The following is a 576,716-nucleotide window of genomic DNA, read 5'->3' as shown; positions in this document are numbered from 1 at the left end:
TTCTGCGGCCGGTTAAGCAGTGAGCGAATGAACACGGCGTATCAACTGGCACTGATGAAAATGTTACACGAGTTGTCGCTTCAAACATCCGTCTCCACTGCTTTGAGACTTACGGAATTAAGTTTGACAGTCTCTGTGCCGTTGCCTTTAGACTTCTGCTTCAAGCACAGAGATTCTTTCAAGCCCTCCTCCATCTCCAAATATTCAGATTTGTTGCCCAAAGAGGAAGAGCTGCGGAACTTTTTCAAGAAAGTGGAAGGGAGGTAAGGGAGAGCGCTAGCCTGGGCCACCTGAGACTGGTCCTCGTTCTCCGTCTCCCGGTGGTAGAAGTAGTTGAAGTTGGAAACGATGACAGGCACGGGCAATGCGATGGTCAATACCCCAGCGATGGCGCAAAGGGAGCCCACGATCTTGCCGCCCACCGTGATGGGCTTCATGTCCCCGTAACCCACCGTAGTCATGGTGACCACAGCCCACCAGAAAGCGTCGGGGATGCTGGTGAACTGAGACTTGGGGTCGTCGGCTTCGGCGAAGTACACGGCGCTTGAGAACAAGATGACGCCAATGAACAGGAAGAAGATGAGCAGGCCCAGCTCCCTCATGCTGGCCCGCAGCGTGTGGCCGAGGATCTGCAGACCCTTCGAGTGGCGGGACAGCTTGAAGATGCGGAACACCCGAACCAAGCGGATGGTCCTGAGGATGGCGAAGGACATGGCCTGTTGCCCGTTGCCCTGCACCTGTGCCAGCTCGGTGCCCAAGGTGATGAAGTAGGGCAGGATGGAGACGATGTCGATCATGTTCATGATGTTCTTGAAGAAGCCCGGCTTGCTGGGGCAGGCGAAGAAGCGCACCAGCAGCTCGAAGGAGAACCACACGATGCACACCGTCTCCACGATGAAGAAAGGGTCGCTGAAGGTGGCGGCGGCTGCCGCCGCCGAGGCCCGGACGGTGCCATTAGCCGCCCTGGAGCCCGAGGGGAAGTCGCGCTCGTCGCGGAATTCGGGCAGTGTCTCCAGGCAGAAGATGACGATGGAGATGAGGATGACCAGCACCGAGACGATGGCGATGCCCCTCGCCGGGCTGGAGCTCTCGGGATACTCGAAGAGCAGCCAGACTTGGCGCCTGAACTCGTCTTCGGGCAGCGGCTTGTCCTCCTCCTTGACGAAGCCCTCCTCCTCGCGGAACTTGAGCATGGCCTCGTCGCCCAGCTCGTAGAACTTGATCTCCTCGGCGAAGATGTCGAAGGGCACGTTGACCGGCCGCTTTAGGCGGCCCCCCGACTGGTAGTAGTAGAGGATGGCGTCGAAGCTCGGGCGGTTCCTGTCGAAGAAGTACTCGTTCCTCAACGGGTCGAAGTAGCACATCCTCCTGTCGGGGTCGCCCAGCAGCGTGTCGGGGAACTGCTCCAGGGTCTTGGTCTGGGTCTCGAAGCGCAGGCCCGACACGTTGATGACCACCCTCTCGCAGCACTCGTACTCGCTGTACACCGAGCCGTAACCGTGGCGGGACGGCGGCGGAGGAGGCGGCGGCTCGACGGGACACGACGTCTCGTCGCCGTCCATGTTGAGGTGCAGGCGGCGGGAGCGGCGCGCCCGCTGCCGATGGCGATCCACCCCCCCTTCCTCCTCCTCCTCCTCTCCTCCTCCTCCTCCTCCTCCCGCCTCCTCCTCTTCCTCCTCCTCCTCCTCCTCCTCCTCCCCCCCGGGAGCGCGCGAGCCACCGTTGCCCTGGCGACCCCCCGGCGCGTGCCGGCTCCGGCCGTCCTGCTGCTGCTGCTGCTGCTGCCGCCGCCGCGCGCTGCGACTGGCATCGGCGCGCGAGGAGCTCCCACCACCAAGCCCTGCTGCTCCGGACGAACCAGCGGCGGCGTTGCCATGACGATCGGCGCTCCTCCTCCCCTCCCCGGCGCGCGCCTGCTGCTGCTGCTGCTGCTGACAGCCGCCCGCCGCGTGCTGGTTGCTGTTGGCAACGGCGGCGGCGGCGGCGGCAGCAGCGCGCGAGTTGGCCAGACGCTCCCTCCGCTGGGCGTAGCCGTAAGGCGGGTGGCTGTTGCACCCACCGCCTTCCACGCTCACCATTGCTGCCTCCATCTTCCTTTTCCAATGGATCCAGCCTCACACTATTGGAGAGGTCCAGGGATTCACAGACTTTTTAAAAAAAATCTTGGTGAAGGATTGAAGCACCCCAGCAATTTCAAGAGCGCCCGATGCACAGGCTCTGCAAAACATAAAGTTGCCACTAAATATTAAATTTTGACATATCCAGTTTTGTTAGCACAGATTAAAATATGCACGATAATAAGCACATAGCAACCTCGCCAACTACAAATCAATATTGCAATGTAAATGTATGTATATCATCACTATATATGCAGAAACATATAGATGAAGAATATCAACACATTTATGCAATGGAAACAGACATCTCTGAATTGATTACAGCCTCGAAAATAACGCCTATCAGTTTTTTTTTAATCTCTGATGCTGCCACTTCATTCTCAACAGGGCTATTAAGAGGATTTTAAAAAAATGTAGATCAAACTGTCCAGGGCTCTTGTCAAGAAGTAGATTTCTGCAGGGTGTTGGTGCAAAGAAATTTCGTATTCCCCCACACAACCCACCCCCGCCAACAACCCCCACAAGTGCAATGTTGCTCGCGCAGAACCCCACCTAGCGTTTTGGCCAAAGCAGACACAACACTATAGCATCGAAGCAATAGACAATGTTAGAGACTTATCCGCTGAAAAAAGAGGGGGCTCCATTGTTTACGCCACTAGGGCGCTGCCAATAAAGATACAATAAACTTAACCCGACTACCATAGCAGGCGGGCAACACGATACCAAACAAATCGTTATTGTCAATAGAAATATTTTAAGTGCTTATTGCAAACAGACCAAGGGTGTGCATGTGAAATTGAGGACACGAACGAGATTGATTTGTCTGTGTTTTGAACGTCAAAAAACTGTCAATTAGAGACTGTCTCATAACCTCAATTATATTTCTGCTGCAGATGTCTTAAAACCGAGTTATTCTATTGCAGACGTTTTCTAATCCAAAATAACACCTTTATGAAGGTAGATTAGAATATATATTGAATCACAAAGGCCAGCAGAATAATACTTACGATTTATCCTTGATAAATAGAATCAAGATTCAAGCTGTGTCTGAAACCCATGGCGTTTATAGATTCTGTTAGTCACTCTCCAGTCTGCTTTGTTTGTGACAAGATTACTGTACCACCGTTAATAGGAACAGAACTAGCCGGTACAGATATTCCACTATGATTACTTGATCAAGTGCTTCCCAACCGATTTTACTCTGGCCCGAGTAAAATATCAAAAGATAAGAATTTTGTAAAGAGGAACGAGGACTTGTATTTCTGTGCACACAATCTTGGAAAACAAATGGAAGAACATAATCCCTGCGTCCTTAGCCTAACATGTTATTAAAACGATGACAGTTTTTGATCATTTCCCTCAAATCGCGGTAAAACTGCAGTTGCGGATATTATCATTCAGATGAAGCTTTCCGAAACCAATTTCAGGTTGACTTTTTCCATAACATTGTGTTTTCTATTCAGATATATCCGCTCTAAGCCGAATTACCTCTGCATTTAATAATACACAGCATTAGACATTAGTTATTACTACATATCTATACGTCTTACTGTTGCTGCTTTCAACTCCAATTGTGCTGTGTATTGTGAAGGGCAAAACGAAGTGTTTTCTAAGTGAGTCACCTCGTACAGAACAGCCTTATATCCTCCCTTAGTGGTTGGAATAGAAATTGCAGGTTTATTTAAAATCTTGATGGTATGATTTAAAATTAGCTACAGCAGTTACATAACGTACTGTTCTAGGAATATGTATATAATTATATAAAGGTATCTGTCTGTTTGTAATTTCAGCTATAAAACCAAACAATAGTAATTTGGTTCCTCACTAACAAAATCAGTCGATGCTTTTGCAACAGTGGAGAAAACTTTGTCTGAACCATACCTGATAGTTGCATCCTAAAATATTTGATTTTAAGAACTGTTGCAACCAATTTATACAATAAAATAATTAACTGAAGTAACAAGAAAATTGTGTTTTTCATTTACAAAACAAAAATCTGTACTGCATTAGGACTGCAAAGCAGTATTAGAAAGAACAACACAAAAAGACACTGGAGGAACTCAGAGTCAGGCAGCATCTATGGAGGGAAATGGACAGTCGATGGTTTGGGTTGAGACCCTTCACCTGGACTGGAAAGAAAGAGAGGAGGTAGCTGGTATAAAAAGGTGGGGGGGAGGGGTGGACTAAGAGCTGGCAGGTACAAGACCCCTTGCTCCACCCCTTCCCTCCACCTCTTTATGGCTATCTCCCCTCTTTCTTTTCAGTCCAGATGAAGGGTCTTGACCTGAAATGTTGACTGTCCATTTCCCTCCATAGATGCTGCCTGACTCTCTGAGTTCCTCCAGTACCTTTGCGTGTTGCTCCAGATTTCCAGCATCTGGAGTCTCTTGTGTCTTAGTATTAAAAGGAACTTCAGTTCTAATGCATGGGGAGCAACTTTTTTTAAGCAAAAAAGTTGTTTTTACATAAGAAAGACCACTCGAGAAACCTATTTGGTTGAAATAAGTACCTTTACAGTGGTTGATAAGATACTAAGGCACACCATGATTTAAACATTCAGAAAAGAAAATAATTGTTTTAGACTAATATAAGTTTAAAAATTGTAATCATGGTTTCCTATCAAGTTGATGTAATAGGGAAAGCTATGTTTAACTGTATTCCCCTCACGGATGCCGAAGGCTTGCCAGATTTAGTTTTTACATGTTGAATAATATTTCATTAATCAATGCACAGTGGCTGAACTACTATAGTGCAGTGGTTCAACATTCTTTGTATTGAAGTTACAACAACATGCAGGACAAAGGAAGAAATTATTTGAATATCTTGAGAAGTTCCATCTTATTTGGGCCAAGTCATATGTGCTTATAGCTTGTCAAGTAGGATATTTCAAGGCACATACTTTAATTAATTAACTTTTCTCCTGCAACATTGAACTAAAAACAAGTGCCACACTTTGTTAGGAGTGCAAGAGTGCATCTGGGAATGTAGTGAACAATGAGACCAACAGTGTATCTCCTTAACCTATGGAATTTAAAATTAAGAAACAGAGCAATGACAGAGAAAAAAAAGTGAACTAGAACAGGTGAATTAGAGTCAACTCAGGGAAAGAGGGGAATGAAGAATTGGATGAACACTGAGCAAAAGAAAAGACAGGACGGGTAAGAAAACCTAATAACACACCTGACATTTTAAATATTTTGACATGCAGAGATAATATCCAGTTTAATTTATTCATTATTTTGCTGGAGAAGTCAATTGACATTATACTAAAAGTTATCAAGTGATTAAAAGGGACCTAAGTATCAGTTACATTTTTATGTGTATTTAACATGCAAATGGATTTCAGCAAGACGTTTGATAAGGTACCCCGTGCGAGGCTTATGGAGAAGATGAGGAGACATGGGATCCAAGGGGACTTTGCAGTGTGGATCCAGAACTGGCTGGACCACAGAAGGCAAAGGGTGGTTGTTGAAGGGTCGTATTCTGAGTGGAGGTCAGTGACCAGTGGTGTACCTCAGGGATCTGTACTGGGACCCCTACTATTTGTGATTTTTATAAATGACCTGGATGAGGAAGTGGAGGGGTGGATTAGTAAGTTTGCAGATGACACGAAGGTTGGGGGTGTTGTGGATAGTTTGGAGGGCTGTCAGAGGTTACAAAGGGATATAGATAGGATGCAGAGTTGGGCTGAGAAGTGGCAGATGCAGTTCAACCCAGATAAGTGTGAATTGGTTCATTTTGGTAGGTCAAATATGATGGCAGAATATAGTCTTAATGGTAGGACTCTTGGCAGTGTGGAGGATCAGAGGGATCTTGGGGTCTGAGTCCATAGGATGCTCAAAGTGGCGGTGCAGGTTGACTCTGTGGTTAAGAAGGCATATGATGTATTGTCCTTCATCAATCGGGGAATTGAATTTAGGAGCCGCGAGGTATTGTTGCAGCTATATAGGTCCCTGGTCAGACCCCACTTGGAGTATTGTGCTCAGTTCTGGTCGCCTCACTACAGGAAAGATGTGGAAGCCATAGAGAGGGTGCAGAGGAGAGTTACAACGATGCTGCCTGGAATGCGGAGCATGCCTTATGAAAGCAGGTTGAGGGAACTCGGCCTTTTCTCCTTGGAGAGACGGAGGATGAGGGGGACCTGATTGAGGTGTATAAGATGATGAGAGGTATTGATAGGGTAGATAGTCAGAGGCTTTTCCCCAGGGCTGAATTGGTGGCCACAAGAGGACATAGGTTTAAGGTGCTGGGGAGTAGATATAGAGGAGATGTCAGGGGTAAGTTTTTTACTCAGAGAGGGTGAGTGCGTGGAATGGGCTGCCGGAAACGGTGGTGGAGGCTGATACGATAGGGTCTTTCAAGAGACTGTTAGATAGGTACATGGAGCCGAGTAAAAATGAGGGCTATGGGTAAGCCTAGTAATTTCTAGGGTAGGGACATGTTCGGCACAGTTTTGTGGGCTGAAGGGCCTGAATTGTGCTCTAATTGTTCTATGTTCTATGTTCTATACACCGAGTTCTTAAAAATAATGGGGAGGCTGAGGGCAAGATGCTGTTTTCACACTGAAAATGGTGAAGTGATCTGAATTAAAAAGAAGATTGCAAATATTCACAACACATGGTACACCAATACGTTTCCTAAACTTACTATCTGATATGCTCATTAAATATGCCATTTATCATTACATTATATTTCTGGGAAGAATTGGATCATAACTACCAGAATCTAAATTTCATTTTTTATGTAAGATTATTATCTCAAGGATTTTCATTTATAATTTAAAAAATCAAATTTCAAAGGGAAAGTGGTAGATGGTTGAGTTCCTTTCTTGTAGTGTTACATCTTCATAACCCAGTCATGCAGTCTTATTTCCACATTCCAACAATTCTTACCTTGTCTTACATCAATTAATTCAACCTGAGGTTATGAATTTAATGTGGAACCTTCTATATTATATTGTGCCCCTTAAAGTCCTAGAAGGAAAAATGGTGTGTCTCAGCAACTATATCTGGTCACTTTACTCTGTATTCTGTTATTGTTTTTACCTTGTACTACCTCAATGCACTGTGTAATGAATTGATCTGTACAAACGGTATGCAAGACTGTAGCTGGGTGAAAGTGACAATAGTAAACCAATACAATACCAATCTTTTCAAGATGAGGAATTTCTGATAGGATCACTGTAGGCTGAATTTCTACTGTATAAATATCCCAGAATAAATTTTCCTTAGTTACAGACATACTGAAGAATTACCCACCCTCAGTGATAACCAGATGCAAATAATGAAAATGGGATGATAAAATGAGACCAATCCCAAATGCCATTACTTTCTGTTTCCTTTCTGCCTTTGAGAAGGCTAACCATTATTTCACAGATATAATTTTCCAAAATATATTCATCAAGTTAGATGATACTGGCTTTAGCAGTACACTGGTTAACTGAGATTTTTTTGGTGGAGATTTTTGGAAACACTTAGGACTTACCCCAAGTAATGACAATCTTTTGTACCATTGTGTCTTCCAGTATATTATGCATTATCCTTTAAAAATATTATACATCAAGAGCTTTAAAGAACTACTACCCATTTACTGCACAATGGGCTTTGAAAAGCTTTCCCATTTTCTATGATTTTCTTCACTAGCAGCAGGAAACCATTAAAACAATCGCTGACTTGGAAGGCTGTGTTTCATTCATAAATCTTTGGAGGAGGGCATTGATCCACAGCAGTGCCAGACTCTCAATATTTTAGAGAAAATTACTACATTCAGTTCAAGGAGCCAAGGGGAAATTTATCCTATTAGCCAATTTCCTGTGCATTACTCTAAAAGGCAAGTGATCAATGAGTTCGGCTCATTGAGTGGAGCTCAGTTTGTGATACTGAGCAATGTTTACACAAGCAGATTATTGGGAGAGCCAGAACATTTTTCAGTAGTGCAAGACCATTGATCACACACATGGAGCTTTGCATGCTAAATGTAAGGTCCTATATATGGACTGGAAAGGTTTCCGTTCCACAAATGTGCTGTTAATTTGAAACGAGAGCCACTGCTTCCTGTATATAAATTCATAACATGTTGGAAGCTGTCATGATGCCTTCATACTTTGTCAGTCCAGTGACTCAGTTCTATTTCAAAAAGTGGAACAGGAGGCTGGCTGGCTGCTGGGTGTAAAGGGATATCTTCCATTCCATGGCTCAGGTTGCTTATTTGAAGTCTTGACAACTTGATAGACAGATAGATGAAGAGTGTGTTTTTCTCCCAACTCTGCTGAACAGAACAAAGGTGTGAACTTCAGGGGCCCAGCAATGAAAATAAAACTGATTGCATTGTATATATGGTTGCTTTCAGCTCACCAAGGAATTTTACCACAATGGCCCAAGTTTGGATGAATTTGCTTCCATGGAAGTCCTCTGCAGTCTAGCATTGGGAATCCAGCCAACTCCAGGGATGTTGCAGTTAAACCTTCATATCCGGAATCAGAATGCACAGCATACAGCATTTACACCGATGCAGACCGAAGGTTCAAATCTGGTCTCAACTTTGAATAAAAGTGATCATCCTTCTTAGACAGTCAAGAGTCTGCTTCAAGACCTTTGGAAAGATTGATGAAGTAAATGGATCGGGACTTTCAGGGCACAACACATACTCTTCAATCTGCTTTCCGGCAGATAGATAGAATTGTTGATCCCCAGCTCCGTGAAATTAGAAGTGAGGCAATGTGTACAGCATATGTTGCCCTCTGTCAGGTTGTCAGCACATCTGCTGACCTGCCATTCCCTTATCCAGTACTAAGTATGGTGCCAGACTGCTAACCATAGCAGAGAGCCCCAGCAGAAGCTAATGTAGTAGAGATAGCAAAGTGGCCAACTACAATCATATCAAGCATTTCCATGAGAGTGGAGATTTAATGAAGGTATTTCAACAGAACAAATAAAGTAAAACAAAATGTTTCCAATGGTTGAATGGTCAATAACTAAAAATGGCAGGTTTAGGATAAATGAGAAAAATGAGTGGTTAGTATTTGGAACATATGTTATGGAAGGCTGATAGAAACAAATTCAATTGCAGCCTTCATAGGGTATTGGAAAATACTTAAAGGAGAAAAAAATATTGCTGAGATGTGTGGAAAGCACAAGGAGAAGACTAACTGCGTGAACTCTGAAAGAGTTGTGGCAGACCAAATGGATCACATGGCTGCCTCCTGTCCTGCAATATAACAGGATTCTATGATTTAATATAGGAATAGGACCAAGTTCCAGCTGTCCAATTATGATCGTTGCCTAAAATTTGGAGTCAAATGAAATCAAGACATAACTTCACAAAGTTTAAGAAAAACAAATAATCTTTCTACCAGTTATGTAGGTTTCAATATTATTAAGGCAACGATAATAATACTATCGTTATGATTATAGTAGTTGGGATTGGGGGATAAAATTGTGCAGGTAAAAATCAGAAGTCAACCGAGTCTTCCTCAGCTGATACTCCTCCTGTCACAAAATGTATGGGATGTAGCACATCACTAACATTTTGAAGACTCTTGCTGGTAAGTACTGAAAGCATCCTGAACTCTACACAGGCACTTGAAGTGAATCTTTCACATTAAAGTGGCTTGCACAATGATGTACCTGGTTGTCATGTGGCTCTCGCTGTGGTGCTCCTGTGATTTTTTGGTTGTTCTTTGGTGAAGTTTGAAGGTAGTATCCCTGGTCTTTTATGCATACCTAGTTTTAAAGGCTTAAGTCAGCCCTAAGTCTGCATAGAAGAAAACAGTTTGGAGAATTAGTCTACCACAGATGAGATGCTGTGATAGCTCCAAGTGATTTCGCCACATACCTGCATAAATTTCACTCTGTAATTGCACAGTATCGTCTTAATCAGGATTTCCTTTGTTAATTTCTCAAAGCCTAGAACATGTTAAATTTGAAGTCAAATTAAATTTGTAAAAATATCTTCCTGTAACATTAATTGTGCTAACAGCTATCTGCCCAATTGAAGAATTACTTCCTTGCATCCCATTCTAATATCTAAAAATAATCCTCCAGCTTCTTCCAACTCACCCAGTCCTGGGGTTGATATTTATTCCCTAATTTCTTATAGTTCTGTTTGTCTTTTCCAGTTACATCATCTCAAGGTAAAACAGCACAAATCGTTGCCCACAATGAATCAGTACTATCGAAAGGAAAGAGAAGAGAACTGAATTACCTTAGGGGGTGCCACTGTGGATCAAGTCAGAAGATAGCAGACCTCATGTGTACCATTTGTGGTTGGAAGAGGGTGGGGAAATGAGGATGTTTAGCAGTGAGTGGTAAAAATACAGCTGAGATCTTGGGATCAAGGTTAATGGCAGGACTCTTAGCAGTGTGGAGGAACAGAGGGATCTTGGGGTCCATGTCCATAGATCCATCAAGGTTGCCACATAGGTAGATAGGGTTGTTAAGAAGGCGTTTGGTGTGTTGGCCATCATTAGTAAAGGTATTGAGTTCAAGAGCCGCAAGGTGATGTTGCAGCTCTATAGAACTCTGATCAGACCACACTTGGAGTATTGTGTTCCGTTCTGGTCACCTCATTATAGAAAGGATGTGGAAGCTTTAGAGAGGGCACAGAGGAGATTTACCAGGATGTTGCCTGGATTGCAGAGCATGTCTTATGAGGATAGGTTGAGCGAGCTAGGGCGTTTCTCTTTGGAGAGGAAGAGGATGACAGGTGACTTGACCGAGGTGTACAAGATGATAAAGGCATAGATCGAGTGGACAGTCAGAGACTTTTTCCCAGTGCGACAATGGCTAACACAAGGGGACATCATTTTAAGGTGATTGGAGGAAGGTATAAGGGGGATGTCAGGGGTAAGTTTTTTACACAGAGAGTGGTGGGTGTGTGGAACGCACTGCCAGCAGAGGTTGTGGGGGCAGATACATTAGGAACATTTAAGAGACTCTTAGATAGACACATGAATGATAGAAAAATAGGGGGCTATGTGGGAGGGAAGGGTTAGATAGATCCTAGAGCAGGACAAAATGTCGGCACAACATTGTGGGCCAAAGGGCCTGTACAGTTCTCTAGTGTTCTATGTTCTATATTAAAATAAATGAAAATAAAAAGCCTTGTTTATGGTAGTTCTCTCACGTGATATTCAGTGCTGAACCTTCCTGAAAAAATCAGCCAACAGAGGCAGGTATGTCAAAGTTATACCAAGGAAGCAGAAGCAGATGTTATGATCCTCATTTTCATGTGCAAATGAACTTCACCTCACTTCAGATGAAAGGCATGTGGGGCGTTTCACAGCAGAAGTTTGAGGGCAAGCACCAAATGCTTTTTGGTTCACAAATGGTATCCACATAAACCAAAGAATTAGTGCTACATGTCTTAATTTTGCACCCAAGGTTTGGAAATATGTGTGCATATCACATATTTGCTGCAAATATGCAGAAAAAGAATGTGCATAAAAGACAAAATCCTTAATGCATGAACTCTGGTGTTTGCTGAAGTTAGTGTCTTGCATGTTTACATTAAAGCTGTTAAAAAGCAATTTAGTGCCTAAGTCCCTTACATTGGAAATATTAAACAATAGGAACCATCCTGAATAATTCTGATTCAGTTTCTGAACTGATAACAGAACAAGATATAGCCTAAAATATAGAAATTTAGAAGGCAAACAATGATCTAGTCATACCTTTTTAAAATTTAAACAAAACTTTCACAGATTTATAATCTGAAAGCCACAAAGCCTAATTTCTCATTGTTTATTAACAAAGAAGTGTATTCACTTAAATCAAATCTGTTTAGATCCTTCACCATCTGTTGTGTGGTTTCATTTCAATTTATTAGGATTTTGTAATGATTGCTACAGAGGTAAATATATAAGCTTTCTGGGGACAACTAAATAGAATCAACTATTATAACTTTTCAAATTTCCCTTATATTTAAAAGGAAATTAAACTAATTAAAATACATTAAGATCTTACATGTTTTAACGGGAGTAATTTGTTAACAATTTGTAGTAGATTAGGTCCCTTAATCTAGTGAAACATATTGAGGAGCAAAATGGGACAATTGGCAGACATTGGGGTAGATGATCGTTATAGAGGAAGGCTTCAATGTTCATCTGAAGAAAGAAGTTGGGAGATAGAAAGGATAAGTAGAAGTATTCAAGATCTTAGGACTTAAATAGTTGAAGGCACAAGTGGCTATAAAATCATAAACCCATTGAGTCATGCAGCATGGAAACAGGCCTTTTGGTCCACCAAGTCCACACCAACTATCAAGCACCCGTTAAGACTAATACTACACCAACTCAATTTATTCTCCCAACTTTCCAATCTACTCCCCTAAGTTCTACCACTCACCTACACACTGGGATTAGTTTACTGTGGCAATTAACCTACCGATCCACACATCTTTGGGATGTGGCATGAAGCTGGAGCACTCAGAGGAAACCCATTCAGTCACAGTGAAAATGATTGTGCAAATCCACATTGACAGCACCAGAGATCAGGACTGAGCCTATTTCATTGCATCAGTGTGTGCATATAAAGTGGTGTAAAAATCCAAAGTTTTCTTTCTTCTTTTCCTTTGTTTTATAGCTTTAAAGCTACTGGTCAATAATAGATTGGGAACAGAAATTGTTAATGCAATTGTTTCAGTGCCATCATAAAAGGGTTTAGAGAGCTTTGGGCAATCCTCCTAGATCACAGTGTTCTGTTCAGGACTTCTAAATTTCTAACTATGTATTTTTACATACCATAAAAACATTGTAAATTATCCACAACATGAAGTAATTATTGGCTGATAGTTTAAAATCTCATTCGACATACTAAACTGTATTGCAAATATATTAGCTTTGTATTCAATTTTCCATGTACTGGAAGTCTTTTGTACTACTGACAGAATGCTGTCTGGTCCTAAAGCTTTCGTTGAATCTGCTGTTTCTTGATATCTTGCTGTGTGAATCAAGTTGGCTGAAGACTGGCTTCTGTGATGGTGGGAGTCTCGGAAGGAAGCTGAGATGAATTGTCCACAGCATTTATGGAGGAACATGGTTGTTATTTCCTTGGCCTTGCTTTTGGTATTCATGTCCTGGGCCGATAGTGAAAACTGGGCAGTTTACAGGTCCACTATTCATGACTGAATGTGGCAGAGTTTTGTCCGATCTGTTGGTTGCGGCATCATTTAACCATCTATTGCATGCTGTTTTTGCTGCTTCTTGAATACATTGCAACTTTGTCATGTTGGCACCTCGCTTTTAGAAACAGTTGGAGCCACTCCTAGCATGCCCTTCTGTACTCCTCATTGAACCAAGATGACTCTCTGACTTGACTGTTTGTGTAAGATGAAGGAAATATGGGCCATGAGGTTACAGGCTGTAGCAGTACAAAATTCTGCTGGTGTCTCACACATGTCCAGTTTTGATCTGTCAGATTTAGACTGAGTTTATCCCATTAAACATGGTTGTAATGCAACATAACATGATGGAGGGTGTCCTCAGTGGAAACATAGGATCTTGCCTCCACATGGATCTTACAATGGAAACTCCTGTCATGGGCACTTGCACCTGCACAGGTGGTATGGTGAGATAAAGTAGGTTATCCTTCTTGTCAGCTCGCTCACCTTCCATCATATCCTTGCATCCATGCCCTTCAGAAGTCAGCAAACTAACTCAGTGATAGTGTTCCCACTCTGAAATTAGTGCTTCAGTGGGCAGTTATGAATCAACAGGTGGGTTTGGAGTCGCATAAGAAGCAGACTGGATAAGGACAGCAGATTTCCTTTCTTGGAGAACATTAGTTTAAGACAATCCTGAGATTTCATGGTTACTATTATTAATACCAGTTTTACCAAAAATTCAACTAAATTGAAATAGATCGCATGTCTCTTGATGAGTAGAGCTAGCCTCTGGGTTACTAACACATAAGCTTAAACATTATATCAATATTGCTTTTGCTGGAGTAATAATTAGAAAACATAGCTTATCATTACAAATGAAGTAATAGCTTGAAATTCCCTTGGAACTGCTGTCCTCGATGATATTTACCAAGTTTTACAGATGCACCATAGAAAAGCATCCTGGCCAGATGCATCACAGCTTGGTATGACCACAAGAAATTTCAGAGAGTTGTGAATACAGCCCAGTCCATCATGCAAACTAGTCTCCCCTCCACTAACTTTGCCTACATTTCCCCCTGCCTCAGGAAAGCAGCCAACATAATCAAGGACCCCTCCCACCCCAGTCATTCTCTCTTCTCCCGTCAGGCAGAAGATACAAAGGCTTGTGAGTACATTACCACCATGCTCAAAGTCAACTTCTATCCCACTGTTATCAGACTCTTGAACAGACCTCTAAAAGATGAAGTCTTGATCTCCCAATCTACCTTGTCGTGGCCCTTCCACTTTATTCGTCCACCTGCACTGCACTTTCTCTGTAACTGTAACACTATGTTCTGCATTCTGTTTTCCTTTTCACTACCTTGTTGTACTTGTGTATGGAATGATCTGTCTGGATGGCATGCAAACAAAAGCTTTTCTCTGAATCTTGGTACATGTGACAATAATAAACCAGTACCAATACCATCTGTGCTCATTAAATGACTACTAAATAAGTCTGCTCTTACCTTGAGCTGGTCCATTGGTAAGAATCTCCTCATGAAAGCCAGGTCTGACTGAAGCACAAGATTTTCCAATTATAAATCCAAGAGAAATGCTTTAATAGCCAATGAAGCCACAATACAAGGTTGAACAGAATACCACGGCTGTCAAACAAATTGAATGTTGAAACTTCAAGTTCCTGGGCATCAACATCTCAGAGGATCTATCTTGGGCCCAACTCATTGATGCAATCATGAAGAAGGCATGCCAGTGGCTCTACTTCATTAGGAGTTTGAGGAGATTTGGTATGTCACCAAAGACTCTTGCAAATTTCTACAGATGTACAGTGGAGAGCATTCTGACTGGTTGCATCACCGCCTGGTATGGAGGCACCAATGCACAGGATTGAAAGAAGCTGCAGGGGGGTTGTAGACTCAGCCAGCTCCATCACAGGCACAAACCTCCCCGCCATCGAGGACATCTTCAAGAGGCGGTGCCTTAAGAAGGTGGCATCCATCATTAAGGACCCTCACCACCCAGGACATGCCCTCTTCACGTTACTACCATTGGGGAGGAGGTACAGGAGCCTGAAGACCCACACTCAATGTTTCAGGAACAGTTTCTTCCCCTCCGCCATCAGATTTCAGAATGGTGCATGAATCCATGAACACTACCTCGTTATTCCTCTTTTACACTATTTGTTTATTATTGTAACTTATAGTAAATTTTATGTCTTTATGTCTTGCACTGTACTGCTGCCACAAAACAACAAATTTCACGACATATGTCAGTGATAATAAACCTGATTCTAATTATTTAATACATTGAAACACTTAAAACACTAAAGAACAGTCAAATATATTTAACAGTAATCAATTTAACAATATACTGTAAATTATTTGAAACTTATCTCTTTTCTCTCCATTGAAGTGAAGAGAGTCTCAGAACCTGGGCCAAGACTAACCTGGTAAAGGTTACCAAATTTCACAGCATTATAAATGGGAAACTGCCAGAGATTTGTACTCTACTGCTGGATTCCATCAGAATGCAATGGACTTGACAGCAATAACCAACTGTGAAGAATTTTTAGATTACTGCAAATGTGCAATGCTCGTACAGGAGTCCCAAACTTCCTCACAGTTGTAAAGGTAAATGTTGTCAGCTTCATAAAAATTTACTGGTTATCTTGCAGAAATCCCAGTCAATGTATATTGAGGGTTTTTTGTGTTGACAGGAAGTCAAATGATATTTTTTTAAATCAGATCTTGAAACGCCAATTCACAAAAAATAACTTCCAATTGTTATGTAATTTGATATTATAACACTTATAAGTTCTGTTTCGTACAATATTTTATTCATGAGTAGGGCTATCAATTGAGATCTCATGACAGTTGCACTTGCCAAATTCCTGCTGTTCCTTCTGTGAACCTGACTCAGCAGTAGCTGCTTGAAGTGTCAACACTTTAATGGGAACTACAGTTTAGTCCTGACGGTTTCTTTTCAAAGCTCTGTTTAAAATTGAAAGAAAATATTGGTTATGCTAGAACACTCAGGTTCAGGAGCATAAATAAATTAGGAGATCTACTTTATCCATGGGATATAAACACATCTTTCTTGCACATCAGAGAGAGAGAAAGAGAGTATCTGCTATTTCTAATTTTCTGAGAAAATATTTTTAAACATTTTACTGAGTAATGTACCCAGCTATGTCTGAAATAACCCAAAACAGTCTGAATAAAAGCAATTGCTTTAAAGTCCTCTAATTTGCCTCAATAATTTGTCTGCAGATTTCATCTCCACCATTTGATTTATGATTCACTTTCTGTAATAAGATCCATCCTTTGTTATTCCTTAGGTCAATCCAAATAACTTCTATTTCCACCAATCCTCTACTTAAATCTTCACAATCTAATGTAATTGCCTTTCATTAATATTGCTGTCACATTTTATTTTTCTTCTTTGTCCTTCCTGAATGTTTTATACCCAAGTGTAGGTAACTGTCAATTCTAAAACACATAGCTAAATTTTAGTTGCTACTAGTACATTATGGTATTTTATCTTAATTCATGTGTATTCCCAATTATTGCCCAGAAATCCTTGTAGTGTGCTCAACATCTTCTTCTTCTTAGTGTGTTCCTTGGGATCTAGGAGGATTTGCTTCTATTCAAGTTCTGTGGTTGCTCAGATATCCCATGGGATCAATGTGGAACATGTAGACTCCGCCACAGGTGGGGTAGGAAGTGTTGAATAAGACAGGCTGGTATGTAGTTTGGGAAATGGTGCATTGTTTCCCCCATTTATGCTGGGCTTCTATGCTTTCCTGATGACTGGACTTGAAGAGCTCAGTGCCACTTGGAATACCTCTTCTCCACTTTAAGAATTCACGAACCTGGAATTTTCACCAGTCATTGGGAATTTATAGTTTACAAAGAGGTAATCTCTTGCATTGAAGGAGTTCAGACTAGAGTGTTTGTTTTGGGACTCTCTGTTGGATATGTGAGGTAATAGCCTGCCCCTCAGAGCTGACTGAGTGTAATTAGGACATCAGTCATGGGTGTGTCATTCTGGGAGAGGTTGCTGATGTTTGTTTTACTTTTCTGGCCAGAGAATCAGAATCAGATTTATTATCACTGACTTACATGACACAAAATTTGCAGTTTTGCAGCAGCAGTACAGTGCAAAGATATAAAAGTACTATAAATTACAAAAATAAATAAATAGTCCGAATAAAAAGGAATAAGAAGGTAATGCTCATGGTATGTTCAGTCATCTGATGGCAGAGGGGAAGAAGCTGTTTCTGAATTCAGAGGATTTTGTGTTGGCATTTCTCCAGTATTTTCTGCCAGGCTTGAGGCCTTGATTTTCAAACACACCTTTCCTCAAGTGGTTTAAGGCTATTTTGATGCATTGAGCAGTGGCTCCTGAGATAATGGTAAGCAGTCCATGTTTTCTATGGTCTCTTTGTGCATCTTTATTATCAGAAGGTGATGTTGCACAGCAGTGGCAGATCAGTAGAGGAGCTTTGCTTTACGGTTGTTAAGTGTACAGTTCATTTTCTCATGTTCTTCAGTAAATAAACTAATGATGACCTTCAGCTGATCTTCTAAACATGAGCTTACACAAGCACTGTCTGCGTATTGTCACTTGATGACTGATGTTGACATGGCCATAAATCATAGTGGTGGAAACGTCAGTTGAACAGATTCCCATTTGTCGCATAGATTAGCTCCATTCCAGCAGGAAGCTTGTTGGAGTTGATGTGCATGATTGCAGTGAGATAGCTTCAGCAAAGTATTAGTGATGAAATAACCTTGCTTGATGTCCAGTCTGTGCTGAGATTGAATCCGTTGTGGATCCATTGTTTAAGATCATAGCATGTATGCCATCATGAAGCAGTTTTAAGATGGAGGCAAATTTCTGCTGGCAGCCAAATTTGTTCTATAGTTTGTCTTGATTGACAGAAGTCAAAAGCGGCCATTTATAGAGACTGATAATAGTCCCTGCATTTCTTTTGGAATTGATGCATGGTGAAGTATATCCATTGTGCCTTTAATTAGATGGAATCCATGTTTGTGATTCCGAGCATAAGTATTCAACCGCTAGGAGGAGGCAATTGAGGAGAAACCTAGAGCTGTGGGAGACAGCAGCTAAACATATGCTGTGTATAGCACTTACACCCACTTCAATCTCCTGAAAAACTTCACAAAATGGTTAAACATATGTGTAAGCTAGTCCTATAGCAATTAGCACCCAAATTCAAGCTTTAAAGCAGGGCTACATTTCCATTTGGACCTCAGTGCAGAGCATAGAGTAACTACATTGTTGTCCTACTGTCTGCTGGGGAGATGGTCAGTGCTTAAGATAGGATATCCTTATTAGTCACATGTACATTGAAATGCACAGTGAAATGTATCTTTTGCATAGAGTGTTCTGGGGGCAGCCCGCAAGTGTCACCACGCTTCCGGCGCCAACATAGCATGCCCACAACTTCCTAACCCATACACCTTTGGAATGTGGGAGGAAACCAGAGCACCCAGAGGAAATCCACACAGACAGGGGGAGAATGTACAAACTCCTTATAGACAGCAGCCAAAATTGAACCCAGGTTGCTGGCGCTGTAATAGCATTACGCTAACCGCTACACTACCGTGCCTGCAAAAAGAACTCTCCCTGTAGCAAACACTTACAATGACAGAGAGGGGGGGTGACTACAACCCTGTCCTCATCAATAGAGCTGCTGTAGAGACAGCTTCAAGTTAGCATTCACATTACCAGCAACCTCACCTGGTCCACTCACATCGATACAGGATCAAGAAAGCCCATCAGTGTATTTACTTTCTGATATGTCTGAGAAGATTCAGCATGTCCCCGAGGATTCACCCAAACTTCTACAGATGTGCTATGGAAAGTATCCTGATGGGTTACTGTTCTACGTTCTATCCTGATATAACAACTGCTCTGCTGTGACTGTCAGAACCTGCAGAGAGTGGTAAAACACAGTCCATTCCATCACAGGCTCGTCACTTCCTTCTTTCTAGTCCACCTTCATGGTGTGTTGCTTCAGGAAGGCTGGAAGTATCGTCAAGGATACCTGCTACCCTGGCCATTTGCCACACCCTCATCTTGATGTCAGAGTCCACCGGGATCCAAATTTGACCTTTCCCTTCCTGATTGATGTGCCGTCCCTTTCCATCATCATCTACAGGCAGAGATCAGATCGCACTTACATCACCTCGTCCAACCTCCACATCGTCAGACTCCTTGTCACACATCCAGTTTCAATTGTGCTGTTACTTCCTCAAGTTAAACCCCTGAATGACTGAAACCATTGTCTTTGGCCCCACCACAAGCTCAGTGTGTTTTCCAGCAAATAGATTTTCCTCTCTGGTTACAAAACAGGCTGAACCAAATTGTTCATCACCTCATTACTCTTTCATATCCAAGATGCATGTCTGTTGGCAAGAGGTTATAGACAAATAAAGAGAGCAGGCAAGAACATGGTAAATGGAATGCAATGTGGAAAAATATGAGATTATTCACTTTAGTAGAAAATTTAGGCAGAATATTTTTTGGACAGTAACAGATTGGGAAATGATGATGTTCATAGGGTGTGGTTTTACATAAGTCACTGAAAACCAAAATGCAGATGCAATAAGTGATTAGGAAATGAAATGCAAATGGCCTTTATACGAGATAATCTGAATACAGGAATAACATTGTCTTACACATGAGGGTCTTGCTAGGATTGCATTTGGAGTACTATGTACAGTTTTGGTTTCTTTGCCATTTTAACACTTTAACCATGTCATCTCTAGATAAGAATTTTACTAAAGTATGTTTTGGTAATTCCATCCTTTCCTCATAGCTCAAAGTTTTAGATGTGATTTTTTTTCAGGTCTGCACTCTCCAGAGCCAAGATAACCCTGATCAGGGAGAAATTGTGCACAATACCACAATTTCATTAATAACTATCATCTATATGGATTCAATTGAAATTATATGATGCTTTTATCAAGGTAAACTAAAACAGTAGGTCGATATCTTAATTTCTTTCCCATTTTAATCATGATTTATTATCCTGATTGGTTTACTATAGATATGTCGTGCTCTTTTGTATACCTTTTAAGAAATGTTCATTTACTATTCCAAAAGTCATTCCTGATTTGTTGCCTTATAGGGTTTCCACAATCTGATAAACAATTGCCTGGAATTTCCTAACAATTGTTCACATCTGCTGCACACACATTCACATAATTTTTCTAAATCAGCCTGTACCTCATTGATTTTGTGTAGATTGCTAATTCAAAGATAACATTCTCGTATTTAAGAACAGCCCTTTATAACTAATAATAATGTTACGCACATATCAAACAAATACAGCAGACTGTATAAATCACCCTTCTTCTAGCGATAAAGTACACCTAGCTTGTATACAATAAGATATTCGAATTAAAATGTCCCCTGCTGCCATCCAATGTGTTCTCACCCCAAATTAGAGCACATCCAAGCCCCCTTTGATATTTATATTTCCCATAGCAAATGACCCTGTAATCTGCCTGAGTGGAGTTGCCAATTGTTGTTGAAATAATGGCTTAAACAAAAAGTAAAGTGAAAAGACAAGAACGTTTCAAAATATGTGGCCATTATATGCAATGGGATTTTTAGCAACATTTTGAAGACAGTTAATTAGTCTTAACTCTATTGATGGAATGCCACTCACTTTGGTTGCTGGAGTAGATCTATGATAACTTTTACATCCAAACTTTGGTCTAAATTGAAAAAGACGTTCCTGGGGAGGAGTACATGACGACATCATTGTCATGTGCGAGGACCAGGTACACAACCTCCCCCAGGCATTGATAGGGCCTGCAAGGTGAGTGATCATGGGTTGGGGGGGGGGGGGGGGGCGGTTTGCTGAGCTCCATTGGGAGTTTGGCAGGGTTGTTGAGGGTTTGTTGAGCATTATGACTGTAACTAAAAGGTAAGTGGCAGATGCATGTCAAGTCAGGCAATCCAGCCCAATCTTTATTAGTATGGTGTGGGAGGAATGTTGGCCAAGACACTGGACATCTTTTCTTCAAATAACGTCTTGGGATCTTTTACATTCACTTGAATGGAAAACTGCCAAACAGGGCCCCAATTTGTTTCATCCAAATGACAGCACCTCACTCACAAATGCAATTAAAGGTCAGCAAAAGTGTTTATGTTGGTGAAATGGGTCTTGAAGCCAAGTGCCAAAGTAGATAAAATTATGGTCGTCATCTCACAAAAGAAGTTCTTAATGAATGAAAGATTCTTGCGAGATCCATTGAGCTTCAGCACAGGGAAACCACTGGTGTCTCAGTCAGAGCCTGAACCAGACTGCTGGGATACATTTGCAAGCACAAACAACCTGTCGTGCACTAGGTAAAGGACATCTTTCGTACATTTTGGAACACGACCTGTGCCTTTAGGCAAAGTTAGCCACATGTTTTATTCTGGCAGGATACTGTTGATAAAAGGAGATTTTTAGATACTTATGGAATTAAATGATACAACCCCTGAAAAGGAATGTGGTATGCGATTAACCTGCAACAAAGGCAGTGTCTCAAACTCATTGTTTGTGCAGTCAGCACTATTGGAGCTGTTCAAAATCTGAACAGGGCCAGCATTGAAAGTCAAAGAGCTTCTTAAAGGCAGTCTGCTCCTCTTAAAAGAAGGAGTGAATTGGGGCTGCAATACTTGGTGGGAATCTTTTGAAACACAAATCTGTGTTACAGTAAAAAAAACAATTCCATCAATTCCAATCTTTGTACTGATTAATTGCCTAGTTCAGTATACTTGGTCAGAACAAGTCAACATACTTGCAATACTTTATGAATATGTGTTTAATTACTTTGGGTAAAGAAAAGGTTGTTATTAATTTATGCAAGGCTCGGCTAAAACTACTGAACTACAAATGGGAGATGTAGTTAATCTTATGAGATGTGTAACCTCACACTCTTCTGTTGTGACACGGTATTCTTTAGTGCTTGTGAATGCTGAGCTAAATTTGTCTTGTCACAAACAAACAGCTAAACCACAGTACAACAATTAAACAGCAGAAAGAGTGGGAAACACAAAGACTCAGACAATAAAATAAGCAATAAAATAAAGAATATCAAAGAAAGTGTGAAAAGGCATCTAAGCATAATTAATATGGCAGACATGGCAAGGTGGGTACTGTTTTGTGATGATATCAAGTGGAAACTACCAGTGACCAATGTGAAGCCAGATCTGCAGTGTCTGCAGCATGGGGAACTTTGACTCACATTTAATGAATTGATATCTGAGATTCAGACAATATGATGCATTAGAGAGGAAGAAGTTGCTCTGACACTTGATTCAAAAAGCCAGCCACATCACTGAGATTGGTGAGGCAGTTATGAGGCTCCAGAAGCAGAAAATCAGGGGGTAAAAGAATGGGATTGCTCTGGAGAGGATGCAGAGGATATTCCCTGTGATGGACCTTTTCAGTTATGAGAATAGACTGGATAACCTAGGTTTAATTTACTTGGAGTGAAGAAAGCTGAAAGGGGAACTGATAGAGATGTACAAATTTACAAGGGCCATTGACAGGGTAGATAGTGGTAAACTTTTCACCATAACAGAGTTGTCTCTAACCAGAGGGCATAGGTTAAGGCAAGGAGTAAGAGGTTTACAAAGGATTTTTTCACCCAGAGGGCAGTTGGAGTTTGGAATGCACTGCCTAAGAGAGTGCTGGAGACAGAGACTCTCACAACATTTTGGCGTCAGTCTCAGGGTTTGCTGAATCTTGGTGGCCAGTGGAGATATTCACTTCTTTAATAGTTTATTGGCAGCCTTTGGTGGCTTTGATAGAAACTGACTTCTTTGTAACTGACTTGATCACACCAACAGCCACCTTCTGTCTCATATCACAGACAGAAAAGCGACCAAGAGGTGGATATTTAGAAAAGCCCTTGACACACATGGGCTTAGTTGGAATCATGTCAACAATGGCTGCATCTTTTGTCTTCACAAATTTGGGGCTATCTTCCAACTTCTTGCCGGATTGACGATCAATCTTCTCCTTCAGCTCTATCTGCACAAGCACTTGAACCAAAAGGCATAGGTGGCTACGGAACAAACGCTATTAAATAGGATTAGTATAGATGGCCACTTGATGGTCAGCATGGAAAGGGTGGGCTGAATGCTCCATTTGGCTATGACTTTATTATCCTATAACTGTAAAAGAGAGAGAGGAGCTGAAAGCAACCATTATCATGAGAGAAAATGTACCAGGCAAATTAATGGGACTAAACCCTGACAGACCCTAGACCTGTTGGCCTGCATCCTAGGGTATAAAAAGAAATAGCTCCAGTGCGCATCAGTTGTGATCATTCAAAGTTCATTAGATTCTGAGAGGTTCAATGCAATCAAGCAGACTCAACCTGGTTCTATGACAGCAAAATAATATTGAAGAAAATTATTACAATTCTTTGTGAATATAATATAATAGAAAACAGAGAGTCGGGTTTTCAGCTCATTTTCAGGTCAGCAAGCTGTAAATAGTGCAATGCCACAAGGATTAATCCTGGGCCTTTAGCTAATTACAATCTATGTTATAAAAGGAGATGAAAGGACTTAAGGTACTATATCACTTTTCTGCCCATTCCCCCAAACCCATAGCTCCTCTATAGTCCAAAAACCTCTCTGTCTACATTTGAGCATAGAACATTACAGCACAGTACATTTCGTAGATTGAACATAAAAAATGGAGTCTACAAGATTCTGTGATACTGAGGGTTCTGAGTAAGAACCCTTTCATACATTTTCATACAAGAACCCCTTCATATCTTTCATACATGAAACACATAAAGGTAGAATTACAGAGTACAAATTATTAATTAATAGGGCAAAATTTTAAGGTGATTGGAGTAAGGTATAAGGGGGATGTCAGAGGTAAGTTTTTTTACACAGGGAGTGGTGGGTGCATGGAATGCTTTGCTGGCAGAGGTTATGGGAGCAGATACATTAGGGACATTTAAGAGACTCTTAAATAGCCACATGAATGATAGAGCAATGGAAGGCTATGTGGGAGGGAAGGGTTCGATAGATATTAGAGCAGGATAAAATGTCGGCACAACATTATGGGCCAAAGGGCCTGTACTGTGCTGTAATGTTCTATGTTCAAATGTAGACAGAGAGATTTTTGGACCATAGAAGAGCTATGGGTTTGGGGGAATGGGCAGAAAAGTGATATTGAGACCAAGATCCTATCACCCTTTCTCTTATTGAATGGTAGAGCAGACATAGTAAGGCTTACTTCTGCTCCTATTTTGAAGGTACTTATATTCTTATGATTCCACAACAAGGGTATAAAGTGTCTGGGTTTTAATTTATGAGTACTGAAAGAAGAGATTAGTTTGGAATGGATAAGATGCATCAGGTGAAGAGGTCCACAAGTCCACCAAGCCTTACTGGCCAACATTGAGATGATTACAGTATATGTGTGTAACCTTTGGTGTTGTTAAGTGCTGCCTGAACAGTTCCAAGGGAATGATGATCTCAGGTTTAACACAAGACGTTTCCACAATTGGCTCGGCATTTATGTTTTGCTCAGCAACATCATGTATATCTATGATACTGCATCAAGTTTTTTTTAAATATATATATAATGCAAGATGTGGAGAGAAATGCAGCAAGTTGTCATGGATGAGCTGCTTAATTCAACTTCTGACCAAGATTTTATAATATGCACTATCTAAATAAGGTTTAGCTTTCCATTCATGGCTATTGGGTGATGCTTCTGGCCTGGAATACACAGGTTGCAGTCCCAGTTGGCACGATGCCCTGCATTTAGATTTAATTTAAGATCAGCCATGGAGATGTGAATTCCAATTCAACAGTAAAATTATTTGACATAAGCTGTTCCACAAGACGGAGGGAGTGAGTGTTCCAAATGGGTGTGAAAATACTGAGAGACTCCAGCAGAGGGAGGAAGTGTGCAGCTGGAACTTGGGAAATGAAACAGAAGCACAGGAATTCACACCAGAGAAGAATGTCATTCGATCCACCATGTCTGTGCTTCCACAGCTCTGTAGTTACAGCACTTTAAGTGTGCATCCAGGTATTTTTCTGAGAAGCATTGAGGATTTCTGCCTGCAGCAAGCTCTCAAGAAGTTAGTTACAGAGCCATACCACACTTTGAGAGAATTGTTTTCTCTCAATTCCCCTGTAATCTTTCCACTTTGAATCTCAGTCATGTATTCCTTCACTAAGAGAATATGTCCCTTTATAGGCTCCTTATAATTTTACATTCCTTCATTCAAACTCCCTTCATTCAAAAGCCTATCTTATAACTAAAAAAATGGAACATGATGAGGAAACACAAGGAGGAAGCTGCAGTGAAACAGAATAGTTGGGAAATTGTTCAGACTTGCTGGTGAAAACACCCATCCCGCTACTCCAGGAGCTGAGCAATTCAGATAATAAGCAAATTGCAAGTAAAAATGAATATGCAAAATTGGCTTTGCAGACAACATAAGACATACTCTGAAACATAGTTGCACAGAATAGATACTTAGTACAAACATAGGAATGCGCCTCGCCTCCAAATTCAACTGCAGTCGAGCCCTTGACCCAGCTTCTGGAGCTTCCCAGCTCCATAATTCATACTTTGAAGCGAGTGTAAGCTTTGATCTACTGCATCCATCTGTCTTTTGTGATATCTTTAACAGGGCAGCAACCAGGGTAGCAGTAAAGCAAAACTGGAGGCAGAGGGAGGGGATCGTGTGGAGGGAGGGAGTAACTGAGGAGTATATAGTGATAACTTAAGGAAATTAGGAGAGTCATGGAAAGGAGAGGAGGGGTTTGTGTGGAAAGGTGGGTTGGTGGGCACATTGGCTGGTATCTTCCCAAGTAGTTGGCCACTTCTATGATCTGGCTGGAGCATTATTTAATATTCTTGACTTCCTGGTTTCTTTCCCTTATAGCAGAGGCTGCTGAATACCTCACAGATTGGAGCTTGCAGCATTCACTGAGTTGAATAGGCAGCCAAGTGGGTAACACATTGGCACTGTGGTAATCATGGATCTGAGTAGATTGCTCAGGTGGGAGGATATAATTACAGAGATACAATAGTGCACGAGCAATTTGTGTAATAAAAATGGATATCGAAATTTATAATGACAGAAAGTGTGACAAAGACAATGATTTTTTTTCTCAATTCCCCTGTAATCCTGTCATCGATACAAGCTGTCCTCGGATTAACAAACAGGTTTTGTTTTTACAGACATCCATAAGTCGTTTTTGTCCATAAGTTGGAAAATACACAAAAATCATTTGATATGGTAACCATACCTCCACAGTATTATAATGAAAGGCATCAAAAACACATGACTGAAAAGAACAATTAATAAAAGTGGATAGAGAGAGGAAACTAGATCTGCTATTTGTAGGAACGAACATATGTATGTAAGTTGGACTTTCGAATTTAATAACATTAAAGGAGCTCGTTCTTATATAGGTGGTGTCCATGGACCAAGCATTGTTAACCCGGAGACAGCCTGTAACCTTTAACCCATCATACTAGGTTATGGATTCCTTTACTGAGGGGAATATATCTCTTCATAAGTTTCTTACTATTTTACATAGCTTGATTAAATCTCTGCTTATTCAAAAGAAAACAACTCCAGTCTAGCTCACAAGTTAAAAATGGAACATAATGATTACAAAGCATGCAGATGTAAAATCTCAAATTGATTTTTAGTTGTTATTACCAAAATCAGACCACTTGTCTTCAGAAAGGTTGGAACAAAAACACAGGGTCACATGATTTTACAACAGCCTTTTAAAACACGGTGCTAAACACAGGTATGTAGCAGTTAGTGTAACGCTATTACAGCGCCAGCGACCCGGGTTTAATTCCCACCACGGTCTGTAAGGTGTTTGTTCGCTCTCCCCCGTGTCTGCATGGGTTTCCTCCAGGTGCTCCGGTTTCCTCCCACATTCCAAAGATGTACGGGTTAAGAAGTTGTGGGCATGCTATGTTGGCGAAGGAAGCATGGCAACACTTGTGGGCTGCCCCCAGAACACTCTACGCAAAAGATGCATTTCATTGTGTATTTCGATGTACATGTGACTAATAAGGATATCTTATAGGTAACACAGGGAAAAACGCCCAAATGGTCTTTGGTCTAGACTGGTAGTGAGACAAACCAGATATAAAAACAAATTATTGCAAACTTTACTCATGCAATTGTTAATTGGTCAGATGCCCCATGTGACTGAATCATTGGAATGGGAATCTTGTGCATATTAAGGTCTACTTAGTTTATTTTCATCTTATATTTACTGTACCTTTGGGTGTGTGTACATGATAGGACAGTCTGAAGAAGCAAATCTGTTGCATGAAACTTTTCAATTTCACAATCGCAAATGCCGTGTCCTTTCCCTCACCCTGTTCCATGTACTTATCTGGTCTCAGTAACTTCATTTGCATTCCACTCACCAAGCTCTGACCCTATGGACTATCAGTGGATGCAATATCACCTGTAAACAAGACCATTTCCATCCATGAGCATTGGATGATCACTTTAACATCCTGGACCTGCCAAAGACATGATTGAGGGTTGTTAATGCCTTTCCCCTCAATGAAGTTTCCCTGACCTGCTAAACTTTCCACGTCCTGCCTTTTTCAAACCACTATGAAGTGATTTACTCGTAATTTCTAAATTACTATTTGAGTCCTTCTTCCTAATCCCCTGGCAGCTTCTCCTCCTTTGTCGATCTCACCTTGTTCTGCTCACTATGGCTCTTATTTACAATCCTTTGTCTAGAAATTAGATTTTACCTTTATTTGGTCTGCTGAAAGGGTGTTGTGTATGTGTTAATATCCAGTCAAGGGACCCCATCCAAAAATGTGATATTGGTGATATTTACCTTTAAAAAATGATTAGAGTGTTTTTAAAATGAGACTTGCTTGATACCCAATAGCAGCTATTTGCAGACATTGCAGCTATTGCATTGTTATGGCTGAGATCCGTGGGAAGTAGGTCAGAGTCTTAAAGAAGCCTCCTAAAGGCAGCTGTCGATACACTACAGTACCTGTAGAAAAGGCTGCCATGGAACTGAGAGAAAAAGCAGGGGAAACATGTGTATTCAGAAATGCAGATGTACATGACTCCCACTCCACCCACCATGATCATTGTCATAAATCCTCCTGTGTTGTAATGTGCTCCATGCCACTGCAAGAGAAGGAATCAGCAGCCTGCAGAGGTCACAGCGTGCATTCACACTAGGATTATTAGCATTCACCACAATGAGACTCAGCAATGATTTTTTTCCAGTGTAAAGGGAATGTTCACTCTGACTCATGCCAAGAACAAAACAATAGTTTCTCATGAACAATGCTTGTTGACTACTGCATGGTTTGCTGCACGTTTTAGTGGGAGCTAAAAACCCAAGTCATTGTTGTTCAATCTTTCTCCAACTTCTCTCAGAAGGGTAGAAAGAAACATCACATACTGTACATTGATGATTTCAACATGTTCACAAATAATGCCAAGGAAATGGCACTCTTGTTTAGGTAAACTGAGAATGGAAATGCTGACCCCATTCCCCGGATAGGTGGGACTTCAATTGGAAATGGTCACAGTCAACTTAAAACATGCACAAAATGATGCTTATGCACATTTTATGATTAAAAAATGGCTACAAATGCATCCAATTTCTAGGCACTTCTTTAAAACAAATTTCTCCATGATTTTCTGCCTTCATAGAGGCAGGCAAAAGACTTTTAATTTGCCAGCTTTGGAGGGCTGCATGCATGCATCATTTTTGCTATCGAGTAAAAATGTGCTCACTCCATAACCTTATCAGATCTTGCTCCTGCATCAATAGCTTGTCCTGGTCTAACCACGTGGATGCAATGGCCAAGAAAGTACACCAGTGCCTCTACTTCTTCAGGAGGCTAAAGAAATTCAGCATGTCCCTGTTGAACCTCACCAATTTTTATAGATGCACCATAGATAGCATCCTATCTGGATGCATCATGGCTTGGTGTGGCAATTGCTCTACCCAAAACTGCAAGGAACTGCAAAGAGTTGTGGATGCAGCTCAGCATATCACAGAAACCAACCTCCCCTCCATGGCCGCTGTCTATACTTCTCGCTGCCTTAGAAAAGCAGCCAACATAATCAAAGACCCCACCCGTCCCAGACATTCTCTCTTCTCTCCGTCCCATCATGCAGAAGATACAAAAGCCTGAAAGCACGTACCACCAGGCTGAAAGACAGCTTCTGTCCCGCTGTTATAAGACTATTCAATGGACCTCTTGTCCAATAAGATGGACTCTTGACCCCAAAATCTACTTTGTCATGACCTCGCACTTTATTGTCTGCCTGCACTGCACTTTCTCTGTAACTGTAACACTATATTCTGCATTCTGTTGCCGCTTTCCCCTTGTACTACCTCAATGTACTGAGGGGATGAAATGATCTCTATGGATTGCATGCAAAACAAAGTTTTTCACTGTACCCCAGTACATGTGACAATAATAAACCGATTACCAATTATTATTCTCTGCTTTCCTCCCTCAGCCTCAACACTCAGCAACTTCACATCTCTCAGTGATTTCTATCTCAACTCATGCTCCTCTCTCTCTCCTCTGAGTTCACAGCACTCCTTTCCTGAGTGAATCCACAAAACCCCATTGTTCATATTCAGGAGCATCCCCATTGCCAGATTTGTGAACCAAAGTAAAAGCAGCATCTGGTATTGCAGTAAGTGATAACATTGTACAGTGCTTCAGTAAAATGAAAGTTTGCAAGGCATGCTGCACTGAGGAGATGAAGAGAAGGAAGAAGTGTGTCTTTCCATCACTAAAGATGATGAATATTCAAAGATTATCCAAGAATGCACAAATAGCCCTGGCATCTCTTCACCATCACAAACATTTACATTTAACTCTGTTGCCCTGCTTCTTATACTTGCACCACGGACCACAAGAGCAGAGGGTTTACAAACATTTTTGCCCCAGTGATTGAGACTATTTGTTCAGCTCCCTCTGCCACTTTCAATAGCACACTGGGAATATCCCCTAATATTCCTTGCTGCCCAAGTCCTGAAATCACGTCTTTAGATTCTGTGTCACCTTTTTGTTTCTTTCTTCAAGTTTGTTTTGTCCATATAATCTACTTCTTGTTCACTTGATATTATTCCATCCAAACCGTTGACAGCCACTTTCCCCTCACATGCACCCCCCCCCCACCCCCCCACAACCCCGGAGGCCAAGGTTAGTTAATATCAAGACACAGGAGACTGCAGATGCTGGAAACTGGAGCACCAAACAATCTGCTGGAGGAACTCAGCGGGTTGAGCAGCATCTGTGGAGGGGGGGGGGGGGGGGGGGGGGGCAGATGGGGGAAGGGTTTCAGGTTGAAACTGTGCATCAGTCCTGCTGAGTTTCTCCAGCAGATTGTTTGTTAGTTGATTTTGTTAGTGATTTCCTCCATGAAATGTTCTTTGACGTCTAGCTTTCAAATTTGGTGCTATCATCTCTTCAAAATATAATCCTTGCCATTCTATCCTTGAAAATTACTGCCCTACCTCATACATTCTTTTCCCTTGCAATGCCTTTGATTGTACTGATCTTTCTCAATATTCATCCAGTTCTAAGTTTGAAATCCTTCAGACTGGTCTCCAGTTCAACAGAGATCATTCCTTGTGATGGAATGATGTAATTCCATCATATAAGATAAGATAAGATAAGATAAGATCTTTATTAGTCACATGTACATCGAAACACACAGTGAAATACATCTTTTATGTAGTGATTTTGGGGGGCAGCATGCAAGTGTTGCCACGCTTCCGGCGCCAACATAGCATGCCCATAACTTCCTAACCTGTACATCTTTGGAACGTGGGAGGAAACCGGAGCACCCGGAGGAAACCCACACAGACACGGGGAAAACATACAAACTCCTTACAGACAGTGGCAGGATTTGAACCCGGGTCACTGGCGCCGTAAAGCATTGTGCTAACCACTATGCTACCATGCTGTCCGTTGACTGCAAATTATTCCTTGACTGCAAATTATTGCTGGCATCTGATATTTGATAAATAGAAAATTCCTTTTAAATAATATTGCAAATACCAAAAATCAAATCAAAATGCAGATGCTGGAAATGTGAAATAAAAGCAGAAAGTGCTGAAAAAACTGAGCATATTTTAGTTTCAGGCAGTATCTATGGAAGGAGAAACAGTCAACATTTTGAGTTTGCAACCCTTCATCAGTTATGGATAATCTTTGAAATTGATTAGTTTTAGCCATCCTTCCTCGTCTTTATCTCCTCAATGTTACAATCCTTACAAACCTTAATTTTGTTGAAGCATTCAACAATAGTATGGCTGACTACAATACCAGATGCCAGTTTTCATTCTGATGAAGAGTCGCAGACCTGAAATGTTGACTGTTTCTCTTTCTGCAGATGCTGACTGACCTGCTGAGTTTTTCCAGCACTCCCTGTTTTTGACTGAACCCATTGATTTTGGTTCCCACCACAAACATAGCTCTCTGGCATTCATTTCATCTTGTGGAAAGTGTCTGGAGTTTGTGACACAACATTTGCAACCTTGGTGCTATGTCTCAGCAAGAGCTGGGTTTTCAAACCCATCATTCAGGCCAAACTTACCTATAGAATTGATTACTCCAAAGTTTTTCCTGTTGAGACTCCCATCCTGCAACCTACATAAACATATGCTCTGAATCTCTTGCTGCCCATATATTTCACTCCAAGTCTCATTCACATGCATTTGTTATCTGATATGAGTAAGCCCATTTTCAAGATACCCAAGATGGACACAGTATACACTCACCCCAATACTCCTCACTTCATCTCTGCATAACCTACAGTCTCTCTAGATCCAAGTCTGGCCTCTTGCATACATTAATCACTTTGCCCGTGGCCATTATTTCAGCTCCTTGACCCTAAACTCAGTATTTTGCTCCCTAAACCTTGCTGCCTCTTCACCTTTTTCTCCTGTATCCAAGTCTTTTGTCATCTGTCCTGATATTTCTTTCTGCACCTTGGTTTCAAATGTTGATATTCTCTCCCTTGAACACAAGAAACTGAATCTTGTGTTAAAGATCACTTTCTTATCTTGTGAATGTGGAATATATACAATGTACAAAGCGCACATGACAAATCAAGGTGATGGAGTAATGCATGTTATTGCTGTGCAGGAAATTTATGACGCACTCAAAGGCTTAACTATAAGTAGGTATGCAGCTCTAATTATACAAGCATGCAGATATTCCTCTTCTCCAACTTCCTCTTTAGTCACGTTCAAGACTGCTTACCAGGTGAACAGCTCCACGTTTACGACTTCACAAGGAGTAAAGCTACCTCATATCCCTGCATTCTGTGATTTCTCCTGAAGGTAAATTTTTTCTGTAGAAAGATAAGTATTCATTGAATGAGCAGAAGTTTTGAACTATCTTTTTTTTAAGCTGCAACACAGTTTCATGATGCTCCTGATAAAGTCTTTGTAGAAGTACTTACGGGAAGTTTGGAAGAAACTTGAAAGCTGATCAAGTGCGTGTGAGGAAGAGTTGTCAGTCCAGTTTCTCCTATTTTGATCCTGCTGTGCAAGTTCTCAACAATATTCATTATTCACTTCTGTGCTGAAGTAAAAGCAGCAGGTTACTGGATCAACTGAGATTATCCATATTATGACATTCAAAGAAGTTGATTTGTAACCTTTAATTTATTTTAATTGGCATCTGTGACTGCTTATAGGGCATCCATAGAGTCAGTTTTTTTTTTTGCATTCAACCTTAATCCCAGTCCTCTATGAGCCTTTTCATCTTCTTTTAATAATCTTCTAATCTGTCCTAGTAAGTGATGCCGTGTTGGTCTCCTATGAAGTAACTGCCTCCACCTACCTCACCCTCTGGGCATTGGTGACTTGCTGTCTCTTCTGGATCGAGCGCGTGGGTGGAGGATAGAGGCAAAATAATCAAAAAGATAAAATGAACTTTTTTAAACTCTTTGTGTGGCTTTAACGTTTGTATGGAATTGGAAGTACACTGATTTCAGTGCAAGCTCTTCCTTTGTATTAGCAGTTTACAGCTTTTGCTTGTTCACCAGATCTTTGTTCAGCCTTACCACACTTCTTATGCTTCTGGCTCCCTATCCTCGTTTAAAACTTGTGTTAAATTTCATATTACCATTTTAAGTCAGTTTATGATCTAATCAATTTTCTTTGTGCTTTTGATTTTGTTAAATATAGATGTGGAGCATTCCTGGTTGCAGTGTATTGACTTTCTCTTTGCATCTTTGTATTTAGCTATATTGGTATTTTTTACAGTTAGCTTTAACATCTGAGCTATATTTGGTGTTGATTGTTACTTAATGTCCTAGTTCTTATCTTTAAAGTCAATTACTGTTGTGTTTTACATAAAGCCTGTCTAGGTCATGGCTTGATGCTAACTGATTGGGTCATCGATAAATTCACTGGGTGGAACTTAAGCTCATGACACTAGTTTGTTTGGTGCTATGAGTAGCAAAATGAATCCAGACTACAGTGCAAATCATGGCTGCCTATTTTTCATTTGACTCACAGCATGCAAATTGAATATTACGTAACTGTATGTCGCATGTTAGATGTGCAATAATAAAAGGTCCATGATTAAATCCCCATGCAGTGCTGAACTAATGCCAAATTAGGTCCTCCCCATTCTGCCGACACAGCCTTAATCATGCACAGGAAACAGAGTCTCCAGCATCCCAAACACCCAGCCACTACCCCCTCTGTTACACCCCTGGAAGGGACAGTCCATTAAAAAATGAACACGTTTATGAAGCTTGGACATGGAGAACCACTGTTCAGCTCCACGCACAAATCAAGGAAGGCCACAAACACACAAGAACAAACATAAGAACATATGGAAAAAAGGAGCAGGAGCAGGTCACATGGCCCTTCAAACTTGGTTCACCATTCAATATGATCATGAGCGATCTGATCCTGGTTTCAGTTCCACTTTCCTGCTTGTTCCCCATCACCTTTATTCTGATATGAACCAAAAAGCTGACTATCTAGGCCTTGAATATTTTCAATGATTCAGCCTTCACTGGTCTTAGAATAGATAATCCCAAATATTCCTGGCCCTTTGAGAGAAGAAATTCCTCATCTCCTTCTTAGATAACTTATTCTGAAACTATATCTCCAGTGCTACATTGCACTAGGTGATGATATATCCTCTCAGCATCTACTCTCAAGTTGTCTCAAAATCTTTTTGAGATGTAAGCAATATTCCAGACATGGTCTCACTAAGGTCTTATTGAATTTTGTCCAAGTAAGGGATCACAAAGATATCCACATAAAACATACCATAATATGTTCTGTTGGACTGACCACTGCCGAGTCCACTCAGCTACCTCCATCAATTTGGCTCCAAAGCATCAGCATCAACAAAGATGTTGCCACCAGAAGATCAATGATGAAGTTCTCAAAAACTCCTCAATGTTAGCTCTTCTCAGACAACGCTTACTGACAACATATTGATTCCCAGACAACTGGAGCAATAGAATGCCTATAGCTTATGGAATGTCTTAATGTCCATGTCACGAACCAGCAACAAAAGAAACACACTGAGCATGATTCAGTGTTAAAAACTATTTCATTAATCACTACTTATGATAATATGTAAAATAAAAGTAAAAATGTTAGTATGTTAGAATTCAAAAAAAATGTTAAACCTTGAACGTTAACCCCAAAACTAAACTCTTCGTGTGTGTGTGGCAAAGTCCCAAACTCCAACTTCAGGAATGGTTCTTAAAGTTCAGTTCCGCAAGCCATAAGGTGAAACATGAGCAAGGGCTTCTTCAACAACCACCGTTGTCTGAAGATAAGACGTAGACGTAGAGAAACATAGAGAGAGTAAATACGAAATCCAAATGTTCCACGATGGAACCCAAACGACACTTCAGTGTTTACTCGGTAGTGACTTCCTCACCCCGAAAAGCATCCGAATCGTGGTCGTCCACACACAAATACCTGTTTCCTTCTACAGGTCAGCAACAAAGTGAACTCCACTGGATTACTTCCAACTTCCATACATGGATTTCAGTGGCAGACACAGTTATTGTTTCTCATCCATTGATAGAGAACACTAGCAGGCTGGTGTCTCTCTCCCTTCTCTCTCTCTTCTTCTGACTTCTTCAACAACGTCATTACGTCCTTTATCTTCTATTGACGTAAGCACACCACACACACACACACACACACACACACACACACACACACACACACACACACACACACACACACACACACACACACACACACACACACACACTCTCTATCTTAAAGAGACATTCACTGAGTCCGTAACAGTCCACTACTATAGACACCTATGAAGAGACTCTTGGCTTCTCTACCAAAGAATCTGGTTTGATGAGAATGACCAGGTGATTGACACCATCTACTTCAGATGTAAGGGGTTTACCTTCCTGGTCCAAAATATGCTGGAGTCCAGCAGTGAGGCCCTGAGCAATGGCAGTGCCATGAGCTGACAGTGAAACTCCTTGTGGAGGAGTCTTCCCCTGACTACCGATATTTATAGTAGACCAATAATTGAATTAATGCCAACTGTGCAGAAGTCCTGACTGGGAATTTAGTGAAGGATAACAGATGACAATATATTTACTTGAGACTGAGAGATCACAATAACCTTAACATAGCAACTGACACCATGATGCCTTTCCCTTTCTCCCCATGCCACGTATGCCTCCAGCTGAGCTCCACGTAAACTCACAACTTCATGGGATATGACTAATGGTGACTGACCAGGTCCTTGACTGCAGTACACTTATGTCTGAGAGGACTTTTAAGTAAAACCAATGAAACCAAAATTGCAAATACCCCTTTGATTTAACATTAATTTTCATACTCCAAACCCTTCCTGGCTTGATCAAACATAACTTCAGCTTTCTCCCCTTTTTCAGTGCGGTATCTGTGTTGGGTGTTACACCAATACCGTCACAGTCTTGAATTATATTCCTGGTAGTTAAACACAATTTCAATAGTTACAGTGGGGTTACACCTATAATGAGGTTTCACTTCAGTCGAGTTTCACGTGGGAAGGTAGTTTCAATGGAATTACATATTCACAATTGGGTTACTGGTGTCTCTGTTGTTAAAACAAGTTAGCAGCATGTTGACATGAGATGCCAATTGTAGACAAGTAAATTCTTCAGACACACAGTTTCCAGCTGCAGTCATTTTTGCTTGCTTACTTAGCTGAAGCACTCTATCTGACAGTTTTTCCAACTCAGTAGTTCTGATGATAGACCCTGTATTTATGATTGTATTCTGAACATTATAACTCTGTGGAGGTTAGAAAAAAAAGACGTGGTTAAACTACATGCTAGAGCCAGCCACTCTTCCTGCAGGTATGGTTGTACCTGACAGCTTTGGCAGCTAGCAAAGCCTTGCCTCACCTTTGCTGGCTGTCATAGTTGGCAGCAGTTTCTGACTTTCAGAAACACTTCAAAGTTTCACAAATAGAAGAATTAAATATTTTTTAAAGAGTTGAAAGGACATACAAACACCTTTAATTAATTAAAAATAATTAAACAAAATGCAAGTAATTGAAAAATTTATGTTCGCCTTATCTTTCTTCTCCACAGCCCAGCAATCCTCATTGAAATCAAAGGAGTTACAGATTCTGCACCAAGTTTCTAACCTGGTACAAGATCCACGGGTCCATTTCCCAGCATTTGCCTCTAATGGCATTTTCAGAAAAAACTGGCTGGGAAGCCAATCACATTGGGCCAAAATGTACAGATCTCTGGGCACCAATTACATTGAGAACAGCTGGTGATGTTCATCTCGTGGGTCAGCTGGTCACTGACTTCCAAATTTGCAATTTAGAGATGAGCTGGTGTCACCATGAAATCTCGTAGTGAAACACAACCGTAGTGAGCTGAGGAAATAAGTGGCTAATGCATTCTTTTGAATGGGTTCACTAACTTTCACTGGAAATGTAAATGTGGTTTGTGTGTTTTACCTGATTTAATTTTATGTCATGTTTCTTAGAAATCTTAGTAGATTCATCTATTCTAAAGGTAACTTCTACTTTTTAAATACTTTTTTGATTATTTATGATTGTTATTATTTGTGTTTGAAATATTTTTAAATGATTGTCAAAGACATTTAAAAAGAGCTAAGTAGTCTGTTGACTGTAGTGAGCTGTTAAAAGCTAGTAAAATGGCCCCATTATCTGCCCCCTGAGGTATAGTTGTCTGTCACAAACTGTTGCTTGAGATGGAAACAGGCCTCAGGCTCAGCTAGACCCTCAATGGTGCAAATGGTAAGTGAAGTGTGAAAAAATCATGAAGGCTAAATGGACCTGGGCTTCATTCAATACTTCATTAAGGACACACAAAGGTACAGTACGTACTCTCCACAAGAAAGAGTCAAAAAAGAATTATGCTGCTCTGAGTCATGGTCATTTCAGTCACAGCTGCCACAGAGGAAGAAAATCTCTGAAGCATAACAATATGCTCAAAAGGCCTCCTAAATACCCCTGAGGTAGGGTATTTATGAGGCCTTATGAGCATATTGTTAAGCTTCAGAAAAGAAGAAGAAGAATTCTCTATTTGTCATTGTACTGTTGCAACAACAACACAATGAGATTACGATGGCACTCCCTTGCCTAATAAAAACCAAAACAGTAAATTGATAAGAGCAATTATAACTATAAAATAAAACAAACATACTAACACAAATATAAAGTATAAAAAATATAAAAAGGCAGTGTGCAAATGAACCATGATAATAATAATAATGATAATCAGCAGCATATCAATATCAATATATTAAGCTTTGTGTAGTAGAAATGGCTTATCTGGGCTTGAAGTGGAAGCAAATGATCAGCAATAGGTCAGTGAAGAGTTAAGGCCATTGTTATGCATGGAAAACTTGAGCATGTTGCTGAATATTAATCTTTCCTAAGTATGGGCTTATACCATGCCAGGTTTCAGCCTTCCAACAATGGTGGTATTGCTATGTCAACTACAGAAGATGGACAAACCTCGGAAGTGGGGAAAGGACCAAGGGAAATCCGACAACTTGGTTAAACCTCTCTTAACACACTATATTATCATTTGATGCTAAAGCTTAAGTGGCGCCTCCAGTAAAAGGACAGATACAATTATAAGCAGCATTATGGATAGCCTGCAGGAAAGACCCATTGTCTGCACACTAACAACAGGTGAGATGAACTCTGCTCGGATAGAGGAGGCAGTGGCAGCTGTTTTTGGGTTCAAAAGGTTCCAGTAGTACTTGTTAGGTAGACTGATCACATTGGAAACCAACTACTTCTTTTGTAGGCCATTCTTGTACCTGGGTCTGCAACTTACACAGTGGTCCCCTCAAGAACAATATGGTGGGCTGTCCTCCTTTCCCAATATGACCATAATGTAGAATTACTGTAAATGGGTGGTCGAGAGTCAGCATGGGTTCGGTGGGCAGAAGGGTCTGCTTTCGTGCTGTACTGTATGTCTTCATGACTCTATGAGTCTCTATGATGTTGAATATTGAACTTCCAACAGAATACTAGCAGATGAATTATCAAGATTGATTACCAATACTCTGATGCAGAAGCAGAAAGTGCAATGTTCACCTTACAGGCAATAGAGATGGATTTCCTTGCAATTACAGTGAAGATTGCAATCCTTATGCAGAAGGACCTCTATTTTGAAGTAAATATGTGGGTATCTTTTGGACTGATTCAGCCTTTGAGAGTATTTGGAATCACACACCACTGCTGAAGGCAGCATCGAAGAACTAAGATCTATTTTGGCAATATATGGTTATTCTGAGAAGATTGTATTGGATGATTGTCCACTATTTTGGTCATTTCAATTTGATTAGTTTGTAAAACAAAATGGGATCAAATATTACTTTGTTTCTCATTTCAATCCAGCCTCAAGTAGAGAAGTAGCATGTCCAGTGAAGGAGGCATTATAGAAATGGCAGATTAAATATTACCCTGAACATAGACTCACAGACTTTTGTCTGAGCTGTGGATTGATATCTCACTTCACTGCAGGATGCAGTCCTGCAGAAGCCATGAGGCCGAGTCTGGATTTGCTTCAGGTGAATCCGGAAAGATGTCAGCAGAAAGGCAATTGAATCAAAAATTACTCCACATGTTATAAATGAAAGAGGTTCAGATTACACTGTGAGGTATGTGTACCGAGAACTCCATGCAGATTGGGAATGAGAAAATGGAATATTGGTGAGAATGTGGAGATCTACAGTTCCAAAAATTATCTTGCAAGAGTAATGAGAAATTCAGAAAGATTCTTGTAGCCTACTTAATTTCAGTGCAAGATATCCAACAGTAAGGAAAATTGTGAATTTGAATATATTCGAAGTGAGCTCTACAGTGGTTGATTGAGAGAGTCAAGAAGTGAGACCTTCAGTGAGTCCAAAATTAGATGCTATATTAACACCATCTGTTGAGTCTTCAGACCAGCAAAACAACATTGATGCTGTTATGGAGATTGAAGAAATATTGAAACCATAAATATCCATATATATCCATATGTCCATAAATATCATTGAACTACTTCCATTCTTTACTTCTAAAGGGGGAAGTGGTGCATTCTGTGTAAATCAATGTGATATCACTTGTGACATATTTGATCATGTACTGTTATATGCAGTTGAAGAAGAAACTTGAATAAATTGATACACATTTACAAGCTTTCCATGTTTTTTGTTCATTGCTCTGCATACTGTGCACATCACTGCATTAGGAAATCACAAAGGCACAGGCACTATAAAATGCATCTTAAAGAATCTGAAGATCAGAGGGCTAGCTTTCTTGAGATAGAGCTAAAATAAGACATACATTCTGGCAGTCATGTCACCACCTCAAGATATGGTTTACAGCTAATGAGCCACTTTCTCTGAGGTGTAGTTATTGTTCTAATGTAGGAAATGAAGCAGGAATCTGAACAAACATAATCACTAGATAGTCAGTCTTAATAATGTTGATCAGGGGATACATATTGGCTCAGAGGCTAATTCTCCTTCTCTCTTTGACAAGTGCCAGAGGAACTTTTATGCCCTTGTCAGAGAGCAGAAAGGGGCTCGGCTTCATGGCTCACCTGAAAAATATTAACTCTGTTGAATTCTATTTAAAATTGTGTCATTAGGACTTGCTAACAATCATAAATTATGAATTTGAATATTGGCACAAACATCATTCTGAAGGAAGTCATTAACCTGAAATGTTAACTATTTCTCTCGACACGCATGCTGCCTAACCTGCTGATTATATCCAGCAATTCTGTTTGTATTTCTTTCTGGTGCTGTTGATGGGTGATCATTATATTACTGCAATACTTAATCTGAACTTTTGCTGAAGTTTGACTTTGTTTTAAACTTCAACTTTGTCCTGTTTATTTCCACTATTTTATAAAATCTGCAATAGGTGATTCACTTTCAAAGTAAACTGGTTTCACTATTTGACCTACAGCCATATACAACAAATAGTCACTTTGTTAATTCAAGTAAATTATAATTTTATCATTTCTCAGTGCCTTGAAGTGGTCAGGAAATATTTAATTGAGGGAAGCAATGAATAAACATGATTACTTTTATGGTTACATGCTGCTTCAGCATTACTGCTTGGTATGCCAGCTGCACTAGGAAGGAGCAGAAGGCTCTGCAGAGGGTCATCAAGATGGCCCAAAACATCATTGGGACTCAATTACCAGCGATGGAGGACATCTATCAGGCTCGATGTCGGAGCAGGGCTTTAAACATCATTCAAGAACCAGCTCACCCTGCTCACTACCTTTTTAAACTAGTCCCCTCTGGTAGGTGATACAGGACCATACATGCACACGCTACAAGACTGAGACACAGCTTTTTTCCCAAAGCTGTTAAATTGTTGAACATAGACTGACACCTCCTATACATACATACATACACATACTATGTTTTCCCCCCTTTTACCGGCTGGACTCATCATGGCATTATTTAATATATTGATATTGATATGCTGCTGATTATCATTATTATTATTATTATCATCATGGTTCATTTGCACACTGCCTTTTTATATTTTTTTATACTTTATATTTGTGTTAGTATGTTTGTTTTATTTTATAGTTATAATTGCTCTTATCAATTTACTGTTTTGGTTTTTATTAGGCAAGGGAGTGCCATCGTAATCTCGTTGTGTTGTTGTTGCAACAGTACGATGACAAATAAAGAAATAAAGATAAAGATAAAGATGCTGTACGGAACCAATACCATAGCAGTTATGTTACCAGATGAAATAAAAGCAGAAAGCCCTGGAAACACTCAGAAGATCAGGCAGCTCCTGTGGAAAGGGAATCCGAGTTAAAGCTTCAGATTGAAGATACTTCATCAGAATTGGGAAAGAGAGACAATAAATGCATTTGAAGCGTCTTGAATATTTTTTTTCCCTGATGCAGTTTCTGTTATTGCCACCAGATGGAGATGATACACTTGAAACAAGTATGTTTCCCCCTTCAAGGATAGCATGGCTCTGTTTACTGTTTACTGTATTTCTTTTACATATGTGCTTCTACTGCGAGGAATCTTTCAATTATTGAGTACTGATACTGTTGGAAATATCCCATTTGGCTCTGACAATGCTTCGGCAGAACATTTTTCAGGGGGATGGTGAAGAAATAAAGGTTGTAACAAACAATCTGCTGGAGGAACTCAGCGGGTTGAGCAGCATCTGTGGAAGGAAAGAAATTGCCAGCGTTTCGGGTCAAGACCCTGCACCAGAAATAGAGGTTGTGGTCTACCAACCCAATGACATATATAGAAAACTGAATGGGCAGGATAGCAGGAATGTTAAGGAAAAGTTGTGTCTGATTGAATATGTTGAGGAGGTGACGAGGAGGGTCTACGTGGATTTTAGCAAGAATCTTGACAAGGCTCATATGGCAGGCTGGTCAAAAAAGTGAAAATTCATTGAATCAAATAGAGAGGGGCAAATTGAATCCAAAACTGACTAACTGCAGAAAACAAGGGGTAATGGTTGCCTGCTGTTTTATGGCTGGAAGGCAATTACCAACAGAGTTCCTCAAGGTTCAGTATTGAGCTCTTCCCTTTGCATAACATGTATGGATGACTTCAACTTTACTGGAAGAAGCATGACAAAGAAGTTTGCAGATGTTGAGAAAAGGCTGCATGGTTAACAGTGATGAGTAAAGATCTGAACTGCAGGAGGATACAGAAGGTCTGGTCATTTGTGCAGAAGAGTGGCAAATTTAATTCAGGGAAGTGTAAGGTAATGCATTTGGTGAGGTGCAATCTGGCAAGGGGATATGCAGTGAAAGGGAGCATATTGAGCAGAGTGGAAGACTTCAGGGGCCTCGGGGTATATGCCATAGAGTCACAGAGCTATTCAGCTTGGAAAACAGGCCCTTCAGCCCAACTCATCCATGTAGACCAAGTTGCCTAACTGAGCTAGTCCCATATCCCTCTAAGACTTTCTTATCCATGCACTTGTCCAAATATCTTTTAAATATTGTAACTATACTTGCCTCTACCGCTTCCCCTGGCAACTTGTTCCCTAAGTGCACCAACCTCTGTGTGAAAAAGTTGCCCCTCAGGTCCCTTTTAAATCTTTCCCCTCTGATTTTAAAGCTATGCCCTTTGGTTTTGGACTCCCCTACCCTGGGAAAAAGACTGTGGCTATTCAACTTATCTATATCCCTCAAGATTTTAGAGGTTACCCCTCAGCCTTCTACACTCCAAGGAACAAAGTCCTAACTTATCCATCCTCTCCTTATAACTCAAACCTCCAGGCCCAGTAAGATCATGGTAAAACATTTTTGCAGCCTTTTCAGTTTAATGACATGGCAACCAGAACTGTACTCAGTACTCCAAATGTGGCCTTACCAATGTCTTGTACAGCTGTAACATGAGGTCCCAGTTCCTGTGCTCAATATTCTGACCAATGAAGATAAGCATGCCAAAAGCCTTCTTCACTGCCTGTTCTATCTGTGATGCTGCTTTCACTAAAGCTCCTGTCTATCATGCTCTCAGCATCACGGATGCCCCTGATGGAATCCAACGGCAGCTCTAGCCGCTGGATGTGGTCAGATAGTCCATAGATCCCGAGAGGTAAAAGGTCAATAAGCTGGTCTAAAAAAGCATAAGAAATGCTTTCCTTTATTAACCAAGGTATAGAATGCAACAGCAGACTTAATTTAGAAATATAGACGTAACTTGTTGGACCATAGCTGAGCATGTGTACAGTTCTGGTTATCACATTACAGGAAAGATATCGTGGCCCTAGAGGGGTTGCAGAGAAGATTTACAAGGAACGTGCCAGGATTGGAAAATTACAGATTGGAAAAGAGTTAAAGTCCCCAATAATTACTGTATTACCCAAAATAATTTCCTGATCTATGCCACATCCAATATTACAACCATTATTTGATGGTTTATAAATAACTCCAACCAATATTTTCTGCCTTTGCTATTTCTTAGCTCAGTCCACGTTGATTATAATTCTGCTTCTTGATCTGTAAAGCCAAGATAACTTCTCACTATTGCTCTAGCCTCCTCCTTTATTAGTAATGCTACACAACTCCGTTTTCCTTTATGCCTGTTCTTTGTAAATGCCAAATGCCCTAGAAAATTTAACTCCTCGCTTTGGTCAACCTGCAGCCATGTATCAATTGGATTATACCTGTTCACTTCTTTTTGTGTCACTTTTTGTGAATGCTCCAATTCAGCCCCTTTAACTTTGTCACTTTAACAATTTTCTATAACCTTTGACCCTTGGCTTCGTTTTTGCCATTGTTAATATTTTGCAGCTATCTTCATGAAAGAAGGGAGGCAAGACTGATACTGTAGCTAAGGCAGACAAGTATGAAACCTCTGCAGTGCTCCAAGAGGAGCGGTGAATGGGGATGGCCATTGCCCAGTGTATGGCTGTCACACAAACCACACCTGGTTTGCTCAGGTGCCTCATACCAGGAAGCGACTGGTCAATCTTTCTAATTGGCACGTTGAAACCAATAAATCAGAGCAAACACAATCTCCTCTGTGTAAAATCAATTAACTGGAAAAAAGCAATGTTTTGCGATCTAATTCCTAGCACTCATTTTAACACCAATTCCATTGCCTTCCCGGCCATTGAAGCAAGCTAGAGCAGACTGTCCACATCCTCAGCATCTTCCTTGGCCCTCAGCCAAACTTCTGAACTTCTTTCCTCTCCACTACAAAGGCCACCTATCTCCATTTCAGCATCCATCTTGGACCATCTGTTGCAGAAATTCATGCTCTGCTTGCCTTCAGACTTGACTTTTACAGTGTTCTTCCAGCTCTGCTCCCACCTCACACCCAGTAGCTTAGCCAAGATTCAATTGACTGTACCTTACAGCACTCCATGTTCTTTTCACTCATTATCTCTATACTTCCCAATTTAAATTAATTTTAAATTTCAATTTATAAATGTATTTAAATTCTTCAGTTTTCCACTGCTCCCTTCCTTAGGCATCTTCCTCAATCCCACAACCTCTATATCCTGCCTCTTATGCATCGTCCATCTACCATTGGCCACCAGTGATTTGCTTTCAACGGTCCAGGTCTAAAGCTTTGGAATTCTACCTCCACCCCACTAGAACTCTCTTCCTCTGCCTCACTCTTGTGAGATACTCCTTTACACCTACCTTTTTAATGAGCCTTGTCCTGTCTTAGAGTCACAGAGTCATACAGAAGGCCCTTGGACCCACCACGTCCATGGTGACTATCAAGTAACTATCTATACTAATCCATTTATTATCACTTGGTCCCTGGCCTTCTGCATCTTGATGATTCATCTGAATACATCTTAAATGCTGTGAAAGTCTCTGCCTCTAGCACCCACTCAGGCAGTGTGTTTCATATTCCAACCAGCCTCTGACTGAGAAAGTTCTTCCCTACTTTTCTGTCTCAATTTGTTTGGTTGAGCTCCTACAATTCACTGGGATTTCTTTTAAATAAATGAATTTAACACAAGCAGTTGATGCACTGATTACCACTTCTGTTCTTTGGACAGAATAACCTCATTTGTACTTTACTTTTGCCTTGAAACGGGCACCTGAGACCGATTCACAGACCATTATACATCAGAGGCACCACTGGCTAAGGAAATCCAGATCCAGATTGCACCAGCGCTGTTTAGTCAAGAACTGTTTATGTAAATGGTCTTAAATTTCATATTTAGCTTTTATTTTCTAAGTGCTACAGTGGATCTTCGCCAAATACGTCTTGTGAGAACTTTGGAAATCCTTCATTCAAGGGCAATTGATAACAAAGCTATTTAATGGATTGAACTAACATATTCCAGTGGTTAATACAGATCCTGGCAGGAAGTATCTTATTTTCCAAGCAACTAAAAAATTAAATGAAATTCATGTTGATCCATAGTGTGTTACTTCAGTCATTCTGTTCTGCAGCCATCTGCGTGAAGTGTTTATAGTTCAAGGCTGTTTCATTCTCTTAATTTAAGGGGATATAAGTCTTTATCTGTGTTCTCCTCCCAGCCACTCCAATTTTACCTTTTTTGATTTACTTCTCACTTGCTGCCACAGGCTTCACTTCCAAAACATTGATTTAAAAGCATTTTGGGTTTCAAAATGGAAGATAGAAGTTTAAGTGGTTGTATCATAGTGCTAACCACATATCATTTGAGATATTGATTAGGAAAACATTCGAGACTTATGCAGTTGGATAAATTAAGGTGATATTTCTTAAAGGTTTATCTGTACCCATCCCCTGCCCGCTTACTCCTGAAGGTGATGAAGCTGTGAGGGGCGAAGTTGGCTTTACTGTTGTGACTTAATGTGTGATATCTTTTAATAGCAAATGTGGAGATTTAACATCCATCTCAATTTAAATGTGAAATATCACTTAATTTTTCTCAGAAACAACTTGGAGGTTCCTTGGTAAAAGAGGATATGTAAATCTCTGAAAAGATTCCTGGATCATTAACTTCCTTGATGATACTGGAAGAATTTATAAACCCATAAATAGCACAAACTCCATGAAAGCAGTACCGAAAATCACAATTCAATATTTCTCTGCATAATAATCAGCTTCATAGCCTGATCTCAACCCCTTACTTCCTTGAGCTTAAGCTAAACTGGTTACTTGGAATAAATTGGTTTGCATCTGTTTTTACCTACAGACCGGTGTTGCATATAACATCAGAGGATGGCCTGGAAAAAATGTAAAGCTGCTCCTGGAATTGGAAATTTAGAATGGCTGTGGCATGTCAATTTGCCAGAGGCAGCTTGTTAAGGGGTCCAGTATCAAATTCCTGCCTCACTGGCAATGGGCTTTGGTACTAAGAATGGGTGAAAGGAGGAGGGGTGTCAGGGTGCATTAGAAGAAAAAAATAGTGGGGTGGGGGGAATCAGGCACCTGCACTAAGGAGTGCTGTGGATATGGAAAGAGCGTGTAAAACTTAAAACAGCGCACTTACTTTTTTTTAGAGGTGGCTACATTCTTAGCAGGACAGGGTAATTTCCAGAGGTCCCAGTAAAGTGTTCCACCTCCTCTTGCTACTGTGCCTGGTCAGGTTGATCTTCTGAAAGGAGAGAGGCAAAAGGTTGGATTGTGTTGGGAAAGGTAAAGGTGCACATTTATCCAATCTGACCTTTTAAATCAGAAAATGTGCTGGGATAAACGGTCAAGAAAATGTGAAAAGGAGGATTTGGGGTGAGCAAAATGTGAGCATCAGTGGTCTCCACACTGCTGCTGGCAACATACACTTCACTGGCCACTCTAATAATGGTTCTCACAAAGTCATAGAGTAGTACACTACAGAAACAGACCCTTCGCCAACCATCAAGCACCTTTCTATACTGATCCCACTTACCAGCACTTGGTCCATAGTCTATAATGCCTTGGCAATTCGAATGCTTGTCCTGATGCTTAAATGTTGTGAGAGTACCTGCTTCTACTACCTTCTTACGCAATGCATTCCAGCCTTCAAACACCATCTGGGTGAAAAAATTCTTCTTCCGATCCCCTTTTAGCCTCTTACTCTTCACTTTAAACCTAATCCTTCTAATCTTAGACACTACCATGGGGAATAGTTTCTTACTATCTACCCAGTCTATGCCTCTTATAATGTTGTACACATCTTTCAGGTCCTTCCTCAGCTCCCTCAGCTCCGTCAGCTCCAGGGAAAGCTCAGCCTCTCCACTCTCTCCTATAATTGAATCCCAGGCAACACCCTGGTAAATCTCCTCTGTACCATCTCCAATGCAATCACAACCTTCCTATGGTGTGATAACCAGAGCTGTTCATAATACTCCAGCTGTGGCATAACCAATATTTTATTAAATGGTACTGAGGCAGGAGAGTGGGAGAGGCTACAGCCATATAAGTCCATAGCCTGTCTGCTTCTGCTACCATATGTTACATGGAGGAAGGTGTGTTAGTGAGAGTAGTGCAATGTACTTGGTTAATGTGCCTAATCTAGCAGTGTGTAAAAGCTGTAAGTTGTGGGTGCAAAGCTTGGAGTATGTGAGGTGCAGTGAGCCACATGAATGCTTGATCCAAATCTTAAGTGATAGTAATTGTTGGTAGGAAGTGATGGGGATGTGGTACATTGAGCAGTGTGTGAGGATAGTCACAGTGGAGCAAGGCATTTGAAGACTTTGTGCGAGGTCACTGAACTTCTCCCACAATGCATTCAAGTCCTCAGGGCCATGCTGCCAGTATTGACCTTGACAGGTGGCTTTTCCCAGTGCTGCTGCGGTGAATGTATGGAATGCTTGCCATGCCCCTGCATGTTGAGAACCTCCCTCTTTCTCATCCACCAGGACAGAATCAGAATCATGGGCTTTTTGCTTATGTTTTGTCTTGGTTTCCAACAAGCTGGTTAGACATCTAGAGCGACTTCACTTTTCAATTGGACAGGTTGCTTCTCTTTAACCAGATTTAGCTACTTTGGACTGGTATTAACCACTCATGAAATCAGACCAGGTCACAATGCAATAAGACAATAAACTTCAGTTAGTACTGTCTGGTCACTGAAATCATGATAATCAGCACCCAGCACAATTCTTGTTTGTGGTTTGCACTGGTTTGGTTGGCAGTGGGTTATTTGTAAGTATTTATTTGGCTGAGAAAGTAGTCATCGAGTCTTACAGCAGGGAAACAGGCCCTTTGGCCCAACTCGTCCATGCCGACTATGTTGCCCAGTGAGCGGGTCCCATCTGCCCACATTTGACCTATAGCCCTCTAAACCTCTCCTATCCATGTACTTAACTAGATGGCTTTTAAACATTGCTAATGTGCCTGCCTCAACCACTGTTTCTAACAGCTAATTCCAAATACACACTGCCCTTTGCATGAAGAAGCTGCCCCTGATGTCCCTTTTAAATCTTTCGCCCCGATCTTAAACCTATGCCCTCTTGTTTTTAGCACTTCCTCCCTAGGAAAAAAGGCTATGTGCTTTCACCCTGTCTACGCCCCTCATGATTTGATATATTTCTATCAGGTCACCCCTTAATCTCCTATATTCCAGGGAATAAAGTCCTAGTCTAAGCATTTCTCCCTGTACCTCAGGCCCTCAAATCCAGGTAACATCCTGGTAAATCTTTTCTACACTCTTTCTAGTTTAATAACATCTTTCCTACAATAGGGTGACCAAAACTGTACGCAATACTCCAAGTGAGGCCTCACCAATGTCTTATATAACTGCAACATAACTTCTCATCTCCAATACTCAATGCCCTGACCGATGACGGCCAGCATGCCAAACATCTTCTTTACCATCCTATCTACCTGAGACATTGCTTTCAGCGAACTATGCACTTGCACTCCTAGGTCCCTCTGTTCCAGGGCCCTACCATTCACTATACAAGTGCTACCCTGGTTTGATTTCCCAAAGTGCAATACCTCACATTTATCTGGATTGAAAGCCATTTGCCAATCCTTAGCCCACACATTAGCTGATCAAATCCTGTAATTTTTCATAACCTTCTACACTATCTACAATACCACCTATTTTAGCATCATCTGCAAACACAATAACCATGCCTTGTACATTTACATCCAAACTGTTTTTGTAAATTACAAACAAAGGCTCCCAGCACCAACCCTTGTAGCACATCAGTGGACACAGGCCTCCAGTCTGAGAAACAATCCTCGACCATCATCCTCTGCTTCCTACCACTGACCCAATTATGAATCCAATGAGCTATCTCCCCCTGGACCCCTTGTGAACTAACCTTCTAGACCAGCCTGCTGTGAGAGACCTTGTGAAAGGCCTTGATAAAGTCCATATAGACAACATCCACTGCCCTACCCTCATCTACCCTCTTGGTTACCTCCTCGAAGAACTCCAAGTCATATCTCAAAGAGTTAGCAATTTACTCAAAGGCCTCAGATGAGGCAGTGTGAATGGTTGTGATGCCACTGGAAATGGATTATTTCAGGGCAGAGTTCACAATGTAAGTGATAATCTGACTTGGTCGGCCAGACTCACAATTTAGGCTCCTCCTTATGTTCCACTTTCAAAGCAGTTGGCCACATCTTCCTTGACCTGATCTCAAGTACTTGAGGATTGTCCAGATTTTCCTTGGAAGGTGATTTTCTGGGAGTTCATCATTTGGATCACCTATCAGGTCACAGTCAGTGATGTTTGTGGTCATCCAAGAGATGCACCATCTAGAGCTGGAGTTAACCTTGGTTTGTAGGTTTTGGAACATGTTTCACCAGAAGCTGTGGAACTTCAGACACATGCCTAGCAACAGGTGTAGTGGGTAAGGTCCTTTTCCAGTGGAAGTGCTTCATCGGCTGTCAGCGGGTGATGTTCTTTAGGAAAGTCATTTTGTCTATGGACATCAGGAAGTTCAAACCAGGAGAACACAAGGATCCAGTCGAGCTGACAGCCTCAATGTTCCGGAGGTGTTCCCCAAACCGTCCCAGAGATAGACATCTGCCATGTTTGTATGGTGGCTCCTGATGCAGATGGAGCAGCAGAGCTCCAGTGCTCTGTCAACAAGTGAAGTGATGTGTAAGGTGTTAGGTCTACAGCCCCAGGAGGTTCACACCAGTTTTGCATGAGATTCATCCATCACAATCTCACATAGTGTTCTGTGCTTTCCAATTTATTTGCCCTTTGTGACAAAGTTTGATGAGTTCCAAAGTAGCTGTACCCTCCTTTTAAGTCTTGGCCTGAAACATCAAATGTCCACTTCCCTCCATAGGTGCTGCCTGACCCGCTGAGTTCCTTCAGCACTTTGTGCTTTGCTCCAGATTCCAACAACTGCAGTCTCTTGTGTCTCCTTGTTGCATTTTTGACTCAACTTGAACGAGCATTGTATCTTTTAAATTAATATTCATCAGATCAGATTTAAATTAGTTGAGAAGAGGATTAATATTCAACAGCCAGAACTCATCCGCTACTGACTGCTGGAGGATGCCACAGCACATTTTTGAGATTTTCTATATTGTATGTAACTGAGAATGCAGTTTGTTCTTTTGTGTGAGATTCAACTCTTTTAGGATGACAACTTGGCTTCTGGAACAATATAAACAAAAACTTTTTTTTCTTTTTTTGACCTGAAAACATTTGGTAATTTTGGTTTCAGGTGAGAGTGTAAAACAATATGGAATCAATGACTCTTGTACTCACTGTCCAAATTTGCTTTTTAGTCAGTCAGCAGCCACCACCTATTTTGAAGCGATGTGGAAATTGAATAACACCACCCCCCCCCCCCTATTGTATTATCTGTCTTCGTCAGTAAAAGCCAATTTGTTCCCAAGTATTAGCCATCCCAACCAAATACAAGTTAAAAGTGTGATTTATTCCAATTGCAAAACTGAATTTACCTTAAGGGACCTTGTAGTGAAAATATCCTACACTTGCAGCATAAGCTGTAAACACTTATTGATATATTTAACAGTTGTCACACTACAGATGACAGATGTATTTGTTTAATCTTCAGAAAAATATCTTTTTTCCTTCCTCCCTTCATCTTAATAGCTCATTATCACCAGCTTTTCAAAAATAAATCTTTTATGTTTTGACTGAAATGAATCATTGCTGAAATCTTAGAGATCCAATTACCTCAGGTGAGGAAATGGAGGAGCCAAATAGTTGGAATGATTGGCTGAAATAAAACCCTAAATCCTTTGATTTGGAGGTGATAGCACTGATGCAGTATAAAAGGAAACACAGTCTGCACTTGCCTGTAGCGTTGCTGATGAACTGTAGCTCAGAGAAAACTTCTGCTTTGTGTGCACATACAAAGGTTACCTCATTTTCTTTTTCAGCAGCAATTTTGATGATTCTTTAAAATATAGCTCTGTGTTTCAGGCATGGAACAATGACTATCTGTATATAAATTTTTGTATTTTTTATATTGAAGAAATAGCAGAATATGAATGAAGAATGAATGTTTAGTATAATTTTGAATTTACATACAGTCTTGAGAGAATAGTATAATGATTGCAATTCCAGCTACATTGATACAGCATCACAATGTATGTGAAATTTAAGTGTTCTATTAACGATTTAAATGTTATATAAATTGTTTTCATGTTAATCTTGTATGAAGTATCTTATCTAATATTCACTTTTAATCAGATCGGCAAAATATGATTTATCTTGCTCTATCCAACCTAAAGCTGTTCAGTTTAAGTATGTAAAGGTGGCTGATTGGTGTGTACATTTTATATCATATGAGTTAATTAAATTTTTTTTTTCAGATTAGTTTCATGCTCCAAATTATGGTGACCAAGAATGTTGCAATTCATGTATTTCTCTTGTTACTGTGCTGGATGTCTGTAGAGTCTCTGCACAGATGCCAGTTGACTAATGTTACGATAGCAGTGGAAAAGGAGGAGTGTGGATACTGCGGCACAATTAACGTAACTTGGTGCTCTGGATACTGTTTTACTAAGGTGAGGAAATCCACATCACTAGTCACAGGCTTTCAGTAACGTGTGTTTAATATGCAATATTCTGTGATATGATAGAAGCAATCTCAAGTTCTTTTACAAGTGTAAGGGAAAGATTTAAACTTAATTAAAAAGAAAAAGAAAATAGAGATTGTAAATAATGATACATGAAAAAAACATAAAAATCCTTTAAATGAAACTCAGCAGGCTTGTCACGATTTGAAAAAAAATGAAGGATTTTCCAATGTTATTTGTTGTTTTGCTTTTTAAATTCATGTTGATTGACCACCCAGTAGATTCTAACATTTTATGACTTTTATTTATACATTCATAATAATGTTATGTTTGTCATGGGGACATATTTTAAAAACTGCAATGTATAGAAATTTACCCTGGTTGGTAGTGTTAAAAATGTTTATGTAATGCAAACTTTAAGTAATGTAAAAATGTTTATTTCAGATACAGAGTACAATACACTGACACTGAGATATTGTATATTTATCATTTTAAGCATACACAAAGTTACTTGATAGAGTGGCTGAAATATTTACTGAATAATATGGCGGTCTGGCATATAAAGTGCTGTAGATGTGGATAATGCAATTAATCATGATCAAATTGTGCAGTGTGTTGGTGCTTAAATGGGGCTTAATTAATAAACATGCTTATTTCCTTTCTTCCCCCAAATTTTATTTTTTTAGGATCCAGTCTGCAAGCACTCTTTGGTTTTTGTCTATCAAGAAGTTTGCAGTTATAAGGAAATCGTCTATGAAACCATGACCATTCCAAACTGTCCTGCCAATGTCGACCCTTATTTTACTTATCCAGTTGCAATCAGCTGCCAATGTGGTATGTGCAACACTGAAACCACTGACTGTACAGTTTCAGCAATGGAACCAGCACATTGTTCCTTAACACAGCAAAGGAGAAAGGACATTAATGATGCACAGATCACTTCCAACCCATCCAGTGGGCCCAATGAAAAGGACATCTGATACACCCATCTGACATTGAAACTTGACTTTGGAAAATTGATTTGGAAAAATCAATGTGACCTAGGTGAATGTTACTAGTTCAAAATATACGTAACTTATAAATTATATAGCAGCTAATTTTTTGGACCATATGATGTGTTTTCATGTTTTAGTTATTTTTTTGATATTTTACTTTAAGGAATATATAAAAGATGACTCTCTTAAAGCAACATGTTTAAGGGTCAACAACATCTTGTTAATCTGTAAGGACTTCTGTTGTGCATGTTGGTTTTCTACAGACCGCACAATAAACTACAATGCAATTTATGTACACTCTCAAATAAAGTCACTATTTAGACAACTAAACTCCAACTGCTTTATTTTACTTCTATTTAGTAGATGTCAGTTATAAGTGTATGAAGCTGCTAATGTATTTTAACATAAAAATAGAAGGCACTAAGCTTTAAATCAAATAAAAATCTGCCTTTTGTCACTAGCTGAAAATAGCTGGTAATGTATCAGCCATTGAATGGAATCCAGCTCTGACTGTGGTTTCATTGACTTCAATGGGGAATAGGCGAGAGGGGTGAGTGGGGAGAGGATGGCAGGAAGAGGACTACAATTAACTGATACTCTGCATCCATTTGGTATCTGTGAGCAGGAACAAATTTCTACTTTGGCGATAATGAATTGCACAAGGAATTTCATTTAAAACCGGAGTGAATGGATGAGATGTTGTTCAAAATTGAGTTGGGAGAAAAATAAAATGTAAGCTCACAAAGGAAAACCTAATAAGAAAAGTCATCATCTAGCCCCCTTGGCTCAAATAAAACTTATTACCCAGCTCCTCCCAGCTCAAACTTTCATAATGCTCGATTTCCCCCACCCTGCATTTTTCTTGCAGCCATTCTTATGTCATGTGGCACCATCTGTCTAATTATTCCAGAGGACTGTCTGTTGTGACCATTGTACAAGGTCGAGCAGACCATAAATGGTGACCTGGCATTAGCTAGCGGGTCCTAAGTTCTCTGCTCCTGGCTCACCTTGAGGCCCTATTGATAATTGACTGCTGACAAGGATCCTTGCTCTGCTTTTAAATATCTTTGATGATCAGAGACGTCTAAAAACTATTTAGTTAGAAAATAAAAATTATAAAACCTTAAAAAATTAAATGCTAAAAATTAAAAAATACTAAGTTTAAATGAAGTTTAAAATAACTTACCTGCACTTACCTTTCCAAACAAGATTGGCAGTTCTATCCAAACACAAGAGGTTAGTCACAGCTTGAAAACAGGCCTTTCAGCCCAACTTGTCCATGACAACCAAGATGTCTTTCTGAGCTCGTCCAATTTGCCTGCCTTTCCTCCCTCCCTTCATTTCATACTCTACCTTCCTCTCCTATCAGATTCCATCATCTTCAGCCCTTTATTACTTCCACCTATCACCTCCCAGCTTCTGACCAAATTCCCACTCTCCCCCTTCCCTCATCTGCCTATCACCCCACTCACCTGGCTCCACCTATTACCTGCCAGCTCTTGTTCCATCCCTTCCCTCCATCTTTTTAAACTGGCTATTTCAACTTTTACTGATGCACCATAGAAAGCATCCTATCTGGATGTATCACGGCTTGGTACGGCAACTGCTCTGCCCATGACCGCAAGAAACTGCAGAGAGTTTCCCTGAGGGAAATCTATTTCATAGGCCTTCTGATTCACACCATCAAAGTAAGGTTGATTTTCCTCTTTACTTTGTCCACCTCAGTAGAAATTGTCCTAATATCTCAGATTGGATCACAATCCAAGATAGAAATAATGCAGACATAAGAGACTGCAGAAGCCGGAAATCTGGAGCAACACACAAAAAGATGGAGGAACTCAGTGGGTCAGGCAGCATCTATGGAGGGAAATGGACTGTGGACATTTCGGATCATGACTTTTCATCAGGAACAATGAAGGGTCTCGACTCAAAACGTCGACTGTCCATGTCTCTCCATGGTGCCTGACCTGCTTAGTTCCTCCAGCTTTTTGTGTGTTGCTCTAGAAATATTGCAAATGCTGGAAATCTGAAATAAAAAAACTAAAAAACAATGCAAGAAATACTCAGCAGGTCAGGCGGCACCTATGGAGTGAGGAACAAAGTTAATGTTACAGATTCAGGCCTTTTCATCAGAACTGGGAAAAGATAGAAGTTAAATCAATTTAAAGGTGCAGAGGAAGGGGGAAGGGGCAAACTTAAAAAAAGGGAAAGTCTGTGATAAGGTGCAGATCAGGAGTGATTGAGTGCCTCAGTTAGTGGTGGTGTTGGCTGGAAGGAGGTGATAATGGTATATCTGGAAGTTTATTGAATAGGAGGAAATGAACAGCGCACAGTGGCACAGCAAGTAGAGCTGCTGCCTCACTGCTCCAGTGACCTGGGACTGTCAGTGTGGGGTTTGCCTGTTGTCCTTTTGAGCATGTGAGTTTCCTCTCACATCACAAAAGACATGCAGATTGATAGGTTAATTGGCCACTATATATCGTCTCTAGTGTAAAGGTAGAATCTGGGGGGAGTTGATGGGAATGTGGGAAGAATAAAATGGGATTGCTGTAGGATTTGTGTAAATGGGTGTTTAAAATTGAAGTATATTGAAATTTCTTTTTGCAGAGGGTGGTGAATCTCTGAAATTCTCTACCTCTTAGGGTTGTGGAGGTTAGATCATAATAAGTATTTAAACTAGTGCCGGATACATTTTTGAAAGATTGGGAGTTGAGGGTGACAGGGAACGGGCACAGAAGTGGAGCTGAGGGCTGGGGTAGGTCAGCCACGATCATATTGAAGTGCGAGGCAGGCTTGAGGGGCCAGCTGGCCTGCTCCTGCTCCTACTTTCATGCGTTCTTGTGTGAGAGTCAGCACCAGTGGACTGAAGAATCTGTTTCCATACTGAATAACTCTACAAAATCTGAAGTATGAGTAAAGGAGAGAGATAAAAAATGAAATAGCAAAAAATGTCAAAGTTCTATAACTTTCATACATTTCTTGGTTGTGTCCTCTCTCTAATTAAAAAAATCTATCCTATCTTGTTTTATTTATCCATCCCTGAGATCTTTATTCATTAATCTCTGTCCAAGCTCTCACAGTGAAGACACATGCTCCTCCATATTTAGAACTGTATTGTTTGTGGTTTCTTTCTTTGATCTTTTTTCTATATTCCTCTCAGCCTTTGTGGTGTGCTTCTCATTCTCCCTTCCAGTCTCTGGGCTCAACCATCCACCAAGAACCGCCAGCGGGTAAACCTTTCATTGAGCACAGAGTGTAGTTCTCTACAGTGTGTTGGCCATGGGACACCTGCAGCATGTCATGGAACTCTTCAAGTAGCAGCCTGAACTTCTATGGATTTCCCAGCTCTCAACCTTTGCCAGTTAAACCTGACACAAGTACAATAGTCCCATTGAAAGGAACTTGCCAGGAAAAATATAGAGACTTTTATTTGATTTAATTAAGTTTGCTTAAATGTTTTTAATGTTTAGTTAAAGACCTTGCACCTTATTGCACTGCACTTTCTCTGTAGCTGTGACACTTTACTCTGTACTATACTGTTATTGTTTTTACCTGTACTACATCAATAGACTCTGTACTAACTCAATGTAACTGCACTGTGTAATGAATTAACCTGTACGATCGGTACGCAAGACAAGTTTTTCACTGTACCTCGGTACAAGTGACAATAGTAAACCAATACCAATACCAAATAATTGTTTCTGCATGTCACACATCATTTAAACATGGAGTAACACACAAAGGAACTGGAGGAACTCAGCAGGTCAGGCAACATCTGTGGAGCATCTTTGTATGTTGCTCCAGATTTCCAGATCTGCAGTCTCATGTCTCCATTTAAACATGGAGATAAATCCCCATTCATTTATCACCACTGAGTCAAAATCATGGCACATCCAATCCAACAGCGCTGTGGGAGTACCTTCACCACATAGACTGTAGCTCACCAGCATCACCTTCTCAAGGGCAATTGATCATAGAGTCATAATTGTGCAGAAGAAAGCCATTCAGCCCATCGATTTCTTGCTGCTCTCTGCAGAACAACCCAGTCAGTTGCATTCCCCTGCGCTAGCTCAGAAACTATTTATCTTGTGTGGTTATTTAATTTCCTTTTGAAATTATTAATCACCTCCACTGCCACCATTTGTGGGCAGTGGCTTCTAGGTCATTACCTATTATTACACTAAATATCTTTCTTCAAATTCCCCCTAATACCCATAGCCCTAAATCTTAAATCAATGTTAACTAGTCCTTCTACTATTAGCTAATAGGAACAGATTTTCTTTGATTATCTAAAATCATTGTAGTCTTGTACACCTCCGTTAAAATCCTGCCCTGTATCTCATTTTGAGGTTGGAGAAGTCATGTCATTAAATATCTCCACTATAGTTTTAGATTGACATTATGATTGTGGAACTAAATACTTGTACTCAGTAAGTGAAAAACAAAAGTGGAGATGCTAGAAATCTGAAAACAGAACATTTTGGAAAAATGGAAAAAGTCAGACAGCAACTGTGGAAAGAGAAACTGAGTTTTGGACTGAGTTTTAAAAAAATGATTTTTGGACAAAGTATATTTCCAATATTTTATGCTTTTAATAACATACTCAATACTTAATAATATTAATGATCCATATTTGGAATGATCAAAAATGAAAAACCAATTATTACTGCAAATGATGTCACAAAATATTCATTCTCCAGTGATAAAAAGATACAAACTCATTCTGTCCAACATTTATTCATAATAATGTCAGCCATCTTGATGGACAATTTGATCATGAGAATTATAATTCCATTCCGACTCCAGCTCCACTAATCTCAATGTTAGTGGTTGCGGATGAGGGACATGAGGAGTCTGGCAGAAGTCTCATTACACTCACGCAATCGGATACACTTTTGCATGTTTCCCAAACCATTCACAAAAGCAGCTTTATCCTTCCAAATCTTTTTGACTTGATAAACATGAAGTGAAATACCATGATAAAAATTCCTTGACCTGAAACATCGAATCTGTTTCTCGCTTTACAGATGCTGCCTGACCCACTGAGTTGTTCCAGCATTCTCTGTTTTTTATTTATGGGATCCTGATGATTTATTAACCTACTTCTGGCTGCTTGTTGTCCTTTAATTCACTTAAAAGCCAGTGAATCAACTAAAGATATTGGAAATATATTACTCACTGAACCCAAGAGGAATCTGAAATCCACATGCAAGCTCCAGGGCTTTAGGGATTGGGGTCCTCTGTAGGTCCCACTCAATGAAAGCCTTGCAATAACCCCAGCCCAGATTTACTGCACTGCCAGCAACCTTCTCCTGGTGTAAACAGAAAATGCTGGACACATATAGCAAGTCAGGCAGCATTTGTGGAAAGAGAAAGAGTTAATATTGTTCATGTTAATTATGTTTCTCTTTCTACAGATACTGCCTGAACTACTGAATGTTTCCAGCATTGTTTTATTTCCGATTTCCTACATGCATATTTTTATATACATATTCCCTCCTGATGTCAGAGAGGTGACCACCCAATGGCCATTCTCCATCCTCCCCTGATAATAGGGCCAATAAGCAGAGAGCTAACGGACTGGCATATTTTGGCTGAGGCTCAGGATATAAATCCTCCCAGATATCCTATGGTTGTGTGTGGTTGAGGTACTGAACTAATAGTACAGAGACCTAGAGTGATGATGCATAGATACTTCAGATCCCACCATGGCAGCTGGTTATTTTACATTACTTAATCAAATAAATAAGTTATGGAATAAAATTACCATCAGTAATAGTGACCATGAGACTTTGTTATTAAAAAAACTCCAACAGGCTCATTAATACTTTTACTAATGTTCTTTAGAGAGAAAAAAAACTTAATTGCCCAATGATCTATCGAGCTGCTCAATTTATAGGCAATTAGATGGTCATTAAGTCATTATGTTCTGATCTCAGCAGCAACATCCTCATCCTTTTAAAATAACTCAATATCTCCCAGTCAATTAGTTAAACTCAGCTATGATAAGTTGATCTGAGACATTTCTTACCAGGTGAAAATTTTTAATGTGGAAAATATTTAATGTGGAAAAGGTTGAAATTATATTCAGTGCAAATTAAAGCAGATGAATGCATTCTAAATAGAGTGCAGGGCTGTGTGAACAAAATTCTTTATCAGTCCTCTGGTTTGCAGTCACTCATTGAATTACCGTCCATGCAACACCTTCCTAGGTGGCGATAGTGAGTGCATCACAAATTGCAGCCTACAGCACCTGTTGTTGATTAACATCACTGTGAAGAAACCTTGATATCAAGTTTCAGACAGGAGACATTTGGTCTCCATAATAAAACATAAACAGACATAATACTTGGTTAATCTGTAGAGACACCAGACCAAAAGTGTTTATATATTATGATAAAACCACAGCATCTTTACAAAATGGAAGGAGGGCATTCAACCAAACTTTTGATAAATGTAATCTAGCTTAACACAATATACGTTTTGTAAATAAGCAAAAATAGATTGAGAGTGTAATAAAAATACAGTCTATTCAGCTATTCCACTTTTTTTTGTCTTTTTGATGTTTCATTGCACCAAGGCATTTTTCTCAGTAAATAGAAATAGATTAAAAAAAAACTGCAGCAGTTGGAAATCTGAAATAAAGACAGAAAATGCTGGGAGCACTCAGCCGGTTAGGCAGCATCTGTGGAGAGAGAAGCAGAGTTGGTTTCAGGTCGAAAAGCCTTTGTTGGAACACTTCTTTCTCTCTGTTCTGCTGCATGTGCAAGGCTTCATGTCATTATTCAAAGAAAAGCAAAGGGGTTCACCCAGAGTAGGAGTCAATGTACATCCTCAACCAACATCTCTGAATCAGACTGTCATGTGTACAAATTGGTGAGCAATAAATAGTTCAGGCTTGCTGCTGGGGCAAAGCTGGGTGGCAGCATGGACTGAAAAGAGGATATAAAATGGCTTCAGGGGGATACAGACAGGTTAAGTGAATAGGTGAAGATATGGCCGATGGAATAAAGCATGGAAAAACGTAAGATCATTCACTTTGGTAAAAAAACAGAAAAGTGGAGTAATGTGAGAGATTGAATGTTGTTGGTGTTCAGAGGGATCTGGGTGTACTTCTGCACCAGTCACTAAAAATTATCCTGCAGGACAGCAGGCAATTACAAAGGAAAATGGTATATTGACATTTATTGCAAGAGGACTTGCATCGAAGAGTAAGGGCACCTTACTGCAATTATGTAAGTCTCTAGTGTGACTCCGCCTGGAATATTGTGTATGGGCTTGGTCTCTTTACCTTCACTGCACTCCTTCTCTTGTAGTATGTGTGACAAAGGGAGTGAAATAAAGTTTCAGCATATTCCTGTGGTGGATTGGAAGGTTAGAACACCTGGGATCCAGGGAGAGCTAGCCAATTGGATACAAATTTGGCTCAATGGAAGGAGTCAGAGAGTGGTAGTGAAGGGTTGTTATTCAGATTGGAGGCTTGTGACCAGTGGTGTGCCGCAGGGATCAGTGCTGGGTCCACTGTTGTTTGACTACTGAACGGCTCCCTGGTACAATAAGTTGGACTCTTGACCTCACAACCTACGTCGTTATGACCTTACATCTTGTTGTCTGCCTACACTGCACTTTATCTGTAACTGTAACACTTTATTCTGCATTCTGTTATTGTTTTCCCTTGTACTACCTCAATGCACTGTTGTAATATAAGATATCTTTATTAGTTACATGTACATCGAAACACACTTTGAAATGCATCTTTTGAGTAGAGTATTCTGGGGGGCAGCCCACAAGTGTTGCCAAGCTTCCGGCGCCAACATAGCGTACCCACAACTCTCTAACCCATATGTCTTTGGAACATGGGAGGAAACCGGAACACCTGGAGGAAACCCACGCAGAACGGGGAAGAACGTACAAACTCCTTACAGACATTGGCCGGAATTGAACCCAGGTTGCTAGCGCTGTAAAGCATTACACTAACTGCTACACTACTGTGCCTTGAACGGTAAGCAAGACAAGTTTTTCACTGTACCTCAGTACATGTGACAATAATAAACCAATAAACCAATCTGACCAAACAAGATGGGCTGCAAGGAACAATACAAAGATTGGTGTCTTCTGCAAAAATTGATTATGGGGGTGAAATTTTTAGAGACCTTAATCTGATCTCATCTTGAATGGGAAAGGTGTGTAACACTGTCATATGTGCCTGGAAGTTAGGACCACGCCTTGGGGAAGAGGTTGCCCTGATGCACTTCCCATACCTACATTCACAGTATGAGTTAGAAGGTAAATCCTAAAAAATCCTTAAAAAGAAAATCACCTGTTATGAGCCACGTCTGCACCCCACCCCCCTCCCCCTCCTCCCCCAATCCCCGACAATATTGAAATAAATGAGCCTCATCAGCTTTGGAAAAACCTTCAGACCTTGATTTTTCCATCTGTCTTTTCTTACCATGCTCTCTGGAGATCTATTGAACAGCCCCATCCCATACAACAGACAGTGAACTTCTGTTAATAAATGAATACTGTGGATCACTTGCCAGACTGGACATTTAACCATCCTGCAAAACAACCACACTTTTGAATTTCCAAGTCAGCATGCTTTCTGCTCCACAGGCCTGTTGTTGGAAAACAAAAAGCAATTCAGCACATTTTCAGCAACACAGTTAATTAGCAATTTATTAATGGGGATGCTTGTTCAAAGAGTGCATAGTTTGGCACTGATCCAATCTCAAAAATCTCTTAGAAAGTCTTTTATGGAGCTGTAATAGTTCATGCTTTATGGAGATCTTGAGTTTGCATGGTGGAGGTGCAGACAAAAATACAAAGTTTGACTCAACCATGTTTAGGACCAAGGCAGTCCGGGGCAGAGTATATTGTGCATAACCTATAGATAGAGCATGACACACTTAATATTAAATACTGTTAATATTCTATTAATTGTTGCCCTTCAGATCTGACAGTCAAATTTCAAGAGATTTATTCTTCCAGGACCACTTGGCTCCAGACCTAATTATATCCATAACCCAAGTAGATTCATTGCCACAGTGGAGGCCAAGTCATTGGGTGTATTTAAGGCAGAGATTGATGGGTTCTTGATTGGTAAAAGGGTTAAGGGTTACGGGGAGAAGGCGGGAGAATGGGGTTGAGAAAAAAAAATCAACTATGATTAAATGGTGGATTAGAATCGATGGGCTGAAAGTCCTGATTCTGCTCCTATATCTTACGGTCTTACCGACTTTCCCCAAAAGTCTTTAATTCTTTCTTTTTCTCATATATTGTTCTTTAAAAAAAAACTAGCTCCTTCAGCCATTCTGTATAGAAATGACTAATTAACTTAAATTGTCTTCCTATCCTGTCAATAATTATTTTGTTGAGAAAGGGACCGTCTAAATTGTAAATTAGGTGACCATGCTAATACTGGATGCAAATTATCCAAGGGTGCATGTTCCGGTCAATTTGAACATAAACATGTTATCCTTGACCAAATGTGAACAGCACAATCTTGCTAAGTGACACAGTAAAGAGTTTAAAATACCAGTTATAATCATTAGAAACTGCTGACCTTGGTTTAATCCTTAGCAGGTTAATGCAGGTTGAACAGTAACTTGGTAAATCTTACAGTGTCTTTGTAACTGCATTATCTGTTGTCATGATCCTATGTATATCTATTAATATGTTAGCAAACCCTTTCTGGTCCTTTGGATCATACCTTTGGAAAGGCACCTTCTGAAAGGGAACTGGTGTCAGTTTTAGAGAGGACACTGGGCGAGGAGGAAACACCCAAGAATGAATCCGGTTGATTGTTGCTCCGTGGAGGCTCATCTCTGAAGAAACAAATACAATTTATCTGATTTATCTTTAAAAGAAGAAGCACACATGCCTCAGTTTGCAAATCCAGGTGTAGGAACCTTTACAGCCTGGGATTATGTCATTTTTGCATTGCTCTTTGTCATTTCTTCAGGGATCGGGGTCTTTTTTGCAATCAAGGAACGAAAGAATGCAACCTCACGAGCTTTTTTGGTGGGTGGGAGGCAAATGATTTGTGGTCCAGTGGCTCTCTCACTCACTGCCAGTTTCATGTCAGCGGTGACTGTGTTGGGAGCTCCCTCGGAGGTTTATCGCTATGGTGCTTCTTTCATCCTCTTCTGCCTCGCCTTCAGTTTTGTGATCATCCTCACAGCTGAACTCTTCCTTCCAGTCTTTTATAGATCTGGAATCACAAGCACATATGAGGTGAGGTTATAAGATAGATTTATTAAGCATTCTGCTATCTCAGATACAATGAAATATTTGCCTCAGAATGTCAGATATGGCTAAATAGCCTCAATACTTGCACTATGGATTCAAAATATCTTACTGTAGTCTACCATCATATAGAAATCTTAAACAAGTTCAGCATTTAAAAACAATGGATGGTTGGACTTCTCAATACCTGCTGCAATTGCATGAAATGTGTTTAGTCTGTGTGCAATTGAATGTATAAATTGGTACGGCTGCAACTTTTGGATATTTCAAAACCTCACTAATTGGTTATTTAACCTGGATACCGTGGTGCACCTTGTCAATGGGCATTTTAGAGGCATTTTTCAGACTCCAGAGAAGCAGCCAGGAGTTAAGTTTCTGCCTAGTTATTTACAATGCTGACAAATTTAGGACATTAAGGTTAATGCTGAACCCTTCTGATTGCACCATTTGGAAAAGTGCAAGTGAGCAAGTGTGCTTCTGCTGTTTACACTGTGTTAGAAAATAGTAGTTACATCATTTGGTTGTGCTTATTGGTTTCCTGAAATGTTATGGAAGTTACTTTAGTAAAAATGGCCAATGGGTTTCAGCCTAGTTAGAAATAAAACATTTTCACAGTCTTTTTTCATTCACATTACAGATTCTGCAACCTGAAGTGAAAATTAAAAGTTAATTTTATTAAATGAAATTCAAATAATTTTTTTTATTACTCGCAAATTACTTTGGGAATTAGACCTTTCACACCTCAGCAATCTACGTTACTTAAAGCAGGGCTTCTGACCAACTTTCCTCACTGTTACAATGATTATTCAAAACAGAAATTGAGTTGCTGAACATTAAGGGAAATAGGGGATACATTGATATTGCTGAGGTTGATGAATGGCAGAGCAGGCTCAAAGGGCTGGATGACCTTTTCTTACTTCTTATGTTCTTATTGCCTGCTCGCATCCCGATAACTTCACACACTCTCTTTCTGTCAACCTCCTTCACACCACTGGCTGCTATATGTGTAATTATTCCAATGGTCTCCTGGCTCAGCTCCTGTACTCTGTAGTCTTCAGCTCTTCCAAATCTCTGCTACTTCTCTCTCATCTCTCACTATTCTATTCATCCAACATCCATGTCCTTATTGAACTGCAATGGCATTCTATGTTGATACTAGTTAAAATTTAGACTTTCATCCTCCTGTTCAAATGCCTTCACATCCCTCTCAGACTCCATCTAACTCCACGTTTTGATTGCCCTCACCCTATCATTGACTAAAGTGCCTCCAACTTTCTCTTGTTTGGCTGGTTCAGTCAAATTTCTTGTCACCTTTCAAAGGACACAGGTGAAGTGATGGTACTTTTTGCTGACCTGGTTATAAATTCTTTACAAAGATCTATGATTTATATGATGAGAACTTCCTTTCTCAGATTTTTGTTGGTGCTGTGCATCAATTCAATTCTCCCTCATATCTCACAGCTCTGATGCCATTATAGAGAGTCATCGAGAGATATAGTGATACAGCATGGAAACATGCTCTTTAGCAAGCAAGATCATGTTGACCATCAAACCTTTGTTTACAGTAATCCAACACTAATCCCAATTTATTCTCCCTGCATTCTCATCAACCTCTCTAGATTCTACCACTGACCTACACACCAGGGACAATTTACAGTGGTCAACTAACCTACCAACCCATATATCCTTGGGTTCAGAGAGGAAACTGGAGGGCCCAGAGGAAACCCGCACGGTCACGGGGAAAACATGCAAACTCCACACAGGCAGAACTGGAGACCAGGATCAAATCATAGTTACTGGAGCTGTGAGGTAGTGGCTCTACTAGCTGTGTGAGCCAATCACATTACGGAATTCTTGCAGGCAGAAAACACTAAAGTGATTTTAATTAACTTTTTTGACATTATGCAGTCTAAATAAAGATTTGAAATAATAACATGAATTTGGATCTGAAACATCACAAATGAACTTTAATTCTATGTATTTTTTCTGAACTTTCAAATTACTTATATTTTGAAATATTCATAATCTAAAGAAATTAATAATACATGCAAGTACAATGCATTTTTTGGGGGGGTTCAGATAGTTTGCTAAGCAAAAATTATAACAGTATGTCATTAAAACTTCTTAGATCTCAGGTAATTGAGCAGAAGATTTTAAGGGTACTTTACAATGGGATGAGTTCAATACAACTTTCAATGTACACTGGTGTTATAATGTTATCCATATAAATCCTGGACTTCTGTCAATTTCATAAAGTAATGATTAGTTTCACTGCCATTACTACCACTAACAATCTATTCTGAGCTCTGTTGTGGAAGGAGATCACTAGACAGACAGGAACAAAGATTCAAGGACAGGCTCAAAGCTTTCTTGAAGAAGTGCAAGATCCCTACTGACTTCTGACAATCTGTGACTCATGACCACTCAAAGTCAAGAAAACGCATTCAGGGTGATACTGAGAACCTCGAGCTGGGAGCACACAGAAACCCTGCATGAGCAGCAGGAGGAGTAAACCAGCTAATAAACCACTCACCCACTGACCCATTCAGTCACCTTCTGTCCAATCTGTGAAAGATTCTGCAGTTCTTACATTGGCCTCTTAGCCACCTCAGAACCAAGAAGACCTAAGTGGAAGCAGGTCAACCTCAGTCCCAAGGAACAGCCTAAGAAGGGGATTATGGCTAAATCCATGCCAAATATTTTGCATGTCATATTTAATTGATCTGTACAGAATATTGCATTGAAAATTCCCAGAAAATAATGCAGCAATATGCACAATATATAAACTGCCTACTTTTGAAAACTGGATAAATTAAAATAGACCTCTTCAAATCATGTTTCATCTCAACTACTTCCCTTCAACCATTCAGTTCTTGAACCAGCCGGCACAACCCTAATCACTGCAGTTTAGCAAAACTATGACCACTTTGATCACTTTGCACTAAAATGGACTTTTTTTCACCTAATTGTGTTCTTTCTTGTAAAAATTGTGTATAATTTATGTTTAATTTACATTTTTCTTGTGAATGCTGCTAATATAATGCTAGGTGCCTGCAAGTAAGTTTTTCATTGCACCTATGCATAGATATACTTGTGCATATGACAATAAACTTGACTTTGACTTTGGCAAATTGAAGAACAAATTGCATAAAGATAACAGACCAATGACTCAGTGTGCAGTCAACCAAACGATCACGGTTATTACTGTTAATACCATTACTTCTAAATCAGATAATCCCAGATATTTAATCCCCACTCAACGATAGATAATGTAATTTTGCCCAATACTTCAGTCCTATGAAACAGTGATTGTTTCAGGGTGACTAAATCCATTTAGCTGCCACCTAAGGAGGTAAAAGATCTCAAACAACCATAAAAAAAACCACCGGGACTTCTTCCAGCATACTGGTTAAAATTGATCCTGTAACACAGAGGTTCCAAGCTCCCTTGCCTGCACCCATTTCAAAGGGACTTGTTTTTTCTGAAAAAACCCTTCTTCATTCAAACTATAAGCATAGAATAAAAATTGACTGTTCAGGTAGTTTTGCCCGCTTTTCTGACTTTATCATACATATCATTCCCAGTTTGAAAACTTCAACCTCAGCAAGTAACACCTAAGCAGGTAATCCAAACATTTCTCACAGTTTTGTGAGAATTTCTCACACTACCCTTCACATGTGCAAATTGATTACCATGTCACCCAGAAAAGAACAGTGACTCCATCTTAAAAGTAATTAATTAGCAGTAAAGAACTCTAGGACATCTGAAAATGCATAAAGTGCTTCATGTCTACAAAGTCTCTACTTCATAAATAATGAATTGACTTACCTTTCTTTCTTTTCTCTCTTAGTACTTGGAGCTGAGATTTAATAGAGTGGTTCGTGTTGCTGCTACAATGATATACATTCTGCAAACTGTAAGAAGGCACAATTATTGAAGTTTAATTTTTCGATATATGTCCATACTTTGTATTAAAAATAATTTATATTTTTAAAATAATTTTCAGATTCTCTATACAGGCGTTGTGGTTTATGCACCAGCTCTGGCACTGAATCAAGGTAAGCACCACAACATGATAATTATTGAACATTACAAGTTGTCTATTCACCGTGAAGCTCTTACCAATATGAAGTTGTTCACCTGCACACCAAATAGTAATAGAAATATTAATGATATTCATTTGCATTTGACAGTTTATAGTTTTACAGTTTAAATCTTCTGAATTTGAACATTATTTATATAAATGATTTCTTAATTCAGTTTTATCTATTATTCTATTAGTCTAATTTTTGTTCCATATTTAGAAGAAGAAATTCAAAAACCAAATGCAAATGAATGAAAGGTTTTTGCAAAGATGAAACTGAAGATATTAAGTTAATAAAGTTATTTGATATGGAAAGATGTTCCTAATACTATCGCCCCTTTTAATCCGTTTTGTTATTCTGTTCAAGAACAATGTTCTTTACAGCTTGCTTTCCCACCATCAGCAAATTTGGCAACTACACCCTAGGTGACTTCATCCAAGTTATTTAGATAAGATAAGGTATCTTTATTAGTCACATGTACATCGAAACACACAGTGAAATGCATCTTTTACATAGAATGTTCTGGGGGGTAGCCCACAAGTGTCACCACGCTTCCGGCACCAACATAGCATGCCCACAACTTCCTAACCTGTATGTCTTTTTTTTGGAATGTGGGAGGAAATCGGAGCACCTGGAGGAAACCTACACAGACACAGGGAGAACGTACAAACTCCTTATAGACAGTGGCCAGAATTGAACCCGGGTCGCTGGTGATGTAATAGCATTATGCTAACCGCTACATTACCATGTCTGCCCATTTATATAAGTTGTAAAAGATTGAGGCCCTAGCAGAAGTTCCAGTGGTACAATACTCATTAAATTTTGCCAGTAAGAAAAAAATGCTCATTTACGCCTAACCTCTGTTTCCTGTTAGCCAGCCAAGCTTTCATCCATGCCAATGTTACCTTCTATACCATGAGCTTTTATGTTGTGCAGACATCCAGAACAGTAGTGTAAATACTTACAAAGGGCTCTGTGCTTTTGCTTGCTTCCCACCTGCTATCTTTATGTGTGCTCCTTTTTTACAGTTTAAATACTCTGAATTTGAACATTATTTATATAAATTATTTCTTAATTCAGTTTCATTTATTATTCTATTCGTCTAATTTTTGTTCCATATTTAGAAGAAGACATTCAAAAACCAAATGTAAAATTCAGTGTTAAATACTTTCTATATTAGTTTCTTTATACTCCTTAATTACTTCCCTATATTTGCATTTTAAATATATGTGTTTTCCTTTGATAGTGACTGGTTTTAATCTGTGGGGATCAGTATTTGCAACAGGAATTGTTTGCACCTTCTATTGCACCCTGGTATGTATGAGTGTTTAAAGTCAAAAATCATTCATATGAAATATATTATGGTCAAGAAGCTTTTGCAACAGTTTCTCAGATATCTTGTAGAACCTTGTAGAGTTTTTCGAGGAGGTTACCAAGAAAGTTGATGAAGGAAAGGCTGTGGATGTTGTCTACATAGACTTTAGTAAGGTCTTTGACAAGGTCCCACATGGCAGGTTAATTCAGAAGGTTCAGACACTAGGTATCCATGGAAAGGTTGTAAACTGGATTCGAAATTGGCTGTGTGGGAGAAGGCAGAGAGTGGTAGTGGATGATTGTTTCTCAGACTGGAGGCCTGTGACTAGTGGTGTGCCTCAGGGATCTGTGCTGGGGCCATTGTTTGTTGTCTATATCAATGATCTAGATGATAATGTGGTAAATTGGATCAGCAAGTTTGTTGATGATACTAAGATTGGAGGCGTAGTGGACAGTGAGGAAGGCTTTCACAGCTTGCAGAGGGATCTGAACCAACTGGAAGAATGGGCCAGAAAATGGCAGATAGAATTTAATGCAGACAAGTGTGAGGTGTAGCATTTTGGAAGGACCACTCAAGGTAGGACATACACAGTAAATGGTAGGGCACTGAGGAGTGCAGAGGGACAAAGGGATCTGGGAGTTCAGATACATAATTCCCTGAAAGTGGCATCGCACGCAGACAGGGTTGTAAAGAAGGCTTTTGGCATCCTGGCATTCTTAAATCAAAGTATTGAGTACAGGAGTTGGGATGTTATGGTGTGGTTGTATGAGACATTGGTGAGGCCAAATTTGGAGTATTGTGGTCACCTAACTATAGGAATGATATTTGTAAGATTGAAAGAGTGCAGAGATTTACTAGAATGTTGCCGGGTCTTCAGGAGTTGAGTTACAGGGAAAGATTGACCAGGTTAGGACTTTATTCCTTGGAGCGCAGAAGAATGAGGGGAGATTTGATAGAGGTTTACAAAATTATTAGGGGTATAGACAAAGTTAATGCAAGTAGGCTCTTTCCACCTAGATTAGGAGAGATAAGTACAAGAGGACATGGCTTTTGGGTGAAAGGGGAATAGTTTAGGGTGAACATTAGGGGGATCTTCTTCACTCAAAGAGTGGTGGGAGTATGGATTGGGCTGCCATCTGATGTAGCAAATGTGGGCTCACTCCTGAGTTTTAAGAATAAATTGGATAGATACATGGACGGGAAAGGTCTGGAGGGTTATGGATTGGGTGCAGGTAAATGGGACTAGCGGAATACCGTTTCGGCACAGAAGGGCCGAATGGCCTGTTTTCTGTGCTGTAGTGTTCTGTGGTTCTATATCCTGTTGAACTTGAATTTAAAATAAAAATTCTCCTGTTGCTTGTTTGATCTTATGGAGATAAATGCTCACAATTTTTGGTCATTCATTAAAAAACTATAAACTGCTACTTTGTGCTTAACCTGTCAGCTCTGAATGGTAATAATCCTAAATAGGGGACAACTTCAATTAGTCGGACAGGGAATTAAGAACACATTACCATAGCCAGAAGTAACCACTGGGGCTCTCTCAATGGATGATATATCTACCCAAGCAGGTAGGAGCTTTGTGAGGATTGGAGTTACATTACATCAACAGCCAGTGGGAAACACAAAGAGACCCTCTACTTGGTCAAAACATTTCCTTCATGGGTTCAGGAAGAACAGGAACAACTCTACAGTCTCCACAAGAAAGTTGTGATCTGTATCATCCGTTGTCTCCCACTCTCCATCCCCGCCCCCACTCTGCTTTCCTGCAGCCCCCTCCCGCCCCACTTTCCTGAAAGACTGCAGATGGCCAGCACCTGATTGACCCTCTCCTGCCAGCAACAGTCTCCATCCTCTTGCCACCCATTCCAGGTCCAAAGTGGGTTAGTAGCATTTCAACGGTATAGTCCTTGTGGCATCCTGCTGTTTCTGATGGATAGGAACTTAACCCTATGGAGTGGTTTCCCAAACCTCCTTGGACATTATAACGTATCATGTCAGCATGTAAAATAGGGAGCTACTGTAATCTTGTCAGTTTGCTACTGTAAGATTGGATTAAAATTAACTCCAAAAACCAGAAGGAAGTTTAAAATGCTAAAAATCTAAACCTCACCTGCATTAGAGTCCACCTCATCCCATTACCATGCTCTCCAGTTTTTATGAAGATGAGACAAAGATGAGTGACCAATCTCTTCATGGGAGATGCGATGAACTTTGAATTATTATAAATGAATCTGTCTGACTTAATTGATTCTATCTTGAATCACTGTCGGTTTCGGGAATCAGGACGAGTGAAAGGTTGAAGTGATGAGCATAAGTGACTTGACATTATTGCTTAAGGGCTGGAGTAGCAGGAATGTTTCCTCTGGGTGCTGCAACTTTATCAATGAACGTTCCTGCATCATGATCCACAACCCTGCTGATCACCATCTTCTCTCTCTCTGCAACCTGACCTCCCCCTCCCCCCCGCACTATCCCACCCGCCCCACCATGCCTCCCAACCTGTTCAGGTTTGCTTGGCAGTGTTTTCCTAAATACAGGATTTCTCACTCAACAAGGAAACCCCACCTCACCCCCATTCAAACAGGCTAGGTACGGATAGGAAACTTGAAGCAAGTAGTTAATATGTTACTGCAGATAAAATCGACAGAACATCCCTAGAAATATAAGCACTTTAAAGAAGTGACCAGTGAAATAGCTGATTGTGATATAATTTCCAAAATTCTCAAGATGTGGGGAAAATTCTATTTGATAACAATAACAAAATAACATTTGTAACTCTTTATTCAAAAATAGAAGACAGAAAGTGAAAAAAAAACTATAGGTGGTTACCTTAAAGTCATCACAAAAATGTTAGAAGCTACTTTCAAAGATTATATCGTTGATAAAATTCAAGGTAATCAGGCAAAGTCAACCATGAAGAGGGCTCAGGGAGATTCACCTGGATGTTGCCTGGGATCGAATGTCTCAGTTCTAAGGAAAATCTGGATGGGCTGGTTTTGTTTCCCTTGGAGCGGAAGACACCGAGAGGCGACCTTATAGAGGTGTACAACATAATGAGGGGCATAAAAAGGGAAGGCAGTAGTAACACTTTCCCCCATTGCAGACATGTCTGTAACCATGGGGTGTGGGTTTAAGGTAAGGAGGAGGAGGTTTAGAGGGAAAACAAGGAAGAACTTTTTCACCCAGAGGGTGGTTGGAGTTTGGAAGGCACTGCGTGAGAGGATGGTGGAGGCTGAGACTCTCACAACATTCAGTAAGTATCAAGACGAGCATTTGAATGGGCAAGGCAGAGAAGGCTACAGACTAAGTGCTGGTAAATGGGAATAGTGTAGGTGTGTAGCTGATGGTCAGTTTATACAAGATGGGCTGTGCTATATTACTCTATGGCTCTCTGGTGTTGTGAAGGGAAATCATATTTGACAAATAAGTTACTTTGTAGAAATAACTTCTGTGCTGTGGATAAAAGGAAACTGGTGGATGTACTATACTTGGATATCCAAAAAGTATTTGATAATGTGATGCATTGTTGATTATTGTGGAAAATTAAAGCTCATGGCACAGGAGGTAAGATACTGCTATTGGCTGGCTAACAGAGCGTGCATAAATTAGTCTTTTTCTCTGGTTGGCAAGATGTATTGAGTGATGTACCACAGGGATCATTTTGGGGCTTCAGCTTTTCACAATCTATATAAATAGCTTGGATCAAGGCACCTTGGTTTAGTTGTTACATTTGTTGTTGGCACAAAAATAGGTAGGAAAGTAAGTTGTGAGCTGAACATAAGGAGGATAGGCAAGGATATAGATAGATTAAGTGAGTGAGCAAAGATCTGGTAAATGGAATACAATGCAGGAAAATGTGAATATGTCCTCTTTGGCAGAAAAAATAAAAAGAAGCATATTTTCTAAATGGAGACTGCAGAGCTCTGAGATGCAGAGAGATTTGGATGTTTGAGTGAAAACAGCTAGTGTTTTTGTTCAATAAATAATTAGGAAAGCTAACAGAACATTGTTCTTTACTGGTAGTGGAATAGAATACAAATGTAGCACAGTTTTGCTTCTGTTACAGAGTGCATTGGTGAGACTACATCAGGGGTACTGTGTTCAGAATTGATCTCCTCAGGGTTAGAAGCAGTTCAGTGGTGTATTCAATTAGTACCTAGAACAAATGGATAGTCCTTTGAGAAAAGGTTGGACAGACTAGGCTTGTATCCACTGGAGATTAAAGGAGTGAGGGGAATGATTGACATACATAAGATTCTGAGACGAGGTGGAATATCTTTTTCTCTCTCAGAGGATTGAGAGTCCTTGGAACTCAGTTCCTCAAAGGGCAGTAGCAAATGAGTCTTTGAATATTTTTAAGGCATTGGTAGATACATACTTGATAATCATGGGGATGGAAGGTCATTCCAGGTAGACAGGATTGTTGCGTTGAGGATACAATGGAATTGGCCATGATCTTATTAAATGGTAAGGCAGGGTTGAGGGGTAGAAATGTCTCGTCCTGCTCCTGTCAGATTACAGAATTAGTATCCAGAGGCCTGGGCTCCTGATGCAAAGACACAAGTTTGAATATCACCTTGGCTCATGGGGAATTTAAATTCAAGTAATTAAGTAAATCTGAAATAAGCAGCTAGTCTCAGTAAAGATGACCATAAAACTTCTATTTTGTTTTAAAACTTATGTGGTTCACTAATGTCTTCCTCACTTTTTCATCTTCATCTCTCTGGCATGTATGTGACTCCAGACTTACCAATGTGACTTACCGCCCTCTGAAATGACCGAACAATTCACTCAGTGGGGCCATTAGGGATGAATAATAAATGAATCCAGACCCAGTCAGTGATGTCCACATTCCACAAACAATTTGAGAAAAGAACAACAATGGCACAGACTGGCAAAGCTGCTGGCTCACAGCTTCAGCGATTTGGGTTCAGTCCTGACCTCCAGCCCTGTAGGGTTTGCACCTTCTCCCTGTGCCCGCATGTGTTTCCTCTACATCCCAAAAACGTGTCAGTTGGTAGGTCAATTGGCCACTGTAAATTGCCACTAGTGTGTAGGTGAGTGGTAAAATCTGGGAGGTTTTGCTGGGAATGTGAGGAGAATAAAATGGGTTTAAAGTAGGATTCATGTAAGTAGGTGCTTGATGGTCAATTCGTACTCAAACTATTTCTCCTTGAGGATTAAATCTCACATCTGGTGTTAATGCTTTGTTCCTTTATCAGGGAGGTTTGAAGGCAGTGGTGTGGACAGATGCTTTCCAGATGGTCGTGATGGTATTGGGGTTTTTAACAGTTCTCATCCAAGGAACTATCAAACTAGGAGGGAGTAGCAACACGTGGAAGATTGCAAAGAATGGCCAAAGACTCAATATATTTGAGTAAGTAGCCTCACGCAAGCAGCACTGTCAGACATCATTGAAAAAGAGATTATAACTTCATCAGAGGACAGTTTGCTGGAGTATGGGGTTCCCCTTGATATTGAGAAGCAAGCCTAGAATCTCCTAGTTTGTCAAGAATTTACCAACCACAGGTGATGAATGTCACTCGAAGGAGCCTCATTCATGGAGCTGAAAGCATTTTCTTAACTCATACCTGGCATGGATGTTAAAGAAACTGAGCTTAGAAATGTCTGGGCCATGAATCCAGCAGGTAGATCTTGAAAGTACCCGCTGCTGCTTGTACTATCCGCAGAAAAACACACCTCAGCTACTACAGACACATTTCCAGCACCTGCTATTCCATCTTGTAATGGAAAAACCTTGAAGTGGGGTTGTAATTCCAAACAGGTGGAAAGTTAAGTTCAATTCAACTTCATTATTAGCAAAAATGTTCATAGCTAAGGACTAAACTGAACCTGGAGCCTGGATAACAATTAATTGTTTCTTGAAATAAATTTAATTAATAATAATCTGCTTGACTTTGAATTAGTTTTTCAGTAGATCCTCTGAGGCGCCACACCTTTTGGACACTGACAGTAGGAGGCACATTCACTTGGCTGGGAATCTATGGAGTGAATCAGTCCATTATCCAAAGATGCATTTCATGCAAATCAGAAAGACATGCTAAAATGTAGGTGCAAAGTGTTTCACTTCCATATCACATTCATAATTCCAAAAGTCCTTTTTGGGTTTTTTTTGTGCTCAGTTTTGAGAGAGATGTTAGTGCTTTAGACTGAAAGTTCTTTGATTAGGTTCCACTGACAAGGCTCAAGTATGTCATCCTGTCAAGCCTTCTGAGGCATGCCTTTGGGGTCCAATTGCTGGGGTACTGAGGTGGCTGATGAAGCCAATGAGTGACCTGCAGATTCTACCACTGGTAGAGCAGGAGGCAATTGGTTTGGTGAATGGTATGTTCCATTCACCATTTATGCTAGGCTTCTATGTGCTTCTGACAAATGACTATAATGAATATGATAGGCTGCATGATGGCTCTGTGGGTAGCACAACTGTCTCACAGCTCCAATGATCCGAGTTTGACCCTGACCCACTGTCAACGTGGAGCCTGCACATTCTCCCTGTGACTGCATTGGTTTCCCCCAGGTGCTTTGGTTTCTTCTCACATCCAAAGGACGTGTTGGTTGTTAGGTTAAGTGACCACTGTAAATTACCCCTTGTGTGGGTGGATGGTGAGAGAATCAGGATGGGTGGGAGTTGATGGGCATGTGAGTGAGAATAGATTTCAGGGAAATGTGGGGGAACGGGATTGATCTGAGAATACTCAAAGGGCTGATAAACAATTTCAATAAATATTCTTGCAGTGCCAGACTTTCTGCCCATTTCCCCAATATCTCCAGCTCACCACCAGGCTATTTACCATTGCTAAATTACTGAGTACATTTTGAAAACATGTGAGATGCTTTCAATCAAAACTCAATGCTACAAATTTTAGAAAAACGGATCTGTTTTGCTGTACTATTTCAAAGAAGCTGGAATTGCTTGTAATGGTGATTCCAATGAAGACCTTAATTTCTGCCCTAGGGCACTGTATCTGAATTTGCTTGGACTCTGGGTGATCCTTGTCTGCGCGGTGTTCTCAGGGCTGGTTATGTACGCCTTCTACGTAAATTGTGATCCGTGGACTGCAGGATTCATTTCAGCATCAGATCAAGTGAGTATTGATGTTCTGCTAACACAACAAAATGCACTAAATTGGTGGAGTATAATATAAACAATATGAGATACCAATTATCATGTGACATGAATCTTCTACAAATTCATTGGTGCAATCACAAAGGTTAGTAGAAACTATCAGGGTAGACAAGACAACTCAATGGGCATGGTGTGCTTCCTGCCTTCCATTACATGAGGGCAACTTATTTTAATACTTGTCCTCAAATCCTGCAGGTTGTTTGTATCATACGGAAAGGAAATGATTACCTCCTGCATTTATTTATTTCAGATGCATATTATTGAAGCATATTTAATTTAATTTTAATCTTAATTAACATCAAAATTATTGATACCCGTGAAGAACATGACTAATTCTCCATTTACACTGGTGTTTTTATAAGTGTAATCTAACTTCAAAGCTGCTGGCTACACTGGCAGTGGAGTATTAACGTAATATGGGTTGGACAAATAACAGTGTAGTGACTCCTGATCTGGGCTAATTTTGAAGCAGAATCCAGCTCCTTGCTTCAATAAGTGACATTATGTTTTGAGTACTTTAACCACTTAAACTGATCTGTGGTTGGAATACACAAATAGTGCAGCATTTCCTGCACATGGGTACACAAATCAAGATGCTACTTAACACACGTTTAACCTGCAAAGTTTAGGTGGAGTGAATATGCAGTGGCCAGTGCATTGGTGATGACATTGCCCTGTGGGGAAAGAATTTCAATTGGCAATAATATTGAATGAACAGTGTTCCTGTGATGTTTCATTTGTTCATATAACATAAATTCCAGATTGATGTTGACTTTGGAATCTTCAAAATAAAGGAAATGGCAAATTGACCAAACCTTCCTGATGCCCCTCTCTCAACATAGTTTACCACATGCAACACCGACTGCATAATGATTGCCATTCCTTATGTCACATTGATGGACAGTATTGTAGTCAAGAAGCAAGTTCATTAATAGCTGGAAATGGGAGAACAAAGGGACTTGTAGAGGCTGTGATATAAAGGTCAAAATGCCCAGCAGATCAGGCAGTCAGTGATGAGAGAAAAACTGAGTTAATATCACATATGGATTTGGGGTTTTGAGTTAATATTATGTGTAGATAACTTCACCACAGAAATCACCACTTTTGATAGAAACAGAAGAGACAAGTTACCTAACATCATTACATTCAGTAATGAGTCCTGAAGGCTGCCACATGCCCAGGCAGAAGATGAGGTGTTCAGAGATGGAGTGGAATGAAGAATTAAATTGACATTTCCAACATTTTCTGCTTTTAATTTCAGACTTCCAGCATCTGCAGTTCTTTTTTTTTAAATTTTCAACCAATGTTTAAAAGAAATGTTTTTTTTTCACACTTTTAATGTTTCTTTTCTTTTTTGAAGTTAATGCCATATTTTGTTATGGAAATACTGGGGCACCTTCCAGGACTCCCTGGACTCTTTGTGGCCTGTGCATTTAGTGGCACACTTAGGTACGTACACAGGAATTTTTGTGGGAAAATCTCTCACTGAAATAGTAACATCAAAGCTCAATGATGGGTTGTGAGCACTTTGTAATGATCTTGGTTTCCTTCTTGGTCCCCAGCACTGTTGCTGCCAGTATTAATGCCCTTGCAACTGTAACATATGAAGACTTTGTTAAACAATGTTTCCCCAATGTGTCAGACAAGAGGAGCACTTGGATCAGCAAAGGCTTGTGTAAGTACTTTCAGAAATTATAAATTCGTTCTTAAAGTGGATCTCAACCTGACATAACCTCATCCAGACATTCTGAATTATGTGCCTCTGTGCTGTGAGTTGATTGAACTTGTTCAGCACAGTTTGTCTAATGAGAAATTCTTACCGACTTTGCTCACTAATTTCTGATTAATACAACATTACTGACCATGACAACATTACTGACTTAACATTACTGAGCTTTGCCCTGTTGATTAATACATAGTTATTTTACATTTATGTGGCATAGTAACAGAGCACAAGCTGAAAATGTATCTTTGCAGGACCACTTTCCAGGATCAAAAAGATGATCTCCTGGCTTTGTCTGTCTGGCTATATTCTGGGATTTTCTAAAAGGGTAGCAGGGATTGAAAGGGGAAGCACATCAAAGAAAAGTGAAATCTTAATATTTCCCACCTTACTTTCCTAGTTCATTCACCTGACAAAAATTTGAGTCCAGCTAAACTCTATCGCCCATATCAGAACTCACATGAAGACTCATTCACCCCTTATTCCTGTGTTTACTAATCATCGCTGACTCCCAAGTCAACACTGGCTCAATTTCCAAATTTTTATCCTTATTTCTAAAACTCAACCCTGAATATCTCTACAATCTCAAATTATACAGTGCTCTGAGATATCCATGTTCCTTCAGTAGTAGCCTCTTCAGAATCCCCAATTTCAAATCCATCACCACTGATGGCTGAGCCTTCTGCTGCCTTGGACCTAATCTTGGAATCCCTGCCCCAGACATCCCTACCTCTCTACTCGCACCCCCTCCCCCAACCCATCCTTCTTCAACCTACCTCTTTGCCCAAGCATTTGCTCACCTGTCCTAATATCCCACATACCTTAATGTCAATTTTTATCTGGCAATTATCCTTGTGAAGAGCCTTGTATTTTCAGCAGCATGTCAACGGGAGCTGATGCAATTATGATTACCACTTGTCAGAATTGGAGAGGGTATTGCATCCAATCTTAGTCTGACACCTTTGTCCAGCTCTCCCAGATCACTGGGCCATAAAAATGGCAAGAAACAAGGCCGTGGAAGTCATTCATAAAGGTGTAGTGCAGGAACTTTGAAAGTTTGAAATCTTCCTCTTAGTGTTTTGGGGTATTGCACAGCTGGCTTTGAAACCAGTAGCCTATTCATTTTCTGCTTCAGTGGTCAACTTTCTTTCCCTTCCTCTATGGTTCAAGACACAAACAAGGAATTGATTTGTGTCAGATTAATACTGGAACTGCAGAAAGTGCCAGAAACATCTAGAACATGCCAGCATCTATGAAGAAAAAGAAAAACAACAGAGTTAACATTTCATAGCAAAGACTCATCATCAGTTCTGAGAAGGACAGCAAATAAATTTTCTCTTTCCTAGTTCTGATGAATGGTCATCTATCTGAAGTGCTAGCTCTGTTTCTCCATCCACAGATGCTGCCTGACCTGCTGAGTGTTTCCAATATTTTTATTTGGGTTTATTTTAGCTATTTCTGATAGCTGGCACAGATACAATAGTCTGAACAATCTCCTGTAAATGTCAATGGAGGTGTGTGAAATGGTTGCTATTAGACTGGCTGTGTATTAAACACCTGGCTTGACTTTTTTCATTTCAGTCAGGCAAGGTGTGGAGCATGGAACTGATCCAATCACACCAATTTCACACACCAACTGACACTGGAAGTTGTCCTCCAGGACTCTTCCAATCGGTGAAGGACTAGGCAGTTCTTGGGAGTTTCCCACTGATGCAAAAGATGAAAAACTAAAGTTCAATTTTCATAACACAACATGATATTCAGGATGTGGGCCAACATTTTGCTCAATGGTAAAGTACTAACATTCATAATTTTCAAACGGGTGTTATTTCCCCGATGAATAGATTCTAATCTCCATTACTAACACTGTTTTACAGGCATAGTATTTGGTGTTGCCTGTACTTCAATGGCAGTTGCAGCATCTTCGATGGGAGGGATTATTCAGGTAAGTGAAGTGCAATAAAAGGCAATGGACTAAGAATTGGTATGTGGATTAAGGCAGACAGCCTATTATTGGCAGACAAGAACACAATGCACCAAGTGACATCCTTCTGTGCTATGAATTTCTGCAATTCTGAAGCCTCTTCATTGTTCTGAAAAAAAAACTAATTTCTGCATTCCTGGTCTGTTTTAGATTGTGCTCTAACTCAATGTGTTTCTTCTCCAATACAACCCCATCACTTTTATTGGGTGTCTTGAAGGTTTTGTGCTTCATTTGCTACACACAGGGGGATGGTAAGGTCAATCGTATGGTGGAGGCACAGCAGTTAAATTACTGGTTTAATACAGGCCTTCCCCAGATTATGGCGGGGTTCTGTTCCTGTGAACTGTTCATAACCCAAGCAGTTCGCAGGTTGGAAATACGGCCGCAAACTGAGTTCCTACAGAGCAGAAGGTGCCTGCAGCCCCACAGCAGCCGGCATATACATCCTGCCAATTGCTCGTTCATATGTACGGGTTGTACATAAATCAGGTATTGGTAAGCAAGGAAGGAACAGTATACAGAGGTCTGAATTAACAATCCAGAGAATGGAGTTCAAATCTCAGCATGGCAGCTATTGAAATTTAACTTAATAATCCGGAAGTTGGAAAAACAACAGTGAATTTTAATAATTATGACCACAAAACTACCAGATTGTTGTTAAAAGATCCCATTCCGTTCATTAATGTCCTTCTAGGGAAGAAATTTGCCATTTTCACTTGGTCTGGCCATCAAAAATGCTCCATGTTACCATTAAACCCTCATTTGCATGGGTTCTCATTAATTAAGCCACTGTTCTTAACCTACCGTTCTGTCAGCGGAGAGGACTCTTCCTGACATTTTGTCTGGTGCTGAATGTCAACGCAGAGATAGCAGCTTTTACCAGTTCAGCTGGCAAACCATTGACTCTCTAGAAATGTAAGGCTGTTCACTGACAGAACATCATTGGGTTCTACAGATGATCAGCTTTTTACAAAGAGAAAGCTTACACTGGGGTGCAGTCGATTCCATGTTTGAGATTTGAGAGGACTTTGGCACTGAAAATGTACCATAACACTTCTGCAGAGAGCCATATCATCATAACTAAACATGTTCTCTGACCCAGGTCCTTTGAGCAATGCATCTTCCAGATGCTGCACCTGAGTAATCGGGGAGAACCCAGTTTCATGGTGGGACATTAAATTTGAACTATCATTCCCCACCCCATTCCCTCCCTTTAATGCATTCAAATCAGGCCTGTCAAGTGCTTCAGCAACTTGAGCAACGAACAATGTGCTGGAGGAACTCAGCGGGTCGAGGAAAGGAATTGTCAACATTTCAGGTCAAAACTCTGCATCAGGACTAAGAGTGGGGAGAGGAGATGGCCAGTATACAGACTCCAGCAGCAGCAGTCTCTTGTGGCTTCAGCAAGATGTTTGGACAATAGAGATAACTGACAAAGAAAGGCAAAAAAACAAATAAAATCTGAAATTAAAAGCAGAAAACACTGGAAGAGAATAACAGAGTCAACAGTTCAGGTCGATGACCTTTCATTAGAACAAATTAAAACCTGCTTTAATTTGTAGAGGAAATGGATGGGTGAAGAGAACAGAGGGAATTTCTGTGATAGAATGTAGAGTGAGTGGTACAGATGTTCCTTCTGAGAGAAGGTGGTGAAATCTCGCAGCTTATCAGCCCAGAGGAGAGATAGAAAGCAGTGTGGTTAATGGGAATCTGAAATAAAAGAGGATGTTGGGAATACCCTGCAGGTCAGGCAGCATTTGTGGAGAGTGAATAAGTGAATTAATGTGTCAGATTGCTGACTCATCAGAAATGGCCAGTTCTGATACAGATGGGAAAAGCTGGCTATCTGAAATTGTTGACTTCAATGTTGAATCCTGGGAGCTCTAATTTGTCTGGTTGGAAAATGAGCTACTGTTCCTTGAACTTATATTGGGATTCACTGAAGCACAAGAAGAGGTCAGTGGAAGATAGTGAGTGAACAGAAGGGAAATGCCACTAGATCTTGCTTTCATTTATATATTGTCCTTCACCTATGAAGTAGGCACACTTCCTTAGGCACTACCATTAACTGTGTATGTCTTACCTTTGTTTTCCTTCCCAAAATGCATTCATTGATTTAAATTAATTAAATGAAATCAATTTACTCCTGACTTAATTGTCAGGATTAAATTCCATTTGTCATTGCCTCGCCCAATTTTCCAGCTGTAGCCTTAGACAATCTTCCCCACTATCTACACCACCACATTTCACATCATCTGCAAGCTTACTAATCATCCCTCTTACATTCACATCTGGGTCAATGAGGACAGTCCCGTTTGTGGACCTTGGGGAGGTGGTAGAAAGAGGCTGTACATTGTTGGGAGGCTATGAGGCTATTGAAGGGAGATAGAACATAGAACATTATAGCATCAGACAAGGCCCTTCAGTCCACAGTCTGCGCTAAACATGATACTGAATTTAACTAAATCTCTTCTGTCTGTACGTGATCCATACTACTCCATTCCCTGCATATTCATGTGTCTAACAGCCTCTTAAACACCACTATTGTATCTACTTCCAAGATCTCCAGAGGAAATGAGGTTGGTGGCTCTCTGGGAGGTATTGGCCTGATGTTCAGTGTTGGCGTTACAGTCCATGAGGAGGTATCAGAGAGTCGGCACTCGTATTTCCACACAACATTGGCAGGAGCCTATTTCACCCCATCAAGTCTACGCAACTCACACAGAAATCCCTTTCTTCATTAATGTTCCCTGTAACCGAATCTCACCATATTCCCATCAACTCCTCCCAGATTTTACCATTCACTTGCACACTATGTTAGGAGAAACTGAAACACGCGGGGAAAATGTGGAAGCTCCACACAGTCAGCACCAAAGGTCAGGGATGAACCCAGGTCTCTGGAGCTACCAAGTAGGAGCTCTGCCAGCTGTGCCACTGTGCCGCCCTTCAACAATTCTTCCAGGTGAAGCAGATTGCACATGTTCCAATTTACTGCATTTGGTGTCCACGCTGTGGTTTCCTTTAATTGGACAAATCTAACATGGATTGTACAACTGCATTCAATCCACATGGGTGACCTGATCTTCCAATCATGTGTTAATTTATTTCCCACCTCACTCCAGCCTCACCGTCTTTAGCCTCTTACGCTGTTCCAACCAAGAAAAAGTACTTGATCATCTGACTTGGCATGTTACAGCTCTTGACACTTAATATGGAATTTTAAAATTGCAGATATCAAGCCTTTTCTATTTCATCAACCAGTTTTTCTCTCTCCACAGATGCTGCCCAATCCGCTGAGTACTTCTAACATTTCCTTATTTCAGATTTCCAAAAAGTGCATTGTTCTGTATCTCAAGGTTTCAACATTATTTTCTTTTCTCCAGCTACTCTGTTTTCATTCATCTCCTTCTATTTACATCTCTTCCAGCGAGATCAGGGGCGATCAATAAGCCTCAGCACCCTTCCTCAGCTGGCACCACTTATGTCATTCTGTCTCTCCTCGTCTCCCAAACACCTCCACCCCTTCCCCTTTGCCGCAACTTAATACTTACCTGATTTCTAACTTAGGCTAGTTCTTATGGAAGTACATCAACCAGAAATGTTAACTCCGTTTTCCCCTTTCTAAAGATGCTGCTTGACCAGCTGAGTATTTCCAGCATTTCTTATTTTTGTACCACTGCTAAGGATGTCCATTCCATCCATATTTCTTCCCTAACTTTTTCACTGGCCCTTCCTCTTCTGCCAAGGTTGAAACTAGAATACCATTGAATAAATAATGTGCACACTGACACCCCAAGGACCGCAGTCTTGTGGCACACTCAGGTGCCTCCTTAGGGCACACTGGCTCATTTGTACCAGCACATCCACCTTGATTTCATTTCAAACCAATATTCACTGACTTCTTTTTTCCCCAATCATTTGCTGCTGCAGTCTGAGCTGTTTGTTCCAGCTCTAAACCAACACTGAGTACAATGGGTAAAGGAGCCAAAGTAATAACATTTGAGTGAAATGCAAACTGATATGTAATGCTAAGTCCACCTGATATAACTCGAGTGTTTATACATTTGTAATGGACAGTTATAGGAATGGCATATGGCTAATGTTAATTACTCTGGTATACATAGCTGCCTGTTGTAATTACACATATTGAAAGTGGTTGAGCACTGGGTATCATTTTAAAATTCAAGATCCTAGCTCTCTTCTGGGTGGCACAGCAGCACAGTTAGTAAAACTGCTGCCTCACTACTTCACTGACTTGGATTCAATCCTGACCTTGGATGCTGTCTGTATGGAATTTGCACGTTCTCCCTATGAACCTGTAAATTTCATCCAGATACTCCAGTTTCCCCTTCAACCCAAGATGTGTGAGTTGGTAGGTTAACTGGCCACTGCAAATTGCCCCAGGTGTGTAGGTGAGTGGTAGAATCTGGGGGGAGTTGATGGGGATGTGGGAAGAATAACGTGGGGCATAATTTTAAGGTGATTGGAGGAGGATATAAAGGGGATGTCAGAGGTAAGTTTTTTTACACAGAGAGTGGTAGGTGCATGGAGTGCACTGTTGGCAGAGGTTGTGGGGGCAGGTATATTAGGGACATTTAAGAGACTTTTAGGTAGCCATATGAATGATAGAGAAATGGAGGGCTATGTGGGAGGGAAGGATAAAATGTCAGCACAACATCGTGGGCTGAAGGGCCTGTACTGTGCTGTAATGTTCTATGTAATAAAATCAGAGTAATGTGAGATTATTGTAAATAGGTGGTCGATGGTCAGTGTGGACTTGGTAGCCAAAGGGCCTGTTTCCATGTTGTATGACACTATGGATCTAACAGTAGATGCTAACCAGCCAAGCCCATGGGATTTAAGTTCTTATCCTGCATCATCTTCAGTGGCTATGACTAAAATCATGAAAAGAAGGCAAATGAGCTCATCAAATCTGTAGTGGCTCTCACTCTTCAAATAGAGTTATGTAATAGGTAATCTGCCCCTCCACTCTATTTGTTAACAATTTACCTTGCAGGTACCCAAACTACACTTAACATTAAGGATCGTCTTTCAATCTTCTTAATTCCTTTCATCTGGACAAGTTGAGAAGAAGGGTCTCGACCTGAAACATCAACTGGTCCATTTCTCTCCACAGATGCTGCCTGCCCGCTGAGTTCCTAGAGCTTTTAGTGTGTTGCTCCAGATTCCATTATTTGCAGTCTTGGGTGCCTCCTTAATTTCTTTAATGCTTTCTATTACTTAATTGAGATGAACTCTTATATCAATCGACAATCTCCTGTTGTGCATGAGCAACTTACTGAGAAGTCTCCTTTCTGTGCTTGGATAGCTGAGCAATTCTTCCCTTACTGCACTTCTGGCCCTAATAAAATCAGTGATCATTTGCACAAAGAGTACAGGCTGCAGCAGCAAACAGAGGGAAGTGAGCGAATCTTTCAACTTCCAGTTCTGAATGGCTTTTGAGAGCATTGTCCAGTCTATTCATTCTCTCTACAGACTTTAACTGACTCATTATGTCGACATTTTGTTTTTTCTTTTAGACTTTCAGCAGCTGTTAATATTTTGTTTTTGATAAGTATGAAGGAAAACTGAGTGAGGAGGGATGGTTGACAAGATCAGATCAGAGGTGAGGTGACTCACTTTCTACCACTGCAAAGCTTTTCCATCATCTATTAGGCATAAATCAGGAGGTTGATGGAATACTGTCCACTTGCCTGGAAGAATACAGATCTGGCAACACTCAAGGTCTACACCATCCAGAATAAAGCAGCCCTCTTGAGTGGTATTCCATCTATCACCAGGGTATAGTGACAGCAATGTGTGCCATTTACAAAATACAATACAGTTACTCACCTAGGCTATGCCAATGCATTTCCCAAACTCCCAGTCTCAAGGGTACAAGGGCAGCAGGTGTCTGGGAACAATACTGCTTTCAGTCATCCCTCCCAATTGACAAAATGGTTCAACACAAGAACAAAACGTATTGATATAGTCTCCATGGATTTTAGTAAGGCCTTTGGATTAGTCTAGATTGGGTTTTCATGGTTCAATTGATGATGGGTCAAAGAGCTTGTTTCTGTGTTGTATGACACTATGACTAATGCAACCACGACAATTTAGTAAGAACCTGAGAGGCAACTTTTTCCACCCGGAGAGTGGTCTGTATATGGAAATGAGCTGCCAGAGGAAGTGGTTGAGGCAGGTACATCAACAACATTTAGAAGGTACTTGGATGGGTACCTGGATAGGAAAGGTTTAGAGGGATACGGGCCAAACGCGGGCAAATGGGACTGGCTTAGATTGGAATCTTGGTCGGCCTGGACTGGTTGGGCTGAAGGACCCATTTCCGAGCTGTATTAATCTGTGACTCTATGTCTCATATCATCCCGACTTAGAAATAGATTATTGTTCCTTCAGCATTGCTAATTCTAAATCCCGGAACCTCCCTCTCCCTCCCACCACCCTCTAACAATGCAGAGGGAGTGGCTTCTCCAGAAGGACTCCAGCAATTCAAGAAGCTACCCCATCACCTTCTCAAGAGAAACGAAAGGTTAGCAAGGAATGCTGACTTTTCTGGCCATGCCCACATCACATAAAAAGGATAATTATTTGAAAAAAAAGGACTTTCTGTGTTAACTTATGTAACTGTCTTCCTTTGGGTTGCAGGCAGCACTCAGTATTCATGGCATGTGTGGTGGGCCCATGCTTGGATTATTTTCACTGGGGATTTTGTTTCCTTGTGCCAACTGGATTGTAAGTATATAGCTTGTTCCCACACGAAGTTCAACACCTCCATTCTCCACAACATCAACCATGTGGCTCATGCTTACAGGGTGCTATCGGAGGGCTAGCAGTCGGTGTAACTTTATCCTTCTGGCCTGCAATCGGTGGATTTATTTATCCTGCATCAGTGTCAAAAACACTGCCACTACATTTAAGTACTAACAGCTGCTTGCCACTGAACATCTCAGATTTGTTATCCACACAGTCGCCAACCTTAACTCCTCAATGGAGAGACAGGTATGATTTTTGGTAAAATTAACATTTACTGTAATTATGTAAATATTAAATTATTAATTATTAAATAATGATACTGCACTTTTACATTGGCAGACCCATTCTGGCAGACAGCTTGTATTCACTATCGTATCTCTACTACAGTGCTTTAGGATGCTTGGGCTCATTGATAGCTGGGCTTCTCATAAGCTTCATATCAGGTTTGCTCCAAACTTTTTCAAGATCAATTAGTCTCTTGAGTATCTCACTTTTTCAGTTTTTCATTGATTGATTTACTTTTTAAATAGTTGCTGTGAATTTTTGTGTGAAGATTTTCAGTGGGTATGAATCAATCATTCAGATCCCAGGCTTGCAAGTGCACTGTTGATAGTTTGTAAGGAAAATGTTAATGCTTGACTTGTACTGCAAACTAATATCCCCAAAGTGAACTAATTGTATTGCCTTTTGGCAGATTTGTATTAATATTATATAAGGGAAACCAAATCCTGAACCAGTTCCATTAATCATACATATACATTTTTGGAGGTACGGGACACGTGCCATTACACAGAGCTGTAAGTGGTACAAATTTGATGGGGAATCTTTTCTCCATCTGCTGGAATAATACAAGAGAGGGCTGGCCATTGCCCTTAGTGTGTCCCAGGGCAGGTGAAAGGAAAGCACATTTGGAAGGCTGAGGTGGCCCTCAGATTTGGAACAGATAGGAGCATTACTGTGACTTCTTCAAAATTATTTTAAAAATTTACTGTTCTTTGGACATGAAAGCTGCTGAAGAATCTACAGGAGGAGAAAGGGGGATGTGGAGCTCCAACAGACCATGAGGTAAGCTCCTCGTTTGCATTGGTTTTATAGTTAGTAGCTATGAGGGAAACCCCTCTCACATGTGATCAAAACACGGGACATTAGCCTTTGAAAAAGATGGTTCTGTGCTTGCAATGTGGTAGCATTTCTACATCTATATCCAGCACTGATGACATTTGCAGTGCTTGGTGGAGCATCCACCTGATCACGTTACCCAATCATGGGCATCAATTTTAACAGTCTGAGCGAGCATAAAACATAGTGGCAAAGATAATGGCCGGGGGAGGTAAATGAGACCCAGCTCTAGTCTGGTTCCTGCATGGGAGTTTAAATTTGACCTCGCAGAAGCAAGTGTGAACCACACACAAATTAGACACATACATGAACAGATCTGCGTCTTTAATGAGGATCATAAACACTTGGGGGTATGAACTCTTAGTTGCCCCTCCTCCAATCTCACAGAACACAAAGATATAGTAATTGGACAGGCAGCCAAATAACAACCTAATCTCTCGCCAACCTGCCCAGTAGTGAAAATCACCCTTTAGTTTTTTTAATTGTGTAGGCAGAAATGGCATTAGTTTTCCAATAAATAAACAAGCATTATACTGTTTAGGTTGTAAAGAGATCGTGCATGATTGAATCTGGTCCAAAAGTTGCACTGATATTGCAGCCAATAGAAATCCAATGCAGATCCATTCTAACACACTGCCACTCAGAATAATGTGGCATCAAACAATTGAATAGAGGTAGAAATGGTACCACACTGGATGTAGAACAATTTTTTTCAAAGCATAATGTTCCATGTTTTGATCATATCTGAAAGGAGGTTCTCTTGTGACTACTGAAAAAGCTGTAAAACCATTGCAAAAAAAGAGCCCACCGCATGTTTAGATGCCCTCTATTGAAGCCCCACAACCCCATTCCCTTGCTTTAGATTTTTCAGCAGCTGCCATGTCCAAAGAACAATAAATTTATAAAATAACTTTGAAAAGTTACAGAAATGCTCTGTCCGGCTCCAAAGTTGGGGCCCACCTCAGCCTTCCAACTGCATTCTCCTCCCACCTGCCCTGGGACATCCCGCAGACCACTGCCAACCTTTCAGTGCACCCCTCAAGCACATCTCCCACTGGACTCTGGAATTAATAAACAGTTCAAAACTTCTCTAGTTGGATGTGCCAGCTGGGAAACCTGACAGATCTGCCTGCACAGCTCAATTATTCAGATGAGACTGCAGATTAACTTCCAGCAAACTTTGTTAATGCACAGATAATTCCCTGCTCTGATTTGATGTCTAAAACCTGGACCAGAAATATTTCTTTGCTAAAGGTCAATAAATGAAATGTCCAATAAATGTTCAAGGATATACCTTTGAAGTTTAGTTAGTCCCTACTCTAGATCAGATGAGATCAGATCTTTATTAGTCACATGTATATCAAAACACACAGCATCTTTTGCATAGATTGTTCAGGGGGCAGCCCGCAAGTGTCACCACGCTGCCGGCGTCAGCATAGCATACCCACAACTTCCTAACCCGTATGTCTTTGGAATGTGGGAGGAAATTGGAGCACCCAGAGGAAATCCACGCAGACATGGGGAGAACGTACAAACTCCTTACAGACAGTGGTCGGAATTGAACCTGAGTCGCTGGCACTGTAAAGCGTTACACTAACCGCTACACTACCGTGCCTGCCAGATTTGCAATACCATAGGATAATAATAATAGCAAGTTGTTGATAATGTTGATGATATCTGACCTTGTAGCAGATTGAAGTGGGGCCTCAAGATTCCCCTCTAAGCTAATACCATTTGCCTGCATTTGGCTCATATCCCTCTAAACCTTTCCTCTCCATGTGCCTGTCCAAGTGGCTTCTAAATGCAAATGGATTCTCCTTTTCTCTGGAGTGGTGGAGACTGAGGGGAGATTTGATAGAAGTTTATAACATTATGCGAGGCATAGATAGTGGAGACAGCCAGTACCTTGTTCCCAGGATTGAAATGTCTGGTACCAGAGGGCGTGTATTTAAGATGAGAGGGGGAAAGTACAAAGTAGATGTGTGAGAAAGTGGTGAGTGCCTGGATTGCACAGCCAGGGGTGGTAGTGAAAGCAGACAGCATAGGAGCATTTAATACACTCTTGGATAGGCACACGAATATGCAGAGAAGGGTCAATATGTGGAGAAGAGGGATCAGATTAATTAGGAGTCATTGGTTTAAGTAGTTCAACCCAACATGGCGGGCTGAAGGGCCTGTCCCATCGCTGTACTGTTCTATGTCCAATGTGCAGCTTCAAATTAGTTCCATGAAAAGGAAGATCAGGCAGGAGTGCAATAGAGTCAGCCACTACCACCAGCATGAAAATGGAATGTTAATACCCACCTCACTACAGGCTTGGCTTCAACTTTTGCACTGTTACAGGATCCAGAATTTCAGTCAAAGCTTCAATGATTATAAGAACTCATGAACCTCTTTTGAAGCAGAGTTATTGTCTTTTCAATTTAGCACTACTCTCAGGATTAAGCGCAACATTTGTTTCTGTCAGAAATGTCCTAGATACAAGGCTACAAATCTTGGTCTCATACCAAGTGCCAGAACTCCTGTGCCACTTTAATGAATTACACTGTTTTTTTTTGTATGATGGTGTAAAATAAAATATTCTCAACAGATACTAACATTTCTTGTGCTTAGCTGGGAGGTGATTTTATAATCTGCCAATCCTTAATCAGGTTTATAAACCACTAGTGAACAATAAAATTAAGAAGAATAAAGAAAAGAAAATGGAAACACCAAAAACTTGTGTAGGCTAGATATGAATCTTTTAACGACTGAAATGTTGCATCAATATTGGCATCTCATTTTCTAGAATAAAAATTAGCTCATAAATAAGAATCAAGTACATATGAAAAATGATCCTTGCGAAATCAAGTCTCTTCCAGACTATAAGTGATAACAGTCCACAACATGGATACCCAGGAGCAGATCACTCAGGATGAATAGTAAATTGCATTTGAAACGGGTGTAAAATAATCCTGAGATAATCTATTGAATTGCTGTGTTCCTTTCCAGGATCCAAAGACACTGCTATTGTGAGGCCAACACTCATCAGACCAGTCTCCAATCTGTTTTGCTTTTGGTCAGATAAATTCAGGAAGATGTGTGGGTCTGGAATACAGCATGGACAGAAAAACAGTGCAGAGGTTGGAATTTTACTAAGCATCCTTTATGCCATACATTTGACAAGAACCGCATATGATATTGCACAAAAAAGCATTATTTTGAATTCATCTTTTATCTACAGAAAGTTAAAATAAACCCCAGCTTCCTGTTCTGAAAGTATAGGGTCTTGCACTTCTAATGCAGTTTAGACACATACACTCAATTAGAAATGTGTGGATGGCATTGGATGAGCTGGTAAGAAAACAACATTGTTCAGAGAATGGGCTTTGTTTTGATATTTTATGAGTTCATCTTTTCACAAGTTATTTTAAAAGGGCTGATAAAATACAAAGGTGTAAAAATTCCTTCCCCAATGTTAGTGCTAAACTTACCACCAAGTAATGTTAGCTCCTTCTACTCTGTCTCTGAAATTCTTTTCATTTCATTGCTAACAATGAAGATGATTTTCTAGGCAAAGGGCTTTATCACAATTAACTTGTCTGAACTGGAATGATTTAATTAAGCACATGATAAAATCAGGTTTCTTTGACTGCCTAGTTTTGGTTTGGTGACTAAATGTGTAAACACCAATAATATAGCAGTATTAGATTGTGGGGGGAATTCCCTACGGAAACAATGTTGGATTACATGCATTCACATAATACTCAAAATTTGAAAGCCTGATGTACTGCTGCTCCATATAACTGGAATGACATACTCCAGTCATGTAAAGTCCAGTAACTTCAAACTAATTACTAGCAGAGTTTGCTACTCATTATCTTAGATATATTACTGAGAGCTTACTTCAGTCTCAAGTCTAAATCAAAGATCTTTAAGGCATGATTTAACTATGACCATAACCTAGGATTTCACAGCCAAAAGATCTAGTATGCAATACAGTTCTTAAAAAAGTAATTTGTTTATCTAATAAACTCCTGAATCAGTCCTTAATTAGACAATGGTGTATCTGCATGTCTTCACACACTAATATATTAATAAGTAATTTTTGCACCTAATGAACAATAGTGTTTCTTCAAGGATGAGAAATACTATCTCTGATAACTTTTCAAATTTGTTTGCAGGCCAACAAAGAAAATACAGTATCAGATAATGACCTGATAATGAAAATATCAACAAGAAAAGAGCTCAACGATGTGTACAATCAGGACTCAAGGAAAATTCCATCTATTTATATCCCTGAACAATGTACTCATATCAATTTTGGACTTGTGAAAGAAACATATTTTTAGTTCCACACTAAGGTTATAATGGAGGTCAAGAACTGTGAACAGAAAATCATTCAATTATTAGTGTAAAATGTGAAAATATCATATGGTTCAGATATCATTTAAAATTGGTAATTTCACCATGGTTAATAAGCCAAGTGCAAAAGCTACTATACAGTCATATACCTTGTGAGGTCCATCAGTTCAAACCTGACCATGATAGGGATGGAATAGGGTGCCATTAGCTTCAACCATTGTGCCTTTGGAATGAGGACGTAAGATCAGTCTTCCGGAGAGTGAACACGAGGAAAGCACCTGGCCTAGATGGCAGAAGTATTTGCGGACATATTTAACCTCTCCCTGCTTCAAGCTCAGGTTCCCACCTGTTTGAAGACCACTATCATCCCGGTACCGAAGAAAAGCAAGGTAACATGACTCAATGACTACCGACCAGTGGCTCTGACATCCACCACCATGAAGTGCTTTGAGAGTTTGGTCATGGCACGCATCAACTCCAGCCTACCAGACAACCTGGACCCATTGCAATTCGCCTATCACTGAAACAGGTCTACAGCGGATGCCATTTCCCCGGCCCTACACTCAGCTCTGGAGCATCTGGACAGAAAAGACACCTACGTTAGACTATTGTTTATTGACTACAGCTCTGCATTCAATACAATAATCCCAAGCAAGCTTGTCACCAAACTCTGAGACCTAGGACTCAACACTTCCCTCTGTAACTGGATCCTTGACTTTCTAACAAACAGACCACAATCAGTGAGGATAGGCAGCAATATCTCCGGCATGATTATTCTCGACACTGGTGCCCCACAAGGCTGCGTCTTCAGCCCTCTAGTCTACTCCTTATACACTCATGACTGTGTGGCCAGATTCTGCTCTAACTCCATCTACAAGTTTGCAGATGATACCACCGTTGTATCTCAAACAGCGATGAGTCGGAGTACAGGAAGGAGATAGAGAGCTTAGTGGAATGGTGTCATGACAACAACCTTGCCCTCAATGTCAACAAAACAAAAGAGCTGGTCATTGACTTCAGGAAAGGGGGCAGTGTACATGCACCTGTCTACATCAACGGTGCTGAAGTCGAGAGGGTTGAGAGCTTCAAGTTCCTGGGAGTGAACATCACCAACAGCCTGTCCTGCTCAAATCACATAGATGTCACAGCCAAGAAAACTCAGCAGTGCCTCTACTTCCTCAGGAGGCTAAAGTAATTTGGTTTGTCCCCTTTGACTCTCACCAATTTTTACTGATGCACCATAGAAAGCATCCTATCTGGATGAAGCACGGCTTGGTACGGCAACTGCTCTGCCCAGGACCGCAAGAAACTGCAGAGAGTTGTAGACACAGCCCAGCGCATTACGGACACCAGCCTCCCCTCCTTGGACTCTGTCTTTACTTCTCGTTGTCTTAGTGAAGCAGCCAGCATAATCAAAGACCCCACCCACCCTGGACATTCTCTCTTCTCTCCTCTTCCATCGGGTAGGAGATACAGGAGCCTGAAGGCACATACCACCAGACTTAAGGACAGCTTCTACCCCACTGTGATAAGACTATTGAACGGTTCCCTTATACAATGAGATGGACTATGACCTCACGATCTACCTTGTTGTGACCTCGCACCTTATTGCACTGCACTTTCTCCGTAGCAGTGACACTTTACTCTTTTTTGTTATTGTTTTTACCTGTACTACATCAATGGACTCTATACTGACTCAATGTAACTGCACTGTGTAATGAATTGACCTGTATGATCGGTTTGTAAGACAAGCTTTTCACTGTACCTCGGTACAAGTGACAATAATAAACCAATACCAATACCAATACCGAACCCTTTAAAAAGAGCATTTTCAGAGTAACAAGAATATTGAAATTTACTTTTTTTCTTCTTTTCATAACAAATCAACAAGCCTTTACTCTATAGACTTTAACAGCCAAAGCCAGTTGGCTGATGTATGACAACTTATGTTCCTGAAATTCTGGTTACCATGCTGAACACTCAATTTTTGTCTCCAGCTCATCTCTGCTGAGAGAGTTTCCCTTCTGATTTTGGCTGAGCTTTCTCACCAATGCATACCTTTCTACTTTTCCATTAACATACAAGAGGGAAACATCCATTTTTTTCCATTTGAAATAACAATATAAGAAACAGGAGAACAGAAGAATAAAAGAGCCAGGAGTTGGTCACTATGCTCCTCAAACCTGCCCTGCCATCAAATGTGATAGTTGCTGATCTGCCCCAGGAGGAAATTTGGCCCAGAGAGTCTATGCCAGATTACACCACAATCAAATATCCCCTTTAATATTCCCTATAGCCTATTCTTTGCATATTCCCATCGATTCTACCACTGACCTACAGAAGGGGTAATTTACAGACGCCAATTAATCTACCCAATCAGTACGTCTTTGGGATGTGGGAGGACCACCTGGAGGAAACCCACGCATAAACTCCACACAGACAGCACTGGAGGTCATGAGTGAACCCGGGTCACTGGAGCTGTGAGGCAACATCTTTACTGGATGTCCCACTGTGCCACCCATGGTGCCTCAACATTTCAAAATACTCAAGCAGATTCTGCTCAATACCTAAACACAGGAAAAACAACTTGAGGTGTTGACAAAGGTACTGCGGTTAGAAAGATTCAGAGGTCAGGACTGAACCCGGGTCACAGAACTATGCTATCCAAACTAATTCAAACCATGGAGCAATGTTATAAGCATATTATTAACAGTATAATATTAGTAATGTCAGTGTAAAGTCATGTTCACATTATGTTAGTGGAGATAATGGTAATATAAACATCTGACATTATTATATTAGGATTGCATATTTGGTGTTGAGGCAGAATAGGGAGGTGGGGGGAGAGGGTGTTTCATTCAGCATTTAACCATTTTGTTCCAGATCTAGCAACATTGAAGGTCTAGAAAGAAAATATTAATATGTGCAATACTTGTCTCCTCACTACAATGAAAAATATTGACTGGATATGTTATTGATTTCAACTCCCCAGCTCAGATGCTAGCCACAGAATCATATTACCAGCTCACTTGCAGATTCTATTTACAAACATCTGGATAGAACAGGCAACTTGACATTATAGGAAACAGTTAGACAATAATATTAAATTACTATAAGAGAAAAAAAGTAGAATAATACTTACACAACTGACAATAATATTACATAAATTGTGGTAAGATGATTTTTGCATCGCCTTCTTTGAGTTGACAATGTTACTTCTCCTGTGGTACTGTGGGTTCCAATCTATTTGCATTAACGCCAAATCATTGTGTTCCTTGCAAGATGACATGAGCTTTCAGTTTGCCAGTGTGCAGAACTAATCACTGAACAGTAACAAGTGCTCAACTTTGAATCATATGCTTTTCCATTCAAGCCAACTCCATGGACTTGAGCACTAAATCCCGGCAGTACTAAGGGAGAGCCGCACTGCTTCCTGGATTCTCATTCTCCAGGATAAGGTTTTGTTGACTGCCCTCTCAGTAGGATGTAACATTTCTCATTGTACTATGTAGGAAAGGGTCAATGTGTTGGCCAACATTTATTCCTCAGACAACATCACCAAAATTAGACCAAGTCATCATCATTGACCAGAATCTCAACTGGACCATCCAGTCTCATAGTGTGGCTACAAGAGCATATCAGAGTTTGGTACTCTGCATTGAATGCCTCACTTTATGAAACTCCAAAGCTTTTCCACCCTACAAGATGAAGCTATGGATTGCAATGGAATACTCTACAGCTGTTAGGAAGAGTATTACTCCAACAACACGTAACCAATTCAACACCATCCAAAAACAAAATCCAATTGATTGGCACTTTATTCCTCAACTGAAGCATTCACTCCCTCCATTGCTGTGGTACGGTGGTTTGAGTTTGCACCATCTGCAAAATGGATTACAGCAATTCACCAAGGGTCTTGAAAACCATGACCCAAAAATGTGATCTCTACCGCTGAGAAGACAATTTAGTTTGCAAAGTGTCAACGCTCCTTTCAAGTCATATACAATCCTGGCATGGAAATCTATCACCAAACCATCATCACTATTTGGTCAAGACCCTCCAATATTCTCAGCCAATAGCTCACTACCACCTTCCCATGGACATACAGTAATGAGCCATACATATCAACAATACCCTCATGGACAAATAAATAAATTCTTCCCATCATTGATGCATTTATATGCCATTGATCTCTTTAGTTGTTGCGGTCCTGGGATGTCACTTAGTGCAATGTGCTTGGGTTCTCTCTTTATGAATGCAACATATTGTATAGATCAACCTTACATCGAGTAACCTGACCTTACATCAAGTATGCAACTGTTTTCAGATCTTTGATTACTGATAAACTAACACATTCGTTGTTTTAGCCAAGAAAAAATTTATCTGTTGGAAATTATTTTTAATTTTGAAATATCCACCAACAGCCAAAAGGAGGAAAAAAGGTGAAATTAAATACCTTAACATTTATTTTTGAACTGGATTAAAAGTCTAAAGAGTATAGGGAATGGGAAAGGAATGTGTGACAAAATGGACAGAGGATTTTAAAATGCTTTCATTTTGCAGAACATTGGCCTTGGATTTCTTGACCAGTCATAAAAGAATAGAACCCAGTCAGAATGCTTATAGATCCCACACACTTGTAGAGTTTTGAGCAGCAACATACAGCTCCAAGAGATCCTGTCCATGCAGTTTGTGCTAAGGGGAATCTATAGAGCGAGGGAGAAGAGCATGAAACAGTTCCCACTAACCAGACTGAAGAATCATCATTTTGTCATGCAGAGAGTGCTTTCAATCCCCAAAACTCACAAGGCTGATTTCAGATGGGACATCAAGGTTTTACAGATCTCAAAGTTGACCTAACCTGCCTCTAAGGCCCTAACATCTGGTTGTAACATGAAACCCTGTTGCCCATGTGACAAGGGAATAACTTTAAGTACTTTCACAGCACTGCTCGTGAGGTAGTAGGAGCACAGTGTTTGCATACACCACCTATGTTTATCTTCTTCCCTATATCATTAGATTCCATTCCCCTCCATCCCCATCTCCTCCAAAGGCACTCTCTGTCACTCTCTTGATGACCTAACAATCCAGGATCAAAATCCTATAAGGTTGCAACAACCCTCCACCTAGAATTTTCAGTAACAGTGTGTTCCCTACCTGCTCTGGTCTTGTGACCTTCTCCGAATCCCTTACCCAATGGGAATACGAGCCTGTCAATCGAGGTGAATCCTGGTTGGACAACCTGTTTAAAAGAAAGCAGTACCAAAACATGTGTAACATATCTGTAAGTAGCTGATTTATTTGGGAACGTCGGGAGAGGGGGTGAATTGCAGGATAGACAGAAAAAAAGAGGAACAGAGTTGGGCCCTCTCAATTCACATTCTAATTAACTACTATGTTTTAGTAATATTTTTATTATACTTGTATAGAATTATCACCACACAAACTTCAGAAGGCAGCCCAGGATAGAAGTCTAAAACCCTTTTCATTTCAACCACATACTCCCGTCAAATCCTCTGGAAATGGACTGCTGTTGTTGGAGGTAGTACTGACACTAATGGGCAGTTCCCTCACCCCTGTGGAGCAGTGCCACAGAAACGTTCAATGACTTTATTAGGTTTGGCAATATTACACATTGCGATCCTTTGTTTTTCTTCCTTGCGCATTATGGATACTGCCATAATTAAAGGTTCATTCCACCCTCAGGATTTAATGTGTCTTGCATTGAGACTATCTTTGAGCAGTTGCATTTTAGCACAACCCTTTAACTCCACCCTCCCTGTTAATTGCAGCATTCTCCAATATCTCTTGTTATATATGTTTTCATATCAGGTTCATTCTGGAGGCTGATGGCATCGTGTTCATTTGTGAGTTCTAACAGAATAAATCAACACACACACAATACTTACCAAAAGCCAGCCACCATCCCCTACAAGACCAAGGCCAATGCAGATCTTGCTCACTCAACTGAGTGGCAACACTGGGTTAGCAACTGAGTATCAAAACTATCACCTTGGCCTCCCTCTGAAGAACTATGCAAGTCAGGTCCTATTCCAACTCTTTAAACTTATGGGTACTTCTCACCCTCCCTTAGCTTCCATCATGCTGTCAAGTAGATGCTCTACAGCAACTGGGGTAAGAGGAGGAGAATGGGGACAGTGATGATCATAATGAGTAGAAGCAGCTGGCGAGTTTTGCTGCAATAGTGCTGAGGCAGAGGATGAAGATTATCCAACAGTCAGTTGCAGTTGCCTAGTCTTCATCCTCACAACCTAACCAATTACAAGTTAGTCCTCCCTGAAAGTCATGAACAAGCTTCAAGGTCCAGATCCGAGGCTTTGAGACAACTGTCTGGTGTGACTTTTGAGTCCACAGTTGCCATTCCTTTCCTTTCCTTACAGGCATCAATGAAGAGAATACTTTAAGAAGATCTAAGTGATTGTTACACTGAATTTCCCAGAATGAGGTTTCTCACTGCGTGCCCATAACTTAGATTCTTCACTCTTCTGTGCAAGAACTGTTTGCAGTGCTACATTGCTGGAAATGTGAACTGATAACATCCTATGGTCAATAGGTTGGGTGAAGGACTGAACTCACAATCTATCTCTGAACCAATAAGGAAAGGACTGAGAATGAAACAGGTATTGAAGTGAAGGAAAGAGGGTGAAGCAAGAGTCAAATCAGGCAGAGAAAGTAAAAGAGAGGGAAAGAAAGATTAGATCGAGAGAAATAAAGAGAAAAAGGATAGGAAAATAAGAGTAAACAAACACATTTAATATATTGAAAATTGTTAAATGCCTGAATGAAACACCACAGATGAAATTATTACCTTTCTGACTGAGTGACATTACTGCAATGCAAATCTTATCATTAAGAGGGACCTTAAGCTCTTCAGCACCAACACAAACTTCCTGCTGTGAGTTTAACTGGTAATTGATGAGCAAGTGCACCTATTCATGAAAGGCACAAGAAGGTTGAAGCTGAACTTTTGAATTCTCAGGCCTAACTGTAGAGCAGTGCAAATGGTCATGCCTCACCGAAGACTTACCTCACTACTATTTTGACAGCTTATTCTAATGACACATCGACAGCAGCAATGTAGATATATGGCATGGCTACTGTTTAGTTCTGCAGACAACGTTCTTCGCTGGCATAGTGCAATCATTTCCACTGTACAAATTACTTTGCACTTCTTCATTAATTCAAACAACAACGTGCATACAGTTATTTATTAATGAAAATCCTGATATCCAAATTTGTATAGTATAGCCATTACAATTTTTTACATGTAAATCTTATAAAATTAAACACAGCATTTTTTAAATATTACATTTCAGGCTCAAGCAAGTATCAATGATTAATTTGTGTCTTTTTTATGGTTCAGGTTTGACAACATACATGCACGTGCAGACACACACGCACGCACACACACACGCAGGGACACGCACGCACACACGCAAAAGCACTGTATGCTTTGCTTCGGGTGAGACACTGTAAACCTGATGACTGAAACATTAAATATAACTGGTCAAAAAGCCTCACAAAATAGTGATCTCACATTTCCTGGAACAAAAGTTGCCACAACAGAATAAGACTGTATATTGCTTCTTGGACTCATGTTTCATCAAGACACAAATTTGCAAACATCATAAACAATCAGTTGTGGAAAACTGGTTTGAAATATACTGGAAGGGTGTGGTAAATTAGCAACGACATTATATCTGACAGTGGTGCAAAAATCACAGCGACTACTTGAGCACCAGTTTTGGTATTGTTCTCAAAAATGTTTCAACACTGCCACATTATAATTGATGCATGAAATAAATACACACTTAATTAAACCATGCTGCAACTTCTGAGACTGATATATAAAAAAATGGTTTCTGAACCAGATCAACAACCCATTTTTGCAAGCTTTATTTCAAAATGAACTGGTTATCAATCATTCCTTGCAAAATGTGTAAATATAAGTTGCATGCAGCATTGTCTTATTCAGTAATACAAAATACAGAGCAATTTAGCTATCAAAATATATCTGTGCATTCACTAGAATAATACTTCACAATAATTCAGCAAGGGTTCCTGAGAACTGAGTGCATTTCTTAATTTGTAAACTGCATTCTGAACTTGTTCATTTAGATGATCTCCAATCAAGGACAGTGTGAAGTTCTAGTGGAAAATTAAACTACTTTAAACTGGATCTGTTCAAAAGAGGAATAGATTTTGAACTGTCTGTTAATTTGCCTTGCACTTCCCCTATTAGAACATTTCCTGACCATGACGCTTTCCAAATGACGCTCAGATTTTCTGACCACACAAATTTCTTAGCACACCAGTACTCTTAAAAGAAAGAGAGCTTAATAGCAACATGTTTTCTGTTTGTCCAGCAGAATGTGTTATGCAATACAGCATTATGATCTTTTTTATTTGTATATGTACCTTGGTGGATTTGTACAAAGACAGTGTTTCCAAATGCAAGGCATATATGGCACACTTCCTATTCAGATTTTCTCCACACAGCCAAAACACTCCTCAGGACATATTTAGGGCATTGCAAGCCTTCAGATTTAAAATTAAATTTAAATTTAAATTTTATTTACAGCGTGGTAACAGGCCCTTCCGGCCCAACGAGTCCGCGCTGCCCATTTTTGTATTATGCCATTCCAAAAACCCTAAAACTCACACAAGAGGGTACAATTAATGAAAGAAAAGGCAGTTAAGAAGGCATTTGGATAATTTGCATTAATGGCTGAGGAACAGAATGCAAGAGCAGACAGGCTGTGCTTGAATTATATAAAGTATAGCATGCTATGTACTGAGGGATTGTGAATAGCAATAGAGAAGGCAAGGATGTTGTCAGGACTGGAAAGTTCAGCTATGAGGACAAATTTGCATAAATGACCTGGTTTCTGAAATTCAATGAAAAGTGCAAATTTACAGATAACTCTAAATAAGGAAGGGCAATGGAGTCAAAAGAGCTAGATAAGAAATTACACACTAAATTGGATTAAATACATATGCGCAAGAGACTGCAGATGCTGAAATCTGGAGCAAAAGATAAACTGCTGGAAGAAATCAGTGGGTCAAGCAGCATTTGTTGGGGGGGGGGGAGGGGTGAAGGGATGGTCAATGGTGGAAACCCCACATTGGGATGGATAAAATACATCACTCGTCAATAAAATGCAAGTAGGAATAAAAAAAATCAATGCATATAATCCATAAATAGTGTTGAAATAGCCAAGAGCAAGGGGGGAGGGATTTGGAGCCTCAGAAAACTTGATGATCAACATGTAGTACCAAAGCAGAGCAACAATCAATAAAGTCAAGAGAAGAAAAGGCTTATCTGCAATATGGAAAGCTCCAGTGGAATAATTTATTTTTTCTTGGGAAGAGATAAGGTATTCCCCAGCTTTATTTCTGTACTGATATAAAGACCTAACTAGTGATAGTTTTCACTATCTAAACCATTAAAACTTATCTCCAAAATGTCTGTGTTTACACTTCCTCTCAACCAATCATCTGTTTATATTATTGCCCATTAACAGTCCTTTTGATTTTGCACTATCAATTCTTTTGTCATTTAATCTCTTATGACAGTTCTTTTCTCTCTCCACTCACCCCCCTTTCTTGGCCTCTGCACTTGTTCAAAGCTAATTAAATCTCAACGCTCTCTATTTTCTGATGAAAGGCCATTGACTAGTTTTGACTCAGCAGGACACGCAGCACTTTTGGAGGGAAATGAACAGTCGACATCCTGAAGGGTCTCAACCTGAAATGTCGACTGTTTATTTCCCTCCATAGCTGCTGCCTGGCCTGCTGAGTTCCTCCAGCACTTTGTGTGTGTTGCTTCAGATTCCAGCATCTGCAAAATCTCTTATGACTAGTTTTGAGTCTTGCCTTTCTCTCCATCTTGCCTGCTGAACATTTCCAATAGTTCAGTTTTTATTTCTACAGAATAGTACAGACTTTTAACAAAAAGTGCCTTTCTGGTAAGAGACTAGAATGACAAGTTAATCTGTTACCTCTTAGAGACTGTGTGAGACTTAACTACTGAGTTTATTTATGTGTTACATTGTGAAGAAGGTCCAGAGTGGCTGCCAGATGGGAAGGTGGCTTTTGACCAGCTACCATTTATATCTTAGTGTGGGCTCAGAGCTTAGGAGGTGTCTCATAAAGGCACCACAGATATGAAGGGAGCAGAGTCTTTAACTTGGAATGTCACAATATGTTTTTTTAATTTGTTTTTTGGGATATGACCATACAGCACAGCACAAAACAGGCCCTTCGGCCCACCAGCAAGGCCAACATTTATTGCTCAACTCTAAATGCCTTGAGAAGGAGCTGGTGTGCTACTGCAGTGCTTCTGGTGAAAGTACACCCACACTGCTGTTAGGTAGGGAATTGCAGGATTCAGACCCAATGGCAAGTCAGGATAGGTGTCCAAGTTGGAAGGGAATGTGCAGGTTACAAAGTTCCAATGTGCCTGCTGCCCTTGGATTTTTTTTTATATATAGAGTTAAAAGCCAAGGTTCGGGAGGTGCCTATCAGAATAGACTGCAGAATTATTTTTGTAGATAGTACAATCTGCAGTCACCATGCACTGGTAGAGGGAATGAATGTTTAGGATAGATGGGATGCCAATCAAAAAGACTGCTTTGTCAATGATGATGACAAAGCCTTTTGAATGCTGTTGGAATTGCACTCTGAACTTCCCCTCAGTGACCCACATCGACAGTTTTGTGGCCTCAGAAGGGACAGTTTTTTAAAAATTTTCTGATGGTTTTCTCATCCTGCTCCCCAACTCTTGACCTAATTTTGACTTAACTAATGGAATCTGCTGCACTGGACAAGTGGAAGGTCGCCACCCAGAACTTGTTATGGGGAGCCCCTTAGCTGTGAACACTTGAGCTTTAGATTAGACATCATGTGTCTAAGCTTTCCTAATACAGGCTGGTTAGATATGAACCAAAGGAAGCTTACTTTTTGTGCATCATAGCAGACAAGCAGGGATTAATAACGTGCAAATTTCTCAGTGGACTTTTTTAGGAAACCTTTGAAAAAGGCGACAGCTACCTGTGTATGTTGGATATTTGCTGACAAGTAAATAAAAATTGGCCTGGTTTGTAACTCCAATACAATGTGATTAGCTAGATAGACAATATTGTCTGTTACAGATTCAAATATTATTTTATAGCTCACACATGATACATAAAATGCATCACTCTATACTGGAGAAGTATATAACATACCCTGTCCTAAAGAGCCACAAGAGGAAATCGTCAGCTTTAGGAAAACATCCCCTGCAAGATGTGACAAGCTTTGAAAGTAAACAAAGTTAGTGCTTGAATTTTTTTTTGTTATGTAATGTTTAGAATATTTAAATAGAAAATTGATCTGTAATAAATAATCTTAAATATTTAAAAGTTTCTTCTTTTAAACACAGTGTTTTTACATGATGGTACTTAAATTGAGAATAACATGTTGTTCAAGTTGGCATGATAATGTTCAGGGCATGAAATCTCAACTTAACCAAAAAGGCTTATGTCAGAAAGGGAAAAACAGACCCATTGGCATAAAGAAAAAATTAAGGAAGAGTCAAATCTTCTACTTTCAGTCTTGGTGACTGCTATTCTTTAAGAACCTTAGCATTAATGAACTCATCATTGTGGGCGGTATTACCAACTGAAAATCATAAATGCAATATTCAGTAAAAGGTCGATATAATAAGCAAGATTCATGCTAAATGTGTCAATAGTTTCATCACTTGCTATGCGATTTCAGATCTTGGTTCACAATGAATGTTATCTCAAAAGGCACAGAAATTGTCATCAAATTGTTCTGCTGGTGAAAATGGCAAACTAAAGAAAACAATAAAAAGTCCTCTTTGAAGTGCCCTGGGCGTGCAGGACCTGCATCTGAAAGGCAGCTGGGTATCCGGTTACTTCTTGAAGTGTTTATTTTGCACTGCTGAAGATACTGCTAGTTATGCCTCTTCAAGACAAGATATCTAAGGAGCACACTGGAATCTGGAGTGACTACATGTGCTGAAGTCTAGTATTAGCCTTTTTATCAAAGCAGGCTTCCAGTTCCAAACAAAGACTAACGTGGCACTTGTGGACTGTTTAATGGTACAAAACATAGCATGTATTCACGAACAGCTTCAAAAGCTCTGTTATTTTACCCTGCAGAGTGGTGAACCACTTTCTCGACAATGCTTAGCAACTATTGCTTCTGTGTCTATATTTTCACTTACAAGATAAGGTTGACCAATGGACTTTCTTGGGGTTCTATCTGGTTACCCTTGTAACTTAACACTTACATGAGTATTTCTCATAAATAGAGCCTCAAAAATTTGCACTTAATATTGACACTAGCTTGCTTCCAATGAAACAGGAACCTGTCAAGGTGGTTAACCAGTGATTTCTCAGACACCCATATCTGTTGATGATAACTTCTGCTAAAACCACACACAAATTGTTGGTATTCTATCTCAACATTTGGCAAGAAAATCTGTGTTTGTGGCATAGCGATGCACCCCTAAAACCCATCTTATCTTGAAGTCCCACTCGATTGCACCCTGCTGTGTAGCCAGCATCTTCAGAAGTTCTGAAAGAGGGTGAGGACAACACTGATCCAGCATCCTGCCAAATCTACATGGGGAGTAGGTGCTCAAACATTCCAAACAGCCACAGTCATGTTAGTACAGTCTACAACAGTGTACTCCTCCTCAGGACAGCCATTGAGTTTGCATATCAATCACGTCAGGGCTTGCTAAATTCTAGTCTATTATCACTGATATGCTTTATTTGACCCTTACTACTTGTACTTGAAAACACTGCCACTTTGCACGTTTGCCATGATTATGCAATATCCACAGAATACAACCAGTACAATAGCAGAGAGATGACAAACCAGGCTGATTTGCCTATCCCAAAGCCTCTCAAATCCAGAGGGCCATCTGGATCATCACCTTGACAACAAATAGCACCATGCTTGGGAGAACTGCTCCGGAGAGCCTGACAATACAACCAGAAGAATCAAAATTCTCCTTGCTAACAGTGGATACTCATCAAGCACTACTGAACTTGTAATGTAGCTGCTGCCATTTTCTCTACAGATGAAAGGTCAAACCATTTTGCATGTAACCACAGAGATCTTAATCAATACACTGACCCCCGAGTAGCCTTCAAGACACCCATACTGTTTGATTAGAAGCTCTGGCTATGTATCTGACTCAAACATTAATACTTGCTTTGCTATTATATAAAGGGAGAGGCTTGCTAAATAGCAGGACACTTCTGAAGAGGTCACAAAAATGATTACAAAAATTTTAAATGGACATCAAGATACGGGCAGAACTCCAGGCCTTGATAATGTAAACACTGAGAGGTGGTTTATTAATGATGGAATCTCAAATCCCAATAATGCAGAGATGCTCTGTGGTGATGCAACAGGATAATGGGTAAAAAATTATTAAGCTCTAGGAATGGGAGAAATTCTTGGCTACACTTTACTTGCAGTGAATTCCTAGGAATTATTGAATTGCCTGAAATATGTACACACTATTTTATTTGCAACAATGCAATGAGAACTCTCTCCAAGTGCACCAGGGTAACACAAATGAAAAATGTGTGAGAAGCCAAGCTTGTAACAGATGGAAATTGCCCAATCAATCATTAAAGCCATGCTTTCATAAACATGCTATTACAGAAACAATAGAGAAGCACTATTAACATATACAGTGTAACAAACACAGTATTGGTTTCCAAAAGCTCAAAATCTTCCAGTTTTTAAAATTTCACTGGTTTCCTTGTGTACTCAAGAATGAACAGGTAAATGGAGTGGATTATTTCTGGTCAAGGATCTTAAGTTTTTCTTTCCAAATTGTACTTATTAATCACTTTGTTGTGGTCCAACTTTTTGAAAGGTATATGGCGTTGCAAGCTTGGTTTGTAAGTTAATAATCAGTTGAGGAAATGCACAATAACAATAAGGGCCCTTCTAATTGTCACCCATTGCTTACATGGATGTAAAGCACTAATGAATGGGAGAGAACATCGTACATGCAAAGTTAGATCCTGTATCCACTCCATAAACCAGTTCCATTAGCTTTTTGGTGACAAATAATGTAATTAAAAACACAAACTGTTCACAGAAATCTATGGTATATATCACAAATCTGATAAAGTTACAAATTTAGTTTTAAACATATGGTGCATGAAATCTATTGTGATAATAATGCATAATAAATTAAAACATCATATCAGTTCTGATAACAATGCATAGCTCATGATTACATCATGACATTTGTTTGCATTGTCTTTATTTTGCAGAATCATTTACATAAAAGGCATTTGTTTGAAGACATTTCTTGCAATTATATATTCAAGCAATATGTATTTTTTGGGGGATGAAGGTACTGATTAAGGTGTTCAGAATCCTATATTACATAAGGCTCGACAGTGTTGTACAACCCTTTGAAATGCATAGTAAACAACTTAATTGCCCTGATCACCCACTTAATCAGGAACAAACCTGCCAATGGACAAATCAAAGCTTTTAAAGGACATGCTTATCAAGAATCCACCCAAATGGATTGTATTATATAGCCTCACTGTGTTACTTTTACTCTGTACTGATTTTGGAGTTAATATAAAGTTCTAGACATGGTTAGTAGATAGATTCTTTCTTGAAATTTGATCTGGTAGTCTTACAACAGACCTTTTTAAACCATGACCCCTGCATCACTGGAATCACTATCTGTACCTTCAATGGTTATAACCTATCTTCTACTCTGTAGATCACAGGCCCTTTATAGCTGAGATATAATCAAACTGGGAAACATGCTGTGGTGTGAATATTCATATATGTATATCTGCACATCACAATTTACATTGGTCGAGAAAAGGCTGTTGGTGTAACATGCAAAAACCGTCCGTCTTAACACCGCTCTTAAAGCAGGAAATGGAGGTAAGATATTTAACCAAAGCAGGAATAAAAAGATAATATAAAGAGAGCGCAACTTTTAAATGTAAACTTTCCTGCACTCAATATTAGGTATGAATCATATCTGGGCAAAACGTCAGATCTAGTAATATCTACCTATTCTGACGAGCTCAAGGAAAAATACTGACGCAAGGCAAGGTCACTTGAAACGAACATTTCACTGCTGTTTGTTGCATCATGGCAAGTTATGCTATGAACAAACTATAGATTTTTGAGGCACTCTATGCATTAATTCTGCATTTTTTTATCCTGTTTGGTTATGTTTCTGGACTTCAGGCAGTAAACACCTACTTTATTTCTCATACATTGTGCATTGCTTACAGTTATGTAAAGAGCTGCCTGAATTTAATGCTTCATACTCTGGTATGTAGAAAATAGCTAGAATATGAATAAATGAAAGCACATTTATAGTGCTCAGTAGAAATCATGATCTGTCTGCTGCACAGTTGGAAGAACTGTGAAGCAGGATATCAAAGCTCCTGTTTAATTCAATGTAGCCTTCAACTTCCCCCAAAAGCTTGCTTAACTGACAGGTAACTACAGTTACATGTAACAAACTTCATAGGAAGCAGAAGATATCATAACAAGAATGTGTAGTGATTTAGTAATTTTCATAACACTATTTAGAAATTTTGCAGATCATTGAACAATTTTATCACTATTACACATTTTCCCACTAAAAACAAAGGCACAATGGAAACAGGAAACAAGAATGAAATGCATCTAATTAATAACTTCAAAAATTAGAGGGGAAAAAGTCTTGTGAGCTTCTTTTCATAACCAATGTGCCACTTTACCAATTGCCATCCTAGCTTTTAGCAAAAGAATACATTGCTAAAATTCTGGTCAAGGTTAAGGAATTTTGATCAGCTGTATGTCAAACACATCTCAAGAATGAGCACAATTTGTTAATAGTCGACAGCAGTGATCCAGTACAAGCCCTGCAAACGAGTCTGTGGTTCTGCTCACTATCACTCTTTTTGAAAGCAGGCTTCTCACGGCATGCTGAGAAAGTAACGTAAATGGTCGAAAGTAGGGACATTTTGGAGAAGCCTAAACAAACAGGGAACTGGCTTGCAAATAAATTTCTCATTCTTTGGTTAACATGGATCATCCAATTCCAACACTAATGTGTGTAGCATTATTTAAATAAAATGAAACACCAAATCATCACATGATTAACACAGGGCTTCCTCAACAACCCGCCTTCCGGACTTAAAATCCACATATAGACCGAACACCCAACTCTTTTTTTTCTTTTGAAAACATGCATTTGAGGTCTTTATAATTATAAAAGTTTATATATATATATAATATATATGTTAAAAAAACTTGCAAGAACTTGTGCAGCATAGCTGGCATCTCCATCTCCTGTAGCAGTGCAGTCCATCATAAGTATCTGTTCAGTGGTTGCATTGGTCATGCTAAGGCCATTCATGGTATCGTTTGCCACTCTTTTTCCGTTCCTTTTGCAGGTGTTCCAACTCTGCCTCGTACATCATTTCCTGTACCAAGTACTTCTCTCGACGCATCCTGTCACACAAGTCTTTGGGCATATCAGGGATTAAGTAAGCTATGAAGGTCTTGAAGCCAAACACAAAATGCTGAAATAAAACAGAAATCAAAAGATTGATACCTGCTTTATTACATGTTCCTTTACATCATTTTAACACCTTGTTCCTATCTCAATGTTGTTTTGCCTTTCCGGCTTTCTTTTACCCTCAGACCCACCACAAGGCACTTATTCAGTTTCTAACCTATCGGTGCTCTTGCCCATGGATTACACGATTTGAATGCTTTAGTTCTTTGATCCAAAAATATGTTTGAGTGGATCAGGGAATATCCCTTTACTTGCTGGACTGCCCTCCTTGCCAAAAAGGATCTCAGCCAGTCATAAACAAACTTCCTTTTGGAGAAACTCCAGCACACATTTCTGCTGCGCATGGCTTTCAAACTTGATCCCCTAGCACTGGTGAAGGGCCATTATTTATATTATTAATTTGAACATAATTCTGTGCCTTACACATAATATATAGTTATAGTAATCATTAATCCACTCTTATGAATCAAAGTCTTGAACTTGCAATACTAGTTCTAAATAGATAGATTATAAAGAATGACATGTTATGACTTTCTTAATATACATTGCTAATGTTGCTTGTGGTAGTATCCACTTAAAGAATGTGCATTTTCCTTTTAGGAACACTGTGTATAGGTTAGAATATGTGCAGAAGCTAGTGCGATGTCTCCATTTTGTGGAGCAGAAATGTGTGTGTGTAATGAATAATACTGGAGTTAAATTTCTGGAATTTAAAACATTGGGACCCCATCTTTGGATAATGTGCTGTCTTCAATGTACACTCATGTGCTTTCAGTCCCATTTCCACATTCCTACCATCTTCAAACTTGAACTAAATCTTACAGTACTATCAATTCCGGTGGTTAGTTAAAACTTACTGAGCATCCTGGTGACTTCATTAGTACATTTTAGGTTTAGTCACATTCAGTCTAAGGGTTTTTGATACTTATTGGGAATGCTAATAAGGACATAATTGGTAATCACATTCCCAGCATTGATGATGGAGGAAATCAGTAAAGGACTCCAGTATTATTCATCACACAGGCACATTTCTGCTCCACAAAATGGAGACCTCTCCAAGCGTTGTCTCACTAACAACTTGTACAGTTGTAACCTGATGTCCCAACTCCTGTACTCAGTGCCCTGACTGATGAAGGCAAGTATGCCAAATGCCTTCTTCACCACTCTGTTTACCTGTGTCACCACATTCAGGGAAATATGTGCCTGTATCCCGACATTTGTCTTTTCTACAACACTCTCCAATGCCCTACCATTTACTGTGCAAGTCCTGCCGTGGTTTAATTGACCAAAATACAACGCTGCACACTTATCCAAGTTAAGTTCCATCTGCCATTCCTTGGCCCGCTTCCCCAGTTCATCTGATCCTGTTGAAATCTTAGAAAATTTTCTTCACTATCCACTACACCACCAATTTTGGTGTCATCCTAACTACTACTAACCACATTTACCACATTGTCATCCAAATTGTTAATATAGATGACAAACAACAATGGAACCAGCACTGATCCTTGTGGCAATCCACTGGTCTCAGGCCTCCAATCTGAATAACAACTTTTCACTCCCACTCTCTGACTCCTTCCACTGAGCCAATTTTGTATCCAATGTGAGAAAGATTTGTTTATTCCTATTCTTTGTTTTCTGTCTGTTAACTGATTCTCAATCCATGCCAATGTTCTACCCTGATTCTATACCTTCCCATCTTGTTGACGAACATCTTGTATAGGATGCTAGGGAAAGTCTTCTCAAAAATCTGACTGCAGAAAATGAGTATCTCCAAAAATGATCATCATTGCTTTCCGTTTATTCTCTGAATAATTTCTTTTGCATGTTGTTAGTGTATTAGAAACATTTGCTATTGGCCTCTTGTGACCTGTGTTTGCATTAGATATGTTAAATAATGCTTCAAGTGGAACAGTGTAGTGTATTTGGTTGTAAAAGGGTGTCTGTGGCTTCAAGGATTGTTTAAACAGTCCTGTGATCGACTGTTCTCTGGGTTGAAAAATCGTCGATAGAGCCAGTCTGTAGAAGCCCTTGGAATAAATTAAATCCTGTTGTGCTGTGAGGAGCTCTAGTGTTTCTGTTCAATTCTTTACTTGCAAGATCTCACAAAAATCCCAGATACTTCACTGGCAAACAAACACAAAAATAAACAAAAAAACCCCTGAAAAGTCAGGGCCATGATCATTTCACACAGTTAATGTTACCACTAAAGCATTAACTAAAATATATTTAATGAATTAAAATGTTACATTAACACTGAACCATCAAGTCAATGTGAAACTACACACCATTGGTACAGTGAAAAAGATGATTAAACTGTGTTAAATGAAGCTTCCTTTGACATTTCAAAAACAACAGCTACAATGCAGCAGGCTACTGAGTGAAAGAAATACAGGGGGAGCAAATTGCAGGCCCTCTATTCTTTATTTTGTTTTGGTTCTCCATCACTTTCCCAGTACACTTAATCATTCTTAATGTAAATACTTGCACCAGAAGGATTTGAGTTAAATCCTCAGCTTTACCATCAATCCATTTGGAAGCATTAGCAAAGCACCTGTTATTTCACCATTCCCTGGTTTGTGAGCTGCTCTTTAAAAAAAAACTGCCAGCAAGTGACAATCAAACTAAAAACCCAAACTTTAAGTTTTCCTCCAGATGGTGCCTGATTTAATGAGGTATCCCAACATATTTTATCTTTAAGTGGGAAAGTAAAATGTGGGAAAAAGTTTAATGCCTTGTACAATTAGAATTGCATCAAGACTCACTGAGAGCCAGGACCAGTGTCACAGATGTGAAGCGTATTCAAATTAAAAGGGTAAAACCTTACTTCTCAATCAGCCTCCAGAGTGTGAGGCGTTGGTTAATTTTTTCCAGGCACTGATCGAATTACATGCCAATAATATCTGATTATTATTTTATAAGCTGCTATGTCATTGATGTTATATTGATTGTGATAAAATTTCAACAGGATGCCATGTTGCAATACATATTGTCATCAATCACTTTGAAACGTGATTATTCCATGTTCCTAAACAAATATTGAATTAACTGCACTTTTGGACAAAACTCCTTCACAAGAGGGTACTGCCAATGAAGCAGTAGTAAAACAAAATAATAATATTGGATAGAATGAGAACAGAAAGTAAGTTGGAGTACTTGAAGTTGAAAAGTTAACGAATTCAAATGAGTTGCAGATTTGCACCCTGAGGGAATTAAGGGTGGAAATTGCAAAGGCTCTGGGAAGAATGTTTTAATGATCCTGAGACAAATGTGTAGTGCAAGGGGTTTGGAAGATTGGAAATGATGCCACGGTTAGCGCTACGCTATTACAGCGCCAGCGATCGGGGTTCGATTCCCGTCGCTGTCTGTAAGGAGTTTGTACGTTCTCCCGTGTCTGCATGGGTTTCCTCTGGGTGCTCCGGTTTCCTCCCACATTGCAAAGACGTACGGGTAGGTTAATTTGGGTTTAAAATGGGCGGCGCGGACTCGTTGGGCCAGAAGGGCCTGTTACCGCGCTGTAAATAAAATTTAATAAAAATTTAATTTAAAAAAATTTAATATTCTAAAAGGGAGAGGAAGATAAATTAATACAGATCCAGTGGTAGACATTAGAATCAATAATTTGCGAGAATATGATCCACCATCTGGAAAAGTAAGGACTAATAAAAAATCAGTATTGATTTGTTAAGGGAAAATTTAATAACATCAAATTTGTCATTTTGTTTACCTCTACCCAATTCTTTCTTCTGTTGACCTCAACAGAATGGAAAGTTAGCAAAAACATCCAAAAGAATGGATGAAATAGTGGAAGGAGTAGCCTTGAACCAGTAAGATCATGGCAATATAACAACTTCAACCATGTACCTGCCAGAATGAAAGCTAGTGGACCCTGCTGTGGTGCACAGTGATCACATCCGCAGTAAGTGCATGAGGCTGGAGGAACTTCGGCTCAGAATTGATGAACTGGAGTTGCAGCTTCAAACGCTGCGAAGTATCAGGGAGGGAGAGAGTTATGTAGATGCTGTGCATCGGTAGACAGTCACCCCCCTTAGAGCAGGTGCTTCTAGGGTCCAGGAGGCAGATAGAAGGGTGACTGTCAGGGGAGAGAAAAAGAAAGGGAACAGGCAGACAGTGCAGAGGACCTCGGAGGCTGTTCCCCTCAGTAACAGGTTTTCCGCTTTGGATGCTGTTGAGGAGGGATGTCCTACAGGGATCAAGCGGCTGTAGCCAGGTCTCTGGCACTGGGACTGGTCCTGCTGCTCAGAAGGGAAGGGAGGAGAAGAGGAGGGCAATAGTGATAGAGGACTCGATAGTCAGGGAAACAGACAGGAGGTTCTGTGGAAGTGAGCATGAATCCCGGATAGTATGTTGCCTCCCAGGTGCCAGGGTCTGGGATGTCTCTGATCGGGTCCACAGGATTCTTGAGCGGAAGGAAAAACAGCCAGAAGTCATGGTACATGTTGCTACCAACGACGTAGGTAGGAAGAGGGATGAGGTCCTGAAAAGTGAGTTTAGAGAGCTAGGCAGAAGGCTGAAGAACAGGACCTCAAGGGTAGCAATCTCAGGATTGCTGCCAGTGCCACGTGATAGTGAATATAAGAATAGGAGGAGATGGCAGATGAATGCGTGGCTGAGGAGTTGGTGCAGGGGGCAAGGTTTTAGATTTTTGGATCATTGGGATCTCTTCTGGGGAAGGTGGGATCTGTACAGAGTGGACGGGTTACACCTGAACCCGAGGGGAACCAATATCCTTGCAGGCAGGTTTGCTAGTGTGGTTCTGGAGGGTTTTAACTAGTTTGCGAGGGGGATGGGAACCAGAGGGCTGGGTCAGAGGAAGAAGTGCATGGGGAAAAGTCAGATCTAACGTGTAGAGATGCTTTGAGGAAGGAGAAGCAGAGTATAGGGTATAAAAGTAGAAAGCTGGATAGGCTAAAGTGCATTTACTTAAATGCAAGAAGTATCAGGAATAAGGGTGATGATCTGAGAGCTTGAATAATTACATGGGACTATGATATAGTGGCTCTTGCAGAGACTTGGCTGTCACCAGGGCAGGAAAGGTTATTGAATATTCCTGGATTTCAGTGTTTTAAAAGGGATGGGGGGGGAGAAGAGGAGGAGGGGTGGCATTACTGGTCAGGGATACTATTACAGCTGCAGAAAGGGTGGATAATGTAGAAGGATCCTCTCTAGAGTCAGTATGGGTGGAAGTTAGGAACAAGAAAGGAGCAGTATTCGATAGGCCCCCAGGTAGCAGCAGGGATACTAAGGAGCAGATTGGGAGGCAGATTTTGGAAAGGTGCAAGAATAACAGGGTTGTTATTATGGGAGACTTCACTTCCCAAATATTGATTGGCACCTGCTTAGTACCAAAGGTTTAGATGGGGCAGAGTTTGTTAAGTGTGTCCAGGATGGATTCCTGTCACAGTATGTTGAGAGGCGGACTAGAGGAAATGCCATATTAGATCTAGTATTAGGTAATGAACTGGGTCAGGTGACAGATCTCTCAGTGGGTGAGCATTTGGGGGACAGTGACCACCACTCCCTAACCTTTAGCATTGTCATGGACAAGGATAGGAGCAAAGAGGACAGGAAGATATTTAATTGGGGAAGGGCAAATTATGAGGCTATAAGGCTAGAACTTGTGAGAGTAAATTGGGATGACATTTTTGAAGGGAAATGTACTATGGGGATGTGGTAGTTGTTCAGGGATCTCTTGCAAGATGTTAGGGATATATTTGTCCTGGTGAGGCAGAGAAAGAATGGCAGGGTGAAGGAACCATTGGTGACAAGAGAAGTAGAACAACTAGTTAGGAGGAAGAAGGCAGCATACATAAGGTGTAGGCAGCAAGGATCAGACAGGGCTCATGAGGAATATAGGGTAGCAAGGAAGAAACTTAAGAAGGGGCTGAGGAGAACAAGAAGGGGACATGAAAAGGCCTTGGCGAGTAGGGTTAAGGAAAATCCCAAGGCTTTTTTCACTTATGTGAAGAGCAGAAGGATGATGAGAGTAAAGGTAGGACCGATTAGAGACAAAGGTGGGAAGATGTGCCTGGAAGCTGTGGAAGTGGGTGAGGTTCTCAATGAATACTTTTCTTCAGTATTCACCAAAGAGAGGGGCCTTGATGACGCCGAGGACAATGTTGGTAAGATTAATGTTCTAGAGCATGTAGATATCAAGAGAGAGGATGTATTGGAGCTGTTAGAAAATATTAGGACAGATAAGTCCCCGGGGTCTGACGGAATATTCCCCAGGCTGCTCCACAAGGCGAGGGAGGAGATTGCTGAACCATTGGCTAGGTTCTTTGAGTCCTCGTTGTCCACGGGAATGGTGTCGGAGGATTAGAGGGTGGCAAATGTTGTCCCCTTATTCAAAAAAGGTAGTAGGCATAGTCCAGGGAATTACAGACCAGTGAGCCTTACATCTGTGGTGGGCAAGCTGTTGGAAAGAATTCTTAGAGATAGGATCTATGAGCAGTTAGAGAATCATGGACTGATTAGGGACAGCCAACATGGCTTTGTGAAGGGAAGATCATGTCTCACAAGCCTGATAGGATTCTTTGAGGAGGTGACCAGGCAGATTCATGAGGGTAGTGCAGTAGATGTGGTCTACATGGATTTTAGTAAGGCATTTGACAAGGTTCCATATGGTAGGCTTCTTCAGAAGGTCAGAGGGCATGGGATCCAGGGAGGCTTGGCCGTGTGGATTCAAAATTGGCTTGCCTGTAGAAAGCAGAGGGTTGTGGTGGGGGGAGTGTATTCAGATTGAAGGGCTGTGACTAGCGGTGTCCCACAAGAATTGGTTCTGGGACCTCTACTTTTTGTGATATTTATTAATGACTTGGGTGAGGGGATAGAAGGGTTGGTTGGTAAGTTTGCAGACGACACAAAGGTCGGTGGTGTTGTGGATCATGTGGAGGACTGTCGAAGATTGCATTGGGATATTGATAGGATCCAAAGCTGGGCTGACAAGTGGCAGATGGAGTTCAATCCGGAGAAGTGTGAGATGGTACACTGTGGAAGGACAAACTCCAAGGCAGAGTACAAGGTTAATGGCAGGATTCTGGGTAGTGTGGAGGAGCAGAAGGATCTGGGGGTTCATATCTACAGATCACTGAAAGTTGCCTCACAGGTGGATAGGGTAGTTAAGAAAGCTTATGGGATGTTAGCTTTCATAAATCACGGGATCGAGTTTAAGAGCCGTGAGGTAATGATGCAGCTCTACAAAACTCTGGTTAGACCACACTTGGAGGACTGTGTCCAGTTCTGGTCACCTCATTATAGGAAGGATGTGGAAGCATTGGAAAGGGTGCAGAGGAGATTTACAAGGATGCTGCCTGGTTTGGAGAGTATGGATTATGAGGATAGACTAAGGGATCTAGGGCTTTAGTCTTTGGAGAGACGGAGGATGGGGGAGACATAACAGAGGTGTACAAAATATTAAGAGGAATAGATAGAGTAGGCAGCCAGCGCTTCTTTTCCAGGGCACCAATGATCAATACAAGAGGGCATGGATTTAAAGTAATGGGTGGGAAGTTCAAGGGAGATATCAGAGGGAGGTTTTTTACCCAGAGAGTGGTTGGGGCATGGAATGCGCTGCCTGGGGTGGTGGTGGAGGCAGGTATGTTTGTTACATTCAACAGATTGTTAGATAAGCATATGGAGGAATTTAAAATAGGGGGATATGTGGGAGGAAGGGGTTAGATAGTCTTAGGCGTGGTTGAAAGGTTGGCACAACACGGTGGGCCGAATGGCCTGTATTGTGCTGTACTGTTCTATGCCTTGTCTCTTGATTTCCACAGTGTTCAAAAATCCATTGATCTCAATTTAGAATTCCATCAAAACTGAGTTGTTACCTTCTCTGAGGAAAGAAAATTTTAAAGTTTTACAACCCTCCGGATGTAGAACATTCTCCTTGTCTGATTGCTCCAGGGCAGGTACCTTTACACAATCTACAAGGAAAGCAAATCTGAAATATAAATTGGTCAAAATTTCTGGGGATGTGGCTGAGGAAAGTAGGCCCCAAAGTCTTTGAAGTTGATGAAATTTGACACCAATTCTGCACAAGAGCTCTCAAGAGTATCAGTTCTGTGAAAATATAGAGCTTAGAATAAAGCTGTTGACAAAAGTATAAGCTTATTTGTACATAAGGACTGCTAGAAAGAAAAATCATGGTTCCATTTAGATTTCCTGCTACCACCCCAGCAATTAATATAATAATAATAACCAGCCAAAGCAATCAAACCCCAGCAATTCCTCAGGGCATTATCCATCTTCAGCTGCTTCAGCAATGACCTTCCTTCCATCATTAGCTTAGGAGGTGGGGATCTTTGCCAACTGGACAATGTTCAATTTCATTTGTAGTTCCTCAGAAAATGAAGCAACCTATGCCTGCATGCAGCGAGACCTTGAAATATCCAGGTCTGAACTGATAAATGGCCAAGAATTATCATACTAAAAGTGCCAGGCAATAACCATTTCCAGCTCGAGAGAATCCATGCGTGTACCATTGACATTTATGAGTCTTCCACTATCAACATTTTGGGGTCATCATTGACTAGAAACTCAGCTGAGTTAGCAACATCAACACTGTGGTTGTAAGGGCAGATAAGAGGCTGAACTCTCAACGCCCTTCCACCATCTACAAGTCATATGCCAGAAAGGTAATGGAATATTCTCCATTTACTTGGATTAGTGCTGCTGCAGCTACATTTGATGCTCAACACAATCCAGGCTAAAGAGGATGCTTGATTGGCACCCCAGCCACTATCATACATATGCATTGCCTTCACCACTGGTGCGCTGTGACTGCGGTGTGTGTCATCTAAAAAATGCACCGCAGGTACTCACCTGGTCTATGCTGACAGCACCTTCTAAACCTGTGCCTTTTATCACTAAAGAAGTCAAGGTCAGTAGGCACATAGAAACACCACCTTCAAATTGTACACCATCCTGACTTGGAAATCTTTTGCCATTCTTTCATTAATACTGAGCCTAAATCCTGGAATTCCAAACCAACACTGTGGAAGACTGTTCAGCAGAAAGACTGTGACAGTTCAAGGTAGCTCACAGCAACCCTTCCAAGGGCAATTAGGAATGGGCAGACACTCTTTGATACAGTTTAAGGTAGTTCACAGGACCTATATGTCCGAAGATAAGCTAGCCCATTTTTATCACCATATAAATCCTATATGTGACAGATGTAAATCGAATGTGGCTTCTCTGACACATACGTTTTGGTCCTGTCCTCGTTTGGAAAAATATTGGAAAGACATTTTTAACATTATCTCAATTGTATTGAATATTGATTTACAACCTCACCCTATCACTGCAATTTTTGGATTACCAAGGATAGAGTCTGGCAATTTATCTGCTTCCGCTTACCATATGATTGCCTTTGTCACATTAATGGCCAAACGATCCATTTTGCTTAAATGGAAGGATCCAATGCCCCTTACTACTTTTCAATGGTTCTCTCAAACTATATCATGTTTAAACTTGGAAAAAATTAGGAGTGGTACTGTTGATCCTTCGCTTAAATTTGAAGACATTTGGAGTCCATTTATTCAATACTTTCATATGATATAGATCCCTTTTCAATAACTTTTCAATTTAGAGGAACGGAGTTGATGACATAATATTGCTCTATTTCTAAGAGAAATTTCAGTCTAGTTTTTTTTTCTTTTTTTTGTCTTTTTTTTTGAAATTTTTTTTAGTTTGGTTTGATTATTTACAATTTTCTATTGATTTGGGGATTTTTTTTTCTATTCTTTTATATATACATATAAATCTTTTTCTTTCCTTTATATTATATTCATCTACTAAGAGATCATGAGATCTAAAGATTTTTTTATATTTTATTATTCTTTATGATTATCTATGCCATGATTGTTCTCTTGATTTCTTTGTATTACATGTACAATCATCAATGTTATATATTAATATGTATTAATTTGGAAACTAATAAAAAGATTGAAAAAGAAAGAAAGAAGGAATGGGCAATAAACACTAATAAACAGGTAAATTTAAAAAGAAAATATCTACTGACATGAGATGAGGAAGTTGGCATTGGTAGACTGTTTTGCAAACCGTAGATCTCAAATCATCCTGTTCCCCAAAGTTCACTACATGACCATAAAATCAACCTTATGCAGCACATCCAGAGAAATATTATACACTTTATATAGTAATCGACATATTTTCCTCAAAACAAACTCCCTGCGACATGGTGAAGGTATGTCGAGAGGTGAATTGCACAACTGACCTCAAACACGATGATGAAAGCCAAACGTGCAGCCAGAACATGCCAGAATTGTAAGGTGACCTCATATCGATTGTGATCCCATGGAGGAGCCCTGTAGTCTCTGTACCTGTAAGTTAAAAACTAGATGGAAACCTAAGATTCCTATAAATGTCAAAACAGTGACTGTAGAGGATAGATTATAACACATATGTTTTTGTTTTGGATTCTGGGCAGCCCAAGTTAGGTCCTGGCATTTACACAATTAAAGTTGACCATCTTATTCCGAACTCCTGCACTTTTTTTTTTAACCAGATTTACGATTCTGCTGATATGGCAAGGAAGCAAGAACTAAACACAGGAAGTCCATAACTTACACTGGCCACCTGAATCTTACGATGAACCACTACCAGAATAAAGTAGGTTCTGAAGTGATGCACTTAACTGAAACTCAAATTTTCCACTTTAACTGCGAACAGCCTTGCTTTTCTATAAAGTGTTGGGTTACTGTGCACTGGAGCATTGATGCACAATACTACTGAGCTCATGTTTTCAGCCACTTCATGGGGAGCTAGTAAAAGGAGGCCAACTCATTCATTGGAAGGATAATTGAAATTAATATGTTCTCAAAGCTGTTCCCACAAATTAACTGAGATAAAAAAACGTGTTGGATAGTGGAGAGAAAAAGGAGAAGCTATATATAATCAAGTTAAAGAAAAATGAAAGCTAAATCCTCAAATGTAACATTAAGCTTTTCTGAATGAATAAGATAACTTGTGGAAATAAAATTTGGATGGAAGTAAAATCCATCTTGCTTAATGTTTGTTGAATAATCTGTCTCAAAATACCTCCACATCAGTCAGACAAAAGCAATGTAAATTGTTGCCCATATCATTCGCTCATTGTATGTAACTAAAGGCAATTTCCAGTTTTCTTTACCAAACATCAACCTTCTGTAATTTATCCATCCTAAATCCACCTTGATAATCTTATCTACATTCCCATCTTTGTAGATAATAATATAAGCTGACATCTTGTGCATTGGCATCGCATTAGCTGATCATATTCTCTCTAATGCCATCATCTTATAACAAACAAATGCTCCATTTTCTTTAATTCCTCCAGCTGAAAATGTTGATGGGAAGGAGACATTTTTCATTTTGCCTCAACCTTTTCAAGTACATTAGAAAAATGTTTTATTGGATGGACTGGGCAAAAAGTCATCCTCTACCCACTTTGTAGCAACATATGCACCAATGGAATTGAATTTCAGAGAGGGAGAGCTTTCATAGTTTCATAGTTCCTTTAGCCTCTTCAGCAGAGGAAAATTTTCTAGCCTGGAGAATCATGGCTTGGATTGACATATGCTCCCAAAATATGCACCCGTGCATTGAAATGGGAAATATCCCATTAGTTGCACTAAAAATTGGAAAAGGGAATTTGGGAAAATACATTTCATTATAAATGCAAACAGCAGGTTAGCCCTTACTGTGAAAGAGCTGGAGTTTAAGGATAGGGAGGGTTTTTCACAATTGTACAAGGTGTTGGTAAGGCCACACCTGGAATACTGTGCGCAGTTTTGGTCCCATTACATAAAATAAAAACATATTGGAGGCAGCCCAAAGGAGTTCCACCAGGCTATTTCCTTGGATGACAGAGTTGTCCCATCAAGAGAGACTAGACAGCTTGGGTCAATATTCCTTGGAGTTCAGAAGAACAAAAGGTATCCTTGTTCTAACATAGAAGATCCTAAGGGGACTCGACAGGGTAGACGTTGAGATGTTTTCACTAGTGTGAGAGTCATAAACAAGGGAAGATAGCTATGAAATAAAGAGCTGTTCATTTAGCATTGAGGTGTGTAGAAATTTCTTTCCTCAGAGGGTAGGAAATCTCTGTAATTCTCTACCCCTGAGGGTGGTGGAGATCAGATCATTAGATAAATTTAAGGTGGAGACAGAAAAGTATTTGAAGGAGTGAGGAATTAAGAGTAACAGGGAACTGACACAGAAGAAGAATTGAGGCCAACAAAGATCAGCCATAATCATATTGAATAGTCGGGCAGACGAGGGGCTGTGTGGCCTACTCCTGCTCCTATTTTCTAGTGTTCTTGTGAAAAACAAAAAGGTTAAATGCAAGTTCAGTAAGGCTTAGCTCTCTGACAGTTTTGTGCGGATCTTGCTTATACAAGGATAGGGACCATGTTCAGACCGCATAGTGCTATATTAAATAGTTTTGGAGAGCAACACATAATCTACTCCAAACCATGTCCATCCTCTCAGTATGTGATGTGACAATATGATCTGAATATGAAGGTTGAGATGAGGATTAGTAGTTGAGGAATTGCTGTAACAGGCTCATTAGTTGGTCTCTGATTTCTTGTCGGGTCCCATTTTCTCTTTTGCAGTCACATCATTTAGCTTTGAGAAGGTTTCAGTGTACAAAAGGAAGATAAAATATACTACCCCAACTGTAATAGTCACCTGCAGAAGCCTTCTTCATGTGTCCCAAAGTCACTTTTATTGAAATAGGACAAGCTGCCACTTACATAGCCTTTCAAACATCTGAAAGAAAATTAAACAAGTCACTTTTCTGTGAACAATAATAATAATTAAGTTGTAAATTACTCTGCATATTCCCAAATCACAAGGTTTAAATCCCAAAACAATCAACTCACTTTCTACTGAACTTCTCAATTACTTAAGCAAATTGGTAAACAGGAATGGTGTACAAATCCTTTTGAGAATATGGCCTAGAAAGGTTTATACTAAGTTATTATTTTATACCAACACATGTTCATCTAATCCAAGTTTTTTCTATCCGAGTGTAATGGCATATCCCTGCTCAGCTATTATATAAATGTTGTTGATTCAACCTTTATACTGGGCTGTGATGGATTTGTCAAGCCTTATTATAATCCTCTAATTTGTGTCTTGCTAACATCACTGCAAGTAAGGTACAAATTCAGCGAGGCTTCTGCTTAGTGAGCAGGGTGAGGATTTCATTATTGTCAGGTAAAATGTATGCACAACCTGAATCGAGAAGATCCTTGAATAAAAGGCAAATTATTGATGATTCCTTCACTTTATGCTTTACATATTAAATTTGACAGCATGTTAGAGGCCAAATGTTAGAATATATTACTGTAACTTCCATACTGGGGCTGAACAACACTGAGCATTGTGCACCAGTTAAACATCTGGACCACCTTCAGAGTGTGCCAGTAGTTCCAATTTGTTGAGCGCTTAATGGAAGGTGATAGAACCATCGATGAAGGAAATGCCAATAATTGTCGATGAGCCTAACTTTTTCAGAATTGTTTCACTATTTCAGAACTGTGATGCTGCTCACGGTACAAATTAGTACAAGACACAGATGTGGAACTAGAGAATAAAATCACAAGATAATTAAAGCTCAAAAAGAAGCCATTTGGTCCATTAAGTCCATGCCAAGGATGTACAGAGTTTCAAGAACAGTTGAGTGATGATGATAGTTATATTGATATTAATTTCACTCAGGGACAAGGTTAACCCAATTCACCTGTCCAAAACCAAGGAACCTGGTGGAACGTCACATTTACAGCCATACTACCAGTGTAATTTATTATTCTTGTCTCCTTCCTGGGTAAATGCATGATATTACTCTGTGCATATTTCCCATAGTCACATGAGTTAAGAGAAAATTAGCAACTAAAACTTGCAAAAGTGCCAGTCCTCAGACTGTATCACTGGAGGAAATTGCAAATATTCCACTAACCCAATTTAAAGTAACAATAGTATTTTGAATGTGGAAATAAAAACATGTTATTTAAAAAATCTAAACCCAAAGGGGTTGAGTTTGTAAGGAGGATATGAACAAAATATTTGTTGAAATGTTGTAAATCAAAATTCATGGTGAGCAGCTGGAACGGTTACTGGACTTTTAATTCTGGTGCTTGACTAACTACCTGGCTCTACCTCATTGACATATTTACTAAGACAACCAAAAATATGCACAATGTTAATAAGATGTTTAAATGTACTACAACATGGACCATCAAAATTGATTTTGGAATTTTGCAGGAGTTCATTTGAGTCAACTGCATTTAATGAACCAAAAATGATTTGTGCTTAATTATTTTTGAGTGGCCTCCATACTTGCCAATTGAACTTATCCCACTGGCTAATGTCTCAAAGGAAATTATTCCTTTTTAAATGAGATAACCAGGAATCCTTAAAGAACATACATTATGTAATGGCAGACTGTTTAGATATGATTGTGTGTAGAAATACAAGAAATTGCAGTACTCTTCATGTGTATATCCCTGGTCTGCACAAGGACCATATTTGTATGTGTAGACAAAGCGAGGGATGTAGTCTGAAGTGATGGCAATCACAAAGGCATTGGTGATCACTGCTAGCACACCGATTCCTTCCAGGATTCCATACCAGATTCCTAGTAAAGAAAAACAAAATCAGTCTTGAAAAAAAAGAAAAATAAAATCTAAAACCTGTGGACCCAGAAGTGCAGAATTTTTAAATCCAAGTCAAAAAAAAAGTAGCTCATAATGTACTTAGAAGAGCTAAACTATTTTGATTGCTCATCAATAATACAATGGACTGAGTATTGCGTTCTCACTCTTTATTAATGAATTTCTTCAAAGTGATGATGAGGTTGATATGCAAACCTTAATGATACAGGTGTAGCAGCAACAGAAAATAAATAAAAAAGATTACGATTAGTTGATCATTCGAGGACCAGGGTACACAGATACAAAGGGCTGGGCAAAAGAGGCCTGTGAAGGAATTCTTATATTTATGTAGACAAATTGTATGAAACTCTGTCTGTAAAGATGACAGAAACAGAGTCACAGATATTTTCAAAAGGAAATGGATAGTATCTTAGGGAAAGTAATTTGCAGGGCAATAGAGAGAGAGTGGAAACATGGAACCGAATGGAGCTAGCACAGAATTGATAGGATGAATGACCGTCTTCTCTGATAAAATTAACCCATGGTTCTCCCTATCATGGATAAATCACCAATGAACTCATGAGGTCCGTGTGGAAAATATTTCAGTGTTGTTTTGTTTCAGCGATACTCATTTGATTCTTCTTTAATGATAAAGTTTCTGGTTCGAGAAGAATTCTTAGCCCAAACCTTTTCAGTCATATCCATTCAGTTCAAAATAGGATTACATCAATCTGTTCAAAACTGGCAAATTAACTAATATTCTTCTTGCCTTTTATCAATGCTCAGTAGCCACCAACTGTGATTCTACAATGTAAGAAAGCCAAAGCTCTAATGAAACTTTAAGAAAGTAGGCAAAATCTATTTAGATATTGGGCATATCAGTTAACTGAACAGTATATTAATTCCATAGAGCCATTTAATCCATTAGATGAACTGCACATTACATCTAGAATTGCAGCAGATAACCCTCACTTGCTTTTCCCTTCAAATATAACTAATAGAAAATTCCATGGTTCCACAATCCATCATCAGCAACTCCACACTTCCAGAGTGAAGCACAAGCTCAGCATCCACATAAAAGCCTCACCTCCCTTCCTTGAATGGAATTCAATCTGGTTTAACAATAAAAATTTACTTAATGCATCTCAGGCATGAAGATAAATGCAGTAGTGCAGGTGCTAAATTCTATAGCTCTTGACAAAAGGGTCAAGGATTGTGATGCATGATTAACCCATGGAATATGGGCAGCATGGCAAGATTACGTTGTGTGTTTAGTTTCCCACTGTTCAAGATGGAGAATTGCTGCTTGAACACCCTGGGTGATTTGGCTTCTTCCTGAGAATCCTTCTCCTCCTCCAAAACCCTTCTGGCAGGTTTTCTTCATCGGTGTGCCTCAGATTATCCACCAGTCAGCATCCCCCTCCCACCTGCAACCCATTACAATGGAGAATGCTTGCTCTTTCGGGTAGAGGACAATTGATTTGTGCAGAAACCTTAAGAAGTCAGTAAATACTGTTTCAGATTTGCCATACCACTACCTGGGTAATTCCAGCATTTTTTGTTTTTACTTCAGATTTCTAGCATCTGAGGATTTTTGATTTCCATTTGGGCCTATACTCTCCAGTTTAGAAACATATAAAATTCTTAAGGGCCTTGACAGGATTAACACCAATTCAGTGTTGCCCTTGTTGGGGGTGCCTGGAACAAGGGAACAACAGTCACAAAATAATGGGTCAGCCTTTTAGGACAAATGTCAGAAAAAAAAATTACTACACATAGAGGGCTGCAAATCTTAGGAATTCTTTAGCCATAAGGGCTGTTGAGGCTCCATTGCTGTGTATATTCAAGGTGAAATGAATAGATTTTTGGATATTCAGAAGATACAGGGTTAGTTCAGGAATGTGTCTCTGAGGTAAAATATTAGCCAGGATGTCACTGAATGCCAGAACAGGCATGAAAGATCAAACAATCTACTCCTGATTCTAAAACAGATTGAAGGCCTGTGAAAAAAAACAGGCAAAGTTGGTGATGGGCTGAATGGCCTCTCCACACACTTTATCATTCTATCCCACCCACCCAGCACCCCCAACCTGAGGAAGACACAAGAGCTTCTGCAGATGCTGGAATCTGGAGCAATACACACAAAATGCTGGAGGAACTCAGCAGGTCAGGCAGCATCTATGGAGGGAAATACACAGTTGAAGTTTTGGGTCGAGACCCTTCACAGGACTGGAAAGGAAGAGGGCAGAAGCCAGAATAAAAAGGTGGGGGAAGCAGTCTTTCCTAAGAAAATCTTTATTTGATTTAAAAATAACCACATTAAAGCTCCTATTATCTTTGTTTACTCTAATGGATATTGTTGTAAGAACTTAAATCTCTGCTTATGAGTATAACATCTTAACCTGGCAACATTCTGTGAATCTACACCATCCATTCTCTATACCTTTAATATTCTGTCTAATAATGCGACATCAGTTTTCTTGTTGTGGCCTTACCCATGTTCAATGTAAATTTATTACCTATTTTGTCCTGTGTCCAGCTTTTTTCTTTTTGTGAGTAACATTATAATCAAAAGATGCTAAGAAACCTGTTTAGGCCCTAATCCATCTGCACTCATACCTTCAGGGAGCCAGGGCATCAAACTCCGAGGTAATTTTTTATACACTTCAGCATTTTTCTATTCAGTATTGTCTCCCACTCAATAATTCCTTTATAAAATATATTAAAAATAAAGAACTTCCATTTAAATGGTGTTTTTCAATGCTAGACTAACTGGTCGAATATTACCTGGATTAATCTTCTTAAACAGTATTTATAGTCTGTGCCAAAATATTTAGTTGCCTCAATAATTGATATACTAGAGAGAAACATACACTTTTACAACTAAAACTGGATCAATGACTTCCAAAGACCCTGTGAAATGATGAGTGCCTCACCTGTTCTGTTTTAACTTGTAGCCTTCAAAATTAAAAAAGGCCTCATGCATAATCTGTATCTGTGACGCATCTGGCTTTATGAAGCTATCTCTTTGGAAATGTTGAACAATTGTTTGTTACCAGATTAATCCAGTTCATTCCATTAGCTTTGGAACAAATTAATCAAGTGACAGTCTCTGGCAACCTAAAATTAGAAGGGGTCATTTGTATGTTTCTTCTATTTTTAAGTATTAAGAGAATAAGGAAACACCACCTCAAAGCAAAATACACCAGTGCTCTGAACCTGAACTAAAAAAATGCTGGGAATATGCAGAAGGTCGTGCAGAATTTATGTAGAGAGAAAAAGAGTTAATATTTCAGGTCAATTACATCTTCTATCATCAGGAAATACAGAATTGTGTTATTATTGTCATTTTCAAATCATTTCAACATTTATTGAGCTAAAACTTGATCTCTGTTTCTTTTGCGAAGGAAACACATTTCAGCTTAAATTTAGACTGTTTTTCTGAATTTGTGATACTAACAGCGAGCTTTGACCTTTTTGGCAGGAGATCATGAGCAGCACACTCATTGAAAGAGTTAGGTCTTTTGCCCTGGGCCTGACTGTCACTCAATGGGATAAGGCTGATCTACAACCTAACTCCACACTATCTATAACAATGTTATGCCACTGGCACAAAAAAATCCATTGGTCTCAGGTTTAAAATGAACAATGATCTGACATCAGCTGCTATTTGTGTCTGAGAGTACTAAGTTTCCACCAGATACTTTATAAGAAAGTGATTCCTGAGCCATCCCCAAAAGGAAAGCTCTAATGTTTAGATTATGCCCTATTGTCCTCGGCTTCCCAATTAACAGGTGCAATTTCTATGTACTGTATTTCACTTGTCAGATTCCTTTAATATCTTTGAAAATCAAATCACCTTCCAAATTGAGGGATTGAGAGGAAGGTGAATGTCATGACCAGCAGGAACAGGCAGGAGCAAAGTAATAGACATAATGGGACGGATGGGTTGAAGTGTGTGTATTTTAATGCTCTGAGTATTATGGGGTAAGAGTGATGAACTTAGACCATGGATCAGTACATGGAACTATGACGTTGAGGCCATAACAAAGACTTGGTTGAGAGAGGGACAGGAATGGGTACTTAATGTTCCAGGGTTTCAATGTTTTAGAAAAGATAGAGAAGGAGGTTTAAAAAAAGGGGAGGAGTTACACTATTAATTAGGGACAATATCACAGGTGCAGTCAGAGGGGACATAATGGAGGGCTCATCCACTGAGTCTATATGGGTAGAACTCAAAAATAAGAAAGGTGCAATCACTCTGATGGGATTATACTACAGACCCCCCCGATAGCCACCAGGAGATTGAGGAACAGATATGCAAGCAGATTAGGGAAAGGTGTATAACTAATAGGGTGGTTGTTGTGGGGGACCTCAACTTCCCTAATATAGACTGGGACCTCCTTCACATAAGAGGCTTAGACAGGGCAGAATTTGTTAGGTACATCCAGGAGGGTTTCTTAAATAAATATGTAGCTAGTCCAATAAAAGGAGGGGCTGTACTGGACCTGGTGTTGGGTAATGAGCCTGGCCAGGTGACTGACCTTTCAGTGGGAGAACAGTTAGGGAACAGTGACCACAACTTCTTAAGTTTTAAGATAACTATAGATAAAGATAAGTATGGACCTTGTGGGAGAGTATTAAATTGGAGCAGGGCAAATTATGAAAGCAGTAGGCAGGAACGGGGGAGAGTTAATTGGGAATAACTGTTTCTGGGCGAGTCCACATCTGACATGTGGAGGGTGTTTAAAGATCAACTGCACAGAGTACAGGACAGGTATGTTCCAGTAAGAAAGAAGGAGAAGGATGGCAAAGTCAGGGAACCTTGGATGTCAATAAAGGTAGTGAATTTAGTCAAGAAGGAAAAGGAAACATATGTAAAGCTTAGGAAGCTAAGATCAAACAGAACCCTTGAGGATTATAAAGAAGCCAGAAAAGAACTAAAGAAGGGAATTAGAAGAGTTAGGAGGGGCCATGGAAAGTCATTGGCAAATAGGATTAAAGAGAATCCCAAGGCATTCTATGCATACATCAAGAGCAAGAGGATAACTAGGGAGAGGGTAGGACCACTCAAAGATAAAGGAGGGAACATGTGCTTGGAGGCGGAAGATGTGGGTGAGGTACTAAATGAGTACTTTACATCAGTATTTACCAAGCAGAAGAACTACCTCACACTCAACATCAGCAAGACCAAGGAAATGATTGTGGACTTCAGGAAGGGGAAGTCGGGAGAACACACACCAGTCTTCATTGAGGCAGTGGAATGGGTGAGTAGCTTCAAGTTACTGGGTGTCAACATCTCAGAGGATCTATCTTGGGCCCAATACATTGATGCAAACATGAAGAAGGCACAGATTTTTCCCATCTGCCATCAGATTTCTGAATGGTCCATGCACACTATCTCATTATTCCTCTTTTGCTCGCTCGCTCGCTCTATCTATCTATCTATCTATCTATCTATCTATCTATCTATCTATCTATCTATCTATCTATCTATCTATCTATCTATCTATCTATCTATCTATCTATCTATCTATCTATCTATCTATCTATCTATCTATCTATCTATCTATCTATCTATCTATCTATCTATCTATCAGTAATTTTTTATGTCTTTATGTCTTGCACTGTACTGCTGCCACAAAACAACAAATTTCATGACTTAGTGATAATAAACCTGATTCTGATGATAGGAAGATTAATGCGGAGAATACTAATTTGCTAGGGCATTTCGAGATTAAGAAAGAGGTAGTGTTGGGTCTCTTAAAGAACATTTAGGTGGATAAGTCCCAAGAGCCTGATGGGATATACCCCAGGTTATTGAGAGAGGCAAGAGATGAGATTTCTGGGGCCTTGACCAATATCTTCATGTCCTCTCTAGCCACAGGTGAAGTCCCAGAGGACTGGTGAGTAGCTAATGTTGTTCCATTATTCAAGAAGGGAAACAGGGGTAATCCTGGAAACTACAGACCGGTGAGTCTCACATCAGTGGTAGGGAAGCTATTGGAGAGGATTCGTAGGGATAGGATTTATGATCATTTTGAAAACCATGGCCTAATTAGGGACAGTCAGCATGGCTTTGTGCGGGGCAAGTCACGTCTTACTAAATTGATCGAGTTATTCGAGGAGGTGACAAAGGCGATTGATGAAGGTAGAGCAATGGGTGTTGTCTGCATGGATTTTAGTAAGGCGTTTGACGGAGTCCCTCATGGGAGGCTCATCCAGAAGATTAAAATGCATAGGATCCAAGGTGAATTGGCTGTTTGGATTCAGAACTAGCTTGCCCATAGAAGACAGTATTTGTGGACATATTCAACCTCTCCCTGCTTCAATCTCAGGTTCCCACCTGTTTTAAGAAGACCACTATCATCCTGGTACCAAAGAAAAGCAAGGTAACATGCCTCAATTACTACTGACCAGTGGCACTGACATCCACCATCATGAAGTGCTTTGAGAGGTTGGTCATGGCACGCATCAACTCCAGCCTACCAGACAACCCAGACCCATTGCAATTTGCCTATCGGCGAAACAGGTCTACAGCGGATGCCATCTCCCTGGCCCTACACTCAGCTCTGGAGCATCTGGATAGTAAAGACACATACGTTAGACTATTGTTTATTGACTACAGTTCTGCCTTCAATACAATAATCCCAAGCAAGCTTGTCACCAAACTCCGAGACCTAGGACTCAACACCTCCCTCTGTAACTGGATCCTTGACTTTCTAACAAACAGACCGCAATCAGTGACGATAGGCAGCAATACCTCCGGCATGATTATTCTCAACACTGGTGCCCCACAAGGCTGCGTCCTCAGCCCCCTACTCTACTCCCTATACACTCATGACTGTGTGGCCAGATTCTGCTCTAACTCCATCTACAAGTTAGCAGATGATACCACTGTTGTAGGCCGTATTTCAAACAGCGATGAGTTGGAGTACAGGAAGGAGATAGGGAGCTTAGTGGAATGGTGTCATGACAACAACCTTTCCCTCAATGTCAACAAAAGAGCTGGTTGTTGACTTCAGGAAAGGGGCAGTGTACATGCACCTGTCTACATCAATTGCGCTGAGGTCGAGAGGGTTGAGAGCTTCAAGTTCCTGGGAGTGAACATCACCAACAGCCTGTCCTGGTCCAACCACGTAGACACCACAGCAAAGAAAACTCACCAGCGCCTCTACTTCCTCAGGAGGCTAAAGAAATTTGGCATGTCCCCCTTGACACCGACTTTTATCGATGCACCATAGGAAGCGTCCTATCTGGATGCATCACGGCTTGGTACGGCAACTGCTCTGCCGTGACCACAAGAAACTGCAGAGTTGTGAACACAGCCCAACACATCACAGAAACCAGCCTCCCCTCCATGGACTCTGTCTGCATTTCTCATTGCCTTGGTGTAGCAGCCAGCATAATCAAAGACCCCACCCACCCAGGTCATTCTATCTTCTCCCCCCCTCCCATCAGGCAAAAGATACAAAAGCCTGAAAGCACATTACACCAGGCTCAAGGACAGCTTCGATCCCACTGTTATGACAATTGAACAATACCCTAGTATGATAAAATGGACTCTTGACGTCACAATCTACTCGTTATGACCTTGCACCTTATTGTCTACCTGCGCTGCACTTTCTCTGTAACTGTAACACTTTATTCAGCATTCTGTTACTGTTTTACCTTGTACTACCTCAACACACTGTTGGAATGAATTGATCTGTATGAACGGTATGTGAGACAAGTTTTTCACTGTATCTCAGTACATGTGATAATAATAATACTAATAATTCAACCCCTACATGCATGATTCGGCTAAATCTAAACTGCACTACTTCCTTGGTCAATGAACTGTGCCAGGAATTGTGCACAGCATTCCAGGTGTGATCTAACCAAGGCTGTTGCATAATTTCTACTGCCTTGTACCCTAGCCCACTAGACATGGGAGAAAGTAACATAAATTTCTCACTGGTACAATCACATCCTTGACATTTGTATAGATTGTTTTTGCTGTTTCTTGCTGGTATACCATACAGACTTAATTTCACATTTACCACTGGATGTAGAGGGCCAACATTCCTTTAGCCTTTTCAAATATTTACTACAGGTTCTGGCAGAGCAGGGAAAAGCCCAGTGAATGTGTGCAATAGCTAAGCCATCCCCTGATCTATTCTACTCACAGCTCCTCCAATCAGAAAGTTAAAATGCCTGCACCATCAAAAGTATCACATCAGTCTAAATGAGGCACATTTTCAAATTGTTACCTGCTGATTAGCTTATTAACAACAGCAAATAAAGGTAAAGACAAGTGTGAAGGAAGTGGCTATTGTGTCAGTGGACCAGTGTTAGAGTGGGGGAGCTGAGGTTTTAGTTCAAGAGGCTTTGTGGTGAAGAGGTGAAGGTAGGTCTCTGCTAAGTTTTTTTCTTTGATTTGGTGTTCCCTTTAGTGCAGAGTAGTGAGAATGGCTCCAGGGTCAGTGGTGTGTTCAGCTTGTGAGATGTGGGAGTTCTGGGAGACCTCCAGTTTCCCTGATAACTATATCTGCATGAGGTGCATCCAGTTGCAGCTCCTTACAGACCATGTCAGGGAACCAGAGCTGCAGCTGGATGACCTTTGGCTCCTATGGGATACCAAGGAGTACATAGACAAGAGCTACTAGGAGGCAGCTACTCTGGAGCTGCAGGATGCAGGTAGGTTGGTGACTGTCAGGACAAGGATGGAGAATAGGCAGGTAATGCAGAGTACCCCTGTGGCTGTTCCCCTCAATAACAGATATACTGTTTTGGGGGTGGGGTGTGGAAATGACCTACTATGGGAAAGCTGCAGTGACCAGGTCTCTGGCACTGATTCTAGTCATGTGGTGTAGAAGGGAAGTGGGGAGAAGAGGAGAGTGGTAGTAATAGGAGATTCCATAGTGGGGGGGGGGGGGGCAGACAGGAGATTCTATGGATGTGAAAGAGATTCCTAGATGGTATGTTGCCTCCCTAGTGCCAGGGATGTCTCAGATTGGGCTCACAGCATTCTGAATGGGGACGGTGAACAGCCAGAGGTAGTGGTACATACTGGTACCAATGGCATAAGTAGAAAAAGAGGAGGTCCTGAAGAGGTAATATAGGGAGTTAGGTAGGAAGCTGAAAAGCAGGACCTCAAGGGTAGTGATCTCTGTATTGCTGCCTGTGCCATGCACCAGTGAGAGTAAGAATAGGATATTCATCAGATGAATGCGTAGCTGAGAAATTGGTGCAGGGGGCAGAGTTTCAGATTCATTGATCATTGGGATCTCTTCTGGGGAAGGTATGACCTGTACAAAAGGGATGGGTTACACCTGAACTGGAGGGGACTAATATTCTTGCAGGCAGGTTTGCTAGAACTGTTGGGGAGGGTTTAAACTAGTTTGGCAGGGGGATGGGAACTGGTGATGGGTCAGAGGTTGGTTCATTTAGTGTACAAGTAGATGCAGAGTGTAGAAAGACTGAGGAAGGATAGGCATTTGAAAAGGCAAAATTGCAGTCAGTTGGATGGGCTGAAATGTGTCTACTTTAATGTGAGAAGTATCAGGAACGAGGGTGATGAACTTAAAGCATGGGTAAGTACTTGGAACTATGATGTGGTGGCCATTGCAGATACTTGGCTGTTGCAAGGGTAGGAATGGCTACTGGATATTCTGGGGGTTAGATGTTTCAAAAGGGATGGGTGGAGGTAAGAGGTGGGGTAGTGGCTTTGCTGATCAGGGACAGTGTCACAGCTGTAGAAAGGGAGGATGTCCTGGAGGATCGTCTACTGAGTCAGTGTGCGTGGAAGTCAGAAACAGGAAGGGAGTGATCACTCCATTGGGAGTATTCTATAGACTCCTTTCTTCCCACCCCCACCCAATAGCAGCAGAGATATTGAGGAGAAGATTGGGAGGCAGATTTTGGAGAGGTGCAAAATAACAGGGTTGTTGTGATGGGTGATTTCAACTTCCCTAATATTGATTGGCACCTCCTTAGTGTACAAGGGCTAGATGGGATGGAGTTTGTTCAGTGTGCACAGGAAGGATTTCTGACACAGTATGTGGACAGGCTGACTAGAGGAGAGGCTGTACTGGACCTGGTACTAAGCAATGAGCCTGATCAGGTTTCAGATCTCTCGGTGGGAGAGCATTTTGGAGATAGTGACCATAATTCCTTGACCTTTACCATAGCCTTGGAGAGGGAGAGGAGCAGAAGATATGGGAAAGTATTTAACTGGGGGAGGGGGAATTATACTATTAGGTAGGAACTTTGGAGTGTAAATTGGGAACAGATGTTCTTGGGGAAGTGCACAGCAGAAACGTGGAGGTTGTTTAAGGAACAACTTGCATGGGGGTCTGGATAAGTTTGTCCCATTGAGGCAGGGTAAGGATGGTAGAGTGAAGGAACTGTGGTTGACATGAGATATAGAATATCTTGTCAAGAGGAACAAAGGAGCTTACCTGAGGTTCAGAAAGCATGGATCAGACAGGGCTCTGGAGACTTACAAGGTAGTCAGGAGGGCTTAAGAATGGACTTGGGAGAGCTAGAAGGGAGCATGAGAAGTCCTTGGTGAGTAGGATCAAGGAAAACTCCAAGGTGTTCTACACACGAAAGAATAAGAGGATGACTAGAGTGAGGGTAGGATTGATTAGGGATAAGGGGAAACGTGCCTAGAGTCGAAGAGGTAGGGGAGGTCCTTAATGAATACTTTGCTTCAGTATTCACCAGTGAGAGAGACCTTGATATTTGTGAGGATGGTGTATGACAGACTGATACACTAGGGCATGTTGATGTGAGGAAAGAGGATATGCTGGAACTATTAGGGGGGAGAAAACATTAGGATCAATAAGTCACTGGGGCTGGATGGGATATATCCAAGGTTATTGTGGGAAGCTAGGGAAGAGATTGGTGACAATCTTTGTGTCCTCACTGGCTACAAAAGTAGTGACAGATGATTGGAGGGTGGCAAACCCCTTTCCTTTAAGAAAGGGAGTAGGGATAACCCTGGGAATTACAGACCAGTGAATCTTACTTCAGTGGTGGGTAAATTACTGGAGAAGATTCTTAGACAGGATTTATGGGCATTTGGAGGAGCAGAGGCTGATTAGGGACAGTCAGCATAGCTTTGAGGGGCAGGGCAGGTCATGCCTCATGAGCCTAATTGAATTCTTTGAAGATGTGACAAAGCACACTGAAGGTAGAGCAGTGGATGTGGTGGACATGGATTTTAGTAAGGCTTTTGATAAGGTTCCTTGTGGAAGGATCATTCAGAAAGTTAGGAGGCATGGGATCCAGGGTAACTTGCTGTGTGGAATCAGAATTGGCTCACCCATAGAAGAGAGGGTATTCTGCCTGGAGGTTGGTGACCAGTGGTGTTCTGCAGGGATCTGTTCTGGGACCCCTGATCCTTTGTGTTTTTGTAAATTACTTTGTGGAAGGGTGGGTTAGTAAGTTTGCTGATAATACAAAGGTTGGTGGTGTTGTGGATAGTGTAGAAAGTTGCTGTAGATTACAGCAAGATATTGACAGAATGCAGACCTGGGCTGAAAAGTGGCAGATGGCATTCAACCCAGATAAGTGAAGTGATGCACTTCAGGAGGTCAAATTCAAAGACAGAATCCAAGGTTAATGGCAGGACTCTTAGCAGTGTGGAGGAACAGAGGGATCTTGGGGTCCATGTCCATAGATCCCTCAAGATTGCCATGCAGTTTGATAGGGTTAAGGCATATGGAGTGTTGGCCTTCATTAGTCAGGGTATTGAGCTCAAGAGCTGTGAGGTGATGTTGCAGTTCTATAGAACTCTGGTTAGACCCCACTTGGAGTATTGTGTTCAGTTCTGGTTGCCTCATTAAAGGAAGGATGTGGAAGCTTTAGAGGGTGCAGAGGAGATTTACCAGGATGCTGTCTGGATTGGAGAGCATGTCTTATGAGGATAGGTTGAGTGTGTTAGGGCTTTTCTCCTTGTAGAGGAGGAGGAGGATGAGAGGTGACTTAATAAAGGTGTACAAGGTGATAAGAAGCATAGATTGAGTGGACAGTCAGACTTTTTCCCAGTGTGACAATGGCTAACATGAAGCAACCTAATTTTATGGTGACTGGAGAAAGTCATAAGGGGGATGTTAGGGGTAAGTTTTTTAAAGTGGTGGGTGCATGAAATGCACTGCCTGCAGAGATTGTGGGGGTAGATACATTAGGGACATTTAAGGGACTCTTAGATAGCCCCCTGTTTTTCTATCATTCATGTGTCTATGTGGGAGGGAAGGGTTAGATAGATCCTGGAGCAGGATAAAATGATGGCACAACATTGTGGGCTGAAGGGCTGGGGCTGTGCTGTAGTGTTCTATGTTCTAGATTGTCATTGTTTCCGAGCACAGGAAACAGGCTCTCCACACCCATGCTGATCATCAAGCACCTGTTTACCTGCATTTGGTCAATAGCCTTTGTTGCATTGGCAATTTAAATGCTCACCTGGATACCTATAGAATTCTGTGAGCACCTACCTTTACCACTGACTCAGTGCATTCCAAATTTCACCTTCTGGGTGAAAAACCCTCTCCCATCTAACCTTTCACCCCTTACCCTGAACCCATGCCCTCTAGTTTTAAATACCACTGTAATGGGAAAGGTTTCTGACTATCTTCCCTAACTATGCCCCTCATAGCTATGTATACCTCTCTTGGGTAACTGGCTTCCTCCACCTCCCACTCAGTCTTCTCCTCCAAAGAGGAAAAACCCAGTGTATGCAGACTCCCCACATAACTTAAATACTCCATCCCAGGCAACAGCCTTTCACCATTTCTAGTCCAAGGAATCTCTCCTTTCCCCAGGTAAAACAATGATCCTCCTTGTTGACAAACAGAAATGGTTGGAAACTCGGGAGCAGTACAGTGATCTGCCATGTGTCCTAGATAAATATCATCCACTGAATTGCTCAATATTCCACTGTACTACAAAGGATATTCTTTGAATGGTGTTATCCCATATACAGTTTGTGCACCAGTATAATAACATGAGAAATAGGATACACGTCAAAACTTTCAACTGCAACAATCCACAATCTATCCTGATGTCATAAAATCATCATTGAATATAGAACAGTACAGCACAGGAACTGGCCCCCTGGCCTAATTAAATGCCTTACTAAACAAATCCCTTCTGCCTACACAATGTCAATATCCCTCCATTTTTGGCACATCCATGTGCCTATGTAAGAGCCTCCTAAATGACTCCATTGTATTTGTCTCCACCTCCCCAGCAGCAAATTCCTTGCTCCGCACATCACCTTTTGAAGTTGCCCCTTCTCACAAATGCAAGGCAAGCCCTCTAGTATTAGACATTTCAACCCTGGGAAAAAGATACTGGCTGTCTACTCAATCTATGCCTCTCATAATCTTTTAAACTCCTATTAAGTCTCCCCCTCAGCCTCTGCTGCTCAGTGTTGGCCAGAAAGAATCAATCTTCAAAACAGCTAACTGAAATGAGCCAAGGATAGTGGAAGCAGACAAACAATGTTCTAGCCAATGTGGTCAAAGGAACAGAGGCTGCCATTTTCTGAGACTGTTCTTGCTGTCACCATTTCGTGAACAATGAACACCCGCGCTCTGTCTGTAACTGATCTGCATCTCCCTGTTGCCAGTCACTTCAACTCCCCCTCTCGCACATCATTGATATGACAGTCCTCTGCCTCCTCCACTGCCAGAGAATTCCAAGCGTAAACTGGAGGAATTGCCCTCATTTTCTGTCATGGAACCTTGTGGCCTAATGGCATGAACATTGAATTCTCCCACTAAGTAATCCCTACCCCCTTCCCCATAACCCCCCTCATCATGCTTCTCCTCTTCCCTTTCCTAGCCTCATTTTTCTACCTTTTTTCCCTCCTTTTCCCTATCCCCAGTGAATCTACTCTCCCCTCCTCCCCCACACCTGCCTACCACTATCTCTTATCTGCATCTACCTATCCCCACCCTGCCTCTCCTCTTGTCCACCTATCACTGCTCTCCTTTCCCCTCTTTCCTATTTTCAGTCCTGAAGAAGGGTCCTGACCAGAAATGTCGACTGCCTGCTTTTCTCCATGGAGGCTGCTTGGCCTGCTGAGTTCCTCCAGCATCATTGTTTTTCATCTAGATTCTGGCATCTGCAGTTATTTATCTCTCCACTATTTTGTAAACTGTTTTGTGAACTGGCTCTTGATCAAGGATAGCATGATCAGAGCAATTGAAAGTGCACACAGAGGTCTCTGCTGATGATCTGCTAAACCTGAGATCATTTCCAAATCAACAACGAAGAAGCTGTTTATTTGGTTAAATAGAAGCAGCAGGCTTATGGAAAGAACAGTCTGTGGCCTGAAGTAGCCTGAGCCTAGTGTTTGGCTGACCTGGCTTGAACTGCTCTGATTCAGGGAGAACAAAAAAAGTTACATGAGGCCCAAGTTGGTGGAAGAGCAATAAAGTAATGCTGCTTGTAGCCTTGGCCCAGATCCAATGGGAAGTTGCCTCAGGCTAGCCAAAGGAGCCAGAGCAAACAAAATTGAAACAATATCAATCTGATACAAAAGAGGATAAGAATGGAGGGTTTTGGGTGCAGAAGCAGTGGAAACTCTGGAGATCAACCATCACAAAAGTGGATGACTCCACGTCAGAAACGTGGAGATTACATTGGGATTGAGAGAGACCACTGGCCAGCGTAAACTCTTATTCCCAGGTGTTACCTTTTCTATTCTTTCCCTGTTCAGGGAGGGTCAGAGAAACCTAGTTGGTGTGTGCACAGATATTTAGTTTTGTAATGACTTGCATGCTTATTGTTAACTGAACCAATATGGTATTTGTCAGTTAATACAGATTTTCTTTGTGACTAATCAATTTTTGTTTTTGAGGGTGAATACCTGCAACAAGAAAACAACCCAAATTTGTTCAACATCCCCTTGGAGTACATGCCCTCTAACCCAGGCAACATCCTAGTAAACCGCTTCTGCACCCTCTATACATCAATGCTGTTAAGGGTACCACCATTACTTGTGTATTGTCCCTTTAGATAAGATATCTTTATTAGTCATGTACATCAAAACACACAGTGAAATACATCTTTATGTAGTGTGTTCTGGGGGCAGCCTGCGAGTGTTGTCATGCTTCTGGTGCCAACATAGCATACCCACAACTTCCTAACCTGAACATCTTTGGAATGTGGGAGGAAACCGGAGCACCCTGAGGAAACCCACATAGACACAGGGAGAACATACAAACTCCTCAGACAGCAGCTGGAATTGAACCCAGGTCACTGGTGTTATAATAGCGTTATGCTAACCGCTACACTACCATGCCTACATTTGATCTCCCAAAGTGCAACACCTCACACTTTGCCAGATTAAACTCCATCTGCCATTTCTCTACCCATTTCTGTAACTGATCTATATCCTTTGGCAATCTTCTACATTATCCACAATGCCACTGATCTTTATCAAATATGAATTTACTAACCCACCCATCCATGTTTCCATCCAAGTCATTTATATATATATATATATATATCATAAACAGCAGAGGTCCCAGTACAGATCCCTGTGGAACACCACTAGTCACGGACCTCCAGCCTAAATATGCTCCATCGACCACAACCCTCTGTCCTCCATGGGCAAGCCAATTCTGAATCCAAACAGCCAAGTCACTGTGGATCCCAAGCAACTTTAACTGAAAGATCTGGTCCTTCCAGCAGCTACAATGTGAACACACCACCAGTCACATCTTCCCCTCCCCACCCCTTTCTGCAGGGACCACTCTTTCGATTCCTTGGTTCACTCATCCCTCCCCACCCATCCCTAGGCACTTTACCCTGCAACACCTGTCCCTACACCTCCCCCCTCACCACCATCCTGAGCCCTAAAGAGCCCTTCCAGGTGAGGCAGCAATTCACATGCATCTCCTCCAACCTTGTTTATTGCATTCGGTGCTCTGGGCGTGGCGTCCTCTACATCAAGTGAGACCAAACACAGACCAGGGAACCACTTTGCCCGGCACCTGCATGCCATCCACCATGGCATTCTTGAGCTCCCAGATGCTAGATATTTTAACTCTCCTTTAAATTGCCACATCAACCTGTCTGTCCTCGGCCTCCTCCACTGCTAGGGTGAAGCTAAATGCAAACTAAAGGAACAGTACCTCATTCCACTTGGATAGTGTTGGATTAGGGTATCGATTGTTGTTTTTCTTGTAGTTTTAGCTTTTGTTACACCTGTATGTTTATACAATCACCTGTTTGTAAGCTTTTAGTAACTTATAGTATATTTGGCTCTACACTTCTGTACTTTGTCTGCAAAGCTTAAGTGTAACTCATAATATCTTTTCACAGGCTGTTATCAGATTTCCTTATCTAACCAGTTTGCAGTATAAAGAGAACATGTGGCCAGGTTCTTTGTTACTTCATTTTACTTGCCTTGCTTACTGGTACAAGCTGACACTGTCTGACCTATACTTTGAACAGCTAATAAAACAGATGTAATCATAAGATTTGAGCCTCGTGCTTGAATTCCGAAGAACCCTCTGGACAACATTATCTCCAGATCTCACAGGAGTCTACAATCTGACGGCATGAACATTGAATTCTCCAATTTCAGGTAACCTGCTCCTCCTGTGTCCCAGATCTACCCAGTTCCTCCTACACCCATCCCACCCCCAGCCCCCTATCACCCTGTTTATTTCCCCTCCACACACTCCTTCCACTAGGTCCCCCTCCCCCTCCTGTTCCCGTCTGCCAATCTCACCTCCATGATTTGGTTCCATGCCCAACTTCCTATCCCATCAGATTCCATCATCTGCAGCCCTTTGTTGCCTCCACCTATCACCCCTTAGCCTCTGTTGCTATTTCCACTCTTTCCTCCTCCATCTGCCTATAACCCCCTCCTCACCTGGCTTGCCAGCTCTTGCTCCACCCATTCCCTTCATCTCTTTATACTGGCCATCTCTTGGTCTTTTAGTCCAGATGAAGGATCTTGAGCAGAAATGCTGACTGTTCATTTCCCTCCAAATATACTGCCTGACCTGATGAGTTTCCCCAGCAGTGTTGTTTTCAACCCACAGTAAAAACCTAGTTGGTTTCTGCAACATCAACAGGAAGACTTGCAGAAATTCTCTTTTTGGATCTAACGACAGATTTCAGTGGAACCCGCAAAATTCTTGCAGGGTTTAACAGAATAGATGCAGGGATGATGCTTCACCCAACTGAGTGCGTCAAACCAGTGGATGCAATTTTAAATTAGAATCCAGTCATTCAGATTTGAGAGGAGGTGAAATTTCTTCAAGTTTGTAGGGGCCCCAGTCACTTAGGATATACAGAGATTGACTAACATTTTAGATACTGAAGGAATCAAGGAATATGGAGGAACAAAGGACTGCAGACATTGGAATCTAGATGAAAAACACAATGATGCTGGAGGAACTCAGCAGGCCAGGCAGCATCTGTGGAGAAAAACAGGTTTTGGGTCAGGATCTTTCTTCAGGACTGAAGATGGGAAAAGGGGAAGCCCAATATGAGGGAAAAGCAGAGCAGTGATAGGTGGACAAAAGAGGGGAGGTGGGGTGGGCACAAGTTGGTGATAAGTAGATGCAGGTAAGAGATTGTGATAGGCAGGTGTGGGGAGAGCAGATCTACTGGGGGACAGATCAAAGGTAAGGAGGGGAAAAAAGGAGTAGGTAAGAGAGACAGGCTAGGAAAGGGAAGAAAAGGAAAGGTTGGTGGGGATTACTTAAAGTAGGAGAATTCAATGTTCATATTGTTAGGCTGCAAGGTTCCAAGATGGAAAATGAGGTGCTGTTCCTCCAGTTTGCACTTGGACTTCTCTTGGTAATGGAGGAGGCCGAGGACTGACATATCAGTGATGGTGTGGGAGGGGGAGTTGAAGTGACTGGCAATGGGGAGATGCAGATCAGTTATGGACGGAGCACAGGTGTGCTGCGAAATGGTCACCTAGTCTGCATTTGGTCTCACCAATGTAGAGGAGGCCACACTTGGAGCACCGAATGCAGTAGATGATATTAAAGGAGGTGCAGGTGAATCTGTCTCACCTGACAGGACTGTTTGGGTCCCTGGATGGATGTGAATGTAGGGGCAGGTGTTGCATCTATGATGGGGGCCAGTGGAAAATTCCCCAGGGTGGGAGTGGGATGGTGGGGAGGGAGGAGTGAACTAGGGAGTCACGGAGAGTGCGGTCCCTGCGAAAGGCAGAAAGGTCACTGCAGGAAAGTGACCATGATCATCTCATGGGTCAAAAGAGTAGGAACAAGGGGCCAAATGGCTTAACCCTGTTTCAATTTATTAAGCTCTTTTAACTGAACTCTGCTAATCTTTTTTCTAATTTACAGAGGTTGAGTGGGGGAATCTTTAAAGAATTTCTCAGTACAGGCATTCAAATCTAACAAAATTACACAGCATGATTAATGAGAATTATCAAAACCATAGAAAATTGCTGCCTTGACCATTTAAAAGGCTTTCTTCAAAGCTTTATGGTGGGTGGCACGGTAGTGTAGCAGTTAGTATGATGTTATTACAGCGCAACCCTGGGTTCAATTCCCGCTGCTGTCTGTAAGGAGCTTGTACTTTCTCCCTGTGTCTGCGTAGGTTTCCTCCAGGTGCTCTGGTTTCTTCCCACATTCCAAAGACGTACAGGTTTAGGAGCTGTGGGCTGGCTATGTTGGTGCCGGAATACTGGTGACACTTGCGGGCTGCCCCCAGCACATTCTCAGTAATGCAAAAAGATGTATTTCACTGTTTTGATGCACGTGTGACTAATAAATAAATATCTTTTTATATAATCTACTAGTGTGAAAGAAAAACATGGTATCAAACTAGGAGGAAAAACTTTGTTGATTGTTAAAATCTGTTTCTTAATTCTTTTTTTCAAAATAGTTTAGATGACTTAAAATTTGTCATTTTGTAACTGTTACTCAATGCAAAATTTCAGAGATAACTCAGAGTTAGAGCTCTCTCCTGTGGTAAACAGTGGGATCTACTTACAAGCAAGTACATATTGAGGTGTGTCATTTATAAACTGGGCCAGAAATAAGTGAACAAATACATTTCGATCACAGTTGAATCATAGAATGAAAAAACAATTTCTACTCTAGACACTGCCACCCTTGGGTTTAATACAAGAAAACCTCTTGCAGTTCAAACTGAAGCTGCTGATGGGAATGGGATTCTTGAAACATGGGTGCTCCATTAGGTTTTGCCATCATCCACTGTGGCCCCCCCCCCACACACACACAAAAAAAGGTATTAATTTGTACCTGTTGCTTACTTTTAAAAAAAACACATTAAATTCATGTAGTCAAACAGTTAAATGATAACTGTGTCCCTCTAGTGCCAATTGTGTTGTTAATTCACTTGTCACCTCAGAAAAGGCTCAATTTTGTGTCGGCACAAGAGACTGCAGATGCTGGAAATCTGGAGCAGCACATAAAATGCTGGAAGAACTCAGCAGGTCAGGCAGCATCGATGGAGGGAAATGATCAAGTTGATGTTTTGGGTTGAGACCCTTCATTGGGACTGGGAAGAAAGAGGGGAGATAGCCAGTATAAAAGAAGGGGGGGGGGGGGGGGGGGGGAGAGGGATGGAGCAAGAGCTGGCAGGCAATAGGTAGGTCTGGGTGAGGAGGTGATTGGCAGATGGAGGGGGGAGAGTGGGAATTCAGTCAGAAGATGGGAGGTGATAGGTAGAAGTGACAAAGGGCTGAAGAAGATGGAATCTGATCGGAGAGGACAGTGGACCATGCAATAAAGGGAAAGAGGTGAGGAGGGGAATTGGTGGGAGGAATGTGTGGGTGATGGGCAGATCAAGAGGGGAGGGGACAGAGAAGGGGGGATGCTGGTGGGATGATGGAAAAAAGGTGAGAAATCGATGTTCATGCCGTTAAGTTGGAGACCACCAAGGTGGAATGTTGGAATGTTCCTCACCTGGATTCCACCTATCAGCTCTTGCTCCACCCCTTCCCCCCACCTCCTTATACTGGCTTCCTCCCTTCTTTCTTTCCAGTCCAGATGAAGGGTCTCGACCCGAAATGTTGACTCTCCATTTCCCTCCATAGATGCTGTCCGACCTGCTGAGCTCCTCCAGCATTTTGTATGTTGCCCAATTTTGCACATGCTGAGCAGAAGTTAAGGCTAAGCTGCATTACTTAAACCTGGACTCCTCTTAAAGGGGAGGAGCATCATGCTTGCTGTAAATGATTCAACTGAAGCTGAATGAGCAGAATCTTTAGATGACCAACATGGGAGAGGATGGACTCAGATTTTCCAAAACTGCAGAAGACAGGAGATGGGAAGCACAGGAGATAAGAACAGGGAGCAGGAGTACACCTTCTGACCTTCAAGCTTGCTCCGTCATTCATAAAGATCATGGCTGCTTTTCTACTCAGCTGCATTTGCCTGCACTATCCCCATATGCCTTGAATCCCTTAATATCCAGAGATCCATCAATCCCTCTTTTGAATGAACTCAGTGACTGAGATTCTACAGCTCATTAGGATAGAGAATTCCAAAGCTACACTACTCTTAGTATGAAGAAATTTCTCCTCCTCTCCATCCTAAATGGCCTAACCCTTATTAAGAACATAGAACACTACAGCACAGTACAGGCCCTTCAGCCCACAATGTTGGGCTGACATTTTATCCTGCTCTAAGATCTATCTAACCAGGATTCTATGACTGTGGGGCCCTAGTGCTAGCAGAAACATCTCCTCTGCACCTTGTTGAGCCTGTAAAAATTTAGTACATTTTACTAAGATCACCTTATTCTTCTAAAGTCTGGAGAATACAGGCCTAGTCTACTCAGTTTCTCATATAGCTAACAAGCCACTCCAGGAGTTTATTGCAAATATTCCATGGCACGAATATTATTTTTTTACCCAAAGCTACACACAATTCCAGGTGTGATCTGATAACACATAATTTTTCTTTCATAAGTTCATGCTGACTCCACTCAATCCTATTATTTTCTGGATGTTCTGCTCTTGCATCCTTCATTATAGATTCCAGATTTTACCATCCTGGAAAGATATTGACAGATGAAAGTTCACAGTTACATTGGCTTTGCTAGCCATTGCCACAGGCTGTCCACATCCTATTTTGTGTTTGTACTTGCAACAGTGATAAGTGATAAACTTCAGTCAGAATTGTTACATCACAGGCGCATCCCTCCCCACCATCAGTAGTATCTACAGGAGGCGCTGCCTCAAGAGGGCAACATCTATCAAAGATCCCCACTATCCAGGCAATGCCATCTTCTCACAGCTACAATCAGGCAGGAGGTACAGAAGCCTGAAGTCCTGCACCACCAGGTTCAAGACTAGCTACTTCCCTTCAACCATTTGGCTTTTGAACTAACCTGCACAACCCTAATCACTACCTCAGTATAGCAACACTGACCACTTTGCACTACAATCGACTTTGCTTTATTTTAATTGTGTTCGTTCCAATAAAATTGTGTCTAGTTTATGTTTACTCTTTTTTTGTGAATGTTGTGTGTCCGATGCTATGTGCCTGCGATGCTGCTGCAAGTAAGTTTTTCATTGCACCTGTGCATACATGTACTTGGGCATATGACAATAAACTCGACTTTGGCTTTTGACTTTGACAATAACAGCGATTACAGAAAAGGATAACAAACATCTTTTTATGACCTGTTCAGACATTCAAGTGATAAAACTCTCTTAAACAAAATAAATAAACAAGGACAACACAAACTTGGACAATGTGGTGAGACAAGGGGAAAGGACATGTTCAGCACAGTCACTCTAAACACTCAGGTGGCAGGAACTCTACCAGATCCAGATGAGGTAGTGCCTGCTGGACAAAATTTTCTAACAAACAGCTCATCTCTACATTGGGCACTGCAGCGAAATCATTGGTCTGTATTACCTATATCCGTTGCTCTTGCAGGTAATGGTCGTCTCCACTGTGTGACAAATTTGTAGGCATCCAGTCTTATTTCAATGATATTGTTTAGGAGAGCGAGGAGAGGAGCCAGCGGGAAGGCAGCAACAAATATGGTTGTGAAGCCAAACTGTAAGACTAGATTGAAATGAGAGCTGCAGTTATGACTGCTTGAGTAGGTGAAAACATACACAGATTGATTCATTTGCCCAGATGAAATTGATCATATAAATGTGTATGATTAGCATAGACCTTTCCATATTGAAACAAACATATGATTTAATTCTTTGTAACAATAAACCATGCAAGCTGCCCCAGATTCAATGGGCAGCTCTTTTGCCTCCAAAGATCTCTGGTTCAATCCCCACTCCACAGGGTTCAGTGGTTATTGTAGGCTGACACTTTGATTAAAGGTTTAGGAACGGCTGCATTGTCAGAGATGTCTCTCGGATGAGATGTCTAGTTTCTTAGGCAAGTGTAAGAAACTTCCATGGCAGAATTCTTCATTGTTTTGCCAACACTTATCAGTCAGCCAACATCTGAAAACTGATGGTTTGATCAGATCCTGCGTCACTGATTGTGGAAACGCGCTGTGCACAAATTGGCCGTCTTGTTTCTTATCTTGCATCAGTGACTAAACATCATTGGAGGTAAAACACTCTGGGATGCCCCAAGGTTATGAAATGCATCCTACAAGTTTTACAATCTGACTTGGCTTGAAGAAAGTACCAAGTCATACAACGTAGAACTGAAGCTTAAGTGCCTGTGGTTAAATAAGTGGACCCTTAATGAAGGTAATTACAGTGCCTGATCCAAATTGAAACTCTTCCATATAAAAACCTCTTTAAGATTCTACTTCATTAAAAAAACAGCAATAATGTCACCCAGGGTGCGCAGATTAAGTTTATTCTCTCAGCACTGGGATTCTCACCAAATTGAAATCTGAAACTTACAGTTAGAGATTGTTTTAAATCTATTCTGAGGTGCTGCTTAAATAATTTATTTCCTGTAATACATGGAAATGATCTTTTCAAATTAAACTAACATTACTCTCTCAGTCAAGATGCCTTCTTCACTTTAGGTATATATTTTCCAATTGAGAATCATTTATGTAAGGAATGATTTGCTTCTTACACTATATTCCTCATTTTTTTATTTTTGGCAATGATAATCTCATTTTCTAGGATAGGTTAATATCTTCCTAACAGCAAAATAGAAGGAAGATTTTACAAGGGTATTAAACAATAGCACCTGAATTTTACTAAATGTAAAACGTAAATCTCAAGGTTTACTTGTATTAGTCCTATCCCTCCTTTTCTGTCTAGGCTCTGTTATTAGCTCCAAGGCAGCAAGGAACCAGGAATGTTGTTTTGAGGTTGGAAAACCTGTAATTCCACGCTTGACTTTGGACCTGCTGAAACTAATAACTAGGCCTGATTAACAATTTGAGTCTCCACTTCCATTTGTCTTCAATACTCCATCTTTCCATGAGACTGCCTTTTCCCTTGCCTCCACTTGTCTCCAACTGTCTCTGCATAACTGGCACAAACATTTTGTTTTAAAGCGCAACCCTACTTAAAATGCACCTCCTCAAAGAATTAGGTTTGGATTGGTTGACTTAGAATGGGTACGAATGTGAAAGTAGGAGACAGAGACATTGAAACAGAAAGAGATGCAATAAAGACAGGAAAAGATTATAAAAGACAGAGATTGATTGATATAATGCCAGAGAGATCAAGACACTGAGAAAAATTGGGACATTAGGAAAGGGAAAGAAAGAGATGAAATGTGTGGAGATTAGAGAAAGGACCAGAATTGTGTGTGTGTGTGTGTGTGTACGCGCACCTGCAATGAGCGAGAAAGAGAGAGAACTCAGGAATGTGTCTGGAGTGGAAATCAAAAATATGAGTCACCACAAAGAAATGAAAACCCTGTGCATGAGCTGCTGAATGATGTGTAGCTAAGTATAGTTAAATGTTCTTTAAAGAAATGCCATCTCTAAGATTCAAGAAAAATGCCACATATTCTCATTTGTTTTGTTTCCACAGCAGTATGAGGAAATTTGATCTAAACTTTTAATGATCTTGATATCTAATAAAATTAATTTTAATTTTCAATGTTATTTGTTTCACTCAATTTATTTGTAAAAGCTTGTCCTCCTTCTACATAAATGGTGTTGGTTTCGAAAGCATTTTGATGAAATGCATTTAATATTTAAAAACTCCAACTATATTTGAGAATTGGATAATATGTAACACATGTGAATTTTAATACTATATCAAAGAGTGAGACATGTTATCAATAAGTTCTACTAATTATTGTCATACTTTGAAACACATATTTAAAGCCAGACTTTGAAAGAGTCTGTTGTAATACTCACGGTTTTGCTCAGGATTGTGTTAAATAATTACCCATCAAAATGTTCACATTAATTACTCAAACACATGAGACTCTTTATCCAATAACATTACAGCTCAGTGGTTTAGACCAATTGTTAGTCTGGTACTTACCCATTTCTAGATATTCATCTATCAGTCCATGGATGTTCATGGGCTGCAGATTCCAATCCTGCTCCCACTGAGGTAGGTAATTGTCATTCTTCTCACTGTGACTGGCTTTCTTCATCTTCCTTCGGGACCACCAATTCTGCAACAGTCTACATCGATCCAGAGATTATTATAGTAACTGAACTATTTTCCATTCAGCACCAACAATGCAGTATGTTAATATTTGACAGTAATTGTCTTTCATTCTCTCTCTCACACATACACATGCGTGCGTGCACACACACACACACAGTTTCTTGGTGAAAGCAGATTAGAACTGCATTTATAAAGATTCACAAAACAAATCAGAATATGCATATTGCTTCCCAAACCAGATATGCACACAGCAAATTAAAAATAATTTTCAATAATTAGGAAAATGGCAAGCATCTGAGACCTTTGGGCTTCATTGCTTTTCTCTTTCCAGATACGAAAGACAATCACAGTGCAATCTGGACTATTAACAAGGCAAGTTTGAATCCCTTGAATGGTGGATCTGTTTGCACCTTGCTACATAGAATCAAAGCAATTTCTTGCCACTAGATGGTAGACTTTGCAAAACAAAAGAAATTCTTTCTCCAGTGAAAATAAACTGGTTGCAAAATGCAGATATTAAACAGTGCACATCATTGTTTATGGTGAATTCCTGCTGACACTTCCTCGCAGGTGATGTGGCTGTGCACGCATCACTATACATGAATGACAGAAGTACGTCATTCTCTGCAGAACTCACTTGATGAAGTTCGAGGGGAGGTGTAAATAAAAAGAATGAAGAGGAGAGAGAAACAAACAGACAATGCTGGAGCTATGAGATATAGAACACAGAGCTGCTGGAAACCTGAAACAAAAACACAAACTGTTGGAAACATTCAGCAGGTCAGGCAGCATCTGTGGAGAGAGAAACGGCAACAATGCCCCAATCAATGAAAGCCAGTTGCGCTCTGAAAGGTCATCCACCCAAAATGTCCCTGTCCCCCTCCTGACAGATACCACCCAGCATTCTCTGCTCTACTATTAGAACTGCCCGGATCCGTTTCTCTCTCCATGGGTTTGTTGACTGCTTCCAGCATTTTCTGCTTTTGTTTCAGATTTCCAGCACCTGTGTTTTTTCCCCCACTCTTCAAACGCTGGCCTGTTCCAATGCAACTCAGTTTCCCTCTCTCCACGAGTGATGTCTGATCTGCTGGAATTTCCCAGCATTCTCCCTTGTTTTAAATTCCTAACAGCCACTGTTTCCTGAATTTTTACATATTTTGTTTCTTTTCTCCTCTATTCTTCCACTGACACACCCTCCAGAGAGATTAGCTACCACTAACGGACCTTCTCTCAACTGACACCAATCTGTGTCACTCATTTTCGCTCGGTCTCAATCATATGATGCATTCCCTTTCTTCTCTCTACCCCTTGCCCAACTTTGCATCCTAAAACATGCCTGCTTTCCAACTTAGGGAACCAACATTAAAACTTTACTTTTATATTTCCAACCCCACTTGAATCAAAAGTGAGCATTTCAATAGCTTTCCCAGTTACCTGCTGCATCTGTGTGCAAGCTTTCAGACTTTCGTGCAATGAAGACTCCCCCAAGTCCCACTGTGCTGCAGACTTCCCCATTGAAATAAGAATCTGTGTTATCACTCTTCCCTCCAAATTGAGCAACTTCACATTTTCCCACATTATTCTCCAATTGCCAACATTTTGCCCACTCACTCAATCTCTCTGTAAACTGTATCTGTAAACTCTGTCTTCTGCACAGCTTGCCAGCCCCCCCCCACCCCACCCCACCCCACCCCACCCCATCCCCGCATCTACAAATTTGTATACAATGCATTTCATTCCGTCCTCTGTCATTGACAAATAATGCAGACAGCCGTGGTCCCAGCACTGATTCCTGCAGCACCCTGCTGGTTACAGGTTGTCACCCTGAGTCTGTTCCTACTCCCTCCTTCCTCCCAGTGAGACAATCTTGTTCCATGCTGATATGTTACATGAGCCTTTAACCTGCCAGGTAACCTTTTGTGTGGCACTTTGTTGAATACCTTTTGAAAATCCAAATATATGACATCTACTTCTCTTGCCCCTCCCCCAGTCTCCCAACCTGCCCCTCACCCACACCTTCCTCCCTGGTTCCCCACCTCCTACCCTTTATTTCCATGGTCTACTGTTCTCTCCAATCAGATTCCATCTTGTTCAACCCTTTGCCTCTTCCACCTATCAGCTCCCAGCTTCTCACATCATTCCTGCTACCCCCCTCCCCCACCTACCTACCTTCTCCCCTCACCTGTATTCACCTATTACCTGCCAGCTCATGCTCCTTCCCCTCCCCCCCCACCCTTTTTATTCTGGCTCCTGCCCTCTTCCTTTCCAGTCCTGATGAAGGGTCTCAGCCCGAAACATCGACTGTTCATTTCCGTCCAATGGATGCTGCCTGACCCGCTGAGTTTCTCCAGCATTTTGTGTGTGTTGCAAGTGACATCTAGTGCTATCCGCCGGAAATGTTAGCTCTGTTTCTATTTCCACAGATTCTGCATGAGCTGTTCAGTAGTTCCAGTCTTCCCTTATGCGAACACTGGTGGTGGTGTGGACGGCGAGGAAGGTTATCTCGGGTGATATCAGGATATAGATCAGATGGAAGGCTGGGCAGTGCACTGACAGATGGAACTTAATTCCAAGAAGTGTGAAGTGATACACTTTGGGAAGTCAAATCGGGGTAGGACATATCGTGTAAATGGTAGGGTGCTAAGGAATGTTGGTGCACAGAAGGACCTTGGGGTTCATAGAGGCAACATGGAACGACAGGGTGGTGAAGGCGGCATATGGCATGCTTACCTTCATTAGTCAGGGCAGAGAACATAGAAGTTGGGATGACATGTTGCAACTTTACAAAACACTGGTGAGACTGTACTTGGAGGACCATATGCAGTTCTGGTCACAGGAAGGATGTGATTGCGCTGGAGAGAGTGCAGAGGTGATTCACCAGGATGTCGCCTGGATTGGAGGACTTTAGATACGGGGAGAGATCGGAAAGGCTGGGTTTATTTACCCAGGAGTGAAGGAGGCTGAGGGGCGACCTGATAGAGGTGTATAACATCATGAGAGGCATAGATAAGGCAGAGAGGCAGAATCGTTCTACCATTGTAAGGGGATCAAAAAAGAGAGCATAGGTTTAATGTGAGAGGAATGAGTTTTAAAGTGAATCTGAGGAGAAAGTATTTCTTACACAGAGAGTGGTTGATATCTGGTGGAGTCAGATACAATCATTATGTTTAAGAGACTTTTAGCCAGGCACTCGAACAGGGAAGGCATAAAAGGATATAGTCCTAATGAGGGGAAATGGGATTAGTGTTGATGTGCAGAAAGATCAGCATGGCCAAAGTTGGCCAAAGGGCCAGTTTCTGTGCTCTAAAACTCCATGGCTCTGGTTTTAAGCACCTGCTTCTATCCTCTCTGACATTTTGGGATGCTCTCACAGGGTTGAACACTTTGTAGTGTTCATTCCTTGGATCTTGCATTAATACATAACTATCTTCCTTCCACCCTCCCAACATTGGTCAATTGGTTCCTCAGAAGCTGGACTTCCCTCACCTGTTGGAAAGTGAGGCTGGGATAAAATAGTTCCTGAGTTAACCAAACACCCATTACAGCCCCATCATGTCTACGAAACTGAGAGATTTAAAGGAAACTCAATGAAGCAGTGTTTCAATGCACCCTGTGATTCCCATCCTGGGAAATTATCACAACAATGTCCTCAAGAATTATCTTCGATTCCTGGGGATGCCAGGAGCAACCTGAAACGTCGGCGACCTCAGATCCTCAGAGTGCAAGGTCAGTGCTGGCTCCCACCACTGCTAATCCATATTCACCTTTGTGAGGTGATCAACCAATCCTGAACCTTTAAACTGGAATGGGAGGGAAGTTCCCATGACATCACCAGCAGATTATCAAGCATCGCAGGCTCCAACCATAATCTGATGGGAATGATCGGCAGTTGCGAGCGAGGCAAGGATTACTGGTGACCTCACAGAAGGATCAAGAATGCGATGGAAGGGTGGGGTCTGTCAGGAAATCACGAGATCCCAGGAGTTCCCTCAGAGGTCCAAGGGAACTCTCCCTGGATCCCCTCTTCATCCTCTGGGCCCTTTCAGTTATTTCTTGTTGCACGCACAAGCACGTGAAAATGATTTTGATTGGCTCCAGTTCATGGATATCAAATGTTCTTCAAGAAAAATTGCCCTCTAAATATAGCAGCTGCTAGGTGAACTGAAGGGAAATGCTCAATGTCACATGGAGTTCACTTTTAATTGGCTTTTCAGCCCTGATGATTGGTTTTACCAGACAGCTGAGGATAAATTAGAAATCTCACGGGTAGCCGAGCTCCATAAAGTTGTTCCACATTTGCTTCAGCACCATGATGATACCCATCTGCATGCAGAGGTCAATCAAACAGCCGCTGGGATGACACTGCACCAAATATAAGGGAGAGGTACATCAGCACAGATAGGAAGGCAATTTTACATTCAAACCAACTGCAGATGTAGGAAGGTAATGTTTACCAAGCTGCTCCCCTAAACAAATGCATGTCTTTTTAAAATTTATTTGTTTACACTATGTTGGTTCTGCAGGCAAAGCTGTTCTTTATTGTCCAGCCTCTATCCCTGAGTTGAGGAGACACTTAAGAGGCAACAACATTGCTACCGATCTGGGTTCACATGAAGGCCAGACTGGGTAAGGATGGCACATTTCTCTGATGGAACCCACTTACGTTTTACAACAATCGGTGGTGTCATCGCTATTATTGATAATTTATTGTCAAGTCACATTTAATTACTACAATATAAGTTCCCTAGGTGCTATGGTGGGATTTGAACTCATGCCTCCATGTTCAGGTCCTCTTGGTCCTGATCCAATGGCAACAAGAATGCTACTTCTGCTTTAATTAATACGCAACATTTAAGGTTAATTTCATAATATACAAAATAATATCATATACAATATTGAATAAAAGTGGTAAAACATTTGTGTGGGTCTGCGTATTAGAGTTGGAGAAGTTTTCATCCTGACTTTTTCATCCTCTGCATAGAGACAGAAATGGAGTGAACAATTCATGTCCACGACCTTCTATCAGAATATAGAACATTTCTGATGGAAAGTGATTGACCTGAAACGGTTTCCTTCTCCATGGATGCTGTCTGACCTGCTGAGTATTTCCAATATTTTCTGTTTCGATTTTGCAGATTTGCAGCATCCACAATATCTTGCTTTTGTGTTCTGACTTACAGATATGATTAATTACAATTCAGACTTTGCCTTTTCTTTGCACTGAAAGAAGGACAAGGCTGGCGGGGTTAGAGCTGGGTGGACATGACCCCAATAAAAATAAGTAACATAAGGCATGAATGAGTGCAGACATTCCTCCCATTACTTTAAGTACATGTGCACATACCCTTTCAAAAACGATTCGTGCTCCTGGGCTCCCATGAGCTCACAGCCTTATTATCACAATGTAGCCAGTTATTTACAATTTATAAATATATCTTAAAGGCCAATACAATTGTCAAATGAATGAGCTTTCCAATGTTCCTATTAATATGGTGTACATTAACTACAATGTACTGGGATATTCAATTTATTCAGGCACTGTATTAGTTATCTCAACGTGGTCCAGATTGCATGTGTGACATGATACAATATATTATGCATTCATTTGCTTGAAGCTGCTTCTTGGAAGGTTTAATCAAAAACCTCTTGAACAAGTACCAATAACTTACTAGAGTGCAATGGGAAACTCGAGTCAAATGATTAACTTCTTTATGTCATGGTGTAAAGTGATTGCGAAATATGATTCTGGCTATCTTACAGAATTCAAGATTTAAGCATCAGTTAAAATATATCGGCAAAAAGGTTATTATGGCTACAGTGAGTCAAGTAGCAATTCAAATGATGGCTGGTTTACCTCTTCCAGTCTCCACCTATGAAACAGCTTGGCGTAGGCACCAGGACGTCCTGCAAACCTGTTCAACACAAAAGTAGATGTTAAAGCAGTGGCAACTGTATTACCCCCATGGCCATCACATTAACTGTTTCCAATAATCGAATTAACACATGGAAACTTACAATACATGTTAACTTTATCCTTACACTATCATTCCTTTTACTGCTAGTCTCTCCAGCTTTCTGACCTATCTCATAGCTTTCACTCTGGATTTTCTCATCTGACTGCTGGTGCTGTCTGTGTGGAGTTTACCCGTTTTGCCTGTGTCTGCATGGGTTTCCTCCAGGCGCTCCAGTTTCCTCCCACATCCCAAAGACCTGCAGGTTGGTAGGTTAATTGGCCACTGTAAATTGCCCCTAGTGTGCAGGAGAGTGGTGGGATCTGGGGGAGTTGATGGGAATGCAGAGAGAACAGGTTACAGAGAAAATTAGTGGGGAACAGGAATGCCCTGTGAGTGGTCATAGACTTGCTAGGCTGAAATCGCACCCCCCTCTGTTGTAAGTAAGTGTGGAAATATGAAATATATGAAAAAATTCTGATTGCAGGCAACCCCCACTTTACAGTTACTACGGTAACAGAAATCCACCCTTATGGAATTTACAAATCACCAAAATATCTGAGATACAGAATAAATATTTGCTCTCACAACTTTTTTTCAACTTGCATTTCTTAACGCAGGTGCAGATAATCTGGCTTTTCATTATGGAAAATTGCGATACAGATTTTGTTTATAGGAACATAACAGCCCCCTCCCCCCACTCTTACAATAACGTGAGGCTCGCCTGTATAGTTATGTTGTGAGCATCTAGATAATTATTTTAAAATTAGAACAGTAAGATTACATTAAGTAGTTATTTAATTTTAGTAGTTCTTAAGCGTTTCCGAATGTCCGGTACATTCAGAGACAATTAAAAACTCCAACATATGTGACAGCCGACAAAAGACCTTAAGTACAGAAGCAGGCAATAAAACTATCCCGCCGTTCCATTAGACCAAAGTGGCTTCCAACTTTTTCCTTCTAAATGGCTCCATTTAAAGACTGGAAATTTCTTGAGATCGCTAAATAATCCTGTCGACATGCAGGCAACATGCCATCGATGTGGGTTAACAAATCTTGTTTATAGTCTTCATCATGCAAGTAAACTGGATTAGTTTGAAACAGACACATGTGGTTATGATGCTACCAGGACAATTGCCCTGCCAAGGGAATAAATCCAACCAATATTATACTGCCGACCATCCTTGAGACCCCAAATTGGGTGATGACCCGAAGGTTTGGAACCCTTCGTTGGATCATGGTGGGTCTGCATCTCAAATTTGTTGACTTGTTTCTGGTCTACATGCCTTAGCACTCTTATCTAACATTCATCTTTATACTGGGAGTGGGGATAGAGGGTGAGATGATGGAAAGTAGCAGTTTAAAAACAAGCAAGCAAACAACTATTTGGCATGGAACTAGAATTAGACCGGTATCTGCAAATGTTCAGTTGTCTGAAAACAATATTATGCATTCGACACTTATCTTCCATCTACCCCAGATCTACCGCTCACCTACACACTAGTCTGAAAAACTGCTGGATGCAAAAACCCGTAATGGTTTGATGGTGCGCAACAGGTGGTGATCTGTAACTGTTTAGACCTGTCTTTTGACCTGGGGAAATGATTGGATTCTCCATGGAGTTGGCTTGCAGAGACGACCTGTCGGTGAGGGATTTGTGAGGGGAGAAGGGTGGGGGAGTTGGTATGGTGTGGAGCGACACTGTGGAATTGATCTGGTATTATTGGGAAGGCACTCGTGTAGGGTTGTTTTCAGAAGAACTTCACAGAGACAGGAGGATCAATGGGTTTCCCCTGCAAAACGTGGTGCTTTTCACTCTGTGCGCGATTCTGGTGCATGGTGCAGGCTGAGGCATGAGGCAGACACCCACTTCATCCAGGGTTTACCAGTTCTTGATCGTGCTAATCTGGGTGGATACAGTCACCGATGAACAATTCAACTATGCATCATAGTCATCCCACAACATTTCACTATTTAGTAAATTAGGGAGTGCATTTTATTCTAAATTCCTCCAAACATGATTTGTACTAATTTTCACACATCCACACCAAGCGGTTCTCCACAGGATTCATAGCACGACTCATATGTTTAGCCCAAAGTGCCTTTAAAAGCCCTTGGTTCAGAATATTAAGAGCTCAGTAATCTAGTTTTGCAAACAGCCAGCAGTAATTAGATGAAAATAACAGAGACTGTTGCCTCAAGCTTCCTTGCACACAGCCTGATGAGTCAGCTGAACAGTATTCACCTCTCCAACATTAAATAATTTAACAGAGCGACTTGGTCAAAGACTCACAGGTCTCAAGTGATCTTACTCTGATCAGCTGCAATTGGGCTCAGAATATTAATGACTGCAGCAACTGACCAACAATTGTTCAACCCACTGTCGGAGACTGCAGCTGAGGTTTTCCCTCTTCCTCCCAAAGGCCTTAATGGTGAATAGTCATGGTGAAATTGTCAGGGTCAATGGATATTAATAAACCATTTAAATTCCAGCATTATTATGACAATAGATATTTATGCACTATTTTCATGCCAGCCTAAATACGATAACAGATATTAGTGTACTATTTGCACACCAGCCTTATTCAAGAGGATGCATCCAAAAGCCTGCCTTATTGTCCTGTGATGTGATTTCAGTCTCTGCCTCTAGCTATGTGGCAGACTGCAGTTCCAAATAATGTCCAATCAAGTTCAGGTTTGGGCTGGAGAATGCCCAGTGATTATTTTCCCCCAAAATATACTTTATTCTTAATATATATCCAATATAGGACATTGCTGTGTCTTTATTCACAGTGCCAAGCATGTCAGTATATTTGTTGACAACATTAACATTCTACCAACATGACGTCAATTTTTCTTTTCCAAACATAATCTACAATAAAGGCCCAGCCCCTCAACATCCAGTGGTGCGGTGACCCTACGCTATGGCCCTTTGCAGCAAATGCACCAAGTTTCAGTGTGTCCCTTAGCACTTAGTTCTGCATCTTGGAAGCTGCCGGTGTGCAGCAGTCAGCTGCAGACATCTCCTTGCACTGGAGGAGCAGACCAAAGTGGTGCATCTTTGACCTCCCAGCAGCTGTTGATGCACACCCATGAACAGTCCGTTGAGCACAGAATACTGTGGTATGTAGATCCTTGGGATGAACCTTGACAATGTGCATCTCCTTGCAGATGTTCCTGGCAAACAGTCCAGAAGGAACTAATTGATGGTCTCCTCCACACTGCAGGAGATCATGTGATTGGGTTGAGATTCTAGCCGTGTATGAAGGAGCTGAAGGCGAGGACCCTCCACACCACAATCAAAACAAGCCACTGGTGTTTCTTTGGAAGTTCCATTGGTGAGGCATTCCAGCTGTGATGACATTGAGTGTACCGTCCGAGAGATCTAAACTTAAGTCAAGACTTTAAGTTCTAACTGGCCTAAGTATCCCCCACTATCGAGAGTTTTAGGATCTTTGCTTTTCTTAACTGACTTCTGTTTGGATGTGCGGTGCAGAATTTCCAGAGTTACTGATCCTACACCCATTTCACGAGCCTGTCTATACCTCTTTGATGTCCATTATGATACTCCTCCCAGTACACTATGTCCAGGATGGGGCTTGTGAAATGGGTGAAGAGGTGACAGATAACATTTAATGCTGAAAAATATGGAATGTTACATTTGGTATAACAAATACAAAGAGACAATGTAAACTAGAGAGCTCAATTCTAAAAGGGCTACCAGAACAGAGAGATACAGTGGTGCATGCCCACAGTTCCTTGAAAATAGCAAGGCTGATCACAAAAGGAATACAGGAACCTAGGATTTATACAGCGAGGCCAAGTGCATGGAAGTCCTGATGAACCATGAGCAAAATAAATTTTACGCAGCAAGTAGTTAGGGTCTGGAATGGACTGTCTGGATAGTAGTGGAACCAGATTTAATTGTAGAGTTTAAAAGGGAGTGGATAAATTGTGGAATGGAATGAATTTGTCAGCCTGTGGAGAAAGGTGGCGAATGGAAGGAGGTGGATCACTCTCGCCTAGATCTAGCACAAACTCAACTGCTTGAATGGCCTCTTTCTATTCTGGCATGGTTCTGTGACATGTGAGCAAATCCCAGGCAGTGGTGTTCCCAGGTACAGACCGGCTACATGTTGCCTGAACCTGCACCAATTTCGGTGTCTTTGCACCTAGATGTTTGAAGGTCTGGCCAAGCAATGCCTCAATTGAAAATTCTCAGCTGTGTTCAGCATCTCTGTTATCTCACTCCCACCTATTCTTTAGGGTGAACCAGGAACCAAGGAGTGATTAACTAAGGAATGCACAACGGTAATCGGTCGTGCGCTGAAACAGGGAGAGCGGGGTGATTGGAAGGGGACCGAGCACTGTGAAGACGCGCAGGGCGACGATCCAGCGCACAAGGTAGCGTGAAGCATGAATAAGCCGCGAAGGCTGGGTGAAGCGACAGTGAACTTCAAGGGCACAGAGGCAGCGGGCGGCAGGGAGAAGAGATGATCCAGGGTGAATCTGGCAAACTAGGTGGCAGGGTAAAGCTCAAGAGGACCTGAAAGGGAGAAGGCAGGATGGAGCTGAAGCGGACCTGGGAGGAAGACGGCAGGGTGGAGTTCACGCGGACGTCAAAGGGTGAAGGGCTGGCGGACCGTGTAGGGTGAACCAAGAACAGGTGTGGACACAGTGGAGGGGACAACAAACCAAGGAATGCGCGTCAGTAATGGGCCGCAGGGTGAAGCAGGGAGAGCGGGGTGACTGGAAGTGGACCTCGAAGTACCAAGAGGTTAGAGTTAAGCAGGGCGACGAGCCAGCGCGCCAGGTAGGGGGAAGCAGAAACGGGCCGACTTTAAAGGCAGTGCGAAGCGAGAGTGAACGTTGAAAGCAGTGAAGGGAGCGGGCGGCAGGGAGAAGCGCAGAGGGAACAGGATGATCCAGAAGGGGATCTGACAAAAGTGGATGCAGGCCCGGCAGGGTGGAGCTGAAGCGGACGTGAAAAGGTGAAGGCGGGATGGAACTGAAGCGGACCTGAGAGGAAGACGTCAGTGTGGATGCGGACCTGAAAGGGTGAAGGGCTGGCGGACCCCGTAGGGTGAACCAGGAGCGGGGTTGGACAGAGCGAAGGGGCAACCAACCAAGGAATGAGCGACATTGCAAGTGGTCCGGGCCATGTGAAGACGCGCAGAGCGATGAGCCGGCGCAACCAGGTCGGGTGAGGCAGGAACCGGCCGACTTTGAAGGCAATGCGAAGCGAGAGTGAACTGCGAGGGCGCAGAGGTGGCCGGCGGCACGGAAGAAGCGCAGAGGCAATAGGATGATCCGGAGTGGATCTGCCAAAGTGGGAGCGGGCCCAGCAGGGCGGGGCTCGGGCGGACCTGGAAGGAAGACGGCAGGACGGATGCGGACCTGAAAGGGCGATGTCCTGGCGGACCGTGTAGGGTGAACCAGGAGCGGGGATGGTCGGAGCGAAGGGGCAACAAACGCGACGTTAATCGGCCGCAGAGTGAAGCAGGGCGAGCGGGCTGATTGGAAGTGGAACCGGGCGGTGTGAAGAGGGTGCGGACACGGCAGGGAAACGGAATTAATGTAGATGGGTACAAGGGCGGCATAGACATAGTGGGCCGAAGGGTCTGTTTCTGTGCTGAATGACACCGTGACTTTGACTGTAACAGCTAATGAGAGTGAAAACTTGTCACTTGTCATCTTGGCTCAATTAGCAGCATTTATATTCCAAACACTGGATCCAGTCCTTTCGGACATGGAATCACATTTTTCAATTCACCCTCAGGATTAATGAACCATGGGGAAGACCAGAGTCTCGTGCCCATCCCTGAAGTCCATGTGGCGAGATCAGCCCTGCTCCTCCATCCCCCAAAGATCTTAAATAGGTTTTAACGGTTCTTGGTTCAGCGATGACAAATCTAGGCTGTTTCAGTGCGGTTTAAAGTGCTGCCTTGCCAAAGCTGTATCTATCCAGCGGCCGGATGTAAAGAGTTGGGAGTTCTCCCAGGGACTTTGCCGACTTTTCTCCCTCAAGCAACATGACCAAAAATAGAAAATCAAAAAAGTACTGCTGATGCTGGAAATATAAAGCACAAACAGCAAGTGCTAGAAAAAGTTTGTAAAAAAATCAGAAGATCTGGATTGTTGGTGTTATTTTATTAAATGTGATGAAGAAGCTGATATAAGAGGATTAATTCCACATTGGAATTGGGGTAGAGTCAGGGAGCCTCTGATCTGTTGTGCAAACTTCTTTGCCAGAGGGGAAAGAGTTGGTGTTGAACGAAGCAAAGGTGGGGAATGTGTGGATGCTTGAAGCGTAGGTTATCGAGGGAGAGTGAAAACTGAGAGCAGCAGTCAACACCGTATCAGGAAATGGAGTCCAGGAGGGAAACCTGAGGAATCCAACACAAAGATACCTGGAAATGGGATCACATTTGGCTTCCTGTTTGTTCTGCGCTATATGATCCAGGTAGAAGTTACTTGGTCAATCTTTTCTAGGTGACAGTGCACCACTCAGTAAATTGGTCAGGTCACGTCTGATTTCAATCCACGGTAACACTTCTGATGTTCTTTTTCCAGACATGTACCCAGTGACATCAATCATCTGCAACCCACATTTCAGCCCACATCAACATAAACTGGAGCTCAAAGTTCTACACAATGCCAGTCATGGAAGAGTCTCAGGAGATCTAGAAGCACAACATGCTACACTCTTGCTTAACTCACGATTTAAAAGGACAAAGCAGACCTCGAGAGGCATATTTTGAACTGTACTAACTCATTGTAACTGCACTGTGTAATAAGTTGACCTGTACAATTGGTTTGTAAGACAAGCTTTTCACTGTACCTTGGTATAAGTAACAATAATGAACCAATACCAATACCAACCGATCCCAGAGTGCTGATACCCCTCCCAAAGTCCACAGACTGTGCTAAGGGCTCATTACAGCATTTAACCACTGAGAATCCTCTCTTTTATGAGAGGGATACATTTCTGGAAAATGATTCATGAAGCAAACTAGAAAAACCTTGCAGCCTAACAGCATGAACATTGAATTCTCACACTTTAAGTAATCCCCACCCAACTTCCCCACAAACCACCCCCCAACCATGTCTCTCCTCTTCCCTTTCCTAGCCCTTTTTCCCTTTCTCTCTCCACCTTTGACCCATCCCCCCCGGTGCTCTCCCCTCCTCCCCCGCACCTGCCTATCACTATCTCTTACCCGCATCTACCTATCACCACCTTGTGCCCAGCCCACCTCCCCTCTTTTGTCCACCTATCACTGCTCTGCTTTTCCCTCCTATATATCGGGCTTCCCCTTTTCCTATCTTCAGCCCTGAAGAAGGGTCCTGACCTGAAACGTTGACCGCCTGCTTTTCTCCACGGATGCTGCCTGGCACGGTGAGTTCCTTCAGCATCACAGTGTTTTTCATTATGAAGCAAACTCTTGCTGATGTCGAAGGCTGGGCAAAATACGCAATGGATATTTTGGTACAAACTTCTATAGATGGAAAGTGGCGTGCTGTTCATTATGATAAAAATTCAACTTGTAAATCAGAGATGCAAACCTTAAAAGGTCAATGGCATTAGAATTGACCAGCATTGTACCTGTCCTTGTTCAATGGGTCCCTGATGATGACATTGCTGGCAGCACTCCACTGCTGGAGCCTTTGGGATGGGTGTTGCAGACAATGTTGGGAGGGTTGGGTTCCACAGAGCAAGGGGCGCAGAAGTATGCACTGGTGAAGGCCATATGCACAGAGTCTTGAGAGGCAGGAGGTTCTTCCCAGATCTATTCGAGGACAAAAGTCATTGCAGGTCCAAGCTTTCAAAGGCTGTAATAACTGAGGGGCCACGATGAGGCAGATTGGGAGTTCAAGAGTTCATCTTTAGCGGACAAGAGGTCTACTCAAGGGTCTGATAACAGTAGGATCAAAACTGTCCTCGAGTCTGATGGTTCATGCTTTCAGGCTTTTGTATCTTCTGTCTGATGGGAGAGGGGAGAAGAGAGAATGACCCAGGTGGGAGGGATCCTTGATTATGTTGGCTGCTTTCCCGAAGCAGCGGGAAGTGTAGACAGAGTCAACGGATGCGCGGTTGGTTTGCGTGATGGACTGGGCTGTGTTCACAACTCTCTTGCAATTTCTTGCGGTCCTTGGCAGAGCAGTTAACATACCAAGCAGTGATGCATCTGGATAGGATGCTTTCCATGTAACATCTGTAAAAATTGGTAAGTCATCCAGGACATGCCGAATTTCTTAAGCCTTCTGAGGAAGTAGAGGCGTTGATGGGCTTTCTTGGCCAGAGCATCTACAGGGCTGGACCAGGACAAGTTGTTGGTGATACTTACACCTAGGAACTTGAAGTTCTCGACTATCTCCACCTCAGCACCATTGACACAAACAGGAGCATGTACTCCACCCTGCTCCTTCATTTTGCTGACATTGAGGGAAAGGTTGTTGTCCTGACACCACGCCACTGGGCCTTCCATCTCCTGCCTGTACTCCGTCTCGTCATTGTTTGAGATCTGGCCCACTACAGTGGTGTCATCTGCACACTTGCAAATGGAGTTAGAGCAGCACCCGGCCATGCAGTCATGAGTGTATAGGGAGTAGAATAGGGGGCTGAGGATGCAGCCTTGCAGGGCATTGGCATTGAGGATAATCATGGCAGGGGTGTTGCCTATCCTTATTGATTGCAGTCTGTTGGTCAGGAAATCAAGGATCCAGTTGCTGAGAGGATGCATTCATAAAACACCCTGAATGAAATCCCACTCTGACTACTTAAATGGCCTGCTGCAACATCTCTGTCTTTCTTTGAGTGCTAACTTGCTTGATGAACTCTCACCACTGCACAGGATATACTTGATCAGTTTCACTCTGCATGTACTAACCATGGTTGAAAGCTTTCATGCTTTGGCATGCTGTTCCAGATCAATTGTAACCAATGCAGCTGAGACTAGTGTGCATCACAACGTATTGATCAGATAAGCAAGCAAAGGGTAGGGACATGTGATGAGGTGCTAACATCCCAAGCCAATGAAGTCTACGTCCACTGAGCAAGGGGAAATCTCCCAATAAGCTGATAGAAGTATATAAAATTATGAGAGGCATTGACAGGGTAGACAGTCAGAATACTTTTCCCAGGGTAGAAATGCAAAATACGAGAAAATGTGCATTTCAGGTGAGGGGGGAAAGTTTAAAGGACGTCTGGGGCAGGTGTTTAACACAGAGAGTGGTGGGTGCCTGGATTGGGCCACCAGGGGTAGTGGTGGAGGCAGATATGACGGTGGTGTTCAAGAGGATTTTAGACAGACATATAAGTATGCAGGGAAATGGAGGGAGATGGATCATGAATAGGCAGAAGAGATTTCATTTAATTTGGTATTGAGGTTGGCATAGACATGGTGGGCCGAAGGGCCTGTTCCTCTGCTGTACTGTTCTATAGCAGGCACGGTAGTGTAACGGATAGCATGACACTGTACAACGCCAGTGACCTGGGTTCAAATCCGGCCACTGTCTGCAAGGAGTTTGTACGTTCTCCCCGTGTCTGTGTGGGTTTCCTCCAGGTGCTCCGGTTTCCTCCCACATTCCAAAGGTGTACGGGTTAGGAAGTTGTGGGCATGCTATGTTGGCGCCAGAAGCGTGGCGACACTTGCGGGCTGCCCTCAGAACACTACACAAAAAGATGTATTTCACTGTGTGTTTCAATGTACATGACTAATAAAGATATCTTATCATTGCCTAAAACCTCTGCCCTTCTTATTTCTGACCTGCTGTATATCCCTGATCTCCATCCCCACCATTAGCAGCCAGGTTCCAGTTGCTCAAGTCATAAGCTCCGGAATTCCTACTCCAAACCTTTCTGCTACCCTTTCTCCTTTCTATTGGGAGGTTTCTTAAACTCCACCTTGACCGAGCCAATGTGGGTTTATCCTAATATCAGAGTTTCAAATTTTGTTAAAAGCTTTTCTTCCTGCAAAACACTTGGGATATTTTACAGCAAAGAGATACCAATGTGCTCAAAATGTTACTCAAAACACATCCAAAAAGTTTAAAATAATACACTCAATGTTACATCACAGAAACAGGCCACCTGAACAATAAAGCACACCTTCTATAGGAGCTTGATACCAACTTAATTTTGACTCTACAATAGCTACTGCTATAATTATTCTCCAGCTGAGCTCAAAACCTGGTGAACCGTTATGCTGCAATGGTAAAACTCAACATTTCCTTACAGCCTATCCTACTACCAGAGACTCACTGTAATCAGAATAGTGAGGCCTCTGGTTACCCGGACTGTCCAATAAAGAGCCAATTACCTACAGTCACCAACTCTGTCTGCAGGGTGCTGCAGATCTGATGAGTGGCATGATGCAGTTACTCAGTCTGAGGTTGACCACAGAACCATAGAACACTAGAGCACAGAAAACAGACATTCGGCCCTTCTAGTCTGTGCCGAAACGTTATTCCACTAGTCCCACTGACCTGCACCCAGTCCATAACCCTCCAGACCTCTCCCGTCCATGTATCCAATTTATTCTTAAAACTTAAGAGTGAGCCCGCATTTACCATGTCAGATGGCAGCCCGTTCCACACTCCCACCACTCTCTGAGTGAAGAAGTTCCCCCTAATGTTCCCCCTAAACCTTTTCCCCTTCACCCTAAAGCCATGTCCTCTCGTACTTATCTCTCCTAATCTAGGTGGAAAGAGCCTACTTGCATTGACCTATGATGATCGTGCCGTATTCCCCTTCCCTACCTGTGACCATTTTGTGTGCTTTAAAAGCAATTTCACTTGCTGACTGCAAGCTGATTTTTAGTGGGTTTGTCTTACAAGAAAGCATTTTCATATTCTTTTTCCCTTGGCTCTTGTGCTGAAGTCTCCAAAGTATCTCTTTCACACTGACTGTTTTTCACAGCCTCTAAACTCTCTCTCTCTGTTCTCATGAGAATTAAAAATAAACCTTAAAAAAAACACTGAACAATATAAAAATCTTATCAGGAAACGTTTGCACCCTCAAGGGCTCCATTACCCATTTAGTCAACATTTCCAGCTGTTCTACATGGACATCAAATTGCACAGTGTGATCCCATCCTATTTAAGATTTGATTGAATCACTGGTACATTTCTGAGAGATTTTAGGGCAGCCGAAAATATTTCTTTTGAAATCCAATGTCTGCTCCAACACTAATTCCATAGTGATGATTAATATTGTAGATCGTGACTTAGTGTCAGGAATGAGAGCTACATAGGAAAGTATTTTTCCCAGTTCACTGCTTGCCCTGAGAAGGTGACAACAGGCTGTCTTCTTGAAATATCGGATCATCAAGGTAATGGTGCTTTGACAGATTAGATTAGAACTGAGCCTTCCAATGATGGAGTTCTAGTCAACAGCATGTATCGTGCCTATACACATGTGGCAGGACTTCACTCCTGGCAAACTCTGAATTGATGTAGTCAGCAGGGGTAACCCTACAGCAGCAGCGTTGACTCTTTTAAGTACATTTGTCAGCCTTAAACATCAGCAATGCCTACAGTGCTGCTGTGAGCATAATCTGTTGGAGAATCGACCACACACCTTGCTGACATATTATGGATTTTACTCTGGAATGGAACAGCCGTCCTTGCTCAATGGATTGGAACCGATATTCCGGGACTGGGAATGAGAAAGGGTTTAAAGGGAGCTGGCAGATAGGATTCTATCAAATGTCTTATTTGACCTTTCGAATTGCTGGCCAGTATCTATGGACCTTACATGCCAGGCTTCTAACTAAAAACATCACCTGGCCAAGTAATTTTCATTCAAATTAAGATGATAGGCAGCCAACAGCTTAATGTGATGGGCAGCCACAATTAAATGCCTCTGCGCTATGAAACTATGAAGATCTCAAATAACATTTGTTCCTCTTTAAATTAGTCCATTAATGGTTTCTTGATAAAACACAAAGGGGCATGTTAAATAATAGTTGGAGTAGATACTCTTTCAACAACTGGAAGACTTTGTGCATGTGAATCAGTTTCAGTTTGTCTTGCACCTTAAATTCACGCCCTAAAATTAAAACATTATTTGATGCCAAGATAAGGTGATTCATTTGACATCAGTTTACTATTAACTGAGGATACACTAAATGGTGAAATGCTATCCAAACATTTCAATGTGACTCACCTGCCAAGGAAGAAAGCAACATAGAAGATTGAACTGTTGAGGTTGACAAACTCAAAGAGAAACATTTTTAAAGCAAAGCTGTTCTCCCATTCTGACTCTGTGCGTGGGTGCTCTGTAACGACAGACAATGTCTTGGTGAGTAATAAACTAAAATGTCCTCAAAGAGATATGTTTAACTATTTGTGGTTTCCGTAAAATAAAAGTTCATTAGATATTGAGTAAACTTAAATTCACGTTCTGAATTTAAATTCTCATGTGTTCCAAGAAAATAGTTTTTAATGAGATCTACATATTTTGTAATTACTTTAACTCCAATAACACTGAAAATTGATCCCATTCAATAGCTAGAGAAACAAAGGACTGCAGATGCTGGAATCTAGATGAAAAACACAATGATGCTGGAGGAACTCAGCAGGCCGGGGCAGCATCCGTGGAGAAACACAGGCCCATCAATAGCTGCTGAATTCACAGGATCGCAGAACGGTTACCCCATAGACGGAGGCCAATCAGCCCGTCGATGGTGTGTATCGACTCTACACAAGAGGGATCAAGTTAGCCCCACTCCCCCATTCTTTCCTCCTGAGCTTGCAAATTATGTCCTTTTATTTATCTACCCAGGTCTTTTTAAATGTTTTAATTGAATCTGCCTCCACTCCCACCTTTGTGTATTCCAGAACCATACTATTCACTGTCTAAGAATATATTTCCTCTTATTGCTTTCGGTTCTTTTGCCAGTCACCTCCATTCTATGCCTCCTAGTTCTTAACCCTTCCAGCAATGGGAACAGTTTCTCTCCACTTACACTTCATGGTTTCAAATACCTCAATCAGATCTCCTCACAATCTCCTCCATTCCACAGAGAACAACCCCCAGCTTCTCCAGGTTATACACACAAGTGAAGTCCCTTATCCCTGGAGCAACAAATAATGTGCTGGAGGAACTCAACGGGACATGCAGCACCCCACAGATGCTGCTCGACCTGCTGAGTTCCTCCCACACATTGTTTGTTGCTCCAGATTCCAGCGTCTGCAGTCTCTTATGTCTCCTTTGTCCCTGGAATTTTTCTGGTAAATCTCTTCTGTGATCTCTCCAAAACGTTCACATCTTTCCCAAAGTTTAGTGACCAGAACAGGATACAATTCGCCAGTTGTGGCTGAAGTAGTGTTTCACAAACGTTCATCATCATTTCCTGACTCTTGTATTCTACTTATAAAGGCCAGGATCCTGAATTAATGTTTAATCACCATCTTAATCTATGCTGGCACTTCTAATAAACCACACACGTATACCCTCAAATCTCTCAGTCCTCTGCCCTTGTATAATTGTGCTCTCAGTTATACATTGTTTCTTCCCATTCTTTCTGCCAAAAATTTCAAAGTATTATATTTCATCAGCCACATTTCCACCCATTCAATTGGACTGTCCATAAGTCCTTGAAAATCAAAGAAATTACAGTTGCTGGAAACCTGCAATAAAACCAGAAAATACTGCAAACACTCAGTAGGTCAGGCAGCCCCTATAGAATGAGAAATCGAGTTATCACTTCAGGTCAACGAGCCTTCGTCAGAGCTGGAAAAGCAAGGAAACACGTTGGTTTTAATTTTCAGAGATAGGTGGTGGGGGTGAATAGGACAAAGTGAATGTCTGACACAGTGAGGCCACGGTTGCCATAGTGATACGTTGTTTACAAAGTGTTCTGGCTGATAGATTAAAGAGGGAAGTTAGAGAATGAGGAAAGAAATAAAGGGAAATGTTGAAGGTGTGAGATGCAGGTCAGGGCTGTTACAGAGAACTGGAACCAAAAGGAGGATGTTGGAAATGCCCAGTAAATCACTCTCTCTCCTCCCTCCTTCCATCGGGCACACAGATACAAAAGCTTGAAAACACGCACTGCCAGGCTCAAGGACAGCTTCTATCCCGCTGTTATAAGACTCTTGAATGGACCTCTTGTACCATAAAGACACTTGACCACACAATCTATCTCATCATGGCCCTTGCACCTTTTTGTCCACCTGCACTGCACTTTCTATGTAACTGTAACACTATATTCATAGAACATAGAACACTACAGCATGGTACAGGCCCTTCGGCCCACAATGTCGTGCCAACAATTTATCCTGCTCTAAGATCTATCTAACCCTTCTCTCCCACATAGCCCTCCATTTCTCTATCATTCATGTGTCTATCTAATTTTAGTCTCTTAAATGTCCCTAATGTATCTGCCCCCACAACCTCTGCAGGAAGTGTGTTCCACGCACCCACCACCCTCTGTGTAAAAACTTAACCCTGACATCCCCCTTATACCTTCCTCCAATCACCTTAAAATTACGTCCCCTCGTGTTAGGCATTGTCGTCCTGGGAGAAAGTCTCTGACTGTCTATTCTGCAGTTTGTTATTGCTCTTCCCTTTCTACTACCTAGATGTACCTTACAGATTTTTAAATTAAATTAAATTTTTAAAATTTTATTTACAGCGTGGTAACAGGCCTTTCCGGCCCAACGAGTCCCCACCGCCCATTTTTTAAACCTCCCATATTAACCTACCTGTACGTCTTTTTAGAATGTGGGAGGAAACTGGAGCACCCGGAGGAACCCCACGCAGACACGGGAGAATGTACAAACTCCTTACAGACAGCGACGGGAATCGAACCCCGATCACTGGCGCTGTAATAGCGTCGTGCTAACCGCTGCACTAGCATGCCGTTATCTTTACAGCAGAACCAGATGGTTCTTATTTAAATAGGGGAATCAAGTGACCTGAAATGATTGAATTTGATGTTTTGATATTGAATTCAACAATTTCATGGCGTCCTCTTAAAGATATTTTTTGAAAGTCCATTTTCTCCATAAAACCCATTTCTCTCATTGATCCTCGTCACTTCATTGGAAAACTCCATCATTAATTAGACATGAATTCCCTTTAACAATCCATGCTGAGTTTCTCTAATCAACCAACACTTGTTCAAGTGAATGTTAATTCTGTCCCTGATTACTGATTCTAGAACTTTCCCCAGTCATTGCGTGCATCTCAACACTTTTTTTGAGGATATACAGGCACATTACTCTTTTAGAGGTTAAATCACTTAAAAGATCATGTTTCTGTATGCAAATGTTTCAATAAGATCTCATTGACTTACCCCAGTTTGTAAGCATCTGTGCAACTTTTTCATAAACCTCAAGATAGAAAAGAAACATAGAAGTGTGAGATGTTTAACATAATAAATGTTGAAGCTGTGTACAAAAGTTTATTTGTGAACATAAATTAATGCTCTCTTCCTAAAATTATTGTGTGTATTTTTTTGACACTCTACAAAATATGAATGCACGATTAGGTCAAAAAACCTCTCCAAGGCCACACTCATCACTGGGGTTACTCTCTTCTCTTCATGACTAACTAAAGCACATTTAATCTGCAGCTCAATCCTGTGATTGATTTACTTCTGAAAAAATCTTCCACAGAGTTCTAGTTAAACTCACTTAGTCATCTTCATTCTGGCAGTCTCTCTGCCCAATGTTTCATTTTCTTGCCCAATCACCAGGTTTCAGCATTGGATAACTTTTCAAAACACGCTTGTTTATTAACTTTGTTTTCATGTCACTGTCTCTGCCATTTTGAAGATTTTTGTAAGCATTTCACTCCATTAAATGATTAACAATAGTGTGGAAAACAGCACTTACCACATTCAATGCCATGATAATAGCAAAGTTGATGCACACCCCAGACCCAGCTGTGGCAAACTGCCAATTTTTCTTCACAAACTCCCATCGGAAAGATGCAAAGAGCTCCATTGTCACAAGACGATACAACACCACACCAAAGACTGCAGCCAGGACCAGCAAGATCTAGATTCAGCAGAATTAAATAGCAGGGTCGTTGCACTGTGTAATGAATTGACCTGTACGATCAGTATGCAAGACAAGTTTTTCACTGTACCTCGGTACAAGTGACAACAATAAACCAATACCAATACTTTTGATGCTTAAAATTGTAACAAGAGTTTGGAGTTGGGATTAAAGGCATGAAATCTTTCTCCACCAGCTGCCAGTTACTTCCTTTTTATTAAAAAGTAGGTGAAGATTATGGGATTGGTCATATTCTATTTTGGATTTGATTTGATCCTAGTCTGAGGTTGATTCGATCCTTTTAAGAAGTTGGATCTGCCACCAGTTTGGTGATATTTCATCGATGGTTTGACATTGGGTTGATACTGGTTTGGAATTGGTTTGATGCTAGTTTAGAATTGATTTGGATTCAGTTTACGATTAGTTTGAAAGTAATCTGTGGTTAGCTTGATGCTAATTTAGGGTTTAATTTACAGCAGATAGATATCAAGGCTCATTAGACTTTTGGCAGATAGTTTCAGGGAAGCAACTTCAGTTTTTATTGATCTGTTGTGCTTGGTATATGAGAAACATTTGCTCTCAGTCTAAATTTGCCAACCAAAGGTGACACAGGACTTGAAAGTGACAGTAAAGAACTTACCACAAGTATTTTTCCCTTAAATGTAATATTGCTAAATCGTTATTAATCAAGTCAATACAGAGTGAGATATTTACTTTCTGCAGATCTGCCCAGTCAGAAACACTCAATACTGATTGAAGAAGTCGCAGGTGGACACAGTACCAATGAAGAGTGGCTGAACTTTTAGCTGTTCCTCCCAAGTCAGAGACATAAGCCTTACTGTTTTCACTAGTTCACATTAACTCTCAAACATTTCCTGATCCCTGTTCCAATGAGAAGTCATTGTCCTGAAACATCATTGCTGTTTTTTCACACTGCAGATGCTGCCTGACCTGCTGAGTTCAAATATTTTCTCGTTTTATTTCAGACATTCAGCATCTGCGGTGCTTCACTCTCATCTATCCACTGTTGTGTCACCGCTGAGGCTGTGATCCAAGCCCCCACAATGTCAGCCCCATGTCAATGCACAAAGGATTTGGAGTCAGTGCACTCAGTACCACAAAACGTGGAACATAGCTGCGCACACTCAGAGTGAAAGGTTTGTTTGGAAGGATTTCACGATGTATAATCACAAATGCAACTAACAACATTTCTAGCATTTTAATGCTGCAATCATGGTACTGAGAGGAATTGTTTATTCTGGCTCCATCTAAACTCTTAGCTACTTTTGTGTTTCATAGGCACGCTTTTGAATATACAAATAAGGAGAATTAGGAGTAGGCCAATCAGTCCCTTGAGCTTTCTCCACCATTCAACAGCTAATCTGCTTGGCTAAACTCAACTCCTCATTCTTGCTTATCCCGGGTAATCTTTCATCCCGTGCTTATTAAATATATATATACTTCTGCCTTAAAATTTTACATTGTCTTTTGAAGAAGAAAGTTCCAAAGACTCACAACCTCTTTAAGAGAAATAAAATCACCCCATCTCTTTCTCAAATGTGCAACTCATTACTTTTAAGTAGTAACCCCTAGTTCTAAATTCTGCAAGTATTGAAAACTCAGCCCAATCCTGGGAGATAATCAAAGGTCCTGAGGCACAAAAACAAGGCTGAAACAACACAGAAGTCATGGGCTAGAAATTCAATTGCATAAGACGTGCATTTTTATGCAGTATACAATTACAATGAGGTGTAAAATCCATTGTGTTTCACTTCCTGATAAACATGGCACAATCTTAAATCAGGGGCGTCAGACATCAGACCTATGCACATGAATGCTTAATACACAACATGATCGCTCTGTGGCTCTAAGTCTTCCCCCTAAGATTTGCTGCTTCAAGAACTGCAGCCATGTCAGGACACGATGCAGGTAAGTACGTCCTACCTGCCCAACTTCTGAGATTACTCGTGATTATGAATATTAGGTTTAAGCTGGGAACTGCAACACTCATACCCATGACACCTTGAAAGACACGCTCCCATGCAGCTGGAGCTGGGAACCCCCGTGGCATTTCTGTCTGATAGAATTTCCAAGCTCTTGGCTTTGTAGTTACATAGAACATTACAGCACAGTACAGGCCCTTCGGCTCACAATCTTATGCCAACATTTTATCCTGCTCTAATATCTATCTAACCCTTCCCTCCCACATTGCCCCCCATTTCTCTATCACTCATGTGGCTATCTAAGAGTCTCTTAAATGTCGCTAATGTTTCTGCCCCCACAAACTCTGCAGGCAGTGCGTTCCACTTACCCCTGACATCCCCCTTATACCTTCCTCCAATCACCTTAAAATTATGTCCCCTCATGTTAACCATTGTCGCCCTAGGAAAAAGTCTCTGACTGTCCACTCGATCTATGCCTCTTATCATCTTGTACACCTCTATCAAGTCACCTCTCATCCTCCTTCTCTCCAAAGAGAAAAGCCATAGCTCACTCAACCTATCCTCATAAGACATACTCTCCAATCCAGGCAACATCCTGGTAAATCTTCTCTGCACCCTCTCTAAAACTTCCACATCTTTCCTATAATGAGGCGACCAGAACTGAACACAATACTCCAAGTGTGGTCTGACCAGAGTTCGAAAGAGCTGCAACATCACCTCGCGGCTCTTGAACTCAATACCCTGACTAATGAAGGCCAACACTCCATACGCCTTCTTAACAACCCTATCGACCTGCATGGCAACCTTGAGGCACCTATGGACGTGGACCCCAAGATCCCTCTGTTCCTCCACAATGCTAAGAGTCCTGCCATTAACCTTGGATTCTGCCTTCAAATTCAACCTCCAGAAGTGTATCACTTCACAATTATCCGGGATGAACTCCATCTGCCACTTCTCAGCCCAGGTCTGCATTCCTTCAAAGCTTATAGCCACTCAAATGGCATTAATCTTCAATAAGTCCCATTCAAGATCATTGGTTATTCATTGTAAAGCATATGGAAGTGCAGGCAAAGATTGTACTGTACATTCAACCTAAGTGAGCTTTTTTTTACTTGGCCTTCTGGGAACAATTTTCTTCAGAGCATACCGTGCCGGACATTAAGTGGCCACACAGCTCTGTGGATGATCCACCAGTGTGGAAACAAAGGAAGTATCGAGAGGGTTATGGATCTTTCCTCAATAGAAAGAATAATGCCTTACTTTGACCATGGAGACATTTAGCCCATGAGAAAGATTTGATGTTGGGCTCTGCTGGCAGACTCCCTGATAGCACCTCCACTGAGAGCAGAAGTAGGGAGGGCTTACAAATTTAAGCTTTTTAACTAATCAGCTCTCTTCCCACATAGGAACTTATTAATACATTTGTCATGGATAATGTAGTCACCTTCAGCTATGCCAAAAGGCAAGAACACTGCACCAAATGAAACCTAGAGATTAAACTTGCATCATAAAGAGATCTCAAATTTCACTGAAATAGGCCACTCAAGCTAGAAGGAAATTAATCATTCTGCTCTCACAAGGCTGGGAGAAACCTTTCCAGTTCCCTGAGCAGTGATATGAGTGAACAATATGAGCAAGGTGACAAGCCTAGAAAGATACTTCAGCAGTAACTGCAAAGCAGAACTGATTAACTGAAATCAATCTTAGATGGCTATTCTTGGGTGACCCAGCTTAATGGAATCCTGGGCTGCACTTCAGCCTTGCAACAGAAGGCATGTCTGAGTATAGGAGAGCAGCATTAAAAGCAAACACTGCCAATGAGCTAAGTGAATTGAAAAAGTAACGATTGCAGTCCCATCAAATTGTTAAATTTGTATGCATGGGTCAAAATTTAATGCCCAACACTAATTGCCCCTGAGAAAATGATGGTCAACAGTCCATGTGGGAAGGTGCCCATGGTCCTTTAAGTAGGGAGCTGCAAGATTCTGTTTCAACCATGGCAAAAGAATAGCAATATGAACCCAGATTGGAATTGGGTCAGTAGTTTGGAGGGGAAATTGAAGGTGGCCGTGTTTCAATGTGCCCACTTTCTTTCTTCTTTTTGGTGATACAGATCATAGTTTTGGGGGCTCACGTCGAGTACTGGTGACTTGGTGCTGTTCATCTTATAGATGGTACGCAAGTCAGACATGATGCACCAGCGATAGAGGAGTGAATGTTAAAGGTAGTAGATAGGATGTGAAACCAGTCATAGATTGTGTCACCTTTCTCAGTGTTATTGGAGCTGAACTTATCCAGGGAAATGGAGAATATTCCATCACATTCCTATCTTGTATCTTGTTGATAGTTGGAAACTCAGGGCATGAGTCACTTGTTAATGAATACCCACAGTTTCTGATTTGCTTTTATAATCATTGTAATTACATCCATTAAATGCTGACCACTGGAATGTTGGTTGTTTAGGAATGATGATGATGATGATGCGTTGAATCTTAAAGGAAGATAATTGAGAGTTGCTTATGTCCCTCAGTACAAAACAAGCCTGAAAACCGTCCATGACTTGCCACATGTAGCTGACTGCTTGACTGCCAGTTGACACATTTTTTTTTATTAAGGCCCTCCTGCTGCTGCTTTCTGCCTGTTCCCTGTATACCTGACTCAACAAAGTTAGTCTCCTGGCTTGAGGGAGTGAGGACCATGTTGGATCATGAGGTGACTGATTGGTGGAGTGCTTTTCTGTTGATGCCCACATGGTTGCCAGGTCTTGAGCTGCTAGCTCTATTCTGAATCTGTCTCTTTCATTATAGTGGTTATCCCACACAGTATGATGGTGAACATCTGAATGTTCAGCATGTTGGACAGCAACAGTAGACAGAGTATATTTAGGTCAATGACCTTTCATCAGAGCCTGGTGATGGGAAAATGGGACTTCATCTCCACATATTTATACCTACCATAAACATTGCAGAGAATAATATTTGACAGACAAATTGATGAGTACAAAGTCAAGCTATAAACTAACTAATGCTCAGTCAATAACCTAATTATATCATTGATGACATTAAGAATGTTGCTCTACCTTTACTAATCTGGAAGAACATTATTTACAACCCCCAGATCCTTACAGACATGCAAAGCTCTGATATATTAATTTGCTGTAAGAAAAATCAAAATATCTCACAATTACTTTCACAAGATCTACACCAGCCCAATCAAAAAGCTTGTCCGTAGCTCAAATATATTTTTTTGAGACTAAAGCCGATATATTATTAATTGCGGTGAAGAAACCAGGTCAATAAAACCATGTGCATCCCCTTGAGGACTTACCATGAAGAATATTCCTGAGACAGACACGAGGAGCCTGCTGAGTTTATCAATGAATGGTTGGAATGGTTCTGGCTTTCCCGTGATGGGATTAACACGTTCCTTTTTAGAATATTTCGCTTCAAACTGGGGACGGAGTTCTTCCTATCAAAGAAAAAGTTAAACAGAATTAATATTGGGGAATTTTCAAACCTACTACATGCTGCAGAGCCATTTAAGCTGCAGAACTGGATGTGTGATTAGCCTCTACAAAGGAAGTGCGAATAACTACTAGCATGCTATTAAACATATGCCAAGAAAAACATTTTTCTTGTATAAAAACTCATTTTAAATAAAACAGTACTCTTGTTATACCTATTTGGATCTTTAATCAGATGGACTATAATATGGAAACCACTTACTTTAAACGGCTTGTGAAATAGGATGAACAATAACCTCCCTGTTGTTTTTGACACTCAAATGATCTCCTCAATGGTGAGAATGCAACTTTATTTTATTGAACCAATGCTCAAATTGTGTAAGTAAAATTCCAAGTAGATTTCTGAGAGAATATAAATAAAACATGTACCTGTTGATAAAGAAAGCATTTAAGGTATAAAATCTTCTGGGTGAAAAAGTGTTCCCCCCAGTTGCCACCTGAATTGGGCTTGGACTGCTATCAGCATATCGCTAATGAGTTGAGCTTTGCCATTCAAAGGCAGTTTGTTGGTCACACGTGGACAAGCAGCTACTCAGCAACAACAGGTGGGTCGGTTGGGTCCTGTGGGGTTGGTGGGTTGGGGTGAGGGAAGAGGTGATCAGAAAAGGGTCAAACCGAGGCAAGCAATGGTGTCCTAACTACCTGTGGAGGTAGGACTACCTCCTGCTGATCCTTGTAGCTCCATACTTTATTTCCAAACTGCATTTTTTCAGGGGAGCATCCAGGGGTCTATAAAAGGGCCTCTGGTTAGACAGCATGATGGTTTGGTTAAACCGTGCACTGATGTGCGCTTTGTCAGCTGATTTAAGGCAGAAAAGGGCTTGAAAGAGGTTTGTGATTCTCTCTTTGCATGTACAAAGGGCCTAAGTGAATCTGGATTAAGGTGGAGAGAGGACACCCTTCCGCTGCAGAATGTAAAGAGAGTGGCTCGCTATCTCCTTGAGAGGTGGTAGGGCTTGGCAATAAGTACTGGCGCTGGCAACAATGTCCACATCCTGATAAATAAAAGCAAAATGTGTGCCTGTGTTATTTTGAAAAAGACATGCAACTGACAGACACAGAAATAAATGGAATTTAAGATTATCATGATCAAATAGATACCACAGGGTATATTTTCCTCTGCATTGATAAAATAACAATTCATTGGTTTTTAATGGTGGCAGAACAGCTCAGTTCCCTTGATACAGAGGAAAACTTACTCTTAAAGTAATTAAATAATCCAGAACACCTGATGATATCTGTTCCATTGGACTACAAAAGAATGAAATTGCTTTCATGTCATAACAAAAATGAAAGATCGCGAATGAATTTTGCTGCTTTGCCCATTCAGTTTTATGGATCTGTGAACACAGGACTTTATCTCACAACAAACCAATTTGTGACTTACAGTATTAATTAAAATAGTGTTGACGTACAATGCAACATAGCCCCGAGTTGTACTCGAGGCAGCCTGCACCTCAGGGACATCCCCTCATGCTGGTGTTGAGGTTATACTTGTATCTTGCAGCTCCTAACATCCTCATTGGCAAGGCTATCCAGCAAGAATGATGAGACCTCAGGCAACTTAACCTGAGGTCACACCCCTGGACTGACCTGCTGACAGCTTGTGCTGTCAAAGGGGTTTTCCAATCTACTCTAGATGTCTCTAATCATTCGTAAATGCATACAACTAATTTAAAAATATTAAATGATTTCTAAATATTAAAGAATAAATGCTGTTAAAACACATTAAACTACTTTAAGTTAATTAAAAGCATAAACATAAAGGGAAATAAAGAAAAACATGACAATCTTCACCTATCTTCTAATAAAGGACATTAATTCCATTCAAATGCTGGCCATTGCAAATCTAAGGGACCAGACATTAAGAATATCTAGCCCCTCAGCTGAAGGTGATACATAATTTGAACTCAGTTGTGAGTGGAGCAAAGGAACAGGAGGTCAGGTGCACTGGCCACCCAGTGTGTTCAGTAGCTCTTTGCTGCTGTGTTTGGGCATAGGAGTTATGACTGTGCTGACCCAGGAGAATGCTGTGGTCAGCAGCTAGAGGGTGGATGACAATATCCCTTCAACAACCAGCCAAAGGGAAGTGTAATCCCACAATCCGTATCCTCAGTCCATACTTTCTTGTACTCCAGGTGCTATGTGACTTGTCCAACAGTTGATGCTTCCTGAGAAGGATGCACTACCATGGAATTTTTCTGAACTCACCTCCTCTTCTTCCCAGTCAATTAGATCCCAGTTATAAGTGAGAACTGCTCGCCGTCTTTTCCAGAACTCCAAAAATACGGTAGCTGTAATAAAAACAGAAACAAACTGAATAAAAGCAAGAAACCTTTAAAAAAAAACTCAGGATATCGCAAAGTGCTTCCATGCCTTCACTTGGAACAAGGAAACGTGGCCAGTGATTGGGCAGAGCAGAATTGGCCACTGGCTGCAGTAGAGGTTTTCAACCAGCAGCCTACTCAGTCCACCCCTGGAGTCTGCATTCTTTTTAAAAAACAAGTAAAGGTTGTCACCTGGGTATTGTCAGGAAGGAGTGGGTTAATGTGAGGGTCATTCCAGTTAGTACCTTGTTTGCTCATTTTAGAAGTAGACATTTGATGGCGTAGAAATGAATTGACAAGAAGCAAGTTATGTGGGTGTAGCCAATGTAAGACTGTGAGAGCTGCAAGTGTCATCTCCTGTGGAAAATATGTTGGGAACCACTGGACTGTATTCACTTCCAACACATACATTTCCTATCAACTGTAATAGAACCAAGTGTGCAGGGGCGAGCATAATCAGTGGCCAGCATTCTTCGATGTGCTTGATTCTGACAATCAGAGATGGATTTCACAGATGGTGGAAATCTGAAATAAAAACAGTGCTGGAAATACTCAGCAGGTCAGGCAGCATCTATGGAGTTAATGTTTCAGGATGAAGATCCTTCATTGTCACACCGCCACATGCCACTTCACATTGTTTGTAATGATGAATATTTTGTGGTGTTGGAATACTAGAGAGAGGATATGAGTTCCATCTGATCCATCTTTTGTTCCCACGACCCAGTCACACCACACTAAGCAGAATTTGAATCATGTCCAAGGGCAGGGAGGGAGCAATGACACGGAACTTTATCTGTTTCAACTGCAAAGGCTGCCATAAATGATATGTGCACATGGTATCAAATGACTGCTGGCAAAATGCTTCTTAACTAATTCCAGTAATTTCAAGGTACTTGCTAGCCACACATATTTCCTTTCAAAACTAATTCCACATTACTAAAATGGCAGACATTTACACACAGCTCCATATATTACGTTTTGGAAAAGGGCTTTGACATGAACGAAATTAAAGGAACAGAACAAATGAGAGATTTGTAGCGACTCACCGTCCGAGCAAGCGAACCGGCTCGGCGGTCGGGTCACGCGCCGTTGAAGCGGCAAGGCCCAAGATGGCGGTGGGCCTTCGTCTTCCCCGAGCGACAGGGAGAACCTGCGCGCGGGAAAGGTTTGACGACGTGGCGTATACGTCATTGCCGTTTTGAGTGGGCAGGAACAGGCTCTCTTAAAAGGCCCGCGCAAGGCAGGAAAATAAACCAGTTCTGTTCTGAAACTCTACGACTAGTGTCTTGTGTTCATTCCGCGGTAGCGACCGCTACAGATTGTTGTTTTCTTTTGCAGGGGTTGAGAAATAGCATTATTAAATCAATCATTTCAAACAGTCAAAGTTGGTGCCCAAGTGAGGGTATTATCCCTGTAATGAATCGGTGCAACTATACATTGATTTTACCATGATGTTACCTTTAAGCATGCAACCTTCAGCAAATGATGTACATATTAAGACACTCTTAAAAACAATTTGGATGTTCACATTTCAGTGCCACGCTGGGCTAGGTTATGTGAAGATTAGGCATGGGTATTTTTCAGAACCAAGGCAGAGTAAATGGAGCTGAACAAGATGCTGCTGTTCTTAACTACTTGTAGAAATCACAGTGAAGTAAAACTGGGTAAAAAGAGTTCATGTCTTGAATACAGGAAAAAGTCAAGATGAGAAGAATAGATCCTTATCTTCTCCACCCACGTTCTGACGTACTACAAATATCACCTTCTGTCAAAAGCCACACCCAGGCACTCACTACATTGTTATTAGAAACAAGCTTTTACACACCCTCGCACTAGAGGCATTGTCAGGAAATTGAATTCAAAGGTCAGGAAGTTATGTTGCAGCTTTTTATAAAATTCTGGTTAGGGTGCATCTGAAGTACTGCATTCATTTCTGATCGCCCCATTATAGGCAGGATGTGGAAGCTATGGAGAGGGTGCACTAGAGGTTTGACAGGATGCTGCCTGGATGAGAGGGCATGTACTATAAGGACAAACTTGGGCTGTTTTCTCTGGAGCAGCAGAGGCTGAGGGGAGACCCGATTGAAGTTTATGAGATTATGAGAAGCATAGATAGAGGAGACAGCCGGTATCTTTGTCTAAATGTTTAATACTAGAGGGCATGCATTTAAGGTGAGAGGGGATGTTCAAAGGAGATGTGCGGGGCAAATTTTTTTTATTTTACACAGAGGGTGGTGGGTGCCTGGAATGCGCTGCCAGGGGTGGTGGTGGAGGCAAATACAATAGAGGTGTTTAAGAAGCTCTTAGATAAGCGTATGAACATGTAGGGAATGAAGGGATATAGACACTGTGTCTGCAGAAGGAGTTAGCTTACTTAGGCGTTTAATTACTAGTTTGATTAGTTTGGCAAAACATTGTGGCCAAATGGCCTGTTCCTGTGCTGTTCTATGTTCTAAAAATATCCGATAATTTTACAACAGCCTGAGTTAGAAATCCATGGATAATTCCTTATAAGCACAGCCATGAGATCTATCTGCTGGCATCCACTGACCTATTACCAAACACTGCTGCAGAGGGCAATTGTATAGATATCAAATAACGTTAACAGTTAAGTAACCTACAACTTGACCAAATCGCCTTGAAACCTCTTTTCATCCTTCTCACAGCCTCACCTGGTTTTATGTTGTTGTCATATCTACATGTGTTGCCTCACCAGAGTCACTGATGTATATAGTGAATAGCTGGGGCTCAATAATCGATCTCTGCAGTACCCCACTGGACCTAGAAACCCAAGAAAACCCTATTTATTCCCACATTGCTCCTGTCTGTCAATCAATATCAAGTCCATGTCAGTATACCCCAAATCCCGTACACTATAATGTTACATACTAACCTTTTAAAAGGACTTTGATCAAGTCAGAGTCCTTCTGAAAATCCAAAATACAGCATCTCACTGGTTCTCCCTTATCTGTTCAACCAATTACATCCTCCGAATCCCTAGTTGGTTTGTCACACTGATTTCCCTCTCATAAATCCATGTTGACTTTATCCTGTTGATACTTTCTAAATGTTCCATTATCATTTTCTTTATAATAGATTCTACCGTTTTCCTTACTGCTGACGTTGAGCTAACTGGTATATAGTTCAACATTTTTTCACTTCATTCTTTAAATAGTAGGTCACGTTTGCCACCCTCCAATCTGCAGGAACTGTTGAATGATCCAGACAATTTAGAAAGATGATAACCAATAATATCTATTATTTCCATGGCTACCTCTTTTGGATACAGTTTATCAGGTCCTGGGGATATATTGGCTTCCATTGCCAGCAATTTTCTTTCAATTTCTCCTTTTCTTGGTTCAACAGAATTTCTGCAAAGTTATTTATGTCCTAGAACAGAACCAAAGTACTAGTTTAATGGCTATGACATTTCTTTGTTCCCCATTATGAGTTCCTCCTTTACTGACTATAAGGGACCTACATGTGTCCTCACTAATCTTTTTCTTTTTACATCTGTCCTCATGTAGATTGGTGCTAATTTCATTGATGATACTTCCTTGAATCGCTGTTGAATGTTGTTCTATGTTAAAAGCACCTTTTAAATGCAAGCTGTTATTGTTGAGATTATAACATGTGCTATATCAATGCAAAAACCATCTCTCGTTTAATGCAGGACATTGAGTGAGTGGCACATTATCCAACAAGATAAAAATACCCCCCCAAAATTTGTGAAATTCTGCACTTATTAGAACAAGAAATCAAAAAGTGAAACTTTATAGCTAAATAATAACAGAAATTTTCAACCAGAAACTCTATTTGATCAGAGAACATTCATTTTCAGTGTCTCTTATGTTTAGGAAGCTGGTGAGGCTTTTCACCTTTTCTCAGGTCTAGGTAAATTTGCCAATCTATTGCTTCCTCAAACAGACATGGTAGGAAAATATGCAAGGCAAGAGAGAGGTGCACTCTACACTCTCATCTCGGGACTGGCAAGTTTATAATTTCATTACTAGCACAAGATTCCAGCTACAAAAAGAAACAATAACTGCTGGCAAAGCTGTCTTATTTTGTGCTTGCTAAATGAAGAAAAAGTGATTACAATTGCAACATCAATCCCTGAGGTAACCTTTCACTCTCTTGCTTATCAAGAATCTATGTTTACTTTAAGAATATTCAAAATCTCTCCTTCCACTGTCCTTAAAGGAAAAGAGTTCCAAAGACTCATGACCCCATGAAAAAAGCCTCCTCTCTATCCCATATGGACAACCCCTTATTTTTAACCGGTGACTATCTATAGATTCTCCCAAAAATGAAAACACCTCTCCACAGTCACCCTGTGTCAAGACCCCTCAGGATCCTCTGTGCTTCAATCAAGTCCCCTCTCACTCTTTTAAATTCCATAGATACAAGCCAACTCTGTCCAACCTTTTCTCATAACACAACCTAGTCAATCCAGATATTACTGCAGTAAACCTTCCCCAGTGCATTAACAGAACTACTAGTGAACATAGTACTCCAGATGTGGACTTACTAATATCTTGTATAACTGAAGTACAACCTCCTTATTGTTATATTCAATTCCCTCAGCATTGACAGATAAATTCTGTTACTTTTCCTCATTACTTTCTGCAGAAGCATTGTTCATTATGTATTCGGCACCAGTACACCCAGATCCCTCTACAACTCAGAGTTCCACAACCTCCTACTATTTAGATAATGCACTTTTTTTTATTTTTTCTGCTAAAATAGACAATTTCACCTTTTCCCACATTATACCCCATTTGCAGATCTTTGCCCACTTACATAACCTATCTACATCTCCTTGTTGCTTCCTTTTGTCCTCTTCACAACTTTTTATGTCATCAGCAAACTTAACAACCAAGCCTCCAGTGCCATAATCATTTATACAAATTGTAAATAGTTGAGGCCCTGTCTCTGTGGCACATTACTCGTCATATCTTACCGACCAGTAAAAAGACCCAATTATGCCTCCCCGCTTCCTGTTAGTAGCCAATCTTCTATTTATGCTAATCTGTTTCATCATACACCATCAGCTTTTATTTTTTGCAACTACCTCTGATGTAACACCTTAAAGACTGCCTCTAGAAATCTAAGTGTAGTACATCCCATGTTATCTGCAGCACATGATATTTATTAAAAGCACTCCAGTAAGTTGGTTAAAGTGATTTCCTTTTCACAAAACTATGTTGACTTTGCCTGATTGCCTTGAATTTTTCAAAGTACCCAGCTACAACGAATTTTAATTAGAGCTTCTAATATTTTCCCAACAACTGACATTAAGCTAACTGGCCAGTAGGTTTCTGGCCTGTCCCCCTCCATTTTTGAATAAAGGAGTTACATTTGCTTAGAAGTTGCGACTTTTTGATCCAATTTCCATTAAGAAATTGAAACAACTTCTGCACACTGATGAAATCACCACATATGCAAAATACATTGGGGAAATGATATCATTTACATTGCAAAATACATTGGGAAACCTATATCAGGATGAATTGTGACTGCAAGTGCTAGTACCAATTTACCAATGGATGCAGATTCAACAGGAGATGGGTGCAAACACTTTTTACACAGAAAAAAATGTACACAAATGATCCAATTTCTAGACAAATCAATCTGTCAACAAGATGAAAACTGAAGGTTTGGGAGACTTCAAAAACAGTTTTTCTTTTCAAGGTGAGGATCAAGACATAAATACATTCTTAACTTCATTAATATCACTGGAAAGGCAGCCATTTATTGCCCATACCCAGTTGCCCTTGAGAATGTGCTTGTGTGCTTTATTCTTAAACCATTGCAATATGTTTGGTGATGGCATTCCACCAGTGCTCATTGACAAGAAGTTTCAGAATTTTAGCCTGAAAAAGTGGTGATGGAAGAATGATGCTAAACCTCCAGACTAGGGACAGTTTGTTTCTTGGAGAGGAACTTTGAGGTGAAAATGTGCCCATCCAATTGCCTTTGTCTTTGCAGATGGTTAAAATCTTGGTCTCCAGGGAGATGACTCACATCAAAAGTACTTCCTATCGCCTGACTCATTGTGTTTCTACCTCCATTGTTCAGAATGCAGAACCCAATGAAAATAATGTGTTTAAATAAAGATTTGGGGAGTAAGTTGAAGTAATATGGAAACTGCACAGCAAGAAGAGTGGAGCACACAAGCAATGGGAATCACAAAGTTGGAAGTGTGCCTGTGATATTGGTAAATTCAACCCGTTTTCCATTCAGAAAAGGATCAGAGACCTGAAAACAGATACTGCAATGGATAGAGGAGGGAGCTGCAATTCCTGGCAACATAAACTATGGAAGTACAACTCAGCAGATCTGAAATTAATGCCAACACCTCAATAACCTTGCACCTGCAGATCAGAATCAACCATATTGCTGTGAGTTTGGAGTCACATATGGTTTCTGAGAAAATCTGTGGTTTCCTCATCATTAGTACAGTTACAGCTTTTTACCAAAGCTCCCAAAGGCGCAACAGGTTAAGATGGAATGTTGGCCTTCATTGCTAGAGGGATTGAATTTAAGAGCAGGGAGGTTATGCTGCAACTGTACAGGGTACTGGCGAGGCCACACCTTGACTACTGCGTGCGGTTCTGGACTCCTTACTTGAGGAAGGATATACTGGCTTTGGAGGCAGTGCAGAGGAGGTTCACCAAGTTGATTCTACAGATGAGGAAGTTAGCCTATGAGGAGAGATTGTCACCTGGGACTATACTCACTGGAATTCAGAAGAATGAGAGGGGATCTTATAGAAACATATAAAATTATGAAAGGAATAGATAAAATAGAGGCAGGAAAATTGTTTCCACTGGTAGGTGAGACTAGAACAAGGGGACATAGCCCAAAGATTCAGGGGAATAGATTTAGGATGGAGATGAGGAAAAACTGCTTTTCCCAGAGCATAGTAAATCTGTGGCATTCTCTGCCTAGGGAAGCAGTGGAGGCTACCTCATTAAATATATTTAAGACACAGTTAGATAGATTTTTGCATAGTAGGGGAATTAAAGGTTATGGGGAAAATGCGGGTAGGTGGATCTGAGTCCACGGCCAGATCAGCCATGATCATATTGAATGGCGGAGCAGGGTCGACGGGCCAGATTGCCTGCTTCTGATCCTAGTTCTTATGCTCTTCTGTTTAATTCCAGGATTCTTTAGTCATCCAAGTTTAAGATTTCCCCATTGTTATGTTGGGATTTGAAGACTCTGACTTCTGGATTCCTATTTCAGTAGTTTAACCATTGTGCTGCTGCATCTTACTATCACAAACTGGTATTTTCCTGTCTGTCAGACCTGTGTATTCATATATACAATACGACTATAATGTCACTCAGCCTTTCTACACCAGCTCTCTTAACAAGCTCTGACCCCACCGATTCCCTTGCCTTCCAACAGGACATTGGGTCAGACTGCCCATCCTACCAGCCACGAGTTAAGTTGGCACCTCACTGGGAAACTTGGTCCCAGTGTCCTGGTGGAAATTCCCAGCAGTTGCGTCAACACACAGTCAGTGCTGTTGGTGATCCTGGCAGCACCAGTATGAGTCAGTGTATCACCACAACACAAGAACTCAATGCAATCTACCCAGAGCATAGCTCATTCTGATTTTCCCTGCATTATCTACTATAATTGGAATTATACTGAAAGTCTGATTATCCCACACACTTTTGATTTTGGTAGTGCTGGATGAGCAGATTTTCCGAATTATTGGATGTTATCCCTGTCAGCCCAACACAGTTCTATATCACTTTTTTTTTGCATATGTTACATCACAGTATAATAAATTTTCTAGTGAAACTGTAGAGTTTAAAGGGAGCAGGAAAATGAGCCCTGGCCTGCACTCTGACCCACACTCCCAGTATACACAGCTGACATCATGAGTCCATGGATAGTAGGTCCACAGATAATGAGGACTTAAGATAAGATATTTAAGATATTTATTTATTAGTCACATGTACATCAAAACACACAGTGAAATGCGCTGTTCTGCATTACTGAGAAAGTGCTGGGGGGCAGCCTGCAAGTGTCGCCACTCTCCTAGTGCCAACGTAGCATGCCCACAGCTCCTAACCCGTACATCTTTGGAATGTGGGAAGAAACCACAGCACCCGGAGGAAACCCACGCAGACACAGGGAGAACATACAAACTCCTTACAGACAGCGGCGGGAATTGAATCCAGGTCGCTGGTGCTGTAATAGCATTATGCTAACTGCTACTCTACTGTGCCAAGGGGAAAGATTTAACAAGAGATCTGAGGAGCAAGTTTTTCCACACAGAAGGTGGTGGGTATATGGAATGAACTGCCAGGAGATGGTAGAGGCAGGCAAAATTACAACATTTAAAAGACTTTTGGACAGGTACATGGATAGAAAGGTTCAGAGAGATATGGGCCAAACACAGGCAAATGGGATTAGCTTAGATAGGCACCCTGATCAGTAAGGACGAGTTAGGCCAAGGGGCCTGTTTCTGTGCTGTGCAACTATGAATCTACGAAAGACTGGGACAGGTTCAATATGAACAGAAGGTACAGAGGCAGGAAACAGTCAGGACTGTGTTGATTTCCTTGCAGGGTTTAGAAGCACACCCAGTAAATGCAAATTACCGAAACGGGTGAAAGGTTAGCAATCAGCTCATCTGGGATTCGGTCTATCGAAATGTACAGAAAGCATTGATCAGGATGGAAGCTCACTATTTCAATGACTTTGGACACAGCTAGAACACAGAAAGCCATGGATAGACAGATGGAGATACTGATTGCACAAACCAGCAAACTCTAGATCAGACCTAGGAAAGGAAGCGGGATGGACACAGTTAAGCATCAGAAACAAAAGAATAAAATCCAGACAAAGAGGAGGCTTTCCTGAAGCTGTGGACAACCATGAGTTGACAGAGAAAATTTCCTCTATGTACAGATTAATGTGCAAATTATGTGTCAAGCTTAAATACTGGAAGGTGCAAAGCAAAATTATTTTGAGGGAATGCCAAAGGAAGAGCCAAAAGATGAATGGAAAAGAAATTCCTCCACCAGGGAAGGTGGTGTTGAGTTCGAAGACATACTAGATATTGGAGCTGCAGATTGATGGGGAATGACTGGATGTGATGGGTCCCAGAGAAATGAAATCTGCACCACTATCCAGGTCAGAAGATGCATGAGAAGCAAACTCACAACTATCAAACACCAGCTGAAACCGGATATGGAAGTGCAAAAGTTTAATCAAGCTACTCACGCTACACTGAAAGATCTTCACTGAAAACGGTTATCTGAAGGATAATGTTTTGAAATAAAACACCGTGCTGACAGTAAACAAAGTGGGTAAAATTCTACAAATTGGAATAACCTAAGTCAGAGGACGACATAACGAGAGAATTTTCTTTGTTACAGAAATGGAAGGACCTGCCATGCTGGCTCTGAGAATGTGTGAGGAACTACAGCTGATCTTAGTAACGAAGGCCTGGAAGGGACAACATTGAAAATTTAAAGCAGTACTCCATTAAGAAGCAAAAAGGGCCTTCCAAATTTTACCCCAAATATTTTGATGAAATACTTGGAAGCTTTGAGGATTTTGAACATTATGTCACTGGTGATCCCCAAGGAAAACCCACAATGTAAGGTACCATTTGAGTTGATGAGAAAGCTTGAAAAGGAACTCCAAAAAGTGGAGCAAAAGTAGGTTACAACACAAACCAAATCCTACTGAGTGGATGACATTGACTGTGTTGAGAGAATTCTATTGGATGGCTCTGAAAATACTGAAACTTTAGATCAGGTGATCAAGCAGGGGCACTCTCCAAACCCAAAGTTGGAATAGATTATTTCAGCAATGGCAGAAGCCAAGTTTGTCCAATCAGAGATTTGGGCTAATCTAAGAAAAATATGCAGCTCCCACTGAGATGAAAGCACCAAGGAGAGGAGAGAACTTGTGTCCCAAGACAAGCCTGTTTTACTTTATCAGAGAAAAACTGCCTCTTGCAGGGAAGTGCCCCTCCTACAGGCCTGGGAGCAGTACTTGTACAAGATGGCAAGCCAATGGCATTTGCCACTGAAGCACTAATATTGGCAGAAATGAGTGTGGCAATATTGAAAGGAAGCTACTAGTAGTGATACCAGAGAAACAAAGGACTGCAGATACTGGAATCTAGATAAAAAACACTATGATGCTGGGGAACTCAGTAGGCCAGGCAGCATCCATGGACAAAAGCAGGCGGTCAATGCTTTGGGTCAGGACCCTTCTTCAGGACTGAAGATAAGAAAAGGGGAAGCCCAATGTATAGGAGGGAAAAGCAGAGCAGTGATAGGTGGACAAAAGAGGGGAGGCGGGGTGGGCACAGGGTGGTGATAGGTAGATGCAGGTCAGAGATAGTGATAGGCAGGTGCAGGGGAGGAGGGGAGAGCAGATCCACCAGGGGATGGGTCAAAGGTAAGGAGAGAAAGGAAATAAAAGGGAGAAAAAAGAGAGATAGGCTAGGGAAGGGAAGAAGAGAAGAAGAAAGGTGGGGGCTGGGGGGTTGTGGGGAAGAGGGGTGGGGATTACTTAAAGTGGGAGAATTCAATATTCATGCCGTTAGGCTGCAAGGTTCCAAGACAGAAAATGAGGTGCTGTTCCTCTAGTTTGCGCTTGGAATTCTCCTGGCAGTGCAGGAGGCCGAGGACTGACATTTCAGTGATAGTGTGGGAAGGGGAGGCATTCTCCCCCACTTCCGCCATCTCCAACAGGACCCCACTACCAAGCATATCTTCCCCTCCCCACCCCTTTCTGCCTTTCGCAGGGACCACTCTCTCCGCGATTCCCTAGTTCACTCCTCCCCCCACCACCCCACCCATCCCGCTCCCACCCCAGGAATTGCCCACTGCCCCTGCCCTAGGTGCAACACCTGCCCCTGCACCACCTCCATCACCTCCATCCAGGGACCCAAACAGTCCTTTCAGGTGAGAAAGAGATTCACCTGCACCTCCTTAATATCATCTACTGCATTCGGTGCTCCAAGTGTGGCCTCCTCTATATCGGTGAAACCAAATGCAGAGTAGATGACCGTTTCGCAGAACACTTGCGCTCTGTCCGTAACCGCGATCTGCATCTCCCTGTTGCCAGTCACTTCAACTCCCCCTCCCACACTATCACTGACATGTCAGTCCTCGGCCTCCTCCACTGCCAGTAGAATTCCAAGCGCAAACTGGAGGAACAGCACCTCATTTTCCGTCTTGGAACCTTGCAGCATAACGGCATGAACATTGAATTCTCCCACTTTAAGTAATCCCCACCCCACTTCCCCACAACTCCCTCCCACTTCTCTTCTTCCCTTTCATACCCTATCTCTCTTTTTTCTCCCCTTTTTTTCCTTACCTTTGACCCATCCCCGGTGGATCTTCTCTCCCCTCCTCCCCTGCACCTGCCTATCACTATCTCTTACCTGCATTTACCTATCACCACCCTGTGCCCACCCTGCCTCCCCTCTTTTGTCCACCTATCACTGCACTGCTTTTCCCTCCTATATATTGGGCTTCCCCTTTTCCTATCTTCAGTCCTGACCTGAAATGTTGACTGCCTCCTTTTCTCCATGGATGCTGCCTGGCCTGCTGAGTTCCTCCAGCATCATAATGTTTTTTCAACTATTAGTAGTTGTAAACGGATGCAAGAAAATCCATATCTATCTCTGCAGAAGGAAATTTGCAATAAAAAGTAATCACTGACTTCTAGAGCAAATCTACAAGAAAACTTCTGTAAAGCACCAACAAGACTGCAGACAGTGTTCTTGATACTTCAAAAGATATGATTTCACTCTGGTGAAGGAATAGTTCAGGCAGATCTTCCATCTGTCTGTCACTACAGGAGACATGAGAGATGAGAGATCTTGGTCAGAAGATGCACAATGTGGTAAATGTGCCCCCTTTGAACTGAGTAAGATCAGAGAAGAGGCTGACAAAGATGAACAGTTGCAGATGCTCTGGGATAACTTGAAAACATGAAATAAACACAGCCAGCTCTGGTTCCCCGCCCCCACTGCTGCCCCTGCCCCTCCCCCTTCCTCTCCCACACATTTGAAAGACAAACTGGTTGGTAGGTTAATTACATTAGGTAGGCTAATTGGCCACTGTAAATTAACCTAGTGTAGGTAGGTGAGATGAGATTCAGGATGAAGTCAATGGGCATGTAAGAGAGAACAGATTACAGGGAAATAGGCTTGATAGGATTACTCTAAGTCAGCATTGACCCTCTGTGCCGAATGGCATTCCTCCATGTCATAACAAAATATGAGAAATATATATGAGAGAGACATCATTCGTCAATCAGTGATGACATCTCAGTGGAAGGTGGTATGCGGGATCATCACATCCACAAAATGGGAGAATTATTCCATAAGACAGGAAGGCCAGATAGGGATAGAAGAATATAGGCTGAAAAATAGATCATCTGTATACTGGGTTGAGTCGGAGTACAGGAAGGAGATAGAGAGCTTAGTGGAATGGTGTCATGACAATAACCTTTCCCTCAATGTAACAAAACAAAAGAGCTGGTCACTGACTTCAGGAAAGGGGGCGGTGTACATGCACCGGTCTACATCAATGGTGCTGAGGTCGAGAGGGTTGAGAGCTTCCAAGTTCCTGGGAGTGAACATCACGAACAGCCTGTCCTGGTCAAATCACGTAGATGCCACGGCCAAGAAAGCTCACCAGTGCCTCTACTTCCTTAGGAGGCTAAAGAAATTTTCTTTGTCCCTTTTGACTCTCTAACTTTTACCAATGCACCATAGAAAGCAGCCTATCTGGATGCATCACGGCTTGGTACAGCTACTGCTCTGCCCAGGACTGCAAGAAACTGCAGAGAGTTGTAGACACAGCCCAGCGCATCACGGACACCAGCCTCCCCTCCCCAGACTCTTTACCTCTCATTGTCTTGGTGAAGCAGCCAGCATAATCAAAGGCCCCACCCATCCGGGACATTCTCTCTTCTCTCCTCTTCCATCAGGTAGAAGATACAGGAGCCTGAGGGCACGTACCACCAGACTTAAGGACAGCTTCTACCCCACTGTGATAAGACTATTGAACGGTTCACTTATATAATGAGATGGACTATGACCTCACGATCTACCTTGTTGTGAGCTTGCACCTTATTGCACTGCACTTTCTCTGTAGCTGTGACACTTAACTCTGTACTGTTATTGTTTTTACCTGTACTACATTAATGCACTCTGTACTAACTGAATGTAACTGCACTGTGTAATGAATTGACCTGTACAATCAGTATGCAAGACAAGTTTTTCACTGTACCTCGGTACAAGTGACAATAATAAACCAATACCAATGATTGCAACAGAAGAAATGATGGGTGCTGAGATACCACATGCAGCATCAGAGCTGATTTGTTCACCCACAGCCGAGAATGATATCTCATGTTGTGGTCTCCTGCTCCAAGTTCCCACTTATCAGAAGGATGAAAGATGTGGGAGCTACATCTACCACAGCAGCTTGAATCCTGTTTGAAGAACAAGAGATTCCTTAGAAGAAAAACACGATGAAGCTGGAGGAACTCAGCAGGTATCTCCTACTATATTCTATATATATTGCCTTTATTCTTCTATCCCTATCTGGCCTTCCTATCTTATGGAATAATTCTCCTATTTTGTGGGTGTGATGATCCTGCATCCAGCCAGTAATAATACCACCTTCCACTTTGATGTCATCACTAACTGACCAATGATGTCTTTTTCATATATATTTCTCATATCCTACTGAGTTCCTCCAGCATCATTGTGTTTTTCATCTAGATTCCAGAATCTGCAGTCCTTTATTTCTCTAGATTCCTTAGAAACTCATGTGTGATGACAGAAGCCAACCCACTTCTAGCAAATTTAGAGAGCGTGTTAAATGATGTGGGTTTGCAATTATGACTTCAGTCTCATATCTTATATCATCCAAGCAGATATGTTTTCATAGAGAGATACGAGTCAATCAAGATAATGCTTATCAAATGCAAAGAGGCACCAGAGACCCAAATCTTGCCTTTATCGTCACTCTGGGCTACATCTTTTAACACTGACAGCTGAGCTATTAAATGAAAATATGTACATGTCAAGCAAAATACATTCTCTACAAGACCAAGAAAAAGCAAGAAAATGATCAGCTGATGCACTTAGTGAAGCCAACAGTAGAACAACCAGGCAAAATCATTAACTGAGTTGAGAAAAGGACAAGGAGTGCCCACAGGGGATTCACTGATGAAAACCTTAAACCTTGGTAAAGTTATCAATAAAGTTGATTTCCTGAGGTCATCAAGATTGAGACAGGCCAGATTTGACCCTTACACAGACCCTGGGGAACAACAAGGTATTACAGTCAGACTCAGTGATATTTGAGGTGGGAGGATGGTGTGGGACTTGGGGAGGGGTGGGTGGCATTGACTGTCTCAAAGTACTTGAAGTGAATCTAGCCGAAGAGAGATTCCAGTGTTGGACATCAAGAAGGTCAATATGTGTGTTAATGAAGAACACTTCTGCAATGTAGTCAGTGCATGCATGGACCAAAATGACTGATGTGCCATTCAAGAATGTGTTGCACGTGCTCTTAGACTCAGTTGCAAACGTCAGGACTCCTCTGTAGGTCACACGCTTTGTGGACCTTAAAGTGAGTGCCCAACTTTCTTTGATGATTGTCTTCTGTTGAAATTGAATTAAGTGGCACACATCAATATTGCACCACATGATATAACTTACAGGCTAAGTTCTTTCTTATATCTTTAGAAGAAACCCAATCCAACCAAAATTCTTTATGGAGGGCTTTGTGTATTGCAGTGGTTTTAAATCAAGCAGACCACACAGACCACTTCTAGTTTATTGAAAATCCATATCCACCAACATTGCTAACAAAGGACTTGCTATTTAGTAGGTTATAATTGCTTGGGCAAGGTACTGATCTAATTAACTAAACAAAGGAGTGTACGTCACAGAAATATTTCAGCACAAAACTGTAAAGTGGTTAAGTGAACAGGACACACCTATCTTGCCTGTTTATAGGGTGTAAGTATTCTCTGTACATGTAAATGAATACCATCAAATGGCTGATCAGGTTTATCCGGTTCTGACTGTAAGAAGTATCCACACCTGCTCATTAAATTCATTCACCATTCCACTGCTTACACTGTTGTGCTCACCTGAACTACACAGGACATAACCTACTTGGAGACACCAACAACTGCAACAGTTTGCTCCCCTCTTTGAATCGCATTAGCTTAAATAAGGTAAGTCTTCTCTCATTTTTACTTATGTTGAATTTGAAATAGTTTGAACTGTGGAATAGTTTGAACTGTGGAACAGTTCTCTTAGACTTGCTCAGTAAATCAGTGTCGGCTACAGTTGCTGTGTACATTTCCTGCTTGGATTGCACATACTAACAGCACAGAAGCAAACTAAACTACAGGATACCTAATGACACATTTTCCTTTCACTGTTTACCAAAACTACTTGTGTTGAAGAGAACAACACACTTTTCCAGTAGCATGTTTACCCATAACCCAAATGCTAAATATCGGTGAAGAATATTCAGGGAATAGCAGGCTATGGGTACACTACTACCTTGTCTTTGGAAATTATTGATGAAAGTAAAGATTATGTGTGGAGTGATCTGTCACCAGATCTCTGCTATTGTATCTCTTGAGAAACCTGCTTAGTTGACTTAGAATTATAAAGGATTTTGCAGCACAAAGCAGGCCTGTACACTCAGAAGGTTTTTGGGCGATGTTTATGCTCATTACAGGCTGTCTCATTTTCTGCCCTCATTCTCTTGCAACAGTATGTAGCTGCAGAATCACATTACATGAATAACATATTCCAATCATATCTCAGAATATTTCTGTTTTAAGAAAATATATGTCTGTGCTACAAGTTAGCAGGTATTTTTTGGAACCTGCCACATTAAGTCTCTTTATTGGCACTAAACTCCTGTCTTTCTCAGATAACTCTTAGTGTGAAAATAAAAGTTTTGTAATAATGCATTAACACCTATGTCCTGAGGTGTGTGCCTAAATTAACTTACATTTTCTCAAATTAAAGAGTGTTTGCCATACACACCAATACAGAAGTTGGTGCAAGGCTTTGGAAGGGAGTTAATATTTATCTTCATAAGATCTATGCACCGTGTGAATTTATAAGACACGATATTTATCTATTAGTCACATGTACATCAAAACATACAGTGAAATGCCTCTTTTTGTGCAATTGAGAATGTGCTGGACGGCAGCCCGCAGTGGAATTTGGTATAATTGCCGTAGAATCTTACACTACAGGAGGCATTTGGCCCACTATGCCTGTGCTGGCCTTTTGAAAGTTCGGCAACATTTAAGGAAAATGCTTAAGATCCTATTTAATGCACAGAGGATTCAACTATATGAGAATACTCTTTTATACCTTTGCTACAATTACACTGCAGACATCAGTTTCTAACCTCTTATCAATACTGTGTGATTTACAGCTGGCAGACAGACATTTTAGAGGACAGAAAATTTGTTATGGTTGGAATTATACTGCACATTGTGCAAAGGCCAATTGGTGTGACATGATCTCTTCTTGTACTTGGAAGTTACTTCTATGACCTGAATTTTGAGTTTATTCTTTCCAGTATTGCATCTTCACAATCCCTTAATTGTTTCATAATTGAATGGGCTTGGAATGGGCTGCCAGGGGTAGTGGTGGAAGCAGGTACGACAGTGATGTTTAAGATGCTTTTAGATAGACATGTGAATTTGCAGGGAACGGAGTGATATGGATCAGGTACAAGCAGAAGAGATTTAGTTTAACTTGGTATTGTGTTTAGCACAGACATCATGGATCAGAGGGCCTGTTCCTGTGCTGTACTGTTCTATGTTCTATATCTTTATGCCGGTTTAGTACTCTGACCAATTCATACCAGAGAAGGAGCTGTTAAAAGAAGCAATTAAGATTCAGTCATGAAATTTGTTTAAGGAGAAAATGAAGAGTGACTTAGCAATGCCCAGGGGTTTAGGATGAAAATCTCCACTTTGGGAGGCAGATGATCCCAGGTACTCTTAATAAAGGTGATCTAGACAGGAGGTGTGAAGAGAGAGCGGGTTGCATTTGGTGCAGGTTATGAACAATGAAGTTAGCTGCAAGCAGTTGCACAGGTAGGATATAGTGAGCCAACTGAGCAATTTCAGACCAATTCAAAGACTTTTAATTCAATATGCTAAGGGTAAGAAACCAATGGCTTTTAAGGCAGATATCAGTGACTAATAAATTGGTCTCCATGCAAGAGTGAATATAATACTTTGGATGAACTGGAATTTAAATCAGGCAGATCTAAGAAGTGTAGTAGGAAGGATGTTATAAACGTTGAATCTGGAAATGATGAAAGCTTGGCTTCATAAAGATAGGAATAAAGTGGGAACCAAGACAACCCATATTTTGGAAAAGGTAGTCCTGCTGATGGAGTTGAGACATAGTGTCAAGCTTGGTTCTAGTTTGAGCTCAGCATTACACTGGTACATTATCAGAACTCAGACTCAGCAAGCATCTAAATAATGAAATCAGAAGCTGAAGATACAAAGCTTTAGTTGGGAGTCAAAGAATAAAGATTTGGCATTGACAATTTGGAGGAAAAAACCTGATTTTTTTCCTCCTACCTAATCACCAATATGTAATCATATAGAGCAAAAATTGTGGAACAGATAATATTGAGGTATCATTGGTATACATGCAGAAGTTAACTAGGTTGTGCAGGGAAAAATGGGTGAAAAATAGTAGAAAAGCTACTTTGAATCTTCGAGATATACATAAGGTAAATAAATGTGTGGCCTGAAGCATAAGAAGGAAAGACAACTGGCATTTTATATAGTACTATTCTCAACCTCAGGCTGTCCCATAAATTACTGTCCTAAAAGATTTCCAAAAGTTGCATTGAATGGGTCCATGATCCAAAGGGGGTACACTAACAGAGAGTGGTATCGAAAAAATGAATAATCCATCATACCCAAGGCAGGGTGAAATGAAGGCGAATGAAAGGATCATCCAAAATATTTGCAATGACGTTCTGTGGTTTCTGTTCCTCAGGGGCTGAGGAAGTCAGGCCGAAAGGATTCACCCAGATGATGGTGAGGAAAGCAAGGATGGAATTAGGTTGTAATATCCTCCAGAACTTTAGACAGTAAGGGAGGTTGGTAATACAACAGGATTTGTAGAAAATGATGTGGTCAACTGTGAGCTACCTAAAGATGGAATGGTGACTTTTGAAAGAGTAATAAACAATACCTAAGCAAAAGAATGAGTTAAATTACTTTTGAAGACTGAACTGCCTGAATTTTAAGGGTAGCCTGGAGGAAAGGAATCTCATGCCACTCAGATAAATGTATGGGTGAAGCTACAGATTCGAGGCAGGTTGGAGGTGGGTTGGCTGCCAGGTGGATGGTGAGTTTGTTTCTAGTCAAATCTAAGTTTTATGTAAAGTGTATCCGGAGTTAGCAGAGAATGGAAGCTGAATCTACTGCGTTTGTCTTTACGTTGTAAACTGTTCTTGGTAATGGAGAGAAAGACAGACATCTAATATCTGTTGTTACTCCTTAGCTCAAAGACAATCTGTATTCCCAAGGGTGAGACTGGAAAATAGATGAACTGCTCAAATGAAGGGAAGCAGCTGGAGTAACAAGATGCAAGCTGAACTTTTGTTTCTGACCACTGAGTCAGAAATAATTGCGTCCAACTCTCGATTTTTAATGCTTTAAAATCCTTTGATGGCCTCCACACTACAGATGTATATCTGTAATCTCTTGCAGTCTTACATGATCCCTGAACACCTTCAGTTTTTGACCTCCAGTTTCCTTGGCACCAAACTTCGGAATTTCATCCTCCTTCTCCTTGAAACCTAGCTGTTTGGCCAAGCTTTCAGTCACCAGATATAACATCTCCTTGTATGCCTCAGTATAAAATTTTGTTTGGTAGTGAACCTATGAGGCCTTGATATGTTTTATCACATTATCTACACCACATTAATGTAAGTTATTTTATGGAAGATGCAAACAAATGCATAGTCTTCTAAGGTCAGCCAATATAGAAAAGGGAATTGCTGTTGTGACTACAATACCAAAACAGTGGTCAAATTGCATTATGAATGCAATGTGATTTTCACCAAATTCCATCCAACATTATCTGAATAGTATCTAAGTTCACACAACATTCTGTGATTTTGATTCAGCCAAACAGACCTCAATATTTTGCCGTAAACCTCTTTCAAAAGAAATTAATCAATTAAACTAAGATCAATTCAAATAGAAATGTTAATTTCTGCTGCACACTTACATTGTACCCAATACATTGCTTTAGTTTAGCCACAAAATGAACATTATCGGATCTCATTGCACTGATTGCTGATAAACAATGTATTAAACTTTCAGCAGATGATGTAATCAATGAGGTATGCAGAACTGATGAAAGGGCTGATAATTAATTGTTGAAAATGTACTCTGCCCTTGTGGGAAAAAATGTGGGTGTGTTGCATAAAATGGTGTCCAATTTAACACTGTAATAGCTCATGATAATAATACAAACATGATTGCCCAGAAACATTAATTTGTGTTATTAAAATACCTACCAAGTAAAATCACATTAGTCACAAGCTCAATATTTTTGGCATAGAAGACGTCTTCAATATACATTCTTTGCAAACATTTTTCAATGACATTTTAATTTCACTCACGCAAGACCACACCTATTATTACTCAATATTAAATCAAAAGGTTAGGCTTTAAATAGAAGCAGTGCACACAAAATGCTGGAGGAACTTAGCAGGTCAGGCAGCATAGATGGAGGGCAATGAACAGCTGACGTTTCAGGCTGAGACCCTTCATCAGGACTGGAAAGGAAGAGGGCAGAAGCCAGAATAAAGGGGTAGGGGGAGGGGAAGGAGCACAAGCTGGCAAATGATAGGTGAGTCCAGGTGAGACAGGAAAGGTAGGTAGGTGGGGGAGGAGGGCGTAAAAGGAAATGATATGAGAAGCTGGGAGGTGATAGGTGGAAGGGCTGAAGAAGAAGGAATCTGATATGAGAGGACAGTAGACTATGGAATAAAGGGAAGGAGGTGGGCAGGTTGTGAGGATGGGGGAGGGGAAGGAGAAGGTGTGAAGGGGCCACAGGAATGAGGGAAAGCAAAGGGGGAGGGGGGTGGGGGTCCCTGAGTGGTGGTGAGGGAGGAGGGGTAGGGGCAGGTGCTACATTTTGCATGGTTGCAGGGATAAGTGCCTGGAGGGTAATCAGTCTGGAGGGACAAGCAGACAAGGGAGTCATGGAGACAGCAATCCCTGTGGAAGGTTGATAGGAGAGCGGAGGGGAGGGAAAGACGTGCCTGGTGGTGGGATCCCGTTGGAGATGGCAGAAGTTGCGGAGAATGATGTGTTGGATGTGGAGGGTCGTAGGGTGGCAGGTAAAGACAAGGAGAACCCTATCCCTGCTATGTTGGGGGGGGGGGAAGATAGGGTGAGGGCAGACTTGCAGGAAATGGAGGAGATGCAGGTGAGGGCTGCATTGATAGTAGTGGAGGTGAAACACCATTTTCTGAAAAAAAAAAGTGGGCATCTCAGATGTCCTGGAATGGAAAGCTTCATCATGAGAACAGACACGGCAGAGGCAGAGTAACTGAGAGAAAAGAATAGAATTCTTGCAAGTGATATGGTGGGAAGAGGTGTAGTCAAGGTAACTATGGGAGTCAGAGGATTTGTAAAAGATGTCGGTAGATAATCTGTCTCCAGTGATGGAAACAGAGAGAGAGAAGAAAGGGGAGAGAGGTGCCAGAGGTGGACCAAGTGAACTTGAGGACGGGGTGGAAGTTGGAGATGAAGTTGATGAAATTGATGAGCTCCGCATGGGTGCAGGAAGCAGCACCAATGCAGTCATCAATACAGCGGAGAAAGAGTTGGGGACTGTTACTGGTGTGGGTTTGGAACGTGGACTGTTCCACATAGCCGATGAAAAGGCAGGCGTGACTGGAGCCCATGCAAGTGCCCATGGATACACCTTTGATCTGGAGAAAGTGGGAGGAACCGAAAGACAAGTTGTTGAGGGCGAATACCAGTTCTGCCAGACGGAGGAGGGTGGTGGTGGAGGGGAACTGGTTGGGTCTGTTGTCAAGGAGGAAGCGGAGAGCCTTGAAGCCTTCCTGATGGGGGATGGAAGTGTACAGGGACTGGACAGGGCTTTAAATGGAGTTTGATTTGGGTCACTATCCAAGCAACCTTGAAAGGAAACATCTGAAGTTATATATCCTGCTGAAAGAGTCTTCAACCTAGAAATTAAACCATGCAGCACTGATTTTTTTTGTACAAAATGTACATGAACGCAGTTTTGTGGATCTTTGGAATTCCTTACCTCAAAGAGTTGGAGAGGGAAGTGCATTTGAAGTATTTACAGCGGGGGTAGATAAAACTTTGAAAGGTTGAGGACTGAGGACTGAGGACTGTGGACTGTGGGGATCTGGCACAGAACAGGAGTTGAGGGCTGGGGTAGATTAGCCATGATCATATTGAATGGTACAGCATGCTTAAGGGGCCTACTCATGCTTCTATCTTCTTCTTATGGGTATTTTCACACAATTGTGCCTATTTCAGGTAAAGTCCAGTCCTTTGAAAAACTGGACCAGACAGTTTTGGGCACAATTTACCCTAGCAGGGCTTATCTGTATCATTCACCCACATTATGACATCATCAGCAGATGGGATATTCATTTTTACCTTTCTGACAGAATCGGAGCCTCAGTGGGCAACCTATGACTAGGTTTCTAAATACCAGTAAAACTGGGTTTCTAAATACTGGTAAAACAGAGTGCAAACAGCTCATCAGGATGGCTAGGAGAGGTGAATTAAAGGGTTCTGACCATGAAACTCATGTGTCGCCAAATACAAGTGCCTGTCTGAGTTTGCATTGCATTACATACTTAATTATTGGGTCTTCTAATACTTACTGTAGCCTTTAGAAATCATCTACAGACATGAAATGCTACAATCCCTACCTGAGTAATGAGCCTGTACCTCACTGTGGTATGAGGAAGGGGATGTGGTCACATTCACCAAAGACATACAATTCCCTTCTTCCATTACTTTACCCAACCCACCTTGGCTTCCCTCAACCCTATGGCCACCTGTTCTACACCTGCTCTGGCTGCCACGGGTCCTCTTGCTTCTTGATAACTCTACCTTGGGAAAAAAAGTGTTTACTGTCTACCCTATCTAAGCCTCTCGTAATCTTAAATATTTCTATCAGGTCACCCCTCAGTCTCCTTCACTCCAGAGAAAACAAGCCCAGCCTATCCAATCTCTCTCCAGAACTGAAGTCCTCCAATCATGGCAACTTCTTGTTGAATATCCTCTGTACTCTCTCCAGTGCAATCACATTCTTCCTATAGTACAGACTAATCAGTGTTTCGTAAAGTTGCAACATAACATTCCAGTTCTTACATTCTAAACCACGATCTATGAAAGCAAGCATGCCATATGCCTTCTTCATCGCCCTATTGACTTGTGTTGCCACTCCATCCCGTACATGCCCTCTTCTCATGACTAACATCAGGGAGGAGGTACAGGAGCCTGAAGACCCATACTCAACGATTTAGGAACAGCTTCTTCCCTCCGCCATCAGATTTCTAAACCGTCCATGAATCCGTGAACACCACTTCTTTATTCCTTTTTGTTCTGCGCCACAAATTAAATAAATAATGTTATGTCTCTGCACTGTACTGCTGTCGCAAAACAACAAACCACGACACACAAGTCAGTGATAATAAACCTGATTCTGATTCTGTGGACTTCGACCCCTAGGTCTGACTCTATGTTCATCAACATTGCTTAGTGATCAACCATTTACTGTACATGTCCTACATTTTACTGCATTTGACTTTCCAAAATGCATTATCATGTACTTGTCTGGATTAAATTCCATCTACTAATGATCTGCCCAATTTGCCATCTGATCCAAATCCTGCTGTAGCCTTATGCAACCTTCCTCACTATCTACAACACCAATTTTAAAATGTTCATTTTGCAATTGTTTCTGCAAAATCTCACATTTGCCTCATTTAATTGAGCAATGAGCTTATGATGCAGGCTCAGCCCAGTAAGCTCTTAACATTCGAATGCAATCCAACATATTTCACAAGTCCCACTTTGTGTGGTTTCATGATGTTTCCGCTACCTTTACAGGAAGTGTGTTCTGGATCAAAACTATTCTCAGCATGAAAAAAACTATTCCCTTTCATTCCCCCTTGTATCCTTTGCATGACATTTTCAATCTGTGATCTCTACTCTTTGAACCAGCCATTAATGGGAACAACTTCCCTCTTGTTCCCAAGTCTAAACCAGTCATGGTCTTGTACATCTCCATTAAATGTCACCTGTAACTTATCTTCTCCAAAGAAAACAAGCCCAGCATTTCCAGTCTGAGCCTTAACTTAAATTCCTCATTCTTGGAATTGTTCTGTTATTTCTTTTCCTCCACCTTTTATAGGAACTTCACATCCAATCTTAAGTAAGGTGCTCAGACTGAACACAGTACTCCAGTTCTGGCCTCACCTATCTCGTTTATGGATTCAATACAATCTCCCTGCTTTTGTACTCTGTGCCACCATTCAGAATCCTAAATACTAACTTCTCTCTCAACATGGCCTGCCACTTTTAAGCATTTGGCCAGATCTGCACACCATTTAGAATTATGATATTGTATCTATTTTTTTCTTCTTGTTTTCTGCCAAACTGTATCATTTCATACTTCTTTACATTAAATTTCATCTGGCACTGCTGACATTTTGCCAGCCTATCCAATCCTCCTGCAGTCTATTACTTTCCTCCTCACTGTTCACACTTCCGTGCTCAGAATCATCGACTAATTTCAGAATTTCCCTACGCACCCACATCTATATCATTAATATGTAACAAAAAAAGATGCCCCAGCACTGGCCCTTGGGGAATACCACTGCCTACCATTCTCCAAACCGAATAAATAACCCTTTGCCACTAATGTCTGCTTTCTATCCTCCTAAGCCAATTTCCTATCCATGCTGCTACTCTTCACTCTCATGCTTAGCTTTGCTCACCAACTTTTTATGTGGGAATTTATCAAATGTTTTCTACAAATCCATGTAGGCAACCTCTCCTACATTCTTTTCATCAACTTTCTCCGTTACCTCAACAAAAAATTCACTGGCGACAGTCAAATGCAATTTGCCTTTAACACATCTGTCTGGCTCTGCTGAATGAACTCAAACACATCCAAATGCTTATTAGTTATTTCTCCCTGATTATTGTATCTGAAAATGTGTTCATTTATAAATTAGGTTTGTCATTCAAAATGTAACAAGCTATGTTTTGGCTTAATTTGGTTTTGTTATGGGCTAAATTCCAAAGAAACTATTGTGGAAAATTCTTAGCTGTGCTTAATGAGATGATCTTTTCCAGGATTCAATTCAGGAGATATTTATCAAAGGAATCAACACAATGGAATTGCTTCTAATGGTTTTAATAGCCTCTTGTCTAACTTGCCAACTTTGGACTATTGGAACTTCGGAATCTACAACTACTGACAATACAATAGTATCATTGCCTAGTAATGCAATATCTTCAGGGATAAATTCAACCGTCACTGACGCAACATCTATAATTACCACTCTCAGTACAATTTCTGTGGAGTCAACCAACAACTACTCCACTGTTACTGGTTGGAAAATAAATTTGAGCACTTCCATGGAAAGCACGAATGCCCCACACACTACGTCAGCGGAAAACACTTCTCTAACTGTATTTACAGAAACAAATCACATTGATACAAGCAATGGCACTACTGAACCAGCAGAAACCACCAGCCAGCTGAATACGACAACAGCAAATCCTAATATGACATCTATGGTAACTAATGGTACACTCACCACAGAATATACACCCACAGCAAGCACAAATGTTACAGATTCTCGACCAACAATATTCAGCAACACTTCAACATCTAGCCCAGGTAACAACGCTAGTACAATTTCAACCACCTTACCCTCATCTACCAACAGTACGACAATCAGTAGTACAGCAACTTCTGTAACAACCACCAATGATTTCACCACTACTATGACTATCAATACAACCAGTGAAGCAGCAACTAACAATGGGAAAGGTAAGACTTTTAAAATGATTATCAAAGGTATATTTTATTAATTTATGTCCCCAGCATTGCAAAAACTTGTAACCCTGAACCACATTAACCCAGAAGGCAAACATATACAGGTTGAAATGCTCTGACAGACATTCTGTGGCCCAGCATGTTTTGAATCTGTGGCATAGATCTGTACTAATCAACTAATTCTAAGATCTCACTAAGATCTAAAATTAACTAAGATCTGTACTTATCTGCAGCTAATTAACCTACTAGTGTAACTGTTGCAATCTCAGCTGACAGCGATCTCAGCCGATAACATTTTCAACTCTTCTGGTCACAGACCGTTCTCAGGAACAGAATCCTTACATAACCCAGGGAGTATTTGGGTACATTAAGAGAATAGCTCTCCTGCTCAGAGGAAGACAATCAGTGGGCGATTTCTGTGGTCTGGCATTTTCCGTGGTCCTGCACTGTTCAGGACAAGAAAGTTTCAATCTGCACAACTCTGTTATCAATATGTTTAGCTCGAATGTTCTCAATCTACGTTAATGCTAAACTGGAAAAGCCAGCTGTTCAGGATGTAATTCTTCTCAACTATTATAGCATGACTTTTTATTGTAAATCATTTGATTACATTCTTGTTTTAACTTACAATTGCACAGCCCATTATGCCTCTGGCCAACAGGTCCCTGACAGGTCTGTGAAAGTGTTTGCCATTGCTCCCAATTTACTCTACTTTCCCATTGGCTTGGTACCAATTTCCTTACATGGTGTCATCTGCCTTTCTACTTTCCTGCCGATGGATGCAATATCTCCCCAACTACTTTATCAAAATGACAGTGCATTTTCAAATATGAGCATGTTCTTCAGAGAGTTTCAGAGTCAGCTCTGCATGGGTGATCATGCCAACCCTCCTCACCCTTGTGAAGGACGGTGCAGTCCAGATAGTGACTGTGTAGAGGCCCCACCCACAGAACATCACTGATAGACTTTAATAGAGGGCAAAAGCAGAGGATGAAACTTTGTCCCATGTCAAAATTCCAAATGGCTTTAATCACTTTTACACATCTTTGACATTCCAGCACAACAAAAAGTACAAGAAGTATTTTTTTAGAAAGAAAAATTAATAATGATTGCATGTGATTAAAACCACAACTTACTTCTGAATGACTGAACAGTGGGTCCAACAAGTCTCCCCAAATGACTACTCTGCCTCCAGTTGACAGAGACAGATAGAGGAAAGAAGACAGTACAGGAAAGGGCTTCATTGGCCTTGCCTTCTTACCAGCAGTCAGAAAGCTCTGGAGTAAAAATAACAAGCCTATCATTTTTAGTGCCCAAGCTCAACACTACCTGAAGCTACTTCTAAAATTCATCTGTGCAATTCTTGCAGGGAGCAGAATCAAATTGAATTCATTTGGCATTGCAGTATAAGAAGTAACTCTGAAGCAAAATGTGTTTGACTTACTGTTTTGTGAATCTAAGTATTTTCACTGGGCAGTCCTGCTAATGGAACATAGGGAAACTCCAGTTAATAGGTGCATTAAGCCAATGAACTAGTTTTGCTTCAATTTCTGCATAGCTGTTTACAGCTGAACTAAAACTGCCATCTGAATCATAAATTATTAAACCAGTAATATTCTGCAGTAACTCGCTAAGGCAGTAACAGTCTGCAGTAACAGGCCAGCTTTGCTAAATGAGTGCCATTTTGTAATCATAATTATTTCCATAATGTTTTAGATCTAACGCCTGTGGGCAATGAAGATAAAGGAGGTGTGGTGATCGGGGCCATACTTGGCACCATTTTGGGTATCACCCTGGTCTTGCTTCTTGTTTACGTTTTGTGTACACGCAGAAAGTCAGACAACATCAGCCATCGCAGACTGTATGATAGTTTCCCCAATGACCCAGGTAAGCAATTAATAAAACTCTGTATCAAAATGTTGACCCTTCTCAGCAGCTTCATTTAGTTATTGGAGCAAACAAAATGAGTGTACTCTGCTGCTCCGACTAACCGCTGGTTCTGGGACACCCGCGGGAATGTTACTGGACTTCCTCAGAGTCCAACAGGGCATCACAGGTCTCCTTGGATTTCTTAGCTGTTAGGCTGGAACATCTAGCTGTTCAGCCAACGTCAAGGTAACCTAGTACAATACAATTGGGAAGAAACAGCTCCTGGAGATAAAGTATAATTATTTCATTTAATTCAGTTTTTAGTGTTTTATTTTTTAAATAACTTTAATTTTTAGTATTGCCACAGTGTTTTTGAATGTTTGTGGATATCTAAGATGTTCACATACATTCAACAGGCGATGAGTCTGGGTTCGGGCCTTGCCAGCTGTCAAAGTCAATAAGAGACCATTTGTGGCAATCAGTTGGGAGTTGCCTCCCAAAGGAAAACATGTCCCAAGAGAAGGCTATTGGCAAGCTCGGGGGGTAGGGGTTGGGGACGGGGGTATAGGGATCCTCATCAGTCAGTGGAAAATCTGCCCTATTAAGCTATCGTACCTGGGGAAAATGTAAATGCTATATGCAAAATATTCTAAAACTGTTTCGAAGTTTCCAGCAAAGTAGGATACTATTCTGCCCATCCATGCAAGCTCTTTGCAAGACTACTACAAATTCAATTCCAATACTTGGTTCTTTGCCTACACCTTCACATCAGTCTTCGGTTGCAATATTTATCCATTTTATCCTTAAAAGAGTGACGGCCTATCTCCACCATTCCCACAAGATTTCAAGAAATATTATTCCCTTCAACTTCCTCCCCAGTCAAAATTGATAAACCCCACCATATAGTGTTGCTGTGTGCCATTCCTTGCTTCCAAATTTTGGTTGCACTGAAGACAATAGAACCAAATTTCAGAACTGGTGTACAATGCAACTATTGACTGTGGGTGAATTTCTAGGCATATTGGTTTACTTGCTCATTTAAGTGAATAAACATTGACTGCCATCTTGATTCTAGCCTCCACAGCCCATAGTAAAGTCTTTCATAATGTTATAACACTATTATCTCACATCTCCTGATACTGATACATTACAAAGGACCCTCACCATCCGGGACATGCCCTCTTCTCATTACTACCATCGGGGAGGAGGTACAGAAGCCTGAAGACCCACACTCAACAATTCAGAAACAGCTTCTCCCCTTCCACCATCATGAACCCATGAACAACTACCTTGTTGTTCCTTTTTTTTTGCACTATTTATTTATTTTTGTAACTTATAGTAATTTTATGTCTTTGCACTGTTACACTGCTGCAAAACAACAAATTTCACGTCATAGGTCAGTGATAATAAATCTGATTCTGAATTCCATTCTGTACTTGTTACCCATTCTACTTCCTCATGGAGTAATAGAGTCATACACATGGAAATAGGTCCTTTAGCCCATCCAGTCCATGTCAACCATTGAGAACACCCATTTACATGAAATCTATACTAATCTCATTTTATTCTCTACATTCCCATCAAAGCCCCCCCCCCCTCCAGATTCTACCATTCACCTACACACTAGGGGCAATTTACAGTGGCTAATTAACCTACTAACATGTATATCTCTGGTATGTGGGAGCAAACTGGAGCACTCAGAGGAAAGTCACATGGAGAACATGCAAACTCCATACAGACAACACTGAGGGTTAAGACTGAACCAAGGTCAGCAGAGCTGTGAGGCAGCAGTGTGTCACTCCAGCTGTGCAGTGTGCTGCCCACTTCTTGTCTGCAGCTTCCTTTGTTTCTGTGAACTATGATCCGTTACAGAAGAGAAAAGAGAGAGGGGGGCAGAGAGAGAAAGAGAGGAGAGAGAGAACGGGCAGCTCGGAAATAATGCTTGGGTGGCTTTACACTGTAGTTGCAGCAAATGCAATTATGTCACTTTGCACTAATCTTAACAATCAACCAATCTGAGTATCAATGTGCTTTGTAGTATCTGTCAGATAAAGTTTGGTTCCTTATGCAAATCAATCAATACAACCAAGTTCCTCTAACAAAGCCTTCAATAGATTAAATGCAGAATTAGGGAAGATAGTCAAGAAAAATGTCATTTGGCCCATCACAAAATAATAGAAGCACTTTTAAGCTTCATTGAACGTTTGTTATAATTGTTATTTCTTGGTATTTCAATTTGTAAGAGAACCACCCACACAACCCTGCTTTTAAAAGGAAAGCAGACAAAAGAAAATTATACATTTGTGATTCTGCAGAAGTAATTCCTTGCAATACACAATTTCACACAAAAAAACACAAACTGCTACAAGTCAAAGTTTATCCATGTTCAGAAAAAGCTGATTGTAAGGCTATATTAAGTTTGGCACAGAAGGTAAAGCCAACAAAGAGGCATGTCCAAGATTAATTTTATTCTTTTCAACCTGGCAAATAGATCCTGTTTGTATTATTACAATGATTTGAGCTGTTTCCACAAGCAAAAAAAGTTATTTTTTTTATAATTTGACAGGTATAGTGTGAAACATACATGGAGTTATAAGAGTACTTTATTCATCATCTGGGTGGGCAAATCATCCAGTCCCATTCCCTGTTCCAAGGCCTTGCAATTGATTTTCCCTTAAGTACATACCCAATACTTTATTGAAAATCTTGATTACTTTCATTTGTACCACTGTAACAGGTAGTAAATTCCAGCTCTTAACTAGCACAATAACGCCAAGGCAATGGGATAAATAATATCACATAAAAAAATTGAAAAGCTTCCAGCATGGAACTACTGCAATTTGATGCTTTGATCATTTTTGAAAAGCCTTTCACAATTTCTCTGTGAAATATGAGATCTTCTCACATATTTTATACTTAAATGAAAAACATTTTAAATTTATGGAGCACTTTTCATGACTTCAAGACATGGCAAAAGGAGCATAAAGGCCAAAAACTTGCCTTTTCAGTGTAATATAAAAAATTGGTGATACTATGAAGAGCAAGATCCTACAAACACCATTTATGTACATGACCAGGCTACCTGTTTTAACTTTGGTTAAGAGATAAAAGTTAACCACAGCACACACATTTTGAAGTGTCATTCTGTCTTTTAATAATATTCAAGACAAGTTCAATTGCTGCCCAATTTTCATTCATAATGTCTTTTCCCAGAAGTCCATAATGCTTTTGGGCCTTCTGGTAGTTGTTGAAACCTGACTACTTAATTTGCACATCTCCTCATCATCGTCTTGGCAACTGGACTGATTGAGGAGAGGCAGCAGTTTCCTGGATTGGATGGTCTGGAATGATAGAAATGAAGTAGTTCTAACACAAGCAATGCTGGGGACTTTGAAGTGTTTACTTGTGTTACTTGAATATTGAGTCATCCCTGACCCATTCTAAAACACAAAAACAAATCAGTACTAGAATCAGAAAATCTTAGAAAAGTTAAGACACAGAAGGAGGATCTTCAGTCCATTATGCCTGTACTGATCAAATAAGAATTACCTAACCAAATTCTGTCTTCCAGCACTTGATGCACTGTTAAAATGTGATGATGGTTTCTGCATCTAACATTCTTTTAGGCAGAGAGTTCAAGATCACTGCTGCTCTGTGGGTGTTCTTCACCCCGCCCGCCCCCCCCCCCCCAAAAAAAAAACTTGCAACCAAAATACTTTAAATTTATGCACATCAGTCCCCAACTCAGTTTTTGAATCCTTTGCTTCGGGACATAGGTCCTTCCCATTTGATCTAACTAGGCTCCTCATCATTTCATACCTTCAGTTTTGTCTCCCCTCAGCCTTTGTTCCAAAGAACACAACTGTAATTTATCTAGTCTTTCTTCAAAGCCACAATTTCCATTCCTGGCAATATCTTTGTAAATCTACAATGCATCCTCTTCAGTATGATCAGCTCTTTCCTTTCATGTGATGATCAGAACTGTACACAGTTTTCAAGCTATGGTCTAACTTATGTTGTCTATATTTTTAGCATAATCTCCCTACTCTTATATTCACTTGTTCATTGCAAGGTAAGCCAAAAATCCATTTGTAACTGAACCATTTGAGAATTCCATTCATGATATACCATGAATGGGATTTATTAGGATCTGCATTGAGGCTACCCAAATATGTTTAATATAAGTTGTTTATAGGTAGCAAAGAGAAAGCTAGTGGCCACATGTTTAAGATGAGAGGGGAAGGATTTAAAGGTGATCCAAGGGGCAAGATTTTCCACACAGAGAGTGATAGGTGCATGGAACAAGCTTCCCAAGGAAGTAGTAGAGGTGGGTACAGTTGTAATGTTTAATATTTAAAGCTATTTGGACAGGTTCATGGATAGGCAAATGGGACTGGCTTAGATGGGCACCTTGGTCGGCATGGACAAGTTGGGCTGAAGGGCCTGTTTCCATACTGTATAGCCTATGACTCTAATATTATATTGGAGATGTACTGACGAATTCTCTTAAATGGCTCCACTCAGTAGCAGACATTGCCAGCATAATTAGATTGCTAAATAGGTCACTACAACATTATCAATCTACCATGTACATCTGCTTGATTTCAAATGCAATTACCTTCTATCTGAATTTATTTGCAGTCCTTCGTCTGAACACAGAAGATGCTGTTGATTTAAGGTATCAAGAAGGAGCAGCTTACTACAACCCTGCTGCCATGAATGACACATCACCTTACAGTGGACAATCGCTGGGCAATGTAAATTATGGGATTCAGATGGATGACTTACCACCTATGTATGGAAACGTCGCATAACCTAAATCACAAAACTTCTGATATGGAAACAAATGAAAACCACTGGAGAGAATGTACAGATACTTTTGTTATTGTCAGTAATAACAACAAACATGTTAAATCTGAAAGAATGGGCAAGTTTATATGTATAAAAACAACAAATTTGAAACTGTACTCACCCCAGACAGCCATGAAAATGGCAAAGAAAACAGTGCCTCCATTATCAAACAAATGCGTAACCTGGAGGAAGAGAAAGAAAGGAAATACTAATTACCTTGTTACAGAAACTGCTCTCAATCAACACACAAATCCTCAGAGTATTACGTTGGGATTTCACACAACTTGTGGATGTAGAGAAAGCATTGTCAATTTCAGAAACTTAATAGTGAGAACTTTTGATAAATTAATACTTAAATGTTTTACTTATACATGATGGCATAGTTGACAGAGTTACATATATTTTAAGATCTTACTATTAGATAGCATGTAAGTTTGATGAGAAGACTGATGTTTTGATATCAATGTTTAGTCAATGATAAGATTCTTTGTTTGTCACCATTGCTGAACATAATTCCCAATGAAAAGCAGAAATGTGGTTGTACTGTGTGGCATAGTATTCAACATTTTAGAAAAGACATAGGTTCTTCAGTATGTACATTAATCTTATAAATTATTCATATTGCCACATTTTGGAAGAAATTAGTTTGGCTTTTCATAAGGGTTTAATTTGGTATAAAAGCAACATTCCATTTAATATTCTTGTTTTTTTTAGGTGCACTGAATCTCATGTGCAGTGATCTTTAATGCTATCATTTTGAAATTGTTATCGCCCCAATTTAAAAGATTGGGGTATCTGCTTTTTATGTTCATTCCTGCAGTAATATTGCTCAGCTTAAAAGAAGTTCTGACTCTGAGTAGTATATAATTGCTTTGATACTGCCTTGCCAAGGCACACTTAATTCATTTGTACACTAATCATGTACAAATCAAAACTACTTCTGCTCAATATTTACAATAAAGCATAAAAGTGATATTTTTTTTGTCTTATTTTCCCGTTACTTATTAACTTGTACTTATAAAGCACCTTTCATGCAGAATGTGTGCGGATAAAATTACACAAGGAGGATGAAGGTGGCATTAGAACAGGTAACTAAATTATTGCTCAGTCTCGAAGCAGCCTCCTAAAGGATATGAAAATGAAGATGAGAGTTAGGAGGATTTGGTGAGGGAATCCCACAGCTGCCAGCAGCAGGCAAAGGAAGTTTGGGATGTACAAGAGGCCAGAGTCAAACAAATATAATTAGAGGAGGGTTGTATATATAAATGATGTTACGAAGTGAGGGGTAAGGTTGTGGAGATATTTAACGATTAAAGTACAAATCCCTATTCAAGTTACTGCAGCACGGTCAACAATGGAACTGGAAATGATCTGCCTTGAATGCTTCTCTAACGATGTCTCCATTTCTCTCACTCACTCTCTAAAATACAAGATAGAAGTCAGTATTATCAGAAGTCAGTAAGGTCACAAGCAATCCTCCTGTGACTTTCTTTCAAGCAGATCACCTCTGTGAGTTTTTACACACACTGTTGCAGTCCAAAGAGCAGTCAGTCACGTGGCACAGTCCTTAAAAGGTTGACAACATAAAACAACAATTACTTTTGATAAACTGATGTTAATCACATAAAAACAGAAAATGCTGGAAAAGGTCAAATGGTCAGAGGCATCTATGAAACAGAAGTAATGTTTCCAATTGATGTCCTTTCATCACAGAGTCCTAGAGCAATACAGAACAGACATGGGCCCTTCGGCCCAACAAGTCCACGCCAACCATGGTATCCACCCAGCTAGTCCCAATTTCCTGCATTCAGCACATATCGCTTAAAGCCCCGCCCCTCCATGTACCCATCCAAGTGCTTCTTAAATGATACTATTGTTCCGGCCTCAACCACTTCCTCTGGCAGCTCATTCCATATACTCACCACCCTCTGTGTGAAAAAGTTGCCCCTCAAATCCCTTTTAAATCTTTCCCCTCTCACCCTAAATCTATGCCCTACCCTGGGGAAAAGACCGTTACCATCCACCCTATCAATGCCTCTCATAATTTTAAACATTTCTATAAGGTTGCCCCCTCGTGTTCCAAGGAATAAAGACCTAGCCTGGCCAATCTCTCCCTATAACTCAGGTCCTCTAGTCCTGGCAACATCCTTGTAAATCTTTTCTGCACCCAGAATTAGGACAAGTTAGAAAACAATTGTGTTTTAAGTTTCAGAGCAGGGAGAGGGGGGCAGAGAGAACAAAGATACTATTTGTGACGTGGTAGTGACCTTAAGGAACTGAATAACACATGTGGAGTAGGTGTCAGATCAGAGAGGTTGGTAAAGGTTTGTGAATTAAAGCTGATGTGTCTGCTGGAGGTGTCAACAGAGGAAGATGAATGAAAACAAACGAGAAAGAGAAAAAGAACAATATTGGATTTGAGATGTACAAACCATAGCAGATGCTGGAAACCTGAAATTAAAGAGATTGCTGTAAATATCCCAGAAGGTCAGCAAGCACTCATGGAGAGAGAATAATTGCTATCATTACTGTTGATGATTGTATCTGAAGTGGCCAGTTATAACAAAAATGAGAAAGGATGCCTATTCAAAATTGTCAAGTTCAATTTTGTTCATTCAAATAAACACATCAATTTTCAGGTCTCTGGAGAAAAGAGGAGAGGAATTGGCTGTTTTATGCAGTAAACCTCCTAGTCAAGGTGGTACATCACAAGTTAGGCATGATTTACACTACTTCTTCACAAAGCATAGAGACATTGTTCAATGCTAGCTGACACTTATTAACACAGAGCTGGATAATACACTGCACTATCACTAGGATCACTGTTCCAGCACATCAATGAACTGACTGAGCCCACCAGTGTCAGGGTGAACTCAGCCAAAAACTTGTGTCTTCTGGGATTGAAACATCTGATATCAAGCTTTAATGTCCAAAGGTGCTTTTGTATTGTTATCTTTTAAAGCAAGTAACAAGGATAGAGTTCCCAACAAAGCATCCCTTATTGATGACAGCACTCAATTAACAATGGTGGCTGGTGTGACATATACTAGATGGAACATGTTGTTCTTAAAAGTACACTCACATTGCTAAAATACTACATAAGCAGGAAGAGTCAAAACAAAGACTAAAATGAAGGAGGGAAACCCCCATAGATGAGGAACAATGTAGTTTCCAAAGTGAACAACTTTGAATCTGGACCACAGTTTGAGCACTCCAGCGGTACTGGGAGGATACCTAATTTACATGAAAGGTGAGCACAAGTTAGTTGAACAGCACTGGGGCATTCCATTGTATTCGAACAAAACAATAGGCTCATTCTTGATGGGCGCAATCTTGAAATTGTTACATCAGAACCGCAGTAAGCAATTCCAACCACTCCCTTTAATCTGACCCATTTCTTCCCCAACACAATTGAATTATTTTGTTGAATAAGTTAAATAGCTTCAAAATATTCCAGGTACAGTATTTGACTGTTGATTTGATCGTGACATCTTTTGAAGAATGAGAATGGTGTGTTGTGGTAAAGTTACTAGACAAACAACCGGGGTCCTGGACTTGAATTCAATACCCACCACAGCAGTTGGGGAACTAAATTCAAGTAATCACATTAATCTGGACTTTTCAAAATAAAAGCTAGTTTTAGTCATCGTAACTATGGAACTAATAAATCGCAGTGAAAGCCTTTCTGGTTCAATAATATCTTTCAGTCTGCACCTGGTCTGACAATCTAAACTCACCACTGTGGCTGATTCTTAATTCCCTCCTCTGTTCAGCGGATAGACAATAAATGCTGGCACTGTCAGTGACCTCCACACCCCGCAAATGAATAAGTATTAAAATAAAGACCCTGCGGCACATTTCACATGCACTTAACACTTCACCCACATAAAGCTAGCATAGGTGGTTCTGAAAGTTGAGTCTGAATGTGGGCCACATTTACTGCTTGCAGCTCAGCTTTTTCTCATTTGCAGGATTGTTGAATATGATTTAGAGTCATATACAGCAGGCAACCAGGCCCTTTGGCCCAACTCATCCATGCCGTCTTCTTGAGATAGTCCCATTTGCCTGCATTTGGCCCATATCCCTCTAAACCTTTCCTATCCATGAACCTGTCCAAATGTCTTTCAGATGTTTCTCCTCCACAAACAGCAGAAACAATTAAACATTTAAATCATCAATATTCTAGACCTCAGTTTTGTTTTAATAAATACTGAAATGATCCTGAATAATGCAGAAAAAATACAGGTCATATTTCTTGAGTTAGGAATATAAATTGCAAAAACAAGCAGATCAGGCTAGCCTCTGTAGAAAGTTAAATTAATGTTTCACAGGACCTTTCAGCCACACCAAGATATTAAAATCCTGAAATTGGATTGAACAGAACAAAGTGGTGAAACATAGAGAAATATCAAGAACTGGCAATATAAAGAAGTTGAACATGGCTGATCCATAAAGTTCAGTGAAGCGTTTTTATTATTTATTAATTTCTTGGGATGTGGGTGTTACAAGCAAGGTCAGTACTTATTGTTCATGACTAATTATCCTTAAGGTGGTGGTAGTCAGCTGCTTTCTTGTGTGCTTGTGAGTGTTAAACAAAGATGATGTACGGTCATGGGTAATCAACTGGCAACACATGCAAACAATGAGGTGTTAACATGGGGTTTACTGCAGTGTGGAGGTAGGGTGAAGGATACAAGTGTAAGCTACAAGTCACAATTGTTGGTAGGAGAGTGGAGGAGGTGTGGTGCCTTGAGCAGTGTGCAAGGGTAGTACTGCAATTTCAATGGCATTCACGACATACAGTATGTAAAATCATTGAACTTCTTGTGGTACTACATCCAGCTCTTGAGTTGGACCTGGCCTTGATCAACATGGATAACTGCTTCCACTGCCTTCAGCACGCAAGTTCCTGTGGATGAAACACATCCACTTTGCTTGGCATCTCTTCCACCAAGGCTGCCAGCATACCAGGAAACAAAAACCATCTCTTCCATTTAGTGTCATTCTTTAACCCTTTCCAGATCAAAATACAAGAAAACAGGAGCAGCAGCAGGCCACTTGGCCACGCAAACCTGTGCCACCATCCAATATGATCATGGCAGACCTGCCCCAGGCCTCATCTCCTCTTCTGTACCAGTTCCTCATAGTCCTCAATTCCCTGACCTATTTCTTTTCTAAACGCCCAGTGATCTGGTCTCCACAAGCTTCTGCTTGTGCTATTGTGCTGTAGCTTCCACCACTGCTGGATCCCTTGAATGTACTAAAGTACATCTCTCCGTTAAGAGAAGTCATCTGGCTTTAACCAGTGCGAGCTCAGCTTTATGTGGTGCTAGCCACTCAAGGTATTACTGAGGTGTGCAGCCAATGAACAGTTGCATCAGATGCAACAAAAATTGGTTATTCACAATCTCAGGGCGATTTATGGAGGTGAAGGGTTGCGATCTAATTTATAACCCCTAACATATTTATTGGTTTATTGTTCATGAATCATCGACCCAGCTACTTCACATGCCTAACCTCCGTCAGTGACCGCATCCTTAGGAGACCTCAACCTTTGCCCTTGTTTGATGAGAACATTGTGGAAGAGGCCACCAACCTGATGAAACTGATAACGTTTCCCAGTTGAGCAAAGGTAAAGTCAGCAGTAAAGAAGCTAAAGGGAAGTTAAATGTCTGGTTTCCTAACTCCGGAACACCTTGTTATGTCAAATATGAAACAGTCCGTGTAAAAGACTTCAAAGGAAAGCACAACAATGTGCTTGTCTTTAAACAAAAGCTGCTGCATATTGGTGCAGCAATCTTTGCAATAATTACACATTGAAGACTATTCCGCAGCAGATGGCACAGCCTCTGTTGCTGGCTCCCTGCAGCTTAGCATCAAAGGGACACAGCAATTCTGTCAGATCTCTTCCAAATCAGATCCACCCACTTCTTTCTATCCAAGCTACATTTCAGAACAAACCTTTTGGAATACCTGGACTGCACTAAAACCTGAATGGAAGAGAAACCATCCATGTCTGGTATTGGTATTGGTTTATTATTGTCACTTGTACCGAGGTACAATGAAAAACTTGTCTTGCATACCGTTTGTACAGATCAATTCATTACACAGTGCATTGAGTTAGTACAGAGTGCATTGAGGTAGAACAGGGTAAAAATAATAACATAATACAGAGCAAAGTGTCACAGCTACAGGGAAGTGCATTGCAGGTAGACAATAAGATGCAAGGTCAAATAAGGTAGATTGTAAGGTCAAGAGTCCATCTCATCGTATAAGGGAACCGTTCAATAGTCTTATCACAGTGGGATAGAAACTGTCCTTGAACCTGGTGGTACGTGCCCTCAGGCTCCTGCAGCTTCTGCCTGATGGAAGAGGAGAGAAGAGAGAATGACCCGGGTGGGTGGTGTCTTTGATTATGCTGGCTGCTTCACCAAGGCAGCGAGAGGTATAGGCAAGAGTCCATGGAGGGGAGGCTGGTTTCTGTGATGTGCTGGGCTGTGTCTACAACTCTCTGCAGTTTCTTGCGATCTTGGGCAGAGCAGTTGCCATACCAAGCCGTAATGCATCCAGATAGGATGCTTTCTATGGTGCATTGACGAAAGTTGGTGACTGTCAAAGGGTGTTAACTAAATTTCTGTTAGTATAGTCACAGTCATAGAGGTGCACCAAGGAAACAGGCCCTCGGACCCACCCAATCTGTGCCAACCATCAATTGCCCATTTAATCTAATCCTACATTAATACCCATGTTTTATGTTGCCCACGCTCTCATCAACCCCCCTCACCACCCCCAGATTCTATCACCTACCTAAATACGAGGTGCAATATACAGTAGCCAATTAACCTACCAACCTGCACGTCTTTGTGACATGGGAGTAAACCAGAGCATCTGAAGGAAATCCATATGGTCACGGGGAGAATGTGTAAGCTCCACACAGACAGCATCTGGGGTCAGGATTGAACTCAATTCTCTGGTTCTGTGAAGCAGTGGCTCTACCAGATATGCCCCTGTGCCACTAGTACAGGTATTAACATATGGGGTCTAGAAACTTGTTGAACCTGAGCTTGTTTTGCAGGACCCAATGAAGCAGACATATTCCATGGTGGAATTGCAATGTCTGTCTTATTGAAAAAGCATGAAAGAGAGGCATAGAAAACTACTGTGGGAGACAGATGTTAGGCCCTTTTCCCGTACATAAAAGAGCATTGTTGTCTGGACAAGGATCCCGTTGTAAAATTGCTCTCTCCAGGTTGCTGGACAATATGGTCCTCATACAACCTAACCAGCATCCAGGACCTTGCAAACTCCACTTTAGCCCTGAAGAGCATTGATGGCTCCCAATCAGCTCTTTTCTTTTGTCCTCTTCCTCCCAATGACACTGCAATCAATTGTGTTGATTTCCTGATGTTCAGATAGTAATGTTTAGAGACGTGCATTTAATCACTCATCTGTTCCATGCCTGGAGATGTTCTATTTCTCCATAAATAAAAGCAAGTGCCATCAGGCTCTGTTATTTTCACAGCAAATTCTGGCTGATCAATTTGCACTTTCCTAAATACAATTACATGAAATTAAATCTCACCAGCAGGTGGTGCATAAATATAATAGCCAGGTTCAGAGATAATTTTACTCAAGCTTTTGTTAAGATTCAGAGCAGTTGGACTATGCATATGCATCTAAGATTTGTATTTCATGAACTGAAGATACAAATGAATCAGGGAAGTTCTATTCAAACTGGCTGAAGTTATTCCAATAATTATTAAGTCAAAATAGCATGCTAAGAAATTAGAGTTTTATGCACAAACTCATCAGAAGCTTCATTCCAAAAAGCAGTAGGATGTGCTATTTCCACAGGCTCTGAAGCTAAAAGACTTGCTGACATTTTGACTTTTCCCAAATGTCTACATTTTGTCCAAGTTTTGTCTATCCTGGAGGATGCCAGGAACTTAACATTTATTTTTAATTAAATTTTAAATTTACCAATGCAGCCAGGAGCAACTAGAAGACATTAAATGAGCCCACTAACCCAAGCCTACACTCAAGCATATTGGAAGATAGGACACTGGTAATAACAATTTGCTGACTATATTGGTATCCAAATTTCCAATAATGGCTGTAGACAGTCATAAAATGACCCTCAATGTTTTATTTTAAAATGTATAAAAACTGAAAAAAAAGAATACATACACATTTAATTGAACTACAGCTTGATTAGCAGCATATCATTTGAAAAATATTTCTGGACTTAGAATGTCTTCACTGACAAGTCTCCATATTTTATGTTTGCACCAACAGTTTAAAAAGATCCACTTATCCACTGGCATTACATTCATTCTGCAAATCATGTGACTTAGCTAATGGATTCTCGGTGTAAAATGCCTCATGTAAAAATTATGCTGAGAATAATCACATTTTTTACAGTCACTGCAAATAATTAGATTGAATTAGAAAATATAGAGGAACACCCCACAGTGATGTGCAATTGAAATTCTATTTGGCTAAACACCTGTTTCCATTATGTTGTTTTAGAGGATGCATTGGTGGCACATTAGATCTAACTAAAACAGGGAACTAAATATTACGCAAAATGAATTTATTCACTGCTTCAGAAAGGTTATCTATAAATCTTTTTAACACCTCTAACTTAACTAAGTCATTCCAAAATGCAGGCCACTTTATACATTTTTGTGAATTAAAACTACTTCTTTAAATTAATATTTCAAAAAGTACTGTATTATTCTTGGCTATGATCTTAAATTCACACAGAATCTAGCTGTCTGCTTTGAACTAATCCTCAAAAAGTATGAAGGCAAGGAGTTTTCCCCACAGAAGCCTTTTTTGGAAGCAGCCAGATTCCAATTTTAGAACTATACCACAAGATGCACACTGTAACAAATGGCTGAAGGAGAAGTGTGATGCATAGACCAATACAGAAGCAGTACAGGTAGATCAAGAAACTCCCATAGGATTTGAGGCACTACCTTCTGAATTTGATGCATGAGATTAATTATCTCCTTTTCCTTAGAAAGTTTGTACACTTTTCTCATGTCAATCTTGCACAGCAAGTACAGCATAAGGTTTAAAAGTGAATCTTCAGTGACAACCAAGATGAGCTTTAATTATAAATCATCTGCAGACAAGTAAGCTGCATTTAAATCATTTATTGGTCCAGCATACATATCTTTAGTTCTTGATACGGCTTTCCACAAAGTGGCTTCAGTGCATATTGGTATTTCTGCACTCATTGCCTGGAAGACTATCAAGCTTATTTGTCCACTGGTTTGCTACCACTATATTCCCAATCATTGACAGGAGAATCCTTGGCAACCATGTATTTGGATCAAGCATACTGTATATTTGTCTCCAGTGTTAAATTTACACAGTTGTTGCCCCATTCAAAGTTCCAGTAGACTACAGGATTGTCTTTTATTCACTAATCAGTTTCAATGTGCAACATAATCAATCGGTCAACCAACGTGTCCACTGGGACATGGAAACAGTAAAGTGCTGATGGATGAAATGCTGTAAAGTACTTTAGAATTGGCAGTGTTATGTATTTATCATAAAGTAATATTTTCAGCATAAGCAGTTTTATGAACAATATCAAATCAATGGGTAAAGCCACTTAAATTAGTACCAGAAAATTTATCAAATACATACTCAAGTACAAATCCAAAAAAGCAAAGTGAAGCTTTGAGACGCAATCCACACCTTTGTAAATTAGATTTATAAACAGCACAACCAATTCTGTCTGTCTGAGACATCCTTATTCATTATCTACAAGTCCCTAATTCACGAGAGGAAATATAATGATCTTCAATCATAAACATTCCTAATGTATGATAAAAAAAACAATATGGAAATAAAGACGGAAATGTTGTTTGTATCTGAAGCTGTATGTGGAATGAAGTAAAATGCATGCAAAGTTGTAATGATATAATCCAGTTTCCAAAATCAATGTGAATTCTTTTAATTTTAAATTTCAGTCGATGAAAATGTATTACTCTTGCTTTTCAGTGATCGCTTCAAAATTGTAACAGAGAAATTAAATTTTAATTCTCAGATGAAGAATGAATATCCTTCAGCATCCATTGCCAGATTAACGCAAGGCATCCGCACAATAAAATAACTTGAGGTTGAGCATCACAGACAATCTCATGCTAAATCAAGCAATTATTTGACAGAAGTATTTTCCTCTATTTGAATATCAGCCTCATTTTTATAAAATGCAAGCTATGGAATTATATTATTGTATTATGGTAACTGCAATGTACAGAATGATTAGTTAACTTTTTCAAGTGTGACAAAATGAATTATAAACTTACAAAATATAATGTGTATATTTTGTAAATTTACAGACTTGTTTGAAAAAATATGAAAAAGCAGAGAATTTTTTTTAAGTGATGAAGGAACGAAAGGTATTGGTGTTCGCTGGGGCCCATGCGTCCTTGTACATGAATCACTGAAACTTAACATGCAAATACAGCAAGCAATTAGGAAGGCAAGTAGTGTGTTGGACTCAATTGCAAGAGGATTTGAGTGCAAGAGTAAAGACTTCTTACTGCAGCTATAGAGGATCAGGTGAAACCTCACCTGGAGTATTGTCAATAGGTCCGGTTTCCTTGTCCGAGGAAGGATACATTTGCATTACAGAGTTCAACAAAGGTTCATAAGATTGATTCTTGGGATGGGATGTTTATCCCACCAAGAGTGATTAATCAGACTGTGTCTAGAATCTAAAAGAATTTGAGGTAATCTCAGTGGAGCGTAAATTTCTTATGTTTAAAAGCAGTGATAATATTTCCCTGAGCTGGATGTCTTGAACCAGGAGCACAGTCAATGAAACAGGGGTTAACCATTCAGGACTGGGTTAACCATTACCCAGAGGGTAATGAATCTTTGGAATTCTCTACTTGAGGGCCACAAAGGCTTCATCTCTGAATATATTCAAGACAGAAATCAATGAAGTTTTTGATACTAAGGGAATCAAATGATGTGGGGCTAGTACAAGAAAGCAGCAGTAAGGTAAAAGATCAGCCATAATCTTGTTGAATGGTGGAGTGGGGGCAAGGGGCCAAATATTCTCTTAAAGGTAAGTTCCCATCCCCAATTGTGTTAATTCTTGTTTTCATTGGACAGTCAAAACATAGCCTCATTGGGCACAAGTGTGTGCTTTTCCGTAGATACAGATAAGATTGGCCATAAACACAGCATATCTGATGGGTATTTTGGCAAAGTGTACCAAATGTATTAAGTTATAATCACAAAAAACAACAAAGTATGAGGGATAGAAAAATATCGATAGTTCTAAAATTCCAGAGATTTTCAGTTATTAAATAACATATATAAATACTCAGCAAAATATATAACCTCACAACACATAAATAGTTGTTCTAATGGCATTTGGTTTATTAGAAAAATAAATGGAATTGATAATATGATAACAATGATAATAAGCTAAATTAATGCTGTGATTGTGCTTATGAGATCAGTTATTTATGGCTTTTAAATTGTATAATATTTGTACAGAGATATTAAGCAATATTGCCTGGGATTAACAATGTAATTCAACTGCCTGGAGTCTAAAGATCTTGATGTACCTACTTCCAAGACATTATGATGAGGTTCAAAGAGTAGATATCATTTTGTTTAGTTACCTCCCTTCCAATGCCCAAAATAAACCTTCAACAGTATGGTGGGCAACATGATAATGTAGCAGTTAGCGCCATTGCCTCACTACTCCAGGAATCCAGGTTCAACCCTGACCTTGGGTACTGTCTAAGTGATTTGCATGTTCTCCATGAGACCATGTCTGTTCCCTACAGGTGCTCCCACATCCGTAAGATGTGCTGGAAAGGTTAATGTCAGAGAATGAAAATAAGTGGGCAAATGGGATGGGATGGCTCTGAGGGTCGGCATGGATTTAGTGGGCTCGATGGACTCCTGTGTCATGGGTTTGTGGGCAGATCCAAAGCACTTGTCCTAAGCAGGCATAAATATCCATTTTAATAGTGTGCTGTGGTAATGCACGACATTATCTGGGGGGACTCATTTCTATTTCTGATCCTTTAACATCAAAGGAGAGGTTCTATCCCACTGTAATAAGACTGTTGAACAGTTCCCTTATATAATGAGATAGACTCTTGACCTCATAATCTACCTTGTTGTCATCTTGCGCCTTATTGTCTACCTGCACTGCACTTCCTCTGTAGCTGTGACACTTTACTCAGCACTGTTATTGTTTTTACCTGTACTACCTCAATGAACTATGTACTAACTCAATGTAACTGCACCGTGTAATGAATTGATCTGTACGATCGGTATGCAAGACAAGTTTTTCACTGTACCTCGGTACAAGTAACAAAAATAAACCAATACCAATACCAATAAACAATGAGCAGTGAAAGCGAGAACATCAAACAAACTTTTTTTCCAGGTCCAGGCAATTGGGCTATTACTGGTTCATTTATATTTGATCCTTTTCTGGGCATATAGCTCTCAGCAACCTTTACGTTATCTTCCTGCAGCAATATTGAAAGTGATGTAGAATAGTAGTTCATGACTGAGGAACAGGGAGCTGAGAACAAGAGGAGCATTCACAAGCAAATCAAAATATTTACATTTACAAAGCACTTATATATAATCCCAAAATTCTCTATAACCAGTGAAATAATTCTGAAGCATAGTACTACCGTAATGTAGGAAACAAGCTCCTGCAATGAGCCATACAATTATGATCAGATAACGTTCCTCAATTTTGTTTACTGTTAAATACTGGGCAGAACATTGATGATATCCCATCCTTCCTTCAAACACTTCCATGGGAGCTTTGTTTGTGGGAGTACAAACAAAGCTACCTGATGATCAGCCATAAACTACACCTGCAGGCACTGGTAAAGTCTCATGCCGAAAATGGTAGAAAAGAGTCTTTGGAGTATCTGGGCCAGCAGTCAGACCATCTGCTGTATGGATACCTGCTGCTAAAATGCACCAGGGCAAGTGATTAAAATACAGTTGTCCACAGCTTCTAGTTAGTGTGTTTGGCCATTCTTAACCCCCTAACAATTCAACCTTGGCACAAACCCCTGAGTTGTGATGCATTTTGAATCCCTTTAATAGTTTTCAGAGTACTATGCGCCTCCCCTTTAATTCTCTCCTTCTGCTTAAATTTTGCTCAGGCACAATTTTCCCTCTTTCTACAAACGGCCTTCATACCCCTGACATAGTACAATTGTGCGGTGTTATATTTTAATAGGCAGAATAAGTAGGTCACATACAGGTTGAATATTAAACATGCAACATGGGGATCTGGGGAACTAGAGATACAGATACAGAAAGCAATAGAAATAGCAATACAGGTTGATAAAATAGTAAGATTACAAAGAAAGGAGGTAAACTAATTTCCAGAAAGATAGAATCAAAAAATATGTTATTTAAACTTGTATAGATCCCTGTTAAACTGTAGTTAGTATACTGTGGACCGTTCTGGTCTCCATGTAATAAAAATGGTGAGGGGGTATAGGATAAAATGCTATGCAGGAGGGTTGCAGAACTGAAGGGATATAATCCATTTGGAAAAACTGTACAGAATGGTCTCTTTCCTCCTTAGCATAGGTGTGACCTAACAGAGGGCTTTAACATTTTGAAGGGATTTGATAAATTCGATGCAGGATTCCTGAAGCATAAACACCAGTAAAATTAACTGGAATGGATTGCTTTCTTGCTGCATTTCACATAAGTTTAAGTAAAAATTATATCTGGATCTGTGAAGAAAGTTAAAAAAAACAACTCGTCCATGACTTGTGAATCCTAGCAACATAATCAATTAAAGATAGCACAAGAGAAACAATGCAGTACTTTATTCCAGTTACAAATGGTTTTGTTTAAAATCAGACTCACATTGCACGCATCGTGTGCTTAACCTATACAAACCATGTTTTTACAATATACCTATGCTGGATTAGTCTTCATAATGCTCTCCATAATTCCATAATGTAACTGGTACATTGACAAATGCAGATGAAATATTACATAAAATCAGAATTCCATGCAGGCATTGCAAACTATTCATAATAAGAATGAGGAAGAAACATACTGAACAACACAAGAAGGCCATTTGATCCCTCAAGCTCATCCTGTTCTTCCTGTTAGATTGTGGTTTGTCTGGCTTTTAATTCCATCTGCACATCTTGGTTTCCCAACCCTTAGTTCTCTTAAAAAGCAAAATCTATGCTGTTGGAACTTATTGGAGAGCTGTCCTTATTGTTTCAGTACACAAGTAGATATTTTCATTATGATTTGGATAAGAATAAACTAAATTTATCACATAAATTTGTTACCTTAGCATAGACACAACTTTCATTCAGCATCCAGTAAGAACAGTTACGCTCACACATTGGACACATTAGAGTATCATTGGCTTCACAGATCTCCCTGCTAGAAAATGAAGATAAAATAAATAACTGGATGTCACTTGATACATCATGAGATAAGAGTCCCAAAATTTTCCAGACCTTTATGATTCCATCCTTGTTTTGTATTTGCATATTCTCTGTTATACACTGCAGATTTTATAGCAGTAAACATCAAAGACAAGTTTTTATACTGGGTTTCAACCAGAAATGTCTGCATCAGTGAGAGACAACATCAGATGTACCTCAATATAAAAGTACTGGTATTGTTATCATTACATTCCACTTTGACATACCCTTAAGTATAAATTTAAAAAACCTTAAAATCAGTTTAGGAAGTCCCAAACATCCTGGAAAAAGTGTGTAGGGTAGTCCCGGAGTCCATTGCATATGCTCAAAAATACAGGACAAGAATTTAGTGAGTTAAAAACCCATTATGTCAGACAGCAACAAAGTGGAAAAGAATACACAAATTTAAATAAACTAAGACAGTCATTAAATGAGAACAAATCGGTCTTTTAAATATCTGGTAGAACTGCCATAGCAAATTACAATACAATAATTAAACATCTCTTTATGGATTGCCTATAAATTAACTCAAAGACTCTGATGAATTAGAAAGAGGACAAAAATGAGTTGCAATAAAAATAGATACCAAATCTAACCCAACTGATGAAAGGTTGATAGATGCTTCTGTTTCCAGTCTTTATTGCAAGTGTATTTGTGCAAATGAGATCTGCCAGCTAAATAAAAGCCATTAAAAATATATTGGAGTCATTCTCCCCAAAAGCGTCTTGTCCTCAATCTTTAAAGGCCCTCCTAAAGGTGATAGGCTGTGCCCATCCAATAATAGTTTCAATGTGAACTTTGGAACGCAGAATGTGGAATATTAGGAATTATTGAGAGAAATACCATGCGTGTATTTAAGGGAAAGCAGAATAAGCATATGGGAGTGAGGGCTGTGCTTCTAGAGTTAGATGAAATAGAGGGCGAGGAGAGTCATTAGTGCATTACTACCTGTATTTATCATTCGGGACCAATGACTAGTTTTCTCTTGCAAAGTTAATGCAATTCCATATTATCTATTTTCAGTATAGGGTGACTCAAAATGGCTAGTAAGCTGGCAATCTCCCTCACTTCTAACTTACAGTATGTCTGAGTTTGCCATTAGTCTATAAAGCTGCAGCTTCACCAGAGTGAAAAGCAAGGGAACTTATCTATTACAGTAGATGTAAAGTGTCCATAAACTACCTAGAATCTGCCAATAAGACACTAGCCTCCAGTTATGATGCAACTTTAAAATGAATGTAGTGCAAAGGGTGAATGGTTTTCAATTTTTTGGCTGATGCAAGGTTATTATTAATATGAGGTTAAGGATTAAGAAGTGAAACTGCAGAATTTGCTCTGATAAGGTAATGGTTTTGAGTAATCGGGCAACAAAGATGTATACATGAGCTTCTGGAGACAATGAGGGAGATGGCAAAACAAAATTAGTCAATGAATAAATGGACAACAATGTCCACTGTTCACAGAGTTCAAATATTAATAAAACACAGGAATGAATTATTCCTTTGTAAGCTGAAGAACTGCAACTTTTGCCTACCTGACTTGGCTGTAGTCAGCTGTAAGTAATCCATAAAGAAATACAAGCACTCCAACCAGAGCAGCGGGAATAAGCATTCCAGTATACCATCCCAACCACGCAAAATACAGGCCAATCTTTTCACCAAAGTATCGCCTATACAGAGTGAGACAGAAGCATTAGCATGGCTTAACAATGTACTGGGCCCTTCTTCTGTGAAAGTCACTGAAAATCTATATTTATATTTTAAAAGGCCATTAAACATTGAATATTCAAATTTACTTTAAAAAAGAAATAGGCCTAGAAAATTATTTAGGTTGGTGGTGTTAATCATGCTATACAGATGAGTCTGCTTTTTACATTCCAATGGAATGAACATCGAAGGCAAAGTAAAACATGCTGATGTGACTATATAGCACATTTAGTGCCACTGACAGGGATGAATTTCCAGACAATGGTGTGCCGTAGATTTAAAGTGATGCTGCTCACAATAAACTCTGCTGAAGTTTTTTTTTAATACTTAAATTGAACCATCATAGAGCATTTATCCTCTTTTGAGGAAGAAAATATTATAATTGCATAAGACTGCAGAAACTCAATATATATCAGAGATAAATTATGTGTGAAATTAATCAACCTTATCTGCTGGATTAGTGTTTATTAATTATGACATAAAAGGTTCACAGTGATGAGGTTCACTAGGATGTTGTCTAGATTAGGAGAGGTTGGACAAACTTGGATTGTTTTCTCATGAGCGTCGGAGGCTGAGAGGCAACTTGATCGAAGTGTATAAAATTATGAGAGGCATAAACAGGGTAGACAGTCAGACTCTTTTTCCCAAGATGGAAATGTCAAATATTAGATGCCATACATTTTAGAGGGGGAAGTTTAGAAGGAAATTTATGTGGCAAGTTTTCTTTTTACATAGAGAGTGATAGGTGCCTGAAACCACATTGCCAGGGTACACGGCAGAAGCAGATGTGATAACAACATTTAAGAGGCATTTAGAAAGACACAGGAACAGGCAGGGAATTGAGGGGTATAGACCATGTGCAGGCAAATGTGCAGTTTAAAATGGCACCATGGTCAGCAAAGGCATCATGGGCTGAAGGGTCTGTTCCTGTGCTGTTCTATGTTCAATGTATGGTGGACATTTAGCCCGTCAGATCCATGCCGGTTCCCAACAGAACAATTCCATCAGTCCCTTAGCCTCTCTTTATTTTCTTGCAATTTATTCTCTGCCAAAAATCCATCACTCACTTTAGATTCTTTTTTGCCACCCACCAGGATAAATTGCAGTGGCCAATTAACCTACCTACACGTCTTTGGGATGTGTGAGAAAATTAGAATATCTGTTGAAATTCATGCAGTTGCAGGGAGAACACACAAATTCCACATAGACAGTACCCAAGGCCAGGTGTGAACCTGAGTCCATGGAGATGTAAGGGAGCAGTGTTAAGTGCTGCACCACTGTTTTTGAGTGAACAGCACAGAATGTACCAGTGTAATCTTGTGGAATTAATACACCATTATTTATAGAAAGGCAGTTACAATGTCTCGACACACTGACTCGGCTTTTATACTGCAGAATCTGGCTGAAGCCCAACCATTTCTCAGGATCACCCAAGTCTTTACCTATAACAGTTCAGAGGGAGGAAAAGTGAATGTCCTTCTAGTGTTCTAGATTACCAAATATCTGAGTACTTAGCTACTTTCCAAGTTTTACACTGGAAAGGAGAATTCAGTTTCTTAGATATTTACTTTGTTTTTAATCTATAATATTATGAGCCTTAATTTAGCATGGTGTCTTTTAAAAAGTCAATGTAAATCTGTTAAATATCTGTGCCACTGATTGCAAAGACATTGCCTGAGCAATCAAAAGAGGAATCTAAATACTAGCGGCAGGAAAAAGGCAGATGTCACCTCAAATCCTGCTTGTCCAGTCAACATAATATTGGTCTGATTGTTGGACTTAATTCCATCTTTCTCACAAGGTAGTTCGTGTACAGTCCAAACATCTGTCAGTCTCCAAGGTGAATTTTCCTCCAGCCACTGAGAAGGCATTAAGTCCAAACATGCAACTCGAGACAACCTACACCCACCCCCCACCCCTCTCCTGATTCCATGACTCCACCCAGCTTTATCCATTCTTACTGCTCTAGATAATTAGTCAGACAGGTTCAGGCACCACGCTGCAGTAGAACTGCTGTCTCTCAGCTCCAGCTTTGCATATTCTTCCTGTGACTGCATGGTTTTCCTCCAGGTTTCATCCCACATCAGAAAGGTATGCAGGTAGGTGGGTTAATTGGCCACTGTAAATTGCCCCTAGAGTGTAGGTAAATGGTAGAATCTGGGGGACGGGGAGTTGAAAAGAATAAAATGGGATTAACATTGGATAAATGTAAATGGGTGCTTGATAGCTGGCACTAACTCAGTAGCTGAAGGTCCTGTTTCTGTGCTATGTAACTCTGTGACTCTAGATTGAGAAAGGACAACTGGTGACCAGAAATTTCACCTTCTCCTCACCCCTTCCAAGCTCATAAAATAATGGTCACTATATGTTAACGTGGAAGGATCTCAAAGGGGAATGTGTTAAATCATATCAAGCTCTAAAAAATGAAAGTGAAAATGAAACTAATTCATCCTCAGCTCAATAAACATGACAACCAGAGGAATAATCTTCACTAAAGTTGTTGGAGGATAAACATATGTCATTGTGTTGGCCCTGAGGCTTTATACAATGAGTATGTACAAGATCACATGCAATACATTCTTGATGACTTCTCAGAGGTGTATGTATGCACATAATTGTTGCAGAGCTAATCAAGATCAGACATGCCCTTAATGTGTGTCGAAAATCCGAAATAACTCACAAACATTGCTATAAGCATACTTGCCATCATCATGTCCTATTGGTCAGAACTTTATTGCTCTATGAAACTAATATAACTCTATTTTTGAAATAGCAGCAGAGGTGCATATTATTTTGCAACTGCAACCATTGCAATGTAGGTGAAAAATGATGGCAAATAAAATACACAGACCACAAGTAAACACATAATTTACTCAGCCAGACCACAGCCTCATAGTACAGATAGATCATGAGCCCTTCATAGAACTGAATTGATATTTGTCTTATTCAGGCATGTTTGAACTCTTGCAATAAATAGCAACATTTGTAAAACAGAAGATACGAAGATGAACACTGTAATATTCAATTCTTAAAGAGATATGAATGAATACTAAATATTCAAAATGAGCCACAGTAAGCAGAAATTATTTACATCTTCTTGGCATTGCTCACAGCAGGAATTATAGTGCATTGGTTGAAAAGGATGGCACTCATTTACCCCACATCTGCAACCTCCCACTGCTCTCCTCACAATTACAGAGACCAAAATTTGATTTTTCATCTAAGTATAGCAGAAGCCAGAAACTCATAATAATTATCTAGACTAGGCCAAAAAGAAACAATTCCCCATGATATTTGAATCTCTAAAATTTAAGAAGTACTGCACAAAGATCTTTGAGATGTCTTGAAGTAAACATGAAAGGTGTTATATTAATATTTTCATTCTGTCCTTGAGCATAAAGTCTATTTCCTGTATCAATAAGGCACTTGAAAGCTGGACTAAACTAGGCCAACATGTGAAAAGTGAACATAATCAGAATAGATAATGAAAAATACTACTTATTCAGAGCACTTTCTTTTGATCAGTTAGGATATAACAACAGATCTTTTCATTGCTCACATTTAATTGATTTTTAAGACCTTTGCAAGGAATTCAAGTGCATTCCAATAGGTAGGTTAGGGTAGCAGCACCAGGGAACATGTAGCTTGCTAGCAAGGGGAGTAATGGATCAAGAACGAGCACTTTGGATGATGTGGGAATCGGGGAAAATTAGGAATTAGCGGCATTAACGGTTTTGGTTGAGGGCAGGTAGGTAGCATTCTGGGAGCTGGGACAGAGGCGACAGTGGGTTCAGGAGTTGGGAATGAGTTTGGATGCTGGTCAATGCAGTGCAGGGATGGAGGTGACCTAAAAGACGAAGGTAAGTAACTCTCTTCCCAAGCAGGTATCTTTGCCCAGATTGTAAAACCATGCTGGACACTCCTAGACATCTTTTTGGGATGTCACCTCAAATCCTGCTTGTCCAGTCAACATAATATTGGTCTGATTGTTGGACTTAATTCCATCTTTCTCACAAGGTAATTCATGTACAGTCTAAACATCTGTCAGTCTCCAAGGTGAATTTTCCTCTAGCCACTGAGAAGGCATTAAGTCCAAACATGCAACTCGAGACAACCTACACCCACCCTCCTGCCCCTCTCCCGATTCCATGACTCCACCAAGCTTTGTCCATTCTTGTTGCTCTAGATAATTAGTCAGACAGGTTCAGGCACCTTGGGAAGATGTTAGAGTTTCCCTGCTTTGAGCAGCTTTGCAAAAAGAATGACTTGTCCCATGTGTTCCAAATGTTGAAATCACATCAAGGGAGCAGGATGCCTGAAAATACCCAGTCAAGACAAGAAATGACCCAGAGTAGCTGTTATTGCATTTTGCTGCAGGAGGAGCAACTGCATTATGCTGACAAAAACAGTAATACACAAATTAATTAAGGTAAGATAAGATATCGTTATTAGTCACATGTACATCGAAACACACAGTGAAATGCATCTTTTGCATAGAGTGTTCTGGGGGCAGCCCGCAAGTGTGACAATGCTTCTGGCGCCAACATAGCATGTCCACAACCTCCTAACCTGTACGTCTTTGGAATGTGGGAGGAAACCGGAGCACCCGGAGGAAACCCACGCAGACACGGGGAGAACGTAAAAACTCCTTACAGACAGTGGCCAGATTTGAACCCAGGTCGCTGGCGCTGTAAAGCATTACGTTTACCGCTACACTATTATGCCTGTCACATGGTATGTCAGTTGACATTTCAGCAACTGCAGTTGATTAACTGAAAAGCAAAAACAAGTACAAATGCTGAAAATCTGAAGTAAAAACGCAGCAGGTTGGGCAGCATCTATAGGGAGTGAAACAGAGTTACTGCTTTAGGGGAAAGGCCTTTCATCAGAGCTGGAAATACGAGAAACAGGTGTGTTTTGAGTCCAGAGAGGAGGCAGGGTGGCAAGCCCAAAGAAGTAGCTGAGAAAGTGAATACCAAGGGTATGCAGGTGACAATGTTTTCAGTGCTCTCTAGTTAACAGGTCAACGAGTGCAGTTAGGGAGAAGAAAATGGAACATGCTGGACATCTGAAGTAAAAGAGAATGTTAGAAATACCCAGCAGATCAGTCAGAATCTGCAGAGAGAGAGAAACTGAGTTAAGGTTGCTGTTGGCTGATCTTACATTAGAACTGACTAGTTCCAAAATAAACCGAAAAGACGGTGACCTGAAATTGTGAAATTCAACAAAGTCCCGAGAGCAACAATCTGAGTTTAATGGAAGACAGAGTGCTGTACTGTCACGAACCAGCAACAAAAGAAACACACTGAGCATGATTCAGTGTTAAAAACTATTTTATTAATCACTATTTATGATAATACGTAAAATAAAAGTAAAAATGTTAGTATGTTAGAATTCAAAAATGTTAAACCTCGAACGTTAACCCCAAAACTAAACTCCTCGTGTGTGTGTGTGACAAAGTCCCAAACTCCAAGTTCCGGAATGGTTCTTAAAGTTCAGTTCCGCAAGCCATAAGGTGAAACATGAGCAAGGGCTTCTTCAACAACCACCGTTGTCTGAAGATAAGACGTAGATGTAGAAAAACAGAGAGAGAGTACATACGAAATCCAAATGTTCCATGATGGAACCCAAACGACACTCCAGTGTTTACTCGGTAGTGACTTCCTCACCCCGAAAAGCATCCGAATCGTGGTCGTCCACACACAAATACCTGTTTCTTTCTACAGGTCAGCAACAAAGTGAACTCCACCGGATTACTTCTAACTTCCATACATAGGTTTCAGTGGCAAACACAGTTATTGTTTCTCATCCATCGATAGAGAAAACAAGCAGGCTGGTGTCTCTCTCCCTTCTCTCTCTCTCTCTCCTTCTTCTTACTTCTTCAACAACGTCATTACGTCCTTTATCTTCTATTGACGTAAGCACGCCCCACACACACATAAACACACACTCTCTATCTTAAAGGGACTTTCACTGAGTCCGTAACACCTCCCACCTAAAAAAAAATTTTCCCAAGAAAAATTTAACCGCGCATACAGTTAGTAATGTTAATAATTATCATGCTACACAACTACAGACTATCAGATTAGTACAGATACATGTTTCCCATTTAACATTGGGAAAGACAATCAGCAATCACATTATCTTTGCCTTTAATGTGATTTATCATGAGATCAAACTCTTGCAAAATTAAACTCCAGTTTAACAGCCTTCTGTTCTTGTTTTTGACTCGGCTCAGAAACACCAATGGGTTATGATCGGTATATACAGTCAATGGTTTCTGAGCGGTGCAAACATATACACTGAAATGTTGCAAGGCTAAAACAAGCGACAGTAATTATTTCTCTATGGTGGAATAATTCTTTTGATGCTCATTAAATTTCTTTGAAAAGTAAGCTACAGGATGGTCAATATCATCAAGGTCATCCTTCTGCAACAACACAGCTCCTGCAGCTTCATCACTGGCATCTACTGCTAATGAAAATGGCTTTTCAAAGTCAGGTGTTTTGAGCACAGGATGGTAGCATAAAATGGCTTTCAGCTTCTCAAATGCTTCTTGACAAGAATCTGTCCAAACAAACTTTACTCCCTTCTTCAGAAGATTAGTTAGGGGAAGAGCAATATCAGCAAAATTTTTACAAAATTTTCGGTAATATCCAACCATTCCCAAAAATCTTCTAACAGTCCTCGTACCTGTGGGAATAGGGAACTCAGATATTGCTTGAACTTTTGCCTGAACAGGAGCTTGCTTGCCTTGACCTACAACATAACCAAGATACGTCACAGTGGCATGGCCAAATTCACTTTTAGCCAAGTTAACTGTAAGGTTAGCCTTGGAAAGTCTTTCAAACAACCTTTCTAATGCAGAGATGTGATCTTCCCAAGTATCATTCCCAGTCACTAAGTCATCAATGTAGGCATCTGTATGTTTTAACCCATGAATCACTGAATTAATCATTCTTTGAAATGTTGCTGGAGCATTTTTCATTCCAAATGGCAAAACATTGTATTCATACAATCCAGAAGGGGTTACAAAGGCTGAAATCTCCCTTCCTCTATCTGTTAATGGAACACACCAGTACCCTTTTAATAGGTCAACCTTTGTAAGAAATTTTGCCTTTCCCACTCTATCTATGCAATCATCCACCCTAGGAATAGGGTAAGCATCTGACTTCGTTACAGCATTCACTTTCTTGTAATCTGTGCAAAATCTAACAGTTCCATCAGGTTTAGGTACAATAACACAGGGCAAACTCCAATTTGAAGCAGAATTTCTAATAATATCATTTTCCAACATGTATTTTATTTCCTGATCAACAAGTTTACTTTTTTCCACATTCATTCGATATGGGTGTTGTTTGATTGGTTTTGCATCCCCAACATCAACATCATGGGTAATTATCGATGTTCCGTTTGGAACATCTGGGAACAGATTTTTAAATTTTAAAATTAATTCTCTCATCTGTTGTTTTTGTGAAACTTGTAAATGGTCCAACTTCGTTTCAAGGTTCTCCAGGATATTTTGGTTTTTTAGTTTCAATGGAACAATATTTGGTCTAAATTGGCCTTCCTCAACATCAACATCAGGCATTCTAGAAACAACCTTTACATCATCCACCAAGGCCACCACTGAATCCCTCTCATAATAAGGCTTTAGCATGTTTACATGACAGAGTTGTGTTTTCTTGCGTCTATCTGGTGTTTTGATTATATATGTTAAATCAGTCACTCGAGATTCAAAAACATAGGGTCCAGAAAAACGAGATTGCAAGGGATTATTTTGGCTAGGGAAAAATACCAACACCTTTTGCCCCACTGCAAATGTCCTAGGCCGAGCACGTCTATCAAAATATGTCTTCATTCTTATCTGGCTAGTTTTCAAATTCTCTCTCGCGAGCTGGCAGACTCTCTCCAACCGAGTTTTAAATTTTTGGACATGGGGAGGTCTCCATTTCCTCCTTAACACTCCATTTTTGACATAATATCCACTTGGCACTTTCTCAATCTCCTCACATGAGAGTGCTTTTTCTTTCAATTCTGTCAACTCAGGGTCCTTTGTCTGTTCCACCATAAACTCCTTCCTCGACAAAGACAAATCTTTAAATTCAGGCTCACTATAAGGATGTTGATCCTCCAGTGAAGACAGAAAAGTCTCAGATAAGGCATCATAATTTTCTTCCTGTTTAGGACTGTCACAAGGAACCACATCAAACTGCACCGGACTGTCTGTCTTGGCTAATTCTTTAGCTCTAGATCGAGTCACCGCACATGATGGGTAAACATCTGGATCATTCTCAGACTCATCAATCCTTGGTTTGGTCGTTAACCGTACCACAGGAACAATTTCTCCATCTGCAAGGTCATTTCCCAATAACAAAGAAACTCCTTCCACTGGCAACCTAGGTCTTATCCCTATCTCGACTGGTCCTTCTACGAACTTTGACTTTAAAAATCACCCTGTGTAAAGGGACAGACATGGTGTCATCTGTAACGCCTCGCACTAGATTTACCTCACCAGTGTCACTTTCTTCACCAAAATTTAAAACACTGTCCAGCAAGAGAGATTGACTAGCCCCAGTATCTCTAAGAATTTTCACTGGCACCTGGGGTGACTCATCATTCAGTGAAACAAAACCCTCTGATACATAAGAACGGAATTCCTTTCTCACCTCCTCCAACTTTTCCGTTTTTACCTCTTGCAAGGACTGATCTTTAACAGCATCTCCTAAACCTTTTTGATTTATAATTGCCTGAAAGCAAGCATTGGGCACAGCTTCCTTCCTTTTCTTCAAAAGGGCACAATTAGATATCACATGGCCAGGTTTCTTACAGTAATAACAAGTACGCTCACCAGGTTTCTCCAGCCCTGGCTTCTTTTCATCTTTTCCTCTTTGATTACCTCCCAATTTAATCTCCGGTTTACCTGGATTGTCCTTGTAACTCTTTTGAAAGGTTTTAGGTTGTCCCCATTTGGATTTATGGGTTAAAGCATAATCATCCGCCAACCTAGCAGTTTCTTGTAAAGTTTCCACTGTCTTTTCATTTAAATATGTTGTTAATTCAGCTGGAACACATCTTTTAAAGTCCTCCACCAGTATCAATTCTTTCAATTTATCAAAATCCCCATCTACATTTTTAGCCATGTACCATCGTTCAAAACATATTCTCTTTCCATTGGCAAATTCCATATAAGTCTGATCTGCAGATTTCCTCAAGTCTCTAAATTTTTGTCTATAAGCTTCAGGTACCAATTCATAGGCCTTCAATATAGCTTGTTTTACCTTGGTATAATCAGCTGCATCCTCAGCAGACAAAGCAGAATAAGATTTTTGAGCTTTCCCTTTAATCACACTCTGTACCATAAGAGTCCATCCTTTCCTTGGCCAGTTTGAACTCACAGCAACCTTTTCAAAATGTTGGAAATACTGATCAACCTGATCTTCTTCAAAAGGAGGGACTAATCGAACCTCCCTGCTGGCTGAAAAACCATCATCAGAATCAGATTCCAAACTCTTTCGCTTCATTTGTAACTCATGCTGCCTTTGTTTTTCCTTCTCCTCTACCTCAAACTTTAACCGAATTAGTTCCCATTCCCGTTCAGCCTCTAACTTCATCTGAGTTATCTTTTGTTCGGCCTCTAATTTCTTTTGTTCTCGTTCAGCCTCTATCTTTAACTGGGTTTGTTCTCGTTCAGCCTCTATCTTTGCCAGCTGCACCTGTGCCTCAGAAATTGCTATTTCACTGCCAGGAAACTGTTTTAACACTTCCTTCTCAAACACCTTCTTTTCCACATAATGACCAGCTATCAGTCTCTGGATATCTGCCTTTCTCATAGACTGCTTTACTTCTGTAAGGTTTAACCTTGTAGCAATCTTTATCAGATCATCCTTTTTCGTCACCTCCAATCCCTTTTGGGTTGGTGACTCCAAAAATGCCTTAATATCCATTGCTGCTGGTTTCCACACACACAAGCCAATTAAAAAGAATTTATCAGACCTCCCTCAAAAATCTTTGGAGTGAATCCCGAACAAATCTCGTCAATCTGGGGAACGATCCCAGACGACACTTGTTAATCTTTGGATTGGATCCCAGACGAATCTCGTTAACCTTGGGAACTATCCCGGACGAGCCCCCAATTTTGTCACGAACCAGCAACAAAAGAAACACACTGAGCATGATTCAGTGTTAAAAACTATTTTATTAATCACTATTTATGATAATACGTAAAATAAAAGTAAAAATGTTAGTATGTTAGAATTCAAAAATGTTAAACCTCGAACGTTAACCCCAAAACTAAACTCCTCGTGTGTGTGTGTGACAAAGTCCCAAACTCCAAGTTCCGGAATGGTTCTTAAAGTTCAGTTCTGCAAGCCATAAGGTGAAACATGAGCAAGGGCTTCTTCAACAACCACCGTTGTCTGAAGATAAGACGTAGATGTAGAAAAACAGAGAGAGAGTACATACGAAATCCAAATGTTCCATGATGGAACCCAAACGACACTCCAGTGTTTACTCGGTAGTGACTTCCTCACCCCGAAAAGCATCCGAATCGTGGTCGTCCACACACAAATACCTGTTTCTTTCTACAGGTCAGTGACAAAGTGAACTCCACCGGATTACTTCCAACTTCCATACATAGGTTTCAGTGGCAAACACAGTTATTGTTTCTCATCCATCGATAGAGAAAACAAGCAGGCTGGTGTCTCTCTCCCTTCTCTCTCTCCTTCCTTCTTCTTCTTACTTCTTCAACAACGTCATTACGTCCTTTATCTTCTATTGACGTAAGCACACCCCACACACACATACACACACACTCTCTATCTTAAAGGGACTTTCACTGAGTCTGTAACAGTACCCTGAGATTATGTCGGGCCTCAATGGAACAATGCAGGAGACAGAAGACAGAAAAGTCAAGTGGGAGTGGGATGAAGAATTAAATTGACAGGCAACTAGAAGTTCATGGAGTGTTCTGCAAATCTGCAGTTGGTTTCTCCAAACTAGTAATCACCACATCATAAGCACTGAGTGCAAAACCCAGAAATGGAAGAAGTGCAAGTGAATCACTGCTTCATCTGGGAGGACTCTTTGGGTTCCTGGATGGAACAAGATAAATGGGTTTTGCATCTCCTTTGGTTGCACGTAAAAATGCTGTGAAAAGGGGACCGGTTGGTGGAGAGGGAAGAGCAGAGAGTTGCAAAGGGAACAACCCCTTTGGAATGCTGAAAGGGGAAGGAAGGCAAAGATGGGCTTGTGGTCGAAGAGGACATGGCAGAAATTGCAAAGAAATTGCACATCCTTTGAAGGTAGAAGCTGGTAGTGTGGAAGATGAAGACAAAGGGAATTTTATCCTTGCTCTCACTGTGAGGAGATACAGTGAAAGCCAAACTATGGGAAATAGAAGAGCAATGGTTGAGAGTCCTGTTGCATTCACCAACTCCCACAACCATGTCAACTGCACATCCTCTCACCCTGCTTTCTCTGAGGACTGCATTACATTCTCCCATTTCCTCCATCTCCTTCAAATCTGTTCTGTTGATGAGACTTCTTACATCAATTCTTGAGATATCTTCCCTTTTTGCTTCAAGCGTGGCTTCCATTGTACAGAGGGCTCTCAACCATATCTCCTCTACTCCCTGCATTTCTACTTGCCAGTACTAATGAAAGATCAATGATCAGAAATATTAACTCACGATTTGCACATGCTACCTGACCTGCCAATCACTTCCAGCACTTTTGATTTTTATTGCAGTAACTTAGGTGTTGCTTACCTTCAATAAAGGATGTCTACTTTGCAGCTCTATACTTCTTACTTGCCTTGCTATGGAAACTACAGTCTGGTTTCCACTTAAAGTTACAGTCAAGTCTCCTACTACACAAATACTGCTATTCAGCAATACAGCAAAGTATTCCAAGCTTCAAGATATAGCACTCTATTTTCCACATAATATTTCATCAAATAAAATCTAACACAATGAGCTACATATAAAAACTATTGCGAAATCCAAGCTAATATTTATGATTAATATTATTACAATGATATCTGTGATAAATTGTTTGTGTATAGTTAGAATCAGCAGTTTTGAAGTAGAGTTACACCTTATGTAAAGACAACTCCCTTACCTGATGAGGTCCAGTGGTTGGTATTTGTACCACATGCCCCAACGAGCCCAGCGCTCATACAGTAAGTGCCTGTGATTAAGTGCACCATGTGTTATGATGGAATGCCTGCTCTTGTAGCTTCCCTGTATAGAAAAAAAATCAGTTAAAACTGAGTACGTAAAGATCTCCCACAAATACAGATCACAATATAAAATGGTACCTAATCTTAGAAACATTATATAGATAGACAGATATCTTTATTAGTCACATGTACATTGAAATGAAAAAATCACAGTAAAATGCATCTTCTGCGTAGAGTGTTCTGGGGGCCATTATGGCTCATTTCTCGAATACTATAACACAAGACAAGGAGATAGTCTTTGTGATCTAATAATATACAACACCTAACATGAGTAATAGGTCTAAAGTGAAGAGAAAATATGAAGAGCAGAATGTATTCATCAAGATACAACAAATCATATCTTTTTGCTTTTAAAGCTTAATTGCCACAGGCTAACAAAAACAATCCTGTCTAGCAGAGCAGAAAATTAAACTGTGTCTCAGGAAGGGAGAGGAGAGTTAAGACTACAATAATAATTTGTATTTATACAGCAGCTTAAACATGGTAAAATTAACAGTGCTTTAATGAGAGTGTATTCAAACAAAATTAGCACTGCACTGGCTAAGGAGATATTAGTGTACATCACCAAAAGTTGGGTGAAAGAAACAGATTTTAAGATGGATCTTAAAAGAGAAACAAGGTAGAGAGCTTCAGGGAATACATTACAAGCAATAGGGCCTTGAAAGCCAAAGTTATTGCCACCAATGATAAAGCAATCATATCTGGGGATACTGTAGACATTAGCCTGGTGTGATACACCTTGAAGGGCTTGTAAGGCTGGAGCAGTTCACAAAAATAGAGAGGATTAAAATGATGGAAGGCTTTGAAAACAACAAAGGCCATCAATCCTGCCATCTGGAGTTCAGCTGTGTGAGATTAAGAAAGGGCGTGAGCTGTATAATGGTGCACACGTGGTGTCACAGTAGTGCAAGCAATACACCTGCTACCCCACAGTGCCAGCAATCCAGATTCAATGCTGACAACAGACAGACAACATCCAGATATGGATCGTTAAGTGGCAAGCGTCCATCATGACTCAAAATACCAGGCAACGAGTATCTCCAGCAAGAGAGAGCAGTTTAACCACCAACCCTTGACATTCAATTGCATTACCAGCAGCAAGTCTCCCACCATCAACATCCTGGGAGTCACCACTGACAGGCATTCAACTGGAACTGTCACATAAATACTGGGGCTATAGGAGCAGGTCAAAGTCTGGATATCCTGAGGCAAGTGACTCACCTGATACTCAAAAACCTTTTCGCCATCTGCAAGGCATAAGTTGGGAGTGTGAAGGAATACTATCCACTCCACATCAGGATGACTGAAGCAACAAAGATGCTTGAAACCCTGAACCACATTAAACATACATTTCGTCCACCACTGGTACACTGTGGGTGCAGTGTTTACCATCCACAAAAAGCACTGCAGTTATTCAACCTCCAGTAGCACTTCCCAAACCCACAGTGTCTACAACCAAGAAGGGTGAGCAGGCCTGTGGAAACACCACCACCTACAGGTCTCCCTCTACATCACACACCATCCTAATTTAGAAATAGATTGTTGTTCCTCCAGCATCAACACCTGCTGGAACAGCCTCTTCAATGGATTTGTGGGAGCACCTTCACTAGAATAACTGCAGTGGTTCAAGAAGGTGGATCACCACCACCTTCTCAAAGGCAGTTAGAGATGGGCAATAAATGCTGCCCTTGCCAGCTTTCTGAAAGATGAATTAAGAAAATGGAACATTTTAATCCACACAACTTGGTAGCAGTAGACACAGCACCATTGCATTAAGGGTATTCCAGCACAAGTTTACAAAAGGACTGACTTAAGAGTGTTTGGAAAAGAACTACTCCCATTTAATTATATGCATATGGAATATACTTGAAATAAAACAGAACAAATGATTACAGCAACTATGGAAACTGAATACAGCAATGGATGAGTGACTGGTTTCATTAGTTTCCAACTAGTTTCAAAATAAATGGCAGTATGACTTGCATTGAATTTCAATCAATAAAATGACAATTGTAAATAAAAACAGAGCTCAGTATGTATATAAATAGAAGCAGAGAATGTAATTATGCCCTACCCCAAAGAAATATTATATATGATGAAATTACTTGTTAAGACAAGAAATATTCTTTTGATGAGGAAATGGAAGGAATTATGCAACAAAACTCCACTCTTGCCACTTTGGGATACTAAATGGAGAACGAACAAAAAGAAATATATGCAGGAAGGTGATGAATTAAAATAATAATTTACGTAAACAATGTCATCAATACTTGTGCATTATTGGGTAAAATCATGATACCAATCTAACTTTCAAGCATATTCTCAACACAAAGTTTTTGCATCAATTATCTGCAATACTACTCAATATTAAGATTACTGGTAATCTACTTAAACTGCAATTTTCTCTATCCACTGATTTATTGTTTACTCCCTGAGGTTGTGTATAGTTGATGTTTGCTCAAGAAATGTACAGAAGAGAACACTTTAAACCATGCAACTGGGACCTATTTGTAACTGTTTTCTTATGAATAAATTGTCCAAAAAGAGCATTTGACACGTTTTGCAGTGCCTTCACCCTTTCCCTATAGAATCTCCACTCTTCAGCAAATAGGATCTCACATTTCCCATCACAGCTCACCCACCACAAATGTCACTATCCCATCCTATCTTGCACATGGGATGGATTAATTACTCACTGAGAAAAATTTGATCAATAGGTCACAACCTACAATCATCATCTTTAATTCTCAACCAAAAGAGGAGAATCTCTCTGAAAGGAGTGAATCCTACATTATTTAAACTGTTCCTGCTGTGACTTTGACTGTCCATTTCCTTCTACAGATGCTGCCCGACCTGCTGAGTTCTTCCAGCAGCTGGTCCAGGTGGGATGCATGACAGATTGCTGAGGAAATTAAGCAAGCAAATTGCAGAAGCCAAGCCATAATCCTCCAAACATTGCTGGTTCAAGGCTGGTGCCTGAGGATTGGAAACACTGTTGTTCAACAAAAGGCACAAAGATAACCCAGTAACAACAGATCAGTCAGATTAAGCTCAGTGGCAGAGGAGAATCTAGAAACAATAATCAGAAACAGAATGTGCAGTCACTTGGACAAATATCATTGATCTGATTAGGAAAAGCCAACCTGAATTAGGTAAATCACACCTAATTAACGATGTTTTTTGAGAAAGTAACAGAGAGGAAAAATGAATGAAATGTGGTGATGCAGTATTTCTAGACTTCCATTTTGATAAAAAGCCACATATTAGGCTTGTCAGCAAGACTGAAAGCTATGGAATAAAAGGGTCTGTAGAATATGGATAGAAAATTGGCAAAATAACAGGGAAAAGGCAGCGTAAATGAAAGGTTGCTTTTGGATGGAAGGGAAATGCACAGGGGTCAGTTCTAGGACTGCAGCTTTTCTTAACATACAGTATATTGATGATTTGAACTTGGATGTACAGGGTGCAGTTCCAGATTTGCTGATAACAAAACTTGGATTCATGGTAAACTATGAGGAGGGCAGTAATACATTTCAAGGAGCGACAGACTGGTTGATGGAATGGAAGGTTAGGAGGTAGATGAAACCTAATGCTGAAGAAGGTGAAAAGCAAAATAAACTCAAGGGCACATTTCTAGTTTCTATAAAGTGGCAGGATAGTTTGAGAATGTGGTTGAAAAAGTACACAGGGTTCTGTGCTTTATAAACAGGAGCAAAGAACCCAAGAGCGAGGAAGTCACAGTGAACTTTTAAAAACACATTCAAGCACAACTGTAGCATTGTGTCAAGTTTTGAATGCAACACTTTAGAAAGGATGCAAAATCTTTCAAATTGATGCAGAAAAGAGTCACCAAAATGATTCTAAGGATGAGTTATGTGGACAGATTTGAGAAGCTGGGGTTGTTCTCCTTGGAACAGTGAAGGTTGTGAGGAGATTTAATAAAGGTATTTACAAATATGAACAGTAAAGATAGTAAATGGAGAGAAATTGCTCCTATTGATGGAGGGGTCATGTACAAAAGGACATAGAAAGAAGGTAAAAGAATCACAAATGACAAGAGGATAAATATGAGTGGTTAGAGGCTGGAATGCACTGGAAAATTAGAAGTGGAGGCAGATTCAATTGCAGTGTTGTGAATGAAGCTGGGTACAGATCAAAGGAAAGAACTGGCAGGGCTGAGAAGATGGAAGAATGAGAGTAGCTATTTTATTCTTAGACAGAGCCAACTATTATATTTCAGGAAACCACGGTCATAATTACCAAATCTTTAGCAAGCTAATAATGTCGATGTGGACCTAAAAGTAAGCTTTTGAAATTTAAGGTACTGGAGTGAAGTTCTATCTTTACCACATGTACATTTTTCTGATGGAGTGACTGAACATCTCCAGATGGAATAAAAATAAGGCAAGTTATATGAAGCATCAAATAGCTTACATTGTACTCCATTTGGTTCCCCACTCGATCAACAGTAAAAGGTTAACAAACTCTCACCTCATGTGGAGGGAAGGCAGCATCGTATGTTCCATTATTGAGTAACCTATTTAAACCTGAAGGAAAGAGAAACAGCCAAACAGTAAAACAAATGTTATCCAATACTGAATTTTGTACCCAACTAGGTAGAAAAGGCTTTCCTGATGTTAGTTGGCACTGGTATACCTTTCAGTGAAGCACTACTAAATGAAGAAAAGAATGTCATGGAGATACTTTGCTCGAAAAAAAAGAACACCTCATGGCTCTAAAAAAAATGTCCAAATATTAATTTGTAAGCTCTATCATTTTGACCTTGTGATATTTATTTTCAATTAAGCATTTTCAAGATATGTTTCTAGACAGTAATGTTACTCATTTTCCAAAGGTTGGAAGCTTCTTATAAATGCATAGAACTTGGAATTGAATAGATTTCTATTTATAGATAGAAATGGGAAAAGACTCATTCCTCTACTTGCCAAACTATGCAGAGAAAGGTGATTTTCAAAACATTATCTGCCATCTAAACACTCCATTGCATTTTATGTAGATAAAGCTAATGACTAGTGGATCATCAGTTTGTAGAGGACAAAATAGAGCTGGGTATATGTTGTGAGCAGGATGCAGAGGGGCTTCAGAGGCTAAAGACCGACTGATTTAATATACAAGAACATAGTAGATAGAGTGTAACATGGAAAAAAGTGAGGTCATCACTGTTCAGAAGGATCTGAGTGTCCTTGTACATGAATCACTGAAAATTAACATGCAGGTACAGCAAGGAATTAGGAAAGCAAATTGCACGTTAGCCTTTATTACATGAGGATTTAATTGCAGGAGTAGAGGTATCTCTTTTTTCTAATTATATAGAATCCTGGTGAAAGTGCATCTGGAATATTGTGTACAGATTTTGTCTCCCACCTTAAGGATATATTGCTGACAGTGAGAGTGCACCAAAGTTTCACCAAATTGATTCTTGGGATGGCAGGTTAGGCATATGAGGAGATTAAGCAGACTGAGCCTATATTCTCTAGAGTTTAGAAGAATGAGAGGTGATCTAATTGAAATACACAATTTTTTTAAGGAGCTTCCTTTCACCAGGGTGTCTAGAAACAGGGTCAGCTATTCAGGATGGGGGTGAGGAAAAATCATCTGAGCCAAATTAATAATAGTTAGGGGTCAAGAACAAAGAACGTTAGGACAGCAGCCGCATCCTGCCTTCCACTCAGTTTTTCCCCTCTGCCCTTTCATCACCTCCCTCCTAGATCCAATAAGTCGCATGAAGTAATAGCCTCGAAGTATTTCCACACTGCATTAATAATGAAGACAACCAATCTGTTCACAAAATACAATTGAAACTGCTTAACTTAACTTTGTTATGTAAAAACACAAGAAATAATTAAGATACTGGCTGGAATTACATGTGTGCTTGAAAATATGTACCTAGGTGGGACACAGAAAGCTCTGGTACAGAGATTTACGGAGGATAGACACGTTCTTCCAAGAATTACGTAAATACGTGCACAAGACTCACAGAATTTTGAAAGGGATCACTGCCATGGCAGGAACTCATAAGGTAGTAGTTGCCAACTGAGCAACTTTGGGACAGGTTTTCCTTTAAGAGGTAGATGGGTGATGGGAGCATCCACAATGTGTCTGACAGCTGAGGGAACATTGTGTCACTGGAGGAGGGCACCTGAGATAAGAATGACAGTACTTACACCTCAGACCCCAATGATGAACAATAATGGAGGATCCATGATGATTTTATTACTAAATCCTGAATTTAATTTCAGCTTCATAACATCATTCCTGACATTACTCAAGCAGTATGCTTTCTACCCTGGTAACTAATTGAATGGTGATCAGGAGTGTTGATGCAATTGCCTTTTAGATCAAATTTAACAAAATCAATTCTCTTCCACAATTTCCACCTCTGTTGAAATCAACCACCTTGCACAGAAATCATAAAAAATACAGTACAAAAAGGAGGCTACTTGGTATATCTTATCCATGTCAGCCAAAGAATGAAGATATTTAGGTTAATCTACTTCCCAGCACTCAGTCCATAACCTTGGATGTTACTTTTTCAATTAGTTACCTCGGTACTTTTAAAATGTCATGAGTGTTTCTCCCTGATCCCCACCATTCTCTGGGTGAAACTTTATTTTTCTAAAATTCTCTCCAATCCTCCTACCAATTACCTTAAATCCAAGTTCCCTTGCTATTGATCTTTCTGCTAAAGGAAATAAGTTATTTCTGTTCAACCTGTCTGGGCCTCTCATAATTTCTCTAAATCTCCCTTGGAACTAAATCTCTATAATACCAAAAATATATAATCTTAGCCTGGGCATTCTCTCAGAAAAATTCCAATCCTGGCAAAATCTTTGAAAATTTTCATTGAACTCTCTCTGGTGCGATCACACTATTCTAGTAGCGTGTGATCAGAACTTTAGCTGTGGCCCAACTAGTGTTTTATATTGTTCTGGTATAATGTCCCTGCTCTTGCACTCATTTTGTTGGCTGATAAAAGTCTAGAATACTGCATGCCTCTTAACTGTTCCTTCTGTTTGTACCAGTAAATTACTGATTGCATAGAGTCAAACAGCAGAAAACAGGCCCTTTAACCCATGTCCATGCCAACCATCGGGTATCCCACATATCAACACTTTATCCACGGTCTTTTATGTTTTAACGATTCTGTGGGAATGTACTTAAAAGTCCTTGTGTTCCTCTCCATTTCTTGTAATTTATTATTGTGTATTTGCTTGCACAGTTTGCCTCCTTTGCATTTTTTCTCCATAATATAAATATCTATATTATCCTCTTCGTCCCTGAAGTCAGGTGTAAGGTTGCAATCATATGCATCATCAACCTCCACATTGGGGTTACTGTTTCGGTTTGCAATAGTCACTGTTCTTTCCTTTTACCTCCTGTTTCACTTTATATATTTATTTATTTTCTTATGTTTTGTTGTTGATTTTATCTGCCTGTGTTTTGCACCCTCTTTGTCTATGAAATTCCCTTCTTCATTTCACCCCTATTCATTCTGTATTCTTCTGGGGTATCAGTGATGCTGAGCTCTCGCTAGCTTCATAAGTTTCCTATTTTTTGCCCTATCCTAACTTAGATGTTTCTCAACATCCAAGTAGTCTATTTTTGGGAATTAACCTTTTACTTTTAATAGGAATAACTTTGGTCTGAATCCTCCAATATCCTTGAATGCCTCCCAATATCCTGACACTGATTTACCTGCAAGTAGCTGATTTCAGTTCACTTTTGTTATGTCTAACTAAATTGTGATTGTCGAACCAAAATGCTCTCCCACTGCCAGCTTTTTACTTGCCTGCATTCATTCTATAAAAGTAAGTCCAGTACAAGCATATATCAAACAATAATCCTACAGCATTAACTTAAACTACAATTTTAAAGCCAATTACATTAAAATGGCACTACAATTAATCTCCATTATATTTCCATTTTAACCTGAATTACTGATTTGCAATATCAATGCATATGTTCAACATCACACAGATTCACTCAATGAAATAAAATTGCTAAAATGATTTTTGTGAACTACTGGTTTAAAGAAAATGAATTCTACAAATGAAACTTAATAATTAAAACATTACCCATTTTAGATTTCCCATCTTCATATTTTGTCCTCTGTAGTACATGATGCACTATTCTACTTCTTGTAGAATTACTGAAAAATGTATCTTTGTTGGTTATGGTGAAGCTGAAACAGTTTTAAGAAGAAAGAAAAACAATTTGTCGAAATTCTACATTTAAGTTTTGCATGCCAATAGAAAACACATGGAATCAAGGGACATTAATTTGAATCATTAGCACAGTTGCCTAAAAATTGTCCAGAGATATTTTTCTGATTAGTAGCACTAAATATCCTATGGGGTTCCATCAGTGGTACATTGAAATGAATTTTTGACAGAGTCAAAGTTCAATAATGATAACATGATTAGTACAACCAACTGGTGTTGAACTTCCAGGAAGATGTGTGAGTATTGAGACTCTCATAACTTCTCATGTCTAGGATGGCTTTGATCTCATTCTTTGGTATGTGTAATATTAATGTAATTTACTACTGTTAAAATGACTGACATGCATGCATTTTCCAATTTCATGCACATGTTATACTCACTGGTGCATCCGTGCTCTACTAAACGGTGCTGTGTAGCTCTCTGTCTCTTCAAGATCTGGTAGAGCTTCTTTATCAAGCTGCATTGGGTTTCTTGGCAACCAGCTTTTCATGTGTCGCATGTTCTTCTGAACACTAATACAAAAATATTACACTACTAATACTTAAGTTGAAGTGCACGTACATAATTCTAAAACATTAACTTAAGATTCTTAAACTGAAGCATTTTAAAAACAATTGCACAAAAAAGGCACAATAATCTGCTTACAATATTTCTTTTTAAATATTAAATATTGCAGGCCAATATTCTACCAGAGACAATATTGGGAGTTATATAAGGATACGATTTAGTTATCACAGAACCAATCTGGGAGTTATGCCAAAATATTCTCTTACTTTAACATTTATTTCAAAATGAGACATGAAATCAAAATATATTGTACTTAAGTTTTTTCCTCTTATTGTTGCAAAACCAATGCAATTAGTTGTGGAGTGAATTTGCTTGGAGGCAGATAACATATATTGGGGTTACTCATTAACTGTATGAGATGGATGAAAACATTCGGTCCATTTGGCAAATTCAAAGCAAGATAATACAATTAGGGATAATATTTAAAATTCTAGATGATTGTTATTGGTGCATTTTGGATGATAGTCAACTCTAATCATTCACAAAGTTACATTCTAGAATAACCATTAACTAATCACATGGCTGGATATTTTATTGTTACAGATTTTATTATCAGTGGCTCATGATCACATCTCTCAGTCTACACTTCAACTTTAACTACTCTTCCAGGTACTGCAGCAATTGCTTTAATAAATTATTAACAAAACTGTTTGAGCCATGCTACATGTCCATGGGTTCCCAACTGTGTATTCTACAACATCTGTTTCCACTCTATGATACATTTCTTCGATTGGAAATTAATGATATAAAAGCATGCAAACTGAGTAATCCATGCAGTGCATGCAAGCAACTGGGCAGTGTTTCCCAAACTCAGGCTCCCCTACAAAGTTGAGGAAGGCGAGCTGGTTAAATAACATTGTTTCAAGAATGATTTACATGGCAGGAGGTAAAAACATTTTTCATGCTCTTCCTAAAATGTGAAATTGTTAACCTTGAGTTCCAAACCAGCATGGACCATTTAGAAGCTTTTCTGGATTATGTGACCAAGGTAGACCAAAAAGCATGGCATCACAGTGGATTCACTATTTCATAGAGAAACTGTTCTAGCTATTTATAAGTAGGTCAATGCAATAGGTTCACTTTAGAAGGACTTGCAATAATTCTTTTCCAACAAATTTGAAAACCTGGAACTTGGACTTTAAAACCAGTGGGCCAGAATCTTCTGAAAAATGTTGGCATCAATGGACACAAGTGCTGGCATTCCTCAGTGTAACCACCAGCAGCTTCAGCACTACTATACAAACCTACAGGTTGCAAACTTGCTGGCCAAGCCCTGTTACTACCCTGCAGTGCAGGACTCCATGGGTACACCTGGCTATACCAGATGCAGTACCCATGAGCTCTTACTTAAATGGAGAGTTAATAGCTGTGATCAGAAAGGTAAGAATAACATAAATTGCATTTGTATTTGCATTTCCTGTAGGTCTTTGATCATTCAAGATTTGTACATTTTAAAAATATTTCAAGAGTTAGTTACTTTTTTAAAAGTTGAATTGTCTGATGGTTCTGAATGCATTGAAAAAAACTTGGCAGCTTTGATCGATGGCAGATTTGGGGGGTGGGCTGTGACTTGGTTGTCTGTTAAAGATTGTCTCAGCAGTTTTGTGTTCAGGCTTTGTTCTAGCCTTCTCACGTGGATGGAATACACTGCACAGGGACTTACCCAATGAGACATTGATGCTCTCAACCAGCAATGTCATCCTTATGAACACAGGAATACTAAGAGTGACTCAAATGGACTTAGTGGTGAGTACAGGCAGATGATTGCACTTTGCAAGTTCCAGACTAGTATTTGTTTTGGGTGACAGGGGAGAGGCACAAAGCCAGTTCGCACAGACTGCCTGGCATGAAGGTGGGCTGTGAAACTACAGAAACTCATATGTATTGCTCCAGACAAACTCCTCCAATTGCTCATGGGCAATTAGTGATCAGCAGCAAATGCAGACTTTACTGACAATGTTCACCAATCAAAAAAATAATTCAAAAAACTGAAAGGAGTATAAAGAAAACAGCAGACTGATGTAGGCTCTCAGCCCGAAACGTCGTCTGCCCATTTCCCTCCATAAATGCTGCCTGACCTGCTGAGTTCTTCCAGCATTTTGTGCGTGCTGCTCCAGATTTCCAGCATCTGCAGTCTCGCAGACAGACAACAGCAGACTGGAGCAAGGAATCAGCAGGAAGCCACCACAGTCAGGAAACCCAGAGAGTAGTCACCTGCTGGGGGGCTATCAATTCCAAGTACTGCAGGCCAAACTAAACTGGTAAGGTTACAATAGGCCAATGAAACCAATTTTATTTTATCTCCGGGGATTGGGAAGCAGTTAGGTACTGTGCAGCATTCAGCACCACTCCGTGAGAGGCTCAGACAGGGATTGAAGAAGGAAAGCAAACTCCAGGCCAAAGGAGACACCAGGTTTCTGTGCTGAGCCAGAAGCTGGGTTTATGCTCCTGTTCTGTTCCCCCTGAAACTTTAAGGAAAGATAATGAATGGTAGTCCCACCTGGGACTGATATTGATTGTTGCATAGTGCCTCTGAGTGCCGAGAAATAAAATAACATCAGTATCATCAGGGCACAACTTCCCTATTTTAGTTAGGCCTGCACTATGTGGAATAAATAGTCTCAGCAGTGCCAAAATCCTAACAGTTGAAACAGTGTTTGACAGAAGCACATCAGAAATACATGACACTAATTACCTTACTATTTCAGCAGACCAGGTGGGCTGGATTAAAATAATCACTTAAATGTAGGTTTCTAGTTATTTAATACAAAAAAAATTGAAGCAGTGCAATTTCAGGAGCCACAGATTTTTCAGCAGTGAATCGGGTTGGCATAAACTGCACTGGCTACAATAATAGAATATTCAGCATTGCACAAAGTTAAGAAAAGATTCATCTTTCAATTTAAAAAAAAGACTATTAGACTGGAGGAATTTTTTTCTGAGAAACAAAGGTAAAAAAAGTTATTGGGCAAAGTGATTATTTTACTGAAAATCAAAAAAATATTTGCAGATGCTGGAAATCTGAAATAAGAAAAACAGAACATGCTAGAAACACAGACCCTGTTGAAGGTCTGTGGAGTGAGGGATAGAGTTAGTTTATCAGGCCAAAGACCCTTTATCAGCACTGCGAAAAAGAAAAAAAATGTTTTAAATTGCAGAGAAAGTGGGGGAGGAGTGGATGCACATGATAATGCAAGGCCAAGATTGCCATGGTGATATGAAGCTGCCTGGTTGATAGTTTAATGGATTTACAAAGAAGAACATTCTCCTTTCAGTTTTTCTGCAAAGGCTACTTCCACAGCTCCCTTTGTTTTCTCCCTCTTTAACGTTCCTCATTAATTGATCAACCAGACAGCTTTGTAAACAGTATATCACCACAGCATTCCTGACCTCACCCGATCAGAGATTCCCCCTTTGTCAAAATCACCCTTCCCCCATCTTCTCAACACACTCAATGATTCAGAAACAGCTTCTTCCCCTCCACTATCAGGTTCCTGAACAGTCCATGAAGCCATGAACACTACCTTGTTATTCCTTTTTCATTGCACTATTTATTTACTTTTGTAATTTATAGTAATTTTATGTCTTTGCACTGTACTGCTGCTGCAAAAACAAAAAAAATTATCATTCTTTTCAGTGACAATAAATCTGATTCTGATTCTCTGCAACTTAAAACTAAGTTTTTCCCCTCCCCCACTCTTACAGTTCTGCTGAAGAGCCTTTGACCTGAATCGTTAAGTCTGCTTCTGTTTCCATAGATGCCGTCTGACCCAGCTGAATTTTTCCAGCATTTTCAGTGATTATTATACTGCTGTCAGGCTGAGAATGATACACTGAATAGCGGGTAGCTCAGCAGTCAGAACACTGACATCTAGAACCAAATCAATGCTGAACAAAGCTATTCCTTTCACGAAGTTGACAGAGAAGGAGATCATCTCTTGCAGTCTGCGTCCATTTGAAACTAGGACCCAGAACTTAATGCACCATGCTCTGGCCAATTACGTTGTAACATTGGCAATGAAATAAAGACACAATACCTGAAGTCTGATTTTTAACATCTAAGTGTGAGATTGTGGAAAAAATTTCAAATAACTTTCAATCAGCTGAAAAAATGTTTGGGAAACACTGACTACGTAAATGCCCATGCACTAATTTGGAGAATTGTAAAATCACACTAAAATCATCTGATGGCTACTGTTGTTGTCCATTTAATGCACGGTCCTTGAAAATGTCCTGGTCTCTGACATCTGTCTAATTTGCTTTGTTTGACACATGAATATCTGTTAACTTGCACACATTGTATTGAACTAAATTGGTTAAATTTTAACCTAATGTATGAAAAAATACACCTCTAGCTGAAAGACAGAGGATTCTCGTGTAATGAACAAAATATGAAAATTATCAATTGGCTGTATAATTCCTTTATAATTTGCTTTTTTTAAAAAAATAATCAACATCCATAGCTCAAATTGCAAATATCAATCTCAATTCATTTTAAAAATTAATCCAGCTGTTAGCTCACTAACTAAGTTCCCTCTGATATCTGTTGAAACACAGTGGAAACATTGCACCTCTTACCAAAGCAGGTTTTTCAAGCAAACAAATTGCTTTACTTTTGGGGGAAAAAAAGTTACAAATTTTCGACACATTTTCCACCCTTTCTACAGTACCGAGAAAACCCTTGCAGGTTTGGGATTTTTGAATGACTTAAAAAGAAATCTGCTGATGATGTTCAAGACAGATTCAGAAAAATGCATTAAAGAAATCTGAAGGATGGCCTTCATTTTGGGAAGAGCTGATTTTCTTCCTGAAGCCCCTGACAGACACAATATCAGGAAGAAATGTAACTATCTACTCAAACCATTACTACATAGGAAAAATAACAAGAGAAAAGTTTAAAAAAAAATTATCTTTACCATCATTGCATATTTTAAGAAAAAATTTGCATTTACATAATACTTTTAACATGGTAAAAATGCCTAGGTATCTGATAAGAACAGTATCAAAATTAACACAAGAGATTCTGCAGATACTGGAATCTGGAGCAACACACACAAAACGCTAGAGGAACTCAGTAGGTCGGGCAGCATCTATGGAGGGAAATAAACAGTCAACGTTTCTGGCCAAGACCCTTCATCAGGAGTGGACATCTGAACACCCTTCATCCAAACCTGATGAAGAGTCTCAACCCAAAATATTGACTGTTTATTTCCCTCCATAGATGCTGCCTGACCTGCTGAGTTCCTCCAGCATTTTGTGTGTGTTGATCAAAATTAACAATTTGAAATCAAAACAATTTCTGAAAAAGACATTGAAGCTGATAATCCCAGACAATATTTCAAATAATGAGTGCTCATTTTGGGAAAACATGTATCCCATGCCAAAATGTGTATCATTTTTAATCTGTGGTAAAGTAATTGTGAATCGATTACATTTGGCAGAATTGGCACAAGTGATACATATGATAAACCAGCAAAGTCAAACTTCCAAAGTCTCAGTTCCTTGGAAAAACTGGCAATGAATTAGGGATAGCACAGTCACACAGCAGGTAGGGCTATTGCCATATGGTTCCACTGAACCAGGTTTGACTCTGACTTCAGATGCTGTCTGCACTGTGTTTGCACTGTGTGGTTTGGTCTGGGTGCTCTTGTCCAAAGATGTGCCGGTATGTTAATTGGCTACTGTAATTGGGAGATTTGATGGGCATGTGAGAGAGAATAAGCTACAGAAAAATACGTAGGGGAAGGGGCTTGATGGTTTTGTTCAGAGAGCAACTTTAGACTCAATAGGATGAACAAACTCCTTCCAAGTTCTTAAGAAAACAGGAAAAAAAAACGGCAAACTGCTGAACAAGACTTATTGATAGTATAACTGAGTTTATGTTATATATTACTCTAGATAATGCATCCACCTGAGAACAATTTGGCTGTAAAGTCTTTGCATTGCCTTAGCAGATCCTGTATAATAGGAAGACAATGACATTTTCTTGCTAAAGAAACTCCCAGCTTTCAGTTCTCTGAAATAAATACAGATATGATTTAATATTTGTAAATGTGAAAAACAAACGGCTAAATCATATAACTTTAATTGGGAATAGTTACTCTTGTGCTGACCACAAGCTCTGAGAAATACACTGATGGGAATAGCTTAAATCTATTGCTTAGAGAAAATTACTTAATTTCACAAATGCTCTGTAAAGGCCAAATATGATGTTACTTTATGGTCACATGTTGCTCAAATAATGTTCAATATGGCATTATATCAAGAGCAGACTGACAGCTCTGAATGTCACAGACTGGAAGCTTTAATGGAATGGAGGGAACAGCAACTTCTAGTTAAGCTACAGAAGGCAGGCCCACGCAAAACTGTCACTCACTTGACATGTGATTCAAAATTCTTATTGAAGAAACATTGCCATGGCCTGCCTATTCTGTCTGGCATTATGTCTGGTATTTTCATTTACAACCACAAAAAGAGTTCATGATCCTGGTTGTAAGGGCAGAAAAGGAAGTAAGCATTTTTGAAAAGATTGAGCAGAGGATTGATCAACAACAGCTGAAAGAATTCGACACTGGCTGAGCAGGGCATCATTTCCTCAGCCACTCTCCACTGCCTGAAGCAGGGAGGGAAGGATCAGTAATCATCTGTGGAATGACCATGATGTTCAGTTCACCAAAAACATTCAATGGAAGTGTATGAGATAAACAGCAGCAGTTTTGTAATAAGAAATCCATAATAAATAAAACTACATCTTTTGATAAGGTCTTGGAAAATTGTGGGAATATGTTTAACCTATGTGACTGCAATTTTGTGTCCAAGTGCTTAATAAGTCAACATTAATATCACTAAAATATCTAAGTAAATTAAATTTAGGCATTTCTTCCTCCACTAAAATTGGACTAGTCCTAATTTTGTACTGCATTATACTATATTGGACAGCAACAACACCTATAGTGCTCAGCCTGTGATTTTACAACCACCAACCACAATCTGTAACAGGATGGAATGTGGTATTAGCAAATGCTTCACAGCACCCACCAACCTGCTCATCATTTTGCTCCTCCAATCAGTATAATAACATTTTTTCCTGGATGGATAGGAAAACAAAAACTAAACACAAGGAAGGAAAGACCAGGTAACATCTATTCACTGTGTATTTCAAATGTCAATATGCCATTAAGCAATAAAAACATTGTAACTTAACCATGCACAGTACATGCTGTACTCCATGTCTCCACAAAAAGAAGCATTATAGGATCAAAATAATCACTATTTATGCTGCTTTAGAAGGGTAGAAAGTTTTGGGAAACATGCTCGGAAACACGATTATTGACTTGTTATTGTATTTATCCTATGGTAATTCTCACAAACTGCCAAAAATAAAGAGGTATTATTTAATTTTTCAGTTAAGAGAGTTGGTGCTAACTTGACGACTGTCAAGGAGTACATAATTTACTACAGGGAAAACAAAACAATTCTCATCTTGAAGGCTATACCTTTTCAAAGCTTCTATTACAAATGTTGCTATAATCCCACTCTGATCTTTAACAATTTCCTTGACCCGCTACTCAAAAGATAATTGAAACCCACAGTGTAATGGTTAGTAATTTAACAAAGTTATGATACTTGAACTTAACAGAGCAAGGCACGTACAATACCTAAAGGGCATGCGGATGTTCATTCTTTCTGCATATTTACATATTGTTTCCCAAGGTGCGTGGAGTTTCACAAACATTATGTCACTATTTGTGATGGATTGCTGTGGTTACAGAGAAACAAGAAATAGAAAGTAAGTTGCTTTCAAAACATTTTCACATCAATATCAACACAAATTTAAGATAAGTGTGTTACCAGGTTATACAAATTAAAATCAGTGGCCAAAAGCTTAATATATAATAAAGATATTGCTTTACCTACAGGGCATCAACATTTATAAATATCATTCCACACTTAAAATCCCATTAGGTCTTCACCTCATTATCAAATCTTCCCAAAGATCATTTTCTTTAGGCAGCATGACTAATGAATCATGGAAACCATAGCACAAATCTAAATTGTTTTTGAATGTCCTAACAAATGGTACAGATGGCAAACTAAGGAGATTTGAGGATTTTCTTTTAATATTCCAAATAAACAACAAGTTAAATAGGAATCAAGGGGCTGAAGGTTAGAAATCAACATCAGCATGTGTGATGGTACTATTACTTTTTATTGTACTTTCCAGTTCCAGCAAAATGACAAGGCTATACAGAAACAAAATTGATATATAAATTCCAAGTATATTAATTCCACTGATGGACAAGGAATCCTCCACAAGAAGGGCAATTGCTGGCTTGTTGCTCTAAACCTTGTTCAATTGTCTCTATTACATTATAAATTTCCACTGCCTACATTATGTGTCCACTCAAAAGTGATTTGCAGGGATTTCCAGAAAGGAATGTTGTTTGTTGGGGAAGTATTTTTGCAAAGTGCAAGTAAGCACTCTGTCATTTACGATCTATTAATAAGGAATTGATTGCATCTTGGAAGGCATCATTACCATTGGAAACAATATTGAAAATTAACTAATATCTCTTTTTTCACAAATATAGGGAATGAGAACACAAGTGGGTCACCTTGTCACAGGCATGTTAGGCCAATGGCCTCTTTCTATGTTGTGTGATATAATGACAATCAATCAACACTTTTTTAATTGCTGGATTCAAAATTGCCTTGAACTCTAAGATGGCCAATTCTTCTTGTGTTCACATAGCAATATTCCTCTTAAGTGTAAACCTACTGGGCTAGACATTCATGAGTCCATTAAAAATGCACTGAAATTATCTGTGTCCTGGTATTATTTGTGCTAGATTTTCATCAATAGGCGTATTTCGGAGTTGGCACATGCATTATTTTCTTATTACCCAGTTATTACTGCCAGCCAACAACTGTCCTCCTCCCTCTACTGCAATGAAACAGAAATGGGAGGAGGTGGCCAGAGAGGTCAATACTGGTGTTGATGCTCTACATTCTGGATCCCAGTGCCACAGGAAGGTTAAAGATCACACTTATGAGTCAAGGTCATTAGAAGCAGCCATATATCTCCATCCATCATGGTTCTTGTGGCAAGCAGATACTCCTTCCACTGTTCCAAACCACATCTTACACCTCACATATTCAACCACAGCAGTCACTTCATGCACATACATTGAGCCTCACTGAAATTTTTCCCTCCCACTTGTTCACAGATGCTGCTCGGAGCAAACAGAGGCTCATTGTTTGGAGGAAAGGGTGAGGGAACACAACACTGGAGGAGGGGTAGTACTGAAGGAGTAACACACTATTGGAGCATCTGTACTATGGGAGGAAAAACACTTTTGGAAGGGCAGTACTGAGGGAGAACTACACTATTGGAAGGGTTGTGCTGAAGAAATGTTGAACTGTCAGAGCAGTGGTATTGAGAGAGTACTGCACCATCAGGGTCATTATTGAGGGAGTGCTGTGTTATGTTTGTTCTTCATCAAGAGACAAACTTCACGTGGGTTTAACATCTGAACATTTTTATTAACCAACACCAGCCTGGCTTGCTTTCCCTCTCTTTTTACAGCCACTTCCTGTTCCCCATGTGACCCCTTGCATTGCCTACTGGGAACTGTAGTTCTTTATTATAACTACATAATAACACATGCTGCACTGTCAGAAGGCAGTATTGAGGGAGCACCTCAAACGGTCAATACCGAGAGAGCACCATGTTGTCAGATGGAAGTATTGAGGGGGAAACCTAAAATGTTAACACTGATTCTTTCTCCACAAATGCTGCCTGACTTGCTGACCACTTCCAGCATTCCCTCTTTTTACTTCAGAGACGTTACAATGGGTTTGCAGAATAAAGGGGTCACTATGGCACTGGCATTCTCTGAAATGCAATTGCTGCAGACCCAGGAATTAGGCAAAGTTATTTTCTGATCCAGCAAAATCTTCAATATGTTTCCTGAATGGGAAGTGGACAATGGTAATACCTTTGTTTCACTGAGAATTGGTGGGACTTTCTCCAGTTGCAGATGGTCATTGCTAGCCGAGTTTAGGCCTGGGGCAGATCAGCCATGATCATATTGAGAGGTGACCTACTCCTGTTCCTACTTTCTTATGTTCTACGTGCCACTTATTAATTGTGCATGGATGACATGGTTGGAAATGCATTGCAACCATCTGATTTTGAGCTTTCCGATGCAGAGTAAGATTGGTGAAAATTTTGATATATTCACCAGCTGCATCAATAGAATTTATTTCAAAAGCTGCCCAGTCAATCATTCTTGCTGGAAAGAAACTTATACTTTCCAAAGGCAGTAGAGAGCAACTGGGAGGGAGAAATAGAACCTATAACTAGGTCAGTGGAGTTTTACAGTAATTAGGATGCCAAAAACAATATAAAAAAATAAATAACCTTAATAAAAAGGCATAAACTCCATGTACTAAGCCTGCTAACAATTGAGTGATGCTGGTCCATTTGGTCCAGTTTCAGTCTCTAGGCTGCAGCTCTAATATGGGTAGATGATTTGCATAGGTAGGGAATTGTGGTGAGAGTGGGTTGATTAACGGCCAGCTACAATTGGTTTCAACTGGTTCATTTTCCTAAAAGCCCCACTATCTTATAAAAAGCAAATGGTTTCTTAACACAACACCATGTTTTCTTATTTCATTTTTCTCTCTTCTCTTTCCAACTGAATTAATTCCTGCTGCTGCTTCATCAAAATGGAAGAGCACAAATCCAGGCCACAGAATTAGAGAGGATGCACAGGAACCAATCCCAATCCCTCCTGTGCCTTTTGCTTGTACAGATGATTGTGAATGTGTGCATGCACACACACTGACACATACAGACAGTCTACAAGTGTCATTAAGGTGAATGGAGGTGGGCTGATGATATGAATTACCCTCATCCTTTGAACCCTAAACTGCTGATGTCAATTGTAATACTCCTTCTGTTGTTCTGCTAACAAGTAGCTGACTTAGCATAGACCAGGGATTGAAGTTGGGGCCTCCTTGATCTATTTGACTTACTTATTCAGTGCTTCAACTACCCAGAGAGCTAATTCTAAAGAAAATAAAAACTTCTGAAAACACCAAACACCTATGACATTAAAATGGTTATAAATAATCCAATTTGTTTTGTTCAGACCTCTCTTTCAAGTTGCAGTCCTTCCGCCCGCAGATTTTTTTCAAAGGTGCTTCTTTTCTCTACGTGCATATCTGATTTTTTGTAGACCAAAATATAGTCAATCCTTTTCTTTCCATCTTTGAAGAACAGACTGTCTTCCAACTCTAAGTGGCCTTTATGCTGGACAAAGGATACAAGATACCAACTTCAAATAATACTGCAAGAACCATCAGAACTAGCGACTGCAAACATAAAGGTGTGGACATTTATAACCACTCTTGCCATCCCGCAAGTGATTGAGTTCTTTTTTCATTGTTAACAGTTGGAATAATTTTGCAATTAGCCGAAGATGTTAAACATTGGTGAGATAAAACAGAGGAAGAGAAACAACTTTGATAGTATTGAGCTACATTTTACATCTTGTTAAAAATTCTCTCTAAGTAGACTGACAGGAAAAAAAGTGATACCTGCAGAACCACCATGGTCATCTTTGTCAGGTGGTTTCTATCTCTTTCTTTGTTGTTTTTATAAAAAGTAATTTTGATCGGCATTTTGCCTTCATAGGTCATCAAAATGGAAACTCCATCAACAATTACCAAAACAAAGATAAAAATGATTTAACCTTGATCCCACTTCTATTATTCCAACCAGATTTATTTTTAAAGCACCAAGTTGCAGTGAGCTGGAATACACTGACTGAAAGGATGGTGGAGGCAGACTCAGTGACAACTTTGATAAATACTTCAAAGGAAAACCTGTGGGGTTATGAGGAAAGAAGGAAAGGGAACTCCTCAGATATCTCTTTCAAAGACAGATACAAGCAGGATGGGATTTTGCTGTGATTCTTCGGCTTGTCAGTGTGGCGCTGCACCTTCTGCAATACTGCTAATGGGAATGACAGGACTGCTGCACTGGTAGCTGGCAAAGACTTCTGAGTGGACCTCCTTCTCTGCGTAGTAAGAACAAGATTCTGTGACTTTTACTTAATGACACAGGAGGCCATTTGGATCCATGCCAGTTCCAGCAGAGCAATCCCATCAGTTCTATCGCCTCAGACCCCACTTATTACTCTGTTGCCCTGTAACTTATTCTCTCTCACATGCCCACGTTAACTGTTCTCCCACCACAGCTTAGATAACGGTGCTCATTTGGAACTGTTCTTTCATTTATCAGGGCTGATATGCAGCTACTTTATCTTGGATGGGAAATGTGAGTGGGTACCACATGACTCGGATAGATGATGGGAAATGGCACTGTCAGAGGTAAGCAACCATGGCAAGGATCCATGTGTTACCGGTTAACCCATAACAATGAAAGAGGAAAATATTATTCCTCAAATCAGAAGCAATGGACCATCCACAAGGATTCCATGTCTTGCTTCACTGGTGGACCTCATGGCAACTCATAGAAGGACAAACCCTTTTAATGAAAGTGGACCAGCCTTTCTTATTCAAGTCTGCTCCTGCATTTGGACTATTTTTGCATATGAATGATACAACACGAGTGTGTGAATGCATACGAGTGATGAGGGTGGCACAAGTAGTAGAGGCACTGGCCGCTGCCCCACAGCGCCAGAGACCCAGGTTCAATCCTGAACTCGGGTGCTGTCCGTGTGGAGTTTGAACGTGGGGTTCCTCCAGGTGCTCCAGTTTTCTCCCACATCGAAAAGACATGTGGGATGGTAGGTTAATTGGCCACAGTAAACTGCCCCTAGTGTGTTAGTAAGTGGTAGAATCTGGGGGAGTTAATGAGAATGTGGGGAAAATTTTAAAATATGAGATTAATGTAGGATTAGTGTAAGTGAGTGATTAATGTCAGTACGGACTCAGTGGTCTGAAGAGCCTGCTTCTGTGGCTGTGCCTCTCAATATATTAAAATATTGAAGCAGTGGCATCAAAGTTGCATTGCATACTGATTGTGAACACTGCCATGTACATGAGAAACACTATGATGCTTGAGGAACTTATCAGGCCTGTAATTTATTCTCTCTCACATGCCCATGTTAACTGTTCTCCCAACATCAATGCTGCCTGGCCTGCTGAGTTCCTCCAGCATCATAGTGTTTTTCATCTAGATTCCAGCATCTGAAGTCCTTTGTTTCTCACTGCCATGTACACAGTAGCCTCCATGTGTAAGAGTACCATGCATTATCTGGCACTGGCCATCATTTTAATTATCAAGTTTCCATTCCTAAGCTACTTGACAGAACTGCTAACCTACTCTCTCAATTACAGTCCAACTTTCCTCTTTAAAAACTCTGGAGATTGATGTTGATTCTAATTGCAAATAACTTAATTTTTTAAAGAATCTTCTACAAACTCAGGAAAATCCCACAGTACTTCATAGCCAATTAATTAATTTGGAAAAATAGTTGCTGTATTACATTGGCAAATGTTAGAAATCCAAAGTGTTGACAGCTCTGGCTGAATATTTATTTGTTGATATGGTTAACTGGACTTGTGAACATGTTACCCATCTTTTAAGATGTGTGTTAAGATGATCTACCCATGTGTGTGGATCTACTGTTAGGGCTTTATACTTCTCCATAACCTTTAATAGGATCTGACACTACAGTTTTAAAAACACTGTGGTCATGTTTTCTGCCACCTAAATTATACCAATGATTATTCAATTTCTTTTCTGAATTTCTTTTGGCCAACTAGTCACGCACGATAGCATAGTGGTTAGCATAATGCTTTACAGTGCCAGCGACCCAGGTTCAGATCCGGCCACTGTCTGTAAGGAGTTTGTACGTTCTCCCCGTGTCTGTGTGGGTTTCCTCCTGGTGCTCTGGTTTCCTCCCACATTCCAAAGACATACAAGTTAGGAAGTTATGGGCATGCTATGTTTGCGCCAGAAGCATGGCGACACCAGCGGGCTGCCCCCCAAAATCACTACGCAAAAGATGTATTTCACTGTGTGTTTCGATGTACATGTGACTAATAAAGATCTTATATACCATTGCTTGGCAATAATTAAAGGAGGGATAAAGCCCCTTTTGATTGCTCCTTCCCCTACCTACTCATTATTCGCAATTGCCCCTCTGTTACCCCATCTCAAGACAATTCTGCAATGACCGAGGAAATAAATTAACCTGTTAAGTTTGAGTGAGGTTCATACCTTCAAGAGTGTCAGCACAGAGCCCCCAGTAGTTTAGATGATTGAAGCTGTCGGCTGAGTAAGGTGTCCATGTGCACAATTGATAAAAGCATTGGATAATCCACTGTATGCAGCAGAACATCACTCTACAATGAAGCACCATCACGCTGAAAAAGCATGATGCTTTGGTCCATCAAGAGGAGTTGATTTAGACTGAAAAGGCCGAGAAGGAGAACTTCTTTCCTGCTGGCAAGCAGCTTCAATGGGAAGACCATCTCGTAGCATGAAAATCCAACCCCTGATCAACAGCCTGTCTGCACCTCCCTCATGCCTTTCACAGATATACTTGCATCAAGTGTACTATTCTGTTGTCTATTCAACCACTTTTGCAAAGTTGTCTGGACTTTGACAACACAGTAATTTGACTAATAACTTTATTCACACCGTGTGAGTGTTTGCTTATGTTGTGTTTTTTTTAACATAAATACTTTCCTTTGTTTAGATGTTCTCCAAAGTGGTTGGCTGCTGTGTGTCTCCATATGAGGCTCTTGGATTTACCTGGTCTTTAATCAGATATGCACTGGTGCTGAAATCTGAAATGACCCGTGTAGGTTTCAGCACTTCTACAAGGGCACTAAACCAGGCATGGACACCGAGTCGAGAGAGACACTGCTATCGACCATTCTCATTCCAGGCATATCGTACTGCTGAGTAATAATTTCTCATGGGGCTGTAGGCATAACGCCAATGTCATTTTGAAATTCTGTACCTAGTTTTCCAAAACTCTTGAACATGAAACATTTTTTTCTTTGCATTAAAGGAACTACTTTTCTTCATCCCATTGAGTTATATTGCAGGATGGGTAGTTCTTTTGCACAGTTCTCAAGCAATAGCCAACATTCAAGAGACACTTAGCTCCTTAGTTTAATCAAAATTCATTTCATCTCTGCCAGACTTTGAAGGGAATACAGTACAAGTCAATGAAGAGGATCAAAGTCAGTCAATGGAGCAACAGAAATACAGAGGAGGAAAACTAGTAAAAGGGCTGCAAAAGACAATGCAGCTGGGAGCAAGAAACTGATGGAGTGAAAATTGGATGGGTTTAATAAAGAGTGAACAACCTATACATTCAGTAAAATTGAAAATCTACCTTGATGTTCTCTTCTTGATCTAAGCTTATTACAGCAATAGCAGATAACTGAGCAGTGTTGTTGTATTTGGAAAATCTACAAAATTATCAAAAGTACATGATATGAAATATTTTGCTGAAAATAATACCTTCTGTTTGTCATTAGAAACTTCCAAGAACTCTTGCTTTGATGGGGTCTGGAGGAGAAAGATATGATCAGTCTGAGAATCATACGTTCTTTGTTCAGATTCTGTTGTACTCCAATCCTTATCTTCATCTGGAAAAGAACAGAAATAGTGCTTACTATTCAGAAGTGCAGACAAACAAAACTCAACACATTTTATACACAGTTGCAAAACCAGAAATCAGCTACAGGAATCCCTCTTGCATCAGAGCTGAAATAAATTCTTATTTTCTGAGATCTACATTAGCACTGTTTATCCTGAACATTTGTTATTGATGATGCAATTATTTGATTAAATTGGTTGTCATTAGCCTTTGAGATCACAAACATTTTTGTTATGCAAGTATTCTGTCCTAATAAATAATTGGACTGCTAAAAAGATTCACACTTACAGCACACCATTGAAAATGAAAAAAAATGCTTAGAAATTGGAATGATTTCTTGTATTGGAACAGTGATGTATACAGTCAATCCCTGACCCATTAAAAAATGAAAATATTCCCCTTACCCAATTACTTGTTGCCAGTGCAATCCACTCTCTTCATCTGCAGCTTGCTGGATGACTTTTCATTAAAAGATCCCTTATGGTTTGTGTATATTCTTATGTTAAGCAATAGTAGCTCTGAGGAAGTTACTAGCCATGAAGGCCATCCCAAATACATCACTCAGGATGTACTCTGAACAGACAGCTGCATACCTTTAGTTTGAAATTTTCAATTTACACTGGACTGTAGAAGAATTATTTGACAGTACATTCACTTTATCATAAATGAACCTCAAAGCATTGAACATACCATCACTCGAAATCCCTTTTTCTTCACAGTTTGTAATATATTTGTAGTATTCAATTTGCTCTCCTGGCATTTACCAATCTTGAACTGCAGCAGTCATAAATCTGCCTATTTGTAGACATGTTCTATTTTTTGTTATATATATAATCATGATTGATCCTTAAGATGTAATGATCCCTTCAAATTAAATTCATCTGCAAACTACTCATTTTCATAAGGTTTCTAATTCAAAGTCAACACTTTAGATTGAAAACCACAAGGGAGCCAACATTAATCACTGGGGCACAGCATTTTGAATTTCCCACATTCTAGCTGTGCTCATTATAAATTCTTCAAAGTGCAGCAGAAACAATGAATTTACCAGTTGAGAACTCTTTCAGACATTTCATGTGACTGTCTCAATACTACATGTAATGACCGAGTTGAGTAATTTATTTAATATTAATATAGAGATTACCTAGGGGAACAATGCATTCAACAACAGATTCTTGTGGCCAAAGTCCGGAATGTGACTGTTGAGAGGAACTGTAAACCATAGTGTTATCAACTGAGCCAGACTCTGGAGGCATTTCTGCAAAATTAGGAGAGAGACACTTTGTCATCAACCTGTTTTACAACTGTTGAAATAAAGCTGAAAAGCAGTTGGAAATTCATGAATCGGTTTCGTAAAACAAATGAGCAAAAATAATGGCGACCCCCATTGAAGAGGCTTAAAAATGGAGATAGCTTTTGTCAGGGAAAGCAAAAAGGCAACTCCACATGTACAGGATACATTCATTTCTATAATTTATACATGCAAGAAGTAGGTGTCACTGGAAAGGCCAGCATTTATTGCCCATCCTTAATCGCCCTTGAGAAGGTGGCGGGGATTTACCTTCTTAAACTGTAGCAGTTCTCCTAATGAAGATACTCCTACTGTGTTCTTCAATAGGGATCTCCAGAATTTATACCCATTGTTGATGATGGATTGGCAATACATTTCCAAGTCAGAATGTTGTGTGACTCATGTCTCATGTAAAACTCAAGGTACAGTGCCTGTACTTCATGTGTTTTATTGAACTGCACATTATGAACTACACGGTGATTGCACATTAAATTATACACGGCTGTAGATTACTTTAAAATTTGTTTTAAAACTTTGTCCATGAGTTTTTTCTGCACAACTTCCCATATCAGCATAATTATTACACAAAATATAAGTATGAATTACCAGAATTGTGTTCCCCTGAGCCCTGTGATAATTTCACAGAATATCATACTGTAAACTGACAGCACCCTCGGGGTCTAGAACATGACAAAGGACCCAAGAATTAAGCTAGATCATTTGGACATTTATAGGCAGGTTGTAAAAATATTTTGAATACATTTCTTTATAACTTATTAAGAATTGTACTCCAATTTGAATAGAAAACAGAAAATCACTTTGTATATTTTATTCTAATGTAATTTCCAAATTGGAGAATTCAAGGAGGGTGGATTGTCAGAGAGTTAAAATGTATATATTTCAGGATGAATCTATTTTCAGAAATATTAATAAAACTTCATCTGGTTATCACTCTCAAATAAATCAACCACAATTTTTTTTACAAAAGCAAATCATTCGGTTTTAAATTGAAACTAAAATATTGCCTGGTGATATTGGTTCATCGTGGATTTCTCATCCTGTGATTTGCAGAAAAGCTTGAACAAAAACTAGCCAGAGTCACAAAATGTTTCCAGAACAAATGACGAGGAATTCTTATACATTGATTTTTATTTCTTGCCAAGTTGGTCCCAACTGTGATTATATTGTTGAAAAATGGTTTACAATTAAAATGACAGGATTTAATAACTGCCATTTAAGCTGTTTGTTGAAATAATAAATTATTCATACTCGTGACTAGAGCTAAGAGTTTTGGAGTCCTGTAGTTATAGCTGTGAAATGGTTAATATTGCTCTACCAATACCTTCAGAAATGAAATTAGTTTCAGATCGACAGATTAACTGCTGCACTTAAATGCAGTCAACAAATTTCACCTCAAAATTAGATCATACCTTAGGCAGTTCGAAAGCAAGGAACGATAGTTTTGTAATGCAACAGAAGCTGATGTTACTTTCAGTTAGAAAATTGTGAAGTTATGTTATCTTTAACATTCATATCATGCACCATCTTGTATTGAATAAAATGCAACAAAGGCTGCTCCTAAAGGTGCTTACACAGCAGTCTGCTTAAAACCTTGAGCAGTCAATTTTAGGGAGGTATTGTGAAGATCCTTGATTAGAGAGGCCTGACACTCCAGGTGTCCAGAACATGAGGTATTGTACAAGCAGCATTATGAGATTAGGGGCATTTATGTGAAAACCTGATTCAAAGCACCTGTGCCCAAATAGCTTTTAAGTGGAGAAAAAAAAAGTGGAGGCTGGTGCAATGTTTTGAGTAGTGGACTCTTCATGTAATAGGAATAGAAAGTGCTGTTTATGTCTTCATAATATTATTTCCTTAGATGTCATTAAGTTGATGCTTGGTTACAATCAATAAAATATTAATCACAGTCGTCCAAATTGATATTACATCGATGATAGATTTTAATCAGCCAGTGCAGGTTGAACCAGCAACGTCAATGGCTGGTCACTGAAAAAAAACATGTTATTTTCCTTTCAATTAACATCAATGAACAGGACATCAGCAGTATGATGTCCAGGGTCTCACCATGTACAGACCACAGTTTGACACTTTTTTTCTTCTTTTGAAACCTTCCAAAGTAACAAGTCAACAGCATGCATATAAAAAGGGAGGGGATGGGAAGTCCTCCAAAGGACGATGCATTCCAATAAAATATCTTCAGTCCTGATGTTCCTTGATTGCACACAATTGTTCAGCTAGATCAATGGTAATTTTAATTATCAGAGTAAGTAAATTGTGCTTTGTCATATGGCACTCAAAAATAAGCACAGAGATGCCATTGGGTGAACTTTCGACTTCACAGGAACATCAGAACTGAGGAGGCATTCCCCTTCTCTCCTGCTCTGTCATTGAATGAGATCATGGATGAACTCCATTTGCCTGCCATTTTTCCCAAATCTCTTGGCTTTTTGTTAACAGAATCCAGCAATCTTGCAGTTGTTGTAACATTGATTATTAAATAAGGAAACATGTTCTAAACTTCCACCCCTTCTACCACCTTCAGCTTGGTATAAAGTGTACGATACTGGGTCAATGATGCTGGATAATGACAACCGTTCCAATGAAAAGTATTGCTGTTCACTTGCCCCCTGACAATTAAGTACTAGATTTACACAGACCCGGTTTAAGTCTGGGACAAGTTGAGTAATAGATACTAACACGTCTGCCACTCGACACTGCAACTGCGCTCCAATGGTGCAAACGTGTCTTACTGACACTCCACAGTATTACACAGGGGTATCTAGTCTATTCGGTCTTACTCCAGTCAAAGTTGGAATAAGTTCAGAATCCCATTCTCTTGTATGGTGATTCCTGGGATGATAGAGATGAGGAGAGAAAATGTTTTTTTTTAAACACATATTTTAGTACTTTCGATTATTTAAGCGTCTTCATGTGGCTTAATTAAGTGTGGATATGATGGCATTGGTGAATGGCTATTCCAAGCAAATGAACTGCTCCAGTTAATGACCTCTGCTACAGGTCCCAGATGCATTTTCCAGGATGGAGTTTTTGGGGCTGGGATCAATATCAATTCTTATGCTCATAAGGATCAAAGGAAAGATGCCTTTTATATGAAACCAATAATTGTCTGCAAAAGATCAACAATTCTACTTCGTATTACTGCTGCCAATTGTGAAGTGATTGCATTACCTTAAAGAGAAAACAAACATTGAAGAAATGGAACTCATTCTTTAATTTAACTGGCTATAAGCCATAGCAATGCATATTACTGCTCTAAAACCACTGTATTGAATATATGCTAAAGTATTTAATAGAAGTTTCAATATGCAAGCATGATTCATTGTTAATAGCACAGAATATTTTGTGGATAATCTGACCTTTTTGAAAAGATAAATCTGTGGTACATGGTCCTGCGATTGTGGTCTCCTTCTGATTGGATGCTTGCTGCAATGAATGCTTGCTCAGATTGTTAGGTAATGTTTGACTCTGAGCCAGACAAGGCAAGCTTCTTCTAGATGGCTTCAATGGCTGTTCTGTGATAATCCCACTAATACTACTGTTCATTCCTAGAAAAGAAAGAGAATTACAGATGCTTTGATCATTTTCAAAACTGACTTTGTGTCTCAGTATATATAAAAAGGATGAAAAAGAAAAGGGATGCTGAATAATGCAGATTCCTCAAATATATTCCCATTTCACTTGATGCCATCAAAGCATTTCTTCAACAAATCTTTGGGAGGGGTGAGGTAAAAAATAATCTATTGCTATTCAAGCTAAACATTTGCAGCTGCTACACTCACCTGCACCATTCAGATTCATCATTTGGTACTGGTGACCAAAGATGAATTTCTCTCCCTTGATGTCAGAACAAACACTGTTCTAATTTGGTTTGACAAAAACAAAAGAAAAACAATCAATTTATCCACAAAGTGATATCACTGGTATATTTTTTCTGCAAGAAAAATATCATGTCTGATATTTCTTCATCTAATATAAAATAGTCTGTGACTGTCAAAGTAGAAGGTAAGGTGAAGGACAGGAAGTTGGAGTCACAAGAGACTGCAGATGCTGGAACCTGGAGCAACAGACAAGATGCTGGAGGATCAGGCAGCATCTGTGGAGGGAAATGGTCAGTTGATGTTTTGAGTTGAGACCCTTCATCTGGACCCTTCAACGAACACAGCACCCTATGACAGAGGTTCTCTGTGTTCCAGACATTCCTCCCACACCTCCTCTGTCATTGAAAATGAACTTGTTTTCTCACTTCAAAAAACAAATTGCTAGTGGAACTCAGCGGGTCAGGCAGTGGCCATGGAAGGAAATAGACAGTCGATCTTTCAAGTTTCTTCCAGTCCAGGTGAAGGGTCTCAATCCGAAATGTCGACTATTTTCCTCCACAGATACTGCCTGACCTGCTGAGTTCCTCCAGCATCTTGTTAGGAACTTGGAGTTACTGAATCAAAGTAGTTAAGCCACTCTGCTCCCTACAAGGACTTTGTTCAATTTGTATTTCAGCCTTACTCCAAGGGAGACTATATTAAAACACAAGTAATATTAAGGGCAATAGCAGTCTGAAATACAACAAAACTGTCCATTAGCTCTTCATCACACTGCATCAAGTGGAAGAAAGGGGTAAGCTAGAAGGAGGAATTGCTTGTGGGGGTTAAATTTCTTTCTTACTTTCTTTCAACTTTGCCCAAAAATATCTTACCAGTCTTGAGGAGCAACTTGCAGTGGGATTCTGCAGATCAGCAGATTAGAGGCAGTATAGAGCATAGAAAAAAATAAAGCACTTATCTTGTTCCCCCATGAAACAGACACTTGTTAAACAAATGGATGTTGGCTATAGTTCTTCTTACTGATAATGGAGCTGCAGCATGGCTTCGACCAAACCCAAACTCTTTCCAATCTAAATTCGCAGCAAAATTTAGTACTGGCACTGATCTCTGAGCAATTGAAGAGGGCAGGATTTCAATATCTGGTAGATCTGCTTGCAAAGAATGATTTAATTGCATCCAACTATTCCACTGAATTTAGCATAGCAATTTCCTGCAGGGTGCGTGTTCTAAACTACTTGCCATCTGGGGTGCTATTTATATTATTGAAATCCAACCTGCATATGAAAGAAAAGAAAGAGAACATTGCCGGAAATAGGTTGGAGTCTTGACCACTACAAATTGGAGCCTGCCACATTATCAAAGAGAATGGGGCTCTGACAGTACCAACATAATTTTGAGGCCATTTCCACCACTTAATTTGAAGTCATCAATTCTATGGCCTGACAACAAATGGGCAAAAGAAGATAAAACAGCATTTGACTTCTTGTATTCCTACATTATCATGATCAGTACAATTTTGTTAAATGAAAGCATATTTAATTCATTTTAAATGCTAATGATGCTCTTACTAGCAAAATATTAATCAGTTTCTTAAATTATTTCCAGTGTTTTCATTATACTTTCAAACCCAACATTCCATTCATTAGCTACTCTCTGTAAAGAACCTGATGCAATCAGTTCTGAATGCATTTTGGGGTCATTTTGAATCTGTACCCTCAAACTACAGATATTGTTTAACTTGAAATATTGAGATTGTTTTATTTTGAATATTTTATTTAAGAAGTTTTTTCCTCATAACTCAAGTCCTCTGCAGCTAGGGATAAGTCTCACATCCTGGTTTTATTTTGTATTGTTTACAAAGTTTGAAAATTAGTGAGCTGAATACAGTATACAAGGTGTGCCATAGAAGCCCAGATTTTACAGAAGAGAAAGCAGCCATTTGACCTAATGTTCTTTCAGTGTCTGGGTGGGGCATAATTTACTCCTACATGTATTCTATTCCTTTAACTGTACCAGTCAGTATTTGATTTGTTTTACTGGCTGATTGCTGCACTGCAGTTAAAAGACTTGTTACGTGCAGAGCCTAACATCTCAGACAAGAGTTGCTTTTTCCCCCAAATACATTGCATCACATTTATCCATATACAATTTCATCCGCATTGACCTATTTTATGAATTCTAGGGCTGGCTCTTTGGACTAATCATCCTTGATTTTCTATTTCTCATAATCCACTACCCATTGTTGCCAAAGGCATCTCAATTTGAGAGCATCAGAAAATTTGGCCAAGTTCCAGTTTTCATACGTGTTATGCTAGCACTGCACCTACTGGCACTAGTGCTGGTACCTACCTTCTCTGTCTTATTAACTCATCCTTGCCATCAGATAAATCATCTTGCTGCAGACTAAGCTTGGATCCAAAAATTCATGGCCACATTCAAACATTTCTTTTTAAAGCACATCAAACTTCCGGTTTGCAAAGAGTCAAATAATCATCTGGGAGCCATAGGATATTCCAAATGGCACATTTTGGTTAGGTTCTAAACTATTTATTCAAGCCACTTTAACTTCCATTTGAGTTCCAGGTATAAAATTACGGCATAGAAATTATTCCTTGGTGATGTTTTGCTTTCATTCCTCTAGAAATATACACATTTTTAATAAGTGGTTTTATTTCTTGTCTTCATGCTCAATTCCAATACTGTCCCATATGCTACTCTATGAGCCAGTTGTTGATTTCTATGTACACACGAGGATAAGAAATGAAAGTAGGAGTAGGTGATCTGGCCCATTGCACCTGCTCCACCATTCAATAAGGTCATCACTGACATTAACCTCAGTGCCATTTTCCAGCACAAACCCCAGATCTCGACTACTTTAATATCAAAAAAGTCTCTTGATATTTATTGTAACAGGCCATTCAGCCCAACTCGTCCACACCAACCAGTGGGCATCCTTTTGTATTAATCCCATCATCCAGCATTTGGTCCGTAGCCCCCTTATCGTTCAAATGCTAATCTAGAAACTTCTTAAGTGTTGGCAGCAACCAAGCTTTAACCACTCTCTCAGGCCGTGCATTGACAGTACTTACCAGCCTCTGGGTGAAGAAGGTCCTCCTCATATCCACACTAAACCTTTCCTTCTTACCTTAAACCTATGTCCTCCAGTTTTATCCATCTCTGGCATGGGGAAAAGTTTCCTGCAGTCTATCCTACCAATACCTCTCATAATTTTATATACCTCAATCATGTCCCCTCTTAACCATCTCCACTCCAGGGAGAACAAACCCAACTTCTTCAGTCTATCCTCACAATTGAACTGCTCCATCCCAAGCAACATCCTGATAAATCTTCTCTGCACCCTCTCTAGTGCTGTCACACCCTTCTTGTGTATTAGTCACCAGAACAGCATGCAACCCTCAGCAGTGGTCTGCCAAGTTTTTATGATCTTGGAGCCTAACTGCCCGACTTCTGTATTTGATGTCCCAAATAATGAAGGCCAGTATCCTATATGCCTTCCTAACTACACTACCTACCTGCATTGCCACCTCCAAGGATCTTTGGACTTGTACTCCAAGGTCCCTCTGTTCCTCATTACTCACTTAGACCCTACGATTCATGGTGTGTGTCCTGGCCTCATTAGTGCTCTCAAAATGCATCACCTCACACTTATCTGGATTACATTCCATCTGCCATTTCTCAGCCCACTTCACCAACACATTGATTTCTCTTTGCAGCCTAAGACTACCTTCCACACTACCAACAACTCGGCCGACTTTTGCGTCATCCACCTATTTACTGATCTTGCCTCCCACATCGACATGCAAGTCATTCACACATATTACAACAGCAAGGGTCCCTGCACGTATCCTTGTGGGACGCCACTAGTCACAGGCATCCAAATGCAAAATCAACCCTCTACCATCACCCTCTGTCTCCTATTGCAAAACCAATTTTGGATCCAGTTTGCCAACTTTCCCTAGATCCCATGCACCCCAACCTTTTGAACCAGTCACCCATGTGTGATCTTGTCAAATGCCTTAACATCCATGTAAATCACATCGACTGCCCTGCCCTCATCGATACACTGTGTTACCTTTTCAAAGAATTCAATCAAACTGATCAGACAGATCTGCCTTTGACAACGCCATGGTGGCTGTCTCTGATTAGTCCTTGCCTTCCAAGTGATCATTAATCCTCTCCCTTAGAAATTTTTTACATTATCTTCCCCACCACTGACATTAGGCTCACAGGTCTGTAGTTACCAGACTTTTCCCTGCTGCCAAGACAGGGTTTTTGCTTCATGTACACACAACAATAAAGAGGCAAATCACACTCAGAAGTGCAGTAGACTTTATGCCTGGGTTTCTCGTCTCAAATGGCCATGTAAGCTCATTTTTATTTTTATTACTGAACACAATATCTGCCATGAACCAGTGCAACCTGGCAAAGTTATCGAGAGCAACTTAAAAAAAAAATTTGCTTCTACAAATATTTCTTGAAATGCATATGAAGGGTAACATGAAATATGCTTAGTGCAGCTGAATACGGTTTAGTCACAGAAAATCAGCACTTTAGGCAGACTCATCTATCCACTCTGTGCACAATCTAATGTTAAATAGCTGAAAATGATATTAAAAATGATAGAAATATTTGCCAATATGAATGAATAAATAGTTTTGCTGGACTTGTGCCAGTTCTAATTGCTGTGGCTCAACAGGCAGATTTCTCAGTGTAACTGCTGTGCAATCTGCAGAAGTTCACATCTGTCTGTAAACTCAGGTTCCCCTCCAAGTTACACCCCATTCTGAGATGCAAATACATCATTGATGCTTCAACATCATTGGGCCTAAGTTTTGGAACTTCCTTCCAAAAAGCACTGTGGGTGCACTTTTACCAGAAAGACTATAGTGATTCAAGAAGGTAGTTCACCACCACCTTCTCCAGGGCAATCAGGCACATGCCATACATCCCAAACTTGTCAGTGATGCATACGTCAAGGAAAATGAGTAAGCTATGTAGAAGGCAGTGCTAATGCCTCGCAATTCCTGTGACCAGATTCAATCGTCACCTCTGGTGCTCTTTGTGTAGAGTCTGCACATTCTTACTGTGACCGCATAGGTTACTCCTGGCTTCTCCACCTTCTCCCTGATCCCTAAGTAGGGGCACCACACTGAGCTGTCTGTTTATATCAAAAGCCTCTGTTTACATAAATCACACTGATATGCACTTTTCATGCATCAAACATCCAACATTAAGTTCTGTTACCAGTCCACTGAACAAGACTACTTTCACAGAAATGATGACTTCAGAGCATTTAACTTTACAGGTGGTTCAATGTGACTAAAAAGTGATCAATCTAATAAAGTTATGAACCATATTAATGGCCAGAACATTACACTGTAATATTTTTGGCTCAGATAAACTCATTGCTTTGCTTTAAAATTTGGTTTACAAGTAAGTAATATGTAAAAATATCAACTATTGTATTTGAATTTGGGTTTTGATAATTAATTACCACTCGTTAACCTTAACTTCTGGTTATATTCTGGTATTTTTGTGTACTGGAATTGATAAGTTCCATTACTAAAAAAGATTGATTATCTGTTCATGCGCTGGCTACAGTGAGCTCCAAGTAAATGTGAAGTGTGTGCAACAAGTTTCAGTCAGAACACCAGGGACTTGAAGACAGCCTGCTAACATTTGGCTCATGTTTTCATTGCATGTTTCAATTTGAACCAGTGATTTCATTATCTTTATTAAATTTAGAGTAAGAATAAATTGAATTACAGAGTCATTAAGACACTAAAGGTCATTCAACTTGTTGAACCTATGGCAATTCCTTATGGACCAATCCCCCGTCGGTCCTTTTCCCTCACTCTTACCCAAAAGCTCTGCAAATTCATGGATAGATACTCCTGTGGGCTCAACATTTTAACGTTTCAAAAGGAGAAATTTTATAAACAACAAGATCTCACAAGAACCAATGAAAAGATCATATGTTTTTTAGATTTCACAAATGTCCACCTGAAACTGATAGACTTCATAATGTTCTCTGCTGTTTGCTTAGCCTTCAGCTACCATTTCTGACTCAATTATTGGAAAAGAAACTTGTATTTCAAACAATATTTACTTTGGTGCTGTCTGTAAGTCTGCAGTTGTTGTGTGTGTATCTCAAAATATATTAACAGGATGACATTATGTAGACAGCCATTAATAATACATTCTTCAGTTATTCCTGTTCTCCACTTTCAGTTAAATTACAACTCATTGTGAAGACTATTGTTCTACATGCTGTTACTAGCTTTGTTACATTTGCACTATAGTATAAGAAGTCTGCATAAGAAGTTCATTTAGAAAATATGCATGTTTGTACAACATTCAAAATTATAAATACTGCAAACAATATGTCCATCAACCTATTTTCACCTATTCTGACAAAAGCTCTTAGATCTGTAAAGTTAAGTTAACCTTTCTGATCCACAGATCTTACCTGGCCTGTACAGTATTTCCAACAACTTCTGATTTTATTTCTGTTTCATCATCTGCAGAATTTCGCTTTTTATTTATGAAATGTTACTTTCAACTCCCATCACGGGTGATCACCAGCTGCCAGTTAATCGTATCAATTCCTACTTTTTCTAAACAGCAGAAACATTTGGCAATGAAGCCAATGCAACTGAAAGTTCAGTCAATTGATCTACAGAGACATAAGGGCAGAAATTTGTTGTGATGACTAACCCAAAGCAGGGAGTTTTCCATCACCAGCTCATTTTACAGAGCTCTTGGTATTAAATTCCATTGCGGTGAAAACGGAACTAATTGTTAGATCCTGTGTATTGAGCTAGTCTGTCTAATTCTACCTGTCTTGCATCATCCCACTGAACAAACTTCTATTCCTTTGCTTGTTTCTAAAATTAATGTGAATGTGAATGCATCTATCTGAATTAGGAAAAAACAGAGCACATCTGCTTATAGTCTGTTTAAGTGACTTTTAAACAAAGTCCCAATAACAAACAATGAAACATTGGGAAAAAAGCTCATTGCTGTGGTTTGCTCTCCTGTCTTGCTGTTAAACCTGAAGTTAATGCTCCCCAAATAATAATTTCAAAAACAATTAATAACTTAATTTAAAAACTTTCCCAGGCTTCCAAAACCTGGAACATTTGTACTTATAGTTTTTGTAAGTTTTTAGGCTTGTACATAAACAGGATGGAGGAATAAATGAAAAATAATACTGCCCTCTCTATTGTGAAGTAAAAACAGAAAATGCTGGAAATATTCAGTAGGTAGTTTGAACTTCAAAGATCTAAGAACTTCTGTCAGAATCAAGTCTACTACTTTTAAATAAATGCACATATTGCTTGCAGTGTTTATAACACTGAGTGCTGTACAAAATGATACACATTTTCTCCTCCAAGAAAGGTCATTCTCGATTAATATTCACACGGTGTAGCGGCTGCTATCGCAATGTGAAAGCAAGACACTAATCGGTGGGCTGCAGAACAAAAACTGATTTATTTCCCCGCCTTGCGCGGACCTTTTAAGAGGAACGGTTCCCGCCCACCGAAAACGGAAATGACGTATGGGCTACGTCATCAAACTTTTCCCACATGCAGGTTCCTCCCCGTCGTTTGGGGAAGACAAGGGCCCAAAGCCATCTTGGGCCTCGCCGCTCCAACGGCGCGCGACCTGACCGCCGAGCTGGTTCGCTTGCTCGGACGGTGAGTCGCTACAACGGCTTCTCTCTCCACAGATGCTGCCTGACACTTTGAGTATTTCCGACACTTTGCCTTTCACCTTGTGAAGGAGAAACCTAGCCAGGAAGAACACGAAAAACTCTACATCAACATAGAAATGGTTTGAAGTTTATAAAAAATTGACTGAAGCCGATCATAACAATTTTCTGAAGAAATACTTTCATAAAATGAGAAATTTATAAAATGTGATCAGGAGGTCAGGTTCAGGGAAGAGGCGAAAGAATATGACACCAAAGATAGAAATTTACCCTAATTCACCAGCACCATGTGAGTGCTATAGTGCTAGCTCCTTTTATACTCATTTTCCCATATTAAGTTCCACTCACTTCAATGGAATCATACATCAGGAGAGCCCTGCAATGGAGGACTGATATCAAAGTGTTATTTAGTGCTAAACACCAAGGATGAATTTCTATCTCAGGAGTAGCTATATGATCATCCAAGTTGTGGTGACTCACAGCTGAAAAGAATGGAGGCAAATCAAGAACTAGAGGGCATAGGTTTAGGGTGAAAAGGGAGAGGTTTAATAGGGATCTGAAGGGCAACTTCTTTGCCCAGAGGGTGGTCCACATATGGAATGAGCTACCAGATGAAGTGGTTGAGGCATGTACATTAACAACATTTAAAAGACATTGGACAGGCACATGGATAGGAAAGGTTTAGAGGGATATGGCTAAATACAGGCAAATGGGACTGACTTAGATGGGTGTTTTGTTTGGCATGGCCCAGTTGGGCCAAACGGCCTGTTTCCATGCTGTATGACTCTACGACTCTATAAATATTTTACATGGAGTATACAGTACTGAAACAGACCATTTATAGGAAAAGTGACAGCCAATTCCCACAAATTGGCTGCAAACTCCCACAAATAGCCATGCAATAATAACCTAATAACCTGTTTTGGTGAATCTGGTTCAGATATTGGTACGTCAGACTAAAGTTTTGATTGGACAAATTCCCTGTCAATCAAACGTGGTGACCACACTGCTGTAAATAATGATTTATTTTATGCATATCATGTATATATAATTGTCTTCTACTTCCTGCATTTCTCTGGAAAACAAAGAACATGCTCTCATTAGAAGTTAAAGTCTTTTCTGTTTTTTCTGCTTTCTAATAGACTATTTTCTAGGGAACATAAGTAAAATGATTGTGTACCATTGACTTAAAGCCACAGGTCACGCACAATGCTCCAGCTTCAGCTCTAGTTTGTCATTAAATACTCAGCTTTATCTGTGGGAAGTGAAACTGATGAACAATAGACTTTAAGCAAAGAATAAAACACCACAGTGAAGTCACATTTCAATTTCTGCTTTTGCAATCCACTCCCATTAAATGTTGATCACCTTCCATAATCAAATTGACTTTATGTGTCTGTATCTACCCACAATGGGACAGACTTTAAGTAATTAGACAAACAGTACACCAGGTTGTAATCTTACAGGTGATTAAACAGATAAATCACAATGTGCAGCTCTCTGAAGAGTTCTCTGACTCTTCAACATGATTGGGAGAACTAATTAGAACTTCATTTAAACAAAAATGGAGCATAAACTCCTGCATTGACTGATTGGTTCAATGGCCCATTACTGTGTGGTGTAACCTATGAACTTCCAGGTAAAGCAAATTTCAGATAATTTTCCATGTGAAATTAAGATAATGGAATGAGGTGGAAGAAGCCAGGCCAAATCAAAAAGATGCAGAGAGAACACAAAGGAAAGTACAAGTAAAATTCTCCCCAAGCTAAATATTGTGGATTCTGGACATGTGAAATAAAATAGAGAATGTTGGAAATACTCAGAAGGTCAGACAGCACCAATGAAGAAAGAAACAGAGTTAATGTTTTAGATCACTGATGTTTAACCCACCAGATAAATTAGTCCTGTATACACAGATGCTGCCTGATTTGCTGACTATTACCATCATTTTCTGTTTTATTCTGAATACCCAAGGAACCCAATAAACTACAAAAGTTGAAAGTAACCAGATGGCCATCTCTGACACATTTACTGGGAGGCCTTTGCAGTGGGGAAGGAGGGAGAAGGGGAAATGGGTGGGGTTATGATTGGCAAGTACAAAGAGAAAACATGTCTGTGACAGGGTGACTAAATAATTCAGATGGTACTAATGATGCTGGTGTGTGTAAGAGAGCTTGGTCAATGCTTATTAATCAGAACTGATCTATCTGCAGGTGGTGTAAATAGAGGGAGACAAATCAGCAGAGGAGAGAAAAACTTTTCCAGGTAGCGAGGGCCATGACTTGGAGCGAGAAGTGTTACTCTAGGTGCAAGAAGTGGGAGCCATATAAAGAGGTGAGTGTTGTGACCCAGTTCTTTTCCAGGTAGCAAGGGCCGTGACTTGGAGTGAGAAGCGGGACTCTTGGTCTCTTGTGCCAAGCTAAAGTAGTGACAATGGATCCACAGTCAGTTTTTCACGCCAGATGTGGGAGATCTGGGAGAATTCAAGTCTCCCTGATAGCTTCATCCAGCTGAAGCTCTTTACAGACCGTGTTAGGGAACTGGAGCTGCAGCTGGATGACCTTCAGCTCATACAGAAGAATGAGGAGGTGATAGATAAAAGCTACAGGGAGGTAGCCACACCTAAGTTGCAGGAGGCAGGTGGCTAGGTGACTGTCAGGAGAGGGGAGGGGAATAGGCAGTAGTGCAGAGTAGCCGTGTGGCCGTTCCCTTCAATAACAGGTATACCGCTTTGGATACTGTTGTGGAGGTGGGGGGGAAACCTAACAGGGGAAAGCTGCAGTGGTCAGGTTGCTGGCACTGAGTCTAGCTATGTGACTCAGAAGGGAAGGGGGGATAAGAGGAGAGCAATAGTGATAGGGGACTCTATACTTAGGGGAACAGACAGGAGATTCTGTGGATGTGAAAGAGACTCCCGGATGGAATGTTGTCTCCCAGGTGCCAGGGTCAGGGACATCTCAGATTGGATCCACAGCATTCTAAAGGGGGAGGTTGAGCAGCCAGAAGTTGTGGTACACATTGATACCAACGACGCAGGTAAGAAAAAGGATGAGGTCCTGAAAAGTAAACATGGGGAACTAGGTAGGAAGCTGAAAAGCAGGACCTCAAGGGTAGTAATCTCTGGATTGCTGCCTGTGCCATGTACCAGTGAGGGTAAGAATAGGTTGATTTGGTGGATGAATGTGTGGCTAAGATTTGGTGCAGGGGGCAGGGTTTCAGATTTGAGGGTCATTGGGATCTCTTCTGGGGAAGATATGACCTGTACAAAAGGGACAGGTTATATCTGAACTGGAGGGGGACCAACATCCTTGCAGGCAGGTTTGCTAGGGCTGTTGAGGAGGGTTTAAACTAGTTTAGCAGGGGGATAGGAACCCGAGTGATAGGTCAAAGGATGGGGCAGTTGGTGCACAGGTTGATGCAGCGTGTAGAGAGACTGGGAGGAAGGATAAACATTTGATTGGGCAAAACTGCAGTCAGTTGGATCGGTTGAAGTGTGTCTATTTTAAAGCAAAAAATATCAGGAACAAGGGTGATGAACTTAGAGCATGGGTCAGTACATGGAACCTAGTGGCATTGCTAGTCAGAGACAGAATCACAACTGCAGAAAGGGAAGGTGTCCTGGAGGGAACATCTACTGAGTCAGTGTGGGTGGAGGTCAGAAACAGGAAGGAAGCAATTACTCCATTGGGAGTATTCTACAGAACCCCCCCCCCCCCCCCCCAATAGCAACAGAGACACTGAGGAACAGATCAGGAGGCAGATTTTGGAAAGATGCAGAAATAGCAGGGTTGTTGTAATGGGTGATTTCTACTTCCCTAATATTGGTTGACACCTCCTTCGTGCAAAAGGTTTGGATGGGGCTGAATTTGTTAGGTGAAGGACTAGAGGAGAGGACATTCTGGATCTGGTACTAGGCAATGAACCTGGTCAGGTTTCAGATCTCTCGGTGGGTGAGCATTTCGGAGACAGTGACCACAACTCCCTTACCTTTACCCTTGCCTTGCAGAGGGATAGGAGCAGACGGTTTGGGAAACTATTTAATTGGGGGAGGGGAAATTATGATGCTATTCAGCAGGAACTTGGGAGTGTAAATTGGGAGCAGATGTACTCAGGGAAATGCACAATGGAAATGTGGAGGTTGTTTAGAGATCACTTGCAGGGGATTCTGGATAGGTTTGTCCCATTGAGGCAGGAAAAGGATGATAGGGTGACGGAACCATGGTTGACAAGAAATGTGGAATATCTAGTGAAGAGGAAGAAAGAAGCTTCCTTAAGGTTCAGGAAGTAAGGATCAGACAGGGCTCCAGAGAATTACAAGGTAACCAGGAAGGATCTTAAGAATAGACTTAGGAGAGCTAGAAGGGGGCATGAGAAGGCCTTGGTGAGTAGGATTAAGGAAACCCCCAAGGTGTTCTACTTATATGTGTAGAACATCCAGGAGGATGAGTGAAGGTAGAACCGATAAGGGATAGAGGAGGAAACGTGCCTGGAAATGGAGGAGATAGGGGAGGTCCTTAATGAATACTTTGCTTCAGTGTTCACCTGTGAGAGAGAAAAATGTTTGTGAGAATGGCATAAAACAGGCTGATAAGCAAGAACACGTCGATGTTAAGAAGGAGGATGCACTGGAACTTTTGAAAAACATTAGCATAGGTATGTTCCCGGGACCAGATGGAATATATCCCAGGATACTATGGGAAGTGAGGGAAGTGATTTCTGAGCCCTTAGCTATGATCTTTGCATCCTCACTGGCCACAGGAGTACCACCAGATGATTGGAAGGTGGCAAATGTTATTCCTTTGTTCAAGAAAGGGAGTAGGGATAACTCTGGGAATTATAGACCAGTGGGTCTTGCTTCAGTGGTGGGCAAATTATTGGAAAAGATTCTCAGGGACAGGAATTATGAGCATTTGGAGAAGCATAGTCTTATTAGGGATAGTCTGGATGGCTTTGTGAGGGGCAGGTCGTGCCTCATGAGCCTGACTGAATTCCTTGAGGATGTGACAAAACACATCAATGAGGGTAGAACAATGGATGTGGTAGATATGGTCTTTAGCAAGGTGCTTGATAAGGTTCCCCACGATAGGCTCATTCAGAAGGTCAGAGGCATGAGATCCAGGGAAACTTGGCTGTGTGGATTCGGAATTGGCTTGCCCATAGAAGGCAGAGGCTGGTTGTAGATGGAGCGTATTCTGCCTGGAGGTCAGTGACCAGTGGTGTTCCGCAGGGATTATTTTGGGACCCCTGCTCCTTGTGATTTTTATAAATGACTTGGATAAGGAAGTGGAAGGGTGGGTTAGTAAGTTTGCAGATAACACCAAGGTTGGTGGTGTTATGGATAGTGTAGAAGGTTGTCGAGGGTTACAACAGGACATTGATAGGATGAAAAGCTGGGCTGAGAAGTGGCAGATGGAGTTCAACACAGAAAAGTGTGAAGTAATTCACTTTGGAAGATCGAATTTGAAGGCAGAATACAGGGTTAATGGCAGGATTTCTTAGCAGTGTGGAGGAACAGAGGGACCTTGGGGTCCAAGTCCATAGATCCCTCAAGGTTGCTGTGCAGGTTGATAGGGTTGTTAAGAAGGTGTATGGTGTATTGGCCTTCATTAGTCGGGGTATTGAGTTAAGAGCTGTGAGGTGATGTTGCAGCTCTATAAAACCCTGGTTGGACCACACTTAGAATGTTGTATTCCGTTCTGGTCGCCTCACTATAGGAAGGACGTGGAAGCTTTAGAAAGGGTGCAGAGGAGACTTACCAGGATGCTACCTGGATTGGAGAGCACGTCTTATGAGGATAGGTTGAGTGAGCTAGGGCTTTTCTCTTTGGAATGAAGAAGGATGAGAGGTGACCTGATAGATGTGTACTAGATGGTAAGAGGCATAGATCGAGTGGACAGCCAGAAACCTTTTCTCAGGGCAGAAATGGCTAACATGAGGGGGCATAATTTTAAGGTGATTGGAGGAAAGTACCGGGGGTATATCAGAGGTAAGTTTTTTTTACACAGAGAGTGGTGGCTGTGTGGAACGTGCTGCCAGTGGTGATGGCAGAGTCAGATACATTAAGGACATTTAAGAGGCTCTTAGATAGCCACATGGATGATAGAAAAATGGAGGTGTATGTTGGAGGGAATAGTTAGATTGATCTTACAGTAGGCTAAAAGGTCGGCGCAACATCGTGGGCTGAAGGGCCTGTACTGTACTATAATGTTCTATGTCTATCATCTAAACAAGGCTGGAACTGTGAGGTACAGAATACAACTGATGCTGGAAGTGAGAAATAAAAGGAAATGCTCAACAGATCAGCACCTGAGGAAAGAGAATATTAAGTTAATGTTACATGTTAATTGTCTTTCATCAGAACTGGTCAGTTCTGATATAAACAGGAAAGCCTGATTATCTGAAATTGTCGAATTCATTTTTGAGTCCTGAGGGCTGCGACGTGCCTAGACAGAAGATGAGGTGCTGTTTCCTGAGATTACGTTGAACTTCTTTGGGACAGATAGAGAGTGGGAGTGGGATGGAGAATTAAATTGATAGACAACCAAAAACATGGTGAAAGCTCTCTTTTGGACTGAACAGTATTTTGCAAAGCAATCATCCAATCTGCATTTGGTTTATTCACTGTAGACACATCCATATTGTGAACATAGAACGCCAAAACAATAAACTAGAAAAAGGGCAAGTGAATTGCTTCTACACCTGGAGGTCTGTTTGGGTCCCTGAATGGTAAGAAGGGAAGAGTCAAGAGTTGCATTGACGTGTGCTAATGAGAACGGGAGCAGTTGGTGGTGGGAATAAAAGAGAGTTGCAGAAGGATGAGTCCCTTTAAAATGTTGAAAGGAGAATTTAGCAGATAATTTGTCTGGTTGAACTCATTGAAGGTGGAGGAAATTACAAAGGATGGTCCATTAAATATGGTGAGGTGAAAGATGAGGACAAGGGGAAACCTATCCTTGCTCTAGTTGGGAGGAGGTGGGGGGGTGGGGGAGATTAAAAATGCGGTAAATGGGGCAGAGCTCTGGGAACCATGGTAGTGGGGAAGCAATGATTAAGGAAAAAGGAAGACATCCCAGAGCACTGAAATGGAAAGTCTAATTGTCAGAACACATTCAATGGAACCAAAGAAACTGGGAGAATGGAACAGCCCTTAACTAGATTCAGCCAACATCAGGCAGCTGAAAGAAGGAAGGTAATGCACAGTGCTGGCATAATGGTTTTTGGAGAGCAAATAACACTCAGACTTCATGACGTAGGGAACAGAATGTGTTCAGACTGTTTGGTTCAGGAAATGCACAATGCTTTTTCCAGTTCAGGAATGCATGGTCATCTCACTGCCATGCTCATGGAATGTCATCAACTGCCAAAGCCAGCTGCCTATACCTTTTCCTATATCTCTCTTCCCTCCTTTCAGAAGCTCCTTTAGGAGCAGAATAAGGAGATAATGAGTCAGACTTTAAGATTCATAAACAAAATGAGTTATTTACCCAGGACAATCTCCATTTCTGTGTGATCCTTCAGATGATATGTTCAGGATATCAAGGGTTCCAGCGATACTGGCTGGCTTTAATGCCCCCCTCCCCCACTATCATTATTCCAAGTGCCACAATAAATTACCAACAAAACAGATTGACTGATTGCTAATTTGAATGCTTGCACATGGCTAGTGAAGAATGGCTGCTCCAGACACCAAGAGAAGAAACAAACACCTCATTTTAAGCTGGAGGTCAATACACAAAGCACTTGCACAGCATCACCAAAACATATCTCCTCAACATTCATTCTGTTCCTGTTTGTGGCATCTTGCTATTCATGTTGGCTACCATTTGCCCTACATTACGTAAGTAACTGCAAATGTACTTTGTTCATTGTAACAATATGGAAGAGGTTTTAAAAAATGGAAATTCATTCTTCTATTCTGTGATTAGCAAAAAAATGTTAACAGTTTAAGTGGTGATATCTAAAGAATTTGTCAAGGGCAAGACCTATCAGTTGATTAAGTGATCAAACTAAACACCGGGAATTACAGTAATGAGTTGGCCTGGTCTGTGTTGCTCTATTGCCGGAGAGCATTTATTAACAAAACTCCGCTGGTCAGGCAGCATCTGTGGAGGCAGAGGGATAGTCAATGTTTTGGGTCGAGACCCTGCACCAGGACAAAGAGTAAAATGGGGAGATAGCCAGTAATAAAGAGGTGAGGGGGAAGAATGAGGCAGGAGCTGACGAGCGACGGATGGATTCAGGTGAGGAAGGGCTGATGGGCAAATGGAATCAGGTGGGAGAGGGGAAAGAAACTGGATAATAGGGAGCGGGGGGGGGGTCAGACAGGAGTGGGTGTGCAAGAGAATCTGGGTAGATCAGGAGGAGAGAGAAATAAACAAAGGGAGTGCAGATTACCTGAAACTGGAGAATTCAATGTTCATGCCCTTGGGTTGTTGGCTACCCAGGCAGAATATGAGGTGCCAGTTTGCGTTTGGCCTCACCTTGGCAGTGGAGGAGGCAGTGGACAGACAGGTCAGTGTGGGAATGGGAAAGGAAGTTGAAATGGCTTGAAGCCGGGAGCTCAAGATGGCCATTGTGGAACGCAGATGTTCGGCAAAGTGGTCACTTAGTCTGCGCTTGATCTCACCTGTAGAGGAGGCCACATTGGGAGTGCCAAATGCAATACACAAGTTGGAGGAGATGCATGTGAATCTCTGCCTCATCTGGAAGGGCTGTTTAGGGCCCTGGATGGTGAAAGGGAAGAGGTGTAGGGACAGGTGTAACATCTGCTGCAGTTGCAGGGGAAAGGTGCCTGGGGATGTGGAGGAGTAAACAGCCAGGAAGTCATGGAGAGAGTGGTCCCTTTGGAAAGCAGAAAGGGGATGGGGAAGGGAAAATGTGACCGGTTGTGGGATCGCATGGCAACTGGCAGAAATGTCGAAGAATGATGTGCTGGATGAATGATGGTAAAGACCAGGGGAACTCTACCTCTGTTCTGTCTGGGGGGAGAATAGAAGCAGAGGAGATGAAAGTGAGAGCTCCATCAACCACAGAAGAGGGAAAGCTACGTTTCCTGAAAAAGGTCATTTCGGATGTCCTGGAATGGGAAGCCTCATCTTAAGAACAGATGCGGCAGAGACGGAGAAACTGGGAGGAAGGGACAACATCCTTACAAGAGACAGGGTGGGAGGATATGTAGTCAAGGTAGCTGTGGGAGTCAGTGGGTTTACAGCAAATGTCAGTGGATAGTTTGTCTCCTGAGATTGAGCCAGAGACATCCAGAAAGGGGAGAGAGGTGTCAGAAACAGTCCAAGTGAATTTGAGGGCAGGGTGGAAGTTAGTAGTGAAGTCGACAACATTGACAAGTTCCACACAGGTGCAGGAGGCAGCAGCAAAGCAGTCATCGACATAGTGGAGAAAGAGTTGGGGAGTTGTGATAATTGGGTTGACAAATGGGGATTGGGTCTCCATTTATTGACAAACCATATTTATTGTACTCATTGCAGCTTGAGGGTCATTGTAATGGAAGGATAAGTACATCATGAAAGACTGAATGAACTATTTCTAAAATATACAAAGCGATTAAGTAACTAGTGTTCCTGAAGCCACTAAACAGAAATAACTCCATTACTGATTAGCATCTCAGTCTATAGCTTTATGATTAATACATAGGACCCTGTTGTCTTAGGACTCAAGATATCCTAATGCACAATGCATAAACAAACTGCTGAGTGAATTTGGCTGCATAACGTATTTAGCTCCTGGGCTTGTCACTGCAGTATTTCAGTTACGAATAAATCACAGACTCAAGACAGCTTGGGGAACTACAACATCTTTCAATTAGGTGATCCTCTCTGCAACTCAGAACTAACTTACTTTATCTCTTTCTTAGTTCTAAGAGTCTTTGACCTGAAATATTACTGTTTCTCTTGCTACAGATGCTGCCTGGCCTGCTGAGTGTTTCCAGCATTTTCTATTTTTATTTCAGTTTCTACAATTATTTGATTTTCAAACAAAAGAGCAGTTTGGAGTAGGTATCAATGGGAGAAGCAGAATTCTTATCTGAAGTTACCACTGTAAGATATGGTGAATGCTGGAAATCTCAGCAACATTTCTGGAAATGCTGATTTTCTGAAACTGTTGAACTGAGTGATTTTATTTTTTTATATTGATTGAGGATTAAATATTGCATAGGACAAGGCAATACATCATTGCTCTTCAAACCATCTCACTGGGAACTTTTATGTCTACCTAAGAGTCGATAGTGCTATGGTTTACTGACTCATCCAAAAAAAAGGCATATTTGGTAGTGCAGCACTCCTTTATTACTGCAGTGAAGTGTCAGCCTAGATGTGTATGTTCAAGTATATAGGGTCAGAGCTCGGATTCAGAGGTGAAAGCATTACCAACAGAAGGACCAAGTTCCTTCATCCACTAATCACTTACTCTCTCCTGCCCCAAGACCAACCACAAATTTAAGGATGTGGTTGCAATGGAGAGCGTGCAGAGGACATTCACCAGGATGTTGACTGGATTGCAACACTTTAGTTATGGGGAGATATTGGATTGGTTGGTCCAATATTGGAGTGAAGGAGGCTGAGGAGTGATAACAATAATGGTATATAAAATTATGAGAGGGATAGATAGAGTAGATCATCAGAATGTCTTTCCTATTGCAGTGGTCTCAAAAAGAAAGTAGGGTTAAGGTGAGAGGAAGGAGCTTTAAAGGGGATTGCAGGGGAAAGTTTTTGTTTTTCATTTTGTTTTTTTGTTTGTGCAGGCATAAATTATTTTCTAAATGGGGAGCAAATTAAGAAATCAGAGGTGCAAAGTGACTTGGGAGTCCAAGTGCAGGATTCTCTAAAGATTAATTTGCAGGTTGAGTCGGTAGTAAGGAAACACTCTCTCCTCACACATCAATTCCAATCCTTTCCACATACTTCTTTTCCACTGCTTTATGAATATCAGGAGCTCCATGTCTTGTATCCTTCATATTTTGTCCCGACTCAAACTGCATATATCTACTGTATTTACTCAAGACTCCTGACTGCTGTTCAGATTCTATGCACAGTTAACACCACCGTGAATTGCGTTACTGAATTAAAGTGAAGACACTAAAATGTCAGTTGGCAAAAAGAAAACAAAATCATTACCACACAGCAGATGTACAGGTACAGCACTGCTTGGATGGTGTTGGCTGTGCTGTGTAATAAATCAGGTCCTGAAGTCTCCATGCTGTAATAAGCAAAGACAGTGAAAGGGGAAAAAAAAACACCTATTGGCTCCTATCCAAAGTTTCATGTGCCAAACAAGGAGGTTACTACAATCCAGATAACACTACAGTGAAGAGCTGACCTCTCTGCACCTTCTGACTTAACAGTGCTTGAACAATGGATGCAATGCAGAACAAAATAGCTGCTAAAATTTGCTGCCATGCCACACTCAGGTAGCAATGCACCAGAACCAGCTCAAAGGTCATCAATGTGAAATGTCAGTTCAGCTTCTCCCTTTCCTGCCTGCCATGTTGAGTATTTCCTGCATATTCCCTTTTGATTTCAGATTCATTATAATTTGCTTTTTGACCAGAAATGATTCACAGAACACTACAGCACAGGAACAGCCCCTTCAGTCCATGATGTCTCTGTCAAACATGATGCCAAATTAAACTAAATCTTTTCTGCCTGTACAAGATCCATATCCCTCCATTCTCTGTACATTCATGTCTGTCTAAAAGCCTCTTAAATGCCACAATTGTATCAGCTTCCACCACTTCCCCCGGCAGCCCGTTCCAGGCACCTCCCACTCTGAGTAAAAGAAAACTTGCCCCGCACATCTCCTTTAAACTTTCACCCTTCTCACCTTAAATGCATGTTCTCTAGTATTTGACATTTCTACCCTGGGAAAAAGATCCTTACTACCTACCCAATTAATGCCTCTCATAATTTTATAGATTTCTATCAGGTTGCCCCTCAGCCTCCAACACTCCAGAGAAAACAACCCAAGTTTGTCCAACCTCTCCTTATAGCTCATACCCTCTTTTGTACCCTTTCCAAAGCCTCCACATCCTTCTTGTAATGGGGTGACCAGAATTGCACACAAAGCTCCAAATACGGCCTAACAAAAGTTTTATAGAGACGATAGCTTTTCTTGGTGTCTGCACCTGAACTTACAATGTGCAGGAAAGTAACTGCCGGAGGACTTTCCATCTGGATTTTCTTTTATTACTGGCACCTGCATCTGTGGTTAAGGTTTTTATTCTGTCATGTTTAATGACATTGCTTTTTTTTGTGTTATTGCTGTATTTGGAAACAAATAATGAGAAACAACCATCAGCTTCATTTAGATTGATCCATCAACACCAGCTGTCTTTGACTATTCAAACCCTGAAATGATTTTTTTCTATAATCAATCCATAGTATTAAATACGATTTTAAAATGTTACATAAAAGTCAACTTAATTATGCACATGGTTATAAGAAGCATTTAACCAGCTAATTGTCTAATTATGCTTTGTTAGGATAAGTGCCCATAAAGTAACAGTAACCACACTTCAGAGATAATTAATTGGTTGTGAAGCACTTTTCGACATCTCATGCTTATGAAAAATGCATGTTATTTCCATTCCTTAAAACACGAGTTTTTACTTTGGCCTTTCTGAACTCTGGGTATTGTAAATCCAAAGATCTCTCCAAATTGAACAGGTATTTGGCTTTAAATAAGCAACCAAAGAACACATATCCACATTGCCACTTCCACCCTACCCTCCCCCACCCGACCCCATCTGCCTATCACCCGTCCTCACCTGGATCCACCTATTGCTTGCCAACTCCTGCCCCACCCCTCCCCCTCATATCATCTCGTCTCCCCTCTACTCTTTCCGGACACAAAATGTCAACTTGTCCATTTCTCTCTACAGATGCTGCCTGACAGATGAAGTTTCTCCAGCAGTTTTTTTTGCTCCAGATTCCAGGATCTACAGTCCCTTGTGTCAACACATATTCATCAGAGTTTGGAACAATGAAATAACAGACATCTAACCAACGGTAGCTATTAGAAGAAATATTTTCTTCACTGCCCCAAAAACAATGAACTGAGCCACTGAATTTTAAGAAACCCTATTCAAACAGAGATTCAGTAGAGGAGCGGAATAATGTATTTTTTTAACCAAAGAAATATCAGTCTAGTTTTTTTTTTGAAGTTTTTGGTTTGCTTTTGTTTATTTTTTTTGATTTGGGGGTTCTCTTTTCATATAATTAAATTTCTTTTCAATTTTTTTTTGTATCACGCTCACTTAGCAAGCGAGCAGGAGGTCCAGATTATATGTTTGACTCCTTGTGAGTATATATATTAACTGCTATTATTGTTATCCCGATCTCTTTGCACCATATGTATAATCATTAATGTTATGTATATTAATTTGAAATTCAATAAAAAGATTGAAAAAGAAAGAAACAGAGATTCAGTCACACTAGGAGGTTTGGAAAGAACATTGAAGTAAAATGTTAAGAGGCTTGCACATTCTGAGATCTAAAATGTGCCTCAGCACACAAAGAAGGCATGCCCTCCTCATTATGGGTCATGAAATTATGATATTTACTCTGTTAATTCAAATTAACTTCCTTGCTGCAACTTCAGGCTGATGACTCCTGAAATACAGGTCTTATACACGACTTGATTACTGGCTCAATCATTCCACTCAACTCTGGAGGCTCAGGATGGAAACTATGAAACCATGGATAAAAACACAAAATGCTGGAAACAAACAGTATCTGTGGAAAGAGAAGTAGTTAATATTTTGGGTCTGGGACCCTTCATCAGAACTGAGAAAGAGAGAAAACTAGTTTTAGAATAGCAGAGCAGGTGGTGGTGGGGGAGGGAGGAATGGATAGAACAAAGAGAATATATCTGATAGTGCAAGACCAAATTTCTTCATTTGGCAGTTAAATAGCAGTGAAGATTGCAATCAACTTCTTCAATAGGAGTCTCCCCTGCTTGTGGCAAGATGGGGAGATATTTGGATAAATTAATAACCTATTTGCTTCAAATGTGGCCCCCAGTTGAAAGTTCTCCCTCAGTTTACAAACTCCTGTTTGCCCATGATCCCTTCCCCCAGTTTTCAATCTCTAGCATGCCCTAAATATGACATCTTCTCTTGCCCCCAACTCTCAATCCTTTTCCCACTGTGACCAATCACTTTTTCACCCACTGTGATCTCCTATCTTCCCATATCAGGTTCTCCTTCCCTGTCTCCCTCTTCACCAACCATTACCTACCTGTGCAAAAACAAAAATTAATCTGATTTTAACTGCTACTTAAATGTCATATCTGGTCTCACCCTATCAGAAATATTCCCTTTGTTCCACCTATTCCTGCCCTCTCTTCTCTGCTACCCAAAACCAACTTGTTTTCTCTTTTTCTCAATTCCGAGAAAAGATCCCACTTGATATGTTAACTGTTCCTATCTCCACAGAGGCTGCCTGACCTGCTGAGTGTTTCTAGCAAGTTCTGTTATTATTTCATACTTCCAGCATCTGCAGATCTGCAGTTTTCATTTACTATGAAACTCTAGTGTCTCACTGTCACAAATGATGGACTCTCCCTCCAGACTTCTGAAAACCTTCCATCCATCTTAATATTACCTTTGTGGTGTTCTTACAAGCCAGTCTTGTTGGTGTTGGGTGACAATTTTTAAGATTGAAAGAAGTTTGTCGGGCAGAATTGCAGATTAGATGAATTTCTTTCAGAATGTAATACAGTGTATGAATAATTTGAGACTTGGCGTGTTAACTGTTGTATATTTAGTAGGAAAGCAATGACTCTGTATTGCCCAATAAAACTATTATCACTATGGCAGGATAATATAAGTCAAAGTAAATACAGGACAATCTTTTATCATCCAGTAATTCTTATCCATCTATGTAAACAATTCTATATATTTGGTCACAATGAATGAAGCTGTTGCTTTAATAGTACATGCTCAAGAATATTTCTACAATTCCCACACCAATTTTTCAAATGACTGTCATCACAATCCAAAACGTTATTGCTAAAATATCTTTTTCTTCTGCTTATAATATTTTCCTTAATTTCCTCTCTGGTTCAATTTTTACTCTCTCAATGTATTTTCATTTGTTCTCTGGTCTTTGCTTTTATCTTTACATTCATAATGTATGTTATTTCATTCTGTCTGGTTTTCTCTGTTGTTTTTTTCACAAAGACCTTAATTATTAGGCAGTCGCTCATGACTGAGGTGACTTGCTTCCACTCTGATTTTTTGGATTCTGAGATGACTGGTGTGGCCAATCACTGTTAGAACAGGAGGTGCCTCATGGTGTGGGTGCATGGATAACATGTAAGGTGATGTGCACCCTCTGCTGTTCTAACTGGGCTTCACTGTGGTCCTGAAGCTTGGAGTTGAGACTCTCAGTGCCTTCCTGGTTGTTCTTTCTGCACTCTAAGCAATCACTAACAAGAGATTCCCAGGAGTGAGAGGAGATGTTGCATTTCCTTTTTCCCAAGCAGGCTTTCAGAATGTTCTTCAATCTTTTCCTGAGGGGATACACCATTGGTTATAGCATTCACAAGGTCCCACTGGCATTATTGCAGTGTTATCAATTAATTTCCCAAACATTTGTAGCATAAGTACAGTGAAGAATTTGATAAAAAGGGCAAATCATATTATTTGTAATGAAGTACCCTATTTCTGTCAACATGCAGGGTTATAATTCACATTCTCAAGAAATTGTAGCATAAACGTATTGAAGAGTGATAATAAGGCAAATCAGGCTTTTCAAAGTGAGAGGCACCAATGCAGTCTCCGCAAAATCCTCCGAGTTCACTGGAAGGAAAAGCAGATTATCATGAGCGTCCTCTCCCAGAGGAACATCCCCGATCTTGAAGCCCTGGTTATTCTCAGTCGATTAGATTGGGCTGGCCATGTAGTTCACGTGCCCAACACCAGACTCACAGACTCCCTATTCCAAGATCTTTCATGGGAGGAGATCACCAGGCAGACAGTGAAAAAGATTCAAGAACATGAGCACAAGGGGGACACAAGAGATTCTGCAGATGCTGGAATCTGGAGCAACACACACAAAATGCTAGAGGAACTCAGCAGGTCAGGCAGCATCTATGGAGGGCAGGTCAGGCAGCATCAGTTGACATTTTGGGTTAAGACCTTTCATCAGGACTAGAAGGGAAGAGGGCTTTTCTTTGAAAGACTGCAACATCCCCACTGCCTCCAGGGAATTTCTGGCTCATGACCACTCAAAGTGGAGAAGGGGCATTTGGGAAGGTATCAAGAACCTCAAGGCCATACATTGGAAGCATTCAGAAGCTCTGCACATTGTACAAGGAGCGCAACACCTTACAATCTACCTACCCACTAACCCCATTAGCCATCTCTTACCCTATATCTGGAAGAGTCTGCAGCTCCCATACTGGCCCCATTGGCCACAAAAATGGAGTGGAAGGAAGCCACGCTCTATGATAAAGAAGAATAAGGCACCATTTTTTTAATATAGGATATCTTTATTAGTCACATGTAAATTGAAACACACAGTGAAATGCATCTTTTGCATAGAGTGTTCCGTGGGCAGCCCGCAAGTGTCGCCACGCTTCCAGCGCCAACATAGCATGCCCACAACTTCCTAACCCGTACGTCTTTGGAATGTGGGAGGAAACCGGAGCACTTGGAGGAAACCCATGCATTCACATGGGGAGAACGTACAAACTCCTTACAGGCAGTGGCTGGAATTGAACCCAGGTCGCTGGTGCTGTAGTAGCGTTACGCTAACTTCTACACTACTGTTTTCATTAGCTTCGCGGTCAGTAATGACTTGAGATGGATCACAGGCAAAAAGCAACAATGGTGACTAAACAACATTCCACAGATTGCTGGGAATATTGACAGCTATTTAGAGGGAATATAGAGGAGATTGACAAAAATGTTCACAGAAGTATAGAGGTCAACTTACGAAAGAATTATTGGCTAGGCTGATGTTGTTTCCCTTTAGAACCGAGGAGGTTAAGGAGAGATTCAATCAAGAGGCATTAAAATTATGGCTAAAGGAACTATTCTGTTCTGCAGAGATGTCAATAACTTGGGGACATAGGTCCAAGGCAGTTACAGAAGGATTACAGGGGTGTTGAGGAAGGTTTTTCAACTGAACTGTTAGGGTTTGGAACTCACTGCCTGAAAGTGTGGTTAAGACAGTCGTCCTCATTGCATTTTAAACAAAGTACCTGCATATAATCTGTAGAGCCAGAGAGTGGAATATGTAAAGTAGATATAGTTACAATACTTCATTTTTAACCATATAGATACAATGGGCTCTTCTGATGCTGATAAGTTCTGTGGGTTAAAAATATGTCTGCACCAAAAAATTCCAGAAAGAAAAGTGTTGCAGAGACAAAAATCACACTAGCGCAGCATTAACTAATTATACACGTACTTCTGGAGCAAGTTGTGCCATTTATTAGTCTGGTATGATCTTTATGGCACAGATTTTCTGGCACCCAACTCACCCAAATGGCATCAACAGAAAGAGGTTTATAAAATTAAGAGAAGCATTGATAGGGTAGACAGTCAGAATCTTTTTCCCAGGGTAGAAATGTCAAGTACTAAAAGACAAGCATTTAAGGTGAGAGGATGCACGTTTGAAGATGTGTGAGGTAAGTTTTTTTTAAATTATAGAGTGGTAGGTGCCTGGAGCGGGCTGCCAGGGATAGTGGTGGAAGCTGATACAATTATGGTGTTTAAGAAGCTATTAGATAGACACATGAATATACAAGGAATGGAAGGATATGGATCATTAACAGACAGAAGAGAATTGGTTTAATTCGACATTGTGTTTGGCACAGACATCATGGGCTGAAGGGCCTACTCCTGTGCTGAACTATTCTATATTTTATAATAACAGTAGTAAAATGTCCAAAATTCACCTCAGGTGAGATAATCAATTGCACTGGTTGAATCGTGAGTGGTCCTATCCCTTCAGAGAAGAACCATCTTTTAATAATGCTGAAGTCTGAAAATGAGTGTAATTTATAAGATCAGATGCACCTCTCTTGCATTCACAAATAGAGTGCTGCACTCTGTGCCAAACAAGCCCCAAGTAGCCCTATGTAACTGCGATCCCAGTCAGCAAATCCCCGGGTTGTTTCAGCAGGATACTCCTCAATACTAATTGATAACAAAGGCTGCCAATGTTCAGCAAGTCTGAAATGTGAAGAAAACAGAAAGACTTTGGACAAAAGCAGTGGTCCAAAAACACCTCCCCCCTCCTCTTTTCCTTAGAGCTCTGACCCCAGGAAGCAATCCTTAGAGGATCACACCATAATACAATCAGCTCTCTTTCAGTTACTGTGGAGTGTCGGTAAGGGATGAATACATATTAAAATAATGGGTGGGAGTGCAAGGATCCTCCCAGGAACCAGCAAAGGCTTCTAAAGAACAGTGTGTACAGGAAGATGCATTTGTTATTAAAAAAAGTTGTTTGATTTACATATAAAGAATATTTTCAAATTAAAACATCATTATTCTTGTCCGGGATGCATTCTAGCCCCCAAAGCTGCCACCGATCCTGGAAGCCCCCCTGAGAGCCAGTGGTCAACAGTGCACACTCCTCCTCCAGGAATGCCCATATCCTCAGAAGAGTGACAGACCTCTTGACAGCTAACTGCCTGGACCTGTGATTAGCCACCTCAGCCAGGCCCAAGTGCGGAATGACAAGGAGGTCCCCACGAAACTGCACTTAAGGTAGAAAGTTAAGCAGCCAGCATAATCAAAGACCCCACCCACCCAGGCCATTCTCTCTTCTCTCCTCTGCCATCGGGGAGAAGATACAGGTGCCTGAGGGCACATACCACCAGACTCAGGGACAGCTTCTACCCCACTGTAATAAGACTATTAAACGGTTCCCTTATACAATGAGATGGACTATGACCTCATGATCTACCTTGTTGTGACCTTGCACCTTATTGCACTGCACCTTCTCTGTAGCTGTGACACTTTACTCTGTACTGGTATTGTTTTTACCTGTACTACATCAATGCACTCTGTACTAACTCAATGTAACTGCACTGTGTAATGAATTGACCTGTACGATCGGTATACAAGACAAGTTTTTCACTGTACCTCAGTACAAGTGACAATAATAAACCAATACCAAGTTGCCTGTGTATGGAAAGGCATGTACCTCCATGAATGCCTGCCCATTTCAGAGCCCTGCAATGCAGCCAAACAACACTTTCCAGATGTGAATGCAAAACACGCATTGACTAAATATCAAAGCTTCCCCAGATGAGTTTTTTTTTCTATTTCTGCAGTGCAGCAGTGAAGAACAAAGTGTCACGAGGTATATCCCAGCTTAGACAGCCTGCAATGATCACAGACAGACCTCATGTAGCATACAAATATGCTTGCAAGGTTCCAAAGTTAAAGTCAGGCTCAACCTCACTCTTGTAAACCTTGCCACAGGATCAGCCTAGGAATGCCCTGCTCTGCGTTCCAACCAAATGCAGAGACATTATCATGATGTGTTGCATGCTACGTAATCTCGTCAATTGAAGGCAGCAGCCAGTCCCAGTCTCAAAAGGTTAGGGCCCATGGGTTAGGACCCAGTCAGCAAACTGGATTCCATAGGAGGCAGAAGGTGATGGTAGACGGTTGTTTTTGTGATTGGATGACTATGTCTGTTGGTGCTCCACAGGGGTCAGTGCTGGGACCTTCGCTGTTTGTAATGTACATAAATTATTTGGATGTCGATATATGTGGCATGATCAGTAAGTTTGCAGATGACACGAGGATTGGTAGGAGTTGACAGTGTTGAAGGCAGTCTTAGGCTACAGGGTGATATTGATGTGTTGGTGAAATGAACTGAGAGACAGTTGATGGACACAGATTTAGGGTAAGAGGCAAGAGATTTAGAGGGCATTGGAAGGGTACCTTTTTCACCCAGAGAATAGCGGATACCAGAAGTGTACTGGCAGAGAGTGATGGAAGCAGAGTCACTGACAGCATTTCTGAGGAATCTAATTGTGCAATTGAATCAACTAGGCATTGAAGGCTAAGGGTGAAGTACTGCTGCCACAAAACAACAAATTTCACAACATACGTCAGTGATAATAAAGCTGATTCTGGAAGTTGGGATTAAGATGGACGGAAGTCCACTGGTTGGTGGGGACCTGGTAGGCTGAATGTCCTGCTTCCATGTTGTAAGACCTGAAGCCTGTGATCTCTGACACTGACCTGGAGGAGCAATAAGAGCAGAATGAAGGCAGTGGCTGGCAGAGGGAATGTCCTTGCTCTCCATCCATATTGTTATCTCCCAGCTGAGAGAAAGAGGCAGGTCTGCCTGTTCAGGTCTTAGGAGACTCCTAGGGGTGATGCTTCTCATAAAGAGCCTGCTAAATCATAGTCCCCAAAGCAAACCAAGTAACATCCCCCACACTCCATTAGTCACCAACAACACCGTGGACCAATAAATATATGGAGATTCCAGATGGCACTAAACCAACCCTCATATGCTGCTTTGCCAATCCATCTCTACTGATCATACAACATCAAAATAATAATCCCCAATTCAAATACTGAAAAAGCTTGCTACCACTGCCTACAATTGGTGTGAAACTAATCCTGACACTTTTGTTAGGATACATACTTTATTTGTGCATTGCTTGATTGAGTGAGGATTCTCATAAGACCATAAGACAGAGGACCCAATCTATGCCTCTCATAATTCTGTACACCTCTTTCAGGTCCCTCCTCAGTCTCCTCTGCTCCTAGGAAAACAAACCATCGTATTCAATCTCTCCTCATAATAGTAGTTTGTATATTCTTCTCGTGTCTGCGTGGGTTTCCTCCGGGTGCTCCGGTTTCCTCCCACATTCCAAAGACGTATGGGTTAGGAAGGTGTGGGCATGCTATGTTGGCGCCGGAAGCATGGCGACACTTGCGGGCTGCCCGCAGAACACTACGCAAGAAGATGCATTTCACTGTGTGTTTTCATGTACATGTGACTAATAAAGATATCTTATCTTGTCTTATAACTGAGACACTCCTGCAACATCTTGGTGAATCTCCTCTGCAGCCTCACCAGTGTAATCACATCCTTCCCATTATGCGGTGACCAGAATTGCATACAATATTCCAACTAACTGATGTCTTATAAAGTTGTACCAAGATCTCTCTGCTCTCACTTTCTTTGCTCTGGCATCTGCAGTTTTGTGTTCTTAAACACATACATGGTCTTCTTGTGAGCATCGCTATTAAGTGCATTGTCATTAATAGCTCATTTCCACATGCTCAATAAATCCTCAAAAGTTTTCATTAAATGCTGTGAAACCGATAATTTTGAAGAGTCGCCTGTAAGTACCAGTGGGGATAATAATACCTTTATGAACTGGAGAGTGCAACTACAAATTTGAGTCGATGAAAGGGACATTGACTGAACTGAGCATTGTCAGCACCCATGTAAAGGATGAGTTGGGTTCCAGGCAGGGCTTATGGCATTACAGCAATTAATGCTATTGCCTCACAGCTTCAAGGACCCAAATTCAATCCTCATCTCTAGGGCTGTTTGTGTAGAGTTGATACATTCTCCATGACCACCTGGGTTTCCCCTCAGACCACCTTCTCAGGCAGTGCATTCCAGATTGCAACCATCCAACTAAATATACTCGTAGGTGAATTATCCTACTGAAGGTAAGTTGCAAAAGGGGTTTATGGCATATTCAAAGCAGGACTACAAGGAAATAAGGAGGGGGAATGGGACTAATGGGATTGCTGATGAACTACATGGCCTCTTTCTATGTTGTGTTAAGTAAATTGGGAAAGAGCATCATGAAATTGGATTCATCACCTGATAAGTAGCTAGTCTCCAGAACTGAAGTGTGCTTACAATGTGTGAAGTACTGTTTAAAATAAATGAAAAGTACTATGATGTTGGAGGAACTCAGCAGGCCAGGCAGCATCCATGGAGAAAAGCAGGTATTCAACATTTCGGGTCAGGACCCTTCTTCAGCACCATAGTGTTTTTCATCTAGATTCCAGCATCTGCAGTCCTTTATTTCTCTACTGTTTAAAGTAGCTTCACTGGCAAGACTGCAATTTTCAGCCAGGATTTGAGAGAGCATCAACGTAACCAACTGTTTCAATGTTTACTCCAGCATGAGTATTAACTTTAAATCACCATCACATTTCATAGCAAGTGCCGTCTTTCCCAATCAATACTTAGCACATTTGATTTTGGGGTGCAAGTCTTTGGAAGTCTCTTCCTCAAAGGGTAGTGGGTGCAGTCTTTAGATTCTTTATAAGTGAGGGGGTGGGGGTGAAATGTTACCATGAGTGGATAGGAACACAATGTAGGCCACACTCAGATCAGCGATAATTGAATTAAATGGTGGAGTAGTCTTGAGGGGCCAAGTGACTTACTCCTGCTCCTAATTTGTAGACTTGCATGTTACATTTACCAGGGAATGAAAAGAAGCAATGTAGCTTTAAACTATCCTTAATTATCAGTGTATTTGCATTTAACATTGGAAACAATCCTGCTTACTCACCAAGCTCGATACAGTACAAGTGACACAGAGGGGTAAGTTGTGTTACTTGTACTGTATTAAGCTGAAGTTGAAATACAGTGATGGATGGGCTTTGAAATAAATTTATGAAGGGGTGTTTTATAGACATATGTTACTGTTTCAGAATGAACCTGCTGAGTATTTGCAGCTTTTCTTGTTTTTGTTCCAGATTTCCAGCAAACATATTTCTGTTGTGTATTAGCACATCACATCGCTAACATATTCAACAAAGGGCGAACTTCCTCCCCAGAGAATGCAAGGATTTCAATGAACACCACCACAGGGAAAAGACTGTTGTCAGGAGAATGGTAAATAGACTCTTTATTTGATTTGATCCAATCCATTTAGTTTAAATATGTTTAATTGCTTTTGTGCCTTCTTTTTTAATAAGTCTAACTGTTTTAATATTAACCTTATCAATATCACTTCTAGTTCTGAAGAGTTTCTAGATGACTTTGCAAGTCTATGAATGCGAAAGACAACAAAAGTCAATCTCAATGACGGCTCGGACTGCCAGCGAATCTAAGGACAGGCTACTTTTTGAGTCCAGGTGGCTGCTTGCACTGCACTGCATTAGACTGTCCGAGACCACAGTGATGGACTAGGAGCTACCCCTCATCATCTTGGACCACAGTGGGAGAAAGTGTGGTTCAAGGACATGCAGCCAGGTTCATTAAATCAGGCTGACATTAGGAGGTTGTTACAGATCTTTGCACTGTGTGAATGATGTGGTTTCTGTAACTGTTCTATTTACATTGGAGCAAATTGGTGCCATCATTAAGGTAAGGCATTTATTTGTTTATCATCCAGCATGGGAGCAAAATAATTCTCTGTTTTCAAGAGAGAATCAAATTCTTTCAGTGAAGCAAAGGTAGAACAGAGGTGCATCAAGCCGAGCTGCTACCTCACAGCTCCAGTGCTGCCTGTGACTGGGTTGGTTTCCTTTGCATGCTCTAGTTTTCTCCCACATCACAAAGATGTGCGAGTTGGTAGGTTAATTGGCCACTGTAAAATGGCCCTTGTGTGTATGTGAGCGGTAGAATCTGGGAACGAAAATCAATAAAACTGCAGATGCTGGATGTCTGAAAAAAATAATAAGTGCTGGAAGCACTCAGCAGATCAAGCAGCACCTGTGGAAAGGGAAACAGAATGAACATTTTAGGTCGAAGACAAAGGGTCATGAACCTGAAACATTAACTCAGTTTCTCTTTCCACAGATGCTGTCTGATCTGCTAAATGTTTCTAGCAGTTTCTGTTTTTATCATAGTAGAATCTAGGAGTGGTTAATAGGAATGTTGGGAAGAAGAAATGGGATTATTGCAAATGGGTGCTTGATAGTTGGTATGGACTCAGTGGGCTGAAGGGCCTGTTTCTATTTTGTATTTTATCACAGAGTCACAACGTCATATCTTTGAAATTTAATGACTATACAATCCACGTGACCACCATATCCAGTGAATACGTACAACTGGATAAATACTAGAGGATAAATACAATTGGATCAAATACTAGAGGAGATGCATTTAAGGTGAGAGGGGGAAAAGTTTAAAGGAGATGTGCAGAGAGTGGTAGGTACCCGGAATGGGCTGCCAGGGATAGCAGTGGAAGCAGATACAATAGTGGCAGGATATGGATCATGTACAGGCAGAAGAGATTTAGTTTAATTCATCATCATGTTCGGCACAGACATTGTGGGCCAAAGGGCCTGTTCCTGTGCTGTTCTATGGAAGTACAGTGATTAATTCATAAATGATTGGCTATGTGGCATGAAATCAGTCTTTCAAACGAGCTAGGAATCACCAGTAGCAGCTCAGATATTTACAAAGCCAATGACCACTGGAAGTTAATCTGCATGAAAGTACCAAATGCAACAGGAGTCAATAAACAACGCAACTTTAAAACCAAAACCAACATCAAAGTTACAAGCAAGGACCATAAACCTCCAACTTCCACCCACCTCTCTATTCCTAATGTGGAAGGTTTTAGAGGATTTAATGCAGGTACTGCATTCACAAACACAAGAACATCTGAGTGGTCAACCTGAGAGGCAAAGCATCTAATTAATACATTTAAATTGTACCCCCACAGTGCAAATGGGGGATAGGTATAAAATTCACTGCTGTTCATATTTCTCAGGGGTCAGCAAGAGCTGGAAGTGTGAGAGCTGATGCCTCTACAATGTGAACGCCTCTTCTAGGACACCCCAGGACTACTGATGAGTTTGGCCTCCTCCAGACTTAATTGCCACCCTCTCCACCTGGCCCTCACAATTCTAGGCCCAGAAGCTGTCCGCCTCAACCAGAATCTTCAATAATTCATGAGCAGTTTGGTTCCCTGCTGCTTTCTGCAAGAACTGCAGACTGCCCACACTCGTGCTTACAGGCTCACTCAACCCTGAACCTTTCAGACTGCCACCTCCAATTTGTGCAGGCAGAGGAGACACCTTGGGATCTGAATGCTAAATAAAAGATCCTAGAGTCACCACATTGGAAAATTTCCCAGACACACTGATGGCAACAACTCTCTACCCTCAAGTGGTAATCCCTCGTCCCCCTGGTTGTGAACCTTCCACCAAGCACCACAGCCCACCAGCTTTTCCACGTCTCCACTGCCTGGTCCATCCCCAAGACTGTGGCCTCTCACTGCTGGGCTGCCATTCTGAATGCTGACCAGGCTGTTATTTTTCTGGCTGGATTTCAGGCAGGACATGTGAGAGAGCTCCTGCCATTGAATTTGTAATTATGTTGTCATCTTCCAAGGTTCCTCTGCCATTTACCAAGTATCTCCAAGCCTAGAAGCACATAATTCACTGTCCAAGTACTACCCTGTATTTTCCTCAGTATCAGGGTCTTGGCCAATGACAGTAAATGGTGATTTTCATGCTTCCATAAGGAAGGAATATCAGAGTACTTTTCTAGAAGGAGACAGCAATGTCAAGACAGCTTAACCTTACATACTTTGTTTATTTATGCATTTTTCTGGTCTGGGCTTATTGCTCAGGCCAGCATTTGTTGTCTGTCCCTAAATGTCTTTGAGAGTGTTGGTGCACCACCTTCTTGAACCATTGCAGTTATTTTGGTGAAAGTACTCCCACAGTGCTATTGGATAGGGAGTCCCAGGATTTAGATCCAGCAACAACAAAGGACATGATATGATTTCGGGATGAACCTACAGGTGGTGGTGTTTCCACATGCCTGATGCCTTTGTCCTTCTTGATGGTATAGGTCGCAGGTTCAGGATTTGCTGGTGGAGTAACCCAGGTGTGTAAATACAGTGCATTTTGACATATTGCAGCTACGGTAGTATAGCGGTTCGTGTAACGCTTTTACAGCGCCAGCAACCCAGGTTCAATTCCGGCCACTGTCTATAAGGAGTCTGTAGATTCTCCCCAGGCCTAGGTGTAGTTTCCTCCGGGTGCTCCAGTTTCTTCCCACATTCCAAAGACATACGGGTTCAGAAGTTGTGGGCATGCTATGTTGGTGCTGGAAGCGTGGCGACACATGGGCTGCCCCCACAACACACTACGCAAAAGATGCATTTCACTGTGCGTTTCGATGTACATGTGACTAATAAAGAAATCTTATCTTATCAGCTGTGGAGAGAATGAATGCTTAGGATGGTTGATGGGGTGTCAGTCAAGTGATCTGCTTTGTCCTCAATGGTGTCAAACTTCCTGAGACTTGTTGGAGATCCATTCATCCAATCATAGGGAGAGTATTCCATCATGCCCGATTTGTGCCTTGTGGATGGTGGAAGTTTATTAGGGTGTCAGAAGATTAAATACTTGCTGCAGGATACACAGTGGACATGGTACTTATGTGGCTGCTCCAGTTGAGTTTATCATCAGTGCAGACCCTTGGGATGTTGATGGTTGTGTTAATTATCTATACTGTCTTGCTGGAAATGGTCATTGCCAGGCAATGCCACTTACCAGCCCATCTCCTAATGTTATCAAGGTTGTGTTCCATGAAAGCACTGACTGTTTCATTTATTGAAGATATGTAAATGGAATTGAACACTGTTCTTTGAGTCACAGATTTAGACAGCATGGAAACAGCCCCTTTAGCCCAACACATCCAGGCCAACCAAGTTGCCTAACTGAGCTGGTCCCATCTGCTTGTATTTGGCCCATATCCCTCTAAAACTTAACTGTCCATGTACCCATCCGAATCTCTTGAAAACATTGTACTCACACACACTACTATCACTTCCTCTGGCAGCTCATTTCACATACCCACCACCTTGTGTGAAAAAGTTGCCGCTCAGAACCCCTTAAAATCTTTCCCCTCTTACCTTAAATCTATGCCCTCTAGTTTTAAACTCCCCTACCCTGGGAGAAAAACCATGACCATTCACCTTTCTATGCCCCAGATAATTTTATATACCTCAATAAGGTCACTCCTCAGTCTCCTATGCTTCAGGAAAAACAGCCGCAGCTTATCCAGCCAATTCTTGTTCTCAGTGCCCTGACTGCTGAAAGCAAGCATGCCAAAAGCCACCTTCACCACCATCTACCCGTGTTGCCACCTTCAGAGAACTATGTACTTGTATTGTGCATATCCTCCAATCTGAAAAACAACCCTCCACTACCACCGTCTGACTCCTACCACCATGCCAATTTTGTATCCAATTGGTTAGCTCACCCCAGATCCCATGTGATCTAACCTTCAGGACCAGCCTATCATGCAAGACCTTGGGCATGTTAAAGTCCATGTGCAGAACATCTACTACCCTGCCCTCATCACTCTTCTCAATCGCCTCTTTAAAAAGAACTCAATCAAATTCATGAGACACGATTTCCTATTCACAAAGCCATGCTGACTATCAGAAACAGATTCATTATCACTGACATATATCGTGAAATGTGCTGTACAGTACAAGACATAAAGACATAAAAATTAATGTTACAAAAAATAAATTAATAATTCAAAAGAGGAAAAATGAGGTAGTGATCATAGGTTCATGGACCATTCAGAAATCTGATGGCAGAGAGGAAGAAGCTGTTCCTGAAAATTTGAGTATGGGTCTTTAGGCTCCTGTACCTCCTCCCCAGTGGTAGTAATGTGAAGAGGGCATGTTCCAGGTGGTTATGGTCCTTAATGATGGATGCCACCTTCATGAGGGACCACCTCTTGAAGATGTCATCAATGGCAGGGAGGGTTGTGCCCACGATGGAGCTGGCTGAGTCTACAACCCTCTGCAGCCTCCTGCGATCCTGCACATTGAAGCCTGCATACCAGGTGGTGATGCAACCAGTCAGTATTCTCTCCATCGTACATCTGTAGAAATTTGCAAGAATCTTTGGTGACATATCAAATCCCCTCAAAGTCCTGATGAAATCCCCTCAAAGTCCGGCGTGCCTTCTTCTCGATTATATTGATGTGTTGGGCCCAAGATAGATCCTCTAAGATGCTGACACCCAGGTACGAAGCTGCTCACCTTTTCCACCACTGACCCCTCAATGAGGACTGGTGTGTGTTCTCCTGACTTCCCTTTCCTGAAGTCCACAATCAATTCCTTGGTCATGCTGATGTTGAGTGCGAGGTTGTCCCTAATCTGTCCTTGCTTTTCCAAATCCAGTTAGATCTTGTCACTCAGAATCCCCTCTCATAACTTCCCCACCACTGATGTTATGCTTACTAGCCTGTAGTTCCCTAGCTTATCCTTGCAGCCCTTTTTAAATAAAGGCACAACATTAGCCACCCTCCAGTTTTCCAGTATCTCACCTGCGGCTAATGATGATACAAATATCACTGATGATTTCACAACCCTGCTTCTGCCATTATCGTGGAAGGGAAGTCACCAATGAAGCAGCTGAAGATGCTTGCATCTACATCACTGCTCTGAACAATTCTCTCAGTGATGTCCTGGGGCAGGAATGATAGATCTCCAACAACCACAACCATTTTCCTTAGTGTAATTTATTTAATTTAATTTGACCTGCTGAATTCCTCCAACAGTTTGTTTTTTTTTTGCTTCCTTTGTGTAAGGAATGGCTTCAAGAATGTTTTCCCCTTGATGCCCAGTGACTTCAGTTTCACCAGGGATCCTTGATGCTACATTCAGTTAAATGACGTCAAGGGCAGTCACGCTCATCTCACTTCTGGAATTCAGCCCTTTAGAGTGCCTAACGCATTCCGTGCACGTTTTGAACATAAGGGGATTGGTATGAAACCACTCACTCCGACAGCCTCCAATGAACCTAAACTCATGGTCACCGTCAAGGATATAAGATCAGTCTTCCAGAGAGTGAACTCGCGGAAAGCATCTGGCCCCAATGGTGTCCCTAGCCATGTCCTTAGATCCTGTGCAGATCAGCTGGCGGGGGTATATGCAGACATTTTTTAACCTCTCACTGCTTCAATCTCAGGTTCCCACCTGCTTTATAAAGACCACTATAATCCCAGTACCTAAGAAAAACAAGGTAAACTGCCTTAATGATTACCACCCGGTGGCTCTAACATCCACCATCATGAAGCGCTTTGAAAGGCTGGTCGTGGCACACATTAACTCCAGCCTCCCAGAAAACCTCGACCCACTGCAATTTGCCTACTGTCAAAACAGGTCTACGGCAGATGCCATCTCCTTGGCCCTACACTCATCTTTGGAGTGTCTAGACAGTAAAGACACCTACGTTAGACTTTTTTTAAATTGATTACAGCTCGCCATCAATACTATAATTCCAAGCAAATTCATCACCAAACTCCAAGACCTGGGACTCAACACCTCCCTCTGCAACTGGATCCATGACTTTCTGACGAACAGACTACAATCAGTGAGGATAGGCAGCAACACCTCCGGCAGGCTTATTCTCAACATTGGTGCCCCACAAGGCTGTCCCCTCAGCCCCCTACTCTAATCTTTGTACACTCATTACTGTGTGGCCAGATCCTGCTCTAACGTCATCTACAAGTTTGCATGTGATACCACCGTAGTGGGCCGTGTCTCAAATAACGATGACCATAAGACATAGGAGCAGAATTAGACCATTTGGCCTGTCCGGTCTGCTCTGCCATTCGATCACGGCTGATTTATTTTTCCCTCTGAACCCCATTCTCTTGCCTTCTCCCTGTAACCTCCACTTTAAAAATACCCAATGACTTGGTCTCCAAGCTGTCTGTGGCAACGAATTCCACAGACTCACCACCTTCTGGCTAAAAAAATTCCTGCTCACATCTGTTCTAAAGTAAGTCCTTCTATTCTGAGGCTGTGCCTTCTGAACCTAGGCTCTCCCACTACTGGAAACATCCTTTCCATGTCCAATCTATCCAGGCCTTTCAATATTCAGTAGGTTTCAATGAGATACCCCCGCATTCTTCTAAACTCCAGCAAGTACAGGCCCAGAGCCATCAAATGCTCCTCAAGTATTAACCCTTTCATTCCCAGGATCATTCTTGTAGACCTCCTCTGGACCCTCTCCAATGCCAGCACATCCTTCCTTAGATACGAGGCCCAAAACTGCTCACAATACTCCAAATGTGGTCTGACCACTGCCTTATAGAGCCTCAGCATTACATCCTTGCTTTTATATTAAATGAATGCTAACATTGCATTTGCCTTCCTTACTACTGACTCAACCTGCAAGTTAACCTTTAGAAATATAGAAAACTTACAGCACAATTCAGGCCCTTCGGCCCACAAAGCTGTGTGGAGCATGTGCCTACCTCAGAAATTACTAGGCTTACCTATAGCCCACTTTTTTCTCAGCTCCATGTACCTATCCAAAAGTTTCTTAAAAGACCCTATTGCATCCACTTCCGCCACCGTTGCCGGCAGCACATTCCATGCACTCACCACTCTCTGAGTAAAAACTTACCCCTGACATCTCCTCTATACTTACTCCCCAGCACCTTAAACCTGTGTCGTCTTGTGGCAACCATTTCAGCCCTGAGGAAAAGCCTCTGACTATCTACCCGATCAATGCCTCTCATCATCTTATAAACCTCTATCAGGTCCCCCCTCATCCTCCGTCGCTCCAAGGAGAAAAAGCCAAGTTCCCTCAACCTGCTTTCATAAGGTATGCCCTGCAATCCAGGCAGCATCCTTGTAAATCTCCTCTGCACCCTCTCTATGGCTTCCACATCTTTCCTGTAGTGAGGTGACCAGAACTGAGCACAATACTCCAAGTGGGGTCTGACCACGGTCCTATATAGCTGCAACAATACCTCTCGGCTCCTAAATTCGATTCCCCAATTGATGAAGGACAATACACCATATGCCTTCTAAACCACAGAGTCAACCTGTGCAGCTGCTTTGAGTGTCCTATGGACTCGGACCCCAAGATCCCTCCACACTGCCAAGAGTCCTACCATTAATACTATATTCTGCCATCATATTTGACCTACCAAAATGAACCACTTCACATTTATCTAGGTTGAACTGCATTTGCCACTTCTCAGCCCAACTTTTCATCCTAACTTTTCATCCTATCTATGTTCTGCTGTAACCTCAGACAGCCCTCTATACCATCCACTACACATCCAACCTTTGTGTCATCCACAAACTTACTAACCCATCCCTCCACTTCTTCATCCAGGTCGTTTATAAAAATTCACAAAGAGTAAGGGTCCCAGTACAGATCCCTGAGGTACACCACTGGTCACCGACCTCCATGCAGAATACGACCCTTCAACAACCACCCTTTGCCTTCTGTGGGCCAGCCAGTTCTGGATCCACATTGCAATGTCCCCTTGGATCCCATGCCTCCTTACTTTCTCAATAAGCCTTGCATGGGGTACCTTATCAAATGCCTTGCTGAAATCCATATATACTACATCTACTACTCTTCCCTTCATCGATGTGTTTCGTCACATCATCAAAAAATTCAATCATACTCATAAGGCAGGATCTGCCCTTGACAAAGCCATGCTGACTATTCCTAATCATACTATACCTCTCCAAATGTTCATAAATCCTGCTTCTCAGGATCTTCTCCATCAGTTTAACAGCCACTGAGGTAAGACTCACTGGTCTATAATTTCCTGGGCTATCTCTATTCCCTTTCTTGAATAAGGGAACAACATCCACAACCCTCCAATCTTCTGAGACCTCTCCCGTCTCCATCGATGATGCAAAGATCATCGCCAGAGGCTCTGCAATCTCCTCCCCCGCCTCCCACAGCAGCCTGGGGTACATCTCATCCGGTCCTGGCAACTTATCCAACTTGATGCTTTCCAAAAGTTCTAGCACCTCCTCTTTCCTAATATCCACATGCTCAAGCTTTTCAGCCCGCTACAAGTCCCCACTACAATCCCCCAGATCTTTTTCCGTAGTGAATACTGATGTAAAGTATTCATTAAGTACCTCCGTTATTTCTTCCGGATCCATACACACTTTCCCACTGCTGCACTTGATAGGCCCTATTCTTTCGCATCTTATCCATTTGATCTTCACGTACTTATAGAATGCCTTGGGGTTTTCCTTAATCCTGCCTGCCAAGGCCTTCTCATGTCCCCTTCTGGCTCTCCTAATTTCCTTCTTAAACTCCTTCCTGTTAGCCTTATACTCTCCCAGATCTCTAACATTACCTAGATCTCTGTACCCTTTGTAAGCTTTTCTTTTCGACTAGATTTATTATAGCCTTTGTACACCACGTTTCCTATATCCTCTCGTGACTCCCGTCTCATTGGAACATACCTATGCAGAACTCCACCCAAATATCCCCTGAATATTTGCCACATTTCTTCCGTACTTTTCCCTGAGAACATCTGTTCCCAATTTAAGCCTGAGAGCATCATAATTCCCTTTACTCCAAGTAGACGCCTTTCTAGTCCATCTGTTCCTATCTCTCTCCAATGCTATCGTGAAGGAGATAGAATTATGATCACTATCTCCAAAATGCTCTCCCACTGAGAGTTCTGACACCTGACCAGGTTCATTTCCCAATACCAAATCAAGCACAGCCTCTCCTCTTGTGGGCTTATCTACATATTGTGTCAAAAATCCTTCCTGAACACACATAGCAAACTCCACCCCATCTACACCCCTCACTGTATGGAGATGCCAATCGATGTTTGGGAAATTAAAATCTCCCATCACAACAACTCTGTTATTATCAGATTTCTAGGATCTGCTTCCCTATCTGCTCCTCAATATCCCTGTTACTATTGGGCAGCCTATAATAAACACCCAGTAAAGTTATTGACCCCTTCCTGTTCGTAACCTCCACCCACAGAGACCCTGTAGACAATCCCTCCATGACGTCCACCTTTTCTGCAGCCGTGACACTATCTCTGATCAACAGTGCCACTTCCCCACCTCTTTTGCCTCCCTCCCTGTCCTTTCTGAAACATCTAAAACCCGGCACTTGAAGTAACCATTCCAGTCCCTGAGCCATCCAAGTCTCTGTAAAGGCCACCACATCGTAGCTCCAAGTACTTATCCAAGCTCTAAGCTCATCCGCCTTGTTCACAATACTCCATGCATTAAAATAGACACATCTCAAACCGGTCTGAGCATGTCCCTTCTCTGTCACCTGCCTATCCTCCCTCTCGTACCTACTACTAGCTTTCTCCATTTGAGAGCCAAGCACCTCTTCACAGTCTCTCCAGTTCGGATCCCACTCCTCAACAGTTCTAGTTTAAACTCTCCCCTGTAGCCTTAGCAAACCTCCCCGCCAGGATATTGGTCCCCCGGGATTCAAGTGCAACCCGTCCTCTTTGTACAGGTCATACCTGCCCCAAAAGAGGGCCCAATGATCCAGAAATCTGAATCCCTGCCCCTCACTCCAATCCCTCAGCCACGCATTTAACCTCCACCTCATTCTATTTCTATACTCACCGTCACGTGGCACAGGCAGTAATCCTGAAATTGCTACCTTTGCGGTCCTGCTTCTCAATTTCCTTCCTAACTCCCTATAGTCTTTTTTCAGGACGTCATCCCTTCTCCTACCTATGTCGTTGGTACCAATATGTACCACAACTTCTAACTGCTCTCCCTCCCCCTGCAGGATATCTTGGACGCGATCTGAAACATTCCGGACCCTGGCACCTGGGAGGCAAACTACCTTCCGAGTTTCTTTCCTGCGTCCACAGAATCCCCTATCTGCCCACCTAACTATCACTATCTCCTATCACTACTGCCCTCCTCTCTCCTTCCCTCCCTTTCTGAGCCACAGGGCTGGACTCTGTGCCAGAGACACTGCCACTGTTGCTTCCCCCCAGGTAGGCTGTCTCTCCCAACAGTACTCAAGCAATCCTGTACTAGGACTCCCAAGTCCCTTTGACTCTCCGATTTCTGAATTTGCTCCCTGCTTAGAAAATAGTCTACGCCTTTACTCCTTCCGCCAAAGTGCATGACCGTACACTTCCCAACGCTGTATTCCATATGCCACTTCTTAGCCTTTTCTCCCAACCTAAGTCCTTCTACAGACCCCCTGTTTCCTCACCACTACCTGCCCCTCCACCTATATTTGTATCATCCGCAAACTTGGCCACAAAGCTATCAATACTGTCATCCGATCATTAACGTATAATGTGAAAAGTAGCGGACCCAACACTGACCCTTGCAGAACACCACTAGTCAATGGCAGCCAACCAGAAAAGGCCCCTGTTATTCCAACTCTTTGCCTTCTGCCAGTAAGCCAATCTTCTATCCATGCTAGTACCTTTCCTGTAATACCATGGGCTCCTATTTTGTTTAGCAGCCTCATGTGCAGCACCTGGTCAAAGGCCTTCTGAAAATCCAAGTAAACAACATCCACTGACTCTCCTTCGTCTATCCTGCCTGTTACTTCCCCAAAGAATTCCAATAGATTTGTCAGGAAATATCTCCCCTTAAGGAAACCATGCTGACTTTGGCCACTTTTATCATGTGCTTCCAAGTACTACCTAGATGCATCACGGCTTGGTACGGCAACTGCTCTGCCCAGGACCGCAAGAAACTGCAGAGAGTTGTGGACACAGCCCAGCGCATCACGGACACCAGCCTCCCCTCGTTGGACTCTGTCTATACCTCTCACTGCCTTGGTGAAGCAGTCAGCAGAATCAAAGACCCCACCCACCTTGGTCATTCTCCCTTCTCTCCTCTTCCATCAGGTAGAAGATACAGGACCCTGAGGGCACGTACCACCAGACTCGACAGCTTCTACCCCACTGTGATAAGACTATTGAATGGTTCCCTTATACGATGAGATGGACTATGACCTCACAATCTACCTTGTTGTGACCTTGCACCTTATTGCACTGCACTTTCTCTGTAGCTGTGACACTTTACTCTGTACTGTTATTGTTTTTACCCATACTACCTCTATGCACTCTGTACTAACTCAGTGTAACTGTACTGTGTAATGAATTGACCTGTACAATTAGTATGCAAGACAAGTTTTTCACTGTACCTTGGTACAAGTGACAATAATAAACCAATACCCTGAAACCTCATCCTTAATAATGGACTCTAACATCTTACCAACCACTGAAGTCAAGATAACTGGCCAATAATTTCCTGTTTTTTGCCTCCCTCCCTTCTTAAACAGTGGAGTGACATTTGCAATTTTCCAGTCCTCTAGAACTATTCCTGAATCTAGTGATTTTTGAAAGATTGCCATGAATACTTCCACAATCTCTCAGCTATCTCTTTCAGAATCATGGGGTGTATACCATCCAGTCCAGGTGACTTAGCTACCTTCAGACATTTCAGATTCTCAAGCACCTTCTCTTTAGTATTAGTGACTACACTCACTTCTGCCCCCTGACTCTCTCTAATTTCGGGCATGTTGCTGGTGTCTTCCACAGTGAGGACTGATGCAAAATACTTATTCAGTTCATCCGCCATTTCTGTGTTCCTTATTGCTACCTCTCCAGTGTCATCTTTCCAGGGGTCTGATGTCCACTCTTGCGTCTTCTTTACTCTTTATATATATGAAAAAACTTTTGGTATCCTCTTTTATATTACTGGCTAGCTTACCTTCATATTTCATCTTTTCTCCCATTATTGCTTTTTTAGTTGCCTTCTGTTGGTTTTTAAAAGCTTCCCAGTCCTCTAACTTCCCACTATTTTTTTTCAATATTTTATGTCCTCTTTTTTGCTTTTCTGCTGTCTTTGACTTCCCTTGTCAGCCATGGTTGCCTCATCCCTCCCTTCAGAATGCTTCTTCTTCTTTGGGATGAATTGATCCTGCGTCTTCCAAATTACTCCCAAAAACTCCTGCCATTGCTGCTCTACTATCATCCCTGATAGGGTCTCTTTCCAATCAACTTTGGCCAGCTCCTTTCTCATGCCTATGTAGTTATCTTTACTCAACTGTAATACCAATACATCTGATTTTAGCTTCTGCCCTTCAAACAGCAGGGTGAATCATGTTATGATCACTGCCTCCTAAGGGTTCCTTTACCTTAAGCTCCCTAATTAAATCTGATTCATTTCACAAAACCAAATCCAGAATTGCCTCTTCCCTAATGGGCTCGACCACAAGCTGCTCTAAAAAGTCATCTCCTAAGCATTCTAGAAATTTCTTCTCTGGGATCCAGTACCAACCTAATTTTCCCAATCTACCTGCACATTGGCATCTCCCATGATCACCACAACATTGCCCTTTTCTGTCTCCTGTTGTAATTTGTACCCCACATCCTGGCTACTATTCAGAGGCCTGTGTACAACTTCCAAAAGGGTGTTTTTACCCTTGCAGTTTCTTAACTCTACCCACAAAGATTCTACATCTTCTGATCCTAATTCACTTCTTTCTAAGGATTTGATTTCATTTTTTAACCAACAGAGCCACCACACTGCCTCTGCCCACCTGCCTGTCTTTTTGATAGGATGTGTACCCCTGGATGTTTAGCTCCCAGCTGTGATCTTCTTTCAGCCATGACTGTGATGCCCACAATGTCATACCTGCCAATTTCTAACTGCGCTCTAAGCTCATCTACCTTATTTCGTACACTGCGTACATTCAAACATAACACTTTCAGTCCTGTATTCACCACCCTTCTTCTCAAATTTGTCTCCATGTTGCCTGAAGTTAAGTTCTTATCTTTTTCTAAACGTTGTCTTATTCTTTATTCTGGAGACTTCAATAACCTTTTCTGCATTCTCCTTCCCTTTTACTTTATCCATACTTTTCCAATCTGTTGAACCCACCCCCCTACTATTTAGTTTAAAACCCTATCTACAGCCCTAGTTATGTGATTCGCCAGGACCTTGGTCCCAGCATGGTTCAAGTGGAGTCTGTCCCATCGGAACAGCTCCCTCCTTTCCCGATACTTGTGCCAATGTCCCACAAATTCAAACCCACTTCTCCCACACCAACCTTTAAGCCACACATTTAACTCTCTGATCTCAAGGGCTGAGGCTCCTCCAGCACTACCTCTTGGATCCATCTACCTGCCTCAGTCACACCCTCTTGTCCCTGACCATAGACTGAATTTGAAGCAGTTGATCTGATGGGTGTGACTGCCTCCTGAAACTCTCCCCCTCCCTGATGCGTTACGGTGTTTGAAGCCAGGTTCCAGGTCAACAACTTTGATCCCGAGTTCCTCGAGCAACCAACACTTTCTGCAGCTGTGGTCACCAGGAACCGCAATGAGGTCCACTAGCTCCCACATCATGCAGCTACAACACATCACCTGATCCTGCATCCCTACTTTATTTAATTAGTTGTAATTCAGTGTCTTTATTTAACTACTATAAAATAAACCTTACTTGTTCTTACCTGATACTCACCTGTGCCTCCTCACCAAAGCCTCTTGAGCCAAAGCCTCAGATTCCCACTCTTACACAGGCTCACTCACACAATGGTCATGCAGCTTTACCCTACCTTCCTTTTATTGGCTGAGTTGCCACACACTTAGCCAATCACATAACATTTTTTAAAAAAAGCTGCTAGGTCCTCCCCTCTGCTGCAACTGGAGAAAATGTCAGAGTACAGGAAGGAGATAGAGAGCTTAGTGACATGGTGTCATGACAACAACCTTTCCTTCAATGTCAGCAAAACAAAAGAGCTGGTCATTGACTTCAGGAAAGGGGGCAGCATACATATACCTGTCTACATCAATGGTGCTGAGATCGAGAGGGTTGAGGGCTTCAAGTTCCTAGGAGTGAACATCACCAATGCCTATCCTGGTCCAACCACGTAGATGCTCCAGCCAAGAAAGCTAACCAGCGCCTCTACTTCCTCAAGAGGCTAAAGAAATTTGGCACGTCCCCCTTGACATTCACCAACTTTTATCAATGCACCATAGAAAGCATCTTATCTGGATGCATCACAGCTCGGTATGGCAACTGCTCTGCCCAGGACCGCTAGAAATGGCAGAGTTGTGGACACAGCTCAGCACATCACAGAAACCAGCCTCTCCTCCATGGACTCTGTCTACACTTCGTGCTGACTCAGTAAAGCAGCCAGAATAATCAAAGACCCCACCCACCTGGAACATTCTTTCTTTTCCCCTCTCCCATTAGGCAGAAGATACAAAAGCCTGAAACCACGTACCACCAGTCTCAAGGACAGCTTCTATCCCGCTGTTATGAGACTATTGAACAGTCCCCCAGTACGATAAAATGGACTCTTGATCTCACAATCTACCTCATTATGATCTTGTACCTTATTGTCTATCTGCACTGTACTTTCTCTGTAGCTGTGACACTTCACTCAGCATTCGGTATTGTTTTATCCTGTACTACCACCATGCACTGTGTAATGAATTGATCTGTATGAACGGTATGCAAGATGAGTTTTTCCACTGTGACAATAATAAACCAATTCCAATTCTCGGATCAAGGCTATGATAAGTCTGGAACAGAGCAGCTCTGCTGAAGCCCAAATTTGGCACTGATGAGCAGCTTATTGATGAGTAAGTACTATGTGATAGCATTGTTGATGACACCTTTCAACACTTTGCTGGTAGTTGATGATCAAGAGTAGACTGACTGGGTGGGAACTAGCCAAAATGGAATTGTCCTACTTTTTTTGATATGTGGTAGAACTATGTGTACAGGTCAGAGTCACATACAAAACCTTCCTTGTAATGTATCTGAGTCATGAAATTGTCTTAATTGACGATTAATTTTGAAGTATTACTTGGATTAATTGTAAATTAATTTTATTTTGAAATTAATTTTATTTTGAAATTAATATTTGGTTCATACTCTTTATTCTGTTTTATTCTAAATACAAAAGGAATCGAAGCAGATGTGTAGGGAGTGGGGATATAGTATTGCAATAGAGGACCAGCTAGGATAACATGAAATGGCAGAGCAAGCTCAAAGGGCTGAATGGCCTGTTCCTGTTCTGTTTCCCACCAGCCCACACCCACATTCTCTCCAGTTTACAGCCCATGGAAGGCATATCACTATGTAAAAATAACACAGGAGGGTTTCTTTTAAGGCAATTTGGTTTAGTTCCTATTACAATTGTATTCGATTGTTTCTAATCTGAATTTAACATTCCATTTGTTTTACTGTAGGCAGATGATCTAATATGTATTTATTTTAATTTGGTACCAACTGTAGTGTGAAAGGTCATGGCTGTCATGTGACACCAAGTACTGGTCGAAAGCGACACCACTGTCAATCAAGGTCCAGCTCCACCAACCCATTAGCACACACTCTTGACTACTGGTTCCCATGCACACCTCCCATACCTGGCCATGACCCATTGAACCTGTTGAATTACCTGAGCTAGCTCCACACAGCTCTCCAGCACTATAAAGAATGTCACGTGCGTGGCTCTTCCTCTTTTTGTTTGCTGCCAGGGTCAAAATCACACCAAGGGACCACTGGTAAGAGTGTGTGCTTCTACAGGGGTTTAGGAGAGTCTTAACTAGATTCCCAGTAGCGTAGAGCCAATGCTTATCCAGCATCAGGGGGTTCAGGCACCGTATTGCGTTTTCCCTGATCATTTGTAACTAGTTCACTGCGTGTGTGTGCATGTGCACTTCACCCCCGTTGTGACTCCCCTCACGTTTTGCGATCACCCGAGTGCATGTGTGAGTGTGCATCCGTTCCCGTTCATTCTGTTCCCGCATTTGTCTTTGTAAATAAATTCCTTTTTAAAATCCAAAGACTGTGTCCAGAGTCCTTTACTCGAAAGAACCTTTTCCCACAACACCAACTAATCTCATTTGTTCCAACTTTTTAAACCATCTTTTTGTGCACTTAGATAATCAGTCCTCAAAATAAATTATGGTTGAGAAAAATCATGAAAGAACAATAGTTAAGCTTTCAAATTAATATGATTTCACATTTTGCTTCAGACTGGACGTTAATAATAGCTTGCTAATGACGCTGCCCTTATTAATGTGTGTACCCCTCAGCAAATTCAGAGGATTATATAGTATGACATCAAGTTACTGGTCAATCTGTTTGTTCCATTGTTTGGTTTGACCAGGAACCCTTTTGCTCCTGCATTTAAATGTTAATAAGTTGCCCCATTCACACATTACTGACCCCTAAACAGAGGGCATTAGTTCAGGTAATTGGTAACATCAAGTATCTTGATAAAGACACGACTATTGTTAACGACTGTCAAGCAATTTTAGGTAGCAGAACAGAGATTTTCTCCTCCTCCTTAACGGCTGTTTTTATTTTCTCTTTCTTAATTCAATCTCTTTTTCCTTCATTTGATTCTAATTCATCCTTTACCTATTCTTTGGCCATCCTTCTGTCATGTTGCTTATGGAGCTGCAGTATCTTTTCACTTAGTTCCTGTTAGCTTCACTGGACCACTATCAACTCTCAGTTCCAGCAAATTATGGTGCAAACCTGTTCAAGCTATATAGGATGCACTAAAGTATATGCTGTGGAATACCCATCTCCAGGATGTTCTCTGGCCCATTGTTATTTCAGATGGTCTAGCATTAATTGTAATAAACATCCAAACCAAGGTTTGCAAATATTTTACATGTTTGCATTTTGAGAGAAGAATTAGGCTTTTCCCTTTGTGATAAACTGATTACAAATTCCAAGGAGAAAGTAGATGATCAAATCCCTCTGATAATTTGCCTAGTGAAACCAAGGCTACTAAAACCTTAAAGGATGGTGGTTTGTCATTGGTTTGCCCTCTGATAGCATAATAGTCTGAAAATCTATAATACAAACAACATTTTTTTAAACCGAGTGATTGCAATTAGGCTTTATTTGATTGATGAACATTGGGGAAAATGCTCTAGTAATTATATCCTGCTGTGTCCACTTTGATGTGATTGGATTGCAAACCACAGAATCTATCGGACTCTGCTAATCTCCTCACTGCTGATGTTGCATTTACAAAGCACTAATTTCACAGACTGCAGTCAACTACCGCATTCCCAGTGAAACAAATTTAATTTTCTACACAGTGGTAAAGGCCTGTTGGAAAAGGCAGAATTCAAACCAGGGAGAGAAAGGAAAACTGAGACTTTTTGGAAATAGTGCTGACAAGCTTTCCACTGAACTTTTACACCCTGTTGCAAGATCATTGACCTACAATGTTAATGAGGTTATATTCACAACAGATGCTGCCTGGTTTGCTGAGTATTTCCAGCATTTTAGAACCGCACTTCAGATTTCTAATATCCCTACTATTTTGCTGAATTCAACTGAATGTCTGAATTTAACTGAACGCTGTAATTTCTCAACCCCCTCCTGAGGCCTTGGATTCCCTTACTAAATAGCATATTTTTCTCCAGCTACTGTTTCAATTCTCAAGAGCTTGAAAAGTTTGATCAATCTTTAATCTTCTCAATTCCAGGAAATTCACTGTAATGTGTGTAATTGCTCTTTGCAGTTTAACCCTCAAGAGTCCAGGTACTAAATTAAATCTGTGGTGCACTCCCTCCCAGCCAGCATATGGTGTCCAGTCCTGCTCACAATACTCCTGGTGTGGTTTCAATAGGACTTTGTATAGATGTGACATGATTTTTTTTCATGATCCATGTATATGGACCACTAACTTATTTTGACCTCCACTATTTGTAGCTTTTCAGGACTTAAAAGTAGTCTGTTCTGCCCTTTTAATAATCATTTACCTCTTAAAAATCCATTTCCCAAGTATCAGCCAGTTAAAGGTTATTTCTAAATTTTCAAAATAGGAATTGGTACTAGACAAATAACAAAACAGATGTTTAGTGTAACACAAGCCTGAGTGAGAAATAGCATCATATTACTCCAAGGCAGGATGAACACTGGTGAATAGTGGGAGTTGGAAGCTTTACAAAAAAAAAGTTTGTATTTGTGCCAATATCACAGCATGTTTATTCTACAAAAAAAATGCTCTAATTTTCTATGTATTTACTTCATGAACATGTACTTCCAGTTGAACATGGTTTATATCCACACAACCCATTTTAAAATGCTGCTATGGAAACAATGCATGTTATTTGATTTCACCTTTGTGGAATACTGCCAAAACAAGTTGTATTTTACTGGTATATTAAAAAGCTAAATGACATGCATTTTAAAGATTAAGTACTGGCATCCTCACTATATTCTGGAGAGAAGAAATAATAACCCCAGAAAAGATTCCCTGTTCAATGTCTTTGTTCTATTGTCACTTTATAGAATGCTGGTGACAGTAGTGACCTACAGCAATTTTAAATTAATCTTACTACCCTGCTGACTTCCCTAAACCCTGCATGTTTCTCTGCTTCAATCTATATTCACTTTAAACTTACAAGATGCAATAGTTTGCCTCAACCACCCCTTGTAATGAACTACTTACATGAACAAGGCAGCTAATTTCCAAAGCAATCCATTGTATGAAACACTTAAATACTTCAAGCACATATATTGGATAGTGGCACAACATCAGACTCCATTTTTCATATTAGCTGCTCTATTTATACAGGGAATGGGCACATCTATAAGTGGAAAGTGGAGGAAAGCATTTTGTCAAATGGTGCTCAAGTAGTAGATTTTATAAATTTATATATAGCAAATTTACATACATTTTGCATAATGTTATGATGGATGTTTTGAAGAAGTTATGTACTCAGCGTCTAGAAAGGAGAAAAAATACACAACTCTGAGTAAGGATTGTATATACATTTAGATGATAAGGCGGTCCATTTCTATCTCTAACAGAAGCAAAAAGTATATAGTAAATATCAACTTGTATTGTATATTTAAAATTAAAAAGCAGTGGTATGTGCAGGTTTTTAAATTCCCTATATTTTGAAAGGGCACATACATACAACTTTCACATTATTGGGTGAACATGTGGGTGAACATCCAGACCCTACTGTATTATTGATGGAGGGAGTAAGTGCAGGACCCTGCTTTCTCCCCAGTTCGCCTCTTCCAATTGTTCCTGTTAAAGCAAGTCTCAAGATAATTCATAAATGGATACCCAGAGGGAAATAGTTACTAAACCTTGGATAGACATAATGGGAGGACTGGCCAAGAGCCCGTTGAATAAGAATGGTTTGAAAAAGCTTTTAAAAGTAAGAGTTAGAGGTGGAAAGGTAGTCTAAAGCATGGAACTCCTTCCGTATGTAGAAAATAAAAGTAGAAACTATATTGCCACGTTTGTGGAGTCTGCAGAGTCTTTCCACAGATGCTGTCTGACCTGTTGAGTACTTCCAGCAAACTTGGTTTTTATTTCAGATTTCCAGCATCTGCGATTAGTTTTTCCAATTGAAATGGCAGTACGTTTTCAACTAATAGTTCAGTTATGAGTATAACAACACTGAACCATTTTTAAATTACTTCCATGATTGTTAATCTTGATGATTAAGATTTTATTTATTGATCCCAGTGGTATTTTGATTTTGGCATGGCAGATGTCGATTTGCCCATGTGTTACAATGCAAGTAAAATTGTGTACCAATGTCAAAGGTTAACAAAAGCAGTACTTAAAATGTTTTGTTAATTCTGTTAGTGAACAAACTCTAATCTGCATCACTGTGACTCAACAAATTATTGATATTATTTAAACTTCCAAATAAAATCTGAAAAAGTAGATTGACAAATAAGGTATTGAGGAATGAAAGACTACAATTTACAAATATAGTCACAGAGAAAGATGGTTTAGAACATAGAACATTACAGCACAGTACAGGCCCTTCGGCCCACAATGTTATGCTGATATTTTATCCTGCTCTAATATCTATCCAACTCTTCCCTCCCACAAAGCCCTCCATTTCTCTATCATTCATGTGGCTATCTAAGAGTCTCTTAAATGTCCCTAATGTATTTGCCCCCACAACCTCTGCCGGCAGTGTGTCCACGCACCCACCACTCTGTGTAAAAAAAAACAACTTACCTCTGACATCCCCCTTATATCTTTCTCCAATCACCTTAAAATTATGACCCCTCGTGTTAGCCATTGTCGCCCTGGGAAAAAGTCTCCAACTTTAATAAGGACATTTAAATTGGTAGAGCCACGTACATGTTAACCTGCCTGTAACAGCAACCAATGATGTGCATGCTACACAAAGTACAACTCAAAGAACACAGAGCCAATTTGATACGATGAGCATCAATCTTGTCTAATTACAGGTTTATTGAGAGCTTGCACAGGAGCAGGAGTTGCAAAAAGAACCAGGAGGAGTGAATCCGTAAAGGAAAATAAGTTAATAAAAATAAAAAACACTGGAAGAATAGAATGAGTGCAGACAAATGAACAACAACAAAGAAAACATCAGCAACAAGAAAGAAATGAGAGGGCTAAGGGAAAAATACAGAAGACTAGAAGAAAAAGAGAGTACATGTTAAATTCAGAATCACATCTTTCCTGGAAATACACAGAAGACCTCAGCGAAGCTATAAAATGGCTTAATAGTTTCCAGAGTAAATGAATATACAGATGCTGGAAGTCTGAAGAACAGAAAATGCTGGAAACACTCAGTTTAGGCAGCATCTGTGGAAAGAGAAACAAAGTTATTGTTTCATTTGAAGACCCTTAAAACAAAACTGAGAAAGAAGGAGAGAAAATAAGTTGCAGAAAGGGGTGGAGTGGGGTAGGAATGAATAGGACAAAGATATGTCTGAATGTGGGCACAGTCAGAAAAATAGTAGTGAGATTTATGTTTATTTTCTAGATAATCAAATATTGAAGCTCCACACAAATAAATAACTGGAAATCATATATTGGACTCTTCAAAACTAAAATCAGCATAACTAAATTACAAAGGAGCAAGATTTTGCTCGCACTGCAATACAGTGACAATAAAATCTTCAAACTGCAATGTTTTTGGGTTTTTAATGACCCAGCATCTTAAAAAGCAAATGATTTTGATTTATTTCTTTCTGAAATCAATTTTTATTGCCTTTTAACAATAAACCTGTACTCGAATGGATGCATATTCTTCTACAAGTAAACTAACATCTTTCAAGCCATGAGAATTGATGGGATTAAAATTACTTGGCGACTCATACAAGGTCAGAAGACCCATAATAAGTCACACACCCAGATGCAGAATGACTTCCAGAAAAGTACAAGCAGACATCATTAAAGTGTTTCAAGCTCAGCAAAACAAGTTGGATCCCCAAATAAATGGTTAATATCATAAACAGGCATTTCAATAGCACTGCCCATTTCAAGCGAAGGGTTGAAGGAGGTGCAGTAACAGCTTATCTGGGGTCAGGGAGCAGAGGAGAAAGCCCAGGTGGGATGAATACAACTGTCCCAAATGAAAGGTGAGGGAGACCAAATCTGACGACCACACAATTAAGCCAGTAACGAACAACTCCAACAGGGAGTTCAGTAGGAACCCGGTGGCTGATTGGAATCTGGCACTCACTACATACAGTAAGTATTGTTTGAGGCAACCAGCATTGATCAAATTAAGTGGAAAGAAGATAAAAAAATAACACATGAAGTAGAAAGAAATAGAAAGAAATGCTAACAACATTAGACAAACGATGAGAGAAGATCTATATGAAGTGTGAGCACTGGTATGTACCATAGAACGTAGAACAGTACAGCACAGAACAGGCCCTTTGGCCCACAATATTGTGCCAACATAGCTATTCCCTCCTGCCTACAGAATGCCCATATCCCTACATTTTCCTCTCATTCATGTGCCCATCGAAGCCCTTCTTGAAAGTCCCCAATGAGTTTGCTTCCACCATCCTATCAGGCAACGCATTCCAGGGATCCGCCACTCTCTCAGTAAAAAATGTACCCCTCACGTCTGTTCTGAACCTACTCCCTCACACCTTAAATGCATGTACCAGTTGGGCTAAATGGCCTATTTTTGTGTGTTGTAAATACTTTGTAACACGAGGCTGGCAGAAAGCCAAAAATCATAGCTCTGGGATGGCGAATGACTGCCAGACTCAGGCAGATGAGGTCCTTCTAATGCCATCCATTCCATACTTGGCCCATGGAGCCTCAGGACCACTGGGCTTTGATATCGTGTACTGATGTGATATGTGACTGAGAATCATGTGACCAATGCCATCACTGCTCTTGGTCAGTGTAAAACACAAGATTGGTTGATTTAATAATCTCCCTTTTGTCACCTTGTTTCTTCAGGTCTCATTACCTCAGGCAGCTCCAGCCCCTCCTCTATCACAGACTAAATGCTGGCCCATCTTGGTTTGCAACATCAGGTGCTGACCTCTGCATACTTTCAAACTTCGAATGTTTTCCCGCTTCCCTGTTGAAAGGCCAGCCAGAGCTTTATCTTACTTTTTATCAGGAAACTATCAAAATTATTTTCTTGCAAACCACTTAATCACAGCATATAGTTTTTTGCAAGAAGAAATAAGATCTGCAACTTTAAATCAAGTAAATACATCTCAGAGAAGAAACATTATTGGTGGTTCAAGGCATGTTTATTTATTCTTGATGCACGTTTATGTAATTTATTTTTTTGTGATGAATTCTATGAGACATTGATTTGTATCCTCAGTCATTGAGTCATAGAACTTTACAGCATGGAAACAGGCCCTTCGGCCCAACTCATCCATACTGACCAAATTGCCTAACTGAGCTAGTCCCATTTGCCTGCATTTAAACCATATCTCTAAACCTCTCTCCCATCCATGTAAGACCAAATGACTTTTAAATGTCATAATCATACCCACCTCTATCACTTCCTCTAGCAGCTCATTCCATGTACTCACCACCCTCTTGTGTGAAAAAGTTACCCCTCGGGTCCCTCTAAATCTGTCCCCTCTCACTTTAAACCTATGCACTCCAGTTTTGCCTTAATTTTTTAAAATAATTAGCCCTTAGAAAGGCGCTGATTTTATTTGTCATAGACAAGATTGATAGTAAAGAAAGCAAGCTTTGGACTAAATTAGAACCTTCTTTTCCCAACACTCCCTTCTCTCCTTTTCAACTCCTAAATTAATCCCTCTTAAGTTAACCCCATTCAGGTGCGCAAAGCAGAATGGCAAAAAACTCCTAAGACAAGGTGCATATAATGTGACAAATTAAACTTAATCAATGCATCAAATATAAATTATAAAGTTAATAGCATACCAACCACTGGAGATTTTGATTTAAATACGATGACCTAAACACTAAATAGTAAATACTATACAGAATATTTTTCACAAAAGGGAGAACGAGCTGATTTTCTGACTCCATTTTTAAGATAATGTAAGTAACAATGTATTCTACAAGTATATTCCACATATTCTTTCCACTTGCCTGATAAAATTCTTTACACAAACAAATACAGATTAGTATTTTCAAGGGGCAAAATCAATGGAAACTCAACATTCACAAATAATTAGAATCATTCTTATTGACAAAGGTCTGCTTTGAGATCGGAACTGTATTGATATTGGTTTATTATTGTCACTTGTACCGAGGTACAATGAAAAACTTGTCTTGCATACCGTTCATGCAGATCAATACATTACACAGTGCAGACACATTGAGTTAGTACAGAGTGCATTGAGGTCATACAGGTAAAAACAATAACAGAGTACAAAGTGTCACAGCTACAGGGAAGTGCGTTGTGGGTAGACAATAAGGTACAAGATCACAACAAGGTAGATTGTGAGGTCAAGAGTCCATCTCATCGTATAAGGGAACCGTTCAATAGTTTTATCACAGTGGGGTAGAAGCTGTCCTTGAGCCTGGCGGTATGTGCCCTCAGGTTCCTGTATCTTCTGCCTGATGGGAGGGGGGAGGGGAGAGAAGAGAGAATGACCCAGGTGGGTGGGGGTCTTTGATTATGCTGGCTGCTTCACCAAGGCAGTGAGAGGTATAGACAGAGTCCATGGAGGGGAGGCTGGTTTCAGTGACTCACTGGGCTGTGTCCATAACTCTCTGCAGTTCCTTGCGGTCCTAGTGAACCCATTGGATAAAATCACAGCTTGCACGCCATTGTGTAGCGGATGGACCATAGAAATGAATTTCTGAGCACAGCCAGATTTGAGAAGGATGCTGTATAGTATCTCTCGACCGATGGTGTCAAGGGCTTTTGCGAGGTCCATAAAGGACACGGTTGATGCTGCTTCCTTGGAGGTTACACACAATAAAGATCATGTCCATTGTGCCTCTGGATGAACAGAATCCATGCTGCAATTTGAGGAACAACTCTTCAGCCACTGGTAGGAGGTAGTAGATAAGGATGACATTCCCTGTGACGGATGGTACCAGCATGCCTCTACAGTTAAAGCAATTAAACTGCAGAAAATTAAAGCAATCAGATTTGTTTCAGTTCTTGAAGACAGTCACGATTATGGAATGGCTGCAATCTCCTGGGATGTCTTCCTCTTCTCAGATGATGAGGCTGTGAATGTGCGTCTGAAGTTTTTTCCATCGAGCTTTCCCCGCCAACACCCCGCTCCATCAGCAGGAGAATGGTCCATTCCCAAGGCTGTTGTTGAGAATTAGCAGGAGGTACAAAAAGATAAGCATGCGGAGCACTCATTGGGAAACAAAGAAAAAGCCCAAATTCAGGACCAGGACAGAGCAGCAAAGAAGAACACCAAATGGTGATACGAAAACATGGTTTTAATCTGAATGACAGAATTAATCTGAGGAGCTCACACTGTTGAATGCAGAGTTGGAGGGAGAAGGGACAGGACTTCCCTTGCAAACGGTCTTGACTAAGGACTGTGTGATGTGTGATATGATCTAATGCTTGATGACTAAACAAGATGTGTGGAGGCTATACTCTAATCTATGTCTGAGAGAACAAACCTACAGCAGAGGATGTTGCCTTGAATAAAGAAAAATATGTTTATCCAGGATTGTGACATCAAAATTGCAGGATTAGTGTGTGATTGGCCAAGTGCTACAAAAGTCTCATAACAGCAAAGGCTAAACAATGTGGTAGGGCAGTAGATAAATTACTCGACTACTAATCTACAAGACAGGGCTATGAACTGAAGACAAAAGTTCAAAAGCCACCCTGCAGCTGGAATTTTTATAAGATGTCAGAATTTATGATGGCAACCACAAAAATAATAGATTATTATGAAACTCCTTCAGGGAAGGAAATCTATTATCCTTACTCATTCAGGCTTATCTGTGACTTCTGACGCTCAGTAATGTGGGCTTGTGAAAAGACCCAGCAAGCCACTTAGATCTGGCCAATTAGGGATGAGATGTAAATGCTGTTCATGCCAGAAGTTTCCAAGTTCTATGAAAGAATAAAAAAAACTGAGAGCTTGAAGGTAGGAAGGGGGTTGGATTTCGAACTGAGTGTAGAAAGGGAAGAGAAATTAAGTTAAAATGCAGGTGGTGAGGGATGCAGGGAATCAGATGACCTTTTCTGTGAATGGGACTATTATACAGGAGATACCAAACAGAACAGTAACATTGAGAGAGGTAGAGGGCTGGGGTGGGGGCTTGAAATTAACTGGGAGAGGGAAAGATTCAGAAAGAGTCAGATGACACATTTATCAGAAGGAAGAGGACAAGGTAAGGAAATTATGTTAGGGATCCCAAAAAGAAACAAAAGTACACTATGTAAAGTATAATGTTTATAGCATATTGATTTTTGGTGCAGGCATTCACATTAATTTAATTTGGCCACAAGACAACAAAGTGAGGCTTGCACGTCATACCAGTCCAGTTGTTTGATCCTGCAGAGCAGATTCCAAAACAGGGCTAACTTTACAAGAGTAACGACAGAAGAATGATTTAACAATTCAGCCAGTCCGACAATAATTTACCTTTGTGCTCTTCTTCATTCATGCCCTGGTCTTCCTCAGCTTCTTGTGAAACCTACTGCAATTCCACATCATTTGTAAAATCAAGTCTCCACATTCTTAATCTGAGTGGACCTAATACCAGAACACCATCTCTGCCAAAAATTGCAGAGAGGGGAATTTCAGACACACAAGACAGGCATCCATTCAAAGATACCACACACACCTGCAAATTAAAAACTTCTGCAGTTCAAATTTCTAGAATGTTAGTTATATTTTTTGATTTTCTGTACATCACTAACATATCTGAATTAATTTAGAATCACATGTAGGTGAATAGTTCAGATGCACTTCAGATAAATTACTTAGAATTATCAACAGAAGACTGAAGTGTGCAAAAAAACCACACACTGTTGAATGAGTATTTTAGGACTGTCCAGCAGTTCCCCCTTTTCAAATGTAAAATCTTGTATCAAAGAAAGTCAGCTTCATGTAATGACTCTGAACACAAAAATAATACCAGCAAAGGTCATTTTCCACTCATTCATTTAAATTTTATCTATGCATGTTGGAGTGCTCCATTCCCCAGTGCAAATGCTGAATGTCTCTTCAAAGATATTGTTAAGAGTCTAGTTTCAAGTTTGAAATAAAACTAACGGAACACTGATGAACCACACTAATACATGACTGATAAACTTCATCACTCAGTCAGTCCACCACATGGAAGAAACTATTTGTTTTACAAAAACACTGTATATCAGATGAATACAATTCAGCACAAGTGCCAGCATATTAGTTGCTCTTTCCCATTTTGAGCCACAAACACTGAAGTCCTCAAAGCAGTTCACGTTAATTATTCAGTCACTAACATGCTATAAGAAACAAATTATAACTGTCTCATCAGCTTATGCTATTTCAAGTAATATCTCTAAGTGTATAGACTACTAATTGGTGGATAGAGTCGGAAAACAAACAGGAAATGAAAGAAAATAGCAAGCATACAGGCTATAAGATTAACCAGTAAACTGCTGTAGAAGCAAACTTGTAGGACAGTGAAGGAATTAGAAGCACATGGTAAATGGAGGGTTTATAACAACCCAAACAGAACAGCAAACAGGATGAATAGACAGGATTGCTTAACAATCTCATACAGAAAAGCAAACAAGATTACTGCAATAATTGTAATCCAAGTTTAAAGGAATATTATGTTAAGTGTTGAATAACATTTTGCTTTCACATTGAGTCCTCAATGCAGTAAAACATGCCTTACAGCGCCAGAGACTTGGGTTCAATCATGACCTCGGGTGCCGAGTTTGCACTTTCTCCCTGTGACCACATGGGTTTCTCCGGGGTGCTTCGGTTTCCTCTCAAATCCTAAAGCCATGCAGGTTGGTAGGTTAATTGCCTGCTGTAAATTGTCCCTGGTTATCACTACACCTTTCTCCTATTGACATCTATTCTAAACTGACCTTTGAAAATCAAACAGCAGTAAAAGACAAAACTGACAAATGACAGTACCGTGGATGAAAATCAGAAAACATTGCGGATACTGGAACTCTAAAATAAAAAAGAAAATGCTGGAAACACTCAGCAGGTCAGGCTGCTACTGTGGGAAGGGAAACAGACTGTTCATTGATCAGATAACCCTATTGACAGCCTATCCCCATCATCACCCCTGTTTTACCCTATCAGAGACACCCCTCCCTCCTCAACAAGCTTCATTTCTCTCCTTCCCAATTCTGAACGGCCACAACATTAACTCTGTTTCTCTTCCCACAGATGCGGCCTGACCTGTTGAGTATTTCCAGCATTTTCTGTTGTTATTTTAGGGAGTCATCTACATCATCGTGCTGTTAACTGGTTGGCTGCTATTTTAATTGTTCACTAGTGAAGAAACTGAAGAAGCCCATTGGAAGCAGGTAGGTGGGTAATGATCGAATCAAGTCATAGAGTCATAAAGCATGGAAATGGGCCCTTTGGCCCAAATAGTCCATGCTGACCAAGATTCCCATCTAAGCTAGTCCCATTTGTCAGCATTTGGCCCATATCCCTCTAAACTTCCCTATCCATGTACCTGTCCAAGTATCTTTTAAATGTTGTTAATGTACCTGCCTCACCCACTTCCTCTGGCAGCTCGTTCCATATACTGACCACCTTCTGGGTGGAAAAGTTGCCCCTCAGGTTCCTTTTAAATCGCTCCCCTCTCAACTTGAACCCATGCCTTCTAGTTCTGGATTCCCCAACGCTGGGAAAAAGACGGTGCACACTGACCCTATCTATACTCCTTATGCCTTTATAAGATCACCCCTCATTCTACTTTGTGCCAAATGAAAATAGTCCCAACCTGCTCAACTTCTCTCCATAACTCAGTCCCTTAAGTCCTGGCAACATCCTCATAAATCTCTTCTGCACTCTTTCCAGGTTAATGGGATCTTTCCTACAGCAGGGTGACCAAAACTGAACACAATATTTCAAATGTGGCCTCACCAACATCTTGTACAACTGCAACATTACATTCCAATTTCTCTATACTTCCAAGTCAATTTGCAGTTTAATCTGGTTCAAAGGAAGTGACTGTGGCATTCCTGCTCTGTGAGAGCAGGTTGGCAAATTAAAGATCCCTTCTGAAGTCCAAGAACAAATAACAAGTCCTGTGGTCAATTCGGGAGGGGTATTCATTTGGGACTGAGTTGGGGAGATTCAACATTGACTGCCCTTGAATTCCCCCACCACTTCCTCTGCTGCAAAGCTCTCTTGAAAGCTAAACCTCCTCACAACGTATAAAGATACCAAGAGAAAGAGTGGACAGACCACATAGACCAGGCAGCATATTTGGATGTGGCAAATCCATAACCAGCTCAAAGGACTTTGCTTTTTTCTTCCTCATGAATGTCTGGTGACCAGCACCTAATCTGGGAGAGTCTTTCCAGGGACGAATTGCATTATATCTGTCAGTCAATGCACTGTACTCCATTCCCAACACCAGGCAGTCTCTGGTCCCACCAGTAAAGGACAGTCAGAAAAGAAGTGACCCAGGAAGTCTTCAAAATTGACTTCTTGTTTTGGGGTCTGGAGTCAAAGATGCTTAAGGCTTACTGAGCTGATGAATCAAATCAGTGTTTTTCTACACTATATAGCACTTAGAGTTACAAAAGGCAAAGGATTTAATGCCCATCACCAAAAGTAGGATGTTAAGCATAATATGTAGGTAATTAGGAATTAATTTTAATTAATGATGCAGTGTGAACAAAACCTATAATCACATTGTATTGAGATCACTGAATAAGTAAAGGTAGCAATGTGTTATTTAGGATACAGTATATTAGATCTTGTACACATTTGTAAGAATTATATGAACTTAGGCAATACAGCTGCATTAGAACAGAAGACAAAGGAAACAGATCCAAAGGCAGCTATGCCCTATCAAGTTGCAACTTTAAATGGCACAAGATTATGGTGGGCTTTCCTGAATGTAGACTTGGGACAGTAATTGTTTTTTTTGACTGTTTTTAAATGTCCTTAAATGTATGAAACATTCAATGCTTTGACAGCTTAGACAACTGACTAATTGAAGGGATGTGACTTCACTGATTGTCAAAGCTTCACTTTGGAGGGATAAGTTTGTTCTGTTCCCCAACCAGTCACCCAACATCCCATAACCCTGAGGAAAACCCTGGTGCTGTCTCGGGCCTCCCCACAATGATCAGAGCTGACTTCTTGCCACAAGTTCCTGGGGAACTAACCACGTGAGGCAAGTTTGAACTCATTTCTGAGCTCAGTGATGAGCAAGAAAACTGATCAAAAATTCTGACATGAACAAAGCCTCCACACCACCAACATCCTGAGTGTCACCATTGACCGGACCAGCAACAGAAATACTGCAGCTACAACATGAAAGGTTGGGCAACCTCAGTAAGTAACTCACTTCCTTAATCCCTAAAATGCCTCTCCGTATTTATAAGGTGCAAGTCAGGAGCATGATAGAACTCTGTACTTGCTTGGCTTATTACAACTCCTACTGCAAGAATTTTCACAATCTCATGCCCATCTACTACCTTAAACATTCACTCTCTCCACCACCCGTGCACCATGGTAACTGCACCATCTTGCTAAGGCTTTATTGACAGTTCATATGAAACTAAGACAGTCGAGGTGGCAAAAGGATAGAAGGGCAAATACATCGAAATACTCTCACCTCCAAGTTCTCCTACACCAATTCGTCACACCAAATACTGACATGGAAATGTATCACAGCTCATTTATAATGGCGGTGTCTAAATTTTGGAACTCCCTGTCTGATAGCTCTTTGGGAGCACCTTCACCAGAAAGACTCCAGTGTTGTCAGACATCACACCAATACCAACTCAAGGAAATAGAGGATGGGTAACAAATGTTAGTCTTGCCAGTAACACCTGCATCCAGTAAATAAATTTTAAAAATTATTGTAAGTGGCAATAGCCGCAAAAGTATGTGAGTACAATGTGTATTTTAAAGCACGGGGTGAATGAATTATATTGCCATGGAGGCAATTTATGATGAGATGAGGATCCTAATTCAATTGAATGCCAAGGTTGTTAAAATGCCATTAAACTGATAATTTGTGATGTGCAGATGATGTACAATTGCAAACATATTAAAACTTTGCATCATACACGTTTTCTGTATCTTATTCTATTGAACGAATATGATGCAATTTGAGTTAATTGACAACCCTTACTGCATATAAAATCATGGAAGTGTCAAGTTTGTCACACCACAATTTTAATGTAATGTAATTAAAAGTGCATTTAATCTAAATTACTATTGCATAACCACATTTATTTCAGGGTTTGAAATATTTCCCTTAGCATTTTCAGTGAAATGTACAATTAAGCCTAGTAATCTGAAATATTTTATTAATAAAACCTTGAAGGATATCGCCAGGATGTCTTACTTAAGCAGCTGTTCTATAGCAACACACAAGCAGGCCACTCGGCCCTTCAAACCTGCTCTGTCATTCATTGAGACCACGATTGATCATGTAGCTCAGTAACGTATTCCCTTTCCCTCCTTTGATGCCTTCTGTATCTAGAAATGTATCTATCACCTACGGAAATATATTCAGCAAATTGGCCTCTGCATTGCAAATTATCCCATCAGTTGGAAAACACACCATTACACAAGATCTATTACTTCAGAAAGATATTCACAATCTTAGGATTAAATTCCTGTGGTAGTGAATTTCATAGGCTCACCACTCTTCACGTATAGGAAGTTCTCTCAGCTCAGGCCTAAATCGGAGACTCATTCTAGACACCACAACCAGGAGAAACACCCTTCCCAGATCCAATCTTGTCAAGCTCTGCCAGAATTTTGCAAATTATAATTAGATTCCCTCTTGTTCAAAGTCAAGTTTATTGTCATGTGCACAAGTACATGCACAGGCGCAACGTGGTGTAGCGCTCTATGACTTAAGAGTCATAGAGCACTACACCACATAAACAGGCCCTTTGGCCTATCTAGTCCATGCCAACCTGATCTTCTGCTCCCAGACCATATCCCTCCAAACCCCTCCCATCCATGTACCTATCCAAACTTCTCTTAAATGTTACAGTTGAACTCACATCCACCACTTCAGCTGGCAGCTTGTTCCACACTCGCACCACCCTCTGAGTGAAGCAGCTCCCCCTTAGATTCCCTTTATATACTTCATCTTTCACTCTAAAGGTATGTCCTCTAAGTTCTCGTCTCACCCAACCTTAGGGGAAAAAGCCTACATGCGTTCACCCTATCTACACCCCTCATAATTTTGTATACCCCTATAATATCTCCCCTCATTCTCCTACACTCCAGAGAATAAAGTCCTAACCTATTCAACCTTTCCCTATAACTCAGGTCCTCAAGTCCCGGCAACATCCTTGTAAATTTTCTCTGCACTCTTTCAAGCCTTTTGATATCTTTCCTGTAGGTAGGTGACCAGAACTGTACACAATACTCCAAACTTGCAGCAGCATCACAGACACATAGCATCATATTAGCAGCATTCACAGGAAAACATAAATTATACACAATATTTACAAGAGAGAACAATTAGAAAAAAAACAGAAGTCCATTGTAGTGCAAAGTGGTCATAGCGTTGCTGTACTGAGGCAGCGATTAGGGTTGTGCAGGTTGGTTCAAGAATTGAGTGGTTGAAGGGAAGTAGTTGTTCTTGAACCTGGTGGTGTGGGACTTTAGACTTCTGTACCTCCTGCCCGATGGGAGCTGCAAGAAGATGGCATGGCCCGGATGGTGTGGAACTTTGTTGATAGATGTCGCCTTTTTGAGGTAGCGCCTCATGTAGATAGTACTGATGATGGGGAGGGATGTCCCCATGATATATTGGGCTGAGTCCAGTACTCTCTGCAGCTTCTTATATTCCTCTGCATTTGAATTGCTATACCAGACCATGATGCAACCAGTCACGATACTTTCAACAGAACATCTGCAGAAGTTTGTCACAGTGTTCTTCAAAACTCTAGTGAATACAAACATAGTTGACCTAATTTCTCTTCATACAACAGTCCTGCTATCTCAGGAATCAGTCCAGTGAACCTTCCTTACATTCCTCCTGTGACAAGTATATCCCTTCTCAGGTAAGGAGACCAAAACTGCACATAAACACATAATTATAGCAAGACAGCTTTGTTCTTGGACTCAAACTCCCTTGCTAGGTAGGCCAACATACCATTTATCTTGTTAATGGCTTGCTGTTCCTGCATGTTTGTTTTCAGTGACAGGTGTACAAGAACACCTAAATCTCTCTGAACTTCAACTCTTTACAACCCAACACCTCTTAAATAATATGCAGCCTTTTCATTTTTCTTACTGAAGTGGATATTTCACATTTATCCATGTTATACCGCAAGTACCGGTATTTTCCTACTTACCCAATCTATCAAAGTTGCCTTGAAGCCCCTTTGTATCCACCTTGTAATTCATGTTATCGGCAGATTTTTTCCTCATCCAAACTTATTACGAGTAGCTGACACCCAAGTATTGTTTCCGGTGTTATCTCACCAGTTACCCTTTGCTAATCTGAAAATGTCCTATCAATTCCCACTTTGTTTCCTGTTACTCATCCAATTTTCAAACCACACCAATACATTACAACGTCTTTTAATTTTACACACAGGTTTAATCCGCGTGTTGTCTGGTACTTTATCAAAGGCTTTCTGAAAATCCAAGCACTTTGTGTCTACTGCTTATCCTCCAGTATTCTGTGACTTACATCCTCAAAACACTCCAGTAAGTCTGTTAAACATGTTTTCTAATCATGAGTTTTTACTTCTGTCTTTTTGATAAAATTAAACAGTAAGTTAAACCCATGAGTTGAGTTTTCTTTTAATTAATGTATCTTGTGGAATGGTACATTTTCCAATTGACAGGATCATCACCAAAGGCAGTGACATGCAAGATCCCTTCTCAGTCATCTGAAAGGGCTTTGAACACACCATGAACTAATCTTAACCAATAGTTCAAGAGATCAACTATTATACAAAAATATTCCTACATCACCAAGGTGATTTCATTTCATGGGTACTTAATCAGTTATGAAGTATTCTGAGGTTGTGAGAGGTGGAATACAAATCTTGTTCACGTCTTTGTTAAATTTCAGAAGTCTTAAAAGGGCACAGCCCCAGCCACTGCAGTCCTGGTGAATATGTGCCAACAGTGCTAGTTCCAGCACTGATGGATGAACAGTTACATGTTTTTCTGGTACTTCCAGGTTTCCTCAATATTCTTTGTATTCACTGGATTTTATTTAACCTTTTTCTCTATCCAAGAAAATGTAATGAATTTTTGTTCAGATGATAGTAGTTTTACACTGCCAGCAAAATCTAGATAATTCTAATTAAAGCACTTGCAGGAATTTATCAGAACACAAATGGAGGAATAGCAAAGAGGATAATGTAAAAGGGCTTTACAACATAAATATTCACAGGGAGACAACACTGCTTAAATGCCACATGATTTTTGATAATCAGAATTAATGATGGGAGTTACTTAAAATATGACAAGTAGGGTTTTCTAATTGAAGTAGCACAAGCCAAAATAATGAACTCCGAAGAGACCAGCAGACCACAGGTCCCAGACTACATAAATTATGCCACCAATAAAACCTGCCAGCTCTGGCCCAGATAACTGGCAATAATCAAAGACAACCATCCCCACATGATCCTGTGTGCTGAGCTGTAGCATCTGCTCAAGAAAGACTTATAACCCATCATTCATCAATGGCTGTCCTATTTACCACAGGATGCTGAGCTGCCATCTGGTTCTACATTACCAGCTTTGCTGATGGGAACTAGTTCAGCTTTATACCATCAGAAAAGAAACAAATCTCAGCTTAAGTGCTGCAACACAGACCTTGAAACAAAGTTGACAGAGCAAGACCCCGGGGCTGGAAATGATCATCTCCTAAGGTAGAACTGGAACTACAATGTGCACCTAAACTCAGAGGTGCACCTAAACTCAGAGGTGCAAAAAAGCAGCCATGTTGGACTTGTGCCTCCTTGATATTGGTTGGACAAGCAGCCATACCTTCCCTGACACTGTAGTATCAGTTGGTTGATGTGCCATGCCTACCACATCTGCAGAAACATTTCACCTAATTGAGTGAAGCACATGCAGTCCATTTATCACACTGATATTGCCCAAAGGGAACAGCCAGGAAGAGGGACGGTGATGGGAAGGGGAACAATAGAGTAGCATTGGAAGTAGACCAATTCAGATATGATTAAGTTTTCTCCCCAGTTTCAAAAAAAAAATCAAAATGTTTGCAAATTGGATCTCAGACAGGCCTCAGCCTCCTTACAAGTCCAAAACAATCCCAGTGGCCTCCAAGTGCATTTTCTTTGCCTACATCAACATGACCATTAGGCACATCCAGGCATTTGTGATGAGTATATATTCCTTTCCCATAATACTAGAGGTATAGACACTCATTCAGTGGGAAACATACATGGCTCCCACCAATTTCAGATCAATATATACAAGAAAAGCAATAAATGACACTTCCACTCATGGAAGAATCTCAAATGAGGCAACATAGTTACAAGATTAGGGGGTGGTCATTTAAAACTGAGGTATGTAGGAACTTCTTCTAACAAAGGGTGGTGAACCTCTGGAATTGCCTAACGCGGAGGATCATTGTGGCTACGTAAAAAGGAAGCAGAAATTTGTTTTTTGAAAGATCAGGGAATTGAGGGAGCTGGCACAGAGGAGGAGTTATGACCTGAGGCAGATCAAGCATGATCATATTAAATGGTGGGGCAGGCTTGAGGGGCTAAATGGCCTACTCTTGCTCCTATTTCAGGTTATATTAGAACTTTGCACGGTCTACCAATAAATGTGGAACAGATTAACAAGTAACACCCTACAATTTGCATACTTGGTCTCCAACCGGTAAATTATACTCCTGAGCAAACATAATTTAAAATGATTAAAGCTTGTGTTCTGTGTTAGTGTCAGATATGACTCAATTGCTCATACTTTTGCTAAGTTAGAAGATTAGTATGTTGTGGATTCAATTACCACTCCAGAGACTTGAACACAGAAATCTAGGTTCACATTCCAGTTCAACAACCAAGGAGGCCTACCCTTTCCAAAGAGTCACTAAACTGAAGCCCTATTGGTTGCCTTGATCATGAAAAATAAGATGGCAGATTAATTAAAGAGGAACTTTGTATTGGTCTTCACTGTCAAAAGTGGAAGTAATATCCCATAAATAACTTTAATCAGCGATCGGAAGGTATTGGTATTGGATTATTATTGTCACTTGTACCGAGGTACAGTGAAAAACTGGTCTTGCATACCGATCGTATAGATCAATTCATTACACAGTGCATCGAGGTAGTACAGGGTAAAACAATACAGAATGCAGAATAAAGTGTCACAGCTACAGAGAAAGTCCAGTGCAGGTAAACAATAAGGTGCAAGGTCATAACAAGGTAGATTGAGAGATCAAGAGTCCATTTTAACGTACTAGGGAAACATTCAATAATCTTATAACAGCAGGATAGAAGTTGTCCTTGAGCTTGGTGGTACATGCTTTCAGACTTTTGTATCTTGGAGAAGAGAGAATGGAGAAGAGGGAATGTCTGGGGTGGGTGGGAGGAAGCACTCAGGAAAAGTTAGGGAAATAGCATGAAGCAAATTGTTGGAGATCTTTGAAATAACGCTGTGGGTAAAGGTGAACTAGTTGATGCAAGTCTAAAAACTGCAGACGCTGGAAATCTGAAACAAGAACAGGAAAATGCTGGAAACACTCAGCAGGTCAGGGAGCATCTGTGGAAAGAGCAACGGTTAATGATTCAGATCCAGGAAGGGTCAGAACAGGAGTGGGATGGTGAATTAAATTGGCCGGTAACTAGAAGCTCAGGGTCACTCTCATGGACTGAATGGTTCCATCCCACCAACCTCCACATTCAACAGATCATCCTACACAATTTCCACCAACTCCAACAAGATTCCACTACCAGACACAGATCCCCCTCCTATCCCTTCCCAGTACTTAGAAGTGATTACTTATTTTGCCACTCTCTGGTCCACTCTTCCTTCCCAATCTACCAGTTCCCATTTTGTAAACTTGGCTTGGGGTCATAGAATCGTACAGCATGGAAATAGGCCATTCGGCCCAACTCTTTCCCCTTGTCCCATTTTCACAGAAATAATGACAAGTGTCATTAACTTCACCATTACTTGGAGAGAAAGTTTTGTCCTTAATTGTGGCCAATGGAAGATAATTGATCTGGCAAAATGGCAATTGGATCCCAATCCCAAATATTAGGATATGCCAAGTCGGCACATAGCCTCACCATGGCAATACTACTGTTCCGGAGTGGGTCATGCTAGTAACTGACGCTTTATATTACTACTGCTTCTAAGTTATGGTCGAAGCCATCAATGATGCCACATAGCAATCTTAACATAATAGTTAGGATGAAATCATTATAACCAACCGCATATCAAGTCATTATAGTGAGTGCAAGGCATAAGTTTATGTTGTCCTTGCAGCTGCCAAAATAGACACATTTCTAGCTTGTTCTGTGCACTGAGTATCCTTTCTCAAGCATGACTGAACTTCTTGGACAATAATTCCTCCCAGTCTCATCTCTTACCAATTATTTGATGGCAGAAATACAGAAGAAATTAAAATATGCTATTTTTCATGTTATCTTGCATCACTATATGTTTAATATTATTCTTTAAATTTGAGAGATTCTTACAATGTAGTAGGCACTACTGTGTGTTTTGAAACATTATCCAAAGTAAATTTAAAGACGATACAATAAGAGTTCCAAGATGCACTTGTACTTTTGCATGGATGAAGGTATATGCAAGCAAATATTACAATGAGTAGAAATTTAGATTCATAGAATTATGCAGAATGGAAACAGGCCCTTCGGCCCAACTCCTCAATACTGACCAAGTTGCCAATGTGAGCTAATCCCATTTCCTTGCATTTGGCCCATATCCCTCTAAACCTTTCCTAACAATGGACCTTGTAATTGTAACCATCTACCACTTGGGAAATAAAGGACTGCAGATACTGGAATCTAGATGAAAAACACTATGCTGGAGGAACTCAGCAGGCCAGGCAGCATCCGTGGAGAAAAGCAGACAATCAACATCCTTTCTCTCCTTTCCTTTCACCCATCCCCCAGGAGATCTGCTCTCCCCTCCTCCCCCTGCCTATCACTATCTCTTACCTGCATCTACCTATCACCACCTTGTGCCCACCCCACCTCCCGTCTTTTGTCTGCCTTTCACTGCTCTGCTTTTCCCTCCCTTACATTGGGCTTCCCCTTTTCCCATCCTCAGTCCTGAAGAGGGGTCCTAACCCAAAACATTGACCACCTCCACGGATGATGCCTGGCCTGCTTTTCACCATCTACCTCTTCCTTTGACAGCTCATTCCACATACCCACACCCTCTGTGTGAAAAATTTGCTCCTCAGGTCCCCTTTAAATCTTTCCCCTCTCACCTTAAACCTATGCTCTCTAGTTTTAGCCTCCCCTACCCTGGGGAAAAGGCTGAGCATTCACCTTATCCATGCCCCTCATGATTTTATACATCTCTATGAGGTCACCCCTCAGTCTCCTATGCTCCAAGGAAAAAAAGATCAGTGTCTCCTTAAAACTCAAGCTCTCCAGTCCTGGTAACATCCTTGTGCATCTTTGACCAGATATCACTGATACTTATAGAAAGAGGCAGCTTGGCCTATCAACCCCAGCTGACCAATCACGAATTTCAGCTCAGTCCCATTCTCCAGCCCTTGGTCCCTAGCCCCAGTACTCACACCACTTCACATGCTTACCCAGACACCTTGCTGAGGATTTCAATTAATAATTTAATTTCTCTTCATACATTTGGAAGTTTTCTTTCTCTGTGAAATATAGTTTGATACTCATTATTATTGGACTTGCAACCAAAGGCCTGGGCCAGTGATTTCTAGACATCACTTTGAGTATCACCACAGTAGCAGGAGAACTTAAATTCAGAGCCTTAAATCTGAAAGATATGTGAAAGAAAAATCTACTATAAAAGGCGAATGAGCTACTGAAATGTCAAAGCCCATCTGGTTCACTGATGCCACACACATGATAAGCATATATTTTTCATCTTGATACCATCCTTGCCCAGATTGGCTTGGAATTGACTCCAGACACCCACTAATGCAGCTGACCACTAAAACCCAGCGGGGAACTCAGTTCAGGTGTAATTAGAGATGGCTAACAAATGTGGGCTCAGTGAATGACATCCCCTATCAGCAATAAACTAAACTATGATTCTAAAGTATGTTGGATTCTTTGCTTCCGAATCCATCCATCTTATAGAACACAGCAGATGCAGTAACAATGGAGTCACAAGAGACCGCAGACGCTGGAAGCTGGAGCAACAAACCATCTGCTGGAGGAATTCAGCAGATAGAGCAGCATCTGAGGTGGAAGGGGTGGGGGGAGGGGGGGAAAGAGGGAGATTGTTGATATTTTGGGTCAAAACCCTGCATCACAGCTAAGGGTAGAGTGGAAAGATAGCTTTATAAAGAGGAGAGGGATAGTGGTGACACAGGGGCCAATGGATGCTGAGTGGACCAAGGAGAGGTGAAGGATGATAGGTAGATCAAATCAGGTAGGGGAAAAGGAGGGGTGAAGTTGGGAGTCAGAGCAAGGTGGATGATAGATGGAAGCATACAATAAAAAGGGACAGATGGAGCTAGGTGGGGGCAGGGGAGGAGAGGGTGAAAATAGAGACAGCTCGGAAGATGGAGATCTACATCCAGACTTGCATGCAGTGTTGTATTGGGATGTGAAGGGGGATTCACATAGGCAACAGCTATTGCGTTCCTCAGCTCTCCAATGCCACAGTTAAGATAACTGACCCAAGGTTGATTTTGGTCATTGGCATTTGCCTGTATATCATGTTACCACAAGGAAGACTTCATTCTCAGGAGAGTTGCAGTGCCAAAACTGATGCTCAAAATGCTACTTTTCTCCCAGCATAATTGTCATGGCTTCTTTCTATCCTTGGCACCCGAGTATAATTTCTGCCACAGAAGAAAAAACTGTAGCCTCTGTCCACCCGAGGCAATTTTCCTGATGTCCTAACAACTTGCACTCACAGAATGCAGTCGTCAGAACCATTTAAAACATTGTTGAAGCAACAGTGAACAAATTCAGAACTCCCAGGCTCACACAAATTTTAGTCATAATTCACCACTGGAGGCAGATGGACATCAAGAGATTAAAATGAAGAGGTGAGGCACAATACTTTAGTGAGATTATATTTTCAAGTACCAAGCATAGGTAGTGTTAAATGATATTCTAAAAGGTAAAGTTCTCTGACTTCCTGAGTGTATCAAAGTCTAAACAAATAAAGCAAGACTTTGTTAAAAGGTACAACTCCTTTCAACCTACTTACATTTATATTTCTTAATTTTTTTTAAAAATTGGCTCCGTTAAACAGAGTTAAAGCAACTTACGCCAATTCAAGGCTCAAACAATCAGGATTTAATAGTGCAGGCAACAATTCACAACACAGTATTATTTCCAAAATGTAACTCCTCCTGAAATTAATGTAACATCTGGACATATAAATTTCATAAATAAAGATTGAAAAGGTGAGACAATTTCCCATCAGCAATGATGCCAAGCTCCTTAAAATGTTTGGAAACAAAGTTTGAAAATTTCAAATCCTTGGTAATGATGAAAGTCTTGAGACTAATCCCCTGGCAACATAGAGCACAAAACCAGAAGATATGAATGTCTTTCATCAAAATGTAATGAAGCAGCCAATTCCCACATGTTTAATTTGGAACTACAACACTTAATGTTTTACTGGCATCACAATTATCTACAAATCTCCCCTTCAGTATGAAAATATACAAGATTAAATTCATCAAGATGAAAAATATGTACATAGAATGTGTGAGACAGATTTTTGACACGTAAATTCTAAATTAATTGTCCCTATAAGTTTGGTGGTAACCTGATTTAGATTTCCACTGCTAAAATTAGAGACTGTAAAACAATAGCGTTGGGTTTGTTCTCTGACTAGTACCACCGAAGTTTGGGATATAGTTCCAAGCAGCATCAGCTTGAAATACACTTCAGTGATATGTTAAGACTGAATGTGCACCTGTAAATTTTATGACTAGTTTAATGACAATCATGTCACACCAAGCATTTCATGAAGGCCAGGCATTTCATTGTGCAATGATAATATCTATGTATTCTGGGATATCCCTGCTTTACTTCACTGGGAGCTGAAAAAGGAACAAAAGAAAAATCTTTCATTTACATAACGTTGCTCAGGATATCCCAAGATCAATCTTAACCAATACTTTTGTGAGCAAACACAGCGTCAATCTGTGATCTTTGAAGTCAAACAAGCAGTAATTAAGTGGCCAGATATTTTGTTTTAGTATTAATGGTTGAGAGTAGAGTGTGACCAGAATACTGGAAAAACTCTACATGGAGTGAGGCCTTCTGAGATTTCATAAAAGCCAGCCAGGGAATGTCCTGTGTCTGCTATGTAAATGTAGGTTGTTGTCAGTGTTGCTCTTGCTCACTGAAATGGAGGAATTCTGGGCAACTTTTGTCTCTCTGTTATGAAAAGTGCAACTTGCATCTTCAGTGAATGACTAAATGCATAAAGCTTCAGCATCTCCTTTATTCTAGTATTGTTTCTTTGACTAAGGCCTTTTTTGTTTTGGCAAGGGGTACAAATAATCTCATTTTCAAGTAGGGACTCTAATAACTGGAGGATCAAATGTAGGAATCCAAAACTGATCCCTATATGCAGATAAAAGTCTAGAGACTCGCATGTCACGCATTTCTTAATGTAACGTGCAACTGATTTGAAGAACCAGATTGCTTAGGTTAGTTCTTTGCATATTATAAACGACTGATGTGTGGGGCTCCACATACATGATCTGCTCAGGCACAGGAACTCCTGGGTGTGGCAATGATGTTCATTGTGCAACACGTGTAACGTTGCTTCTGTGAGAGGGAAGTGTACACGTATACTTAAATAACCATGTGCGTCTTGACTACAAATTTACTAATATCAGTTCAAGCACTGGTTGAAAGTCCTATCTTTAATTATGAAATCCACTACCAAGGCCAAATATGGAATTCTCACTGATGTACCATGTTCAAGGCCTTTTACCTTTACTTGAAGGAGTGGAGGTTACTGTTCGAATCAAATTGATGATTCGCCTAGATGCCTAAATTAATACCCACAACATAAATAAAAGCACAATAGGCCATTTGGCCCCTCTTGCTTGCTCTGTATTCATGAAGGCTGTGACTAATTATTTACCTCAGCACCATTTTCCTGCATTAACACGACATCCCTCAAACCCTTTGATATCTAGAAATCCATTGACATCTCTTTTGAAATACACTCAGCAAGTGAGCCTCATGGATAGGGAAGATACACCCCACCACCACCACCCCCCGAACGAATATCTTCTCATCCCTGTTCTTTGTCTTTAGACCGTGACCCCTGGTTCTCGACAGCCCAGCCACTGGAAACATTAACTCCACATTTATCCTGTCAAGCCCCTTTATAGAAAACACAGTGAGCAGTTGGTTATGGAGTGAGAGGAGGAGAAAAAAAATCTCAAAGTGAAAGCTAAGCAAGGTTAGTACAGCCTACTTCCTGTTGATTGCATGTTAAATCCAATAAAACAAAATTCATTAAACGCACCAAAAGTAATTAGTACACACTCTGCATTGTTATGTAACTGCACGTATAATTATATCTACACATAGCAATAAAAGACCTTCTTTGTTATATTTTAAATTGTGAATTATATGAGCAATTCAGAAGTTTGATAGTTGAAAGCAAGCTGCAGAATCAAAATATAACAATATGAAGTAGGGGAAGGTTCATAGAAATGGGCTTCTGTTTTTGAGTTACATAAAGAGCATAGATCTCTCATCTGCAACTTATATTGTTTCTCTTATGGACAGCATATTTTATCATTGGTGACAAACACAAAAGGGACAGAAGGTATTGACTTTAAAAAAATAGCAAAGAAGCAAACACTTATTTTGGTGACCAACATCAGCAGAAGAAATTACAACAAATCCAGTGATATGATGCCACAATATTTCAAGCTATTTCTTTCCTAAATAATATAGTTGGTCAGGCTGCCAAAGCTCAAATTAAACAGCTCTAGTAGCCACAAGAGGATGACTAACATTCCAATGCTGACATCACTGTGAACATGGTCTGCTGGGATCAGCATTAGATGTAACGAGGAGTTGCAAATGTTTGCCAATATACTTTGTCATTTTAATTTCCATTCTACGGTCATAGGGCTTGTGTTACACTCAAAGACAGTTATTTTGTATTTTTATCACTAACAAGCATTAGAAAGCCTTTTTATTTATGATACTTGGAGCAAATCACTTAGTAGTCGCTGAATAATCTTTGCTATAATTTCATTATTCCTGCTTAAATATTGCAGTCCTGCATAAAACTTGATTTGATATTCAGTATGAACTAGGTTAGGTACAAAACATTGAATAGGAACTAATAACCTTCACCTAGACAATGTTACAGATACGGACAAAATGAGGATGTTAAGGTACACTGCAAAGCACAGAGCTATCAGCACGCTTGTGCTTAAAGTGATGCTGGCCCACACGAGCAAGACAGTGATAAAGCCACAGATTTAACAACAGTACAAAGTATTACTGACCCTTTTGTTGCTTGAAGGATTGAATGGATCTTGAGTGATGCACCATCTTCTATTATATTCAGTCTTCACAAAAATCCCACGGTACTCAGTGGAATCTTACACCGAGCGTCTCCTCTTTCAATGAGGGACTTTAACGGATTGCTGCTCACAAACACACAGGAGCTTCTGAAGCACTGCGCAACCCGACACCTGCTTATGGAGCACTTTGCTCAAAGACCTACTCTCTGCAGTTACCATAGTGACAGAATGGGAGGTCCAGAGACACCAGCACCCCACCCCCCCAGGAACCTCTTACAATATTAAGGCACATCATCGTGTATATTTGAATAATCTTTATCCTGTGAAGGATATCCATACAATTGTACTTGCTTGCAGAATGTTACATCCTAATGAAGAGTTATAAATGATGCAGCTGCTACTTATTTAACTATCCCTTCAGCAGAATGTTCAGACTAAAAATATTATAATTGCTTCACACGAGAGTCAGTAGACTATTTTCATTTCTAACTGTATCTGAAAATGCTGACACATGGTCAGCATCCATGAGGAGCAGCTTTATTTTTTTTATTAAATCATGGTTATCAGCCGTGGCCAGGTGGTAGCATACTTTCTTTTGAGTTCGAAGGTTCAAGTCCCACTCCAAACAATCAGACTTGCTGACATTTCAATGCTGTTCTGAGAGTGCTACAGCGTTGGAGGTAGCCTTACAGAGATGTTATACCGAGGCCCCATTAGCTCTCTCAGATGGATGCAAAAGACTCCATGGCAGTGATTCAGGGGCAGGAGGAAGTGGGGTTTAATCTTCTTCAGCCCTTTGCCTCTTCTACCTTATCACCTCTCAGTTTATTACATCTTCTCCCCCTCCCCCATCCCCCTGCCTTCTCCCTCTCACCTGAACTCACCTATCACCTGCCTGCGTGTGCCCCTCCCTCTCCCCCCACCTTCTTATTCTGGCTTCTGCCCTCTCCATTTCTAGCCCTGATGAAGGATCTTGGCCTGAAACATCGACTGTATATTTCCCTCCATGGATGCTGCCTGACCTGCTGAGTTCCTCCAGCACTTTATGTATTAGTCACTATTTATTTCCTAATCAAAATTCCTTTTGAAAAGTTACTCTGTCACTTGCACTGAGTTTGTGGAAGCTCACCTTGGTTGTCCCTGGTACTGCTAGTAGTGTTTTCTTCACTCTCACATAAAATCACATAGATCCACATTGAAGAGTAGCAGTAATATTGATCCCAGGGTCCATCCCTGAACCACAATCAGTACAAACTCTGATTTGGAAAGAAGCAGCCTTATTTCAGAGAAAGTCTTGACAATCTGCAAGGAGGGGGATGAACATTTCATGCACACATCACTTGCAGCATGCAGTAGGATTGAGATTCTGGCTGCGAATGAAGCATCTACCAGAGAGATCCTTTCTCACCACCAGACAGGCACTGTTTTGGTGCTTGTTTGAGTGTTCTGGTGATGAGGCATTCTGTGAAATTACTCTGATAGTGTCCTTGGGAAAGCATCCAACAGAATCCACTGTTTCCTTCCTCCATTGGGCCTTGAGGGCATTCTGTGCAAGCCACGATCTGATTGACTTGTTGTCAAGGATGCTTTTCCACAGAAGCTTTTCTACAAGAGACAGATGGTGAGGAATGGTCCAAATGAATGGAATGCCTTGCAGCAACATGGCCAGGCCCACCTTTTGCAACACTGGAGAGAGGTAGAACCTCAAACAGGGTGACACTTGGTGATCGAGTACACAGACTTGACACGCAGCTTGATGCGGCCACAAACAACGATGGCTGCGAGGACGACGGGTACGTAGCGGTGCACTTTCCGTTACCTTTCTCTGGAGATCTGTGCATCACATCTGATCCATCTTAGATCTTCAGATGAAGTGGTAGTTGGCTTGGGGAGTTGCTGTTGGGCCACAGAGAGGGGTAAGGGCTACATATGCACCACCTATGATAACACCGAGCTCACCTCACACTTGCTGACCAAGTTCTTTCCCACCACCAACAGGGGAGCGCTGCTCCCCATTCTCATTTTCTGTTTCATCATGTCTATCCACTTCAGCCAATTCTTGCCACACCATGCTCTTCTGAACCACATTCCCAGCACTCTAAGGTAATCAAACTCATCAGTGAAGAGAACAAAGGATTGTTCAGACCAGTTGTCAAAGGACATGGCCTCATTTTTTTTTACTGCAGCCAGTTTAAACTGATAACAAATACTGATCTATTTGTAGACTGACCTGACAGTGGTCCAAGTCACAGACAACAGCATTGTCCATCTACAGGGAGGCTTTGATTTGAATGCTCCCACTAACTTGGATCATCACCCCTCTTAAGCCCATGTCCTTCCTAATGAAGGCAGCAAAAGGCTCAATGCAACACACAAACAAAACAGAAGGCAGTGGGCAGCCTTGCCTGACTCCAGATTTAATTGGAAAACTTTGCATTTCCCATCTGTTAATTTTGATTTATACTCAACAACAGACAACATTAGTTCATAACAATTAACAAGCTTAATTATTTGCATGAAGGCAAGGTATCCAAATAGTCTTTCCATAACAATGGTATTTTCCCATCACATTCAATATGTTGTTATTCTGAGGGAATAAACTTTGTAAATAACAAAAGGCAGAGGAGGCAGTGCCCTATTAAAACAAAGATGGGGAGGGAAAGTTTGCTTCTTACAAGCAAGAAAATACTTGGATTCTTTTTTGTATGCAAACTAGTACTAGAATTGTCCATTGTCATGTTTTAAAATTATTATAATTGTTCATTGTAAATAAAGATGTAGGGTATACACTTGTAAAAAGGCCTTTTGTTTCACGGTATGTAAACTCAATTTCTTTACATGATCATACAAGTGACTAAGTTTTCTCATTGAGGAAGACACTTGCTTTGAGTTGTTATAGAACAGAATAGATGAAACAGAGATTGACATGATCTTTTTGGGCATCCCTGAACTTGCACCCATGGATGTGATGGTTCACTCTTTTCAATGCAAAAAAGGTATTAACTTTTTTGTGTTTAACTGGTACCATGTTAACAGGCAGGCTTGTGATGTTTGAAATGTCGCCGCACATCAAAGGAGCTGTCATTTAACAGCAAGAACAATGAGATTTAATAATGAATGCCTTTTCTCCCCCCTTTTTTTTTGATAGAGCAGTCACTTAAATATTATTTGATTCCTATGGTTCCAATGTACATTTCTTGTACAATTAGCACACAGATCCAAAATAATACATATGCTGCCTTCATCAGTGTTACCACTTAGGATGACACTTCTTTTTCCCAGGGCTGAAATGGTTGCCACAAGAGGACATAGGTTTAAGGTGCTGGGGAGTAGGTATAGAGGAGAGGTCAGGGGTAAGTTTTTTTAACTCAGAGAGTGGTGAATGTGTGGAATGGGCTGCCGGCAATAGCGGTGGAGGCGGATACAATAGGGTCTTTTAAGAGACTTTTGGATAGGTACATGGAGCTGAGAAAAATAGAGGGCTATGGGTAAGCCTAGTAATTTCTAAGGGAGGGACACGTTCGGCACAGCTTTGTGGGCTGAAGGGCCTGAATTGTGCTGTAGGTTTTCTATGTTTCCATGTTTCTTTGTCAGTATGCAATTCCTCAACTCTTCAATGATTTCAAGTCAACTATTCTAATAAATGGAGGAATTATTTATGCCATTTAATACCCTAAGTTAATTCTATGCAGTTAATGTGCCAATAAATATGATTTTGTATGTTAGTTATCCTAAGAACATAGAACAGTACAGCACAGGAACAGGTCCTGCGGTCCATGATATGTGCGTCAAACAGGATGCCAAATTAAACTAAATCTCTGAATCACATATGAAGCTAATGGCCATGACATGCTTTTATGTTTGGGGTGCTACCTGTAAACTACAAGTGTGTAGCAGCCAGTTTATTTCCTTGAATGCCGAATTCTACGAAGTGTTTAGTTTCCACCAGCAATCGTCCCACCATCATAAATAAACTGCGGTGATCGTAAGCAAACATCGCAAGGTAGCTATTCCATTAACAATGAAGACAAAGAATTATTGGTCACAAGTGGAGATCTGTGATACACATACTTAAACTCCTGGATGCCAATTCCCAAAGCAACAGCTTCCATTGTGAATACATACTTGACCCAGAAAGAGTCCCAGATGTGGGTAGCTATTATCAAGGTCCAAGGAAGATGCAGGGATTGCCCATTGAAAGGAAGGCACAGAAGCTGCCAGATCTGTTCACACTGAGACTCACTGCCCACCTGTGGTGACCCAGAAAATTAGGGCAAGACAACAAAAAGAAGGCAAGGCTACCTTCAAGTTTCATCCGACTGAAATGTTCACCACTTGTTACTTTATAAACACCCCAACAGCAAGCCTTGGGGTACAAAAAATGGGAAAGAACATTTTTGAATTGAATGTAGCAAGAGAATCGAAGAATTCTGATTCAAGGTATTTTAATTTAAACAGATCTCCAAGCCATTCAAGGTTTTAATTGCTTTATCAGCATATTCTGGAAATCCAATCCAAAAACTCTCCTCCTTTAAGGTACTCCTTCATACACACCTCAATGAAAACATTTTTGCCCATCTGCCCTAACATATCCTTATTTAGCTTCATGAGAAATTTTGTTTAGCACACCTGCAAAGTTTCATTAAACGTTTCATTATAAGTGCTGGCCAAATGTAAATCACTGCCTTTGTCAGCTTGTTAAAAGAAAAATTGTTATTTAAATAGGTTAATTGCACTTTAGCCTGCAAACTTTGTACAATTTTATGGCAAATACATCCCAAGGCTGAACAAGAGCATGAATAGTATTAAATAAGGTTCGGCCTGGATACCTTTGATCACATAAAGGGCACAGAGGGAATTTTTTTCAGCTTTTATTCAACTTGCATGGTCCTTTAATCTGTTTTTACAGTTTTTCTGGATTATATGGTTTACAGCTGGGCGTGGTTATATTGTGATGGTATATGCAGCTGTAGGTGCATTGGCTAAGTAGGGTGAATTAGTGGGTCCTTATCTGATATTGCTGCACATTCAGAGTTCTGGCAGGAAACCTCCAGAAGTCACTGAGAACTGGAGAGCTGGATGAAGTTGGAGTCATTTCTACCATTTACAATTACCCAAAGTTATGTCTGGGAGTTTGATGTTGGTTGAAGATTAAGCCATGTGCAATCTTTTTGAAGGCAAGATTGTGGAATATGTAGACAGACATAAAACCATAAAGAATAACAAATATAGGGGAGATTTAAAAAGAAGTATTGCACAAGGTGCCAGATTCCACAAAGACAAAGGCAAAACCAGCTAAAACTCTATCTTTAATATTGGGACATGTTAAAAATCGGGTGAGCTTTTCACACAGAAAGGCCAAGCAAAACCACAATTTACTCACAGAATCATTACTTTCAGCCAGTGTCCCAGACAGCTGCATCATCCCAGTGCACCTTACCTGAAGTATTGATGCAGTGGTATAGAGCTGGGAGTGAGTGGCTCTGGGAGTCCTCAGCATTGACTTCCAACACAGATCAAACACAGCTAAAGATCCCTCCTAACCACACTATTCTCTTCCTGCAGAAGACGAATCAGTACTTCTACAGGTGGAACATCATGGAAGAGCCAATGACAGCCAGACACCATACTGTACGGCAAGGGGCCTTCAATAACTCAATAGCACCACCACTGAACCACTGTCTGAGTCCAGAAAGTATAGGTTCAGTGCTGTGAGCATGACAGAGTGTGAAAGAACAAATGTGGAGAGAAAGTTTGCCTTTGTCATCACCAAACTACCTCTCTGTGATGGTACTGGAAGCAGTGGCCACCATGTATACTTGAACAGTCAAAGCCTTTTGTTGACACTTAAGATACCATGCAACTTGTTGTGTAGCACAATGACTGTGCCAAAAGGGACACATTGGAAGAGGTCAGGCAGCTCGAGATGTGGCATCCATGAGACATTATGGTTTACCTGCTTCAATACAATTAACTTAAGAAATAGGAGCAGGAGTAGGCCATCTAGCCCATCAAGCCTGCTCCGCCATTCAATATGATCATGGCTGATAACCCTTAATTCCCCTGCTTTGCAAAAATCTATCCAACTGCGTCTTAAATATATTTAATGAGGTAGCCTCTACTGCTTCCCTGGGCAGAGAATTCCACAGATCCACTACTCTCTGGAAAAAGCAGTTTCTCCTCATCTCCATCCCAAATCTATTCCCTCAAATCTTGAGGCTACGTCTCCTAGTTCAAGTCTCACCTACCAGTGGAAACAACCTTCCTGCCTCTATCTTATCTATCCCTTTCATAATTTTATGTTTCTGCAAGATCCCCTCTCATTCTTCTGAATTCCAGCGAGTATAGTCCCAGATGACTTGCTCTCTCCTCATAGGCTAACCCGCTGAAGACAGTACATTTTTTCTCAAGTAAGGAGACCAGAACTGCATGTAGTGCTCCAGGTGCAGCCTTGCCAGCACCTGTACAGTTGCAGCATAACCTCCCTGCTCTTGAATTCAATCCCTCCAGCAATGAAGGTCAACATTCTATTTGCCTTCTTGATAACCTGTTGCACCTGCAAACCAACCTTTGGCGATTCATGCACAAGCACTCCCAAGTCCCTCTGCACAACAGCATACTGCAATTTTTCACCATTTCAATGATAATCTGATCTTGTGTTTTTTCTTCCAAAGTGGATGACCTCACATTTACCAACATTGTTCTCCATCTGCCAGACCCTTGCCCACTCACTCAACCTATCTACATCTTTCCACAAACTCTCTGCATCCTCTGCATAATTTGCTTTTCCACTCAATTTAGTGTCATCAGCAAACTTAGATACACCACACTCAGTCCTCTCTTCCAAATTGTTAATGTATATTGTGAACAGTTGCGGGCCCAGCACCGACCCCTGCAGCACCCCTCTCACCACTGATTGCCAACCCATTTATCCCAACTCTCTGCCTTCTATTGGTTAACCAATCCTCTATCCATGTTAATACATTACCCCCAACTCCATGCATCCTTATCTTATGGATAAGTCTTTTATGCAGCACCTTATCAAATGCCTTCTGGAAATCTAAGTGTACAACATCCACCTGTTCCCCTTTATCCACTGCACTCATTCTACCCTCAAAGAATTCCAGTACGTTTGTCGAACAGGACCTGCCCATCCTGAATCCATGCTGTTTCTGCCTGACGGAGCTACTTCCATCCAGACGTCTCGCTATTTCTTCCTTAATGATAGCTTTAAGCATTTTCCCCGACTACAGACGTTAAGCTAGCTGGCCTACAAGTTACCTGCCTTTTGCCTACATCCTTTTTTAAACAGTGGCATGTCATTTGCTGTCTTCCAATCTGCCGGGACCTGCTCAGAATCCAGAGAATTTTGGTAAATTATACTTCATCACATAACTTCATGGATCAACATTCTCCAATTATCATGAACCCTGGGCACTAACCACATCTAAAATAAGGTGCCAACCTGGTGAAGGATTACATGCATGCTCAACAATGAAAATGTCATATGTGGGCAATGACAAGTGATTCCACAACCAAAGCTCTGTAGCCCTGTAACAAAGGGAATGAAGAGGAGGGTCTTATACCAGGATGTAGAAAAAAAGGGTCTTTGACGAAGTTAGGCAGAAAGAACTTCCATACAACATCTTGTAATTCCACAAATCCACAAACTAATTCACTGTGTGCTCCCAGTGAGGATGGCGGGGAGAAACCACAATTTACGCCTCTTTTTGCCCAATGCCTGAACTCAGACTCTAGCTCAGACCTGTTCCAACACTTAAAAGATCAAGTCTTTGGCACAGTTAGTTGATGGCTTTGCCATGTCAGTATTCTTTGAGGGATTAGGTATCAATACGTCTCTTCCTGGATGTTCTAATTGTTCTTCCTACATACGTCAGAGGCTTTTCCCCAGGCGGCCACAAGAGGACATAGGCTTAAGGTGCTGGAGAGAAGGTATAGAGGAGATGTCAGGGGTAAGTTTTTTTACTCAGAGAGTGGTGAGTGCATGGAATGGGCTGCTGGCAGTGGTGGTGGAGGTGGATACAATAGGGTCTTTTAAGAGACTGTTAGATAGGTACATGGAGCTGAGAAAAAGAGAGGGCTATGGGTAAGCCTAGTAATTTCTAGGGTAGGGACATGTTCGGCACAGCTTTGTGGGCTGAAGGGCCTGAATTGTGCTGTAGTTTTTCTATGTTCTATGTTGATGATGCAAAAGAACATAGAATGCTGAAGCCCAGAAAATGAAAACCAAATTTTGTCTTAAACTTAAGATTAATCTAAAGCAAACAAGCTTGCTTTCTTTGAAGCAGGAAATGGAGCATGATGTACTAAATGAATTACAGTTAAAGCTAAATTGAGACCATTTAGGAGAAAAGATTCCTGGGTATATTCTTCAATAGGACTACAAGTTCAACACATTGATAACATTAGCACCAGGCATCAAGCAAACTAGACCAATTATGAATCCTCTTTACTAAGATTCAGGGGCAATACCAGAACTTTCCTTACACTATGCAATGACTTAAATCCAGCCAAGTCCTGGATATTTTTTAATCCAGCTTGGTGCACTACCTTTAGACAAGGCATTAAGATGCTACAAAATGATCCAGAAAAATTGACAATAGCAATGGATCATCATCTATTCACATCCTGTCTGAACAGCAGAGTGGTCACAAACAATGCTATCTAAAAGAGGCAAAGACTAAAACAATCAATCTGTGTAGATCAAGGAAGTTTAGACCTGGGTGTTAGCTTGTTTTAGACAATATCAACTAAACCATCAGCACTGGTCCCCATTGTTAGAATACTTGTATAACAATGACATTTGCACAACACCTGTTAAAGTAGCAGAGTTCTAACATGCTTCATAGAAGCACCAGAAAACAAAATTGGGCAGCAAGCCACACTGAAAGGATATTGTTTAAATGGGGAACTAGTAGGACAAAGCTTGACTAAAGGTGTAGAGGTTAAGGTGCAAGGTAAAGAGAGAGGAAGAGTCTGAGGGCATATGGAGCCACAGACACTGTCTTGTAGGATACACTTAATTAAAAACGCAAAAGGTGCAAAAGGCAGGAGTGGAGAAAAAGTTCCAAGGATTTTTATGTGAAGGACCTCAGAATTTCCATAATAAGGTGATCATGGTAATTGATTTATTATTGTCATATGTACCAAGATAAAGTGAAATACTTTGTTTTGCATGCCATCTATACAGATCATTTAAAAACACAAGTACATCGAGGTAGTAAAGGGAAAAGCAACAACAGAGTGCAAAATATAGTGTCACAGTTGCAGAGAAAGTGTAGAGTAGATAAACAAATAAGATGATAATGGCGTCATTGTGCTGCTGCTACACAGCTCCAGGGACCCGAATTTGATCCCATCCACAGTGCTGTCTGTGCAGAGCTTTCATGTTCTTTGTGACCAGGTGGTCTTTCTCAGAGATCTCCACTTTCCACTCACATCCCAAAGACATCTGTGAGAAGAAAGGAAATGCTGCTCAACCCACTGAGCTCCTCTAGCAGATTGCTTATTGCCACAAGTTCTTTGGAAAGCCTCACTCCCACTTTTGCTAGCTGCGATAGCTCAAAGTGACGTGAAAACTGACGTACATAATAAAGTAAAAAAAAAGTTGGTATTGGTATTGGTTTATTATTGTCACTTGTACCGAGGTACAGTGAAAAGCTTGTCTTACAAACTTATCGTACAGGTCAATTCATTACACAGTGCAGTTACATTGAGTTAGTACAGAGTGCACTGATGTAGCACAGGTAAAAACAATAACAGTACAGAGTAAAGTGTCACAGCTACAGAGGAAGTGCAGTGCAATAAGATGCAAGGTCACAACAAGGTAGATCGTGAGGTCATAGTCCATCTCATCGTATAAGTGAACTGTTCAATAGTCTTATCACAGTGGGGTAGAAGCTGTCCTTAAATCTGGTGGTACGTGCCCTCAGGCTCCTGTATCTTCTACCCGATGGAAGAGGAGAGAAGAGACAATGTCCCGGGTGGGTGGGGGTCTTTGATTATGCTGGCTGCTTCACCAAGACAACGAGAGGTAAAGACAGAGTCCATGGAGGGGAGGCTGGTGTCCGTGATGCGCTGGGCTGTGTCCACAACTCACTGCAGCTTCTTGCGGTCCTGGGCAGAGCAGTTGCCGTACCAAGCCGTGACTTATCCAGATAGGATGCTTTCTATGGTGCATCGGTAAAAGTTGGAGAGTCAAAGGGGACAAACCAAATTTCTTTAGCTTCCTTTAAATTAGGTTTGTTGAAAACATAGAATAATTAAAACCATTAAACCAAACAAAGCTTTAAGGAAAGGAAATTACCTTTCCCTTTGTTTCATATCCACAGACCTACAATCCCCACTGATTTGACTGGGGCCTCAGATTCTGCGTCAGGCCTAGTGTAGCAGTTCCCCAGTGACAGGCTGGTCTTAAAAGCACTGAGCTCCACCACTCGGTCATCTGTACAGACAGTGGCGGAGTGAACAGATAGATTTAGCATTCTAAGTCCCCAATGTCAGGACTTCCATACTCAGAAGTCCCAGACCTACTTCTAATTGGATGTGTATATTGTTCCCTTTGGTATTGCTGGAAACTATCAAGCCAAACTGATGGTTTTCTTTATAAACAACTTATTTTCAGTTTGTTAACCCCTAAAATGACGAGCATCTAGCAAAGTTCACAACAACATTTTTTTAGGTAATTATTTTTAGCTGGTACCCATTCTTCAAACACAAACGTGTACAGATTTTAACAAAATCACATTCATTTTTACAGCCTGCAACATTAGTTCTTTACAAGGTCTGATCTATTAATTCCAGTCAGTCTGAGCAGCCACGTCTATGACAGTAACTTATATGAATACATCTCTAAAACATTCAATGTAATCAAGCCAAGCATGACATTGAACCAAGCTAGGAAATAGTATGCCAGATGACAGAAGTTATGCTCAGGAGGTAGGTTTTAAGGACTGGTCTTAAAAAGGAGCAAAGCAAAAATGTTTAGGTTGGAAATTTCAGAGCTTAGGGGCTCATCCACTGAAGGCCAATGTCGAAGGAATGATCAAGAGGCCTGGATTGGAAGAATGTAGAGACAGGGCGATATGAAATAGGGACAAGACCATGGATAAATGTGGATAGAAGGATAGGAATATTTTTTAAAAATTAAAACTTAATTTAAGACTAAACTCATTTGATAAGATCAATAGATTATCAAATTCACACCATTTAGAATGCCGAAACTTAATGATTAAGAAAAACATTGGCTTTGGAGTTTTTAACTGACGTAAAAAGAGGAACTAACCCAAAAACTATGTACATTACTGACCATTCTTCATTGCTGGTCTGAATGACATTATGCCACATACAGATAAAACAAAACCTCTGACCATAGAGCAGACGAAGACATAAAATAGATTTGCCTTCAGTTTCTTAGCATGGATTACTGATTGATACCACATGCGGGCAGCAACTTTCTGGCCACAATTATTTGCTGACCTGACATCTTTAAATTGTTCAAGTATATAATTTGCGCAGTTACTTCAATCGAAAGAAGAATGCGCCTCAGCACAAAATGACAGAGCCAGGATGAGACTTCAGCTAAGTAGCTTGGCAGAAACAAAAAAATCAACTTCATTTAAAAAAAAGACACTTTGAAAATTAGCAGTGAACTTGCTAATTAATGAGCAAGCTGAAGTTCTATTCTGCCCTCTTGTGGTCACTTTCATATACATTGGATTCCCAGATGTAAATAAGAATTCTGTTCAACACCCAACCTAGATTGCAGGATGAAGTTTAAAAATAGATCGCTGAGTTGCAAACAAGACAACTGAAACACTGATAATATAATATTTCCTTCTTCTTAGTTGCAGTAACTTACTTTGGGATTGGGTGGGCAGATCGAAAGCCCTTGAATAGCAGACAGCGAGGCCAGAGACCCTGGGAACAGCATAGAACGAGGTCAGAGAGCCCCGAGCAGGAATGGTTCAGACAATCCAGACCATCTGCAGCACAGGCCTAATATTGCAGAACCACGATTTACACAGTATCAGTTCAAGTAAGACCTTAATTCTGTAATATTTTCCCTTCTAATGCTTGCAAATCCTGTTAAACTACAAGTCCATGACTTAGAATTACCAGGAGATCAATGATGTTTTTCAGTGATACATTATCATCAACATCAATACATACTTGTGAAAACAATAAGATATTATATGCACATAACTTGTGATGTGTGGGTTGTGGAATCCATAATGTTAGTAAGCATGACCAATTTCAAAGCTGTGATGTCTTAACTGCCAGCAAAACATTTCAATTATCCGATATTTGGTCACTGTCCATTTTGGATTGTTAATATTTGGGAAATAGAAATCTTTTATGATTACTGTAGATTGTAGATTTCCCAGTCAATCTGAGGATACACTAATTTATAACAATGAAGCTATGACCGTTCAATATTGGGGAAACACACAGGAGACACTCCATTCAGCCCAACCAGTCCATACAAGATGAGATTCCTTTTATTCTAATTTGATCATTTTGAAATGACAAAGCAAGATTCCTCTTATCTTTCCTCAACAAAACCTATTAGCACCCACCCTCTATTCCCTCCTCCCTTATATCCTTGTCCAGTCTCCTCTTTAATATGTTTCCATGTTATTCCCTTCCACAAATCCTTACAGTAACAAGATCCACATGGTCATTCTCTCCACATTTTGGTTCAAAGATTTTTCTGAATTCTCTATAGTATTTCTTGATGACCCTCTTATATGGATGCCTTCTATTTAGAATAAATGCAGAGAAAATCTTGGAGCATGTTTAAAATTACATGGAGTAAATTGTGGAGTAAATGGTTTTGTGGCTAAGTTTGCAGACGACACCAAGATAGGTGGAGAAGTAGGGAGTATTGAAGAAGCAGGAAGGTTGCAGAGAGACTTAGATAGTTTAGGAGTATGGGCAAAGAAATGGCATATGATATTCAATGTTGAGAAATGTGCAGTTGTACACTTTGGAAAAAGAAATAAATGGGCAGATTATTATCCAGATGAGGAGAAAATTCAAATTACGGAAGTACAAAGGGACTTGGGGGTCCTCGTGCAGGATACCCTAAAGGTTAACCACCAGGTCGGATCAGTGGTAACAAAGGCGAATGCTATGTTGGCATTCATTTCAAGAGGTATAGTGTATTAAAGTAGGGAAGTGTCGATAAGGCTCTATGGGGCACTGGTGAGGCCTCATTTGGAATACTGTGTGCAGTTTTGGGCCCCTTATCTTAGGAAGGATGTACTGATGTTGGAGAGCATTCAGAAAAGATTTAAGAGGATGATTCCCGGAATGAAAGGGCTTACATACAATGAGCATTTGTCAGCTCTTGGACTGTACTCACTGCAGTACAGAAGATGAGAAGGGACCTCATAGAAACATTTAGAATGTTGAAAGGACTGGACAGAGTAGATGTGGCTAAGCTGTTTCCCTTGGTGGGTGAGTCCAGGACAAGAGGGCACAGTCTAAAAATTAGAGGGTACCGGTTTAAAACAGAAATGAGGAGAAATTTCTTTAGCCAGAGGGTAGTGAATTTATGGAATTCTTTGCCACATACAGCTATGGATACCCGATCATTGGGGGCGTTTAAGGAGGAGATTGATAGGTATCTAATTAGTCAAGGTATCAAGGGATATGGGGATAAGGCCAGAAATTGGGGCTAGATAGGAATAGTTTTAGTTTAGCTCATGAAGCAGACTCGATGGGCCAAATGGCCTACTTTAAAAAATATAATATATTGAAGTGGGAAGAAACTTAAAATCTTAATACCCTCTTGTTGCATTTGAAACTAATATTCAATTTATGGCTTTATATGTCAAACATGTCACATCAATACATTTTTTGCTGATACATCATTTGTATCATACAGAATATGCTAAGCTGGTAATGCTGCTCCCACTACTTTGAATGTACCAAATATTTCCAATCAATTAAGCCAACAAATATTGAGTTCCAATGGATGAAATTTATGAAGTTGCATATCTTTGTGCACGATTTTTGAGCAGGATCAGCAATAAGTTACTAGTAACCAGAATTTTGCAATATACAGATACCATATCATTCTAATATCCATAACTTTCTTTTACAATACAACTTCTTTCCTCTTTACAATTTTCAAAGAGAAATGCTCACAAGGTAGAGTTTGCATTTGCCAGGAAAGACCAGGACACCTTGTGCTGCAGGGGATGCTCCAGACAACTTGAGCAGCTCTCACACATACTGTGCATTGCAAAATGATCGAATTGGAATTTAAATCACTGCTTCCACAACTCCTGGCTGCAGCAGTGAAAGTCAAATCAGGGAGATCAGCAGGCACCAGAGCCCAACAACTCTATCTACACACCATGAGCATCACAGAGCTTAGGAGAGAGCATGGCATTCGTAGCAAGAAGACATATAGGCAAACTCTGTCAGGACCCGGTGAGTAAATCTAATGCCACCTTGAATCTTTCAACCTCCATCTATTTTCAGGATAGCACTGATCTTCTATGAAATCAGAAAGATTACTGTCCATAATTCATTACACTAGTTTACCTACCTTTCACCCCCCCATCCCTACTACTAGGCAGAATCATCAGCATGACACTCCAATTGCTTTACCCTGCAATATTTTCCAGTGCCCTGATGTCACGAGCAGCCAGAGAACAAAGCAGGCAGCAAGTTCTTCAATTACTTCAGCTGATGCTTTGGAAGATCGAATTTGAAGGAAGAATACAAGGTTAAAGGCAGGACTCTCAGCAGTGTGGAGGAACAGAGGGATCTTGGGGTCCACGTCCATAGATCCCTCAAGGTTGTTGCACAGGTCGATAAATTTGTTAAGGCGGCTTATGGTGGGTCGGCCTTCATTAGTCAGGGTATTGAGTTCAAGAGCCACGAGGTAATGTTGCAGCTCTATAGAACTCTGGTTAGACCACACTTGGAGTATTGTGTTCAGTTCTGGTCACCTCATTATAGGAAGGTTGTGGAAGCTTTAGAGAGGGTGCAGAGGAGATTTGCCAGCATGCTGCCTGGATCTGAGAACATATCTTATGAGGATAGGTTTAGTGAACTAGGGCTTTTCTCTTTGAAGAGAAGGAGAATGAGAGGTGACTTGATAGAGGTGTACAAGATAAGAGGCATAGATTGGGTGGACAGAGACTTTTTCCCAGGGCGAAAGTGGCTAATATGAGGGGGCATAATTTTAAGGTGATTGGAGGAAGGTATGGGGGGGGGATGTCAGGGGTAAGTTTTTTTTTTACACAGAGAGTGGTAGGTACGTGGAACACACTGCCGGCAGAAGTGGTGGAGGCAGATACAGTAGAGACATTTAAGAGACTCTTAGATAGGCACATGAATGATAGAAAAATGGAGGGCTATGTGAGAGGGAAGGGTTAGGTAGATCTTAGAGCAGGATAAAATGTCAACACAACATCATGGTCCAAGGGCCTGTACTGTGCTGTAGTGTTCTATGTTCTAATCACTTTTACTTTGCTGGGACAACCATACCACCACCTTAGCGCACCTGTAGCTGTAAAAATAAAGCCCTGAGCAAAGAACAGGTGGTGGGTGGAAAGACTGCAGGAGGTCTGACAACTCACTGGTAACCATGACATGTGCAATTCTCCGGCACTGACAAGACCATCTATGGCCCAACCAGCCATCTCACTGAGAGCCAAGAACAGCGCAAAGCTGATCAAGAACAGGGGAGCAGGCAATGTCCAGGGAAAGAACACTTCGAATGTCACATCCCTGTGATTTACTGTCTGAAACCTTTGTCCTATCGCCAAGTCCAGTAAGAGGCTGAAAATGCCATAAGCCAATTAAACATAAAATAAAAGGCCTCAGGAGCAGGTCTCCCAACTGAAGTTCTAAAATGCAGAGAGGAACTTCAGACACAAGTTCACAGCCTTGTCTCCCACATCTGGGAAGAGGAGGATATGTCAGGGGGTGTCAGAGACACTGCAGCAAGGGAGACAAATCCTATTGTGGTAACTACAGAGGAGTCTCCCTGCTGTCTGCCACAAGGAATGTCATTGCAAGGGTCCTCTTTATTGCTTCCTCCCAGTTGGCAAATGACTGATCTCCAAATATCAATGTGGATTTTGTCCAGCTGGGTCACAAACATGATCCTCATGGCAACAATATCAAGAGTAGTATCAACCAAAAATATGGGGACAAAGCGAGATAGATGACCAGCCATGTTCGTGTTGAATAACAGAACAGGTTTGAAGGGCCAATGTCCTACTTTTGCTCCTATTATATGTTAACCATTATACATGGAGTTTTTAACCGTACATAATACTTTGACTGCCAGCTTAAGGGACTGTGGACCACCTGCTCAAAGTTAGTTGCCTTTAGAAATTCTGCTTCATTCCACATCTGCTGCAGGATGGCTTACGATTCAAAACCAATAGGTTTGCAGCAGACCTGATCCAAGAGCAGAACGAAGACATGCCAGACTGTGTCATCTCTGCAACACTTTTCTCAATAGTTCCTCTCGTTACCGTAAAGTTTCCTGTCGGAGTGGAGCTAATAAACACAATGAATGGGATACTGCCCAACCTACTTCACCTCCATTGCAGAACCACGGTCAGTCCAACTTCAGTCGATGAGCTGCAGTACATAGGCGACACACACAATGTGCATATTAGAAAGCTGGAGGTCCAAGTCACTGAATGGCCCATTTACTTGGATGCTCCAGTGAACAAGAATGGAGAAAAGCTGAAGAACAGAGAGGCAGTCAACACCCAGGGGAAAGAACACTTTGAACATCTCACCCTACAGCCTATTACCCAGCACAATCTCTGACCCACCTCAGTCCAATAAGAAGCTGAAAATAAAAGAAGGTCTCAGATAGTGGATAGTGTGCTGTGAGCCATACACATAGGATCTGTAAGACAAAGGTCCTCTCCCACTGTATGATGATGCTTCTCGGACAATGAAGGTGCACATCAACATCCTGGAAAGCATGGCCACTTCCCACATCGCAGAGGCAACTTCTCAGTGAAGGCAAGCATCCATGAAATGAACCACTACCTTCAGTATACCAACACAGATTTTGGATGTCTAAGAAAAAAAAGTATTTCAAGATCAGGACCTCAAACCAAGCAGCATGCTCGTGGTCTTCCAGGCAGCAGTGATCCCTAGCCTCCGGTACACTGCTAAAATATGGACTACCCACAGCAGGTACCTCAAAAACACTGCAGAAGTCCCCCAATGCTGTCTCCACAAAATCCTACAATTCTACAGGCTACCCTGCATTTTCTGTGTAGCACAGTATCATAGCAGTCAGTGCCGTTGCCTCACAGCTCCATGGACCAGGTTTGATCTTGACCTTGAGTGCTGTCTACATAGAATCTGCATGCACTCCCTATGACCACTTGGATTTCCACCAGGTGCTCTGGTTTCCCCTCAAATCCCTAGAAAAATAAGCTACTGTAAATTCTCTCTTAATGTAGATAAATTGGAATATGAGAGGGAATAAATTCCAGTGTCTTAGGAGAGGGAGAATGGGACTGATAGAATCACAGAGCACAGAAACAGGCCCTTCGGCCCAACTGGTCCAAGCCGACCAAGACCATCTAAGCTAGTTCCAGTTGCCCGCATTTGGCCCTCATCCCTCTCAACCCCTCCTATCCATGTACTAGTCCAAGATCCTTTTAATGGGATTGATGGGATCCCTTTGAGGGGATTGCTCCACTGAGAGCCAGCCTAGACTCAATGGGCTGAATGGCCTTTTCCTGTCTCGAATTAAGGAACTAATCTGTGCTCCAATTATCCTTAGTTAAATCTGATATCTTGGCCACATTGTTTACATGCTTAACAATAGAGTGCCGAGATAGGCCCTCTGTTCGGAGCCCTGTTAGAACAAAGTGTTGCCAGCAGGACAGAGGAAATGATTCAAAACCTTCTTGAAAGAGTGCAACCACCTCACTAATTCATGGGAATTCCTGGCCAATGACAGCTCAAAATGGAGAAAGAGCATTCAGAAGGTCACCGAGAACTTTGAGTCCATGCAACGGGAGCACACGAAAGCCCAGTAACAATGGTGGCTAGAACGTATCACCTCACAATTCCCCCTGCCAGCCCCATCGAGCACCTCCTGCCCTACCAGTGGCAGAGTCTGCAGGCCCCATATTGGACTCGGCCACCTCAGAACCCACACAACTTCAGCGGAAACAAGGCCACAAGAAACTGCCAGAGAAGAAAGACGACTGCTTGCATACAATGATGAAAGGAACGCAAGTGGCTGCCTTAGTTCTGGGCTACAGCTAAGCTAACAGATCTTCTCCCCAATCTTCAGTGGCATGAAAGAAAGTTCAAGCTGATTCTTTCAGACAGATCTCTACATTGCAATGCAATGAGGACTCCATCTTCTTCACCAACTACAGTAGTGCTGTGTCACATAATTACAAAAGCAACTAACAACAGGTTGCCAAAGACCTGCTGTGGGCCTGGAATGTTACAGTGGAGCCTTAACCCTGAGAAACCACCCTGTTCTTCCTGATGCAACAAAATAAAATGCTTACAATGATTTCAGACCTTTTTTTTTTGAGAGCCCTTCAGAGTCCCCTGTAAGACCACAGGTCCAAGCTATGATTCTTGTTCCTCATTATTATTAAGGGATTTGTATTTTATATTAAAACCAGCTAAGCTCTTGAAATTCCAGCCAATCATATGAAGGACCCCACAAAGGCGACAGCAGCCAGCTTAAATAGGGTTGTAAGTGACCCAATGCAATTTTTAAGCTCACACCTCTCCAAAATAATGTAATTAGAAGTGCATCTAGAATTTAATTCCTACAAGATATTGCTGAACCTTAAATATAAAAGCAAACAGCAGGCTAAAGGTGGTATAATTATGGGGTAAATAAGGGGAGAAATTACTTTGGATTATTGAGGTCATCCACTTTCTTCTGTAGCTCCTCCCAGATCCTGTTGACACTCTCTGCCCCATGGTTGAACAGGACCCTCATTCAGCCAGTTGACTACCTCCACATTGCACTGTTCCTCCCTTGGAATCAATCAGAGCGTGGGCCCTTAAAGCTATCCTCTGGAGCATCATCACTAATTTACCATCCACCCTGATCTGCATCCCTTTTTTGTTGCCAGGCACTAGTTTTGCCTTCCGACAGCCAATATTCAGCTGTCTCCTTTTTATGCATCTCCTGACAGAAAACCTAATTCAGACACGGGGGCTGATCTCACAGCAAGGAAGCAGACCAGATGTAATTCATTATAGAGTGTTTTAGCAGACGTGTTGCTGTCCATGAAAAATCTGGCTTTACTAGCTTTAAATGTCATTATCTGTGTTATTTTGTAAGACCATAGCATTAATAAAAGCGCTCAAGTTCATAAGTTGATCTTAAAATTCATTCTGTCAAAGGTTTTACTCATCACAGCCTATTATTCACTCCCAATTACTATTTATTATTTTTATAAATCTCTAAAGCCTATCTGAAATCAATAATAATTTTCTTTGCATTAATTCAGCAAGTCATGAATAATATCTCAACCACACACATTACAAATTGGGTATAATATGCTAATTTGCTGTGAATCCAATTGACAGTGACACAAACAAGATTATTAAATGTGTTTTGAATAAAAGTATTTCAAATTTTAGGTAAATATCTTATGGAATGAATAATTAATCAAGTTCAGTATAAAATAATTTCTTACATTTAGGAATAAAGACTAACATTATATTGTAGGCTCCAGATAAGTATAATTTCAAAAGGCTGGATAATTTTATTCCCTATATTCTTACTGAGTGTAGCTTGGGTAATATTCTTTGAGGGTTATAGTATATGACCAATTGCTTTGTGTAAACACCACAACAATGATTGGAGAGACATTAGACAGTCTGCCTCTGTGGGAATACTGTCTGCTTGTCATTGTGTAATGGGCACACAATACAAAAATGATACCAGTCTCGCTGAGAGTTGTTTAGTAACATATTTTATTTGTTGAACTTACCAGCTGTCCTCCAGTATCTCAGAGATACATCATGTCAGAAGAACTGGTGGATAAAAATATGAAACTTAGGTGCCATGCATGGACTGAATACCAAACACAAAGTGGGACCCCTCCCAATTAAAATAATACATGGGTGTGCAGAGAGAGACACCGAGCTGCATGATTCAAGTGAGATACTACAGCATAGGATAATTAAAGACAAATGAACCACTACATTTCCAAGCAAGTTGCCAGCCCTAAGAATGGAGATGGTGCAAGGAAGAATTTACACTCCGTATGGAGCTGGCAATGCAAGATATTTACAGAAAAGATGAAAGTGAAGATATAACTAATGAATGTGATAGCAAGGGCAGGGATTTCTTCCAAACCTTAAAGCCTTTGAATAGGACTCTGGAAAATGTATCACATGGTTTGCAAACACACTGTAACCTACTCAGGATAATTGAAAGTCACCAGTTCTTTACTCAGAGTCAAGAGCAGGGAGGATATTTACTGGAGCCAAGACCTTTAGTAGACTTGCTCAATGAATGTATTATTTGCGGAATCTGGGAGTCCAGCTTGAGGAAATAGCTATTATGTGAGGCAGAGTTAACTCTACAAAAATGCATAAAGCATGCAAATACATGAAGCTGTTCAAGGCCAGGGTGGAAGCGTTGGATAGCCAACAGCAGGGTGCATATGCAAAGAAGTATGAGAAAAACAGTAGAAAAGGGAAAGAAAAGCCAAGGTGGCTTAGAGGTTAGAAAAAATAAAACTGCAGATGCTAGAATCTGAAACAAAAACAGAAATACATCTGTATGTATAGCTAGCTTTCTCAAAGTGTGAAGAGCAGACTTATAATGGAAACATCATCCTTTACACAAAGGATTTATCCAATGACCTATTTATAATTATTCTGTACCTGGTGCAAATATAACATATTGAGCAAAGTTTATAATCATCTCAACAGATATAATCCACAAGATCATGGACCAAAAGCTGGAAACAGGGACTAAGCTAGCATCCAGTGTGGACACACTGAGCCAAAGAACTGCCTTCTGTCCCATAAAATTCTATAAATTCAGATATACAAAAGGGATGTTACAGAATTGATCATTTGTTAATGGAAAAGAAAATCCAAAAGGGCAAATAATAGGTGACAGATCGAGCATCAATTGTTTAACATCAGCTTAAAGTACCTGTCTTTCACTAGTGTGAGGAGCAATGGCACTTTGAATACTCAGCAATATTTTGACCCTAACTGTCTACTCATTTATTATTATGTAGTTTCACAACTCTATCCCCTTTCTCTTTGATGCCTCATTTCCCAGTGTTTGCTTAAATACTGACTGTTTGGTGTAAGTGTTGCTGAATGTTAGTGCAAAATTGCATTCACACAATTGCAATCTTGGTGCAAAGTTTCATGCACACGTGCATCAGTGATAGTGCAAATACAGCCTGCATTCAATGTTGAAACTTAGGCTAACTTTAAAACCATAAGGACCCAAATAGAGGTACGCTCTTTCCCCTCTCTTCAACTCATTTTGGGCATTGCACCGGTCATAAATGTGAAATCTGAATGTGTGCATGAAGAAATCTGTGCACATAAAAAGATAGCAAAAGGTGCAGAAAAGGAAATCCTAATCCAAAACAACTAAAGCACATATATTGCAAACAAGTTCCATGTATCCTTAGTTAGGAATGCCACTTAATAAATTCTCTGCCGCCATCCTTACTTCTGGTTTTGGATCCATACTGGTGAATTGGATAAGGAGATAACAATGAGGAAAATTCCTCTCTCAAGAACTTAAATAATGTGTTTCATTTAGGCCTGACAGTTAGATTCATGCTGGCACCTTATTCACCATCCTAAACATTCACACTCTACTACCAGCACATCATAACTGCAATGTGCACCATTTACAAAATGCACTGCAGTTACTTATCCAGACCACTTTAGCAGCACTGCCAAATCCATAACTATCTACCACCCAGGACAAGGGCAGCACATGCATGGGAAACACCAGATATGAAAGTTCCTCACTATTCAGTCATGAAAATATATCATAGTTCCTGCATTGTCTCTGGGTCTAGATCCTGGAACTCTCTCCCCAACAGCACTGTGGGAGTATTGCCACCAATTGGGCTGCAATGATGTAAGGCAGGGGCTCACCAAGGGCAACTGGAAATGAGCAATAAATGCTGGCCTTTCCAGTGGTGCCCTCATCCTAATAAAGGAATTCAAAAATAACAAGTATAACTGAATATATATGCAAGTTATAAAAATCAGAGCTGTTTACATATTGTTTCAACTCCAAATGTCATAGTTGGGAATCAAGTATCTTTATGCATAACTTGAAATTTGGAAATATTTAGTTTAAATTCAGACCAACTGCCCACATTAACCCATGACTGGGCAGCATAGTATCACGATAATTTATGTCGTTTCCACTCAGCTCTAGCGACCTGGGTTTAAATCCACAACTCGGGTGCTGTCTTTCAGTTTGCTTGTTCTCAGTGACCAAATGTGTTTCCTCCGGGTACTCAAGTCTCCTCCCACATCCCAAATCATGTTAGTAGGTTAATTGACTACTGTAAGTCGCTCCCAGTTTAGTCAGGGCGCAGGAGAATCATGGGGGAGTTGATGGGCATGTGAGAGAAAAGAGGTTATAGGGAAATGTGGAGGGAATGGGACTGATGTGAATGCTGTGAAAGCCAGCAAAGACTCATTGGGCCAAATGGCTTCCCCTTTGTTGTTAGAAAACATAAATCATGCACAGTAACTTCAATCCAATAAACATCACAAAGGCTGAAGCCATTGTTCATCTCCCTATCTTTTTTTTTTAAAAAGATGCTCCTTAAAACCTGCCTCATTTGGTCATCTACCCTGAGAGCTACTTCCATGGTTCAGTGTCCAATTTTGTTTGGCAATGCTTCTGTGAGGCACTTTTGGATGTTTTGCTCAGTTGGAGACACTATATAATTACTAGCTGTTATTTCTGAATCATGTGAATATGAGTTATAGCACTTTTTCAAAGAAGCCATCTATTATAATCAATATTCTAATTACTGATTAAAAATATTGAAGATTATGGTACGCTGCCCTGTAATCAGCAGCAAATTATTCCCAGATGCCCCTTTTGAAATGTAATACTTTTAGGAATTTGCCTGCTCATCAATATAAATGAATAAAATCTTTGAGAAATTAATTTTCTTTTCTACTTTTAAAGAATACACAAGTGTATCACCATCTAACATTATCAAACAAGATTTTCCATCCATTTTTAATGATGGATGTTAGCTTTACTCAGTTCATAATCACAGCACATCTTTATTTCATTGCCTGGATAAAGAATCATTGTATATACTACTCTTTGAAGGGAAACTCTTGCATGAAATCTCACTTTAGCAAACAGGATGCATGTGAAAAAAATCATCAGATAATTACATTTCACAGCCTATGCTCTGGCACATTTACAAGTAAATGAGTCATGTTGAAGAATCAAGCAGTAAAATTATTCTTTTCAACTTCAAACATTGAATGGTGCAGTGGGAGGCCATTATCTCCTTTTCATCTTAATTTGTTAACACTGCAAGGTACTTTTAGAATCATCCAACCCTCTTGGTCTGTGCATAAAGATTAACCTCTTGCTTTTTGGTCAAAAGCAGGATTATAATTTACCGCCAATAATTTGATTGCATAAGCATGATGCATATATTCCAATACATGAACCATACTGGGAATATATTCATTGGTGGTCTGTTGGAATTGTGGCAAGGCAGCACATATTATCCAGTCCCTGTTGTCTTTCAACTGCTGCTGAAGCTACTCCCACAGTGCTAATGGGGAGGGAGTTCCGGGATTTAGATCCAGTGATGAAGGATCGGTAACATATTTCCAAGTCAGGATAGTGTGTGATTTGAAGAGCAGCCTGCAGGTGGCAGTGTTCCCATTGTTGGGTCATCAGTTTTGGTAAAAGGAAAATAAAAAGAGTAAATCTTTAAAATTGTGCAAGATAGAGAGGTGAACACAAAGGTTAATGTGTGAATATAGCCATCAAGTAAGATGACAAATGGTATATTATCCTTTTACAAGAGTAAAGATGTCTTCACTGGGTCTGAGGGACCACATATGAAATATTGTGCACTGGTCTAGTCCACTAACCCAAGAACGATAAAATTGTAACATGGGGAGTGAAACAAAACATCACCAGATCGATTCCTGGGGCACAGGGGGGGAATTGTTCTGTTTTAGGTCATAGTCTCAAAAATAAGGGTCAGCCGATCAGGACTGAGCCGAGAAGTAATGTCTTCACTTACAAGGAGTGAATGTTTGGAATTATCTAGAGGCTCAATGGCTGAGTGTATTCAAGACAGAGAGCATTAAAGTTTTGGATGGTAAGGGAATCAAAGAATATGGCTTCAGTAGAGGAAAATGGCATTAATGTAAAATATAAGCCATGGTCTTATTAGATGGTGGACCAGATGCAAGGGGTTCAGCGATTTTTTTTTTCCTGCTTCCATGTTCGTATGTACATGCAGTCCTTGTTATTAAGGCTTTGGATTTGGCAGATGCTACTGGGATAGCCTGGATGAGCACCTGCAGTGAGTTTCATTGAGGCCACTATGCTACCGCAAAGCTTACACTAGGAGTTTCTAAATATAGCAAAAAAAATGAGGTTACTTTTGAGTCATTGCTGCCCTGTTTGTGCTTAAAAACAGAGAAAAGGTTGGCCCTCGTGGTCCATCATGATTTGATCACCCAACCTCGTTGGAAATAAGCAGAAGCCTTCTATGTACCAACCTAGGCTAAATGAGCCAAGGCAGGCCATTCACCTCATCTTTTTCTCAGTTGTTCATTTTTCAGGATGGGGGCATCACCGGCAAGACCACCATTTATTGCCCATTCCGAACTGCCCTGGAGAATGTACAAGCCAGCTGTCTCTTTCTGAAAATTCTGGTGAAGGTGCATCCAAAATGCTGTAGGGCAGGGAATTTCAGGGTTTAGACCCAGTGATGATGAAAGACCAGCAATAGATTTCCAAGTCAGGACAATGCAAGACTTGGAGAACATTCATGTGGTGTTCCCTTGCATCTCCTGCCCTTGGTGGAGCTGCAAAGTTGGAAGGATCCATCAGAGAAAACTTAGCAAATAACTGCAAATGGTACATACTGCAACCATTGTACAATGCTGGTGAAGGTATGAACGTTCAGGGCGATGTATGGGATGCAAGTAAAGCAAGTTTTTATATCCTAGATGTTGTTGAACTTCCTAAGTACTAGTTGAGCTCCACTCAGCCAAGAAAGAGAAGAGCATTCCTTCATGTATGTTGCAAATGGTGGCAAGTCTTTGGAGTGTCAGGAGATGAACCAATTGTCAAAGGATACTCAACCTCTGACTTGCATTGTATTTTGTGCTGGCCCAGTTAAGTTTCTTCTCAGTTATGGCCCCCCAAGATGCAGATGGTGGAGATTTGGCAATGTTCATGCCACTGAATATCAAGAGTAGGTGGTAAGATTGTCTTGCTGGGGATAGAGTCATAGAGCATTACAGCACATAAACAGGCCCTTTTTCCCATCTAGTCCATGCCGGCCTGGTTTTCTGCTTAGTCCCATCTACCTGCACCCGGACCACAGCCCTCTATACCTCTCTCATTCATGTACCTAGAAAAAATTCTCTTAAATGTTACAACTGAACCTGCATCCACCACTTCCGTTGGCAGCTCATTCCACACTTGCACCACCCACTGATTGAAGTAGTTCCCCCTTTCACCCTAAATCCATAACCTTTACTTCTAGTCTCAGCCAACTTGAGGAGAAAAAGCCTGCATACATTCACCCAATCTATACCCCTCATAACTTTGTATACTTCTATAAGATCTCCCCTCATTGTCCTGTGCTCCAGGGAATAAAGTCCTAACTTATTCAACCTATCCTTGTAACTCAGCTCCTCAAATCCTGGCAACATCTGTGTAAATTTTCTCTGCTGGATGGTCATTATCCAGCACCTGTGAATCTTATTTGCCACGTATCAAACATTCCCACAACAGGGACTGCTTTGGCCTGCAAATCCCAAATAATAGTGTTAGAGTGTGGTTATTTTTCAGCATGTGATCTCAGTCATGGCAAGGAAAAGCTGGATGTAGATTTATATTGTGGTTGCTTGTGGACTTCGAACCTTAAGGTGCTTTTGTCCCTGCTGCCATTTGGGAAAGATGTTGGTTCTGCTCCCATCGGGTGCTTCCCCTGATTCATAGAGCTTCTTCTCCAACAGAGCGATAGAATTCAGTCTCCCTGTCCCATTCTTTTTCCAAGGCTGACAAGATGCTGACTGGACAGTCTATTTCATGTTGGCAAATCTAATATCTGAACTACAGTAATCTGTAATTCTCTATCCACTGCCCGATTTCCAGATAAACATCAATCCAAGCTATGCACAAAATAGTTCACCATCAAACTCACATATTAAATAAAAATGGCTGCAAGACAAACCGTATGTAATTGTTAAGTTCAGATCTTTGGCAATATGAACTATACATTCATATGCCCTAGTTCATCATATTCAGATGAGAAATCATATTGCTTTCTCACTTGCTCCTCAGGATAACAACCTCTTCATCTCTGATGTTTCGGCAAATTAAAATTTAATAACCAACAGGAATTCCCATTAAACACATTAGTTAATTAGTCACAAGTTAAATTAAAGCCATGAGTTTACTGCTTAGAACTAGAGAGAGAAGATGTGAATGGAATTTCCAGAGGGGAACTTTAGATCTCCTGCTATAAATTCCCCAGAAGATTGGCAGAAACTTTAGAGAAGCAATATTTGAGCGGGGGGACGTCTGCCAAATTTCTTCTTAAGTTACAGTGGGAAATTGGGAGAAATCACATCCCATTATTTTTGCTTCCATGAAATGACTGAACAAATAATTAGTCAGCTCATTCATCAGGCATGTGGGGGTAGAATGGTTTTCTCTCCAAGATTAGGATGTGTGCAATGCCAAATTCACTGGGACAAGACAAAAATTATGCAATGTAAATCAAAAGTAGCAGCTCAATTTGACTCCACAGCAAAGATTCCCTACTCTAGGGAATAACACACACTGCAGTTCTGTCTCAAGGCAGATCTGGATTCCAGAACTTGGCTGTATTTGTACCACCATTGTAGTATTAGTGCAAAGCACTGTATTATAAGTATAAGTCTGGAGACATAAATCATGTCACACAGTCAATTACTCTTCTAATGCATTCTGTGTTTTAAACTAATAGATTTTGAATTAATGTTTTGAAGTGTAAAGTTCAGCAAATTTAAAGACTGGAGCTACAAAATCCATTAATAAGCAAACCACTCACCTCTGCGCAGCCTTAAAGATACAGATCACATTACAGAGTAAATGGTTACCTTTCTTACCAACCAGACACTTAGGACTACGAGTACATGGAATTCAAAATGCTGTTTAATGAGTTACAGGTCAGCCAGTTTGTGAGGTTGGTGGCACAAGGCCCATTCAAAGGAAGACACCCAGCCAGCATCACTGCCTTTTTTGTATTAATGTGGAATTTGAGAATCTTGAAAATACTCTATTGCTGCTCTGTGAATTATTGAATCGGGACTGCAACTGTTGCCACTTCTCTCAAAATCATTTACTTGACCAAAATCATAAACTATCTGGAAATTAACAATCCCTTAATACTCCATACAATCAACCTTCATGAACCGCATTGTGGCTGTACAATGAAGACAAAAAGGTCTGTAACTGGGCATCTACTGAGAGGCATTTCAGAAAGACATGAAGGAGACAGTTTGAGGCCAGGAAGGTTTAATTGTAAAACCAAGCAGCAGACCCTGTCATCCAGTGGACCTCCATAATTAGAACATGGATTTAAGTGACCAATCTCTGGAAAACTGAGAGAGAACCTCTCCATTTTTCCTGAGAGAAAAAATTTGTCAGGTTCCACAAGTCCACCTAAATCCCCGAATGTTGCTTGGGTCTCATTGCAGGCAAGGGCTGCTTTAGTTACTGAGGAATTGTGAATGGAATAAAACATTATGCAATCATCAGCAAACATCCCCACTTTTGGCCTTGCAATAGAAGGAAAATCATTGATGAAACAGTTGAAGGCAGCTGGGCCTAGGACAATAGCCTGAGAAACTCCTGCAGTGATGTCCTGAAGCTGGAATGATTAATAGCTGCAACCATTTTCCTTTGTGCAAGGTATGATTCCAATCACTAGAGATCTTTTCCCCCCCCTTTGATGCCCATTGACCAGTTTTACCAAGGCATTCACTCTCACCTTACTTTTGGAATTTAGCTCTATGGTGCATATTTGGACCAAGGCTGTGATGAGATCAGAAGCCAAGTGGTCCTGGCAAAATGCAAACTGGACATCAGCAAGTAGGTTATTGATGACTTAGTGCCACTTGAGACTATTGCTGATGAAGGTTTCTATCATTTTACTGATGATTGAAAGTATGCTGATTAGGCAATAATTAGCCTGATTGAATTTGTGCTGCTTTTTGAGAACAAGACATGTCTGGGAAATTTTTCACATTGTCAGGTAGATCGTCGCATTGTAACTGTACTGGAACAGTTTGGCTGGTTCTGGAGCACAGGTTCTCAGTACTACAGCTGAAATGTGTCTGGTCCCATAGACTTTGCTCGATCCAGTGCTCTCAGTCAATCTCTTGATATCTGGAGTGAACCAATTTGGCTAGAGGCAGACTTCTGTGATGGTGTTTTCTCAAGAGGAAGCCAAGATGGATCGTCTCTTTGGTGCTTCTGGCTGCACGTTGTGGCAAATGGTTCAGCCTTTTCTTTAGCACTTGTATGCAGAGGCCTGCCATCTTTGAAGATGGGAACTTTCTTCGAGTCTTCTCCTTCTGTTAGCTGTACGGTCCCATTCATGACTATATATGGTGGGACTGCAGAGCTTTTGACTGATGTGTTGGTTGTGAGGTCAATTAGATCATTCTATTTCCTGCTGATTTTGCGATTTACCACACATGTGGTTCTGTATTGCAGCTTCATTTGGCTGACGCATCATTGTTTAGGTGTGCTCCTGGCATGTCCTTATTGAATGAGGGTTGATCCCCTGGCTTGACAGTAGTGGTAAAGTGAGGGATCTGATGGGCCATGAGGTTACAGATTGTGGTAGTGTACACTTCTGCAGCTGTTGATGGTCCACAGTACCTTATGGATACCCATACTTTCCATCATCAGTAAAATGATAGAAACCTTCATCAACAATGCTTATCAGTGGCACTAACTCATCACTAACCTACTTGCTTTGCATTTTGCCAGGACCACTTGGCTTCCGGTCTCATCAAAGCCTTGGTCCAAACATGCATCAAAGAGCTGAATTCCAAAAGTAAGGTGAGAGGCATTCAACCCAAAACGTCGACTGTCCATCTCCCTCCACAGATGTTGTCTGACCTGCTGAGTTTCTCCGATATCTTGTTTGTTGCTCTAGATTTTAGCAACTGCAGCCTCGTGTCTTGGAGGGATAAACCTACATGACCTCACCCTCGCCGATGTACCTGTGACAGATGTGTCTATGACAACATTGATAGGAGTGAACACTTCACAGTCCTTATGGAGACAAAGTATCACCTTCACCCCAAGTGTCGTCCTGATTTTAAGTTCCCACTTCTGTCCGCTGCAAAGTAACACAGTGCCGCAAGGTCGATTCGATAAAAACGCGTTTATTAGCAGTATACCGCTAAGGAGAGGTCTCTTCAGCACTCGTTGAGAGTCTCTTCCCGAGGTCTCTCTCGTACAAAGGAGCAGACAGAAATTTATATAGATATTGTCAAGCACACTTAATGAATGTGGCGCCACAAGTTTCGGTCAGGCCTCAGAGATCCAAAGACAGACATCGCACCTATTATCCAACATAATTGAGTTATAATCAAGAGATTCAAAGACAGTTATCACCCTCATTGTTTAGGACAAGCTTCCCACTCGTTGTTTATTGCACCCACCATCCGAGTCAGCAGCTTGTGTGCTCTTGCTTGCGAGGTGTTTTTCCATCAGCTACATGAAGAGTTACAGTCAATCACAGTTTCTTAACCCTTTACTTCCTCACAAGGACATTCTTCATTGTGTGGCATTATGAACATGCTAAGTGGATATTCTCACAACAAATCTGACTGCTCAGAACTGAGCATCCAACTGTCCTTTTCCCTCCACAGATGCTGCCTGACCCGCTGAGTTCCTCCAGCATCTTATTCATTTGCTCTAGGTTTTTCCCTCATTTAATTCATTCACTACCTGCCGCAGATCCAATCTGGTGCTCACGCCCTTCGGGACTCAGCATGCTCGGTCTGTAATGATGGAACCATCGTGTCCTTTCTACTTTCAGTGGTTCTTCCAAGTGTTGTTCAACACAGAGAAGCATTGATTCACCCACTGATGGAGGAAGGCACAAGGTTGTCAAGAGGCATTTTCCTTGCCTATATTTGATGCAACACTATTAGACTTCATTGTTGAAGATTTACTCCCTCTTTCCTGTAGGTCACTCTGCTGCCCTCTCTCTCTGTCCTACTGGTGGGACAAGATGTACCCAGAGATTGTGATGGAAGAGTCTGGCACATTGTAAGGCACGATTCTGTGAGTACAACAATGTATGATCATTGCTGATTGTTGGGTGGGGGGTGGGGGGGTGGAAGAGTTGGGGGATGCAGAGGTTCCTGAGGGTAAGGAGGATCAGGCCTCAGATCAGAGGGTTGGAGCAAGGAGTACTTTAGCAACATTAGAGGACAGTATTGTAAAGGTCACGGGGTGGGAGATGGGCAGAAATGCAATTGGGCTGGATTGCAGGGGGAAACCACAGTGGCAGCCAGATGTCTGGTCAAGGCTCAAACTATGGTCTCCCTTGCTCACTACCTGCAATTGTCCTGCAGCCTTGCCTACCTTCTGAGGTCCTGCAGGACTGACAAAGCCGGAGGCCTTACTGCTGTGGCCATTCTGAGAGACAAAACCCTCTGTGAGCAGCAACTTGGGGCATCCCAAGGCCCCACCCACAAGCAGCCCAGATGGCCTATTGACAGCTCATTCTTCAAGTACAAGAAATTTAAAAGCATAAAATAAAAATACAATTACTGAACTGAACTTTCTCAATTAATTTTGGTAGCCCCATTCAAATGAATATGGTTACAATGCAACTGGCGTTAAACAAAAGGGTTTCTGGTCCCTGAGCTCAGGACATTTGTGCTCCACTGCTGACCCTACTAGTGAGTCCCAGTGTAAACGAGACATCAGCTGGGTTGGCATTTTGCCTCCAGCTTACTTCCAATTCCTGCATTTCAATGCACAGGTTGAGAAGTTGAGCTGACCCTGTTTGTGTCCAATGACAGCAAGAGGCAAGCTGCATATTGTAGAAGTAAATTCCAAAGATACTTAAAATTGATGTCTCAGACCATGAGGAAGGCTTGATCCCTATAATTAAACACCAAAGCAGGCTGAAACTTATATTTGCACATCATTTTATATTTTCTTATGACATCGAAGGAGCCCATTTGGTCCATCAAGTTAATGGTACCTCTCAGAGCAATCCCATTTCACCACTACTTCCCGGAACCTATTCTCTCTCCCATGCTCAAACTTCCTCCATGCGATTACCCTACCACACTCTGCACTGGGTGGTAATGTAGCCAAATAACCACAGTATTTGGGATGTTGGGGGGGAACAAGAGCACCCAAGGGAAACCCATGCAGTCACAGAGAGAGCATGCAAACTCCACACAGATAGCACTGGAGGTCAAGAGCAAACCCAGGTCATTGAAGCTGTGAGCGAGCTACACTACCTGCTGCGCCACTGTGCCAACTCTGCCGTTAAAGACTAATGTTAATCAATTGCAAAATAGTAGAGCATCTATTGCTGTTTAATGTTGCTCATTTGCAATAAATATGTATTGCTGTTTGGCATTTTCACATTTGCCCAGCAGTTTCCATCAGTGATTCATACTGAGGCCTATCAATTTTCCTATCACACGGAAACATTTCAAACCTCTGGTGTTTAGTTTTGATGGAAGGCATTGCCCTGAAATTAAATACATGTCATTTCCCCCCTGCAGATGGTTATTTTTATTTTGACTAATAGTCCTATTTCGACTGAAAACAGTTATCATGCTGAATGCATGAACAGCATGGGTTTTCTACAGGGCTGACTCAATTTACACTTATCATAGAAATTACACCTCTTGCTTCATTATTAAAGGTTTCCAATATAGTTGAAAACAAATTCTCTTTCATCATAATTGAATACTAGAGAAACCTTGGAAAACACTCCCTCTACTGGACATTGCACACTTCTACAAGCTTTTTCATGTTTCCCCAAAGTGAGGAATTTGTTCAAAGATCTGCACACAAGAGGGCAGATTTTTCGTTATTGGGGATTATAATTCTGCTTTAAACAACATTTGCTGATAGGACTTCCAAATCCTTTACTTCCTCTACCCATCTTATTTCAAGTTAATATTTTGATAAAGATGTTATAATGAGTTTTGTTTCCTTTATTTCATCCCAGTACTGTAGTGGTCATAAGCATCTTTAAGCAGCAAAAAGGATTGCAGTTGAAACCTAAAAGCCTTTTACCAATTCCATTTACACTACAGTGCAGCATATCTAGATCTAGCCATTTAAAAACAGAAAATTTTGAAAACTGCAGATCAGGCAGCATCTGTGGAAAGAGAAACAGTTGCCCGACCTGTTGACTGTTCCAGAACTCACTACTTTATTTTCAGATTTCCAACACCTGCAGTTTTTCAATTTCCATATAAAGTTGCACCTTTTGAAATCTGGCATTCAGACCAGAGAATTTCCAGCAGAATCAGCTCAAAGCATTCAAATCACTAAGTTTTCATCAGAAACATTTTGTTAATAAAACTTAAACTTCTTCAATCATAAAGCACTTTTTAGATCCTTAAAATATTTTTTTCCAGGACCAGAATTTAACTTAAAACAATTTAACTTCAAAAACTATATTTTTCTTACTGTTTTGGTCTTTCCAAAGAGATGCTTTTATCATCATTATTGATCCAAATGAGGTATCAGAAATTCCTAGGTTACTTCTTTCCTTGAAAATAATTGCACTGATCTTTGGCCGAGTGAACAAGATCAACTTTCATGCAATTACATAACCCCTAAGACTTCACTTTTAAATCTGGTTTTGCATGATTTGTTACAGATTAAAAGCACACATTTTACGTCTCACTTGAATGTGGAAAATGGTGCTAAATTATTTCATTCTCCACTTTCCTTTCTTATCAGATTCCATTATATGTAGCCTCCACCTCTCACCAAGCATTCATTGCTATTTCCATTCTTCTCTCCTCCATCTGCCTATCACCCCTCCTCACCTGGATCCACCTATCACTTGCCACTTTTTTTTTTAACCTGGCTATCTTCCTTCAATCTTTCCAGATGAAGGGTCTCAACCCAGAACGTCAACTGTCCATTTTGCACCACAGATGCTGCCTGACCTGCTGAGTTCCTTCAGCAGTTTGTTTTTTGCTCCAGATTCCAGCATCTTGTCTCTCTAAATTATGCAGGTTGTGTTTTTCCTGCTGGAATAACCTTCTCCCTCAGCTAAAGTTTGAATACAATTCACAATGAAGCTTAAATTCAAACTGAACTTTGGGTTAAACTTGATCAATTTTACTCGATCAGTTTTTTGCTTTAAGGTGAATTCTGCTGAGGAAGTGATTACCATGTAGTAGATGTTGAAGAGATAGTCAGAGAATGGAGACAGGCAGCAAAAGGATTTTGTTATTAAGTTTAATGTTTGAAACAGAAAAAACTGCATAACAGGAAAAAATGGAAGGTGGTTGGAGCACAGAAATTCTCAATTTAGATTATAACTACTTTTGGAAACTGCAGACTTCAACTTCAGTTAATTAGTAGGCAATTCCAACATTCGACTGTATAATAAATAATTATTTTCAAACAGCTAAATGATTTTATACCTCACACAGGAATAAATTTAATCATGCCATGTTAAATAACACTGATAAAGGTATAGTTTCTGCCAGGATATTGATTTGGATTTTAATGCAATGGGAGTTTGTAGATGGCACATTATCACTTAACTAAAAGACAGTCAAATCAGAACATACAATGAAACATTTCAGAAGCACCCATAAGTATCAAACAGCATGCAGTCAACATGGGATTATTTGACAGAACATAACCCACTCTAGGCAAGGAATCGCCCTGAATTGAACAAACACCATGGAATGATCCACTACGTTTTCCAGCACATTTGGTTCAATTTTTCCATTTAAGGTTACGAAATAACACCCATATTGAAACAGGAAAAAATGGTTGTTGTAGGAAATGTAATATTCCAAAAAAAATCTTAGGAAGAATTTGTGATTTGTCATAATAAAAATCACACAAGTACACATCAATATGTAAACACTCAGGATTGGAAATTCATTCCAAATTAGTAGCAAAATAAATGTTATATAATGGCAGCTGTGCATTCCACCCACTTCCAAGACTCTTACGTTGAAGTCAATGCTGCTACCAGGTGGTACTGATCCAGAACAAATTCATAGGCATAAACGATGACAAGAAATTCACATCTCAGCAATCTGTAGTTGTATAAATTCAGAATGAGTAAATATGCTGTGATGTTAACTGCAAGAAATCACATCGACAACTGTAGATATACTGTGATGAGGGGATAACATTTTGTGCAACTGCATTTAGAGCTACTAATATTATTTCTGTAATGCAAGAAGTTATTTATCATTTGCCATCCATGAACTTAATTTGTATTATTCATTGATTTAAAAAAATAAAATCAAAATGATTAACTGTGGAATTTTGACCATCACCGATGGTAGCAATCAAGATTCGAAACAAACAAAAAAAAATCACATCTGCCACCAATACACTGAGCTTCCATCCATGTGTAACAGTGTTTCCTTCAACTTGGTTTTAAACAGCACCAAGCATTTTGCTCCTCCCAGTTTTCTCCACTCTCACCTGGCCTGGAAGCAGCAATACATAAGAGTTCAAATGAGTTTGGGAACCCAAATATTTCATCCAGGTGACTATTTTACAGGTGTGAACCTGGTTACCAAGTGTCTGTAGATTTATTCAACTAAGTGCAAAATTGAGTCTAATCCTATGAACACCTCACATACATATTCTCAAGAAACAGGGGACTGAACATGATCAGCAGTACAAATATTGACCAATTGTCATCAGAGAAGGATTTGTTGTGAATAAGGTGAAACAGTAACTTAAATGTAATTCAGACTAAATAATGGAATATCTTTGTTTTCTTGGGGATATATTGAAATTACCCTCAAAACTCTTCAAATGGTGTAACATAAATATTATCCATTCCTTTCTAAAGCCTTCTCTTTGGTTTTTTCCTCCTCTTCTCCCTTTCCAAATATCTTAAAATTCTGGATGCATCTAAATGTTTCAATTCTGATAAAGATCATTTATATGAGATATTTAACTCTTGTTTCTTTCTCTCAAGATACAGCCTGACCTACCAAATATTTCCACCATTTTTGGTTTTATTCCTGTGGAGGCCACTGCACTGAAAGAGTGTTCTAATCATTGACCTTTTTTACCCCCCTCCAAGATGTGCAAGAAAGAGTGTGCATTCGGGTACATCCAGCATAAGGCTGAAGTAGTCCATTTGCCACCAACTACAAGACAAGGGCCCTGTGTGATTTTCCACTGATTCACCAAATTATTCAATGCATAGTTAATTATGAGACCCTTCACTGTACATACTGTATTCCTGAAAAGCTGATGTATCAAGCAAAGGAATTAAGGCAGGTATTGACTCCATTACTGAAAATGCTATGTATGATATTCACTCGCCATATTAAATCTACTTGGAAATAAAGGGCAACCACAAATTTAAAAAAGCAAAATATTACTTAACTGCAATACAGTGGATAATCTATTTATTTAAAAAAGGGAATTGATTAAATTTTTCAATGAAGCAAAATGTATGTAAGGTTCAGCAATGAAGAATAAACCAAGTTACAAGTTGAATTATGTCCTCAAAAATGACACAAGAGTACTAATGTGCAAAAAGGATATTGTGGCCATGGTGTCAGGAAATTTGGGGCATACCTCATACCTTGATGGGAAATTAGAAAAACCAGAAGGAAAGAAAACTGGGTTCCTGGAAATGTTGACAGGTCACAACACTTGCATGTTATTTTGGGTCCAATGTTTGATAATGGATATTGAGAATGTCAATCTATATCAGAAGAATCATGCAGGCAACATCTATGCTCAGAATTATGAAGTACAGGTTGGGAGTCCGAATCTTACTACTTTGGGGAAATAAGTTTGAGATTTTTAGAAGAGTAAAATCACAATAGTTGATTAACATTTTTGAAATAGATTATTTCTGCAACAGTTGTGGGCTTATCAATAGCTTGCACTATGATAGAAATGAAAGACTTCCTGACTCTAAGAAACAATCAATTCAGTATGTACACAACAGTCCATTTAAAAGCCTGAAAAACCCTGGAGGGAGCCTTGGCATGTTTCTGGATTAGGCAAGTTCATCTGGTGATATATCCCTCAGGGCTTGCATGATTACTTTACGGAGAAACTCCAAAATAGAGTTTCTGAATATATTACTCAAACAGAAGAACTATAATGTTGACTCCACAAAAGTCAACATTACAGTTTCTGGATATACTACACAAACAGGTGAATAACAACAATTTTCATTTATATAGAACTTCTAATATAGCAAATATATATCCAAAAATGCTTCACAGGTGTTTTATCAAGCACAAAAAAATGACTGAGCCATAAGGAGGTACTAGGGTAGATAAGCTTGGCCAAAAAGTTTTATGAAGCATCTTAAAGAACAAAAAAGATGGAGCGGGCAATAAAGGCAGAATTTCACAGCTTAGGGACCTATATAGTGAAAGTAGAGTTGCCATTGGTGGAGTGATTAAAATCAATGACTCTGAGGAGGTCAGAAATGGATATGTACTGGAAGGGATTGGAGGGAAAAGAGGAGAAAGTCTGTGAAAGAATCTGAAAGTGAGAAGACGTCTAAAATGAAGGTATTGCTTATTCTGGAGCCAGCCAAGTAACAAGCACAGGGGTGGCACAGCTTGTAAAACTGCTGCCTCACAGCTCCAGTGACTCAAATTCAACATGAACACCCAGTGCTGTCTGGGAGGGGTTTGCATGTCCTCCCTGTGACTATGTTTTCTCCAGGCAATGTTACAGAGGGAAAAATATACAGTCCAAGAAATGACCCAATGTGGTGCAGAGACTGCAAACAGTCTGGTCCAATTTCAGAGGGTTGGCTGGGGAAGAGAAATTACGATGGAGACCTCCCCGGTAATTAAATAAGGAATCTCTAGAGACAACATTTAACCACAAATTGAACTCATAGAATTCAAGAATCATTACAGCATCAAAGCTATCAATGTGCAATAGGACTCTTTACTGCACAGTCTCTGAAAATCTTTCCTCCCTCAACCATCCATCTAATTCCATTTGAATTCAAATTTGAAATGCACATTCACTCTCCTTTCATGCTGCAAGCTCCAGATCACATCTACTGACTGTTAGAGAGGTTTTTCACACTACCACTGGTTATTTTGCCAATTGCTTTAAATCCATCCCCTCTGATTTTCAATGTTTCCACCAATGGAAACAGACTTTCCTTACCTACTTTGTACAGACCCTTCAAATCTTTGTGTACTTCTCCCAATCTTCTCTGCTTCAAGGGGAACAACCTCAGCTGCTTCAGTATATCCACATACACGTGTCCCTCATCCTCAGTACCGCTAAACTGAATCTTGATTCCTATTTATGAAGTCAAAGATTCTTTAAGTGACTTTTAATCACTTTCCCCATCTGTCTTATCTAACGTGCACGCATATACCATTTGGTCTTTGAGTTATGGCAACCACTTTGGGAGTTATAACCTTGATATTGTATAGCCATTCCTAAATTCGTATTGATTTTAAAAATTATAATCAGTGAAGTTTTAATACCCAGATCCATGGGATCAATGTGCACACAAGAATTGATCTAAATTAATGATGTTCCATGACATACAATCAAGCAGATTCTTGTGTCAATTCCACTCAATATCAGATTCAATTTGTTGAAATTTTTTTGTCCTACCTGTTTCCTGATCCTCCGCTTTGGATATTTCCGAACTGGTTGATGAGGATGATGAGGATGATGAGAATGAGAAAGGCAATCTCTCTGTGGGTTGCAGAAGAGAATTGCTACTGCCAGTGAGTTCTCTTTGTTCTGGCCACATTGATGGGAAGACATCCTTTGGGGGCTCCTGTGTACGTGAAAGCTCCTGATCCAGCATCCCCAACCCTTGAAGAGAATCAGCAGCAAAAGAATACCTTGTGATGTTACCTTGAAAGTTTCCAGTACAGGTCTACAAACGTCTGACTTATGGACATATGAACAAATGTTTGGGAGACCAGTGGGATGGATTTACTGGCTGCTGCGGGGCTGCAGGCATCTTCTGCCTGTTGGGAACAGGGCTTTTTTTTTTTAAAAACATGCTTCTCTCCCCACCCGACAAGCCACAGAGGTGGGCTGAGCCCAGCAGAGCGGAGAGCACTCAGCAGACTCACTCGCTCACTCATGGAGTCAGTGAGATCAACTGCTGGCTGCTCTTCCCACACCTGCCTGCTCTCCCAGCACAGCTTTTCCTGTGATCCTCTCCCACACACTGCTTTTGTTCATTTCCAACTTACGGACAGTTTGGGTTACGAGCAGTTCTCAGGAACAGAATCATGTCAAACCTGGGGACTGCCTGTATTATTTTACTAAGTCAGACATCCAAAATTGAATACCAAATGGGAATGTCAGTCCTATGCAGCACAATTTGAAGTGCCCAATACTGCCTTGATGACCATCAGCAGAGGCCCAGTTACTGAGTTTATTCAAAAAGAGATCGATAGATCTCTGATACTACAGGATTCAAGGGATACAGGGATAATGCAGGAAAATAAAGCCAATCTAGAAGATCATGAAGAGCCCAGTTAGAACAATTTGTGCTGCTGTTGCCTGGTAAAATTTGTTAATAGAAAGGCTCTGCAGGGAATGGTACACACCTCCCTTACGCCCCATGACTCATCCCACATTATGAGCAATGCTATATAAAAAAAATCCCATGAGTTTATGAGTTATAGCAAGTTAGGCACTTTAACACATTGAATACTACCTCACTGCAGAGGAGGCATGGCTGGAGCAGGCGATGCCATGAAAGGGAAAGTATGTGGTCTTAGAAGTGGTGTGAACATGCTGCATGAAACTCTACTCAAAGTCAAATATGGCCCAAAGGTTGCAAGCAGTCTGGTTCAATTTCAGATAGTCACCAACGAGAAAGCAGAGTTTGCAGTAGGCACCAAAGGAAACGTCTACCTTCTCCCAGGTGTTTAACTCAATTACCTCCAGAGATGATAATGAAACAAAATAAATTCATAAATCATTAAAGGGGGCCATTCAACCCAATGAGTTCATGCTGAGTCTTTGCAAGAGTAGTCTCAGCTGTCCTATTCCCCCAACATTTTCTTCTATAAACCTACAACCTTTTTCTTCCTTGAATATATATCATCAAGTTCCTTTGATAGCAAAAGTGTTGATTGAATGTGCTTTTATGGCCATTTTAGGCAGCAACTTCTAGATCACAATCACTTGCTTGTGGAACACAGTCCCCTCATGTAACTCCAGGTTCTTTTCCTAATCATTTTAGAATTATCTCCTCTAGATCCCAAGCCTATTGCCAATAAGAACAGTTTCCCTTTATTTGTCTTGTCTACACCCTTTGAGTTTGAATCTCTTCCATCACCTTTCTACCTTCTCTGCTGCCAAGTGAACAATCCCAACTCTATTCAAGCAAATGAATGCCTATTTGCAGGACCATTCAACTATGTCATTTCTGCACTACTCTAGGACCTTCACATCCTTTCTACAGCACAGGGATCAGAATTGGAAGGAATACACCACCTGCCATCAAACCAGCGTTTCACATTCAGCTGAAATTTCCTGTAGTTGTACTCTGCCTTTATTTGTGAAACCCAAAATCAAGTATGCTTTTTCCAATATGTAAAACAGAAAACACTGATAATACTCAGCAGGTCAGGCAGCATCTGTGGAAAGAGAGACAAAGTTAGTGCTTCAGGTCGAAGACCCTGCATGAGAACTAAAACATTAACTCAGTTTCTCTTTCTACAGATGTTGCCCAATCTGTAGTGCATTTCCAACATTTGCTACTTTTACTTCAGATTTCAAGCATCTGCATTAGTTTGACTTTCAATGCTTTCAAACATTCATGTACAGATACAGTTATGACTGTTCCTGATCTCCCTTTAGATTTTATCCATACAGCATGTGTTCCTTGCACTTCCTTCCGAAAGATGTCACTTCACTTAAAGAAATTCCTATTGATATCTCCAACAATTTCAGATCAGTTTTAATAGTGCAGATTCTTGAGATTAATACAAGTTCAATTTAGAATGCATAAGAATCAATTAAATAGATTCTTGCAATCAATGCCACAAGATAGATTTCATGTTTTACTCCACATTTTCATCAACTCCACCAAATTCTATCACTCACTTACCTATCTGAGACAATAATACAGCGGCCAATTAACCTGCCACCTGCACACCTTTAGGATGTGGGAAGAGATCATCACACCCAGAGGAAACTCATGTAGTCATAAGGAGAACATACAAACTCAACATTGGAGGTTAGGATTAGACCACGGTCACTGGAGCTGCATAGCAACAGCTCTACCAGCTGTGACATGTTGTTACCCTGATGTTAACTGTACACCTAGTGGTTAACTTGTAAATATTAATGCCAGTTGAGACTGGGTACGAGATTCTATCACAATGCCATTGCAAATGTGCAAGCACCCAATACTGTCTTAAAATGTCTGACTGTGCAGGACCCAGCAATAATTATTTCAACATGGTGCTCCTGCACTGTCTATTATCCATAAAGAGGACTCCAAATCAAGCCACACTTTTGTACTTTGGACTGTACATTTACAATTAATCCAACAGGTTTTAGAATTCAGATACATGGAGCAGACAACTAGAGACAAAGACAAGATAAAATTGGTTTTACTTAAAAACTACCACAGAATTGCATGCATATATGAAATTGCAGATTATACAAACTTTTCCAATTAAAATCAGTCACAGATGACAAGCAAGCATCTGATAACACTATTATACATTGATTCCAGAAATGAGAAAAATATATCCTGTCATTTCAAACATGAGCTTATAATCCCATTATCTCAGATGCAAAATTTAAATGATCATAGGTACTTGTACATTGGACACCAACAGGGTGGTCTATTCCAACTGTGAACAGGGAGCAGCTCTTCAACTGGCAACTGACCAAGCTGCCTTCTGTAAAGGGAGGGAGTGTGTTCACCTTCATCCTCCAGGAATTGAAAGCAGAGCAAAAAAATATACCATGACCTTACAAGACAACGACAAGGGAAGTGTACCTTGCTGTGCCCGAGGCCAGGCCAGAGTCAAGCGATGTTGCAGAGTGCAAATATGCAGCAATGTGGATACCTCATTCAAAATTCCAGTCAAGGTCAAATATAACATACAAGATAAGATATTTATTTATTAGTCACATGTACATCAAAACACACAGTGAAATATGTCTTTTTGCATTTCTGAGAATGTGCTGGGGGCACCCCGCAAGTATTACCACTCTTTCAGCACCAACAAAGCATGCCCATAACTTCCTAACCCATACGTCTTTGGAATGTGGAAGGAAACCGGAGCGCCCGGAGGAAACCCACGCAGTCACAGGGAGAACTTACAAACTCCTTATAGACAGTGGCGGGAATTGAAGCCAGGTTGCTGGCACTGTAATAGTGTTACACTAACCGCTATGCTACCGTGCTACCCTGCAAAGCCATGAACAGTCTGGTTCAGTATCAAGCTGTTGTCAGCAAGAGGAAATGAGTCGCTGTTTAGGAAATTGTGCACACATAGACTCCGGTCTCTCTATTCGTACACCTCTTTAGAAATGTATCCTTTATACTAAATAGCTTTTCTATGCTCTAACAAAAAGTATTGCTTTGCAGATGCCAGTTCTTATTGGCAAAGTTCTACAATTCCTATTGGTAACACCAACAATTTCAATTTCAAATTACTCAGACACATTCGGAGCTGATAAAGTACAATGCAGCCTATTCTAGATAACATATTGGATTTGTTCTATCTGTTTCCCTATCCTTCATTTCAGAAGTTTGATGAATGGTTGATGAGGACTCTGGTATGCATGCAACAGACAACATCTCAGCAGATTGCAGAAGAGTTGCGACCTGGGAGTGCTTTTTGTTCTGGGTCATTTTCTGGATGCTCCTCTGAATTTGAAATCTCCCTGGTCAGCACTTTAAATCCTTGAGCAGTAAAAGCAGCAAATATGAAACTGGGCAGGCACGATAGTGTAGCACTTAGAGTAACGCTATTACAGCGCCAGCGACGCAGGTTCGGTCTGTAAGGAGTTTGTACGTTCTTCCCGTGACTGCGTGGGTTTCCTCCGGGGGCTCCTGTTTCCTCCCACATTCTAAAGACGTACGGGTTAGGAAATTGTGGGCGTGCTATGTTGCTGCCGGAAGTGTGGCGACACTTGCAGTCTGCCCCCAGAACATTCTACGCAAAAAGAAGCATTTCACTGTGTGTTTCAATGTACATGTGACTCAAAGATATCTTTTTTTTAAGTTTATAATCTTGACTTAATAATTAGGCTCCTATTACTTTAGATACATATGAACCACTGTTTCAATAGATGCAGAGGTCAGAAGCAGCACATTACTGGGTCAGCCCGTCAGTCAAGATTGGTGGCCACCCTACTATAGGAGACCAAGGCTGATTTTTTTTTGCACATATTATAAAGTTATTGTTAACTCATTGAATTTTCTGGAGAACAATTACTAGGAAATAATTACTATTTTAATAGTCTATTTAACAGAAAATTCTAAAAAAAAATAACTCTTACATTCAACGATTTACTTTGGGCAAAGACTCCCTAGGGAGGAAAGGAGGAAAATGTCAATCCAACCACTTCCCCAGTTTCACTAGATTTTCACCCTCATCCACAGCTCATTGGGACTCAGTCCTGTCCCAAGAACTACCCCTGGTTACTCCTCCTCCCCCCCCCAAATATCTCTCACACACGCACAACTGGTGACTTCCTACTTATTAGATCTCATCAATTCCCAAGTTAAGGTTGCCAACCTTCAGCATGTTTTTCCACCACATACACTGCCAGGATCTCCTTCCTCTGTCAAGACAAGCCAGATCACATCCACATCTTCAATGTTCCATTTTTTTTCCTCATCTGTGCGCTGACAAGAGAAAAGAGATAGAAGGAAAGAGAAAAATTCAAAAAGTGAGGAAAAAATGAAGCTGAAATAGAAAGATGAAGGCAAATGAGAAAGATGTGCAAAAAAAGAAAGAGGTACAGAACAAGAACAAACGGGGGAAAAATAAACCTTATTTATCGATGAACAATGGTATGAGAATTCACTCACTGTATGATTCAGCTACAGTCACTGGAGTCTCAGGGGCATTATGCAGCAAAGCATTTGGGTTCTTAAGTTATCCTTTCTTTATTGCAAGGATATAATTAGTAACTGAAATTGCAAAATCATAGTAAACAAAAGTAGAAGAAAAACACTTCCACAATTGATAGTTTATATCACTAAAGACTGAAGGGTACTTCCTTTGGAGGGAATAAGTTTTTATCCCAAAATACTTTGCCATCATTCCCCATAAAACTTGCAGAAGATACAGGAGCCTGAAGGCACATACCACCAGGCTCAAGAACAGCTTCTATGCCACGGTGACAAGACTATTGAACGGTTCCCTTATATGAGATGGACTCTTGACCTCACAATCTACCTTGTTTGACCTTGCACCTTATTTGTCTACCTGCAATGCACTTCCCTGTAGCTGTGACACTTTACTCTGTATTCTGTTATTGTTTTTACCGTATTACCTCAATGCACTCTGTACTAGCTGAATGCACTGTGTAATGAACTGATCTGCACGAGTGGTATGCAAGGCAAGTTTTTCACTGTACCTCCATACAAGTGACAATAATAAACCAATAACAATACCAAAAATAAAGTTTGTGATATTCAAATTATTCTTTGCCTTGGGATGTTATGCTACAAAAACCTTGAAAACCAAAGATAAATTTAAGCAAATACACCATGATGTCAAATATAGATGGTGGCAGAAAACTGAATAAACTTCTTGATATCAAACTCAAGTCTCTTTTAGCCTCAGGAGTGTAGAGACCCTGCCTCTTTACAAATTTATTCCTGTAACTCATCATTTTTGACAAGCATACAAGATGCCCAAAAGTGTCATTGTGTATCAAGAAGAGCATATCCAATTAATTGGCACAAAAATATCAACAAGAATAGAATTGGTATTGGTATATTATTGTCACTTGTACTGAGGTACAGTGAAAAACCCGTCTTACAAACCGATCGTACAGGTCAATTCATTACACAGTGCAGTTACATTAAGTTAATACAAAGTGTATTGATGTAGTACAGGTAAAAACAATAACAGGTCAGAGTAAAGTGTCACAGCTATAGAGAAAGTGCAGTGCAATAAGGTGCAAGGTCACAACAAGGTAGATCGTGAGGTCATAGTCTATCTCATTGTGTAAGGGAACTGTTCAATAGTCTTATCACAGTGGGGTAGAAGCTGTCCTTAAGTCTGGTGGTACGTGCCCTCAGGCTCCTGTATCTTCTACCTGATGGAAGAGGAGAGAAGAGAGAATGTCCCAGGTAGGTGGGGTCTTTGATTATGCTGGCTGCTACACCAATACAATGAGAGGTAAAGACAGAGTCCAAGGAGGGGAGACTGGTGTACACAATGCGCTGGGCTGTGTCCACAACTCTCTGCAGCTTCTTGCAGTCTTGGGCAGAGCAGTTGCCATACCAAGCCATGATACATCCTGACAGGATGCTTTCTATGGTGCATCGGTAAAAGTTGATGAGAGTCAAAGGGGACAAACCAAATTTCTTTAGCCTCCTGAGGAAGTAGAGGCGCTGGTGAGCTTTCTTGGCCATGGCATCCACGTGGTTTGTCCAGGACAGGTTGTTGGTGATGTTCACTCCCAGGAACTTGAAGCTGTCAACCCTCTCGACCTCAGCACCATTGATGTAGACAGGTGCATGTACACCGCCCCCTTTCCTGAAGTCAATGACCAGCTCTTTAGTTTTGTTGACATTGAGGGAAAGGTTGTTGTCATGACACCATTCCACTAAGCTCTCTATCTCCTTCCTGTACTCCGACTCATCATTGTTTGAGATACGGCCTACAACACCCTTGACCACTGCTATACAACCATCAAAGATGCCTTCCGAGCCACCCCTCGTCCTCACTTTGGGAAATCAGACCACCAGGCTGTGCTCTTCTCCCTGCATACAAACAGAAACTGAAACAGGAGGATATGGTACGGAGAGTCATGCAGTGCTGGTCTGAGGAAGCAAATGAGCTTCTACGTGACTGCTTTGAGACTGTGAACTGGTCCATGTTCAAAGACTCAGCTGCCAGCCTTGATGATAATGTCACCACTATCACAGACTTTATCAGCAAGTGTGTGGAGGACTGTGTACCAAAGAGGACAATACAGGTGTTCCCAAACAGGACGCCATGGATGAACTGGGAGATTCACTCCCTACTGAAGAAGAGGACTGCGGCACACAAATCTGGTAAGCCTGATCTGTACAAGAAAGCAAGGTATGACCTTCGTAAAGCTATAAGGGATGCCAAGAGGCAATACCAACAAAATAGAACAACAAAATCAAGATAAATTATAAAGTTACATGCAGTAACAGGGGCCTGATACTCCGGATGGTTCGAAACATTTTACCTTTCTAAAATCATGACGCTCTCAAACAAAATTCTTGTAATGATTTTAAGCTGTCATATATTCTAGAAATCACCCTTTCAAGCTAATGGTTCACTATTACATGATAATGCAGTTAACACCATACCTTATTTAAAATAAAGAAGAAGGTTTTGTTTAAAAGGCCAGCTGCAATTAAATGGAAGCAATATGTCTGTTATACTGAATAACAGTGCCCACATACCAAAGTTATTAATGGAACTGGAGCTGGAATGAAGCCTAGACAAACAGGATACAGGTCTCCTATTTTGACAGCTATAAGGGGTTCTTATTGAGATATGTTTAAGCAGTCATAATTGAATTCAAAATGGCCTTTGAGGTGAAACTCAGAGTCTAAACAATACCAAAGTTTAACAAATACAAGTTACCTTCCAAGATCAATCAAGAATCTTGATTCAGTGACTTGCTATCTGATGTGGCAGACATTAGAAAACCAACATTTCACAGCTTAAGTGTGCAGCCAAAAATTACACGTAAACACTGCACGTCTCCTGCATAGAAAACAAACCAAAAATGTGCTAAGCAGTATGTTTGCATGCAACTCAGACACTCTGATACTTTATATAAGCATCTATTTAATACAGATCTTCATACATGAATAAATTTAAATTAGTAAGAAATTACTAAGATCAAGAAGTTTCCAGATGATGGTTGAAATGTCATTGTTTTTGCTTTGAAACATATTGTTCCTCAAATAGATGCACTATTTATTCTCCATCTCTGAAGAGTCGTTGAGAGGGGCTTTGCTGTGAGCTGTGATACTGTCCTTATGGTGATGCTAGTCCTGCACAACTGTGATCAGTGAACTTTGCTGCCATTGCTTACAACTAGATGGCTTGCTGGATCCATTCAGATGGCATTAAAGTCACTGATGTGGTGTGTGGTGTGTGGTGTGCAATGGCAGACCAGATAGGAAGAGTCGACTTGCTTTCCTGAAGGTCAATAAATCCCCAACGGGATTATGCAGCAATTTCAAATCATCCACACTTATTTTTTTCTTATAATAAATTATTGAATTTATTGAATTAATTTCCAAACCTTTGAATCCTTGACCTTCATATGCATGAAAGCAGATTTGAGAGGCATGTATAACCATCCCTATTTCTGGCATTTGGTGGACTAAATCCTAACTGAATCAATTTTGACCCATTCACATTGAACCATCCCTAATATGGAGAAGCACCCTTTTCAAAAGCTAATATCCAATGAACTTACATTGACTACTGTTGGTGGTTATGTGCCGAATGCATAAAACTGATGAGAAAATAGCACATGCTTCAGTGTTCTTCATTCCAAAACAAGGTTCAGTTACTCTGTGAGCAGTGTCACAAATTGCAAAGTCACAACCTGAAATGAAGTATACTCCCACTAATAGGTACAGTCTCACAAATCACTTCAAGAATGTTATGATGGGCCAATATGAAAATGAATTTGCCAGTTTCATTTCTAGCCTCTATCAAGGCAGACATAGACGTCTTTCATGCAATTAAGGTCTCAGTTCGCTCTGACATCCGTGAATGTCAATTTTAATGTTTCAGATTTAAATAATAATTAAGACAGTTAAACTTTGATTAAAAACTACAGCTATGAATAATTCCTTTTAACAAGTGTTGAAGTTTTAGTTAATTATACCCTAAACCACTTCAGATGATAAAAGAAAAATGTCCATACAGATTTCAGCATGTCATTTTCAGAAAGTAATCACTGCTTCAACTTCAGTTATTGACATTGGGTCAATCCCAAAGGATGACATGGCTGGTTTACCTCAACCTGTGTGTCACCAAACCAGGTGTATATCAGCATGGGCTAAATATACATAATGCACAAGCAGGAGCAACAAAGGAATTGACCTCCATAATGTTCATTATTGTGTAAAGAGAATTTTTATCAGACAGAAATCTCACTTATAAAAATTTACTTTTGCTTGATCAGACTTACATTTAAACAATGAAAAAGCATATTAATCAATGTATAATTCGCTTTCATCTTCAAAATACAATGTAGATTTAATTTTCTATAATATCCTTCTCCCTTTTGATGTGACCCTGGATAATTAGCAATAATCTGACATACTGAACATTTTTGCATAACCAGGTCATTCATTGTTGTACTGTTTCTAATCCCACGAAGTGTGCGCCAAGGAGGAAATAACAGGACTGCCAAAAATCTATTTCAGAATAATAAACTAGTAATACTTAGATTTTTATTTGAAGAATATTTTATTTTAGGAGGAAACAAGCAACTGAGGTAGCAATGCTAAATGGCAATCCAAAATTAACAACACTCTACTACACTGGATTTCCCCTGCATTGCACTTCAAATGTTCAAGAATCATTATCTCTAATCTCCTCTAAACTTCACTGCATACTCCTTTTGCAATACTGATCTTCAAATATCCTTTAATGAAAAAGTACATCAGCTTCAGATTTTGAATTAATTTAAAAACACAAGTGAATATAGCACAATAAGTTACAGCACAGAAGAAGCACTAAAGGTTGCTCTGACATTCAATAAAATCATGGGTGAGCCACTAGCCAAGAGATTTATCAGTTCCCTACTCTTATCCCTCTGTTCTCTTCATATCCAAAGATTTATCAATTCCTGTCTAAAATATACTCAACGACTGTGCATCCACATCCCTCGACAAAATTGTTTCAATTGCTCCTCATCCCAGCCACAAGTAAACACCTTGCTCTGATTTACATCTGTGTCAAGCCAGAACCAATAAACCAAGCCTCCATATCAACAATGTTTTCAAATATATGTTTGCACTTCCAAATCAAAACTACAATTAGAACCATAGAAACCATAGAACCATAATTAAGTAGCATGGTTTAAAAAAAAACTTGTGGAAAAACTTGACTATTCAAAACCCACACCTTGAGGTTTTCCTCTGCTGTTGTAACAGAACAGATCCCCAGAGTTTGGCTGTAGCTTCATAGAGAGAATTCATTTCTTACCTTAACATTTTACTTTGTTCCTCTATGCCCACTCCCCACCCCCCCACTCGTGATCATCTACTAAATATGAACTTTGTAAATTAAGCACTTTTTTCAAAAAAACTTTCACTAATGCTTTATTGCACAAGGGTTCAATGACAGATGTTTTCTTAAGACCGATTTGTGCACATTTAAAAAAGGACCCATACATTACCTTGCAGAATACTTTATGTAAGCAATAAAGCTTAGAAATACAAAATAAATAACCTGCTGGAGTTTGACATTTACCAGATTTCTGAAATCCAAACTATTTGAAAGTTGGTCTGCTTTTCAATGGTACTGAGGAATGTTTACAACGTAAATGGCTGCAAGTTAGAGTTCATCCCCTTTTGATGCACTAAACATGTGATGTGTATACCAGTAATATCTACTCCCATTTCCCAAAAGAACTTGGGAAGTTGTCCAAACGTCTGTGAAAGTAGTGCTATCATGCTTCGCTCAGGTATTCACACATAAAATGGGATTTATACTGTTCTCATTGGGATCTCCATGCACAGCTCACAGCTGCCACTCTGACTGCTGGGGAGTGACTTAGCACCTAAAGAAATCTCTTCAGGATAGCCATAGAACAGCAGAAGAAATGTTGTCCTAGAGTTCATGGAAAATGTAAGGGGGGGGGGGTGGTGGTTTGGAAATTATGATGCTCTTTGTTTCTAACCAACCTCCACATGACAAAATGGCCCAATCGACTCCCACGATGTAAAAGGCCAACCACGGGGTCTGTGACTGTTACATACAACTCAAGACAATTTGTTTCCATAAAAAGGTTGTAATCAGTGAAGAGAGTTCCAGGAAATGTTGGATAGGACAAGCACCTGTCTTGAAACAGGGAGTGGTTCATGGAGCCATTCAAAAATTAGGCAGGGCATTGCTGGGTGCAGGAGACGGATATGAAAGTTCAGATTCTCCAAATGCCATTCCATAACTGAACCCTGAAGATGTGCTCTTGGATTATTAGAGTTTATAATGAAAGTTGAAACCTACCCCCAACAGCTTCAACTTCTGATGGTAGTGTGCAGGGTGTACTGTACAACCTATGACATCATTAGCTTTATGACTGACACCAGGCAAATGTCAGCAGTCTAGGATAAATCATGCCCAGTAGTAGTACTTGGGACAACTTTCAGTTGATCCCCAAATGACCCTAAGATGATCTTAAGTGCAATTTCATGTATGATAAGGGGATCTCTTGCACTATTTCCACATAAAGCTACAAGCACAGTTAGATTACTTTCTAGGCAAGTGTATTTTTTTAATTCATGAAGTGCAGGTGTTGATTGCAATGCTTATCCTTAATTGATCTTGAACAGAATGATTTGATAAGTACATTTGCAGAAAAAGTTCACTGAAGCCCAGTGGTTACCTTTCACACATGAAAATCACATTCAGCGAACCATCCTTCACAACTTCCACCACCTTCAATGAGAATCCTCCTTCCCTCCACTTTCAGCATTATACAGGGACTGCTCCCTTTGTGACTTCCTGGTCTATTCTTCCATCTCCATGAACCACTCCGTGTTTCAAGACAGGTGCTTGTCCTATCCAACATATCTTCGATTTTAAACTACTGCCCCTCAGACGTACAACCCTCCAAGATCATTGTGCAGCTCTGAGCATGGCTTTTTGAACATCCTTGATTTTCAAAGTCCCACCATCAACAGGTAGCTAGAAATACATTCAAAAAATTCCCCTCCCCCCAAAATAATCTGTTCCCTCCTTCTGATTCTTTATGATGCTTCCTAAATAAATTCTCCTTAACCATTTTTTCTCCAAATATTTGGTGTTAAATGTTGTTTAGTATCACTCCTACAGGGCACCTTGTGATGTTTTCATATCTCAAATCCATTATGTAAATGAAAGCTACAGAAATCAGAAGTTCACTGAAACTTGAAAAGATGACCAGTAAAACACTGTCGAATTAACACGAGAAAGCTTCACTGAAGCCAGATGTTATCTTTTGTAAATGATAATCACATTCATCCAATCATCCTTTGCCACTTCCAATATCTTCAATGAGATTCTACCCAAGGGAAGCATTTACCCCCACACCCCCCAACTCCCCTTTCAACAGTCCCACTCTGACCTATCTCGCTGTGGGCTCTGCACCAAGTATGAGACTCTACACAAGTTTGACAACCAGCACCACATCTTTCATCTGGACACATTGTAACCTTCTGGAGTCAATATTGAACTCTTCAAAGTCAAAGTCGAGTTTATTGTCATATGCACAAGTACATGTCCGTACAGGAAAAACTTACCTGCAGCAGCATCACAGGCATAGACCATATAAGCAGCATTCACAAGAAAAACACAAATTAAACAAATTATACACAATTTTTACAAGAACAGACACAATTAGAACAAAAAAAACGAAGTTCATTTTAGTGCAAAGTGATCAAAGTGGACATAGTGTTGCTGAACTGTAGTGATTAGGGTTGTGCCAGTTGGTCCAAAAACTGAATGGTTGAAGGGAAGCAGCTGTTCTTGAACCTGGTGGTGTGTGACTTCAGGCTTCTGTACCTCCTGCCCAGTAGTAGCTGCAAGATAACATGTCCCGGACGGTGGGGATCTTTGATGAAGGATGTTGCCTCCTTGAGGCAGTGCCTCCAGTAGATACTACCGATGGTGGGGAGAGATGTGCCCATGATGTATTGGGCAGAGTCCACTACTCTCTGCAGCTTCTTGCATTCCTGCACATTCGAATTGCCGTACCACACCATGATGCAACCAGTCAGGATACTTTCAACAGTACATCTGTAGAGTTCGTTAGAGTGTTCGATAACAAGCCGAACCTCCTTAACCTCCCAAGAAAGTAAAGACGCTGGCAACTTCAGGTAACTTACTTTCTCTGGCCAGTTCTGGTGTGGATCCTCCATCTATCATATTCGCACAGCTTTGCCCTTTCCATTCACAGGATCTGACCTGAAGGGCATTTCCGTGGCTCTTCATTTCACAGCTTTTATGTTGCTTTGTTTGTGTTCCTTCTCTTCCCTCATTAACCTATCTGCCACTGTTTATCTCCAGTTCATCTACGGCAACCCAACCCATCCATTCTTTCCCCACCCTCTGAAACTTAAAACAAAATAATTTTCTCTTTTCCCCAGTTCTGGCAAGCATCTTCGACCCAAAGCGTTAAGGTCAGGAAAAGGAGAACTTGAAGATGATAACAACCCTTTTCTGGAGCCTGGTCAGATTTTGCCCACCACATTCTGCTCAGTTTCCCTATCGATTCCAGAATTATACAAAGAAAGGGATCGGGAAATGGGCAAAAAAAAAGTTATTTAGTGGGATTGACTCAAGAATATGTTTAAATGCTTCATACAAGTTCAGTTCAATTTAGAATGCATATTAATTCCACAGATCTGTACAATTAAAGATATCGTTGGAGATATCAGTTGGAATTTCTGCCCGTGAAGTGACATCTTTTGTGGGAATGAAAAGGAAAAGCAATACAATAACTAAAATCCATAGAACCATACAGCATAAAACAGGCCCTTCGGCCCACCATGTTGTGACGTCCATCAAACCACCCTCACACTATCTAACCCTTTCCTCCCGCACATCCCTCTATCTCACATTCCTCCATGTGCCTATCCAATAAACTCTTGAACCTGTCCAATGTATCTGCCTCCACCACCACCCCAGGCAGTGTATTCCATGCACCAACCACTCTCTGGGGAAAAATCTCCCCCTGACATCTCCCCTGAACCTCCCACCCATAACCTTAAAGCCATGCCCCCTCGTCTTGAGCATTGGTGCCCTGGGAAGGAGGCACTGGCTGTCTACTCTATCTATTCCTCTCAATATTTTATATACCTCTATCATGTCTCCTCTAATCCTCCTCCTTTCCAGTGAATAAAGCCCTGGCACCTTAAGCCTGTGCTCATATTCCATACGCTCTAATCCAGGCAGCATCCTGGTAAATCCAAGGGGAGATCAGGATGAGAAACACAAATATTTGTGCACGAATCTCTAAAAGCACTGAGAAAGCATTAATAAAACGTTGAACAAAGGAGGGTGTCATATTTCCCACGCCTCTACATTTGCAAAACTATTTGAAGACAAATTAAACGTCAGATGCTGGAATCTGAAACAAGAACAGAAATGCTGGAAGAACTCAGCCAGTCAAGTAGCATCTGTGGATTGAGAAACCAGTCAACATTTCAGGTCATTGACCCTTCCTCAGAACTGACTGGCTGCATTCTTCCAGGATTTCTGTTTTTGCTTGAAAAACTATTCTATAGGAGAGTAAATTCTCTGATGCAACATGGTTGCCCATCTGCCATGCATCCACTTTCTCACCAAAATTCAAAAATACTCCTAAATTATACCACATGAGAGTACAGTTGAAAATCTTTCAAAAGAAGTTGTTGCTGAAATGGTCTCAGCTGAGACAAAGGTACTTAAAGTCACAACTGTAACAGGATGCCATCCATTTTAACTCTTAAGTGCTGATAGAAATGAAGGATTCAACCAAAGGAAGCCAGTAAACCTCAGTGGGAGCTGCTGGGTCACTGTGTATTCAGATATTCAACAAGGCTTGGGCCGGTGCCCAGGTTTGGAGGAGTCATGTGGGATCCCATTATTAAAGGGAGGAAGAATTCAGAAGTTTGATTCTGGGAATCATCAGCTCACAGGTTTCACATCAGTTGGAGAGACATTGCTGGTAAGTTTTGTGGTAGAAGCAATTTGCATTCTCTTGGAAAGTTCAGACTGGGAAATGTCGCCATTGACTCATCAGCTTGATCGAGGACATGACCTACATGATGCATGACCATATCCTACTGATGTCTGTTGATTTCCACACTACTTCACTAAAAAACATGGTAGACTTGGACAGAAAAATGCTGCTAGCAGTGAGTTGCTCTTGTCCTCAGCCAAGGTTACGTCTGCACTTATCTTTAGTGGATATCCCACTCCCACATTAATGATTCAAAGTGCTGGGCCAATCATCATTATTGAGGCTTGCATGCAGCAGGGCCTTGCGTGTTTAAATTCACTCGGGTATTCAAACAATTAAAATATTTAAATACATTAAAACAATTTAAAGCAACATAAATTTGCTAAATCTTGCCTTGCTTTGTTTTTGCAGCCATTCCTCCCCATTCAAATGGATGGATACACTGTTCCTGCAAGAGATCTAACCTGGCTCCATTCACTCATGCAGATCCTTCTGAGTTCTGAGGAAGTGGCTCAAATTTGGGTGCAGTAGCTGGAGTTTAATATCCAAGGGCTTTCTTGAAACATACAAGGAACAGCCAGCAGCAACTTCAATTCTTCTGTCTTTGGGCAAAAATTCTGGCCATTGTCAGTTATGCAGGACAATGGCAACAGTTATGTGGGTAACCACTGATATTTCCCCACAAAATATTAATTGACAGAAATAAGCCATTGTGTTAAAGAGTAATAGCAAAGTTAAGAGATTTATGCAGAGATTTGTTGGAACATGGAGTCACAACATTTGGATCAGGAGATCACAACTTCTGGAAGCACTGGATAAATTCCAAAATTGTATCCAATTCATGTATGTAATTTTTTTAGTTCCAGGTGACATACTAAAGAAGAGTTTAGCTTATGCACAGCCAGTACCGCCAAGAATGAATAATCAGCAGATTGTGAGCTGTAGCCTTATGCACTGGTGATTTGAAGCACAGTCATTTTGGATTTAATTCTATCTATTGACCTCTCAAAGTTAAGCATACCAACAGCAGCAAAAAAATGAGTCATCACCAGTATGTTGTTGATCAGTATCTTATGAGTGTCACTGTGACTATGTGAGAATTTGGTGTATTCTCAAACTCCTTCAGGAGAGTTTACAGGATTGAAATAATAGATGGATAAAAGATTACCCTGACCTCAGGCATTCTGCACAAATGTGAATGCACTAGGAGGCATTCCTGAAATACAACCTGACTGGGAGAATAAGCAGAGGGATTGCAAAACAGAGCAAGTTGCTGGATGAAGCAAGAGGATGAGTAGGAACAAAAGGACTCTGGACAGGATGCTGTTTTCACCCAGGGTATTTCAGAAGCAATTTTTCTGAACATCAAAATGGGCAATTGCAGGAGACATCTCCACTTCCATAAGGATGTCCCCACATGAAATCTTCCATCTTCTGTCATGATTCTGCACTTTGGACGAGGACAATAGTGACAGTTGATAGAGGTGCCTGTGGCCAATAACCAACATGAGCCAATCTACTTCCAGGTTGGAGCTGAAGCTACAAGAAGCATCTCCTAGTCTGCCATCCCCTGATGCTTAATGGAGATCAATGACAACCTTTATCCCAAAAGATTCAGAGTGAAACAGCATGGAAACAGACCCTTCAGCCCACTGAGTCCATGCCAACCATCAAGTGCCCATTTACACAAATCCTAACAATTCCACTTTTATTCTCTTCACATTCCCATAAACTACTCCCAAATTTTACCACTCACCGACACACTAGTGCTGATTTACACTAGGCAATTAACACATCAACCTGCACAAAGTTGGGATGTGGGAGGAAACTGGAGCCCCTAGAGGAAACTAGTGTGGTCTACAATTTGCACCACTGTCACACCTAAACTGATTACATTTCTAAAGAACATCTATCAGGGGGGGCATATGTCTACTCAAGGATTACAGGCCTTCACTGCCCCCATGTCTGAGCCAATCTTTCCTTGCAATGTCACATTAGAGGTTGCAGGAAGACTGCTGACTTTCAGTAGAGGAACAAGTTGATTCCCTGGAGGATTCAGACACCATCTCCATTTCTCTCTCCACAGACGACACCGTAACCCGCTGAATATTTCCAGCATTTTCCATTTTTATTCCTCTTCACAGTCCTCTTAAATCTACCCATTGGCCAATTCCTTGATAAAGATGCAGTGGGGGTACATGTTGTCCAATTCTACCGTACCATGCTTCCTCTACCCCTTCCCCACCTCCCTCTCCCTGCCACCCCACATGTACCCAGCTGCATCTTTATCCAAATTCCCTATCTGATTTGTGAATGCTTGCATGATAATTATGACCTCTAACTCTGTGAACAGAGTTCCTGCTTGTGAACAGAAATATCTTTATGCTAATTTTCTATAGTCCTGGATCACCATCAGGTCACGTCCAGTAAAACAATGTCCCATACTGCCCAGTCATAACTCATAATTATAATCTCTCCGTTCTTATAACATTCTAAGAAAGTTTTTTTGTCTATTTCATAATCTCAAAATCAATTGTACATTTTTGGGAGCTAACAGTTCACAGAACAGAATGAAACAAGTTACAATGCAAGTTTAACATAAACTTTTCAAATCTCTCCCTGCAAATGAATCCCTTTCTCAATAACTTACTTTTAGTCATCTATGTACGAGAACCTGCAATTCCTCTGCCCTATTTAAACACTAAAAGCAGAGAAGTTTGTCTTTTGTTAATTGCTCCATCTCCTGCAGGAATATTTACGACGATTTGAAATCACATCTGCCTATTTTATTTCATTGAAGTCAATAGAATAAAATGTGTAAACATTTCAACAACAGCCAATGCTCACATTTAGTATTCGTAGCCAATGTCACAATTCTCCCCTACATTTGCCAAGGTTCCTTATTTTATACCTCCTTATTCTTTTTTATGATGAAATGCAAATGGATTTCTCATTTCTTTTTTAGCTTTCGAAGGAAAAAATGGATGAATTATTCCAGTAGAGAAAGATACAAAGTTTGCAGGGCAGCAATGCAGTGGGGCTGGTCTGATATTGCTATAGCAGAGGGCCAGAAAAGGTACTCTGTTCTGGAGTGGCTTTTACAGTCCTGGAAATCTCCAAGGTCTTTCTTCTCATATAACCAGGCACAAAGAGCCGTGAGGTAATGTTGCAGCTCTATCAAACCCTGGTTAGACCACACTTAGAATATTGTGTTCAGTTCTGGCCGCTTCACAAAGCTTTAGACAGGGTACAGAGGAGATTCACCAGGATGCTGCCTGGACTGGAGAGCATTTCTTATGAGGATAGGGTGAGTGAGCTGGAGCTTTTCTCTTTGGAGTGAAGGAGGATGAGAAGTGACCTGATAGAGGTGTACAAGATGATAAGAGGCATAGATCAAGGATCTTAGATAGGCACATGGATGAAAGAAATATGGAGGGGTATGTGGGAGGGAAGGATTAGATTGATCTTAGAGTAGGTTAAAAGTTTAGCAGGCCAGATATGCCCATAAGAATGCAATATGTTAATTACGAAAGTGCTGCTTCAACATGAAGAGCACACTGGCACATAAAAACATAAAAAATAGAAGCAGAAGGCCATTTCACCCCTTATGTCCGTTCCACCACTCAAAATCATGCTGATCTTTCGACTCAGCACCACCTACCTGTACTAAACCCATATCCCTTACTATCTAAAGGGCAGTACAAGTGATCACTGTTGGACCCACCACTTTCACCTTCTTTATACAGGTTTGAAAGCAAAGCTAGCATTTAAGTGCATACCCCACTCAGAAAATTCCAAAGTACATTTCAAAGTACTTTTGACTGTAGTCACTGTGCGATATAGGGAACATAGCAGGCAATTTGCACACAGTAAGCTCCCATAATCAATACTAATTGCATTTTAGTGATATCAACCCTTACACTATTGGGTATGCAAATAATAATGCCCAGAAAACCTTCAACTTTAGGAATATGGACAAACATTTCTCCAAAGGTATCAACAGTAAACCTAATGAGAAATTTCCAGGCTACTAAAGGTTTATAGATCAGCCTTGCAAATAAAATAAGCATTTCTATTCTTTTAGGATGAATTCTGTGAACAAATCTCCCTCCCAGATAGCACTTATCTAATTTAGTAGGTTTTTACTTTCTACAACACTAAAGACGGACAATAGCCAGTAACAAACAACAACTACCTTCAAATATTGAGCGTCCTATTATTACCCAGTTAAAACCATATGAACTGAAACACTTATACATCCTGTATATTTCAAGAAAGTTTCAATGGCTAAAATTCATCTCTGTGGTGTCCTGTTCCTTTGCATACTTCAAAATTTCACATTAGTTGTGTGAACTGGGGAGTTGGTTAATGATGCAGTTTTATAATTTCAAGGTTTATTGCCTGTAACTTAGCTGGACATTGAAATCAAAGGACTCTGAACTAAAGCTATTATCAGACTCCATGCAAAATATTTATATTTTTATTGCAACTTAAAATAATAAATATTTCATATTTCTAGTACTTGATAAGCATTTGACAGTGTAAATCAACCAATGTTAACTTTCAAAACTGACTGGGGATTTGCAAATACACCAGAAAAATAGTCTTTGAAGTTTCACAAAATGTCATCATTTATAAAAAAATATTTAATCCAAAAAGAATGTCAATTTTCCACTTGCATGAACTCTTTACAAATAGCCCTGCACAAAATGCATCCCAGGAACTCTAACTACGTTAATACAAAAAGCACCTCAGAATAACCAAGCTGGACTCTAGTAAAGTCCTTTGCATCACTTGTAACAGTTCTAAGCAGCGACTCTTATGCTAAAGTTTGTTCCTTTTACAATTCATCACCTAGTTCACCTTTCCTCTTATTTTGAGGAGGTGAAAGCAATCCGGTAAACCATACCCATGAGAAAGTAGGTAATATACTCAGCGCAAATAGATGAAGGGCAATGTTTACTGGTACAAACCGTGCCAGTAATAGAATGAGGGCATGAGTGAAACGTAGAACAGTACGGGCCCCTCAGCCCACGATGTTGTGCCGAACTATATGAACACTTCCTCCACGATCAATCTAACCCTTCCCTCCCGCACAGCCCATAACCCTCCATTTTTCTTACTTCCATGTGGCTATCTAAGGGAGTTTTAAATGTCCCTATTGTGTCTGCCTCTATAACCACCCCCGGCAGTGCGTTCCAGACACCCACCACTCTCTCTGTAAAGAACCTACCTCCGACATCTCCCCTGAACATTCCTCCTCTGACCTTAAATGGATGTCCTTTGGTATTGGCTATTGCCGCCCTGGGGAAAAGGTGCTGACTGTCCACTCTATGCCCCTCAAACTTCTACACCTTAATCAAGTCGCCTCTCATCCTGTGTCGCTCCAAAGAGAAAAGCCCTAGCTCGCTCAACCTTTCCTCACAAGACATTCCCTAATCCAGGCAGCATCCTGGCAAATCTCCTCTGCACCCTCTCTAAAGCTTCCACATCCTTCCTATAATGAGGAAACGAGAACTGAACATAATACTCCAAGTGTGGTCGAACCAGAGTTTTAAAAAGCTGCAACATTACCTCGCAGCTCTTGAATTCAACCCCCTGAATAATGAAGGCCAGCACACCATATGCCTTCTTAACCACTCTATCAACTTGTCTGGCAACTTTGAGGGATCTATGGACTTGGACCTCAAGATCCCTGTTCCTGCACACTGCTCAGAATCCTTGTACTCCACCCTCATGTTCATTCTTCCAAAGTGCATCACGTCACACTTGTCCAGATTGAACTCCATCTGCCACTTCTCCACCCAACTCCGCATCCTGTCTATATCCTGTTGTAACCTACAACAACATTCTACACTATCCACAACACTTCCAACTTTCGTGTCATCCTAAACTTACTAACACATCCCTCCGCTTCCTTGTCCAAGTCATTTATAAAAATCACAAAGAGTAGGCAACCCAGAACAGATCCCTGCAGAACACCACTAGTCACTGACCTCCAGGCAGAATATTCTCCATCTAGTACCATCCTCTGCCTTCCATGGGCAGGCCAATTCCAAACCCATGCAGCCAAGTTCCAAATGCTCATAAGTCCTGTCCCTAAGAACCCTCTCCAATAGCTTGCCCACCACTGACATAAGACTCACTAGTCTATAACTCCCAGGATTATCCCTATTACCTTTCTTGAACAAGGGAGCAACATGAGTCATCCTCCAATCCTCTGGTATCACACCTGTGGCCAGAGGGATGCAAATATCATCAACACCCCAGCAATCTCTTCCCTCGCCTCTCATAGTACCTTGGGATATATCCCATCCAGTCCCAGGGACTTATCTATCCTAATGTTTTTCAGAACCTCCAACACTACCTCTTTTTTAACCTCAACATGCTCCAGCACATTAGTTATTCTCATATTCAAAATCCTTCCCCGTAGTGAACACTGAAGCAAAGTGTTCATAAGGACCTCCCGTACCTCCTCCACCTCCAGCACGTTTCCCCCTTTATCCCCGAGCAGTCCTACCCTCACTCCAGTCATCCTCCTGTTCCTTACGTACGTGTAGAGTGCCTTCGGGTTTTCCTTCATTCTACTCACCAAGGCGTTCTCATGTCCCCTTCTACCTCTCCCAAGTCCCTTAAGCTCCTTCCTGGCTACCTTACAATTCTCAAGAGTCCTGCGTGAATTTTGCTTCCCAAAACTTAAGTATGCTTCCTTCTTCCTCTTGACTAAATGCTTCACCTCTCTTGTCAACCATGGTTCCTTTACCCTACTATCCTTTCCCTGTCTCAGTAGGACAAACCTATCCAGAACCCCATGCAAGTGTTCCCTAAACAGCCTCCACATTTTTTCTGTGCATTTCCCTGAGGATATCTGTTTCCAATTTACACTCCCAAGATCCTGCCTAATACTGTCGTAATTAGCCCTCCCCCAATTAAAAACTTTCACATATCATCTGCTCCTACCCCTGTCCACGGCTAGGCGAAAGGTCAGAGAGTTGTGAAATTTTAAGTGTGGATTGTTTCACCTCATCGTAAATGGTAGGTCAGGTCAGCCAAAGTACGGAGTGCACGTGTTCGAAAGAAGATTACAGCAAGACAACATGGTGGTTTTGAGAAATGGTTTAAAGAAATTCCCTCTGCTAAATTCTGCACAGCTCTAATTTCAGTTTCTGGTTACTGGCTGCAAATTTCCCTGCTATCTTCCCAATAAGTCACCTGCCCATTGCCTTTCAGCATGGTGCCATCTAGATTTCAGCTCATCTCCCACTAATTACATCTGCATATAACTATTGTGCCTCTTCTGCCACAGGTGGTTTCCTATGTGTCAGGAATTTCCATATTTTTTAATTTTCATTTCTTTCTAATGAGCTTGTTTCCCTACTCAGAGTTAAACTCTTACTCTGCTTCACAGATATGATCTTGTTTTGTTACAAACCCCAGTTACACAAAACATTAAAAGAAACACTGGTAATGAATATCATTATCACTTGTGCATTTCAGGAGGCAGATGAAACTGCTTGGGAAATCAGTAAGGGAAATGTACTTGTCAGTGTAGGCAAATCAAAGTGAAGCTAAATAGGTTTCATGCACTAGTAGAAAGACATCAGCACATGAAGAATGGTGGCAAACCAGCTATGGGAGAGACTGAGAGCATTCTCAGCACTGACCGTGTTTAGTCACTGAAGAGAGGCAATCAACCAATAAATCAAAATACTGAGCTTTACTGATGAACCAAACGAGCAGAAGCCCAAGCCCATCTTGCTGATGCTTTATATTGCTCTGGGCAGACTGCTTCTCGAATGGTTTATTCACTTTTGGTCGCTGAGGCATCAGAAAATCATTTCATCTGAATCAGCCCAGTGACAGATGACTAAGCTAACTCTGTGCTGTCAAAGTCTGAAATATGAGGAGATTAGTAATCCTTGGATACGAACTGAAGTAGGTCTATGGAAATATACGATACAGTAAATTGAAAAGATTAATCCTCACTGCTATTTCTAGTTAAGTTACAAAAAATGGCATAAACTGATGAGGGAAGTTCAGATTTTATATAATGGGATGCATTGTACTGTAATGGTCTGCTGCAAACTGAGTCACTGCCCACAGTCCAGGCATGTTTATACTGAACTGAATGCAGAGGGTCAACCTCACTGGTCTTCTGAACCCTGGGGTTCAACAGCAGTGTCTCGACAACGTCTCCACCTTAGGTGGCATCGTGCTGATGCCCTGCCTGTGGAACATCTTTAAAAGGCTTTGACAGAAAATAATGTTCTACCCTCAGCTTTGTCTTGTCAAAGCTGGCAAGAGCTTTTAACAACCTTTAAATGTCCCTGACATTCAGATATATTTAAAAACTAGTATAATTGAAGCAAAGCTTTACAAAATAAATTTAAAACAAAAGTACTTAGGTAACTAAAATAAAATAATGGTTTTAAAAATTCCATTCCATTCTTCCTGCTCATCTGGAATCCCCCTGAAAACAATAGGGATTTGGACCCTATGCCAAGTCTAATGTGTAGAATGCCAGAGCACAGTGATGGATCCAGTGACACACAGCTCTTAGACACATGCAGCCACAGTGCAAGTGCAGAAATCAATCTTTGGAGAATCACAGACCAGTAGAAAGGAGGCCATTCCTCCAATCATGACATTGGAATACAAGAGTAAGGAATAGGTCATTCAGTTCCTCAAAACTGTCATTTAGTAAGATCATAGGTGAATTGATCTTGGCCTCAGCAACACTTTGCTCTGTTACCAATAACTGTTGATGCCTGTAAAGTCCCAGATCCTACCCCAGATTTGAATATATTCAATGATTCAGCCTCTACAACTTTGAGGTGGAGCATTCCAAAAACTGGCAACCAGCCAAGAAAGCACTCATCCTCATCTCCATTGTGCTCAGCGTCTGGACTCAGCACCGAATCCTAGGATGTTCCATAGCTTCAGATCTGCCCTCATAAGTGGCGAATCCAACATGACCCTATTCATTTGAAAGGGGCCAGCAAAACTGGTTTAAAAAAAAAACAGACAAATCAAGACATGATTTGTTTTCTTTTAAACTTTAAGTTAATAAATATTAATCTTTTTCAATAACTTACCTCAGTTAAATGCAGAATTAATTTTATTAATAATTTATCAAAATTAAAATGTCTCTTGGTTCTAGATTGCCTTGGATTGAAACATTCTCACAGCATCTATTCCATCAAACCCTCACAGAACCTATATATTTCAGTTTCATTTGTTAGAAAGAAAATAAATCTGCTCAGCCTTTCTCCCAAAAGACCTCCTTCTAGAGTATATTTTTATGCATTCGTAAGCCAATGTGGAATGCATTCAAGGTGCAACTTACAACTAATAGTCTCCAAAGGGCTCTATGCATGAAAATTGACCACACTATTTGCCTGAGGTGCAATCAGGCAATAACATGTGATCTTGCAATAAACATCACGTTAATACAAGTTTCTCACAACGATTGTCAATGGGACAGAGTACCATTACAGCGATCTGATGGTTCCATTTAGAACTCTCAATAGTTACAGTGCAATCAGCAGCATGTTCCAGACTTCCACACCTGCACACAGAAATGTGAAAGTATGAAGCTCAGTGTGCTTAATTATAAAGAAAAGCAGAAAGTGTTAGATAAAATTAGGGAGGGAAAGAGTTAACAAAAACATTTAATTCATAATTTTTCAAAATTTTGAGGATTTATTTCCACTAGCAGATGTTCAGTATCAGGCAATGGAACAAGCAAGCAGAATTTTTTTTTTACACAATGCAGTGGATTATGCTCTGAGTGTTTTGAATGAAGGGAGATTCAATAATAAATTCTTCTCCATCAAGAACACTCCCAGCCCCCTTTGTAAAGGTTCACACTTGAAGGGGAAGAACGTTCAGGACTGGAGTTAAAGCAGAGGAGTGAGGAACTTAGATGGATCTTTCAAAGAGGTAATTCTAAATGGCCTCCTTTTGAATTTGGTGATACTCGTAAAATTGAATGCTAAAGTATACATTGGAAGTTAAACATCCCCTTTAAGAAGTTCACCCTTCACCATCCAAAAGGCATTTGGATGACACATGGATAGGAGGGGTTTAGAGGGATATGGGCCAAATGTGACTAGCTTGGTAGGCACCATGGTCAGCATGGACAAGTTAGGTCGAAGGGCCAGTTTCCATGCTGTATTACTTTATGACTCTCTCCTGCCATCATATTCATCCTGTCAGGCAAAAGAGCATCCAAGCACAATTCCAGGTGGTGGTACTCAAAGATGTTGAAGCAAGATGGAGGCCAAGGAAATGAAAGCAAAATACATAGGGAGTAAAATGCAACAGGAGGAAGGAATGGTGAGTAAAACTGCCACTACTGACATTTATCATGGGGCAGTTCTACATTCTAATGCACTGAACAGGATTCAAAGCAGCATCTTTCCAAAGCGCATTTGCCCTTTCCCACAGTGCATTGGCTGCTGGTCCTCCCATCAGCCAAATCTGAGATGGATTTGATAGTAATTACGGGAACCAATTGTAATCTTCCTGTCTTTACCTGCTCAACACCAATGACCAACTTGCTACCCAGCACCCTGAAGTTCAGAATCCATTTATCACCAGGCATCTTAAGTAGCTTTTATTTTAAAATTAATAGATTCACTCATTCCAGATCCTAACAACTGGAGAACTAAAATAGACAATTATGAATCAAGAATAGCTTCCAAATTCACAGTAGGGTTGCTTCAATAGGAGTGAGGAAGGGACATTTTAAAGCTGCTGTGGATGATATAAAAGATGATATAAATGAGATCCATTAAAATACTCCAAAGAAATTGCACTTTTGAAAATTGCATTAGAATATATCAAAACAATTTTGTACACATTTGAAAGTGAATCATCACCAGTTGCTAACACTGTCTGGGTGACATCGTAGTGCTTGCTAACATCCTTTTCTCCCCCCTTCCCATTATCAAACCCATCAACAGTACTCTCGTACCAAAAAAGAGATTTTTATACCACTTTGGTCTGAAAAATGACAGGTGCTGTTCACTCACAACAGAGCCAGGTTTTACTGGCTCAGAAATTTTACTTTAAAAGTCTACCATACCAAAGCTGAGCCTACAACCAGACTGCGGCACACTGCTCTACATGCTCACATCATACTCTGCACACTGAAGACTGAAAATTTCCTGCAACCAAAATTGACAACACTGCTTTGTTTAGACCAAAGACTCCTCTTCGAGACACGAGTGTGTTTCCCAGGTGCTCACAGAGACTGTGATGCTAGAATGAATACAAGGGCTTGCCATGCAACACCCTATCAACCCAGTTTTCACAGTGAACCATGCTCTTATATTCATGAGTACCAAACTTAGTGTGTCAAGGGCAGAACACTCTAAAACCTGGAGCCATACCTTGCATAAAGGCTGATGTTTGTGGCTGTTAAATGTCAATCATCCCACCCCCAGATCAACAGTACAAGAATTCCTCAGGGGAATATCCAACACTCAACCATATTCAGCTGCTTCAACAAAGACCTTCCTTCCATCACAGGTCAGCGTAGAAATTTACTGATGATAACACAACGTTCAACTTCACTTGCAGCTCCTCAGCAAATGGTGCAGTCCATGCTTGCATGCAGCAAGACCTAGACAACATCCAAGCAATGGCTGATAAGTGGCAAGTAACATTTGTGCCATAAAAGTGCCAGGCAATGACCTTCACCAGCAAGAGGGAGTCTGACCACCTACATTTTACATTCAATGGCATTACCATCACCAAGTCCCCCACCATATTATCCTGTAGGGTTCACCATTTACCAGAAACTCAACTGGAGCAGCCACATAAATGCCATTACTCCAAAAGCAGGTCAGATGCTGGGCATCCTGCCTTGAGTGATTTACTTCCTGACGCCACTAAGTCTTTCCACCTCTACAAGTCAGGAGCTTGATGGAATACACCTCAGTTGCCTGGATAAGTGCAGCAAAGACAGCTCTCGAGCAGCTCAGCACCAACCAAGACAAAGCAACCTGCCTGTCTGTTACCCCAACATTCAGCCACCTTAAAATTTTATTCCCTTCACCACTGGTATCACAGCAGCTGCAGTCTGTACCACCAACAAGTGCATCACGGTTCCTTGCCCGGGCTACTCCGACAGCCCCTCCTAAACCACAACATCTGCCACCAGAAGGATAAGGGCAGCAGGTGCTTGGAAACACTTTCACTTACAAGTTCCCCTCCAAGTTACACACCATCTTGACTTTGAAATATGTTGTTCATCCTGGACCTGAATCTTGGAACTCCCCCCCCCCACCCCAAGAGCACTATGTAAGTGCAGTTACCAGAAAGAATGCAACAGTTCAAGGAAGTGCCTCGCCATTAGCTTCAAGGCAAGTAGGAAATGGGAAATAAACACTGGCCTTGCCAGCCATGCCCAAAATCCTGAAAAATGCATTAAATTTAAAAGGTACTGTCCATGCAAGCTTTGCTCCCACAAAGTTATCTTCAGAGATCTGTGACTTCATAAAACTTCAAGTACACACTGGCTCTACCACCAAGGATAAGGACAGCTAGTGGATGGAAACCTCAAAGTCACCTCACTCTGGTCTCCTGATCATTCCAGCCCAAAGCTGCTGATAAACACAATGCTTCACAGTTTGCTGCTCACCACTGCATTAGAGAGGTCACTGTATAAACAATTCCCAAAATAAATACTATTTTTAAATAACCATGAGCTCAAAGAAGTACGTCAAACTAATTTACTTTATTGTCACAACCCCGAGTTACTTTGAAGTTGTAGATATTACCTGATCTTGTACGGCCAGTCCTCATGGGTTTCCTATGGAGTGCATGCATCGATGTTGATTGATCACTTCTTATATGGGCAAACAAGCAGGTGCATCCAAATGCACTCATTCTCTCTCAATCTCTCCAGCAAGCCTAAGTTTCACACACATTGTTTCATTTTACTTTCCACAAATGTATGTTTGTTTCTCTAAGCTATGTTGGAGACTGCTTGGCCATCGCCTGACAAATCCAATCATCCTAAGCATTTGGTCAATAAACATATCATCTTTATCTGCTCTGTACCATTATTCTCAACACTGGTGCCCCACAAGGCTGCTTCTTCAGCCCCCTACTCTACTCCCTATCTACTCTTAACTGCATGGCCAGATTCTGCCCTAACTCCATCTACAAGTTTGCAGATGATACCACCATAGTGGGCCGTATCTCGAACAACGATGACTTGGAGTACAGGAAGGAGATTGCCACGGCCAAGAAAGTTCACTAGTGCCTCTACTTCCTCAGGAGGCTAAAGAAATTTGGCATGTCCCCTTTGACACTCACCGACTTTTATCGATGCACCATTGAAAGCATCCTATCTGGATGCATCACGGCTTGGTACGGCAACTGCTCTGCCCAGAACCACCAGAAACTGCAGAGAGTTGTGGAGACAGCTCAGCGCATCACGGAAACCAGCCTACCCCTCCATGAACTCTGCCTATACTTCTCAAAGGCTTGGTGAAGCAGCCAGCATAATCAAAGACCCCACCCACTCAGGACATTCATTCTTCTCTCCTCTCCCATCAGGCAGAAGATACAGGAGCCTAAGGGCACATACCATCAGGCTCAAGGACAGCTTCTATCCCACTGTGATAAGGCTATTGAAAGGTTCCCTTATACGATGAGATGGACTCTTGACCTCACAATCTACCTTGTTATGACCTTGCACCTTATTGTCTACCTGCACTACACTTCCTCTGTAGCTGTATTCTGTTATTGTTTCTACCTCAATGCACTGTGTAATGAATTGATCTGTACAAATGGTATGCAAGACAAGTCTTCTTTCACTGTATGTCAGTATAAGTGACAATAATAAATCAATATTCAGTTCAGCTCCACTAACTCCACATTTCACACCTCACAGAGATGTACTTAGTTTATTATTGCCACATGTACTGACATACAGTGAAAAACTGTGGAATCAGTGAACTGAAGGGTCTGTATCCATACTGGGATTCCATGACTCTGCAACCATCAATTCCAGTTATAATGGCAGCTCATTCATTCTTAGCCAGTCCCAGCTGCCTCTCATCCTGTTCTGATGAATGGATTTTGGGGGACAAATGCTGTTCCAACAGTTAAATCCTCCACTAACACCTCTCAAGACAATATCCAAGTGATGGTGCAATGAGCCATATCTGTAATAGAGTTTGGCAGAGGTCACATTGAAGCTGCTGAAATATGGATTTTTCTGTCTAGACCAATCAGACATTGCTCTACATCAGCCAGGGAGACATTCTTTGCACGGCTCTGTTTCACAGTGTACAATTTGATCATACTATGGTCTCAGCCACTGCTGCCAACTTGATGCAAGTGGAGGAGCAGCAGGATGGCAGGGTAAGGAGACGCACCAGGGTAACCACAAGTGTCTGCAGCAAGAAGATGGTGCGGAGGGCAAGGATCCGCGCAGTCCACGTCCTCAGCAACAGCAACTCCATGCTGGCTTCCTTAAAAAGAACTCCTTTACGGACATGCTATGAGACAGGGTCTCATCCTGGCAAAATTCACACAAATCTATAATGACCACCCTTCCCAGCACACTCACCTTCATCGTATCTTTGCTAAATCGTTTAACCCTCTATAATAGTACAGGAATAGTCTTCAAAGCAGTGATATAATCAATTACTGACTCCCATGCCATGCAGCCATTTCAAATTAACAATGATTTCCCGAAATGCTATGCTTAAAATCAGATTTTCTTTCCCCTAACAAAAGGCATCACAACAAGGGCTTATTCAGAATCAAAGACTTAAATAAATGTCCATTTTTTAAGCATCATGATGCGTTGAATGTTATTTCTCATTGCCCATTTGCTGCCTTCTCTTTTCAACCTTCACACCCTAACACTGCTGCATGGTGAATTAGTTTCAGAATGGAACTACTTAATGGCACACAGTTCTTTATATTTATAATGTTCATCAAATGCCCATTATGAACACTTACGGTCAAATACACTAATGGATATTTAGCGTTAGAACAATTCAAACTGACAGAGCTACTCAATGAGGTCAGAAGGGCAATTTATAATGTTGGTTCAATGGAATACTTAAGCTGCAACTGCAAATGATTATTTCACTTGATCAAGAAATACACGCAGTTGCCTTCAGGTATCAATTGAAGTTGCAGCCAAATCGTGGCTCATCTTCAGTAATGGATATCCCCCGGCACAGTGAAATGAGGGCCCTTGGAATGAAGGCTTCTTCCTTGGAAAAATGTTCCTATCAGTTTGCTAGCACGAACACATTCATTTTCACACTGAACAACTTCTCCTTCAACTCCACTCACTTTCCCCAGATCAATGGTGTTGTTATGTAAAATTCTATGCACCCTAGTTGTGGAGTCTTTGTTTCAATCCTATTCAGGAGCTTTCCATCAGCTTGTTTTCCCATACATTGATGAATGCATTGGTACTGCTTCCTACACTCTCAAAAACTTAAATCCTACTATGCAGCATTCCAAACTTTCCTAAACTTTTTAAAAACAGATCAGAGACCACGTACCCCATTTTAATACTTAGAAAAAGTAGCACCAAGGAATTTCCAGTCTGGAATGAAATTGATGGCACGTATCTATTTACAATGCACATACGACACAGAGGCTAACAGGCATGTATTATGCTGTCAGATGACATACAGCACACATTTTAAATGCAACTCGCACAAAACTGTGTGCACAAACAATGCAGGCCAAACACCCACAGGTCTTAATTGTAGAGTTGAGGATATGGTTTTTGATCTTATATTAATACGTTCGTATATTATTGCTTCATTATGAGAAAGACATACAAATGTTAAAAAGTGGCACTAACCCAACATAACAAAAGGAAAAGAGCGCTGTTGACTATAATCCCGGTAGACTTCATTCACTTTGTGCTATTCTCACATGGGTTTTGAGTATCACCGCAAGTATTAATATTTAGGGCTCAGCCTTAACTGTGCTTTTTGGTGGTGAGCTGCCAGCTTGATAGGAAATGCCTCTCTGTGGTTGATTCAGGGTGGTACATTGGTCAAGAGCCAGTCGGTGAAAGGACAGCAAATTCCTTCCCTAACAGTGAATCAAATGCAATTTTACAACAGGTTTATGGTCACCATTACAAACATTATTTCATTAAAGAATTCTTTAATGAACAGGATTAAACTGTAGTCAGTGTGGTGAGATTTTTAATTCGGGTTCTGGAATATTAATGTAGCACTTTAATCATTAAGCTACTTTTCTTGACAGACTGCTTCCATTAGGAGTAGATATTAACACAAATAAAAGCACCAACAGTGTACTTGATATTTATCTTCTGAGTTGTAGTTCCTTCAGTGCAGTGGCTCATCACACAAATTTCCCTGACATGCAACAGCAAAGTATACCCACATCACAGCTCTGGGAGTGTTTCTGACTACCAATTCTGTGACCATCATTCACCAAGCAAACCAATATCATTATGTCTGTCAGCAGTAGGAGCCATACCATGTTGGATGGAGAAGTTACACAGCAGTGGCACCAGGTCTCTGTACTTCAGTACATCATTGAGCTTCTGGTGACAGGAGTGCATTTGAAGGCAAGCATTAGCAGCAGCAATGAATTGCATTTGACTTCAGCATGACAGAGTGTTCCAAGAATATACAGTATACAGGAACAGTATTAAATACAATTAAACTCAATATATTAGACTGTTAAACCAGAGCTCAATTATAATGGTGGGTTTGGAGGGGAACCTTAAAGAGGGGGATGGACACGAACGAAATATAGAGAACGAGAGAGGAGTGGGGGTGGGCGGTGTGGCGAGAGCGGCACCGGGTGTAGAGAGAACAGGAGTGAGGGAGTGAGAGAGGGGGAGAGAGGTTAAAAAGGCAGCAGAGTAGGCAATGAGAGGAGTTTGAGAGACAGATTTAGGGAGGTAATTCCAAAGCTTAGGCCACGGCATTTGAGGGCACAGCTGTCAATTGTGCATTCCTGTGAATTGCACAGGAAGTCGGGAAATGAGACAACTGGTACATTGGGAGCATCTGTTACTACTTTTTTTTGATTAAATGTTCTCTTGTAGGTCCAAATTCCAATGTGCAAGTTATAACTAGCTTCCATGTACTCAAAGAACAATCAAATTCCCATGGCTGCACAGAATATTCTACACCTCCCCCCCAACACACACACATATACACCAGCTGCTAGATACAACATAGATATGCTTTATCCCATCAGTACTGTATAGCAGCTGAAAAGCAGCAGCAGCAGACTGGATCTCCTATCATCAGCAGCTTCATGTAATGAGTTCTCTATCTGTACAAGCACAAAACGTGCATCAGATGCTGGAATGACAAGGATGCCTGTCACTGACTGAAATAAATCATACTCAATCACAAATGTGATACTGGCCTTTCTGTGCGTAACAGCTTAGCAACGAGTTAGTTAATTACCCAATATTTCATTAAATAGAGCAACTCAGTATTAAGTTATTTCTACAAACCAATTCAGGGAAAATACAAGACAAATGATGCAACAAAACATACCAAATATATTATACCACTGACTAATAAAAATGACCATTCCTTTTCTATATGTCAGAGTCTGACATTCTTACAGTGGGGAAATAGTGCATCAGATGTCCTGGAGCCAAAGAAATATATGTGCAATACAGCAAAAACAAGAGCAGTTCAGTGTCTGTAAATGAGCCAAAGATAATGTAACAGAGTCCTGTTGCAACTCTCCTAGAAGGACACATCAACAAGATCATCACATCTGTCTCATTGCCTGGAATAATCAGCCATTTATATAATGGTACAGTAGTTTCAAAAGGGTACTTTAGGTGTGTTTTTTTTTAAATAGGTTGTATAACCTAAAATGGTTGATTTCCCTGATATCTGCTGAAGTTAACAAGGTAGGTCCTAATATTTCAGCAATAGATGCAGTGCAATGGGGAATTGTCCCAAAAGATGGGCCAGTAGTCACTTGCAATACATCAATATGTGTATTTGATCCTTACCAAGCACTGCCTCTTCTCAGATTCCCAGGTAACTAATCAAGTTACAGAACCCCTGTGGTGGAACCCAGAGGGGACCCTAAAAGCCTTCTGCACTTTTATACTGCTTACACCACAGTAGATTATTTCTTAAATCCTGTTAGTGTTGTATGTCTTCAAATCAGTTTAATCGTCTCTTCCTACAGAGCAAAGCTGTGGCTACAGCAAATGAATTATCTGCAAAGGGAGAGGGAAAAATACCGATACAGAACAATAAAAAATACCTTGCTTTTCTTTAAATATCAAACAAGAAGGCAGGCAAATAGTTCCGATTAAGTGCACCATACAGAAGGCTAGCTAGAAGTCAGCTTATTTTGCAAAGAAATATTATCCAATACTTCACTAAGTATGGTTAGGTTCTTAGTATACAGGTGGCACACTTCTGAATATACAATGTGGATCTTCAGGATTTGTTACAAGCACACACTGTGGCCTTCAAGTGGCATCCATTACATATTTTAAACTAAAGTCGTACAAAATTCTCATGTGAATTCAAGATTCAAAATCAGCACAGAATAATCACATGGATGCAAGCCTTAACTGCTGAGTTGAAACATGATTGTCCATTGGTTATACAAGTAGAAAATAGTGGAAGCACTCAGCAGTATCTGTGGAAAGAGAAAAAGATGACACTTTAGGTCTGGGACTCCATCAGGAAGCCACCCAAATTGCTGAGGTGTTTCCAGTATCTTGCATTACCACCAGGTTCTTGAATTGACCTACACAACCCTAACATTACCTCACCAATGGAAAACTACGGACCACCTCTTGCACTACCATGGACCTGTCTCTGATTGTTTGCAAAAAAAAAGTCACAATCTTTTGTTTTCTCTCTTCACTGTCTTGTATAATTCATATACTGCACGTTATCTATATTCACGTGCCTGTAATGCAAGCGAGTTTTTCACTGTACCTCACCATACTTGTGCACGTGATAATAAACTCAAGTTGACTTTTTTTATTTAAGATTTCCAGCATCTGCAGCTATTTAATTTTCATTGGCCATTGATTAAGTGGGTTCCTAACTATACCAGGTACACTGTTGTGGAATCCGTTGCATCTATCATCTTTCAAGTCCTTGTTGTGTTGATGGATTTGCACTACTTAGTCTTCTAAAAGTATTGTACCAGCATCTACTTGGTTGTTTGCTTTTGACGACAGTGAGGCAGGCATCAACAACCTCTGAAGCAGAAAAGAGAGAGCTGGCACCAACCAAATGGACATCTTCATTTTCAGTTTCTTTTTACATAGATCATTACTCTTGTGGATCAGTGAGTTACCTCACCTATTGTTATTCAGCTGAGTAGTGATTTTTCAAGGTGAATTTCAACTTTCACAGGCTAACCACTGCAGATAAGTTGACATCCAAATTGACTGATCAGGAGCGAGGGATGAAAGAAATGCAGAGAGTTAAAGATGTGTGACACAGAATGAGCATGTACTGCCTGGATCCAACTCCAATTTATCATCAAACATTGAATCACTACAACCCCAAATGCCAAGTTACTCCTGTAACTACTGGTCAATGGGTCACACAATTCAGCCCATTATCTGGTTATCGTCACTGGTGGATCCCTGGAATGCACACATCATCTATACTTCGTAAATAATTACTTTATAATGCATTGGGATGTCAGGAAAGTCACAATATAAATATGTGTTTTCAGACTATTTCATGCCCTCTTTTAGTTTGATGTTTAATCCCATTCATAGCAAGTCGACAAACAAAGAAGCCCATGCCTGCATGCAGCAAGACCCAAACAACATTTGGTCAAATAGACTGGCAAATAATATTCATGGCCAAAATGTCCCAGGCAATGATCATCTCCAACAAATCAGAATCTAACCACATATACAGTTAATGGCAATGCCAGGTTTCCCACTATCAATAACCTGAGGTCACATTGACCGGAAACTCAGCTGGACCAGCCACACAAATACCAAGGCTGCAAGAGCAGGTCAGAGGCTGGGTATCCTGCTGGAAGTGACTCGCCTCCTGACAATCTGAGACCTTTCTGCCATCTGCAAGGCATGTCAGGAATGTGATGGAACATTCTTCACCCACCTGAGTACAATGCCAACTCCTCTCAAGAAGCTCAGACTCACAGAACAAGGCAGCCTGCTTGGCTGACATTCCTTCAGCCACCCTCACCGTTCATTCTTGGAAGTGTGTTGCTGCCCTTCATCATTGTTGGGTCTAATTCCTGGAAATCCATGCCCAAAAAACATTGTGGGAATCCATTCACTAGAAACACTGCAGCAATTCAAGGAGGTAGATCAACACCACCTTCTCAAGGACAACAAGGAATGAGCACTAAAAATATCTCTGACGCCCAGGTCCCAAAAATGAATAGAAGTCTGGAGAAACTAGGTTTGTGACACTATGACTCTGCAACATGGCAGAATCGTCAATCAAGTTACTTTCAAGAACTACTTTAAATCTCATTATCACTATTTAACATTATGAATTTTCACCATGATGGATGGTTCGGGTTGAGCAAAAGGAAATCACTTAACCTTAAGAATTCTGATAATTTCCCCAGTTCTTCATTGTAAAGTGATTTATGATGTGATCAAGGCACAGAAATTAAAAAGGAGTCTCATCACTCTCCTTGAACTAGGTGTAATTTAATACTATGCAATATTAAATACAGTAACTATGTCACAGTTAAAACACTCAGATAGTAGTCAAGCAACTGCAAATGGTGGAAATTTAAAAATGGTAAACTATGCATAATTTAACACTAGTTACACTGGTTTAAAATGGGCTACTTTATCCTGCTCTTCTTTAGTGTATAAATCTGATAAATCACATGACAGATTGTCATTATATGAAAGAGAAGCAGAGTGTGAATCAGCTTCAGATCATTCAGACATCAGGAATAAAAAAAATATCCTCCACAGGACACCGGTGAGAAGTGTATACAACTCCTCATGGTATTTCTAAATGAAGTCGAGCACATCTTCACTCCACTTCATCTGTACCAAACCTTGCTAACTGCCTGATTTTCTTTCATTTTGGGTCACTGCTACACTAGCACAGTTTGCAGATATTAGATTCTGATGGAGTAGGAATCAAGGTTAGACAGTGGTGCTGAACATAGAAAGTTAGCTGGAATAAAATGCTAAAGCACTAACAGCTATTGTGCAAGTAGCTCAGCAGCATCCTGAAAATCTTCCATTTTTCTGACATCCTATACACTTGTGGGGAGGGAGGATGGAAAGAGAGGTGGAGGTAGATTGTGGATAGTGAGATCGAGCCCAGCCAGGATCACCATCCACAACCCACTCACACCCTTAGCTACCTGGGTAGGATGCAGAAGGCCAAACTTGCTGGGCTCCAGGGCCCTGTATGACTGACGACAGGGCCTCAGGCAACAGAGGGGAAATGCCTGGCAGCCTGCAAGGCTGGGCCAGAGCTCTGCCAGCTGCAGAAGTTGTCCATAATTTGAATCGTTTAGAAGTCTCTTGACAGTCAGAGATATTCAAAAGCTATTGATATGGGGATAAGGCCGGAAATTGGGATTAGAATAGTTTTTTTTTCTTTTTTTCTTCCCCCATTCCCCATTTCTCATTTCTATTTCCCTTTCCTTGGAGCAGACTCGATGGACCAAATGGCCTGCTTCTGCTCCCTTTTCTTGTGAAATATTACATTTCACATCATCCAAGTCAGTGATAATAAATCTGATTCTGAAAAAATAAAATTAAAAACATACAAGTTATTAAAAACATCAAAGAATAATAACCTTGGAAAGTAACTCATCTTTGTGTCCAAATCTCGAACCTATAAATCTCTATTGGTCAATAGGATCTGGGATACCGTGCTTGGTCTGAACTTCCGCAGGATCCAAGAAACAATACTATGGGATACTACAGTACTATCAGCAATTTAACTGTGTAGGTTTCGATCCCTCCTCCTCCCCCACCCCCTCCCCCAGTTTCATTATCTCTGCCACCCTACTCACTGCACCAAATCTACCTATTTAATTACCACCCACCCCATCTCAACAACTTTTCCATCTTCAGTTTCCACGGATACTCTGAAGATAATCTCCTCACACAGTTAGACATAATCATCATTCTTTAAGGGATAAATACAAGTACAATATTAACAAACCCTTGACTATATACAAGCTGTACTTTTAAATGTGTGGGCACCCATTTCTACTTTCTCCTCTATTATGAATAGTGATTTTAGTTGACAGATCATATCTTCCCGTGTCACACTGTTCAGTTCTTTTGCCTTAAAAAGGAAGAAGTTGGACTGACAACAAATTGTGCTTTACCCCTATTACACTCTGTAGCAATTTTACATTTATTGACACTCCTGGCAGTTCGTTGAATCCATAAAAAGGATAAAGAGTCATGTTTCTCAACACTGTTTAAAAAAAAGAGCTGCAGTTAATAAATAGAATGGAACTGATAATGGACAGGCAAAAGAATTAACCAATGTTATTCCTCTTTTCATGTACTCACAGTAAGAGTTTCCTGGATAGTAATAATTCTGTTTTTCTTCCATTTTTCTTATCTGTCATTCCAAGAGGTTCTAATTTCAATTATGTTCCAGTAAGAATGTGGGAAGCACAGAGCGGGCAGGCTTATTTCACTAAAGTATACATTAAACTTACAGGTTCTAGAGAAAAAAAAACAGGAGTTTTGAGGGGGCACAGAAATGCTTTTATTTTCATGCATTATTGAAAAGTTAAATTTAGCAGGCTGGCACACTAAGTTGATGAGAAGAGATTGGGCCAGATCATGTTAGCACAGTCTCCCAGCCCATAACCGCTGTGCTAGGTTTTTCAACACAAATCTAGAGAGGCAACCTCACCAACCCACATCCTGTCTCAAGTGATGCAGTCCTGCTCCTGGGACAGGCAGAGAGAGCTGGGTGTGGGAGTGGGGGGTGAGTATAATCATCTGTTTGGTCTGCTGTCAAAGGCTGTAAGTGATTTTTGTGTCTCTGATACCATGTATGCTAAAAGCTATTTAAGTGAACATTATTAGTTGAAATAAGTACTAATAAACATTTTAAAGCATAATCAATAAAAACATACTTTTTTTTAAATGATTTGGTCACCAATCATCTGATTTAATGTTTTGTCTTGCCAACTAACATTGAAATCAGTGGGGTCTCATATCCTGCCTGTTCCAAGTACAATTCACCAGTGTAAGGGGACTAAGCTCTGCTTCAGCCATCCATATGGAGTGTTCACCATTAAGTCTGATATTTCCATGTTCCACACACACACATTCAGATATCCCAGAAGTGCTGCCATTTAAATGGCTAATTACCAGCAGTTTCATTTAGACCTAATGGCATTAGCCAATAAGACCAAACCATCTACTGTGTTCAGTTCTGGTCACCTCATTACAGGAAGTTTGTGGAGGCTTTAGAGAGGGTGCAGAGGAGATTTACCAGGATGTTGCCTAGATTGAAGAGCATGTCTTATGAGGATAGGCTGAGTGAGCTCGGGCTTTTCTCTTTGGAGAGGAGGAGGATGACAGGTGACTTGATAGAGGTGTACAAGACGACAAGAGGCGTAGATTGAGTGGGCACAGAGACTTTTTCCCCCAGGGAGACAACGGCTAACATGAGGGGGCATAATTTTAAGGTGATTAGAGGAAGATAAGGGGATGTCAGGGGTAGCTTACTTTTTTGTTTACACAGAGAGTGGTGGGTGCATGGAACACACTGCCAGCAGAGGCTGTGGGGGCAGATACATTAGGGGCATTTAAGAGACTCTTAGATAAACACATGAATGATAGATAAATGGGGGGTTATGTTGGAGGGAAGGTTTAGCTTGATCTTAGAGCAGGGTAAAATATTGGCACAATATTGTGGGCTGAAGGGTCTGTACTGTGCTGTAATGTTCTATGTTCTACATCATACATAAGTAATATGGTAACAGTCAATCTATTTTGGTGCTGGTAATTCAGGGATAAATATTGGCCAGGACACATGGGATCTCTCCCCTGGACATCTTCAGATTGAATCTTTTATATCCACCAAGGACAGACATGGAGCCCGATCTTTGCTTCTTGTTGATGGACAACACCTCCAGTTCCCTCAGAGCTCAGTGAAGTTTCTGGAGGGGACTTGAACTCACAACCCCCTGACTGATTGTTATCAAATGACTATGGCTCACACAAAAGACTTCAACCTAAAATAATCTAACAGGGCCCACTTCATTGTTTAACTGCTCTAACATTGCAAAAGAGATGAAAGATCTTAATCAGTTTACTTTGCCTTTTAATTACATTCAAAAATGCATCTGTACAAGACTGCTGAATAAAATGATCCTAATGCAATAACTTATGACTAGCAGTGAAATCATTCCATGAAAGGCCAGATAATAAAGAAATATTTCTCTCATTTAAGGTACTCTGGAACATTTCAAGTAAACCACAGAACAGACACTTCTCACATAGATGATAACCAGGAAATCTTAAAAATAACAAAATCACTTCTAGAAATGACGCTCAAACTGGTGAGAGAGACAGTTGATAATTCACGACTGTGCTCATTGAGACAATCAGCAAACAAGAAAATTAGCGCACCAAATCATTCTACATCCAGCTATAGATAAGATCAAAGTGGAATTGATATAAAGAACAAACAGTTCCAATGGTTTTGATCCTTTATAAGTTTGGTAGTTAGGGTCGATAAAAATGACAAGAAACCTATGGCCGTATTTACTGCTCCAATGATAGGTCATCAACCTGAAATGTTAGCTCCATTCTCCCGCCAACCCCCATGGCCTGCTGAGTATTTCCAGTATTTTCTGTTTCCATTTGACCAAGCTAGTTTTCTACTTGGGAACAACCCCTGAACAATTAAGTTTACCTTTCAAGAGGATGTCAATCCTAACAAACTCTACAGGCTAAAAATGAAGAGAAAACAGATACACTGAAATGGTCATAATTTCTCCTATCACTTCTGTAGACTTCTGAAAGTGTTTCTTTTTAAATCTGTCCTTTTGAAGGCCTCTCAGACTTGGCATTTTTAGTTGGCCTATAATCTCTGATGAAAACAGGAACATAATCCAAGTCAGACATTTTTTTTTAAACAAAGAAATAGGAATAACTTTATGCAAGGGGATTTGAGTACGAGTAAAAGCTATCTCACTACAGAGGATCCAAATGAGACCAAACCTGGAGCATTATGTCCAATTTTCCTTACCTATAAAAGAATGTTCTTGCAAAAATGGAGCACAGCAAAAATTTACGCTACTGGTTTGTGGGATGGCAGAGGAGAGAATGGGTAACCCAGGCCTCTATTTGGTCAAATTTAGAAGAATTAGAGGTTACCACACTGAAACATAGGAAATTAAACAGGGTGGATATGGGCTATGTTTTCCCAGCTAAGGAATTTAGTACTTGTGGTCACAATCTTAATAGAGAGCATGGGACATTTGGTACTGAGATGAGGAGAATATTTTCCTCCCCACACTTGGACTTGAGGATGTTCAGCCACTGATTGCAATGAAAGCAGAGGGTGATGTATTTCTGAATATGAAAGCAATCACAGGATATGGGAACAGTGGAGGAAAATGGTGTTGAGGTTGAAGATCACCAGTGACCTTGTTGATTTGTGGGGCAGTCTTGATGGGCCAAGTAGCCTGCTCCTAGTTCTTAAGTGCCTACCTGATATAGGTAGCATGATGCAAGTTAGGTAAATCCTAGTTTTGTCCCTGCAATTTTCTTGTGCAGTTTGCTTCCTATCTCATTTTACCTTGTACATTCATCTCCTAGTCATTTAACTCTTCTGATTTACATCCTACTAGAGACTTCTGTTCTGGTCCTCCTACCCTACTTTCCCTACCCTACTTTCCCTACCCCCGTATTTGTTAAAAACAGGAAAAGAACAATCCGCAACAAACAGAGCCAAGCAATCCCACAGTCAATGGAATAGAGCAGAGCTCTGAAATCTTGGCGCATCAAGTAGCGAATGATGGTGGACAATGAAATGACTAAAAGGATGAGGTGGCTCCAAGAACATCCCCATCCTCAACACCAGCAGAGCCCAGAAACTGGGTGTCAATAACCAGGGTGAATTCAATGCAATAAACTCCAGGCAAATGTGCCAAATAGATGATGCAATTTGGTTTGTTCCCAATGTCCACACAATCTTAGTAGCCAGCCTTCAGTCAAATTGATGCATGTGATGTGATATCAGGAAACAGCTAAGAGCACCAGATACAACAAAACCTGAGGGACCAGAAATATCCCAGCCCTGTTACTATGGATATGCATTCCAGAACTAACTACATCACTAGCCAAGCTGTTCCAATATGGCAAGAATATTTAAAATTGCCCAGATGTATACAGTCCACCAAAAGGCATATACAATCCCACTAATTTCCACCCATCTGTCTACCATCAAGCATCAACACAGTGATTGAAGATATCAACAGTGGCTAAGAAGCAGAACTTACTGACCAGTGTTTAGCTTGTATTTTGCTAAGGACACTCAGTGTTAGATCTCAATGCAGCCTTGGCCCAAACATAGATCATACACTGAATTCCATGAATAAGGCAGGAGAGACTGCTCTTGACATCAAGGATCCCTGTTAAAAAAGGAAGTAAATGGGAATCAAGGAGAAAAACATCTGCAGATTGGAATCACACCACATGTATAGCTTGTTGGAGGTCAATCAACTCAGCCCCATTGCAGAAACACCTCAGGATTTGGTCTGAGGCCCAACCATCTTCATCCAATTCAAAGACCTACCCTCTATAATGTCAGGAGTGGGGATGTTTGCTGGTGTTTACCCAATGTTCAATTCCATTTGTCACTCCTTAGAAAATTAATCCATGCTGGCATGCAGCAAGACCTAGACAACATTTAGGCATGGGCTGACAAGTTACATACAATGATCGTCACCAGTGGGACACTACTGAACCATTTATCCTTGATTTTCACAGCACAACCATTGCCAGATCCCTTAGAATCAATATCCTGGAGACCCTCACTGACCAGAAATTTAACTCAACCAGCCATGTAAAATAGTGTTGATTACATGAGCATTCAGAAGCAGCATGACTCATCTCCTGATTTGCCAAAGCGTGCCTGCCATTTACAAAGCATGCAAAGAGCTTAATGAAATCTCACCACTTTCCTGGATGATTATTGTTCCAACAATGCTCAAGAAGCATAACATAACGTTTGCTGTGTGCATTCAAAATTGGCTCTCCCATAGAAGACAGAGCGTGGTGGCAGATGGAGTGTAATCTGCTTGGAGGTTGGTGACCAGTGGTGGTCACAGTGATCTGTTCTGGGACCCCTGCTCTTTGTGATTTTTATGAATGACTTGGATGAGGATGTGGAAGAGTGGGATAGTAAGTTTGCTGATGACATGAAGGTTGCTGGTGTTGTAGATAGTGTAGAAGGTTGTAGATTAGAAGAGGACATTGATAGGATGTAGAGCTGGGCCGAGAAGTGGCAGATGGAGTTCAACCCAGAAAAGTGTGAAGTGATACACTTTGGAAGATCAAATTTGAAGGCAGAATACAAGGTTAATGGCAGGGCTCTTAGCAGTGTGAAGGAACAGAGGGATCTTGGGGTCCACGTCCATAGATCCCTCAAGGTTGCCACGCAGGTCGATAGGGTTGTTAAAAAGGCATATGGTGTGTTGGCCTTCATTAGTCAGGGTATTGAGTTCAAGAGCCATGAGGTAATGTTGTAGTTCTATAAAACTCTGGCTAGACCACACTTGGAGCACTGTGTTCAGTTCTGGTCACCTCATTATCAGAAGGATGTGGAAGCTTTAAAGAGAGTGCAGAGGAGATTTACCAGGATGCTGTACAGATTGAAGAGCATGTCTTATGAGGATAGGTTGAGCGAGCTAGGGCTTTTCTCTTTGGAGAGGAGGAGGATGAGAGGTGACTTGAAGAGAGGTCTACAAGATAAGAGGCATAGATCAAGTGGATAGTCAGGGACTTTTTCCCAGGGCGAAAATGGCTCACACAAGGGGACATAATTTTAAGGTGATTGGAGGAAGGTGTAAGGGGGAATGACTGCAGTTTGAAAGAGTTCACTGGCTATAAAAGGTATTTTGAGATGGTCGTGGAGGGATGCAGTAAGTATTTATAGATGCAAACCTATTTCTCATCCTACCCATTGAACTTTGGCACACAAAAAAATTGAAAAGGCAAATCATTTATCTTTGAACATCTGTACTTTTCAGCGTCTGTGATACTGGACTTCAAACAAATATCAAGAGTATTAGGGAATTAACATGTAGCAAATTTAAAACATTCTGTTCTAAAACAAATTGGACACTAAAACCAAAATCAAAGTTCTGTTTCTAACTGGTTGCTTGTAAATTCTACATTAACTCAGCTTTGTGCAGCAGAACATCAAATACTTCTCTGGAGTTATAGCTTTTAAACCTTTCAATTTAAACAAAGGGTCAAAATAAATTTGTTGAAAAAGATAGCCCTAAATTTTTCTGTCTTAGTGTGCACTCAGATCCCCTTTAAGTCTTTCCTCTCTCACCATAAACCTGTGCTCTCTATTTTTAGACTCTCCTACCCTAGGAAGAAGAATGTGACTATCTACCCTATCTGTGCCACTCCTAAGTTTATGAACCTCTATTCTGTCATCCCCTCAGCCTCCTTTGCTCCAGGGAAAGTAGTCACAGCCTGAACAATTGTTTCTCCTAACTCAAGTCTTCCAGTCCAGGCAACATTCCTGTGAATCTTTGCTGCACCGTCTCTACTTTATATAGATTTTATATTGACATGATTCATTCATATATATAATTACACCACCTCCCCAGACTTCATTCTTTCAGCCATCACCATTGCCACTTGTATACTTTAATCTTTCTGCCCTCCATCCTCTTGTTTTCTCCTCTCTTCCCCTCCAGCTTATTTTTAAACCTTGAACTTTCCCCTGTATTAGTCAAACTCAAGTTTATTGTTATATGCACATGTATGTACAGGTGCAATGAAAAACTTGCTTGCAGCAGCAGCACAGGCACATAAAATCATATGACAATGAAATGAAACATAGTTTGGATGAAAGGTCAATGACCTGGAATGTTAACTGTCTCTCTCTCCACAGATGCTGAGTATTTCCAGCATTTTATGTTTATTTCAAATTTCCAGCATCTGCAGCATTTTGCTTTGGGTCTACAATAACCACAAGGTACAGAATGACTGTTGTTAGACCACAAGTCTGCTACATTTAGCAGCTGAGGGTCTTAAAGATAAACAAATACCACCATTCACTTGAATGAAGAAATATGTATTATTTATTATACGATTCTGCAGACGACCTCAGCACAACGTGATATAGCATGATTTCAACATACTAACGCAAAGACTGGATTGTCCATTCCACACAAACAACAGGTAATCCAATACCATTAGTATAATGAAAACAACCTTACATATTAAAAATTGGTAAATAAAAATTAGTTTATAGATAATCACACGCATTCAAAGACAAATTCATAACTTTAGAGAGCAAAGTCTCATTGAACATAAAACAGTACAGCACAGAAACAGGCCCTTCAGCCTGCCATATCTGTGCTGACCATGAAGTCAATCTAACTAATCCCATCATAGTTGAGATCTCTCTATTCCCTACCTGGTCATGTGCCTGTCTAAATACCTCTTAAATGTTGCTATTGTATCTGCCTCTGCTACCTCCTCTGGCAGTGGATTCCAGGCACCTACCACTCTCTGTTTAAAAAAAAACTTGCCTCACACATCTCCTTTAAACTCCACCCCCCCCCCCCCCCTCACCTTAAAACTGAAACTTGACATTTCCATCCTGGGAAAAAGGCTTTGACTGTCCTAACTTTATACACTTCTCAGGTCACCCCTCAGCCTCCGACACTCCAGAAGAGAAAACAATCCAAGCTCGTCCAACCTCTCCTTATAGATAAAACATTCCAATCCAGGCAACATCCAAGTGAACTCTTCTGCACCCCCTCCAAAACCTTCACATCTTTCCAACAGTGTGGTGACCAGAACCGCACACAGTACTCCAAACGTGGGCTAACCAAAATTTTATACAGCTGCAACATGACTTGCTGACTTTTGTACTCAATGCCCCTATTCGATAAAGGCAAGCCCGCCATACCTCATTTACCATCCTTTCCACTTGTGTTACCTCTTTCAGGGAGCTAGGGACTTGCAAAAATGCCCAGTAAATTGGACTAATGAGGAATATTGTCAAACCATTCTGTCACACTCAGTATTTTACTCATTGTGGAGCATCTTGAAAAACATTTCTGATGAAGTGTCTTCTATCTGTTTCTTTCTTTCCCCCAACAGATGCTGCCTGACCTGCTGAGTATCTCTGATTTCAGCATCTAGTTTCTTTTTGACTTTCATTTTACTCATCATTATTAGTCCAGTATAATTCTTGCTAGTCTCTAGAATCTAAATTGGCATTCACCCCTCAACTCACATCTCCCTCGGGTGTTTTTTTCCTCTTAAAAAGTTACTGCTTCCTTCTGTTCTTAGAATTTATCCTTTTTGTATGTTTGATGTAGCTGTTTACTCAACAATTCACTCCGTGCATTTATTCAATGCATAGGTACAATCATATGAAGGCTACTTCTGATCATAGAGCTGTAGAACTTTACAACACTGCAAGAAGCCATTTGGCCCATCATGTCTCTAATGGATGCTTGAAAGACCAATATAACTGGTTCCATTCCCTGATCATTTCCTCCAAAGTCCGAGAATTTTCTGCTTGCCAAGCAATTTTCCAATAGTCATTTGAAAGTTACTGTTAAACCTGCTTTTATAACATTTTCAGGCAGCAATATTCCAAGATCATAATAATCCATCAACTTGAATGGAAACTTGACAGACTATTGCATTTTGCTGTCCAAACTTTTTCCTTTTCAAAAATCCTGAATTAGTTTGCAAGTTCAAACATTTCACTACACAACTGCTTCTTTGACAACATGACTTGATAGATCATTGCTCCTTTCAAGTTAAGAGGTAAAGCTTTTCCAGTTCTATTTATTGATCTATGTCAGTTCATGTTATCCACAAAAATATACCCAATTGCATCGTTTATTTCAGCATTTGCTTTTGACATATTAACAACATGTAGCCAGACTGAATGTCACCTTTCCAAAAATATAATCATATCCACTCTCTCCCCAGAGCAACTATAGCTGCCTTTTAAGATTGAATATAATAAAAAAAAAACTATTGCAAAATGGGGCAGAGTAGATCCATTGTAAATGAAATTTACTGAATCCCCATTAATCAATCTGTTCAGATTTGCAGAGTTAGACAGTTATTACACTAACATAAATGAAGCAAAAGAAAGCTTTACTCTATCACTTGGTTGAGTAGCGATTTTGCTTTTATGGCAACTTTTAACCTAATGAGCCTTAGCAACAGCATAATATAAACGAAGGGATAATGGGGGAAAAAGGCTGGTTATTCTGCTAGTGGCCTATCTCCCCACATCTACATCGCAGAAGTTAGCAGTGTGAACAAATACTGTCCACTTACTGGAATCCTGTTGCCCATGGTGTTGTCCCATGCCAATGCTTGAGGAAGTCACTAACTCTTGGGTACCACTTTCATGTTGAAATACATGTAGGCAACAGTTGGGCATCCTAAGATGCATAATGGAAGCCCCACTAGATAGAGTTTTCAGATATTCTTTTGAATTTAAGGCAACATTTTTTGGGGTAAAACAAAACCTTCGAAGTTTTGCTGTAAGGAACAATATCAGAAGAATGTCAACAAAGGAATAAAACCAGAAAATGCTATAACCACTCATTAAGTCAGACAACAATCATGGAAGGAAAAACAGAGTTAATGTTTCAGACTGAAGACCCTCCAACAGAACTGATAATGGTGGGTCTTTGAACTGAAATGCTAACTCTGTTTTGCTTTCCACATACTGCCTGATCTGTTGAATGTTTCAGGCATTTTCTCTCTTTATTTCAGGTTTTCAGTAACTACAGTATTTTTGATTTTCATCTTAGTATTAAGGCTGGACTTATCATAATGTGATAGAGCCTTGGACAACTCCAATCTTCAGGAGGTCAAAAACAAGTTCATTCTTCACTCTAGTTGCAAATTAGATAGTGTCACGTACATTTTGTCCTTAGACTGGGCTGTGGAGCTTTGCAGAGCAAATAGAACATCATTGTGAAACAAAGAAGGTAGTTGAAGATTACAAAATGGCTTAAAATCATTAAAAAGTGAGAGGTGAAAGAAACTTGGAGGATTAGATATAAGATGTGGGATGTTGAAGATAATCTTCACTGTTCTGCAGGTTAGGATTGTATGGAACATTTAACAGTTTATCAACTAAATGTTTGGCACCTGCATCTAACAATTTTATGCCTCATATTATAACTAAAGCCTTTATCTATGTTACTGTAAAACAAAGTTCAAGAATAAATCATAATCTCATGATTTATCACAGGAAAATCGACCACAAAAAGTCCACATTTTGGCATTGCTGCTCTCTGAGATGTTTTGAACTGTGATCTCTGTCAACATCTTCACATACAATCCATGTCACCCCATAACGCGTGGAACAGATTCAGCAAGAAATACAGGCAATGACAGTGTCTGGTTGTTAATTTGATCATTCTTACATTTATTAAAGGTTTGCTTTTTGGAAAACCAAACACAGGACTCGTCCTATCAGCTGAAACCCTCAGCATTACATTACTTGATGTCATGGTCACTGATTTATTTTCATCAAGGAACATCCGAAGGAATACAAGGAAAGATTCTTTTTTTTCAATATTGTGCTTACACTTCCAGTCAGGGGGCCAATGAGCTGATATGAAAACACCACAGAGAGAAACAAAAGAAGAATTAATAAAGTTCCATTTTGCTTTTTTCCGCCACTGCAGACAAATGGTGAAACTAAAAGCAATCTACAGTCTCATACTATTCTTGTGATTAATTACATCCCTCCTCCCACTCAACGATGCATCATGCATAAACTCTTAAAGAAACTGAAAATTGCACAAAATAATATTTTTTTCCACAGTGAACATGTAGAAAGATTTCAACAACAGCCGTAAACTGGAATTATTTACTCTGGGGAAATGACTCAAGCTTCATTCATGGAGCAAAACACAATGATGCTGGAGGAACTCAGCAGGTCAGGCAGCATCTGTGGAGGAAAGCAAGCGATCAGCAGAGAATGATGAAAAATAACGGTCCCAGCTCTACCCTCTCTGCGCCCTCTGCTCCACCCTCTCTGCTATGTGCCGACACTTTCTGGCCCTCTCTCTTTCTCCTCCACAGCTCCGGCCTCGCTCTCCAAGATGTGCCCAGGACTGTTATGTTTCATCGTTCTCTGCCGACCGCCTGCTTTTCTCCACGGATGCTGCCTGGCCTGCTGAGTTCCTCCAGCATCATCATATTTTTCATTCATGGAGCAATGTCACATCATCCCTTCCCTATTTATGACTGTTAACTAACTACTTCTGTTTTTCCTTGACAGAAATGAACCAAAGGCCATGAAATTGAGTTAACAGGAAGCTGAGTGTTTCAGCTGATATTACACTTTTGGTGTTCAGCTTTTCTAAAGCAAACCTTCAATAAATGTCGGACTATCAAGCTAACTACCAGATGCCATCATTGACCGCATTTCTTGTTGAATCTGTTCCAAACATCAAGGGCTATGATGTGGTAAGGATCAAGAGTTGATGATGTTGGCAATGGTTACAGTTCAAAGCATTTCACTTGGTCTATTCAGATATCAGTTGATGACCTCTTCTATAACAGTTAACAGCCAGGACAATGAGCAACCTGTTTGCAGGAATCATAAAAAGCGAGCAAATAGTTCTTTGCGAGCAGCAACACAATTGGTGAACTATAATTTCTGCTCAATGGGGAAGAAGGCTGCCAGAAGTAAAGATGCAGCTTTGCAAAGTGTTTAGATTTGCAGACAAATTAGTTGGGGAAAAGTATGAAATTATCTTGTCATAAATCTGTGATACAATAAACTTCTGCAAAAAAATAATCTGCCTCATCAGTTTCAGAGCATAACACTAAAGTTGTTGTTTTGGCTCATGGAATAGGCTGGCACTTGTACAGTTGTAACAGGACACCCTAACTCTTGTAATCAATGCCCTGACTGAAGGCAAGCATCTTTTTCACCACCTTGTCCACCTGTGTCACCACTTTCAGGGAAATATGTACCTGTACCTCTGGGTGTCTCTGTTCTAGGAGACTCTCCAGGGTGCTACTACTTACTGTGGAAATCTTGCCCTTAGTTATTTGACCAAAATGCAGCACCTTACACTTAATCCAGTTAAATTCCATCTGCCAGTCCTTGGTCCACTTTCCCAGTTGATCTGGATCTTGTTGTAATCTTAAATAAACTTCTTCACTGTCAACTACACCACGATGTGGGTGTCATCCACAAGCTTGCTAACCACATTAACAAGAAAGCTCACCAGATCTCTACTTCCTCAGGAGGATAAAGAAATTTGGCTTGTCCCCTTTGACTCTCACCAACTTTTACAGATGCACCATAGAAAGCATCCTATCTGGATGTATCACGGCTTGGTACGGCAACTGCTCTGCCCAGGACTGCAAGAAACTGCAGAGAGTTGTGGACACAGCCCAGTGCATCACGGACACCAGCCTCCCCTCCTTGGACTCTGTCTTTACCTCTTGTTGTCTTGGTGAAGCAACCAGCATAATCAAAGACACCACCCACCCAGGACATTCTCTCTTCTCTCCTCTTCCATCAGGTAGAAGATACAGGAGCCTGAAGGCACGTACCACCAGACTTAAGGACAGCTTCTACCCCACTGTAATAAGACTATTGAACGGTTCCCTTATACAATGAGATGGACTATGACCTCACAATCTACCTTGTTGCGACCTTGCACCTTATTGCACTGCACTTTCTCTGTAGCTGTGACACTTTACTCTGTACTGTTATTGTTTTTACCTGTACTACATCAATGCACTCTGTACTGACTCAATGTAACTGCACTGTGTAATGAATTGACTTGTATGATCGGTTTGTAAGACAAGCTTTTCACTGTACCTTGGTACAAGTGACAATAACAAACTAATACAACATTAACAAACAACAGTGACACCCTGCTGGTTACAGCCCTCCAATCTGACTGACCATCCACTACCACCCTCTGATTCCTTCCATTAAACAAATTTTGTATTCAATTGGCTAGCTCTCACTAGATCCCTTGAGATCTAACCTTCCAGGCCTACCAAACAGGACCTTGCCAAAAGGTGCATGAACTTGGACAATTATTCTAAATTCAATCTTTTCCACACTCAGTGATTATTTGCAATAGCGCAGGTTTTTAAACTTAGAAAAGACATGAAAACAATAACTCTTTACTTTAAGGCACAATTTATACGACAGTTTTCCAGTTGTGCTTCTAGTGGCCTAGGAGGTCAAGTGATTGTCTTTCAAAGTTTCAATGACAAAACTGCAGTTAGATGCATGAACAATGTGGACAATTATTGGAATTTTTCTCTGCTTTTCACATTAACTTTTGGAGATAATTACATTCAGGTTTCACTTTATCATGCGAGAATTCTGTCTGATGAAAGTCTGCAGATATTGTGGATTGGCAGCAACTCAGGATTGTGAAACCTTGAACTTGCAAAATAAATGTGGGGGGAAAGAAAACAAACCTTAGGCCAACAAAACCCTAATCCCACACACACAGCTCTTACCCACATATTTATTCTTGCTCACATTCTGTTTTTCACCCCCCTTCCCATAGCCCCCTCTCCCCAGCCTCCACTCCCTTGTCCACTCTCCCATTCCCCATCTCACTCTTCCTCCACTCTCCGGCCACATTTGCTCCTATGGTGAGGGCACTTCTCAACCACCAGTCACCCCACCACCTACTCCCAACCCAGCAGCCATACCACTCTGGGCTGTGATTGGTCATAGACCCCAAATCTTTCCCTCAGAGAAATCTCTCAGAAGCTTCAGCCTATCTAACGTCACTTGATGTCAGGAGGTTGTGGCCACCAGCAATGGGGGTGCAGCAAGGATTATTTAGTACAGATCTATAAGCACAGCCAAGAAAAGCTAACAGAGCATGCAGGATGAATCTTCCAAAGGTGCAAACCACTGAAAAGCTTGTTGCAACACACTTGGGATTGGAACTTTTAATGTGGAACTCAAAGTAAATGGTAGGCATCAATCAAACATTTTCCAGATGGGATGCAGGTCAAAGCACCATTGTTAAAACAAAAGAGAGAAAGCGATAAATAAAATGCCACTTGAGTTGTTCTCCAACTTTAAATATGGTAACTCAATAAGACATTAATTAACCGCTGCTCAGCCATAACTACGATAACTTTACTCTTTGATGGTGAGTTCCAGCTTATTTATAAGTCCTAATGCAGTAACCTAGCAAAATGCCCTTGAGAGATGTTTAAAATTGGACATAAGTATTTCAAAACGTTATATAATGACCATGCACTTCATTATGTTCTATTCCGTCTTGCAATCAAAGCTATTCAACAGTGGTAAATTTTTTTTTTGGGGGGGGGGGAGGGGGGTGCGGGGAAGGAATATAGACAAGCTTGTAGAGGCATCAGTTGATTTCAACAAATTATAATTCCTGAAGTTATATTGAAGTGTTACATTGTAATGTGCTTTAACTGAAGAAGAGTTAGGTTAAATCTGATCCACTGCTGCAGATTACACCTCTATGAAGGCAGAAAATAACTAATCCATTTTCAATAAACTTTGTACACCATACTATAAAAATGTTCTATTAAAGCATTTTATTGATAGAAGTCCTTTGTCATTTGGAAATGGATCGTCTGCATTTCTTCAAAGCTACAAAGTTCTACAAGTCCACAGGGTCCATCCCAGAAGAATGCAAAATCTCAATCATTGAGTATAGTTGAGTATATTCAAAACAGAGATTAATAGGTCTTTAGAAGGCGGGGGGGGGGGGGTGCAGGGAGATCAAGGATAGGGGGAAAATGGATGAGAAAGGGAACGAAGCAAGATTAACCAGAATTGCAGTGAACGGCACAGCAGACTGCACAACTTCTCCTATTCTGACATCTTATGGCATTATTTTACCAAGTCTGATTCATGAAGTAATGTTGTGCTCCAACACCTTTTCTCAGTACTATCAATGACCAAACACACCCTGCCTACATTTATAATCTGTATTATTTTGTTCACATGGGTCCAATTATCAGGTACAGCCCTTTTATCCAATTTTCCTCAACAACTGTGCTTAACTGTAAATCAGTTTTAGCTAAATACATACTGTTCAGATTAGCTCAGCAGCAACCCTGGGGAACACTTGGATACTGTGAAATGAAGAGAATGGAAATGGCAGGTAAGTAGAGTCTTTGAAAGAGAGGAGGGTGCTTGATGGTTGTAGTATCAGGCTGGGAGAGGAGCACTGAATGGTTCAGCTGGATTGAGGAACCAGCCCCCGAAGTCTTAGGAATTTGAACTGGTATTAGTTCTCAGAGGGATGGAATTGAAAAGCCAAGATGTTAAATGCATAGTTGAAACCTCAGTAGAAACAAACCTTGAGCAATGTTCTAAGATAAGGTAAGATACCTTTATTAGTCACATGTACATCGAAACACACGGTGAAATGCATCTTTTGCGTAAAGTTTTCTGGGGCAGCCTGCAAGTGTCACCATGTTTCCGGTGTCAACATAACATAAAAAGCAAGGGAAGTCACTGGAGAAGGCACAAAAAGATTCACAATGACAATATCAGAATTGAGGAATATATTTGTCAGGGTAGGTTGAATAGGTTTGGGGGCCTTTTCCTTTGAATAGAGGACATTGGAAGATATTCTAATAAAAGTCTCAGATTACTGAAGTACTGGATAGGGTGGCGGTAGAGAAGATGGGAGCTCATCCAATCTAAATCCAATTGGCAATTCCACAAACTTCTTTAGCCAGAGAGTGGTAAATGTGAGATTTCCACCACCCCAATGCATTGGGTGATCCACAGAAAACAGAGTGTGCCATTATCACATACTCTTGGAGGCTTGGGATCAAAATTCCTGTGAATTAGCCTAGAAATGAGGGACAATCGAGAAATGTCCAACCATTGTGCCTTGTGTGTCAGTGAACAAAAGGCTGCTGTTTTTAGTGAAGAAATTCAAGTGATATAAATTAAATTACAAGAAACAACTGTTTAGACACGAGATTTTTTTTAATTTAATTATTCATCATTAGATTTATTTAATCTAATTTCTGCGGTAACAAAAGATAGACCAAAATCCAAATCTGGTGGGTGGGTGGACCACAAATATCATTAGAGATTTCCAAAGAATCAGATCACATCAAGAGCATCAACTGCTGTGTTACCCTGTTAAAATGTCTCTGATATATTATCTTTGGGTTTGAGGCAATCTCACACCACTTGATAAAGTCTGGTGCAAATCTTAAATTTGCCTGGACACAATCAATGCTCTGGATCCTCACTGGAAATGCGTACTTTGTTCTAAAAGCAAAATATAAGTTGCACAGGCAGGACATCTGTAATAAAAACAGATTAATGCTGGAAATATTTAGCAGGTCAGGGAGAAAGAGTTTAAAGTTTTAGGTCCTTTCATCAAAACAGAGAGATACAAAACATATACATATAGATATATACAATACATATAGAACATATATATCAAACCTACTATGTGATTGTTCATTACCATCCAATATTCCTCAGTTATTGTCCTGTTTTTTTTTTAAAAATTTGTAATATTTTAGGTGATTAGCAATTTAAGAAAATACCATTCAGCAGGAGTAGGCTACTCAACCTCTCAAGCCTGCTCCGCTATTTAATAAGACCATTGTTCATCTGATTGTAACCGTAACTCCTTGTTCCTGCCTACCCACAGTAACCTCTCACCCCCTTGTTCATCAAGCATCGATCTACCTACTCCTTAAAAATATTTAGAGGTTCCACTTCCACAGTCATAAATGGATGACCTCCTATTTTTAAAACAATGACCTCTAGTTATAGATTCTGACATAAGAGGAAACCTTGTCAAAACATCTCCACGTCTTACATATTTCAATCAAGTCCCTATTCATTTATTTCCAATGTGCATTTACTGGGTATATAGCACTTTTAACCATAACATGTATTTCTCAAATGTTATATATCTATATCAGAATCAATTACAAGTTGACCAAGTTGAGGGGAATCTTGAAGCTAGAACAGAGAAACTATGAAGAACCTTGCATTAACCAGCCAACCAGTCCAGGATTAGTTGCGTTGGTAGGAATGAAAGGTGGGCAGGATTTTGGGCAGGTGTTTTGGTTCAGTTTTTTCCTCAAATGCTGTGGTACTTCAATTCTGACAAGTTTCTCATCAGGAAGTCAGCCTTCAGTAAAATATTTAACTCGTTATCTCACCCATTCTGTTGCCTCCATTAAACATTGAAGTGGGTGGGATGGTAGCAGGTTGAGTCAGGTTTCAAGAGGAGATTAGAAGGGGTAGAACATGTGACTCCTTGAGCCTGCTCCACTAATTAGTATAATTAAGGTTGATCCTTCCTACAACCTGAAATCCCTTTATGTCGAAATATTTCTCAATGTTAACCCTAAACAGCCTGGATGATGTACACATGTAGGTCACTAGGGAAGATCATTCCCACCCACAAACATTTGAGGAAAGAATTTTTTTTTTAAAACATCTTAGGCCTTGATATCTTTAATATTTCGAACCAGACTCATCTCATTCTTCAAGAGTACAAGCAGCCCAAAGGGTACCTTAGTCAGTGGGTTAAAGAAATTTTTAAAATCTAAAAGAAGTCACTCCTACAAATTGAATGTACAAAATGTAATCATTATATTATGTACTTTCACTAAGATGTGATATTAGACAGAAATCTGCAGTATTACCAAACAAACTGCACTACAGTCATTTCCACTCTAATATTAACATTCCCTTCCCACCATCCAGGGACCCAAAGAGTCCTTCTAAGTGAAACAGCTATTTTGTTCAGTCCACAAGGGTGACCTTGAGCTTCCAGTTGCCCATCATTTTAATTATCTATCCTGCTCTATCCCATCTGTGTCCAACTACAGTGTTTCAACCAAGTCCAACATGGGCTTGAAGAACACTGCACCCGAGCACCTTGCAGACTTTAGGATTGCACAACAAGTTCAAAAATTTCAGTTAACTTTCCTCTTCCTGTTTGTATTAGGACTGGACAGTTCTGCTGTCAGGTTATTCATTTCTAATACAAACTTAGTTTTCCTGTCTTCACAGGCACTGTTTGGTCTGCTGCATATTGCCTTTTGGTTTTAAATTTCAGTGACAGATCAGACCTGCATTTTGTATCTTTACATGTCCTTTTGTCTATTTTCTGCAGGTAACCCTGGCCTATCAAAAAAATATTCCTTTCCATCCCTCTTCCACTCTTTCTGCAATTTAAAATCAATGTGTTTTCTTTCCCAGCTCTTTGATTTGAAATTTTTATCTTCCCACAGATATTGCCTGACCTGCTGAGTGTTTCCAGCAATTTCTGTTTTATTAACATGATATAATGCATTAAGGCAACAAACGAATTTCAGGAAATCATTATAAAAAGTCTGCAAACTACGCTATAAACTGAGCACTGCTGGCACAGATTGGGCACATCTGTCCTTTGTTTCAACAAAATGGATGTGACAATCAAATGGGAAGTAAGCACGTGCCCAAGGCTTGTTGCTAATTCTTTGTCAGGTTAACAGGTGGAAAGTGATTGACACATCAAAAACTAAATGGATTAAGTTTCTGACAGATCATAAAGTTTATTTGATCTAACAGTTCACCCAACCATAGAGAAGCATCAAAGAGAAATGAATAACTCCAATTGAACATTTCCATTTACAAAAGACTTTTAGGTGTTAGAAAAACCATTATTAGAATAATAAAAGGTTTACATCAGAAATGCTTAAATGAAGACTATAACCTACAGCAATTTAAATGACAGGTGAAGGGAACTTTGACAAAAATGATTTAAACATCAAACTATAGGGAGTTTCTGGGACCAAAATTAACGTCACAGCTCATTTTAAATAATTAACTCATCAGTTAAACTTGTGCAACTAACAGCACTGACAATTTAATGAAAATTTTAATTTAATTATCTGGACAAATGCCAACAGCAGGGAATCGAGCACCCACGTGGCTGCAAGGTGAATTTTATGACTTGATCTTATTAAGAGAGTGGACACAAGGGGCCGAATCACCAATTTCTGCTTCTTTTTCTTATGAGGTCTGCACTAATGGTTTAAATGTTTTAATTTATTTATTATAACTTATTATAATTTGATATGTATTCTATGCAGTGATAATTCTGTTAAGTATTCACTGCAAAAAAAATAATGAATTTGGCCAGAAATACATCAGAATAATGGCACCTTACACCAAAATCATGAGCTAAAACAAAACCTCTATGTGACTCAAACCTGAAATGGCCTGGTTGCCTTTGAGGAAAGGTTGGAGAGGCCAGGCTTGCATCCATTAGAGGTAGAGGTGAGAGGCCAGCAGTCTGTTGGTGGTGCTCGATGGACTAAGTCATAACTTGGCTTTGTTCCAAGCACCTTTCAATCTATTATTTACCACTCCTTAATAAGTCTTTTACAATACTGGCACAAGTTTAATTTTGATTTTTAACTGCTAAAATGAATACCAGATTTAAAGCATCAGCTAATGGTAAAGGTAATGGAGACCAACCTACTTTGGAAGCTATTTCAAATCTGGATAGAAAGTTTGACTGGAGCTTTGCCGAATTGAAGTCCATTTTACAGGACTTTGAAGAAAAACAAAATACTCTTATCCAGGAGAACGCCAAACAAATGCAACTAATTGCTGAACTTGACCAAGCTGGTAAAGAGAGAGAGGCCAAACTTCATTCACTTGAAAAAGCTTTAATTACAACCAAGCAAAACCTGGAAAAGCAACAGAGGATCATCGACCTGGAAGGACGCAGCAGGAGGAAAAATTTAAGAATTATCAATTTTCCAGAAGACACCAAGACTGGTAACCCTATAGAATTCTTTTCTAAACTTTTGGTTGATGTGTTTGGTTCCGATATGTTCCCTGCTGACCCCATTCTGGACAGAGCTCATAGAGCATTAAGATTCAAACCTGCTCCACATCAAAAACCTTGGCCAGTAATTTTGAGATTTCATTTTGTCAGCGTTAAGGAACTCTTGATTCGTACCACTCGTCGACGTGGAATGATTCAATTTAAAAAAAATAGAAGTTTCAAATAGTTGAAGATTACGCCCCAGACGTTATGAAAGAAAGGCTGACCTACAAACCAATTATGGCTCGTCTCTATCAAAGCAATTATCATCCTGCATTATAATTCCCAGCAAGGCTGCGAATTACGCTGCCTGATAAATCTCATCAACGGTTTAAATCTATTCAAGAAGCCGAGCAATTTCTTTTGAACTAGCTTTTAATTTTAAAAGCTAAGAAATGCAGAAGATAGTGTTTTTCCTTTGATTTACGACTTACTCATTTTATTATCTAATTAATTTTTAGATTTAAACCTCTTTTTTCTTCTTTTAATATTTTTAAAGTTTTGTTTTTATTACAATTAAGAATTTAACCAATGACTGATTGTTTGCTTTTTTTCCTGAAATAATTATTAAACTGTATTCTTTAAATGTTGACTGTTAATGCCCTTTGGCTCTGTTTTAATTCCACAACTTTGTTGTTATTTCGATATTTCTGTTTGGGTTATCTTGTTCATTCTTAGTCTAAACATGAGTGGTTTATATATTTGTTAATTTGGACTACCGCCACCAATAGAATTGGGGTTAATTCAATTATAGGGTAGCTTTCTGGCTGTCTATTGACCAGTTTTCGGGCTGTTGGGGGAGGGGGGTGGGGCTATTTTTAGTTTTTTTTTCTTCTGGGCTAAACTACACATTTTTCTAAATTGTCGTCATATCCACTTCCTCTTTGAACTTTACTTCTTCCTGTTGGTAAGATCCGTATATACCAAGATTAACCCTTTACATACCATATGTTTTTTAATCTGTTAAAATGGATAAGACTATTAATTTCATTTCATGGAATGTTAACGGCTTAAACAATTTGCTTCAGCGCAAGAAGATCTTTAAAGTTTTTCATAGATTAAATGCTCATATCATTTTTGCTCAGGAGACTCACATCAGGAAGAAAGATAATCAATATTTTTTTTTAAGATTTTGGAGGGGTCAATAGTTCCATTCAAATTCACAAGCAAAGGTGAAAGGAGTTTCTATTTTTATAGACTCCTCAACTTTGTTGGTCCATCATGAGATAATATCAGACCCAAATGGTAGATTTTAATTAATTACTGGTCTACTTCATAATAAAAAAGTTGTTATGGTTAATATTTATGCACCCAATGTAGATAACCCTGAATTTTTTAAACATATGTTTGCATTATTTCCTAATTTAAATGAATACACTGCGATTATGGGTGGAGATTTTAACTGCTGTCTAAACCCTTCGATGGATAGATCTGTGTCAAATCCTACACTTCCAAACAAATCCGTTGTCTTTATTAATTCCTTTTTAGTTGAATCCAGAATCTTAGATGTTTGGAGATTTCTACAACCATTTGATAAAGAATTTTCATTCTTTTCTCATGTCTACCATAATTACTCGAGGATTGATTATTTTTTTATTGATGCTAGACTAGCTCCACTTACTATGGACTGCAAATACGATGCAATTGCCATTTCTGATCATGCACCATTGAGATTATCAATTAAATTACCAGATCTATCCTTTGATGTCAGACAATGGCGATTTAACCCTTCTCTATTACCAGACTTAGATTTCGTCCAATTTATTAAAGAACAGATTTCATTTTTCTTTTTAACTAATTTTACTGAAGAAATCTCCAGTGGGATGATATGGGATATGTTTAAAGCATACATCCATGGTCAAATTATTTCATATTCCGTTGGATTGAAAAAACGAACTAATAACGAAGTACATTATATTGGCTGACAAGATTAAAGAAATCGATAAAACATTCTGTTACTCCTAATCTGGAGCTTTTTAAAAAGAGAACAGAACTCCAACTACAACATAGTTTATTATTGACATCTTCAATAGAAAATCTACTACTTAAAAACAAAAGTCAATTTTATATACATGGCGACAAATCCGGTAAGTTATTGGCCAACCAATTGATAGCTACTATATCTAAACGTCAGATTAATAAAATTCGTAAACCAGATGGTACCTACACGATAGATCAAGTTCAAATTAACAAATCCTTTCAAGAATTTTATTCTTCTTTATACCAATCAGAATCCCCTGAGGATCCTACTTTAATACATGAATTTAAGAGATTTGAAGACTACTTAATTATCTTTAAATGAACGCTCTACATTAGATGCTCCCATTTCGGAGGAAGAAATAAAGAAAGTAATATTTTCAATGAATTCGGGTAAAGCACCAAGCCCTGACGGATATACAGCTGAATTTTTTAAATCCTTTTCTGATATTCTTCTTCCCTGGTTAGCCAAAATTTTTTAAAGATGCCCTATCAGTGGGTAAACTACCACAATCTTTTTATGAAGCAACTATTTCCTTAATTCTTAAAAAGGACAAAGATTCCACTGATTGTGCATCTTATAGACCTATTTCTTTATTAAATGTAGATTCCAAAATATTTGCCTTTAGATTAGAAAAGGTTCTTCCACAAATTATCTCTGAAGACCAGACAGGATTTATTCAGAATCGTTATTTACATTTTAATATTGGGAGATTAATGAATATTATATATACCCCCTCATCCCAAATTCCAGAATGTGTTGTTTCACTAGATGCTGAAAAGGCATTTGACAGAGTCGAATGGGAATATCTATTCAGTACAATTCAAAGATTTAATTTTAGTCCTAAATTTATATCTGCGATTAAAATGATTTATTATGCACCTATGGCTTCAATGCTTACCAATAATCAAAGATCTCTTTTGTCTAGGCTTTTGAGGTACTAGACAAGGCTGCCCGTTAAGCCCTTTATTATTTGGTATTGCTTTAGAACCTTTGGCTACTGCACTTCGGGATTCTTCAAATGTGTGGTATTACTCGTGGACAGAAGATTCATAAGATATCTCTTTACGCAGATGACCTGTTACTTTATATTTCTAATCCAAAGGAATCTATCCCCGCAGTACTATCACTATTAGATCAGTTTAGTGTTTTTTCCGGCTATAGATTAAATGTTAATAAGAGCGAACCTTTTCCATTAAATATGCAAACCCCAATTTATAGCCAATTACCTTTTAGATTGGTAACTGACTATTTTATGTATTTAGGTGTTAAAATTACCAAGAGACACAAGGACTTATTTAAAGCTAATCTACTACCTTTAATTGACCATGTTAAACAATTATTTACTAAATGGTCCCCACTGTCTCTATCATTGGTAGGCCGAATTAATGCGGTTAAGATGAATATTTTACCAAAATTTTTCTACTTATTTCAAGTGATTCCAACTTTTGTTCCGAAATCTTTTTTTTTGAAACTATTGATTCTAAAATTCTTTCATACATTTGGCAGAATAAAAACCCAAGGTTAAGTAAGAAATATTTACAAAAACTAAAAAAGGATGGTGGTATGGCCTTGCCTGACTTTAGATTATATTATTTGGTAATCAATATTAGATAGTTAATTTTTTGAATACAAGATTCAGATACAATTCAACGACCCAATTGGGTACACCTTGAGTCCCAATCAGTACTTGAATTTTCATTAGTTTCTATTTTAGGAGCTCCACTCCCTTTTGCACTTACCAAATTAAGTAAATAAACGATTAACCCAATTGTTAAACATACAATACGAATATGGTTTCAATTTCGTAAATTTTTTGGATTGAATAAATTTAATCTATCAAGTCCCATTCAATCTAATTATTTCTTTCATCCATCCAGTTGACTCAGCGTTTTCCATATGGAAAAGGAAGGGAATAGTATGTTTTTGTGATTTAGTCATTGATAACTGTTTTTCATCCTTTGAACAATTGTCTAACAAATACAATTTGCCTAGATCACACTTTTTTCGATATTTGCAGATTAGAAATTTTTTTTAAAAGCTACTATACCTTCTTTTCCGACACCTTACAAAACTGAAATTACGGAAAAACTTTTCGGTTTTAATCCTTGTCAGAAGGGCTTGATAGCAATAATCTATGATCTAATTATGAAAATTCGTTCTGAACCACTGGACAAAATTAAGAATGAATGGGAAAGTGATCTCCAGACATCTATACCTACAGAGACTTGGAAGAAAATTCTTCGTTTAGTTAATACATCTTCAATGTGTGCCAGACATTCTTTGCTACAGTTTAAGGTAGTTCACAGGACCCATATGTCAAAAGATAAGCTAGCTCGTTCTTATCAACATATAAATCCTATATGTGACAGATGTAAGTCGAATGTGGCTTCTTTGACACATACGTTTTGGTCCTGTCCTCTTTTGGAAAAATATTGGAAAGATATTTTTAACATTATTTCAAATGAATTGAAGATTGATTTACAACCTCATCCTATCACTGCAGTTTTTGGATTACCAAGGATAGAGTCTGGCCATCTATCTGCCTCTGCTAACTGTATGATTGCCTTTATTACCTTAATAGCCAAACTATCCATTTTGCTTAAATGGAAGGATCCAATACCCCCACTACTTTTCAATGGTTCTCTCAAACTATATCATGTTTAAACTTGGAAAAAATTAGGAGTGGTACTGTTGATCCTTCGCTTAAATTTGAAGACATTTAGAGTCCATTTATTCAATATTTTCACATGATATAGATCCCCTTGTAATAACCTTTCAACTTAGAGGAATGGAGTTGATGACATAATATTGCTCTGTTTCTACTGAGAAATTTTAGTCCAGTTTTTTTTCGGTTTGTTTTTTTTGAATTTTTTTTTCTTTATATTGTTTATAAATTTTCTTATTGTTTTGGGGATTTTTCTTCTTTCTTTTATATTTTATAATAAATCTTTTTTTCTTTTATATTATATTCATTCACTAAGAGACCGTTGGATCTACTGATTTTTATTTAATATATACTTTGTTTTTTATGATTATCCATGCCATGATTGTTCTTTCGATCTCTTTGTATTACATGTACAAACATTGTTATATATTAATCTGTATTAATTTGAAAACTAATAAAAAGATTGAAAAAGAAAGAGAGGTGAGGGGGGACTTGACTGAAACATACGAGATCCTTTGGGGAGAATGTTTCCTCTCAGGGGGGAATCTAGTAATAGGGATCCCTGTTTGAAAATAATGAGATGAAACATTTTCTTTTACAAGGCACCGTCTATGGAACTCTCTTTTTCAAAGGGCATTAGAAGCAGAGTCCTTAAATAGTTAAGGCAGAAGTAGGTTTTTGATAAGCAATAGGGTGAAAGATTACTATGGGTAGACAGGAATGTGGAATTGGGGTTACAATCAGATGAGCCATGATCATTTTAAACAGTGGAGGACTGGACTGAACATATGGGCTATTCCTGCTCGTAAATCCATTCCTGCTCATACGAGTTGCTTGAAAAGTGCCGAAATATTTCATTGTTATGGTGATCATGGGCAAAGGCATCATATGTTAAAAGGAACTCTCCTCCAGGCAGCCAAAGGACAACCTCACAGAAGGTTGCTATGGAAGTGAAGGATGTCAAGGAAGGGAGAGCGCCTGTGGGCACCCCCACATGGTTCACCATCCTTTAGGGCATTATGGCACATTGCCCCAAGATACTATGTCGAGTGGACAATCAGTAAGGCACACATCACAGCATGAAGTTTTGATGTGCAAAGTGGTTGCAATCAGAGGTGGGACAACTAGCAGTGAGGTTTCAAATATCCTGAGCATTGAAAATAGATGCTAGCAGATGCTGTGTGCAAGAGATTGACCACTAAATGCTGAGATTGGTTGAGCTGTGAATTATGCACGCCAAGTGTGTTTTTTGTACTGTTTAATAAAGCTCATAGCTTGGACCTCCCATTTATGCCAATATGAGAGGAAACGCAAGGTGCATAACTTGTGATGTCACTGGGTGAGTGAATGATGAAACATCGGTGGCTTAAAAGGTAAATTGCATACAGAAGTGTTGGGGTCAATTTCCTAACAAGTGCACTTTCAGTTGGATATTATTGCTAGCGTGATATAACCCAGATTAAATCACTCTTATGCACCACTTGAACATGAAAAAAAATGGGCACAAATGGATCCAGTTTCCAGGTATGTGAATTTTCATTAAAGTGCCGTGGGCTGACACAATGCACACTATACAGCATGGATAGAACAAGCTGAATGGTCTCCTATTGTACAATAAATATCAATGATTCTCTCAAATATTTCTACTGGGAATAAAATAATGCAACAGACAAATTTAAGCAGCAATACTGTTTTTCGAGTTTCTAACTGAATCATGCACATTCTCCACAACTGTTCTACTTGGTTTCTCACTTTACATTAATTACTCCCACTTGTGTCTCAACCTTAAACAATTGGTGAAGATAGGCAATTAACACCTTGCTGTTTGGTGGGACCTTGTGATTCATCATATTTCCAATATCACAACAGGCAATTTGCAAACTACAAAAGGTCTCACCAACAGCAAAAAAAAAACTTCATTAGGTCTAAAATATTTTGGAATTTTCTTTGCTTCTGGATACAGGCCATTAATGAATTATGATCATAGCAGTTGGCTAAACATTTTTATCAAGATGTGGGTATTAATATAGAGCTGCATCTTTGTTATTGTACAAATAGTTTACTATAATTAAAGCTACAATTACACTTCACAAGTACTTCATTGGCTGCAAAGGCCTTCGGCATACATAAATCTTTAGATTATGTCAAAAGAAAGGATGCCATTTTTTGAGTGACGTTCCCTGTTGGGGGAGGTTCCTTTAAGAGATGTTGTAATTCTAATCTCATCAACACCCTCCAGCGGTTGCAGGAGGACACAAAAATAAATAGGCTTTGCACGCCACAGATACTGAGCTTTGCTGTGATTTCATGCAATCTGTTGACAAATGACTCTTACCACCACACTTAAGGCAAGCAGACTCTTTTCACTCATTAGCTCAAAGTTGTGCAATGCCACAACAACCTATTCCCTTCAAGCAGTTCTTTGCAAGAGCTCAGCCCAATCTTGGTAACACGCCATGTCTTCACTGGGTGATGCTGCAAATGCTTTGTCTCCATTACCTAGGCAACATCAAACACCTGCCTGAAGTTCAGTTTCATCTCACTGAGCAGCCTCCTTCGAGTGTGCACATCTTGGATCACACTAACTTAGCAATCCTGCAACATTTCCTCCAACAAATAGCACACTCGATGTTCACGTCTGACCCAAGATGGATTATTGAAATCTGCAACAATTTCACGTGGATGGTGACGCTGCCTGTTGAGCACAGGAGAGGTTCCCTTCTGTTATCCAACTCTCCAAGTATCTTAAACAAAAACTAAAAATGGCAGAAAAGCACTGCAGTTCAGGTGGAATCAATGAGAGAAACAGAGGGAAATGAATATCCGTGGGAGGGTGCAGACCAAAGTCATCAAGGCAAGAGGAAAAAAAAAGTTGTTAATTGAAATTGTTAAATTCAATAATCGAGTCAGGAGGGCTGCAATGTCCCCATATGGATGAAGAGGTGCCAGTCCCCTATAGGAGGCAGAAGTCAGAGAGGTTAGAGTGGGAGAGGGATGAAGAATTAAAATAACAGGCAACTGGAAATACTAGTCACCCTTGCAGACTGAGTGGAGCAGGATGAACCAGGAGATTTGCAGTCTGCTGAGGGCGAGGTCTGTGGTGTTCAAGACCGGTGATCCAGAACCCTACAAGAAGTCCAGGTACAACCTATGGAAGGCCATTGTGAGAGCGAAAAGGCAATTCTATATGAAGTTAGAGACCCAATCAGACACACGACGGCTGTGGCAGGCTTTGTGTGCCATTACTTTCTACAAGGCAAAACCTAACACCATAAATGCCAGTGATGCTTCACTCCCTGATGAGCTCAGTGCCTTTTACGCACACTTTGAAAGGGAGAACACTACACCTGTGTGAATCCCCCAGCATCTAGTGACCCTGTGATCTCTGTCTCGGAGGCCGATGTCAGAACATCCTTCAAGCAGGTGAACCCCTGCAAGGTGTCAGACCCCAATGGTGCACCTAGCAGGGTACTGAAAATCTGTGCTGACCAACTGGATGGAGTGTTCAAGGACATATTGAACCTCTCACTGCAGGGGGAAGTTCCCACCTGCTTCAAAAGGGCATCAATCAGACCAGTGCCCAAGAAGAGCAGGGTGAGCTGCCTCAATGACTAATCACCCAGTAGCACTCACATCTACTGTGATGAAGTGCTTTGAGAGATTGGTCATGGCTAGAATTAACTCCTGCCTGAGCAAGGACCTGGACCTGCTGCAATTTGCCTACTACCACAACAGGTAGATAAGATCAGATTTCTTTATTAGTCACATGTACATCGAAACACACAGTGAAATGCATCTTTTGTGTAAAGTGTTCTGGGGGCAGCCCGTAAGTGTCACCACACTTCCGGCACCAACGTAGCATGCCCACAACTTCCTAACCCATACGTCTTCAGAATGTGGGAGGAAACCAGAGCACCCGGAGGAAACCCACGCAGACATATGGGGAGAACGTACAAGCTCCTTACAGACAGCGGGCAGAATTGAACCCGGGTCGCTGGTGCTGTAAAGCGTTATGCTAACTGCTACACTACCATGCTACAGCAGATGCAATCTCACTGGGTCTTCACTCTGCTTTGTAGCACCTAACAACAGCAAAACACACATCAGACTGCTGTTTTTCGATTACAGCTCAGTGTTCAACACCATCATACCCCTCAGTACTAATCAACAAGTTTCAAAATCTGAGCCTCTGTACCTCTCTCTGCAACTGGATCCTCGACTTCCTTATCAGGAGACCACAGTCAGTGTAGATTGGTAGTAACATCTCCTCCTCACTGACAATCAACACAGGCGCACCTCAAGGATGTGTGCTTAGCCTACTGCTCTACCCTCTCAACACTCATGACTGTGTGGCTAGGCACAGCTCAAACACCATCTATAAATTCACTGATAACACTGCTGTTGTTGGCAGAATCTCAGATGGCGACAAGGAGGCGCACATGAGTGAGATAGATTGGCTGGTTGAGTAGTGTCACAACAACAACCTCGCACTCAACATCAGCAAGACAAAGGAATAGATTGTGGTCTTCAGGAAGTGGAAAAAATCAGGAGAACACATACCAATGAGGGAACAGAGGTGGAAAGGGTAAGTAGCTTCAAGTTCCTGGGCGTCAACATCTCAGAGGATCTATCTTGAGCCCAATACATTGATGCAATCACGAAGGTGGTACACCAGTGGCTCCACTTCATTAGGAGTTTGAGGAGATTTGGTATGTCACCAAAGACTATTGCAAATTTCTACAGCAATATGGTGGAGAGCATTCTGACTGATCGGAGCCTCCATACCAGGCGGTGATGCAATGTGCAGGATCGAAAGAGGCTGTAGAGGGTTGTAGACTCAGTCAGCTCCATCACAAGCACAACCCTCCCCACCATTGAGGACATCTTCAAAAGGCAGTGTTTCAAGAAGGCAGCATCCATCATTAAGGACCTTCACCACCCAGGACATGCCCTCTTCACATCACTACCATCGGAGAGGAGGTACAGGAGCCTGAAGACCTGCACTCAACATTTTAGGAACAGCTTTTTCCCCTCCACCAAAATATTTCTGAATGGTCCATGAATACTACTCGTTATTCCTCTTCTGCACTATTTTTTATTTTTGTAACTTTTCGTAATTTTATGCCTTGCACTGTACTGCTGCCATAAAACAACAAATTTCACGACATACATCAGTGATAATAAACCTGATTCTGATTCAAAGCAATCACCAAATCTGCATTTGGTTTCTCCAGTGTAGAAGAGACCACATTGTGCACACCAAATGTAATAAATTAAATTGGAAGAAGTGCAAGGGAATCATCGCTTCATCTGAAAGGACTGTGGAGAAGAGGTAAAAGGGCAGGCATTGCTTTACCCACAGTTATGTGGGAAAGTGCTATAAGATTCTTGGTAGAGATGGAAGAATGGAACAGAGAGTCATGGAGGAAACAGTCCCTTCAGAATGCTGACAGGGATGGTGAAGGGAAGATAATGTCTGGTGGTGAAAATCATGGAGGACGATCCGTTTTATGTGGAGACTGGTGATGTAGAAGGCGAGGACAAGGGGAACCTTATCCTTGACTTGGCTGGGAGGAGCAGAGCGGAGCAGAGATAAGGAGCAGAAGTGCAGGAAATAAAGGAGATGTGGCTAACAGCCCTGTCAACTTTGGTTAAGGTAAAGGGAAGATATTAAAAGCACTGGTGTGGAAGATGTCATTATCTGACCAGATATAACAAGGACAGGAAAACTGGTAGAATGGAATGGAGTTCTTTCAGGAAACGAGATAACAGGTGGCGTGGTGAAGATAATTATGGCTGTCGGTGGGTTGATAATAGAAATCGGTAGCTAATCTATCCTCACAGATGGTGTAGAGATGTTGAGAAAGGGAAGGATCATATTGACCATGTGAAAGAAAGAACAGGGTAGTAAAGGTAACAACATTTGAGTTCTGTATGAGTGCAGGAAGCAAAACCAATACAAATCAACATACTAGAAAATGAGTTGAAGGAGAGAACAAGTTGGACTGAAATGAGGAATGCTCCACATATCCAGTGAAGACACAGACGTAGACTGGGTCTACGCAAGCTCAAACATCTCCAAACATCTCATCTCCTGGCACAGTTGGAGCCAGAAGTGTTTTTATAATTTGTATGTCTGCATAATTTGGATTTGACGTCACACCTAGTCACATTAGCAAAATGCTTCTTCCCTTCTGCGGTCTGATTCACACATTCAATTCTTGATTCAATTGAACTGTTGAAAGAACCTAAAGTACTAATTGTGGTTTATCTTGATTGTCACTACACCTCCACACAAACTGATGCAATCACAAAAGGCCGAATCAGTGAAATCTAACTCAATCTTGATAAACCATACTGCTCCAGAAGAAGATATCCCAATATCTCATAAAAGGTAAGCAACCCCTACTCCTGTAACCAGCCCACTTAATCTTCTTTCATCCCTGTTGCCAGTTGCAATGCTCAGCATATGTGAACTTCAAGTAGAAGCAGCCAATAGTTCAACACTTTCCAGCATGTGCTTTCCCATGCAAGAAGCAATTTAATTTTATGCTGTCACCCAACCAATGGAGGGGGCCAATAACAGAATAAGTATAATATCTCTTAAAGGGACCTGTCCCAGCAAGGACTAAGAATAGAGGATTGTTGGCCAGAAGGATTTAAAAATCTCCAAATGAGCTAACTGGAATGAGCCAAGGATAGTGGAAGCAGACAAACTAAATGTCTTTGTTCTAGCCATGTGGTCAAAGGAATGGAGGCTGCCATTTTGAGAGACTGTTCTTGTGGCTACCATTTTATGAACTGCTTTGTGAACTGGTTCTTGCTCTGGGACGGCTTGACCAGAGCAATTGAAAGTGAACATAATGAGGTCCCTGCCGATGATCTGCTAAACTTGAGATGGTTTCCAAATAAGGAGCTGTTGATTTGGTTGAATTGAAGTGGCAGGCTTGTAGAAAGAATAGCCTGTGTCCTGAAGTAGCCTGAGCCCAGAGTTTGGCTGATCTGGCTAGAGTGGTTTGTACTGGTCTGATTCAGTGAGATCAAAGAAAATAACATAAGACACAAGTCTGGTGAAAGAGCAATAGAGTAATACTGCTTGTAGCCTTGGGCCAGAGCCAATAAGAAGCTGATACAGGCTAGCCAGATGAGCCAGAGCCAATGAAATTGAAAACACAACAATTTGATCTGTTAAGAATGAGGATAAGAAAGGAGGGTCTCAGGCATAGAAGCAGCGAAAATTCTGGAGACCAACCATCGCAGAAGAGAATGACCCCACTTTGGAAATGTGGAGATTACATGGGGATCAAGAGGAATGTCTGGCCAGTGTAAACTCCTATTCCCGGGTATTACCTTTTCTATTCTTTGACTGTTCAGGGAGGGTCGGAGAAGCCTAGTGGGTGTGCGCACAGATATTTAGTTTTGTAATGATTTGCATGCTTGTTGTTAACTGAACCAATAAAGTTATTTGTCAGTTAATACAGATTCTCTGTGCCTAATCAATTATTGTTGTTGTTGAAAGTGAATACCTGAAACAGGATTCACAGACATTAAAAAAAACAAGAAAAGCAGGATTCATATTATAAAAACTTCTCAAGAGATAATTAATCAAATGAGGAACATAGCTTGCATAGGAGAACCCGAGTGGATTGTGCTCAGACCAATTTGCATGGGTATTTTTGGTGGTGCCACAAAAACAAATCAGGCAGCAAATACATAGAAACAGCACAATCTGCAGATTCCTCAGCAAGTCATGCACCATCCACATTTGGAAATATATCTCCAGTCCTTCATTGCCACTGGGCCCCAATTCATGGTGATTATACACCTTACTCAACAGCACTCCAAGTATAATCACCAGGAGGGCTGCAGTGGTTCAAAAAGCTGCCTCATTGCCATCTTCAACTTCAAGCAGGGATGGGCAATAAATGCTGGAATTGCCAATGAGGTTCAGAGTGTAGCAGTTAGCGTAACACTATTACAGCGCCAGCGACCCGGGTTCAATTCCAGCCACTGTCTGCAAGGAGTTTGTACATTCTCCCCATGTCTGCGTGGGTTTCCTCCGGGTGCTCTGGTTTCCTCCCACATTCCAAAGACGCACAGGTTAGGAAGTTGTGGGCATGCTATGTTGGCGCCAGAAGCATGGCGACGCTTGTGGTCTGCCCCCAGAACACTATGCAAAGACATATTTCACTGTGTGTTCGATGTACATGACTAATAAAGATATCTCATCTTATTTTATCTAATTAAAAAAAGCTTACATTACAATAAATAAATCGAGTGCCACTAGCCCAAGACAAGATCAAAATTAAAATACACATTTCAGTGAAATAAATGTTTTTTTTTGGTGGAAGTCAGTACCAACACCAAAGCAGCAAAAAAGGTTGTGTAGGATTCTGTGTATGAATAGTGAGAGTAACAGCCCTATAATAATAGGCCAGTTCAAAAATTCATCCATTGAAGAAAATTGATAAAGCGTTTTAAAGTCTTGGAATGGTTTAAAACATTATAGAGGTTTAGAAAATTATGAGGGGCATAAATAGGATAGATAGTCAAAATGTTTTAACCAGTGTGGGGGAGCGTAGAACTAGAGGACACAGGTTTAAGATGAAAGGGGAGGAACTTAAAGGAGGTCTGAGGAGCAAGTTTTTCCACAAGATGGTGGTGAATATTTGGAACGAGCTGCCATCGGAGATGGAGGCAGATATTATTACAATGTTTAAAAGGCATTTCGACAGTTACTTGGATGAAAAAAACAGAGTAGAGGGATACAGGCCTAATGCAGGCAGAAGGGATTAGTGTAGATATGCACCATGGTTGGCATGGACAAGGTGAACCGAAAGGATCCTTTACTGTACTGTGTTTCGATGATTCAACAAAAATAATCATTCAAAATGTCACTGTTGGAATAGAATAAGAGAAGGCAAGAATTTAATGTAACGTCCCATGTGTTCACAGTCTCAAAATCTTGAAAGTAATTTATTTTAATTTTATTTGAATTCAAACTGCTGACTGTTACTCAAAATTCTTACTTATTCCTCCTCGCCAGTTTATGCTACGACCTTCATAGCTGGGTTTCTCAGTATTGGCCCATCATACTGGGACAATACTGAGGACAACTGCGGGACAATACCTACAACATTCATGTTGTCAGAACACAAAAGATTGAGCTCACCAGTCAGTCATACTCAGCAACTGTAAAAAGGTATTAAGGGAGGTTTTGGACATTCAACACAAAAACAATAATTGCTGGATGCACTCAGCAAGTTAGGCAGCTTTCATGGGGCGAGAAACAGTCAACATTTCAGGTCAACAACCCTTCATCGTTTTGCAAGAGATTTGGTTCACCAGACAGTGAAAGTGGCTCAGAACATCAATTAGCATTTGGTAGCACTTCTAAAGAAACATTGTAAGACATTAGAAGCATTATCAAATGCTACTGAAATCTCAGCATTCCAGGTGGTGACCCACTTTTCCCCCTCCGGCATAATTTCTGAAGAGAAGCAACTATTAAAAAGAGATTGCTCTGTATGCTGTACATGGTAAAGTTGTTTGGAGGTTTATTATGAATCTAATTTTGCTGTACTTAGGACAGGGAAAAAATTAATTCTGCAAATATTCCTTCTGATAGAAATTCAAAGCATAATTTTTCCAGTTTCACACTGCCATCAATTAGCCACCCCTCCAAGAACACATATTGGAAATACAGTTATGAACATGTTTGTTATGTTTAAATTATTTTAAGTTATACTTTATTGTCATTCACCCATGTGCTATAAAAACACATGGAGAAATGAAATGTCATTTCCCCCAGACTCACACAAGAGGACATACATAGAACAGAGGGCATACAATAAACACAGACAAAAAAAATTGTGCAAGTACAAATAGTGCAAAAAACAGTATATACAGAATACAAAATTAGTGCAGGGTTAGTGCAAAACCAAGTTGGACAAAGAAAATACAGAACTCAGTGTGTTGCACTAAATGTATAAACATGTTCAGCAGCAGCCAAAGTTCTTATATGCCGTTGTGCAAACCAAGGCTTTTGATGTGGCATTTGTCTGAAACTGCTTCCAGGGTATTCAGGAGCCTGACAGCCTGAGGGGAAAAAACTCTTGTACAGTCTAGTAGTTCTGGCCCGGATGCTCCGGTACTGCTTGCCACACGGCAGTGGGACAAATAGGTTGTGGATAATGAAAGTTAAACAATGATAATGCATACTCAAATTTCTGACACACATTCCTATGAATTCAACGGAATCAAAAATTAGGAGCAGAGTTCAATAAGCATCCATTATCAGCAGATGCATTTTGCATATCTTAGAGAATGTGCAATGTCTATCTAATCAAATTGTCTATCTAATCCAATATTTTGTAAATGCTCCTATAGTTTTTCTCCTAGGTTGCTTGCAACAGTACATGTTTAAATCCTGAAGATTCCAGGTTATTCCTGGATATTTGAAAACTAAGCTTTTTTTTTTAAAAAAAAGACACTGTTACTAAAGTTATTCCTTGTAATAACAGATTTGTACTGTAGATTTTTTGTAAAGACAAAATATTGGTTTAACAAGGTTGCTGTGGCTATGGTATTAAGACTGGACTGACGCCTTTTGCAAGTTCCGTAAATCACCAGCCTAACCAAACTGCTTTCTAATATTCTTTTTCAATGTCAATATTATTTAAAAACATAACTCACCAATGAATTCTTATGAGTCCTCTTCCCTTGGACATGTTTACAGTTCTATTCTCAACACAACCATACATCTAAATGACACTTCATCCCCCAAGGTTTGAGGGTGGAGGATTCACAAGAAATATATTTCACTTCAAGCACCCTGACAGCAGCCAGACAAGCAGAATATTTATCTTATCCGTAAGATGCATCAGTTGGTCAGCAGGCTGATTTATTCCATTAACTACTGCCCAAAAGATCTGTCCCAATACAGAAGCAATCTTCCTCTAGATTTAACCTAAGCTACTGATGCCCTGAAAAGCACAATCAAAAAAAAATGATGCTGTAAACACTCAGCAGGTTAGGCAGCATCTGTGGAAAGAGAAACATTGTTAACATTTCAGGTGGAAGATCCCTCACTTGACCCTGAAGAAAGAGAAAACAAGTTGGCTTTCAGTAGCAGGAAGGCTGGGGAAGAAATGGATATGACAAATATCCCTGAGAGGCAAGGATTATCATGGTGATACGCTGATAGAGTCATATAGCTATATGACACAGAAACAGACCCTTTGGCATAAATGTTCCATGCCAAACAAGTTGACTACCTGTTGAAGCAGCTTTCCAGTGGAGATACTAATAACAGAAGTTAAGAAAATAAACAAAGGGACATACAAAACCTGTGAACTGGACAATCCAGATGAAGCGTCTTGACCTGAAAGATGCTGCCTGACCTGCTAAGTTCCTCCAGCAGCTCATTGCTTGCTCCAGATTCCAGCATCTGCAGTCTCGTTTTCTCAGCGGGTTGATTTATTCCATTAGCTGCTCTGAAAAAAGCAGCAATTTTCTTCCGTGCTTGATCAAAGCTCCCCCCACCCCCTCCGAAACACAGTTCCTACAACTCTGACCTGCCTTTTACAGCTTTTACATGGCCCTTTATTTTAATCTTTTTGCCTCTCTCTCTCTCATTTTCAGTAACTGATCCATCAGATGACTTCAACAGCCAACCTCATCAGTGCCATTTGTCCTATCCATCCCTCCATAGCTCTCTCTCTCTACAACTTAATCTAATTTGTTTTCTGTCCATCCCAGTTCTCATGAAGGGTCTTGGACCCGAAACATTGACTATGCCTCATTCCACAGATACTGCCTGATTTGCTGGACATTCCTCACATTTACTTTATTTCGGATTTCCAGCTTTTGTAGTTTGTTTAAAAAAAACAAACTCTTAAGCAAACTCCTCACCTCATAGCAGTTTTCATCAGAAAATGTGCCAAAAGTCCCCAGCATTAATGTAAACTAAACTGCAGGACAACCTACTTGACTTTGTTCTTCAATGATTCCAATGAAGAGTAAAGTCACACTGTGTAGGTTAGTATGTTAAATGGCCACTGTAAATTATCTCAAATGCATCAGTGAGTGGCAGAGACTGTGTGGTGGGGGGGGGGGGGGGTGGTAGTAGTTGGGAATGTGGGGAGAATAAAATAAGATAAGTGTAAGATCAGCGTCATTGGATGCTTCTCCACTGACTATCTCCAGTGTTCAAGTTGATCCATTCAGATTCTCACCAGGAGCAGCAGGGATGGATCCTGTTATAATTTCCCCCCATATTAGTTCTGTTTATAATTACACCAGAAGGCTTCTCCTTGGAAACACAAGGCAAATTGTTCAAATTTCCTAGTGAAAGAAAACCAGTAGCAGTGAGAGATAAACTTCTAAATAGCAGAACGAGGTTAACAATGATCTGCTAGTTGAAACAGATGAAACAAATGTCAGATACTATTTAATTTAAACTGCGCTGCACACAGGAGAGAAAAGAAACAGTTAAGGGTGACATTGAGAGAGACCTTAAAGTATTAACAGAGGCAAGAGTCAACTAAAGCAGGGCAGTTATCAACAAACCTTGATAAACGCTGAAATACGCAGCTAAAACTGGAATACAAGTTCCAGGATCAAAGTGTATATTTCCTTGGTCTTTCTAGAAGTATTGCCCTTATTTTCCAATATAGTGCATCAAATATAAATGAAAAGGCGACAATGCTAAACTTATAACATTTGTAAGATGACAATTAAAATACTGTGCCTTGAGGCTCCTGTAACATTGTAATGAAGTTCCTGGACTATAGATTCAGAGAGCAAACTCAAATTCCACCACAGCAGCTGGGAAATTAAAATAAGTAATTAAATAAAGCAGAAATTTAAAAAAAGATTACTACCAGGAAATGCAACCACCATCACAAAAAAACATTTGGTTCACTGATCATCTTTGGGGGAGGAAATCTGCCATCCTTACCCAATCTGGTTGAAATGAGATTCTGGGCCCACAAATAAGGTTGACTCTTAACTAGCTCCTGAAATAGTCCAATGAGGCACCGAGTTCAAGGAGCTATATTCTCTAGGATAAAGAAACAACCACTTCTGGCTGTTCCTTTCAGAATCTACTTCCACAGGTTTGTGCATTAAGACCAGGGGTAATAAATAAAAGGTCACGCTAGGAAACATGAATGTGGGATGATTCACCAGAACAAAGTGATGTAAAATACAAAGATTTCTAAAAGCAAAGTGAATAAAAACAAAAAGATTTAAATGTAAATGTCATGTAAATTAAATTTAATGTAAATTAACATAGTGTAACTGGCAGGCAAGGTAGTGTAGCAGTTAGCGTAACACTATTACAGTGCCAGCGACCCAGGTTCAATTCTGGCCACTGACTGTAAGGAGTTTGTACACCCCCCACCCCTCCACTGTGTCTGCGTGGATTTCCTCTGGGTGCTCTGGTTTCCTCCCACATTCCAAAGATGTGCAGGTTAGGAAGTTGTGGGCATGCTACGTTGGGCCGGAAACGTGGCGACACTTGCGGGCTGCCCACAGAACACTATGCAAAAGATGCATTTCACTGTGTGTTTCGATGTGCATGTGACTAATAAAAATATCTTCTTATAAAGATATCTTCTTATCTCTAGTTGATTTGCCATGATATTCCTCAAGAAGTCAGTTAGTGAAATCTTCATCTGAAGATGGGTCAGGCATACTTAGACCATGGTGTTAAGGGGCTATTCACTAAAATTGGCAGCAATGCTGGCAGCCAATTGGATTTGCTTGAAGTTACTTCACTCTGCAGGCCAAGGAACTGGTGATATAATTGTAAGGCACTGCAAGATCACCAGTAGCAGGAGTATAGAATCACATCAAAACCACATCTCAGAGGCACTTTCATTATTAATCAGACTGCAGAAAAGTAAAACATTGAAAATCTGTTTCCCCATTATTCACAAATCCCAATGGTTCAGTATCAGGCTCACCTGCTTCCATTTCCCGCACTCCCTTAAAATTCTCAGAGCCCCGCTCCCATGCTCCCTTTAAACGCACAAGGGCCCCATTCATGCACTCCCTTTAAATACACCAGGGCACCATTCAAATGCTCTTTTTAAAACTTACCCGAGTCCCGTTCCCACATTCCCTTTATGCTCACCGGGGCCCCATTCCCAAGTTCCCTTTATGCTCACCAGGATCCCATTCCCACACTCCCATTAAACTCAGAGGTCCCATTCCTGCACTCATTTTAAACTCACTGGTGGCCTAGTTCCTGCACTCCCTTTAAACTCACTAGGACCACTGAAAACTTAATTATTCATTGGCACAATATCTAAACATAAAGGGAGTTAAATTAAATGTATGCTTGTCTTTTAATAGGAGCAATATCCAGTAGTCTGGAAAATCTGCCTGTCCTGCACTACCAAATTCCGAAGGGTGCCCAATTATTGGAGTTTACTGTAATTGGTGGAAATACACAGCCAAAATGTTGAATACATCATAGATCTGGAATAACCAAGAAAGTGGGATTAAAGTGGAATAAAAAAGAAAATGCTGGAAACACTCAGGCAGCTGATAATTCACTTAGTTCACAGGCAGTTTATAAAAATGATCTGCACTTTTGCATCAGCTTGTTGTGATATAACTGAGGTTTATCCAGAAAATGATACTACATTTTTGTCTCTGACAACTAATATGTTTATTGAGACCTGCTGTGTTTTAAAGTTCAAAAATCAGAAGCTATACTTTCTAAATTTTTGCCCATTTTACGCTGTGGAATTGCTGTTAAATGAACTGCACCACTGAGCTTGAGTTACAGCATCACAAATCAAGTCAACCACTGATTTTCACTGGAAAAATGATACTGATTGATGACAAGAAGAAACGATAAAAGATTCAGTGTCAACAGGGCTCTAGTTTGGTTAAAATTTTAATTCCTGAACTTGGACAGTGCGATCACTGGTATCAGGATATTGGTTTGTACTGTACCATCATAAAATATTTTTAAAACTGCACAACACTTTACTAAACTGAGTTATAATATGGGAGTCTCTGTAAACAAAAGAATAATGAGCAGCAAAATAACATGAATACATTAGTTTATAAGTGATGCATCAAATAATTACAGACCAGTCAGCCTAACCTAGGTGAAGAGCAAATTATTATAAGTTCCAAAGGTCATATTTAACCATTTAGAAAGTAACCAGTTAATTGTGGATAAATCTGGATGACATAACAGCTGAGACTGGTAAACTTGACTGAATTTATTTTTGAGGTAATCAATGGGGTTAGTGCATTTAATGTCATCTGTGTGTATTTCAGCAAGCCTTTGGATAAGATCCCACGTGGTGACTTATAGGCAGTTTCAAGGGGTTCAAATCCCTTTCTATTTGTGGTAGCTATTACTCAAGTACACATGAATGTAGAGGGCATGAATGTAGAGGGCATGAATATCCAAATAATTAAAAAGCTGGCTGTGCAGTTGATTTTGAGTAAGCTAGAAATTATTTGTGGTTAGTTGGGGAGTGAATAGATTTTAACCCAGAGAATGTCAGCTCATATATATGGGAAAGCCAAATATGGTGAGGGAATCCACAATAGATGGTAGGATACTGCAATATATTTTGAGCAACCAAGGGATCTTGGAATGGACATTCATGATTCACTGAGGATGACAAGACAAGCGGAAAGTGTGCTTCACAGTAGTGCTAGGGATAGTACAGCAGTCTTACAGCTTCTGTTATCCAGGTTCAGCACTGATCCCTAATGCTGTCTGTGTGGAGTTTTCACATTTTGCCCATTGCTACATGGGTTTCTGCTAGGTACTCCAGCTTCCTCCACACTTAAAGACTTGCTAGTTGTTAAACTAATTGGCTATTGTAAATTGTCCCTAGTATGGTCAAATGGGTAGTAGAAGAATCAGGAGAGTGTTAATGGGCAGATATGAGAATAGGTTACAGGCAAATAAGTGGGAGAATGTTATTGTTGGGATTACCAAGAGCCAGCACAGACTTAATAGGCTGAATAGTCTTCTAAGTTGTTATGAAGTACGGAAATATGGAATATGAAGCTGCACACATTTTTCAACAATTACTACTCACATTCTCTTACCGGGGGATAAAAATGAAAGTTAATATCTCTCAACCACTTATGGATAAAATGATTCTTTTACACTAAATCTGTACACAGAATCATCAGAAGATTTTGCATTTCCACAAGAGACATCCATAACTACTGGGTATTAAGAACTAGACAGATCGTTGAAAAGAGAGTGTGTTATGGACTCATAATATGGTTCTCTCGAAAGAACCCAGTTCTGTTCAGGCTGGTCTGGTACATAAAAGGTCTTGGCGATCATATGAATCTTCTGTAAGTGTTACAACTGGAAAGTTACTTGGAGAAGTTTCAAAGGTTTCTTGGATAATCCAAACTTTCATTGTTAGTGTGTAGGAGTTTCAGGTATGCAGAACCCAAGCTCTGACATCAATGCAACTTCCAGCAAAACATCCAAAAACCTTCCTAAAGCACCTGATCTTTGCTGAATACAAGTTGTAGACTGTATTCGAAACATAATATCCACTGCTGAAATATTGTTAATTGAGAGCAAAAATAAAAATCCACAGAAAATACAAAAATTGATATTTCAAGGTTCAACTGGTGGTGTGGAGCTCCACTAGTGAACAACTCAGGCCACAAAATTAATGTGGTGTGACTGAATCATATTGGTCCAAGTTAATGGCAGATAAATAGCAGCTGCACAGATGGACAACATAACCATATTATTGATTTTAAAAACGTCTGAATTGATCTCTCAAAAGCTCTTGTATTTTGCCACCAAAAAGATCACTAACATGTGAACATAGTCTTGATTACAACGGTGGCCTTCTTAAAGAGGTAAGTTTGAAAGGCAGTTTTTTTTTGGTATTATGCTTCACTAGCAAGACAATAAATTGTTTACAGTTTTGGGGTGAAACAAGTTCAATTTTCACATAGGTTAACTTTTCCCAAATTTTGTGTGAATACACATTCCCTTAACAGCACAAAATTAAGCTAAATTTCCAAATAATTTTGGTTGGAAAAAGAAGATAGAGTTATCCCTCAGTGTGATAACAGAAGTGAGCCATGCCTTCTTCACAATCCAAAAAAACATCATTTCATACATCCCATTTTGCCTTTAAAGATGTACACTTAATATTATGCCGCGTATCCCCTATCCTTCTGTCAACCAAGACATCTTCCATCTCCATCGCCACTTCTGTCTAAACTTACTTGTTGCCGAAACACTCATTCATTTCTTTCTCACCTTGGGTTGTAGACTCAACCAGCTCTATCACAGGCACAACCCTCCCTGCCATTGAGGACACCTTCAAGAGGCAGTGCCTCAAGGTGGCAGCATCCATCATTAAGGACCCTCACCATATGGGACATGGCCTCTTTACGTTACTACCATCAGGGAGGAGGTGCAGGAGCCCGAAGACCTGTACTCAATGCTTTAGAAACAGCTTCTTCTCCTCTGCCATCAGATTAATGAACTGTCCATGAACATGACCTCATCATTCCTCTTTTGCACTATTTATTTTTTGTAACATTGTAATTTTTAGGTCTTGCACTGTACTGCTGCCACAAAACAACAAATTTCACAACATATGTCAGTGATAATAAACCTGACTTGAATGTATCCAAACTTCTGTTGCCTCTATTCTGCCTCTCAACAAATGCCATTCACTGACCTATATTGACACCTAGCTTGGCAAAGCATCAGTAACCACATTAGTAACCTAGCATCCTGGATAATAATCCAGAGACCCAAGTTCAAATCCCACCCTGACAGTGGTGGAATTTAAATTCAGTTATTAATCTAGATTATTTCTTTAAACAACTACTAATATTCGTACCGTAAGACTAGCAGATTGTTCCAAAAACACTTCTGGTTCACTACTGCCCTACAGGGGAGTAAACTTGCTGTCCTTTCCCAGACCAGTGGATATGAGACTTCATATCCTGTAGAATGGTAGACTTTTAAATGCCTTCTGAATTGGTGAGTTCAAGGTTAATTAAGGATGGACAATAAATGCTGGCCTTGCCAGAGATATACAGTTCTCAACATACAAATATAATTAAAATACTTGTCCAAGGCTAAAATACCATGGATACTGAACATCCGCATTTCCTGTTTTTACTTCAGGAAATGCTCAACCTGTGAGGGATCACTGTGGAGAGAGAAGCAAAATTAACATTCCAGATCAATGACCTTTCATCAGTGTTAGAGAGGGAAAAAATAGATTCACAGGGAAAGGAGAGGCAGAAAGAACAAAGAGGGAAGGTAACGGAAAGTGGAGAATGGAGAGACTGCATGATACAAGTGGTGGTGGTGCAGGCTAAAGAGGGGTGGTGAAGGCTAATGAATGACAACGTGTGGGAGGTCTGGAGTCAGAGTACTACAGCACAGAAACAGGCCCTTCGGCCCATCTAGTCCATGCCACCTGATCTTCTACCTAATCCCATCTGTGTGTACCCAGACCATATCCCTCCAAACCCCTCCCATTCATATACCTATCCAAACTTCTCTTAAACGTTACAACTGAACCCACATCTACTACTTCCGCTGGCAGCTCGTTCCACACTGAGTGAAGAAGCCCCGCCCCCTCAGATTCGCCTCATATTTCACTTTTCACCCTAAACCTATGTCCTCTACTTCTAGTCTCATCCCTCAATTTTGCATACCTCTAAGATTTCCCCTCATTCTCCTGCACTCCAGAGAATAAAGTCCTAACCTATTCAACCTTTCCCTATAACTCAGGTCCTCACGTCCTGGCAACATCCCTGCGAATTTTCTCTGCACTCTTTCAAGCTTATTGATATCTTTCCTGTAGGTAGATGACCAGAACTGCACACAGTACTCTAAATTCGGCCTCACCAATATCTTGAAAAACTTCAATATAACATCCAAACTCCTGTACTCAATACTCTGATTTATGAACGCCAAAGTGCCAAAACTCTCCTTACAACTCTATCTACCTGTGACACCACTTTCAAGGAACTGTGGATCTGTATTCCCAGGTTCCTTTGTTCTACCGCACTCCTCAGAGCCCTACTAGGAGACAATGAATGCAATCTGAAATTACCAGAAAAAGGAGAGAAAATAAAGTTGTGAATGGTGGAAACTGAAACAACTGGTTGTGTAAAATCATCGAACACTAATTTCAGAAGGTATATGCGCCTTTTGGAGAAGAGCTGCTGCCTTTTGGAAAAGAGCTGCTGTTCCTCAAGCTTGCATTGAGCTTTGTTGGAACAGTTTAGGTACCAAACACTGTCTACCCAAAGCAAGGGCAGAATTCCTCGTGTTTTAATCTTTCATCTCACCAGCCTTCACATTCAAAGGATCATTTTCCATAATTCTGATATCTCATTCAGAATTCTAATGCCACACACAATTTCCCTCCTTTCTCAGCATTAAGGAGGGACTTTTCCCTCTGGAAAGCCATTGTTCACTCTTTCATCTACACTAATATCCTCTCGCCTTCACAGAAGATGTCACACCTATCCTTTAACCTCCAAACTTCCAATTATCCAGGGCTCTAAAATAGTCCTTCCAGGTGAGGCAGGGATTTCCTTGCACTTCTGCCAGCTGAGCACATTGCATTCAAATACTTACAACGTGGTCACCTCGACACAAGAGAAACGACATACAGATTGGTGAACACTTCAAAATACCTTCAGTTATCCCTCTAGACTCAATGAATTCAACCAATCTGGATAATTCTGCATTGCAGCCCTGTGCCTCACATTTCCAGCCCTCTGATTTCTTGCACTTTCCTTTTCCAGCAATTTGTTCATTCATCTTTTTACACCTCCTCCAGCAACACCTTTTACTGTTTGCTTGCCTTTATCACCCTCTCAGCCAGCATCACCACCACTTGCATCATTCAGTCTCTCCTGGTTGCACCCTATCACACACCTTCTATTTCGTCCTCCTCGCCTTTCTCTGCACTTTAAGACTCCACTTATTTTTTTTTTAAAAGCTTTGACCAATTCTGTTGAAAGGAATAAAACTGAAACATTAACTTTATCTTTCCACAGATGCTGCCTGACCTAACAATTTACAGTATTCTGTTTTTTTATGGTAGTGTAGCGGTTAGCGTAATGTTATTACAACGCCAGCGACCGAGGTTCAATTCCTGCCGCTGTCTATAAGGAGTTTGTATGTTCTCCCCGTGTCTGCGTGGGTTTCCTCTGGGTGCTCTGGTTTCCTCCCACTTTCCAAAGACATATGGGTTAGGAGCTGTGAGCATGCTATGCTGGCGCTGGAAGCGTGGCGACACTTGCGGGCTGCCCCCAGCACATTCTCAGTAACACAAAAAGATGCATTTTACTGTATGTTTCAATGTACATGACTAATAAATATCAAAAAAAATTTTAAATCATAGTTTCTTTCATGACATCCTCTGTGCCTGATCTCTGTAACCTTCAAGTCTTACTATCCTCCAAACCCTTTGTACTGCTCCAGTTGCTTCACCATTGGCAGCTGTACCTTTAGTTGCATGAGGCTCACTGACAAAAATTCCCTCCTTAAGCCATCTACCTCTCCCTCCTCAAGCCATCTACCTCTCCCTCCTCTTTTCAGGTGATTTATAAAACTTCTTCCTCAAGCATGGTTCACCTCTTCCAATACCCTCCCATGTGATTTAGTGTCAGACTTCGTTTGGTAATGCTGCTGCAAGTCACCTTTAAGACCCCCAATTCTAATCTATTTTCATGTGTACACTTATAGAAAAAAGATAATGCTTTACTTGCCATTACTTTTATGTTTTTATGAAGATCCAAGATCAAAAACTATAGCCATACTTGACAATACAGTATATTACTCAGCTGTTATTTTAAAAACATTTTTAAACTTTGAGCAAATATGTTCTTAAAAACAAATAGTGCCAACATGCAAATCATCACACATTTTTTCATATTTTACATGTTCCCTCTGGATAGGAAGTACTCTCCACCAACATCCATCTCTCACATGCCTTAGCTAACCAGAAAATTCTTTATTTAGATCTCGCGCTGAAAGAAGCCTGATTAATCCAGTTTCAAATTCCACTTGGATGGTTCATACTGGCTAATAATTATTCTGAGGAAATATTTTCTCTGATTATTTCTGTAAGCACTTAAGTGCTGGGAATACATTGCATTTAACAGGAAGTGACTGGTAAGAGAAATAAATTTTGTGAGCAGTGAGTTTCGGTTAGCAAGCTGCGATTGCATCGCAAATGCTTTGTCACTGGATTGAAGCAAAGGCAGTGATTTTACACAAAAGCACAAGTAAAATAGGAGCAGGAGGAGGCCATTTGGCCCCTCATTCCTGCTCCAGCAATCAGTAAGATATGGTTGATCTTTTATCTCAGCACCATGTTCATACAATGACATATAATCCCATTTTTCCCTTACCATCGAAAAGTTTAGCAATGTCTACTGGATATATCCAGTGACCGAGCCTCCACAGGCTTCCAAAGATTCACTACGCTTTGAGTGGAGGCAATTCTTCTCTTTGCCTTGATTGGCTGGTACCGTATTTTGACACTGGTTCTGGACATCCCATTCAGGAAAATATCAATGCTGCATCTACCCTGTCCGGCCCTTGTTTCCGATCAGCCTTCTGTTGCTTTTACTATCAATGTACATTCAAAACTAACAGTCATAAGCAGAGTCTGCTCATCTTAATGTGGCAGTGGATGGGTGTGTGCATCATGGTGAGTGAAATGTCAAGTTACCAAAGTACTGGTATAAAGTACTGCTCTAAGAAATAATGTTCACCTGTGAGCACAATTATCCTGCGATTGTAACTGCCTTCCAATTGTCAACATTTTTAAAAGAGCATAATTTTAAATAACCAGCTGTTGAAGCATTCAACACAAATGCACTTAGACATGGAGCTTTATCAGAGTACAAGGTGCAGTGCTAGCTGTATACCACATTTTTATAGCTCGCAATTTCAGAACACAATCCAAGCTTTAAAACAGCAAGCATCATACTCTTCATATTGGTTTGAGCATATACAGACAAGATTCTCTGCTTTTTGTACTTTGAGGCACTTGTGTAGTAACTATCCTCTCTATTCACAACTAACAGAGGCACTTTTTCATTTCAGGTGGTCCTTAAGGATTGATGATGACTTGCTTTCATGGCAGCTCTTCCAAACCATGAGCTTTTTGCATGGTTTGAGGCCTTAACCTTAAAAACACATCTTTCCTATTTCTTTTTACGGGGCACTAATAGCATAATGAATGCATGAGATGTACACATCACATTGCCGTAATGTTGGATTTGAGGCTAGTGCAATAACATTCACAGAAATATGCACAGGATGACTTAATGCAAAACTGTATTTGCTAAGCAGTAGTGGTGGAGGTTTCTTTAGTGAGGGGAACAAACAGGCACTTCTGCAGCTGAGAGTGAGACTCCAGATTGGTACATTGCCTCCCTGATGCCAGGGTCAAGGATGTCTTGGACTGGGTACAGAACATTTTGGGGGAGGGAGAACATCCAGAGGTCATAGTAGATGTTAGTACTAACGACATCTGCCACAGTTGGATCGGCTGCCTTGCAGCTCCAGTGACCTGGGTTCGATCCTGAGCTCTGTTGCTGTCTGTGTGGAGTTTGCAGCTTCTCCCTGTGACTCTTCTTCCACATCCTAAAGATGTTCCATTTGGTTACCAGGTGAGTGTAACCTGGAATCTAGGTGGCTGACAGTAGGATCAGAGGTGATTTAATGGGAATGTGAGAGAGAACAGGTTACCAGGGTGAAGTCCTGCAGAGTGAGTTGAGGGAGTTTGGCAGAAGTTTAAAAAGCAGCACACACAAAATGCTGGAGACCTCAGCAGGTCAGGCAGTGTCTATGGAGGGAAATAAACAGTTGACTTCTCGGGTCAAGACCCTTCATCAGGACTGGGAAGGAAGAGGGTAGAAGCCAGAATAAGAAGATCGCGGAAGGGGGAGGAGCACAGGCTGGCAGGTGATGGGTGAGTCCAGGTGAGGGGGGGAAGATAAGTGGGTGGGGGAGTGGGCATGTAAGAAGCTGAGAGGTGATAGGTAAAAAGAGACAAATGGCTGGAGGACGAGGAATCCGGTAGGAGAGGACAGTAGACCATAGAAAAAAGGGAAGGAGGTGAGGGAATAGATGGCAGGTCATGAGGGTGGGGAAGGGGAAAGAGAATGGGTGAGGGGGGTACAGGAATGAGGGAAGACAAAAGGGGAGGGGGGGGCAAAGGAGGGGAGGGGTTACCGGAAGTTAGAGAAATCAATGTGACCACCAGGGTTGTAATCTTGGGATTACTCCCTGCGCCATGTGCTGAGGAGGATAGGACTATTCAACATGTGGCTGAAGAGCTGGTGTAGGAGGGAGGGTTTTGGGATCATTGGGATTGCTTCTGAGATAGGCGGGACCAGTACCAGAAAGGCAGATTGCACCTAAAGTGGTGCTCACTCTGCTCGAGAGGGTTTTAACTCATTCGGTGGGGATGGGAAGCACAGTATCAGTGCAGCATGTAGGGAGAACAATGTGGAGGATAAATCAAGTCCAGCGGGCAGTGCGGACCGAGGCAGGTTAGGGAGCATGGGAGAGCTGACTGGCTCATTTATTATAATGCAAGGAGCCTCAAAGATAAGTCAGATGAGCTTACAGCATGGATCAGCACTTGGAATTATGATGTTACTGCAAATCACAGAAATATGGTTGAGAGAAGGGTGGGACTGGTAGCTTAACGTTCTGGGGTACAGAAGTTTCAGATGTGACGGGGGGGGTGCAAAAGAGGAGGAGCTGCATTATTGATTAGGGAGAACATAACGACATCTGATGAGGCCATATGGGTAGAATTTGAAAGGGGTAATCAATTTTTTTGGGGTTATACTATAGGCCTCCCAATAGTCAGTGAGAATTAGAACAGATATGTAAGCAAAGAGCAGAAAGGTGCAAGAACAATAGAGTTATGGTCAAGGGGTATTCTAAACTTTCCCCATATTGGCTAGGATTGCCTTAGTGCAAGGGGATTTGATAGGACAGAATTTTTCAAGCGTGTCGAAGACAGTTTTTTGGGACAACATGGAGACAAGATTTCTTATTAGCCACATGTGAAATGCATCTTCGCATATAATGTTCTGGGAGCAGCCCGCAAGTGTCGCCGCACTTCCGGCGCCAACATAGCATGCCCACAACTTCCTAACCCATGTCTTTGGAATATGGGAAGAAACCCACACAGAAACGGGGAGAACGTACAAACTCTTTACAGACAATGGCTGGAATTGAACCCAGGTCGCTTGCACTGTAATGATGTTACGCCAACCGCTACGTCCTAATAGAGATGGGGTAGTACTCGACCTTAAACTGGGGAGGTGGTTGGAGTGTCGGTGGGGGATAATTTTGGGAATAGTGATCATAATTCTGTAGGTTTCTATATAGCTATGGAAAGGGATAAGATTGGTCCTCAATTTAAGGTCTTAATTTGGGAGAAGGCTGATTTCAATAGCACAAGAGAGGACTTGGCGCAAGTAGATTTAGGACATAGAACAGCATAGCAACTGGAACAGGCCTTCTAGTCCACAATGTTGTGCCAAACTAATTAAGCCAATTTCTGCCTGCACATGGACAATATATCCCTCCATTCTCTGCATATCCATGTGCCTGTCTAAAAGCCTCTCAAGTGTCTCTATCTTATCTGCCTCCACCATCACCCCTGGCAGCACATTCCAGGCACCCACCACTATGTATAAAAAAAACTTGCCCTGCACATCTCTTTTGAACTTTTCCCCCTCTCACCTTAAATGTATGCTCACTAGTATTAGACATTTTGACTCTGGGAATAAGATACTGGCTGTCTACTCTATCCATGCCTCTCATGGCTTTATAAACTTCTATCAGGTCTCCCCTTAGCCTCTCCCACTCCAGAGAAAAGAACCCTAGCTTGTTCCAACCTCTCCTTCTACCACGTCCTCTAATCTAGGCAGCATCCTGGTAAACCTCTTCTGCACCCTCTCCATACTACATTTGTAAGATGCTTGCAGATAAAACCACAGATAACAAGTGGGAGTCTATTAAAAGAGAGTTAGTAAGAGTTCAGGCCAGCATGTTCCAGTAAGGGTGATAGACAAAGCTGGCAAGATTAGGGAACCTTGGATGACAGAGGACAGTGGAAGTGCAGTCAGGAAAATTAAAGAAACAAATGGCAGGCACAGGCAACTGAGATCGAAGGAGTCTCTTGAGGAGTATGGAGTGTGAAAGAGAAAACTTAAGAAAAAACAATTAGGAAGGCAAAACGGGGCCAGAAAATATCCTTGCAAGTAAGATTCAGGAGCATCCCAAAACATTCTATAAGAACATTAGGAGCAAGACAGGGAAAGAGGGGTCCCCTTATGGAACAAAAAGATAATTTTGGTGTTAACCAGGTGACATGGATGAGGTCCTAAATGAATACTTCTCATCTATATACATCAAGGAGAAGGACATGGAAGATTGAGAGTGGATAATGTGGGTAATCCAGAGCTGGTTTAAAAAAAAGTGTTAGATGTCATGGAAGTCATGAAGGTTACAAATCCCCAGGGCTGGTTGAGATCTATCCCAGGTTGCCATGGGCAGCAAGGGAGGAGACAGCTGGTGCCCTGATGGAGATTTTTTACATCTTTATCAGCCAAAGACAAGATACTAGGAGACTGGCAGATATCTTACTTAAGAAGGACCACAGGGATAATAAGCCAGAGATCTGCAGGCTGGTGAGCCTGACATCTGTGGTATGGAAATTATTGAAGAAATTCCTAAGGCGCAGAATTTACATTAATTTGGAAAGGCAGAGGCTGATCAGGGCTAGGCAGCATGGCTTTGTCACTGATTTGATTGAGTTTTTTTTGAGGTGGTAACTAAGAATAATCATGAAGGCGGATTCAGGTTAGTTCATTGTCATATACACCAGGGTGCAATGAAATTCCTTGCTCGAGTGAAGCTCGCAGAGTAAACAGTATACATGGTAATAATATATACAACAATAAGTACAGTGATGAGTGCAAAACAATGGAATGGTGCAAGGATAGTAGTATATACAAAGTAATACAGTATACATTGTCTATATGGATTTTAGTAAGATATTTGACAAGGTCCTGCTTGGCAAGCTGGTCCAGAAGCTTAAGGCACATGGGATCAGAAGTGAGCTGGCTAATTGGATCCAAAATTAGCTTGGTGATAGGAGGCAAAGGGTAGTGGTGGAAGGATGCTTTTCTGATTGGAAATCTGTTACCAGTAGTGTGCCACGGGGATCAACACTGGGACCCCTGTTGTTCAATGAGACCATTAACATTTGCACCTGATAGTATACTTGTATCTCCTTACTACGTGTATTCATTTGAAGTCATGGACCATCACTGCAACGGTCCAAGACAGCATCTTTTGAAACATTAACACATGTAGGCTGAGTTTCAGTATTATTCTGAAATTTAAGAAGAAAACTGTATTCATCTTTTTGATACAAAGCAATGAGACCTTGGCATAGAATTATTTCATGTTACAGTTTTTACAATAGTGCCATGTTCAAAACAGATCGTATGTTGCTTTAATGCCTACAAGAACCTTGGATTCAAACACTGTAATGAGATTGGAGCATGTTTTGAACATAATAAAACTTTAGTAAACAAAATAACCAGTCAAATATGCTAAGAGTTAAAATTCATCTATTTTGCCTTAAGAAAATCATCCTTGCAATATCTATGAAGTTAGATTTTTGTAGGCCAGTCACATGGTTCCCACATTTTTTTAAGCTTTCCATTAATGTATTAGATCTGTAAATTATATTCAGAGTCAAATTATCCAATGCATACAAGAAGAGATTAGGGAAAAAATACTTCAAGTATTATTGGACCACAGTATGTTTTAATTCAAGCTGGGTGCATGTTAGATTTTAAGAGCAGATAAAGATTTACGATCAGAGCTGGTAGAGAAATGAAGGGTTCTGTAAACTTCCACGATTCCAACCTAGTAAATCATCCCAGCAAAAAAAATGAAGAAAAAATAGACTTCCATTTACATAACTCTCTTGTCACCTTTAGACTTCAAAATGATCTACAGTCAATAACATACTTAAGACTGTAGTCACTGTTGTCATATAGAAAAAAAATCCTATTATCTACCTTGTGCTTGTCCATCTCCTCTGTTGGAATAACTTGACCCATCAGATTCACAATCCTATTTTGTCAAGTGGGATTCAATGTTCCCCCCGACAATTATCTGTTCAGTTTGGGTACTTCCATGTTAATTTTTGAGCTGCCACTGTTTTCTCATTCAAGAGTACTGTTATTAACTAACTTGTTGCAAAAATCAAGTGACAACAACTGGGTGGGTTAGAATTAGTTTGTAACTAAAGAACTAATTTATGATATTACCACTTCTATTTTACTTGAGAAGTTTGCAAACGAAGATTTGAACTATTCATACAAACCATGTGTTTTCCCTCAGACACAGGAGGAGGCTGTTACCAGTAATCCTAGCATTGTGATCACAAATGGCTCCTACACAAAGGAGCTTGGCAAGACACTTCAAAGAGCAGTTACAAGTCAACCACATTGCTATGAGTCTGGAAGCCAGACCAGAGGAGGACAAAAAGTTCTCTTCCCTGAAGAAAATTAGCAAACTGCATTAATGGCAATCCAGAGGTTTCAAGTTGCAATTACTGATACTAACTTTTTATTTCCAGTTTTATTAACCACTCTAAAATTCCCCAGCAGGATTTGAACCCACTTCTCTGAATAGTTCACATTGCAATTTCAATAGCTTATCTACTATGTGACTGTACCCAATTTAGTTTCAGATTTATTTACACAACAGTTCCTGTTCAGAGACACAAGCAGACAGCCCAGGTTCCTTGCGGAATTGGTTTTACATTGTTTGGCTGCTGCTGAAATGGAATTCATAATATTCAAGCTACCCAAGTGAGAAGATCTCTCTCAACAGAAAAATCTTAAAGGTTTAGACTTTAAGGAGAGAATTCCTGCTGTAGTACTTCGATTACAATAATATAGTATTAAATTTGCACCCTGATGTCACTCAGATCCCACTGCATACCAGGACACTACACTGAACTTCTAATTGCAAGTCAAACAGTGAGTGGCAACAAAAAACAAACTGCTGGAAGAACTCAGCAGGTCAGGCAGCATCTGTGGTGGGAAATGGAGTCGACGTTTTGGGTCAAGACCCTTCATCTAGACTGACCTGAAGCATCGACTGTCTATTTCCCTCCACAGATGCTGCCTGACCTGCTGAATTCATCTAGCAGTTTGTTTTTTGCTCCAGATTCCAGCATCAGCAGTCTCTTGTCTCCAGTGAGTGGAAATATATTGATTACTCTGAAATGGCAAGGGATTCTCATGGAAAGAGAATAGCATGTATAGAGCAGATTGGAACCATTTAGTGCTGTACTCAAAAATTTTCCAGTTTCTCATTTCATTTGAGTTCTGTCCTGCCCCAGATATACAGTGTTTTAGCAACTGAGCAGACTACAACTTTAAATCATTAGACAGGGAGTGAACATCTGTCAAAGTCCATTTAGATTGCAAGTCATTTCTCAATGAGCTAATTTCATCTCCTCACTTCAATCAGATTTAAATATTTTCATCTCAGGCTAAATACTCCCACTTCCATTACCCCAAGTGATAGCATCACTCCCTCACATGTCTATTATTGGGAGAGTCTCAGTGGAATCCCAGGAACATCTGTACATAACTGACTACATTTATTTTGCCACTGTCTAAAATTTCAGTTTTTTCCTGGGATTTGTAACTTTAGAGACCACTGGTGTCCTCGTTCAATTCATTCTCTGGAAAATGACAATAGACGTATCTGAACAACAGCAGATACAAGGGCAGGTTTGTACTTCTCCATTGAAGCATCACATTCTACCAATTAAATTTTAAGTACGTGTACAATCTGAATAAATTCCCCAACAATTTCTTCATAATTCACTTTAAGAAGTGCCCTGGTAACATTAAAGAGTATTTTAAACTCACACGTTTACTTCCAAGATTGTGGCTTCAAATCCTTCTCTTGAAACTTGAACAGAACAATCTCTGGGACACCAGCTGTGGGACTGCTGCACTGTCATCAGTGCTGTGTTTTAAAGAAGGTGGCAAATAGATGTCCTGTCTGCTCTCAGACAGATGTCAAATACCTCATGGAATTTGATTGAAGAAAAGCAGAGCTCTTACCCTAATTTACTATCTACTTTTGCATAGGCTCGATAGGCCGAATAGCCCGTCCTGTTATAACCTATGATTATTAAGTTGCTCTATATGGGATCTTGCTGTGTATAGTTTGGCCATTGTATTCCCTACATTCCAACAGTGCCTCCAAAAAGCTGCTCACTAGTTGTGGAATGGGCTTCCCCCTAAAGAAACTTTAAAGGGGTCGATTGAATTCATTTCGTTATTATAGTTCGCAGCTTAAATATCAGGGCATTTTACATTGAGATTTCATAAAGTTATTGTGCACTAATTGGGTGCAACATATTTCACTGTTCACCCCGGGGGGGGGGGGGGGAGAGGTACTAAGGCGGAAGCGCACTGAGCGCCCTCCACTTAATCCACATCACTATCCCAAACGATAAGGAAGAACATTTTACTTACCATCGGGAGCCGACTGTGACAGAGTCTGAGGCTGAAATTTGTGATCAAAGGTTAGATTCAATAATCCAGTTCCCTCCGCAGAGGCGACGTCCGGCTCGGAGGTGAACTTGCTGTGGATCTCGTTGGACTCCAGTTCGCCGAGTTCAACATCCATCTCAGGCAAGAACTGGAGCCTGCAGGTGCAATGGGGAGCAAGGAATCCCCGCTCTCGGTCCGAGTTTAAAACACTCTCGTTGTAAATTGAAGTAGAATGTCTAGACTTAGAATCCACCTCCAGTTAACAGGCAAGAATGCACTAGCCTCCCTCAAAGCAACAGTTCTGCCACGTACACTCACTCTAACACCAGGGTGTGGCCACGACACTCAATTCAACAGAAACCAATTTAGCCCTGAGTCCGGCGAGCGGCGCATGGATTTAAAACGCATCAATGGTCGGCGAAACGCTGGAATACCCCCCTTGCTGAGATCACAATAGGGCAGCTTATGACCTATCAGACGAATCCGAAAACAAAGTTGGCCAGTCATTAAAGAAACACAAACTCTTAATGCTGATTGCCTACAAGGGGAGCAGAATATTAGACGTGGTGCGTAACTGCTAAATGGAAGTTTTGTAACCTCTGAGCACCGAGAATCGATTCGAACTAATATTTAATTTATGGCAAATGCGCGTGTTCCCTTATGTACAGTGGCACTGAGTAATTTCTGTTTTAAAACAAGTGACTTTATTTACGCATGAAGTCATCCTTATGAGTATGTGGATATTCTCTCAGTTCATGGCTGAACACAGTCTGGCACGGATTTACAAAGGCTCAATCTGTTGCATGTTAGAAATAAATATCATATCTAAATTTCCAGTGCAGCATTTTGTGCATTCAGTGCCTTTGGTTTGGTTGAGGTGTGATTCTCAGCTACCCTCCAGTATGGGCGAGGAATATTCTTCTGTGTTGTAAAATCCAGTTTTAATGTTATTAAAATGTCAATTGGAACTTTTGGTTTGATTAAAAGGTGAACGAAATAGGGTTATAAAGCTCTGATATGAGGTCAGCTATCTAAAACATAGAACGTTACAGCACAGTACAGGCCCTTCGGCCCACAATGTTGTGCCAACATTTTATCCTACTCAAAGATCAATGTAATGCTTCCCTCCCATATAACCCCCCATTTCTCTATCATTCATGTGTCTATCTAAGAGTCTCTTAAATGTCCCTAATGTATCTGCCCCCACAACCTCTGCCAGCAGTGCATTCCATGCACCCACCACTCTGTGTAAAAAAACTTACCCCTGACATCCCCCCCATACCTTCCTCTAATCACCTTAAAATTACATCCCCTTGTGTTAGTCATTGTCACCCTGAGAAAAAGTCTCTGAATGTCCACTCGATCTATGCCTCTTATCATCTTGTACACTTCTATCAAGTCACCTCTCATCCTCCTCCTCTCCAAAGAGAAAAGCCCTAGCTCACTCAACCTATACTGATAAGACAACTTAACCTGTTGACTCTGTCCTTCTCCTGTTGAATGCTTCCATTATTTTCCAGACCCTGGATTTTACCTTCTATTGATGCATTAACCGATGCTGTGTTTAGCACAGATGCCTATTCTGGCCAGGGGAACATAAGAATGAGGGACAGGAATAGGCCATCTGGCCCTTTGATCCTGGTTCATCATACATTAAGATCCTGGCTGAGCTTGTACAGCACCTTTTCCTGTGCTATCCCCATAAGGAATTTCAGCCTTGTTTCTGTGGAAGAGATGCATATTTTGTAAATTCGTTTGCGGAATGTGGGTGCCATTGACATGCCCATTCCTAATTGCCCTTGAGATGATGGTGAACAACTGCCTTTCTGAACCGTTGCAAACCCTGTGTTAAATGTACTCTCGTGTGGCTGTGCCTATGGACTTACAGGATGTAGATCCTATGATGTTGAAGGAACAGCGATACATTTCCTCCTTTACGATAGTGTGCAACATGATAGCGGTGGCATTTCCAGGTGACTCCTGCCATTGTAGAGGGCAAGGATTCACAAGATGCTGTTTAACAAGCCTTAACAAATTCCTACTTCCACAATATGTTGATGGAAAGGAGTGAAGACACAAGGTGAAGGGTTGCAAGTTAACCACATGGGTTGTTCTGTCCTGGATGATGTTGAGCTTCGTGAATCTTATTGAAATGCTTTCTATCAAACTCCTGACTGATGGTTTTGGCTTTGGAGAGTCAGGAGGAGAGACCTCACCAAGAATACATCGCCTCAAACCTGTTCTCCTGATAACAGTAGGCATGCTTTTGATGGTGAGGCCTTGGTTCCAGAGTCCAGGTACAGGAGGCTCATTCCCCCACTCTACTGCCCACAGCAGCAACTCCAAGGCTCACCTCAAGCCCCACCTGCTAACCCAAGGCCACCACCTTCAGCCAAACCCCACCCAATCTGGCCCCTTGCTGAGGGAACACCACTCATGGGGCTTTTGGCACTGGTCAGTGAAAGGGAGGGCTTGGGGAGAGTGGGAGAGTGTGGGGTTTCGTGGAGGTAAGAAGAGAGAAAGTGTGGAGGGTCTCAGGAGAGATTTTACTGAAAAATTTGCATTCCTCCAAATCTAGTTTCCAGCACCTTTGACTTCCTTTGCTCTCCCATAGGCAGCTGTATGTCTAGGCCCTAAACAATGGGCTCCTTCCTACTATCTCACTTTCTCCATATCTCTTCTTGAAGGCATCCCAAAATCTACCTCTTTAATCCAGCTTTTGTTCACCTGCCCTAATAATTCTTTCTCTGTCTTGGTGCTGATTATTTTGTCTCTTAACATCCTTATGAAGTGGCTTGTAATGTAAATGGAGGTTGTTGAAGTTAATGGAAATTGAACGCATTCATTGCTTATTGTCTATTTCAGTGAAAGTCATTGCCCATTTGAAATAAATGGTTAAAGCCCTGGGCTAGGTTGATGGATGAAGCAATATCCCAGTGCTAAATGTTTATCTGCTTGGTTAACTCTAAATTTGGACAGAGAAAAAACATCTCTAAAATAAGATTGGGCTCAGTGGGAGTTAAAGGTGGTAGGCAGAAAATTCAAGATTGGGGTACTTAACTAGTCAGCAAGATGCCAGCCAGTGTTATGGTGAGGAGAGGTGGATGCATGGGGCTAAAGTCAAAGGAACAGAGAATTCGTGTGGGGTGTAGAAATGCAGGAAGTTAGAAGTGTCAAGAAGGTCAGGCCTTGAAGAATAGCTGGAGAATGAATGGCTAGTCAGGAGATCTTTGGAATACTGAAGTATAGAGGTGACAAAGGCATAGATATGTGTTCAAATTATAGAACTACTCAGTCAAAAAATGAAGGACAATGTTGAATCTAAAGCAGTCTAAATAGATCCAGGATGTATTTCATTGGACATATTTGGAAGAAATAGGGATTTCCATTTATAGCATTAATGTTGCTAAGTGTTACACATTATTGACTTTAAGTCGATGGTTGAAAATGCAGCTCATGGATAATGTACTTGGTCATGTTCAATAAATGAGAAATGAATATAAAATCTGCTGAGACCAAGCAGGAGGTACCAGAAGATTGTGCCCACTATTACTCATTATATGTTACCAAGAAATAATTTTACAAATAAATCCAGATTTTATCTCTCTAATGTTTAAGAACTCCATTAAGTTCTGCTGCAGGCACTAGTAAGAATTGGCCTGAAAATACATTACAGTGAATAAAAATATACAGACTAAAATAAATTAAACATCCATCAACTAACAGCATTCTCTGAACTCAAAGGCATTTTGTGGTGTGCATTCTGGAAGGCCTTAACGTCACCAATAACAGTTAGAAAGGTCCTTTCTATTTAAAGACTGCTTGAAAGTATGACTCCATTATAAGGTAACATTTCCTTCCTTTAGTTCTCCACAGATCATGTAACTATATGTGGAGACCAATTCTACCAGAATATGAAAGTGTAGCTGATGCATTACTAAACAGTCAGCAAAAAGATAAGGTAGGTTAATTCTTTGGCTGTAGGTCTTCAGCAGTCAAAGTAAGCAAATGTGATCAGGTGAACAGCAAAGGGGAGAAGCAAATAAAATTTGCCATTCATAGAAAGGAAGTTAATATGATAAATGAACTGTAAACTTGTATATTAACAACTTCAATATTAAAGTAGCATAGCACTTCAATGTTAACGTCGGTGACAGGTTGGAGGTCAGATGAAGGCTGTCCAATCTATCCTCCCCTCTCCACTGCTGGTCTCAGCTCTGAGTCCAGGGGCAATGGGAAAAGCAAACATATGGCAAAGGAAAGACCTAGATATTATTCATGGTAAGATAAAGGCAAGAAAAGTGTAGGCAAAAACAGCAGGTGGAGATTGCGTAAAATGAAAACTCATTAATGCCAGAAGCACAGAAGTAGATTACCAGACCCAAAAACTTACAATAACAAACCCTGCACATGATCCTATAGCCAGTGATGTGTTCTGACATAGAGGTTGTATCCAAAATGTCAGCTTATCTCTCCTTATACAGGGCTTTGAGATAATCACCCATAACTCCATCAAGGGTGGTCTGAAGAAAATTGGGTACAAGGCAAACATCTGACTCTACAACATTTAAGTATTGAGACCAGAAGATGGGAAACTCTTTCTGACGCTTGAGTTGAACATGTTTAGAACAAGGGAAAGTAAAAGTAAATGCAGGGGAAGTGAAAAACAGTAGTGTGGGAACAGAATAAAAGATTAAATGACAAGCCAGAAAAAAAAGATGAAGGTGCTCCAAACATTGGATTGGGTTGGAGTGAAAATTGACAATGTGGAACGCATTCAAAATGCAATTGGTGAGACCAATTAGCTTTAAGGTATAGGTGGCTGAAATTTGGACAAGACTTGGAAATTAATGATTCTAGTTATAATATTTTCAAAGGATATAGTGAGTGTGAAAAAGGAAGCAGTGTAACTAAGTTAATAAAGGATTTTATCAGTTCACTAGAGTGTGGGGATGATTAAGGAGTCTGCAGTATGAACAGTACAAAATCAGTTGGCCTAACTAACCTTTCCAACACGATGATGTTTTTAGTATCATAGTCCCCAACATTCCCATGCATCAGGAGCTGTGCAATTTCCAGGGAGAGGTAAGTACTAAGTATTAAAAAAATAACTTATTTGTTAAGGAAAATTGGAAAATTCTCAGAATCCTAAAATCAGTCCAGGGCAACCTTACTTTGCAATTATCTTTTGATGATTTGATTTCTGTCCCAGCCAGGTTCCCTTTGAACCTTTAAAATGTTAAGCAATAAATCTTTGCTCATCACAAGTTAGCTGTTTAATCTTCAGGGTCAATGGATTCATGACAAAATGAAAACTTCCTGCTGTCAAAATCCATTTTTCCCCAAAGGTAACATGTACACAAAACCAATGGCATTCCTTCTTCTATCCAACCAAAACAATCTGTCTACAAGCACAATGCTGTCCTAATCCCCTTTATTATTTTCAGGGAGAATTTGTTTAAATGAACCAGAAAAAGGGGCAGAACAATTGGAAGAAAGTGAGGTAGTGAAATTAGCTTTAGAATACGCCCTCACCAAGCAAGCAGCCAAACAGTGCTGTGGATGACAGTTCCTTTGCTCCTTTAGTTCAAGGTGGGGTAAAGTGGAGAAAACAGACTGTTAATGGAAAAGGGCAGTAATGTGGTAAGTTGCAGGAAAATCAAGCAGACCTGTAATCGAACATTCTATTCAGTAAGCTATTTATCTATATTACATCTGGAATGGGTATGTTGGCAGTGGCTGAAGGAGAGGTGGGTTTCCATTTTAAAACCTTTTCTCAGAACACAGTTCTAAGGGGGAGCAGTTTCAATTGGTGATGCTTTGCTTGGATTGTTGGCTGGTTTTTATTTGTTTATAGAACTGGCGCACTGCCTTGTTTTCAGTGTTTTACTGTATTTAAGTTGTCTCATTGAGATAATTCTTACTATCATTCCACTCCATTCAGTTTTCATAGAATTACATAGGATATACGGCACAGAAACAGAACATAAGACCCAAGCAATCCGTGCTGTACCTTATGCTCCACTCCAGCCTTGTCCCATCTCTCCTCATCTAAATCCAATACTGTAACCCTGTACCCTTCTCTCTCATGTGCTTGTCCACCCTCCCATAAATGATCAATATTATTGGCTTCACCTACTCTCTGTGACAGTGAGTTCCACAGATCACTCTTGTTCTATCTAACAGCTGGCCACATATATAAAAAAAAGACAGTAAAGATTATGAAATGTTCTTTTAAAAATGTTTTCATATTTTATAATAGCATTATTTCGTATTCGTATAGATTAAATAGTATTATGCGTTAACTTCTTTTAAGTGCAGTGCTAATTGTAGAGGCAATTAAGATAATGATTTACTTAAAATCTATTGCACCAAAGCCCCTTTCAATGTTTGCAAAATCATAGATTATCTTCTGAGTGAATTTTATTAATTATGCATATTTTGTAGTTCCAACTCCCAATTAAGCAGTCTTCTTATTTCCATTATCTGCAGTTATACAATCGTACCTTACAAAAGAATTTTAGAAAATGACTCTCAAGAGTTTACATACTTTGCAAAAATTAAATCCAAAATCTATTTCAGTGAATCTTGTACTTCATTCTTCTTAAAGCTGTTATGGATAAATCCCAGATCAGGACACCTGCATCAGTTTGTACCTCCAGATTAAGATAACTGCAAGTTTATGGGAATATTGGTTTTAGTTTTAAGACAATAAAAACTTATGTGGCTAAATGCCACTTTGCTTTCCTTCGCTAACACTCCGGTAAAGTGCCATGTGGTGTTTCTGCTGCATTAAATGTACTATATAAACAGAAGTTCTTCTTCTTGTTTGCAAGTGCAAAACCTTGCCCCTGGAGAGAGTAAGCTGGGTTGTATAAATCCTGCAAAATTTTATGAGTAGCTTGGGTGTGCTGTGTAATGAACCGGAGGTGATTAGGGAACTAAAGGTAGAGGAACCACTGGGAACCAGTGATCACAATATGATTGAGTTCAGTTTCAAGTTTGAGAAGGAGAAGCTGATAACTGGTGTATCGATATTTCAGTGGAACAAAGGAAATTACAATGGTATGAGAGAAGAGTTGGCCCAAATTGATTGGAAGAGTAAGCTAGCTGGAGGGACGGCGGAGGAGAAATGGAGGGAATTTCTACAGGAAATAAGGAAAATGCAGGATAGATATATTCCAAGAAAAAAGAAGGTTTTGAATGGAAAAAAGGCACAAATGTGGATAACGAGAGAGGTGAAGGCTAAAATAAAAGCAAAAGGGGCGGCGTACAAAGAAGCAAAAATTAGTGGGCAAACAGAAGACTGGGGAGCTTTTAAAAACCTGCAGAGAGAAACTAAGAAGGTCATTAGGAAAGAAAAGATGAATTATGAAAGGAAGTTGGCGGATAACATTCGAAAGGATACTAAGAGTTTTTTTAAATACATAAGGAGTAAAAGAGAGACACGGGTTGATATAGGACCAATTGATAACGGTGCAGGAGGTATTGTAATGGACGATAGAGAGATGGCAGTGGAATTGAATGAATATTTTGCATCGGTCTTCACCGTGGAGGACATCAGCAATGTGCCGGTTAGTCAGGAGTCTCACGAAATGGAACTGAGTTCAGTTAAGATTACTAGGGAGAAGATGCTAGGAAAACTAAATGGGTTAAAGACTGATAGGTCTCCCAGACCGGATGAGGTGCATCCCCGGGTTCTGAAGGAGGTGGCTTTAGAGATAGCAGAGGCATTGGTGATAATTTTCCAGGAATCGATAGATTCCGGCATGGTTCCGGAGGACTGGAAAGTCGCAAATGTAGTTCCGTTGTATAAGAAAGGTGGAAGGCAGCATAAAGGAAATTACAGACCTATTAGTCTGACGTCAGTGGTGGGAAAATTATTGGAATCTATCCTCAAGGATGGGGTTATGGAATACCTAGAGGCGCAAGGCAAGATAGGTCCTCGCCAACATGGTTTTGTGAAGGGAAGATCCTGCCTGACCAACCTATTGGAATTTTTGGAAGAAATCACAGGTAGGGTGGATAAGGGAGAGGCGGTAGATGTTGTGTATTTAGACTTTCAAAAGGCCTTTGATAAGGTACCTCACAAGAGACTGATTAATAAGATGAGAGGTCATAGAATTACCGGTAGGATAGCAGAATGTGTGGAGCATTGGCTGGTTGGCAGGAAGCAAAGAGTGGAAATAAAAGGATCTCGTTCTGGTTGGTTACCGGTTAGTAGTGGTGTGCCGCAGGGGTCGTGTTGGACCACTCCTTTTTACCTTGTACATCAACGATTTGGATAATGGAATAAATGGTTTCTTAGCTAAGTTTGCGGATGACACCAAGATAGGTGGAGGAGTAGGGAGTATTGAGGAGATTGGAAGGTTGCAGAGGGACCTAGACAGTTTAGGAGAATGGGCAAGGAAATGGCAGATGAGATTCGTTGTTGAGAAATGTGCAGTTGTACACTTTGGAAGCAGAAATAAGTGGGCAGATTATTATCTAGAAGGAGAGAAAATTCAAAGTACAGAAGTACAAAGGGACTTGGGGGTACTCGTGCAGGATACCTTAAAGGTTAACCACCAGGTCGGATTGGTGGTAAAGAAAGCGAATGCTATGTTGGCATTCATTTCGAGAGGTATAGTATATAAAAGTAAGGAAGTGTTGATGAGGGTCTACGGGGCACTAGTGAGGCCTCATTTGGAATATTGTGCGCAGTTTTGGGCCCCACATCTTAGGAAGGATGTGCTGACATTGGAGAGGGTTCCGAGGAGATTTACGAGGATGATTCCAGGAATGAAAGGGCTTACATATGATGAGCATTTGTCGGCTCTTGGACTGTACTCAGTGGAGTACAGAAGAATGAGAGGGGACCTCATAGTGACATTTAAAATATTGATAGGAAAGGACAGAGTAGATGTGGCTAGGCTGTTTCCCTTGGTGGGTGAGTCCAGGACCAGAGGGCACAATCTTAGAATTAGAGGGTACAGTTTAACAGAGATGAGGAGAAATTTCTTTAGCCAGAGGGTGGTGAATTTGTGGAACTCCTTGCCACGTACAGCAGTGGAGGCCAGATCAGTGGGGGCATTCAAAGAGGAGATAGATAGATATCTAAATAGTCAGGGTATCAAGGGATATGGGGATAAGGCCGGAAGTTGGGATTAGAATAGGTTTTTTTCTCCCCATTCCCCATTTCTTTTTCCCTTTTCCTTGGAGCAGACTCAATGGGCCAAATGGCCTGCTTCTGCTCCCTTGTCTTGTGATCTTGTGACCCATGAAGCAAAATTTTCAGATGTTCCTGCCTGTTTAGAATAGGGGGCTGTTATTATAGAAGTGATCATACTTCAATTGAACTTTCATGTTGAATTTCCCAGAACACAGTGAAACAACAAACAGAAAACTGGAATTCTTCACTTACAACCCGATAATTTCTACATCTTTTTTTTCATGTAGAATTGTGTACTCTTCTGTGAACTCCTTGACATAAATCACAAAAAAAAGGGACTAACAACTAAGCGCATTAGGCAACATAATGGAATGTACTTGGGAGAACTGTAACTCCTCAATGCTTCCTTTGATAAAACTTCAAACACTATATGCCTTATTAACCTCTTTCTCAACCTGTCCTGCCACTTTCAGTTACTTGTACACACATAACCACAGGTTCTTTGTTCTTGCACCCTGTTTAGAATAATATCCTTTATTCCATATTGCCTCTCCTCATTCTTCCTACCAAAATGCATCATATCACAGCTCTCTGTATTAACCTTTGTCTGCTATGCATCTGCCCATTCCAACAGCCTATTTGCATCTTGATGCAATCTATCACCATCCTCTTCACAATTCGCAAGACTGTCAAGTTTTGTGTCATCTACTAATTTAGTAATTGTGGCTCATACCCTTCAGTCTATGTGATTAACATAGATCAAAAAAAGCAATAGCTCTAACACTGGAAATGCCACTGGTTACTTCCTGCAGTCCAATGAAGAACCATTCACCATAACCCTCTGTTTTTTACATCGCCACCTTCATATTCATGTTTATAATGTCCCTCTTATTGCCATATGTTTCAGTTTTGCTGATAACCCCATTTGGTGGTGCCTTCCATAAGTTAACATGCACTATATTGACTGCTTCACCCTCATAAACTCTATCTGAACACAGGAAAGTGTCCCAATCTCTACTTATAATCAAAGAGCAAAATACAGTAGAAGGTGAAAACCTGAAATAAAACAAAAAATACTGGGAAATCTTAGCAGGGAAGGCAGTATCTGTGGAGAGAGAAACCGAATGAATGTTTCAGATTGAAGACCTTTCTTCAGAATTGGGAAAAGTTAGGGTTAAGATGAGTTTTAAAATGCAGAAAAATGGGGAGGAATGCAGAGAACATATTGAATTCATTTTCGGGTCTGGGAGGCTGTAATGTGCCTGGTCAGAAGATGAGATGTTGTTACATTGAACTTTGGAACAGTGTTGGAACCTGAAGTCAAAGAGGTCAGAGTGGGAGAGGGATGGAAAATTCAGTCACAGCAACCAAAAGCTTGGGTTCACTTCATGTTTCTCATAGCTCTGAGTCTGAACATTCAACCCACCCAACTCTTTGATTGGAGAAGCTCTTCTCCTAGAGCCTGTTGGGATACATGCCATCTCTCTGGCTACACTTTGCAGATCTGGAAAACAAACCCTCAGGAGATGGACTTCTAATTTTGTTAAATTTAGTGATTGGGATTTCGGATGAAACGGTGTGAGATGGAAAAAGGTAGGCCAAGGACTGGTAGGCACAATATCTTACTGACTGCATCTTTAATTACTGTGCCAACTATTTCTACAGACTCTGACACAGCTCCCTGGCAATGTTCACAAAGGTTTGATTTCACAAGGCTTAAAGATACCAAATTGGCTGTGTGCAACCAGTTGTAAGCACAGTTGGGGCTAACCTGCATTGTCTGGATGAGGACTGTGACTGGGTGTCAAGCTCACTTGTTCCATCAACTTTTTATCCTCATTCGGCAAGCTAGAAAAGATATTGCTCACACAGAGTGAGACTGGCAGATATTAACAGAAATATTTTAGCTGATGACATGCTGTCCCATATACCTATATCAAAATGATGTCTAAGTCATCATGAGGTCAACACATTCTTCACTTCCCCACTGACAAACAACATGACATGGGTGGTCACTGCAGTGCTACAATTCTGAAGTAGTGAGCATCCACTATCCCGGTGCCCCATCCTGTCCGTCAGTAGGTGACGAAGCATCATGGAAGTCAATTATACTGCAATCAATTTTGTTTTTTTTTGTGAAGGACTTTACCATTAATGTTATTTTAAGCTGAAGTCAATGAGTGGCCTATGGACTTTTTACATACAGCAAGGCCATGACAGATCTTTTTACATGGATCAGCAGTGTATTTAAAAGAGTCAATCAAGAGCTGATGTCTGCCTACTCCAGCCATCTGCCTAGAAGTCATTGAGTAGACTTATCTTTACAACTTCTTTGTGTTTCCTCCTCCATGCTTTCTCATTAATCTCCCAGGGGTGCTGTATTTAGTTGTTTGTTATGGCTACTCTGTGCCTCTAGTCATGCTGCAACGTTCTCATCCTGGGAACGTACCCTACAGTGCCAAACAGAAGGACACAAATCATGCATAAAAGCCATGGTTGAATATGCACCATTATATCACGAGGTCACAGACTCTATTTTCTGCATCCGCACTTCGTCTTTATTTTTCCGCCACTATTTTTGTGCATAAAGACTTTGCCAAGAATGAAAGTACATTAAACATATTTGGAGTGCTTGGGATAGCTGTGCCATTCTCTTACTCTTAAATCACCATATGCCTTTGAAGCTTGGGTACTCCCTGCTTCCTCCTCCGTCTTTAGTGAGTTCATCGTTAGTGTCAACACCAGTAGTCTGTCTCAAGTGATTTGGACCAGCTGCTGGAATGTTAAGCAAGTACAACAACGGTGAGAGAAAACTGGTCGACATTGGACCCAGATTCAGATCTCATATCTGAAAATTTATCCCAGATTTGTTGCATGGATTTGGTGACCATGCTCAACTTTTCCAAATGGTGAGGGCCAAACAAGTAGAACCCCTACTCATAAAAGGCATCAGATAGAGCGGGGCAGGCTTCATGTGGTGACCAGGCTACAGGCAACATATTCTGAGGCTATGGCACCAGATACCCTGACAGAAACCTCTCAAAAGCTTTTATTAAAGAATATTTAATTTTAAATGTTTTTTTTAACTCTCTGAGACATTTAACAACTGCCCAGTTAGATGCAGTTAAACAGTTTAAATATTTTTAAATAAGCATAATTAAAATTACATTAAATACTAATTAAATAATTAAAATGAACTAAGACAACTCTTAGCACTTCTACCATTTTTCACAGGATCCCATTCAAATGAACAGGGTTGTCGCTTCTTCTCTGGCCCTCCCAGGCAGAACGTGTGGTCCAGACAAAAAGTGCATCTGCACCGTCTCTTCAATGGCTCACTGCTCTGTTGCTCTGCTCATTGGAGAATCCAGCACCCTGGTTACGGTCAGATGCACAGACTTTCAGTCAACATGATTCAGGCCAAAGAATTTGTCATCATAGTAACTGTTTCCAGAAATAGTTTAAACAAAATTTATGAGTCAGGGGAATAATCACTAATTTGATTTAAAGTTTTGTAAAAGTGAGCTTGGATGCACAGCGTTCTAATTTTCAAAAGATACTCAGTGTGAGGTTCAGTAATTAAACTTATTTGCAGATTCTTATCAAAAGAATGGAACTTTTTGTCCATGATGTATGCATCTTTTTGGTCTCTCTTGAGGTTCAAATTGATTCTATTAAAATAACTTGGGTTGGAATCTGTACACTTCAGTATATTTCCCCCTACACCACAGCAAATTACATAGACAGACAATCCCAGTGGAGACAATGTTCACAGGATTTGCAAATCAGAGGGTTTGGAGCTTTGATTTCTTACCACTGATATGTTAAACCTGTTCGTTTCTTTCACAAATTAGACAGCTTAACAGATATAAATAAACAGAATAAAAGTATATATTCTCTGTAGAAGCTTTTAAGATCATTTTGGGAAGGAAACAAAATGATTAACCAGTGCTTAATCAAGTGACATTAACTGAGAAGCTGACTTCGCATGTGTTTTAAACTCTATTGATGACTGACAGTTTCATTGAACTACAGGAGGTATCAATCAGATTTACCCCACCTAGAAGTTCTAAGGATATGGAAGACCAATATTGTTAAAAGCTGCAACAGAATTCCAACTGTTTTATCACCAAAAAGGAAAGAGGAAATGTCAAAAGGCAAAGAAGGGTAGTAATGGGAGAAATTTAAGAAAAATTAAATAAATGCAGCTGGAGGAGGTTAAGTAGGAATAAATGTTAGACATTTTTCTTATTAATTTTAAGTACAATTATGAGAAGAGCATGGAAATGTAATAGTTCATTAATTTATTGATAATAGATACATTAAATGTTCAAAAATAAAGCAGATTCTATGGAGTTTCTGAAAATGAATTACTTACTTTTAAACCATTGGAGTCTAGATATTCAATCACCTATACCAACATTATTAAAATACTTGTATTTAGTGTCAGTAGTAACACAACTGGATTTTTATTCTGGATCCTCTGCATATGGTGTGTTCACTGAAGCAGTGCTTACAGGAAGAATGAGAGGGCAGCATTAGCTGCACACAGCAATCACTGGGAGCCTGGTACTCCGGATATCTTGCTTTACATAAAGTGAATGTGCAGTATGGCTGAAAGAAATGATGGGATTCATTAGAAAACTGAACCTGTACCCTAATATTGTTCACCATGGATGAATGTGTGAGCAAACAGATACCAATATTTTTAGATTCTGCACTGGAGTTCTTTTTGGATGAGGTGGAGTGGAAAAGAGATGTCTTACATTATCAGCAACAGGACATTCTCCAAACTGATACAATGGGAATAAACTGTGGTGGAAGCCAAAACTAGGAGCCTAGCCCCAAGAGAATGGATTCATTGTAGGGGAAAGTTTAGCAACGTCACCCAATTTGTCAAGGTCATATTCAAGTGCCGCATCCTACCAACTGCACTACTAACTTCATCCAGACCTACACCAAACCTCCCAACCATTTCTATCCTCATATGTTTTACCTCACCCTCATTTACTTCACTTCGTTGCAAGATTCATTTCCAACTATCACAGCTTGAACACGGATAATTAATCAAAGGCTTGGCAAAATTATTATTTTTTATAATTTTAGTATGATCTTGGCAGATAAAGTCAATGTTTATTTATTAAAGCATTTACTTTGATTTTTGCTGGTTTTGAATTTTCAGAACTGAAGTGTCGGCTGAGAGTGTTTGCTGCACACAGGGAGTGCTGGCGTGCAGCTCTGCCAACTGAGCACTGCTTCTGTGAGTGGGTCCTACGTGGAGGATCCAGAAGCTGCATGATTGGTGCACTGGAACCCAATCAGTAAACACCATCAGTTTTTTGGTATCATTAGACCCCTGTGGCTTAAAAGTGAAAATTTAACAGTTTCAGAAAATCAATATAGGGTTGCGCAAAGTTCAACAATGTATCGAAAACAGTTTACCATTAAAAGCTTTATATACCCGTCAAACTGTAGAAAGTAAACATGCATAATTCAGCAATAAAACCTTATCTACTTTAAATTGTTGCTTTCATTTGGCAATTACCTTACAGACATAAGAAAAAAATTGAAAGGTATGAAAATAGCCTTCTCAGGCTGCTTGCTCCATTTTAAAAGGATGATGTGGTGGTTGATTTAAGAATGAATTAAAATGTCTTATCTTTCACATAACACTGAAAGCCTCACATGAGAACATAGAGTCCTGAGGTGACTGGTGAAGAAATAAAGTGCCTCCTGCAGCAGGTTTTAATGGGCAGGTTGATGTTATGTGTTACAAGTTTTGGGAATCAAGGCCACAATTGCACATGACTTCTGATGAGTGGCACGGGGACACAGCAATTAGTGCTGCTACCTCACAGTTCCAGGGACCTGGGTTCGATCCTGAGCTCTGGTGCTATCTGTGTGTAATGTGCATGTTCTCTCTGTGATCATGTTAAGTTTTCTCAAGATACTCCTGTTTCCTCCCAAATTCCAAAAATGTGCTGTTAGGTTAATTGGTGACTATAATTTATCTCATGGGTATGTGTGAGAGAGAATACATTGAAGGGGTGCAGAGAAATAAGGAGACAGGGAAACGGAACTAATGGGGTTGCTCCCCTGGGAACTGGTAGTCAGTATAAAGTAAAAAGTTTGACATGCAGACAGAAGAAGTAATCCAGCAACCAGCCCATAAATCATTTTGGATCTCGCTAAACAACATGAATGAGTGGGAAGGTCCTTCATTTCATTTTGCAGTATTCTGTTAACAGTTTAAGACAAGCATGGTGTTTGAGGATGCCTGAATTCAAGTCAGCATTAAACAATGATCAATGTCATAATCTTCATGAAATTGATAGTAGTTAGGTGCTCCATTCCAAGGTGGTACCAGCTGTACTTCTTTATGAATGCGTGTGCATACATATTGAAGTAAGTTTATTTATTGAGGCAAATTGCTTTCCTGATAAGTCTTGAAAGGTGCCATGAAGGCATAAGAAGGCAAATGGAGTCTCAAGGAATAAAACTAAAGAACTCGAGTGTCCTTGTCTGACAATTAGTTAGATGTCATCTGGAACATTGTACACAATTTTGATATGATGGCCTTGGTTAAAGGTGTATGGGAGGCAACAGAAGAGAATGCTGGGCCTCTGATAGAGATTTACAAATCTTCTCTGCTATAGAAGAAGTCCCAGATGACTGGAGTACGATGTATAGCAACACAGAGGTGTAGCTAGTAGTATTACTACCTTGCACCTTCAGAGACTCGACCTTGGGTGCTGTCTGTGTAGAGTTTGCATGCTCTCCCTTTGCCACATGGGTTTCCTCTAGGAGTTCCATTTGCCTCCCACATCCCAAAGATGTGCAGGTTGGTAGGTTAGTTGGCCAGTGTAAATTACCTCTATTGGTATTGGTTGGTATTAGTATTGGTTTATCATTGTCACTTGTACCGAGATACAGTGAAAAACTTGTCTTACATACTGATCGTACAGGTCAATTCATTACACAGTGCAGTTACATTGAGTTAGTACAGAGTGCATTGATGTAGTACAGGTTAAAAACAATAACAGTACAGAGTAAAGTGTCACAGCTACAGAGCAAGTGCAGTGCAATAAGGTGCAAGGTCACAACAAGGTAGATTGTGAGGTCATAGTCCATCTCATTGTATAAGGGAACCGTTCAATAGTCTTATCACAGTGGGGTAGAAGCTGTCCTTAAGCCTGCTGGTAGTGTGTTGGTGCAGGTAAGTGGTAGAATCTGGGCAGAGTTGATGAGAATGTGGGGAGAATTTTTTTAAAAGGGTACGGCAGGCCTATAATCACCTGGCTTATTCTTGCTGCTCTTCTTGAATAAAAAGTCTGTGAATTTAACATCACTGGTAGGGAAGTTATTGGAAAAAAATTCAGAGGAACACGATTAATTTGCACTTGTAGAGATAGAGATGAATCAAGAATAGTCAGCATAGCTTTATTAAGCGAAGATCCTGTCTAATCTGAATGAATTTTTCAAAGTACATGAATGGTAACTGAGTATATCAATGAAGGTAATGTGGTTGATGTAGTCTACATGGACGTCAGTAAAACTTTTGATCACATGAGAGATGGGTCCAAAAGTTTGGCAAATTGGATCTGAAATTGACCTGGTGAAGCATAGCAAAGTGCGTTAGTCGAGGGCTGTTTTTGAGATTGGAAGCCTGTGACCAGTATTGTACCAGAGGGATTGGTGCTGGGAATCTTGCTGTTTGTCATATACATTAATAATCCAGATATAAATGTGGTTGGATGATTAAATGAGTCATAGCATTTAAGAAGTGTTTAGATGTGCATTTGAAATACAGTGGATGTAAGGCTGAAAATAAGATTAGTATAGATCAGTACTTGATAGCCAGTATGGACACAGAGGGTCAAAGGGCCTGTTTTCAAGCTGTAATTCTCTATTAGCATCATTAAAAAGCCCTTAGTCATCATGATAGGCTCAGAGAATCAGAGTCACAGTCATAGAGCTATATAGCATGGAAACAGGTTCTTTGACCAAACTCGTCTGTTTCAATCAAGTTGCTTAACTGAGCTAGTCCCATTTGCCTGTATTTGGCCCATATCCCTCCACACCTTTCCTATCCTTGCAACTGTCCAAATGCCTTTTAAATGTCAAAATTGTACCCGTCTCTACCACTTCCTCTGGCAGCTCTTTCCACGTACTTACAAACCTCTGTGTGGAAAAGGTTGCCCCTCAGGTCCCTTTTAACCCTTTCCCCTCTCACTTTAAACCTATGCCCTCTAGTTTTCGATTCACCTACCCTGGAGAAAAGATTTTGACTATTCACCTTATCTATGCCCCTTGTGATTTTATAAACCTCCATAATGCCACCCCTCAGCCTCTGACACTCCAGGGAAAAAAGTCTTAGCCTATCCAGCCTCTCCTTATAACCCAAGCCCTCCAGTCCTGGTAACATCCTCGTAAGTCTTTTTTGCATCCTCTCCAGTTTAATGATATCCTTCCTATAGCAAGGTGGCCAGAATTGTACGCAGTACTCCAAATATGGCCTTCCCAACAGAAGTTGGGACATCATGGACAGCTGTAACATGACGTACTCCTGTAGTCGATGGTCTGACCAATGCAGACAAACATGTGTCAAATGCCTTCTTCATCACCCTGTCTACCTGTGTCCCCACTTTGAAGGAACTATGTACCTGCACCCCTAGGTCTGTCTGTTCCTCAACAGTCCTCAGGCCCCTGCCATTTACTGTGTAGTTATGCCTTTTTCAGTGATAAGCTTAGTGAGATTTAAAAATGAAGGAACTAACAGAGATATTTTGTGCAGGTTATAAAAAAATGAGGGATCATATGTACAATCTATGCAATGACAGGAGAAGATTAAATACTGATATATTAATATTATACATAGGTGTGTTAACACTTGGGAGAAGTTTCCTGGTCATCTGGTGTGTGTGAATTTGCTGCAAATTGTACAAACAAGAAGACAAATTAGTTCTTTGGTGAGGTAACTGTTAATGCATTCTAAAGATCAGTAAATTGAAGACATACCTCATGGTTACTGTGTGCCTGTGAGAGATCAGACTACATTTCCCACATTTCCCCCCACCCCACAAGCCCCGTGTTAACAAAGCTCTCTCTTATTTGTTGTATGTCATTAATTGTGTGGAAAGAAATTTAAGGCTGTATTGAGAGTCACAATGTTTGAATGCATCATGATTCTTTATAAATCATTTGTCCTTTTTTTTTTGCATATGCTATTTTCTCTTTGAAAGTGTGTGGCTAAGCGTTCATCTGCAGGGACCTGCCATGATTATCCTAGTAATAATTTAACGTATGCAAACAATGTTTCAGCTGGCAGTATTCCTTGGCAAAGATTTCTTTTAATGAAAGTGAAAGAGTCTTAAGCAATTATGCAAATGAACTTCTAAATAATAGATATTTTGTGTAATTAATTTTGTAAAGGTTTAATATTTTTACTGTCAGCTTTAAAATTCAATTTATTATTTTTGCCCTAATGTCTTTCAAGTACAAAATGATAAATGCTTTAAGCACATCTTTGTAAGTTGACCTTAGGCCCTGAATAGACATTTCTTTTATCTTTAAGCTATTATTTATTAAGATTCTTGTGCATGCTTGAGGAGAGGGGATTTCAATGTTTCCATTATTTGTCCAGATGTGAACAAGGTTGGTGAAGTTGCAAAGAAATCAGCAGCTGGAGTGACTTGGACATTGTCAATTTGCAGTAGACCAACAACACAGATTGTGGTACTGCATGAGTATTCCATTTATTTAATGCTGGTCTTAACCACAAAATGCTACTATTTTAATCCAAATTTCAAGAAAAAAAGTACTTTTGTTAATTAAAATTTGTCAGAAATCGTAAAATACTTTTTTTAAAAAAGCATTGTTTCAATTAATTTTCCCACATAGGATTGTTAATCACATTGAAAAAGAAAATCAGAAATATTACTTAAAATCATATTAGGGGATTAGAACAACTTTTAACCAATTTTCAAACTGTGAAAGATGTCAGTTTGAGAAAAATATAAGGAAATTCTTCATATAGAAGTGTTAAGGCATGGACTAATTAGATATAATGGTGGAGACTTAAATCACAGTCATTTAAAAAATAATCAATTGCTACACTGGGAGCTTCCTAAGATGCATCGAATGGCCAACCTTGTCTGCTTCTACATCTGAATTAATAAATTAAAGCATTTATCGTTTTGTACTTGAAAGTTATTTATCAATGAATTTAAATGAAATAACTTCAATTTAAAAGGAATTCACTATAACTCCCTCCTATAATCTTCACTTAATTTATATGAAATAGATCTGTAACATGCTGTGTTATATCTTTTGCTTTGGATGTCTTTGCAGCATGGAAATTCATTACCCTGATTAAGAGCATCCAAACCAAACTACTGAGAAATCCACCTGAGCTGAATCATAGAATGAATGATCTCTTGAAAACATCAATTTGTCCATGCTTTTATGGAAAAAATGTGCAGTTAGTCCCATTTTCCTACCTTTTATTCCTCCACCAGCTCTATAAGCATTTCCCCATCACATATTTATGCAGCTTCTTTTTAAAAGCCAGGACTGAATCTGCTCCTATCACCTAATAGGCACCACCTTTCAGATCAAAACAACTCACTGCAAAGGATAAACATTTCCTCAGATTCTTTTGATAATGACCTTAAATGCTTGCCCTGTGGTTACAGAACTTTAAGTCAGAGAAAACTGTTACACTTTATTTTGTCTTTCAAAACCCTTCATGATCTTGAATACCTGTGTTAAATCGTTCACTGGCCCTCTGTTCTAAAGAAGGTTGTTACCTGGGGCAAATTTAATTCCACTGAAACGCTACTCATCAGCCATACAAAGTGGTTCGCTGTTACATTGCACTTACAGGTAAGTGTGGGTTTAGGATGGCTTTTGCAGGCTTTAAAGATACCTCATTCTCACCTGAAAGATGTATGCCAGAGAGAGCTTTAGAGGTAGTCATGATCAGAAAAAAATGAGCCCAAATGGTAAAGGATTGTAGAATTGGTGGGCAAAGTTTACAAGCCCGTGCCTGCCCAAACCAATCCCGCCCCCCCCCCCATCACTGCCAGCCTTACCTTGCTGCCCCGATGTCCCAGGCTCCATCAAAAGACTTCTGAATGCTTTAAGAATTGGCAAAGCCCTGCCCACAGCTTTGCTGGCTTCATCTCTTTTTATAAGTCTCTGTTATTTAGAGAAATTTAAATACTTGGAAAAAAATAATTAAAATTTATTTTTTCTTTTGAAAAGTACAAACAACTTGCATAAAAATGCATATAAATAATTCATCCAATAATTTTAAGAAGACACCTTGCCTTCCCTATTGATATAACCCCAGCTTTCTCAATGCTATTAAAATCATGGGGTCTTGGATCCACGTCAGGTTTAACCCGGGCAGGACTTGAGAGATTACCTATCGTTTTGTGGCTCTGCCAATGGGTTCCAGGGGAAGTCATGTGGAAGGATGAATGCCACATGTGAATCTGTAACAAGTTCAAGACTTCTACATTTGAAAATGCATGTGTGGAGGTTCTGCACTTGAGGTAATTGACAGTGGTTTGATTCAGGACATTTACCAGCAATATCCAGTTCACTAATTCATCTTGTCAACAGATAATTGTGAGAGCTGTGCTCTGTCTACCACTGGTGGCAACGAGAAACTAAGTTAAATTTCTCTTTGGTAAATGTTGCCGCATGACCAGGTATATCTTTGTCACTCCCTTTGCAAATGAAGCTACCTGTTCTTTTGCATAGCAGTGCTTAGGAGATAAGTTAGAGACAGGATTTATGTGCATTTGGAAAAGCATAGTCTTATTAAGGATAGTCAACATGGCTTTGTGAAGGGCGGGTCGTGCCTCACGAGCCTAATTGAGTATTCCGAGAAAGTGACAAGACAAATTGATGAAGGTAGTGTGGTGGATGTGGTATATATGGATTTTAGCAAGGCGTTTGACAAGGTTCCCCATGGTAGGCTCATCCAAAAAGTCATGAGGGATGGGATCCAGGGAAAATTGGCTGTGTGGACTCTGCCACAGAAGGCAGAGGGTGGTTGTAGAAAGTGAGTATTCGACCTGGAGGTTGGTGACTAGTGGTGTTCTGCAGGGATCTGTTCTGGGACCCCTGCTCTTTGTGAGTTTTATGAATAACTTGAATGAAGAAGTAGAAGGATGGGTTGGTAAGTTTGCAGATGACACGAAGGTTGGTGGTGTAGTAGATAGTGCAGATGGTTGTTGTAGGTTATAACAGGATTTAGACAGGAGGCAGAGCTGGGCAGAGAAGTGCCAGATGAAATTCAATCTGGAGAAGTGTGAAGAATGAACTTGAAGGCAGATTACATGGTTGATGACAGGATTCTTAGCAGTGTGGAGAAACAGAGAGATCTTGGGTTTCTAGTACATAGATCCCTCAAAGTTGCTGCATAGGTTGATAGGGTGGTTAAGAAGGCATATGGTGTGCTGGTCTTCATTAGCCGGAGGATTGAGTTCAAGAGCCGAGAGGTAATGTTGCAGCTCCATAAGACTCTGATTAGACCGAACTTGGAATATTGTGTTCAGTTCTGGTCATCACATTATAGGAAGGATGTGGAAGCTTTCGAGAGGGTGCAGAAGAGATTTACAAGGATGCGGCCTGGATTGGAGAGCATGTCTTATGAGGAAAGGTTGAGTGAGCTAGGGCTTTTCTCTTTGAAGTGACAGAGAATGAGAGGTGACTTGGTAGAGGTGTATAAGATTATGAGAGGCATAGAAAGAGTGGACAGCGAACATCTTTTCCCCAGGGCAGTAATGGCCAACACTGGAGGTCACCCGTTTAAGGTGCATGGAGGAAAGTTCAGGGGGGATGTCAGAGGTAGATCTTTTACACAGAGCCTGGTGGGTGCCTGGAATGCACTGCTGGGGGTGGTGGTAGGGGCCGATACGATAGAGTCATTTAAGAGAGTCTTAGGTAGGCACATGGACGAAAGAAAAATAGAAGGTTATGGGAGGAGAAGTAGAGAGGGGGATAGATAGAATGTGGATAAGGTTTATATAGATTGGCACAACATCATGGGCCGAAGGGCCCGTATAAGTGCTTAACCATACAAATGACAATAAATTAGGTAAGGCAAACAAGATGAAGGTGTCAATAATTCAAAGCTGCAATGCACACTTTTCATACCTCACTATACACAACTCAGAGCTGCTGGTTTCTAGATAATCTGGCATTTGTTAGAGTGTTGTTCTAGTGACCTATATCTCTAATATTAATTCTAAAGTAGATAACATTATCAAGATCATCCAGACTATTGCTGTCTGAGTGGATTTATGGTTTTCCTTCCAGGGAGTAATGGGTGTAGGTCTTCAATGTGTATAATAGCCAATTCTGGGATACCTTCAGGATAGTATGGAAAGACTGTATAGGCGCAAGTCACTGCTTGTGTCATTAATATTTAATATTTTGTGTTTACTTATACTTGTAAAGAGATATTTTACATCTGAGTACTTACTTAGTACTTAAGCTAAACTCAAGTAAAATATCTGCAACTTCTCAAGAAAACTTGAAGCACCTTACTTCTCTTACAATCACTGACTGGCAGAATGAACTTTCAACCAACTGCACCAATCCTTGAAATTATTTAAAATCATTAAGGCCAGGGGTAGCATAAAATTTCCCATCCAGTCATAAGATACAGACTCAGAAACATAAATTACCCATGCAACCCATCTATAATGTATTAAGGTTGAATAAATAAGTTTGATTGAGTAGAGTGATAATCCCAAAGGAAAGAAAATCAGCCTTATGGGAACAAGCTTGTAAAAGGTACTGTCTTGTTCTATGGATAAAACAATAATAAAGGAATATATTAATATGCAAGATAATAGACTAAGGAGATAAAGAAATAAATGTATCAAACCATGCTGTTGTACAACATTGATAATAAATTAAAGAAGGGTATAAAAGTTTGAAAAGTATCTTATAAATTGGATATTTAATGTAATCCCTACTACAAATGATTCAATTCTGCAATAGTGTTCTCAAATGTGCATCAAAACATACACATTGTTGTATGTTAGCAAAGGTAATTCAGGTACTGAAATGTTTTAAACATCCAGAAATCTTCATCTAGATAGCAGAAGAGCAAAGATGAATAAGATGTATCTCAAGGCTTTGCTTTCAATTAAATTCTACACCTTGATTCTTAGTCATTGCTCTCAGTCTGGTGTCTCTCCCTGCTTTTATCTTTCTGTTGCCAGGCCAACATCATTGCATATTGACTCGGTAACTCTTTGTTCCCTCTTTTCACATGCCTTGTTGCATTTCTCAATCACAAGAGCAGAGCACCCCTGTGGCCGTTCCCATCAACAATAAGTATACCGTTTTCGATACTGCTGGTGGGGACGACCTACCAGGGACAAGTTGCAGTGGTCACGTCTCTGGCACCGAGACGGGCCCCTCAGCTCAGAAAGGAAGGAGGGAAAAGAAGAGAGCAGTAGTGATAGGGGATTCAATAGTTAGGGGGACAGATAGGAGGTTCTGTTGGAGAGATTGAGAATCCCGGATGGTCTGTTGCCTCCCTGGTGCCAGGGTCCATGATATCTCGGATCGAGTTCTCAATAGTCTCAGGAGGTAGGGTGAGCAGCCAAATGTCGTGGTCCACGTAGAGACCAATGACATGGATAGCAAGGAGGAGGAGGTCCTGCAAAGAGAGTTTAGAGAATTAGGTGCAAAGTTGAAGGATAGGACCACCAAGGTTGCAATCTCAGGATTGCTACCCATGCCACGAGCTAGTGAGGCTAGAAATAGGAGGATCAGGCAGCTAAATACGTGGCTATGGAGATGGTGCAGGAGGGAGGGCTTCATGTTTCTGGACAATTGGGCTTTGTTCTAGGGAAGGTGGGGCCTGTTCCGATGGGATGGTTTGCACCTGAACTGGAGGGGGACTAACATACTTGTGGGTAGGTTTGCTAGTGCTACTCCGGGGGGTTTAAACTAGATTTGCAGGGGGAGGGGAACCAGAGTGTTAGAGCAGATAGTGAGGTGGAGGAGGAAAAAGGTCATGCAAGGACTGCAGGTATCAACAGAAATCAAAGGTTTGTATGTGATAGAAATGTTCTCAGGTGCATCTATTTCAATGCAAGTATTGTAGGTAAGGCAGATGAGTTTACGGCGTGGATTGGCATGTGGCATTACGACATCATTGCCATTAGTGAGACTTGGATGCAGGAGGGGCAGGACTGGCAGTTTAATGTTCCGGGGTTCCGTTATTTCAGATGTGATAGAAGGGAGGGATGAAGGGGGAGGTGTGGCATTACTAGTCAGGGAAAATATCACAGCTGTGCGTAGACAGGACAGCCCAGAGGGCTGGTCTACTGAGGCCATATGGGTAGAGCTGAGGAACAGGAAAGGTGTGGCCACACTAATAGGGTAGTATTATAGACCGCCCAATAGAGAGAATTGGAGGAACAAATCTGTAGTGAGACAGCAGACTGATGTAAGAAACAGAAAGTTGTAATAGTAGGGGATTTTAACTTTCCACATATTGTCTGGGACTCTCACACTGTGAAAGGTTTGGATGGCTTGGAATTTGTCAAATGTGTTCAGGAAAGTTTTCTAAATCAATATATAGAGGTACAGGTCAGGTGACAGAAGTATGTGTAGGTGAGCATATTGGGTCCAGTGACCATAATGTCATTAGTTTCAAGTTAATTATGGATAAGGACAGGTCTGGTCCTCGAGTTGAGGTTCTAAATTGGAGAAAGGCCAATTTTGTGGAAATGAGAAAGGATCTAGGAAGAGTGGATTAGGATAAGTTGTTTTCTGGCCAGGATATGTTCAATAAGTGGAAGGCCTTCAAAGGCGAAATTTTGAGAGTGCAGAGTTTGCATGTTCCTGCCAGGATTAAAGGCAAGGTTAACAAGCATAGGGAACCTTGGTTTTCAAGGGATATTGGTGATCTGGTTAAGAAAAAGAGAGAGGTGTGTAGCAGGTATAGGCAACCAGGAACAAATGAGGTACTTGAAGAGTATAGAAAAAGTAAGAAAATACTAAAAAAGGAAATCAGGAAGGCAAAAAGAAGACATGAGGTTACTTTGGCAGATAATATGAAGGTAAACCCAAAGGGTTTCTACAAGTATATGAAGAGTAAAAGGATAGTAAGGGACAAAATTGGTCCCCTAGAAGATCAGAGTGGTCGTCTATGTGTGGAGCCTCAGGAGATGGGGGAGATCTTAAAACAGTTTTTTTGCATCAGTATTTACTCAGGAGACTGGCATAGTGTATGTGGAAGGAAGGGAAACAAGCAGTAGTGTCATGGAACATGTAGAGATTAAAGAGGGGGAGGTGCTTGCTGCCTTACAGCGAATAAAGGTAGATAAATCCCCCGGGCCTGATAAGATATTTCCTCGGACATTGAGAGACACTAGTGTAGAAATTGCAGGGGCCCTGGCAGATATATTTAAAATGTCCTTAGCCACGTGTGCAGTGCCAGAAGACTGGAGGGTAGCTCATGTTGGTCCGCTGTTTAAAAAAGGATCTAAAAGTAAACCAGGTAATTACAGGCCAGTGAGCCTGACATCAGTAGTGCGTAAATTATTGGAAGGTGTTCTGAGAGATGGGATATACAAGTATTTGGACAACCAAGGGCTGATTAAGGATAGTCAGCATGGCTTTGTGCGTGGTAGATCGTGTTTAACGAATCTTGTAGAGTTTTTGGAGGAGGTTACCAAGAAAGTAGATGAAGGAAAGGCTGTGGATGTTGTATACATGGACTTTAGTAAGGCCTTTGACAAGGTCCCACATGGGAGGTTAATTCAGAAGGTTCAGACACTAGGTATCCATAGAAAGGTTGTAAACTGGATTCGAAATTGGTTGTGTAGGAGAAGACAGAGAGTGGCAGTGGATGATTGTTTCTCAGACTGGCGGCCTGTGACTAGTGGTGTGCCTCAGAGATCTGTGCTGGGACCATTGTTGTCTGTTGTCTATATCAATGATCCAGATGATAATGTGGTAATTGGATCAGCAAGTTTGCTGATGACACTAAGATTGGAGGCATTGTGGACAGCGAGGAAGGCTTTCAAAGCTTGCAGAAGGATCTGAACCAACTGGAAAAATGGGCCAGAAAATGGCAGATGGAATTTAATGCAGACAAGTGTGAGGTGTTGCATTTTGGAAGGACAAATCAAGGTCGGACATACACAGTAAATGGTAGGGCACTGAGGAGTGCGGAGGAACAAAGGGATCTGGGAGTTCAGATACATAATTCCCTGAAGGTGACATCACAGGTAGACAGGGTTGTGAAAAAGGCTTATGGCATTCATAAGTCAAAGTATTGAGTATAGGAGTTGGGATGTTATGGTGAGGTTATATAAGACATTGGTGAGGCCAAATTTGGAGTATTGTGTGCAGTTCTGGTCACCTAACTATAGGAAGGATATCAGTAAGATTGCAAGAGTGCAGAGAAGATTTACAAGAATGTTGCTGGGTCTTCAGGAGTTGAGTTACAGGGAAAGATTGAATAGGTTAGGACTTTATTCCTTGGAGCGCAGAAGAATGAGGGGAGATTTGATAGAGGTTTACAAAATTATGAGGGGTATAGACAGAGTTAATGCGAGTAGGCTCTTTCCACCTAGATTAGGAGAGATAGGTATGAGAGGACATGGCTTTCGGGTGAAAGGGGAAAGGTTTTTAGGGGAAACATTAGGGGGAACTTCTTCACTCAAAGAGTGGTGGGAGTATGGAACGGGCTGCCATCTCATGTAGTAAATGTGGGCTCACTCTTGAGTTTTAAGAATAACTTGGATAGGTACATGGATGGGAGAGGTCTGGAGGGTTATGGACTGCGTGCAGGTAAATGGGACTAGCAGAATAATGTTTCGGCACAGACTAGAAGGACCAAATAGCCTGTTTTCTGTGCTGTAGTGTTCTATGATTCTATGGTTCTACTAAGAGCATTTCTGGAGGAATAAAGTGGAAGTCAAGCTTCGGGAGAAGGAAATTGGGCTGAATTTTGTTGAGAAATGCCAATATTTTTATGCACAACTTGGATGTTCCAGACTTCTAAATAGTTTCATGTCGTGTTTTTCAAAGCTGCTACTCATGGAGTCCAGCAGTGAGAATGAAGTTATGTAGTTGAAGTAAAAACCTACAACTACACTGGGTAAACCACTTTGGTCAAAGGGGAATTGATCAATGGTAGGGCCCCTAGTTGGGGCAGCAAAGGCTCTACTGCCCTTTAAAGGTTCTGGATCCTCTTTTGATACCCAAAGCTGTGTAACAAGTGGTGCACTCATAGCTCATAACGTGTAGGTATGCCAAATGCCATACTGGAATTTTAGCCTGAGGAAGGTACGTTATACTTGCATTGCATTGTGTTTTGAAAACTGAATCCTTAAGTTCTGAACTTTAAAGACTGATGTGTGGCAGAAATTATACGAGAGGTGCGCTGAATACAGCACACATTTAAAATATTGTGGATAGTTGTGGATGAATATGATGTCTTAGTTGAAATACCATTCTGAAAAATTAATCAGACTCTGTAAAATAAAGGGTTTTTAGTACCTTATATTAACATGTTTCAATGAAAAAAAGCTTTCATCTGATAGATTTAGGATAATAGAACCCCGTAACAGTCTCTTCAAAGTCAATTGTTATTCTTAATAAACTGTTCTATGAATTCCTTCTGGACTAATACACTTGAAGCTCGGTACTGAATCAAGTTTAACATTTTTTTCTGTATACTTTTCATTTCCATTCTTGACATTATATTTATAAGATTTTAAATTGTTATTAATTCATAAATACAGCCATAGTTTTTTTATAGTACTAGCTCATCAATCATAAAAGCAGTATGAAAATACTTCAAATGGACAAGTTCAAAGAATTCTAACATGCAGGAGCTTTTGAAGTTGTTCAGTACATATGGTACTAAAACTTTTTCAGTGATAGCTACCAAGCACAGTTTACTCGATCTAAAAAGTCAGAACATTTAGAACTTTGTTATTATTAACATTGTGTATGTGCATATTTTACAATAAATTACAAACAAAATGAAAGATTAAACAGTTTGTTGTAGCCAGTAAGGAATACTGTGCAATGTGAGAAAAATAAGAATGAGTCCAATTTAATTGCCCACACTGTATCCATGGGCTCAGTCAACCTGAATGCATCTCTCCAGACCAAAAATTGATGCAAAATTGGGGTGTGCTTGTTTTTAGATATCAAATTGGCATAATGAAAGTAGAGCTTGTCCTGTCACTTGGTTGCCAATAGGTTGACAAATTTGTCTCTATGGAGCAATTATAATTAAAGGCTAGACACTTGAGAGGGAATAACTGATAGGCTTGTGGGGGAGAAAAAACAGGGGAATGAGACAGATGGGTTGCTCCCAGAAGCCAGCATGGACTTGATGTGCCAAACGGCCTCTTTCTGTGTCATAACAATTCAATGAAAGATAGGCTGCAAATGCAAGTCATCTGTTGACTGGGCAAATCACCTCATGGGGTGGGAGTACTCTGTTCTGCTGATGCCATTTAAAAGCAGCTTTCACCTTTGGAAAGAAGATGTGCACATTGATTGTTAAATGCTGTCAGTTACTACACATGCTTACAAAATGCAGTCATGTAGAGTAATGGTTACATATAGCTCCACCCATGTCCCAGCCAAGATTTTGTGGTGGCCCAATGGTTAGGTTACCAGACAAGCAACCCAGAGGCCTGGACTAATAATCCCTAGACATGAGTACATGAGTTCAAATCCCACCATGACAGCTGTGATATTTGAATTCATTTCAAAAGAGGAATTTTAAAAAACAAATTAATTAGTTGTTAGTAATAATGACTGCAAAACTACTGGTTTCTCATAAAAAAACCTGTCCTGTTCATTAGTGCTCTACAAGGGAGGAAATCCATCATCCATACCTCATCTATCCTGTATCACCTGCAGCAATGATTAACTTCTAATTATCCTCTGAAATGGCCCAGAAAGCAACAGTTGCATCAAACCTTTACATTGGACCAGGAAAAGAATAAAACTGGATGAATGATTCAGCAACAGTCTAGGCACTGAAAGTGAACATGTGAATGGTACCAAGGCTACTATGACAGCACCTCTCAAACATCATAACCTCTATCACATGCTTGGGAGAACCACTATATCAGAATCAGATTTATTATCACTTACATATGTCGTGAAATTTGTTGTTTTGTGGCAGCAGTACAGTGCAAGACATAAAGACATAAAAATTACTAATTTACAAAATTAAATAAATAGTGCAAAAGAGGAATAATGAGGTAGTGTTCATAGGTTCATAGATTGTTCAGAAATCCGATGGCAGAGGGGAAGAAGCTGTTTCCGAAATGTTGAGTGTGGGTCTTCACGCTCCTGTACCTCCTCCCTGATGGTAGTAACATAAAGTTACTACAAATTTTCCTCCAAATCATAGACCATCCTGACTTGGAAATTGTTCATTGCTCCTTCATTGTCACTGGGTTTAAATCCCAGAACTCCCTTCACAGCAACCTTGTGGGAACATGTTCACCAGAATGGCTGTAGTGGTTCAAGAAAGTCACTCACCACCATCTTCTCAAGGTTAATGGGCAATAAGTGCTGGCCTTGTTAGCAATGGCTCATCTATATATAAAAAAATAAGTAGATGATGTAGCTGATGTCAAAGCTCTGAGATCACTTGCTTTCAGAAGGAAGTGTGCCTCTAAGGTTGTCAGCGTTGTCAGAACCTTCTGCACCATCCCTTTCTAACCTACTTCTTGGAGGTTTGGGATGATGCTGCTGCTCCTTAGCTTGCAACTCGATGGATACCCAACAGAGCTCTCATGACCTCTCAAGACCTTCATCGCTGAACCTGTCAAAGTTGGCACAAGAAGGAACTGGTCTCGTAATTTACCAAAGGCAAGTGTCCCCAAAAGAGCATCTGTAGAAGTAAAAACATTTCAGGATATCTAATGGAAGTCACTGGACTAGGTAAAATTTGTCCCAACCTAGCCCAAGAAAGAAAAGACAACTGTTGTCAGCCACCACTTTATATTGTTCAATTAAAGACATTTTTCATCAAGGACCTAGGCCACTGTCCCACTTTGAATCCCCAAGTGGCCTTATAGTCACTGGCTGACAAAGACAATTCTGATTGAACTGTGGCTGCATGTATTGAGAAAAACCAAGTCCCTAGGATGTCCAAGGGTTTGATATTAGGAATTCCCCCTTTCTGAAAATAGATTTGTTTGTGTTCTGTTTGACTTGTTCCATCAAACCTCCAGACATTCCAGCATAAGTCAAATTGGAGACCAACTGGTAGATTTCCACTGGAGTTACTGTGTCTCAACAGGACACAGGTATACCCTGTGATGGCTATTTTCTCATTTTCCATTCTGCCTCAAATACCTCCAGCCTCTGACTTTGGGAAACCCAGAACACTTTCCACTCCACCTATAGCAGCTGTTGAAACCAGTCCATCCCAAATGCAGGTAATTTCCTTGACTGAATTGCACTAAGATTCTGTAAGGCAGTTAACTCAACTCTCCCAATAATGGGACAGGAGAAGGGGGAGGAGCTTCTCAGGTTAAGATCTCTACATCTGAGTAGTGAGATACCTGATAATGTCACAAAACCAGTGATAAGACTTGCAGGAAAATGAAAGCCAGGTTTGTGAAGGGATAGTGTACGGATGCTATGGAGGCTGAGTGGAGGAAAGGGGAGGGTTGGAAGCCAGGGGAGCTCTTCAAATGCAGGCAGAGGTTGACGCCAACTGCCTTGGGACAGGCATATCATGTAGGCACTTTGCATATTCATATAAGCAGCCCAAGTGCTTGCATTAAGCATGCACAAACCACAATGGCTTTGTTTTATTCCCTTCTCAGAATGGCTGGTAGCTCACTCCTGTTTGAAACCATCCACCTCACTGTGGCTTTAGTAGGACGATCAGCTCCAGAGAAACCATCAATGCTTTGCCAACATTTACAGACCAGTTACTTTCCAAAAATATACATAATAGCGAAGAATTAGACAAAGGATTTTGCACTCTCTGGAAGGAATCTCCACCAACAAATGTACTTTACCATTTGTAACAAGCTTTGTGGTCACTTTTGGTGCTCATCCTTCTGCTTGTGATGTACTGCTGTTTAAAGAAAAGGGTAAGAGCAGATGAACAGAGAGAAAAAGCTGAAAGAACAAGGCAGGGAAGAACAGGAAGAATGGCAAAGACAAATAGATGCAACAGCAGCCCTTAAGAAGGGAAGGTGAAGTGGAAAGCTGAAGGAGGTGAAATGAAGGAGGTAGTCAGGAAAATTACAAAGGAAGGTTTTTTATACAAATACAGTTGATATCACACTGAGTTTGAAGAAGTGGTTGCGCCTCCTGAGTCCATGCCTGGCCCTTTCTAACGGACCACCATACCATCCTTGTTGGGGAGTTCACTCCCTGATATTATTTGTATCTCAATTTATTACATTGTTTAAACTTTTAGCTGCAGTATTGTCATTAAATTGAATTAGAATTTACAAGATTGGGAGAATGGTAGATGTGACTTTAATTTTACTGCAGTGAACCTAAAAGTTATGATCTAGTAGTTATGATGTGATGAAAAGAAAAAAAAAGATGAAACACTGCAAAGGAATGTCTACAAGGCTGAAGATTTAGTACAGAACACTCAGGTCTATATTAAAATTGAACCATTTTACTGGAAATGTCTTAGTTTTTATGACGTGCCGCCTCATAATCTTCATCAAAGCCTCAACTGATATCTGTTACTCACCAATTAAATTTCAACAGGATTGATAGGAATCTTCCATGAGATTCATACAACAATGCAAACTGGGAAACTAGGTGTATAATTAGTTCCTGTGGCAATTACTAGCCTCAGCTCTATAATTAATTAATTCACTTTTCATTGGCTTGTTTTAACTTTGTTTAAGTCCACAAGATGTCCACATTAGAAATTCAGAATGAGGTGAAATGTTAACCTCCTGACCTTCTGTTAACAATTAAGAATTGTTTCATCTCATATAGAAGCATAAGATATGAAAATGGGAGGAAAACACAAGCCTGTTCAAGCCTTCAAGCCTGTTCTGCCATTCAATAAGATCAATACTATTCCTGAGCTTTAAAATTCAATCCCCACATTCCCTGATTCCATAAAAGTCCAAAAATTATTGATGTGAGCCAAGAATAGATGCAAAGACTGAACATCCACAATCCTCAGAGTTAGAGAATTTAAGGAATTTCCCAATGTTCACATCCCTGTCATTGTGCTTCTAGTCCACAACCAATGTAAATTTGCAGAACAGGAATAACGCATGCAGATTTTGGAATAGAATCATCAGTTAGATGTAAGCATGAAAGAATAAGTAAATAATTGAAAAGGGATATTGCATTCTGAACCATGTAATACGATGTTAAACACGCACATCTTAGCTGAGGTACAACTAAGAAACTTGTTGTGAGTGGAATCCATCATTACAAAACTATTGAAGCTGGCACACATCCAGTGAGTGTGCACAGCATGAAAATGTCCAAAATGATGAGACAATACAAAACTTCCTAATCGTCTTAGAGGAAAAAAAGGTATGTAGGTAAATTCAAATAGTTAGGCATTGGGATAGACTGTTTGAGCCTACAAAATGGTGATGAAATGACTGCCTTGTTTCTCTGACAACCAAATCAGTTGAGATCCTTGTGAGAATGCATTGAATTTGAGAGACGACACAAGTGGCAAGGTGACACGGCAATTAGCATTGCTGCCTCACAGCTCCAGAGATTCAAGTTTGATTCTGCCCTCGGCTGCTGTCTGTGTGGGGTTTGCACATTCTCCCTGTGACCATGTGGGTTTCTGCTGGGTGTTCCCGTTTCCTCCTGCATTCCAGTGCTGGTTGGTTAATTGGCTTCTGTAAATTACCTCTTAGTGTAGGTAGGTGGCAAAAGAATCAAATTGAAGCTGATGGGATGCGAGAGAGATTACGTTGTAGGGCTATGGGGAAAATAAGGAGAGAGAATAGGACAAATAGAATTGCTCCACTTGGAGCTGGCATAAAGCCAATGGGACAAATGGCCTCCTTCAGTGTTACAGTAAGTAAGTGAACAATAAATGGAACTCATTCGTCAAACATATGCAGTGTAGTTTATTCTCATTTACAAAAGAACAATTAAGAGAAAAAAAGCTGAGCAATTGAGAACTTTCTTTACAAGCGGTAAGCTTATTTAATGAGGAAATGGGGAATAGGACTAATGGGATGGCCCCCTGGGAGCAAAGATGGACACAGCAGGAACAAATGGGCCAAATGCCTCTTTCTGCGTCATTATAAATTCTTTACAGCTATGGAAAACATAAACCATTGTATCAAGAACAAAGTTCCATAAGTGAATTTTTTAATCAAAATGTTTTTTTGTCAAAATTAAATCTTTAGTCTCATAAGACTACAGTGTACTCTTATCACTCCATTGGAATCTATTTGAGAGATTAGAGTTATAGTCATGGAATCGCTCTTTGGCCCACCACATTCATGCTGATATTTTTGCCCATCTACACTCATCCCATTTCCCTCACTAGGTCTATATCCTTCTATGCCTTGTGTATTTATGTGCCTGACTAAATGTCTCTGAAACAGAATAATTGTACCTGATTCCACCACCACCTCTGGCAGTGAGTTCCAGGTACGACACTGTGTAAATAACTTTCCTCTCAAATTCCCTTTAAAACTCCTTCCTCTCACTTTAAAACTATGTCCTCCCCTACCATGGAAAAAAGATTCTATCTACCCTATCTATGCCTCATAATTTTATATGTCAAAATTGCCAATGTGTAGTTGAAATGTTTGATTCTCTTCCAATAACTAGTCCTCCTGGATGGATTTCCAGTTATAAACACTTGCTTTTACACATGGCCAAAGGACAAATGCATTAACATGTACATTCTGGTCTGAATTGTTAGACCCAGTCTCTGCCCAGAATTGCAGCCCTGGTTCCCCCAGTGTCTGGACAGAATACAGAAGTCCTACCTTCCTGGCCCTCCACATGCTTGAGTCCGATGGCACAGTCCAGATGACAACACACAAAGGCAGTAGAGGAACTCAGTGGGTCAGTCAGCATCTACGGAGGGAAATGGACAGTCGACTCTTTGGGTCGAAACCCTTCATCTAGATCTGGATTGTCCAGTTCCCTCCCATAGATTCTGCCTGACCTGCTGAGTTTCTCCAGTGCCCATGTGTGTTGATCCAGTTTCCAACATCTGCAGTCTCTTGTGTCTCCAGTCCAGATGGCATTCTGTTTTTTTGTGGCAACCAGACTGCATGTCATGGAATGAGGAGGCTCAACCCCACCCCTGTCAGATGGTGTAGCTGGAGGTGGACCCTACTGGTTGTGAAATCTCACAGATTTTAATTGTTTTTTTTTCAACATAAAATTAGTGTAAATAATTTTTAAATTATTTACTTCAATTTAGTGTTAAAACAAAATTAACAATCTTTCAACTTCATAAAATAAATTTTAAGTAAAAATGCAAAGAAAGAAAGAAATCAGAAAGATAAGAAGGCAAAGGCTTTGCCATCCAATCTCCATTAAAGTCAATGAGGTCTGGGATCCTGCACTTGAGACTGAACAAAGTGCTGGGCATCCCTGGCAAGGTTGAGCTCTGATGCTGGATTCCACAAGAACTTCATCAGTAGTGCAATCTGGTGAATTGGGCCCTCAGAATCTGTTGGCAAGTTTCAGTGTGTACATGAAAGTCCATGGCTTTCTTCATATTCAGTGCTTGAGTGCCAGTGATTCTGATCTGAATGGCCTCAAAAACTCAATACAACCCAGCTCATTGTGTTGGTTTTTGCAGTCAGTCAAGAATGAATGGGACCAGCCATCAATTATACATATACATGGTCATGGATTTCCTCTGGGTTTTGTACTGAAGAATGCAATAATTAGAGCAGCATTTCAGCACAGCATGTTCCAATAGAGATTTTATTCCTGTGTGAACTGAGCAGGCATGTGTTTCACCTTCAGCGATCAGAATGAAGGCCAATGTCTGGATCAGGAAATACCTGTCAGGGAATATCTATATTCAGTGTCAATTCATGTATAGAAGGAAAATTAAAGAGTGGGGGAGGGGAAGAAAAATCTGTGAGACGGATATGAGGCAAAAGAAAAAAGCAAAATAAAATTTAATTTTGAAGTAACATTTTAACATTCTTCAGTAATTAAAATCTAAAGAATTGAGACTCCAGGCTGATGGAAGTTAATTTTCAATTTCTGAGATTGTTCAGCAGTAATTAGGATATTATGCTATTTTGGTCACTCACATTAAATCACTCACATTAGTGAGTTTTGTGGGCATGCATCGCAGAAGTACAGGAATTGCACATTGTTCAATGTACTTAAAGATCAAATTATTCAGCAAAACACCTTTTACTCACAATATCTGGAGCAACAGGCCAACTGCAATAAAAACTTCTGGACTTCTGTATTTCACAGATGTCAGATGCTGCTATACAATTCACTCTTTAATAATCGTGGGTGCTGAGAGTTTCACTGTTTTCAAACCACAACATCCAGACCAAGACAGAAACAAGCACATCCCTGATAAAAAGCTTGCATATGTTGATAGATGAACCTTTCTTTTAACCAACAGTTTCAGCTGTCCTTTAGAACATACCATAAGAGGTAAAACCTGTCTTAATGATTTGTGACCATGCAGGAAATAAAAATACTACATTCAAGTTATGACTGATGGAATTGCTGTTTGTGTTCAAGAGGTCCCAGGCAGAATACAGTATGTGCAACGTAAAAGATTAATGTGGCTGAGCTTTCACATTTTTTTATTTCATCAGTTTACAGCAAATTTGATGGAATACTTCAATTTACAATGAGACATTTTCAAAATATTTATACTAGTTCCTTAGGCAAGTCACAGACTCTTCCATTTTGTGCGTTATTATAATAGTAAAGATCTTCAAAGGTCTGAAGATTGAGAATTATACAGCAATTCCAACATTATTTTTGGTCAAAGGTTAATAAAGATAGAGAACTACTCAACACTTCTCCTAATGTATATGATCCAAGACTAATAGTTATTCAGTTATTCCCAACTTTATTTGACCAAAGGTGCATAAAAATGGCAATGATATTCTAACCATAATCCAATTCAATATAGTAATTATTGTCACTACAAACTTGTGCCATAACTTAGAACAATTAATCTTCGGCTGGAAATTTGGATTTTGATTGATTTTGATGATTCCCTGTATAAATCCCACTGTCTATTGGTTTTAACTTGCCTTTTTGGCTGCCAGGAAATTACTTTTGTATACAATGAGCAGCAGCACTTTTCAGTAGTCAACTTGAGTGTGTAAGTTCACCTATTTCATCACAGTCCTGGTAAAATAGGTGAACCAAACCAGTGTTAAGTAGGGAATCTAAGAATAATAACCCAATCATGGAAGGTCAGTAGTGAATGGTGTGATCTGAAGATTGATGTGCTGATGTGTGTGCAGCATTGTCCTTCAGCATTCAATGTTCACGTTGTGGTTTCCTCTACATTGGAAAACCAAACGTGAATGGGGTGAACACTTTGCAGAGCACAGTTATCAAGAATGACCCTGAGCTTCCGGTTGCCTTTCACTTTAATTCCACATCTCACATCCACTCTGACCTGTCTGTGGACTCCTACACTGTTCGCCTACCACTGCAAATGAAGATATATTTTAAAAAAAACACTCGTGCTGGATATATGAAATAAAAGCAGAAAATTCTGGAAACACTCAGCAGATCAGGCAGCATCTGTGGAAAGAGAAGCAGAGTTAACATTTCTGGTCTGGGATCCTTCTTTAGATAACAAACTATTTGCATTGAGTATATTGAAACAATCACTGATACATGTTGAAATCACAAGGTGCAGCTGTGTAAATAAAGACCACTCTCAATAGAACAGCACAAAATAAGGAGCCACTTGACACAAGTGGTCTGGAAATTGATTTATCATATGTATACAGACAATGATTGGTTCCTTAATATGTACATGTATGCAGATATATTTATTTAAAACAAATTGAGATGGGACCTGGGACTGACATTGCAAATCCACAGAGAGCAAATCAATGGGTAACAAGGGCTGAGTGTAGTGGGTTTTCAGCTTTATACATGATGACATTTATATACCGTCACAGCATTTCTATTTTGCCTTCCACTTTCCACTGAACACATCTCTTGCAATGTTACCTATAGGTATACGTTCCCCAATTACAACTACTCTCAATGTATATTTCTAGTGACTTATTGCAAACAATTTTTTTAAACAGTCAAGTTGGTGTTTATAAGGAGGGGAGTTTTTCATTTATTTGTAACCAGATTGCAGAGCAATACCAATGGGTATGAAACGTACACTTACCCATTTTACTCTTCAAAGATAGTTCCATTCAGTTAGTGTTTCTCTGAAATGCAGTCCCTGTGGGGGAAAAATGGAAAATGCTTTTAGCCTTTTATTCAGTGTGCAGTCAACAGTTGCTTCAGGAAATTTTGTTTTCCATAATCACCATTGAAATTTTGTTTTCCATAATCACTGTCCAGAATTTCTGAACATCTGCAGTCTTTTTCAGGCTCCACAATCTTTGAACAAATGAGCAGCTTTCTGAGCATGGGATAAACAGCAATTAATCACTGGTGAAGAAGAAAAGCTTTAAATTCACAGAACTCATAACATGGAGCCCTGTTATCATGTCAAGTTCACTGAAAGTTTGGAGCACAACTGGAGCTTGATTCTCACCACTGATTGCTGTACTGAGGAAGACTAATTTTATTAGATGTTTCAAATATAGGGTCTCTGGTTGCCTTGCATCAGCCTTAAGCTTTTATGCTCAATGTTAAACTGATTACAGACGCAGATGGAATGCAGGGCACAATGGAAGAGACACATTCATTTATTAACAGGAACATACAGCTGACAGGATTTTCACCACTCTTACAGAATGTACTGCATACTTCTTAGAAATAATATTTCTTTAATAGAAAGTGGAAAGGAAAATTAAGAGAAAAAGATCTATGAAGGGTAACTGATTTTTGTATTTTAAATTTTACTCACTCTTGTGTCAAATGTGATGGGAGGAATATTAGCACATCAATTTTGTGTGATTGTGAGAAAGGCATTTAATTTTGATTGAAATCATTCTGATCATTTTTGTTGTTCTATATATTCATGAACTGGGAAATAAAACTGGGAAAGTGGGCAAGGGAATGGCAGATGGAATTTAACTTGGATAAGTGCAATGTGATGCATTTTGGAAAGTTTAATCAGGGCAGTGAAAGGCAGGGCACTGGGGAGCGATGTAGAACAGAGAAACCTTGGGGTAGAAGTACATATTTCCCTGAAAATGGCAACACAGATAGACAGGGTGGTGAGGAACACATATGGCATTCAGTACAAGAGTTGGGATAAATGTAATAAAGCAATATATGATTAAGGGTCTTAATTGGTAGATAGTGTTCAACATTTATAAGTCACAGTGTCATACAGCATAGAAACAGCCCCTTCAGCCCACCACGTCCATGCCAACCAACAAATACCAATCAATACTAATTTCATTTAGATGAATAGCGATGAAAAATATCAATTAAAATGGCTATTGTTGTGAGTTACTGTTCGGATAAAGTGAATTTGAAGCTGTATCTAGCCTGAGTAATGCTGTATCTTCAGTTTGACATTCACTTCTGGTGTTCATATTAGAGTAGAGAGTTATTGGAAGGAAGCCAGAGAAAGGCAACAAAACTGATTCATGAACTTACTGGACTGAATTATGAAGCAAGATTATCTGGCCTGAAACTTCATTCCTTGAAAAAGAGGAAGATGAAGGGGAACTTGATAGAAATTAACGCTCTGAAAATCCTGGGCACTATAAATTTTGATGTGTGCTCCCAGACAATTGTAGAAGAAATTATCCCCTGTATTTCAAAGCAAAATATTCTGAAGGCATATCCAATGCTTCACAAAGATGGATACATCTTAATGAAATTAGAGCCTCAATATATTCTTATCTTTTAAATATAAAACAGTGATTCATCTTCTTGAATATGTACTATATGTTTAAGTCATTTTTTAAGCAGTTGTATAGGGACTGCAATGCACTTCCGTCCCTCAATCTGCTTTATTCCATTGGTCAGTGGTTCTAAAATGTAGCTTGGACTTCTAAACATCTTGTGTATGTCACCCCACAACACAAGTTATTGTGATTAGTAATAGGTAAGTACCGTTGAAACCAACAGTCCCCATTTATGACATAACTAGAAAAGGAAATTCACTAAGTCAATTCCATTCAAAATGCCTGCTTGTATGATGCCTGAATCCAGCAATGATAAGAATTAAAAAAGCACAGTCTGTAAACCAACTGTGTGTGGAATGAAGATGGAAAACCCTGGAAATATTCAGTATCTCAGGCAGCGCCTGAGGAGAGAGAAGAACAGGGTCCATGTTTTAGGTTGATGATATTGCACCATGATTGTTATCAAATCCCTTTGTGTGCTCACTCCTACCAATCTTTGTAATCTCATTACGACTGCGTTAAATCTATTCACCCCTCTAACTTGGCCTCTTATATATCCTCAATCAATGGCAGTGATGTTGTCTGCTCCCTTAGCCCTACACTCTTCTGATTGCAAGACAACATGCCTGGATGCTGCATTCAGCAGTGAGGTAAAAATTGAGCCATCTCAGTGGGATTGACTATCACTTTCCAATGTTGCTTTCTGTGTCAACATAAGAAGTAACACATGTGGCCAATGCAATACCAGGTGTGTACCCCTTTAAGAGCTTACCATGTAACCAACTTCTCTCCATGTTTTAGATTGTTAGCGTTGAAAAGATGAGATCTTGTTTGTTTGTCTGGCAATAGATTCACAGAAAAGAAAGGCTCTTTGGTGCAGTAAGGCAGCAGTGGTTTTCCTGATCTGATATCCACCTGTATATAATACTAAACCACATTCACTAACACTGGTAACTAAGTTGGCAGAGCAGCTAATTATTGAAAATTCCCTCAAACTAGAAGGAAAAAAGAGACACATACTTAAAATAATGTTTTCAATACTTTAGCAATACAAAGACTGAAACATAATTTTTAAGGTAGAAGCTAAGATAACAAAAATGTAAGAGAAAGTTGCATTGTATATTATAAAGTGTATTTAAATTTGAAATTTGGACAATGCAGGAATATGTTCTTTAAAATTGGTCTTAATATTAATGTAGATATGTATACATTTTAAGAAAGCAGTTTTTGACACAGTTAAATGTGTTCAATAACATAATTGAAAATATTTCAGATTGTGGTGTATGAATTTTATAAAGCAATACTTGGCATACAGTTAAATGCCTTTGAGAGTAAGGAAATCACTGAAATTACTTCACTCTTTTCAAAGGAGTTGAAACTTTGACTAACTTACTTGAACTAAAGTTGAGTTGATTTATTTTTCAGAAATGGCCCAGAGGGAATTATAATCAACATATATGCAGCCTATGGAGGAGAAATGAGTTACTGACAGCAACTTCAGAATTTCCATGTTAAACTACAGAGGTGCAGAAATCCCTGATTTGTACCAGCTTAACTGTTTAATGTATTGCTAATGACTTCACAGTCATTACAGCTCAGGCCGTTCTACTGCAATTTTAAACTTCTCCAAATCCTGCTACTTCCTTTCAGCTGCCTTGGGAACAGTCAACCTCACTGTATAGGCTGACTTCAAGTATTCAAGTTTTGCATGGGAGAGGTTCAAAAATATTTTTGTTAAGGAATGGTTCATGGACTCAAATTACAAATGACTGAAATAAAATGTGGTGCCAGTGACATCTAACTTTTCTGACATCGATCAGATCAATACCAGACAAGACCTGCATTTAATAAAAATGGAACAAGGATTTCACATGAAGGTACAGCACCTGAGTATTATATTCTGTTGCAAGTATAATGTAATCAGACTTAACTAAGATAAATTCAGTTCCAATCATTATCTTAGAGCAAAGCAGCAACATTGGAAATATACTTTGTCAGAATTCACATTTTTCTTCACTAACATTACTGTAATTTTGTGCCAAATGTGCTGGATGTCAAGTTTTGTTTTAAGAGTGATTTTCCAGCAGTCTGACAATCATTATATTGCACAGAGTGCGTTGCAACAAAATGAGCAGGATGACATTTTTTGTTAAATAAATCTTTGTTACCCCATCTCAATGGGGCAAGTCGTGTCTTACTAACCTGGTTGAGTTTTTTGACAAGGTGACGAGAGAGATGAAGGTAGAGCTGTGGATGTCATCTATATGGACTTCAGTAAGGCATTTGACAAAGTCCCACATAAAAGGTTAATCAAGAAAGTTCAGATTCATAGGGTCAGTGGAGAATTGGCTGTGTGGATCCAGAACTGGCTTGCCCGTAGAAGACAGAGGGTGGTGGTTGAAGGGACTGATTTGGGCTGGAGACCTGTGAGTAGTGGTGTTCTGCAGGGATCTGTACTGGGACCTCTGCTGTTTGTGATATACATCAATGACCTGGATGAGTATGTTGATGATTGCATCAGTAAATTTGCAGACGATACCAAGATTGGTGGAGTTGTGAATAGTGTAGAAGACCGGCGATGGATACAGCGTGATATAGATCAATTGCAGATGTGGGCAGAGAAATGGCAGATGGAGTTTAACCTGGATAAATGTGAGGTGTTGCACCCTGGTAGGATTAATGTCAAGAGGCAGTACACTCTGAAGGGCAAGACCCTTAACAGTGCTGAAGAGCAGAGTGCAAGTCCATAGCTCACTGAAAGTGGCTACACCGTTAGATAGGATGATTAAGAAGGCTTATGGAATGCTTGCTTTCATTAATTGAGGTATTGAGTATAGGAGTCAAGAAGTTATGATGCATTTCTATGGACTCTGGTTAGGCCGTATTTAGAGTATTGTGTGCAATTCTGGTCACCTCACTATAGGAAGGATGTCGAGCTTCAGAGAGGGTGCAGAGGAGGTTTACTAGGATACTGCCTGGATTAGAGGGCATGTGCTATCAGGAGAAGCTGGACAAACTTGGGCTCTTTTCTCTGGAGTGGCGAAGGCTGGGGGGTGATCTGTTGGAAGTGTATAAAATTATGAGGGGCATAGATAGGGTGGAAAAGCAATATCTTTTTCCCATTATTGAGTGATACAATGCCAGAGAGCATGCATTTAAGGTGAGAGGGGGTAGGTTCATAACAGACGTGAGGGGTAAGTTTTTCTCTGAGAGAGTGGTGGATGCCTGGAATGTGTTGCCAGATTGGGTGTTGGAGGCAAATTCATTGGGGGCTTTTGAGAGGGGCTTGGATGGGTACATGAATGAGAGGAAAATAGAGGGATATGGGCATTCTGTAGGTAGGAGGGATTAGCTATGTCGGCACAACATCGTGGGCCAAAGGGCCTGTTCTGTGCTGTACTTTTCTATGTTCTATGTTCTAATACATTTTTAAACAGATCTGGGCCAATCCCAAAAATGTAGTCAACTCAGCTTTAGTTCAAATGTCAAAATTTCAACACCTTTCGAAAGACCAAAACAATTTCAGTGATTTTATTTTTGAAGGCATTTTAACAATATGCCAAATATTACTTAATAAAATGTATACACTGCATCCTAAAATAATTTTAGTGATATTATTGAATATATTTAACTGTGACAAACATTGCTTTAGAAATTGTATATCTTGTTGCATTAATATTAATATAGAACATTACAGCACAGTACAGGCCCTTTGGCCCATGATGTTGCGCCATCATTTTATCCTGCTCAAAGATCTATCTAACCCTTCTCTCTCACATAGCCCTCCATTCTTCTATCATTCATGTGCCTTATCTAAGAGTCTCTTAAATGTCCCTAATGTATCTGCCTCCACCACCTCTGCCAGCAGTGCGTTCCACGCACCCACCACTCTCTGTGTAAAAAAAACTTACCTCTGACATCCCCCAATACCTTCCTCCAGTCACTTTAAAATTATGCCCCCTCGTATTAGCCATTTTAGCCTTGGGAAAAAGTTTCTGACTGTCCACTCTATCTATGCCTCTTATCATCTTGTACACCTCTATCAAGTCAACTCTCATCCTCCTTCTCTCCAAATTGAAAAGCCCTAGCTCACTCAACCTATCCTCATAAGACATGCTCTACAATCCAGGCAACGTCCTGGTAAATCTCCTCTGCACCCTCTTTAAAGCTTCCACATCCTTCCTATAATGAGGCAACCAGAACTGAACATAGTACTCCAAGTGTGACCTAACCAGAGTTTTATAGAGCTGCAACATTACCTCTTGGCTCTTGTACTCAATACCCTGACTAATGAAGGCCAACACACCATACGCCTTCTTAACAACCCTATCAACTTGCACGCTAATCTTAAGGGATCTATGGGCATGGGCCTGAAGATCCCTCTGTTCCTCCACACTACCCATAATCCTGCCGTTAACCTTGAACTCCGCCTTGGAGTTTCTCCTTCCAAAGTGTACCACCTTACACTTCTCTGGATTGAACTCCATCTGCCACTTCTCAGCCCAGCTCTGCATCCTATCAATATCCTGTTGTAATCTACAGCAATCCTCTACACTATCCACAACACTACCAACCGTGGTGTCATCTGCAAACATACTAACCCAGCCTTCCACATCATCTTCCAAGTCATTTATAAAAATCACAAAGAGAACGGTCCCAGAACAGATCCCTGCGGAACACCACTGGTCACCAACCTCTAGGCAGAATATGCTCCATCTACAACCACCCTCTGTCTTCTATGGGCGAGCCAATTCTGAATCCACACAGCTAAATTTCCCTGGATCCCATGCTTCCTGACTTTCTGAATGAGCCTTTCAGGAGAAACCTCATCAAATGCTTTACAAAAATCCATGTACGCCACATCCACTGCTCTGCCTTCATCAATGTGCTTTGTCACATCCTCAAATAATTCAATCAGGCTCGTGAGGCACGACCTGCCCCTCACAAAGCCATGCTGACTGTCCCTAATCAGCCTATGCTTCTCCAAATGCCCATAAATCCTGTCTCTAAGAATCTCCTCCAGTAATTTGCCCACCACTGAAGTAAGACTCACTGGTCTGTAATTCCCAGAGTTATCCCTACTCCATTTCTGAAACAACGGAACAACATTTGCCACCCACCAATCATCTGGCACTATTTATGTGGCCAGTGAGAATGCAACGATCGTCACCAAAGGTGCAGCAATCTCCTCCCTTGCTTCCTGTAATAACCTTGGATATATCCTGTCTGGCCCCGGTGACTTATCTATCCCAATGTTCTTCAAAAGTACCAGCACATGCTCCTTCCCGACGCCAACATGACCTAGCGTATCAGTCTGTTGTACACCATCCTCACAAATGTCAAGGTCTCTCTCAATTGTGAATACTGAAGTAAAGTATTCATTAAGGACCTGCCCTACCTCTTCCGATTTCAGGCACATGTTTTCTCTTTTATCCCTAATCAATCATACCTTCACTCTAGTCATCCTCCTATTCTTCACATATGTGTTTTCCTTAATCCTACTCACCAAGGCCTTCTCATGCCACCTTCTAGCTCTCCTAAGTCCATTCTTAAGCTCCCTCCTGGCTACCTTGTAACTCTCCAGAGCCCTGTCTGATGCATGCTTTTTAATCATTAGGTAAGCTTCTTTCTTCCTCTTGACAAGATATTCTGCATTTTTTGTCAACTATGGTTCCTTCACTCTACCATCCTTTCCCTGTCTCAATGGGACAAACCTATCCAGAAAACCATGCAAGTACTCTCAAAACAACTGCCACATTTCCGTTGTGCACTTTCCCAAGAACATCTGCTCCCAATTTACACTCCCAAGTTCCTGCCTAATGGCATCATAATTCCCCTCCCCCCAATTAAATACTTCCCCATATCATCTGCTCTATCCCTCTCCAAGGCTATGGTCATGGTCAAGGATATATGGTCACTGTCTCCAAAATGCTCTCCCACCAAGAGATCTGAAACCTGATCAGGTTCATTACCAGGTCCAGTACGGCCTCTCCTCTAGTCGGCCTGTCCACATACTGTGTCAAGAATCCTTCCTGGACATGCCTAACAAACTCTGCCCCATCTATCCCCTTTACACTAAAGAGTTATCAATCAATATTAGGGGACTTGAAGTCACCCATGACAACAACCCTGTTATTTTTGCACCTTTCCAAAATCTGCCTCCCGATCTGCTCTTCAGTGTCTCTACCGCTATTGGGGCGTCTGTAGAATACTCCCAATAGAGTGATTGCTCCCTTCCCTGACCCTTTCTGACTTGTACCCACAATGACTCAGTAGACAATCCCTCCAGGACATTCTCCCTTTCTCCGTCCCAGTCCCTTTTGAAACATCTAAACCCTGGAATATCCAACAACCATTCCTGCCCTTGTGACAACCAAGTCTCTGCAACAGCAACCACGTCGTAGTTCCATGTACTTACCCATGCTCGAAGTTCATCACCCTTGTTCCTGATACTTCTCACATTAAAGTAGACACACTTCAGCCCATCCAACAGATTGCAATTTTGCCCTTTCAAATGCCTATCCTTCCTCACAGTGTTTCTACACTCTGCATCTACTTGTACACTAAATGCACCTGCCTCTAACCTATCACTCTGGTTCCCATCGCCCTGCTGAACTAGTTTAAACCATCCCCAACAGCTCTAGCAAACCTGCCCACACGAGTATTGGTCCCCCTCCAGTTCAGGTGTAACCCATCCCTTTTATACAGGTCATACCTTCCCCAGAAGAGATCCCAATGATCCACAAATCTGAAACCCTGCTCCCTTCACCAACTCCTCAGTCATGCATTCATCTGCCAAATCAACCTATCCTTACCCTCACTGGCGCGTGTGACAGGCAGCAATCCGAAGATTACTATCCTTGAACTCTTGCTTTTCAGCTTCCTACCTAGCTCCCTATATTCCCTCTTCAGGACCTCATCTCTTTTCCTACCTATGTCTTTGGTACCAATATGTACCACGACTTCTGGCTGTTCTCCCTCCCCCTTCAGAATGCTGTAGACCCAATCCGAGACGTCCCAAACCCTGGCGCCCGGAAGGTAACATAACATCTGGGAGTCTCGTTCATGTCAACAGAATCTCCTGTCTGCCCCCCTTACTATTGAATCCCCTATCACTACCCTACTCCTCTTTCCCCTCTTCCCTTCTGCACCTCACAACCAGGCTCAGTGCAAGAAATCTGGTCACTACGGCTTTCCCCTGGTAGGTGGTTCCACCCCAACAGTATCCAAAGCAGTATCCTAACTACCTGTATTTCCCAATTTGTCATTTCCATCCTTTGAATAATAGTGTTATATAACATGTTCTCTAATAACAAAACTTCTGTTAATAACAGGAGAGAGGGAGGCAAAGCAAAAGTTCTGAAAGTGAGGTGTCAAGTCTGAAACAGTTGTATTCACAGAATCATGTTTCATAGACAATATGCCAGTCTCCTTCACCACAATCCCCTGGGTGTGTCTTGTTTCACTGGCAGGGCAGACTTACCCCACTGGGCAGAATTGTGGATTACAGAAATGGGGATGAGTCGTAGACCCCATCGTCTAATGGCATCAGGTCAAACATGGGCATCAAATTGCCTTTGGATTACTCCTTATTGTCTTCATTCAGCCAATGAACCAATGCTCCTCCATAAGAGTAGACAGGGCAAGGAATGTTCTCTGCAGGACTTCTATGTCCATCATCAAGAGTGGCTTAGCAGCACCAGAACCGACTGAGCTGGCTGAGTCCTGAAGGACATAGCTGCCAAAATGGCAGGTAATGAATGAACAAACATGAGGGATAGACTGACTTGACCGCATCTTCATCATCTACACCATCCACCACTTAGATAACAAATGAGTAGAGACTGCATGATAATTAGACAGATTGGATTTGTCCTGCATTATTTGGAGAGGACATACCTGAGCAATTTTCTACATTGTTGGATTGATGCCAGTGTTGTATTGGAACAGCTTGCCTAGGAGCAGAACTGGTTCTGGAGAGTGAGTCTTCAGTTCGATATCTGGGATGTTATCTGGTCCTGTGGTCTTTTACTACATTCAATCTTCTCAGCCACCTTTTGACATCAAGTGGATTGAATTGAATTGCTTAAGAAAGGCTTCTGTGATGATGGGGATCTCAGCAGGAAGCTAAAGTGGATTTTGGTTCTTGGCACTTCCAGCTGAACATTTTTCCAATGTTTCAGCTTTGCCTTTAGCACTCATATTATGGGCCCCTCCATTGTCAAGGATGCAGATGTTTTTGGAGCCTCCTCCTCCTCGCTATAGTTGTTTGAATCATCCCCAGTGTTCACAAACTAGGTGTGGCAGGAATGCAGAGCTTCACTTTGATCCATTGGTTGTGAACTCAACTGATTTTGCTGTTTAGCATGCATGTAGTCCTGTGTTCAGCTGACTGGGATCTCATCATTTTTATGGCTGCTTGTTGCTGCTCCCAGCATGTCATTGTACATGCCTCGCTGAACCAAGTTTGCTCCTCTGGCTTGATAGTGATGATAGAGTGAGGGATAAGACAGGCAATAAAGGTGTCATCTACAGTGATAACAAGTGGCAATTATTCACCAATAACCAGCTCATTGATGCCCAGTTTGGATTTTGCCAAGCCCACATAGTTCCAGACCTTATCACAATCTTGGTCCAAATAGAGATCAAAGAGCTGAATTCCAGAATGAGGTGAGAGTGACTGCCCTTGATATTAAGGCAGCATTTGATTGAGAGTGGCATCAAAGAAGCCTGGTAAAACTGAAACCAATGGGCATCAAAGGGAAAGCATGCTAATGGCTGGAGTCTTACCTTATACAAAGGAAGATGGTTGTGTTTGTTGGTGGTCAATTATTCTGGTTCCAAGATAGCACTGCAGGAGTTCTTCAGAGCAATGTCCAAGGCCCAACCATATTCAGCTGCTTCACCAGTGACCTCACTTCCATCAAAAGGTCAGAAGTGGGAATGTTCACTGATGCACACTGCTTGTTTAATCAGCTGTCAAAGCTATCAAAGAACTTGAAATTTGTGTTTTTACAATCAACAAATACAATACGTTATCAAAACACATATTGTTTCCTTTCAAATAAAATATAAAGGATATTAAAATACACTCTAGTTATCTCAATTCAATAACATGTAAATCACCATACATATGCCTTGCTCACTATGTCTAAACTGTGGTTTTGGGGAATGTATATTTCCCAGTATAATTACTAGAAATTTCTGCACTGTACTCCATTAGCAGTTCAGTGCAATGAAAATCAAAAGATCTGCAAAAACTGTAAATCTGACATAAAAACAGAAAATGCTGGAAACTGTCAGCAGACCAGGCAGTAACAATGTAGAGAGAAAAGAATTCTCAGATCTGAAAAGATAACTCCGTATTGCTTTCTGCAGATGCTGCCGGGTCGGTTGAGTATTTCCTGTTCTTACAGACATGCAGTGGCTGGCCAGCATCTCTCAGGTGCTCAGGATGTCACTTCATACACTCTTACATGCTGGTCCAAAGCTTCCCTGTGAAAGGAGGTCCTGGCAGTTCAAATGGAATTACTGGCATTTTTCAGGAGAATTCAGGCTATGATGCATCTTCAGGCCATTGTTTTTAGGAGACATCAATGTTATAACATGGCTTGAAACTTTTACTTGCAAATTTAAAGAAATAATGCAATAAGTTCTGTGGCTTTTCTCAGGTCTGATTATTTTAAATGCTGTTACAGGTGACCCTTGCATTACAGCTGTTTGGGTTACAAAAATTCACTCTTATACAATTCACAAATTACTAAAAATTTAGGATACATAATAAAAATTGCTCTTATGGGAATCTATGTTAAAAAAACACGGATGTATTTTTTTCAACCTATGTTTCTTGTCGCGTGCACATTTGAGGCGGCTTTGCGTTAGAGAAAATCATAATATGGACAGTTTTCTTGGAGTGCCACCTTCAATAATGTGGGAGTCATCTATCTTTATGTTTCACTGTATTGGGCTACAATGTAGGCGTCACAAGAACAGTCCCAGATATTTAAAATATTAAACTGTGAGAACAAGTTCTATAGCTCTGGTCTGTGTTCCCTTGAGTATAGAAAGTTAATGGATGAGCCAGTAGGTGTTGTTTAAAATGATAGTAAAGGGATTTGATAAATTATTACACTGGCTAGGAAGTAGAAACTTTGAATTATGTGTTGACCATTTAAAAATTAACAACAGACTAATTTTTTCACCAATGGTAGTAGATGTCTAAATATTTGTCCTTCAAACTTGAGATTCTGAGTCAATTTAACTTTTGAAAAACTATACCAATAAACTTCGGTTGGGTATGAAAATAAAGGGATATGGAAGACAGACAAGTAATGGAAAGAAGGGACAAATTAGGCAAAATCCATTTGAATGGCAGAGTGTTCCTTGTTCTTAATTAGCAAATAGTTGGGACTGAATCATATTCCTTATATAGGTCTCAGTACAGAGAATAAGTATTATGATGTTGCTTAAGACTACATTCTAATGTCCTCTGACATGCTTCATGATAAATAAATTACAAAATTCCATTATAATAACCCTCCACTTATCTGCTCTGAGCACCATTTATGTCAATTAATTACATTTTTGATATTACACATGCAAAAGAGTCCTGGACTTGGATTTATTCTGGCAAGAAAAAGTTGAATCATGCAGCTGAATATTTTATCTGCTTATTTTATGGTTTAAAAATGTTGCAAGAAAATTACAGTGGATGTCAGAAGTCTGAAAAAAAAACAGAAATACCAAACAGGTAAGGTAGCATCAACAGAGGGATAAGCTGTTATTTTCTCTTCACAGAAATTGCTGAGTATTTTCAGCGTATTTAAGCTTTTACTACATTCCTCCTTTAAGTTTTCAGATCTAGTTACCTGCAGTTAATTATTTGATCATTTATGGACCAAATTTTCCTGGGCCCAATCCACTTGCTAAAGCTGTCACTCAAAGTGCCAGCCCTCTGTGCAAACTTGCTCTGGAAGGGAGCTTGGTGAAGCTAAGAGGTGTCTAGTGAGGTGAAGCAGCTTCAAACTACTGGATCTATAAGCCCCTGATGTTCGATCCTGAGGTTTTCCTCAGGCCACCCTTTGACTGTGACTCTGAAAGTTAATGATGTACATATTGGACCATTTGATTCCTCCAGCCTTGTCTGCTACTTAAGAAGATCATGGTTGATCTGACTGTAATTTGAACACTGCACCTTACCTGCACATGATAACCTTCCACTCCTCTGCTGATCAAATAGCTGTCGCTGTCTTGAAAACAAGTGCAAATAGTTTAAATAAATCTTTGATGTTGAAGACATATTAAAAGGCAAAAAATAAATTTAATTAGAAAAATCTAATATGTCAGCTCAGTCAAAAAAAAGCTAAGATAAAGTAAAATAAGTAAACCACTTGCCTTCACTATTTTTTTTAACAAGGGTCGTAGAGAGTCATATAGTCATCCAGCACAAAAACATGCCCATTGGCTCACTGTGTCCATGTTGACCAATTTACTTATCTATGCAAATCCCATTTACCCACATTTGTCCTGTAGTTTGGGGAGTGACTCCATTTCAGTTAATGGTAATTGCAGTTCTTATGCAAAACACAGACCAATTGTAACTCCGAGGACCGAATGCAGACTGTATCCAGCCTCTCTTCTCAGCACATCTGTGAACTGCTGCTGGAGTCAATGGTGAGGCCAGCAGTGCAACATGAGATCAGGTTCAGAAGCAGCACATGGAGCAGTCTGAAGCATGCTGAATGGATTGCCATTCTTGAGGGAACCACTGTCTGGATGGAACCTGAGGAGCTTAATTCTCTGCTATCTTTCATCGGGGTGCCAGATGAAACAACAAGCATTAAATCCTGAATTTTCTTCCTTTGGCTTGCTAACCTGACTGGCAAAGAAGCCTATGGAGGATTTTTTCTGATTGGCATCCACTATTTTGCCACATAACTGGTCTCTTAAATACATGAAGAATTTCACTGAGCTTTCTGCAGAGAAATTAGAAACTACAATCTGTAATTTTATAGCCTCACTGACATTACCTCTGATTAGCACAAGAAACACCATTTGGCACATATCTATAATGTACCTCAATTATTATTGTTCGTTTTGTCTCTGAAAGTTTTACAAAAATCTAAATGATCATCACAAATTACTTAAAGAGATATAATAGTCATGTGATTGAGGACTGAGATTAATCTGCTACAATGATGAATCACAAGTTACTGATGGCCAAACATTCCCCCTACTCTATGGAATCATAAAGCATGCTTTAATGAAGTGAAGGTGTCTTCTTTAATGAGTAATGCACAAATAAGGAACTACTTTTTAATGCTAAATTCCATTTTGGAGAAGCTATTTAAAGAAAATTGATTTCTGTTACTCAACCAGTTCCCTGACATGTGTATAATATGGTGAGATTTAATTAGCTGTTTTTTTCCATGTGTTGTCTCTCTTTCCTACATTATTCCTCCTGTGTTTGAATATCTTGTACTAGGAATGTTGATCCATGTTCTAAACCATTTGTCAGAATCCTATATACATAAGCAATGCAAGGTATGAAAAATACACCCAGTAAATTGCATTTGAAAATAATTTATTTTGAGGTCAAATATGAAGTGTTCTGGCAAAATGAAAATTAAGGGATCATTTCAATTTATCAGCGAGGTAGCTAAATACTTAAGTTAATCACAAATAGTTGTGTTATTGTTATGATGTTGAATCCACTTAAAGAGCACAGTGTTTCTGTTTTTAGAATGCATCATATTTTTCCCCTTTATAAACACTTGGAATAGCTGTGAGTATGTGCAGAAGATTACAAGGCAATAAAACAGCAATGTTTTGGAACCTATTTTGTGGAGTGGCAATGTGCCTATTTAGGGGATGGCCATTCAGAACAGAGATGAGAAGAAATTTCTTCACCCAGAGGGTACTGAATCTTTGGAATTCTCTTTACAAGTGGCAGTTGCTGAGTATATTCAAGACAGAGGTTGATAGATTTTTAATGTTAGGAGAAACAAGAGATGTAGTTTAGTGCAAAAAAGTGGTGCTGAGGTAATATACTATTCATATAGAATGATGAAGCAAGCACAAGAGCATAAATGGCCTATTCTTTTTATTCCTTTGTGTACTTAGTAATACATACAAGGATTAAGCCATTGAGTTTATGATTTGATTTTTTTTGGATTCAACTGTGTTAATTGTGCTATGGAAGTCTGATGGCTTCAGTAAGCAGGGATCCATTTTACAAGAAAATGTCACACCATCATATTACAACCTAATTTTAACATGAAATTGCAGGGGCCTGCGCAATTCTAAGCACACCAGGAAAATCAGGCAGAAGAATTGATATGATCACAATCACAATAGTCACGTACCCTCTTGTGCTGTAAAGTCCTTTTGTCCAATGAATAAAACAATAGGTTAATGCAAAAAAAAGGTTCATCCTAAACCTTATTAAATTTTGTAGATTAGTAGATTAGCTAACAAATAAGATCTAATTGCTCCAATATGTGTGGCGAAGAATCTGCACAATTTCTTAGTTCGAAAGTAGTAATTATTTGCATTATTAGTCTTTGTTCTCACATTTCAATGTGATGTGCTTTTAGTCCCCATTTCAAGGCTTCTATATATTACACAGTGCTACACTTTCCCTGTTGCCTAATGCATACAGAGAGCTTTGTTATGAGCTTTAATAGCACTTGTTACAATTCAAATTTGTTCCTTACAGGTGGATGATGACAACAACATGAATTTATATATCCCTTTAATATAATAAAATAATGTCATAAGGGATTTCATAGGAGTTTTATCTGACATCATTGACAATGGGTCACATAATGCGGCATTAGTTCAGGTGTGAAAAAAGTAGGTTTTAAGCAGCATTTTAAAGGGATGGTGTTATGTTTGTTCTTCATCACGAGACAAACTTGGTATGGGTTTAACATCAGAACATTTATTAAAACAACAGACTGCACAGACTTACAACAGAATTATAACTACATAATAACATATAATAACACATCTTCCCCCTTTAAAGAAAAAAACAAACACAATACTTTGTCCTTATAAACCTGCCAAGAACCCTTGTCCACTCAGCATAGTCTCTGAGGTGGTTTTATGGTCCTTTTTGGTCTGGTATTTGTTTCCACAGGTGTGTTGCTTTCATTTGCTGCATTGGTGTTTTCCTGGGAACTCTGGTCCACATGTTCATTTTCTCCATATGCTGGCCCCTTTGGTGTACTGACAGGAGACAGGTCACAGCCATGGGTTGGAGCTTGTGGTCGTAGATCCACGCGGTTCTTCCTTAGAGGTGTCCCTCGCTCCATCTGGATTTGGTATGAATGTGGATTTACTTCCTCTTGCACATCTCCTTGCAGGGACCATGTCCCAGAATCATGATCTCAGATTTGCACTTGATCCCCAGACTTCAAGACTGGTAGGCTTTTCGTTGTCTTGTCGTGATTCCGTTTCTGTTTTTCTTTCCCTTCCTCTTTAGCCTGTTTGACCTTGTGTGCTCCTTCAGGTGTCAATAGGTTTTCATGTATTGGAAGGTTAGTGCGTATGCGTCGACCCATCAGCATTTGGGCTGGTGAAAGGCCGTTCTGCAGTGGCGCACTTCTGTAAATCATTAGACTTCTGTGGAAATCCTCTCGTCCATCTTGCGCTTTCTCCATGAGGCCCTTCACCACCTTAACTGAACTCTCTGTTAGGCCATTAGGTTTTGGGTGATGTGGGCTTGAGGTTATATGTCGAAACCCCCAAACATTGGCAAAGGTTTCAAATTCATTGCTCGAAAATTGTGGACCATTGTCTGATACTACTTCACATGGAACTCCATGCCTCGCAAACACAGCTTTCAGGAACATGATAACTGCTTTGCTGGACGTCGATTGCAGTGTCGCAACCTCTGAGTAATTGGAAAAGTAGTCTGTTACAACAGTGTGTCTCTTCCCATTACAGTCAAACAAATCCACTCCAACTTTGAAATACGGCCTGTCTGGTACAAGGTGTGGTGTAAGTGGTTCTGCTTGCTGCTTTGGTCTGTAGGTAAGGCATATGTCACATGAAGCAGTAGTCCGGCTGATGTCTTGGTTCATTCTTGGCCAGTACCTCACTTCATGTGCTCTACGTTTACGTTTTTCCTCCCCAAGATGCCCTTCATGTATCTTCTGGAGCATCTCCTTGCGTAGTGACACTGGAATCACAAACCTGTTCCCTTTGAAAACCATATCTTTCACTACTGACAGTTCAGCTCTGCACGCCCAATAATCCCGAATACACATTGGGCAGTCATCCTTTGCTGCTGGCCATCCTTTCCGTATTGTATCATTGTGTACTTTTATTGTTTCATCTACCTCTGCTGCTTTCCTAATCTGCTCTGTTCTATCCGGAGATACTGGAAGAGGGGTGACAATCATGTCAACATAGGCCCGTATATCTGCATTAACCTGTTGGTCACTCTTTTCTGTCTTGTCGACTGTTCGAGACAGAGCATCAGCAGCAAACATATATTTTCCTGGTGTGTAGATCATCTTCACAGCATATTCCTGCAGCCTTATCAACATGCGCTGTATCCTCATGGGACAGTCATTCAGTGGTTTGGACATAATTGAGACCAATGGTTTATGGTCTGTCTCCACTTCAATAGTTTGCCCATAGATGTACTGATGAAACCTTTCACCTGCATATGTAATGGCGAGAAGCTCTTTCTCTATTTGTGCGTAGTTGGCTTCCGCACTTGTTAAAGTCCCTGATGCATAGGCCACAGGTTGTCATGTGCCATCATGCTGCTGCAGTAGTACTGATCCAAGGCTGTGCTGGGATGCACCAGCTGATATCCTGATGCACCTTTCTGGATCATAAAACTTCAGCACGGGCTCTTCAGTTAGGACCCTTTTCAACGTCAGGAAACACTCTTCTTGCCAAATCCATTCATTTTGTTGTTCAAGGAGTGACCAAAGTGGTGCTGACACTGTTGACAGTCGAGGGATGAACTTAGCCAGGTAAGTCACCATCCCTAAGAAACGTCTCACCTCCTCTGTTTTGGGGCCTCTCCATGTTTTCAATGGCTGACGTCTTTCTTGGGTCAGGCTTCACTTCCTCTTCAGATATGACATCTCCTATGAAGATCAGTGTCTTAACATCAAACTTGCATTTCTCTTTATTTAATTTCAAATTGACATTCCTTGTCACGTCAAGCACTTGTCTCAGTCGAGTATCGTGTTCCTCCTTGGTGGACCACCAGACGATGATGTCATCCATCATGGTCTCGACACCAGGTATGCCCTTGAAAATCATGTGGATGGTTTTATAGTAGACTTTTGGTGTGGACAGGATCCCATAGGGCAGCTAAAGATAGTGATATCTTCCCTGTGGTGTGTTAAAAGTACACAGTCTTGAACTTGCCTCACCAAGCTTCATCTGCCAAAACCCTGATGATGCCTCAAGCTTGCTAAACCAGTTAGCACCTGAAAACCGGGACATAATCTCCTCCCGTGTTGGCAATTTAAAATGCTCTCTCTTGATGGCTTTATTGAGATCTCTTGGGTCTAGACATATCCACAATGCTCCATTTTTCTTTTGCACAATGACCAGTGAACTCACCCAATCTGCTGGTTCTTCAATTTTCTGTATGACATTCATTCGTTCCATGTATGCTAGTTCTTGTTTAAGTTTATCTCTAAGTTGAAATGGAACTTCCCTGCATGCATGGACAACAGGAGCCACTGCTTCATCTTTGTGAATTTTGTGTACACCAGGTAAGCATCTAAGTCCCTCAAAGACATCTGTATACTCTTCCATGAGTGGTGTGTGGTCACCTTTGGTATGTGAAGCTACTATGAAAACTCTTTTCACTAGGTTGAGGTTTTCACATGCACTCAGACCTAATATTGGCTGTACTCTCTTTTCTACAATCAGTAGCTGTGATTTTAAGTGCTGCCCTTTGTGCTTAAAGGTCACCATACAGCCCCCTTTTACTGGAACATTGTCTCCAGTGTAGCCTGTCACTTTTAACTTCACAGGGTAAATCTTACTCTTTACTGTGAGAGTCTTATAATCATCCATGGATAACAGATTCACCTGAGCTCCAGTGTCAAGCTTGAATGGAATTACTGTCTCATTCACAGTTACTGGAAAAATCCATTCTGTTTTACCAGCAGCCACAGTCTGTACAGAATCCACAAAGAATTCCTCCACTTTCTCATCAACTGTGTGCACCTTTCTCTTGTTAGCCCTAGCTTTGCAGCACCTTGCAAAGTGATTCTTCTTCCCACAGCTATTGCAGGACTTCCCATAAGCAGGGCACATCTTTGGAATGTGTTTATCTCCACATCTGCTGCATTTGCTGTTTGAGCCTTCCTCTTTGATTTGCCGTTGCTTTCAGAAACACCTTGGGAGCTGCTTCTCTGCTTTCACAGCATGTACTGTTGTGTCTGCTCTGTACAGCTCCTTAGCTTGTGCTCGTGTAGTTTCTGCTGACCTACACGTATTCACCGCCTTTTCCAGGGTCAAATATTTTTCACACAACAGTCTTTCTCTGAGTCCATTATCTGGAATTCCACAGACTATTCTGTCTTTAACTAGTGAGTTTCTCAAATCCCCAAATTCACAAGACTTACTCAGTGTGTGAAGCTCAGCTAAGTATTGGTCGAAGCTAACACCTTGTTTCTGGTCACAGGAAAATAATTTATATCTCTCAAGTGTGATGTTTTTACTTGGGATAAAATACTCCTCAAATTTTTCCATCAAGGTGCCCAACTCAAAAGCTGTCTCATCAAGTTGAAAGCTGTTATCGATGTCCAAAGCATCCTCGCCAATCACTTGCAGAAAAATAGATGCTTTCAATTTTTCATCGTTCCTTCCCACTCCACTAGCATCTAAATATATGTTGAATTGCTGTTTGAAACGTTTCCAATTATCAACTAGATTGCCAGTAAACTGCATAGGCTTGGGAGGACTTAGCTTATCCATAATAGGAACTCCCAGCCTCTCACCTGAATCTCTCTTGGCAAATCCGGTGACTGCTGAACTTCAGGAACAATGTGCTCTTTCGCCACGTCAGCCGGCTTTTTCTCCGTCTTTTTACAGCTTTTCTTTCGTACTCACTGAGTCTCTTTCTCAATTGCACACAGTATTTGTTTACTTTCCTTGTTCAGACCTCACACCAACTTCTGACACCACATTATGTTTGTTCTTCATCATGAGACAAACTTGGCGTGGGTTTAACATCGGAACATTATTTAAACAACAAAACAACAGACTGCACAGACTTACAACTGACAGGCTGGCTGGCTTTTCCCGCCCTTTCCAGCCACTTCCTGTTTCCCCATGTGACCCCTTGCATTGCCTACTGGGAACTGTAGTTCTTTATTATAACTACATAATAACACATACCAACACAGATCGTTTCCATAACAAAGACATATTTTATATGAACTGAAATTTATGCAACCCTGGTTCATTCTGTGTAGTGTATTTCTGTTTGTTTTCATAAATATCTACTGAAAGACAATAAATTATCATGTAAAAATACAGTACTTTGCTTCCTCTATTACTTAAAGACAATACAATATAACAAACCTTCTTAATATCAACACCATCCAGGGCCAAGAAGCCCACTTGATTGGTGCTCCATCCACTACCAACTGGTGCATAGTCACTGCAAAATGCAGTGCAGTCATTTAACTGGGCTACTCCCAAATTCATGACAGGGACATGGGAACACCACCACTTGCGTGTCTCTCTCCAAGATGTACTGATCTTGCTAAATCCTGGAAATCATGACCCAAAATCATTAAGAAAGGATCTTTATCAACAGGACTGCAGTGGTTTAAGAAGGTAGCTCAACACCTCCTTCTCTGGGATAGTTAGAGAAGGGCAATAAATGTCGGCCTTGCTAACAGTGCCCGGACCCCAACAAAATAAAAAAAATAAACATAAAGGATCTTGGTTATGGTAACATGAACACTTCAACATCAGTTGGGAAATAAAAGCATTTCTTTGAAATGTGGCTATTGTAGCGGCTGCTACCACGATGTGAAAGCAAGACACTAGTCGGTGGGCTGCAGAACAAAAACTGATTTATTTTCCCGCCTTGCGCAGGCCTTTTAAGAGGAACGGTTCCCGCCCACCGAAAACGGAAATGACGTATGCGTTACGTCATCAAACTTTTCCCGCACGTGGGTTCTCCCTGTCACTTGGAGAAGACGAAGGCCTAACGCCATCTTGGGCCTCGCTGCTCCGATGACGCGCGACCCAACTGCTGAGCCGGTTCGCTTGCTCGGACGGTGAGTCGCTACACTATGTATGAAATTGTTTCCATTCGAAATTGTAAAGATCTATTTTTTCTTCCTCTCCACAATTGTAGCTGTACCTTTCTGTTGCAATTTGTTTCTTTCTTTTTCTCTTCTGTTATTTAATTAATTCAAACCCTGAAACTTTGATCTGCAGCCTTCTCATAAACATTTCTTGATATCTTTCCCTCTCTGGAACTTGAAATGGCTTATCCTCTCACTTTTCTAGTTCTGATGATGAGTCATTGACCTGAAACATTAACTCGGTTTCTCTCCCCACTGATTGACCTGCTGAATACTTCCAGCTCTTTCTGCTTTTCTTTCAGACTCACAGCATCTGCGGTGTTTTGCTCCAGTAGATCTACATTTGTTATCCAGTACAATGTGTGACCAGCAGAAAATACCACTGCTGCACTTTGTGATTACAGGTGTCAAGGAATGGCCCACAGACACCTTCCAAAGGTCGTTCAAGGATGGGTCATTTCCAATGACATCCAAATCTAAAGTCTTTATTTAAATCAGGATCACATATTAATCTTCCATATATTTAACAGATTACTTCCATATATTTAACAGTTTTTTAAAGCAAACATCAAAATGACTGTAATGCATTTTTCTCACCATATCATCAAAAGTTAATGTTGTGGGGAAGGCTGCCAGGTTTCAGTATGGTGCTGTTGGAAACGTGACATCTTCCTATGCAAGCTGCCCATATCTTTGTGGTGATCGTACATTTACCGTGATCATAAATAAGAACTTAATAGGATTGACACTTAATGTGCCCCTAGATTAATTCACGTGTGAAGTAGTTAGTGCCAATTTGTTTAAAAACAACTAATGAAAATCAACAGTACTTCAGCCAGAACAAATTTCATTCCCCCATTTAAGTTAGTATTAGTAAACATTTTGTGCTTGGATGATACAGACCTCTAAATGCTCTACTACCACCTACCGTTACTTATAGTGTACAGAATCAATATGAAAAAACATTGCATACATTTTGTTATCCACAAGATGGCACTTCTTGACCTGAAACATTATTAACTGCAATTAAATCCTGACTTTCAATTTCTTAATGAATGAGTAATATTTTCATGAATGCACATTCTTATAACTTTCTCATTTAAAATGCTTTTTCCTGTGCCATAACATTTACACAGTAATAATAAAACAGAACATAAAATGGATTCAGAGATGACAAGGTCAAATTTGGTTAATTCAAGCCAAAATTCAAACCCAACAGGGGAATATAGTTGAAGGCACCACATGATTAGGCAACTTTGTGTATCGTATTTCCATTTTTTATTAATATTTTCTAACATTTGCTTATTCTACATTTCATAAAACACAGAATAGTTGACAGAACATCACACACTGCAGAGTACCTGATAGGTGACTACTGTTGTGGCCAGAGTAAATTTATCAGCATCCAGAAGGCACTTAGAAGCTCAAATCATTTATGGGGAGGATTGGCTGAGTTTCAAGGAAAAAAAGATCCTTACTTGAATTTGCATCATTGACCTGCCTTCACAAACCCTGTTCTCCCAGAATTGAAGATCCAGAAACTACTATCACTGGGCAGAGGTCAAGAGAGCTGAATGATTCGTTAGATGTGGGTGGTGTCAGCATTTGTGAGGAAACTAATGCTGCTTTTGGGTTAGCACATAGGTGAGAATTAGAGAATCAGAAGATAAAGATGCATGAGTTCCAGGGTGAATTACAAGTTTGGATTCGGAACTGGCTTGCCCATAGAAGACAGATAGTAGGGGTGGAAGGCTGTTATTCTGGCTGGAGGTCCATGACCAGTGGTGTTCCACAAGGATCAGTGCTGGGACCTCTGTTGTCTGTGACATATATCAATGATTTGGATGAAAATGTGGATGGGTGGATTAGCACTTTTGTGGATGACACCAAGATTGGTGGAGTTGTGGACAGTGTAAAGGACTATCAAAGAATACAGCAGGATATCGATCAGTTACAGGTATGGGCAGAGAAGTGGCAAATGGAGTTTAATCCGGGCAAGCGTGAGGTGTTGCACTTTGGGAAGTCAAATGAGAGGAGAAAGTACACAGTTAATGGTAGGCCCCTTAATAGCATTGAGGTACAGAGGGATTTTGGGGTCCAGGTCCATAGTTCACTGAAAGTGAATATGTAAGTGGATAAAGTGATAAAGAAGGTGTATGGAATGCTTGCCTTCATTTGTAGAGGTGTTCAATAAAAGCGTAAGGAAGTCTTGCTGCAGCTATATAAAACTTTAATCAGAACGCACTTGAAGTATTGTGTGCAGTTCTGGTTGCCCCATTACAGAAAGGATGTGGAGATTGTGGAAAGGGTACAGAAGAGGTTTATCAGGATGCTGCCTGGATTAGAGTGCATGTGCTATAAGGAAAGTTTGGACAAACTTGGGTTGTTCTCCCTCGAGTGTCAGAAGCTGAGGGGAGACCTGACAGAGGTTTTTAAAACTATGAGAGGCATAGATAGGGTAGACAATCAGAATCTTTTCCCCAGGGCAGAAATGTCAAACACCAGGGGGGGATGTTTAAAGGTGATGTGAGGGGCAAGTTTTTTTTATGCAGAGAGTGGTAGGTGCCTGGAATGGGTTAGCAGGGGTAGGAGTGGAATCAAGCAGTTTGGTGGGGTTTAAGAGGCTTTTAGATAGACACATGAAGGATATGGATGATACACAAGAGGAGGAAATTTAGCATAAATTGGCATCAGGATTAGCATAACATTGTGGGTTGAGTGGCCTGTCCAGTGCTGTTCTGTTCTGTGTAAGTTTGAAGAATAGCTATTTGGGAGCCCTAGAGAGAATAGTACAACAGGAAGAAGTCAAATGATTGGCTGTGACTGGATAGATAAGGATAGAACTAGGAAACTATGGTTCACCCAGAGAGACAACGTGGGCTGAATGTTGAAATCAAAAGGCAGTTATGCCATCCTGGGAAACTGTAAATGCCCTGTGATTGTTTCCTAATTTGGCACTATAGAATTTGTTTTCCTTCGTCTCTTAAAACAGGGCAAAGGAAGATCTTATGAACATGAAAATGATCAATATTTTCATGGAATTTTTAATTAGAACGAACTTCATAAAAGGAAAATCCACTTTAATAATCTGATGGAATTCTTTGAGAATGACATGGACATCAGGATAAGGCAGATTTATCCAGATTTGAAATCTGAATACTGGAAATGTGAGAAACAAGGTGATTATTTGAATCTGTTGAACTCACTATTGAGTTGTCAAGGCTGTAATGTTCCAAATTGTAAACTGGGGTTACTTTGAGCTTTGTTAGGATAATGTAGGAGGAAGACAGAGAGACCAGGGTGGGAGTGGCATAGAGAAACAGAATGATAAGCCAATGGAAGCTTGGGGCTATGCTTGCAGACTGAAAGGAGGAGCTCAGAATTCGAATCAGAATCAGGTTTATTATCACTGACATATGTTGTGAAATTTGTTGTTTTGTGGAAGCAGTGCAATGCAAGATATAAAAATTACAATAAGTTACAAAAATAAATAAATAGTGCAAAAGAGGAATAACGAGGTAGTGTTCATGGGTTCATGGACCGTTCAGAAATTGGACAGCGGAGGGAGAGAAGCTGTTACTGAAACCTTGAGTTTCAGGCTCCTGTACCTCCTCCCCGATGGTAGTAACGTGAAGAGAGCATGTCTTGGATGGTGAGTGTCCTTAATGATGGATGTCGCCTTCTTGAGGCATCGCCTTTTGAAGATGTCCTCGATGGCGGGGAGGATTGCCCGTGATGGAACTGGCTGAGTCTACGATCCCCTGCAGCCTCTTTTGATCCTGCACATTGGAGCCTCTATACCAGATGGTGATGCAACCAGTCAGAATGCTCTCTACTGTACATCTGTAGAAATTTGCAAGAATCTTTGGTGACGTACCAAATCTCATCAAACTCCTAATGAAGTGGAGCTGCTGGCATGCCTTCTTCGTGATTGCATCAATGTGTTGGGCCCAAGATAGATCCTCTGAGATGTTGATGCCCAGGAACTTGATGCTGCTCACCCTTTCCATCGCTGACCCCTCAATGAAGACTGCAGTGTGTTCTCCTGACCTCCCCTTCCTGAAGTCCACAATCAGTTCCTTAGTCTTGCTGACGTTAAGAGCAAGGTTGGTTTTATGACACCACTCAACCAGCTGATCTATCTCACTCCTGTACTCCTCTTCACCATCATCTGAGATTCTGTCAACAACAGTGGTGTCATTGGTGAATTTACAGATGGCATTTGAGCAGTGCATAATAGCCAGACAATCTGCATTTGGCTTCCAAATGTAGAGGAAACAACATTGTGAGGGCTGAATTCAAAATGAAAAATATACAAGGAAACCACTACTTCATCAGTGGGGGATGCTTGGGGCCCAGGACAGCGGGAAAAGGCAGGTGCTGCATCTCCTGCGGTTGCATGGGAAGATGCTGTGGGAAGAGAATGTTTGGCAGAAGTTCAGAAGAAACCCCCAGCTACCACCATCACCTCTCCCCACTCTGAAGTAAATTGCCTGAAAGCTTAAGGAAGTTCAAGCCCCATGGATCAGTTATTGTTTCACTGAGTAAGATTAAATGACATTTAATGTTGAAAACCCCAACAGCTCCTACCTACAGGTGCCAGATATATTATAGTTAAATGTTGATACTTATAACACATTTTCTTCAGTGATAGTGTAATAAAAAATGTTGCAATGTATTTTGATGAGTAATGGTATGATGAACACTATTTTTATTATGCAATAGATTTTTACATTATTTGCAAAGCAATTTTCAATGTAATCAGTCAGCTTGTTCTCAGGAAACAATAGTGTCTTACATAGCCCTACACCTTTTGTCCCAGTGAGAGGACATAAGAAGACAGGATCGAGGATCTATTGCAGATAGGCTAGTTTGAAGAGGCCTCTTTACCTGCCTTTGTCCTCTATCAAGTATGCAGGCCACTCCTGTCATGGATCCAGGTGATTAGGCAGCTTTGCCAAGAGCACTCATCAGTGCTAAAATGCACTTCAGTCTATGCTTCCCACACAAAACAATAATTGAGTTGTTCCAGCTGTCAGTAAGCTGCAGGCAGAGCTCATGAAGGAGAGTTCAATCTGACGCAAAACCATTGCAAAATGAGTCATGCCATCGTCAAACTCTTTTGGCAATAAACTGAATTTAGTCATACTGAGAATAATTTTTTGTCCATCACTGCCAACTTCCCATTTGGAAATCATCCTATTACTCCTTTCTGTAGTTGTTCTCACAACTTTTCCTGAATTATTTCACAAGGTACTTCACACAAATGGAGCATCTTCCTACACATTGTATGACTCTTTTATATTTCCCTTGATGTTGGCTGAAGTCTCCCTCTTATTTTTGTTTTATTTCTGTTTTGGAGTTTAAACTGTTTGGAAATTTGGAGAGCTCATTAAGTTGCTTCTTATCTTTGATTCGAGGCTTTGTCCTTTTGAAGCAGTCACTAAGAATGTAATTTGGGTGTTATTATATGAAATATCTCTTGGGTTTCAGGAATTGATTCATGGCAATGTTCACAGGAGAGGCAACCTGTTTCCAAAGCTCTGAATTGTGTCCCTTTTTGTAAGGCAGGATCTAAGATTACAGACAGCAGTACCTCACCTAATGAATTTAAGGTTCATGGGTTCTGTACTCCAGGTAAGAACTAAACAAAGATTTTGTATAAAGCTAGTTAAGAGACAGAATAGTTTTATTGTTCTTCTCATTGGACTCCATTCCATGCACTCCAAGAGGTGGATAGTATATTGTGAACATTAATGGTGCCAAGAATGCACCATGAATGTATTCAAAGATTCATTGAAAAAAGTTGTGATTTATCAGTGTTATAAATAATAGGTTTAAAACATGTACAATTGTACTTCCAAGAACAATGGTTAATTAATGAGGAAAACTAGCCAACAATATCTTGAAATACTGAAGATTCTTTCCATGCTACATACGTTGTTGATTTGGATGTCGTTGTCAGAACCTTTACATGTCACCAGACAGGCATGAAACTTGCACTCAATGAACTATGTAGTCAACAACTTTGAAACAGGATACCCTGAGGCCCTCTTCATCATTGCCGGTGACTTCAACCAGGCCAACTTCAAGAGTGTGTTATCAAAATACTACCAGCACGTCTCCTGTCCCACCAGGGGTCCAAACACCTTTGACCATTACTATACAACCATCAAAGACGCCCACAGAGACACCACCTGCCCTCACTTTGGTAAGTCAGACCACCAGGATGTGCTCCTTCTCCCTGCATACAAACAAGCTGAAACTTGAGGATCCAGTACAGAAAGTCATAGAGTGCTGGTCTGAGGAAATATATGAGCTTCTACGTGACGGCTTTGAGTTGGTAGACTGGTCCATGGTCAAAGACTCAGCTGCCAGCCTTGATGAGTATGTCACCACCATCACGGATTTTATCAGCAAGTGTGTGGAGGACTGTGTACCAAAGAGAACAATCTGGGTGTTCCCAAACTGAAAACCATGGATGAACCAGGAGATCCACTCCCTACTGAAGTCCAGGACTGCAGCATTCAAATCAGGTGACCCTGACCTGTACAAGAAATCAAGATACTAGCCCCCGTAAAGCTACAGAGATGCCAAGAGACAATACCAGTCCAAAATCGAGTCCCAGACCAGCTGTCAGTTGTGGCAGGGTTTACATGCTATAAGATGCTAAAAACAAAGTCAGGCAGGATTACAGACAACAGTGCACTTGTTCCCGATGAGCTTAGCATATTCTATGCACATTTTGAACAGAAGGAGATCAGTATGTCATCACCCACCTTGACACCCTTCAATGCACCTGAACCCATAATTTGAAGATGTAAGATCATTCTTCCAGAGAGTGAATCCACAGAAAGCATCTGGCCTAGGTGGTGTCCCCACTCATGTGCAGATCAGCTGCTGGGGGTATTTGCAGACACTTTTAACCTCTCTCTGCTGTCATCCCAGTACCTTAGAGAAACAAGGTAACATGTCTTACTGATTACTGCCCAGTAACTCTGATATCTACCATCATGAAGTGCTTTGAGAGGCTGGTCATGGCACATATTAACTCCAGCCTCCCAGACAACCTTGATCCACTGTAATTCGCCTACCGTCGAAACAGGTCTACAGTGGATACCATCTCCCTGGGCCTACACTCATCTCTGGAGCATCTGGACAGTAAAGACACCTATGTTAGACAATTGTTTATTGACTACAACTGCACCTTCAATACTATAATTCCAAGCAAACTCATCACCAGACTCCGAAACCTGGGACTCAACACCTCCCCCTGCAACTGGATCCTTGACTTCCTGACCAACAAACCGCAATGAGTAAGGATAGGCAGCAATCCCTCCAGCACTACTTTTTTCAACACTGGTGCCCCACAAGGCTGCATCCTCAGCCCCCTAGGATACTTCCTATACACTCATGACTGCGTGGCCAGATTCTGCTCTAATTCCACCAGGTTTTCAAATTATACCACTGTAGTGGACTGTATCTCAAATAACGATGAGCTGGAGTACAGGAAGAAGATAGCGAACATAGTAACATGGTGTCATGACAACAACCTTTCCCTCAATGTCATCAAAACAAAAGAGCTGGTCATTGACTTCAGGAAGAGGGGGTGGTGAACATGCTCCTGTCTACGTCAATGGTGCTGAGGTCGAGAAGGTTGAGAGCTTCAAGTTCCTGGGAGTGAACATCACTAATAGCCTCTCCTGGTCCAACCATGTAGATGCCACGGCCAAGAAAGCTCACCAGCACCTCTACTTCCTCAGGGGGCTGAAGAAGTTTGGCATGACCCTTTGACACTCACCATTTTTTATCGATGCAGCACAGAAAGCTCTCTATCAGGATGCATCATGGCTTGGTATGGCAACTGCTCTGCCCGTGACCACAAGAAACTGCAGAAAGTTGAGGACACAGCTCAGCACACCATGGAAACCAGCCTCCCCTCCATGGACTCTGTCTATACATCTCACTGCCTCGGTAAAGTAGCCACCATAATCAAAGACCCCACCCACCCTGGACATTCTCTCTTCTCCGCTCTCCCATCAGGCAGAAGATACAAAAGCCTGAAAGCATGTACTACCAGGCTCAAAGACGGCTTCTATCCCATCATTATAAGACAATAGAACGGTTCCCTAATACAATAAGTTGGACTCTTGACCTCACAATCTACCTTGCTATGACCTTCCACCTTATTGTCTACCTGCACTGCACGTTCTCTGTAAATGTTACACTTTATTCTGCATTCTGTATTGTTTTACCTCAATGCACTGTATAATGAATTAAATCTGTATGAACCGTATGCAAGCCAAGTTTTTCACTGTACCTTGGTACATGTGACAATAATAAATCAATTCCATTTCCAATTCTCTTGTGTTTTTCAGCTCTGACCAGATGCTTTCTCATGTTCCAATACTAAGCCTTGTTTCCATTCTCTATGTACCAAAGTAATTTGCTTGAAACTTCTGTAAGGTCTTTCCCATCTTCTTGCCACAACTTTGATGAAATCCAAGGACAGATAATGTATTTAAATTGTCTTTGGAAGTTTTCTTTGGAAGACGCAGTGAAAGAATGAGAAAGCCATCATGGATATTCTACCTTATAACCTTTTATGCAATATACCTACTAATCCAATGTGCCCAGGTGACCAATAAGACCTATATTTTCCTTATAATTTCACTGGAAATAGCAACTTTGAACTTCTTTGCTAAGCAGTCATAAAACATTCTGGCAGATCATTTGTCTAAGGCAACAATAAACTGAACAATAATGTGAATTGATGATGCTTTAACTTACACACTTTTTTATATAACAATGAAATATCTGGAGATCAGAGTAATTCTCAATACCTTAGGTAAAGCTAATGTATAAAATCAAACATTTGTCTGTTCTAGAATTGTCTAGGAAAAGAGATGTTCAGAATAGAATCCTTGGATATATACATTGTGCCTTTGGGAGTTGAGTTGAAAGATCAAAATGGTTATTTTCATTATAAAATATAGCTGTCAATTTAAAATAATTAATGAATGACTACAAATCCTGCAAAATGGATCAAGCATTAATTGCTCACAATTTGCAGAAATAATCTTGACACCTGGAGCAGGTGGGTCTGGAGTGCACAATCGACAGATGACTCAAGATGCAAAGGGAAAACTGTTTGCAATTTAGATTCAGAGAGAGAATCTAAACTGAAGGCTGAAAATTCTGTGAATCTTCAGAGAATATTAAAAGGCAATCTCAAATCATAAGAAGCTCTTGTGAACATTATAGGAGGTTGGAAGTTGGAGATCACCTAACAAGAAACAAATAAGAATCAGATGAAATATGACATAGCCACCTGCCTTGCAATAGTTTGAGAGGCAGCTGAATGAAACGATTGACCAGGTAACAATAGTCAATTCCACTGGCTATTAAGAATGATAATATGGGGTGGCACAAAGCTAAAGGGAGCTTGTAATCCCAATTGATCGCATTGCCACTGGGTGGTACCAGTTCTAGATTGCACATCACTGCTGAAACACCTTAGCACAGAATTTAGTCCTGTGCCAATATCGACCCACTGTCACTAGCAAGGGTGAGAAAACTTGCTGAAAATTATTGCTGGCACCTTGGTGGATATGGATAATTATGTAATGTCCAACAGATGAGACATTAAGAAATCAGATGCCAAGCCTCACAATTACAGAATAGCATGGATGGCCATTTTTGGTTAGGAGAGGTAAACGGGTCTCCCGTGACATAAGCGGCTTTTGTGATGATCTCTGTTAATGTAGTTCTTTGACGAATAATGTTACATTGAACAAAGTCCTCAGGAGTCATTGAGCCCACATTCTAGATTCAGAGAGTACATAAAAATAGAAAACTGAAGATTCTGTAATCTTTGGAGAATGTTAAAAGGCATCTCATGAAAGTTACAGGAGGAGCCTTCATGGAATTTGCAGGAGATTGGAAGTTGGAGACCAGCTAATAGTGAATTACAAGATTCAGACAAGATTCTGCCAGAATATGACAGAGCCACCAAGCAACACAGGTTTAAAAGAGAGCTGCATGAAATGGTTACCTGGGTAATGATCGTCTGTTACACTATTGTTAAGAAAGATAATATGATAATAAATCCATCAGATTTTCCTGATTTTTTTCCTCATCAAAATCATACACCACAACCTGAAAATAAAACTTGTAGAAATCACTGAACAACATTTCAAAACTCTTTAGACTCACATAGTGCTGATCCTTAGCTTTGTCTACACAGAGTGCTGTACCTAAAGGAAACATAAAGGTACTTAAATCTGAGAAGAGCTCCTCCCAAAGCTCTTCTCAGATTTAAGTACCTTTATGTTTCCTTTTGGTACTGCACAACGCTCTGCTCAGACAAAGTAAAACTTTTGTTGAAGTGTAGTTAGAAAAGTGCAAGTTAATTTATGCACAATGAACTCCCACAAACATCAATGTTAGCTACTGCATCTCGTTTTTCACAGTCCAACTTAACCAGAATGAAGCACAGACCCAGAAAATGTGTATCTGAAATCTCTTAACTCTTTTGTATGGAAGTTAATAATGGGAACATATGCAGGATGGTTTCTTGAAGTCATGGGGGAAGTGAACCATTGGGTCTTTGGAAGAGATGGATCGGTTCAGTGGCCATTGGAGTTATGGGCAGTGAGCACATGGGATTAGATTTGATTGAATCTTCAAGTTCCTGAGTGTCAACATCTCAGAGGATCTATCCTGGGCCCAACACATTGATGCGATCACAAAGAAGGCACACCAGTGGCTCTACTTCATTAGGAGTTTGAGGAGATTTGGTATGTCACCAAAGACTTCTGCAAATTTCTACAGATGTACAGTGGAGAGCATTCTGACTGGTTGCATCACCACCTGCTATGGAGGCTCCAATGTTCAGGATTGAAAGAGGCTGCAGAGGGTTGTAGACTCAACCAGCTCCATCACGGGCACAACCCTCCCCGCCATCGAGGACATCTTCAAGAGGCTGTGCCTCAAGAAGGTGGCATCCATCATTGAGGACCATCACCATCCGAGACATGCCCGCTTCTCATTACTACCATCAGAGAAAAGGTACAGGAGCCCGAAGACCCACACACAACATTTTAGGAACAGCTTCTTCCCTTCCGCCATAAGATTTCTGAACGGTCCATGAACCCATGAACACTACCTCGTTATTCCTCTTTTGCAATGTCTTTTTTAAAATTTTATTTACAGCGTGGTAACAGGCCCTTCTGGCCCAACGAGTCCGCACCACCCATTTTAAACCCATATTAACCTACCCATACGTCTTTAGAATGTGGGAGGAAACCAGAGCACCCGGAGGAAACCCATGCAGACACGGGAGAACATACAAACTCCTTACAGACAGTGACGGGAATCAAACCCCGATCAATGGTGCTGTAATAGCGTCGCACTAACTGCTACGCTACCATGTCGCCCCCTATTTATTTATTTATTTATTTATTTATTTATTTATGGTAACTTATAGTAATTTTTATGTCTTGCACTGTACTGCTGCTGCAAAACAACAAATTTCACGACATATGTCAGTGATAATAAACCTGATTCTGCTTCTGAATTACTCAGATGGAAAGATCACGTGTTTGAGCGGACCATCATATTGGCTAGCAGATCCACTCACATTTTGGGTTGCTCTGACCCTGCCCAGGCAAACTAGTGGTGGATGGGCTTGTCAAAGTGTCTCCAGCTAGCAGGCACTGGCAGACCAAGTCCAACAAAATAGCTATGGAAAACAGTAGTTCACTGGCTACTATGCAACTACCTGCAACAGGAAGGAAAGGTACAATTAGGAATAAGGATGCAACAAGTACTGGCTGCTTTCTCCACTAGGAAAGTGTGGTGATCAAGGTGTTGGTATTGGTGCACTGGAACCACTGCAGATAGAATCCCAATCTAGGAATTATGAAGTTTGGGATGAGAAGAAAGCCAAATAGTGGTTCCCCTCCCACACTATCACTGATATGATAGTCCTCGGCCTCCTCCATTGCCAGGAGAATTCCAAACGCAAACCGGAGGAACAGCACCTCATTTTCTGTCTTGGAACCTTGCAGCCTAAAGGCACGAACATTTGAATTCTCCCATTTTAGGTAATCCCCACCCCCCCTTCCCCACAAACACCTCCCCCCACCTTACTTCTTCTCTTCTTCCTATTCCTAGCCTCTTTTTTTCTACTTTTTTTCCTCTCTCCTTACCTTTGACCTACCCCCCAGTGGATCTGCTCTCCTCTCCTCCCCCGCACCTATCTCTTATCTCTTACCTGCACTATCTCTTACCTGCATCTACCTATCACCACCTTGTGTCCAGCCCACCTCTCCTCTTTTGTCCACCTATCACTGCTCTGCTTTTCCCTTCTATACATTGAGCTTCCCCTTTTCCTATCTTCAGTCCCGAAGAAGGGTCCTGACCCGAAACGTTGACCGCTTGCTTTTCTCCACGGATGCTGCCTGGCCTGCTGAGTTCCTCCAGCATCAACGTGTTTTTCATCTAGATTCCAGCACCTGCAGTCCTTTGTTTCTCTATATTATTGTAATCCTTGGAATAAAAGTGTCATGTAGAACAAAATCCCCAGGAGCCATTGAACTCACACTTTATATTCAAAGGGGACATGAAAACAGGAGGTTGCAAATTCTGTAATTCTTTGGTAAAAGTGGACAATATTAATGGAGAGCATATGTTCAGAAACACAAAGGAATTTCTTGAGATTCATGGATTCACAATGCTTACAGTTCAGGTGACAAATTACAAAAGCTGGGTGTATCTAAATTTGGTCATTGGTCAACAAGTGAAGCAGGCATTATATCAATGATAGCAACAAAATGCAAGGACAAAAGGTATCAATTACAGAAGAACCTGGGCAAGTAACCATGGAGTTGTGAAACAAATGTAGAGCAAAGTAATAAGCTGGTTAGACGTTTGAACCAGGGCAATGTATCCCAGAACTCATTCCGATTCCAGGGTCAATGAAGACAGACTGCTATGAGTAGCATGGGCCAATAGTGTGCTCTGACAGTAACCTGGCAATTTCAAAATGGAGCCATTCACAAAACTGAAGGCAGATGACATGGGAGACCCAGTTCACAGAAGTTTTAGGAATTCATCTACTTCACAGAAGGCCACAAACACAATGATAAGTAGCAGATTTAGTGTGAGATGCTACATTGAAGTGTTTTCTATCAACACAGAAATTGAGACTTCATGAGTCAGGACAAGGAACCCGGCATCTTCATGCTGCTTAGAACATTGCTGCACAGACTGAATCCAGAGCAAACTGAGTTACCTGCTTTGAATGAGATTGCACTGCAATGTGGAGACAGTTCCAAAGCTCTGAGGATTCTCTGAAGGATGTCACAGAAGATATCAACTTATTAATATCAGTCTGATGCAGCATAACTGGATTGTGAAAAGACAGACTGAAAACAGCCATGTCAAAAGTCTTGGTGACAATCTGAGAGGGAAAGTCAGTGAAGATGACCCCGAAGTTGATGGAAAGAAAGAGGAAAAGTTTGATGTTAACAGTGAGTCAGAGTGGGAAGCAGGATGTAAGGCAATGTGAAGGCAGGGGCAGAAGATGGAGAACATGAAGAAGCAACCAAAGTAGAAATTGTTAATATCCAGTAAAGTACCAAACTAAATATTGAAATTATTCACTTGGAGCTATAGGATTCTACAATGATTTTGATTTAAACAGATTAATTCATACAGGTGGCACCAAGGTGGTGATGATCTGGTATGTTTAGTCCAATATATTCAAAATCATGAGGATCACTATGTATATATCTTGTCTCAACATAATATTTTATTTGTTCATTTTTCAGGTTGAGGGGATCATGATCAAGGTCAGCATTTGACACAATAATAGTGAGTCACCTTCTTGAACCATGGCAGCCCTCCCTGTTATTCAGGGAGTATTTAGACCCAGTAGTTGTGAAGAATCAGCAATTCATTCCCAAGTTAGGGTGTTGATCCTGGCATGCTCTTCTGCACTTACAGAATCAGGGAAATAATCCATTGAAATTGCAGGTACCAGGAGTGGTTAGTACAGCAATATCGGGGAAAGTTCAATGAACAGAGAGAGCAAGAGATTCAGTTCATAATTGGTTGAATTTATAATTGTTCTAATACTAACTCATACTATACTAATGATGATGAGAAACAAAGGACTGCAGATGCTGGAATCTAGTTGAAAAACACGATGATGCTGGAGGAACTCAGCAGGCCAGGCAGCATCTGTGGAGAAAAGCAAGCAGTCAACGTTTCGGGTCAGGACCCTTCTTCGGGACTGAAGATAGGGAAAGGGGAAGCCCAATATATAGAAGGGAAAAGCAGAGCAGTGATAAGTGGACAAAAGAGGGGAGGCGGGGTGGGCACAAGGTGGCGATAGGTAGACGCAGGTAAGAGATAGTGATAGGCAGGTGAGGGGGAGGTGGGGAGAGTAGATCCACCGGGGGATGGGTCAAAGGTAAGGAGAAAAATGTATTAAAAAAAAGGGGTAGAAAAAAGAGAGATAGGCTCGGAAAGGAAAGAAAAGAAGAAGCATGGATGGGGGTGTGTAGGGAAGGAGGATGTGGGGTGGAAGGAGCAGCCTACGTATCCAACACATCATTCTTTGCCACTTCCACCATCTCCAACGGGACCCCACTACAAGCATACCCTCCCCTCCCCACCCCTTTCTGCCTTTCGCAGGGACTGCTCTCTCCGTGACTCCCTGGTTCACTCCATCGCCCTACCTATCCTGCTCCCACCCCGGGAACTTTCCACTTCGATTACAGCTCCTCCAAAAGGATGCTATCCCTTTTTCTCAATTTCTCCGCCTCCACCCCTATGATGAGGCTTTCCTCTCCAGGACATCCGAAATGTCCAACTTCTTTTCCAACTGGGGCCTCGCCCCGACCATAGTCAAGAGAGCCCGCACCCATATGTCTGCTGTTTCCTGCACCTCCGCTCTCACCCTCACCCCTCCCAGACCCAACAGGGATAGGGTCCCCCTTGTCTTCACATTTCATCTTACCAGCCTATGTATCTAACACATCATTTTCCACCACTTTCACCTACTCCAGCGGGACCCCACTACCAAGCAGATCTACCCCTCCCCACCCCTCTCTGCCTTTCGCAGGGACCGCTGTCTCCATGACTCCCTAGTTCACTCCTCCCCCTCCACCCATCCTGCTACCACCCCGGGAACTTTCCACCCTATACCCCTTCCCCACAACTCCCCTCCCTCATCCATGCTTCTTCTTTTCTTCCCTTTTCTAGCCTATCTCTCTTTTTTTTCTAGTCCCTTTTTTAAAATTTCTTTTCTCTCCTTACCTTTGACCCATCCCCAGGCTGATCTGCTCTCTCCTCCTCCCCGCACCTGCCTATCACTATCTCTTACCTGCATCTACCTGTCACCACCTTGTGTCCACCCTGCCTCCCCTCTTTTGTCCACCTATCACTGCTCTGCTTTTCCCTCCTATAGGTTTCCCCTTTCCTTATCTTCAGTCCTGAAGAAGGGTCCTGACCCGAAATGTTGACTGCCTGCTTTTCTCCACAGATGCTGCCTGGCCTGCTGAGCTCCTCCAGCATCATAGAGTTTTTCATCCTAATTACGATACTTAACTAATGTACTTAACATATGTACAGAATAATTTCATTGCTATTATGGATTCATTTTCTTTAAAGAGAAAGCAATGTCGGTTATCCTTAAGATGTGACCTGCATCACAATAGTGATTCTGATACATTGTTGCACCCAGACACTGCTCTTTAGTTGTGAGTCACTGTCTTCAATAAAGAATGTTAGTTTTAACCCTCAGTCTATTGCTTGTGCTTGCAACAAGACAAAAGAGCCAACAGACACTACAGGGTGCTTTTGATTTTATTAGTGGCTGGTGAGATTCTTCATGGATGTAAAAGATTTTTCATTCGATAGATCCATTCGATAAATCAATGGCTGTATTTTGCATAAATGTTTATCTCCTTCACACAGAGGAACCTATCAGTCAACTGTAGCCTCTGGATTGCAAGCTACACTGTCCACTTCCAGGAACTGTTGTAAAAGCAATGAGTGAGTGGCAGTGGACCCAATTGAAGCATAAATCACCCAAACTTTAATTCACCTGTGGAGTGCAGAGTCTGACAGAGTATAGCTCAAATAACAAAGAGCATTTTCTTTCAGAATGATGTACTGTGTGTTCTCAGCGGTCCTTTAATAGCATGTCATGATGTTTTGATACTGATAAAGAGCCCTCCATGTGCAATGAAAGAGCCCTGAAATCAAGTACATCATCAAGATGGCTAATATGCCTCAAACAAATTACACAATATAAAAGCAAACACCAGGTTAAGGCTCAAATAGCAAAGGAGTTTTGGTCATTTATGTAAAGAATAGTAAGTTGGGTTTAAAAAATGATGCAAGGAAGGATATCTAAATTTACACAGAGCAATGTTAGGAATTTGCAAGTATGCTATTAGAAAAGGACATAGTGGATTGATGTGAATTATATCCTATCTGCTGGAAGAGAAAAGAAAATATGGAAAGCAATTTCTTAGGTTCACTTCGTGGAGTCTTGATCCCCAATGCTCATTCATTTTAAAGCAAAATCTAGTTGGACACAGAGTTCTGGATGGTAAATTACAAGACAGAAAATTACCCCCGACAAAGGGAGAATTATGGATGTTTTCAGTGGAAATTTTGAAAGTCATGATTTCTTTGGTGATTGCATGAGAATGCAGAACTATGGTATTTAATATATTATTCAGAGATGTTCTGCTTCACACTATGGTGGTAAATTCCTTGCTGCTTTCAATGCATTAATCTGAGGATATTGTTTGAAATAGAAAATTTAGGATGAAACGATTCCAGCTGGTTCTGTGCATTTTTGTGATGCTTCCCCAGATTCATTTCTTTTTTCCCATCTCATAATCTGATTCTATGGATGGCATGTAAAACAAAGTTTTTCACAGTACCTCAGTACATGTGACAATAATAAACCAATTTACCAATTTACTGTGGATATGTTACTTCAACAGAATTGTTCCATAAACTTAGCCCCATACATCTGAACCAAATGGGAACTAGCATCTTTTCTCTTTTCAAGGTAAATCTTGACTACTACCTTCTTCAAGGACTTCCATCCCCATTCAATATGCCCTACCTTCTAATAACTAGCATCAGAATGGGTACTTATTGGCTGGGTGGTCCCCATATCATCCATAGCAAAGGCCATCCACCTTTTGAACCTTATGACTTGACCACAGGGAAGCAGATTATGCTTCCATTACCTTCTCAGAGGGTTTCTTCACCTCTAAATCATTTCCCAAGTGAAACATTTCACACTGTTAAACATTATCTCCAAGCCAGCAGCTTTACTACAAGCTCACTGAGATGTCAGGTCCACCACATTAAATAGTTTTACTTGAGAGGCATCGTCCATCTCTCTGCATGTGAAGTGATCCCAAAGTGCCTGATCAAAAAATGTATGGAAATTACAGTTTTTTTGCCAGAATCTTCAGCCTGGCCATTAGTGCACCAAACATTGTCTCTGGTCCTTGGTTGCATGTGCCAAATCAAGAGCTCTTAATAAAATCCAACAACATTGGATTAAAATAAAACTTTGGGATTTTCTCTTTTTCCTCGTAAGAGACATTGTCTGTAGTTTAGTGGCTCCAAGAGACTCATCACTGTCTCATATATCTTTGACCCTACTTCCAGCAACAATATTGCCTTTCTCTTCTTATGTAGGCCACATTTCTTTGTTCTGTGTCACTGGGACCTCACCGTGAACATTTCCATTTGTTTACAAACAGATTCCACTTCTACCTTTCAAGCTCCCCGAAATATTTGACATGTATATGTTCTGCAATTGTCAGCGCATTGCCTTATCTTGTACTTATAATAAACAGAGGAGGTGGCTATTTGGCCAATGTGGTCCATACCAGCTCCCAATAGAGCAATTCCATTAGTCTCATTCCCCTTCGCCTCATTGTTCCTGTATTCCTGTAACTCATTCTCTTTCTCACATGCTCATGAACCTCCCTTTGATTATTTTTGATATTTACCTACACAAAGGGGTAATTTGTAGTGGTCAATTAACCAACTAGTGTGTGGAAGAAAACCAGAGCACCCAGAGGAAACCCACAGAATCAGGGAGAGAAGGTGCAAATTCCACAAAGGCAGCACTTAAAGTCAAGAGTAATCATAGGTCTCTGGAGATCTGGGGCCATTAGCCCTAATTACAGTGCCATCATGCAGCTTAAAGAACCTTGTCCACTATTTTACTCACATTAGATCACAGTCCTGCTACACCTTCAAGAGGCAACATCCCAAACGCAATGGCATCCTAAATGTTTCTTTTCCACTTTGAGTAGTCATGAGCCAGAGATTCCCAGGAGACAGAAGACTTTGAGCACGTCCTTGAATCTTTGCTTCAGTCCACCAAGTAATCTCCTTCCACAACAGAGCTCAGGATAGGTTGACTGTTCTAAAAGTCTGGTGCCGGGCATGCGAACAGTAATTCTCAACTGTGTCTGGGTGCAACAATATATCAAGATTGTACCACATGATATAAACTTGATACGAAAAGGTACTTGACACAGATATACATATGACACACCTTGGTTGATATTTTATACTCACTGGAACGTTGTGTGAACTGTTGCTGGAATTTTCCAGAGTCTACTCAGCATACTTAATACCAAAATGAAACCTAATGCCAGCATAGATCAGCACTGTTCATATTAAATGGCAGGATAGACTCGGAGGCCCTGATGACTTACTCCTGCTTCTGTTTTCTTCTTGTGTTCTTTCAAAATATAACATTGTAGAAAAATGTTAAATTAGATTGAAGGAATAAAGCAAACAGCTTCTCTGGCTGAAAGTTTACTTCACAAGTATTAGCAAATTGATTATCCAGATCACAACTGTACACAGTTATGCACAGCTCAGGCAAAACTAGTTATTCGGTTCAAAGTTCAACTATTGTGCTTTCTTTTTAACCAGTGTTAAGTAACAAAAGACACTTTCCCCAAACCTGTGTTAAAACGAAACAAAAGGTACAACAGCTGCAAAATCAGATGCCATTATTTTTCCCTTCTCAGGCACATTTTGCTTTTTGAACATTTTCTCTTAACTTTCAAAAGTAGTTGATGAAATCAGCTGAGCTGGAAAGCAAAGGAAGCAGAATTCAGCTGACAGAATGACCAATGCATCTTGGGAGTTAGAGGATGTTTAGACAACATCATTAAGATTCAGCTCAGACTTAGAGAAATTATCCAATAGGCCAGTGTTTTGAGTCAAGGTAAGATCAAGTGAAAACCATGAAGGCATTGAATGAGTGCAAAGAAAATTGAGAACATGTAGTCATGTAATTTTTATATTTGTTTACATACTCATTTTATGATATTAATAATATGTTGCTGGGAGATAGAAGTAATTTCTGAAAAATATAGAGTAATCTTATGGGAATCTAGTGGTAAGATTGTATACTCTTTGGGATATTTGCATCCACTTGTACAGGGTGGCACCTTTTTAACACTGAACTTAACATTCAATTTAACATTGAAACTATCCATCACGGACTCTTCTCAAGGTGTAATAGGTACTAATCAAGAAGTGTAATGAAATGCCTCCTCCATGTACTGAATTTAAAATGTGAGAAACCCAGTAAATCTGGCATTGATAGAAAAGCAAAAGTCTATTTTTCATTCTCCAGGGTCACCCCTTTTGACACGCTGCCTTACAAGCTGTGGGGAGGGGTGTGGGCAATTGGTATAAATTCTCTACCCATGGAAGCTAGAGGCACAGGAGCAGACAAAGAAATCTATACAAAGGCCTAATTGACTCAATTTTTAATTGGGCCTAGTTCTAGACAGCTACTGTTTCTGGCTAAAATAGGTGGGGAATTTAAATATTATTGTTGATTTTGGTTGGTCAGTGGTTGTATGCCTCAGGCACTGCACCTCAGCACAGAACATACACACCTCCATTTTGTAACGGAATGGCTACAGACTGCTCCAAAGACATAGCTGCTTTTTTTTGGTGTCTATCATTAAATATATTTCAGCTTAAGATGGATATGTTTTTTAGACTTTTGATGAATCAAGAGTTATTGTGAACATGGAAGAAAGTGGTGTTAGTTCAGTTCAGCCATGATGTTTTTGAGTAGTAGGGCGGGCAGGAGGGGTAATACAGCCTTCTGCTGCTTCTATTTGTTATGTTCAGGTTCTGTTTCTTCTACAGAGTCACTGAGCCATACAGCATGGAACAAGCCCTTCAGCCCACTGAGTCCATGCTGACCATCAAGCACACATTTATATTAATCCCAGTTTAATCTTCCCATATTCCTCTCAACTCCCTGAGATTATTCTACCCACCTACACAATAGGGGCAATGTACAGTGGCCCATTAACCCACTAACATGCATGACTTTAGGATGTAGGAGTAAACCGGAGCACCAGGAGGAAACTCATGTGATCACAGGGAGAACATGCTGCCTAACAAGCTGTGGGAAGATGAAGGGATGAGGGGACAGAGAGAGAGAGAGAGAGAGAGAGACAAAGGGATGAGGGGACACTTACAGCACGGGGTCAGGATTGAAGTTGGGTCACTGGAGCCGTGAGGTAGGAGCTCTATTAGCTAAGCCATTGAGCTGCCCAAATGTGATTCTAGTTCATGCACAGGACCTCCAGTGGGACTGGCTTTAGGATGAGATAAGAAGCAACCATGATCCATGTGAAGAGCAGGTATGGATGAGAGGCAGGAAGGCCTATTTTTATTCCTGCACATGAAAGATTGGCTGAAGGTCATTGAACAAATGACTTCAAGTTGCCAGATGAGATTCCACACTGAAAGTGTGTGACAGTGATGAATTAGACATATTTTGATAACTGCAGCACAGAAACCCTTCCATTATGTGGTGTCATAATTTTAAGACTCTGAGCTGAGCTAGATTTTGTTTCTAAATTGATGTTCTTTCATAAACACATAGATTTAACATCATTCCTGCGTAAATTATACATAATTTTGTCTGCAAATGTATGATTGTGATAGACCAATTATTTAAATTGTGTTTTTTTTCCTGATAGTTTGTTTATTCATTGTCTTATTTGACACCTTTTTGTTGTGATGTAACACGGTGCACTAATCACCATCTGTACTGAATATATTTAGTTGCTTATCAGAGCAAACAATGTACCACATGGCCAGTTCTGATAATATTTTCTTGTCCTTTTTAATGTAGATGAATAGATCACCCTTCTGTGAAGCATGTGGCTGACATGTTTTACGTGAATGGAATTTGTTAAGCTTGGTGTGTGCATAGTGCACTATACAGTTACTGGTATAATTCCTCTCACTGTCAGTAATACCCAAAATAAAAATGATATTAACTTCAATATGAAACCTCTAGCACCCCTTTTTTTGAATTATCCTGATTGCCATTATTAAGATGATAGAAGATTGCTGTTATTTGGATTCATTATTCACCAAGGATGGTTAGATATTTTTCCCTTTTACGTAATAAATGATTATTTACTGCTGAATGTCATTTCAGCTGTAAATATTCATTAATTATGTAAAAGTATTCTTGATTGAGCCAAATTTAAAGATACTAGGAAAGTTCACATATAGCTTGGTGTAAATTTTAATTTTTTTTACGTTTTGCACTATAATTGTTGTTTGGTCATCATTAAGGTTCAGTTGACATATATCCAAACTATTCATGATGTTGATTTGTTGGCTTGTGTCCTGATAACTTTTGCTGGAGTCAAGGTAGAAGTAGAAATCCCTGCTATTTTGAGGGTTGGGCATTAATAATCTTACCTACTCATCTGAACAGAAATGGGTCTGAAATGTTATTGGTTTTATGTCAATCAATGGCTTGGAATCTAGTTTCTGAAAATGCACGAAGCCAGACAAATATATCTGCCAATGCTGAGGTAGTTCAAGTTTAGTAAGGGTTGAGTGAATCATTGAGTGTAATCCAGTGACATAACTTGAATAGAAATTATTTGTGCTTATCAAAACAATGTGAATTGTATTGTATTTATTGTAGCCTGGAGCAACATGAGTAACACTGACAATTAGTTCTGAGTGATGCATTATTTGATTTGCTTGAATTGGATTCCAACTGACCAAGTTCATTGTGATCCTTGAAGTGTTGGTAATTCTATTTATTAGTCTAGTTTCATGGGTGAAAGGATTTTAATAACCTAAAATCAAGAAATATTGAAATAATACTGAGACATTACCTGTTTTTGTCTATTTTCTAATTGTGGGCCAAGCAGAGGGGAGCTGAGAGTAGCTGCTACAGCAAGGAGCTGTGGCAAGCTGATAATAAATAAAAGAGAATGCTGGATGTACTCAGCAGGACAGGTAGCATCTGTGGAGAGAGAAATTAATTTAATGTTTTGGGTCGATGACTGTTTGTCGGAACTTGAAACATTAACTCCATTTCTTCCGCCCCAGATGCTGTCTGATCTGCTGAGTATTTCCAGAATTTTTTTAACTTTCAGAAATCTGGCATCTGGAGCTTTTGCTTTAATAATACTCTAGTCGGTGAAATGAAAGAGGAACCTTACTGGTGACTCGGTTCATACCTGACATAATGTCGTCGGGACACCCAAGATATTCCGCATATGCTGGAACCTGGAGCAACACACATAAAATGCTGGAGGAACTCAGCAAGTCAAGCAGCATCTATGGAGGGAAGTAAACAGTCAATGTTTCGGGTCGAGAACCTTCATCAGGACACTGTGAATTTCTATGAGTCCTGATGAAGGTGATTATTCACAGATGAAGGACATTATTCACAGGTTTTGCAACAAACTTTCTTCAATCCAATTCCCAGTAGGTGTGTCATTGATAATCTTTACTCATCCATTAGATTGAGAGTGACAAATCCAGTATTACCTTTACTCTACAACTCCCCTGATAATGGAGCAGCCCTTTACTAGTCAGGATAACATCTAGACTTGGTCTGGCAGTAGCAGATAATGTCCAGACACAAGATTGCCAGGTTAAACAAAAACCCAGATATATTTTCAGACATAATCCACATGTGACATGATGATTAAATAACACCACTTTCACCATCGTGCCAACCTCAGCATCTTGGCAGGATAACTACTGGCAAAAACATGCCAACATCATTGGTGCAAGAGGCGCAAGGGGCTGAACATACTTGATGCTTCCCTTTACATAGGTAAAAGCTGAGCATTCAGACAGAAATGTGCCTGGTGGAGTGGTCCCCAGCTTCCACTGCTCAGTTCTTTCATTTTAAAGCCAAAGATCACACTATCCACATGATTTACGAGAAACTATCTTCTGCCCTATGGCCCCAAGGTTCATCTGGAATTTTTTGATTGCAGCCAAATGTTGATATTGAGTGGATCTGGGCATGGAAGCTGCAACCCTTGACCTTTCCAAATGGACAATTGCTCAGAAAATGTGTAAGACGGTGAAGCAGAAGGCTGTTTCAAAGCTCGCAATACAAAACTTCTTGCTTGATTACACGAGAAAACCAAAGGACAGAAATCCAAGGTGCACATCTGATTTTTTTTTCCTTCAAGGTGGATAAAAGAAGGACAGTTCTGGGAATTATCCAGTCCACATTTAATGCACGTTCAAACTCAGACAAACTTACCAAGGACAATCACAAGGATAAACTACATATTATCCTCTCATCTTGCCAAAATGCTCTTGGTGGATCAATGTTAGACACTGATGCGCTAAGAAAGTGAATCTTTGTAGGGTAAACAATGAACAAATAAATGAAAACCAGCCAATCTGTTCAAATAATCCCTTGCATTTTGAAGGCAATTTAATCACGATCAGTCCAAAGATAATACTCCTTTTAATCATTTCAATTCCCCCAGTACACTAATAAGTAGCAACTTGTTTTCTAAAATTTGTTAATGTTTTTACTAAAGCGTAATGTCTGCATCAAGTCAGGATAACATCCCATTCAAGCCAAAATTTAATCCACCATTTGATAATTTAAAAGAAAACTAGCATCTGAGAATTTCTAATTCTGGCTGAAAAATGGTGTAAATTCCAATTTATTAACATTAGTGGTTAATTCACTGAGGTCTAATTAAAATGAAACAGGGAAATAATTGTAATATCCTGTTTATCATCTATTTTAGTATTTTTGATTTCATAAGAAGAAACTCTATCAATTCAAAACCATTGGAGCATGAGCTTTGTCTTTTATGGTAAACCCAGATGAAAGCTTAATAGCCAAATCATTTAACCATTTGTCAAAGACAGCTAATTTGAGTTAGCAATGAATTCTGAATGTGTAAGCATTTTCTTTTTATCCAGTGCAATTGTTTTGAATTATGAGCACAATTACTTATTTATCATGATACAAAAGGAAGCCATTTAGTCCACTGCATCTGTACCAGCTCCCAGAAATGCAATTTCATCAGTCCCTTTCCTCTTCTTATTTCCCTGTAGCTCTTCAACTTATTCACTTGCACAAACGTATCTACTACCCTTTGATTCTTTTGCTACTTACCTACATTATGGGGTAATTTACAGCAGCTGATTAACCTGTCAGGACATCTTTGGAACACGGGAGGAGATCAGAGCACTGAATGGAAACTCACAGAGTCATGAAGAGCGCATGTCTACTGCACACGTACAACACTCAAGGTCAGAATTGAAACTGGGTCAATGGAATTGCGAGGGAACAGTACTAATTGTGCCACCATGCTGCCCAATTCTGTATGAGTTTGAAAATATTAATTTAATTAAATTGAAAGGTGAGTGAGGGAAATGAAAAATGAATATATTATTACTTACCACTTGACATCACGGCAACAGGTTGGACAGCTGTGGGCTTAATGCTTTTGTAGCACATTTGAAAAGTGGACATCTGGCCTAACAACAGGTCCTCCCCAGCTTAGAGATGTCCAATGTATGTACAATCTGTCCATATGAAGGAGTGTTTGGGAGACCAACAGGATGGATTTGCCAACTGCTGTGGGGCTACTGCCATGTGGGAACTCAGTTCACAGCCACATTTCCGATTAGCAAACTGTTCGGGTTATGAACAGTTCACAGGAACCAGAGCCCTGTCTTAACCTGGGGAGGACCTGTAGTTTCCTTATTTATTTATCATTTCCTTCATGTTCCCCCAGAAAGGGAGCGGCAGACAAGTATGGAACAAATAGGCCAAAATAACATGAAGAATCAAAATGCAAAAAAATTGCTGATGCTGTAAAATCTCAATGTAATCAGGTTGTGGGGGACTTGACCAGGGTGGGACGGGTCCTTGATTAGGTTGGCTGCTTTTGCAAGGCAGTGGGAAGTGTAGACAGAGTTCATGGAAGGGAGACACAAGTGATTGAGATGCTGGAATCTGGAGCAACAGGCAATCTGCTGGAGACACTCAGTGGGTCGAGCAGCATCTGTGAGAGGAAAGGAATTGTCAACATTTTGGGTCAAAACACTGCATCCATGGAGGGAAGGCTGTTTTTTGTGAGAGATTGGGCTGTATTCACAACTCTCTGCAAATTCCTATGGTCTTGGGCAGAGCAGTTGCCATGCCAAGCCGTAATGCATCAGATAAGATGCTTTCTGTGGTGCATCCATAAAAATTTGTGAGGGTCATCAGGGGAATGCTGAATGCCCTTATCCTTCTTGGGCTTCTTCTTAGTGCTGGTGTGCTTTCTGGGCTATGGTGTTTATGTGGTAATAGTAGTGTAGTTATATACAACTTTGTTGCATACAAGAGGTGGTTTTTGAATTCAGCAACAGTTAAGAAACAAATGAGGAAAAACAATGCAGATGCAGGAAATCTGAAATAAAAACAGAAAATGCTCAGCAGATCAGGGAGCATCTGTGGGAAGGAGAACAGAGTTACAGGTTAAACACACTCTGCCAGAATTGGGAAAGACAGCAAATAAATTGGTATCAAACTGCAGGTAGGGTTGGGGAGGACAAAGGGAATATCTCTGATGGGGTGAAGCCACAGTTGCCTTGAGGTATGAGCTGTAAACAAGATCATCTGGTACATGGGTTAAGGAGGGTAATGAGAGCACAGACAAAAGAATATAATAGTGCTGCAGGACAAACACAGCAGGTCAAGCTGTGTTGAGTTACTTTGCTTTCTCTCAGTGTCAGAATGGGCCAGATTATTTTAGATCTTGTATCATGCAATGAGAAAAGATTAATTAATAATTTGGTAGTAAAGGTGTCTTCAGGAAAGAATGATCATAATATGATGGAATATTATCTCAAATTTGAAAATAATTTAGCTTGCTCTAAGACCAAAGGATGGACTGGTGGCTATAGTAGATTGGGGGAACTACATTAAAGGATATGACAGTAAATGAACAATGGCTAATATGAAAACAATTAATACATAGTATACAACAAATGTGCATCTCTGAAAAGCACAATGATATCCAATAGGAAAAGTTGTCCACTTGTCGAGGTTAACAAGAGAAGCTGAAGGTAGTTTTGTACAAAAGGAAAAGGCTCATGATGTTGCCAAAAAAAGCAGCAAGTCAAAAGATTAGGAAAATTTCAGAAATCAGAAAAGGAAGGCCAAGATATTGCTAAAGAAAGGAAAAGTAAGGTATAAAGGTGATTTAGTTTTAATGCCAAATCAGGGTCTAAATCTTTCCCCTTTTACATATTGTGGGTGCTTTACGAACAGGAAAAAATATTTCAGAGAATAAGCAAATGACAGGGAAATTAAGCACACAGTTTGTGTCTGTTGTCATAGAATAAGAAACAGAAAACCTTTCAGAAATGGTGGAGATCAACAGATTTAGACTGAAAAAGGAGTGAAAAAAATCAGCTTTCATTAAGGAAACCAATATTGAAGAAACTAATGGGACTGAAAGCCAATAAAAGGGAGAGAGACAGAGAGAGGTATGTATGTGCTGGGGAGCACAGGGAAGGAAGGTAAGGTGATCAATACCTGGTGATAGCATAGCTGCAACAGCTTTATTGGTGTATGATTTGACCATGAGAAGCAGTACTTATAAGATAAGGGTGTCTGGAAATGGCAATCATGTGAAGGGACTGCATAATGAACTGAAAGTACGAACAGGCATCCTTATAATTAAGAACTCTCTAACCTGTTAAGGAATGATGACGTGTTTTGTTTACCCAGTCCTTGGATGAGTGACAACTTGAAATGATTGACTTCAAACTCATGAGACTCCAGAGCTGGGGTAAGAAGAAAGAAAGCCTTTAAAAGATTGGAGGGAAAAAAAATCATATAAAAGAAGGGCAGTCTGAGACATTGGGAGCAATGGCTAGGGAATAACCATCGCAAAAAGGAGGGCCCTGAGTTCAGAACTCAGAGAAGACTATAACTGTGTTGCAGTGAATCTGCCCAGTTTTATCTCACATGGGTTGTATTTAAGTTCAAGCCGCAAGTTTTGTAATTTAATGTAAGAAATGATAAGTTGGAACAGTGAATAAAATGTGAAGTTGTTAGAATTCAGTGGTATAGAAACACACTTAAGTAACTCTAGTGCTAATAAAGACTAAGTTGTACTAAACCTTGGTTTAGAGTCTCTTTGTTTGACACATCAGTTGATACCCTATAGAAGTAACAGGGTCAACAATCCAATGAAAGTTGGCTAAGTCCTGTTTCTATCTATCATGCTGTAATGTCTTGCTGGTAAAATTAACCAAAAAATGAACTAATAGAAACATCAATTGTGGATTTAGTGAACTCTTGTCAGGGACTATTGGGATAAATTAAAGGAAGAGATTTTAAAGATCCTTCATTGAAGGAACTGCTATTCACTCCCAAGTTCGTGCAGTGTGAAGAATCAAATAGTTTTAAGGAGTGAATGGTATGTTAATGCCTGATGGCTGAGCGATCAACATATTATATTACCTTGCTGGTCCACTTCATATCATTGAACTTATTAGAAAACAAATATGCTGTTTTGGGAGTGATAGAAGTGACACTGAGTGTTCAAGCCACATTTCTCCCTCAGCTATACAAGAGTTTTTCTGTGTGAGGATCTTGCCATTTCTCTTTTGTTGCTTGCCATCCAAAGGGGGTTGTTAGATTGGGTTCAGACAACTGCATTCTCTTTCTTTCTGTATCCCTGTGTTACATTGCTTCCTCTTTTGGATATCTCTGTATTTCCAGTGGAAGCATTTGCTTAAAGAAAAAAGGTACAAAAATCAATCATTGATCATCTGGTGCAGCTAACTGACAATGATTTTGGTAACCCAAATGATTTCCTATTTATCTGATTCTCTTTGGCTCAATGCTCTTGGCTTTAAGCAATTGCATTCTGATATACAATCCACTCCAACCAACTGTACTACTTCCAGTTTATTCAACAGACTGAACTTTCAATGCATTTTTATTTTCATTTTACTTTGCTCTTGATTTTGTTGGGCACTCTTAGAAACATAGAAAAACTACAGCACAATTCAGGCCCTTCGGCCCACAAAGCTGTGTCGAACATGTCCCTACCCTAGAAATTACTAGGCTTACCCATAGCCCTCTATTTTATTCAGCTCCATGTACCTATCCAACAGTCTCTTGAAAGACCCTATCGTATCCGCCTCAACCACCGTTTCCGGCAGCCCATTTCACACACTCGCCACTCTTTGAGTAAAAAACTTACCCCTGACATCTCCTCTATATCTACTCCCCAGCACCTTAAACCTATGTCCTCCTGTGGCCACCATTTGAGCCCTGGGGAAAAGCCTCTGACTATCTACCCGATCAATACCTCTCATCATCTTATATACCTCTATCAAGTCCCCTCTCATCCTCCGTCTCTCCAAGGAGAAAAGACCGAGTTCCCTCAGCCTGCTTTCATAAGGCATGCTCCTCATTCCAGGCAGCATCCTTGTAAATCTCCTCTGTACCCTCTCTATGGCTTCCACATCTTTCCTGTAGTGAGGCGACCAGAACTGAGCACAATACTCCAAGTGGAGTCTGACCAGGGGCCTATATAGCTGCAACAATACCTCTGGACTCCTAAATTCAATTCCCCGAGTGATGAAGGACAATACACCATATGCCTTCTTAACCACAGAGTAACTTCTTAACTCTTGAGTAATGAATAAAGGGTAAAACAAAATTCTAATTATGTAACTCTTTTGCATGTTATTAACCTTGCACATGCTGTCTGAGATGTGAATTCCACTGTTAACCTCTTCCATTTCCCTCTGATTCATCCTTTAAACACATTGACCATCATGAAATTCCTGTAGTTGCATCATGGATGTACAGTAGATTTGCCACAATCATTTCAAGTCAGGCTATCCAAGGCAGCAATAACAGAGAATGCTGGAAACACACTTCAGGTTGGGTAGTGTCTGTGGAAAGGGAAATAGAGTTAATGTTTCAGGTCAAAGACTTATCATCCATTCTGACAAAGCGTCTTCAACCTGAAAAGTTCACTGTTTTCCTTTCCACAGTTGCTGCCTGACCTGCTGAGTGTTTCCCACATTTTCTGCTTTTATTTCTGATTTCCAGCATCTGCACCTGTTTTTTTGGACTTCCATTAACAATACAATAAGTTTATTCCCAATCAATCTCTGGCACTGTCAATGACTATCACAAGTTCTGGTCTCAATCTTTCAGATGTAACTATGTCTGGTTAACTGTACCTACATGAATGGGGCTGAATGGTTTTACAGAAAGGTTGTGATTCACATGTACAGAAGTTATCAAAAGTATAATATCCCAACATGCTATGAAATAATGCACAAAGCTGTGAGAAACACCAGAGAGAGGTGGTGAGAAGTGGTGTGTATTTGTTGGGAATTTAACCACTTATTTTCTTCCTTCCTCCTCTGTGTTCTTTGACTATCTACAAGGCTATAATATTCACAATACAGTTGTAGTCAGATGCAATTGAGTTGAAAGAAAGGAAAGAGCTCTTAAGTAAACAGATCAAAAAGCTGCAATTGGAAATACCACTGTATCTCTGAACAAATTGTCTGTTTATACATGGTATTTCATGTCAACATGTGCTTAGTTGGTTTCAACAGCAGGCAGAGATGTTCTGGAGTTTGCATTTTCTCATCTAAACTGTAACATTTTAAATATGTAATTCTTTTGAAACTGTCCCATTGTAAGTGTTCTTATTATTTCCCTTCTCTGATCCTTTATCACACCTTTTATTCCCACTCTTTATTTCTTTCTCTGTGCCACATTTGAGATTGAATTCACCATTCCAAAATTTATATTTCCATCTTGGACTTTAGACTGTTATGTTATTCATTCGTTAGTGTGATTGTTTGGGAAAATACACAATTGCTATCCTTGTTCTGATCAATTACCTGAGATGCTTTGCTGAATCTTGCTGGTTAATGTTGTCAGATCCATAGTTACATAGTCTGGAGTAGTAAATATAAGCAAGCTTGAGACTGTGGCTCAAGTACACGGTAGGTTGCTAAAAGTGACAAATTGATGCTGCCTAGCAAACTGATGAAGACAATGAGCTTAAGGAGGCAAGTAATAATAAAAGAAAATGCATAAAATTCTCATTGGATCAGGCTTCTGTGGAGAAAGAAACAGTTATTTTTTGCAGGTCAATGACCTTCCATCTGAATTCAAACAACTGCACCTCCTTAGTCAATCAGATTGAAGGATTATCAATTACAGTGTGCAAACGCAACAACATCTTATAGAAGTTTATAAAATAATGAGGAGTGTAGATAGGGTGAATGCACACAGTCTTTTTCCCAGGGTTGGGGAATCACAAACTAGAGGACATGTTTTTAAGGTGAGAGGGGAGACATTTGCCCTGAGGGGCAATTTTTTCACCCAGATGGTAGTCTGTATACGGAATGAGCTGCCAGAGGAAGTGGTTGAGGCAGGTATGTTAACAACATTGGAAAGACACATGGACAGGAAAGGCTTAGAGGGAGAGAGGCCAAACATGGGCAAATGGGACTAGCTTAGATGGGCATCTTGGTTGGCATGGACTAGTTGGGTCAAAGGGCCTCTTTCTATGCTCTATGACATTATGACTTTATCTCACTACTTACTGGTGAGAGAGTCAATTTTTGCAAAGCTCGTCATGGAACAATACAACTTGGACGGCAACCTACAGATTATTTATTTCCATAATGCCCCCACCCACCCATCTTCCATCCACAGTTCTGCCTTGGTCGAAGTTGCTGTTGTTTTCCTCACCACGAACAATTTCCTCCATGAACAATTTGGTTCTATCAGTGATACTTTATAGATTTAGCTTGTAAAACTAGAATACAATTTGTCTGATTTTTTTTGGAGCAAATTTATAGTAGTTTGTTCAATGCTGATTAGTAGCTTTCCAGTCTGAATGAAACAGATATTTGATTGCTCCGTATTTAGTCAATGGTCTATTTGAGGCAATCAGCATGGTTGTTTTCCTAATGGATGTATAAAGCTTTTGAGCTGAGACAATATTTTCACCATGTGTAAAATTGTGAATGTGCACTAGGAGAAAAAGGAATAATTTGGTAGTTTCATTTTACTTCTGCTCATTTTTCAGTGATGGATACCACTGAAGATATTGACAACCAGGAAACTTTAAGGAAATTAATAAACTGAAAGTTAAGCAACTATGACATGATAACTACAAGTTAGCAAGATCATTTATCGAAAATAACAGTCAGTTTTGCACTTTATTTTATGGATTTTTTTTGTTCACTGAAGTAAGGGATATCAATAGTAGGATCTTAAATACATTCCTCGATGAAGCACACTATCAGCAGCGAGGTCATTCCCAGGTCAGGTTTGGGGCAGTAACAGCTGATATAGAATTAAATCATCATCACCTTGTCCTGGTTTTCCATTGCAGTTTCAACCACCCAAGAAACCTTCAACTGCATCTGCAAATCTTCTTCCTTTTCTAACAAACTTTAAAAACTGTGGACAAAAGTAGATTATAAAACTTGGGGTACAGGTGTCCGTAATTTATTACGGTTGGACCACATCAAACTCAACTATTATCATGATCTCTAAGAAAGCAACTCTTTGATGTTTGAAAGAACAGAGATTTCCATTGTGTCCTTGGAGCTCTCAATCATGCCCTTGGATCTCTGTCCCTCTTCCTCTCAGCCTCTTGTCTAATAAGAAATATGAGTAGTCTACCAATTCAACTTAACCAATTTCTTTCTCCCTTCCTCTTGCACATCAAACCAAACCTCACCATGGCACCTTCCTTCCCTAGATCTGAATCCCCTTATCTCACTTTAGCTCTCCTATGTACATGCACTCCAATGATCATTAATGAGAACTGGCTCCAGCTTCCTAAGCTCAATTCCAACCAGAATGCCAAGTTGCCTTCCTCTTCTTGTGTTTGATATGGTCTAAAATATCCAGATATGCATAGATCTTCTAGCTGTCTGCATGGTCTACTTGTTCAAAACATCAAACTATCCCTCATCCCTTTCAAAACATCTGATACCATGCACTCCTCAATGAAAAACATACTTGGCTTGTCTTGCAAAATACCATCTTCACTCCAATGTCCTTGAATTTTTTTGTCACCTCCTAGATTCATGCCCTCTTCCCACACATCTCCGTGGTTTGTATCCTAAATGTCAAATTTTCCATCTCTCCTACATCTGGCTTTATCTGAAGTTTGACATTGTTACAGTATTCCTTTGAGTTTTGCTTTACCCTTTTTGAAATTGTTGACAGTATCATCCATCTTCAGCATTTTTCTTCCTTTTTGTTTCTTCTGACTCAGTGGAACTGCCCTTGTCTAGTTCAAGGTTTCTTACAGTAATGGCTTGATGCCTTGTGACATTTTTTCTGTACTTCCCAACAATCCGTCCTTGACTTTTTCCACTGTTTTCATCCATGTGCCTCCCTATCACAATGCAGGGCCAGTTTACATATTTATACGCATGAGACTAATCTTTACCTTTTCACCACCTCTCACAACTCCTTCTCAGCCTTTGTATTGACGGATTGTCTATTGGGCGGCACTGTGGTGTAGCAGTTAGCGTAACACTATTACAGCGCCTGTGATCCATGTTGAATTCCCGCCACTGCCTGTAAGGAATTTGTACATTCTCCCCGTGGTTTTCCTCCTGCTGCTCCAGTTTCCTCCCACATTCCAAAGACGTATGGGTTAGGAACTGTGGGCATGCTATGTTGGCACAGGAAACGTGGCAACACTTGCAGGCTGCCCCCAGAACACTCTACACAAAAAGATGCATTTCACTGTGTGTTTTGATGTACATGTGACGAATAAAGAAATCTTATCTTACCTAATATTCTTTCTTGGAAGGACTACAATTCTTCATCAATTAAACATCCATTACCCCTCTCATTCTATTGCAAGCTCTATATTTTTCCATCATGCACAGGTATTACATCAGACTGAACTGAACTATTTGTAAACAAGGTATTTTATACAATCCAACATTTCCCTTAATAATGACTACAACCTCAATAACATTGCCTGCTTTGGAAAAAAATAGTTGAATCATGGTTTTGAGTCTGCATAGTGAACCATCCAGACTTCACTACTTCAATGTTTTCCTGGGCAATCAGATATTTGCAATGTCTATATAAGCAGCGCTGATGACATAATAATGTTTTTTTTAAATCTAAGAAATATCAGTCCCGTTTTTTTTTCTTTGAAGTTTTTGGTTTGCTTTGTCTATTATTATACATTCTTTTGATTTGGGGGTTTTCTTTTCATATAATCAAATTTCTTCTCAATTTCTTTTTTTTTGCAATATGTACACTTAGTAAGAGAGCAGGAGGTCTAGATTACATATTTTACTCCTTGTGAGTATAAATATTAATTGTTATTATTTTCCACAGATGCTGCCAGACCTGCTGAGTTCCTCCAGTATCATAATGTTTTTCATCCAAAACTCACCTGCCTCTGTACTAACCTGCTCTAAATCCTGGTTTCCTATCACCCTTATCCTTCCTGACCTACAATGGCTTCCAGACCTCTGAATAAAATGTATATTTCTTATCTTTGTGCTTATACATTGTCAACAACCTCTAGAATGCTTTCTTGCTGTAAGTTTTACATTACTCTGACCCCTGAACATTGTACTTTTCAGCATCACTCTTCAGCTGCAAGGAGTTCCAACTCTCAGTCCTTCTTTTTTCCTTTGAAGAACCTCTTTAACACCAACTTTCGATTTCTGCATTGATGTGCTATCCTGTCATTGTTACACTTCTAAAATAGCTTGGACAACTCAAAGGGAACAAATTGCTACATTTGATAACTGAAGTAAGAGCTTAAAGGAACATAGAAGTTGCTGGAAAAAGATAACATAAGATTGAATCAACTGATGGACTGTGAAGAAAAGTCGCAAAAACAGAATAATTACATTTGTGTGGAGAATATTTAATAAATTTCTAACCAAGCCCTAATATAGAGAGAGAATATAAAGAACTTGCTTGCTTTTTACAAGGGTGGAAATGATAATTGTTGTCATGTCTAATTAATCTAAAGGGTTGCTATCATTATGAATGATAACACTAATTCTTTAAATTAATTCGACATGGATCTCCACTGCTGAAATTTCTAGGCTATGCTGAATGAAGCAGTGGAGCATACTCTCCCACTTCTCCTGCCTCTCATTCTGCCATGTTTGAGATTACCACAAATTGCAACAGTGGTGTGTGTGAATTGCACGGGCCCCTCATTAGCAGAAGACCTGATTTCACAGTTCAGTGCTGCCGGCTGCACTGAATTCCATCAGTCACTTTCATTAAAGCACGCCATTTTCAGTAAGGACATGTTTGAGGAAAGGTGCCTCTGCTGTCAAACCATGATTGTAATTGAAAATCATGAATGTGGTTTGATAAATCAGGAGAACTTTTCCCCAAGTGTTTCTTTGCAACTTTTAGAAGCAAAGTATCACATCTTCAACACTTCTGTTTGGGAATAAATGCATTTTCTATAGATTAGAGTTAAGCGTGGGTGGCTTGATACAGGCTGGAAACTCTGGTCCATTATAATTTTAAATCAAGTAGTACATTCCATTTGCACTTTTGAAGTTAGGTATTTTTCCCAAGATGGATGTCTTTTTCACATTGTACAAATAACTCGTTAAAGAAATTTTAGTGCACAGGGCTATAATTTGTTTAAAGAATATTGGCATTAATACTAATTTAAAGGTTTAGCCTTATGTTATTGATGTGTTCATAACTTAATAACCACAGGATTAAGTTCCACAGTATGCAGAATACAGTATGGGTTGTGTAATTTAAATGAGGTGACAGTGGAAGCTCTTATGGTAACCATTAGATGGCATCATGCTCTATATTAACAGTATGGTTAAACTCCAGAAAACAGAATTGTAATTTACTTTGTGGTTAATTTGACAAAGCACATATTTGTTCAGTAAAATAAAACAGTTGCTTTTGATTTTTGCTAAGCGTTAGGAATTCTGATTCTTAATGTTGTTATTCAGCCGATAAAAATGCCAGTAACTCCGTCTTATTTATACTCTGGTCCAAAACAAATTACTGACTGTTCCCTTGTGTGGCTATGGCAGTTAAAGGATTATGTACATTCACAGGGAAATATGCTTTAAATTATCCACCATCATCCTGTATGAAACTTTACAGCCTTATCTTTCACCAAAGATTTGAATTCTTGCACAAAGACTTGACAGATCATTTGCTTGTACAGCAGTGTGCTTGACACCCTGCTGACAATGTTGACTCACCCAACAGGGTGAACCAGCCTGCACCTGCTTTCCATCCAGAACATCATTAGATTGTGATTGTCTGTTTCCTGGACAAGCTCCAGTGGAGTGCTCATTGTTGGATGGATTTACTTTACCAGCCTGAAGTGGTTATATCGAGTGGCTGAGCTGACCTCAATAGCTGTTGTGTGTTTAGTGCTGATATCTAGCATTTTTTTACTTGTCTTACACACCATTTCAACAAATTACAGGTAGTCAGTGAAGTAAAGCACAGCTGATCAAAAAACATCTTGTTTTTCATTTCACCATTACACCAATGAGCACATAAGAATATCCACTATGCATGCACTTGTATGCAAATTTTAGCAATAAGATCGAATGTCCATTAATGATGTCTAATACTGTTTTGCGGGTAATCAAAAATGTAATTAATCACATATGGCTTTTCAATAAGGCTAACCTACTGGATGCTACTTTCTGGATCGGTAACAGTTATGCTTCAAGAAAACTAGACCATTACAAGCCAGTCATGATTAGGAACTAATATTAAGCATCCTGTTGAGATGAAAGGGAGGATCCTGCTGCAGTTACAAATCTAGGAACTCCTAACTTCAACATACCTGCCTTTAGTAAGGTAAAAGTTACATTCTCTTTGTGTTTCAACACTGAAACAAATTGATTGCACTCAAAGGATTTTAAAGCATAGCAGAGGATGTTGGTTTGTTTCATGGTATTAAGGGATTTTTGGAAATTTAAGAGGAAGAATTGATATGATGGGGAGAATGCAAAAAAAAACAATCTAGCGCAGAATTAACAAATAATTGAAAGACATAAGCAACTAATGAAGTCCAATGCTGAACTTTTGAACAGCTTAAAGACAATAATATTATGAAGAGGATTCAGATTAATTTATTGTCATGTACATCAGGGTGTAATGAAATTCTTTGCTTGCATGAAGCTCTCAGAGTAAACAAACATGGTAATAATAAATACAACACTGAGCTGTATTCAACAGAACAACAGAATAGTGCAAAGGTTGTAGTGCAATCTGAAGCAGTGCAAAAAGATATGTTTCAAGTGACAATAAGGGAATAACTGAGAGAGGTAGAATTAAGAGTCTGAGAACACAGTAGCACCACTGGGAGAGTGGGTGTGGAAAGAGGTGATTGGTTCAGGAGTCTAATAGCAGTGGAGAGGAAGCTATTCTTAAGTCTGGAAAAATCTGAGGTAAAGATGGGTAATACAATAATCATGTGTGAATTCAATTAATCAGGCTATTAAATGGGAAACACCTCAGTAGAGAATGGTAATGAAATGAGAACTAGCAACCATGTCACAAGATTGCTTATGATCTAATTTACCAAGTAGCCAATGAGGGCTGAATTCATCTAGGACCTGGTTATTGCAAGTGATCAGCAGAGCATCCACCGTAGAGAAGCAGTGACCTGTTGCCACAATGTGATTACATTTAAGATTATCTATTATCACAACTGATAAGATCAGGGCAAAATACATTGCCATTAAAAAGACAGATGTCCAAGACATGAGTGGAAATGAAAGGAAAGTCTTCATCCATTACTGCTGAAGATATCTCTGTTGAAGAGAAATACAACAGTTGGGCAAAGCAAGTAAAGAAAATGGCCCCTTCAGGTCAACAGCTCTATGTTCTAAGCATATAAGAAAAGCACTTAGACACATTGGATATTGTTGGGGAGGTAGGAGGTGGGGTACCTGAAATTGACCTAGCCTTTCCTTGGCTTCTAGAACTACAAAAAATGGCCCCATGCTCATTGGTACAAAAGGCCTATGAATCTGTTTCAGCTACTGGGCCAATGAGGGACTAACAGAGTCATCAAGTTGTACAGCACAGAAACAGGAACTTTGCCTGACCATGCCCATGCAGTCCTTTTAGCCCATCTACACTAATCCCATTATTTTACATTAAGTCCGTAAGCTTCTATACCTTGACCATTCATGTACCTTCCTAAAAGTTTCTTAAATGTAGCAATTGTGTCTGATTCCACGATGTCCTCTGGCACCAAGTTCCAGATAGCAACCACTCTCTGTAAAAAAAAGACTCCTTTCAAATCCCCTTTAAAATGTCTACCTCACACCTTAAACCTGTGGCCTCTTGTTTTTGCTCCCCTTTCATGGGGAATAAAAATTAACTATCTACCCCTATCTATGCTTCTGATAATTGTTATATACTTCTTTCAGGTCACTTCACTACAGGAAAACCAACCAGCCTGTACAATCTCTCCCCATAACTAAAGTCCTCTAATCCAGCAGTATTCTGATGAATATCCTTTGCACTCTTCCCAGCACGATCACATTCTTCCTATAGTGTGGTGACCAAAACTGCACACAATACACCAACAATAGTCTAACCAGTGTTTTGTAAAGTTTCAAACTAATGTCCTATTTTTTTTATTTTCTATGCCCTGACCTATGAAAACATGCATGTCATATGCCTTTTACACCACACCTATCTGCCTGTTGTTGCCACTTGCAGGAATTGTGGACTCAAACCCCCTAGGTTGCACTGTTCATTCCTTAGTACTCTACCACTTACTGATATGTCCAATTCTATTTGACTTCCCAAAGTGCATCACTGCACACTTGTTGGGATTAAATTCCATTTGCCAATGCTCTGACCAACTTCCATCTAAGCTATATCTTAGTGTAGCCTTAGGCGACCTCTTTGTTATCCACACAGCCACAGTTTGACTGGGATCTTTCCCTGATTTGGGCTATATTCCAGTTTCAGGGCCATTATATTTGGTAGTTAATATCTATCTTGCACAAACATTTCCATCACATTCTGAATCGATGGTTCATTGTACTTATTGATATTTATCATGGTAAATAAGTTGATGTCAGATGTTTAAAGATAACATTTATCTTCCATATGGACAGTTTTCACTCATCATTTGATTATGGATATTTTTGAAATTGCATTTGAATTGCATCATGCTCAATCAATGAGGTGGTAAAGTATATTTACTGGAGATATTGAAAATCCTGGTGCAGAATGGAATTGCTTCAATTTTTTCAAACTCCGATTAATTCTGTCAGTAAATGGTATTTTATAATCCAGCAACCATCTCTTTTTATGAGGAATCTTTTCTAAAATATTATAATTTTGAGGCCTTTCGGTACTTAATACAATTAATTCAGATACCATTGAATGTGATCCGAATATTACCTTTCTCCATGCAAAATTTCAATCTAACGCACCATGTAAAAGGTATGAAATTATGCTCAAGTTACATTTTGTCATTCATAGAATTAATCCAGAGTTTTTTAGATTGGACTTGTTAGGTAATTGTCATAAGAGCCATTAGAAGTGAGGGAAATTTGTTTAATGTGGTGAATTAATGGGCTCGATCTCTCCTCAAGCTACCATTTGTCATTAGGTCTGCACCTATCATGAGCGAAGCTTCAAGAGGCAAATTCATCAACAATTCCAGCCCTAACTGAGGGTTGCACAGGCTAGGTCTATCTAAACATAAGCTTCATTTGTATAGCATTGTTGAAAGCAGCTTTGTGACTGCTGTCTAGCTCAAGATTAGTTATGTGTTGAAACAGGCAATGTGTCTCTTCCATTCAGAAACATTACAAAACTGCTTAACTTATTAGTAGTATCAATAAGTAACTCACTTGCATTATCAAATTGCTTTAACTGGATTAACTTGACATAATTTACCATTTACCATTTCTCCCTTGCAAGCCATCCCTCTCAATGAAACCGATGGATGTTGCCAAGCCTCCCTTAAGTTCAGAGGACAGATTTTCCTCATGTAACTAGGGAATGAAGGCGTCATTGCTGGATGGAGTCCAATGCCACCAGCAAACACCGCTCAGGATGTTCGGAATTTGTGCATTTCCATATGCTGGACTTTGAAGTCCTCAAGTTCCTGAGCTCTGCTGGAGACAAACCAGCTTTTCTGACAGACTTAGGAAAATCTGTCCTATCACGATGAGAAATTGCACTGCTTGTAAGGATGGTGAGCATAGAATGAATCATGAATTTCAAGAGTGAGTTAGGCAAATACTTGAATGGTGAAAATTTGTAGGGTTATGGAGAGGGGGAGGTTGATTAGTTGGACTGGATATCAGTAGCCTGCATGACCACCTTCTGTGCTGTATCATTTTAAGATTCCTAAAATCTGTCAAATTATAGTCTGTTGCTAATCAAATAATATTTCTTCAACACTTCCACTCACAAAATAATATCATACACTGAGTCCTCAAACGTTGAGATGAATTGAGGTTTTAAAGCCGTCACAATCAATTTTTATCCCCTTATATGTAACTTGTTATACATATTTTCTGTTTTTTTTTGGCTGCCAATGTACCAAACTTTGCTCAAATATATGTATTTTTCCTGTTCATTGGCATCAATAATAGACATTAAGCACTTACCAAACTATACTATTGTCAAAATAATGGAGGTTAGAAGCAGTGCTCTACAATTACATCTAATACAGTTACATAATTATCTATCTTGTATGAATCCAAGCGGAAAAATTGTCATAGCAAACAAGTCATGCTTAATTTACTGAATCAATGCAAGTGTAATCCTAACTTTTGGAATTCGATAATATTCATTCATTTTAACATAAACACTTTGTCATGTTCAAATAATATTTTCTGTTTCCTATCCCACTCTTTTTGACATAGTATATATGGAAGTATCAACTAATGATACTTCGAATGGTGTGTGGACTATTTGGCCAGTGAAATCCACAATTGAATTGCTTTGAATTAAAGCTACTAGTACCAGCTTTTGGGCATTTTTTTTCTGCTCTATTTCATGTGAAACTCCCTCTCAATTCCAGCTAACACATTATTTTCAAGCCTGACAAAGTAAGTTGCTTAATTTCTTTTCATCTGTTTGGTTTAAATGCCCATACTCACTCTGCACATTTGTTGTGCATTATCCTGACATCTCAACAACAAGTCTGAACAGTTTCCTTTTGTGTGCTTAGAAAGCTTAATAGCAGTTAATTTTACCCTTAGCAGCTTAACCTTATTAATAAGAACTGCAAGAGCATTTCATTGTTCGCTTGGATATGATATCTGATCACTATCACCTTCCTGAGCCTCTTCAGACTAGAAAAGTTAGACAAGTATTCGCTGGGACTAATTTAACACTATTTTCCAGTTCTGTTAAAATATGAAGTGCCCTGCAGTCTCTCTGTGGATCTAGAAGAGATGATCTCTGGACTGATTCATTCACACTATTGATATTAATTCTTGCAGTGCATTTTGTTGTATTGCATTAGATTAAAATTATTTAAGTTGATTTCAGTGAAAAATATGTATTCCTCTTTTAACATATGCAAAGCAATATTTGACTCCATTTAAAATCCTTGTAACATCCCTCAAGCAGATTTGCAAAACTTGCATTAAGAAACAATATTACTAATAGAAAGGCATAGTAGGTCACTATAGTGTGTTGTAGGGCACAGATTCAAGGCTGTAATTGTTCGTGCAGTGAGTTACTGAATTTTGCTTGAGTTAAGCCAGACTGAATCCCACAGGAAGGAAGGGCAAGACGGAGCTGTGTTCAGCACCAGCATGCATCTAATCAACCGGTTATACATCAGTATTAATATAATCAGAGGCAATGTAACGAGGTTTCCTGTCTATCCTGATGGTGCATGCTGCAGGGAGACCTGAGGAAAATATTAAATCACTTTGCCTAAAATTAAGACTGGAATTAATACATATTAATAAACAGTAAATTAATAAATATTGCAAAATTATAATTTAATCTTATTTTTATTTGTGCATATTGTGTAAAACAAATTACAACTACATGTGATGAATTCTACATAATTATGTTCTGTACTCCACCTTTGATTTATTTTTGACTGCTCATTAAATTGAAGAATGGTGACATAAAAGAAAAGAATGTGCTCTGAATCTGGTTGAGTGACAGCTGAGGCTTGATAATTTTCCTGTGTATGCAATATTGGTAAATTTAAATATCAAATTGAACTTTACAAATTACAGCATTCATTTTCCCCTGGCTTGTCCAATACTGGTTGATAGATTGTTTTTGGTGAGACTGAGTTGTGATATTTATTCACCTTGCACATTTTCTGCCTTGGCTTGAGGCTGTGATCATGAGCAGAGTACATACTGAGACAAACTTAAGGGCAGCTTATGGTTTCTCAGCCAACGGGTAGGATACTTGTGAGGGTGATGACAGAGAATCTCAGTGACAACTTATGCCTTTGTGTACTGGACTGTTTCCCTTTCTAACTCAATGCTGACCATTGGAACTCCTTGCCGGGGTAAGATGATCATAAGTTAGATTCATTCCTTTGAGTATAAATTAATGTTCTCACTGCCTGAAACATACAGTATTTCACCTGAACTCCAGTTGGATCTCAAAACTGACTTCCTGAGTTGGTAGTTGATCCCTCTCTCACTGTTACTGTTTTAAGTATTCAAGAATACAGTAAAAGATTGTGAATAATAGTCATTTGTGAGATCACATGAAAATTGATTTATGGAATTGCATTCTACTGTTCAGTCCTGCTCATTTTCTACTCTATATAGTAGCACAACTAAGAGCATCATCGTGCCAGAGACCTGGGTTAAATCCTGGCCATGCGTGCTGTTTGCACATTCTCCTTGTGATGGCATGGATTTCCTCCAGATGCTCCAGTTTCCTTCCATATCACAAAGATGTGTGGGTCAGTAGGTTAACTGACTACTGTAATTGCCCCTACTGTGTGGGTGAGTGGTAGAATCTGGAGGGAGATGATGAAAATGTAGTAAGATTAAGAACAGGATTAATCTTGGTGTAGATGGGTGGTTGATGGTCAGCACCAAACCAATGGGCTGAAGGGCTTGGTTCTGTGCTGTATCTCTTTATGACTCAATGACATTTCGATAGTGATGACACTCAAAAAGTACATCATTGATTATAAAGTGCTTTGGGATATCTTGAAATCATGAAGAGTAGTTTTATATTTGCAAATCTTTCATTTATTATATACATATGCTATCTTGTGTTAGCTTCATAGCTAATAATGAAATCTAAACTGGTTCCAATTGTTAATAGCCATTAGATAACGTCCTGGAATGATTTTTATGTGATTTATAAATGGCTGAGTTATATTAATCCTGATTAATGTGTTGACTTCAGGACACATTTTTATTGTTCATTGGACCTAACTAATGCTGCAGTTGTTTTCTGGGAAAAGATTTTTTGAGTTCCTAAATCAGCATGATTGAAGTATCTAAACACAAGACATCAAATTCCAACTACCCTGACATACCTGCTGGTGCCATTTAACATCTATTGGTCAATTAAGATTGAACATTCTCATTATTTTAGTTCCTGTCAGTATCAAGGTTAAAACCCAATGATTATTTTCAAATGAGGTGATAACTCAAAGAAGCAAGTGCCATGATTGTACTTTCTTAATTTGAAATGGTTGGCAGGTTTAAACTTTTTTAAGTGTTTGCCAATCACTTTGCTTTTAAAGGCATCACACTTTAATTATATGGCAAAGAAACATAGAATTAGATGGAACTAAACAGATGCAAGATCCAATGTTGTTAATTCTTAATGCTGGTAATTTGATTTTATAAATGCATCTTTCATTTATTGTTAATATTCTTCACATTTGGCCTACTTTGGAAATTAATAAAAATCAGACCTTAATCTTTTTCGGGCTTGTTTCCATTCAAATTGCATCGTAATAGTCTCTGTTAACAATATGCATCCCAGAAATCAGCATATTTTGTTTTCTGCCTTGTATAGCCCAGGGCTGACAATTAACTGTTATGCACTAACTTGCTTGCTGGAATTGTACAAGATTTGCATTGAGTCCTTCAAGGTACTAATGTGAAGCTTCATTCTTTCTTTAGCTATAAATCAAGTCCCAGTAAATTCTACTTCCATTGGATTTCTCAGATCTTTATGGCACAACGAAAGCAATGGTTTATTTCATTTATTGCAGTCTCTTGCGGAGAAGGCAAAAGGTACTTACCAGGCATTTGGTTAAATAGAACAAAGAAATACTGGAAAATCTTCTGATTTCAGACACTTTTTTTATTGCTTTCAAGATGGGGTTCTGAATACTTAACTGTGGAGCAGGACAAAACTGAAGTGCTCCTCACTGCTCTGCATTCAAACTGCAGATACTACAGATCATATCTCACCTTTGGCATCCTCAATCTCCTGTGTTATGATCTTTGGGCCCCCCCACCCCTGTATTATGATTTTCTCCCTTCCCCCCTCACCACCGCTACCCATACCATCCATAGCTATATCTCTTTCTTGTCATGTCCCCCAACTCCTCTTCCTCTGCCTTCCCTCTTCTGGCACTTTATAACTCTTCATTGAGGTCATTGCTAGTGACATTAAAACTAAATCTTTAAGACCTCTTCTTTTGTGAACTGCCAAGAGATTGGTACTCGCAGCTCAATGGTTAAAGAGGCTCAATACCAGATGCACTTTAGGACTATCAATTCAATCGTAGATCCCTGTACCACTTCCATTCTTTGCTTTCGTGTGTGAATTAATTTGTTTGAATCTTGAGTGAAAACAATTATCACTGATTCTTTTCATTGCAAAAGTGACTGCCCTTCAAATGTGCTACACCGGCTTGAAGAGGTTAATAAGCGGAGCTTTAAACAAAAGGAATTTGCTCTGTTAATTATAAGTGTTCAATATGCTCTTGTTAGATGCCAAATTTCACATATACATTTGTGCCTGTGATTGATACAAGATTCCATTTGATGGGGATGTTTTGTTTTCACTTAAAGAGGGTTAACACATTAAATTTATGTCTGTTTTATGGCTGCAAAACCATTCAGAATTTGATGTGGAAATAAAAAGTCTTCTTTTACATCTTGCTTAGAAAGATTACAATTGGCAACCTGCATATGCAATATCATAAAGTAGAACAAACTTTTTGATTAGCCATAGCACTCAGCAACCTGAAAGCTTATCTTTTGCAACACAGTTGCCTCTGCACGGAAAATTTATGCACTTGGGTTGTTGTAAATTATCGATCAGTGCAAAAATTATAGGTAATATTTAAGGGTGGACTGATTTTATGTTGCCTTAAACTTTCATGTTGAAAATACTCAGCAATTCCATCTTGTTAGACTTCGTCTTTCAATTTTGCTTGTTGCTTCTAAATTCCTCCTTTATAACACCTAGTCTGCTGATGAATTGATTTGTCTTCTGAAGCCCACAAAATGTTTGAAAGAACCTGTGTCAATCTTTAAAGGTTTTTTTTCTGCTTCTAGCAATGAGGCAAGTAGTCAAACCCTAAATTGATATCATTATAATAATCTCTGGTGTAGAATATCAGGAGCAAATGAAAATTAAAAATCCTGAAGATGGCTGATGTCTGAAGAAAATACAGAAAATATGGAAACACTTAGCAGGTCAGGCAGCATCTGTGAAAACTGAATCAGAGTTAATGTTTCAGGATTGAGAACGACTTTCAGAAATGGAAAGAGAGAAAACAGGTTTGTTTTAATTGTGTAAAGGATGGGAAAGGGATGGATAGGACAGAAAGAATATCACTGAGAATATCGAATGGGTGAGACCAAGGTGTCTGTGATAAGCAGTTAATCAAGCCATCCGGTTGATAGATTAATCAGGGCAGTTCGAGAGAGAAAATAAACAAAGCGTAAAAAGCTGGGAAATGCATGTCTGAGCTATGGGAGATGAGATTTATTTATTAGTCACATGTATATCGAAACACACAGTAAAATGCATCTCTTTGCATTACTGAGAATGTGTTGGGAGACACCCTGCAAGTGTCGCCACTCTTCCGACACCAATATGGCATGTCCACATCTCCTAACCTTAACATCTTTAAAATGTGGGAGGAAACCAGAGCACCTGGAGGAAACCCATGCAGACAGAGGGAGAACGTACAAACTCCCTACAGACAGCGGCAGTATTGAACCTGGTTCGCTGGTGCTGTAATAGCGTTACGCTAACCGCTCAGCAGATCAGCTAGTACTAGAGGAATGAGAAAAACTGAGTTAGTCTTACAGATGGACAATTAGTCAGTTTTGATACGAACAGACAAAATGTAGAGAATGTTAACTGGCAAGGTGAATTAGCAGTTACTTTGCAAATACAGCAACATTGTGACAATCCTAGAAAGATTAAGGGCAGCATCTGGTGCAGTGGTCAGCTTCCGAGTTTAATCCTGACCTCTTGTGCCGTGTGGAGTTTGCATGATCTCCCTGTGATCCCGTGGGTTTCCTTCTGCATCCTAAAGATGTGCTTGTAGATTAATTGGCTACTGCAACTTATCCTGAACGTAGGTAGGTGGTAAGAGAATTGGTGGGGATTGGCAGAGGGATGAGTTGATTGGCATGTGAAAGAGAATAGGTTACAAGGAAATAAGTGCGAGAAAAGGATTGATGGGATTGCTTTGAGGAAGCATTGAATTATGGGCCAAATGGCAGCCTCCTATGTTATGAGAAAATATGACAAATATGTAAATCATAAATATGAGCTGCTGTTTTGCAAGGTTATCATTGGAGTTTCAGAAATGGTCCAGCAATTTGTGGTGATTCATAATTCATAGGGTGTTGCTACCTTGTGATAAGTTGCTGAATGATTTACCCATTAGTAACTCTGTGCACTGTATTTTGGCAGGAAATTTCAGGCCATTGTTTATTTCTGAATTGTACACT

General features: G+C 40.4%; 5 protein-coding genes and 1 long non-coding RNA gene across 8 annotated transcripts; 4 read left to right on the top strand and 2 right to left on the bottom strand.

Annotated features, from left to right (window-relative positions):
- Positions 1-80: 80 nt before the first annotated feature.
- kcna4 (potassium voltage-gated channel, shaker-related subfamily, member 4) lies at positions 81-2,090 on the bottom strand. Its single transcript, XM_052029673.1, has 2 exons — positions 1,914-2,090; positions 81-1,595 (listed from the first exon to the last, which is right to left on the bottom strand). Exons 1-2 carry the CDS (start codon positions 2,088-2,090, stop codon positions 81-83), a joined length of 1,692 nt encoding a protein of 563 aa, XP_051885633.1.
- A 30,427-nt stretch (positions 2,091-32,517) lies between these two features.
- On the top strand, positions 32,518-37,468 carry LOC127577936 (uncharacterized). Its single transcript, XR_007957463.1, has 2 exons — positions 32,518-32,618; positions 36,872-37,468. It is a non-coding gene; the product is annotated as an uncharacterized LOC127577936 (long non-coding RNA).
- A 14,572-nt stretch (positions 37,469-52,040) lies between these two features.
- Positions 52,041-53,155, top strand: LOC127577964 (follitropin subunit beta-like). Its single transcript, XM_052029671.1, has 2 exons — positions 52,041-52,163; positions 52,862-53,155. The coding sequence occupies exons 1-2, from the start codon at positions 52,041-52,043 to the stop codon at positions 53,153-53,155; spliced, it is 417 nt and encodes a 138-aa protein (XP_051885631.1).
- A 9,723-nt stretch (positions 53,156-62,878) lies between these two features.
- Positions 62,879-93,860, top strand: slc5a12 (solute carrier family 5 member 12). 3 transcript variants are annotated; one of them, XM_052029626.1, is made up of 15 exons: positions 62,879-63,406; positions 67,269-67,334; positions 67,425-67,476; positions 68,750-68,817; positions 74,044-74,198; positions 74,749-74,889; positions 75,798-75,927; positions 77,329-77,417; positions 77,531-77,643; positions 79,569-79,636; positions 86,342-86,428; positions 86,508-86,695; positions 86,837-86,892; positions 90,560-90,690; positions 91,732-93,860. In XM_052029626.1, exons 1-15 carry the CDS (start codon positions 63,050-63,052, stop codon positions 91,897-91,899), a joined length of 1,869 nt encoding a protein of 622 aa, XP_051885586.1. In that variant the 5' UTR covers positions 62,879-63,049; the 3' UTR covers positions 91,900-93,860. The 3 variants fall into 3 exon arrangements, with proteins under 3 accessions (XP_051885586.1, XP_051885585.1, XP_051885587.1); XM_052029625.1 differs by having other exon boundaries at positions 86,789-86,892; positions 91,732-93,858; XM_052029627.1 differs by lacking the exon at positions 74,749-74,889 and having other exon boundaries at positions 86,789-86,892.
- A 14,192-nt stretch (positions 93,861-108,052) lies between these two features.
- On the bottom strand, positions 108,053-472,246 carry ano3 (anoctamin 3). The gene is made up of 28 exons (XM_052029629.1): positions 471,910-472,246; positions 380,069-380,275; positions 266,963-267,151; positions 263,418-263,531; positions 262,135-262,262; positions 257,779-257,937; positions 254,279-254,379; positions 253,663-253,707; positions 246,434-246,565; positions 245,907-246,013; positions 242,302-242,357; positions 237,690-237,811; positions 225,398-225,532; positions 223,723-223,819; positions 209,505-209,565; positions 177,380-177,462; positions 174,973-175,113; positions 169,538-169,702; positions 168,997-169,033; positions 165,861-165,972; positions 153,598-153,655; positions 152,008-152,105; positions 147,612-147,757; positions 145,087-145,239; positions 123,039-123,186; positions 121,236-121,316; positions 118,780-118,885; positions 108,053-108,522 (listed from the first exon to the last, which is right to left on the bottom strand). The coding sequence occupies exons 1-28, from the start codon at positions 472,061-472,063 to the stop codon at positions 108,343-108,345; spliced, it is 3,315 nt and encodes a 1,104-aa protein (XP_051885589.1). The 5' UTR covers positions 472,064-472,246; the 3' UTR covers positions 108,053-108,342.
- Positions 192,590-210,358, top strand: LOC127577934 (mucin-15-like). Its single transcript, XM_052029628.1, has 4 exons — positions 192,590-192,750; positions 201,955-202,657; positions 204,380-204,550; positions 209,174-210,358. The coding sequence occupies exons 2-4, from the start codon at positions 201,994-201,996 to the stop codon at positions 209,344-209,346; spliced, it is 1,008 nt and encodes a 335-aa protein (XP_051885588.1). The 5' UTR covers positions 192,590-192,750; positions 201,955-201,993; the 3' UTR covers positions 209,347-210,358.
- Positions 472,247-576,716: the final 104,470 nt, after the last annotated feature.

This window comes from Pristis pectinata, chromosome 14 (genome assembly GCF_009764475.1).
Source record: "Pristis pectinata isolate sPriPec2 chromosome 14, sPriPec2.1.pri, whole genome shotgun sequence".
Taxonomy (NCBI): Eukaryota; Metazoa; Chordata; class Chondrichthyes; order Rhinopristiformes; family Pristidae; genus Pristis; species Pristis pectinata.
Note: the sequence above shows the minus strand (reverse complement) of the source record. Positions and strands in the feature narration are given on the sequence as shown.

What these genes read in the sequence shown, in the direction of transcription:
- slc5a12 (XM_052029625.1), top strand. Translation starts at nt 63,050, where the DNA reads ATGCCTCAGTTTGCAAATCCAGGTGTAGGAACCTTTACAGCCTGGGAT. An exon ending in TTGGATCAGCAAAGGCTTGT is followed by an intron (nt 77,644 to 79,568) that starts GTAAGTACTTTC and finishes ACTGTTTTACAG; the next exon opens with GCATAGTATTTGGTGTTGCC. An exon ending in TTCCTTGTGCCAACTGGATT is followed by an intron (nt 86,429 to 86,507) that starts GTAAGTATATAG and finishes TCATGCTTACAG; the next exon opens with GGTGCTATCGGAGGGCTAGC.
- kcna4 (XM_052029673.1), bottom strand. Translation starts at nt 2,090, where the DNA reads ATGGAGGCAGCAATGGTGAGCGTGGAAGGCGGTGGGTGCAACAGCCAC. An exon ending in AGCAGCAGCAGCAGCAGCAG is followed by an intron (nt 1,596 to 1,913) that starts GCGCGCGCCGGG and finishes CGCCATCGGCAG; the next exon opens with CGGGCGCGCCGCTCCCGCCG.
- LOC127577934 (XM_052029628.1), top strand. Translation starts at nt 201,994, where the DNA reads ATGGAATTGCTTCTAATGGTTTTAATAGCCTCTTGTCTAACTTGCCAA. An exon ending in AGCAACTAACAATGGGAAAG is followed by an intron (nt 202,658 to 204,379) that starts GTAAGACTTTTA and finishes ATAATGTTTTAG; the next exon opens with ATCTAACGCCTGTGGGCAAT. An exon ending in TAGTTTCCCCAATGACCCAG is followed by an intron (nt 204,551 to 209,173) that starts GTAAGCAATTAA and finishes ATTTATTTGCAG; the next exon opens with TCCTTCGTCTGAACACAGAA.
- ano3 (XM_052029629.1), bottom strand. Translation starts at nt 472,063, where the DNA reads ATGGATGTTGAACTCGGCGAACTGGAGTCCAACGAGATCCACAGCAAG. An exon ending in TGAATGCATTGTTCCCCTAG is followed by an intron (nt 262,263 to 263,417) that starts GTAATCTCTATA and finishes GTTCTTTTCCAG; the next exon opens with ATGAAGATAAGGATTGGAGT. An exon ending in TTGACTGGGAAGAAGAGGAG is followed by an intron (nt 175,114 to 177,379) that starts GTGAGTTCAGAA and finishes TTTCTTTGATAG; the next exon opens with GAAGAACTCCGTCCCCAGTT.
- LOC127577964 (XM_052029671.1), top strand. Translation starts at nt 52,041, where the DNA reads ATGTCTGTAGAGTCTCTGCACAGATGCCAGTTGACTAATGTTACGATA. An exon ending in CTGGATACTGTTTTACTAAG is followed by an intron (nt 52,164 to 52,861) that starts GTGAGGAAATCC and finishes TTATTTTTTTAG; the next exon opens with GATCCAGTCTGCAAGCACTC.